At 40.7% G+C, this 526,570-nt stretch overlaps 23 protein-coding genes and 2 long non-coding RNA genes across 47 annotated transcripts; 11 read left to right on the top strand and 14 right to left on the bottom strand.

The window, feature by feature from the left end:
* Window positions 1-11,605: 11,605 nt before the first annotated feature.
* Window positions 11,606-21,384, bottom strand: kcnk7 (potassium channel, subfamily K, member 7). The gene is made up of 3 exons (XM_033651734.2): window positions 20,873-21,384; window positions 14,799-15,194; window positions 11,606-13,467 (listed from the first exon to the last, which is right to left on the bottom strand). The coding sequence occupies exons 1-3, from the start codon at window positions 21,207-21,209 to the stop codon at window positions 13,199-13,201; spliced, it is 1,002 nt and encodes a 333-aa protein (XP_033507625.2). The 5' UTR covers window positions 21,210-21,384; the 3' UTR covers window positions 11,606-13,198.
* Window positions 21,385-21,844: 460 nt separating this feature from the next.
* taf6l (TAF6-like RNA polymerase II, p300/CBP-associated factor (PCAF)-associated factor) lies at window positions 21,845-30,652 on the bottom strand. 2 transcript variants are annotated; one of them, XM_033651733.2, is made up of 12 exons: window positions 30,515-30,652; window positions 29,698-29,866; window positions 28,366-28,452; window positions 28,120-28,270; window positions 27,961-28,011; window positions 27,548-27,642; window positions 27,389-27,463; window positions 26,942-27,162; window positions 26,189-26,321; window positions 25,381-25,509; window positions 22,716-23,212; window positions 21,845-22,622 (listed from the first exon to the last, which is right to left on the bottom strand). In XM_033651733.2, exons 2-12 carry the CDS (start codon window positions 29,842-29,844, stop codon window positions 22,271-22,273), a joined length of 1,938 nt encoding a protein of 645 aa, XP_033507624.1. In that variant the 5' UTR covers window positions 29,845-29,866; window positions 30,515-30,652; the 3' UTR covers window positions 21,845-22,270. The 2 variants fall into 2 exon arrangements, with proteins under 2 accessions (XP_033507624.1, XP_078020472.1); XM_078164346.1 differs by having other exon boundaries at window positions 27,548-27,633; window positions 30,515-30,642.
* A 1,744-nt stretch (window positions 30,653-32,396) lies between these two features.
* On the bottom strand, window positions 32,397-36,546 carry cth1 (cysteine three histidine 1). The gene is made up of 2 exons (XM_033610146.2): window positions 36,336-36,546; window positions 32,397-33,728 (listed from the first exon to the last, which is right to left on the bottom strand). Exons 1-2 carry the CDS (start codon window positions 36,342-36,344, stop codon window positions 32,754-32,756), a joined length of 984 nt encoding a protein of 327 aa, XP_033466037.1. The 5' UTR covers window positions 36,345-36,546; the 3' UTR covers window positions 32,397-32,753.
* Window positions 36,547-41,022: 4,476 nt separating this feature from the next.
* mta2 (metastasis associated 1 family, member 2) lies at window positions 41,023-80,504 on the bottom strand. Its single transcript, XM_033609796.2, has 18 exons — window positions 80,127-80,504; window positions 65,598-65,665; window positions 61,866-61,959; window positions 49,462-49,579; window positions 48,632-48,695; window positions 48,377-48,494; window positions 48,156-48,258; window positions 47,453-47,552; window positions 46,255-46,443; window positions 46,007-46,081; window positions 45,863-45,921; window positions 45,662-45,762; window positions 45,370-45,509; window positions 44,955-45,183; window positions 44,576-44,665; window positions 44,369-44,487; window positions 42,536-42,678; window positions 41,023-42,155 (listed from the first exon to the last, which is right to left on the bottom strand). Exons 1-18 carry the CDS (start codon window positions 80,152-80,154, stop codon window positions 42,002-42,004), a joined length of 1,992 nt encoding a protein of 663 aa, XP_033465687.1. The 5' UTR covers window positions 80,155-80,504; the 3' UTR covers window positions 41,023-42,001.
* A 3,227-nt stretch (window positions 80,505-83,731) lies between these two features.
* On the bottom strand, window positions 83,732-162,934 carry eml3 (EMAP like 3). Of its 2 annotated transcripts, XM_033610085.2 has the most exons (24): window positions 162,736-162,934; window positions 126,186-126,362; window positions 123,424-123,538; window positions 122,720-123,229; window positions 119,665-119,775; window positions 119,369-119,397; window positions 113,509-113,544; window positions 110,961-111,081; window positions 110,409-110,558; window positions 106,218-106,287; window positions 103,468-103,578; window positions 102,964-103,059; window positions 95,118-95,252; window positions 94,636-94,774; window positions 94,262-94,413; window positions 94,036-94,161; window positions 92,220-92,351; window positions 92,003-92,070; window positions 90,378-90,466; window positions 89,945-90,042; window positions 87,879-87,966; window positions 87,696-87,794; window positions 87,479-87,609; window positions 83,732-84,672 (listed from the first exon to the last, which is right to left on the bottom strand). In XM_033610085.2, the coding sequence occupies exons 1-24, from the start codon at window positions 162,758-162,760 to the stop codon at window positions 84,460-84,462; spliced, it is 3,021 nt and encodes a 1,006-aa protein (XP_033465976.1). In that variant the 5' UTR covers window positions 162,761-162,934; the 3' UTR covers window positions 83,732-84,459. The 2 variants fall into 2 exon arrangements, with proteins under 2 accessions (XP_033465976.1, XP_033465977.1); XM_033610086.2 differs by lacking the exon at window positions 122,720-123,229 and having other exon boundaries at window positions 162,736-162,924.
* Window positions 162,935-165,678: 2,744 nt separating this feature from the next.
* Window positions 165,679-174,998, top strand: ecsit (ECSIT signaling integrator). The gene is made up of 8 exons (XM_033651861.2): window positions 165,679-165,798; window positions 166,239-166,414; window positions 167,178-167,583; window positions 167,754-167,977; window positions 170,965-171,022; window positions 171,386-171,534; window positions 174,276-174,381; window positions 174,504-174,998. The coding sequence occupies exons 2-8, from the start codon at window positions 166,274-166,276 to the stop codon at window positions 174,785-174,787; spliced, it is 1,368 nt and encodes a 455-aa protein (XP_033507752.2). The 5' UTR covers window positions 165,679-165,798; window positions 166,239-166,273; the 3' UTR covers window positions 174,788-174,998.
* A 1,698-nt stretch (window positions 174,999-176,696) lies between these two features.
* Window positions 176,697-196,407, bottom strand: LOC117272858 (uncharacterized). 7 transcript variants are annotated; one of them, XM_033651970.2, is made up of 8 exons: window positions 196,293-196,399; window positions 190,692-190,801; window positions 186,439-189,887; window positions 183,107-183,814; window positions 182,765-182,817; window positions 182,614-182,675; window positions 182,201-182,518; window positions 176,697-180,520 (listed from the first exon to the last, which is right to left on the bottom strand). In XM_033651970.2, exons 3-8 carry the CDS (start codon window positions 189,697-189,699, stop codon window positions 180,504-180,506), a joined length of 4,419 nt encoding a protein of 1,472 aa, XP_033507861.2. In that variant the 5' UTR covers window positions 189,700-189,887; window positions 190,692-190,801; window positions 196,293-196,399; the 3' UTR covers window positions 176,697-180,503. The 7 variants fall into 7 exon arrangements, with proteins under 7 accessions (XP_033507861.2, XP_033507860.2, XP_078020981.1 ...); XM_033651969.2 differs by lacking the exon at window positions 196,293-196,399 and adding an exon at window positions 193,167-193,405; XM_078164855.1 differs by lacking the exon at window positions 196,293-196,399 and adding an exon at window positions 192,947-193,107.
* zfta (zinc finger translocation associated) lies at window positions 195,304-217,151 on the top strand. Of its 4 annotated transcripts, none has more exons than XM_078164859.1 (5): window positions 195,304-196,250; window positions 198,706-199,218; window positions 202,265-202,621; window positions 205,505-205,960; window positions 208,089-217,151. In XM_078164859.1, exons 1-5 carry the CDS (start codon window positions 196,127-196,129, stop codon window positions 208,583-208,585), a joined length of 1,947 nt encoding a protein of 648 aa, XP_078020985.1. In that variant the 5' UTR covers window positions 195,304-196,126; the 3' UTR covers window positions 208,586-217,151. The 4 variants fall into 4 exon arrangements, with proteins under 4 accessions (XP_078020985.1, XP_033507869.2, XP_078020986.1 ...); XM_033651978.2 differs by having other exon boundaries at window positions 195,305-196,250; window positions 198,703-199,218; XM_078164860.1 differs by having other exon boundaries at window positions 195,306-196,250; window positions 208,092-217,151.
* On the bottom strand, window positions 215,375-258,340 carry rtn3 (reticulon 3). 3 transcript variants are annotated; one of them, XM_033651974.2, is made up of 9 exons: window positions 258,041-258,340; window positions 248,737-248,784; window positions 240,409-243,069; window positions 233,362-233,569; window positions 227,399-227,537; window positions 223,439-223,508; window positions 221,941-221,987; window positions 219,270-219,328; window positions 215,375-218,836 (listed from the first exon to the last, which is right to left on the bottom strand). In XM_033651974.2, exons 1-9 carry the CDS (start codon window positions 258,129-258,131, stop codon window positions 218,788-218,790), a joined length of 3,372 nt encoding a protein of 1,123 aa, XP_033507865.2. In that variant the 5' UTR covers window positions 258,132-258,340; the 3' UTR covers window positions 215,375-218,787. The 3 variants fall into 3 exon arrangements, with proteins under 3 accessions (XP_033507865.2, XP_033507867.1, XP_033507868.1); XM_033651976.2 differs by lacking the exon at window positions 240,409-243,069 and having other exon boundaries at window positions 258,041-258,324; XM_033651977.2 differs by lacking the exons at window positions 240,409-243,069; window positions 248,737-248,784 and having other exon boundaries at window positions 258,041-258,323.
* An 800-nt stretch (window positions 258,341-259,140) lies between these two features.
* Window positions 259,141-269,318, top strand: men1 (multiple endocrine neoplasia I). Its single transcript, XM_033610342.2, has 10 exons — window positions 259,141-259,277; window positions 260,797-261,277; window positions 261,395-261,603; window positions 261,976-262,104; window positions 263,260-263,300; window positions 264,116-264,203; window positions 264,538-264,674; window positions 266,203-266,347; window positions 267,767-267,940; window positions 268,033-269,318. The coding sequence occupies exons 2-10, from the start codon at window positions 260,842-260,844 to the stop codon at window positions 268,546-268,548; spliced, it is 1,875 nt and encodes a 624-aa protein (XP_033466233.1). The 5' UTR covers window positions 259,141-259,277; window positions 260,797-260,841; the 3' UTR covers window positions 268,549-269,318.
* A 4,145-nt stretch (window positions 269,319-273,463) lies between these two features.
* map4k2 (mitogen-activated protein kinase kinase kinase kinase 2) lies at window positions 273,464-326,250 on the top strand. Of its 4 annotated transcripts, none has more exons than XM_033610074.2 (32): window positions 273,465-273,898; window positions 289,270-289,327; window positions 291,537-291,627; window positions 291,976-292,040; window positions 296,260-296,315; window positions 298,906-298,953; window positions 299,528-299,570; window positions 299,720-299,792; window positions 300,124-300,255; window positions 300,460-300,522; window positions 300,645-300,726; window positions 302,793-302,909; window positions 303,105-303,183; window positions 309,583-309,641; window positions 309,742-309,791; window positions 310,541-310,579; window positions 311,031-311,064; window positions 313,676-313,832; window positions 313,992-314,167; window positions 314,365-314,406; window positions 314,774-314,858; window positions 315,009-315,088; window positions 316,732-316,792; window positions 316,875-316,998; window positions 317,338-317,402; window positions 317,491-317,594; window positions 320,610-320,787; window positions 320,876-320,944; window positions 321,044-321,130; window positions 321,213-321,283; window positions 321,407-321,462; window positions 323,437-326,250. In XM_033610074.2, exons 1-32 carry the CDS (start codon window positions 273,806-273,808, stop codon window positions 323,522-323,524), a joined length of 2,625 nt encoding a protein of 874 aa, XP_033465965.1. In that variant the 5' UTR covers window positions 273,465-273,805; the 3' UTR covers window positions 323,525-326,250. The 4 variants fall into 4 exon arrangements, with proteins under 4 accessions (XP_033465967.1, XP_033465965.1, XP_033465964.1 ...); XM_033610073.2 differs by having other exon boundaries at window positions 309,739-309,791; XM_033610076.2 differs by lacking the exon at window positions 310,541-310,579 and having other exon boundaries at window positions 273,464-273,898.
* A 1,475-nt stretch (window positions 326,251-327,725) lies between these two features.
* On the top strand, window positions 327,726-333,596 carry LOC117246283 (RNA-binding protein 4.1-like). The gene is made up of 4 exons (XM_033610137.2): window positions 327,726-327,831; window positions 329,673-330,102; window positions 330,463-331,214; window positions 331,418-333,596. The coding sequence occupies exons 2-3, from the start codon at window positions 329,691-329,693 to the stop codon at window positions 331,197-331,199; spliced, it is 1,149 nt and encodes a 382-aa protein (XP_033466028.1). The 5' UTR covers window positions 327,726-327,831; window positions 329,673-329,690; the 3' UTR covers window positions 331,200-331,214; window positions 331,418-333,596.
* Window positions 333,597-334,846: 1,250 nt separating this feature from the next.
* Window positions 334,847-342,072, top strand: LOC117246209 (RNA-binding protein 4.1-like). Of its 3 annotated transcripts, none has more exons than XM_033610007.2 (3): window positions 334,847-334,986; window positions 337,999-338,422; window positions 340,233-342,072. In XM_033610007.2, the coding sequence occupies exons 2-3, from the start codon at window positions 338,017-338,019 to the stop codon at window positions 341,084-341,086; spliced, it is 1,260 nt and encodes a 419-aa protein (XP_033465898.1). In that variant the 5' UTR covers window positions 334,847-334,986; window positions 337,999-338,016; the 3' UTR covers window positions 341,087-342,072. The 3 variants fall into 3 exon arrangements, 2 of the variants coding, with proteins under 2 accessions (XP_033465898.1, XP_033465899.1); XR_013488643.1 differs by having other exon boundaries at window positions 334,851-334,986; window positions 337,999-338,513; window positions 340,233-340,370; XM_033610008.2 differs by lacking the exon at window positions 340,233-342,072 and having other exon boundaries at window positions 334,851-334,986; window positions 337,999-338,586.
* Window positions 342,073-342,902: 830 nt separating this feature from the next.
* sf1 (splicing factor 1) lies at window positions 342,903-356,124 on the top strand. 2 transcript variants are annotated; one of them, XM_033609276.2, is made up of 12 exons: window positions 342,903-343,297; window positions 344,782-344,913; window positions 346,713-346,788; window positions 349,652-349,804; window positions 351,162-351,251; window positions 351,378-351,561; window positions 351,772-351,887; window positions 351,999-352,106; window positions 352,211-352,406; window positions 352,832-353,054; window positions 353,704-353,868; window positions 354,839-356,124. In XM_033609276.2, exons 1-12 carry the CDS (start codon window positions 343,036-343,038, stop codon window positions 355,168-355,170), a joined length of 2,037 nt encoding a protein of 678 aa, XP_033465167.1. In that variant the 5' UTR covers window positions 342,903-343,035; the 3' UTR covers window positions 355,171-356,124. The 2 variants fall into 2 exon arrangements, with proteins under 2 accessions (XP_033465167.1, XP_033465165.1); XM_033609274.2 differs by having other exon boundaries at window positions 352,829-353,054.
* A 1,826-nt stretch (window positions 356,125-357,950) lies between these two features.
* pygmb (phosphorylase, glycogen, muscle b) lies at window positions 357,951-377,839 on the top strand. The gene is made up of 20 exons (XM_033609945.2): window positions 357,951-358,310; window positions 362,349-362,450; window positions 364,648-364,726; window positions 364,836-364,939; window positions 365,064-365,195; window positions 365,503-365,614; window positions 365,710-365,792; window positions 369,335-369,478; window positions 369,641-369,733; window positions 371,548-371,694; window positions 371,933-372,096; window positions 372,321-372,435; window positions 372,535-372,636; window positions 372,730-372,877; window positions 372,972-373,030; window positions 375,137-375,278; window positions 375,442-375,649; window positions 375,781-375,915; window positions 376,088-376,154; window positions 376,500-377,839. Exons 1-20 carry the CDS (start codon window positions 358,068-358,070, stop codon window positions 376,647-376,649), a joined length of 2,529 nt encoding a protein of 842 aa, XP_033465836.1. The 5' UTR covers window positions 357,951-358,067; the 3' UTR covers window positions 376,650-377,839.
* A 684-nt stretch (window positions 377,840-378,523) lies between these two features.
* On the top strand, window positions 378,524-387,706 carry LOC117246361 (transforming protein p54/c-ets-1-like). Its single transcript, XM_033610222.1, has 6 exons — window positions 378,524-378,572; window positions 381,919-382,038; window positions 382,159-382,362; window positions 386,817-387,041; window positions 387,136-387,254; window positions 387,494-387,706. Exons 1-6 carry the CDS (start codon window positions 378,524-378,526, stop codon window positions 387,704-387,706), a joined length of 930 nt encoding a protein of 309 aa, XP_033466113.1.
* Window positions 387,707-405,785: 18,079 nt separating this feature from the next.
* On the bottom strand, window positions 405,786-409,761 carry LOC117272886 (bolA-like protein 2). 2 transcript variants are annotated; one of them, XM_033652013.2, is made up of 4 exons: window positions 409,669-409,761; window positions 409,392-409,456; window positions 408,596-408,693; window positions 405,786-406,069 (listed from the first exon to the last, which is right to left on the bottom strand). In XM_033652013.2, the coding sequence occupies exons 2-4, from the start codon at window positions 409,452-409,454 to the stop codon at window positions 405,970-405,972; spliced, it is 261 nt and encodes an 86-aa protein (XP_033507904.1). In that variant the 5' UTR covers window positions 409,455-409,456; window positions 409,669-409,761; the 3' UTR covers window positions 405,786-405,969. The 2 variants fall into 2 exon arrangements, with proteins under 2 accessions (XP_033507904.1, XP_033507905.1); XM_033652014.2 differs by lacking the exon at window positions 409,669-409,761 and having other exon boundaries at window positions 409,392-409,601.
* Window positions 409,762-410,221: 460 nt separating this feature from the next.
* Window positions 410,222-414,364, top strand: slx1b (SLX1 homolog B, structure-specific endonuclease subunit). Its single transcript, XM_033651984.2, has 5 exons — window positions 410,222-410,531; window positions 410,627-410,678; window positions 412,389-412,706; window positions 413,574-413,789; window positions 414,000-414,364. The coding sequence occupies exons 1-5, from the start codon at window positions 410,359-410,361 to the stop codon at window positions 414,027-414,029; spliced, it is 789 nt and encodes a 262-aa protein (XP_033507875.1). The 5' UTR covers window positions 410,222-410,358; the 3' UTR covers window positions 414,030-414,364.
* Window positions 414,365-416,844: 2,480 nt separating this feature from the next.
* LOC117272751 (uncharacterized) lies at window positions 416,845-426,100 on the bottom strand. Its single transcript, XM_033651796.2, has 7 exons — window positions 425,948-426,100; window positions 423,619-423,740; window positions 423,419-423,529; window positions 422,860-422,913; window positions 421,287-421,442; window positions 419,018-419,140; window positions 416,845-418,713 (listed from the first exon to the last, which is right to left on the bottom strand). The coding sequence occupies exons 1-7, from the start codon at window positions 425,952-425,954 to the stop codon at window positions 418,675-418,677; spliced, it is 612 nt and encodes a 203-aa protein (XP_033507687.1). The 5' UTR covers window positions 425,955-426,100; the 3' UTR covers window positions 416,845-418,674.
* Window positions 426,101-439,010: 12,910 nt separating this feature from the next.
* cd68 (CD68 molecule) lies at window positions 439,011-451,885 on the bottom strand. 3 transcript variants are annotated; one of them, XM_078164241.1, is made up of 7 exons: window positions 451,727-451,885; window positions 449,008-449,310; window positions 448,784-448,911; window positions 448,232-448,351; window positions 446,312-446,381; window positions 445,763-445,936; window positions 439,011-443,429 (listed from the first exon to the last, which is right to left on the bottom strand). In XM_078164241.1, exons 1-7 carry the CDS (start codon window positions 451,776-451,778, stop codon window positions 443,290-443,292), a joined length of 987 nt encoding a protein of 328 aa, XP_078020367.1. In that variant the 5' UTR covers window positions 451,779-451,885; the 3' UTR covers window positions 439,011-443,289. The 3 variants fall into 3 exon arrangements, with proteins under 3 accessions (XP_078020367.1, XP_078020368.1, XP_033465562.1); XM_078164242.1 differs by having other exon boundaries at window positions 449,038-449,310; XM_033609671.2 differs by having other exon boundaries at window positions 448,784-449,310.
* A 7,635-nt stretch (window positions 451,886-459,520) lies between these two features.
* Window positions 459,521-468,367, top strand: ing2 (inhibitor of growth family, member 2). The gene is made up of 2 exons (XM_033651998.2): window positions 459,521-459,804; window positions 466,983-468,367. The coding sequence occupies exons 1-2, from the start codon at window positions 459,660-459,662 to the stop codon at window positions 467,681-467,683; spliced, it is 846 nt and encodes a 281-aa protein (XP_033507889.1). The 5' UTR covers window positions 459,521-459,659; the 3' UTR covers window positions 467,684-468,367.
* Window positions 468,368-469,733: 1,366 nt separating this feature from the next.
* Window positions 469,734-484,164, bottom strand: LOC144459718 (uncharacterized). Its single transcript, XR_013488541.1, has 7 exons — window positions 483,983-484,164; window positions 483,697-483,830; window positions 482,221-482,357; window positions 481,352-481,500; window positions 478,356-478,829; window positions 475,132-475,256; window positions 469,734-471,827 (listed from the first exon to the last, which is right to left on the bottom strand). It is a non-coding gene; the product is annotated as an uncharacterized LOC144459718 (long non-coding RNA).
* A 1,004-nt stretch (window positions 484,165-485,168) lies between these two features.
* Window positions 485,169-500,807, bottom strand: LOC117246363 (NACHT domain- and WD repeat-containing protein 1). The gene is made up of 15 exons (XM_078164132.1): window positions 500,698-500,807; window positions 500,508-500,631; window positions 500,107-500,310; window positions 499,177-499,467; window positions 496,980-497,506; window positions 494,991-495,130; window positions 494,048-494,288; window positions 492,933-492,961; window positions 492,609-492,817; window positions 492,275-492,400; window positions 491,824-491,957; window positions 487,782-487,910; window positions 487,372-487,619; window positions 486,079-486,244; window positions 485,169-485,172 (listed from the first exon to the last, which is right to left on the bottom strand). Exons 1-15 carry the CDS (start codon window positions 500,805-500,807, stop codon window positions 485,169-485,171), a joined length of 2,682 nt encoding a protein of 893 aa, XP_078020258.1.
* An 8,792-nt stretch (window positions 500,808-509,599) lies between these two features.
* Window positions 509,600-510,328, bottom strand: LOC144459666 (uncharacterized). The gene is made up of 3 exons (XR_013488509.1): window positions 510,236-510,328; window positions 510,007-510,102; window positions 509,600-509,872 (listed from the first exon to the last, which is right to left on the bottom strand). It is a non-coding gene; the product is annotated as an uncharacterized LOC144459666 (long non-coding RNA).
* A 5,102-nt stretch (window positions 510,329-515,430) lies between these two features.
* rwdd (RWD domain containing 4) lies at window positions 515,431-520,176 on the bottom strand. The gene is made up of 6 exons (XM_033651895.2): window positions 520,007-520,176; window positions 519,227-519,307; window positions 518,890-518,999; window positions 517,582-517,732; window positions 517,315-517,423; window positions 515,431-515,586 (listed from the first exon to the last, which is right to left on the bottom strand). Exons 1-6 carry the CDS (start codon window positions 520,028-520,030, stop codon window positions 515,522-515,524), a joined length of 540 nt encoding a protein of 179 aa, XP_033507786.2. The 5' UTR covers window positions 520,031-520,176; the 3' UTR covers window positions 515,431-515,521.
* Window positions 520,177-526,570: the final 6,394 nt, after the last annotated feature.

The following is a 526,570-nucleotide window of genomic DNA, read 5'->3' as shown; positions in this document are numbered from 1 at the left end:
GGGAAAGTTTCCCAGTGTCATGAGTCCTCCTCAGCTGCAGGGACTTTTCCAGTTGGGCCCTGAGTCTATTTATAATCTGTCGCTGACACATAGAGCAGCTGGGACTATAATGTAGCCTCTGAACACAAACACACACACAGAGTGAGCGATAAACACCCTGTTCACACCCTAAATGATCAAAGCTAAAGCTCTCATATCAAGCATTGATATTTTGATTTTCGTTGACTTTATTATTTTGTTTTCCAAATATATAAAGTGTATAGAATAACAAAACAGGGCCTTCGTTCGATGCAAATAATGGTGTATACTTATTGGCACAAGGTTTCTGCCTCGAAATTGCTGGATTTGTGTTACATACTTTCACATTAGACATCTGATCCATTGTTAATATAAAAAAATGATTAGTGTGATTTCTGGGATTTTACACAGTTCACACAGTCAAATTCACAACATTTTTTAAGTTTACAAAGTTGGTAGGTGATCATTTTCAGGTTTGAAGCAACACTGATGTTGTGATGTTTGGGGTCTGAGAACTTGAGAACTGGGTCAGTCTCTGAATGTGTTCTTATCTGGTTCCAAACATTCAATACATTATGGGGAGGAATGTTTACATTAGTCTCAGTAATCATGCATCACAGACATATGACTTTTGTTTTAGAGTTGCATAAGGAAGTTGTCTGGGTCCCCTCCTTTTCTGATTACACATGCTGATATTATCACACAATACAATAACCATTCATCTCCACAGCTAGAGTGGTACTATAGGGAGCTGAAGAGATTACTTTTTCTGTAGGCCAACCCAGAAGTTAGTGTCACCCTCTTGACACAAGGTAGGCTAACTTTATGTGTTTCATTTTGCTAGATACTGGTAGATTAATTTTTCATGATAAACCAACCTTTGTTAGCATTCAGTTAATATAACATTAGCTGGCTTATCTTTGTCCAGATGATTGTGTAGTTGACATTTGGCTTTTACATCTGAAGGTCCTTTATCCACCCATTTGTAAACTGGAAATGAGCCTCCAAAGGTTTTAAGTTTTTTTAATGTCAGGTGTAGGTGCTACACCAAACACCTGATAGACATCGGAGACCATAACTGTAAGCTGTCATGGTCTGCAAGGATCAGTATCATTAACTAACTTCAGTTTTGTAATATGCTCCTTTGGTTCTGTCAAGGGCATCTCTTTATATGGGCATTTGTCTTTTGCGAATATTCATACATTTCTGATGATGAACAATTGAGAGATGACACATAATCAGACCGGCAGCTACCATAGCTAAGGATGTTATCCTTCCAAGATGGTGGCGCTCCCCCAGAATGCATCTTTACCTAAACATGGTTTAGGTAAGGTTGGGGTTATGCATCTACAATACTCTGTACAGGTTAAGGCAACATTGCAGTTACAGTTAATAAAAAGCTAAATATTACTGCAGGTCTCTGGTCTCCTGCAAGAACTTTCGACGCACTATCACTTACAATAGAGCAATTTAGGATCATTAATATGACCATTTGGAAGCACAGACAGACTAAATACAATCGGGCCAAGTATTGAGCCTTTTGGGACCCCAGATAACAAATAGGAAGAAACAAACCAAACACTACAATGCTGTATCATAATATTGATCCCACAGGTGAACAACAGAGATTGGACCAGATGTATCGCCCATAAAGAGACATCAGCTTCTCATACTTGTAGTCCCACATGGGCTGATCCCAGTACATGCTGTCCCAGTCTCCATCTGTTGCTAAGTGATTCATGCGGCTAGTCCCTTGTGTTTCCGTAATGAGACTGAACCTCCCTGTCAGTGTCCTTCCATCCTCCCTGTCTCCCAGCAGTATACTCTGCAGGCACGCTGGGAAACAGCTGCATTTGGGTGGGTAAAAATAAAGGAAGAAAGAAGGAAGAACGGAGGGGAGTCTCCACATGTGGGAAAAGCAGTATTTTAAAGTTGGTGTTTTGCCAAAGCTCTGTCATGGTGAGGTGATGTTTATCTCAGACTATTCTGGGAATTGCATTTCCCGGTTCCTGTGGCTCAGCAACAGCTCTTAATTTGGAAATGAGTGGCTTGTATCACATTAAACAGGGGTTGTCCCTGCATGTAGGAACCTAATGGTTAATAGACATAACAGTCAAAGTGCTTCCAGACTGACAACTTTTCAGGGACTACAAAGCAGCTTTGTTTTAGCATCCTTTGCAGAGTTTATGGGGGTGGGGAGGGGGCCATGGTGGCAACTATGAGGTGAAGTCATTCCTCAACAATCCACTTCCTGTCTGCAGGGCAGCCACCAGTTGGCGTGCATCCTGTTTTTAAGTCCAGGGCATTGCAATGTAATTGAATGTACATTTTGACCAATAAAAGGCCAATGTTGACCAGTGCAGGCCAGTCAGGGTTATGCACCAAATATAAGTAATTACATAACTAACCAATACTAAATTTGTTTCCTATGGAACTCCTAAACTTGACTAGCATATATATTTATGTTTTAGTGGGCATATGTTACACCCCAGACACATGCCGTGACAAGGGAGAAGGGACAGCAGCACAGAACACACACAGCTGTAACAGCATGCATTTCATCCTCTTTATGTTTTCATTTCTCCATTTTAATTTAATTTAATTTAATTTAATTTAATTTAATTAGTTAATTTAATTTTTGAGAATGAGTTTGAGCTACATGAGATTGCTAAAACACCTGAGAATAAGATATTCAAGCTCAAAATCTTTCTTTCTAGGTATGGTTGAACATGTATTTGAGATCTACCAACGGTGGAGTAATCAGATCCTTGTTGGTATCATGCCCCACAGTTCCATCTATGACCTTAGTAAATATAGCCTGGCTAAGCCAAACACCTGCGAGCTGTCTGTCAGAATCACACAGAGGGCAACAGGCAGTGAGAGCATGCGCCACCATATTAATAAGGTCAGAGAACATCATGCTGTCCCCACAGCCATCATGCACAGTCTATGGTACAGTCACATGTATGACCTTTGAGCAGACTCTACCTACCATGATATAGCCTACTATAGCATCATATTCCATTAAAGGTTATAATGTTATCTATGTTTTCATGATGTTATTTCCATACACGGTGGCTCAGGATAAGAATAATATTCTGCATTATGTTTACAAATATTTACTGTGGTCATAAAAGTTAGGTTAAGTGCAGGGTGGTTGAAAGTGTTTTGATAGCTGTGCCAGATGGTAGCTAGGGGTTTGCAGGAGTCCTGTTCTGCTTTTTCATATCTTATGTCTTATATATAGTGTTACAGGGAAAGATGTTCATCATCAAATGTGGCCACAGTTTCAAATAAAGAAATGAAAATGTGTAGCAGTAATCCCTGTGAAGAAAAATCTCAGGTCCTACTGTTCTGAACTATTTGTTTTCAACAGGTTTTTCTACTCTAGCTACAGTATCACATCATTGTGTGTCAGATCTCTTCATGTTCTTCTGCTCCAGGCACATTACACAGCATACACTTCTTTACAGGAAGCAAATTTGTGTTTCCGGGGATAGCAAAGGAATGACACACCTTACTCTCCCTGTGACTGGCTAGTACTCATTTCCTTTCGTTGATTGTATTAGTTAGAATTAGGAAACAGCATTGAGATTGGCTGGGGTTAGGCTAAGAATGTCAGGGTAAGCCAATCAGAGGCAAGGTGAGGCACAGTAGGGTGAGTCACTCCTTTGCTATCCCAGGAAACGCAAATTCACATATGGAAAGCTACATGCTAATGTCAGGGAACAGGAATGCATGATAATATCTGCACATCATCAGTATTGGCCGATATCCACTTTAAAAGTAACTGTCAGAATCAGCCAACATGCTTTTTCTTATTTTACACAATGATGGTATATTACATACATTGAAAAGCATTCTATTTCTATATCTGCTGATGGGTCATCATGATAAGAGTATGCATGCATAATATGATGTTCTACTATATAAGGACTTGATGATCACTAAAATTAGGTGAGGAAAAAATAGATATATCGGCCAAGAAAGCCGTGATATATAGCATTTTGGAAAGCGGCAAAAAATCCAATATCATGCATGCCTATTAGGGAAACATAACTTGGTTGCTGGTGCTGATGTTTTTCCCTGATTTTGGATCAGATTCCTGTTGGAACATGTCCTGTTGTATTTAGAAGCTTTTATTGGTGATTTTTCACAGAAGAAAGTGCTGCTTTTCTCTGCAGGTACACTGCTAACGTACATGTAGCTACATGTTAACATCAGGAAAACGTGACCTTGGGTGCCAATGTTTCAGATTATATTACTGCTGGAACATGTCTGGTTGAACTTTTACTGGGGATTTATTTGGTACAGTGTTCTCAGTTATGGTCAGGGACCCAGAAATGCTGACCAATCAGAGCAGACAGAACTTTTGCAGGAGGGCAGCTAAAAAGAAAGGCACTAAAACACAATGTCTTAGACAGAGGGTGATAACAGTGTTTCAACACAGACAGTATGAGGACCATGAATGCATGGAAACATGTTCTAGTAGAGACCCTAAATACAATTATAAACCTGAAAACTGCATAATAGGTCCTCTTTAAGACAGATATGGTGGTTTAAGGCAGCACATATACTGCAAATTAGATTTCAGAAATTATTTAATCAAAGTAGCCAATCAGGACTAAGCCCAGTTGTGTTATGATAGTGGAGATAGTCGCTCTCAGTTAAAAAAAAAAAAAAAGGTCATTGTTCAGGCTGCAGTTTCAAACATTCAGTTATTATACATAACCCCAAGTATCCACATATTAACAACGTCTTGCATATTTTTGTATTATTCTTCTTTTATATTTGCACTCACATAAAACTGCATAAAATCCAAATTGTAAAAAAAGAAAAAATATGAAATGTGTCAGGAGAGGTCAAGAAGCCACAGGCTTATACAAACAGACCTCCTCTCAACTTAAAGGGGAACTAATGTTTTTTTCAACCTGGGCCCTATTTTTTGATCTACTTTTGTCTAACTGAGTGATAGGATGTTCAATATTTGACATTTCTCCAGTACAAAGCTAGGGCTGACCTGCCTGCTGTCTGTGAACGCGCACTATATTAAATAATAGGGCACTGGGACAGCGTCAAAATACAAAATATGTCCACTAAAAGTGTTTTTTTCACACAGATAGGCTTGGATTGTTAGTATAATTATCCGACAACATAACAGAAAGGAGAAATGAACGTCTGTGTTTACCTTTAGCTGGATTTGGACATGTTTCTCTGCCTGTTGCTGCTCCCTCTCTCTCCTTGTCCGCTCTTCAATTTCAGTGAGCCATGCGTCCGTGTACGTCCGTGTTCAAATAAATACGGGCGGTCATCAAATTCAAATGGCTAATCCAGATCAAGTTGGTCAAAATCGAGTAAAAATTTGGATATGTTTGTTGCGGCAAGTCAAAACACTCACTCAGAGGGTGAAGGTCTGGCTCTGAAATCTCATGTCTCATGAGATTTGAGTTGTTGCACTCCACTGGAGTGACCTTACAAACGCGAGGAGTTACTCTGTTTGGAGTAATCATGGCTGAATTTTTACCCAATTTTGACCGACTGGATCTGGATGAGCCATTTGAATTTGATGACTGCCTGTATTTATTTGAACACAGAGTAAACGGATGCAGAGCTCATTGAAATTGAAGATCTTGATCATTTAAGTCCAGTTTAAATTCATGCTTAAACTGTACTCAATACTGTTTGTCTACACACGTGTGGTTGTCGTTTTACACTGTTATGTAAATATTTTATCTTGGAATTTTCCTTTTCCTTAATATTTCCATTTTTTTCTTCTTATTGCCTGCCTTTGAAGTATGCTGTTTGTGCCTCAAGTAATCAGTAGTTTGACCCTGTACATTTAATGTACTAATGTGCAACAAGCACACTATTGCATATTTACACATCTAGTAGCCTAGATAAGAAACATCATTATCTTTCTTTTGGAAGGATGCAAGTTTAGTTCTCACTTTCCTTTTTGCTCTGTTCATGTTGCCCCCAATTATTCTACAATATAATTGTCTTTTTAGCTGCTAAATGCCACACCATGCTCGTCTTCTAGTTGCTAACTGTGTTGTCTGCTGTTTGGTGCTGAGTGGGTAGTATCAGACTTTATCTCTGAAAACAGCTGCCTATTGCTGCTGGATACCAGGTTTAAGTGAAACAGTAAATTTGGGGTCTGAAAAACCAAACAAATGTGCTAAAACAAGCTAAAATGCAGAAGGAAAACTGCAGAGAAGATCATTCTCTGTAGGTTCTTTACTATTCTAGGGATGTACAATAATAGCAGGGGGTCATTGGTATTGGCCAATGTCAGCTTTAAAATGAACTATCAGAATCAGCCAACATGCTTTTTCTTACTTTGCACAATAAATGCATATTACATACACTGAAAAATTATTATACTTCATTTCTCCATCTGTTGGTGGGCCATTACATTTAGACCATGCATGTATAATATGATGTTAATTCCACCACAGAAGAGACTTGATGATCACTAAAATTAGGTTGGGGAAAAAAAAGTGGATATCAGTGGTATCAGTTATCGGCCAAATGAGTTGATATATATCGGCATATCGGATATCGGCAAAAAATCCAAGATTGTGGATCCCTATAGTATTCTTTACTATATTTTCAGAATCAGTTATTTGATCCATTGTTATTATGAAAATATTTATTAGTATGGCTTTAAGTTGTTTGTTGTTATTCTTTTGCTTTAACCATTCCTTTACTATACCACAGTTGTCACATATATTAGATATTCATGTTTTAATTATTCATATATTGTTTTGTTATTTAAGTGATACTTTCACATAGCATATAATCATTTGACCTAATGTTCAGCGCAGCTTTAATGTTTCATAGCAGTGCTAGGAGGCTAACAGTTGTACTGTTGCGGGCATCTGTGAGTGCAGCAGCTTTGAGCCAACAGCTCACTTCCCTTGAGGCAGCTGGTGTTGCTCATGTGATGTGATAAGCTTTGAGGCTTTGTGTCTCAGAGGCAGCACTGGGGACAACAGTTGTCCATGGTATTTGACGCAGTGCTTGACCCAGCTCTGAGGAGGCTCATGTGTCTGGTGACCGGCCATCACAAGGATGTCATGACCATCAGTCATCTCTGTGTCGCTGGAGACTGCTGACTAGAGGAAGAGGACAAAGGACGCTCTCAACAGTGACTCAGCTGAAAACAAAACAGCAACAAAACAACTGATATTGCACAGTTTTCTGCCTTTCCACCATAACAACTTAATTGCATATTTGTTGCCACAGAAAAATGTGCTTAGCTGGTGTGTTGGTTTTACTTTCAGTTTTGCACATTGTAACACTGAGCTGTTAACTGACAATTTGGTGGTGCAGTACATGTTTAATCTAGCTTATCATAAGACCAGGAGCAGAGGGAAGCAGTTAGCCTAGCTTTATGAAAAGTGGGACAAAAAATATACGGTCCATTTGCTGGTCAAGAAATAGCTCCAGTGTGTAAGATAACTCTTCCCCTCTCCCCCTCCACCTGCTTTCTTGACCTATCTCATTTAACATAAGCATACCTCTCAAAATGTCAGTGTTTCTTAAAATTGTGTAGCAAATATCTCTATTTGCTACACAATCTGCTACTCCTGTAATGAAGGACAGTCCCTATATTCCCTACCAGCAGCTCCTGTGCTCAGGGAGGTAAAAATAACTGATTTTGTCAGTGGGGTCTGGCTTTGAAGAGAGCATAGATAAGTTTCACTTTTAGTTTAGTTCCCTGTCAGAAAGGGCTGTCTGATTGGGAAGTCCTGAGCATGCAACTGGATAAATGAGACTTGGATTACACTGCACAAGTTATGTGAGGGTTTGTAAACAGATGTTTTTATATAGTTTTGCTGTTGCTAAACACAGACTCCCCCATGACTTCAATTCATCAAGAATTTTCTCAGTTTTTGGATTCTTTGTTTACTGGGAGACATGCAAGAAAAACTGAAGATTTCTTCATGAGTTCAACATAACACAGGGCGTGTAATTGATACACAGATCTTCATGTGGGAGGTTAATGCTACAGTGTACAATGACATTTTAGATAAGTGTTCTTCCAACTTTGTATCAGCAGGGTTAGGGTGAAGTGAGGTTATAATCTTGTTTTCCTGTCTTGTAGCAGTTTCCTGTGTGAAAATCTAGTTTTACTGCCCTTATTGTTTTGGTTGTTATTGTGCTCGCATTGTACATTTTCCTATAGAGTTGTGTTCTATCAAATTGCCACAAACTAACTGACAGAAACTGAATGAGAGAAACTTTTGGGACAGGTAGCATTACTCCAGCATTACTCCAGCATAGGAGTATTGGTTGGATTCTGCATGTCTGGGCACATGATGAAGCTGCTATGTGTAGTCTGCTGTGTGCTCTATACTGACTAAGGATTTAGAGGTGAAAAGGTAAAGTCTGACACTAATATCAATATTGTGTATATGTTAACAAAGAGTTGCATGCCACCCATGACCTACATGTATACACCTGACTTGTCAAGGAGGAGACTGATGATCTCATGAGTAAAAGAAAAGTGTGTGTGTGTGTGTGTGTGTGTGTGTGTGTGTCTGTCTGTCTGTCTGTGTCTGTGCGTTGCTAGGGAGTGGCGGGAGCTGGCAGTGCTGGGCACAAGCTCAGATTCATGGTCCTCTGTGCCTTGTACAAATACAGCCATAGTAGGAGAACACACAACAGGCCTCTGTTACAGCTCCAAGTAAAGCAGTCTGCACCTTCAGTTAGATGGTTCATTAAAGGAGCATTCACTGCAAATGTACTGATCCGAAGAACAGATTCTGTGGAGAAGAGCCAGGGATCATTTTAGGTGAATTTCTGTATCTAATCAATGTACGTCATTGGAGGTATTTTGTCTTGTTTTGTTTTGTTTGAAAAGCTAAAGTGATGCTGGGATGTTCTGTTTGTAATCTAAGTTAAATGGGTATCAGTTCCAATGCTGCTTTCATACATCAAAACGTTACCAGATGTTGGGGAGTTCTTGTGTATCAAAAATGTAAGTTCAAGTCTTTAGTATCTCCAGAATGAGCTGTGTGAAGTCTGACAAATGTCCTCATGTGATGTCACTTGATTCAGCATCTGTTGGGTCTGAAGTTTGAAAAGCAGAAAAAAATCTGGATGTGTGAGAAGTGTTTTGACAGGACCTCTGAAGCAGAGTGGGTCCATTTTTTAAAACCCGCCCATACCTATAAAGCTCAGTATCAAACCCAACCCATTAACCATCATTATGTCCAAGCTGCGCCCGCCTCCACTCGTCAATAAAGGTCCCACAATCCAACCTGCCCCTGTGATTAAACACACACAGGCTACAGTCACTCACATTAAGCTGGGTTCTCTGTTCTTGAATGCCAAATCCAGCTGAGGAAAAGTCTCTTTCACGCGCTCGATGTCGGGATGACATGAACATTCCATGCAGGTTAGGAAACATTTGAGCATGCTCCTTCCACCACTATGAAACCTCAAAAGAATCCTCCTTGGGTGTCTTGAACTCAAAGGCATCTTCGGGCTGCAAAGGTTCACTGGAGTCCTCCACGACAGTGACGAATGTGACGACAGGGTAAAGGTTCTGACTTGTGTCACTGACTTTGAAAAATAAAAGCAATAGCAGCTTGATAATAGTGATTTAGATGTCAGAATATTACAACATATTACAGCACATCTTTTTCATTTGTTTTATTCTGAAAAAAATGTATGTGTATATACACATATATATATATATATATACATATATATATATATATATATATATATATATATATATATATGGGTACCTGACCCGGTGCAGGGCTCTGCTCTGTAGACTCTCATCTCTGCTGCATGCTCAAGGCTCCAGGCTACATTAGCTGCTACTATGCTACTAGCATAACACACCCCAATCATCCACCCAGCTGTCAATGGTTGAGTTGCATTTTGGGTAATGTAAGCACCAGATTTCGCAAGAATGTGTAAAATAAAAAAAGATATCTGTGGTTCCACTGCACACATTTTAACCCTGTTTTTGACCATCTATAGGGAGTGTAATGGTACATCAGTGGAGTACCCTCTTAAAGAAGAATTCCATTTTATTCATTAGTTACGGTTATACTGCACTCACCAAAGTAATTGCTGAGACCTCTCTCTACAAATTGCTACAATGAAGTCTGCTGGGACAACATCAGCAGTCAGACCATTAGACTGGTTGGAAACAATCCAACAGTTAATCCAGATTATCTAAATCACTTTAATGGCAGGTCAAACTGAACATTGGCACATCTGAAATGTTGCTAGCAGCTCAAGGTTGAAGCAGAAGGTGCATCTTGAAACTATAAAAACAGTTTGGGTCATAATTTAACCTTTCATTTTCTCTTTCAAGGATATTTGTCCAACCAAAGGGTTTGTTTGCAATGTGTGTGATTGTCTGATTTCTTGGATTTCTTCCCCTTTGGATGCAGCATTATTGAGTTACATCACAGGAAGTAGACGATCCATACTGAGGACGAAAAATCAGGATACATCTGCTGCTTTCGTTTTGACCATTCTGTCTTTGATCTGCCTTCCAAATTGGTGGAATGATACTTTAAAGGTCCAGTGTGTAGGATTTAGGGAGATATAATGGCAGAAATGGAATGTAAGAAGTATGTTTTCTTTAGTGTATAATCACCTGAAAATAGGAATTACTGTGTTCTCCTTACTTTAGAATGAGCTGTTATATCTACATAGGGAGCAAGTCTCCATTTATGGAGATCACAGTAGCCCAGAAAAGACAAACCAAACACTGGCTCCAGATAGGGACACAGTGTTTTTGTGTCGGTCACCATAGTAAGAAGCCCAACTGCACTGAGTGACACCAGGGTTTCTAACATGAAACTGCTTTACTCAGTGTTCCAGTGTTTAAATCATTCTCGTTTATAAAACAGTGCCTAGGATCCAGACTCAATATGTACTGTACGTACAGACAAAAGCCAAAAATGGCACGCACCAAAAAATATTCGACAATTTCTACAGTCAGGCTTCAACCTCACCATCTGTGTCGCCAATTTCCCATCTTCAAAATGTGCATAAGCATGCATCAAAAGTCCTTCCATCAGGTCTGTCTTTATAGATCACAACTTTTCTGTGGAAAGTGCGTACGCCTCTTTCAGGCCTCATTTTGTGTGTATGCTATGTTTATAAATGAGACCCCTGGTTCGTTTGTTTTGGAGAGAAAGAGACATTTGTGGATAATTAGGCTTCCTGTGAAAATCCCCTGAATGTCTGGATCTTATCATAAAAAAAGTGACCTCACACTGGCATACATTGGACTAGCCACCCGCAGTGACATGTCAGACTGCGTCGGAAATATATGAATTTGTAACGTGACACTGCATTCCTCTGTGTTTTTACCAGTTTAAATCACCGGCTCTGTTTGTTTTGGAGAGGAGGAGACTTCTGTGGATAATTCGGCTCCCAATAAAAAACCTCCCACGTGATGAACACTGAAGGAATTCTAAGGATAAGTTTATGCTGGTTTTCCATCTGCAATTCACTAGTAGATACTTTACCTTTAAAGATCTTCTGCTAGATTCTGATTGAAGGTAATATGGAGCAAGTCTTCCTACAGGTAGAACAGAAGAACACATTTAAGTTAGACAACACAACAGCTGAAACAATCTGAAATAACTGACAAAAATTATTAGGTTGAGTTAGAAAATCCTTAGAGACGGTCCTGGTTGTACAAGCAGTGTGAGGCTCAGCATGTGTGGGGATTTCCACACCCCTCTTATCTATACAGGCCACATTGAGTCATTCAGCAGCTTTGTTGGCTTTTAAACATATTAATATCAATGCAGTTGGGGGACTCAAACCTGATAAAATTAAAAATGAAAAAGAAAGAAAAAGTGTAATGTTCAGCTCAGCAACAGCTCTGACATTATAAATATCCCATACTCTCTAAATACAGCATAGAATTGCAATATTTTGCTTGGCCATATTATATTGATTCACAGATGCTAAGTATCAGTCTTTTTTTATATACATTCCTCATTTTTGCAAATACACATTTTAATACAACTTTTTGTATTAGAATAATAAATAATTGCTTTTTCAGTCCACTCAATGGTGCTGATGTTTTCTCCTGGTGAGGTCAGCAGAGGTCTCAGGCAGTTATGCTTGCCACTTGTAAACACTGTACCTTTTAAACAAACTTCTCATGCTGCATTCACTGTCTCCAGTAAATTATGCCACTCTCAATGTTAATGGTTACAGACATTTAAACAGTATATTATATAACAATACACAGAATACATGGAACATATCCTATGGTTTATAAAGAAAATCACTCAGGGGGTTACACATCTATGTATCAACAGGGGTTTGGCAATATTTTTTGACCAGAGCAGATGGTGCTGTTATCTGACCCAACAATCTGGGAGTGGAATTGTGGGTGGGGTAAATCAACCGAGGGACAAAATCAAATTTAAAACTGAGCTAACATTTGAAAAAATTATAAAATATTTATGTTTAGTGTGAAAGAAATGGCTCATAGTAAAAAAAAAACAATCAAGAATTATCCCCAATTCTGCAGCTCCCCTCAACTCTGCTGAGCATTTTAGCCTCTTTTAGCTTATTGTTTTCATTTTGCACCCCTTAAAGGGTAACTTCAGTATTTTTACACCCGGATCCTACTTTACCAGGTCTTTGTTTCTATGTGACTAATGGGAACAGCAATTTTTGAAATTGGTCCAATATGGAGCGAGAACGCTGCAGCAGGCAGAGGTGACACAGGTTGCAATGTAAACACTCAGGGCGTTTGTACACTGACAGTGTACATCCAATAATAATAAGTTACTGAGTGTCTGACCTCACAGAGGTAGACTTTTTTGATGAGAAAGATCGTTTTTATCTAGTCAGAAACAGCCCCGAAATCGCCAGCACCAGTCCCACCAGACTTCATTTAAATAAACAGTAATTTTAGTGTTTATAGAGCCAGCATATTTTCACACCTAACTAGATGAGTTAAGTGTTTATTTCAACCCAACCAGAGGTGGTGATTGTTGGAATAGTGAAAAGATGAGCCGAGATGACTTTTGTGAGTTTTATTTTGTTTCTGTCCACTTTGAATGCGGTGTGTTTTACAATGATAAAATTACTGTTTATTTATGGAGCCTGTCAAAAAAAATTGAAACACTTCACAAAAGCTGTAAGTCAGAAACTGATGGGTTGTGTGTGAGGGTCAGGTGGTTTTGGCAGTGGAGGGTCTGGCTCTGTGTGAGCGTGGGCTCATCAGCTCTAATGGGGTAGAGGAGACAGTGCAGACGGACTGGGAGTACTGAGGCTCCTCCTCACAGTTTTCTTCACTCAGTGTCAGTTCATTGAGACGGACACCTTTCAGCTCTGTATAGTGCGGACCAGAGAAGAGCCTCATCACTGCACAGACCTGGGGAACCTGCAGGACCGTATCCTTAAAGGTAATGATCACCACCAGGCCCACCAGCAGGTAACCTGTGGAGAGAGGAGAATATAAATATATCTCCATTATCTTTTAATGACTTTGTCTCATCACTCTGGCACCTCTCTATAACTAACGCATGTGTGTAATGACAACAGAATAAAAAAAAAAAAAAAAAAAGTTATTTACCCCCAGAGGGATTTCTAAACTACTTCTTCTGTCTGTCAACATGCACATTTAGGATAACATTAAAAAGTCGATCAAAAAGAGAGGTTTTGATGGCTTGTCAAAAATGCCTTAGGAATATTTGACCTCCAGAACTCAGTATTTCTAAAATCCTGGCTGTGGGCCTGAAAGTGCCTGTAATGTCGTTCGTTCCACCATTTCATTGGTTGCAGTTTTCCAACCTTTCTTAGATTGCTATCATACCTATATATATAGACTGTATAAAGTAAAAGATGTAGCTATCATGATGTCACACATGGGTTTGTGGTCTCCTGTTCTGACACTTAAAGTCTGGCATTTTGGCCGTCACCATCTTGCTTTTTTGGAGCCAGAACTGACCAGATCTGTTACTGCAACCAAACGCTGGCTTTTTTTCGACGACCAAACTTTTACAATTAACTTTCATGAACTGAAAACACCATGGCTGCACCTATAGTCAGTGAACCTGGGGTTATGTTATGGTTATGTTAGGTCTACCTGACCAACATTACCGCTGTAGCAGCATCTGGTCAGCGTAGGCCTCCACCTTCACCCAAAATGGTTAATTTTCCGTACTTATACTCTTGATAACATTTAAACCAGTGAGTTACATAAAAAATTTTCCCCTACCGTTGTCATGAATGGAGAAATTAACTAAAAATTTTAACATGGGGGTCTATGGGGATTGACTCGCTCTTGGAGCAAACCTCAAGTGGCCATTAGAGGAACTGCAGTATCTGGCTGTTGGTTTGCTAACTACAATATGACAGCTAACTGTCACTAGAAGATCTAGCGTTCATCTTTAGTTAGTATTAAAATTGCATTCTTTTTTAGGGTTTTTTTGGCCACTTTGGGGTAAAACTGCAACAAGCTGATAATCCCAGTTTGACATGCAGTTTTTACATGACAGCAGACACAGAGCAACATTAGCATCGATTGCCTTGTGTTCACTTGATGAATGTTAGTCCAATATTTACTCTGTTTTAACAGTTTTTTGTCTCCACCAACTGAAATATCTGTATCTATATCTAGAGATGAGGGAAACTGTAGAGTTGGTCATAATTCTTAGTATTTTCTTGAACTGATATCACAGCTCAATATATTACTTACATTACAATGATACAATTATAATCAATAAAATGCAATTGTTTAGAGAGGACATCTAGTCACATGCACTTACATGTGGTGAGGAGTTGGAGTGTCTCCTTGGCTGTCGGGCCCCAGGTTCTCCCAAGAGCGTCTCCTCCCTGGCCAACAGTGCTCAGGATGACAAAGCAGAAGAAAAGAGCATCCAGAAAGCTCCAGTCGGGCTCCAGCACACAGACCAGGAGGGCAGGGACGAGGAAAAGGAGGAAGAGGACAAGCACAGAGAGGAGGCCAGCATGGACAGAGGTGGCCCGGACATAGGGCAAACCCCAGTAAGTGTGCAAGTGGTGGACAGGAACGTGGGTGATGACAGGGAGGAGGAGGTTGGAGAGGAGGGTGAGGAGGAGCAGGGTGAGGGGAATCCCCAGGGTGCAGTAGAAGATACAGAAGAGCTTGGCCTCATCTGATTTCGGAGTGTAAGTGTCAGAACCTGAGGAAGAGGAGAGGAGTGAGAGGTCTGCAGGGAGAAAGGCAAATACATGAAACAGTTTGGCAATTAAAGACAAAACCTCAAGCTTTTCGGTTAATCGGTGAATTGTCTAGTCCATAAAATGGCAGGAAATGATGAGGTAATGTCCATCACAACTCCAAGTAGCCCAAGAAACACCCAACCTACAGTCCAAAACCTAAAGATATTCAACTTTTTTTTCACCTTTTCTCCCCCAGTCGTTTGCAAGTGGTTTTGTTGTTGGCACTGCTGTTGCAAAGACAACCAGATTACTTTCTATTTTACTCTGAGCCTCACAACTACTACAGTCTCCACTGTTAGGTTGGTTGTTCCCTTATCCACCATTTCCACTACTGAGGATACGCGCTGCAAAGAACTTACACTGATAATCTTTGGTAACTGGTAAGCAGTAGCCTTTTCCTAAAAAAACAAAGTCCTTCCCCCCAGTCTGTAAATGCCAGGAAAGCATGTTTTTTTTTAACCCACATAACATACCATGATATCACTACCCTACAGCCATTCACGCTATGATGTAGTAGACTAGCGTACTTTAGTGAATTCCATGCACATTTTGAGACAGTACAGCAGCGCTAATGTTACTCAACACCATTAGCGTTAAATACTTTTTTGTTTAACCAGAAACAGCCCCTCTTCCTCACTAAACCCACCAGACTCTACTTAAACAAACAGCAACCTCCGGAGCTGAAATATGGAGCCAAAGCCTCCTCCCCCCCCCCCCCTTCGCTCCGCTCCTGCCCTTACCCCTCTCTCTTCCCTCCCCCCTCTCCCCGTCCCTCCCTGCTCCTCTCTCCCGGCCTCGGGTGGGCCTGGGGTCCTCCCCTGGGTTGCGGGGCCTGGCGTGGGGGCTGGGTGCTGCCCACGGGGGGTGTTCTGGTGCTGCACAGTGTGGGCCTGCCCGTTGGTGTGCGGCCGCCGGTGGGGGCGGGTCGGATGGGATGGGGGTCCGGCTTTGGGTCTGTGGCGGTCTGGGGGGGGACTGGCGGGGTTGCGGGTTGGTCTGTGCTCTGGCGCGTCAGGGTTCGGGGGGGCTGGGTGGGGCCCATCGTCCGTGCACCCTGGTGGCGCGCCTTGTCCTTCTGCTGGGGGCCGATCTGCTGCAGGCGGTGTGGCCCAGGTCGGGACCACTGCGGGGGCCCGACGTTGCAGTTGCCAGGGGGGCGGGGTTAGGTGGGGGCCCGTTGGGTTTCCTTGGGGCCCGCCTGGCCCGCTGTCCATGGGCACTGGGGGCCTCGTGGCGCCGGGGTCTGGTTGGCGCCACCTCCTGGCCCCTCCCATCCATCCCTCCAGCCCTCGGGCCGGGCCTACACTGGCCTGGCCTCCTAAACCACATTTAGTTCACTCACCACACATTGCACAGTTTTAATGCACCACATACACTCACTCTACGGGGTGCAGACCACGGATGGATTGGGGGGCTTCATAATGGGGCAGGCTATGGGACAGTAATGTCCGGTAGCCCTCCATGCTGCCCCCCAGCCCATCCTTATCTGTTCTCCAATTTTAAAGCACCACATACACCTACATCTTGGGGGACAGATGGGAACAGGTTCCAGGTGCCTTATGGCTGCACGGGCTGCAGGACAGCAGTGTGCTGTAGCCATCAGCCTTGCCCCCACCTGTCTCCTATGTCCCTCAATTTTAATGCACCACATCACACTTATGGGCACTCACATTCACATTCACGGTGTAGGGTTAATGTTTCTCCGTCAGGGATCGGAGAATCATAGTAAGAGGGGGGGTAGTGGGTTTACACATACTGTAGATACGCATGGCGTGGCTAGTGGGGCCCGGCCCTCCTGGGCTGAGGGTTGGAGCCAGGGAGCCCATTTACATCATGGTGGTTTGGCTGGGTTCCCGGTGTCGGGGGGGTCCCGTGGCCCTGTGGCGGGTGGGCCGGGTGGCGCCCTGGGGGCTCTGTGGGTTCCTGCCGGGGTTCTGCCTCCTGACCGGCTGTGGTTTATGGGCCCTCTGCTAAGGGGTCCCGATGGGGGGTGGGGGCGGTCCGCGTCGGGCGGTGGGTGGGCGGGCCCTCCTGCTCCGCCTGTCTGGGGTGTGTCTCTGGCTCTCTGGGGGTGCCGGCCTTCGCCGCCCTGGGTCCTTGGGCCTGCGTGGTGTCCTGCAGCCTCTGCGGCTCCCTGGTCTTGGGGTCTGGGCGCTCCTGCGGTCTTGAGGTGCCATACCTCCCCCCTTCCCCCGCAGGGCTGGCCCTGGACCCTGGTGATGGTTCTCATAAACACATTGGAAGGGTTCAAATACACGCATGCATGTTTGATACTTCAGCTCCATGACGCATCGCAAAGAACCGATGGGATCACTCCAAAGGGGCCCACTTGCTTCTCAAACTTACCACACCGCGCTGGCAACTCTTCTCTGCAATCGGGCTTTCCCCCTCCACCAAGACTCTCACATTTTTGGTGTTCAGTATAGACTTCTCTTTTGTTTTTGTTTTTCAGTACAGTATAGTAGACATGTATATGTTTATTTTCGATAATCTGCATGGAGCACAACCACCTCAAGGCCACAATACATCAGCTACACTGCCTGTTTCTCCCCTTTTTTTTTTTTTTTTTGTTTGTTTATTTGTTTGTTTTTCCTCCTTCTTCTCCGCATGCACTGTCACTATATAACTCAGGACTTAAGCACCTGCCCCCTCCCCCTTGCTTGTTTCCTTACTTTCCCCCTGACACACTTTGGTGTATCACGGCCCTCTCTGACTCATATTAGGAAGTTTTTCCAATAAAGGCTGATAGGCTAGTCTCCAGGGAGGGTGGGTGACGGTCACAACCACGCATTATGGGTATAAAATACTTGACTGCAAGATTAACAGTGCATCAATCTTCACAAGAAGCTTACACCCTTTAGTGGCGCTAAGCTATGAAGACCAATGCAGACAAAAAAAAAAAAAGAAAAGAAAAAAAAAAAAAAAGAAATATGGAGCCAACGCAGGAGTGGCTAAAAGGGCAGTTCTTAAAGGAAAGTAGCTCAGCCTTGCTTCCAGTTTTTCCTGGTGGCCACTTGCAGTATTGCAGTGAAAAATCTCTCCATAGATCACATAACTCCTTGAGATCAGGTGGAGAGATCCACTTCCTGTCAGGAGAAATCCAGGAAGAGGAAGTATTTAAGTGTGGGAGTGGCCTATTGGAATCCATTTTGTTTGAGGCCATGCGGCAAGGTGAGTGTGCTTGCTGATCCTGTAAGTCCAGTTAGCTCCTTTAACTTTAGCTTATATTGTAGTTATGCTATGTAGTGTGTGAAATAGAGTATGGTGAATGTGACAGGAAAGCTAGTATCAGCATTGCTTCTGCCTGGAGCTCGCATGTATGGAGCCTGGGTTTGGTTGAAGATGGCAGTGCTGTTTGGGCTGAGAAAGCCATGTGTAAGTAAGAAGGAAATCCAGGAAGAGGAAGGTTATTTAAGTGTGGGAGTGGCCTATTTGAATCCATTTTGTTTGAGACCATGCTGCAAAGTGAGTGTGTTTGCTGATCCTGTAAGTTCATTTATCTCCTTTAACTTTAGCTTACATTGTAGTTATGCTATGTAGCGTGTGAAATAGAGTATGGTGAATGTGCTAGTAAAGGTAGTATCAGCATTGCTTCTGCCTGGAGCTCGCATAAACGGAGCCTGGGCTTGGTTGAAGTTGGCAGTGCTGTTTGGGCTGAGATCACTGTCCAGCCTCCTGGAGGTGTCATTGTTGTGAGGGCTCGTCCTGGGGAGGTAGACTGTACAGCCTAACCCGGCGGGGGAGTGTGATAGCCTAACAAGGCTTCCTTCCCTGGGTCTACCTCCTCTGTGGTAGTATAGGTAAGGTAAAGGAGGTTGTTCGGTTAGTGTGGGGAGCAGTGAGACCTGGCATTAGGGGAGTGTCTCTGGGACGCCAGAGATCACTGTCTAGCCTCCTGGAGGTGTCGTGGGACTAACTAGACGAAACACCGGTGAAAGGAGGTTCCCACCCGATGACCCCAAAGACATGCTAGTTATCACTGCTCACGGGTCTGTATAGTTAAGCCTTGCCATAATAGCTTATCGTAGGGCTTAGGAGGATTATTCACTGAGCGCTGATCCCTTTTTTTTTTTTTTATTATTATTAGAGCACAAACTTCTTGTGTTTATTTGAATTGTAAAAGTCTGCAAAACTGCTTACAGGACACCTTGAACTGCAGACAAAGTCATTTATGACTCTTCAGAATGAATTTTTGATCTATGGTGGGTTTATATTTGTAAAACTTTCCTCAAGCCATGAAAAGCGATTTAAAAATCTGTGATGTCATCACAATGTTAAGTCTGTGAGCTGAGTGGGAACTTGTGGGCGGAGCCAGGGAGAGAAACACTACTGTGCACATTCAGTGGGCCGCACATGTAAGAGTAAACCCAGGAACTACAAACTTTTTTTTTTAACGAGTGCGTCAGGCGAGCAATTCCACAGGACTGAATAGGCGCCATTGTGCCATCTGGTACCTTGGTATTATTACAAATCTATGGTTAAAATACCCAACTTTACAGCGGAAATAAACTATATATATAGTTAATTTACCCTCTTTATGGGCTTTAAGTTATGTATAATTAAGGCGGGCTGCTTTGAGTGACAGGCTGTCTGCCAATAGTGTCATCGGCTTGTCAGTCAGATTCACCACTCGTTCCTTCACAGCTCCAGCTTCTCGCCCAAATATGGTCACTTCTGGCTCCATAATCCAAGATGGTGATGGCCAACATGCCAAACTTGAGGCTTTGAAACAGGAGTCCACAAACCAATGGGTGACATCACTGTAGCTACATCCAATTTTTTTTTTTTTTACAGTCTATGCTTTTACATAAACAGTAATTTTGACGTGAACAAAGCCAGCATATTTTTATTTACATCTAACTGGGTGATTTAAGGATTTATTTTAACCAAACCAGAGTTGGTGATTGATGCAACAGTGTAGAGATGAACCAAGATTGTTTGAGTTTTATGTTGCTTCTGTTGACTTTGAATGAAGTGTGTTTTAGCATAATAAAATTACTGTTTATTTAAATAGAGTCTGGTGAGTTTTATGATTTCAATTCCTGGCTGTTTCTGGTTAAACAAAAAGGATCTTACTCTTTCGCAAAATGTCTACCTCTGTGAGGATCCTTTCCATAATGTTGTCAGACACTTGGAACAGTCTGGGCCTGTCAGTGTCAAAACAGGCACTTGAGTGTTTACATTGCAGCATGCTTTGCCACTGCTCTCACTCAATATTGAACCAGTTTCAAAAATTGTTGTCCCCAGTAGTCACCAGATACAAAAACATAGGAAAATAGGGTCCAGGTTGAAAAATACTATTTACCTCTGGCTTTGTAGATTAATTTAAAGTGCAGAAAGCCACATAGCAACTCTTCATAATGCTAGCAAATACTTTGTTTTCCCCTGCAGCATAAAAAGATGTGACATTATGTGGGCGTTCCCACTGATACTGACTGAAACTATAGTGAAAGCAAGGCTTAAAGGGAACCGATCTAAAAGCTAATTGTGCCAATATTCTATAGCCATTACATTGTCTAATCAACATTTACTTCATTATGATAAGTTAAAGCACAATTTAAGCATGACAGATTGTGATGAAAGTATTCACAAGTTGCAGCCCAATTCCAAATGTCTACACGTCTGGACTGCATCTTACCCATGGTGGTCAGCGTGACAATGACAAAGTAGAGGGACGATGTGAAGTCGTAGCGTCTCTCCTCCCCATCAGCCTTCAGAACAGCTACGTCACTGTGATGAGCAGAGAGAGCTTTCACCAGCAGCTGGCTCAGCCTGCTCTCGTCCACACACGGGTTCTCCCGCAGGAAGGAGCGACGCAGCTCCTCCACCTCGGCTCTCAGCTCCTCCTCCACCGGCTTCTCCACAGCTGTGAACACCAGACCTCCCAGCAGAACAAAGAGCAGGTAGCAGAGAAGCAGGCAGGCGAATGCATTGACCTGGCAGAACCGTCCCAGTGAAGACACAAGCTGGGCCATTGTTGGTTCTGACGGTTGCTCCTCTACAGACTGCAACCAGATACTGAAAGCTAGTTAAGCTTTAAATATTTAGAAAGGTAGAGCAGACCACAGACACAGGCCCGATCAAAGGGATGGATCAGGTGAAACTATTCTGAATTATACACAACAGGCAGGCTTGATGGACCTTTGACCACCAAATTATTGGTGGTTAAAGGTCACTGTCACCTCACTAAACATGTTTTTGACCATAACTCAAGAATTCATACACTACTTATGAAAAAAAATTGCACAAATGTCTAATGATATTACATATCCAAAGGTCAAAGGTCAATTTAACTGTCAAATCATGATAATCTGTGAAAACATTCCTCTGGCCATTATTCAACATCATACGTCAGGAACAGAGGGGGAGACATTTGGTCAGATACTGAATTGGTGACACTAATCTTGATTGTATAGATCCACTGTGCTGTCAGGGGGAAGATGTGTGAGAAGCATCCATGTTTTCACAGATGTAAACTGTAACTGCAACTTGACTGGTTCACAGAGGCCTACAACCCAGAGGAAGTAATTCTAGTTTTTAATACTGCCTCAGTGATGTCTTCTTGATTTGCAATGTAACCCGATCCAAAACCCAAAATAAGTAAGTTAGAAACACATAATATGTTTTTATTGTTGTGGTCTACACCAGCATTACTTCTGAATAACAACGTGGCATTGTGGCATATATCTATTTTTCTTTCAAATAATGCTGAAGCTTTTGTTTTAAAAAAATTCCCTGGTGAACACCGCTGCAGTCTGTATTTGTTCATCCCAGTTTTTCCAGGTGAGATGCGTTGGTGTCAAAGTCAGAAATAAAACACTACATGTACTTTTCAGACTTTTGTTTCCTCAGTGAATTATGGTCCAAATGTTGTTGTCCATCCAGATAATAAAACAGAATTCTGGCAATTCAACTATGAAAATATCACATAAGAACAACTATTGGTAGCTGAAGCTGAAAAATATGAATATGGGCCTTTTCAAGTCTGTAGCAGTCAAGCCCTGTAGTCTGAAGCTCATTTCTCAGACCCTCTCCTCTAGAGCGGCAGGTGAAGGGAGTAATGGGAACACGCCCAGCGGCGCACAGGTTTGCCCACCCTGCCGATGACAGGCAGTTTGTGGGCGTAGGCACGTGGTGGGATGGCGGGGAGAGGTGGAGTTGGGGCAAAAGTGGTCTGGAAGGGGCGGCGGCCTTGGCAACGCCGACCCATTTGCCGCCCGCCAATAAGAAAGGAGAACACCGGAAGTCCTGTCTGAGGAGAGGTGAAGCGAGCCTTGGGGAAAACGTCCCGAGAGAGACCCGCTGGACGCTGACCTGAACGTGATGAGGAAGATCTGGAGCGCTGCACAGAGGAAGAGGAGGAGGAAGAAGAAGAGCGAGCCAGGGACCTACAGAGGAAAAATAAGGTCAGCAACATTCATTACTGTGAACCCCAAGCTGATAGTTTAGTTTTCAGGAAGGTTTAGATGTGTCAGCTTTACCTTCCTGACCCAGTAGCTGCCAGGCTGGGTGGGGGCGGATCAGTGCGTGGACTACCATCCTGCCTGGGGCTGATGTTAAGGTTGGCAGTCAGTTGAGGCATCTTTCGGGTGGTGTCAGGGTTGGAGGCAGGGCCAGGAGGTTCCTTCCTGGCATCACTGAGCTGAGACGGGGTGCAGGGTGGGTAGCTGCCAAACCCAGGCCCTGTACTGAACCTGACAGCCAGGCTGTCGCCAAAGAAGGAGTAGAGCTCACAGTACATGGCAGGGAGAGGGACCGGGGTCCACTCCTCCCAAGGACAGCCGGCCCCACCTGCCTGAAGGTGGCTGGCGATTCCCAGGACAGCCTCTGACAGGGGCTCTGGAGGAGGACTGAGGCCGGGGGAGCTCACCCTATAACCCATAGCACCTACCACGGAGCCTGGCTGACCACTGGAGCCTCCCTCTGCTGGCTGGGACAGAGACAGAGCCTTCATCTTCAGCAGACGCTCCACTGCCACCTGCAGGACGGAAAGGAGAACTTATGGATAATATAACTGCACTGTGATGTAGTAGCAGTCTGTCTGTCAGAATATTTCACTCTTGACCATGAAATTGACAAAATGTCAGCTTAGCACAGAAAAATATTAGCTGTTCAGCCCTTACATATTCTGGGAAATAACAGTATAGAAAAGAAGAAAAAGAGTATGTTCAATTATATATTCAAATTATAAATTAGATCTTGTCATCTTTTGTTTGTTTTGGGGTTTTTTTTTTGGAAAACAGTTAGCACTTGCCAGGCTTCTGAAATCTATTTTAAATTGACTGGCTGATTGGCATTAACCCAGAGATATACAAAAGTGTTGACCATGGGTCATACGTAGACATTGTTTTGTTTTAATGATGTGTTCACACCAAATGCTATGTGAATTTTTGCGTCGTGAGTTTGAACGCTAGAATATTTTGTGTTGACTCGCTCGCTCGCTGTGAATAAGTTGCATCATACATGTGTGAAATCGCTGACTCGATGATTAAACTTCCGCCAGTGCGTCATACAACTCCAGAGGATCTCAATGCTGATTGGCTATCCTGGTGCGAATTGGTCACTGAAGTTGAGATTTTTCACCTCTTGCGAATATGCGTATGACACGAAATCATGCTACTTACTTCATTCATGCCATGTAATTTGCGAATTTTGCATCATTCACGTCATGTTCATCGCGCTGCTGCCCGGCAGGACTTTAACATTGACTTTACGTGTAATTCACTCACGCAAAAAGTTTTGTTTGTGCCCGGTGTGAACACAACAGAGGTCACAAGCCAAGAGGGTTGGGAATCACTGCTCAAGAGGATACTGATAAAACCCAGTGAAACATTTGGCCCTCAGAAACATGTTGTGTGGCCTGCGAACATGACGTGAAATGCATGCGTGAGAGTGCTTTCACTCCTAACCTGTTTGGTTCCATTAACACAAACTCAAGTCCATTGGCATGGTTACTACGGTTTGTTTGGGCTGGTGTGAAAGCTGTCAATCAAACACTAGTGCGGACCAAACAACTGAACCAAGACCGCTTGAAAAGCTGGGTCTTTGTCTGCTTCCAAACAGACTCTGCTGCAGTTTGTTTATGGTGTGAAAGAAAACAAACCAACCACAGGATCTGATGATAGCAGATATGCGATTTCAGCAGCTAAACCAACAACAAATCCATCTGCTGATTGTGAAATTTGTCCACAATCTCTTTATTGATCCTGATAAAGGCCATATATATCCCACAACCTATTTATGCTAATGCATACATGTAACCATGGTAACACATATGCATGTCAGTGTGGGTATATTCCCTGATTAAAAAGCTGTTAAAACTGCCATCTTTGTATCCGACTCTGTGCACTTTGTCTGTTCATTAAGTCTGTTGAAATGTGTGACAGTGATCCTACAGTAATCATTACTGTATAAGAAGCCTTCTTTTCATCCTGTCTCTATCTTAGTCATTATTCATAACGTGATTGATTTGCAGGCTAATAACAGCCTACTAATAATGCTTACATCAGTTTTTTGTCTGTGCTCTTTGTGAAACAAAAGAACAGAAATATAAAGAATTTAGAAGCATTAAAGTGTTGCTGCATAAACTTCTGTCAGTCACCAGAATTTCATTTCCCCACATGGGTCCTGACGATGCAGGATGACAAACACCAAAACTGTCAAATAAACAATTTACCTGTCAGTCAGTAGAACTTCATATTTATAACCTCTTGGTTCATTTGCAAAACATCAGTGTCAACAGGAACCGAACTACTAGGAGACTGCATCAAACTGTGTGCCCCTAGCGTCTGTCTAGTTAGGAATGACAACTTGTAGAAAGTTACAGGTTGCAAGGCAACTAGTGGCACCTCATGAGTGTCGCAGGAATTACTTTCTGTCATCATTTCTTTTGCTGTTAGCTAAAGTAAGCGATTTCATAGACAACTAAACTGCACTTTTCCTATGCGGCCCTAAATCATAACCTGGCTCCCTGAATTGCCGCTCATTCATCAAGCCTTTAAGTATCCCTGGTTTAAAGAGATGGTGAGTGACCGTTTTCATAAAACGGCACAGGAGATAATACGCAACAGGTAACTTTTTGGGTCATTGCAAAACTTCTTGTAGCTGATCACTGTATGAAAGGACTTTTGTCACTGCAGCACTGACCAGAATGGCTCCATAGACCTTATGTCCATCTGCTTTGACCTGGGCATTGGAAACAGAGTAGTCATCCAGCACGGCCTGGAGGTTGGCCCAGTAAGCAGGAAGGTGTGGAAAGAGCACTCTCTCGACAGCCTGTCCACAAAAAAACAACACATATGGGTTAATGTAGAGATGATTGTTGTACTGGTTACTGAGGAGACCAGAGAGGAGGACAAGACAACGAGAAGCATATAGTGGAGAACTGAAGACAATACATAAATAATTTACAGTGAGGAAATGGACCTGTCAGATGGAGCCAGTCTCTAGTGTAGATCTCCACTTTTCTTACAAAGATATTGAATATTTTACATTGGATTTTGCAGAAATATGTAGAAAAAGATGCACATGGTATCTAGGGTACTTGAGAATAAAACATGACATCTCAAGTTTGAATTATTTATAGATTTAGTGATGTGTTGGGACAGGCTCATGAGAATATATGTATACTATCTGACATTCTCTAAATGTAAAGAAACTAGGGCTGTCCTAGTTAATGTGTTAATAACGAGTTAATGCAAACAAAATGCAAAAGAAACTTAAGCTGGCATTCCAAATGAAAGAAAATAATTTCAGAGGATAAAGTTCTACATAATATGTAATATTTGTGGATATAAATCTTTCTGAATGTTTTTCACAGACTCCGATACAACACAGCCACACACCTCTTCAATCACAGGAGATGGGAGCCATAACTCATCAGTCACAGCCACACACCATTGTAAGGTAACCAGAGAAACTACACAAGACTTACAGGTTGAAGCAGTGAACATACCTTCCATCCCAGAGCATGAAGCCCCACCACGGCTCCATAGTGGGAGCAGAGTGGTCTTACTGGGTCAGACAGAACCTTCTGGAGTGACAGCAGGATCTGATGGTAGAGCCCACTCACCAGATCACCATGAGTCCTAGAGAGAATCACAGTAATAAAAGGAGAATAACTAACATTCACCAGGTGGACTGAGACAGGACAAACATGGGTGATAATGTTGCTCTGTGTCTGCTGGAAGAATTAACAGCAACATGTTTGCTGTTACAACTTTAAAAGGTGACAGTATGACAGATGTTGTATTTAAACTGGCTCAACTGCTCAAAGCAGCCAAACGAAAGCTGAAACAACCTGTCCGTGAAGTTTTGAATCTGACAGAAAACTAATTGAAGCTGGCTTTGGATTTATACCTATTAAGCAGTAAGCAGTAGTAATATCCTTCATATTTGTGAATTAGGATGTGTTTTATGAACAAGGTTAAAAACTTTCTGGACAATTAACAATGAAGGAGTTCCGGCTAGGAGAAGTTTTAGCTGGTTGCAAGCTGCAACTCATTGCCTTAAGTCACCAAATCCCCCTAAATCTTTCACCATTCACCTTTGAGCTTGTGTTAACCACAGAACTTATTTCATGGATCTAACCAAAAACCCATTCAAAAAAACAAACACCCTCAAAGCAAGTCTATGCATTGTATTAACATGGTGATTTGAAACCTATAAACAAATTGTGTGTCTCAGTATCTATCAGCGATTGGCTCACCAGAAGATGTGGCTGAGGAGCAAGGCTGCGTAGTCCCTAAGGGTCCAGTGGTCGTTGAGCGGGTTGATGGAGGCGGCCAGTGGCTCCAGGATGCAGTACATGACACTGGAGACCAGGCTGCGCACGTATGAGCCCAGGTACAGGTAGGGGTTCTGCACCAGGCTCTTCACCATGTGGAGGAGCCTGTTGAGCTGCTCCAGATCATGGCTTACTGACTTCACCTGGACACAAACAGCCACACAATTAACAAATTGAAAAATATTTCTTCAGTGTATTTTACAAATCACTAAGTTTACTTTCATGTGAGTAAATATCTGAGGTCTGAGGAGGTTAAATTTTTGTTTTGTGCATTTAACATCTAAAATTGAATAAATAGGACATTTTGTTTGGATTCTAACTCCGTTAAATGTCCAATATCTACACAGTGTGATTATGGCACAAACCTACCCCACTGATGACATAAACAAAGTATGGCAGGAGTGCAGCGATCTTGGAGTTGGACTGAAGGTCCAGCAGAGCCACCTGAAACACACAGAAGAAAACTGTTAGAAGTAACGCATCATAAAAACCCGACTGAGTGTGTGCCTGTGTTGAGCAGCGCTTTACCTTCATGAGGTGGGGGTCCTCTCCCAGGATGGCCCGCGTGATCTGCTGGTAGTACTTCAACAGGTCCTCTGACAGAGACTGCACAGCTGTGGGAACTGCGACAATTCAACAGTCAGCTCTGACAACTGATGCACAAACACTGAAACTCTCCATCAGCATTAAACTGCACTATGCTCCATCAGTGTGAGGCAGAAGTCAACTTTATAAACTGTCAGGAAATGAAAAGTTGAAAAATGTTCTATTTAACTAAACCATGTTGCATTCATGTGAACGCACATCAGATTTATTTAACAAGCTCAATCACTATTTATTACTTCACAGGTAACGGATATTTGACTCTTCACACTCATTTCCTTGAAACTGAATCAAGGAGTGGCACATTGTTAATTAATCCAAACATGGCTGAGTCTCACCTGTTCCCTGAGGTTCCAGGTTTCCTTTCCCATCCAGGTAAGACACATTTACTGACAGGACAAGAAAACAGGAACAATTATTAGTACTAAATGATACCTCCTGAGTCGTGCATCAAAGATACTTCTGTCAGTAATTTATGACAGTGCAGTGGGTCATACCTCGCACCATGGTCTCAGCACAGCCCTTGGGAATGTTCGTGGCCAGAGCCAACTCAACCAGGTTGATGTCCCGATCCTCAATGAAGAAAAGCTCTCCTTCCTTCGCTGAGCGGAAAGGCAGAGCATCCTGGGCGCCGTAGCCACATATGGCCTGATGAACACACAGAGATACAGAAGCTAAAGGCTGTTTGTGTCATATCAGACTGACTGTTCAGACATACTGGGAGAGACCATTGATATTCTCACCTCCACGTTGCTCCAGCGCAGAGCTCTGTTGAAGTCCTCCACTGTCAGCTTCCTCCTCTTGGCATGTCTCATAAACTGAGAGCTGCTCTGTGTGGGTCCAAAACAACACACAATCAATACAGCATGTCTACATGAATAACCTGCACCTCTTCCCTCAGTATCACCAACTGCCCGGTAAGATCGCCAAACTGTTTCTCACTTCTATGTGTCTTTATAAATCAAAATTAAACTCCAAATAATGTTTGCGTCTCCCACACTGCGACTCTGATAATTCATTTAAAGAAATCTGACATGTGGTTTGGTGCTGCAGGAACATTGTGTGCGCAAAGAGTGCACCAGGAGGAGAGGAAGAGCGCGGAGCTGCAGCAGCTGCACACACAGAATATTTAAAGCATATTTAGAAAATAATTATAAAGATTAGTGCAATTTTCTCCCATACAAAACATCACTGTTTACAAATTCTAAGGTGGTGGATTGAATTTTAAGTAAGTTTATACGTTTAAGTTTATTTACTTTATTAATCCCCCTGAGGGGAAATTCAGTGTTTTCACTCTTGCTTGTCAATTACACACAGGTCCGAAAGACACACACTTGTACAAACAGGACCTATACATGCACAAAGTGGACAGATGTCAGAGTGAGGGGGCTGCCCTTGGTGAGGCGCCCCGAGCGGTTGGGGGATTCAGTGCCTAAAAATGTGAATTTAATTTTATTCATGAACCAACAGGAAATAAAGCAAAGGAAACTGGATCACAGGATAAATTAAAGGGTTCTGATGGGAAAGTATCAATAAGAGGAAATATAAAAACAAGCCCTACAATTAGGCAGTAGAAAAGAAACATGTTTGCTGAATTCGATGTAAATAAACCAAACTCCCCCACCAAGTGTCTTTTTTTCTTTTCAGCATTCTGTGGATTCAATATCTAACTAAAGACCTCCAATGTAGATATCGTCCTCAGAGTGTGTCAGAGCAGCATCAAGATATTTCCACTGATAAGTGATACAGGAAAATACACCAGAATGAAGGAGATCAAGTGTTGTTCAAAGTTAACTGGGAGTGGATCCAATGTTCAGACACATTAACACCCTTGTCTGCATGCCAGTAAGGGTATTGAAATGAATAGCCTACATAAATATAAGTAAAAGATGTGCCTCTGTGTGTAAATTATTTTTTTGTTAATAATTATGAGTGGGGTGCTATGAGTGGGGTGCCCTTTTTTGCTTGAGCACCAGCCCCCAAAATCTCAGTGCACAGCGCTGATGCTTCATACTCAAAAGTTATATTTTTGGATAAAGTAACGTTTGCACCTAAATGTTTCGGGAAACACTGACCTGAGTTGCCTCCCTCAGCCGGTAACACACGTCCTCAGCCAGCAGTGCCGCCACATCGTCGCCCAGCTCCACGCCTGCACTCTCGGCCATGAGTTTGACAGACTCCCGGGAAACCTCGGCGAAGCGGCGCTCCTCCCGGTCCGCCATGCTCACGGCGACCACACGGCAACTGACAAGGAAAAGCACCTTACCTTAACTCTTGCGACATGTGGCCTTTTATTTTTGCATCTTCTTATACATGGAGACAGCATGCAGGGCGCCAGGTCTATTGCAACTTTAAGGACTCGGTTCAACAACGCTCCTACAGCTAAAGTGTTAAAGTGTAGCCTAGATTTAGAAGATTTTATTAAAATTGAGCTGTGCTGAGTGGATGAGCTACACCCCGAATTTACAAAAGCATATATTCGATTCGTTGCAGGTCTTCACTTTTGGTGCTTTCATTATGTACGAGTTACAATACGTCAAAACTTTTCAATTACCACCTTTTTCAATGGGAATTTGTACACAGTTCCCATGCTAACAAAAGGGCTCAGCTGGAACACGCAATTTAAAGTGATTATTGTGAAAATTATTATTCAAGTAATTGACGCATTTACAACTACAACTATTTTCTGTACAAAGGTCTGTTGCTGCATTAAGTTGGATAAAAGTAAAACAGAATGTGAGGCAACCAAGTAACGTTACTTGCCTGAGCCATAATGGTACCAGTTGTAGCTAGCTACAATCCCACAAGATGCTAATAGCTAAAGTAAGCTGTCTAAGAACAACAGAGAAAAATGCAACTGAAAATCTTTGATATTATTTAACCAAACTTTACCTTCGTAGCTAGAACGACGGAGGGCTGAATATCATCAGAGTAGAGGAAAGGTTTACACCAGCTACAGTGAAGCTACTCTGAGCACCATTAACAGTGTCAAATGAGCGAGCATGAGAGAGGAGACATCCGCCAAACCCTTCAAAATAAAACACCAGAGAGCCCATTCTGTCTGTTTTTGGTTGATATGTCACATTGCGGATGAAATCAAATCTACTACGGGGGAGTCTTTAAAGCGTCAAAACTGAATTGGTGGTTTTTAAAACGTCTGTTAATTTACGTAAACGAATTTTACTAAATGTCGCACAACATCCGCTTTAACTCTGGCTAACTTGACGGTGCCGGGCTACATGTTGACATTTTCCGTTTACCAGTGACGCGCGAGGTGGTGAAGGCCAGTGATTGGTCGACTGAAGAGCAGGAACAGCTTGGTTTATTGAATAGCAGTCAGACACAAACATTATTGTTAGTTATCACTGCTGACCACCATATTCTGAAAATTACTCCCTATTTACAATGTGTTATAGCATGACCCTGGTATCTTACTCTCCAGAGATAATGTGCTTGTGTAACAGTCTTATTCTTCTAGCTTCCCATCTGATGTGTGGTCCTGGCTGCAGGGATTTGATTAGTGAGGTTGGTTCCAGTTTATCCCAAAGGTGTTGGGGTGGGGTTGAGGTCAGTGCGGTCAGTCAAGTTCTTCCACATCAAACTGGGAAAAACATTTCTTGGGAAATAATTTCTTTGTGGAGCGGACCTTATGCAGGTTATGTTAAAACTGGGAAGAGACAAATAAACTGACTGCTGACACAAAGTTGGAAGAATGCTGCATTGCATGGTGTGACATTAAAGGGTAACTTTGGTAGTTTTTGACCTGGACTCCATTTTTTTGATGCTTGTGCCAAATAAACTAATGGACAATTTTTGAAATTGCTCCAGAACTGCAAGAGAGCGCCTTGCAGCTGTCAATGGCAAAACAGACTGCAACATAACCACTGGGGGCGTTTGCACACCATTAATTTATGTCCCCTAAAAGTGCTTGTTTTTGCCGCTCACAGGCTCAGACTGTTATTGTCTGACAGCAATACGGAAAGGATCCCTACAGGGGTAGGCTTTAGTGAGTGTATAATCCTTTTAAACCAGAAACTGCCCCAAAAATCACTGTTGCCAAACCCAGACTCCATTTAAATAGTTATTTTATCATTGTAAAACACTCTTGATTCAAAGTCAACAGAAACTAAATAAAATCCCAAAACCCATCTTGGTTACTCTTTAAATAAACCCCTAATTCAGTTAGATGTGAAAATAAACTGACTCTATAAACATCAAAATTAGTTTCTTTAAATTGAGTCTGGTGGGTATTACAATACTGAATTTGGGGCTGTTTCTGATTAAACAAAAAGGAACCTACTTCAAGAGTCTCTGTAGGGATCCTTTCAATAATGTTGTCAGATACAATATAATCTGAGCCTGTCAATAGCAAAGGGGAAAAAAAAAAAAAAAAAAAAAAAAACACACCTTCAGTGGATGTAAATTGATGTGTGCAAACGCCCCTAAATCATTACATTACAGCCTGTTCGCCATAGCACTCTTGCTCAATACTGGACCAATTTCAAAAACTGTTTTCCCACAAGTCTTGTAGGCATTAAAAAAAAAAAAAAGGGAAAATCCAATCCAGATTGAAAAAAAGTTACTCCAAGATTTCCTGTAAAATATAAGTGGCAGATTATGAAGCTAGTTATCAATGTCTTTGTTTTGTTGCCATAATCTCCAATACCAAACACTATCATTCACTTCTTTGTGTGACCTCGATGCACAAGCAAACCTTCCAAGTTCCAAATGTGTGAAAATGCTGAAAACTAATAAGACTGCTACAACATGAAGGTTAGAGATTAAAATTGTTTATTCATGATTCTGAGGTCAGACATTTCATTCTCTGTTCATTAATAGAGTATTTACAATAGTTAAAAATTTAATTACACTCATAGCTGCATCTATAGTGAATCCAGAGACCATTGACCACATTTCCAAAACAAAACACTGCTTGATCTGCAGCTGAACAGTTCAAGGCCTGCTTGACTTGCTGACACAAGCACTCAAACAACCTAAATTAAAAAATATAATAAATGCCCTGGGGAACAGGGGTTTAACAGGGTTAAAATAAAACAAAATTTACAGATTTAATTGAACTGTGGTGTTCAGTGCTGAATCCAAAACTGGTTTCCAACTCGGACCACATCGGTCAGAGGGCCCTGTTGTCCCAGATCTCCTGCGCCTTGTTGCTCTCGAGCTGCTGTAGGTGAAGGGCCAGTGGCAGCAGCAGGTCGCTGAGGTGCTGACTGGAGAAGGTGAAGGCATTGTGGGCTGTAGCCTCTGCAGGCGGAGTGGCCAAAGGGGAGGCTGATGGAGGAGAAGAGGAGGTTGAAGAGATGGGTGAGGTGGCGGTGAAGGGGGAGGTGGGGGAAGGTAAACCTGAGCTGCCAAGGGATTGCTGAGGGAAGAGGGACCCTCCTTGGGTCTGCTCGGAGGTTTTGACCTTGCTGGGGAGGCCGTGCTGGAAGCGGCAGCGTGTGCCGTACAGGCAGAAACCGAAGGAACTGAAGGTGCGGCACAGAGCTCCACGTGGTTTCCACTCCTTGGTTTGCGGTTGGAGCTGGGGGCTGGGAACAGGTGGCGTCTTCTCCTCGTCAACATGGGGTGACTCCAGACCGCTGCCCACATCTCCACCCTCAACATGCAGGAAGTTACAGCGGGTTCCAAAGGGACAGACACCAAAGGCACGGAAGGTGCGACAGGGGACATTCCTGCGGCGGCGCACAGCAGGGCGCTGCTCGGTGGGGTTGTGGACGAACAGGCAGCGGCTGCCGTAGTAGCAGTAGCCGGTTGTGTGAAAGCTGCGACACAACTCCGTTTTGTACTTTGGGTGGCGGAAGGGAACATGAAGCTCATGGAGGCCGTGGGCGAACTGACAGCGCTCGGCGTAATTGCAGAAACCAGTGGCTGAGTAGCTGGTGCAGAGCTCCGTCTTGTAGCGGGTGGAGCAGACCCAGGGGATGAGGGGAGGGGAGGAGGACTCTACCAGGGGGAGCAGAGCCTTAGCCAGGGAGAGTCCTTCACCACCACCACCACCATCTCCATCTGACTCCTCACTGGACAGCAGGTTGTCCACCAGCTCCTCATCTTGGTAGGAAGGCAGGAACAAGTCATCACTACTGGTCTGAAAATAAAGTTTATAAAAAGTTAGTCGAGTTTGTAAAATGTATTTTCTTTGGTGCTTTGAGCACCACAAGCCGAGTGTCATCTAGTTCCATTATACTGGAGAGAAGGCAGACATGTCTATGGCCAATATCTCCAATACTCTGCAACTCACACCAAAACTATCTAGACTGATAAGCAGTACTCTGTATAAATTTCTTTTTTTTTTTTTTTTTTTTTTTTTAAAATAAATATATATATATATATATATATATATATATATATATATATATATATATATATATATATATATATATATATATATATATATATATATATATATATATATATATATATATATATACATATACATATACACACACATACATACATACATACTAGACAAACAAAGAACCATAGCCAATTATTCAACAATGCAATGTGGCATTTTTGCATGTACAACTGATGACAAAATGAGTTCATAGGTGTCCAGAATGTCACTATAAAGCAACTCATTGAGGGTTTGTTATATAAATTAGTTAAAGAGTGAACTGGGCTTTGACACAACTCTAATGTCGTGTGGGTTAGACTCTGTGCTACTAGCTTTTGAAACCAAACTCATCTCTGAGGGTTTCTCATCTTTTTGAAAGTTTAAGTTGCTGGAGTTTATTCGCCATATTTAAGAGACAGTATCTGCCACATTACTTGCTATTAAACACTTAGCCCACAAAATGACGGTTTCTAAATATATTAGTGTTACCTTGAATTTGTGAAACTCTCGCACACAAAAAAACAAAAGGATAAAGATTTAAGGTTTGATTTTAAAGAAATACTTCACACAATATAACCCATTTGTATTTCAGTTACTCAACATGTGGTACCTTGAATGTGAAAACCTTTTGTCCATGCCTCCACAGTGAACGGAGAATCCAAAAACAGCAAACATTCTTCAGGAATTTAAACTAGGACCACATTTAACCGCAAAACTATCAAAACGTGTTTATAAACTCACTCAGCTGGTGCAGTATAATCAGAGTCATTAATGTAGTCATATGCTCTGTACTTCCTGAACACATGCATTTGTACTAAAAAAAAAAAAGCTTTAAGTATTGGCGTCTAGTGTTGAAGAGCATAGATAAGTGTCAGTTTTAATTTAAAAAAGGTTTAGAGAAAATACGTTTGTTTTGGAGTACTGAGTATACGACTGGCTAAATGAGACTCATCATACAACACAAGCTGAGTGAGTGTTTGTAAAGAGATATTAAGATATAGTTCTGCTGTTAAACTAAATTCATGAAGAATGTTTGCCTTTTTGGATTCTCCGTTCACTGTGGGGGCATGTGAAAATTTTCTTCACAAATTCAAGGTAACACACCTTAATTGAAATACAAATGGTCATTTGTGTGTGAAGTATCCATTTAAAAACCAAACTCTCAGAGGCCGTTTACACGTACACGGTGATTTTGATAAACGGAGACATCTTCCTTCGTTTGTGCCCTTCGTTTACACGCAAACGGAGATTTCTCCTCTGAAAACGAGTCTTTCTAAAAACTCCGGCCAGAGTGGAGATTTTGGAAAACTCCGGTTGCGCGTTTGCATGTAAACTGAGATAAACGGAGATAAACGGAGTTATAGGCAGCCGACGTCACAGTATGCGCCAGAACTTGCGCCTGTGTAAAAAGTGCGACCTATGTTGCTATGGTGACAATGGATACATGGAAGGCTTGAGTTTCTCGTTACACTGCCACCTACAGGTTTGGCATGCTCTTGTGTATATATACACGGGTAAGTGTAAACGAAGATCTTTTTGAAAACGGAGACGGTGAAATGTCCGTTTATGAAAATAGCCGGCAACGTGTAAACGGCCTCTCAGTGATATTCTTTGCATTCTTTCCAATTCGGATTCTCCATTTATCGTGGAGGCATGTGACAAAAAAGTTCACTAATTCAAGGTAACATGGAATGAATAATTGATACAAATTGTCATTTTGTGGTAAAAGTATTCCTTTAAAATCAAAACCCTCCCTGCTTTAATGTTTGAATTGTTAAGCTATCTGAGAGCAGAGTGCTAAATACTAGCACTGGCCAAATGAAGCCTCTTGAACCACTTTATTTTCTGAGCCCACTAGAGGGCGCTATGTTAGCATTGAAAACACACCAATTTGCCATTCCTTGAGCCTCTGTAAAAACCAAGAGCGCTATCTAGTGGGATCAGAAAAAAGAAAACCGTTCATGTCGCTTCATTTGGCCATCTCTGCAAAATAAAGTGATCAGTAATTAGCTTATTGGTTCATCCACCATATCCACCTTCAGGCTTCTTTCACCGCAAAAAAAGCTGTATTTGATGAAGGTTTTTTTTTAAGTTAATTGAAATACAAAATCCCTGCAAATAAAATGCAAATCACAGATAAAGCAACGAATCTACCTGTTATTTTAACACCACATAAATATGTAGGCTACCAAGTGCCTACAGGTGGAGCGACTTATACAGGTAATAGATACACTCCTGTCTGAAAATGTCGTAATGCTAATTTTAACAATATTTCACCAAATGTGTGGCTAAAAAGCTACGCAGCAACAGGTGAGTGTAAAAAGACAGCAGCGTTGTCGAGGACGATATTTGACTTACCTTAAACATGGCTGCAGACAGATTGGGTTTCCTGTGAGGATGTAGGAGCAGAAAACAGCTCGAGGACGTGTGTATGGGTACCAGGCGGCCTGCTGGGCTCCAGTGTGTTAGTTATCAGAGTGGCATGGACTCTACACTCCTGCTCTGGTACTGAGTCACATACAAAGGACCAGTGCTCTCCGTCTGTCTTTTAAACCTCCTCTCACCTCCCGCCTTCCGCTTCTAACGAGCATCAGGTGTGCTCGAACTCAACGTCACAAGCGTGTCTCGAGCGACCAATCACGTCCACGTGCGGGGAACGTTCCTGTTAGCGGATCACTCCTGTTAGCAGCTGTGATAAAAAAAAATTAATGTCTTTGTATTTATATAAAGCTGAATCCAGTCAGTGCGTATCCATTTATGATGAAATACAGGAGCTTGTGTGGGACACTAGAAGTAATAGCCTACACGCCGTTGTTTCGAGCACCTAAACGTTTCTTTTCTTCATTGCTTTTTTTTATTCTTTACTGTCATTTCCAGTGAGTTGGTTATCAGCAGCAGATGTTTATCACAGGGTTCAATAAACACCCTGAGTGAATACAGTGTTAAAGGTGAGTGCCTCGGCTTCACCTCAGCTTTGTTGAAATTAACACCTCAGTCGGAAGTAGTTTAAACCAACCTTCTAATTAAAAGCCGTCTGATTGAGACACAGCTGAGTACAGATAGACAAATATTTCCTTTAGCTTGGCTAATCTTTGTTTAAGATTTTGTCAACCAAGCCCAGAGCAGGAACCCTATGTCTGAGAAATGTTTTCAAGGGTAAACGTGGTTTTTCGTCTTTGTTTTTTTTTTTTTTAATGAACAAGATTATTATCTCAGGATTCTGAGAAAAGTTTTAATTTCAAAAGACTCTTGACTCTTACCTGTTCACTTCAGGACACTGACTGTGTTCCTCTGTAACCTGGTTTTATGTTTGTCTGTGCCCCAGTGGCACCTCCATCAGACTGCAGCAGGTTGCCCTCCTGCCCAGCAGTCATGTGAGCTTTGCCAACAGCTATACACAACTGGATCCGCAGCGAAGCAACATGGTGTGAAGGAGATCACACTCTGATGGAGCAGCAGGGTCCCCAGGGTGAGATGGGACATACCGACAGACAGTTTTTGAGGCCAGCTCCTAATCTACTAGGATTCACGGTTGTGAGTGGTGTGATTTCTGTCTGTGAAAGTTACACAAACCAATATACTTAGATAAACAAAGAATCAAAGGACTATGTGTAATGTGCTGCTCGTATTGATGACTCCACAAAGAATTATCAACAACTGTGCAGTTCTCATGGCTTTATGGGCATTCAGCAGCTAAAGAGACATATTTTACTCTGGAGAACAAAAACAGAGCTAAAAGTGGAGTGAATATTGGACTGTCATGCGTTAATTGACCAGAATCATGACTTTAAATGATTGCTAATGTTACTTTGTGTCTGCTGAATGTGTAAATATGTAATGTTTGTCTTAACAGCTTTATAAGGCCATAGTGCTGATTTTGTTTTCAGTTAGTTCCACTGCCCCCAAGTGGCCACAAAATAATTAACACTTCAAATTCACTCTGCTAGTTTATTCATTTGGGCTCATTTAGTCAATTTTGTAAAAATACTTGAGGGTTAAAAACTTTAAATAAAATTTGAGTTTAATTTTTTCATCAGTTTCGCAAAAGAAATGTATGGAAGCAAACAAAGCATGCAAATTGATATACAGATAAGGGTGGCATATGTTGCACACCATCTGCAAATTCATACAATTTTACTGCTAAGATGTGACATAATGTTCTCTCAAATCTTAATTCCTACATTTAAAAGTAGCACTATAGCTCAGATGCTTTGACATTATTGTATCGTCTAACAGTGCAAAGTATCAATTTTTTAAATTATATAAGTCAACAGAAATTAACAGACTGAAAGCTTTATCTTATTAGATAAAACAGATGTTGACAAAGCTTTGGGGACATAATTTACAGTTGGAAAAAAGGTAATAAATTGTAATATATCAATATTTTTATAGCAATACTTAGCATATCGCACTTAGCATAAATATTTCAATTTGGAAATATCAACAAATAAATAAATAAGCCAAAGAAACCAAGTATTTACCACCAACTTTCTGTAATTGGCAGTTTTTGATACTCTGTGAAAAGACAGTTAATTTGATTCCACAGAGTTTGACACTCAGCTCTACCAAGGACCCGAGCTCAGATTCCTCTATGCTGGCAATTTGGTGAACACAGTGGAGAAAGAGCCCATGACTGACCACGAAGAAAAAAAAATTCTTTATTTCTTTTCTTATCAAGATACATTAAAGGATACAGAGACATTGGAATAAAAAACACTTGAGAAAAAGTTTCAGTTGTAGCATGTTTGTCTCTCCATCATACAAAAATCAGCACCCTGTCCCTTTTGAATGTCGCCCCTGGTTCAAATGACCACCCCACCCACCCTATGAAGGAGAGCAATGTTTCACATGTACAGTAGCCTATTAGAGCCATCTCCACAATAATGGAGCAGAATTACACACTTTAGATGTAAAAAAGTTTAAAATATGCCAGTTTTCCACTTGTCTTTACACAGATTAGTATTTGCTACAAACTCAACACTTCAAATTTCTTTTTTTGAGAAATATTACAAAGCCCACATTGGGACCAAACTTGCTTATAAACCCGGTGTAACCCTCAGTGCTGTGGGGATTCACAGGAATTATAATCATCCAATTGACAACTTGCTTTTAGTACTCACCCTTTCATTACGGTACAAACAGGGGGAACCAAAATAAACAAAAGGAAATGAAAGCACATTGAGACAGCTGAAGATTCCTTTCACATTGTCATCATACCCAATCACAATCAAAAACATCATTCTGTTCTGCATCATTAGACATTTACAGAAGAGGATTAAGGCCATATAAAAAAAGTTCTGAATGAATTCTTGTTTGGAGAAAAAAATACGACTTTAACTCTTTTTGCAACTTCTCACATTATTTCAGAACTTAATTTTTGGCCCCAACTGTCTTCTGTACATTTACATATTGCTGTGTTTTTAACAGACTTCTATCAACTGACCAGTAACATAATTGTGTCAGTTTCCTTCAAACCAACCAAACAGTACATTGTCAGAAATGCTGTGGCTTCAATTTAACATTACCCCCGGGGTTAAAAGTGTCCACTCACTCACTAAGAACAGACATCAACCTTTTTTTTTTCCTTCTTTTTTTGCACATTATGGCTTCATTTTGGACTTTTGCAGACAACACAGTACCTCAAAGCCAAATGTTTTCTCTCATCATGGCAAGTCACGCAGTAACTCGTGCAAAACCATGGGAACCACAATCATTAGATTTTCCTCAAACACTACATATGATCCCTCCTACACTGTAAACCTACAGACTCTTCTGAGCAATGATCCTCTCCCCTTAGATTCCAGACAGCCTGTTCAAACGTATCAGGGTGAGGCCAAGAGAACAGGAGCCAGGGAACTTCTCTCTTCAAATGGACAAAAAGTGGCTATAAAAGCATGAAGTGACAGGAGACGAAATGTGGCTTGACTGCATCAACAACCCTTATTCAGTTTTTGAAGAAGGATATTGTTAAGCCTGGTGAAGATGGAGACGGTATGGAAGGTTATTAGTGACAAAACTATCAAATGAGCACAAAAATCTGAGCAGTTAAGCCAGGATTCAGTTCAGGCTGTACAAACAATAGAAAGTTGGTTCATTTTTCCACCTTTTTGGCGATTATCAACAATTTTAGGTTAACATGATGTGGCTGTTAGGACCGGATTTACTTCAACAATTTTGATGACTCATTATTTGATTCAGTCAGACTAAACTGAATATCTGGGGTTTGGACTATTGGTTGCTCAAAAACAGCAATTTGAAGACACCCCTTGGGTTTTGGAAAACTGTGATTGGCTTTGAATTTTTTATATATTTTTTTAAATTTTTTTAAGATGATCAGCAGATTAGTTTGACAATAACGGTGAGTTGCAGCCTTGACACTGATGTTACCCAAAAGGCACTGGGTGGCATTTTTGATTTTGTATGAGTGATACAACCTGTCAGAACACTGATTTCCAGTTCTTTCCACAATGTTGCAATCACAACAACAATTACAGCCAATCCCTGTGAATTCTGCGCAACCTTGCACTTTTGTCCAATCACAGCAACTTTACCACAAATTTGACTTCTTAAAACTAGTAAAACCTCATTTAATTGTAGAACTGCTTCCAGCATTATGACTCGCTCAACCCCTACTTTCTTTCTGTTTATCATGAGACTACTGCTGCAGGACCAGAGCTCTGTAGAACAGAGTGTCACACACACACATTGACAGGGCAAACTGTTAGCATCACATGGCTAACATTAGCAAACTGTTATTAATGACAGCGTTTAACCGTTTTGGTGTCGGTGTGAGATTAACAACTTAGTTTTGGATGCTACCTGCTGCTGCAAGGCTTCTGCTCAAGTGGCAAAAAATGGTGAGCAGGAATGAGATCACTGTGTACCGTGTTAGCTTGTGCCAACCAGGCTGAGAGAGCAGGAGGAGAGCGGCTCACGGAAATGGTACTTTACTGCTGCGTCCACTGGCATCAACAGCTGAATTGTCTTGCCCCGAAATTTCATTGCACAAGAACGCCTATAACATTGCAACTAGCATCGCAATCTCTTTTTTTTTTAAGATGCCATGAAAACATTTTTTTTAAAAGGCTGCAACAATCCCAAAAACAGCCCACTAAATCTATTCTATTACCACTATGTCTACACTTTTATTCTGTCTCTGCACACACACACATAACCTTGACGTTCTCACTACTCAAGCTGTTTTGTGCTCACTCAATACTGTTGACACTGAGGGACTGAGGTGCAGGGGAGGACTCGACCCGTCAGGATTCATTAACCCCTGTGACAGGCTGTATTTGGCTCCTTGCTGATGATGGGAAAATCGACAAGTTACAAACTCAGTAAAGAAAACTTGCAGTAAATGAATCAAACACTGAGTCCACGCTGACAGAGGGCAGCTCTGTCAACAAGTCTCAACTTCACCACTGCACATGAGCACACAGTCAATGATCTACAATTAATGGAGTAGCAGAGCGGATCAGTGAAATCAAATTCGACCTTCGGCCAGCTACAGCTCTCCCCTTTCCACCTCCCCACCCCCCGTTCTCCTCACATACTGCAGGTGTCACCCCTTTAATGGTGCATATATTTACACAAAGATAGAGCCGTGGAGGAAAAACAAAGTGTGCTTTGTCACCATTGTTTCAGGATGAGAAATATCTTGATTTAAATTACACATTTAAAAACAGGCGGTATTGAAAAGGGGAGCAAAAAAATCCAGGATCTGAATAAAATACTACAAAGCCCAAGATGTGAGTGTCAGTGTGCTGATGTGTGTATTTAATATGATGGAAATGTACAGTCGTTTAAGTGCTTGTGTGTGTGTGTGTGTGTGTGTGTGTTGGACACATCAACTTTTGGGAAATAACAGAGGACTAAAGAAAAATGACACTGGAAAGAGGGAAAATAAAAGACTACTGGTATGGCGTACTGTGCTGCCTGTCAAGTGACAGCTTGAGCACAGACCCTCCTTGACTCCCACCCGACCCCCATGTCCTGTTAAAAGGCCCTGCTGTCCCTCCCCCTCAGTCCTCCAGGACGATGGGTTCGCTGGTGCTGGAGGGGAGCAGGGGCATGGCCAGGGAGCGGGGGGGCGGCGGCAGTTTGATGCGGACTAGGAGATGAGGTTTCCTCGCTGCCCGACGCATCTCTGACTGGGTCAGATGTTTCCTCAGAGCCCTGGGAGAAAGACAACACCAGAATATTGTTTAAAACCTCTACTATAATCCAGTTCTTTTATTTTGACCTCTGTAACGAGTTTAGATTCATCTACTGTGACAGCTACAGGACTCATCAGCAAACTCTCTCCTGATGAAGGCAGTGCGCTGCAGGTGAAAGCTTAGAAAAAGCTACTAAATAGCCCTTGACTGCAAACCAAACTTCCCATTGATGTGTTAAATGGCTGCATCCCCAACTGTTACCTGAAGTCTGTCAATGGTTGTTCTGACTTACCAATCTCTGACCAGCAGGGAATATATTAATTACAACAAATACCAGCTGCTTGAGTGGACTTAATGGGTTATTATTATTGTGGCTGAACCTTTAACTTTCCACTGTACCTGGTGTCCTTTGTAGCCACGAACACCACAGGGTTGGGAGCCTCCCCCTGGCTGACCTTCTGCCGCTTGATGACCGACTGCGAGGTGGTCCTCATACCTGAAGTATACGGCCTCCCATTGGCTGGGTAGGGCACCCCTGTAGCCTGTGAACCAACAAAAGACCAGGACAGTGAATCCACCATGTTGTTTCACTTAAAAGGCTAACAGCAAGTGATGAGACTTGTAATGTGCCTGTCAGAGAGAGTGTGGAGCAGCCTCAAGCATGCCAGAAACTGATGTACTCATCCATCTCGCGTTGAGCGCAAAGGCTCTGAATGCTGTCATGGTGCTTGGTCGTACACCTCTGAATTTTGTAACTACACCCCCACTGTGCTTTACAATTCAGTTCCTGGAAAGAAATAGCCACCACATTGGGGAAGAAGAGGTATTGTGTTACAGGGTGTGGAAGAACATGAGGTCACTGCAAAAGCTAATAAACTGTCTCGTGGAAAACGTGGCTTCCCAGGGTGAAACAAAGGGATATAAAATCATTTCAGCTTAGAGGTAAGTGACAGTAATAATTAGAGTACACTAATGAAATGTTTGGCAATACGTCTGTGTTTACTACTGTTGTCAGGCAGCCTACTTTGCTACGTAACATTCTTCTGACAACACTTCTTGACTTCTTGCTTATCCACAGGATATTTTGTTTGTATGGTGTGGGGCGTTTCGGAGCATATTGCAACAAGCAATGCGTTGAGCATTAAGGCCTCTGTGCATGTTGATAGCTCGCATCTCATCTACGGAGGCTCGTGCCACAGTGTCTCGTGCTAGTATAAACAGCCTCAGGACAGATGTGCTGAGGCTGGTTTCTTAAAGGCTGAGGGGAGTAAAAGCTAGCTAGCAACTATGGTTAACATGCTAACAGCACTGAAAGAGCTAACAGTGTTAACCAGGGGGAACCGGAGACTGGGCGCTGCACTTTTACAACTATACTGGGGCAGGATGGTATTATCAGAAGTAACCACTGTATGAGCACACTGCAGAATGGCAGTGAGTATTTAGCCAGTGGGATACAGACATGGGTCTCACATGCACACATGGCTAGACCGCCTACTACAGCAAACAACAGAAAAGCTCAGATTACAACACACATAGAGGGAGGGTAACTTCTTTCACTGCTCAGGATGCTATTACTCTACTTTGTTTCTCATATTTTTACATTTATATGCACATATTGTGTTATATATTGTAGCATAATGTGCATCATTATCTCTATATTCTTATAATTTCTCTATGTCTACATACAGTATAAGACTGTAAAATGTCCCATTCCCCCCTAAGGGCATCAATAAAATATTTGCTTTATGATATTTTTACAAAGCAATCAGCAGTTTGCTGCTATATGCTCTGAATGTTGCATACAGTGACTTTAAAGGCAAAATATCAAAAATAAAATGTGAAGAAAGTACCTTCTGATTTATTTGTAAGGCCAATTTTTCAAGTAAAGTACGAGTAAAGGCAGTGTTCTCTGGGTAACTATAGGTCGACAAACACAAACACATCTCCCAAATCTCAATAATTTGTTGTGCAGACCTGCACATTAAGCAAGTTGATGAGGGAGGTGGGTTTAAAATGGAGATGAAAGCAAACATAAACATTCTGCATGAAAGCGTAACAGAAATGTATCCAAGTGACTCTTGGGTGTGCTCACCTACATGCAGCCCAGAGATGTGTAATTCCAGTTTATACAAGCATATTTCATCAAATGACAAGCCAGCGGTGCTGTGAAAACAGTGTAGTGTGTGTGTGTGTGTGTGTGTGTGTGTGTGTGTGTGTGTGTGAGATACTTACACTGTCAAAGCCTCTCTTTCCCAGCAAGCTTTGGCCCACGCGAGGCTGGCTGGCCTGATTCCTGTTGATGGGTGTCGGGGGTCCTCTGGATGCCTTCAGTTTCAGAGGAGCTGAGATGGCTGCGGAGACACAACAACACTCCTCAGCAACCAATCAGACTGGGACAGGAGGATTGAGAGAAGTGTTGGCCACATGATGTGTTCTTACCCAAATCCTTCACTATGTTGGCCAGTGACTGTCGAGGCACCAACTTGCTCTTCAGAGGGGTTTTTGTGGCTTTGGGCAGCCTGATCATACCTGAGGAAACCAGTGGACATGGTGGTTTAGATTCATCCTCTTATTTTGATCTGCTAATTTACACAGCACATTTCAAGGAATAAAATACCAGAGTAGGTGATACCAATGGAACACCCTAAACTTTAGTTTGTAATTAGTTTAAAAATAAGCTTTACAGAACTTACAGAATGAATAATCTACATATGGTGGTCACACACAAAATCTTGTCTAACCTCATGAATAAGATGCATTATTCAGGACACAAATGTGAGAGTCTTGTGGATGTGTGTGTGTGTGTGTGTGTACATACACTCAGCCTTTACAGCGTTGGCGTTGATGGAGGCATAGGGCCTTCGTGCAGCACGGCGAGGCTGCAGGATGTCCTCACACACCCGTCGAGCAATGCGGGTCAGCTTGGTGGTCTGCAGGATGAACGTCTGGCGGTTCTTGGCCAGCAGCTTGGCTCGACCCTCGTTGCGGGTGAACGGTGACATGCCCTGGACCTCCTGGCGTGTCATGTGACTGCGGGGGCCTGCCTCCTGGATGCAGAGGAAGGAGGGACACCATGATACATCGAGACATGTCACTCTGAGAGGTCAACTCTTGAACAGCTCATTTCATCAAAGCTGAACCATTGTGACAGTACGGTTGATTTCTGCACTGCTTCTGACTGACATAAGAAATATGACTCCAGGTGAGATGAGACTGGGAGGAAGCAGACTTACAGAGCCAGCTCTAGCAGCACCCTCTAGTTGTGTGGGGGTCTTCAGGCCTCCATACTTCTTCCAGTAGATCCAGCAGGAGGCGCACAGTCTGCATTGCATGTTGGGAGGCCCCCAGGCATACCACTGAGGAGACTGAGCCGCTGGGTTGGTGGAAGGAGAGTAAGTGTTAGTAGAGGGCATTTTAACAGAGTCCTCAAGACTTTTAATGAGAGTCACTTGACAGAAATTTAAGAGCCAAGCAATGTTTTCAATTTCTGACAGAAACTGCGCTTCCTTCACAGTGTGTACTTACTGTGGCAGCTCTCACAGCTGAGTCCTTTCTGAAAGCCTGCTGCCCCGTTCATACCGGGCTTGCTGCCTGGCACCATGATCTGGTTGGGGTTGGGTTTGGTGCTGGTGAAGTGAGGAGAGAGTGGAGAGAAAAGTGAGTTATTCTGACCGCAGGTCTAACTCAAAGAGGGTACTTAGTGTAGCGGTTTACAGCAATACTCACTAGGTGGGGATGTACACCTGCTTCAGCTTACTGTCTGCCTCTGCTGCCTTTAGTCGTTTCTGAAAAATAGGTAACAGTAAAAACAGAGGTCAAACCCAAATCAAACAGCGCTTTATAGTATTTAATGGCTTGCTGTTGACCTACCTGTTGGATGTAGCGGTCTGTAGTCTTCCACATGTAATAGAACTGGACCACACTGGCTAAAGACTTCCAGGGCAGCTGAGAGAGAAGAGAAAACAAACAATGTATGCAGGACAGTTCAGTTCCCCATCACACTGAAGTTTAAAACAAAAATTCAAATGTGTGTATCAACAGTGAACACCTGGAATAATATCACATCTCATTGAGCTTTCACATAAATACACTGCAAGTGACAGCAAAGAAGAGCTTACAAAGTCCTGGCGGATGTCATTGAAGTCTTTGCCGTATTTCTCCAGAGCCTCTTCAAACAGCATGGCCTCTGAGGCGCTCCACTCCTCCATCTCATCACGGCAGAGCACCGGACCCCCCTGAGGAACCAGGGTGGACATGGCTTTGGCCAGGTCATAGTTGTTCTTCTGCAACGTGTCCATAGCGTGGAACTGAGAGCAGAGAGAGGAGGTGATTCATTAGAGCTTCATCATTATAGACATCAGTCCTCCTTTGGGGGAAATTATATGTTATACATACACTATAATACCACCAGAGGCTTGTCATGTGATTTCAACCATCCATACTGCTAAACACAGCCAGGGGTCACAGCAGGCTAGTGGGTCTAACCTGTGTAATGGCAACAACAGAAGGCTTGCTGATCCAGCAGGGAGATGAGCAGACTGAATCAGATACCCCGTGGCGCTGGGGTTTACTCCAGCTGAATTAGTGTTGCTACAGGACCCTTACTGATGGACCTTGCTCCAGGACTTAGTCTCCTGGGCAGGAAGTGAGGCAAAGGGACCGTGGGCTGTGCTAGCTAACTAGCTTGCTAATTTTATTAGCTTGTCTCATAAAATGTGTTAATTCCCAAAACCTTGCTTTGTATATTTACCAAGTGGTAACCTCCTTGGCTGAAAAATTAAACCAATATGAAAGTGCCAAAAACTGCATGTTCTTTAAATGGCCACTTGACGCTGGCTCTGTAAGCCAGACAGTCACCATAGATCACATGTTTATATTTTATTATGGCCTAAATTTACAACCAATTAAGGGCAGGCTGCTTTAGGTGCATGTGGGTGCCAATAGTGTCCTCAGCCTCTCAGTCAGATCCAACCCTTGCTCCTCCATGGTGCCAGCCTCTCACCCAAGTTTAGTCACTTCAGGCTCAAAAAAGCCAACATGGGGACAGCTGTAGTGCTGAACTCACCAGTGGATGATGTCACAGTAGCTACGTCCATTACTATAGCAGTCTATAATATTCATACAGTACACTGTACTCCTGTGTACTAACAAGAAATGATACAATATAATTGCCATCAGAATCAATTAATGTGAAATTAGAATTTAAAAACTTTACAAACAGTGAATAAGAAATGTGGCAATTTTATTGGCACACACACACACACACACACACACACACAGAATCAATTACACACACAGAGTCAATTATGTTCTCACCAGTGTGATGTCTCTGGAGGCTGCAGCCGCACTCATATGGAGGCTGGGCTGGCGGATGGAGCTGCTACAGTCCAGGGCCCGAGCAAAGGTCCCCACAGCTCTGTAAAAAATTTATTCAGGTTATTATTACTCATCTGTCTGTTCTACACGTACTATAGGGAAATATTAGGACTGTTTAAGTGTTCAAAGTTCCTTAAATGAACACTAGATGGAGTATTTGGTTCATGGACCACTTTATAGGCAGCAGGCTGATTCCCTCCAAAACCAAAGTCACTATAGAATTCCTTAATAAAAAAACTGTGCTGCACCTCCAAATACGAGAGAGGTATCATCATCCCACTGCTAAATTACAGCGTCAAATGCATATTAGTATGAATTGTTGGCATACATTATACAGAATATGTATATACCCTAAACTGAAATGAAAACCTCCAATACCTCCAGGACAGACATCACTGACACACTGCTGACCTCAGTCTAATAACACTACACTGTCACAATCCTCTCTGAAGCTGCTGCAAACAACAAATGTTACATGTATCAGCCACAAAAACCCGTATTTCCCCATGAGATTATCAAACTTGATGCCAATTCACACATTTCCTCTAGAAAAGCTGTCCTGTAGATGGCAGTCAGAAGTCGTCATGGCAACAGGATGATGATGATGCAACTGAGTGACAGATGGGGAGCAGGGGAACGTTACCTTGCCACCACCAGGAACTGGTCGATCTGAGGGTCTTTGAGCTGGTTGTTGGGGTCCCACACCTTGGTCTCCAGCTTCTCCTGGATCCTGTTGTCCGATTCACCTGAGAGGAGGAGGAGGGAGAGGGGTCAATTCTTTACTGTTTCTGCTTAATTTCTATTTATTAGAATTCAGAATACATTTGTTTGCCTTGTATCTCCAACTTAAAGCGTGCTGCTCACCCTCAGCTAACTTGTCAGGGATCTCGGCCTGGTACTTAGAGCCCACTCGGATCTCGCCCTGGTCCGCAAGTAGGGTCTTCTGGACAGGGTCAAACACCAACGAGTAGAAGAAACAGTCCTGGACAGAACACAGAAAAAGAATACAGCTGCTTGACAAATGTGCCTTTTTCCAACATTTAATTCACTGTGTCTCTCTTTCTTAAACTAAAAACTGATAATCAATGGATACAAAAGTAAAGAGAGACGGTGTCTTACCTCTTTTTCCAGGTAGCCGGCCAGGACGTCTGTTTCATTGAGGAGGGTGACGTTACATTTCCCCCTGCAAAGACAGAGAGGAGCATTCACAGACCGGGATGTTCAGATTCTCTACAGCCCAATCATCATCATCACAGCCAATATGAACCAAGCAGTTTCAGACAGTACAACAACCATGTTATTGGTGCAGCCAGATGAAGAATAACAAAACACTGAATAATATAGTACAATTTACGAAAATGACACCATAAATTGCAACTTAAAAATGACTTTAAAGTTGACACAACACGTCTCTGACAGGTATCAACTTATGCCTTAAATAGTGAATTTGTTTCAGAGCTACCGTTTTGGATTAAACTTTAAGGTGTTGTTGTCATTTTGTCCAAGACATTGTTGATAGCAGTGGACTCTGATGTGAAATGAGCTACTTTTTACTACCTCACCATTCTATTTCACTTAAACTTCAGATTTACACAGCACAGCCCACAGCAGGCTAATTAAATGATGCCTCATGAACATGTCTTGTAATGGCTGGACTTTATATGACAAACCTATGGACAGTTATGTTATGTGTGAGGACATGCCCACTGTATATCCAGTTAGGTAGGTCTACTATAGTATCACTTTATAATGCATTCATCACCAGCTTAACAGGATGGGCAACAGCTCTTTCTAACAGGGAAATAAAATGGGATGGCCTGTGCAGGGACAGAACAAACAGCTGAGAATGGCTGCAGCAAGGGCCATTTCCTCAGCAGTTCAGTCCTAACTGTGTGTGGATTCAGAGTTAACTGCAGCTCTGTCAGTGACTGCTCTTAGTGAACACATACCGTATGTGAGTCGCAGGTAGAGATTCAAACTGTCGAGACAGGAAGAGTTCTCTGTGTTTTAGCTGGTGTTTCTGTGGTTCTGACAGCGACGGCTGCTTCGACTCCTCTTCAAACTCTCCTGCAACACAAACACATCAGCATCAGCACTGTTTTCCTAACTGACAGGACAAACATCATACACTGTCACCAACTGAAAGAGGACCAACAGAATTCCAACACGTCCTGCTGGTTTAGAGGTCTAAAAGACTGATCTGAAACCTCTGGGTCAGGATACCCCCAGGAGGAGTAAAACGTGAATGACTTTTCTTTTCTTTTTTAAATTCAGGAAGTGGGAAAAAAATCATAGTGGGAGTCTGTCCATTGACAGGAGGCTGAATGAAGGTATCAAGCAAACCCATGCCTTGATGAATACCAGGAAACAACCTCAGCGGCTGAACACATGTAGCCAATGCAGAAGTGCCAGAAACTGCAGTTCCTCTAATGACCACTTGAGGCTGGCTCAATCCCCATAGACTTCCATATAAAAATGCTCAAATCTACAGCAGAAAGAAACATGTTTACAGCCTGGTAAAAAAAACAGTTTTGGTCTCTTTAGCTAATTTCCACATTAATGACAACTGTACAGGGGGTGCATGTTTTTATACCTCCCCTGTTTAAATGTTATTAATGCTTAGAGTTATGCATAATTAAGAGCATGGCCAGTTTGCACACCTCTTGTTGACAAGTCACTGCAACAGCAACAACACTGGTTGAGTAACATAACCATGGCGTAACCCTATAGTGACATAGTGTGTGTTTGTCTATGTCATCATGGCAAAATGTGGTCCTTGTGACACCAACTGCAGTAGGAACTGCTACACAGGCCTTTTTAAGTATATTTGCTGGGTTGCTGTCAACAGGCTCTGAAACTTAACAGGTGTGTAGTTGAGATCAAAAGGAAGGTCAAGTTCAAAGATGCATGTGGCTGTAGAAAGGGGGCAGGAAGTAGGGGGGTAGGACATGGGTAAGGGGCCACTGGCCCTCCACGTTTTGCCCTGAGCAGACATCATCTTGAGTTGTAGATTGCTGTAATTGAGCTGGAGTGATCCCATTGCAAGACTCAGTACCTTTACATGCACAGTTAAGACAAGTGACAGATATTGCTCAACTTGGCCATTTAATTGAACCACTGTCCTTGTCCCAGTATACAAGCACAGGAAGGGAATGACCGTCTGCACTACAATAGGTGGTGATATGCTCCCTTTCAGCTTGTTAGTATTGGACCTTTTTCTGGTTGACCAATTACGTCACAGACCAAACAATCAACAAACAAGTTAACTACGATTAGCTAGCAGCAAACTGGTACCATGGTGGACAACTTAACAGCTCTGTACATTTCGTACATGCTCTACGCTCTACTTATAAATGCACAGCTCTGGATGTATTTTTCTTCATGTTGTTACGAGCTTCTTTTGTTACACATTTAATGCTATTGGACTTCCGGGTCAAAGCCTAGGGCAGAGATTGTGAAGCATGCGCAGAGCGCCTCTGCCAGTTTGGGTCCGATTGACATACATGCAGGTGTAATTCAACTCCTTATTGTATTATCTGGGTGTGTTAGTCCCACTTTGAGAAATTTGCTTTGTTACAATTTCAGTCGGACTAACATGTTTATAGGTATTTAAAAAGTCCAGTTTTAGTCAGACTGACACAATAAATCATTTTTCTCTAGTTTCATGTTAACATACTGATTGTCTGTAGTTGCAATGTTTCTTTAGTTCTCCTTTTGTTCTTACCCAATCCATCTCTTTCTCCCTCTCTTATTTTCTGCTTCACATAGTGATGATGACGCCATGTCATAACTTTATCTACCAGTGTATTGATGGGTTTATTTCACCAGGTCTAACAGTTTACCATAAAATGTTGTCAATTGTGAGTTTGTCTTTACCAGGTGTTGTACCAGACATAAAGAGCTCTGTTTGACAATAAGGCAAGGTGCTGCATTAGTAGGGGTGTATTGCTTTGGTTGCAGATGAGACAACAAAATATGATCCATGAAGTCCAGTTCAAGTAACAGATCTATGATTTTGAAGGCTTCTCAGACTCTAAAACTACTGAGACTGGATTTTACAACTCTGGAAAGTAATTATAGTGACAAACATTTTATCCTCCGTGTCAACAATTGCAAGTTGGGGTTACGCTGATATGGCAATATATTGCATAAGATGACATACCTTTGTCTAGCCTTTAAAGATTCATTTTGACATGCTGAGCAGTACTGCTTTCTGTTTTGAACACGACCTCATGCCTCAGGCCACTACACTTCAAGACGTGCCTTTATGTAATGACCTGTCAGCGTTTTTGTCCTCTGAGTTAATTTCTTACTTTGCCGTTATTACATCTGCTTCCTATTGCAGCAGTTAATATGTTGTTAATCCTCTGTAAAGCACTTTATAAGAGTTCAAAGGTCATCAAATTATCCAGTTGGCGAAAACTGGCTGAGTGCTCAGTGGTGCGATTTCTTATACTAAGACTTCTATAACGAATGTAAGAATGTAAACTGTGTACTTGATCTTTTTCATCTACTACACTGCACAGACCTGCAGACATGTTTATTAATGGACTTACTGTAAAACAATGCAAGTGTTGCACATGACCAAACCCATGTGACACCCATGTTTCCAGCCAGTAAGATACATGAAAAAATGAAGCCATAAGCAGCCATGTGTGTGTGTGTGCATGTGTCTGAGTGTGTGTGTGTTCGGCCACTAGATTGCGCATTCCTAATTTCAGGCGGGTGAGTAATTTGTTGCTGGAGTTGCAAGCTGGAGGGGAGGGACTATATCGCTCCATCTCCGTGGACTCCGCCCCTGCACTCAGCCACAGGAAACCCTGTCAGTGAGGGCACAGGAGAGAGAGAGAGGGAGAGACACACACACACACACACACACACACACACACACACACACACACTGAGAGAGATAGTGAGCCAGAGGGACGGTACCTTAAGCCACACCCCTTTTCTGTTAACCTCTCAACCCCCCCTCCCCCTCCTCCCCCTGTCCGGCTAGTCCCTGCCAGACAAAGTAGGAAACCCTGTGTACCAAACCTGAGGTGCCCATCCCCCCCCCAACATGTATCCCCAACCCACTCCACCACACACACACACACACACACACACACACAAGAAGAAGAAACCACACACATACACACACAGAAGGAGCGACAGGCACTTAAAGCGCACACAGCATAACAGTAACACACTCCTGCAGACAAACACACGCATGCAGACACACACATTTTCTTTGCTCTGACAAAGACACAAGGCAAGTCAGAATTAACCCGTTGCGTGCTGTGGCCCTCGGGGACAGATCAAGGGCCTTTTGTTCTGCACAAAGAATTGATGTGTGTGTGTGTGTGTGTGTGTGTGCGTGTGAGAGGAGGAAGAGGAGGGGAGTAGTGATGAAAAAAGTGAGGCAGATAAAGAAAGGTTTAGTACCAATGAGCAGAAGCAGCAGAGAGAGGGAGCTGGTACACTTCTTCATCACTGCTACAGGATCATAACAGGCTGAATCAAGCCAGACCTGAACAGACACACTCACACATCACCTTGACTCTATGACAGGGCTGGAAAGACTTTTAAACTATACCATATCAACAACACTACATTTTGCGAAGCAGACTTTTTTTCCACTCAAAACAAGTCAGGCTTTTCCAGAACAAGAGTGTTACGTCTTAGTACTGATGGGTGAAATGAAACCTTTGGAAAACGACCCAGACAAGGTTGGGGTGGTGTAAGAGTGTACTGAAGACTACAACTCTTTGTTGGCTTTTATGATCTCTGTGATCACTCACTCATTTACCTTTATGAATGTTTACTTTGTCAGAAAACTTTGTGATCATAAAATTAGAGATGCACCAATAGCAGTTTTCTTGGTTGATTCCAATTTCCCATATTTTGAAATTGCTGAGCTGCATTTTTTTTCTTTCTAAGAAAGAAAATTGACAGCATACACAAAGTTTTGTAACTTTCCATTATTTTTTAAAATATGATTTAAGTATGTATGAGGGGAGAGAGAGGGCATGGCATGCAGCAAAGGGCAAGGACATTGCCTTTGTACATGTGACACCTGCTCTACCCACTAATTGGGGATTTATAGTTGTGCGCAGACCCTACACACATAGTCTACGCATATCGCCTATGTCATTGTGAGCATTTTTACTTATGCGTTTGTGTGTCTGTGTCACTCTGCAGTTACACCTGCAAAACACTAGTCGGAGGCGGAGGTGTCTGTGAAGTTTAGTTGATTCAAAACACACATTAAACATGGCTTAATAGAGACAATTTCAAACACAAGTACACACGTTACTAGCACCAGCTCCACTGAGGGAAATGGTTTCAGCTCACAGAAACAGACAGGCGTCACCGAGACGCGTAGTTACATTTCTGGGGTGGTGCATGTCAGGCTACAGCGTAGGTTATGGCGTAGGCTCTACACTGATATGGAGCCTACGCCGTAGCTACAGCGTCAATTCAATGTTAATTTATTATGCTGATCTGTTCTGTACGACATCTATTGCACGTCTGTCCGTCCTGGAAGAGGGATCCCTCCTCAGTTGCTCTTCTTGAGGTTTCTACCGGTTTTTTTCCCCATTAAAGGGTTTTTTGGGGGAGTTTTTCCTTATCCGCTGTGAGGGTCCTAAGGACAGAGGGATGTTGTATGCTGTAAAGCCCTGTGAGGCAAATTGTGATTTGTGATATTGGGCTTTATAAATAAAATTGACTGATTGATTGAATGCAGAAGTATAAATCCCCTGTAAGCTACTGGGTACCCTTCAAACTTTGTGCTAATGGGGATTTCACTTGTATTTTCACAATAAAGCATTCTCATCCTCACTCAAACAAATCTGAGCTTAGCTAAATAAAATCCAACTGAAAATAAATTGCAGTATATCCACTCTATCAATCATGTTTCAGCTTCCCCAAAGACAACAGGTGCAACAGATCTGCATGCTCAAATGAGTTATTTACATATCGGAGAAGAAGAATCAGAGAAAATATTGTTCTTTACTGTGTATAGGCTTAGCATATAGAGTAAACCATTTATTATCTATCTAAAGCAATGTGTTTATCTATTTATTTTTACAAAACTGTATGAATCAATATCTCTTTTCAAGAATGTGAAGGTGTGTGTACAGTAGGCTATTTCTTAACTCCTCTGTCTCCTCTCCTGCCTTCCCCAACGTGTGTGCCCGGAGCAATAGGAGAGGAGGACCCTATGCTGCTTGCAGAAGAGGAGGTCACTCAGATTACTCAGAGCAGCATGCATGGGAATGACATACCCACCTTTCCCCTGATGCTCTAAATAAGTTGCTACATTTTTTTACTAGTCGCTTTTTAGAAATTAAGTTGCCAAAAGGGTCTGAAAGTCACTAACCAAGGCAACATGGCAATGCACTGGTATTTAACAACCTAAGAATTAAAAACAGGCTGCAGCAGCTGTGACATTATTCCGGTGCCGTCTGTGCCACTGAGTGTGCAACGTGCGCCATCTTGCCCATATCTGTGTAGATCTGATTGGCACAGGACTGTCTCTATGTAAGAATAACTGGCCGGTCACTGGCCATGGCCGATCTGGATTCCAGTAGGGCTGCACGATTAATTGTAATAATATCGTGATCTCGATTCATATGCATACGCGTTCTAATTTTTCAATGGCGGCGATTCTGCCGGCCCCGCCCGTGCCGGGAGTCGGGACATCATCTGCATGAAAACAAGCGCTCCCAACGACGCAGCGTTATATCACGTGATGCAGAGTGACAGCCGGCCGGCAGTTTGGAAAGCACTGAGATAGGGGGGAAACACACTGCTAACTGTAGCCTTAGTTTGTACCTCATACAGATCTGCTGGTAAAGTTAACTTAGCGTTAGCAAGCGTGATAAAAGACGGCAGAGAGGCGACGTTGTGCAAATAAACCAAAGATTTATTAATTTTCTGTAGCAGTAAACACATGGGCCGATAACAAATGTGTTAACTATGCTAAAGCTTTACAAGCTAATCGGGGCTGCCGACGATAACATTAACATGACGAACAGCAAGGCTACGGCAAGTTAACGTACTGACACTCATCAGACAGACACACACACATACCGGACAGCCTCTCAGTCCTTAGCCACTAACGTTAGCTCATGTACAACACAGGTACCACACAAAAACCTTTACAATGGGTCATAATGTACTTCTAGTGACTGTCAAATCACCAGCGAAAGATGTTTTAAATGCGGACACGGAGAACAGCTGCCTGCTCTCATGGGACAAACATCCTCTGAGAAGAAAGATGGATCATTCTGCTCTGCCGCCAGGAACAAACTGGGAGGCAAAGATCCTCTCTGACGAAGAGGGTTTACCAAAATGTTTTTTTTTCTCCTTCTAATAAATTGAACACACATTAAAGAACATACAAGATCCTGTAGAGAATTAATACATATTATACAATACAATAAACATGGTCAAATTAAATGAAGGAAGAGGATTTTTTAAAGGCAAATAAAATATTGGGGATTTATGTAAAAATATACAGAGACATATAAATAATGACATAATTAAAGATATGCAGGCTATGTTAGGTGAATACTCCTGTCAAATGCATGGTGTTGAAACGTTTAATTTTGACTTAATTCCAGGCCTGGAATACCCACCTCAGAAAAATATTGTTCAGCATTGATATTATTGTTAAAATTGTTCAAAAGCTGTAAGAGAAGACAAGAGACTAAAGCTAAAACAGGAGTGTTCCCTCTCTGCTGACCAGAGTTTATGTGCATTGTCTCTCTTGTATCAGGCACAATCATAGGTTTTGTTATTTAATGATTTTTTTTATTATTTATTTATAATTTTTGTTACTTTTCCTTTTGTATCAGGAAATAAGCACAATATATCTTTATGTTGAAAAAAATCGTGAGAGAATCGTGATCTCAATTATAAGCCAAAAAATCGTGATTCTCATTTTTTCCAGAATCGTGCAGCCCTAGATTCCAGTCTCTAGCCGATCAATTGGTGTATTTCTATATAATATTAAGTCTTTATTAACTTGCGTGCAGCAAAACTATTTGCCTGGTTTAGCTTTTATGACCCATGATCAAAAGCACTATTACAAACTTTATTACAAGCCACAAAATTATCACTATCCACTTGCAAAACACTGGTAGAAATGCTTCACTCACCAGCCAAAAACTACACTGGTGATCTGTTGAGTGACTGGTCAAATGTTATAAATGTAGCCATTTGGCTGGTGGACAAAAAAAATTTAATTTGCACCCTGCATAATTAGTTACACTTTCATACATTTTTCTCTCTCCACAGGTGTGAATGGGAAAGAGGGGGACAACATTTTAGCTTGACTATACAGAAAACTATGGAGGCCAGCAGGTGTCGTCACATATGAATTCAAGTATGATGAGCCAAAGCAAATTGTCTTCTAAGAGTGTAAGTCACTAGTTTCATCTCAATATTATATCCATTCTTTGTACAACAATATGATATTTACCCATTTCACAAAGTCTGTAATGATACGATTTCAATTTGATTCAATTCAGGGGCCTGCAACCAATGTGAGATCATAAGATCATTTGACACACATGAATAATCTAAATAATTGTGACCTGTTAAGTGCAGTGAAGTTTAAATTGACTCCACTAACACATATAAAACAGGAAATGGGATAAATCAACCTTCAGGTCTTTCTGCCAAAAAAAAAACCTTTCTGGAAGAAATGTTTTCTTTTTAATCCAAATCATAACCTTTTTTTCCTAAAACTTCCAAGACTATCTGGCTTAAAGCCCTGAAGGCACAATTCTCCCCACAGCCATAAAACAAGATAATTTAACAAAAGTATAAAATTTAAATCAATAATAACTGTCAAGGTTCACAGACAAAACAATTGTTTTTTGCTAGCCATCCAAGTTTAAGCACTTTTACATTGCATCATTTAGCCTAGCGGCTAGTGGAGTTTTCCTCAATTTATAGCCTAACTAATTACATGTATTATTTATACTTTTCTTACTCACTGTTGGTTTAAGTCACTGCATCTCCTGACAGAACTCGGCAATTGAATTTTAGCCTGCATGCACGTTTTTTTTAGCCCAACATTGTTAAAACTGAGCAGCTGATGTTGATGCCAGACAGGAACAGATAGAGATGCCCGGCCAGGCAGGTATGTCGTGTTTCCTGGATGCTTTATCTCATAAGAGTATTGTTTACTCACGGCATGTGCTTTGTCTGTTGACCTGTATTTTCTCAGAAATCCAAAATAATCCCACTCTGCTGCTTTACTCCTGAGTAAATAACATTATCCTTACTTACTTTCTCTTGGCTGCTTGCCATTTAATGCCTGCTGCTGTTCAACAGTGACAAAAAATTTCAAAATAAAGGTGTACCCTAAAGACGATGATATGGATGATATTGGATTGTTGACCATTGAATCTTTACAACCCTTTGGTCTACCCTGCGGTTGGTTGCTTAGTTACAAAAATTACTACAGAGATGGCAAATAGTAAGAACAGCGATTTCTTTGTTTGGACTGATCATGAGTTGAACTGTTGGTGGTCAGGGTGGAGGAAAATAGATTGGGAGTCATTAAAATGCAAATACAGCATCATATCAGAGCAGTACAGGGAGCATTATCAATCGCCAGAGGAAACCATGGCAATGTAAAAGAAGTACCTACACAATAGGTGTTGAAATCAAAAATGGCATGTAGACCTAGCTATAATGTTTTGGCTTGATACATTGTGACTGATAAGACCCAATCAGGAGGCGAACTTGGGTTTCTGCATTATCATTTTCAAGAGTCTCTGTTTCTGCCCGTCCAAACTAAAATGAACCAGGGAATTTTCAAACTATAACGGGATCAGCAGCAATTTTTAAGAGGTCTCAATTATTGGGGTTCCAAACCATCGGAGTAGTGTGGACTCTAGGCGTAAACGCAGCAATAGTTATGTGGTTTAATACAAAAACATAAGTATGGAGGTAGCCTTAGGGCCTGTGTTCACTTATCGTTTTTTTCTTCTGTTAGCTACCTGAATTATGATAGTGTCTAGATATTGTCATAGAAACAAAACCCAGGCACAGCACATCATTTAAAAAAAGCACCGCCAAGTTGCTATTATAACCACCTGTCTCTGACAGGGAAATGATTGGAATGGGGCATTTGCTAGCCTGTCATTGGAGACTTCATCTTCTGTTGTTGAGAATAGCTGCATTAAAATAAAGACAAACGCCACCATAAATGTCTGTTGAGTTCATTTAGTGTTGCTGTGGTTCAGCGCTGTCACTGCATCACCTATAAAGTCTAATTAGGCAAAGCCATGTTTGGAAGGTAGACGGCTCGGCCTCTTTAAAATAATAAAAACCTTTAAAGAGCTGCCAGCAGACACAACACATGATGACTCTGCCATCCTTGTATTTAGACACATCCCAGACTTGTCCACACATGACCACTGAACAAACACTTAGCATCTGTGTGTGCTGCTGAGCACAATCAAAAAAGCAGCATTAATGCATCCATTTTGAGGTTTTGTGTGTGTGTGTGTGTGTGTGTGTGTGTGCGTGTGTGTGTGCGCGCACGGATGTCTTTGTCTGGAGCACTGCAGCCCAGGAGGAGGGAGGGGGCAGCTGGTGTTGGTGTCGGGGCGGGGGTAATGAGTGAATGTGATCAGGCTTCAGTAGTCTGCATGCCATTAGCACCACCCCACTACCTCCACCCTCCCACCTCCTTCGCTCTCTGATCACACACAAGACAGAGACTGGGCTCACAGGCTGGATTAGGGTGGGGTGGAAGGGGGCGGGGCGGGGCAGGCACCACGTACTGAGACGATACTACTGGAAATTACAGATAGAGATTATTATTATTATGTCTCACCAAAGAAATAACTCCAGTGGGGTGTGGGATCATTTTACTGCCACACAATTTGATTCAGGAGTGTGTGCCTGTAAAACCTGAGGTGAAACCTGCCTCCCCACACATCGTTGAAATGAGCTGAGAAGAATATATGACATGTTGAAGTAACAGCTGGAGACTGCTGACTTTAACCACCTTACTTTTCACAAGCTTCATAATCCAAATAGTGAAGGCCCTAATTCTAAACTACTAAGACAATACGGTTCGATTACTGATACAATATGAATGAAGGTTAAACTGGAAATAGAGGCGATGTGGTCTGCTTGAGAAAGGACATGTTGTATGTTTTTAATCCCACTCGTGGTTGCACAGTGGTGTTACAGAGTGGAGGGTCATCTCTCAGAAAATATATTTGGCAGAGGACAAGTCTGGCTCACAGGATGTAGACTGTGGGTATAAAGCCTGTCACTGGCTGTCTACTTCAGATGACCAGTTTAAAACCACCGTTGCCATGTGAAACTAGTGGTGCATAGCCGTACCTAACTCCACACTTGACATGACATAACAACAACTACAACGCTAGCGACCTACAGGGTAAAACATCTTTTAATGTGTTAGAGTTTTCTTTTTATGGAGATCAAGGTATTTTAATGCCATTTGCATTAAGTTGAACCTTCTAAACTTACCCCGGTCTCACTGCTGAACACCTTGAGTAGTGGTGCAAAGCACCAGCATGTTTTTCCAAGTTTCAGTTAACAATGTCATGTCTGCAGTGTTTTGAGTCCGTAACTGAATCTGTGATAAATCTTTTTTTAAAGGCTTTGTTATCCCAACAAGATTACAAACCTTAAACACACACACTGAATACATGTAGTTGTTGTTTGTTGTCATATGAAAGTTAAAATGTAATAGAACAGAGATTCTGAAAATGTGTGTATAACATAAATAAAACAGAATGCAGTGATTTGATTTGCAAATTCTTTTTTGACCTATATTCAATTGAATACAGTACATACACCCAAATAGCACTAATTAAAATTATGTGTCTGATACGAACGCTGGGACAATGTTATGGGATCTTGTTGGGGGCAATTAAGTGTTATATGAGGGAGTGCATCTTTAAACTAACAGAGCAGTCCATTCTAGTCTTAATTACATTGGCAAAAATTAAGAGAAAATATGTTCTTCAACGACATGTTGACATTTGTGACTACTGTATATCTCCATACAAAATTATTGATGAAAAACAAAAAAGCTGAAGTGTTTGGGGCTACATTATCTGCTCAGATTCAACCAAATGCTTCAAAACTCATTGGACGATGCTTCACAGTGCAGATGGACATTGACCTGAAGCATATTGCAAAAGCAACCAAAGCCATTTTTAAGGCAAAGAAGTGGAATGTTGTGCAATGGCCAAGTCATATCATCTGACCTGAATCCAACTGAGCATGCGTTTCTCTTGCTGAAGCCAAAACTGAGGGCAAAACACCCAAAACACCCAAAACACAAGCAGGAAGTGCAGATGGCTACAGTAAAGGGCTGGCAGAGCATCACCAGGGAAGAAACCCAGCATCTGATGATGCCTATGTGTCCAACACTTCAGGCAGTCATTGACTGTAAAGGATTTGCAACCAAGTATTAAAACTGACTGTTTAATTGATGATTACGTTAGTTTGTCCAAATACTTATGAGCCCTTAAAGTCGGGGGACTGTGTGAAGAAATGGTTGTCATTCCTACACGGTTCATACTACATTTTTGAAAAAAGCCTTAAATGAAAGCTGAGAGTCTGCACTTTAAGCAGGTATTCATTGTTTCATTTAAAACCCATTGTGATGGTGTACAGAGCCAAAATGACAACAACTGTATCATTGTCCAAATAATTATGGACCTGACTGTATATATATATATATATATATATATATATGTATAAACGAAACAATTGAGATTAAGGGAGTGCACACCAACTGAGGGAAAACTATTTTATTCAGACATTGGAAGTTCATCTGCAACAGTTTAATTGCTTGAAAAGTCATTTGGTGTAAGGCCAACATTTATCTAAAAATAGCTTACAAAATGATCACTGTAACATAAAGCTGTGTAATCACACAGAGCAAAGTTAGCCCGGGCAGCATGTCTGTGTGGATTTAGGATCTAACACTCGTTACAATCACTTTAAAGTGGCCTTTTTTTAATACGTATTGATTTTTATAAAAGATATTATGACCACAATTTAATACCTAATATTTTTGTATTGCACTAATAAACAGCTGTCCCATTAACTCTTCCTTTTCCAGACAAGTATTCAGAACCGAGCCTTACACAAAAGTGATGGTCTTACTTTAACCCCAGAAGCAGGCCTTGGTGCAATTTACCACATAAAAGCTGAAGAGGTGCTTTGAGGCTTTTATGTGAAACACAATAGGGAACGGGCTCATTAAAGGCAGCGAGCCATATCATACCTGCTCTCACACTGTAGAAAACAAGAGGGGAGCTAAGGGGAGCTTTTGGGTTCCGTGGCTGCTACTTACTTGCGTTGCTGTCAGCCAGGGTGTTGAGGTTTCCTGAGATGTCTCGCCTCCTGAACAGACACACCACCTTCGCCTCCACATTCCCATTGGCTGTCTGTAAGTGGAGAGTCACAGGTTACAGGCTTGCTTCATAATAAAGCACAGGTATAACTACCTCTGTTAGAGCTCCTGTCAGAGGTCTGTAGCTACTGTACCACTCATTGCTCCATGCCTTCAGCCATGCCACATGGTTTGTTTCACTTCTTACACTAAGGGTTAATCAGAGACACCATCTAGGGCTCAGTATAATTTCCATTTGATTCAGATCTTTTATGATTTCGGTTTTGCTTTTCAGTTGTTTTCCTCAGTTTGTGTTCTCTGCATATTATTTGAGTGAGGCAAAAATACAATGTAGGTAAAACCCACTTTAATCATCAGCAGCTGTGGGCCCATCATATCTTTTTTAAAGATATTTTTTGGGGCATTTTTAGCCTTTAATTGATAGGACAGACAAGTGTGAAAGGGGGAGAGAGAGAGAGGGAGTGACATGCAGCAAAGGGCTGGAGTCGAACTGTGGCAACAGCCAGGTACATGGGGCGCCTGCTCTACCACTAAGCCACCGACGCCCCGGTCCATAATATCTACACCAGCCACTCACAATCAACAAGTCCTACAGGTAGCAAAGTCTGTGCTCTCATGTGCTCTGTGCAAAGCTGGAATCAAGTTAGTTGCACTTAAAGGGTAATGTTGCATTCACACTATGCAGTCCCTCTAGGATTTTGTGGGCTGTTCTTAGGATTGTTGCCAACAGCTGTCGTAAAAAACTGCGATGCATGTTGCGATGTTTATAGGAGAGGTTTTTTTTTGCAAAGAAATGAGAAAAAAGGGGAAAATTGCAAAAATAGATGTGATGCTGTCTCAGATTCGGAGCTTATTATTATGTGCATTTACTTTTTACTACAGTATTAGACTATGTGTGATGGTGGTGGGGCAGTGATAGCTGATCACCGCCGATCAGCTCTCAATGCCTTATTATGTAGCAGTGAAGGACCATCCCCATGAGAGGCTCTCCTCCTACATCCTCTACCCATTCAGAGTTAACACAGCGTAAGGTGATCTCATCACTACTCATCATATTTTGCTGCTTGACTTAGCTGTTTCACCTTTTAACAACCGTCTTTAAAAACATTAAAGTAACTTCAACTCGATGCAGACTAGGGCTGGGCAATGTCAATACTATATTGAATTTGTCATATGAGACTGAATACTATCTTGGAGTTTAGATATGGTAATATGGTAGATGTTGTCTTCTCCTGGTTTTCAAGGATGCATCACAGTGAAGTAATGCCACTTTCTGAACTTACCAAACTGTCCTAGCTATTATATTATTTGTCTTTACCCACTTAGTCACTATGTCCAGATTACCAATGATTATTTATCAAAAATCTCATTGTGTAAATATTTTGTGAACTTACCAATAGTCAATCCTACAATACATTACTGGGTGTCCAGTTGGTGATTGTCAAACTAACCTTAGCCTGCTGTTAGAGTGTTTGCTCTCTTCTCCTTGTGTGATGACATTTTCCTCACTCAGATCAGCTTAGTAAGTTGATGACAGTGTATGTGGCCTTTGTTGTGTGATGTAGCCCCTCTGCTCTTTTCTCTGAAGCTTTATGATGTTTTTTGGAATCAATTCCTCCACAGTTCATATCATGGCACGACAATTTCAAACCACATGAAGCTGTAAACTGGTTTTATGATAAAGGCTACGATATGACACCCCCCCTTGGTAGTAGCACTTTGGGTTTGATAGATGATGAGGGGTTTCCTTCTCCCTGGATTGACTGTGATCATAAGAGGAGAGAGAGCATCAGCAGCACACACACAGTGCTCCCCTGCACATTCTAGCCTGGAGCTGGAGAGCTGGCCACTCTCTCTCTCCCTCTCCCTCTCTCTCTCACTATCCATTCATTGTGCTCAGCAGCCATTAGCACTCAGGACGATGCAGTCCTCCTGGTGCTCAGCACAAGCCCTTCAGTGTAAGAGCGTTACATAAATGAGCTTAATCCTTTGACTGGGAAACGAGCCTGTGTCATATGCTGCTGCTGTTATATAAGTGGCTCCTGTACCAGTGTCCTGTGATTACAGTAACCAAGGTTTACCATGAGCAGTGCCCAGGAAAGACCAGGGGAAATGTGTGTTAGTGTGTTTAGAGTATGTTAACAGGAACAATATTAGAAAGTCCTAATACAATTTTAACACACCAGCCAGTCGATCTGAGTGTTCTGTGTCTATGGTATACGAGCTATAAAAATACTGGCTCAAAATACCACACACATATATATATATGGTGGTGCACATAAAATTTCAGCTGTGCAAGTAATATTCAGCTCTACAGGCACCAGTGCACGTAACTTGGTACCGAGAATATGTTGTGCAAGGCTGTCAGCTCTCAGGCACTAACCATGAGAATCACACAATCAACACTTTTCATACACTCTCATGCTACGCAGCCATTTTCTCTCTAAGTGAAAAACAAGTTTATAACCGATAACATCGCAGGGTGAATACAGGACACTGAAAGCGCACAGAGAGACAAGACAGAGCAGCACAGCAAAACAGCAGCACCGTGTACGGGCCTGATGCACCAGGCCAACTGCCCGCCATCAGTAAGCACCTGTCCCTCTACTTTTGTGGTGCGTCCCACAACACAGGAACTAGTTGGCAGCTTTTTGATTGATTCAGTATGTTGAATCGGTGGCAGAGACCATCAGTATATGGTCTGATTGGCAGTTCAGCTCAGCGGAAAAGAGAAACAGCAGTGAGGAAAGCAAACAAACAACTTTAAGTCAAGAAGGCTTGAGATCAAAACAAACTTGTTACAATTACTATTTTTGGAGCATTTTTGGGCACAGACAGAGCAGCAGGAAGTCAGGCGCAGTGAAAATTAAACTTAACCGTTGTTTGCGCTAGGTCTAAAAGTTTCTCTGCAGCAGCTGAGGTTCTAAAAGTTCCTCTGCACAGGCGATGTGCGGCGACTCAACAGTTGGCCTTTGTCAGCGCTAGTTTTTTGTTATCGGTTTGATGTGTCTGGGCCTTAAAGCCCGATCGAGCCAGCTGCTACTTGGATTTTGATGCATGTCTATTCGTACTGTTACAGTATTGATACTTTGAGCGGCCAAAAGCACAAAGAAAGACTTACATTAGAGCAATTATTTATTACACAACAAATGTTAAATAACTCTCATTGTATGTGTGATGTCACCAAATTAGTCCTAATATGATGGAAACATTTCTGTATTGGGCTTGCTTAAAATGCCCCTATGACCATTTACAATTTGAAGTACTTTCACTTAACATTAATGTACAGGGAATGTCAGCTCAAATGATAACATAACACAATGAAAATTTTTGCATTTTTAAACTATTAAATTAAGAAAATTTTGCCTTAAGAGGTTTGCAGTCTGTGACCATGTAAAAAGTTATTTTACTGTAACATTTTTGAAAAAACTGAAGGGAAAGTCAAATCAAATTACATTATCACCTCATATTTGAACCGTCACAAAGAGGAAAATGTCAATGTTGGATTTCTGCCTTGGCAGAAGTGCAGAGAAGGAAGGACAAACCACACACACCACATCCTTTTAAAAGTTACATGCAAATATATTTAATATTCCGAGCCCTGTAGATACATCAGAAACAGCTTTTAAATACAAACCTGAGAGGTTGAAGGGAAAAAGAGAGAAAACCAACCTTGTTGAGCTCTTCTATTCTACGGATCAGGTAAGGGTTGCTGGATGAGTTCTCGAAGTACACATAATCTGGAAAAAAACAACAACAGTAAAACAAGATAAGACTCATGCTGTGTTCACAGTGGAATATTCACAACAATGAATGAACATACCTCCTAAAGTAAACACTAACTATACTAAGTGTAATGAATATCGCTCTGACAATACATTTTACATCAGCCCCACATACACATTAGGTTTGTCCTCCGAAAGTTCAGGTTTCCTCTGAACAGGCACCAACACACGGCTTTGGCTGTAACTGCAGAACTGAAGAGATTTTGGCAAACTGATGGAAAAAGTCCATTCTACCACACACAGCTCTAATTGGAAGCCTGGCCGTACAACACTGAGAAGCTGTTAAGAGAACCAGACCCTGCCAGCTCAGTAAATGGACTGCTGTAATATGAGCTGCAGGAAAGTTCTCTATCCAGGCCACAGACTCACTTAATGTGATATGATCAACTCATTTGAAGCGTAAACTGGGGTTAGAGGTTAGTGTTAAAATCATCGATATGCAAGTACTAAGTGTGTCACTTGCACCACCACATAACATTTTCCCCCTCTCCTGTGACTGCTTGGTTTTTGTGTTGTTGAATTTTATCCACAATTTTCTATTCAAATATATTTTCCAGGAGTCAGGTTTGGAATATTCACATGAAAATCAAAACAAGCAAGAACCAAGAAATTAGATACCATCGATATACAGTGATTCCAACTAGAGTGTGTGACAGTAGCTTGTCTTTGTGTCCCCCTGCCCTCTCTAAGGCCCTGTTTAGACGACAACAGTTTCTATAAAAACGATAAAGTCTGTCCTTTGCATTTTACAAAACTTCTGCGTTTATATGACGACATTATTGAAATGATCCCCATTCACACGGAGCTACAAAATCTACTGGAAATGCTGTAGTATGCACGCCAGGCCAATGGGTGGCAGTGTAAATTTGCAAAGCAACACCACAGCATGACGCCATGCGCCTGCACTGAAGCGCCTTCCTCTACAACACGGTGATTACAAACCAAAACAAAGAAGATACAATGGGGAAAGCATGCACAGATAACTTTGTCTGGATGGACGACGAGGTGGAGTTGCTACAGTAACAGATCTACACTTCGTTTCAAATCAACAGGGTGAGCAGCACAAACAGAGCTCGGCATTGTTGTTGTGACTGTCGGCATGCCTAATGACGGGAACCGTAATGCTCATGTGCGAAAAGTTTCCGTTTTCAGAGGAACTGCGTATTGCAAGTTTACATGACAACGGAGTCACTGCCGTTTCCAAAAAATTGCACTCTGGAACCCGTTTTCAAAACGTTGCATTTTCAGGCACCCAAAATGCCGCTGTCGTGTAAACGATCGGCCAAACACAACTAAAGTTTAATGTCTTCAGTTGAAATCGTTGTCGTGTAAACGGGGACCTTTATTCCAAGGTTTTTACAGGTCAGAGAACACAACGCAGGCAGAACTCTTAATGGTTGTTTTTTGGTTTGTTTTTACAGTAGCAGTAGTTGTGTTTGACAGTTTGAATCATGGAGTTGATACTTGATCATTTGATCTAATCAGAGCTGATAAGAACAATGGATAGGAGGAGCAGCTGCTGCAGTGGTGGATGAAAGCAAACTTTTAGACCTAGCTCAATGAACAGTTAAGTTTCACTTTTACTACGCCTGGCATTCTGTCGCTCAGTCTGTCCGCTCTGCATTCTGATAGTGTGGTGCAATGAATAACCTAACAGCACATATATTCCAACAGTACTCCTAATGAACGGTCCAGCTCCAAAAATTGAAAATGAATATGCTGTGACAGATGTTGATATCCTGGCAGGCTGACACACATAAGTGAATATGTGGGAAAGCCTGGTGTTACTGGAATACTATTTTGAAAATCAGTGGGACATGTGACTCAGCCCATGTCATCTATAGCTACCAAGCAGCTACTAGGGCTGTAAATGCTTTCTGTATTTGTACTGAACAGTGACAGTATGGGTGTCACGGTCTGGTGCATGCAGCTGCATGCCGAATACATGGTATGTAGACTGATGCACATAATGCGCAACCAAAGCACACAAGTGCAAGTCCACCCCGAAACTTTTAGCCATAAGTCATTAGCAACAAGTACTGAGGTTAGCACAACAAGTTCACTGCCGTCCAAGTCAGTCACATCAAGCACCAGAGCTAAAAGACCAGCCTACAGGTTCCCAGAGCAGCTACAACAGCACTAGAGAGAAATGTGTATGAGATGAGGACAATGTGTAGCCTTTGCTCCACGGTTGCAGGGTCTGTGAATGGAAACACATCCAACATGCTAAGGCTCATTAGACAGCATCACCCAGATGTGCTGATCACCAGGATGACAAATGTTGGAGTGCATTAAAAGTTCACATGTAGTGGAGATGGAACTAACTGTAATACTCCTTCCAATGCTCAAGTTTTATTTTTTATTGTGTGTTTTAGTATTTTCAGTGTCATGGCATAAGAGAGGCTTTTCAGTTTTAGAGCCTGTTGTGACCTGTTGCCTTTTGGGAAAGTATTTGTATAATATAATACACAAGTGTCTGAAATACTTAAGTTCACCAAAGTTGCCAGTGGACAAATTATTACCTCAGTCCCCAGCAAGAGGATCGTGTCTGTCTTTGACACTTGCATTACTGTCTTTTTAAAGTAAATAAAAAGAATGTATCTTTATACATTTGTGTTTTTTTCTGCTGAATCACCCTGCTAGCTACAGTCTGTAACCTGATTGGAAAGGAAGCCATGGTCTGTTAAGTGGCTGGAGTGGTAGTCTGTAACAACTTAAGACCAAACATCTAGCCAGCAGGTCACAGAGGCTACAATGTTTATGTCTCCAAAATCATCACTTATCAATCATCTTTCCCTGGGGACTAAGGATATCCAAAACAAATTGCATGGCAATCTGTCAGTTGACTCACTTTATGGAAAGCTGCAAGACCAAGCATGATAACAATATAACATCTGGTAAAATGCTGTTGCATTTGGTCACAACTTGTGGCATGGTTGATGACTGACACATTCAAAAAGTAGAGTAACTAAACTGCCCCTTAAAGTGAATAGGAGTCATCAGTAGACAAGACCCCAAGTCAACTCACATTTTGTCAGTCAAATGATTGCATTGTCTTTTTGTACATGGAGCAATGCAGAAGCGACAGTATAGCAGGCTGTAAGCTCTACAAACAAGTCTCGTCTCAAAATGACTTAACCACAAAACTGAGGCGGACGGCGCGAGGCCAGGCAGCGTGGTTGTGTCTGTCGGCTGCTCTGACGCTCTCAGCTCTGGTGCTGAATGTCAGTGAAGTCGGCTGCATTACTTTTGAACCAAGAGCTGGTAAAACCTCCTCTACTGCCGTTCAGTGTGACTGACTGTCGGGCTGACAGCCCTGTCAGCAGCCCAGCAGGAGAGACGTGTGGTTTATAACTGAACCATTATCATGACACATAGTTTTACTTTCTCTGACTGTGTGAAAATTAAGAAAGGCATTTAAACGCGAGTTTTATAGGTAAAACATGAGACTAACACAGGTTGATATAGGAGTGGGGTGACTGCTCTGCAGGTGCCATGAAATGACACTGGGCAGAGGAGGGAATAATCTATTTTATATTTGTTCGTGTATTTATGAAAGGACATCGGTCGAAATGTTGAGTGTTTAGAAGAACTAGAAATATCTATAGATAAGAAGAAGCATAAACCAATGGACCTCAAGGACATGAGCTGGATTTAGGGCTGGGCGATACGGCTTAAAAATAATATTGCAATATTTTTAGGCTATATATTGCGATAGATACACAATATATATCGCAATATTTTGAAATCTCCTCTGAAGTACTGTAGACTAATAAAATATAAAATTATTCAAATGAACAACATCTACAATAAAGTTACATAAGTACTGTTTTATGAAGTTAAATAGAGTACTGTTGATGAATAAAACAGTGTCACAATAAAGTTAAAGTACTGTTATAATGAAGTTAAATAATGTACTGCTTCATATTGCTCTGCTCTAAATTTAGCTGTTAGTGTGCAATTCTTCAGTTTTTTTGGATGCCTGCAGGGTCCAACTATAACGTTCACTGTCAACCCAACATTAAAGAATAAAGTAATTTCCCTTACTATTTAGTAGGATTTCTTAATCAAGAGGGGATGCAAGAAACATGTTTTAACTTCACGTAATACAATTAATTTTATTTTCACAATATATTTTTACTGTGTTAACATCCTATTTTGAAAAGCAGATGTAGACATATGAGTTTCAGTGCATTTACAGGTGGTTTGGCCACAGAGGTGCAATCGCTGGCTGGCTTGATAAAGAAACATCAGATACTGCCTCTCAACCACAGAGAGGCATAGCGGGATTTGACCAAGCCTGGCTGACCGAGAAGAATCTGCGGTCAACGTTCTCGCATCACCGTGGTCAAACCAACCGAGAAGACGCTGATGAGCTGGCCAAATGCATTTACTGCTACGACATAACTTTTTACACCTGGTTTGTGCGGAGGAGCTGAGGCCCACACCCGGTGAAACACAGACAGCAGAGGAAAGAAGCAGCATGCCCGCAATGACACCAAAACACCTGTGTTTTAAAGCTGATTGCATTTTTATTGTCAAAGTCCGCGATTCCGTCCATGTTTTCCACACTGTGCAAAGGACTTTATACTGGGGGTGGCAGCCTGCCCTGCCTGATTGATGGGGACTTACTGATTTCACTTATTTACTTTTATATAATAAATACAGATATTTAGAAATAAACATGGTATTTAAGGTTAAAATAATGTCCTGTAATCATGTTTAAGTGATGCTGATCTAGAGGAATACCCTGACTTTTTCTTCTGTCAAATAACACAAAGCCAGCATACATTGCACTTTCAGTCCAACAATGAAGGGGCTGAAACATCTGCTGCTTTCTTTGATAAAATGATTTTCTGATACTCCAGAAAAATAGAAATTTCAGGGTCCCTCAGAAATACTAGCGACTGCCTGCTGTTAAAAATGACATATTAATCAGTCACTGTTGTCTGCCTCTAACATCATAAGACCAACAGAAGCACACAGTGGAAATTTTAACAGCTTTGTCTGTACATTAGTGTATTCATAAATTGAATTTGTCGATAATGGTTTCTGTTTATACATTCTTTATTTAAAAAGGCAGTAATGTATTCCAAAGGTTTTTATTCAGTCCAACAGACAAGGTGGGTAAACATTTCCCTATGCAAATGTTCCCTGGAAATGTTAAATGATGTTTGCTGACAGTGGAGGCACAGCCGTGGTAGACAGCACTTGTTCTTCCTTTTTGGAATTCAACCAGGCCTGGCAGAGCTTCAGCCATTTTAGAAAAACCCCACACTCTAGATTAGAGATTTTTCTAACGTTATCTCCATCCACACCACAATTTTCAACTTTAAAAAAATCCCAGGCACACAAAATAGTTTGGGCTTTTTTCAAATTAGCAACCTGCACACAGTGCGAGGACAGAAAAAGTCACATGGTGCGTTCAATGCTGGAGAGAATGTCCTAATTTTTTATTTTTTGTTATTTTTTTTATATACTTTATTAATCCCCATGAGGGGAAATTCAATTTTTTCACTCCGTTGTCTTTAACACACAGGTCCAAAATACACACACGCACAAACAGGACATATACATGCACAAAAATGGAGAGATGTCAGAGTGAGGTGGCTGCCCATGGACAGCCACCCCGAGCGATTGGGAGGTTCGGCGCCTTGCCCAAGGGCATCTCGGCAGTGCCCAGGAGGTGAACTGGCACCTCTCTAGCCACCAGGGACTTGAACAGGCGACCCTCCGGTTCCCAAGCCAAGTTCCTATGGACTGCAGCAGCGGTAACAGCCACAGGCTGAGGACTAAGACTGTAACAATGCATCAGTCGGGATGGACATATCAATTCAATGGTCAACAATCCAATATCATCAATGCAAAATGAATACATTGACATATATCATCATCACTTTTCAGAGACAGCTTTATTTTGAAATTCCCATGACACATCTGTATCACTATTTCCACTCAATCACACATCATCCCTATTAAACATTCCAAGAGTGCTAGAGGTCTAGCACCACACAGGTAATGGTACACATCCAAGAAAAGACAATGAGGATATGTACTGTTATTGTCTCATATGGATCACAGGCCCCTGGACTAGTGTTGTCACAGTAGTGTAATTTCCAGTTTCAATACAAGACTTTGAAAAATATTGATATCTGATACCACTTGCAACACCAAGGAGAAAGGCCATAAAATTTTAAATCTGTATTAAAGGATAATTATAACAAGGCTATGACATGACAATGATGACTTTTCTTTTCATGGTCAGTGGCAAAGAACGGCAGAATGGCTGTAGTGAACATTAACAATGAGAAAGAGCACAGCTGGCAGCGGTATATCAATACTACAGAAAATCAAACCGCCAAGTCTTGGTCTGTTTTTAAAGTTCTTGGATTACATATTCCTAGGGATGCATGATATTTGAATTTTTGCCGATATTAGATATGCTGATATATAACTCATATGACCGATGACCTATATGATATACCCATATACTATGGAAAATTGTGCAACTTTCTTCCCTTAATCCTCTGACTGAATATTCCTCTCTATCTGTATGCTTGTACCCCGGGTTATCTTTATTTTTAAATACATTTACATTTATGTAGGCCTATTTACGTAATGCCCTGATTTAAGACCATGTAGGCTATTTGTGTTTGCATTGTGTAGTACTGTTATTTCATCGTCTGATTTATATTCAATTCAATTTTATTTATAAAGCCCAATATCACAAAATTAGTTTGCCTCAGAGGGCTTTGCAGCATGTGACATCCTTCTGTCCTTGGACTCTCACAGCATGCACATGCATTTATAAGGAACGTTTTGAAAAGTCCCAAGATAAATAATATTCTACAGCCTTTTGTTTTCTATGTGTTTTTTTACTTTGTAGATGTAAAAACTTGTTTTTGACACCCTGACAAAGACGTGCAGTAGTTGCTTTTTGAATGATTTAGCCACCACAATGAAAGATTTGTAATACTTCCTTCCTTGTTTTCTATATTTTTGGAGTGCCTGGATTGCCTTCCTGTGTATCCTGTTTTTTCCTGTTCTCCATAAGCCACCGACACAAGTTTTTTAACTACATTTGATTATACAGAGCAACCAGTTGTCTCTCTATTTTTCTGAAGCAAATATAACAGTTTGTCGTATCAGCAGAAATCAGCATGTTAGCTGATTCCAATATTTGATTTTACAGCCAATATTGGACAATACCGATGGCATGCCAATATTATCATGCATCCCTAAATATTTCCCAATTTATAATAATCTTGTTAGTTGTATACTGTATCTTGTTTGGGTCAGTGTTTGTTTGCAGCTTGTCAATCTGCTTTTTTCAGCTTCACTGAAATAAAATATTAGTAACAGCCTTAGTGCCTCCCTCACAGAGATCAGCCTCAGTTTAGTGTATACTGAGTTCTGTTAATTCACCAACATTCTGTATGTAGAAATGTAGGCTGGCCTCAACCTCCTCCATTGAATCCGGAGCTCTTCGCAGCCCATTCTGCTAACCACAAGCAATCCTTCCCACACACAGCACTGACCCAGCTTAAACTTCAACAGGCAGTTATTACCAGAGAAATGAATGTGGCAGAGAGGGGAACAGATCAAGTGAAATGTGGTTTGAGCATTATGTATACAGAAATCACAGGAAACTCTCATAGTATGGCCATAATACCACATAACATCCAACAGCCTAGTTGGATCAAATCCAGCAGCCCAAATTATTTTCCCTGTAGTAATGGTTCAGGTTGTGGTGTTATGGTGTGAACAAGGTGAAGGCGGTCATGTAAGCTCTCGTGTCTGGGAGATTTCTTCAAGTCCCATCAAAAGGTCAGGAGACCAGAAGGCTAGCCAAAAGCAGCATGACGGTCAGATGAGCAAGAAGTCTGCAGTGGAATCAACATTCACTCCACACACGCAGCAAATATCCTGCCATCAAAGTGCCAAACACTGGTCTCACTTCAGTCAAAAATGAAAGTGATCATATTCAGAATAAAGCTGGTGTGTCAGTAAAATGACCTCCCTATGCTTCTATTTACAATGGGGAGATAAAGAGACGCTGTGAACCGGAGGGACACAGGGAAAAGGCAGAGAAAAAAATCTGGAGGCTAACAGGTGTAGTAACAAGGTAAATCCTGTTTATGTGAAATGCTACAGATATCAACTCCAACACTATCAAACACTGGCTGAAACCTGCTGTGACAGTGGTGAAGTGAACCTGCTGGGCTGAAGAAGATGATGTAGCAAAGAGCCTGTGCCACTTCAACTCAAGTCCAACTGGTCAAACTAACAGGAGGACACATTAAAGATCCCACCCGCTACTAACATCCCATTTGTGACTGGATATAAGCGGTGGGGGGTCAATTCAATTAAGTATTGCTAACTCTCTGGTGTTTTGTTTGTTTTTCTTGCCTCTGAGTCCTTGTGTATTAGTCTGTGTCGCAGCTCTACATTTGGGGTTTTTTGCAGGTCAGTGAATGCAGCACAGGCAAAACTCTTCATGGGTTCTTTCTTTCCTCAGCAGCAGTTTGTGAAGTTTTGAGTCACTGGGTGGGCAGCTGATCAACAGATGAGAGGAGCAGCTGTTTGTGAGTGAAAGCAAACTTTTAGACCCAGCACTCTGACCGTTTTAAGCACTGTGCCTGGCGTTCTGTTGCTCTCTCAAGAAAGCAGAAAAGGGCAGACGATCCGAGGACACAGACTTCAGCGGCTTGAAAAGCACCGGATCAGCAAACTTTCTGTTGCTGCACGTACACAGATTAGACCCAGCCCTCCTTTAACCTCAGCACTGGGGTTTACACCAGCTGGATTCGACTTGCTACAGCGGCTACAGGAAAGTCTATCTCTGGAGCTTCTGCCCACTTTCCTAGATATTCTCCATGCAGTGTGGAGAGTCGAAGGGGTCGTTGTGTGGCTAGCTAACTAATTTGTCTCATTTGTGATCAGATAAACAGGGAGAGTACGGCTGAGCGGATAAATGCGCTAAGCACAGCTCTGCAATAGAATCTAAGATTTTACCTTTTTTTTTTTTAAAGATATTTTCTGGGGCATTTTTAGCCGATAGGACAGACAAGCGTGAAAGGGGTAGAGAGAGAGGGAGTGACATGCAGCAAGGGGCCACAGGCTGGAGTTAAGCCCGGGCCGCCGCGGCAACAGCCTTGTACATGGGGCGCCTGCTCTACCACTAAGCCACCGATGCCCCGATTTTACTTATTTTAAAATTTACCTATTTTCTAAACAAATAAGACGTAGAATATCAATAAGTGATGGTCATTGTTGATGATGTCACAAATAAATCACTGTATGGGAAACACTGCAAGCTTGATGAGCAGGGCCAGCTAAATGAAGCAGTCTATGCTTACATCAAAGTTTTTTAATCATCCTATTGTGCATATACGTTTTAGTAACTAAAGTTTATTTAATATACGGTATAATAAAGTATTTCATTAAAATAAAATTGTTAAAAATAAGATCATAAAAAGAGTTATTGCTTGCTTTACCACTTTTTATGCAGTGCATGGGAGTGCTGAAAAAAAGTCAGAGAGACTGACATAATGTGTTTTGTTTTTGGAAAACGGTCTCATGTTCTGTCTCCAGAAGTGTACGATTGAACTTTTTCCCCACGGTCCAGTGTTAAAAAAGTATACAAGAATAGCAATAAAGCACACTACCAAATCGCAATACTTAAAAAAATGCAATACATATTGAATTGACACCCGAGTAAAGTGGTTGTATCGAATCGGGAGAAAAGCCTATAGTCCCAGCCCTACTGGATACTCTATCTGGAACAAAACAAACAAACAAACAAAAAAACACTCATGTATGCAAAGAGTGGATTGAAATCAGAAAGCACTCCAATCAGCCATGTTACTCCTAGAGATGATCTGGGTTACACATCTCAGCCAGGTTTAAATAACATCTACCCAACAAACTCAAATGTCACAGAACTCCACCTCCTCCTGCTGACTCAAGCTGTCTGTCAAAAACCTATGAGTCCTCTGCAAAGCCAAAATGAGTAGAGCCCATGCTGCAGTATCCTTTCTCGGCTTTTTTATCCTATGTCATGCTTCATTTTTATGCACAAAACTTTTCTTTTTTGCTTTATATACTGTTTTGTGTTGTGTTTCTGCCTATCCATGTTTTAGGTTGGAAGTTATCCAGCGCTACAGGGCCCAGACTGGCCACATTGCTCATATGCTGTACAAATCAACTCCCTTCAAACAGCTTCATGTCTGCAACAGGGTGGAGCTGCATTTGTAATTGTAATCTTATTTTGTGCACATTAGTCAGTGATTTATGCTGAACAGTTAGCTAAACTGGTTCTTAATTTAAAAGAGGTCATTGTACTTTGTAAATGATTTGTAATTACTGGATTACTTATTATTTTTTTGTAAAATGTGTTCAGATTTAATGATGTTGAATATGGGCTCAGGATAGCAGCTGTTAACAGTTGCTGACAGCTTTAACTGAGAGATTTCAGCCTTTAAAATATTGATCAAACCAACCATTCATTCATCTTACAGCCACCACAGACACAGTGCTTCCTTGTAGTGTTTGATGCAGCTCTGCACAGCAGTGTGGCTTCACGTCAAGCTCCATCTGGTCCTCCCACAAGCGGGGACAGAGAGCCTCAGGAGGGTATCAGTGGGTTTCTGATGCATCATCACAAGCAGAGATGGAGAAGGAAGGATTCAGACAGGGAGAGGATTTCTTGCTCTACTTAGCACACTGATGAGGAGCCCGACCAGAAAAGCATCACCTCCTCGTTCAGAGTGAAGGAACACAACAGCACCACATTACATAACACTGGCTGAAGCACCAAAAGGGGATCTGCACTCTCATGTGCCTGACGTGACTGATTCTAGCTCTAGTGATGGTGGACGTAGGGAGTTACTTTTTTATATTCCAGCCCTCCATCTCTTCTTCTTGCCCAGTGGGATAAATTAAAGAATGATCCTGTTCCACCAGCACTGGGGCCAGCTCAGTGTATCAATAAGCGAGGGGGCTGATGGATCAATGATCCACAGAATAAAAACACACCGGACTTCAGAGGGTTCACAACATCTAACCCTTCTGAAAGAAAAAAAAGGAACAACACACACACACACACACACACATACACACACACACACACCTCAGCAAAACCTAACATTTGGCACAATCATGTCAGGGATCATCTGGTTTTATGTTAATGTATGTAAGTATGTGTGGGTAGAAAAAAACATCTAAAAAAAGAAAGTGTCTGCTGAGGAGCTGCTGAGGCAGCCGTGAGTGTTTGTTGTGGACGTATGCGGCTGGAGTGGCGCAGTATGCCGGGTGCTTGAGGGTGAATGAAGAGGAGGAAGCCCTTTGACTAATCTCTGGGGAAGATAGTGATCTTACATGCCGGCTGAACACTGTGTGCTTCTAGAGGACTGGTAATATAGGCTCATACAGTACTGCCTGCACCAGTCAGCTGCAACAACAGAAATCCTTATTGAACACAAAATCCATGGACACTTGTTTCACAAATATGAACTCATTCTGACAGACGAAGGTTTAACTACATTTTCACCAATGCCTACATCACAAAATACATTTGTGTTTATATAGTTTCCATGAAAACTTAACCTTGTTACTGTGTGGGCTCCCTAAAAATTAGTTTATACATCATTTATCACATGCTTATTGATAACTGCAATGTGTAATGGGCTAGACTTCACATTACACCCTAACATTTTATTTGCCACATCACACTGCATTCCTGCCATGGAAATTCAGCTGCACACTCATGATCCAGCAAACTGGCAAAAAGCACAACACGGTCTGAGACACCAAGCAGTTCGACACAAGAATGAATCTGATGCCAAGTTCACTCAGAATGCCTGTTGACTGTACGCAACATGTCTGTCACACATCGCAAGTCCTAAAAGAAAAGCTCTGAGCAACAAGCCTCTGTATGTATCAATCTTCAAAGGTCTTCACACACATTATTTTAACATGTGCACTGGATGGCAATTTCACATAAATCAAACCAAAATATACCCCGATGGATGGGACTCACCAGAGGTCATGATACGATATTATTACAATACATAAGTCACGATACAATATTACTGTGATTTTAAATGTGTCGTGATATGCTGAGTATATTGATAAAATATACTGCAATTTCTTACCTTTGTACTAACTATAAAGCATGTCCCTAAATGAAAACTTTGGCATCATCTGTTTTATCTAATAAGATATAGTGTCAGTCTGTTTATCTCACTTTACTGATTTTAATTGCAGCAAAACATATCTTATGGACTGGAAAATTGATTACAGCATTCTAGTCTAGTTCTAGTACCAAAAGCTTAATTTGTATTTGTGTTATTACAATGCGATATTACCAAAACAATATTGCTATACTATGCTGAATCGATCCCCCACCCCTAGAAACCATCCTTAGTTAGATCAAAGGACCAAACATTAGAGATGTCAGTGTAAACACTAATTCAGCAAAACTTACAAAAGACTGAAAACTACACATCTTCACTAAGAAACAGCTCTTGAAACAGCCTTTTTAAAAAAACACTACAGGACACTGAAATGATCCAATAAACTTAATCTAATTCAATTATTTCATAGAGTATTTTGTTTTATGCAGATAGAGCCATACATTATACATACATTACACTTTGAATAATGACTTGGGGGAAACAAACATTGAGTAATTATGTGAATAATTAACACCTGATATTTCACAAAAGCCTAATATCAGCCCATCCTACTAGTCTGCCACTAACACCGACAAGAGGTGCTCTTGCTATCTGCTATGGATGTGTTCCAGACTCATTACAGCATCATAGTAACCAGTGTACAAACTGAAACACGATGCAACCTTATGACAAACAAGTTGCAGTATTAGCACAGAATTATACAGCATGATCTACAAAGTACTGTTTAATCAGCATGACCTAAATAGCCCACAGACCGTTGTGTGACCTTACACAGCAATAAGCCTGTCACACTGTCTCACTGGCCGCCACAAATCAGACTCAAAGAAGGTACACCAAGTCCTAAGATCGTTATTGCTGATGAGACAATAGACGTTAGTCACAAGTACTGAAAAGACGAGGAGACTGATCAACATCCACAGTAAAGTACAGGTACACTTGTTCCTATGGAAGGATCGATTAAACTGGGAATAAAACAGCGGAGGCAGTGTTGCTGGCTGCTAGCCGTGTCTACCGGCGTTTCGTTTCTCCCCACTATAATGGTGACGGTGTTAGCAAACGAGTGAGGTGTAAATCTTTATAAGGCGACTTGCAACATTTCCCGGGATGCTGTGAAAGTTAATGTTACTTATACTGTATACCCTAACTTATTTTTGCCTTCTGCTAACATTACAATTTCCATACAGTAACGTTAGCACAGTAGCAAAGTAGCAGTATATAATAAAATGAGAAGTATCGCAATTGTTAGATGATAGCAAGTTGTGTTAGCTAACTTTGTTACGTGTTTCACTTGCCGGTGTTTCGTTGTAACTACTGATAAACTTTAAAAGACGATATAGTTGCTCTAAATAAACGAACCACTTAACGCTACCTGATAGTATATCAAGGAGGAATCGCACCGGCTAACACATAACCTCATACAGTACGTTGCGCTAAGCTAACAAAACTTAGCACTCAAAGTTAGCTAGCACGGCTAACGCTATCCCTTGCATATGAAGTGATATGGCGGAGGCGATAATGAAATTAACCGACCCCACCGACAATGCTAGCCGACCAGCTTTAGCTTGCTACCCCAGACGTCTCTCGCATTCATCGGATGCTGACCTCTCAACAGCTAACTTAGCACTTTATGCTAACTAGCATTGTGTTCACTTCCAGGACGGTACCATATGTACAAACTCCACGTCCAAAAATGTGACAAATAACGACTGCTTCGCTTACTTGCAACTACAAATACAACGGTGGAAACTCTAGTATCCACCAGGATGCATTTATTTTACATTAAATATCAACTTTCGGAGCCGGTTCATGCTGCTTGGCAGCCGCTCGCCGCGGGGTAACATATTTTGGTGGACACTAATCGGGATATCTCGCCAATCTGTTTTAAAAGTTGATATATTCTAAAAATGAACACGTCTTAGTGTTTTATATTCATGCCGAATGTCAGAGGAGCGTCCCCAGATTATTACAACAGAGTAGGTAACTCTGATAGCATTGGAGTTATTTCCATTTGCCCATTAGCTAAGTCACATTACATTGTTGGAGGGTTTAATAGATTTGACGTTCTTCCATGCAAGAGTGGACGCACGTACAGGCGCTAGGAGCTAGCATTAGTTAGCGGCTAACCGAACAGACAGCTAGCGGCTAGCTAGCCACCTTGCTGTCGAAACGAACAATCACGTTGTCGGGGGGGTGTCTTAAAAATGTAAAACATTCCTTACCTCCCACTCGGTACATGTTGGCCGCCATTCTCTCGTAACCTTTATCAAAAGCAGTCCCAGGGTATTCCCCGCTTGGGTGGAAAAAGGTCGATGGGGATCTATTTTATTCCTTCATTTATCGTAGACACCCCCGCCGTGAAACAAAGCCGGCTCCGGACACAACAAGCCGAGATGTGGCGGGTAAAAAGTTGAAAGTTTCCGTTAGTAATGTTCCGGAGGTTATCCCCAAAATATTCAAGTCTTTGTTGTCGGTCCCTCCGACGACCTTCCTCTCCTCTTCCTCACTCACTCACTCATTCACACACAGCTAGCCTGTCTCTTACTCCACTCTTCCTCCCATCCTCCGCTCCCAGCTTCATCCTCCTCTTCTTCACCTCCGCTCAGTTCAGCACACACACTCGCACACAGAAAACACACACTCACTGGCCCCCTTCGCTCGTGCGCACATCGTCATCTTCGGATATTGTCGTCAATCTCCGGTATCTCACAATTAACTTTAATAAACAACCTGTTTATTATATGAAATATAAACTCACACACATGGCTACAGGTGTAAAACTAAATATTATTTTTCTTAAGTGCCCAAAGAGTGATTCTCAAGTGCTCTTCAGAGACCATGAGGTTATTTAGAGAACTGGTAAAAGGTTTACATACAAACAGAGTCACATATTGCACACATGAACACAAAGTGAAGAAAGTAAAGTTGTTGCTAGACCTAGGAAGCAGGAAGTTGGGAATACACGCACGCACGCACACACACACACACAGTTGAAGTTGTTCAGAGTAATATCCTCAAAGCACCAAGGAAATAGTTGGGAACTGCATGATCACATAATCAAAGTGTTTTATCACCAGTTTCACGAGGACTGAGCTGCATGTGGAGCAAGCGAGCAGGATGCATAGTATATGTCTATGAGCTTCAAGTGTCTCAGCCACAGAGTGAATTTGTAACTCAGATTGTCTAATTGGAGACCTTTTAGATAGATTAGACATTTTATGTATGGAAGCCTGTTAGTGCTAGGGATAACAATATTCATGGCAAGTCGAAACTATGAGTTTTTGAGTTGACATTATGAGAAAGTAAGTCAATATGAGAAGAATGTGACTTTTTAATTTAAAAGAATGACACAACAAGGCAAGTTAGAGTCGTATTTACAGTAACTTAAAGTTAGTCAGTCAGTCAAAAAGAGTCAAAGTAAAAAAACTTAATCCATCTCATAAATTTAATTTGACAGTTTCAGTATTATAACTTTGTATCTCATACTGTTTACTTAAAAAGTCAAGTACTTCCAACAATAGACATACGACTACACCGATTAATTATTTAGGCAATCGACAGAAATTTAACTGACAACTATTTTAATATTTAAATAATTGTTTAGTATTTTTTTAATTGGGGTTAGTATGGTGGGATAGTGTGTAGCCTCAGCCTTCATCTCATTGGTCTGTAGAAAATCAATGCTGTATTGTATGTTTACACTGAACTGTTTGTGTCGGGTGGAATTTTTTGTTTTGTTTTTTGATCTTTGTTTATTTGTTTGTGTAATTACTTACAGACCATAATATGTTTCACTTTGGATTTCAATAAGTCTGAAGTGCTCTCTCTTTAAAAAAAAACTAAAAAAAAAAGTTTGACTTATGTTTCTATTATTGGTATTTAATATCACACAAATTAAATCAATTTCAATTACTCTCTTATAAATTTGACTCAAAGTCACAATTCTATCTTAGTATCCAATCAATTTGCCTTAACATGATTATTTTCAGTATTCTTAAATTTTCACCCATTTTTTTTTCGTGGCGTCAATGGGTTTCCATACCTAACATCTAACAAGAGCATTATACAAAAGTCTGAAGAATATAACATTTAATATTAACCAAATGTTATTTCTTTTTCTTTCCTAAACACATATTTTACAGTCACTCCTCACATGTAGGAAAGCAACTAAGGACATTTAAGCTAGTCAGTTATTACACTTAAATGCAACACTTGAGGTCTGGATTTTCATTTTGAGTGTGACACTACATTTCAGAGGGGATTTTGTTTTTTTATTGAAAAACATTGTACATAACAGTTGATTAGTTGGTAAAGTACAGTGCATTTACATATATTAAACTATGAGCAAAGTCAGGCCCACCTCACCCAGCTACACCATCAGAATGATGCTTTCATGTTAATGCATCCGTTTATCCAGCTGTATAGTACATATTCTGCATTCTGAGTACTCTCATTTTTGATACTTTACACATATTTAATTATGCCTCCCTACCAGTGGTAGCCGTGGCTGGAGGCATTATGTTTTTGGGTTGTCCGTCTGTTGGTCAGTGCTACTCTCAGTCTCCTTGAGACACCTTGAGGAAATCTCTTCAAATTTGGCACGAATGTCCACTTGAACTCAACAATAAACTGATTAGTTTTTGGTGGTCAAAGGCCAAGGTCACTGCAACCTCCTCTGTTTCATTCTGTGCATTCAGAATGGCAGAAAGGCAGAATGCCTTGATGGACTTTTTTCAAATTTGGCACAAATGTCCACTTCAGCTTGAGAATTAACTGATTAAAATTTGGTGGTCAAAGGTCACTGTGACTTTGCCTTTGTCTCATTTTGTGAACACAAAATCTCAAGAAGGCCTAAAGGGAATTTCCTCAAATTTGGCACAAACGTTCACCTGGACTGAAGAATGAACTGATTAGAATGTGGTTATCAAAGGTCAAAGGTCACTGTGACCTCAAAAACATGTTTTGCCATGACTCAAGAATTCATACGCTAATTATGACAAATTACACAAATGTCAAAAAGAATATAATGATGAAGTGATGACATTTTATAACCCAAATGTCAACTTCAGTGTGACATCATAATGTTCTGTAAAAAACACTTTTCTGGCCATTATTCAGCTTCATAACTCAGGAACAGAAAGGGAGACATTTGGTCAGATAATGAACTGGTGACTCTCATCTTGAAACTGTGCTGATTGTATAGATCTTCTGTATTGCCCAAAGGGAAGATGTGCGTGAAGCATCCATGTTTTCACAGACATGGATGTAAACTGTGACTGCAACTTGATGCGTTTGTGGAGGCATGTAACTGCAAGGTGGTAGTTCTAATGTACAGCACTTTGAAGTTTATAATTTAATTCCTGATTTTTACATTTAAGGTTTTGACACTGTGGTATTGCTACTTTACTTCAGTTTCATATTTTGGATTGTATTTATTATTTATTGTTTGTTTGCAGTATTGTTTATAGTGTAGATTGTTTTATATAGTTTACTTGTTTGTTTTTATTCTTCCTTGCACCATCAGAGGCAGCTGTTTTAATTTCGTCATACACATGTTGTATGATGACAATAAAGGTCTTTCTATTCTATTAGGTTTGAGACTACTGACTTAGTTACCTGTTATCTTCTGTGAAAAGATGTTGTTGTTTTGTTTTGTTTTTTAGCAAAGTTTGCAGTAGGCTTCATTAACTGAACTGAACTGGAAGACCAGGTTCCTTCTGTGCTTGTGGGGCTCAGAGTTTGGGAACATGCATTTACTCAACACGCAACACTGCACACAATCCCTGGAGCAGCACTGCCCACTAGTGACACTTCACACACAATACACTTTCCAGTCTTCAGTTATTTATTGGGAGCTTGACAGATACAACATCACAGTATTCCCAATGTTCTCTTAAATATATAAAAACTGTACTAAAGTAATCATTTCAAGTGTACTGATCTACTGTTAGAGAAATTAATTAGTCAGAAATGCTGAGAATTGATTTCATTGGAACAGGTTTGTCACAGTCTGATGCAAGCATAAAAACAGCTTCAATATTAGCTGAGATGTCAACTAAACACTGCTTAAAATATTAAAAACATGTAGAAACATTATGCAAACGTCTTTATAGGCCCAGTGGCATATGCCACAATGCAGCACTTTGGTAAGTTTGATAAACGAGATGGACAAAAACACAGGAATGTTCACTGAAACCAAAGTCTTTGTCACTATAGAAGTCGAGTCATGTTCTGTACCAGCAAACACAGATGACCACTTCTAATGATCCTCACCACATATTCAACAGAATGACAAAGATTCTGTGTTAAGGGAAGAATCACGCTGTCCAGTTTCACAAGGATTTACATGATTGTGAAGATGTGTAAGTGTAAATGTAATGTGGATCTCCTCCTGGAGAGGATTCCCCTACATGTTCTGTATGAAACTGAGGCAGCAGTGGCACCACAGAGGCCAGCTGAGTCCATTAACTGTGGCTGCTGTCCACTGACTAACACGCCTCTCTGGCTGTGTGTAAACACTCCCCCCTCTGTCACTGTTAATAACGCATGTCCTTCCTAGCTGGTGGCAGGTTCAGGAGAGCTGGTGGAGGTGGACGAGGCCGAGGCAGAGGCCAGTCTCTCCCTGCTGTCGCCCACACCACCTCTGATCACCCTCCACTGAAGAATGCAGGTGTCCTTCCCGCCCATGGAGAGGAGGTGGGAGTCACTGTGGGTGAAGCAGACGTTGGTGACGTGGCTGCCATGGCCCTCATACTTGTGGCTCGGTGCCTGGAGAGGAAAGAAAGAAAGAGGACACTCTTTATAAAAGCCCGAGGAGGCGTTTTCGAACTGGCAGAACTTTTTAATTTTTCTAAGAATCCTCCCCCCCCTTTTACTTTGTCCACACCACAAGACCTAGGAACAGTTGTAGTTCTTTTTTCTTTTTTTTTGAACTTAATTTTTATTTCAGTTTCACATATAATCATACATACAGTCATATTCATCATATCTGCTGTTTTCTCAAAACAAACTTTCAATATACAGTAGTACTAACATAATGACAATTGGGACACAACAAAAGCACCTACAACTGTAATAGTAGAAAACAGTGAAAAGATAATTGAATAAATAAAAATAAATAAAATGGGGAAAAAAAAGAAAATAATTATAAATAAAATTGAGTAAATAAATCAAAAGTATCAGATTAATGACATAGATTCAATTTGGAATGTATACAGGCATTCCTCATTATCATAGTATGCCCATGACAGCGCTCCACCTTTTAGTAAATATGTCTTTTTGAAGTCTAAGGGAGTAAGTTATTTTTTCCATCTGATGTATTTCCTTTATTTTCTCAATCCACATATTGTGTGTTGGAGGATTAGGCTTTAACCACCTAACTGTGATGCATTTAATTGCTGTTGTCAGTGGTATTTGTAGAAGATATTTTTTGGCTCTTCCTTTGATGGCTTTCGGTAGTAGACCCAATAGAGCCACTGTAGGGTCCATTGTAATGTTACTTCAAAATACTTCTTTAAGCGTTCCAAACACTTCTTCCCAGAATGTTTTTAATTTTGGGCATAACCAAAATATGTGGGTTTGGTTGCCAATGTGTGGGCCACAATTTCTCCAGCATTTATTTGAGTGTGTTGTGCCAAATTTGGCCACAATTTCAGGAGTCCGGAAGAACCTCATGATTACCTTCCATTTAAATTCCCTCCACACATTTGCATTAGTTACCAGATGTGCTTCAGTACATATTTATTCCCACATATCTAGTGATATAGTTGAATTAGTCTCAATTTCCCATCTCTCTTTAACTTTTATTGTATTATTTGAATTCATATATAGAAATATTTGATAACAATAGCTTATTAATTTCTTATCCCAATTCCTTGTTTGTACTTTTATCAATAGTTCTTCAATTGGAACAGTTGTAGTTCTCATGGTTGTCCAAAACAAATGCGAAGTGAGCTTTTCACATGGTGAGATTACATACAAAGTCAGTGCAAAGATGCAAATATACATGAATTTGCACCGCGTGTCATGAGTGACACATAATAATATATCAGTCACTGGTGACATTTTTCTGTAGATCAAGTACTTTTATGTTTTACACTTTAAGAACATATTGCTGATAATACTTGTGTACTTTTACCTAAAGGTCCAGTGTGTAGGATTTAGAGGGATATATTGGCAGAAGTTTTCTTTTGTGTATAATCACCTGAAAATAAGAATTGTTGTGTTTTTGTTACCTTAGAATGCCATTTAAATCTTCATAGGCAGAGGGTCTTCCATGTTGTTTGCCTTGTTTTCTACCGTACTCCAGGACGTACAAACCAAACACTGGCTCTAGATAGGGCCATTCCTATTATTGCATTCTCCACCACAGTTAGCAGCTCCTCCGCGATGAAAAGCTGCGACAAAATGCTGATTTTTAAAAGTGAAACTGCTTTATGCAGTGTTTTTACCAGTTTAAATCACTGGATCTGTTTGCTTTGAAGAGGAAGAGACCTCTGTGGAGAATTCGGCTCCCAGTTAAAACTACCTGAATGCCTGGATCTTAAGTTACTAGAGAGAATAGGTGAGCATACATTAGCAGGTGATGGGCTGGCGGCTAGCCTGCAATGAGCTGAAAAGCCTCGGGGAAACACTGATTTGTAACTTGAAACTGCTTTATTCAGTGTTTATACTAGTTTAAATCACCTGGTCTGTTTGTTTTGGAGAGGAAGAGACCTCTGTAGATAATTCAAAACAAAGAACAGGATAGGAATTCTAACCGAGAGAATTTTCAGCTGGTTGCAATGTGCAATCTTTACCACTAGATGCCACTAAATCCCCCCAAATCTTAAACTGTAAAAAGATTTTTACAGCTACTTTGCATTATCATATGTAGTCCCTTGAGTCCCCGGAGATTGACTTATTTTTCCTTGTGTGTACAAATTAAAAATATCACTTAATGGGACCTTAGGTGCTCTGTATTATTATTATACTGGTATTTTTAAGTAAACTTAAGTAAAAGATTTGAATCCTTCTTCTGCCACCACCTGGATTACTTAAGATACTGAGGGAAAAGTCTGAATTTAATCACAAGACAGGCTCTGAAATGATTAGGATCTACTGAGATACTGATCAGAAATACTGCTCTCAGGGAAAAAGTTTCATTGATTTTAGCAGTGTATGTATATGGTGTGTCTAAATCATGAGTCTGAGGCAGGCAAACAGCCGTGCAGAGGCTGTCACTGCTCTCAGTTTCCAGACAGTACGTTAACAATTAGCTCTCAAAATTTAGTAATTATTAGCTAATTGAAATTAAACCAATTATATAACACAAAGCACCTGTGCAGTACTACAACATTCTCCTGCACCTAGAAATCACTCAGCACTCATAAATTACTGGAGGTGTCAGCAGCTGCCATTAAAGGAGTCAGGAGAGGTGTCAGAGAGTCATTGCTGTTAACACATAGTCCAAACAGGTTTTTCCTCTTTATTTTAAGGAAGCAGTTAAAGAAAAATACGTTCTAAAGGAAAGAGGAAATTATTTCCAGTTATTTAACTCATAAAGTGAGTGATATGCAGTGTATACGAGTGGTACCTTAGGTTTAGGACAGGGGTACTGGAAGAGATGGACTTTGCAGAAGTCGTCAGCCACAGCAACCATCCTCTCACTGTGAGAGCGACACAGGGCGTTTATGTCTGTGCCATCTGAGCCCTCCAACCAAACACCTGAAACAGCAACACAGTCATCAATCTGGCACCATGTTGTTTAGAGGATGCAACACATGAAAGGAGGAATATGCTCTGTGTCTCACCCATGACATGGAAGCCCAGCACGCAGGTGTAGGAGGCCCACTCTCTGTCTTTGCTCTCAAAGCGATTCCTCAGCAGTTTACAGCCTGCTGCTATGTCCCCTGTCAGAAGACATCCATGTTCAGAGTCAGATCAGTAGAGTGTCACACTGTCTAAGGATTTATGTATGGTACTTATTCACTTACAGTAAAGGATCTCATAGTCGCCTGAATTAGACATAATGTACTTTCCATCTTTGGACCAGTCCAGGTGAGTTATGAAGCTGGAGTGACCCTGATTAGACAGATAAGCAGAGACACATGATGCTGTATAACCCAACTATGAAATGGTCTGCTCTGATGCTACTGTTGCTGAAACTGTGTTTTTTATACTGTTACAAAAGTTTTCTTTTTTTTGTTCTTGTTATTAATTTTCTTTTCCTGACAAGCTGTGTGGGTAGACGGCAGGGTGAGAGGTGGTGAGGGTTTGTTGTTGGAATGTTCCCCATGTGTACCACATGTTCTTATTGGACTGTTAAATGCCATCTTTTGTGTCTGGTTGTCTGTTCTAAGATGAAAAACAGAAATAAAGCATCCAAAAAATGTTATTTATTAAGACGTCTCTCTCTTTCTCTTTCTGACTCTGCCAAACATCTGCATCCATGCATGTCATGTGCAGCTAATGGATGTACAATGCCCAGCGGAAAGAAATTGCATTAGGCTTGGGTCTTGGGTCAGGTTCAGGTCTTAAATTTGGCAGAAAAACTGGGCTCAGCTGGGTCAGATTTTAGAAATGTGTGCAGGCCAGAGTGAGTCTTGGATATAAATCTTTAAAAACACTTCACAAATACATAGTTTTACCTTTTTAAAAAGGCTCATTATTTTCCTAAAACAGATGGTCACTGTTGTGTTTAAACAAACGTTACACAAACAGCAGTAAACAGAGCATTTATTGGGGACTATTTTTAGCGGTGAATGAATCCACATTTGGTGCTCTAGTATAATGAGGTTTTTTTGCAACAGTATGATGTATGTGGGATTGAATCCAAATAAACTACAATGTGTGTTCATGGTGATGAAGGGACATTGATGTGACTATAGGAAAAATATAGAATATTACCAAATTTCATTACTTTGTTCAAGACGAACTGAATAGTTAGCATTAAGTTTTTTATTTTGGCTTAGGGGAGGGGCATAGCCTGAAATTGTGAAAACAGGAATTATCCTTGGATTTTTAAATTTGTCTTTGGACACATTATGTGCAAGAAAGGCTTCCATCAGAAAAAAAACAAAAAAACAAATTTCCAGTTAAAATAGCGATATTTTATTGAAATCACTTTATTCTACGTCTCATTTAAGATTTGGCCAAAACTGAACTGTTTGCATGAATTAACTAGCATGGATGCCAAGAATGAAAAACCAAGGCTTTTTTTTTCAAACCCCAGGATTTCATCTTAAACTTTTAACATTTAACTTTCAAACATCAAAGGGAAAGTTTGAAAAATCTAATAACTAATTTATGGTGGAGGCAGGGTCATGCATTTCCCGCCAGTCACTCAGGGAGGCAGGAAAAATATTTGTAGCTGTGGGGAAGGTAAAAAAAAACAAAAAAACAAAAAAAACCAAAAAGAAGTCACACCGCAGCCACCCACCTCCTCTGATAAATAAAAACAGAACAGTCCCTTATAAGATACTCATGCTTCATCTGTTAGCTAGCCTTGGCCGCTCTGCACTGTGCTAAAGGGGTTTGCAAAGCTGTCCCGCTGAGATGGTGTTACCATCGGTAATCACCGATTGAGTAATACAGGTAGCTAACATTAGCTCCCACCCAACCAAGATTGTGTGCAGTGCAGCGTAGACATGGCAGTGGAGCCTGGAGGGTGAGCAATAGACACCATGTTTCTGCACGTTAATAGGGCTAGCCAGCTGTCTGTCAGCAAAGGCAAAACATTTACATCAAAAAACATTACAATTTCACCACCTCTAAATGGATAGTGCTTTGTAATGTGGTGCTAAAGCTCACTGAGTCACTGGAGCGCCAGACCAAAAGAAAACGCCTCTCGTATTTCATGTCATTTTGTGTGTTTTTTTCCTCAAAAATTAACCAGCTGGTTGCCGGTTAATCGAAAGCAAAATTAACCAAGACCAACATCCCTAGCCACCATGGCCGAACATGCACAGAACAATAACACTTGGAGAAAGTCAGCCTGGAGCAGGAGACAATCCCAGGAACAAGAGGAAACATTTAGACATGGATTTGATATTTAACTCACATTACATTTCCCGAAGCGGGTGTAACGCCGGCCACTCTCGGTCACATTGTAGATGTAGATGAAGTTGTCATGAGATCCAACAGCTAAGAAGCTGCCATCTGAGAACACAGGAGGCCATTCATGCTGTTAGTGGGGATTTCCACAATATCTTTCTCTTAGGGTCCATGCTTGTTTTTTTTTCATTCAGAGCATAAAGTACATTGAAATTGAATTTAGACTGATGTTTTGGCTTTGTCACACACTGGCCTGTTCTTAAATATCAGATTATGTATATGGTTCAGTCAGTGTGCTCCATCTCTGCTATTGTGGAAATAACCTCCTGACTACAAACACTTAATGAGTTTTTAAATTATAATTATTACTTTTCGTTATTTTATTTCTGCAGTCATTGTGAGAGTAGTTAGACAATAGAGTGCTGGCACTAAAGTCTGACCTGGTGAGTATCTCATGACAGACAGCTGCTCGTTCCCATCAGTGGACTCAGACACCACCTCTCTGGTCAGCAGGTCGAGGACCATCCACCTGTGAGTGTTACAGAGGGGTAGGAGAGGTTTACCAGGTATCGTCAGTGGTGACAACTGACTGAATAGCAGGCAGCTCTTTAGTCTTTTCAGTCACATCTATGTTATGGCACAGAATATCTATACTTCATCCTCTAAACATGTAATCTACCTTTATTGCAATACATGGATCGTTCAACAGTTTGTGTTTAAAAAATAGAATGTAAATCTGGTTTTTGGTGTAGCGAGAGGAGACATTGCAGAGTTAGTCTCTCAAGAAAACTACAACTGCACCAATATGGCAACATTTTGGATCTGAAGCTGACGAAAGAGGAGTCCTAACTGGCTGCAAGATCTGTTTTAGGGATGCACGAAATTGGATTTTTTGCCAATGTCTGTATGCCGATATATAAAAACGTATTTGGCCGATAACCGATATAGATATATCCACTTGTATACCCACCTAATCTTAGTGATCATCAAGTCTCTTCTGTAGTGGAATTCACATCATATTATGCATGTATACTCTTATCTTGATGGCCCACCAGTGGATGGAGACATGAAATACAATGCTTTTAAATGTATGTAATATTCATTCGTTGTGCAAAATAAGAAAAAGCATGTTGGCTGATTCAAATTCATATTTGAGGATAAAACACATGAAAGAAGAATATTAATATTTGCAGATACCGATGACCGATACTATTGTGCATCCCTATTCCGTTTTCAGTTGAACTTTTGCCGCATACCATGTTTCTAATTATTCCAGATGCTCGCTTTGAAAGCACCATGATGGACAAGAAACGGCTGATTTATGAAGTTGAAATGAGGAATTACCTCCATGATACCTCCTTATTTCACTACATAAATCTAAATAAGGTGGCAGCTGGCTGGAGGGATTGCAAGGGAGCTGAAAGCTTCTGATAAACTAAATGACAATTGCTAATAACAAGCTAGACTACTTGCTGTTGGCTATATTGTATGTCATTTCCAGTAAATATATACAATATAAAATGTGTGTTTTCTGTTTTAAAAGCAATGTTACAAATGTAGGAAGATAGCTAATAGGCTACTCACCCATCTTTTAAGTGGTCACATCTCTAGTCTTATCTTGAGCACAGCTAATAGCTGCGTGGTTTGTTTACATGAGGCAACAGCAGTGCATATTTAATGGATTCAGTGTGGCCAGAGAGCTCTGATGTAAGGCGATGCTACACTATAAGCAGACGCTAGTTTCCTGTTGGGACACAGTGTCTTAATGTTCCACTCAGGAGTGACTGCTGAGTCAAGTGGGACACCTGGTAAAATTCGGTATACCAATCCAGTCTGGTGTTTGGCTTAATATCAGACCAGTTTGAAATTTTTTACATCGGCCAAACCCCACAATCCACAGACAGTTACCACAAAACTCTGCAGTTCCTCTCTGCACTTTCCATCTGAACACTATCACGGAACACAAACTATTCCTTTACAATGCTTCTCTAATTATATACTACATATCTTGATTATTAAAGTGATTTTCTCTGTGTTATTGTGCCAGCATGTTGTGCTGTATTACCTTCCTGTGCTGAGGCCGACTGAAACCACTGATCCATTAGGGCAGAAGTCAGCACACAACCCATACTCCTGTCAGAGACAAACAGGATGAGTTAACAGCATGTGTCAGCACTGCAATGAGCATCAATGTGTTTTATTCAAATGTAAGTACTGTTAGTCGGCTGAAACATTTACGCTATAAATAAATTGAGTCCAGGATGAGGATGAGTGTGTGCTACCTCCAGGGTGATGCACCAGTCCAGCGTGTGTTCCTCTGTTTTCCACAAACACACCTGCCTGTCGTGGCCACAGGTGAAGAAGATGTTCTGAGAGGGGTGTGTCGCCAGGCCCCACATCTCATCTACATGACCCTACACACACACACACACACACACACACACACACAGTTCAATGAAGCAACAATCTGTTTTATCTTGTTCAATATACAGTAAAATTAATTGCTTAATGTTACTACTGTGTACGTGATATTGCATCATCATAACTACACACTCTGTAGGTGTATTTGCCCAAAGAAATTGCCTTCTAAGAGCGTTCTGCAAACACTCTTAGAAAATAATATTAACTTTTAAAAACAAGTATTGGTGGGCGTTGACCTCGGACAACTCAGCTCCCAGGATCACAGGGACATGCAAACCCCTCCACCATGTTACGGTGGCAATTCTCAGAGGAAAAAAAAATGATTAAAAAAACAAAAAAACAAAACCCCATCAGAAATTAAAAAATTAAAATGACCTAGAATTGAAAAATGCCCACATAAATATAAATTATCATTAATATATTCGTTTTAATTATTTTACAGGGTTTGGGATTAACTTTTCAGCTTTAAGCTGTTGAAGCTTTTCATCTACAATGTTGTTTTTCAAATTAACCAAAAAAAAACAACAACAACCACACTTTAAATATATGGCTTATTAAACGTCTGTAAGCCGTTCTGTGTATTTATTTGTATTAACATTTTGTTACATAACAAATTCATGCTGTTCCTTCTCTCCAACACTTGTGGGATGTAGTGAACACTGGCTTTAGACTTTAGCCGTGTTTACTGTCTGGAAGTGGTTTCAGTCTCCCACAAACAAAAATCAAATGTGAGCAGGAGGCCAAATTCCAGTGGTCAGCAGAGACATTGCAAACAGGCATTCTGATGCCAGCTGTTGACTGTAATCTGTTAGATCTAAACTCACCGAATAAATTTGGATATAAGATACTCAGGGCTGAATTAACACATTACAGAGTACCACAGAACAAAAATGAGCCTCTGAGCCCCTCACTCTTCCTCATCTCTGTGCAGTGTACATGAGTCTATTCAGCCCCAAGTGCCCATCATGCACATTGTACACAGTTAACAACACATGGTCCTTGGAGGAAATTTTCTTACGTAAATTGGCACTACATAAGCACAATAGTAACTGAAACAATAAAAGTTTGACAGGTGGCTCATATAGAAAGGGCCTCAAGATGCTGTTCATGGTCAGATTTTTCCTGCAATAGTCCTTTAAAGTATTAACATTCAGTGTGGCGGAGTCTGCCATTCCCACACGGGATTCAAACTGCCTTTAGGTACGTGAGGGATATCAGTTAACAATATCAGTGAGCATGTATCACAGTGTTACTGTTTGTGATCTTATCTCACTAGATAAGCCCCAATGTGTACTGTTCACTCTCTTTACACCATATGAGAGTTCTATGTTGTGGCTAAAGAAAATAAAACATTGTACTGCTGCTGATACTTATTACAAGCATTCAGCTGGCAAAGGTTAGCATTAGTTTAGGGTTATTTCTAATCAGCAGATCATACTTTCTCACAACATGATAGAAAAAAGATTACTGAGTGGCTTCTTCATTAAACCAATATTCGTTTGTTCGGCTGCACTGTAAACAGATACTCCAGTTGCTTTTCTGACAGAGTAGCTACTCATGAAGTGTTTGCTGCTGTATTAAACTGCACTTGTTCATACAAACCTGTTTAGTAGCCTCAATCCAAGAATATCTACTCCTAAAAAAAGCAAACAAAAGTACACTGCATTGTTAGCATACCTGCACTATGGCCACAAACCCGTCTGAGAAGGTGCCTCTGAGGATGGCATTACGGGTCGTACCAACTAATAGTTCCTCACCATCCACGTCTGCAAGGGTACGGACAGCCCCATAATTTTCTGGAATCTGGATAAACAATTACATTCATCAACAATCATCACTTTCTCCCTTATTTCCACAGAGCCCTCCACCAACAGCATCACACACACATACAGTTGTGGTTCACCTCACACTCTCTCTCAGGTGCCAGGTCGGCGCTCCAGCGGATGATCTTACGGTCTTTCCCTCCTCCGCTGAGCAGAGCGCCGCCCTGCAGGGTGCACAGGGTAAACACGCTGCCTTCGTGAGCTCTGGTTTGTCGCATGATCTGGAAGGTCTCTGTGGGATAATAAGCTGGGTTATCGCTGTGTTTGGAGGCTAATGAGGGCCACAAGTTTTGTCACTTTGCTCATATTCTTGTTTATCTTCTTTTTTTTTTTAAGGTTCTTCTTCTTCTTAAATTTGAGCTTTCATGGAAGTTTTGGTATTCAAACTGACAAAGAATTAGACCTCATATTGACATTTCATTTTGAGTCGTGTACATTGATCTACAGCACTGACCTTTAGCTCCTTTACCAAGTGTTTTGACATCTGCGGCTGATTTTCCCCACGTCAGGATGTTTCCTTCAGAGTCTCCGGTCAGAACATCTCCAGTCAGACTGAACACAAAGCACTGGATGAACTTCGGCTTCTTGTATTTCTAAAAAGATTGTTTTTAGAACAATCTGTTAGTACAAGTGTAAAAATAAATATTTGCTTTTTAAACTAATAACATATTTCAGCAGTACAAATCTACTTTAAGTCAGATTTACACTATAGAATAGTCCAGACTGTTAATCTCTTTTGGACTTGTATAATATTTGCACTCTTCAGACTCCATATGGTTACTCTAAAGTTTCAGTTCTTTTACTTCTGTTATCTACTTCCCTTTTAAGTCTGAACTGAGGAAGCTTAATCAAACAATAAGGGAACTGAAGGGAATTGAAAGATACAGAAAACTGGAAAAACTATCACTGACTTTAATAAACTCAAGTGAGTCTTACTCCAAAGATGCCTTGTTTCTTGGTGAACTGTCCGGCGGTGAGTGTCCAGAAGTAGACATGGGATTTACCACAGGTGATGATGTTGGTGCTGTCGCTAGGGTTAAACTCCACAGCGAACACAGCCTCGTTGGTACTCTAAAAAACACGACACACACAAACACGTGTTAAGCATGATGCACTCACGTAGGATCCGCTCACTGTTTGACTCGCAGCATACTCTTTCAGGTGCTTTCTTTTAAGGTGTTATAAAAGCATTCGTCGTGTTGCCATCTGATACGCGAACCGTATCTTTGCAAACTTTGCAAATAACTGGTGTTTGCTCTGTGTCGGTTATGGAAAATCCAAACCAGTTATATTGTTATATATTATTATTGTTACATATTAGCTATGCTGGACTTTTTCTAGGCTGCACAGTGGTGCAGTGGTTGGCATTGTTGCCTGACAGCAAGAGGGTTCCTGGTTCAGTCCCTGGGGTGGGGCCCCACTGTGCAAAATTTGTTTGATCTCCCCATCAGCGTGGGCTTTCTCTGGGTACTCCGGCTTCCTCCCACAGTCCAAAGACATGCAGGCTAGGTTAATTGGTGGCACTAAATTGGCAGTGAGTGTGAATGTTTGTCTGTCTCTATTTGCTAGCCCTGTGATAGTCTGGCGACCTGGTCAGGGTGTACCCCACCCCAATGTCAGCTGGGATAGGCTCCAACCCCTCCATGATCCCCAAAAGGATAAGATTTTTTCTAGGGACCAACTCTTCTCTGTTGTCACTTATGCCACTACATTTCCAAAAACAAAGGAGGAGGGGCTACCGGTGTATGAGCCATAGAACTGCAATTGATATAATGTGTACAGTAGCACAATACTAACATTTTCTCTGTGAAGCAGATCATGGACACATTTGAACTGTTAACGATCTAATATCATCATATCGCCAACCCCTGTTTTCTAGCTCTGATAAACCCACTGTGCACTTCCTGTTAAGGACCACATGACAGCCACAGTTCCAGTGGCAAGTGACCATGTATACAGTGTGTACAGAATGTACAGAAGCATCATTTCTACACAAAAAGCTCCATTCATGGCTGCGCTGTAAAGTGGCATATGGACTATTCCACTGCTGTGGAGAGGGGAGGGGGGTGTAATTATCTTGTTCCTGTTGGATGAACTCGTATGTTTATACAGTGTGGGTCAGCACTGAACTGCCTGCCCACTCTGAACCCGGTACACTGGATGCTACGATCCACGAGACATAACTTCTTGCACAAGCCCATTAAATTCTTGACTCGAGATGATATACAAGTTCAAACACCCACCTATACATTCCCACTGCTGCATTACGGAACACACACACATACATACAGCTGGATAAATTCACTGTATAAAATATTTACACTGTTGCCATGACAGCAGTGCTGAAATTACTCTCAGGGAAGTTGAGGCATTTTGGGATAAAAGCCCATAAAAGCAGAGCAGAGACACCACCGCCATCTTTCCCCCCTTTAATCTCTCCAAACAGACCTCCTTTATGAAAAGCATCTACACATTGAGCATGCAGCCACGCTGGGCATCTGGCTGCAGAACAGCCAATCTGTCACTGTGTTCACATTCAGCAGCCTGGCTGACTGTCACGCTTTAGCTTCAGATGAAGGATTTCATTGTTTCTGTAGGGATTGTGAAACCCTGTGGTGACTGATAATTTCATAAATGACAGATGATGTAAAACTTTCTCAGATTGTAAAGGCATGTCACTCTAAAGCAGTCAGAACCTATTAAAAGAACAGTCCAACATTTTGGGAACTAGGTTGGTGTGTCATTCAGGGTCAGATAAGACGCACAATGCAGGTGTAATGTCTATGTGAACAGAGATGTAGTCGGCTGCTAAATATTGCATATATAGCCGATATGCCCCGCCAGAAAGTTTTTTTAAACACCATATTAATTTTTGGCCACACTGCAACAGAGGAATTCCACTACAAGCTGTAAAAACAACATGAAAACATAATTTCCTTTTCTTAGATTATGTCAATCCTGTTAGCAAGCAATCGCCCATATGTCCATTAACTTCCCTAGAGGCCCAGACACATGCTGCGTTTAAGTCCTCAAATCCATTATTTTTAATGTAGACATGTGTAAGGCACACTCAAAAGTGAGAGTGGCGCCACAGTGGCAACCAAGCATCCAAGTGTCTGTTGTTCAAGTCACAACGTCTGCACCCTGAGACAAAGTTCAACTTTGCTGAAAGACAGCAACGTGCACTGCATGTCATGTGCTGAGGAACAACCAATCAGAGCTCGTAGGTATCTTCCCTTTCTCCAGCAAATATCAGTCTATGATAAATACGGAGAAGTTAATCATTTTAGTGCAGGGCCAACCAGAGCTTTACATCTGTCCCACGGACAACATTTCGGGCCTGATACACACTTGAAGGGGAACACCACCTAAATTGAGAAATCCAGTATGTTATATCCTTGGCCTGGGAAAGTTCAATCAAAATTTGTGAACAAGAACTACTTTCTCTCAAAACCAAAACCAGTAAGTCTAAAACTTGTGATGTCATCACTTATTAAGTCTGAACCACAGACAATAATTGGGAGACTTTGTGGAACCACAGATTGTTTTTCTTTTCTTTTTTTAATCAAATGATCTTAATTCTATTGTAGTGTTCTCAGTTCTGGAACAGGAAATGTACCCATTCCCCTGGGTGCTCTCAGTTTCATCTAGAACATACACTGCCTGGCCAAAAAAAAAGTCGCCACCTGGATTTAACTAAGCAAATAGGTACGAGCCTCCTATTGGATAATTATTGCATGTGCGATTATCTTTCAGCTGGCAACAAGTTATTTAACCCCAACTGGTGCAATGAGTTGCTTCTCATTTCCTAAACAACCATGTCGAAAGACACATCCCGTGGTCGTGGAAAAGATGTTAGTCTGTTTGAGAAGGGTCAAATCATTGGCATGCATCAAGCAGAGAAAACATCTAAGGAGATTGCAGAAACTACTAAAATTGGGTTAAGAACTGTCCAACGCATTATTAAAAACTGGAAGGATAGTGGGGACCCATCGTCTTCGAGGAAGAAATGTGGCCGGAAAAAAAAAATCCTCAATGATCGTGATCGGCGATCACTTAAACGTTTGGTGAGATCAAATCGAAGAAAAACAACAGTAGAACTCAGGGCTATGTTTAATAGTGAAAGTAAGAGCATTTCCACACGCACAATGCAAAGGGAACTCAAGGGATTGGGACTGAACAGCTGTATAGCCTTAAGAAAACCACTAATCAGTGAGGCTAACTGGAAAAAAAGGCTTCAGTTTGCTAGGGAGCATAAAGATTGGACTCTGGAGCAATGGAAGAAGGTCATGTGGTCTGATGAGTCCAGATTTACCCTGTTCCAGAGTGATGGGCGCATCAGGGTAAGAAGAGAGGCAGATGAAGTGATGCACCCATCATGCCTAGTGCCTACTGTAAAAGCCTGTGGGGGCAGTGTTATGATCTGGGGTTGCTGCAGTTGGTCAGGTCTAGGTTCAGCAACAGTATGTGCTCAAAGAATGAGGTCAGCTGACTACCTGAATATACTGAATGACCAGGTTATTCCATCAATGGATTTTTTCTTCCCTGATGGCACGGGCATATTCCAAGATGACAATGCCAGGATTCATCGGGCTCAAATTGTGAAAGACTGGTTCAGGGAGCATGAGACATCATTTTCACACATGGATTGGCCACCACAGAGTCCAGACCTTAACCCCATTGAGAATCTTTGGGATGTGCTGGAGAAGGCTTTGCGCAGCGGTCAGACTCTACCATCATCAGTGCAAGATCTTGGTGAAAAATTAATGCAACACTGGATGGAAATAAATCTTGTGACACTGCAGAAGCTTATCGAAACAATGCCACAGCAAATGCGTGCCGTAATCAAAGCTAAAGGCGGTCCAACGAAATATTAGAGTGTATGACCTTTTTTTTTGGTGGTGACTTTTTTTTTGGCCAGGCAGTGTATGTCACCATTCACTGTCTATGGAGCAGCTCCAGACATTACACTTTCGGTCAAATACACAGGATATAGTTTTATACAGTCCATGGCACTCACTGGAAACAAATCTAACATGTCAATAACATATACATTCCTCCAGACATCACAATGCATGACCTGGACTTTGCGGACAACCTGGCTCTGATTAGTCATACCCGCGTTGCACTCCAGGAGATGACCAGCAATCTCCAAGAGCACAGAGCAAAGGTTGGTCTATGGATCAGCCACGAGAAGACCAAAGCCATGACCGTCGGACAGGATCAACACCACCCACCACTCACTCTAGGCGAGTATGACATCGAGTACGTCGAAAACTTCACCTATCTTGGCAGTAACATCTCGAGCACAGGAGATGTGGAGAAAGACGTATGAACGAGAATCGGCAAAGCTGCAAGAGTGTTCCAACGGCTCCGCAACATATGGTCATCCAAAGCTATCACTACGGACATCAAGCTATGCCTGTGCGTGTCAGTGGTCATTCCAACAGCGACCTACGCCTGCGAGATGTGAATGAGGACTGCCAGCATGACCAACATGTTGGATGTCTTCCACCGACGATGCCTCAGAACCATCTTGAGGATCTCATGGCGAGACCACATCACCAACAATGAGGTGATGAGAAAGGCAGGAGTGACGCTACTGTCTGACATGGTTTCTGACAGGAGAAGAATGGCTGGACACGTACTCCGACTGCCAAGAGAGAGACCAGCGAGTGGGCGGCAAGAAGAAGAGAGGTAGGCCAAAGAAGACGTGGAGACAGACATTTAAGGAAGACCTAAGCGAGATGGGTGTCAGCTGGCATGGTGCAAGGAGGGTCGCCAGGGACCGGAGCAAGTGGAAAGGACTCATTGCTCAATGTTCCAATAGGAACGTGAGCAACTAAGTCTAAGTAAGTAAATAAGTCATCACAATTCTGAGTGAAAAAAGTAAGGTTATCTAAGCATGAAGAACAGACATCAGTATCAATCATTCATCCTGCTCTCTGTCCCCCCTCTACTGAGGACACTCACTGTTTGCAGGTCGGCTGTGTCAGGTACATTTTCAGATCAATCAATCAATCAATCAATCAATCAATCAATCAATTTTAAAAAACCCTTTAATGGGGAAAAAAACGGTTGAAACCTCAGGAAGAGCAACTGAGGAGGGATCCCTCTTAAAAGCGTTAAGGCCAATTTGAAGTCGATCGGATGAAATCCCTAGGAGGAGTTCATTCAAATTTGTCATTGTTTGTCCAATGGGCCCTGTTTAAGGCCAAAACACACCGGTGCCGTACGACGCGCGTCAAAACTGCCGCCCCCATTATTTTCTATTTACAAACCCACACCGGTGGCGGCTCGACGCACGTCGACGTGCCGTGGCACTTTACGCTATTGTCCTATTTTTCCAGCGTCGCTGCCCTTGAAAAAGTGCTATTTTGTACTTCCCAGCCTAGCGGACTGGAGTGTGCAATAGAAATCTGGTTGACGCCCCGCAGCGCGACGCTTTTGTGTTGGGGGCGGCACTTGACTCGCGTCAATGACGCTGCCGTCATATGACGCTGCCGTCATATGACGCCGCCGGTGTGTTTTGGCCTTTTGACTACACACAGACAGCTTTCATTTTAGTTTGTTTTTAACAGTTTCTGTTAGCCCCGCTAGCATGATGTGCTTTTGCAGACTGCAATTGTAACCCATAATAGCAGTGAATGAGAGACTGCGGACAGAGTGGATTGAAATATGGCTTTCTACATGCTGAACATGTGTATTGATAAAGTACTGGCTTTTTACAAGTGAAGGTTTTATTGCACTTACTTAGCCTAGAGTAACAAGCATAGTTGTCATCAACTAGAGTAATCTTGAAGTTATATTCCCTTGATCTGCACCACGGCCTCTCTACTGTTGTCTGACTTCACTCTGGTGAGTGTGTGTGTGTGTGTGTGTGTGTGTGTGTGTGTGTGTGTGTGTGCTTTGAGGAGGAGGTCAGCCCTGACATACAGAGAGTAGGAGAGAGGCTGCAGCATGATGATACATGAAACCAAAATGAAACCAAAACTTTGAAAGGTAACAATGAAAAAGCTGATGACGTCAGAGCCTATTATTACTACAGTCTTGATTAATTTTGCCTCAGGCCGTTAATACCACAGGCCATATTCACAAACATTCTGAGAGAACTCTAAGGGAGCTCCTAATTTAGACTAAAAACTTTTAGTAAGGAGTTAGTTTAGGAGTGATTTAGGAAAGTTCTAAGAGCAACTCTGAGCAAGGAAGGGACAGAAACTTTTATATTACTGAGGGGATGTGATTTATCCTGTTGCTAGGTGTGGTGCTTTCTTTTAACAGATGTGATTGGTTGTCACAGACATGCCCTTTTGTGGGCCTGCAAAGTGTGGAAACTCTTAAGTCTCTTAAAAGTCCTCCTCCCTGCTCCTAACAGTTCTGAGCTCTCTTAAGGTCTAAGATGCTTTGTGAATAACTTTTCTCTTTACAAGGACCTAGTCTTAACTTCAAGGGGAATTTCTAAGAAAACGTCACAATTCTAAGAATTTTCCTAGAATGTCGTCACTAGGGGCAACTCTTAGCACTAGAGAGCTTTGTGACCAGGTCTCTGTACTCATCCCTAGCCGGGCCACTCTGAGGTTGCTTCTGGGCTGGATGTGGTCCACGGGCTGCCAATTAAATAGGCCTGGCCGATAACATCACAAACTCGAGTTTTAGCACTCTAGCTTTTAGGCTTAAGTGAAGAGTTGTTTGTGTTAACCAATGTTTTTGGACTGTCTTAGACCAAAGGAATAACGTGAGACTTTTGAAAATGGGTATAGGATCAGCTCTGATCTCAAAATTTCTGGTTAGTAGGATATGATACAAGGCTAGTTATGGTTGCTTTGCAACTTCAGGCGCAACCTGTCTCTGTGCATTTGATAGTTGGCACAGAGTCGGCACAATAGATGCACCCAGCACAGTCCTCATGATTTCCAGGCAGTTAAAGGCACAGCATGTGTCCTTTCCTAAGGCTGGCGATATACTTGCTTTTAACAACGCGTTTGTGTGTGCATGACAGCTGCCCCGCATATCCTGCATCCATTTGGAGTGCAAATTTTCCCAGTGGCCACTCACAGTATTGCAGTGAAAAAATCCCCTGCAGCCCAAAAGGCATTTTCTCCATAGACCACTGTTACCAATCTGTAAACTGTTGACAGGACACCTTGAACTGCAAACAAAGCCAATTACGACTCTCTCTGTTGTGAATTTTTGATCCGTGGAGGTTTGATATTTGTAAAATGTTCCGTGAGCCAAGAAACATGATGTAAAAATCTGTGACATCATCACAATGTAAAGTCAGCCAAATGAGAGAAACACTACTGTGTATATTCAGTGGGCCATATATTGCAGTAAACCCAAAAGGTAGGAACTTTTTGGTGCACGCGCCAGGTGAGAATCTTTAAGTAACACACGTGGTACATAGTGAACAATTCATATGTGAATTCTGTTAATGACGCAATCAGTTGTCCATACAAACATGTAGTTAAAAAGCAAGTATATCTCTTATCTAAAACCAAAATTGTATTTTACTTTTTTACCATCTTTAGAGGTGTTCATGTCCAAATTATAGCAACTATTTTATTATTGTACTTTTGAAATACATTTCATATAGTATCATTTTATTATTATGTGTTCAGTGTAGTCACATAAGATTAATTGTATAATACAAAATATAAGTTTAAGTATACAGTATGTATAACTGTTGTTCACAGTTCTAATAAAGAAGCCTTATCACTGTAAAAGGTTGAAATTTCATTATCATTAAGGCTGTACGGTTCATTTACACCTGGCTGTTGTTTACCTTGATCTCTGCATGCTTTGTCCCCTTGTTGCAGTCCCACACTGACAGCATGTGTTCATTAGAGTCGTCGATCACACACAGGAATGCTCCAGAATCCTGGAAACAACATCCACAACAAGTAAACATTGTAAACTCAGTATAATGTAAATTTCCACAGCACTAATTCACTTAATCCATCACTACAACAAAGTCATGTCATACTCACCACACTACTGAGAACGCTCTCTCTACTTTATGCAAACAGTGTTGTCACTGCTGAATGTTTCCAGTCGCTTCTATTTTGCCTTTTTTTTGTCTATGTTAAAAACAATATTCCTCTGAATATGACATGACTCTTGAATTGTAAAAATAAGTTTAGTGTTGAGAAAATGAGTATCAAACTGAATTTATCAAAACAGATGGCAGGGGAAATATCTAAGGCCTGGTTCTCACTGCAGTTGAGATAAATCATTCGTAAAGATCTATTTGAGAATCTACAGTACGTTAAAATCGCAACCAACTCACAGCAAAGGAGAATGCAACAGATCCCACTCCCCTCTGGAAGGTTCCCAGGCCGATCTGCTGCAGGGTGACCAGGGTGGTGGAGTCCCAGATATGAACACAAGGCTGCAGGGGCTGATACATAAACACACACACACACACACACACACACACACACAAACTTTACTTACACTCATATTCAACAGATTGTTGAAGCTACCATTACTAGTTATTTTAAAACAATACTTGGCAACTTTTTTAGTTTTACTGAATGTTAACATGCAGTCGAAAAATAATAAAGCAAAACACTTTGGAACTGTGTATTTAAGGTTCAGTGTGTAGGATTTAGGGGGATATATTGGCAGAAACGGAATATAAAAAGTATGTTTTCTTTAGTGTATAATCACCTAAAAATTATAATCTTTATGTTTTTTTTCTTTATGTTTATAATCTTTATGTTTTATGTCTACACAGGGAGTGGGTCGTCATTTATGGAGCTCACCATGTTTCACTGCCATGTTTCTACAGTGGCCCAGAACGGACAACCCAGCACTTAGTACGTTTACATGGCATTAGAGAAAAAGGATTTATTTCGTTAGTCCAACGAAAACCGGACTTTTAAAACATATGTAAACATGTTAAATTGAATTTCTCAAAGACAGACTAACACATCCAGATAATGTGATTGGGAGTTGAATTACTCCTGCATATATACAGTCAATCGGACCCAAACTGGCCAAGGTGCTCTGCGCATTCTCCACAGTTTTCACCCCAGGCTTTGATCCGGAAGTCGAATAGTGATAAATGCGTAACAGAAGAAGAAGCTGGTAGTTGCATAGCGAAATCTACATCAAGAGCTGTGCATTTATGGACGGACAAGAAGACACAATTCATGCTGTGTCAGCAAAAAAAACAGTTAATTATTTTTTAATACATGGATGGGAGGAAAACACAGAATGAAGATTATTTGTTCTGTGACGTAATAGGTCAACTGGAAAAAGGTCCATTACTAATAAGCTGAAAGAGCAGAGTCTGACATACTTAAGTCAATAAACTGATTTCCCTCCTGTGCTTGTATACTGGGACAGGGACAGTAGTCCAATTAAATGGCCTAGTTGAGCTAAAACCGTAGCTCGACTTAACTGTGCATGTAAACATACTGACTGTCCTTAGATAGAGCCATCTGCATTTTCATGTTTTGGCATTGGCCACCATTGTTAGCTGCTCCTCTGCGACTAGCAGTGTAAGAAAAGGGCTGATTTATGATGTTTAATCAGTGTCTGTTTGTTTTGGAGAGGAGGAGACCTTTGTGAATAATTCGGCTTATGGTAAAAACCTCCTGAACATCTGGACCCAAAATTAAGTAAGTACACATTAAGTTACCAATGAAAAAAAGTAAGCGTACATTAGCAGGTGCTGGGAAAGCAGCCTGTCTGCCATGTGCCAAACAGCATCACAAAAACACTGATTTGTAATTATTATTATTATTATTATTATTATTTTTTAAAAAGCTGCTTTATTCTGTGTTTTTACAAGTTTAAATCACCTGGTCTGTTTGTTTTGGAAAGGAGGAGACCTCTGCAGATAATTCGGCCTATAGAGATGCCAAATATCAAAAAATAATATCTAAATTATATGTAGCTTTACAAAATCTTAAAGGAGACAACACTTTGGCTGTCAAAGCAAGATGGGAAGCAGAGGGCAATATTACAATAACACAGGAAGAATGGAACAGGATCTGCAAACAGCAATGGCAAACGACAAGTTCTCTCTTCTGGAGAGAATTTAGTTGGAAGAACATGTCTCGTTTCTTTTCTACTCCAGCACAAAAGACTGGGTATTCTAATCAGACAGCTTGCTGGAGATCATGTGGCAATGTAGTAGCTAACCACTTTCATATTTTTTGGAGTTGCCCCTCTGTGGCTCCATTTTGGAGAGCTGTCCACGATGTCCTGGAAGCAGCCTTTAAGAAGAAGGTCAAACTCAATTTCAAAACCATGTACCTTGGTGATCTAGAAGAACTTTGCTGGGCAAAGCCAGATAACTATCTGATTCGAGTGTTATTGGTTGCCTGTAAAAAAGCCTTAACTAAAAAGTGGCTGAAAACGGAAGTGCCAACTATGAATGAGTGGATTGATATAGTTTATAACATATACACAATGGAAAGAATTACATTCAAACTAAGAAATCAAGTAGATATCTTTGAAGAATATTGGTTCAAATGGCTTGCTCATAAGGCCTGACTTTGTATAATATATCTATGCAAAGAGTGTTTGTGAATATGTAAATTCATTTTAATTCCATTTTGCTGTTCCTTCCCCCTCTCTCTCTCTTGAATGTAGACTTGAGAATGTAAAATGTAATTCTAAGAAACAAAAGATATAAGTGCACACGAACATTTAAGTACAATGCCAGATATACAAAACTCAGACCCTCCAGATCCTCCCCAGGATGTTTGTTCTTATGTTGTTTAGTTTATTGTTTTCTCCCCCTCCTTGCTGGGGTGTGTCTCTTTTCATTTGTATGAATACCTTAAATGAAAACTCAATAAAAAGTAAATGACAAAAAAAAAACAACCTCCTGAACAATGAACACTGAAAGAATTCTAACCAGGAGAAGTTTCAGCTGGTTGAAATCTGCAATCCTCACCGCTAGATGCCAACTAATCCTGTACACACAAGTGTGCACAAAGAATGTATATTACATTTAAAGAAGTAACTATAGCATATGTAGTGGATTAAAGTGCATCAGAATGATATCACAGCAGTAGTCACCTTCCCGTCTTTATCCACCCCTGCTGTCTGGCCAGATGCCACTCGCACCTTGTCAGGATGGAGGGTAAGACTGTAGAGAGAACAAACAGAATTTTACTTAATAACAAAGAGGGGTTGTACAAAGCTATTCATATATATTCCCAATTGCAACATATCCACGTATGTAACTGTATTCACCATTGCAAAATGACAAGTGTACTTTATGGTCAAATAAAGAGACACCTTTTGGTTGTGTTGTCTCTTCACTCCAGCACATTGGATTTGAAACAAAACAACAACTCGGAGGTTTAAGTTCTGACTCTCTGCTTTATTTGAGGATGTTTACATCCAATTTAGTTGCACAGTGTAGGAATTGTATCCATTCCCAGGTCCTCAAATACTGCTGCTTTGAGTTGATGGTTTGGATATTTGATGAGCTGGGAATGAGATATTTTAGGGGACATAAACAGAAGAGAAACACATTGTGACTGGAGGGGTCTTTAATTATACTCATACAGCTGCATTAATGGGTTGTCTTTGGCTTCTGGTGGGCAGTGAAACAAGCAGTAACATCTGACATATTTTCACCTTATAATGATAAATGTGTTTGAAAATAGCTGCCTGTTCAGCAAACACAGAGCAACATTAGCATTCTAGGTGGTGTTTGTGTCCACCTGGTGAATGTAAGTTTAATATTCTCTCACTTTTAGATCTGATTTTGGTCTCCACCAGCTCCTGAGACGAATATCTGTTTCTTTAGCTACTAAATGTTTCAATATGTTCACCTGTTAGTCTCTAACTGTGTCTGTCTGCATCTTTGATTTGCTTAAATGGGTTTGGAGTTGTGTTGACTGATGGCTAATTCTGCCACTTGGAGAAACATCAACCAATCAGAGCTTTGTAGGCAGGATTACGGCCCTACAAACTAGCTACCTAATTATATCCATTCATCATCTTAGTACCAGCTGTTTATATCTACATAAGGAGCAGGTCCTCCACCATGAGAGTCCGCCATATTGTTTCTACAGTAGCACAAACAGAAAAAACAAACACAGGATATAGATAGGGCCAACAGCATTTTGCATTTTCGTGTCTAACACCACAGTTCTCCTACACGCTTGGCACACGGGAGAAGTTTCAGTTGGAACATACTTTCTACATATTTCTTAAATAGTCTTGAAGAACCTGCTCCTAGTAGTTGCTATAGTGTTGTAAAAATGGTGTTGGTGGGATGGATACAATTAACATAAACATTATGTGAGACTGAATAATGACATGAAGCTAAATCATGCTGATTATCAGGCTACCTAAAATGCCCTTAAAGTACAAAGTCAGCACTTTAACCTTATAGTCCTTGTTTCAATTTAAATCCAATGCACTAGAGAACATGACCAAGGACATAAAAATGTGTCACTGCCTTAATAATAACGGACTACAGTGTGGGAACAGTTAAAATGTAGCTTGCCCCAAAGCCTTTAAGTGCCACTTGGAAACCAAAGTAAGTCCCCTGTTATTTTAGAAATATACATATTTGGCCATATATCAAAGTCATATAACTGTTATTTTACAGAACCCCCCCCCATTCCTTTTATTTTTCCATATACCAAAGAAGCACTTGTATCTATTCCAATTCTATATATTCATGCCAAACCCATAGAACTGGTGAGGTGTCCAAGCCAGAGACTGGATCCAGTTTCCCCATGCTTCTGGGCCCCAAAAGTTGGTGAAAAAAAATATTTTATGTGCACTAGTGAACTTTGGCATCTCTAGCCCTTTTCATTCATTTATCCAAAACATATACTACATGAATATAAAACTAAATAACCCTATATAATAGATTGTTTTTGGCCTCGGATCAGTCTGAGATTGTCAGCTAACTCCCCAAAATAAGTCTCACTATGTGGTCAGGTTGCTCATGACTTCATTTTGAGCATAGCAGTTTGGATTTGGGATTCATTGTGATTTGATATAAGGCACTGAATTTCACTATACTCTAATGAAGTCTGTGTTAATGGTATTCACATAATGGTATTGCCACACATCAAGCAGCAGGAAAGTTCCCTGCCTCTGAGACCTGATATGAACCTGTTTCCTTTTATCTTAGCTTAAAAAGAGACATCAGATCACATCTATTCTTTGAGCTGAGTGTTATTTTGTACACTTCTTATGCTTGAAGTGGTTTAGAGACACGTGGTGACAAGTCAGTGTGCTGATCGCCTCCTAAATCTCTAGTACATACAGTACTCGCCTCCAGCAGCCTTATGAACCCTGGGTTGAGTTCAGTCTTAAGTTAAGCAGAAAATAACTCTTTATGTGCCCTTGGCTCGATGATGGCCAATATGTTGTTACCTCTTAACAGGGTTGAATAGACGTTAAAATGTGACAAGATCCAGTGTGCTGTAATGATTTATATTTAGTTACTGTATTTTTCTCGCATGCTTCCACAGTGAAAGAAGAATCCAAAAAGGCAAACTTTCTTCATGAATTCAAGTAATCCGGGACTGGATTTAGCAGCAAAACTATATAAAAACCAAGTCTCATTTATCCAGTTGTATGCTCAGTACTTCACAAATCTGTGCATTTTTTTGCTAAAACCTTACAATACAAAACACTTCCACTCCTGAGCACATGGTCATGTATGAGCTCCACTTGAGCAGAGCTAAAACGCACATATGCATGCCCAGGCACGCTACTCGGCTGTGCATGAGACTATTTGTACTTTCGTGTTTTAAATTGTAATGTTTTGGCGAAAAACATTAAAAAACAACGGGAAGTCCTGAGCATATAACAGGATAAATGAGACTTGGATTATACTGCATGAGTTGTGTGAGAGTTTGTATACCAATGTTTTCATATAGTTTTGCTAAATGTGATCCCCAAAGACATACTAAAGAACGTTTTTGGATTCTCCCCTTTTTTGGATTCTCCGTTGACTGTGGAGGCATATACAGTAAGACGAACAAAGTCTTCACAAATTCAAGGTAATTCAGGTTGAGTAAATGATGTACAAATGATCATTTTTAAGGTTAAGTATTTGTTAAACCCTTTGAACTGAAGACTATTTTTTGCTTTGATTTTCACGTTCTTCCTTTACAGGCTTATGACATACAACTGTAAAACAGTCAGGCCATATAATGTTATTTTCAGATAACCATGGATTAGGCTACTCAGAACTGTTATCAATGTTCATTTCAGTGGTACTATGCAGTACTCAAATTAGAATCCTTGCCTGTATATACAGTACACTCACCAGCCACTTTATTAGGTACACCTGTTCAACTGCTTGTTAATGCAAATAGCTAATCAGCAAATCATGAGCCAGCAACTCAACGCATTTACGCATGACCAAGACGACCTGCTGAATTTCAAACCAAGCATCAGAATTGGGAAGAAGGTGATTTAAGTGACTTTGAACATGGCATGGTTGTTGGTGCCAGATGGGCTGGTCTGAGTATTTCAGAAACTGCTGATCTACTGGGATTTTCACGCACAACCATCTCTAGGGTTTACAGAGGATGGTCCAAAAAAGAGAAAATATCCAGTGAGCGACAGTTCTCTAGGCGAAAATGCCTTGTTGATGCCAGAGGTCAAGGAGAATAGCCAGACTAGTTCAAGACTACAGTGACTCAAATAACCACTCGTTACAACCAAGGTAACACGTCAACCAGTGGACATTTTGTACCAAATTCAAGGAAATTCCCTAAAGGCCTTTCTTGAAATACTGCATTCACAAAAATGAGAAGGATGCAAGGTCACAGTGACCACTGAGCTTTGACTGCCAAAATCTATTCAGCTGACAAACCACAGTCACAGTGACCTTGGCCTTTGATCCATGACCACTAAACTCTAATCAGTTCATTGTTGAGTCCAAGTGGACATTTCAGCCAAAGTTAAAGGAATTTTCTCAAGCTCTTCTTGAGATATCACGTTCACAAGAATAGTACATACTGATGGACGGACAATGTGAAAACAAAATGCCTTCAGCCATGGCTATTGTGGGCGCGGAGGCATAAAACATCCCAAAAAAAGCCACATCTGAGTCCTGTTTCGGAGCCTAGCTGTGTCGTGTCTTTAGACCATCCAAGACCAAGTGCATGCAGTCCAGCATTTCTCATCTCCTTCACAGAAAACAAGGGTATAAGTGTGTTTCCCAAAATGTTGATCTATTGCTCTAAGTATAGATGCAGATGATATAAAGTGCCTTTCACTAACCAGCGGACACAATCGGTGTGTTTGCGATAGTGACGTTGTGTGCGGTTGTTGATGTGGTAAAGCACAACTACACAGGCGATGAAGTACACCGCCTCGCCCGTGGGAAGAAAGTACAGGTTGGCCCGGCAGTCCCGTCCCCGGTAACCATAGCTGGCATGACAGGGTCAAGGAGACATTCATGTTGACTATTGGTCCATTTCATTCATTAAGGTACCTTTTTTCCCCAACGTGAAATTTTTATTATTATCTATGTGAAAATGTGAGTTTATAATTTATTTACTTTTTACTGAGTTTAATTAACAAGAAGACTATTTTAGTTTTGTGAGCTGTCCCTCTAAACATATGGCACCCACAGCTTTACAGATCATAGTTCATGTGTGGTTGATGCTGCTCTCACAGACACTAGACAATTAAAGAGATACTTTCCAATACAGAGAGTGTGGCTTGAATCCAGGAAATGACCACACAGTCAAATCAGCAGTCTGAATGTAACATAACCCTCATAAAGATGAACAAGAGGCTGAACACTGCTGTGGCATTCTAGAAGGATACACCCAGTCCAACTCCAGTCTCTCAGAGGGCGGCTCCATCTTCAGGTCTTCATAGTTCTGGATGTTAGAGGGGATGTACATGGTTATCGGCCGGCCTCGGATGAACATTTTGATTGACTGTCCTGGAAGACAAACACAGCAGAGGACCAGTTATGTAGCAGTAATACACAGAGAGGCAGACAAAGACAAGTGTTTGATTGTTTATTTTCCTTTATATTTTCCTATTCCTTATTTCTCTTACGTCATTTATCATAAATCATGAATTACCAAAGAATTATTGTTTACCAAAACTGCAGACACACCTTTAAGATTTTAATACTGGCATTTTTTTTTTTTTTTTTTTTTTTGTGGTTTTATTTTCTCAAAACATTCTGTGAAGATTTTTCTCAAGATCTGCCAAATAAGAAATAGCACTTAACTCAGTTTCTACATATAAAAGACAGCACTGACTGAATTTCAGAGCTTGTGTGTACAGGCCAGGTGCACAGAGATCAGGTAAGATTTTCTCCAAATACAAAAATCAAAAGTGGCTATAACTGACATTTTTACAATAAAAATGTATGAGAAAACAATGTGAAAGGGGTCACTTGTAGTACTGAACCTACAGAGAATTATCAGCTGAACCTGCAGCACCCATTGGCTTTATGAAGCTTTACAGTGAGTTTCAGCTCATTGTTAAACTGTCCTGCCCACAACTGTATTGCTCATATTTACTCTCAGGGCTCTTATAAAGTTGTTTTTGGCAGTGGCCGGTGGGTGTTTTCAGAGATAAAGCTACGGTAAAGTTACTACACACCATCTGCTCTGCAGCTAACAGCAGACAGACACAAAAACTGGCTGGTGGACACAGTGGAACATGCAGCAGCTAAAGAGAGATATTTTTCTCAGAAGGTGGTGGAGACAAAAAACAGAGCTAAAAGAAGACTGAATATTGGACTTACATACATCAGGTAGACAGAAACACAACTCTAACTGAATGCTAATGTTGCTCTGTGTCTGCTAAATGTGGAAATTAGCAACTGTTTCCTAATAATTTTGCCATATCAGCTTACATGTGAAAAATGGTATGTCAATGTTGCGTTCACAACTTGTTTCTGCTGCCCTCAAGTAGCTAAAAAAATTCAGTTATTGCAGGTTTAAGATTTCCTTATAAAAAACAGAGGTGTACAAAAGCGCTCTCATTAGGACACATACTGCACATACTGCGGCCCACCAACCCAATAAACGCTCCCACTAGTGGTTGACGTAATGAGAGTTGGTTTTGGCCAGCTCATCTGAAAAGTTTATGGCAACCGGCTTGTAACCAACAATCTTATATTACAATTAAATGTATTTATTTGCCAATGTATGTATGTATGTATGTATGTATGTATTTATTCACCAAGGTCTTATTTCTTTTGTGTGTTTCATTGCACCATAGGAAATGTATGGGCCTTGGGTGTTTGCTGCTATCTCTAGGTTCACGCAAATTTGTTGCACTGACAGAGTGAACTGAGTGATTGAGAGGATATTGATTGTGACTGATATTCGGCTGGAGACTATAAACTGAACTGCCCTATTTTGGGACAAATAAAGTTGTTTGAATTGAATTAAATTGAATTAAACTGAATTAAACGGTGAGGTAAAAAAATATTCTGAAAACATTTTAGGCTAGAAATAGGCAATGCAGTAACAGAATCTTGGTTTATATTTAATCAGCCCTGCTTAGTTTCACCGATTGATCTTTTAGCCTCCATTTTGACAATACAGTAAGGCCACTTATGTGGCAACTTCCTGTTCACAAACTCTTGTTTTACAGCTAAACAGTGCACTAAAATATGTCTCTGAAAACATTTCAGACAAGAACCAGGCAACACAGTAACAGAATCTTGGTTTCTACTTGATCAGCACTGCTTAGTTGTACAGTTTGAATTCTGTATTTTCAGCCTCCATTTCTGCAATACAGGAAACAGTATGTTGTCCGCTCCCTGTTCACAAACTCTCGTGTTACAGCTGAACAGTGCACTAAAATATGTTTGTGAAGATATTTTAGGCAAGAAAGATGCAGTGCAATAACAGAAACTTTGTTTATATTTGATCAGCACTGCCTACGTTTACAGTTTGGTCTGAGTTTGACAGAGAAAGAGACAGGCATTTCTCTCTCTCTATACTCTTTGTGTCCATGGTGAGGGGCATACAAATATGAGGAAGTACAATTTGTACTCCGAGCAACAGCTTAAGAGATTTTGAGTGATACTGAGAGCTTTATTTAAACTGGGCATACCTAACAAAGTAAGTATCTTACCTTATTAAGTTTTTTCATTCAATAAGATGGCAAATAACACAGAGCAACATTATCATGCCATTCTTTTGTGTCCACTTCATGAATCTAAGTCCAATATTCAGTCCTCTCAGTCTGGTTGTACTGGTCAGCTGCCAGCAGGAAGCTGTCTGTGTGCGTGGCTTGTGGAACAGTGAATGGGACATTGCTGGAAAAGTACAGCGTGTTATGTTGACCTTTCCTGCACAGAAAGAGCTATAGTGACATAATGACATAATAGCAGTGGTACCTTGGCTATAGGTTCCTCTTCTGGATCCGGGCGATCCTGTGTGAGTGTGAAAACAGAGGTCAGCCAAACAAATAAACACCAAGGTCCTCTAAGCTTTAAGTCACAGCTGACCTGAGTTTGACTTAACCATCCCCAAGGATCTATTCCCATTTTTACGGGTTTGATCTATGAGCTTTGAATTTCAAGCTGGGTTACATTTTCCTTTTCCATTTCTTTATGGGACTTCTAACCTGGCTCTGTTCCCCTGGCAACTGTTGTGTTACTTTATGGGACTAGGGGGTGAAGGCAAGAGCAAGGCTGAGCAGCTTGAACTGCTCTCAGACTCAAAGTCTTTAACTTTCTGTCTGTCTGACTATAAAATGGTGGTAACTGGTAAGAGGCCAGAGAGACACCTTGAGAAGAGACTTACCATACAGGAACCTCATTCAAGCAACAGTAAAAGTCAGTGAGGAAACAGGAAGAAATAAATCAGAGCTGAGCCAGGGAGAAGAAGAAAAACTTGTTTCTGTTTGACCTGCAAGTTTAGTAAAAGAATGATAACAACTCTGGTGATCCACACTGTCTGACTGCACTTAATTCATTTCTGAAGATTATTGAGTTTTCTGATTAATGAAACCAACAAAGATAAAACAAAGACAGTTAATAAGTCCACCTTGCATAAAATTTTAGTACTGCAAGTGTTCTGGTTTCCGTTTATAGTTTGTTTGTAGTCTGAGTAGTATTGATCAGTTATGTTGGTAGGTAAACAGTCCTTGCAGAGAGGAAAGAGGCGAACTGCATCGGCCGAAACGCAATCTTGGAATCCATCAGCTATTGTCTGACAACAATTTTGCTTTATAATAGCTTTTGTTGAGAAAAATCTGCATTTATATGCTGATATCTGTTTAGAGATTAGCCGATATGACCGGTGCATGGAAGAAGAAGTCTTGGGCTTTGAAGATAATTTGGCACAGTGGCCTAAGCGTGGAATTACAACTACCAGGTCCATCACATGATGCCACTGGGCCCAAGCAGACCTTTTCTCATTGACTTACACTGTGAAAGAGCCATCTGTAAATCAGTATACTTTACCCCCCGCAAAATGACTCGTTTTAATTATCGGGACTAGATACATTCAGTCCGATAACCTTTTGAAAGTCTACAAGAGCGCATGGTCAAATCATTTTATCGCCATTCAAGTAGGGTTGCCAGCAGATAGCTTGGTCAAGACTTCCTGAATGAATGAAATGAATCAACTTAGCAGAGGGCTACACCGGAGATTAGCTGCTCAAAGTCTCAAAGTGGCAAAGTCTCTAGTGCGCTTGCTTTTTGGGCCCAACAATGCAGAAGATCTGGGTAATCTTATACCCAGGATGTGAAACTTCCACGGTCGCCCCACAACACTTTTGGTCATCAGATCGATAGCAATCAACTGAAATTGTGCAATGGTTGATGCACTTTCTTTGTGCTGTAAATTGAGCCTTCATTTTCCAGAAAGATCATATCTGGAATTGCACAGTAAAAGCAGGGCTTATAGGAAACCAATCTAAATGCTGATGGTGTCATTATTCTATAGCCTTTACTGTGTGCAATCAACATTTACTTCATACTGACAAGTGAAAGCAAAACTTGTCTATTTTCGCTTTAAAGAACTTTGTAATAATAATAATAATAATAATAATAAAAAGAAGAATTTTAGTAGAACTTAAAGGACAAGCAGCCATATTTTGCTGTGATAAAATACAGCCTAAATCAAACGGATGATCAAGGAATAAATTGGAAGGTTACAAATCTGCCCAGGTAGTCAGCTTTAAGTGAGAATTATTGATTTTCAGTGGTACAGACACATTTCAGTCGGTATTTAAAAACAGTTAAATCTCCAGAGACATTTGTCTCCCTAAATTTCCTGCCACTCTTCAGGAACCGTCAGGAATCTAAAAACCTAACCTCATGCCAAGCATAATTATTACTCAATCAAACAAGAGCCATGAAGACATCCAGACAGAAAGAGAGCAGGGGAAGACTTGAAAAATGTTTTCTTGGCAGCTCCCTCTGCTGAGCTAGCCATCCATCATTCCGTCAGGCAAGTTGGAGTGGTGCGGCAGCTCGGCTAACCACAGTGGATATGATTCCAGGCAGCGCCCACGGCCCTAACTGGCCCTGCAGTGTTTGGCTTCACAAGAACTCACATAAAAAAAAGTGGTGGCAGGTTTAAAAAAGGAGGGGGAAATGTCCCGTTGAGTGATATATCTGCTGTTCAAAGAGTATGTCAAGCCATAAAGGTAGACTCTAAAAGACCTGGTAACTCTCAGCTGGATGTCAAGCTCAAGTAAAACAGTTTTATGTCAACCGTTATCTCGGCAGGCTTCCCTGAAGGAAAAGTTTAAAATACATGGGCTCCATACACTTCCCTGTCATCACTTACTAGTAACTACTACTCTTATGTTATCACTGTAATCAACACCACTTCCACACTTACATTGGTAGCAAAGATGTACTGAATTTTTCATACCGATTAAAACAAAATGTACTTAATGACCCATGAGAGCTAAATTTTAAGTGTGGCTTTTTAAAAAAAAAAAAAAAAAAAGAAAAGAGGTCTGGTATGATCAGAAGGTTATGATGGCTGATGTTAGCAACCTAGGTAGACACTATTTTAGACTTACACACTTAATTGTAATATAAAAGGAACTTTTATTTCTGCATATTTCTGACACTGCCATTAGAGGAATACTTTATCTGCAAAATGACCATTTCTATAGCAATCACTCACCACGCTACCTTGAATTAATGAGGATAACTTTGTGTTTCTTTCATGCATTCCCGGTGAACGGAGAATTCAAAAAGGGTGAGCATTCTTCATGAATTCAGTAATCAGGGTCTGCATTTAACAACGGCAAAACTTAGCAAATTTGGTTTACAAACTCTCACACAACTCATGCAGTATAATGTGATTTATCAAATAGTGTGCTCAGTACTCAGTACACATTTATTGATTACTTTAATTCATGACGAATGTTTGCCTTTTTTTGGGTTCTCCTTTCACCATGGAGGCGGAGTTTTCTCTTTATGGATTCAAGGTAAGAAACAGTAAGTGACTGATATACAAATGATCATTTTGTGAGTGAAGTATTCCTTTAAAAAGCACTCTTGCAACTGCCATCACAGAATCTGCGTTGAACAAAAATAGCTTCACTTAGGAAGAAATAAATAAAAAAAAATTTTTGACCTATCAGCACATTAATTAACATGTTGTACCTCAACTGTTCAATTTTATTCACAACACACAACTTCACATTTGTTGTTGCAATGTTACAGCACAAACTTGTTTTTTGAAAAGTCAATGAAGAACCTAAGGTTTATTTGTGACTTTTTTTCCGATGCTGTCAACTCCTAAATGCTTCCAGATGTTACCTATCAAACAGTTTGGTGTCAGGATTATTTGTTCAGCACAGCTTGCATGTTTTCTCTGTTTCACGTTAAAAAAAAGGAGCAACAGATTAAGTAACTGCCTGCAATTATAATGATATATTTACATTTACATAGATCATTACAGCTTGAATAACCTCAGTCAAAGCAATATGATATGCATGTCAACTTGCTGCACCCTTTTCAGCTGTGTCAATCTCATCCTGGTTTGGTGCCAAAGTTTTCCACTGACTCCAGCTCATAGAATTCTTCTTCTTGACTTTAACAGAAAACGTGAGAAAGAGTGTCTTCTAAAACTTTGTACTGTAGAAATGAGGCCTAAAAACAGGGCTAACTGTAACCAAACTGAAGGCCAACGCTCATAAAAGCTACGCTAACCACAAGTGTGGTTGGTTGGGAAATGCACTCATTTTTGCACAAATGACTACATGTGTGAACCAGTGAGAAGCTGCATGGGCACAAGTACAGAAGTACAGTTCAACTCTGGTCTTGCCAACAGTGGAGTTAGAAGAACTTGGAAAAAGTCCCTGCTTATAACAAAATCCATGCAGTGTGTCTATATTTGTTCCTGCAAGGATTATACTTACGTTACACTACAGACAGAATTTATCGGGAAGAAAACATTCTTTGCTGTGCTGTTTTTGCATTGCACTCCAGATAAAAGGCCACCTGTCAATCACAGTGCATTTTTTTGCATCAACAGCATGAATCAATATCACAGTAATTCAGAGATTTTTTTTGGAAACAAGAGTATTACTGTAGTTATGGTAACCCTAACCCTGTTCAGGATAAGACACTTATGTGGAACATAAGGACACCTTTTCATTCAGCTCTTTGTTTACATGACTCTGATAGTATCTATTTTGACCCAAAGTTCTCATGACTTTTGGTTCCAGGAACTACTTTTCAAGGAACTAAAAGGTTTCTTCATTCCACTGTTATCTGTATTTCCACTGCAGTCTAAAAACCCACAAAGATTAGTTAAATTACTATGCTGACAGATGAAAAAGCAACATGACAGGGTGAGGGCTGCTGGTGTCACAGGGGTGAACCCTGATCAGTGTGCCTGCCTGTTTCATCTAAAAAACATGTAGTAAAAATTTTAATTACTGCAATGTTGTATGCGTCCATGAACCTGTCAAGTTGCAGTTGCAATTTACGTCAATTTAACAATTAAAAAAATCTGAGCAGTACACGAGCTGAAGCAGCAGTGCTGTGTGTTTGACAAATCAGCAACAATCATCCTTGCAAACCCCACCCCTAAAGTTCCTGTACTTTCAGAAAGTACTACCCCTTGATCAGGGACTTGTCAGGGGGTAAAATAATGTCGCTGGAACTTAATTTAGATCCTGGTCCTTGCAGTCAAAAATGGAATGAGTTCCTTAAAGTTCCTAGTTCCTGGGGACAGTTCCTGTGGTCAAAAAGGGGCTTAAGTTTCTGATTGTCTGTATGCAGGCGTGACAGTCTTCCAATAATGGAAGATGTGAGCGGTAGTACAGTTGACCACTGTCAGACTTTCACTTTCACTACAACATGTGGACCTTCATTATGTTGTTTAGCACCATATTTTTTTGTTTTACTGACTAACTGCTACACAGCAGGACACGTGGCTCATCCAGGTTTCTCTCATCATGACTGGGATAACAGGGGATATGAATAATTAGTGGCATTATCATATGAATGACTGCACAACCAGAGGCTCTGCATGGAAGGTTCAAGGCCTTTAATTAATTTCAGACCCTAATCAGTGACATGCATGCATATAAAACACGGCACATCATGGCTAAAATGGGTTGTAATGAACTGAAAAGATGTTTGGTTTTGTCAGTCATTAGTTATCTCAAACTCAGTGCCCTGTCAATTCTCTTGCAACAAACTGGACACATCATTGCCAGTGTATTCTTATCGAAGGAGATATGGTAGATATGGCTAGGAGACTTTTGATGCCAGTAAACCACCCAACTGGTACTTTAAGTAGCCCACATTATCACAAGCTGCCCAAAAACATTTTATCTGACCTGTCGAATTAGGCAGAAAACCACCCTGTCTGGTGTGGCACCTTAAGCAGCACTAGACACAGCCAAAACTGCACTGTACACATCCTATGCTGCATTATGCATTTATGCAATGAAAGAACTCGATTATCTGACTTGAAATAACCGAAACTGTTTTCATTTTGTTAGAAAAAGCATGTTAAGAAGTTGATTGAGAGTCTTACCACTGCATTCAGAGTAAAGTTGAATACCATGAAAAAAAAAATACTGACTGAAGCAAACCTGTGGAAACCACAAGTTATGGAAGTTGCCAAAATTCTTGTTTTCCATTTACAGGTTGAGGTCTTCATTGCTCATGTGGTAAATTCAATAGCCATTTGGATAAAGAAGTGAACATAGTGATGTCACTCTCAGTTTCAGGATTACAGACAAAGCAGAGCAGTTCAAAGATACATCACCTGCACTGGCGACCAGCTCCTTCGCTCGGCTGTGGAGATAGAAAACAACTGTGTCAGACAGATATTAGACACCATTATGAATTATTAGCATTGAACCATCAGTCCCTCACATCAGAATCATATATTGTGTTACTGCGAAGTTGTCATGGGAATGGAATTTTATTATTATTCATAGGGGCCATCAGTGTTCCAGCAAGTGTCTCTTTGATGAGATATGTGAGGCTGCAGCAGCTATAGGAAAAAGTGAGCTGTGTGACTGTGTGGTGACAGCTGTGAGTGATGGCAGCGTGGCTCACTTCTCCAGGCTGGGGGAGCGGGTGAGGAGGTTGGCTGAGGAAGCTGCCTTCTTGTCCAGACGTTTCCTCTGCCTCTCGGGGTTCCCCAGTTTTTCACTGTTCCTACGAACCCTGGAACATCATAAGAATGAATTCAGTTTCAGTTACAAGTGGTAAATACTTTGTGTCACTAAATACCATGCAGGTGGATGCAGTGAGCCCATTATTAATACATGCAAAAGGGTAGTTTATAGATATTTTGCATTTATAAAGAGAATGTACACACAGAAACATGCATGTTTGTATCTTTTATCAACTAAATTTCCAGCCTTTCAAAAGAATAAATCTGGTTTAATACAACTTGGGTCTTATGTTTAAGTTTAAGCCTTTGTTACTCTCTGTAATAATAATAATGTACTTACCAAAACTTTAATCTTTTGCTAAGCTCTGTCCTCAATAGTTACTGTTGCTACACTTGTCAAGCTTCCCAGTTCAGCACTGCAAGCATGTAGTTTAAAATGACAACAACGGCAGATTTACCATTGAAATTTGTGGAATTCAAAAAAATATTGTCCTTGACTTCAGATAAAACACTAGAGACCATGATGTGATGGGATCACTCCAAACGGAATACAGCAGTTGGCTTAAAAGAAATGTGAGCCAGTGGCATGAAGTTTTGTACATAGCGGAAAGGGCAGGACCAAAAACACATTTCAAACTTGTGGAGTGCCAGCGTAAACACACTATAGTTCCGTTTATCAAACTTCTTCTAAAACAACTAAAAAAGACTCTCGTTTTTCGAATTAATGTTTAAACATGTTTATTTTAAATGCACGTGCAGAAATGCCAGCTTCAGGATTTCTGTAACGTTTATTTGTTCACTTTTACCGAGCAGGCTACTGACCCCCTATAGACTTCAATTGTATTTGCTAAGCTAAGCCACAATGCTAACCGCTGAGACCCAGCCACTGGACATACAGACATAAAAAAGATATCGATCATGTTGTCTCAATATGAAAATGATTGAGAAAGGGCATAACTCCTAAATCGTCAGAGTATTCCTTTAAGTGGGCAACAGATTGGAGACAACACTACCCTGCCAAAACTTGCACACGACTCAAGTAAGCAGAGATCCATGGTACTGGACATTTTTGGACAAGCTATTGCGTCAGGTAAACTTCCCTGAAACTATTACAGAGTAGGACAGAGCTGCTAACATTACCCTAAACTCAATAGCGTCAGGGGCCTATGTTTCACCAACACAGTGAGTGTTCCAGTCCTGAACGGGGCTTTTGATAAAATCAACTGTAACCGCACACGGTCTAGTTGGCTGATGATATGCTAACCCTTGGTCTTGAGAATAAGCTTAGGTTACTGTAGGTAGTAAGTGAGTTAGCCAGGCTTGCTAATGTTAGCGGTTTACTTTAGAGCAGATGAACACTCAAGTAACACGAGCAGTCAGACAGGCTAAGCTGGGAGTTTGTTTACAACCTGTCTGATCAGGTTTTTGCCCTGTCAAACTTCTTTTTAGAAATGTCATCTTGTTCCCAGATCTCAGCAATAAATGAGGTGACTTAAATGTTATCATCACTGATGTAGGTGTTGGATAAAACCACAGATATTTGACCCAAGTTGTCATAAAGTGGAAATAACCTTTAACTCCTGGCCTACACTAGTTTTAGTTCTTTTATCAGCAATCCACCCGAATCTTACTCCTGAACTGGTAGTTATTAAATTTTAAAATGAGTGCTCACACTTCGTGTGCCAAACTGAATTCATTGAGGACAGATAAACAAGACCACACACAAAAGTACAGTTGTGAACCATAATTTATCTCTAATTGTTACTTAGAATTTCTTTCAACACACCCCGTTTCCTGGTGACATGCCACTGTACCAGCGGCATCATCAGAGGAAGTGTTATGGGACTATAAAAAGCTTTGGCGTCTATCTATGTCACTAGCTTGCTATCAAGGAAGTGAAACTCAGCTGGCAATCACCTACTCCTCCCAAATATCTGTAATCTTAAATAAAGTGTTGAATCTAGAGGTGTAGCAGACTGAGCACAGAAGCACAACTCTCCCAGTACCTCAGGTTTCCATAGAGGGGCATGGCAGAGCTGAGGGACTGGCGCACGTTACCCATCACCAATGAAAGACTTTTACAAGCCACAACAAGGAAGTAGGACAAAAGATGCATGCACCAGTAAACAAAAGCAGCAGCGCTCCAGCACTGTGCTTAATCACTATAAAGTGAGATCACAGTAGAGAACGAATCACAGCATGCAAGAGATCCTTGATTTGTTTAAGAAGGAAAATGTTAAAGGTTTGATTAAAGAGCAGAACTGCATTAAAAACAATCAAGATTTAAGGCGGATTTGTGTTCCTGCAAAACCCCAGTTGACTGGCAGATCTCTCATGGCACTGTGTCAACTCTGCACATCTGCATCATCTTACAGAGTTAAATACTTTGTGGCTACAGAGAGAAGCACTCTGGATGGATATTAACTCTGATGTTTGCTGCTTGGACAGATATGGCATTTCAAAACATGTTCTGTCCTTGAAAGGTTACATCTGTACAGCACGCAAACCCGCTGACCTTTTTCCTTCAGTCTCAGTGTATACATATTCTAACTGTAATCCTGGTCTTAGCTCTTTTTGTACATTACACTGTGTTCAACTGCCCTCACATCACATTTTCCACTGGGCCCAAATCTGTGTGCGCCGTGAAGCTAATCTTGGAAATGTCACTCAGTGCGGACGAGTGCTGCCATTATGTTCCGCTACGGCTTTATGTTTCCCTCGCCCCCCTGCTCAAACACACGGAGGCCTGACCGAGCATGACGACATAACATGTCATCCCCCTTGGGTTTCCTGCTCTAACACGGCATAATCACACCCTGGCAACCTGAGGCTGACTGTTTCATAAGGGGGTTTGCAGCGCAACAGGGTTTTGCAGTCACACAAGTCAGAATCAAGACCACTTTGATTTGTCCTTAAAAGCCATGCAATCAATCATGCAAGAGAGATGATTATGAAGACAGCGGTTGTGAGGGAGAGGGTGGCGAGATCACACACAGCTGTTTCTTCTCTCCTTCCAGGATGGGGTTCAGGGGTGCAGAGCGGGGGCTGAGGTTCTGGTCCGAGTTTCTGACTGAGGTCGAGGCAGAGCCCAGCTCCTCTGGAGAGCAGCTTCCATCCTGGAAGTCCTCCCTCTGCAGGCCTCTCATTGTGGTGGGCTGGATGGGCTCCTCCACTGACGACGCCCAACTCAGCTCTTTCTCCTGCTCCCCTCCTCCATCTTCATCATCCTCCTGCTCCTCATCCTCCTCTTCCAAGCCAGGGACACGGTGGAGCTTTGCCCGCATCCCCTCAACTACAGGCTCCCCTGGAGGGAGGGCGTCCTCCAGCTGCAAGCTCTGAACCCGCCTGGAGAGAAGGACCCTGTCCTGCACAGTGTCCTGCCCTGGGAGGGTGGGCTCTGTTTGGGTTGACCGGTCCAGAGTTTCTGGTCGTGGTCTTGGCTTAATGGACACTGGGCTTCCTATGTGGCCATTTGCATTGGTCACAATGCTGTCTGACAGTTGGCTAGAGATAGTTCAAAGGTTGAGGTCAACAAGAGAGAGTAACACAGGTAAATTGCACATTACATGAACACAACCAGGCTTCTGCCTCTGATGTAGCAAGCAGTATGGCTAGTGATACATTAGGTAAAATAAGACAACAATGGTCTCTCATCATCCCTCCTGTCCTTCTGAGCCCTTGGTGTGTAGGTTCAGTACCTGGTAGCAGGGTGGCGGATCCCGTCGTTGGCTGAGCTGGAGGACAGTCTTTTGCTGCTGGTGCAACCATCTGAGCAGCACACTTGGTTCAGCACTCGAGCAGCACCTGGGTTCACTGGGTGGGATGGAAGTTGATTATTATTTGATTGATGACCAGGGCCAGGTATCGTTTAAGAATTAAGACACCTTTACCCTTAAAGTGATACTGATACCAACAGAGTACTTCATCTGATACCTATTTTTCTACTTCATTCAAGATCCATCATGAGTATGGAAGCATTTTGTCAACTACTATAATTATTTTAATTACTTTAGAATGTTTGGTGACATCTCAGCAAGCTGAACTGCCAACTCTGTCAAATATGCTCGGTCGACATCACCACACCACATGTATGAGTTGTAGCTGCTGCAGTAGCAGGCCACATGTTATTTGTCTTGTGGGAACAAGTTAATTAATTTGTGCACACAAAAAAGTCACCTCTCAGGACCTTAGGGGGTTCTTAGATTTCTGGTGTCATGGGCAAAACAGAAACAAATTTAACATAATATCACACAATATTCATGGCAATTTAACAAATTCTTGAAGGCCTCAGTGTATACTTCAAACACAAAAATGGAAAATCTTCTATCAGTTTCCATAAAACTACTTTTATCACTTTTCATGTGAATAACAGAGTGCAATACCAGTGAATTCCCTGTAGTTATGCTATGTAGCGTGCGAAATAGGGTATGGTGAATGTGCTAGGAAAGGTAGTATCAGCACTGTTTCTACCTGGAACTACCTGGGTTTGGTTGAAGGTGGCAGTGCTGTTTGGGCTGAGAAAGCCATGTGTAAGTAAGGTAAAGGAGGTTATTGGGTTGGTGTGGGGAGCAGTGAGACCTGGCATTAGGGGAGTGTCTCTGGGACGCCAGAGGTCACTGTCTAGCCTCCTGGAGGTGTCGTGGGACCAACTAGACGAAACACTGGTGAAAGGAGGTTCCCACCTGATGATCCCAAAGACGTGTTAGTTATCACTGCTTACTGGTCTGTGTAGTTAAGCTTTGCCATAATAGCTTATCATAGGGCTTAGGAGGTGATTCACTGAGTGCTGATCCTTTCTCTAGAGCGCAAACTTCTTGTGTTTATTTGAATTCCTTGAGGAGAGAGTGTCTCAAAGTGTTTGTTAACCCCGTTTCTGAAATTAACATGACTCACTCGTCTCAAAAATGTCTTCAACAGTGGCCATTCAGAAAAAGTATATACACTCCACGTGATCTCACCCCTTTTTGTCATATTTTGATCCTTAAGTAGAAATCCTTTTGGGTTTTATCTTAACACAATATGAGTCAGCGGTCAGCGGCAAGTCACCTGAGTCAACGCACATGGCTCAAAAGCAGCTAAATCTAAGCAGTTCATTTAGATTAGACCATGCATGGTCTGACATCTTTCACTGTTTACTTTGCACTGCATTATTTGTTAGGCTACAGAGTGCACCTAACTGATAGTACCCAAAGCTAACCAATCTTGCTCAGCCACCCAGTGTTTGAGGGAACACGGGTGAATGTATTGAAAACATAACCTAGCCATATGAAGGGATGGAAGGATTCAGGAATGAATTAAGGAATCAATGAATCCATTCAGTGCCTTCACACTAAGTCAAGAATATAAATGACTGATTAAGTTTATAAGATTTTGCATAACACCTGCCAAGCTCTGTGAACATTAAGTTTTTTTTGGTGTGCTGGCACCTTTTTTTTTTTTTTTTTTCAAAGTTTTAACAAACTTATCAAATATAAGAACCTGAAACAGGGCTTTACATTTCGATTTGCAGCTCAGCTAAACAACCACAGCACCTCACCGACGAAATGATCTAGAAAACTAGAATTATCGCTTTGCAGATGTATGCCATCATGAACAAGTCAAGTCGCACTTCACTGTCCGTGAAATCATGACTTGCTTCACACACATCTTCTCCACAGCAGCACAGAAGATCTATATAATCAGCAAAGTTTCAAGGTGGACACCCACGACTCGTGTCACTGATTCAGTATCTGACCAAAATGTCTCCTGAGGTATGATGTTGAGTAATGGCTGGAAAAGTGTTTAACACCGAAAATTATGATGTCACAGTGAAGTTGATCTTTGACCTTTTGGAAATAAAATGTCATCACTTCACCATTTTATCATAATTAGCGCTAAGAATTCTTGAGTTATGACCAAAAACATGTTATGTGAGGTCACACTGAGCTTGACATTCACCCACCAAATTTGTTGGACGTTTGTGTCAAATTCGAGGAATTCCCCTTACAGTGCTCTTGAGATATTACAGTCATAAGAATGGGACAGGTGCAAGGTCAAAGTAGCCTTGATCTTTGACCACCAAAATTTAGTCAAGTGTTCATCAAGTCCAAGTGGACATTTGTGCCAAACTTGGAGAAATTCCCTCAAGGTGTTTTTGACATATTGCATGCATGAGAATGGGATGGAAGAACAATTTCCAACCATGCAAAGGCATAAAAAATCTGATGAGCTATTCAATTCCTTGTGTGTACTGAATCAAGAACCTAATGTAACATACAGCTTCACATACAGTCTAAGTATATACAAGGCAAAGAAAAAAACTAAACTCAATCATTTCAGGTTCCTTCACTCACAAAACAGAAAATTTTAAAGTACAATATGGTGTACATGACTGTCTCTCTCTAAGTAACTGTCAAGTGTAAAAACACTGGGTAATGGTAGTACCATCCACTGTACCATGGGGCTGTTGAAGTTCACTCACCTGCAATGAGCTGCTGTTTCAGTAATGGTAGAAGCTGATCGTGGAGGCGGATCCTGCGCAGGGCATCAGCCAGTGAAGATTTCAGCAGCGTGATCTCGTCTTCCTGCGCCTGCAGACGCACCTCCATCATGGAAGCTCGGTCTGGGAACTCAGCGCTGCCATCCGCCGACGCATCATCTAAAAAGAGACCATAGGGGTTTTAATGTGACAAGCCTGACTTGGATGAGCCTAACAAACCGAGTTTCATCGGTATGTCAGTTTCATCTGATTAAATTCAAGGCTTGCTATATTAAGAACTGTTTGTTCATGACTTGAAAACACAGATCTGAAACATCAAGCAGAGTTAACATAAAAAAACCCTGACAAAACTGTTTACTGCCACAGAGCAACACACATTAAACATGAAATATGAAGACTAAACTAAAATATTGAAGCAAACATTAACAAAACCACTGCCACTGTAGAGATGATCTCCTCTGTTTGCTTTGTTTGTTAGAGCTCTGTTTCTAATTATCTTGGGCCAAAATCACATGAGTAAAGTAAAATTTTATGTGAAGTACTGAACATTTGTTTACAGGCTATATAAGATACAACTGGCAAAACATGACATTAAACAAAGCTGAAGTAGCAAATAGGACTCTAGCATCACAAAATTGATGAGCAAAACAAAAGAGAAAAAAAGAGAGAGACTCAAAAGATAATCAGCATTCTCTAGAAATTGTTGGATACATTTTACTTTTTGACTTTTCTTCATTGGCTTTAATATAAACAAAGTACTCAAATAGCCTAAAGCAGCAGTTCTTAAAATGTTGTAAACCTCAGCAAACCCTTCATTTTCGTTGCCAATGAGGATTTTAATGTGGGACAGTTACTTTCCCCCCTCTTTTCTCTAATTTATATTTTTTAAATCAGGAACAACACATATCAAAGGGTAAGTTCAGAATTTTTTAAGTGGGGCTTAATTGGTGTATTGCATAAAGTAGATAGCTGTTGGCACACCCCCAGTTTGAAGAAACAGGCTGGAGTCCAACACGGAAGCTAAGCATTGTATTGGTGTGTATGGGGGTCAGCAACAAAACATATATTAGCCACCTGAAGAAAAGTCCCACCTAAAAATCAAACATCAGTTTAAGTGTACACAATATATTTAGAGTATTTTTACCGCTGTACCTTTCCTTTAGACAGGCTGTTCCGACTGGAAAGCCAATAACAGCTTCAGTTCCCCATCTGTGCTTTCATCAAAGCCACCAGACTCCATTGACAAAAAACAGTAATTTTAGCACGATGAACACAGGAGCTGCTGGTCTACCGCTGCTTCAATCTGTAAGTTACTTTGTGTTATTGTGTGACTTTGTTGAAACTAAACTAACCCTTTTCAATGCAAAAGTGAAAAGAAAGAAATCTTGCCCTTGGCCTGTTTGTAATACACCGCAGCCAAAAAAAAAAAAAAAAAAAAAAAAGGTACTCATTTATCACTATAGATAAGAATGACAAACGTATTAGCCTTCCACACTGGGAATAACTCCCTATGTATGTCACATTGTGAAGAATTGGATGTGTGCTACAACTTAACTTAGACTCATGTTCTCAGTGAATCAGTACTGACGGAGTGCTAGGGAAGAACTTTGAAGAAAACACTGTTTCAGTCTGGGTGGTAGACTGGCTTACTAAACACTCCTCAGAAGAACCAGTGAGGACGGTAGCTAGCAACACAGCAAACTGATTGTAATAAATATTGTGAAGGACTTCACAATTAAAGGGAAGCCGTAGTAGTAATCCAGTCCCAATTATTTTCTTCATGACATTAAGTTGGAACCTGAGTATAAGAACATGACTTTGCTTTGCTTTTTGGATGAGAGTGTAAAATTAACCACTTTCAGCTGACACTCAAGGATACCAGCAACCTTTCCAATACACACCAACCTCTGCAAACTGAAAGAGTTTTTCCATCACTCTCCGTCTTTTATTGGATGCTCAGGAATTTGTGCCAACCCAACTGATGGAAACACAATTACACTGCAGTTTTTCCCTTTATTTTGAAGGATTGTGTAAAATCCGCGGGATGGAAAAAGAATAAGAAACAGGAACTGAATACATGCTAACAATTTGGTAATAGATGACTTAAATATAACAAAAATGTTCTGCTTCATTAAGTCACTCTAGTGTCATTCCTGTGTGTGTTGGCTTGTAGTGCTATCTTTGTGAGGACCGTTTCAGTTTAAAGGTTCCGCATGTAAACGCCCTGACACACCAAGCCAACAGTTGGCCATTGGTCAAAGTTGGGCCATTGATGAGCGTCTACCGCCCTTGTCAGTGCAGACTGCACTGTTGGCCCTTGTTGGCGCAAGTTGGCCTTTTTCCACCAATTTGGCATGTTGAATCGCAAGGTAAATATGCTTGGTTCTTTCAACATTGGATTGTGTTGTTGATGTGCTAACTGGCTAACCAGTGTCAAGATGTTCTTTAAGTTTCCCTTTTAGAATGACCATTACAGATGATCACCAGCTGCTGGAATGGAGTGGTATGTCCTCTCACACAGGCACAGAACATATGCACTTGTTGGCCGTCTGGGGGCTCTTATCGCCTCTAGTTCTCCAACGTTGGTTTGGTGTGTCTAAGCCTTCAGATTTACAGGGATTCAAAAACTATTCAGAGTGGCCGTCACAGAAAAGCAAAAACACAAAAAAAACAAATGGCCCTATCAAGAGTCAATGCTTGGCTTGTCTGTTCTGGGCTACTTAAGAAACACGGCAGTGAAGATGGCGATCTCCATAAACAAGGATCCACTCCCTATTTAGACAGAAACGGCTTATGTTAAGGTAATGAAAACACAATGATTCTTATTTTCAGGTAATTATACACTAAAGAAAATATACATATTAAATCATATTCAATTTCAGCCAATATATATCGCCCTGGATCCTACACACTGGACCTTTACAACCACTGTAGTGATGACATGCCAGCATTGTGAGGACATTTCAACCTTGTGAGGATATTTTGGCATTGTGAGGACAAAATTACATAGTGAAGATATTTTGGCAGGTTCTCACTACTTCAGAGGACAGTTTGAAGGTCAAGATTTGGTTTTAAGGTTAAGCTTAGATTTAGGTTTAGGTTAGGTTAAAAGAGAGGCTGTTAACATCCCAAGGTGTAGCTCTTGGTGCATGGGCACAATAAAAACTCTTTTAAATACAAAGCAATGCCAAAAGCACTTAGAACAAGATATTAGACGTATGCTGGTTAGGCCTTGTGGAATACTATACAATAACACACTGATAAGGAGAGGTCCCAGTCTCTCCTTGTCAGTGTGTTATTGTATAGTATTCCCTTCAGGTTGTGACCAGACTTACCAGGCTTAGCAAGGGTTGGAAATTAGCATGAGCCATATGCTGGTAAATTATACAAGGGACTGCTAGCTTTGCCTCACCCACCAGCTCGAAAAAAGGTAATCTAATGAGTGGCTAGTAGATTTTGGAATCCACCAGCCACAGTGACAAGTGGACACAACAGTTAAATTCCAACCCTGGGCTCACAATGCTTAGGTTTTTGTCATAGTGAAGTCATATTCACTTGCTGGTGAGCTGCTGATCTAATGGGATTGTCAATCAGAGTTGAAGGATGCACAGAGATGAGGTATGGAGGTGACTTAGGTTTAAATATGGGGAAGGGGTGTGGTTGGGTTCAGGCAGTTATTTGTGTGTTATGTCAGTGAGGGTCCTCAGGAATATAGAAAGACAAACATGTCTGTGTTTTCTGGCTCGCTGTCCATTTGGAGAGAGGATTACAGCTGCTCAGAGCATTGTACTCCAACTGAGGAGTGTCCAGAGCCTCTCAAAGACCCTATTGTGTGTTGAGTAGAGCTACAATTCTGGTGTGTGTGTGTGTGTGTGTGTGTGTGTGTGAGTGCATATGAGGGACGTACCTGGTTCTGATCCAAAAAGTGTGTGTGCAAGTGTGTGGAATGCCTCCTTCTGTTCTTGTGTCACAGGATGGGACAAAGCTGTGCATAGCGAGCATCAGGAGGATATTTTCCTGCTTCAGCTCAACTCAGCTGTGCTGGTAGTTCTCGTGATTATCCAGCCACTTAATTCTCGCTGAGCCATTTTAAGTTTTATTTTTGCATTGCAGTCCAACAAAGCACAAGCGTTAATTGACCAAGAATTCCAAGGAAATGGTTTTCCCACTCAGTAATAAGTAGGTAAGAGGTCCTCAGACACCACTTTTCTCTGCACAAATCCTTTAAAGCCTGCTCAAGTTAAATTTTAGTAAAGGCTAACAGTTGAAATCCAAAAGCTGGAATCATACAGTGTCAGTTATTGTAGTCTAAAGCTTCTTTTCCACATGGATCTAAATTCTCTGTCAATACACATACAATAGTCTCTAGCAATTGTATTGCTCTGGACGTGGAAATCTTAGACAGTAGTCTGGCTTACAGGGTGTAGACTGCTGGTATAAGTCTGCCATTGGCCACCAATTTTAGATGGATTTCTTTTTCTTTTCCGCATCCTGCCTGTTACTGTTTTTAAAATCCCAGTTACTGCATGAAACTATTCTAGCATAGTAACCTACACGCTTTGGGTGTCAACAGTTAATTGGTTATCACCAAGAATATTTTTGATCGGTTTCACATGTCGGTCTATGGGTTAATTTGCTACCCTTGAGTTTACTGCACGGTACAACAGCGGGATCTGGTGGGAATATGACAGCCAGCTAGTCGCACTAACATGCAGAAACATAGTGCCCAATGCCATTGTGCAGTAGCCAAATGAGGTGGGAGCTAGCGTTGTTATCCATTCAGTGCAGGGCAGCCAAGGCTAATGTTAGCTAACCAGTGGCGACTGGAGAGTAACCAGCTAACCAGCTGTCAGCAAAGCCAACAGAGAGCAAAATAAAAGGCTCTGTCAATACACATACATACAAAACATTTGCTTCACAAAACGTTAAAATTTCACCACCTCTAAATGGATAGCACTTTGAAATGTGGGACTAAAGCTCACTGAGTCAATGGAGCACCAGGCCAAAAGTAAGGGCCTCTTGTATTTGTATACTGTAAATAAAATTAACTTAAACTGACTACACACTAAAACAGCCCTTAATGTTTTATGGTGAGTTTTCTTTGGCAGGAATTTAGCCATTTTAAAGCCAGAGCTCACCCTTCTTTGTGTAAAAGTTTCCTCCTGACACTATTTTGCAAGAGCACCATTGCTGTGGCCTGGCACCACCCAAGACAATTGAGATAGTAGAAACACAAACAACCCAGAGTGTTGTTTTTTTACCCTTAGTGTGGAATAATGATAGGTTCAGCCAGACCTATCTTAAGCGCTGGCTGTGCAGGACTAAACGGAAGCAGCAACACTGCCAAGTAAAGCTCAGCTTATCATGTCATGTCATCAGTCATGTCATATTCACCACTCTGTCTCACATTCTCTTTTTAGCAGAAATACAACTTAATTCACTGCAACCAGTTGCTTCTAATTTGACTTTTTTTTCAAACGCTGTGTCAAGTGTGTTAGGGTTAGAGTTGGGGTTTGTTGAAGGTGGCAGTGCTGTTTGGGCTGAGAAAGCCATGTGTAAGTAAGGTAAAGGAGGTTATTGGGTTGGTGTGGGGAGCAGTGAGACCTGGCATTAGGGGACTCTGGGACGCCAGAGATCACGGTCCAGCCTCCTGGAGGTGTTGTGGGACCAACTAGACGAAACACTGGTGAAAGGAGGTTCCCACCCGATGACCCCAAAGACGTGTTAGTTATCACTGCTCACTGGTCTGTATAGTTAAGCCTTGCCATAATAGCTTATCATAGGGCATAGGAGGTGATTGACTGAGTGCTGATCCTTTCTCTAGAGCACAAACTTCTTGTGTTTATTTGAATTGGGGGTTGTTTGACAAGCTCCGAGGGCACAAGAATTGTGATTTTTACATAAAATAAATTTCTGTATGTTGTTAAAAATGTTATGTTAATGGTACAGAAAAAGCAGAGAGTTATTTTTTCGTTCGTCTTCAAATTAGGCAAGCATTTGGGCACATTTTAGAATTTAATGACTATGATTTTTTAGCTTTGCAAGACCATAGTTTTTTGTTGAAACTGTATACACCATCACCCAGAGACTAAGGGTCGGGTTATGCTCTATAAGAACTAGTTCATACAACATGTTGCCATTTCAAAAGACCTGCTTTCATATGAGTTGTGAACAACAATGGCTTTACTGGTACACACTGCAGACAGTTCTCCAATGCTGCAGACTGAACATTAATAATAACCCAGCAAACCTCTCCACTTTTTCCTTTCTTTTTTTCTCCCCCTTGCTACGGGACACAACTTCCGTTTTTGGAAAAAAATTATATCAAGAACACTAAAGATGACCTGTACTTTGGTGTCCTTGGTCAAGACCAAAGCACACTATGGTTTATTCAGTTCCTATGCATTCAGAGTTCACACCACTTTATTATATACACACCAAAAGTCATGGGGCCTGAAAGGCATCAGTACTGTACAGAGCCACGGGGGGAAAAATCTAAACAAAGTTTATTCTGGTAACAGAGTGATGTGTCACTTAACAGCACTCCACGGTTTTATGAGGTGGTCTGACCAGAAATGAGCTGACAAAGAATAAAAAGCATTAGGTGTGACTGCAACTGGACTTCATTCATTACAAAAAACACACAAGACCTGAGAGACACAGTGGAAGGAGAAGATGACCACAACACCAATATCCTGAAGTTAGTCTGCATCACCACAAAGGAAAAATTTTAAAATCCAAACCTCCAATGCTGCCTTACCCACGTAACAGAGCCTGGCAATGTTGTGGCTTCTCAGTGTGAACAGGGTTATATAAAACTACTGGTACCTAAAGGAATACTCATCCACAAAATGATCATTTGCATATCAGTTTCTCACCCTGTATTATGCTGAATTCCTGAAGAAAACTGTGTTTCCCTTGCATGCCTCGACAGTGAACAGAGAATCCAAAAACAGAGGAAAGTCTTCATTAATTGAAGTAAAGGAGGACCACATTTCACAACAGAAAAACTATCAAAACATATATCCACAAACTCTCACACAACTCGTGCATTAAAATCCAAGTCTTATTTATCCAGTGGTACTCTCAACACTTCCCAAACGCATGCATCTTCGCTAAAACCTAAAAATTTATAAAACCTCTGCTTAGGAGTAAAATCCACAAAGAAATTCATTCTTATCAAGGCGCCTCTGTGGGACAGGAAAGGCTGGTGTATGGAGATGATTTCTCTGATCAACTGATTCTCCTGCCACTGTCTCAGCTCTTGTAGGCTGACATCAAATCTTCAAGTTTCCTTTATGCTCTGAAAATGGCTCATCACTGGTTCTTGAACCCATTTCTAAGAAATGATAAACTCCCACTTAGCAAGCATTCAATCTCTACTGCTTCACTGGAAAATTACATCAGTCTGACATTTTGATTAATTGATTTTTAAAACATGTAAGGGATCTTATCATGTATTTTCACATGTGAGCTGAGCTGAAAACACCTGAAGAATAAACCTTGCTGCTTTAAAGGGAAACTTTGCTTTGCAGCTCAGTCATTGCAGTGTCTGCAGATGAACGGTGTCCGCCTCCCCCTCACTGCTGCAACGCCTGAAACTCCCTACTCATGTATCAGCAAAAGTTCACAAGTTGACATTGCTGGCACGTTTTGCATCACCCAATGGACTTTTGCTGGCGGGTGAGGTGCTCTGGGCTCTCACAGAACAAGAGTGAAGTCAAGCAGCATTTATCTGCACACACTGCAATGACACAGAGCTGGTTGAAAATCATCAGTTGTCCTTTAATGCTGCTTTCACATGGAATCTTTCTGCCATCCTCTACAACAGAATTTACAAACAGATGTAACATAGCTCCCTCACATAAGGCTAAAAAACAGGGTGATCTGGACAATTACTGGACATTACTAGAAACATTACATAAAATCATAAACACAAAATTACTTTATTTAATATATCTAATTCCATTCTTTGTAAACAATGCAGCAACAATAAGGTATCACCATTGCAATATGCATGTTGCGTGTTACTGTTCTGCAGTTCTGTCAGACAGACTTTTACGGTCCTTTCCAGTTTTGTCTGTCGCCGTGTACGTCTGCCTGATTCCATGTGATTGCAGCAGAATTCAAAGGGGGCTGACAAATTGTTTTCTTCACCTGATCTGGGAGCTTGTCAACTATGCTGAAGTTGAATCAATGGGATTCAAAACGTTGGCCATAAAGAAAAACTGTGGGTTGTTAATTCTGAAAGACTAACACCAAAACATAAATTTTACAGCTAGTAAATAGGGATGCACGATATTGGATTTTTTGCCAATATATTACAACTTATTTGGCTGATAACTGATATCGATTTCGATATATTTACTTTTTTCCCTAATTATAGTGTTCAACAACTCTCCTCTGTAGTGGAATTTACATCATATTATGCATGCATACTCTTAAGGCCCGAACATACTCGGGTGGAACGTACGCGGAACGGACTCCGTGGAGGTCCGCACGGACTCAAAGTGGACGTCCGCAAGCCCTGTGCGCGCAAAGCTCAGATTTTAAGACTGCGCGGACTCCACTCTGCGCACCAGTGACTGTTCAGCATGTATTTTTCACATCACGAGGATTTTTCACGGGCATTTTTACAGGAAACTACAACGCGGAAGTGCGCTCGACTATGAAAGCCCGAATGACTGCGTACATTCCTCGTGGAGTCCGTTCCGCCCGAGTATGTTCGGGCCTTTCATGATGGCCCACATGCAGCTGGAAACATGAAATACAATGCTTTTCATTGTATGTAATATTCATTCAAAAGTGCAAAGTAAAATAAATTATTTATTATTATTATTTATAATATTTTCATTTAAAAGCAGATACCAATGACTTGCCAATAATATCATGCATCACTACTAATAATGTAGGTATTCATCATTTTCTGCTTACAAACAATGATGTAACTCATAATAACCCTTTTTAAAATTATAACGTTCATAAAAAATTGTTACACTGTAAGCTAATATGTATTAGTGTACAATACTGAATGTGCAGTTAAAAATCTGATACATACAGTATCTCTATAGAGCCCTTAGTGAATACACTAAAACAGAGTAAAACTCCCCTCAGATATCTGTAAATGTAACCCAGCCTGGATCTACACCTGCCTCAGTTTACCTGGAGCTGCATGCTGCTGGCTGTATGGTGACAGTTAACACCAGGACATGTCAGTGCCATTGCCAACTGAGTGATGAAAAAGCAGCCAGAGGCCTCGTGAAAGTTTTGGCACACCAGGATCATGATTCACTGCAGTTTATAAAGACATTTTCCTTTGGTGTAACCGTTTCACTGGAACAGGCATTTCATCATCAGCGCTGTTGCAAAATGCCTGGAACTGATCCAGCTCGGCAGTGGAGGAAATGTTCCTTCAATTAGGTCTACTTGGAAATGCTGCGCACTGATTATCCTTTAGAAGAATATAGTACAGAGTAGAACACAGCAGACCTCTCTATCAGCTAGATGTTAAGTGTTTTCACTGCTGATCTCAGGTCAAACATGATGTAACTGTTGAGTGAAAATGTCCTTTCAGCACATATTAGAGATGTGTATTGATCAAACTTCTAAGTATTACACTTCACTGCATAGGAAGAATAAAACACATTTGTCAAACAACTTGCTCCCAGATGTAGGAGTTTGGGAGCAGTGCTAAAGTAAGGTTTCAGAGCGTTGTTTGTAATGAACAGTGAATATCTGAAGCTTCTGTCTGGGGGAAGAGGTGGGATGCTGAACATGACTTTTTTTTTTTTTTTTTTTAACTTATGAAAATGGGTAAAATCTCATTTCATTGTAGAGCTGTTTGCAACATATTGATCCACTTAGCTCGTCCTTGCTCTGCTCTCGCTCTCTCTCTGTTTATCTGCCTCCACTTGGCTAGGAGACCACTCCTGTGGGAGTGTGAGCTCTGCATCAGGTAGAGTTGGTCATAGTCCACCCGCGCACACAGTGACAGGGCTAACTGTTAGCATCACACAGCTAACTTTATGTAACAGTTATTAATGGGTTTATAGGCAGAATCAAGCTGTTTCAGTGTGTTTGTTGGGACTGTTAAATGGCTCTGTGTCCGATGTCAGCCCGGTGGATCCCGGGATTAAGGTTTACCAGGGTATTAAGTAATCCCAATGGTATAATTTTCTATACCACCTAAAATACAGGCACTCCTCTTTCCACTAAACTCACTGTATGTAGTGCACAGCACGTGTCACCAAAGGTCAGTGTCCTGTAGGGCTGCCCCCTAATTTGCCCCCTCGACCAAAGGTTGATTTTACCTGTGAGTGCACATCACACACTTAGTGAGCTACCTGTTAATTACCACAGGAGCGGTTGATATCAGGCGCTAAGCCATTCAGTGGTGTGCTAAATTCCCTCAAGGTGTTTTCAGATATCACATTCACAAGGGACAAGGTCATAGTGACTTTGACCTTTGAGCACTGAACACCAAATCTAATCAGTTCATGGTTGAGTTCAACTCAATGTTTGTGCCAAATTTTAAGAAATTCCCTCAAGGTGTTTTTGAGACATTGTGTTCATGAAAATGGGACATATGAACATACGTAGGGATGGACATTCTGAAAATATAATGCCTCTGTCCACGGCCATTGCTGGTGCGGAGCCGAGGCATAAAAGCAAATACCTGAATACCCAAACTGAAAACTGAATACCTACCCCCACGAATGAATCTCAATATAGTCAAATATTTGGGTCCAACTCTACTCTTAAGTGATCACATGATTAGTCACATGTACAGAAACAGTTAATCAGAGACAAAGATTTACCCTTTGCTCTTATTTGCTCATTCTTTTAAAAAATCCTTCCATCTTTGTCAGGGACATATTTTTCTGCAAAAATATCTAAATAATTACCTGATCTACATTTTAAAAACATTCATGTTATTAGTGTGAAACCCTTACTCCAGGAGCAATTAACGTGTGCAGTACAAAATAGAGGTTAAATAATGTCCTAAAATGACTAAGCTGAAAGAAAAGGAAATTCTGCTTCTTTCATATGTTAGAGACATCATATAATATGGGGAATTTCGCACCACAATGAACAGTGACCAATGGATACATGGATAATAATCTCATACAAAATAGAATAGCTTCATATGTGTTGTCTGCACATCTGATGCATGCAAAAAAGTGTTTACAGTGCAGTATCCTATAGTCTTATCTATAATATCTACAGTATAGAGAGAGCATATCAGAGTGAATCAGTGGTATTAGGGTCTGGACTATCCTCAACCTTAACATGAACACAATACTAAAGTTCTCAACCAACAACAGCTTTACATGTGCTTCACCTGCAAGATGTCATTGTAACTGACACAAAGAACTCCTCTGCTGACATCGTTACCTGTTGCATGCTGTTATATATAACTGAAACTCCTGACTGCTGTTTTTGACAGAGCACAGTGGGGTGTTTTTGACAGCTATCATGATAGTCAAAATGCCTTGATTAACTGGCATAATCTTGATGGATCTGTTCTTAACATCCTTACTGTTTTTGTAATATTAACATTATAGGCTATCTTTCATTAAATCTAGTGCCTTTCCACTTTATATACAGCTGGGGTCTGGAGTTAGCCTGCGGACTCCTCTCAGCATCAGCTGGGTGTATAGTGCAGAGTGAGCAGTGGGTGCTTTAACAATCTAATGTGTGCTTTCGACATCAGTGTGACACACTTGAAGTAAACTGGATGCCTGAAATTTATTACAAAAACTTCTTCACCCCTCCAGCTGGTGGCGCCTTAACTTGCCAATGCTTATAAATATAAATGGCATTGTTGCTACATGTAATGACCTATCCTTTCATCCTGCTGTTCTGCTGTCACAGGGATACTTTTTTAGATAATTATTTTCTGTTTATTAATAGAAACAGTGGACCACCATTCGCCAGGCTATCGTGACGCCTCATCACAATGATACTTTCCCTGTCTCCTGACCCAGTTATACATGTCAAGACATCATCTTTCTCCAGGAAAAAACTACTGAGATTACAGAAACCACATTTCTTGTATACTTGAGATCATCTTAGTGGGGAAAGCAGACAAGAACCTGGTCACTTACATGCGTGTAAACACACTGTTGAGGTGGATGAGTGCCATAATCGACATGAGACCTGCAGGCCACTGCCATGACAATAAATTAATGTAACAAGATCATAAAACAGACTGAGTACCTGCAGTGAGAGCAGTGCCAAAATCCATTTAGACTCTGAGCTGATTTGCTTGATGTCTCTACAGATTTCCCTTCAGAGAGTTTTCACTTCCTCCCTGATCTGTCAGAGTAAAAACCAGCATACAAACTTCTGGCCAGAGCAGGAAAAAGGAAGTGCTTGATGAGGTGACAAAAGCAGCAATGTGGGAAATTCGAGGGGGACCACACAGAGTATCTCTGCACAGAAATCTACAAAAAGAGGACACTGAAGCAGCTGCTACGGTCTAGTCACTTTTGGTTCTGTGTTTGTTCACGTGTCCTGTGGACGGCAAGGCAGACTGAACACACTCACTGTCCAGGGGACCGGCATATGAACACATAACATATATTCTCAGTATAAACCCATACTCATGGTATACCACTAATACAATACTAGTGAACTTATTTTCCCAAAAGGTAACGTCTGTAAACCTTTCTGTGTGCATTGTACGCAAAGCTGTTACTATACATCAGTTCGTGCAGTAACTATTAATTACAATTACGAACACTGAGCTGTGAGTTTATTGTGATGGCATGAGCAGTATCTACACATTTGTGTTAGCTCATCAAAGCTAATGAATGGAGCAGATCAGAAAACTGTGCTCAGTGTAGGGATGGGACAATAAACAATTTTACTGCATATCACGGGGAAAAAAAACACTCAAAAAGTTTATCTTGGTGAATGTCTATCAGCCAAATCGCCAGAATAAAAAAAGGTTGGCATATATTCACACTAATTTATTCTCACCTCTTGAATGTATATATTTATTCAACATATAATGCACCTAATTGTACATATTTCTCATGTTTGATCCTATTCTTGTTTTTATTCTATTGATTATTATAGCATTTATATTATTACCAGTCAGAATGACCCTTAAAGGAATGACAATGGAAGGGTTGCTTTTGGTTGAGCAAGCATTTTATTACTAAAATTTAAACTTGAAACCATTTTGTTCATGGAAGTATGTGCGAAAAATCTTCCTTTTGAAAATAACCAAAATAAAGGGGACATTATTCATCCAGTTGCATTTTTTTTTCAATATCCTAAATAAGTAAATATAAACAGTATGATAACTATCAACCTTTACAACCTTTATACCTTTCAACCGGTACATCGCTGCAACCCCAGTCCAGCAGCACCCAAAGAGACTGCAAGACAACCAACAATAACCCACCTGGCAAAAATCTTTCTGACATCATGTTGCCGTCCGGTGCATTCTGGAAAAAAAAAACTCAGGTTGCATATGCACCAACCTCAAAAAATACAAAAGATCCTAATCAAGCATTAGCATATTTCATATGGAAAGTATGATGCTAGTTTAAGTTGTTAAAAAAGCCTGTTTTTTAAGTTTGTATGTTTGTACTTAACTAAAAATGATGTGCACTGGAAAAAGTTGTGTCCCATCTTTGATCCAATGAAAAATTTCAGTTTCTTAACAAAAGGTACGATGATGTTTACTGCCATTTTAAGAGTTTTAAGTATATTTCGATAATATTTATTAATTATTATTATTAAGCTTCAAATTATTTGGTATAGCACTATTAAGCTTCTTTCCCACTGCAAAAAACCCCCAACTCGCTAACATCTGATTTTTTTTATTCAATGGGAAAGGTTACAATCAGCATTGACTCCCTGGTCAAATGATTCTGCAGTGGTCACGGGTATTTATGGGCTCCAGGCCCGATTGGCTTCAGCCGGCAGATATAGAAATAGTACACTTACAGATGAGCACCCTAATTTCAGCCCCTTTTGTCCATCTCCATCCAAGCAGCATTCTAACATCATTCATTTTAGAGAGAGACTGAACAGGTAACTGATATTAAAAAAGAAGTAACCAATGTAACATTTCCACTGGTCTCCATGCTGCTTTCTGCTGTTTATTAAAGGGATAGTGCACCCAAAAATGAAAATTCAGCCATTATCTACTCACCTATATGCCGACGGAGGCCCTGGTGAAGTTTTAGAGTCCTCACATCCCTTGCGGAGATCGACGGGGGGAACGGGCAGCACACCTAATGGCTGATGGCGCCCCAGACTAACGTCCAAGAACACAAAATTGAATCCACATAGTATCTCCATACTGTTCATCCGTAGTGATCCAAGTGTGCTGCAGCCGCGACATAAAAAGTTGTTTCGAAAAACGTCATATGAACTCTGTTTTTAGCCTCACTGTAGCCTTTAGCTCTGACTGTTTCTCTGTGCTCCGCGCTCATTGTGTGCGCGCTCAGGGTGATCGGTGATGCACGGTCTCTGAAGAGCACCAGTCTCGTCAGTACTGATGTCCAGACTCTCAAGTGCAGGCATCGCCAATTCCCAGACTGAGCAGCAAAGACTTTCCTCATCTGTTGGCATTGCTTTGCATTTGAAACAACTACACCACCAGGTTTCCAGTGCTCGACTCCGGTATTCTGCAGCTGGCTGAGGGTTAGGCTCATGAGCTGTGGCGGCTGCTTCGTCCAGTAGCCTGAGTTCCGTCCGTATACTCGGGCTCAAACAAATACGGCTCAACAAAGAAATGCTGTTCCTCCTCAGTTTCAAAGTCTTCAGACATGTTGGGCTGTCCTTTGCTAAAAGGCCGTAGTGCAAATTATCTTTTAGCGACTGTGGCTACCATTGTCTCTCCCTGTGGTGCACGTGTCACGTGATGTAAACACGGGTGAGCAAAGCTCACGCTTTCGTTGGTCTCCCGCAAGCGCGCACACGTGAGCGCGGAGCACAGAGAAGCAGTCAGAGCTACAGGCTACAGTGAGGTTAAAAACAGAGTTCATATGACGTTTTTCGAAACAACTTTTTATGTCGCGGCTGCAGCACATTTGGATCACTATGGATGAGCAGTATGGAGATACTATGTAGAATCAATTTTGTGTTCTTGGACGTTAGCCTGGGGCGCCGTCTGCCATTAGGTGTGCTAGCCGCTCCCCCTGCCGATCTCCGCAAGGGATGTGAGCACTCTAAAACTTCACTAGGGCCTCCCTCGGCATATGGGTGAGTAGATAATGACTGAATTTTAATTTTTGGGTGCACTATCCCTTTAACCTGTTTTCTGACCCATTTGTCAAGTTAAACGAGACACATCAGAAAAAAAACCACACTGACAGAAAGGCATACTCGTCTGCTGCAGAGCCGGGTACACAGCTCTGGTCTACTGGCAATGGAAAGGAATCTATCACCTATTATAGCGGGTTTTCCCGTGTTTTAAAAATCTGCGTACACATGCTGATTTTGGTGGAAAAGGCGTGGTTATACCATTAAAGACAACAAGTAAACATGGAAGAAGAGTTTGCATACAAATAGTATTGACAGGAATGTAATAGTGCAAGCTGGTATGTCTTCAATATCATCGGACCTTGTGGAGTTCTACACACTGCCTTCCTGCAGGCTGTGCAGACTCTAACAGAAAGTGGCTGCAGCTTTACTGGCCATCCTAAACCCTCGTCTCTAAGCACTACCTGATGATAAACAATTAAAACATTCCAACCCTCCTTTTGTGAGGCCGTTGCTTAAACGTGGATGGAAAAGGCTGAGAAAAGCAGAAACACATGCTAAAGGCTCGTTCCCACTGCGGGCCTCCTCCTTCTGAGTCAATGAGGAGCATCAAAGACCCAGCATCATTAGCAAATAAACAAGTTTCCCTTTTGAAACTTAGATGAATCCCATTCAACTCCAACAGTCAGACAGTGATGGATGGGCACCTTACTCCTAAAACTTTATGGTAAACCATGTTCTCACTTTGTTTTTGGCTCATGCTGGGTTGCGGCCATTGAGAATTTAAATTGTTGTTGTGGTGGGGATTGTCTTTTGTAAGGCTTGACTTGCATGTTGTTTTTTCTGTTTTTATTTCACAATACAGAGCTGATCAGTGGGGCAGGAGCCAGCATGAAGAAGGTCTCAACCTCTCCCTTTTGGCTCCATTTTGGCAACTTCCTACTGTGCGTGCATTTAAACAGAGTCGTGTAAATGTAAAATCAAAATCGACATTAAATGGACCTGCATTTGTAAAGTGCCTTTCTAGTCATCCAACCATTCACAGTGCTTTTTACACTATGAGTCACATTCACCCATTCACACACACATTCATACACTAAGGTGCAACCTGTTACTCAGTTTTCAACACACTTACACACCAATGGAACAGCCATTGGGAGCAATATGGGGTTCAGTATCTTGCTAAAGGACACTTAACATGCAGACTGGAGGAGCCAGGGTTTGAACCGCTGATCTTCTGATTGGTGGACAACCCGCACTACCTCTGAGTCACAGCCGCCCATTAGAGCTTTATTCTACTGTTGTCTGTCTCACGACTAAACTGCACTACCAAACAGAGCAGAAAATGACATTTGCCCCAGCGTCTCCATATAGTGTATATCTGTAACTTTCTGGTTTGTAGAACACAAGATTGAAATCAATCTTCTCATCTAAGTCTTGGAAACAAAATGAACAAATGCATTTCCCAAAATGTTGGCTGGAGGCTCTGAAGGATAGAAGCCAATTCAAGCATCCTCAAAACAGATCATATATCAGTCTAACCATCTTCTCCTGTGCTGTGAAGTTCTCATGAGCTGCAGCTTCATTATACACACACATGCATGTCAAATCACTTCTGTAGCCTGGACACAAACCAAGCTTTGAGGCTTAACTCTCACCAGCTGGCCCCACTGTTATGGACTGTTGAAATTTTGCAAGAAACAAGCTCACTGTAGTAGGGGTGGGCGATATATTGATTATACTAAATGTATCGTGGCTTGTTCCATGTGGGCTGTATAAAGTGATTCTATCAACAACATTGAGTATTAATTGTCACGTCTTGTTTTTAAGGCACCAGCACGCGACTCGTTTTGGCGTTTCAGTTCTCTTGCTTTCTCCTTTGGCTCTCACCCTCTCACAGACTTAAAAAAAAAAAAAAAGACTGACAAATTCGTCACATGCCCTCCCCCGCCCACCCAGATCACTCCCTCCTGAGCAATAGTGTGTGAGCAGCCAAGGCGTGCATTTTTATATCTGTGGGACTCCAGACAGCAACCATTTAGTTGCATTTTGCGAGCAGGGGGTCAACAGTGTGACTTGCAAACATTATAAATATATGAACTGAAGAGCTGTTAGTTTTTTTCCAGCTCACAATGAGTAAATCCTCATGTTAAGCAGTGCCACTGTAATGTTTTAACGTTTCCCTAACTGTTAGTGTGACTGTTGACTAGAAGCTTTAAGTTTGCAACAAAAACATCAACACTTCCAGGCCGAGACGAGCGGGTTACTTTAGAAAAAAACCACCAGGGGTTCGCTTTGATTTATTTGATCATAACAATACATAATTTAGCTTTCATAACAAAGTAGGGATGCACAATAATATCGACACATCATCGGTATCGGCAGATGGCAGCTTAAAATTAAATATCAGCATCGGCCTGAACATTTCTGTTGATATGACAGGCCAACAAAAGTATGCTTTTTTATGAGACTCTAATTACTTGAAATAGGTCAAATTTGCCTTGGTGTTGGCTACTGTCAGGGTTGTCTTAGGGAGACCATCATCCTAGCCAATTAAGATGGGATGAATTTTAAAGTTTAAAGTTTTCTATATCTGTCACCAGGGCCATCACACTAGGAGTAGGCATAATAATGTGTCAGTTCCACAACAGGAGGGACATGATGTTCTCTGCATATATTGGTATCGGCATCGGAAAGAGCAGTATTTTATTTTACTTTGTTGTACAGTAGTGAATTAGTAGTTTAGTATTTTAGAAGTCTACAGTAGTTACAAGGAGATTTCAAAATTTGGAGATTTATACTGTGTATTGCTGAAGACCATTTATTTACCTTGTATCTGCCACACACACCCAGGCTCATAAAAGAAAGTGCTGTCAGCTGGAGACTGGCCAAGACAATTAACAGTTGCTTGGAGTGTACACATGCACGATTGGCGGAAAACACTATAGGTGGACCTACAGTTAAGATTATTGGCTGGATTGCAGCACATGAGGCGAGCTGAGTAACTGCTGAAGTGAGTGAGTGACTGAGTGAGTGAGTGAGTGAGTGAGGTTACACCTCTCTTTTGAAGTGAATGGAGTTCGATCAGTTGGTACAGCTCCAGAGAAAGCTGTGTGAGTGTCTTTAAGTTTATTGTTCTTCTTTTCAATATTTATTTACATAAATTTTTTGGCTGATCCACAACAGCAGGGCCATCGCTGTGAGTGAGAGTCTGTGACTGACTGAATGCCACCACTTCCTGTTTCAAATGAAAAACCAAAGTTACATACACAGTCCAGCCATTGGTTTTGACCTAGTCTTGTTTGTCACAAGCCACAATACACAACTTACATACAGGCTTTTAAAGGTCTGATGAAAACATTATGGGGACATTATAAAGAACTTGAGACAAGAAGAAGGAGATGGAATAATGTCATAACTGAATGTAGTGTAGCAAACAAAATCTTTAAGACAGATGCACTTCAATGAGAATAAACCCTTCGCATTTTTACCTTTGAACCCACTGTTCTTTACCCTAGGGCCAACTCCAAAAAAAGTAAATGATGCAAAAAAATTCTGTGTTTATTTGCAGTTCCAAATAAATGTGCTAGTATTGAATTATAGATAACACAGTAACAGCAAGGCTCACCAAGAACCACACACATTTAATCAATTTTTTGGGGAAAAAAAAAAAAAAAATAGACAATGATGCGATAGACTGACAACACAGTTTAAGGTGGACACCCAAGATTTTGGGGATTTTTTTTCATAATTAGCGTATTCATGAGTTCATGCGTTAAGGCCAAAAACATGTTTTGTGAGGTCAGGGTGACTTATGACCGTTAATCTATTTATCTTTGAATCCAAGTACATGTTTGTGCCAAATTTAAAGAAATCTCCTCAAGGCCTTCTTGAGATATTGAGTTCATAAGAACAAGACAGACACATGCTCACAATGACCTTGACCTTTGACCACCATAATCTAATCAGTTAATTGTTGAGTCCAAGTGGACGTTTGTGCCAAATTTGAACTTCCCTCAAGCCATTCTTGAGATATCACGTTCAACAGATGGGATGGAAGGCGCACAGAGTTCAAACATAATGCCTCTGGCCACCGCTGTAGTCCACACAGAAGCATAAGAATGACCCAATTACTGCAACTCCTCTACTCCCATGTTAACTACACGCAAAACAGATCATAGCAGCCACAGCCTCAAAAACCTTAGAATACATAAAACTTCAAAAAGCATTATACTGTTGACTAATATTAGACTAAATCTAACAACAATCAAAGGACTGAAATTTGACTTTAACTAATGTATAGTTCTGTGAAAAGACTAAAACTAAATCAAAATCTGGTGCCAAAATTAGCACTGCTTTAGATTAAAGTAACTTGGAATAGTGAAACTTGAAAGTGGAGTGGCTCATCGCCTCTCTTCTCTCTTCTCGTTTATGTCTGTGATGACAGATGTGAAAAGCAGTAAATACACAACAGATTGGTGCGTGGAGAAACTGAGATCTGTGACACTGATGTGACGTCATTTCTCCCTGTATGATGCTGATCTATAAATGGCAACCCTATCAAGAAACCCAGGCTATTCAAGGTTTGAGGGACAGAGATTTTTTGTTGACATGTAACATAACTGGAACATTTTCTACCATCATGCTCAGCTGGAAATATCTGGATGCGACATCACACTGTCTACATCTGGTCAATTCTCTACAGGAAGGTACACCAAACAGGAAGTTAGAGTTTCCCTCCAAAGGCTCTGTTTATTACTGCATTTGCCCTCAGGGAAAAAACCTATTAACCGTCCCCAACCAGCTTGGATCCATCTGCAACTGCTGCTCACACATATAAATACCACACTGCTGAGAAATATGGACCCTCAAGAACACAAGTGAGGTCCAAAGCATGTTGTATTTTAGTCAAGACACACTGTAGCATATCAGAAATGTTCCTGGGTTCTGTTTCTGTGCACTCCATCTTGGGAAAACTCTTTTTTTTACAGAGTCAATGTTGTATTTATGGTGAGGCCATGACTGGCAGTTTGGTAGCACCACACCCACTCCTGCAGTAAAAGAGCTTCTTATACTTAGCCAGCTGGTTTTATACATGGACTAGATGAATGGAGTGTTTTATTGTCTGGTTTCACTGGTAGTGGCAGTAGTACTGTGAAGGTTGAATATAATAATATATTAAAGGTTTTTGAAGGGCTTACACTCCAACATTTAAGTGTCTCCTCACTATCTAGGCTGTCTCATCTTTTCAAAGTGCATGTTGGGACAGTCACGGTGAGTGACAGTCCTTTTAATATACAGCAGACTATAAATATGACTCTCTGGTTGCTTACCATCCTCCTTTCAGACTGACTTTCAGAATGTGTTGTGTGTGCTGTCACAAGACTAATAACACCTAAATGTCATTATAGCTGATTAAAAACATTTTTGGTGAAGCATGGAAAATTGTCATCACATCTCTAACACACTTGCCCACCAGTTAACTCACTGGCCTCAAAAGTAATTCATAATTTACCTGTACTGTCTAACAGGAAGCAGTTTTAAAAGAAAATGTCCTCATGTGAGGTAAACTGCCGCACTAAGAACATCAAAGTAATGCTCTTTGAAGTGCTGCCATTGTGTTTTGCAAGCTGAATATTAATGAGTGAAACTAAACATCCATCCAAGTCAAAACAAATACAGAATTTAGGCTAAAAACATTTGCAAAAACAGATTCTAAGTTTGTTCTACTTCCATTATTATAGACTATGTTATGTCAAGCTTGCATTGCAAAATTACATTCAGGATGACCCTGGTGGAAGCCACAAGTCACAACATGTTGGTCTGATTATAAAGTTGTTGTTCCACTCTCCATGCACCTTGGAAGTAGGTGCCAGAAATCCCAACTCTGCTTCTACAGAAAGCACTGCAGCTTTTGAAAAGGCGTGTGCATGAGGATATATGAATATTTTGTAGGGCTGAATTTTAAAGAAAAATAATTATAAGGGTCTTCTTAAGTCTGTAGAATATGATGTGTAGGCCAGGACATCTCAGCAGCATGACAATATTTCATTTAAAATGGTATTTGACAAACATTTGGCTTAAACAAATATTGAGCTTCCTATGATTTGAAAATTGCAATAGGTCGTATTGTGATTTTCATAAGATTTCAATTAATTGTTCTGCCCTAAAATTTTGATATGGTTACCACTGCTTAGTCACATGGAACAAGTAACATCCCGATGAATTTGGCCATAGTGACAGACTTAACAACACCAGTGAAAGTGACAAAGCTGGGATAGCAGAAATCTGGAAATGGCAAAAAAAGAAAAAAACGGCAGAAGAGCATTCAGCCAGCAAGCTCACACTGTCACTGCACCCAAAGTTCAACCTCGATAATTAGCTAGCTAGCCACATCACAGTCCCTCCGCTTCATTCCCCGCCACTGTGGTCTGCATCACCTGGAGGAGAGCAGGCAGCAACTCTAGAGACAGGCCTTTGGTCATCGGCTGTCTCGGCTAAAATTGGACCAGTTCAAAGCCCCCAGCGTTGAGTGTCAAAACAGAATGGTGGCGGGTCTAACACATGTAACGGCAGCAACAGAAAGTTTGTTGATCCAGCGGGGAGTTTGGACCCCTGAAACTGAGGTTTGTGCTGGCTGAATCTGGGTTGCTCCATCCACTGTTTCAGGGTCCGTCTTCAGAGCTGCTACCCACTCTCCTCCGGACAAAGTGGTCTGTAGCAGTGGGGAGTGAGGTGGAGGACACACTGTGATTCAAGGCTCTAGCTAACATCAGCTACATAAACATAAACTTGAAGCCACAGCAGTGAGCCTTTAGCCCCAGCTAGCAGAAGGCTAAACTATTAGCACCAGTTTCTCTCCATCTTTACCGATACTGACAAAGTTTTTTTTTGTTTATGTTCATTCAGACTCTTCTGATTGGACCATCTTCCTGCAGTGCAGGCAGTTGTTGCCAATGCCGGAATAGCAACTTTTCTGCAGGATTCTCCGCCACTGAATCAGGCTTTACCATCCTGAGGGACACACATGTGCATCTGCATATGTAAAACAGTGGGAACGCCCTCATGGCTTAGATTTTCTAAAGCCTGAAAACAGAGCCAAGAGGAGGGGCAGACATCTAATTTTATCTCAGACCACTTGAATTACAATATGCCCAAGGTCTATTATAGCCAAAATGAAACTGCCTACCGCAGCCTTAAGTCAAATGTAAAGTAAAGATCTTTGCAGTCTGCCTGTGAGCCACCACCTCATTAGAATAGGTGTATGCTTTTTCCTAACCCTGATCCTTTACATGAGAAGGGTTCCCTTAAAGCCCTCCATTAGAGCATAAATGCACTCAGTAAATGTCATATTGATCTGCGTTTTACATTATAAGATACAGACAGAATACAAATGTTAGCAAAAACCAGGGCAACTCCTATACATTCAAATTCCTCCTGCAACATACCCACAGCTAGGCCTGTCACAATATTTTCTTCTGTTGCACGATATACTGTCACAGAAATAATTGCAACAAATTATATCATTGTCATTTTAGGACAATATTACACCACTTGTATAATGATTATATAATAGCATAATGATGCAAATATACCCCTTTAAAGAGCAATGAACAACATATTCAAAATGTTAACTTTTTTAAAAAGTAAAAAACAACAACAACAAAAAAACCCAAAACAAAACCAAATAATGCCTCATGCAACTAATAGAAAAGCTGAGCAAATCTTCAGGATTATTACAGTTATCCCCATAATGCGGCCAGTGTGCTGCAGGTGGCTCTAGGGAATGGACTGTTGGATTTATGGAGTAGAGGATGAAGTTGTTGGAAGGTAAAACTACAGACAATGACATTTTGGCTGGTTGCCAGGGATTAGCCAGCTGACAGTTATCAGGACTGTACCTCTTCCACTCAAAAGTGCAACTGCAGGCTACCAGTAAGCTACACTGTGTTGTCTTTGAAGTGTTGTTTTATTTTTCTTGGGACTTGTGCAAGTAAGCAGCGGTGCGTAGGTAAAAAAAAAAAAGGGAGAATCGCTGCAGCCAGGTCCTATAAAGCCCAAGTCAGACCAGTGATTCCCAATAAAACAACACTATTTTAAAACATTTTAGAAAAAAGTTGCAGCGGTGTGAACTGACCTGTGTGAGCTCGACTCAAGCTAGCTGATGGTGTCACCTACAGCTCCACTGGTCAAATTGCTGGCAGCTGGTTTTAGAATGTTAAGCACGTCCCCTGCTTGTAGTGAAGTCCGCTGGTCAAGTCAAAATGACCACAGACAGCATGTTCGCTTACTGCGGCAGTTACTCTGTCCCTACCAAGCACTCTGTTTTCATCCTCCCAGTGTGACGGTGTCAAACGGTGGGTCGTTGCTGCTGCTCACTGTATGTGCTTATGCCCCACCTACTCAGACGTTCTCATTAACTGATTAATTGGCATTGGTTATTTACATGAATACAGTCCATCTGGTGCTCATTTTGTATTCTTTCGCCATTTCATCACTACTGCAAATGCAACTGTAGATATTATAACACAATCTCTATTGTCATTCATATTTTAAGAAGCTACAAATTATATTCAGACACAAAATAAGCCTGAAAAGCTGCAAATCAGAACAGAGGTATAGAGAGTTGTTGCATAGAGATGATACACCGTTTCCTCTAGTTGCATGGTGTGAACCAGCAGGTTTTTAGAATGTTGCAGAATGCCACGTTCCAAGAAGTTGCATGTTTAAACTTGCCTCGTCGCGAATCTTTGGTCTGAACTGGGCTCAATGGTTGAGAAAACCCTGCTATTTATTCTGAGATCATGGCGACATTCTTACTGTACAAACACGCATGTAAACACAAAGGGCAATATCGTACCATATGTGGACATGACCTGGATAATTTCTGTTTACCGCGATAAATCATTAACATATAATTATCATGACAGGTCTCCCCAGAACTAGTTTGCAACATGTATTCTGTGATTCAATACATTCGTGGGATCACCAAATCAACTGCAATGGACTCCAACTACAAGCCAGTGTTTATTATGTCACTTCTTACCATAAACCACAACAAAAATTGTGTATAACCATACCAACAAAATGAATCAAACCATACCTAGTGAAACTAGTGAAATACAGTCACAAATGCTTGATTGTGGCATCTCCTAAAAATGTTGAATGAATGTACTTCAGATAAAGGTCTTTCCAGAAAGAATCCGTTTAGCATTGAAGATTTGATCAGTTTTTTAGTTCAAATTAAATAAATAAATATCGCTGATATCAGATTTCATGAGGTTAAACGACAACACTGGTCTGATAAAGTACATTTGAAGACTGTTGTAAAAGTCTAACCGGAACACAAACACACACTAACAGACACCAGCATTTACACACACACACACACACACACACAATATCTGCACGCATGATTGCTTTCCCGCTCTACTCTGAGCTTCTGGTTTTCTTGTTTTCATTTTTTCAGTTACAAGCCAAGACTGTGGGTGACTCATAGCTGTTTGGCAACAGCTCAGGGAAACAGGAATTTGATCCACATTCAATTCACAGCAACTTCACTGGAATTCTGCTTAATATTCAGACTTCATCGTAAAACTACACAGTGTCAAAATTACTATGACAAATGCATAATATTTTGGCCACACTTTTTGGCATTTTTGGACAGCAATTCGATGTTTGCGAGTCCTCTAAATGCTTCTCTATGTGCTAGTTTCCACTTAAGGCGGTGGCGTTGGACATTCCTGCCCAAAAAGTACCAGCATGCAGAAGAACTGACAGGAAATGATGCATGCATGCAAATCAAACGTGGCAGACAAGATATTCTTATTTCGTCTTCTTGGCTCTTGCAAACATTTTACGTTTGGAATGTTTTGGCCATTAAAATGGTCAAACCTATGCTCCTAAATTCGGACACTTCAGTCCCAAATAACTTTCGTTTTGTGAGTACTGTGCAAAACAGTTAAACTGTAGTGTGGCTCCATTATTTTAATTAATTTATCTAGGTTTGAGGGTATTCTAGAGCTTTACAGTACTGTTCCTGATGAATTCAAATCCAAAAACTAAAAATAAAATCTGAAGATTTCGTATGTTATGTCTATTTTAACATCAAAATCGAGCAGCAAGCTCTGAGGCTGAAAAATGAAGCCAGGAACCAGTGCCAAACTGTAGTTCCTCTAATGGCCACTTGAGGTTGGCTCCAAATCAGAATAAACCCCCATAAACCCTCATGTTAAATTGCCCCACTTTACAGAAGAAATAAACATGTTAACAGCCTGGTACAAAGAACAACATATGGCCTCTATGGACGTGTTAAAACTTACCTTTTAACAAACCAGTGTCCATATGCTTGATGTTTTTGAGTCAACTTTGAAGGTTGTACATATAATGATGATCACTTCTCTGTGTGAGTTAGGGTTCAGGCAAACAAAGCTTCTCTCATCTTTGGTGTGGTAGACAGTCCATGCCTGCATATTAGTGCATGTGTGTATCCCACTGGTTAGCTAATGGCTGCCACTTTGCACTGCACTTATACAGTAGTTACCACTGATAATGGGAAAGCGGTGGCGCATAAGCGTAGTGCCCACCCCCCTGGTTAAGACCATTAGCTCTGCTGACATTGCTGGCACCATGGATATATAAAGATAACCTGAGAGAGCTTTGGAGGCAATGCCCCGTTCATACCTGTGAAAGTTGTGATGCATGAAGCCATCATGTAGCTTTTATCTCATATACCTGAATGTGACCTACAGCTCGAAAAGGTTCTCTACATACAGATGAACTTTCTCAAAACTGACTTCCAAATCAAAGTGAATTCCGGTAACTTTGTGAGTAATTATTAATTCAAGGTTCAGGTTGTGAAGGAAAATGAATCAGATCAATTTACCAAAAAACATATTTTGCTGGTGAATCACACCTCCTACAAGTCAATACGAGGCCTCAGAGAGTTTGGTGGTACTCGGCATGAAAAGCCACAAGTATCCAATGATCCTAAAAAAGAAAAAGAATTTCATTCCAAAGCTGGGAATACAAATCCTCTATTTGATTTTCACTTTTCTGAAAGGCTCAGGGTCATTCGAGGTCTTGTGGGAGGTTGGCTGCCTGACAGCTGCACAGCCACACACTCTTGGACTGATCAGACTCTTTTGTTGAGTCTCTTTGCACAACTTCACAGTCTTTCTTGTCCAACTGGTTGATGTATGAGTTTACAAAAACTTCCCTTTTCATCCAGCTTGATTAGAGCCAGAAGTAGAGTGGAAGCAGCAGATATAATTAGCATAGCATGCACTCTGGTTTTACTCTTTATCTACACTAAATCTGTTTGTCATTTGGGTTACTGCCGTTTCTCCAAACACTGCTTTATTTTTTTAAATGCATCAGAAATTCAAGGTATTTTCTTTATTTGCATAAAATATGTGTGCTAAAACATCAGTATCAGTCTTCAAAAAGGAAACCTGTCACCTGCAGCAGCTGTGTGACAATCAAATGTAACATATTCTCACAGTGTCCACCCACTCATTCTCTCTACCTCTCACCCAAGGGTTCTACATAATGACCTCAACCACCTACAGACACCGTTTGTCCCAAAGCACACGTTGTGCTGTCTTCTTTGAATTTTGATGCCTTGCCACGGCTCAACATCCTGTACGCCCCTGCACTTGGTGTCTGAGGTCCCATCTGAGAAGTGAAACAGAGAGCATTGTATCTGTGAAACACTTTCTCTTCCCCCCTGCTGCACTGGAACTGCACTATTTGCACGGCTGAGTAGTGCATAGCTGTTATTTGAATCACTGTGTTCAGCATCAGTAAACATTCAACATCAAATGAGGTGTTTGTAGGACAGCACAGACCTCCACAGCAAATCCTTCACTTTAAGCTGCTAATTAATATTTTTACAGTCATGACACATTAAATGACTCTTTGTAATGTTGCTGGAAGAGACAAACCCACTGAAAGTTATCAACAACTCTGCAGCTCTACAGAGCCTTTCATTCTGTTTTAGTTCATTGTTTTGGTTTTCCAGCCCACAACTGAGATCTCATCAGATTTGTTTCCAAGAGCGACAGCAGCAGGAAGCTGTTTTCAGAGATAAAGCTCTGATAAAGTCACTGTACACTACCTACTCAACCGCTTACAGCAGACAGATACAGCTCAAGACTAGCTGGTGAACACAAGTGAGCATTTAGCAGTTAAAGAGACAGATATTTTTCTCTGGAGTTGGTGGAGACCAAAACAGAGGCAAAAGAAGAGTGAATGTTGGACTAACATTCATCAGGTGACACAAACACAACTCTGAATTATGATTTTCTGTGTGTTATGTAACTGCTGAATGTGTAAATGAGAAACATTTGCTAACATGTTTACTGCAACAACTTCATGAGTTGTCTGATTAAAATGCTAGGTGTCTGTATTTGTCAAAGATAGTTTGTGAGAGAAGAAGCTCCACATTAAAAAAAACTTGTTTAGCTGTCCAACATAATTTTGACTAGTAATGCATATCAATCTATAGGTTAATTTAGCTGCTCTTAAGTTAACTGCACTACGAACCACTCGGGCCTGGTGGGAGCTAGCTTGTGATGTTGCTTATCTGGCAATTACTGCTAGTAGTGTCTCCCCGATCCAGCTTTGCTATGGAAATGTGCAAACCCTCTGGTCTCCCCTCAGATAGCCCAGGTGAGTAGGCAACTATATTCTGATTTTTTCTTTAGCATTGTTTATTGTGAGGGTCTGGGAAAAAATCAAAAGAGCATAGTATTGTGATATTTTTGTGTGACAATATCGTATCATCACATAGTGCCATGTATCAGTTTTTGCATTATATAAATTAATAATTACTGTAATAATTAATATTATAAACACAAATTAAACTTTAGGTAGCCTACTAGAATAATATGATCAATTGCCTCGTAAGTCCACTGGATACATTTTGCTGCTACAAAAAAGTGAAATAAACAGACTCAACAATTATTAGATAAAACAGATGCTGATAAAGTTTTCCTCTGGGGACATTATTTACAGTTTAAAAAAAAGGTAACGGAATATATTTTATTGTAATACTCAGCATATCATAAAATATTTCAAATCGTAATAATATTCTGTCCAATAATATTGTACCATGGATCCTCTGGTGATTCCAACCCCTATCAACAATGCTATCACTGTTAGCTCTGTTAGCACAGTTAGCAATGTAAGTACAGATAATGGTGCTAACATTGTTAATAATGCTAAAGGGGTGTTGCAGCTCAAAATGAAACTGCTTACTCACCAGGGACACCTGAAGGAAGAACGGAGGGTGGCCAGAATGTGTCTGCAGCAATACTGTCACAGTGGCAGTGCGGCGTTACCAGCAATGGGCCTCATTCCCAGTGAGCAGCACTGTTAGCTGGTGCACAGTGTGCAAATCAGTGTTTCTTAGGATAGCCAAGGAATGACCTACCCTACTCTATCTATGATTGGCTAGTAGCCTAATCGTTTCCTTGGATGACTGGATTGGTTAGGTTTAGGCAAGAAGAGTAAGGAGTCATACACATCTTTAAACGCCTGGAAAACATGAGGACAGGTCCTGTACATAAATCTTGTGCCTACCCTTTCCCAACTTGCAAGAGCACAGAGGCAGGTTGCGTCTGAAGTTGCTAAGCAACCATAGCAAGCATCAGCCTACTTATGAAATCCTGAGTGTAGAGCTGATCTTTCAGGCACTGTTTTTTTTAAGTATGTAGGCCTAAAATATTGTCCGTGAGACAGATGTAAAGCTGCGGGAAATCCTGCAATAAAATAATGAACTTCTCCATATTTGCCACAGACTGATATTATTTACGGAGTAAGGGAACGATATTTGCCGGTTTTGATTGGTTGTTCCTTGTCACATGACATTCAGTGCACGCTGCTGCATTCCAAAAGTTGAACTCTATTTATCTCAGGCGCAGCCATTGAAAACAATGAATTTTAGGGTGCAACAAACACGGCATGTGTATGGCCCCTAATATTGGTTAGGGACACTCAATGTTGCTGGTGAATGTGCTTTTATCGGCGTTCACATTGTACATTTGTTTTTAACTGTGTAGTCAACTCTCTGTTACCGTAGCTTTGTGTTAGCTACCTAGCCAACATTAGTGTTAAGATATTGTTGTCATAGGGCGACCCCTTCCTCACCTGGTAGAGTGTGCACCCAATACAGGCTGAGGCCTTTGCAGCAGCCTGGGACGAAAGCTGTTTTTTGTATCAGGCTGTAAACATGTTGAATCCTGATGTAAATTACTTAACATGAGTGTCTGTGGGCCAGAAGTTGTTGCTTGGAACTGGTTGACATGGGGTCGACATTCCTGTTATATAGGTTGGGGCCGGACCCAGACAAACTTTTAAAGTGATCAATAAAATCTTGAAATCAATCCTTATTGAAAAGGAAGCCAATAGTGAGAAGCCAGGAGTGGTGATGTCATGTCATGTCAAACGAGTAAGAATTTAGTGTTAGTGTTTAGTGTTTATTATCTTTTACAAGTCATTAGTCAGGCTCTTAAATAAGACATATTGGAGCTTCCCACCAGACCTGTGTCAAACCTAGTTTTTTACTCTAGTTTATACTGTTTGCACACTTTGCCACTTTGCATTGTACTAAATAAAACTGTGCTTAGTAAATCAAATAAAATAGGTGGGAGCTGGATGAAGGGGCCCAACAAAATTATTTTGCCCCAGGGCTCCCCAAACAGGCTAATCCAGCTGTGATGAATGGGGAGAGCTTTAGGTAAAACATTTCCAGCAGTCAAGCTTCTTAATTTAGATTCTTCAGTAGACACAGATTCAAAGTCAGCCTATACGGTACGCCTGCGAAATGCACAACTGTCTTAGAGGATAAAAGCACCTAAAAATAACTGTCAAAAAGCCAGAGGAGATGGTACACGTGCAAGCTCACAGCGCTGGCAGCAGGTCAACATACTGTCGCAGCTTTGGCTGTCATATCTGGTTGTAACAGACACAACATTATGCAAGACCATGCTTGCTCTGCATACAGATAACAAAACAGTGAGCTTGTCTGTTGACTGCAGATGGAACATAAATCTCTGCAGAACGATGATCTCACTGAGTGAAGAGCAATGAGGTTTAAGTTACTGATTTAATAACCAGAAAGCATTTATCTTTGGGGACTAAGCTTAAGTCCACAATGAGTTGTTTTTGTTCTTTCTGATTTATATGTCTGGTGGCAGCACAAATGGAACTTCATACAAAGAAACTAGAGCTGCGTATCATTTGAAAGTTTTTGCTACTATATAAGAGTTTCAGTACTGATACATTGACGAAACGAAACTTTCATCAACACCTTCTTCTACAAAGTCACTTTATCATTCAACTAAATAAGTCAAAGAACAGATTTTCAGTAAAAGTGTCTAAATTTGGCAAAATTCTGCGTAAAATCAGAAACTTTCAACTTAACCAATCAAAAAATAACTCAACAAAACTGTGACCCTAACCAGACAACTGCTGCCAGCTTTCTTTACTTGTCATTTTTTCATACCTAGTGTGACAAACACATTTCGGTCAGCACCCAGAAGGTTCCATACACAGCCCTAACAGACAGAGACAGTGAGTGTCTACCTCCAGACTCCAGAAAAACAGCATGCCTGCTCTTCTGAAAAGAAGCACTATTACAACATTCTGGGAAAAACACTGAAATAGCTGCCATCTGCTGATGCAACTTCCTGCTATCTCTGCACCACATGCACTGTGTCCCAAATATGATTGTTATTCACACTGAAAAACGACAACATCAAAGGAGAATTCTGCCTAAAAACAACTTCTTATTTTCTTAGTTGTAGTTATCATTAGTCATTTATGATAACATAGTACGCATCAAGTTAAAGGGATGGTTCCGATTATTTAATGTTGTTGTTGGGTTGTATGAGGCACTTATCCATAGTTCGTGTGCTACCAACAGTAGATGTCAATTGGCACGCCCCCACTTCATATTTATATTTTACCCACCTAAAAAAACCTTGATCGAGTACTATGGAGGGACCTCTGTAGCAGTGGTGCTATGTGTACGTGTGGGGGAGAAAATTGATACAGCATAATACCAATTTAGTTATGTGTACACTAAATTCAAGATATAGATTTATTCAGTTCAGTTTTTTCCATCAGACTTACCTCACTCTTTCGAAACTACATGGGTTTAAACCAATTTCTCATCCCTTTGCTTTACATGTGGTCTAGTTGAGGGCACTTTCCTCCAATCCACCTGGCAGTGTAATAAACTACACGGCTTTTGGCAGGAAATCTTTGTTGCTTTATCCACAATTCATGAGTTACTTTCCCAATAGATCCTGAGATATGCCTTCTGGGCATTCTCTTAAGTTCAAATATTATACATAGACAATCCATCAAGCTTACAGAAACCCCAGTGGCCAGTGCCAAAAAATGTATTGTGATGAAATGAAGGTCAGATCTACCATTGCCAATTGAATTGTGGCTCTCAGAAGTGAACACTTGCATACCTTTGAAGTGGATAACTTACTCACTATGAAAGAAGATACATTTTTTCCATAAAATATGACAACCTTTTATCAACTACACGGAGAACCCCCATCTCATATGGCTGAATGACTGTCTGCATGGCCTCTCTATTTCCACCACACTAATGTTGTAAAAGACCATTCAATTTTGGTTAATGCTAACTTATCTCTCAGACCCTTTTTCTCCTTATTTTTTACTCAGTCTTAGTACTTGCATTTTTATTTTAAGGGTTATGTGCTTGTTTTATTGTTTGTATTTTTGAGGTGTCTGAAATGTTCAGTGTGTGTTTTTGTATTGTCAACATGTGGCTGTGGGGTTGATGGCCACAGCCACACTTGGTAATGTTTTCCAAATTCACATTCTTTAAACTCATTAGTGTATCATCTACACAGGTTAATTTCATTTACCATACCAATTTAGACTCTGTTTATTTTATTTTAATCACATTTTTAATTTAGATATTATTCTGCATGCTGGCACTATTAAAGAATAATAATTCATTGTGGCATTCAGAGTAAGTGTGAGTGCACTCTTCCTTCAAAGATGTACACAATAAGAATTAGCACAGTATATGCATAAATATTAGTATGCAACTGGAACACAGCTTCAGTGCATGGTGCCTGTAGATCTTTTCTTGGAAAACTCTCTGTAGCTCACAGGAAATGATGCATTTTAGCTTCCTGTTTGTTTGCAATAAATACAGGGAGCTAAACAAAAGAACAGTGACTGTATATACGTGGGTGTACAGATGAAGAAAGTGCGTCTTTCTTAAACAGGCTAACTTCACCAGAACAGAACTTCATCAACTTCATCAGATCATTGACAAATGTGTCTTTAAATTCTGTGTAAAGAAAAGACACACTAAACATAATAGGACTCCCAAACTAATGAGTAATCAGTTGCTCTGTTTACTTCTTTACTTCCTGTTTTTATACTGTTCAGCAGTAAGCTATGAAACTGCATTTTACATTTACATACATTGAATGCACAGCAGATGATAGATGTGGTTTGTTACCCCCATTGCAGTGTTCCACCTGTTCAAGGTCACAGTTAATTTTTGTGAACTTTGCCTTCCATGCCACCTGTTATCCCCTTATCCTCTTACCATATTTATGTCCACTACAGGCCACCATAAACCAACTCCAGAGAGTACCAAAATCAGTTGATAATAGAAGATTTACTGCCCCGTTGGCCAAGCGGGTCACTTGCCTAGAGTCAACTTTTACTTGCCCCTATTGTTTTATTTATTAACAGTCATCAAATAACAACAAAAACTAAAGTCACTGGGTACTGCACATGCACAACTCTCATCAGAGATAAGAGGGAAACAGGATTGCTCACTTTCTAATCACTTCCATCATCAACTCCAGAAAATTCTTAATTAATTCTTTTTACCTCTATACCTCTATTTTCTTATTTTTCTACAATTGAGAACTTTCTGGGCATGTAACCCCACAGTGCTCAGGTGAGGTCAGAACTTTATAAAAGGGTAGCAACCAGGTGCTGGACCTTAAGCAGCAGGCATCCAAGAGACACAGTGCCAAAGATTTGCAAGGCAAAATGGCAAAGAGTGACATACAATATAATAACATGCAAATGTGTAGTATTCACGGTTTGAATAATGCCAACATTTTGGCATTTTTTCTGACAATTGCTTTGTGTATATCCACTGCAACTAAAGATGCAGTGATGACTAAATTAGGCTCATGATTCCAAGCTGCCTGTAGTGACAAAGTAACACAGTGAGATATTAGTTCATATGAAAAGCTCTGTAACACATAAAGGAACAGTGAAACACAGTCCATTACATCAGTTTGAGTAATATATATGTAATTTTGCATACTTTTACTATAATGTGATACTGTATATATCAATAATGTAAAAAGAAAAGCCTTACATAAATGTTTTTGTTTTAAAAAGCCTGCAAATAATGGACAATATGGAAGGAGAAAATATTGGATATTGGTATTTCTTGTCGGTGCATCACTAACCTCAATAGTGAGTTGTTCACATCATCTGACCCATGATATGGTGCAAGCCAGTCAGCTGACAGTAACACACAGGAAGGAGCAGATGTATATAACAGGGTTGCACAGTATCAGTACACCCACATCATAGCTTCTCAAAGTCATTAAATCACCTTTATTATAAGGCATTACAACAAAATAATTAAAGACAGAGAGCTTCACTGAGAAGAGTGGCAGCCTCTACACTGTATTTTACACTTCATTTCCCTCCAGCACTGAGCTACAGCAGCCTTTACCCACAGATGCTGGCAAGCGTCCCCACGTGATATTTACTGTTCCCCTGTGCCTTGCCACCCCACAATTTACAAGACAAGTAAACACAGCATCAGCACATAAGGTGCGACAGCGGGGCCTACAGATGTGCAACAAAAGCAGCATTGTACAACAGTGATATAGCTCCTGTTAAACAGTCAGCATTGTGTGGGCAGAGCAGGTAGAGCCTTTGAAACACCCGGGATTGTTGCATGGTTTGCAAAAAAGTCAACTTGACTTGCAGAGCAAGACATGCTCATTTTTCAGTTCAGTTTAGGAGTCAGCTGCTTTCGCACAAACACAGACAATCTGTTAAACGATCATATGTGGAGCAAACCGTAATGCATACCCTATACTTTTTGTACCTTGAGCCAGACAGTTTTCTTTGATCCCCTGACAGCTCCGCTGGTGGTCTGTTAATGTGGCTGCTGAAAACATACAGCCAGGACCTTGTTCAACTATTAGCAATGCCAGACTACATTTACAAAACGAACTGTTTCATTAAGTTAACTAACTCTGTTGCCAGTTCACATATTCACTCCAGATTGAGACAGATGAAGGAAGGTGGGAAAAAAAGTTAGTCCTTGAAAAGCCTGGAATGAAAAGCTTGGTTTTGTTTGCAGTTTTTTTTTTTTATTTCTATGGAATCAGTGCCATACCTAAATTAAACTGACTGAACAGATCAGTTGAGAGACTGAACATTGTGCAAAAGCTCTCTGAGGCCCCTCTCATCCCTTAAAGGCAGATCATGGTCTGTCTCTAAATGCAGCTAGAGCTGAGTGAGTGACTAGCCCCTTTTAGACTGCCTCTACAAGGTGGGAATCTGACGCTGTTACACCACCTCACCGTGCTGTATAAAAGGTACAATCACAGAATGAGAGGACGGAGTTGTCTCGCCTTTACTGCCATCAGAGATAGTAACAGCGCCAAAAATGACCTCTGTATAAAAGTGATAGCCAGCAGACATGTTATGCCTGCAACAACCACAGGAGATATAAAAAGCAGCTGTTAGCAGTTAGCAGCTAACTCAAAGAGGAAGAGCAGCAGCTGAAAATGTCAGAAAATTAGGTAAACAATGAGGCTCAGGAGCTCTTTACCCTTCGAGCAGAGGACGAAATCAGCCGCCATATAACATGGATGGTAAAGTTGTGTTACATGTCACGCACATCATGGTTCTTTTGATTCTGCAGCGCCAGCACGCTGTCTAAATATCACACATTAGAGTGGTCGGTGATGCCGCCACTGTTGCTGTGCAAAAATGTAAAGGCAGGGCACCTGGTTGCTTAGTGGGTAGAGCAGACTAATAAAGCCAAAAAAATGTAAAGGCAACATGAAGAAGGGACTTTGGAGCAGCCCTACAGCACAATCTCTGTGGAAAGAGGGCTACCGATTATGCTGCTGGAGCTCTTACATATACTGTTGGGTCTTTTCAAAGAAATGGAAATCAGAGTTCCAAAAAGGAAAAGAAAGAAAGTTAAGGGGAAAATAGCCAATTGACTTTTTAGAGAAAAAAATCAAAAGGTGCTTGAGAGAGGCATGAATCAAGAGAGAAAGAGTGGGGGGGGGCCCACAGAGACAACTTATGCATAGGGCCAAGAATGTGTTGCTACACCCCTGCACACAGTCAGGAACTCATTCAACTCCACCAACGCCAAACGTAATTTAGGCCTACATACCGTTCATTTTTAACAACACTGTTCCATAGAGTGAATTAACTCTCATGCCAGTTTACATTATTCCCAACAGAGCTAGACAGATGAAGAACCACAGGAAATAAAGTTACAGTCATGCCTCAAATTTGACTTGACCCCGCGTGCCAAAACAAAGACAGCTGTTCGAACACAAGGCTAAAACCATCACGCGCTAAAACCGAAACTAGCCCGCAGCAGAAACTGTAAGTACAGCAGCTGTTTCCTAACACTTGAGGATATGCGACAGGTCCTTCACACCTACACACTTACACAAGTACTGCTGTCATTTTGCAAAACAGCCTGCAGAGATACATGAAGTACTGGCATAAACTATTTGAAAAATGAAAAGTTTACAGGGCGTTGCTGGACGGTAAATACACAGCTGAATAAGACAGCCAGATGTTCAAGCGCCATTCTATGATTTGGTGGAGCTCAAGTGCCCCAAGCGCCAATAAACTTCCTTAAAATGTCAACATTTGTAGGAGCCCGCCTGTTTTCCCCACTATGATCTTCCACCAAAATACACCGAAGAGTCGCGGAAGGAAAGAAGTATACAACTTTATTTCTTAAATTAAAAGCTGCTTTCAGAGCTGAACGAGCCTGAAACTTGTACAGTTGTGTAAAATGCCGTGAGCCATGTTGCCCGACGCGTGTACGTTTGCCGAAAAGCAAAACAACAATTATTGCCAGTTTGGAGTATTTGGGTAAAGTGTTGTGTCAATAACCATGTGAGCGGCATATCCGAACTCACAGTCAAGTTTCCATAATGCTGTTGTCAGTACATAAAAACACTAAACACAAACACAAAGAACATTCTTTCGTTGCTTCACTCACCCAAGCTGTTTGTAGAGGAATCCATACTCCGAAGTTTAAGTTGAGGGAAGTTTGTCTAGAGGTAAAGTCTGCACTGAGGTGTGTTTTCCATGCTGAGAGAGGAGTGTCAGAAGTCACACTCTGGGGACTTGTGTCAATTGCAACGTTCAGCAACAAGAACACCGGAAACGTAGGCAGTTTACCTGTATACTAAGCACTATTGTTTGTCAAACAATAAAACGTATTAAAATAAGTTCCTGAATCACATGAGTGTCAAATTATAGTATACAATTACGCGAGTAAAGTCAGTTAAAATAACGAAATAATCACCAAACACATTGCTAGTTGAAAGAATGAAAAGCGTCCGCCGGAAGTTGTTTACCGTATTGTTGCTAACTTGACGCTATCAGCGGGAAGGCACCGTGCAGAGATGCTTTCTGAGTGTCAAAAAGTTGCACTAAAGTTGAACCTATGAACTCTCTCCAACAGTTATTGCCTGGAGCCACTGTGTGTGACTCAGTGAAGAGTATCTACATGGGTTGTGCGCGAATGCGTTTTGAAACTTGCAACAACTTTTTCAGGCTACACCTCGGCGCCTGTCAAATCAAAGCTGAGACTGGATTTGTTTGGAAGACATTTGTCGCCACCACGTGGTCGGGCTGTGTAGTGCATGTGCAATCGTAAGTCTCAGGGACAACCGAATTCGTATATTACTCGTTTTTTACGATCTCAATTTCTCGGCTAATGACAATTACGTAATTTAGGGACTGTTCGTTATTTGTGAGGGGGCAGGGGGTGGTGCAAAAGGGGGAGCCATCTTAAATAGCCTACATTTCTTGCACACTGGGAAGGAACTAGTTTTTTTTTTCTTGGCTCTGGGGAGGGAAATACAACTTAAAGTGGTTGTATTTTGTTTTATCTTAAATACCCTCTGAAAAAATCCTGCTTGCAGGTTTGAAAGGCATATTAAAAAAAACACCAAAATGACACAATTTATCATATCAAGAAACTGTAAAAACAGAAATTATCATCGAATTTTCAATTTTCTGGTGATCCCTGAAAAAATCATGCTGACGGAGGCTACGTCATCAAAGTATCTTTATTCAACATGTCTCAAGAGTGCCTCAGACATGACTTTTTTTCTGTAGCCCAATGCAGAAGTTAGTATTGCCCTGGTTTCCTCATCAAAAAGCCCATTGGATTTTTCCGTTGGATTTTGGGTCATTGCAGAAAATAAGCCCTGTGGAAAACAAACGATTATCATACTTCACAAATGACCACTGTCATGATTATTGAAGCCTAAATGCAATCACCAGAAGTAAAACGCAAACATTAGGCTATAAAAAAACTACACCATGGCAGCACGTCTAAACATTGCCCCCACAGCACGGCTGTAAGCCATGTTTTGCGTGATGACGTTCTCACTTAGCAACTTGTTAGCAACTGCTTTTTTTAAGACACATAAAAGCTTCAAAATAAATTAGTGGGGTATTTACAGATATATTTTATGTTGTAGAGCAAAACCTGGAAGTCTCCTAAGCTTGTGTTAACCATAGACCTTATTTCAGGCCTCTAGGAAAAAAAAAACATTACAAAAAAAAAAAAAAAAAAACACATTGACTTAGAGACAAGGGAACCAGGAGTGCTGAAATGCTAACTCACTTCCAGGTTTTCAGACTCATCCGTGGGTTACCCTAAAATCTGGGGCCGTACACATGACGCATTTTTTGCTCCCAGAAATTCATTGTTTAATTGTTTTATTTTTCAGGGCACGATGGCTGCACCTGAGATAAACAAAGGTCAACTTTGAAATGCCGCAGCGTGCACTGCATGTCATGATGAGGAACAACCAGTCACAGCTGACAGATATCTTTCCTTTCTTCCATGAATATCAGTCGGTAATAAACACGGAACAGTTGATCATTTTGTTGCAGGGCAGCCAGAGCTTTACATCTGTCCCACAGATGATATGCACGCACACTTATAAACAGCGCCTGGAGGTACATCAGCTCTGCACTCAGGATTATGGGTAAACAGACTATGACTCGGTGCTTGTTGTTAAGCTCTTGAAAGCTGGCACAAAAAAGGCACAAAAGTAGCGCCCAGCGCCTGACCTTGTGTTTTTTCAGGCCGTTAAAGATGCGGCATGTGTATGGCCCCTTATATGGTTGTTTATGGTGGAGAGAAGGTCATGTATTAGGGAGGCTGATGAAAAAATATTTGTAGCTTCAGGGAGGGACAAGATTTTTTTTTTTATATATAAAAAAAAAGGAGGCACCCCCAGTCATCTCCTCATTTGATAAGTAAAGCACAGTCCTTTACTTGATTTTTTTTTTTTTTTTAGTAAAATATTATATACATAAAATGATTTGGCTTAAAAGACTACTCTCCATTTAAAAACAAAATACTGACTTTAAAACATACTTGATGGCTATTGAAAATTTAAAACTCTAAACCATTAGATTATTTTGGTGTTTCAGTTTTATTCTATCTGTTTAGCAGACCCTGACGGTTTTTGTTTTTGTCATGTTTATTTATTTTCCTCCTATTTATATGTTCTGGAACTAATTTAATTGTATATTATTTTTATATTATGAAATATATTTTCCTACAACTTTTATAATGGAAATCTGGATAATTAATACTCCATATATTGAACGTAGCGTATTCCATAAAGTTTGGGGAAAACAAATGACTGGGTACGACGTTAAAAATGAATTAAATGTTATTTAGCTTTAAATATTTTTGTTCAAATACATTTAGTTTAAAAACATATATAGTGTGCATTTGTTGTTTTCGTCTTTATAGCATGGGGTAACATAATGCCGCTTAAAACAACTCAGGCACCACACCTTTACCACAGTCAATTTACAGGAATATACAACACAATTAAATATCCACAAAAGTGTTTTTACTGTACAGAACAGGAATTCGCGGAACAATAATTTGCGTTGCGGGTCTGCTGTTTGGGGGAAGGGAATGAGTGTAGGACCAGGAAGTTCCGCCGGCTTTCAGCATGGAGGCGTCCACGGAGGGTGATTTCTGAAGGAGACTAATTTCTTTGTACGTTCGTCAGCATAAATTGTGAGTATTGAGTTGTGGATATTAAAGGTGTTTATGTGAGTCTAAAATGAACGTAAATCATGTATTACAGAATATCAGTTCTTCATAATATTTGCCTGACACTTGGCTGTAATCACCCCCCTATAATACCAAACTTAATGCAAAAATGTGCCCATTTAATGTACTTTTTGGTAAATATTTATACGTAGCAGAAGGTTACTGAAGAACGTTAATGAATAAAATAGAGCCACTCTTCAGGTCGGTTAACAAAAATGCATCAAACACTATTTAATTAAGTGAATATTCAACTGTTCTTCAGTCAGCATCACAATCATTTAACACAACAGAATACATCATGGTTAGTGTCGTCACCATTGGAGACTTACCAAAGTGCCCTGATTGCAGGTTTGTGAAAGGTGTTTCTGAATTCTACCCATGTCATGTTTATTGTGCCTCTGCAGTTCTGTTTCCTGAAAGTCAGTGTGATGGCTCAACCATGAAGTGTGCCCGCTGCCTCCTCCAGCTGCAGTGTCTCAGACTGCTGGGCCAGTCAGCCAGGTCTGCTGCCCAGTATGGTGCCCTGCTCCAGTCAACTTCCTCCAGTCAGCCTAACATGCTGCATAACACCCAGCACCAGGTAAACGTTTAAAGGGATAGTTCGGATTATTTACAGTTGGATTGTATGGGGCACTTATCAGTGGTTGGTGTATTACATACAGAAGATTTTGGATTTGCATGGCCCCAATTGAGAGAAGCAGGCAGGAGTACTGGCACAGAAGCTTAACAATATACTGCTGTGGTTGGGGGTCAGCAATAAAATGTATTTTAGCCACTTAAAAAAGTCCCACCAAAAAAAATAAATATCAGCTTAAGTGTACGCTAGATTGAGAGTATTGTCATTGAGAAATGGCTTCATTTTTCAGTTGGAAATCACTGTCTGACAATAAGTTAAAGCGGTGAATATATTCAAAATATAGCATATACAGCGTGATATAGTTTGGTTTTTTTTGGGTGGGACTTTTTTAGGTGGCTAAAATATGTTTTGTCGCTGATCCCTCCACAGCAGTAGATTGCTTAGCTTTCATGTTGGAGCCCAGCCTGCTTCTCCAAACTGGGGGCATGCCAATTGACATCTGCTGTTTTTGATCTACTGTCTATGGATAAGTACCCCATCCAAGCCTTCTTCAAAAAATCTTTCCCTTTAATCTGCACTAATAGCACAAGACTCTGTCACAATATTGATCATTTAATGAATTAGCATTATTACCAGAATAGCACATAAGACTGACTCAGACCTTTCCTCGAAGATGACGGTCTTCAATTCTGGGTACATTCAGCCCTCTAAGAAGCACTTATTACAGTAAAATTCCAGCCTTTCTTTCCTTGCCAACAAATTGTAGGTGTTGAGGCGTTTCCACGGCAGCCCAGCATGTGCCAAGGATCGACCTGTACCTGCAGAGTTCATGAATGAGGATGACAAGAAGAAGGACAGGTCTTTGGTGATCCATGATGACCTGTTTGAGCAGGTGGCCAAAGGGGCCAAAACCAAGGCCACATTTAACAAAGTGGTGGACGTGTTCCTCAAGAGAGACGTGCGACGGCGGGGTCACGTGGAGTTTATTTATGCTGCTTTGAGGAAGATGCCAGAGTTCGGTGTGGAGAAAGACCTGGCTGTCTACAACAAGCTGCTGGATGTTTTCCCCAAAGAGGTGTTTGTGCCCAGAAACTTTATCCAGCGGATGTTCAATCACTATCCCCGACAGCAGGAGTGTGGAGTGCAGATACTGGAGCAGATGGAGAACTATGGTGAGTGTCTGCTACAGGATTCACTGTGATCATGGAATTCCTGGAATGATTTGTTCCACATGGGGAATGGCAGGATTCTGGATGCATTCTCTCTCGATTTTTGGAAAATGTTAACATTTAACACTAATACAACAGTGTGTCTATCTTCAATCTAAATGATTGTGTTTCAGGTATCATGCCCAACGTGGAGACCAAAGTCCTGCTGGTCCAGATCTTTGGAGAGAAGGGCCACCCAATGAGGAAGTACCAGCGCATCATGTACTGGTTCCCCAAATTCAAACACATAAATCCCTTCCCCGTCCCCCACCAGCTGCCTGAGGACCCGGTGGACTTGGCTCGCTTCAGCCTGAAACGCATCGCAAGTGACCTGGATGCTCAAGTCACCGTCTACCAGGTACAGATGACTGCTTTGGATTGGCCTTAGTGAAATTGTTTTAAAACCTTAGCAAAATAAGTTTTTTTTACTTTTTTTAAGAGAGAGATGTTCAGATGGATGTGGATCTTATGTCTGTGTTGGAGTACAGAGCTGCAGTCAGGCCTGATTTAGCATAAAAACCATAAGCAGGAGGAAACAACTAGCCTGGCTCTGTCCAAATTAAAAAAAATATATATATACATTTGGAAAACTCAACAGCAATTTCTCCTTCCAGAAATCATGACCTGGTTACTTAAGATAATCCACCGACCTTGTTGTGAGCAGTTTCATGTAGGAACGGTTTTCTTTCTACCGAACTACACGCACCAACGGCATCACAGTGCAGAACGACGCGTGCATCTACTGCTAGCTCACTTAGCACCGCTGAGCTAGCTAACATTAGAGCTTAGCTGAGGAGGACACCATTAATGTTTACATCTGCATTCTCACCAGCCTCTTGTCCATGAGTAGATGCACTCTTCCTTCTGCGTGATGATACGGTTGGCAGGTGTTGTTCAGTAGACGGAAATTAGTTCCTACGTGAAACTGCTCACAACAAAGTCTGTGGATTATCTTGAGTAACCAGGTCATGATTTCTTTAAAGAGACATTGCTGTTGAGTACTTTGAGCGCTAAAAGCTGGGTGCCATCTAGTTCCATTATATTAGAGAGAAAGCAGACATCTCTACGGCTGATATCTCCAACACTGATATCTCCAAACTCACACCAAAACAATCTAGATTTGTAAATAGCACTACAGGTAAGAGGAAAAATATGTATTTTTGGTTTTGGTGTGAACTGTTCCTCATATCAGTGAGCTTTAGAGGTGTTGGTAGGGGTATTTTTGAACATTGGCCAGGCCAGCGGTTTGCTTCTGCTTCCAGTTTTTATGCAAAGCTAGGCTAATTACAGTCTCGGAACCCACTGGCTAAAGGTCTGACGACGATCAAGCCTGATCCTGGGGGTGAGGGCCAATATTAAAGGTTGCGTCAGTGTAGCCAGCGGATATCCAAGCTAAGACTGTACTGGTCATTTTGGACAATCTCTTGAAACAGATATCTGCATATGAATTCAGATAATTAAAAAAAAAAGCATTAAAAAGCTAACTCGCAGTCAGACGATAGTCGATGGGTTCCGAGATTGCATTCTGGCCAGTCAGTTCCGCCTGTTTTCTCTCCACGTGGACTGTTAACCTGCCATTCAAATGTGATAAGTTAATACTACTTGGACTACACCTGCAAACCAGATCACTTCCAATACCAAAATCTTGTCTTGTTGCCTGCAGATTTTGCATTTATATGCTGAATCTGTTTATAGAGGTTAACTATGTCCTGACACCAGCTAAGTACTTCTACACACACGTTAGGGTTGATAGCCATCTTTTCCTCTCCCAAAATAAATTGTACTCTCCAAATTTTTGAACCATTCATTTAAGATCACAAATACCAAAGAGAGCAATAGAGAGCCACATTCTATACATCTTGTTGGGCTAGCCTGTGAGAAACAAGCTTCTAAATACAGTCTCTCATTGAGTGTATCTTTAACCGGACATTAGGAAAAAGTGCATTTGAGGTTTACTATCCAGTTTTTGAATCCTTTATGATTAAATGAGTTGAACAATTAATTTGTTAGCATACATAAAAAGTACAGCTATCAGTTTTTAATTTTTCTTCAAATGTAATTTAAATCTCTTTAGCTATAATCTTTGCTGTCTGAAAAACATCTGGCCTTTTGGCTCTCCCCATCCATTTTTTGTGGCTCAGCACCTGCCCAGTCTGCTCTGATTAGAAGGCATTTCTGGGTTTATCATATCTCATCGTCTCTGCGCCATCACTATAGACACAGAATGACTGTAACGAAGAATGGCGTCACTTTATGCCGTGAAAAATCACCCTTTAATTTTCTAAACACAACATGACATGTTCCAGCAGGAATCTGATCCAAAATCAGGGAGAAATTAACAACAACAGCAACTAAGTTTACTTGTTTCCCCAACATGAGCATTTAGCTACACGTATGTTAGCAGTGCACTTGCAGCGGGAGAATGACTTTAACAGAGAGCAGCGTCACTTTCTACCATGAAAAATCACCAGGAAAAGCCTCTAAACACAACCAGACATGTTCCAGCAGGAATCTGATCTGAAATCAGCAATAGCAACTAAGATGACATGGTTTCCTGATGTTACCATGTAGCTACATGTAGCAGTGTAGGCTATGTAATGTAAACACTTGAAGTAGCATGCCTGGAGAGGATGACCAAGTAAAGAAATTCAGGAGACTATGATGTCAATTTTTAGCCAGAGTAGAAAAACTTGTTGGAAACAGAGTGTTCAGAGGGAAACCTAAGGTTTTTGCTCCCAGGCATTACCTCTACACGTCTTTACCTCATTATTTGAAACTTTGGTCACGTTTGATGTCAAAATCCATTCTAATAATATGAAATATAAAAAACAAAATATAGAGATGCATAGTAGGTCCCATTTAAAGGCCAGATAATTCCAGAACTGTCAAGTGCAATCTTAAGTAAAGGTCCACATCTCACAGTTCTCCACAGCGTATTAAACGACAGTAAGATGGTCTGGAAGAATTTAGCTAATTGACCTCAAGTGAAGTTTTATTTATTTTTATTTTTTTTCATTCTTTTTGGTTAAACTACCAAATTGAGCCTTTCATGCTCAACAATATCACACAGTTGTGTAGATCTGAACCATTCTGATCTATTGACTAATGCTGAGTAAGGTTTCATACTAGAGCTGGATTTTACTCATTTGTGTTAACAGGTCAATCTGACAAATGTCATTGTGGTTTGGATGAAGTTTTCCTTGCTTGTGAGACATTTCTACAGTTCAGACTTTTAAAAAGATAGCCAACCGCTCTGCTTTGTTGTGACCATGATGATTTTCTGTTTTTTTTTATTTCATTGTAACCAATTAAGGCATGTGTCTGTGTTTTTGCTCTTCCCACCAGCTGCCCTGCACAGACATCACAGAGAGTGGAGAGGAGATCACTCTGCCATACATAGTAGGTATGGAAACTGTTCGTCTCAACTTTAATGTGTTGAAGTGGTCAACAGGATTCACACTGCTCATGGAATTTCAGCTGTGGTTTTCCAGACTGCTTAAATTAAGGGATATAACCTCTTGAGGAAATTTGGCTTTTGATCAAAATTTTGTTTATTGCAGTCATTTGACAGACATATATCAGATACTGTCTTCCTTGACACGTAACTGCAGTAAGCGTAACTGTAAAGGAAACCAGACAAACAACAGGAAACTGGATTCTCTCCATCTTATACATGTTAGATTGGTACAATGGTGGGCTTGTGTCCATAAATATCGAGACTTTTGCCCATTGGCCTTGTTTTCTTTCCTTCCCGTGTTGACACCAGGTATCCAAAGCCCCAGCCAGATGGAGCTGCTGGCCAAACATAACCCGAGCAGGCCCGTGTTTGTAGAAGGCCCCTTCCCTCTGTGGTTGAGGAAGACGTGTGTGTACTACTACATCCTCAGAGCTGACCCAGTACCGGCTGAGGAAAAGGTGGGCAAACCCTCTGCTATTATCTGATATTAAATACTGTTAAGGTATACTATGCAGGAATTGTCAGTTACTGTTTGTAAACAGATCATTCAAACCTCGCCCCTCCCCTCTATACTGCTTGTATGTACACTGCAAGCTACTGTATTATTGTAGAAACATTACACTTAGATAGATAGAAAAGCTAACTAAGCTAACCGACAGCACCTGTGTGTCCAACAGAAAACTCCTTCAACTCTTTATCCCCATCTTCTCCTTCAGTGCTCGCCAGCAGAAGTTAAAGTTAAGGCCAACCCCAGGTTCACCTTCCTGTTGATATAAGCTTTGTCCGCTTGGTATTACGCCTTACTATATTTTCTTTACTGTGGTGCTGTTTCTGCAATTTTCACAGCTTCTTCTGGACTTGTATGTGTGCTGCTACTTGGTTGGCTATGTAGTTCCAACCTCACTGTGCTGATGATTGAGAGGAATTGCTTCTGTATGAGTCCTTTTTTTTTTTTTTTTTTTTTTTTTTTTTGAAGTCTACTATCCCAGTAGATAAGAAGTTTCCGAAAAACTCAGACCAGCCCATCTAGCACCAACAACCATGCCACGTTCCAAGTCACTTAAATCACCTTTCTTCCCCACTCTGATGCTCGGTTTGAACTTCAGCAGGTGGTCTTGACCATGTCTACATGCCTAAATGCATTGAGTTGCTGCCATGTGATTGGCTGATTAGCTATTTGTGTTAACAAGCAGTTGAACAGGTGTACCTACGCAAGTGGCCAGTGAGTGTATAATGCAGCCTGTTTCGCGGCTGCCGGCTGCAATCTCACTCACTGGATCAGTTTCAATAATGTTGTTCCTATTAGTCACTTAGCAGTTACCCTCTAATAAGACAAAAGGGCATAGTTTCATTCTGTTGTTTGATCAGGTCAGTGATCTTCAACTGTCTAGTTGGAGAAGTTAACAGAAATGATAGAAACAGACAGCTGGAGATAGGTGCATTGTGAGTGCTTTCCTCTTGAAAACATTTAAAGATAGCATTGAGCTCATCCAGCTATAGTGCCCTCCAAAAGTATTGGAACAGTGAGGCCAATTCCTTTATTTTTGTTGTAGACTGAAAATATTTGGGTTTGACATCAAAAGATGAATATGGGACAAGAGATCAACATTTCAGCTTTTATTTCCAGGTATTTACATCTGGATCTGATACACAACTTAGAAGATAGCACCTTTTGTTTGAACCCACCCATTTTTCATGAGAGCAAAAGTATTGGAACATGTGACTGACAGGTGTGTTTTGTTGCCCAGGTGTCTCCCAATTACATTGATTATTCAAACAATAAATAGCACTGAATGTCTGAGCTCAGTTTCAGATTGGGTACGATAGGTTTTGCCTGTGCAGACTGCATTTAGAGGTGGAACCAACATGAAAACCAGAGAGCTGTCTATGGGTGAAAAAGAAGCAATTGTGAATCTGAGAGAAGATGGACAATGAATCAGAGCCATTGCACAAACATTGGCCATAGCCAGTACAACCATTTGGAATGTCCTGAAGAAGAAAGAAACCACTGGTGTACTAAGCAACAGACGTCGAACAGGTAGACCAAGGAAAACATCAGCAGTTGATGACAGAAACATTGTGAGAGCTGTAAAGAAAGACCCTAAAACAACTGTTAGTGACATCAGCAACAACCTCCAGAGGGCAGGAGTTAAGGTATCACAATCTACTGTTCGCAGAAGACTTCATGAACAAATGTACAGAGGCTACACCAGATGATGCACACCACTCATTAGCAAGAAGAATAGGAGGGCCAGGCTGGAATTTGCCAAAAGGTACAGAGATGAGCCTCAAAAATTCTGGGAAAAAGTTTTATGGACTGATGAGACAAAGATTAACTTTTTCCAAAGTGATGGAAAGGTGAAAGTTTGGAGAAAGAAAGGATCTGCTCATGATCCCAAACATACAAGCTCATCTGTGAAACACGGTGGAGGTAATGTCATGGCTTGGGCTTGCATGGCTTCTTCTGGGACGGGCTCTTTCATCTTCATTGATGATGTAACACATGATGGCAGCAGCAAAATGAACTCAGAAGTCTACAGAAACATTTTGTCTGCTAATTTAAAGAAAGATGCAACCAAACTGATTGGGAGATCCTTCATCATGCAGCAAGATAACAACCCAAAACACACTGCCAAAACAACAAAGGAGTTCATCAGGGGCAAGAAGTGGAAGGTTTTAGACTGGCCAAGTCAGTCTCCAGACTTAAACCCAATAGAGCATGCATTTTACCTGCTGAAGAGGAGACTGAAGGGAGTAACCCCCCAAAACAAACAACAACTGAAAGCGGCTGCGGTGAAAGCCTGGAAAAGCATCACAAAAGAAGAATGCAAAGTTTGGTGATGTCAGTGGGTCACAGGCTTGATGCAGTTATTGAAAGCAAAGGATTTGCAACTAAATATTAAGTCTCATTCACTTTAATCTATTTTAAGTTTATATGTTCCAATACTTTTGCTCACCTAAAAATTTTGTGTTCCATTACAAATAATGCTATCTTCTAAGTTGTGTATCAGATCCAGATGTAAATACCTGGAAATAAAAGCTGAAATGTTGATCTCTTGTCTCATATTCATCTTTTGATGTCAAACCCAAATGTTTTCAGTCTACAACAAAAGTAAACGAATTGGACTCACTGTTCCAATACTTTTGGAGGGCACTGTATATGTATGTATGTATGTATGTATGTATGTCCCCGCCACAGGTCGAGGAGCCCTATGATCCAGAGAGGTGTTTTGACTATCCTCTACAGCTAGACCTGGATTTAGACGTGGACCTTGGAGATGACGAGAGCTTCGATGTGGAAGACTGTAAGACACTGAAGATATCAGGCTGATTCTTTTGTTTGTCCCTTATTTTTGACCTCCAGTATGAAAGCATATTGAACCTCATATTGAGTGTGTAATGCAGCTGTTGTGTGTCTTGTATCCAGTGGATGAGGGTCCAGTCTTTGCCATGTGTATGACCAGCCAGGGAGACCAGGCCGTCCTCAACCAATGGATCTCTGGCCTCCAGGAGAACAATCAAATCCTGGGTCAGGTCCCCACTCTGTTCCGCCTGGACGCCGGGCCCAAGCAGCTGCAGGCTGCGGCTGACACAGAGTCAGCTCACCACCACAAGACAGAGCCAGAGAGCCAGAGAGAGGAGAGACAGCCTGAAGAAGAACCTGAAGTAACAGTGGAGGAAGAGCCGAGGAGAAGTCAGAGGATGAAATAGTGAACTGCTGTGTGGTAAAGACTGACAGAGACATAATGACATCCTGTATAAGTCTAATTTTCTAATTTATAGGTATATGTCCATGCTGGGTAGGGGCTGGACTAATAGGAGCTAATGGTTCATTTCAGCTAGGGAACACACCACCTGAGCAAAACCTACAGAGGACTCATTATGCTGGTAATGATCAGTAATAAATTAAATGGAAAAAACTGTGTGTTTCCTCATTTTAGTCTCTGCCAAAGGTTGCTGAGTCTCTACATTTGAAACTATGTTAAGAAGACCGGGTGCCAGAACCCAAAATAAATCTGCAGCCTTGTAAGATGATTTACAAGATTTAAAAAAAAAAAACCCAAAAAGAATACATTTCTACCACACACTTTTCATGCTCTCCTCACACATATGCTTTACTTCCTAGTAAATCAAGTTGTAACTTTTGTTAATTGCTTTGTTTTGGGGATTTACAACCCAAAATGGTTTAAAAAAAAAAAGAGTCTGAAAATCAAAAGGTGAGGTCTCAGTAGCTACGTCCATTACTTTATACAGTCTATACTGTTTGCTAAGCAGGCAGAGTCTAATAAATATATTTTGTTGCATTATGGGAAATGTAGTGTTAAGGGTTTTTGGCACTGACCCATAGAGAGGATTATAAATCAGAATATCTTGGCCCTTTTTGCTTCAAATATAGTACTAAATCACTAGGATATTCATTCAAGGTATTAAATTTAAAATAAGTGGTGTGCAAAAGTTTGGGCACCCCTGGTCAGAATTTGGTTTACAGTGAATAGTTAAGTAAGTAGATGATGAAGTGATCTCCAAAAGGCATTAAGTTGACACATATCTTCAATATTTAAAGCAGAATTACTTTTTAATTTCAATCTTTTATAGTTTCAAAATAGCAACAGGAAAAGGGCCTGGAGCAAAAGTTTGGGCACCTTGCATGGTCAGTGCTTAGCAGCGCCCCCTTTGGCAAGTATCGCAGTTTCTAAACACTTTTTGTATCCAGCTAAGAGTCTTTTAATTCTTGTTTGGGGGATTTTCACTCATTCTTCCTGCAAAAGGCTTCTAGATCTGTGAGATTGTTGGTCTATTCTGCATGCACTGCTCTTTAGAGATCTATCCATATATTTAAAATGGTGTTTAGGTTGGGGGACTGTGAGGGCCATGGCAAAACCTTCAGCTTGCTCTTCTTGAGGTAGTCCATTGTGGATTTCTAGGTGTGTTATGGATCATTGTCCTGTTGTAGAAGCCACAAGCCCAAAGCATGATTGATCCAACCCACCATTTAACAGTTGGACAGGTGTTCTTTTCATGAAATTCTGCATCATTTATTCTCAGAACATAGCTTACAAAAAGTTGTATTTTAACTTCGTCAGTCCTAGTAAGGGCTTGTTTCCAAAAAGCATCAGGCTTGTTTAGATGTTCCTTTGTAAACGTCTGACACTGAATTTTGTGGCGAGGACACAGAAAAGGTTTTCTTCTGATGACTCTTCCATGAAGGTCATATTTGTACAGGTGTCGTTGCACAGTAGAACAGTGCACCACCACTCCTGAGTCTGATAAATCTTCCTGCAGGTCTTTTGCAGTCAAATGGTGGTTTTTATTTGCTTTTCTAACAATCCTATACGAGCAGCTCTCTCTGAAAGTTTTCTTGGTCTTTCAGACCTCAGTTTGACCTCCACAGTTCCTGTTAACTGCCATTTATTAATTACATTACAAACTGAGGAAACAGCTACCTACAAACACTTTGCTATCTTTCGTAGTCTTCTCCTACTTTGTGGGCATCAGTTATTTTAGTTTTCAGAGTGCTAGGCAGCTCTTTAGAGGAGCCCATGGCTGCTGATTGTTGGGACAAGGTTTCAGGAGTCAGAGTATTTATAAAGCTTTGAAATTGAAGACAGATCTCACGGAATAAGCCCAAAGGTAGAAAAGGTTTATTACTGAAAAGGCATTTAAACATTCCCTTTGAACTGGTAAACAAGTCATCAAGTCAGAATTACATTCTCAGAAGGTAAAATAGCTTGGTCACTTCCAGCTATTTACACCTCGTTGCAGCTGTGCAGGCATTTTCTCCAAGCATGATCAACCTGTACAGCTTTGTGCTCAAACAGAACATTATTTCAGCATTTTACTCTTAATAATGAAAATCATACAAAAACATGGGAATGCATTCCAGAGATCATATCTGATATACAACTGTTCATCCTTTAACTACTCATGCAGGAAAGCCTTTGGATCCTCAATACTCACAAATGAGAAATGTTTCTAACATGGAACTCTCTACAGATATGAATAATGCACCATCAATAATCCTTATATAGAAGGAAATTCAATAAATAATGAATAAAATAGCTCAAAAAATGGTGAAACAGCACAGTCAAAGTAACATTTGGCATCTCATAACCACTATAGTATTTACAGTGCAGAGGGTTGGTTGGATGTTTGACGTCACATGGTGAAGCTGATATGAACTGCAGGAGGTTTTTACACAGCTGAGAAGGTTGTAAAAAAGTTGCAAAAAGCTGTCATCCAGGAACACGAGTAAGGTCCAGGGTTTGAAGAACAGCATGGTGCAGTATCTCATACAAAATCATATGGAACACTTCCAGACACCCATGCAACAATCCAACAGTAGCTAACAAGGAACTAGAACAATCTCTGACCTGAATGTAAGCCTGCAGGAAGTGCAGACCAAACTTTATATAAAACTGATAGCAACGGTCAGCTTGAGCAAATTAACTTAAATATAAAGTGTTTCACTCTTGTGCTGTGTTTATGTATCACAGTTTCTTTTCTGATAGCTGGCTGATACAGGGAGGTTAGGTCTAAATTTACTGGTTAATTTATTGTAAGTTAGATATCAATGTGTGAGTGCTGTTCGGCTCTGATGTGATTCAGCTATGGAAACACATTGATCAAAACCTGACATTTTAATGACTTAAACCCATATATTTGTTTGTTGAACAGTTCAACAATATTCGATATACACCGATCAGCCAAAACAATAAAACCACTGACAGGTGAAGTGAACAACATTGATCATCTTGTTACAGTGCAATGCTCTGTTGGGAAACCTTGGGCTCTGACATTCACATGGATGCCACCTGACACACTCCCCCCACCTAAACACCAGTACAGACCAGGTACCCCCCCTCATGGCAACAGCACTCCTCAGTAACAGTGGCAACCCCAACAGGACAATATGCCATGCCACACCACAAAAACGGCTCAGGAATGGTCCGAGGAATGAGATCCAAATTCCTTGGATCCCGATCTGATCAAACATCTGTAAGATGTGCTGGTACCCCAGCTCACAACCCACAGTACTCAAAAGATCTGAAAGTAACGCCCTGATGCCAGGCACCAAAGGCCACCTTCAAGAGGTACTGTGTCCATGTCTTGACAGGTCAGAGCCAAGTCCGGTCCAGGGAGGACCCACCATGGATAAGGGGTACCTCTGGAGTACCAGCATGTCCCTCAGATGTTTGGTCAGATTGGGATCTGGGGTATTTGAAGGCCAAGTGAATGCCTTGAGCTCTTTGTCCCATTCCTGGGGCCATTCCTGAGCAGTTTTTGTGGCTTGGCACAATGCACTGTCCTGCTGAGGGGTCACTGCCATTGACCATTGCCGTTGCCATGTGGGGGTTTACTTGGTCTGCAACAGTGTTTGGGTGGGTGGAGCACATCAAGTAGCATCCACATGAATGCCAGGACTCAAGGTTTCCCAGCAGAACATTGCACTGTAACAAGATGATCAGTGTCATTCACTTCACCCACCAGTGGGTTTAATGTTTTGGCTGATCGATGTACATTAATTCTCAATTTGAAAGCAGTGATGTGTCCCACAGTTTTCTTTTCACGGAATAAGGTAAGTAATAAAACCCACTCTTGTAGTTCACAGAGTAGCGTGGTCACCAAGCCTCTTCCAAATATTTAGAAAAGAAGCACAATTTTTTCACAATTTTCCTGTAACTTTCGGGTGTGACCAGATCTTAACTCTGTGATTTAGTTACAGTTACTTTTGCAAACCTTACGGGAAATATGAAAACATTAGCCCTATTTTTCACCTGTTATTCATCAAAAGGTTTGAAATCAGGGGAGGGTTGATCAATACCAAAGTATCGACACTACAGATACTAGGTTTTGTTTTGAAGACTGATCCTAGCATCAATAGAATTGATAAATAAAGGTTTGGTCTCTTACTTCTTTGTTTTAAACATTTGAATTTCAAGAGTATAACTGGTTGTTGTGAACACATGTAGTGCATGTACTCTTTGCTTCTCCATTGCTGCTATCTTGTGTGCACTTAAACAATACTTGCAACGCACCGCTGCACACACAGCAGCACACACCCCGACTATCTTATCCGACACATGACTGCAGTGATGGCTGAACGAAAGGGGAAAAAAAAAACATGAGAAAGAGAACTTGGAGCTGCAAAGAAGAGAGGGGGAGGGAAATGTCTCAGCATCCAGACCTCTGACGTGGAGACAGAGTTCACTGGAAGAGTCTGCTCAGAGAGCCTCAGGCAGGGAATATTTGAGTATAATCCTACAGTGGTGAAATTAATTTTAATTAAATTGAATCTTCAGCAATGGTTAATGTTACATTTTCAAACTGTAATTGGTTATTATTAGCTGTTACTTTAGCAGATTGATTATTCAGCTCATAAATCATGACACACTACTCTCCCCAACATGGAAGTACAGAAGCTGCTTTTAATAATATATAAATCAGTATTGGCATCAATATCGGTATTGGCGGAATCCTGTATTGCTTAATATTGGATCAAAACCTAATTTTGTGGTATCACCCTCCCCTTTTGAAAACACCTTTGTAGATAAAACTAAGTGCTGAATAACAGGTAAAAAAAATATATCGTGTTTGATTTTTCTTGTGTGGTTTGCATAGGAAATGCTATGTGACTGAGTCACAGAGTTAGATAGAGTGCTGACGTCACACATAGGACTATCTTTAAGCATGTTGCCAATACATATTATGGTTTAGTGCTAAAAGTGAAAGAGAGCTAAACACAGCATACTTAATAGGATTTATTTTGCTTGCTCTCAGTCAGGTCACCTAATGATGTCTTTGAAACAGCTGACTCAAGAGAATCTTGGGAAATGAGAGAAATTTATCTTCATCCTGTAATTGCCATTTGTTGACATGGTGGCTATGTTCACAAGTTACACAGTCTGTTTAAAGGAGGGCTTTATTTCTCCTGTGATGGTCAAAATGTTCTGAGTTTCTATCAGGTTAGGGTCTGTGGGAAACACTGTTTGAGGTTTAAAACGGACAAACTTACAGAACAATTAAAAACTTTAGGAAATAGAGCAAGAATATGAAAGTGATTTCATTCTAAGTGTTATCTGTGTGTTCACTACAGAAATAGGTCCAGGATGCTTAGTACAAAGACTGTATTTCCCAGAATATTGGACTTCTTCTTTAAATATTTTAAATATTATTACAAAATCTCAGTTCTGGTGGCTTCATTGTAAAGAAAAAATGTCCATACTGACTTTCAAAGGCCCACACTACAACCCTGGTAGGAAATGAGGTAAAGCTGTTTTTGGAGTGAATGTTCCCTTTACAGCATTCTCCTTCAAGGTGACTTTCTATGAAGGTAAGCAAATTTGTTTAAAAAATACAATAAATAAATAAGACAAATAAAGTGTGGTTCCGTGGTCTTCAGTTGTCTCCTGCAGTCCTCCTCTGCTCTTCAGTCCCGCTGTTCTTCTGCAAAACAAGACCGACAGGTTTGGCAAGTGAAACTAACTGACCCATAGTCTTAAACAAACAGCGCACTAACGGCTCTGCTCTATAGCCTGACCAGTAGCTGGTTTCAGGGCAGCACTCATTGGTAGAACAGGAAAGAAAACAAACACCCTTCAGAGATACAGAATGATGTTAGCTGTTTCATACTTTTCTCCAATCTTCATAGAAAAAAAAACAGAGAGAGATCATTCTCTGAGGGCATAAATCTAAAGCATCACCAGCCATATGCCTGTCAGACAATAAAACATCTCATGTGCTATGATTCCTTAGAGTCAGCTGCTTTAAAACTGCACCAATCATCATTTCTATATCAACAATAGATTAAATGACTAATACTGCACTCCACTGCACGATACAACACGGCTCTACTCAACTTTTGGTTTTCCATTAGCAAAAGTTGGCGTTCATACCCATTACTGTTTTTTGGTACCACCTCAGTTGAGGTTCAAAGTGAACTGAGCCGATACTAGGAGGCGGAGTTAAAACATTGCAGACCACTGATTGGTCAGAGAGAACCATCACTTGTGTGACACAGGGCAACCTGCACAAAACTATAAATTTTAAATGGCCAAGCTACCATCAATAGCAACTCCATTTTTTCTTCACTGGACCCAGATTTTTAAAAAAAAAATTCTGCAAATGTCTGAAAAACTACGCTGTACACTACGTTCACACAAAGCCATACACTACACTGCGCACCCCATACACTATGATGTACACTACACCTTAAACTCCGTACACTACACTGTACACAGCACCTTACACTACACTGCACTCTCCGTACACTATGGTGTACATTGAACCGTACATTACAGTGTACCCTATGGTGTACACTGCGCCATACATGATACCATACATCACACCATGTACACTACATATACACTAAGCCATACACTGCACAATACACTACAACGGACACTACGGTGTACATTACGCCACATACTATACTACTATGCTGTACACTACACCGTACACTGCGATGACACCTTGCTGTACAGTAACCAGTAACTATGTACATTATATCGTGCACTACACCATACACTACAGTGTACGCTACGTTGTATACTATGCCGTACACAACACGATACACTATGCCATATGCTATGTGGTGTACTATATTGTATACTATTTACATTACGCCTTACAACTGATAAAAGTGCAGTCGCCCTTCTGTTTGGTTGCCAATAAACGCTGCATTGACAATGTCATGGCTGTTATTGATATATATTAATATTGATCAGCTAAGAATCCTGCCTTCACACAGGGGGCACTATCCACGGTGGAACATGCAATACAGAAAAGGACTTAGAAGAAAAAGTTAGCTGAGTCAAGTTAAAGTGATGAACACATGAATAATAATAATTCAATGATATTATATATATTACTCTGAAATGGGCCGTATTCTGCACAAGGAGTACTTTTACTTTTGGTACCTTAAGTATATTTTGATGCCACTACTTTTGTACTTTTACTGTAAAAATTTTAATGCAGGACTTTTACTTGCAACACAGTATTTCTGCACTGTAGTATTGCTACTTTTACTTATGTTAAAGATCTGACTTTTACTGACTACCTGTATTGCTTATGAATTAAACTTTTTTCATTCTTAAAAGGAAAAATTGTTTATTTTTTGTATTGTACCTGCCAGGGCCTCGCTGTGCTGCTGTAGCTGGCTGGTGAAGAAGCGTTCCCGCTGGGACACCTGCTCGTCCCAGGCCTCCAGTATTTGCTGTTGCTCCCTGGGCTCCAGGGTCAGTGTATCCGGGTGGGCCTCGTCGATGTGGGCCCTCACTCCCTCCAGGCTGTGGGAGTACTGCAGCTCCCCGCACACCATGCACACCAGCAGCTGGTTGAGCGGATCATAGTCCATGAGGTAGCGGTTCCTCCACACAGCTTCTGAGACAGGACCTTCCTCGCCGTTAGCATTCTCATAGTCAGTGAACAGAAGCTCTGTCTCATCTGAGGAGACAGTAAATGGAGAAAATGGTTTGTGCCAGTTTCTACATTCTATTGTGCTTTCCTTTCAGTTCAAAGTTACACAGGTAATACTTCACCTTCCACCTGTGCTGCAAAATTTGGGAATGGAAAGGTTCCCGGGTCGGTGTCCTCTGAAGTGCTGCAAGAGAGACAGAACAGTTACATTCATTATCCTTCATTAAGCTGGCAGCAAAACTCATCTTAACATAACCAAAACAAAGTTCCCACCTCATTAGATGCTGTGACTCCTCAGAGGACCGACTGACCCACTGATCAGAATCCTACAGGCATCAGTCAGAGAGGAAATAAAGATTGTCATAAACACATTATGTGTCCATCATGTTAGAATCAAAACATACATAATTTGTGAACACACTTGAACCAGCACACAGACTATCATACAATAATCTATCATAATCACTGCGTGCAAAGACGAGCTTATGACTTGCAAAATAAATACTTGGTCCAACCTCTGCTAATCTTTGGTCTTCTTTTGTTCTTTAATATGTACACAATAATTAGACAAGAGTGAGGTTTTTTTTTTTGATATACCGGCAATACAGCTCTTACCCGTGTTTGTACGTCCTGGGCAGGAAGGATAGGCCTCAAGTTGTTGGATGCTCTCCTTGGGATGGTTCCCTTGTCCTGAATGGCCTTCCTCGCTCTCTGCTCCTTCTTTTTTATCCTCCAGTACTCCCGCTTCCTCCTCAGAAAGTCCTCCTCACACTCCCCTGGGATGGGCTTCGGTGGGACCATGGTGGTTACAGGGACCAGCTTGGGGGGAGATTGTGTCATATGTGTAGGGCTCTGAAGTTGAGCATAAGGCATTTTTATTGGACTGAGGTCGGAATTTAGATTTTGACATGGGGGTTCAATGGGTTGCAGGTTGATGCTGGAAAGTGGGTTGTCTGGGGGTGTCAGAGTAGGGAGGGAGGGGACAGAGTCTACATCTGTGCTTCTAGACATCCACTTTTGTGAATCTGGCGTGGCTTGTTGCTGATTCTCGTGTGCTCCTTGATAGTCAGATATGATCTGTGAAGGCCCAACGCTCATGCTGTTCTGCTCACTTCTGGATGAACAGGAGACACTGGTGACAGGTAGTTTGACCTGGAGTGTGTCAGGTGACTCCTCAGCGGTACATGTTGAAGGGCTTACAACCAGGACAGTGGGGATACTGGTCACTGCAGTCAGAGAAGCAATGGGTGGCTTGGGCTGAAGGGCTGGTTTTTCTAGAGGATTCACACCCTTAACAGTGTTGATATTGACGAGACCTGGAGCCTGAAAGACAACAACACACCATAAACATGTCATTTATCTCAGTTTTTTTTTTTACAGCTAAACACTATTAAATATAGCAACAAGCTATACTCTCTCTGAAACATGCACATATGTTTACCCCTAGCTTTAAGTAGGCTCCTCTCAGTCACACTCACTCCCCTCTATTTTTGCTGTTCAAGTGTCAAATGCCAGACAGAGGTTTGCGCTATAATGACTCAGGTTTCAGCTGGAGAGGGCACTGGCTATGGCTGCAAGCATTGAACTCTTTGTCCCTATGAAAAAGACTCATGGCTTATCTTTAGCATTGCTGGGTTTAATATGATCAGGGTTCATCATCTACCAGGGGTCAAAAGCTGGTAAATGTTCTCCCCGGTGGTTTAGGTTGTGTTGAGTCAGTTTGGATCTTTTGGAATGGGGTTGTCTGAGGTAGCCTTCTTATCCATAGTCAGAGAACCACCTACAGTAGATGTCAGTTGGCAAACCCCCAGTTTGGAGAAGCAGGCAGGAGTCCTGATACAGAAGCTAAGCAATTTACTGCTGTGGAGGGTTCAGCCAAAGGAAAAAAAAAAGCTATATACATACGTACACATATATATCCATGAACCAGGAACCCTCGTGCTGTGTGAGGCACTACACTACCATTTATACAGCAAGGTAAAAAAAAAAAAAAAAAAAAAAAAAATATATATATATATATATATATATATATACACACACACACACACACATATATATATATACACATACATACATACATACATACATATATATATATATATATATACACATATTCAGAACGTTTTCTCTGGTTTACCTTGCTACAGACAGCCTCTCCTGACGTGGAAGCTCTTGACCTTGTGTAATTTTGGTGAATTCAAACTAACCACTTTTAACACCAAAGACACACGATAACGCAAACAAACTAGCTGACTGAGGCAGCGGTAGAGCAGCAGCTCCTGTGCTCAGCAAGCTAAAATGACTGATTTTCTCAGTGGAGTCTGGTGACTTTGATGCAAGCATAAATGGAGAACTTAAGAGGTCAAGAGCTTCCACGTCAGGAGGGGCTGTCTGCAGCAAGGTAAACCAGTGAAAGCGTTCTAAATATAGCTTACACTTAAACTGAGAAACAAAAAATACATTTTGTTGCTGACTGCGTCCACAGCAGCACATTGCCTAGTTTCAGTGGTGATACTCCTACCACTTCTCCAAAATGGGGGCACGTTGACCACCATCTACTGTATGTATTACACTGACTACGGACAAATAACTCTTTCAAGCCCAATTCAAAAGACTGAAGCTATCCCCATGAGCACATCCGTAGTCAACACCGGAAAAACCAAACTAAATGATCTTGCTCATATCCATATACACTTAGCCAAAATTTAACCCCTGCTGTTCCACAAACTGGAATTTAATGGCTTTTCTCACAGCTAAAACATGTTCCTGGGGTTTTCAGTACATGATCTGACTTAAATGAGTAACAACTGCTCTACTGGCTAGCAAAAGATGAATATTGTGAGCCTTTAACAAAGGCTGATTGTACTGTTACTGTACTGTAGTGTTGGTGTTCAACAACAACACTGCCCATTGTAAAAGTCATGTAATATTTTCTGCCGACAAGTAGAACTCATGAGGTTGTATTAACAAATATGAAATAGCTGCAGGAATGAGTCCTAAAACCCAGAAATGAGTTAGCGTTTTAGCATTTCTGGTTCCCTTGTCTCAAAATCAATGTTGTTTTTTTATGTTTTGATTAGATGTCTGAAATAAGGTCTGTGGTTAACATAATCTTAAGAGGCTTTATGTTTTGTCCTACAACACAAAATATTTTCTGCAACTATCCAAAATTCAATGGAAAAATCCCATGGGCTTTTTGTTGAAGGGACTTGGGGTGATGCTAACTTTTGGGCTGGCCTGCAAATAAATGTCATCCCTGCACCACTCTCCAAACTTGGTCTTCATGAAAGGGTTGAGATCACCGTTACTAAGTGATTGACTGAAAAACGGACAGTGCCATGTTTCCTTTTTAATAAATCATAATAATTATGTGTTTCAGTGTCATGCTATGAAAACTAAAAGATTAGACAACAAAAGTAATTAACAATTTCAGAGTAACTTCAATGGGCTCCGACAGTTTTAAAAACACCACAAATCCCGAGCTCCCAGCTTTCACAAAACTGCTACAAAATTGTGAATGCTGCTTCAGCTTGTTAGCATTTGACCTTTTTCTGGTTGACCTATTACGTCACAGAGCAAGCATCTCGGCCAGTTTGGGTCCCATTGATGGTATACTGTACTTGCAGGAGTAATTCCCCTCCCAAGCACATTCTCTGGGTGTGTTGGTTCGACTTTGAGAAATTTTATTTAATATGATTTTAGTCGGACTAACATGTTTACATATATTTTAAAAGTCCAATTTTAGTCAGACTAATGCAATAAATCGATTTTCTCTGTCATGTAAACATACTGAGTGTCTCTCTATGACCCGATTAAATCAATGCAAAACATAGTGTATTAAGCATGTTCAGTATTAGCTACTTACAATACTAGTAAGAACACTGGCTATTAGCACCCACATGTTGCAGATAGTACAGAATGAACATTATTCTCATGTGTTACATCACCTGAATATTTCTGCTGGAAAGCCGACTGCTACATTCTCCATGTCTTTCTTTCTGCCTGGCCCGTAACCTGGCCCTCTGCTGCCTCTTCATCAGCTTCCAGTACTCCCTCTTCCTCTGCAGGCTGATCAGACCACTGTGCTCTGTCACCACACTGGGATATCTCTGTGCTGATGGTAAGTTGCTGTTCTCTGCCTGACACTGTTGTTCACACTGTGGTTTCTGTAGTTGATCCATGGGTAGGTGATGTAGCGACTCTGTAGAGCAGCAGTCTTGATGGCCTGCTTTTCTGGTGTGAAGCCTCTGGGTCCTGCGGGGTGAAGATGGGCTGTGTGAAGCTTCCATGTAAGGGTTTAGTATGAAGTTCGAAGGAGTTTGGGATGAGTGCTCACAGGTGGGAATCTGGACTGTCTGGTTGGATGTGGGAGAAGATGGAGGTGTCTCGCTACTTTGGGGAGAGTCCTTAAGGTGAGGGTTTGGTGAACTTTCTAGTACCAAGACATCAGTGTCTGGCTGCCAGCTTTTTATCTCCAATGTCAAGTCAGCAGCAATAGGAGCCACCTCATTCAGTTCAGGTAAATTTGGCGTCATGTCGTCTTCTGAGGCCTCTTCTGTTGTCTCTTTCTTAACATCAGTCAGTTCACTTTTATACTCTGTCACTGTGCTAAGCGATTCTTCCAGGAGCTTCTTCATCGAGGCCACAGCTAGCAGAGTGGTAGCTTGGCTGTCTGCATTCAGAGCTGGGTCAGGCTCCGGCTGAGGCGCTGGAGGTGGTGTTGGTGGAGAGGTTGGGGGTTTGATATCTGGACAGATGGCTTGTTCTGGTTGAGAATTTAGGTCAACTTCTGGCACAGACTCACTCTCGTGTTTTATCTCATTTGCATGTGGCGTAGCAGGCGCACTGCTGTTGGGGAGAGATTGTGCACTTCCTGTATGGCTTCCGCCTGGTGGCACACTGGTTACTGCTGCTTGCCTCTGGGCCTTCCTCCTCTGTAAGGTGGCACTGGCCCTCGCTTGTAAGACACCCTGCTTTAGTCGAGCAGCTCGAGACGCTCGCTGCTCACGTTTCTTTATCCTCCAGTACTCCCTCTTTTTAGCCATCCTCTCCTCCTCGGTCAACTCTGGATCCAAAGAGAGAGCTGATAGCGATGGCACACTACTCGAGACGGCCATTTTCATGACACAGCCACCAAAGTTTGTCACTGCTGCTGATCCTCCAGAAACAGCATTTTGAGGGGTCTGGGGATGAGTGAGTGTGAGCTGACTAAGTGTCTGGATTGCTAATTTGTGGGAATTTGGAGCAGTTGTGCTTTCAGGTTGAGTCCTTGGTCTGATTGACAGCAGTCTTGGAGGCTTGTTGGCCAAATGTCCAGCAAGAGGAAAAGAGACTTTCACCTGAGCTGGGCGGAGGGGGGGTGGAGGCTGGGTTACACGAATGGGTGTAATAGCTCTCCGTTTAGTGTTAGGTTGATGCTGAGGTTTGGTGATGGAGTTATTATTCGAAACTACATGACACTCTGCTTCACTTTTGCGTGCTGCTGTGTTGTGCCCTGTAGGAACCTGGGGAATGTTAATGGTCACTGTCCCATCCTCTTTGATGAACCCTCCAATGGTCTCTGAGGCGTGGGTGAGGGTGCTCCCTCCTGATTGAGCCAGCGCTCTGGCCCTCCTCATCTCCTCGAGGATTTTCTGGTACCGTTTCACTCGTCGCATGAGAGAGTCCTTCTCCTTCAGCCGAGCCTTTACTTCCATTGATAGCTTCGCTCGCTGTTCACGCTTTTTAATCCGCCAGTACTCTCGCCGTTTGGCAATTATCTGCTCAGGTGTGTCATTGGGGGATATGACGATTTGGGGGATATTTCTAGTACCAAAGACTGAAGAAAGCAAAGGGGATTTACATCTCATGTTTCTTTGATTCATGAAAAATTTCTGTGCTTCGATGAGCCTCTGTCTAGGCGTTTTACATCGTGCAATCCCTCGGGAAACGTAAGAAAGGTGTACAGAATTTGGAAGCTTTCTCTGTAACTCCCCTGGCTTTCTCACAGACATAACATCACATGTGATGGCTGTCTGCCTATTCCCACGTGGATTTTGTACTTTTACCTGATCTGCTTGCATGTTAATTGTCGTTAAACTTGCTGCTCCACTTTGAAGTTTATCAGTTTCCCTTTTGGCGGATGTAAATGAAGGTCTGGCCTGCTGCCTCTGGCCCGCTCCTCTCAAAAACGACTGGGATGGAAGATGCTGCAGAATGGTGTCGCCCACAAGTCCTGTTTTTTGTGCTGTTTGCCTCTGTAATGTCAGCTCCACGCTCTGCGTCCTCTCTCTGGCTTTAGCTACCTGAGCTGCCAGCTTAGCCCTCTGCTCTCGCTTTTTGATCCGCCAGTTCTCTCTGCGCTTGGCTGCTTTCTCGTCCTCTGTGTCCGGGGAAGGCTGTGGGCTGCGAACACCTTTAGCCCTCCGCAAGGTGACCAAGGCACTCTTTGTTCCACTTTGAGGTGTTGCTGTTTTGCCCTCTGTTTTAATAGAGACGGGGACACATGGAGACGACACAAGAGTCATACCTGTGCTCACATTGGTGGGTTGGGGTTTGGGCTGAATGCGTGATGCAACTTGTGCCTTATGGCGCATTTTGGGGCCTGATGCACCCTGCATAGACACACATGGCTGAGGTGCTGTTTTAGTGGAGCTGCCATTTGTAGTTGTGGTCACTCTGACTGGAGGCACTGAGGAACAGGTGTTTAGCTGGGTTCCACTGGTTGTGGGTGAGGTAACGGCTCTGCTCACAGCACCCTTTGCTGTAAGGGATTTCACTGTGGCTGTGTCGCCCCTAGCAGCTTTGACTGAGATGGAACATGATGCTGGCAACTGAGGCAAGACCTTGTTGAGTTTCGCTGTATGAAGCCACTTCTCCTTTTGGCTTTCGGCGGCGTCAGCTGAGCTGTCCCCCATTGTTTTTCCACTCTGTGATGCAAGAGAGATATTGACTGTTTTGTGTGACTCATCATTACTCTGCAGAGGAGTAGAGAAAGCAGGAAACGAGTCGGATAAAGTGGAATTCAACACTGCAGGGGCATGTAGATGTCGCTTTTCCCCTCCACTGTCTTGTGTTGACTTTCCTCTACGCTCCGTCAGTCGGGCCCTCTGCTCTCGTTTCTTGGTTCTCCAGTATTCTCTCTTCTGGGTGAGGGTGGCATCATCATAATCTGAGGCAGACCGACAGCGGTGGGACGTTGAACCACCTTTATCTTTTGCAGTTGGCATTGCTAGCTTGGACAGCCCATCAGTTCTCACCCAACAGTACTGGTTGGCTCTTCCCTTGTCACGCTGATTCAATTCATCCTCACTGCTGTTAATTTACATGATGTCCTTCTATATGATGCCACAGTAGGTGTATTGCTCCAATGGGCAGCTGCCGTAGCTCTCAGACATCACATCAGTATGCAGGTGTCCTGTGGAGCAGAAGACAAATCTTAGTTGAGTGAGCTGAGGTAACACTTAATAACCCTTGCTAAGATTATAATGTTTTTTTGAAGCATTGTCAGAGAGGTGTTATTTTAATTTTAGTATACCCTCAGTGGCCACCTGTATAACAATCCAACCATAAAAGCCCTTGCATAAATTCTACCTTTAGAAAGACAATATTCTGTTTTTGTTGATAATGTTAAATAAATACTAATGCAACTATGTATAAAGGGCTGCAACAATTATTATCATTATTTTGTAAAAACTCAAACGTAATATTACATGTGAATAATATCTAAGATGTGAAAAAATGTTTAGGCACACGGGACTCAGCTTTTCACATGTGGTGAATTCAAGTCCTAAGACATAATCAATCATTACGATTTTCAGATATTTCACATTAGAAAAGTAAAACATATAGCATATGGAAGCACCAACTTGTGATTTTATATCACTTGTAAATCCAATATCAGATGCATGAAAGGATTACTGAAGGCCCAGGGGCCCAAAGTGTAAAGGGGGGGCCCTGGCCCTCATATGTATCTGTTGCTTGGGAAATGTTTAACATGTGACAATCCACATGCTGAAATATGAATTTAATCACATCTGAAATGTGATTCACATGCAATATAAAATTATAGGAAGGTGTTTTTATCTGTTATGTTTTACCCCAGCGGGCACCAGACGTCAATATGACGTCACTTAAATGAATGCCAGGTTCAGACTACATAATATGTTTGTCCATTCCAACAGTCACTTTGTCAGATTAGGTAATTCTGCAGTCATAAAACCTTGCAGTGACTTGGCCAGCAGACACGAAAGATGGTCCACAATCACTCATCGCTGGTCGTCTTTCACGATGTGTGTGATGTCATTGGAAGGAGGTGCTATGGAACAACATCTGGGAACAAAAACATAAACAAATGATGGCGTCTGAAGTGTTATGTAAGTTACTGACAGTCCTGTGTTTGAAAAAGCCCATTCTTATACCCATTCTTGGGTAGCACGAAGAGGACAGTATGGGTTGTCAATCCTTTAAAGAGAACTTGAGGTAAAAATAACATATTTTTAGCCAGCAATTAAACCGAAATACAGCTAATGTCAGCTAGCCACCACAGTGTATTCACAAAGCAAGCAGTTAAAGCTAATATGCTAACGTTAGCTATTATTGTGCTACTGATTTATCAACACTTAAACTGTGATTCAGGCCACTGCAGCAGAGTGATGTGCTCCTACTGGTCAAAGTCACAGCTGTGATGAGAGTAGTGGTGGAAGGCAAAAAAAATAATCAAACATGCTAGTCTTTTTGTCAGGATGCTGTGAGGCGTCCCAGACGCAGTGTCATTTGTCATCTACAATGACACACTACGCAGGATAAAACAATCAGTTATAGCGCAGGACACTCACTGCTGTTCACCACCTGAGCTGGGACACCATAGGACGCCCAGGTCAGGCTATAATTGGGCCGACATTGTGTAGTCTGAACTAGGCATTACACAGATTCAAAATGACCACAAAGCCACAAACCCCAGATTCAAAAGACACATATTACCTCAAACAGGTATGAAAAGACTACAAAGAGACACAAAAACCACAAAGAGATGCATTACAACCTAAGAGAAATGCAAAACGACATAAAAACATACGAAACAATGTTACAGTGAGAGGAAAAAAATGAGGAGTGCTGCACTGGGTCAAAGCAATGTGTTGTTAATTGTAAAAAAACAAAACAAAACAAAAAAAAACAAAAACCTAACTCTAAAGTGTGTCTGTCCTGCTCCTTTGTCGGAGAGGTGGTGGGGTGGGCTTTTGCATATCTGTGCCCAGGGGCCCACTAGCTGATAATCCACCCCTGTTCAGATGTGATAAAATCACATTTAAGCACATGGGGCTAGTCACATGCAAAACAGTTTTTCAAATGTGATGAATTTACAACATTTAGCTACATGATATTCAGATATTTCACGCTTTAAATGTCTCAGCTGACAATGGATGTCATTAAATGCTGATGTTTGGTTGCATGTCAGTTGACCAAAATTCAACATCAGTTCAATAATGCCAACGTCAATTTGACAGAGTACTGACAGATGATATATTCTTGATTTTAAGTTGTGTTGGTATAGTAACCAAAATCCAACATCTTCCAAACATCTCGCGCCAATGTCACGTTGACGAAGAATAACGACATTTAGTTGTGAGGTATGAAGAACAAAACCAAATGTCTGAAAATGTCATAACGTCAAGGTTCACACAATGTGAAATTCTAACGTTAGAAATTTCAATATCGTCAACCTGATTTTCATTCCAACCAAACTTTAACACCTGTCTGATGAAAGAGTCCAAAATCTTTCTGACGTCATATAGATGTCCTGTGCCAGCTGGGGTAAAACAGATAAAAACACCAACTTCTAACTTTATATTGCATGTGAATCACATCTCAGGTGTGATTAAATTGATATTTCAGCATGTGGATTATCACATGTGAAACATTTCCCATGCAATAGATTGACATATCAGGTTTGGGACATTTTACGTGTTAAAACATTCAATTCACATGTGCTGACTTGGTAACTTCACTCTTAAATCTACTTTACTTTTTACTAAAAGAAAAATCTCACATTAAGGCTCTCTAAAGCAAGTGTCCCCATTTCCTGTGCCGCTTATTTAAATAGATTACATGCAAACCGAAAGACAATGCAAATGTATCGAGACGCCCATCTCCTCTCACACAACACGATATCCACGTGAGACAGACTACATCTTACAGTTGACTAATATTCACACGTAGCTTTTAAAAAAATAACTATGCAATATTTTCATCCCACAGCATCGTTGCTGGTATAAACACGTCGCAGACATGGTTGTAGAAATGTGTTAGCTAGCCTACAGGAACCAGGAAGGAAGCAGAGTGACACTGTCCCTTTAAACCTGTCCCTTTCTATCACAAATTATATCTGTCGAGAGCCATTTTTATTCTTTATTCTGTGTCTATTTGATTCTAAACGCAGCCGAGCGACCTAGCTGAAGCGAAAATAGCAATACATACAGAGACGTGGTGAAAAAACGCCACATTAGGGCGTAAATCATGCCTAAACCCGGTGTCTCTCTGATCGGCACAATGGACAAGATCTTCCTTCTCTTGTCCACACGGACGGGCGCCTGTCTGAGTCTACTGCCTGTCTAAAAGAAGCGAGAAAACCCGCATAATAAGGTCGTAAAGCAGGACGCTTGGAAACATGTGGAAGAAAAACATGCATACCCGATACCTTTTAGTTACACCTAACTTTCCGGGACAGTTTTTGTGAACGTTTTTGGACAGATATGTTGCCAGGACACTGCAGCTACTTTCCGCCAGCCAGCCGTCCTCTGAGGCTGCCTTGACAACGCTGAAAAGTACCAGGATGTGGGACCTGGATGCTTGCTGTGTGTGTGTTTGTGTGTGTGTGTGTGTGTGTGTGTGTGTGTGTGTGTGTGTATGGCGTGGACACACAACACCCCCCTCCTTTTCAAACCCTAAGCCATTAAAAGGAGTGTATGAAAAATAATTTGACAAAAATTGTGGCTATGAGCTAATAACGTCCATGAGTCACAGTAGTGTGACTGACTAATGGCTGCTAATTAGGCCTAACCTCATTTGTCATTTCACGATTTAGTGAAACCTGAATTTGGGGCAGGAGACGAATTCAATAACCAATCAAAGGACCATTCAGAGACAGATTACATAAAGCTTGCAATAACATATAGTCTTTTCCAATTTGGAGCAGCTGGGCAAAGGTCCATTGATTTAATGGCTTTTTCTAAAGATGACCTCAATTCATGTGCAGAGCCATCAGTGATAGGGCTAAAGTTGAATTTGTGGTTTGGATAACATGCACAATGATCAAATGGGTGTCATTAATTGGTACATTTGATGAAAAAAAAATACATTTGCAGTAGTGGTAGTAGTGGGCGTATAATAGCAGATACAGTAGCAATGGATGATGGACACATTTGTAAAACTCTCTTCATGAATCTTATAAAATATATAGTCTAATTCAAGAGGGGTGGAACCTGTGGGCTCCGATGTCCAACAAAATTACAATATTTTCAGTGTAACTTAATCACTAAATTCAATGCTCCAGGGATGAATCCTAAAACCTGGAAATGGGTTAGGATTTTAGCACTCCTGGCTCCCTCGTCTTCAAGTCAATGGGTTTTTGGTGGGATGCCTGTAATAAGGTCTGTGGTTAACACAAGTTTTTATTCTACATTGCTAACTTCAGCATCGGCCTACAGAAAACGTCATCCCTAGAGCACTCTATAACTTAAAAAAATAATGTAAAATTAGAGCTGACACAATCATCCATTAAAAAAATCTAAATTAGAAAGATTCTACAACAGGCAACTATGTACCGTTTCCAAAATAATATCATCAGAAAATGTAATGAAAATCATAAATAAACTTAACAAATTGCCTTTATTATTACAACCGATTCTAGTATTACTGTGTGCTGCAGTTCTGTATGGTTTTTCCAAGTGGTGTTGCCACTTCCCAGCAGAACACAACTCACAGCAAAATTCAACTAACATTAATGTCTTTATTATGTTATATTTGTCAGATAGACCATGTGAAGCCTGAGTAAAGTGTCTATGATTTATGTTGCTCTGCATGTGTAATTTCTGTAGATGGTAGTAGCTTTCATTTATTGCTTAAGTTTGTATAGTATACTGTATAGTGCTACTTGCTTATAAAAATTAGATAAATAAAAAAAAATCTAGGTGAAGGGCAGAGCCCCTGGCAGATTTGGTTTCCCCCAGTGTTGACTCAATGGCTACAGCCTTGAATTAAATAATAGCAAATACCACTAGATAAGAGAATGTATGATAACAGTTGAAACACTTGATTGGTTAATGACAGTGGCATTGTTGGGCCTGGGCGTCCCTGTATGTTTTATAAATAGCCTCACATCTAAATATGTAGGCTATATGTTTCAAATAAGGCCTAATGTTGATAAAAGCCCCAGACCTAATAATATATAATCCTGGTCATACTTCTATTCAAATAAATGTTCTTACTTAAATTCCTGTTGACATAAATATATACATTTAACTATATTTCAAACTCTAGTCAGTACATTTTTAATGATAGCATTTGTAAAGCATTCTGTACTCAATACTAATTACTAACAACTGCTAATATTTTTCTCATCACAGTTCATAGGTAAAATGGAAAGTAAAAAAACAGTTTTAAGGGTAAATAAGGCACCAGAGTGTATAAAAAAAGCCCCAAATTAGAGCTTGTTCATCAAAAAAAATTACTGGGGAAAGATCCCCCTACAGAGGTCTGGGCTAAGCCCCCAATGACCTCATATCCTTGAAACACCCCTGATTAATGAGCCAGTTAGTGGACAAAAAATTTGATTGGCACCAATTTTAAAGCAAAAGAGCCACAAATGTTCACTAGTACACCAGCCACTCAAATGTGCATATTTGCTGCTTTGCCAATAGCAAACTGAATATATTTATATTTAATGTCTTAAAGACCCACAATGCAGCATTTCAAAACAACACCAAGCACAGTATTTAATGTTAAAAATGTACACTCGATCCCCAGCACCAAATATCATGAACTGGAGCTCGCGGGGCCCTGATTTGCAATGGACCCGCCTCGTGTTTTAACCGATACTCTGCCGAACCAACCCGCCTCTATCACCGCATGATTTTGTGGGAACAACAGCATTAGTATTAGCAGCTTATCAGTATTAGCGCCTGCTGCTCCGTTTGCTCCCCCCCGGGGTGGGTGTGCATTGTCGACGCTGCTACTGTCTCTTTAAATTTACCCAGGAGCCCCTTAAGGAGCCCCAGGGGCCCCTAGTCCGGCTCCCCACCCTGAAGACAAGCAAGAGCCTTAAAATACATTACTGGAGGCCTATGCCGAGGCGCTTCCACACAGAGCAGGACGGAGGACCGGGCTCTATCTGCCAGCGGAATACATGATTGTGTGATTATATGAAAAGTTAACTTGGCTCCCGTGCGGAGCGCGTGGGGGGACATCGTAGAGCACGGGCTCCTCAGCGATGGGCTCGTTATAGAGCGCCTGCCAGATGCGTGTCGAACGGTGCCGAGCGGTGTGAACATGTTACTGTTAAACATGTTGTTGTGAGTGTGACATGTCCCGCTTCAGCGCTACGATACAGTGAAGGAAGGAGGAACACTAGCCACTATTAAAACAGCGGGCAGGCCAGTGATGGAAGAGAAAGAGACGGGGGAGAGCGAGCCTGTGGACCTCCGGTGTGCCGAGCAGGCTGAGCTGCTCTCATTAATAATAAGCGGAGAGGAGGAAGCGACGCAAGAGGAGAGTGACTTGGGAGGTAAAGAAAAAAACTAGTGTTATTATTCTCAGTGTTTCTCACCGCAAAGTGGGGCTGCGTGGCTGTCAGAGCCACGGCCATTGTCAGACAGCCAGTTAATCCGTGTCAGGGACAATGCCATGGAGCAGCATGGCCCCTCCGTCTCTGTGGCTCCTATAAACAAAGGCTCAACAGCACGCAGGCAGGCGGACCGAGACACACAGCTGCCACCTAGTGGACAGCGGCGGCACAGGTCGCCTCACACCAATAAATAAACAATAATGTAGGTTATATGGAATAAATAACTCACATTAAATCACGTAACATTAGAGTTCCGTAACGTAGGACGTTAAACACGGATTGAACAGTGTACAGACAGTACAGGTGATTTTCACTAAGAGTGATAGTGCTAAAAATCAAACTGGGGAATCTATGATTTCCAGCTTTAGTCATCATGAGCCAAACAATAACAGCTTCAAATATACATTTCAGACAGTCAATTTATTCATAACACGTTACCTGATGTATTCTCATGATGCAATCTCAAATCAAGGGAGACCCTGTACAACCTGTGTGTGGGGGCATAGACCAACAAATTTAAAGAAGCAGTAGTAGCTGTAGTTCCATATTTAAGAAAACTACATAGTTTTGTCACAGATTATATGTGACCATCTTATTATTATGCTATTTTATGTGATCATGTGAGTGTGTATATTTATATATATATATGTATATATACACACATATATTTGCCGATATGCTGATATATAACAACTTACTTGGCCGATAACCTATACCAATACCGATATACTGTAGATATATCCACTTTTTTTCCCACCTAATTTTAGTGATCATCAAGTCTCTTCTGTTGTAGAATTAACTCCATATTATGCATGCATGTATATGTATGTATGTATGTATGTATGTATGTATATATTGATATTTATTAATATGTGTGTATATATATATATATATATATATACCAGGAAGTGAGACAAGTCTTTATGATATAACTAACTCCCTTTATGCCTGATTAATGTTTTTGTAGAAATCTGATGGAGTTAACAGTTGCTAAAAACACTTTAAGTCTCCTCATTAAGGTTTCCTTAAAATGTTCAGTTCAGTTTATTGTCATTCACACACGTTAGAAACATGAGGGAATGAAAAATGTTACCCAGGTCCAGCAGCGTACAGAATAAATACAATACACCTATACATAGTCAAATAAATAGATAAAAAAAAAAAATACATAACCTAAAGTCTAATGGTAAAAAAACACATAGAATCAGCAGCATGTAATTGCAGCAGTAAAGTAAAGTGCAGGGGGACAGTTAAGTCAGTTAGTTTGTGAGCCTCACAGCCTCTGGGAAGAAGCTGCACTTTAGCCTCGTTGTTCTGGTCTTGAGGCTGCGCAACCTTCTGCCCGAGGGGAGGAGGGTGAACAGTTAATGTGCCGGGTGGGTGGGGTCCTCCATGATACCTGACATTCACTTAAGTATTTATGATTTACTCCTTGTCTTAGTGTTATACTTAAGGAATCTCCAGACTGTTGCACAAAAGACCTTAGCAACCAAAGCAAGGTAAAAGATAAAAAAAGTAAGGTACCTCTGATTCTATCTTAACTGCAAGATGACCGAATTTATGGTGATAAATGAAAAACTAACACACCCCAAGAAGAGTGTTCTGCGACCAGGAGAACCCAGTGATACACCTCTGATGTTACACTTAAGATGTGACTGAATTCATTTTCGTTGCAGTTTCTTCCTACAATAGTTTTCTGTTTTCTGGTATTTGGGATCAAATTTACTTTGCAGTATGTGCTTTCTATGATTCCATTCCACCAGAAGTGTAATTTTTTGTCTTGTTTTCTTTTGCCATTTTTTCACTATCTATCTTTAAGCCAACTTTATGAGATGATAACAGGCATCACAAGCTTGAGTCCAAGCAAACAATCTCTATGGAAAACTCTACCACAATAAAATCTCTTTCTACACAGTAAATAAGTTAACTTAACTAAGTAAACCTTTTAAGGGATTCTGTGCAACGGTGTAAGTCCCTCAGCTAAGGAGAAATTAAGCATTAAGTGTCATACCTACGGAGAAAAACCAGTCCCAGGGACACATCTTTAAAGGGCCAACATTTTCACAAAAATATATTTTAAAACAAAGATGATTATAGCAATACATTTTTACACCAATGTTATCAATACGTACTGTACGCTTAAGATTTTGAAGGCTGTTAATACATTTTTTAATTGTTTGATGTTCTAATAATTACAAAGGTTTTTATTTTTAGAATTGTTAATCAGTGTAAAAACTCGTATTATACTGGCACCCTATTAAGTGGAGAAAACAACATATACTTGATTGTCCCAATTAATAAGATATATACACGTGCTTAAGATTTTTAGCTGCCATAAACATATCTAAATATCATACTAGGATTTATCTTGTCTCTCTCTTGTTTCTGTCAGAAGAGGATGGTCTTGCCAATGGCCATGGTGAGGAGGAATCAGAGGCTGGCATGGTCACACCTGTCAGGTCTCCAGGCACCAGCTACTGGAATATCACAGAGGGACCAGACCAGCCACTGCTCCTCTCCCCAGCCCCTGGGCCCTCTGGATCTAAACCCAGGGTCCAGAGGGCCTCACGTCCCGGCCTGAGCCGGATCCCAGGCCGCGACCACCGCCGCTACTACCACGAGTACTGGCGCAGTGAGTACCTGATGGACTTTGACCCCCAGCGGCATGGGATGATCTGCATGGTGTGCGGCAGCTCACTGGCTACTCTAAAGCTCAGCACCATCAAGAGGCACATCCGACAAAAGCACCCTGACTCCCTCCTGTGGAGCGCTGCCGACAAAGAGGTCATCCGCTCAGGGTGGGAGAGCCACCTGAGCCTGGGGGGAGGTCAGAGGTCATTCAGCTCTGCTGCTGGACCTTCAGCTCAGGAAGAAGAGGAGCAGCTGGACTCAGACCAACATGCTGCTGGTGGGTAGGACTCCTGGCAAAGTGTTTTCTAAACCTCACACTTGGTGGCAGTATGAGTTTATGTCTTGGCATGGTAGCGTGTGAGAAGGGGAGGATGATGTAATCATTCTGTGATGTGTTAGGACAGGAGAGGGAAGGCTTGTGCCTGGACATGACTGTCCTGTTAAAGATTTAAGATGACAGAGAAAAAAAAGTCACAGACTAGAATGTAAAGAAATAGTTGAATATAGCTAATATAGCTTATGAGCATCCTTTTCAAATTTAAATTATTACTCATAGTCGCATGTAAGGCAGATAGAGCAAATATTATAGCTTCAATTACAAACAGATAAAAAGCTAAAATTAGGTTATTATGATGCTATGTTTATGTGCTTTGGTAAAATCTGACACCTGAGATTTGTAGCCAGGCTGCTGTGACAGGCTCTTATGATGGAAATTAAAACCCAGGACATGAATGAGGAAAACTAAAGTCTATAAAATTCTAATTTCATTTTTTCCCAAATATTTTGTTTATTCAGTTGGCTGTCTAAATTAATTTTTTCTGGAACTTGTGTGCTACGCTAACCACATCGTGACTCCAGCTCTGTACTTAACACATGGGAATGAGATTGATATATTCTCATCTTATTCTTAGAAGAGAACCTGATGAGAGTATTTCTCAAAATGTTAAACTATCCCTTTAACTGGAAGTAGCACACTTTTCCCCCCACATATACTTTCCATACAGTTGGCCAGGAAGTCAAGGTTCCCTGTGGAGGTTCTGACCATCATTAGTGCTATGGACCAGCGCTTTCAGGAGTAGGTCCACATTTTGTTTGTATCACATCCCCACGAAAGAGAACACCATAGTCTGTATAAAATAAAGTATGTATCCATTATAACGGCCCCCCATGGTTTGTGGACTCCTGTTTGGAAGCCTTGTGTTTGGCATTTTGGCCTCTGGTCATCATCTTGGATTTTTGGAGTCACAAGTGACCATATTTGGACCAGAGAGTGGAGGAAACCCTAATGCTAGCTGCTAGCTTGGTTAGCATGGTGCATTTACAGCAATGATTTACTGTGATAATGCTAATGTTAGTTTTTCCTAGTGAAAAACAGGATTAAAACCATTCTTTCAGTACAACAAAACACTGATCAAGACTTTTTGAGGTGTTGTAATGAGTTGTTTGGTTTTGGGGTAACTGTATTATTACTAAAAATTTGTTGGTAATTAGCAACACTACTTGTTACTGGACAAAGTAATATTATTACTGTAACACATTACTGCCCAACACTGATAGTTACATTACCTAACCAAACATTGACGCTATGGTAACGATTTGTCAAGGGATGACACCCACCTGTCATTCAAAGCAGTCACGGCCTTAATTATTCATACATTTAAACCTTAATAACATTTTAACCAGTGAGTGATATATAAATTCACCCCCATACAGTTGTCATGAATGTTGAAATTAGCCATAGAGACCAAAACATTTTTTGTACCAGGCTGTAAACATTTTTTATTTCTGCTGTAAAGTTAGGCATTTTAACATGGGGGTCGCTGGGGACATTAGGGAAGAAGACTGCCAACTAGAACACATTAAAGGCCGTCTTTCTTCATTATATGTTTTGTAAGAACGGAAAAAAGCAACAGCACATTTGTCAGGCTCTAAGGATACATTCAGTGTGTTATGATGAGTTACACTGAATGAAACATTATTCATTTACAAGAAACTATAGAGGGTACCTTAAAGCTTGTTCACATATCTGAGCTATAATCAGAACAAGTTGGGGGGCTCTGGTAGTTACAGCGAGTCAGAGTCTGTATCAGTATAACCACAGTCAAGTCTCCAACCTATATACAGTACACTGCACAGTGACTTAAGTTTTAGCAATGCAGCTTTCAAGACTAACATAAAGTGGTTGTGAATACCTTAGTTATACTGGTGCCAGCTGTTAATTCTCCAATACTTTGATGGATGTGGTATACAAAGTTTTATTTACTTTTCCTCAGGGGAGTCCACAAGACTGTACTTGTCATCTAATGTAGGACTGACGTCTGAATAACTGATGTAAAGAACTGTAAAGAGAAGGAAGTAAAGTTTCACAGTGGCTTAGTGGTGAGCAGTGTTTGCAGAAACAATGTTGTGGGCTGGACGTGAAAACAAAGTTGGTTCACAGCTTAGTAGCTCCTTCCTTTAGGTTTTGCATGTGGATTTGAATGGGTTTCCTCCAGGCTCTTTGCTTCCCTCCCACCCCTCCTGGAGTGGCACCAGCCTCAGAGCTGGAGTCAGTTTGACTACATCCTAAACAGTCACAATCACTTTCCCTCTGGGATTAATAAAATATCACACATGGTAGGTTTTTCTTTTTCTTTTTATTGTTACTGTACAAAAAACATTTGGATATAATCCAGCACAGTGCATTGCATTTAACATGAAACAAATGACAATGACAACAAATTAGAAATATAACAGAAATAAGTTGGCAATTAGCAGATTTAAGCTTCAGAGTAGGTTTCTGAAAAATGTAAATGGGTTATTTAAACCAATTTAATACATGTGTATTCTACATTTTTTGACATCCCGTTCCCACTTGATTCGATCAGGAGAGAGAACTTCACATATGTATCTTCCTCACGATCTCAACAACATGTGTGATTAACACATCACAAAAGACTGCCAGAGACACAATGGATAAGGAAAATGATTTTATTTATATTCGCCATCAGGGTATAAAATTAATATCTACCAAGTGCCAAAGGCATTAAATGTCCATTTGGTGAGTAAATCTCAGACAGCTATCTGCCACACTGGGTTGTACAATTTTTTTTATATAATTGTATGGTTATTACCTTACATTATTTTTGCAGTGTGAGGTCAATGCATCCATTGTCTATTTGCATGTATCATGTACAAGATCACAAAGGACTTTATACATCATTGTTTGTTTTCTCCTGTAACTAAATAGTCACATGCACAGTGAGGCTTCTAGATAATCATTTTAAAAGGATAGTTTTAAAGCAGCGTTTGAAAGTTTTCACTTTGGCACTGCATATTCTTAGAACCCCCAGAGCCTGTGACGCCCCAGGAGCAGCCACAACAACCCCCCAGTCTGTCTCCCCACTCTGAGGAGGGTGAAGCCCCCCAGCCCCAGGTGGAGGAGCAGGACCTCCCCGGGCCGTCAGCCCGCACCCTGGAACGCTACCTGAATGACTCGCTGCACGCCTGGTTCCGCCAGGAGTTCCTGATGGAGTATGAGGCGGAGGCCGGCCGGCTGCTGTGCATGGTGTGTGGAGGAGAACTGCCCTCACTCCATCTGGACCACATCAAGAGCCACGTGCTGGACACCCACCCCAACTCCTTGGTCTACAGCTCCGAGGAGAAGCACTGCATCCTGCAGGCCTGGGCTCAGACTCATGGTAAGAACAGAAGGAACAAGACTATATGCACTTAATAACAGAATGTGTGATTGTTATGAAGGGGGACCTATTATGCTCATTTTCAGGTTCAGACTCCTGTTTAAGGTTTCTACTAGAACATGTTTACATACTTAAATTGTCAAAAAACCCACTTAATTTTCCTCACACTATCTGTGCTGGAACACCTGTATTTACCCTCTGTCTGAGACGCTCTGTTTAGTGTCTGTCTCTTTAAGCCCGCCTCCCCTGAAAAAGCCCAGTTTGCTCTGATGGGTCAGCATTTCCATGTCCTCCGTATCTCAGCATCTCTGCACCGTCATTGCAGCCCGAGAATGACGGAGAATATAGTGATGGTAGACTTGGTGGTAAACTTGATTTTCCTTATTTTCAAACACCTTAATACAATCAGTGTGGAATACCAAAATACAAAAGTTTGCATGTTGTCCATTTTTATACCACCCCAAAAAATCTGAAAGACAACTAGTATAAAAGTAAAAGCAAATAAAAGCAAGCAAACAGCAAAATAAATCATGAAGTAAACATAAATGCATATAATTATACAAACAAATAGATGTTATCTACACTGTAATTTGGTTTGAATAAGATAAGATAATCCATTATTCGTCCCACAGCGGGGAAATTTGCAACATTACAGCAGCAGAGGAATAGTGCAAACAGGAAGCATCAGTAGAAAAAAACACAAAGCAATATAAGTGTGTATCTGTAAAAAGAAACACACAGATAAGTAGAATAAGTGAACTGTACAAAACAAAGAGCAATATAGTAAGCAAACAGTAAAAGCAATACAATAAGAAAGCAGCAAAAAGAAGCAAAATTTAATAAAAGATGGACATGTGTGGGAGAAGCCTTCAGCTTCCACTTCATAAGTATGAGGCGTCTAGCAATTAAGAAAGCAAAAGCAATGGCATTCGAGTAATGTCTGCACAGGAGGATGTCCTCTGGTATGATTAAAGAGATTACAATCAGTGAGGAAGGGTAAATCAGACTCCAAAAACCTCAGAAAATGTATAAAATATCAATGTCTAATAATAATAAAGATTATGACAAGTCAGAAAGTATGAGTAAGGGATTCTGTTACTGTCCCACATCAGTGGCATAATGTCTTTTTCACACTATGAGTGACAACACAGAAGTGTGACCAGCTACATTATCACCAAGTCATCATGGAGGTGCTGCTCATGCGCTCATTAACATAGTTATGTCGTCATGGGCTTCTGTGTCTGCTACTTGCCTTAAAGCACCTTGACTGAACACCATCTAAAGCATTTAGTCATAAATGCATCTGTGCTTTTGATCAGTGTCTGACCCTCATTTGAACATCACATTTCGCTGTCCCACTCCCAGCTGGCACACAACCAACCTTCAACGTTTGAAATGTGGTTGAAATGTTGTCAGTTGTTGTTTCAACATTAAAATAACATTGAAACAATGTTAAATTTTTGATGGTTGTAAAAAGGTTAACAAAAATCTCGTATAGCAACATTGAAATTTCAGAAAGATCTGTTTCAACACAAACAATTTTGAAACAACGTTTAAAGTTTATGAAACAACACTATAAAACATTGCAAAATCAACATTGATTCATCCTCTAAAATCAAAACATAATTCAACAGTGATTCAGCCATGGTGTGTGACACTGATTCAACAGTGAATAAACATTACAATGCCAGTTTTGTTGCATCCCTATGTGCACCGGTATAGCTTCAGCTACCTATGCTAAACATCACAGTACCATAGCTAAAAACTAAACATACAATTGGTTAATGTTTCGCCTTGTCAGAAGCAAAAGTTGAGGCCAGCTTTGCTTTCGTTTTTAGCACATCACACCCATCCGCAGCGACCAGTGTCAGTGTGTCAGAGTATCAGTTTGTAGCTTTATGTCACGGGCTTCCACTGAAGATGACTTGTAGCCTGTTGCTATGTTGCTCGTAGTGTGGACACAGTATAAGGGATTGGTGTCCTGATAAATCTTGATTAGAATAGCAACATTTTTTGACATTGGAGTATGATCCAAAATCAGGTAGAAATTAACAACACTGGCAACTAAGTTAACATGTTTCCCTGACTTTAACATGTAGCTACTTGTACATTGGAAGTGTACTTACAGCCGGGGAATAACTATAATGGAGCATAGCAGCAGGAATATGTCTAAGGGGGAAATTAACAACACCAGCAACCAAGTTTACATGTTTCCCGGATGTTAGCTTATAGCTACATGTAGCAGTGTAGGCTATATAATGTTAACACTTGCAGTAGCCTGCTTGGAGAAGATGACTATGTAAAGATATCTGACACACTATGACATCATACTCAGCCAGAGTAGGAAAACCTGTTGGATACAGAGTGTTTAGAACTGTAGGACCTTAGGATTTTGTTTCCCAGGGATTACTGCTATATACGTTTACCTCATTATTTGAAACTTTGGCAATGTATAATGTGAACAGCCTTCACTGTAACACTATATATAAGACACAGAAAAGCATAAAAGATCCCCTTTAAAAAGACCTGTAAGTATGTGACTGTTGGTGGATCTACAGAACTAGATAAAGTTCAATTCAATAAATTTATCTTATCATTCAGTCTTATCAGTATTGACGTCACAAGCACAAATCCACCCGTCCACCATCCACCCATTTTATCACTGCTTATCTGGATCAGCATTGCCATGGTAACAGGGTGAGCCGGGAAGCCTGGACATCCCGTCACATAGAGTCATCTTCCAACACCGCCTCCTGGCCACTCTTCATGTCTGTTGATTACAGGAGTTCCTCATTGGACCTGTTGTTAAATGCCACAGACGTAATCTTTGTTTATTTTTAAATCATTTGTATGTTACGTGTATGATTTTCTGCTTCATAACAGAAGAGTCAGAAAACTCAATCAAATCAGAGCCCAACACCAAAGATGGCGGGGTGGACCTCTATGCTCAGGAAGTGGAGGCCATCCAGATCAACACTGACTTGTACCCAGAAGGCGATGGCACTTTAACTCAGGACACTTGTCTTATTGGTGAGGATGGAGGCGTCGGAGCTCCACAGCAGGGACCCCAGCCCCTCCGCCAGCCCAGGAAGAGGCGGCTGCGTGGGGGTGACCCATGGCGGCTCCGCCTCGACTACCTGGTGGCCTACGGACCTCAGGGTCGGGGCACGTTCTGCATGGTGTGTTCTCAGGTCCTGCACGAAACCAAGGTCAGCAGCTTCCGCCGCCACATCCAGGAATGTCATCCCGAGACGACAACCCTGAGCCGACAAGAAAGGGAAGCCATGGCTGCTGCCTGGACCAAAGATTATTCTAGTGAAGGCACGCAAATACAAGATGGTGAGATGCTTTTAGCCACTGTTACTCTCTACTGCAAATCTGTCAGTACTCAGATAGTGGTGTGTATTAACGCTGGGGTAGGCAGAAATCTGGAAATTCAAATAAAAGAATCCTCCTGCAGCTCTCCCCTCTCTGGGGGTTGTGCAGCTGCTGTGAGTTCTGTCTCCAGAGCTGCTGCCCACTCTCCTCCCAACATAGTGGTCTGTAGCGGTGGGAAGTGAGGTGGAAGTAACACTGTAATTCGATGCTCTGAAACACCTCACTGATATTGACACGTTTTATTTTTTTCGTTGTCAGACTCTTATAGACTCTTTGATAAGTCCAGTGTTTGCAGCTGTTGTCAGTGCTGGAATAGCAACTTTCTCTGAGGGATTCTCCACCATTTAATCAGGCTTTCACTAAAGGGACCTGCAACCACATCTGCATTTTCTGAATAGCCCTATCTCTGAAATGACCTGTGATTGGCCGAAGTCTCCCGTTAGGGGCTAGATTTTCTAAAGTCTGAAAAAAGAGCCAAGAGGAAGTGCAGTGGTCTAGTTTTCTTGCAGTCCTCTTGAATTACAATATGCTCAAAGGTTATGATGGAATTTTTGCCCAATGATGCCAAAATAAAACTGCCTACCCCAGCTTTAAGGTGAGCTGCGGACTGAGTCCTCTTGATGAAACAGGCTTATATTTCAGGGCTCCAGGGCTTCATTTGTTGTTTTCCTTGTTTTATAAGTATATTTTATGCCTGTAGACATCCTCTATGTTTATTTATTGTCTTGATAAATTCAGTATAATGTCCATTTCTACAGCACTATTGTTATCAGTGCAATAATACAGTCATGGTATACTCGACACTCTGCTGCTCTGACTTTCTCTGTTTTCCTTCAATTACTATTTCTGAAAGCTTTGTCTACTTTGATCTCAACTCAATGTTAAAAAAGGGAGGCTCAGGGCACAATGATGAGTATGACTTGAGCTGTGGAAATATACATTATACTGAATTTACCATGTGAGCGATTATAGTACAGGGCCTGTACATATTTACCTGGATATTTGGCATATATTTGAGAGTTTCAGACCTGTAAAAGTTGCCCAGATCCTTGAGAATTTGTAGTGAGTGTCTGTATCCACAGTAGAATGTGATTTGAGAGAATAGGATGACTCCAATGTGTGTCCTAATGGGGATAGTATGTTTGTTCTTGAAGTCTCACTTGGTGATTGAGCTTGACAAGACAGACTCTCTTACATACCAATCCTGATATTTTGCAGCTTTTAAGGAATAGTTTGGATCTTCTGAGGCGGGGTTGTATGAGGTACTTATCCATATTCAGTTTATTTCATACAGTAGATGTCAGTCGGCACGTCAACCGTTCAGAGAAACAGGCAGTAGTGCTGACTGCTTTAAAAAAATCAGTATTAGTTTAAGTGTACGCTACATTTAGAATATTGTCACTGCTTTACTTTGCTATCAGACAGCGATTTCTGACTGGAAACTGAAGCTGTTATATTGCTCTTTTTAAAGCCAGACTCCATTAAGAAAAAAGTTATTTAGCTTTGCTGAACACAGGAACTGCTGGTATACCACTGCCTCCATCAGTTTTGTTTTTGTGTGACTTTGGTGTTTGAAAGGGTTGGTTTGGATTCACCAAAGGCACACAGTAACACAAACTGATTGAACAGTGGTAGACCAGCAACTCCCGTGCTCACTGAGCTAAAATTACATAGTTGGGGAACTGAGGCTGTTAACATCTTCCTCGTCAGAACTGGCTGTCTGACGGAAAGGTACAGCAGTGAAAATACTCTCAATATAGTGCTGCTAAACTGTTACAAATTTTCTTTCTTTTAATGGCTAAAATATATTTTGTTCCCAACCCCATCCACAGCAGTACATGTTGTTCCTGTGTGGGCACTCCTGCTGCTTCTCCAAACTGGGGTAGTGCCAGCTGACTAGTCTATGTAAAATGCCATACCTCATACAACCCCATTTTAAAACATCTGAACTATCCCTTTAAGATACAGAAAGATGGCAGCAGCTTGGGGTGTAAGCAATACAGCTTTGTTTGTTAGTAGTGCTTGTCAAAGGATGTCAGAATAATGTGGTTTCAGTTTAACCACAGCAGCACCCTCCCTGCTGTTTTAGCAGAAATCAACGCGAGAGAAACTGATGTCCTAAATACCACAAGAGAGACGAATGAGGACACCTCCCCTGATGTCAGAGCACACAGCAAAATGGTGAAGAAAGAGGAGGGAGGCATGAGTGGAGGGAAGGGTAAAGCGAGGGACGACGGTGCTGCAGCCACGCCCTCTCGTCACGGCCATTACCCTGGGAAAGACCAGAGGAGGAACTACCAGGTGCGCTGGCGGATGGATTACCTGATGGATTACGACTGTCGCAGACACGGGCTCATCTGCATGGTGTGTGGAGCCACTCTGGCCACTCTGAAGGTCAGCACCATCAAGAGGCACATCACGCAGGTACACCCCCACTCTCTGTACTACAGCTCGGAGCAGAAGCAGCAGACCCTGCTGAGCTACAACCAGACGGCCCTGCACTTCATCCACTCTGACGACTGCTTCTCCTCCCAGGACCACGGACATACCGAGCTGGCTCCTGCTCCAGCACACATTGGCACTTAGAAAGAGCTTCCGTCCGTAGTTCCTCCCGTGGCCCCTGTTCAGAACATTTCACCCTCTTTCTTAAAGGGGAGTTCAGCATTTGTCAAACAGGGTCTTATTCTCTAATGCCTGCCCACTGTCTCCTCTGACTTTGTTCCAAATTTACCAAATCTCTACAGTGCAGGTGCAGAGTAAATTGTTTACATGACCACTTGTCATAATGGACAAAAGTCTGAGAATAAAGGGCGTCCCACACCAAGAACAATAACGGAAATGATGTGAGCATCCACACTGATGAACAGTTGTGCAGGAAAACCTTGTGCAGAGAAGCATTTGCTTGAGGTGATGCTAGATAGCTTACCAGCTAGTGTTAGCTTTAATAATCATCTCCTCATCATCTCCGTTTATAACTATAACAAACCAGGTTGGGCCTGATTGCATCCCAGATGTCCTTCTTCTTTATTGTGCCCTCATAACTAGGTTTGTTTTATTAATTAGTCTCTGAGCAGTGTCATCAGTCATGTTGAACTGCTGCTGTTAATTGGATGGATTCTGATTGTCTGTCAGTGTTTCGATCATTCATCAAATTGCCCTGAAAGTGATTCCACAATATCTAAATATATTAAATAACAAAATATATGGCACTTGAACTCCTTACTTCCGTTGACCGAGAAAGGGCTAGAACCCAGGATTGCCAATTGTGGCTATACTTCTGGTTACTGTTGTAGTCATCGTTCTTGGTGTGGATAGCCCTGAAGACCCAGGTTGACAAATCTCGAAATTCCCCTTTATATCTGAATCTGAGAGTATGCTGTGGCTTGCAGCATCTGCCACAAAGGAAATGTCAAAACCTGAAAATGTCGCCACCTACAAATGTCATGGCCTAAAGAAATGCAAGTCCAGCCAGACTCATTTGAAGTTACAGCCTCATCTGCACAGCATCAGTGTTACTTGAGGACCTCGTGAGATTTAGAAAATGAGTCATAATAATAATAATAAAACAATATTTAAATTAGTGACAATAAAACATTCCTGACTGGAGATAATTAACCCTTAAGTGCTGTTCAGAGGAAGAAAACAGCCTTGCTTATTGACAGAGGGCTACATCTATCAGACAGCCTGTGTGTTTGGTGAAATGAGGTCAGTCATTTGCACTATAAATTGCATTAGACAGATTACAGACAGCAGATTGGCATTTGATTATGAAAACAGTTGACATCTGCAATTATTACAAATCACATGAGATCCCTAGGTAAAGGGCACATCAGACCAGCATTTGTGATGGTAAGATTTCGGAGCTATTGGTTGACTAGCACTAGCATGTTCACAGTTAACTCACCAGGTACAGTAGCTCTGCTGTGGTCACCAATCAATCGTTCCATAAGTAAATGTGCAGGGTGCTTTTTGTGTAGAGTTAAACTGTGGTGAACTTTAACATTTAAATTTGCACCATGGACCAATAGCAAAGAGAATTTTGTTTTCACACTTTCTGGTCTGACCAGCCACTAATACATAAACAGGGCTGTAGTAGGGATGCACCGGTTCTGAAATTCAAATGTTAAATAACAATTTAGCTGAAAGCCAATACTGATTTTTTTTTTTTTTATTGTTGTTGTTGTTTATTTTATTTTTGTTGTTATTTATTCTACCTTTGGTGACCGTGAAACAAAGAAATCTTAGTTATAAAATAATTACTGAACAGTTTTAAAGAAATTCAGTCCTTCATTATACTACCTTTGGATGAGCACAAATTCATTCAAACACATTTATGAAACCACCTTTAATATAACCTCATTTCACATGAAAAACATCTTTAAAAAATGCTTCAAAAGTCTTTTTACTATATGTAATACATCATAATTCTCTCTCTAATATCTATTTTATATTGAAGACCGACAAATTTCCCCCTCAGTTGAATTTATTCAAGTTTCTCAAAAAAAAAAACACATTTTCCAAGATTACATCTGAGCTCATCATGAGAACATTATAATTTACCTTCTTTTCTTCTTTTTACTGAATAGAGCTTGAACGCATCATTATGTAACTCAGTGCCATCGCATTTAGCTGTTAGTTCTGGCCACCAGCTGCTAACAGCTAACAGCTAACATTAGCTAGCTCTCCTTCTGCTGATGTCAACATGGATCAACTGTACACAATGTAGTAATGTCAGGGAAACAATAGGGTGCATCCCCTGATGCTTTGATAGTAAGTTTACTGCGTCCTTTCGTCCCAGTGACATCCCAGGGAAGATCTCTGTTCGTCCCAACTATATTTTCTATTGTTTCTGGGACAACGGGACGCCATGAGTCGGGAGCCCTGCTTTTTAGCCTGAACAAAATTGATGTGACACAGCAGAAAAACATCAGGCACTGCCATCGGTGAATGTCATCTTATTTACAGAGAGACCGATGACAACAAGGCAAATAACAGATGATACAGATTTTCGGCTAATAAATCGGTGCATCCCTACGCTTTTTTTAAAAACTCCTGCTTGAGTGTCTGGCATATTTGTAGTCATGGCATGTGCTAACTATTACCTTTCAGGTCCAGAAGAGGGGGCCCAGGAGGGGGCTCAGGGCTTGTTTCTGGTTGGGGCCCGAGTCTTACGCTCTCAGGAAGTTAAAAAAAGAGGCTATATCCACACTAATATGTTTTTTGCTAATTGTGCTATGTTTATGCCTAGCGTCCACACAACTCCAATATATTCAACCATTTAAACAGAGACTTTGAAAAACACAGCTGACCCTGTTGTAGTTTGGAAACTGGGGTTGAGTTTCACTCTGCATGGGTGGAAATGGAGACCTCTGAAATCAATGACACAGACACCCTCGTTTGCTTCCTGATTTGGTCTAATCAGTCACGACATGTACTTCCCTGATTCATCACACCCATATTACATGACCCTTTTTCGACATGAATAGAAAATTACAGGCATTTGTTCCGTTCAGGTAAAGTTCCTCCTCTTTTTCGGTCCATGCAAAGAAATCTCCGGTCTTACTTTTTGCAATTTCCGTAGTGTTTTCTGTAACAAAACCACCAACCAGAGTAGACAATCTGCTTCCTGTTTACATCGGCGCACACATGCCCAGTGTACGTGAATGGTCATGTGATTTATGTTTTCAGGCGTGTGAGTATGGATTGACATTTTTTTCCTAAAACACTCGTTTTCAAATGAAAACGTGTTAGTGTGGATGCAGCCAGTTCTCGGTGAGGCCGAGATGAATTAGATTTATGATAACGTGTCTGAAGACAACACAGCACTTTGTCCCCAAAAATGTACTTAACCCCAGCTTTCTTCTGTACAGCCAATTGAATGAGACTGTGTTTGATGTTATTGCTGAAGACAATGAATGCCAGCGTGCAGTCAGTGAGTTCAAATTTCTCTAGTCTATTTAATTCCTTGTTTACAGTGGAGGAGAAGGATGTCCTCCTGTCTCTCATCCATTATAATGAGATATGTTATCTCTCTGTCAGTCTGCATTAGTGCTCCACCGGCCTGCATCCTTCTCATCAGTTACAACTCATCTTAGCTAAAACTGCACAAAAAAGAGTATGTAAATATATGAAAAAAATAGAATTATTTTTCCTTTATACAAGCACTTTTATGCACCCTGGTTTCTACAAAGCGTGTTTGTAATTATGTCCGGTTTTTCTACTTCATTCAAGATTTCAAAAAGGACATTGATCGTTGGACTTCTGCTTTGAAGAGTTTGTTCCGGCTTTGCTTCATTTTTTTCATTCACTGTACAAAGTGTATGCAACAGGAGAATAACTTAGAGCTGTCAGAGGAAGAAAAGTCTGCCATAAAAGGTCACGTCTTCACCTGAAAAATGTAACTCAGGGATTCTGTTTTCATCAACAACCATTTCAATCAGTAATCTCTTAGGAGGCTGTTCACAAGATACTGGATACATGTGTCAGCTTAGGTTGTATAGGTGATGTTATAAATGCAACAGTAACAGAGTGTGATGGCTACTGTTTAAACAACAAGAAACAAACTGAGATGTCATTATATTTGAAGAAAAAAATTTATGATTGAATAAAGTCAGAATTTTGGGGGAAAAAATAAAGATGAGAAAAAAGTTGAATTTTGAGTTTCATACAAGAGAAAATACGTTAAGTTTGAAGAATAAATTCATTAAGTTGGATTTTTGAGGAAAAAAGTAATATTGTGATAAAATAAAATGTCAGAATGTAAGAGTAAAGATGGCATTTTAAAGGTTCAGGGTGTAGGATTTAGGGGCATATATTGGCAGAAATTAAATATAATATTAATAACTATGTCTTAAGTATATAATTACCTGAAATTAAGATTTGTTTCTACAGTAGCCCAGAACAGACAAGCCAAACGCTGGCTCTAGATAGGGCCATCTGCATTTTCATGTCAGCTACCATAGTTCCCCTACGTGCTTTGCTCTCTGGAGAAGTTTCAGTTGGTTGCAATCTGCAGCCTCACCATTAGATGTCACTTAAGCCCTACACACTAGACCTTTAAGACTTATGTCATAATGCTACACAAAATAGTCATAATATATTGATGGAAAAGTTGCAATGTTTGGAGAATAAAGTCATAATAGTACAATGAAAGGGCTGTAATATCATAAAAAGACGTCCTAGTCTTTCAGGACAAAAGTTGTAAACTTTGAGAATAAAGTAAGACTTTAATATAGAGTTGAAATTTTAAGAAGTATGTGTTGGAAGGTCAAGAAAACAAAAACATGCACTATTGTGATGTTATCTACAGAATCTCAGTTTTCCCTTACATACCCTGATGACTCTGTTGTACATTGACAGAATTTACTCAGTTGAAGCTTCTGATAGAAAATGTGACAGTAAAGGACTCTACACTGCTCCCCTGCTCCTCTCTGACAGCAGAGACACAGTGTCATATTTCCATTTCATCGGTCCCCTTTGGCTAAGAACAGGCCCCCACATCACCCTAGAAGAGTTCTGATATAGCACTTAATTATTTAAAATGAAGTAAGTTACAGTGAAATGAATGATACAACATGTGATGCATTTGCTTATGTGTGTGTGTATGTTTATACCATGTATGTGTATGATGTTGTGGAGAGAGATCCTCTTTGGCTCCTCATTTTTCTTCATTCTCACCTCGTCCACTTACCTTTCATTTGTACATGGCCAACATGTGAGATATGCATTCTCCTCTCCATGATCTTTGAATAAATACTCAACACCGCAAGGCTGTCTGCAGTCAACATTTACTTTTTGCTTTTTATTCCAGTGAATAAAGAGAAATCTTAATGGTTAACTTAAGATAATGGTAAATTAAGATAAGACACTAATGTGATTTCCTGTTTAAGAATGACATGTTTAATGTTCTGGTGTGTAACCTTATACTTCTGGCCATATGATGAACCCCAAACATGATGCCATTTTCAGCAGCCCAGTTGCCAAAGGAAACATTGCCATTGTGTGTTTTTGCAAACCATGAATACGTCACATTTATACGTTTCATACGCATCATATCAACATTTCTAAAGTGACGTAGTATATCAGCTGACTTTGTCATTTCGAGGTGGAGGGGATGGTGTTCACACCTGTGAGATGCCAGCTAAGCTGCAGACCACTGTTTAAGACCAACAAACAAGAAGAACCAGTTGTGATGATGAGTCATCACTGTTTTTCCAGCAGCTTTTCAGCCACCAAACAGTGGGCGTTTTTGTAGACAGGACTGTGCCCATGGAATCGGGTTATTTAAAGCCAAAACATGATCTTTTCCTAACAATAAAAATAAAAAAAGCCAAATTTTCTACATTTACCACTTTGTCATTGAAACGTAAAGTTTTAAAGTATCTGCTACATAATGTACAAATTCAACGTTACCATGGTTTGCAGAAACATACAATGCCAACTTTTTATCCCATGATTGGGTTCTTTCCAGATACAGATGACTCCTGTCATCATGAGCATCAGCAGCAAAATTAGGATTCTTTGATTTAAACACAGTTATTTAAAATGTTGTATAAGCAACTTTTGGGTTGCCATGTTGTTGTTCAATGACACTCACTCATCAAGAGTTCAATCGTCTGATCAGAGCACAATTGCCAGTCACATTAGTTCTGATCATGGTTTCAACTCTTGACTTGTTGTCTCTGTCAAAATTAGCATTCACTGTTATTCAAGATTCTAAGACATACTAGGTTAGCTTGATTAGAATTAATAGGATCATTTGGTGTCTGGTTAAAATAAGCCTGAATTACTTTATCCATGTTCAATTAAGCCAGCTAAAACCACCCTGGTAATTCTTATTTAGATAACCTGGATCTTTAGTCAATAACTGACACTGTTGCAAGGACTGGTTGTTTTGACAACTGCTTTAAGATTGAAGAGCTGAAAACCCCAAGTTTGTGTCAAATCACCAAAAAATAAATCAAACTGTTATCCAATACACCACTCTGCTACCCTGAATGTGCTGTATGTTCATGGTAGCTACTAATTGTGTAACACTCCATTCAGTATTTACTACTCTGTGGCTTTGATTCTGTTACGTAATACCACATAGGTTTCAAATGGATGTCAAGTCTGCATGTGACTGTTCACATTAATGGTTTTAGTATGCTGACCCGGGTCTAAAATTAGAAACTATAATCCCCTCTCCACCCAAACACCATAACAGACAGCAGCCTCAAGTCAAATCTTCTTATTTTAAATATTTCATCAGGGCGCATTTTTTTAATCTTCTGTCCTCCCACGCTGCTGGCATGCTGGGAAAATATTTGTTGTTTTTCTCAAGGCCCCTCTAATGCTCTTTACCCAGAGAGAAGAGAACGGATCCACCAAGCCACAGTCCTTTGACGTGTTTTTATTAATTTCACTTTGACATCAGTACAGAGACCACATACTTTTTTTTTTACATTTTCTTTTTTTTTTTTCCTGCGACATCTTTCCCAAAGCTTCAAAAATCGGAACCAAAGTCATAGCTAATACAAAACAGAGCTGATGTTAGTGAACAACGTCTAGAAACCAGTAAAGAGTTGAATGCAAAACAAGACTCTCCGAGACAAAAAAAAGTCAAACACACTCCTGCCACACACTCCCATACCCAATGAGAACACAGGGACAAACAGGAAAAGGAGGAAAGCAACATGCTGCGAGGGAACAGGTTTAATTCATGTTATATATTACACTCTAAAGAAATACCCAACTATTATATGGAAAATCTGTTCAGCCTTAGTAGCACACTAACAGGTAACAGGGCCTTTCCTGAAGTTAAGTCAAAGGTGTGTATGGGAAGCTAATGAGCTTTCATAGCGCCACACTGTGGGGTAAAGTCAGACTGACAGAATGGTTCAGCATGAAGGTAGCTGGTTGAATATTTAAGGGTCAGTTCAACCAAAATAAAGAAATCTCACAAATATGGATTTTGAATTAAGTGAATTCAGAGAACCATGGTTACATTTGTAACTTACTTTTCTCAGTTGTCACATGAAACTGAGCTCTCCACCTCCACCTAATGCAATGGACATTGATGGAATAAAGTTTGTGCTGCTCACTCTTGCAAGAAGAGTTCCAAATGTGTCTGTGTATGGAGATTGATTTGTGTCAATATGATTTGCGTGAACTGATTGACAACCTGTGTTCATGTGTAATCTGTAAATTTAAAACACCTTCCACAACAAATCTCTGAAATGAATCCGAACACAGTAACAGACAGAGACCAGTATATACACATGTGACTTTTGTAATTTGTTTGGACTGACCCTTAAAATAAACTGAATGAATGTAAACCAAACATCTAACACAAATGTGCTCCAGTGTGTAAAGTTAAGCTTTTAGATGAAAATGACAACTCAAAGCTACAATATGCAACTCCTCCACATTCTAGTAAATAAATATGATGTATAATAACATCATCAGCCTGTGTCCAGCCTGACCCCTCCCCGAAAACTGTTTTGCTGCTTACCTCAACATTAGGATAGCAGACAGCTCAACAACACGAGCACCAAGCACCTGGGCCGTAACCTGCCCAACTAAAGGGGTGTGGGTGGGGCTAACAGCTAGCATCTCCAACAGAAATGTTGCATATTTTGAGCTTTGACACCCAGAGTCTGAATGAGACAGCATGCACGAGGGGGTCGACCAGTACATCCGTGAGGCGACACACAGTGGCGGGCATGCATGAGGAGGAATGTTCCACCAGAGAAAACATTCAGTACACAGGCAGACGTAGTTGGAGTAGTTACTGCATTGAGGGGCTGTTGGCTATTCAGTATTCAGGGGGACATTTACTCCGTGCAAACTTAATTCGGGGCACAATGAAATGGACAGCAACACTAACATACTCATATCCTTCTATATATTCATCCCTTAAAACAATATGGAGACGGAGCAGTACTGCTAACATATGACTATGGTTTTTACTGAGTTCGAAAAACACCATTGAAACAGTCACAAGTAATAATCATATTAAACAAAAGTCAGGGTCAAGAATATGATACAGCCTATATAAAGGGTGAGAATCTGTTTCCAGCTTACACTATGACATGCGCTTCATGGCAGTCAAACAAAAGGAACAAAGTGACAAACAGAGCTCTATAATAACCACTTCAAACCAAAAACCGCTTCCATATCCCCTGCGACTCTCTTTATTCAACATGACATCCCCTCAATTTGTTACACAAACCCCTTAATCTCTAAACGTCCTCCCAGACCACTGTTGAGGTTTTGTCTGTAGTCCAAAATGTGCCAAAACAATAGTTATACCAGTTGTACCAGTGTTAAATCATAAAACACTATTGAACTGATACATTTTTAAAAGATATTACAAATTCAGTTTAATTTCCATCCTTACAGTAGAATAGCAAATTTTATATTTTACTTTAGTATCAATAAGTTTTGGTATTTTAATCTTATTGCACGTGAAAGTCAATTTCTGGGGGGGGAGCACTGACAAAAAACACTTTAGGTGAACTTTATTTCACTTACAACTTTACTTAAACACCAACAGCTACCTGGGAGGCCATTTTGAGATTTAAGGGTTTTATAACACATGGGGGAAAATCTCTTAACTTATCAAACAATCAGGAATTATTTCTTGGGAGGCCTCTGAAGGACCTCCATTTTATGAAGCTCAATGACACTTAACATAACTCTTACAATGCTGTTGTCAAGCTACTAGGGATTCAAAGCAGCCATCCTATAATTAATATCAATAATAGTAATAAGCAGTGAGAATAATAATAAAAATTTACAAGTGAATGTGAGACCTCAACACTGTGGCTTGAACAGGTGCGACAAAAGGAGTTAGGACTGCTGTAAGTGAGGGAACTTTTCTTTGATATAAAAAGCGAGGCTAAGTTGTTCCATACAGCAGAGAGAGCCTGTAGTTGTCTTAAGGTGTATATACATACAGAAAACTGTTCAAAAAATGCATCTGATCAAGAGGGTGAACTAGACCAAATTATCACAGCTGGCTCAGTGTTCCAATCCTTTTATTTCAACCTGCTCAGGGATTTAAAAAATAAAAGTTCAGTGCATTGCAGAAACTTACATACAGAAGTGCCTGTAAGGTGAATGGAAACTAAGTCAATAACAGGCCGATCGGTAACAGCAAACCCATTACGCGCCTCTAAAATGAATTCATAGCTATCCACATAACAGCTGCAGAGCAATAGAGCAGGATAAGACTAGCCACAATTACACCCAAACATCAGTTTTATTCCATTTTTTTTTTCTTTTTTACATTTTCTTAACTTCCTTAACTTCTTCAGCTCAAATCATCCATTTACCTTCAGGGAAATGTGTGGTTTAAAGTACAGACATTTGCTTTTTTGTGACATAGACAGCCATCATCCACCCCCCTGCTTGCTGTACACGACGAAACCAGGTCATAGATTCAGTCTAGTTCACTCGACCCTGCCTCCATTCCCCTGTGGCACGCCCACAGACAGTCAGGGTCCGCCGCGGCGCTACATCACTTACTCGCTAGCGACACGCTTCCTGTCTGCACAGGCACAGTTCTTTTTAATGCTTGCAAGTTAAGCTGCGCAGTAGTTTTACATTGAATATCGAGTAGCTCAAAGATTTTTCTACCTAGCAAGGTTCAGTGTAGTAGGGTGGTGATGCTTGATGGAGTAGGGACGAGGAGTTAGACTGGGGGCGGGGGTTATCTGGAGAGGGGCAGGAGAAGGTAAGGGGGTCTAGGATGGTGATGGAGATGAGGATGATGGTGACGTGGAGGTTTCTAATTGGGGGGTTGATCATTCAGTTTTGCTGCGCTTCACAGCACCGGGAAGTTTCTCTTGCAACCTGTGGGTGAAAAGAAAAAACAGGTGTAAACAAATCTGGGAACTGTAAAATAAATTAGTGGTTGAAAGTTAAACTGTAAGCTGATCATCTAGAACAGTGGGGTCCAGATTTCTCCTTAGTCATTAGTTCAAGGTCCTCACAATTTAATACATTCAGCATCATACTTGTGTTTGACCATGCCGTCGAGCTCGTTTGCTGTCTCTATCAAGTAGCTGGCCGTTAGTCATTCACTCTACAGCAGCAAAAGGCACTTCAAACTAAAAGCTCTGTGATGAAACTTGATGGTAATTAAAAATTAAGTGAGTTTTTTTTTTTTTTACAATCTTGACACATTTACCAGTCACTTGCGGCCCATTCTGAACGGACTGCCGACCCACCAGCTGGGAACCAATGATCTAAAACACACTCTATACCGATGGTTAGATCGACTTACTTGGCAATTGTGGTGTTGATTTGGGTACGTGCCACATCAATGTACTGATCAATCTGGGTCTGGAAGGATGAAAGATGAGAGAGAAGGTAAGCATCAGCCTGTGAAAGTAGTTCTAATTAATTAAAACAAGCATATGATTATTTTGAAATCCTAGTGAAACCTACGGGCTACTACTATGATCCATTCAGTCAACGTAGACCTGAAACCAATGTTGTGTTAGCATTTTCTTTTTGGTGGGTGCTAGACCCTGCCAAGAGTATTGCTTGAGCCAGTTCCATTTTTCATTGGAAGAAGAGTCAAGACTTCCTCAGCTAAAAAAAAGTTTATAGCACTTTGGAAGAGAGTCAGCACCTTAGTCATGGTGCTCTGTCAGAAAATGGTGGACTGCCTCTTTGGGTTAAAAACTAGTTGAAGGATCTCTTGAAGCATCGCGGGACCTTGTTCAAGAGTGACGGTAAGATGGAGCATGATATCAGCAGGAAGATCAAAGCAGCGTCAGCAGTCACGTGGACACTATAAGTGGTCGAGAGAGAGCTGAGCCTGAAGGCAAAGTCAGTCTACATTCCAACCCTCACCGCAAGTCATGAGGTCTGGGAAATGACTGAAAGAATTAGATCAAGGGTCCATGTGGCAAAAACCTTCACAATCGTGGCCTTGTATATACTTCAAGCATACCCCAGGCTCATAGAGCAGCCTGAGGAGCGGGAGGAGTGGAATCAGGTAGTTCAGTCCTATCAGTTGGGAGCTTCACTATGGAGGTATTATGGGCACATCCAATTGGGAAGACATGCCAGGGCAGACCTAGAACATTCTATCTAGCCTGAGAATGCCTTGCAATCCCCCAGAAGGACCTGGAGTCAGAAGCTAGCACCTGGACTCTGCAGGAACCTATGCCTGAATCCACTTTGTGGATTCCAGCTCTGCCTTCAACAATATCAACCCAGCTTTGTTGTAGGACAAGCTCTCCCAGCTTCTCAGCAGTGGATCATTGACTTTCTATCTGACAGGAAGCAGCACACAAAGCTGGGGATACATGTCCCAGACTCATGGACCATCAACACCGGTTCCCCTCAGTGCTGTGTCCTTTCCCCTCTCTTCTCCCTGTACACCAACAGCTGCTCCTCCAGTCACCAGCCCGTCAAGCTTCTCAAGTTTGTAGATAACACCACCCTCATTGGGGATGAGTCCACCTACAGGTGGGAGATTTTACGGTCTGGTGACTTGGTGTGATCAAAACAACCTGGAGCTCAACGCTGTGAAAACAGTGGAGATTGTTGTGTGCTTCTGAAAGAACCCAGCCCCACCTGCCGCATTTGCTCTGTGTGACTGGCCAGTCTACACTCTTCAGTCCTTACTCTTTCTGGGCAACATCGTCACCCAGGACCTCATCAATAAAGCACAATAGAGGATGTAATTCCTGTGGCAGCTAAAGAAGTTCAACCTGCCAAAGAGTCCATCTTCACCTCCTCCATCACCATCTGGTGTGCTGCTGCCACTGCCAAGGACAAAGGCAGACTGCACTGTATCATTGGCTCTGCTGAGAAGGTGATTGGCTGCAATCTGCCATCCCTTCAGGACCTGCATGAAAGACTGTGGCCGACCCCTCCCACCGTGGACACAAAGCTTTTGAGTCACTGCCCTCTGGCAGGAGACTGCTGTCCATCAGGACCAAAACCTCACGCCACAAAAACACCTTCTTTTGGACTACCGCTGGTGTTGTCAACAAGGCCCAGGATCCCACTGACACGGACCGTTATCCTGACATCCTGTGTTATGCATTACATTAATGCACATCTTTGTTATGTGTTTTTATGCATTACTCATTTTGTCTGATTTTTAATAATATTTCTTTTATTTTATATCATTTCTTTTGACTTTTGTTCTATTTTTGTCATCACCAAGACAAATTCCTTGTATGTGCAATCTTACTTGGCAATTAAACAGTGTGATTTCTAAAGGGCATCTGGGCTGCTTGCTACCACCACGATTTGGACCCTAAGAAGCAGCAGAAAAATGACTAGCTGGGTGGAGTCAAAGCAACTAACCAGCTCAGTAGCATCTGAAACTTTGAGTTTGTGCAAGTCAGGAGTTACGGTTACTGTTACTGTAAAGATAGCACTGTCTTGGTGGAACTGGTGTTAATTTCCTCACAGCTCACTGCTGAGGTTAATATTTGATATGCAGCATGGATCACATTGAGTATTAAAACATAAGAGAAACCACTCTGAGTACATTAGTCTTAGCATAAACTCATTGCAAGAATTCACTGACAAAGCAGCTATGAGAAACTGTGACCAGTAGGGACAGTGTCTGTAAAAGAACCAGACTAAACTTCAGGTCATGAAGTCTGCGTCAAACAGCTGATGAGTATAATCCCCTGAAAACATAAACTTCTCATCTCTTATGATGTGCATTGACATGATGCTGACAGCCTTTTTATCTGACCCAACAGTGGAATGATTTTATATTCTCAGAAGCTGGACACTGGACAGCAACAAGAGGGGCGCAGAAAGCCTTCAGTGTCTGATGAAGACTGGAGTCATCCAGTGAGCTCACTGCTGATGGGAACGTTGGCTAACGACTGAAGTCATCGCTGCTCTCAGCGGGTCTGAGACTCACTTTGTCATCTGATATATTTATCATGACCGGGGACAGAGGGACACGCTCTCACCTTGTTCTTCTCGTAGATGGGAGGCACGGCGAAGAGGAGGATGTCAGCTGGAGGACGCAGAGAGCAGACATGTCAGGAACACAACACCACCTTTAAACACATGCTGTAATTCTGACCAGATGACCACTTTATTTTATCAGCTTACATTCATTCTGTGAAGTGTTTACTCAGCTGGTGTCCTTTTGCCACCATATCTATACTTACATAAATAAGCCATGCCTATGATATGCAAATGTCCTTACTGTCCATTTTGCTCATGTCTGTGTGACATGACCGATGAGTTCTTTAGAGGACCAAAAAAAAAAAAAAAAAAAAAGACTTTTCCCATCATTAAATTAATGATTAGATGATATTTTGAACTATTAAGTGTGTAAATGTTGGCAACTAATTGGGAAATAAATACATCTTATTTTTATAGTTCTATAAATCCAAATTTATTACTGCATCTACACATTTCTTCAGACTGAAGAAATATTGTCAATGTAATCGCAGCTATTGTTAGACTAAAGAAGAGTTAACCATTAGTGGGTGCTGTCCTATTGAGTGACATCCATCCTGGGACAGTACAGTGAGGTTAGCTGGTCATCACTTCTTATACAACCCTATAGCCTCTGGGCCATCTCATCAACCCACTGCACATCACATGGACCAGCAGACTAAATGAGCCTGGTGGCCTCATTAAAACACCACAGGGCCATTATGGTGTCACGGAGACTGCCGTCTGCAACTAATACATAACGCTCTTCTTTAATAGCACCCCATCTTATTATGTATGCTTCTCTTACAAAATAACAGCAACCATAATCTGAATCTGCAGACACTATGAAGGCTTTATGTCTTTATGCAAGTCTGAACGATGTGTTGTTATAATTCCCACCTTGGCCCCAATTCAACATTCCATGTCTCTCCATAAATAAATTGAAGAACTTATTTGACCTGAATTCCATCCTTCCTGGTTTGAGAGAAGTTGCTTAGATTGGTTGAAAATAAAAACTGCAATAAAAGTGGGAGACAAGCTGAGAAATAATCAACTAGGCTCTTCATTCACATTTAAATTAACTAAATCAGAAAATCTCAAATGGTGTTTATATAGAACTGTTATAATTAATTAAATTAGGGGTTAAAGCTCTCATTGGAGCAAAGTCAAAGACATAAGAGGTTGACCTGACCGGATGTCTCAGTCCATCAGATGATGAATTAATCATACAGGAATAAATCAAGGCGTACAGGACGAGAGAATAGCTGTCTGTGTGCTGTTTCTCTGAATTCACAGTAAAGAACAGCACAGAAACCTATGGAGCACGCTAAGAATGTGTAGAAATGTTCTGCTATACAGTCACTGAACTGTCTCTTCAGGGGGACTGTGAGGTGGCTGCCATTTAAATTCAGAAATGCAAATTATATTTAACATTAGCACTTCAATGTGTAAGAACAGGAACATCCTTTTTTTCTAAATTATGATGAATGTGTCGAGACTCTTGGTTCCCACAGTGCTTACCCAGGATCAGAATGGTGATTCCATTGAAGACGGCTCCTACGTAGGTGAACAGCCACATGACCACAGCCAGCTGGGGAGTGAACAACAAAGAAGGTCACAGGGAGACTCAGGGAGGTGAAGCATTTCGACAACCCCACCCAGCACGCTGTGTATAGTTTAACTGATGTAACACTTGATGTAGAGTTTAACTCATATCTGAGGACGTCACACTGGAAATCCTTAAATCTTGTCCTCATACTGGGTGACACAAACTGACAAAAGCCACAGAAACATATTGATGGACTGGAGGGTGGACTTACTTGTACTATAATGGCTCACATGGTCATTTCTGTATATGTATTAGGGTTGGGCATTAAGTAATTTCTATACTCGAGTACTTTCACACCCAGGCAAAAATGCGGGTAGGGGTTAGCCCTACTGATGTCCAAATCAAGTACTCATAGCCATCCCTAATATGTTATCCCATTAATTCCACTAGTACAACTGAGTCATGTGCATCACCACTCTGCTGATGACACTTTTTTCATAAACATAAATTCTTTTCTTATTCATTATTATTTCAACTTACTTTTACTTGCATTTGTGCAATCTGTTAAGTTACACACAATGAGGACTCCTGGATTTGCTTCAAATGAAAAGTCTATCACAAAATGGACAGCTTGTGTCCTCTAAGTCACCTGAAGACTTTTAATGTGAAACATCTTTTTCAAAATTTTTGTTCCATTTTAAGTGGCTTAACGACAATCAAAACAGAAAAGCAGAAGTAACTCGAAATAATTGGTAAAATTAAAGAATTTGTGGTGAAAAAAAAGAAGAAGGAAAAAAAAAGCTGACAGCTGAATGTTGAGTACATCATGACTGATGGAGAAAGTTATTCTCTGGAAATCAGAAATACTCTTTATACTCATTTTATGAACTGCTTTGAAAAGCGTAATATACGATTATAGAACGTATCTGTGTGGTTAATGACCACAACCAGTGGTGATGAGGGCATTCAGCCTAATCAAAGGAGCAGAGGAGGAGGCGTGGAGGCTTCAGTGCTGCTGATCTATCTCTCCTTTCGAGTTCAGACACTGTTCACTGTGTTATATGTGGACTGAGAATTACTGCTGCTTGGCTGATAGTGAGATTGACAGAGGCTCTGCTCTGATGGCTGGTTACTATAATCAGCATCATCTGTCCAAGAGAATTATTTTCTACCATGAAATAAAAAGTAGAGTGGAGTTCAGGCCTCAGACAAGATCTTTTCAGTGGTTTGTGTAGCCTGTGTAATCATTTATCCCACAGGCCACACCTCACTACAACTGCAACTTCACTATAGTAGTGAAACAAAAGCAGCTTTCATACAGGACTATGAGGTGTGGACCGACTGAGCTGGATGGTCAGCTCCCTGTTTCTCCTGTTAGTTCTGTTGCACCTTTTAAGGAGGGATGACTTATACATTTATCTTTCATGTTTGTACATAGTTTAGTGACACCCTGCACGTCCCCGTCAGCTTCAACCTGAGCACTGTTAACACCTGTGGGTGCGAAGGACATTTAAAATGACAGGCTGTGACTTTATGAGGTCAACCTAACAGCTCATCGTTTGGGGCTTTTCACAACCTGAACTTAAAGAACTTGGTAAAGTTTGAGTTTTAGCCTGTTCCTTGTGTTTCCACTGTATTTTTCAAACTAGGATGTTTTGGATGCACGCCATTAAAAAGGCCACAGGGGGACCGTCCTCATTTCCATCAGTTGTTTGGTAGGCCAGTGAAGTAAGCAACTGTGGGACAGACAACAGTAGGAGAGATGGTGCTGATGTAATAGCTGATTTTCTGTTGTGTTAATGTGAACCTGATATATGTTTATATGGCAGTGCTGAATCAGTCAGTTTATAGCCATTCTTCCATTTTTAAGTTTGCACCAATACACATATTAGGATTTTCTTATTTGTCTATGTTCTTGTTTCCTCCTTTACATTTTTGTCCCTGTTGTGTTTTGGTGGCTAGCTAACTAAAAATTACTCCAGATCTGTGCTTAAGTACAATTTTTAGGTACTTGTACTTTACTTGCATATTTCAATGTTATGCTACTTCATACTTTTACTCCTACTCGTACTAATACATTTCAGAATAAAATATTGTTCTTTTTACTCATCTACATTTCAGAATAAAATATTGTTCTTTTGCTCCACTACATTTCAAAATAAAATATTGTTCTTTTGCTCCACTACATTTCAGAATAAAATATTGTTCTTTTTTATTCAAGTGCATTTCTCCAGTTATACTTATTGGCTACGTTTCAGATTTGGATTATGATAAAAACGTATAATAATCTTATAAAATTCTGCCAATGGGATTTTCCCTCTAAATGTCTTAATTTCATCAAAATAACTTTTTGATCTTCAAAGCGGTAAAATTATTAATTTTTCACTATAAGATGACATGTCAAATGTCAAAAATAATAATTCCTTGTGGGCAGATTTTGTGTTTCTTTCTTTTAACCCCAGATTAATTATCTGACAACCTCTCAGATTTTTTTGGTTAAGGGGGGCCATTCTCTGCTGAACAACTATTTTTAATTTTGATAATGTAAGTAAAATTGTACTGATAATGCTTTTGTTGTTTTACTTGCTCCTCAAGCTTTACTAAGTTTGCCTATTGTTGCAAGAGGCATCACTTGGCTTTGTTTTTGTTGGCCAAATTTTGTTATATTATTTGTCTCAACCTTTGTAAACTTAGGCTATAGAGGTACTACAATTTTATATGTGCTTTCTTGTATGTATTGGCAGATGTTATTTACTTTTTTAAAAATGCTAAATATTTTTCTCTTATGCTATTCGAAAGGGTGTACTAGCATTATTATGCTATTATATCATTATTATAGTAGTGGTATACAATGGCCTCAAAGTGACAATAATATTGTTTATCGCAGTTATTTCTGGGACAATATGCTGTCCAAAGTAGTAATGGTGACAGGCCTACACACATTGTGTTTGACCAATTATGATCGACATCGACACAATTTGCAGACTTGTGCGCTTTATCTAAAACATTTTATTCAGCACTCACTGGCACCTAAAGCTTTTCATATTATTCCCCCAACTTATTTCAGTCACTTATTCGTAATCTTCTAAACTGCCTGAACACCCTTATTTTATGTTCCAGTACTGTGGTTATATTTTCATTTATATACAGATGGGAATTCAACATTACATACATTGTTCATCATCTTTGTTAAAAACATTTTAAACTAACACTGGTAATAACACTGTGACTGTTGCACAATGGGACAGGAGACAATGTTGACTCTTGATGACAGTCACTTTACATCTGCCCTTTGATCTATGAGTGTGTATTTGGTCATTACATCATTGCCCACACCCATTTTCATCAAGGATGACCAAACCACAGACTAAATTAGGACATACTGCTTTGGTCTTTGCTCCCTTGTTATCTGACATGGAGGTTTCTTCAACATATTGCAACATGTTCATCAAATTAGATTAGATAATCTTGAAAATGTGTACTATTGTACTGTCTCGCCTCCTTTGTCCTGTGATAACATGAAATCTCCTATTCAAACATTTTTAAGGACCGAAATGCTGATTGGCTGCTTCTAGAGGCACATCTGTAGATCACAGTGAGACAGATGTGTTTCATGACAGCTGGATAAACGGTGTGACCTAATTGGAAGTTTCCAACTGTAGTTGCTGTGTTCCAATCTACCTGTTCAGATTCTCTAAATGATTATTATCCAATAATATTATCAGATTCATATACAGATAAAATCTTGTCTATAATTTGACTGATTTCCCCCTGTGATGAGTTATTACAGCACCAATCAGAGTTATAAATAGGCTGCACCCCAGAGGGGAGTCTTTATGGGACAGAGTGGAAATAAATCCCTGTTATAAGCAGACTAAATGATCCAAACTGAGGATGACAGTGGACAGCGACTGAAGGTCGGAGCTGCTCACCTTTAGGGAGTCCACAAGGTCCTCGACCAGGAAGAGGCGGCTCATCTGCTTCAGGGCTCGGTTGATGTAGGTCAGACTGGTGTCCACGTGCTTGCGGAAAGTCTCGGGAGGGATGCTGACATCCTTATCTATCAGTGTTCTGCAGAGAGGGAGGAGGAGAGGAAGGTGAGAATAAAATGAGGCTAAGAGTCCGACAGTGCTGCAGGAAAACATACATAACTATCATGTGATGAAAAGCTTTAAGGAGGAAACTAATTAGAGGCTTTTTTTTTCTAAGAGGCTTGAAAAAAAAAGCAGAGTTTTCACAGCACGTAGCACAAAGTTCTGGAGGTTTGTTTATAGGACTGTTGATCAAGACCAATGGCTCAATGATTATTTGAGCAAGTCTAGACATTTCTTTCTTTCAAAACCTACTTTCCAGTCTGAAATACTGGAGAGTCAGACACGATGTTTTGAAACTGAAGTAGCGGAAGAGTTGTTTCAAAACAATAAAATTTACTGAAATTCTTCTTTTTCCTGTGTGGATTAGATCTACTATGAATTCCTCTAAGTTATTTACTTCGACTGCAAAGGAAAGGGTCTTAAATGGCAACAGGCTTTTATTAGAGACAGACCTTCAGTTACAGTTACCCCTGTTGTATAAGGATAGCTCATACTAAAAACATATTTAGTCAAAGTTAAGTTGCTATCTATAGCTGAATGAGGTCACAGAATGGTGATTGGGTCTATGGCTCACAGATGGAAATTTTGCAATATTCATATATATATATATATATCAGTGTTTCCCATTAATTAATGAAACCATGGCGGCCCGCCATAGTTTAATTTGACCCGCCATAGTTTCTAAATAAAAGATTTGGGCTGCCGAAAGTATTGACTTCTCATGATATAAATAATATCTCAAACGCCGTAGCGTTTTGTGCCGATGTGCTCAGGCTGTCAGATCCAGCGCTTGACAGTGCGAGTGTTTCACTCGACTAAAATACGTGTGTGCGAACTGTAAAAAATATTTAGGGGCACATGTGTGCATAAAAAAAAAATCAGCCGAAGCAGCCTATATTTTTGTCAATAAAAATATATGATAATTGAACCGCAAATGTTGGAGGAACTCCAGCCGCCTTCCCTCTTCCCCGTGTGACACGGTTATGGGCGGTTTTCCAAGCCACTGTCGGCACAATGAATATAAGTCCCACTGTCGGCAGCGTGGAAATAAGTCAAAAGACCCTAGTTTCCCGGCGCAGCGCAGGTGGCGCAGGGTGGCGAACCGCTCAGTTTGGTAGTTTGGCAGACCGAGGCGCGCTGAGATGGGTGTGGTGGCGCAGCAGGGGGAGGTGTCGACAGATCCAGCTTGGCGCAGTGACAGTTTCATGCCAAAAGGCTTCGCCGAAGGTGCACTAAAAGCTCGCCATCTGAAACCAGGTCTACTGTCAGCGCAGGGGGAGCGCAGCCGGTGTAAGCCGAAGTTTGGCTGACCAGCGGACAGTGCGCACACGTCACCAAAACCTCACAGGCAGGTTTCCAGAATATCAGGCACATTAACGATGCAATAAATACCCAAAAAACCACTATTCAATGCAACTATCTGCAATCAGCACATAAATGTATCTCTATATCGACTGTCCCGTCACATCTGATGTCAGATCAAAGGGGATTGGCACCGTTTGGCATATTTGGCACGCGTAATGGAAACCCAACCTGATTTGATTAAACAGCTGCAAACTAATGAGTTCACGCCCCTCTCAGCCAGCCACAAACAGCCACAGCATCAGATAGGGAGTATATATTCAGCATCTGTCATCTTAGAAAAGTCAAAAGAAAAGAAACAGAGTGAGACTGCGAGAGAGAAAGAGAGAGAGCGCGCGCATGAGAGAAACGCATCATTGATTTACAATTGTGGTGACCTCCTCCCAGGCTACCTTTGCATCATCAGCCCGTGGAGGTCTGCTCGCAGTTCCGTATATTCGGACATTCAGCTTGGACCTCCCGGACCAAAACATCAGTTTCCTCCTGGGAGAAGTTTGGTCGTCTGACGCTGCTGCTCTCTTCTGCCATGGCGAATTGAGTAAACTCTCATTACGCCTTCGCGCGGCGCATTTAAGGGCGAGGAGAGGGGTCATTTGATTGGTGTGATGTGTGTAAAACCCACTCCACGCCTTCTCTCCTCCCTCTTTCCGACTTGCACAGGTAGGAGGGATGGAGGTGGGAAAGAGGAGTAGCTGCGCCAGCGCGCACGGTGTGCCAAACTTGCAAAATCCGCCTGGCCACACCCAGTTGGCGAAGCGCAGGTGCGCTGCGCCCCCGCCTCGCCCGGTCTGAGAAAGTAGAGCCCAAAGTGTGGAGAAGAGGGACCGGGAAAAGCGGCGGACCTCCGGGAAGCCTGCTCCCTTCTACCTGCAGTTAGGGACCGTTCGCCACGGTACTGCTGCTGGGGAGGGGGGAAATAAGTCCTGCAGAGTTACAGAGGACCTGGAGAATGTTTTAGGATAGTAATAATATTATATAAGATAATCATATTGCAAAGATAATATATGTAAGATAATAACATTAAAGACAAAATTAAATTGCAATACTTTTTCAAAACTTGATGATTTTACCTTTCTGTACATTTTGTAATGTACAAGCAGACGGTCGGCAGTTGGTCATGTCAGGCCACCGATGAGCATCTTGCCCTAGTTTGTGCGGTGTGTCCCACACCATTGGCACTAGTCAACCCTTGTTGGCTAATTTTCAGCCCATTCAGCTGGTTGAATCGGCTGTCGGTGAATAAAATCACTCTGAGTGGCAGTCCAGCTCGATGCACAAAAGGAGACAGGGAAGTGAGGATACTAAACAGTCAACTTAAGTCAAGATGGCGTGAGATTGAAACAAACCCGTTATATTGGGTAGAATTATGTTTTTGGCTACTGAGCTCTTTAGCAGAAATGGTGTGTAATTGTTTGTGGGGTTTTTTGCTAGCACATGGTAAATATTATTTGTTCCTTCACCATCAGGTTGTGTTATTACAGTGCTAACTGGCTGACTAGCATCTTGAATCCATGCTGTTGGTCGCCTGGGTTCCTTTTTGAATAACAAATACAGACTATCGCCACCTGCTGGTGTAGAGAGTTATTTACTCCTCATGTAGGCGCAAAACGTACATGCTAGTTGGCCCATGGCTTTAGTCGTGGTGTGTTCAAGTGCCACTTTTTGGCTGAGACAACAAAACAGTCAGCCTTTGCTTTCACTAGCTCCTTGATGTCGGTTTGGTGTGTTAGATGAAGAGCTGCGGGCAACAGCCTGCACAGCTCAGACTAGTGAGGTAACAAACTCTTTTCACTGTACCCTGCTGTTAGCAGAGTCATGATGTTTGCAGTTTAAAAATGAGATCACAGGTACTCACAGAAAGATGGCAAAAAGGCCAATTATTGCCTGACTTCTTTATGAAAACAATAATAATTTGTTTTGCTGCCCGAGACCAGTAGTATTAAACCACATTTTCTGTTACCACATTAACCGCAAGTGCCACCTCATCAACCAGGTCTGAAATCTTTAAGATTGCCATATTAAGTTAATGCTAATGAAACTCGACACTGAAAACTTTTCAAAGCAGGGCTTGACGCTAACTTTTTTCCCAAGGAGCACATGTGCTCCTAAGTTGAAAAAGTAAGGAGCACACAAAGAACTTTAGGGGCACAATGTAAATTGATCAAATAATGTGTTTTCCATAATAAACGTGATGCAAATAGACATTTACAAGCAAAATTATTTAATGAATTTGTATAAAAAAAAATTACAGAAAGGTAAAATCATCAAGTTTTGAAAAAGTATTGCAATTTAATTTTGTATTTAATGTTATTATCTTACATATATTATCTTTGCAATATGATTATCTTATATAATGTTATTACTATCCTAAAACATTCTCCAGGTCCTCGGAAACTCTGCAGGACTTAAGCCTCTTTCACACAGAGCTTTCACGGCGCCCACCACAGGGTAGGGCGCAGAGGACAGGATTTGGGGGAGTACAGGCTCGTTCAGGAGCTACAGCTCCATGGTGACCGCTTTTGGGTCTACTTCAGGCTCTTCTCCGCTATTGGACGCGCAGCGCTGAAGTGTCGTCACAGCGCGTTGCGGTGAAATTAAAAAAATTTCAATTTGAGCGCAGGCTGGTGGCGCGCGCCGCTCAACTCGGCGGCGGAGTGGTGCGCTCTTGCGCCGCGGTAGCACATACACAATGAATGGGTTCGTCGGCGGAGGTCTGCGCTTTCCGCGCTCTGTGTGAAAAGGGCTTTATTTCCACCCTGCCCAGCAGCGGTACCGTGGCGAATGGTCCCTAAAGGCCTCTACACATGATCAGCTGTAAAACCGCTTTGCGCTGGCTGTCCCATTGTTTGTCTATGGAGAGGGCAGCAACGCCTGACAAAGCGGCACCGCTACCCTTGGCGTCACGCACGATATTTATTGTGCCGACAGTGGCTTGGAAAACCGCCCATAACCGTGTCACACGGGGAAGAGGGAAGGCGGCTGGAGTTCCTCCAACATTTGCGGTTAGATTATCATATTTTTTTATTAACAAAAATATAGGCTGCTTCAGCTGATTTTTTATGCGCACATGTGCCCCTAAATATTTTTTACAGTTTGCACACACCTATTTTTAGTCGCAAATGTGAGTGAAACGCACGCACTGTCGAGCCCTGCTGTGGTATTTAAAAAAAGCAACTGGACAGAGAATCTCACCTGCATGTGCACACTTCCTTCCTCCTCAACTGCCTTTCAGACTTTTGAAACATACTTCTGTTTTAAAAATGGTTTATTTACATTTAAGTCTTTGTTTAACCAAAAAAACAAAAAAAAAACAACTCCTGTCTTCTTTTAAGGGTCACTGTAACTGATAATACTGTGAAACAGTGATATTTTCTGAAACGGTTATACAGTGAAAATCTCATACTGCTGCAACCCTAGTGGGTAACCCAGGAAAATACTCACACACAGCCTCAACTGCATCTTTTTACCTCACAGATATTCCAGCTGTGCTATTTTCACAACAATAAATCAATTCCCATTGTCTCCTTATCTGCTTTAAAGGCTAAAAAAAATCTATGAGGAGGATTTAGTGTTGTGCCTTTGAAGAGGAGCTGTGTTCTCAACTCTGGCCTCGCCATAAAAGTTGTTCTATAAATAAAAGCAGAGGAGGCAGAGGTTATATCAGGCCTTGATGCTATGGCTGCCCTCTAACACTCTGAAACTGGGTAGTCTTTAGAGCTGCCTGTAGTATAATGCTTTAGACAAGGCAGTGGTTTAAAACATGTGGCAGTGCAAGGAGGCAACCTGGCTCAGTGCACTGCAATGAGTTAATATATATCACAATCAATAATGTATGCTCCTTACATTATTTAATATAGAAGGGTAGGATATTAAATCTTTTTTTCTGGGTGAATGTTTTCTTCTGGAGTGCTGCAGACTTTGCAGCAGCACGTACAAAGCTTCTCAGTGTGCGTCCCATAGCGTTTAGCGGCCTAGCTAGCATTCCTGGCATTTCTGCTACTTCAGCTGCTATAAGCCTCTAAATGAGTCTCATGTTTTCACATTCAGAAACAGTGTTTCAGAAATGTTAAGATATTGGAATTAATGAGAATTTTAAAATGCAGTTTTCTTCATGCATTTCCATATCAACACTTCAAGTTTAACTAGTATTTTTTTTCTAATGTGAAAAAGACGAAGTGCTTTACATACAAATCAACAGATATCAGAACACCACAAATATTTAAGGAGCAACTCAGAATAAACTGACGGCCCTTTCTGCTTGATGGGGTTGATAAACTGATTTGGTAACCAATGTTCTTTTTTAGAAATAATACTTTGAGAGAAACTATGCCAGTTTGAGCATCACGGTAATTTTTTTTCTGCTCTTAATCCCCTAGACAACAGGGAGAAAAAGCTCAAAGTAAGGCTGTGTTGAATGTCTAGAGAGGATTTGGTCTTACTTGAAGGGGTGTCCCTCACTGGACTTCTGCACGGCCTGGACAACAGACTTGTAGATGCGGAAGGTGATGGTGACACAGAGCAGGGCAAGCAGCAGGTAGGAGACCACACTGATGACACTGAAGGCTGCCAGCGACAGCAGCATCAGCATGGACACCCCGAACACCAAGCCCGACTTCTTGGGGTCTCGCCAGTGGATCAGGTCCTTCACTGCAGAGGAGAGGTTAGAGGGACGGGGTCAGACTCACAGCAGTTTGCTCAGAACTGACATACAATGAGATATCATGATCTTTAGTTGCAATATGATGCTTTGTCCTAAGACCCAGTCACGTATGAATAACCTAGAAACCTATAATGACCTTTTATTTATTTATAATTTAAAAAAAGAGGTAGTAGAACTACAGTATGTCTATGTGCCAGGCCTGGAGAAAAACTCCAACTCTGCAACTCTGGCCCAATAAAACAAATATACACCATAAATCTCCTTTAGCACCTGCAGCTGAGAATAACTGAGGAGGGCATGCTGCTATAGAGGCACGTCATGTTTGTATGCATGTCCTGTGAGGAGTTGTGCATGCAGAAGTGATCGCCTCTATACAAGGTGGTTATGTAATGCTAGAATGGGCTGGCTCTCTTTGACTGCCACGCCTTCCCTCTGCGTGGGGAAAAAAGGGTGTATTTAAAAAAAGCCTCGTGTAAGTGGTGGGGAAACCACGTGGGCTGGCGCCTCAAGGACGGTTCATGCTTCAGTGCCCCAGCTAATTTAATGGGAACACACGGTATATAGGACCTTCAGTCTCACATCACAGGAAACTGACAACAGCTACAGCCACTAGCTTCTTCATGGGTCACAGACTCCAAAAATCCAAAATCCAAGTGACCCGTGTTGTTAATGCACATATTTTGCCCATAGATGAGCCTTCACCAGCCCAACTTTAACTTAGTGTGGAATCCAGAGGACATTTTTATACCTTTAGCTATTTTCCTGTTCCTGACCGTGACAGGATTTCAAAGCAGGTAGAAGTTGAACTATATATCAGACATGTCTTGTGTAGTTAGTAAATGTGGATGAAGAGAAGAAACACTGCAGTCCAATATGACACCACAACCATCTAAAGTCCTAAAACTGACCAATGACCATGAAATTAATGAATTATCACCACTACAAAGTGTCAACTAAAACTCATCACTGGCTTACATGGTAAGCTTCATAAATACAAGATATGTTGCAGGGCTGTTGTAATGAATTGGATTCAATTTCAGTTTATCTAATAAACCAGTAGGTATATAGACTTGCAGCAGGCTTGTAAGGCCACCATGTTGGAGGTCTGTGATATTATTGTTGTCTATGCATGCAATCTGGCATCCCTCACAAATGTACATTAGTTGTGAAGCTCTGAAGACAGAGCTCAGGTTCACGCAGATTCATACACACACGCCCAAAGATGCACATGTCACACATTCTTTGTTGCAGAAACCTTATTTAACATTTGTTTCTCTTTTGTTTACAAAATTAATTGTCATCCTTTAGTGCAGCATAGTAAAAATGGGCAATGATCTGACAAATGGCAGGCTGTTAGTAAATCACTGTCCTAGTTTAACATATTTAGATGAATTGGAGAGAAATGTTATGAAAATGTTATTTTGCATTATATTTACTATCAGCACATGGCTTGTCTGACATTTCAAAAAACAAGCATAATGCTCAGCACAGCCAGAGCTGAAGCTGTTTATAAGTCTGTGAGAGAAAAGCAGCTGCAGCAGCAGCACTGTTGTGAGGCTCAAACACAAACAGAACTCTATTGTTCCTCATTCTGTCTGTTGATCTACCATGAGACTCTGAAAACCTCTTAACTCAGGTACAATATCATTTTCATCCATTAAGTCAGTGGATTGACAACTGGGCACAAATGGATTCATACAGCCCCTTGTTATAACATATGACAACATTAGACTGCACAGTTGTCATCTGGGGGAAAAAAAGCAGACTTCCCTGGAGATGGAATGTTTTCATCTGACAGCAACAATGAGCGGGGTTTCCTGACCCTGCACTGCAGGGGTGCGTGTCCTCCCAGCATGCTTTGCTGCCGGTACCCACAGGGAGGCAGCCGGAGCTTGACGGCCCTCGTTCATTATCTCTCTGTCCCTGTCTCTCAGTCTCTGGCCCTGGCTCTACTCTGCTCAGGTCCCAGTGGCTGCTGAGGCGCAGTGGCCTGCTTTCACTGTGCTGCTCTTAAAGCTGCACACACACAACCGCAGGCCTACAGGAGCACAAACAGTCTCAACCAACACACTAAAACTACCCTTCTACTGGCATCATAAGTGCCAATTCACATTTAAGAACACAAAAAAAGGTGTTTGCTAATACTTAGTTTAATGGTGTGTTAACTTGATTCTACTGGTTATTATCAGAAGCACAAACTTTGCTCATGCAGGTAAGCACACTGCACCATTTGAGACTACAAGCACATTTGCCTGCTTTTAGCTAAATGATGTCATATGTTCCACAAAAAAATCCATCTACTTTTTTCAGATCTTGAAAGTCTTGCTGTACAGTGTACAGTATGTTGTCACCACCGATGCAGTAAATAAATCTATAGGCATGATGTGTCTATGTCATCTGAATCTGAGCCAGCTGCTATTTTGTCTCACAGTGGGCATAATGGCAGACAGACAACTTGGCACAGTCATACTGTACACAATCATACCTAATCCCATCAGTGGACTTTCAGGACCAATGTTCTCTCTAAACTGGTAGCTGAGATAGGACACAATGTCACTGCCTAAAACAAAAAAATGACAAAAAAAAAGTTTTTCAATAACCTTTTTTCTATGATGAAGAGAAGACGCTGACAAGCTAAAACTAGATCTTTGATAATAACGACAATGACAAAATTTATGTTTCATTCTTTGTTGATGAGATGGGACTACAATGTTTGTGGTGGGCTATAAGGCAGTAAAACATATTAGAAAAATGCTTTAAACTAGGAAGTTGAAATTGTCTGTGCTTGCAATTCTTTTCTAATTCCATATGAGTAGTATGAGACTGGAGCGTAAAACACCAGTAACTAGTCTGTGCTTGCTTGCGTGCAAAACACTCACAGCGTCAATTGTTAACACAAGCTGTAAGCTGTAATTCAGCAGAAAATAAGCAGCTGTGTGTGTCTGAATGGCTTTGTGGAGTTTGTTAGTTGCAGCAGTGGCTGTTAGCAGCTAGCTCCACTTGTTAATCACTGAATTGCAGCAGAGTGAGCAGCCACTGGACACCCTTGAGAAAGTCTATGGGTTGATGCAGTCTGACTGGCAGGTAGGAGGCTTGGTTATCTGTGAATGTAACTGTGCTGTAAGTAAACAGTCAAACAACTCAACGCAGTTTTCTCTGAAAGGACGGAAACTCCATTTTTAATCACCAACACTGTGAGAGGACACAAGTTTAAACCGCCAGACTAACATATTGCAGATTCAGAAAGACTACAGGCTGAAATAAAGCTATTTTTCTGCTTTTCAACGGTGAGATCGACAAGTCCGAGTTTACAGTAGGTACTAACAGTAATCTAGCTGTCTCAAATTAGTTTTTTACGTCTTAAGTTTGGCTAAAAAAACCAAACAATGATGGGCAGCCATAACACATTATGAGCAGTGTAAATTAATTACTAACTGTTCCAATGGAGTATGTGGCAATAAGATTATTTTAAGTAACAAGCCATTAAGCCTGTTCAAAGCTTGCTCTATTTTTCATGTGACCCCATTACCGTATACATTATGACTTAAGTAATTCCTTCTGACTAAACAAGATAATAACCTGAACAAACAAGACATCACAGGTCCATGACAGAAAACTTAGTGAGAGTCAAATACCAAACACAATTACAGGTTTTGTTTGATTCAAGTATTTACATGTGCCTTTCCTCCACTTTACAAATCTTCACGCGGAGGATTAACACAAATCTGACCACAAATGGAATGCTTGATTCAAACTAATCTGTAAGGCCCTGACAACAAGTCTGGTATTAGAACAAGCCCACAAAGAAATTAAGAGAGTCAATTATGGCTCCCGCAGTGTGGATTTCACTGATAGGTGGCTGTGACAGAATTTTGACAATTTTTGACCAAAAGCTTGTGTGGCAATGCAGCAAACGTCTAGCATATCCATCATGACAACAGGGAGACCGACTGAAACAAACTCCCCTCCGCCTAATAAGCAGAGTTGTGGAGCAGCACTGCAGAGAAGCACTAAAATAGCTCAAGCTCAATGCTGGAGGGGGAGGATTCAACAACACAGGCTCCTCTACAGAACACGACACAAAACAGGGTTTCTTCTTTAATACTAAGTCTTTATTATCACAATTAGATAATTACATTATATGCATGGCCAAAAAGCCTCACGGAGCAGTGAATATAACAGCTTTAAAATAAAGCTGAACTTTTGTCTCTTTTGTAAAGTGGCTTTTAGTTTCTGGTTGCCAGAGCACCAGCACTTTGTTCTCTGCTGTGCCAACTCTAGGTTAAAATATTCAACACATGTAGATGAACCACTGAATGTGTTAGGATTACTGTCTGCATACCAGCCTCTGTGCATGCGTGTGTGGAATTGAAAACATGTTTGCAGAGAAGGGGAGGGTACTGCAGAACTGGCTGATGGGACTCCTGAAAAATAATACCCGCCAGTACTTTGCCCTTGCACTGGTCAACTTTAAATGAGGAGTAATAATCACAGTAAGCTGGGGTGCATGATACAAGGTGGTTTAGATCAGCTCACATATTTATGACAGTTTTAGAGGAAAATGGATGGCTGGACTTTGAGGAAGAGAGGAGGACTGGACAAGTGATGACTGACAGCAAACTAATTTCCAGAGATAGCATCTTGCCTGAAAGCAGAGTATGTAACGACATCAAAAATAATGAAAGAGATATTAATTTTGCATAACTTTGCTTTTTGTGTCATGCCTTGTCATCATGACACAGTCTTCATCAAGAGTGCTGTGGAAAGTTGCATCAAGACAGAAACCTGACACTAGGGATTGACTGTACCCCGTGACTTCCAAGGTTCTTGCAAGCCAACACTTGGGCGCCATCTTTAAACCCCCACCCACTCTCTGTCAATGGACCACTGCCGAGCTGTAAAGGACAGAGAGCAGGACAGGGTCAAAAGCTCAAATGGAGTAGGGATCACTAGACCATATGCAGCCTTTGTGTCCATATAGCACACTCCACTGGGATTTGGCTACTATAATCTCTGTGCCAACTGCAGTGTCTACAGCTTTAGTATACTGTCGAATAACCCTGTATGTCTGTCAAGACCAAGACTTTTCTATATTATATTCTATAGATGCATACATAACTAATTACTTGACAGAATCTCTTCAAAAGTGTGACCAGGGCTGGGCAATATAACATCCAATAATATAATTATTATTATGATAACTATGAAATGCCACTTAGTGTTAAGTGTAAGTCCAAAGGGGATTTCCCTGGACATTGAGAGGTGTGGCTCTCCCAAGGAGCTGTGTCAGTATTCCTTGTTGTATAAGGTGTTCAGATATTCTGACACGAGAACCCCTGCTCGAATTACCTGACTGCATTTTGACATTTAGTCGGCACAAGTGCTGTCATGCTGTAATAATTTGCATTTCTGACTATGGGTTGTGTTAGTGCAGGCCAGATGATGATGGAATGTACTCATGATCAACTCAATCTACAAAATTACATTCTCCTGAGATAACTTTGCAAAAAACTTTGCGAAATTGTAAGTGGTTTGGAATGAAAGAGACAATAAGTGACATGTAACCAGTAAACTGTTGAAAGTTGTGTGATAAAAATGTTATCATCTCAATGATAAAACAAACAAAACTGTATACAAACAACCATTTCACTAATCTACAGTCAAAGTCTCACAAAACCAGTGAACCTAGTTCAATTTCAAGCAACTACACTTCCTTTTAGAGCCTGACCAACATATTGGTCAGCAGATATTAATTTATGACAGAAATACTGTTATTATAATATATGTTGGACAATAAGTGACAAGACATAGAAATACGGTACTGTACTTAGGGGTGGGGGAAATAATCAATTCTTAGATGCATTGCGATGCGGACAATTTGGTATCGATTTACTTATTTAATGTCAATAATCACTTATCTAAATGTCTGCTAAAAACATGATGTTGACGGAACGAAAGAGGCAGAACTCAACCGGGAGAGCAGTGCAGTGCAGCACCTGGACAGTGCACAGCACCGACATGCTAAAGTTAACTTGTAACTTATCTTCACAAAACTGAATGCCTCAATGTGCACGTATAATCCTTTTATAAGCAAACTGTAGCCCTCTGAATCGTAATCAAATTGAATCAGGAAGTGCCTGGGGATTTCCGTCCCTAACTGTACTGAGGTGACAAGACACTGTGCACCTCATCCAAGAGGCTTCTAACCTGAACCTCCAATGGACATTCCATTTAGTTTTGATATTGTGGTTTTGGCCTGGTCGGGTACACCAACAAAAAAAAAAAAAAAATTGATTTAATTTTCACTAACACGTGCAAATATATATTTACAATCTGCTTGGCACGCCTATGTTAGTGGAAAGGTGTGCCTCTTCACACAATTACTTCTTCACTTTTGGGTGTACAACTAAGCACAACACTATGCATGCCTTTAAAAGGGACACTATGAAAGAGCAGAATGTGGCCTTGAAGAACTGTTATAAACACCTGAATTTATACATGTCTGACCAAGTTCATTTGAGGAATATGAAGGCCTTTATGCTCTTAGTATAAGTCTTTGCTGACAGGTGACAAGAAGTGGCGACTAGCCCCCTGAATCAAAGGGCAGGTCACTGTCAAAAGAAGCAGATGGCTGGAAAGAGATCCATCTGTAATCACCAAATGGGTGTTTTTGTCTTACCATAAAGCCTGTTCATACATACAAAATCTAAAAACAGACACTTTTTGAAAAGGAGCAGGCAGTTACAAGGTGCAAGCGAGGTAAGGGGTCCTGTTGAGGTGACTGCATGAGGTCAGAAGGCCTACCGCCGTAAGGAAGAGGTGTTACCTGATAAGTGGGTTAGTATTGCTGTCAACACATGCTCAGCAAGATGATAGGCTTCAGCCACCCATTCGTCAATGGCTTCTACCTCTTTGGAATATGTGCTGTCAACCACACGGTTGCTTTGGGGACATGGAGGATTAGGTGCTGAGGTAAAGGAAGACTGCTGTGTAGATGTTGCATTGGGATTTGCTTTGCCTAGGTCAGGAACCTTCGAACGGAGAGACACCACCTCCTCCTCCTCCTCCTCCTCCTCCTCCTCCTCCTCCTCCTCTTGACTGCTGCCCAGTTCTTTGAGAGCATTGATCGTAAGCTGTTCTTGTTCAAGATCCATCACCATGGTTGGAGGGGACTGGGAAGTAGGCAGGTTGTTCTTGGGAGGAAAAGTTTGGTGTGTGTTGTCAGGTTCTTCATCCTGCCTTGATTTCAGGCACTCTCGCATAAACTCCACAAAGCTATCTGAAGGCTCAGAAATGGAGCTGTCAGGCTCAACGCTTTCTGGGTTGCTTGTTGTGTCAGGTGCACTGTGACCCGTTTTTGTGTCCTGCTGGATCTTTGAACCAATTTCGTGTGCTGGAAGGGAGTTGCCATTTGCCATATTATCTGTAACAATGTCAGTGGTAGTCATCTTATTGAAATCTTGTTTCTCACTTAGAAAAGAGGAATACGGGTCTTGGGGATATTCTCTTAGAGATTGCTGACTTGGCTTGGGGAAGGCTTCGTCATCATTTAGTGACGTGAAATCATCCAGATTTCGACTGCTTTCATTCAGTGGCTCAGCATGGATTTGAGTAGGATCAGAAAGAAACCGCTCCTTGGCATTGTGTAACCCTTTGTCATCAATGTCATCTAAGGGAGAAGATGCATCATAATCATAATCAAATGACTGCCTGTCATATATATCATCTTGCATGAAGCTGGTTTTAGGAAGGTGAGCTGTCTCCATGTAAGCCTCTTTTGCAGCTGTGTTGCTCTTTTCATCCACCTTTGATTTGCTGACCAAAATATCTTGTGCTTCATCTGACCACTCATCATCATTGTCTGGGAAGTCCACTTCTTCATTTGTGACTGTGAAAGGGGAGGGTTCATCGTTTACTTGGTTGGAAGTGGTCTGTGATTTTTCAGATAGTGCTTCATTGGGCAGAGCCTCAGGTTTTGATGCAGATTCCTGATGTACTGTCTCAGGAAGAGATTTCAATATTTTGTGTTTAGGAGAGTATTCAGCATCAGAGTCCACAGGCGAGGATGGAGGTGAGTAGCCTTCCATGAATTCAGTTTCTATGGGGCGTGTTTTGGGTGGTTCATTTTTACCGTCCTCTGGCTCTGTGGTTTTTGGAGCCTCTCTAGCGGGGTCTTTTACAACCTCATAGTCCTCTTCTTCCTCTGGCTCAAGTTCCATTTCCATCTCCTCATCACTGTAGTTTGGCTCGTCCGTCTCGATAACATTTATTGTTGGAACCTGCATTAGCTTCCTCTCAGACTTCAGTGGAGGAGTCTCCTTTCCCTCAGAGAAAATATTGGGAGCTGCGGAAGCAGCTGTAGTGGTGGGATCATTTGAAACTGCCGTATCAGAAGATGGAGGAGGAACAGAAGCAGGTATAGTGATACCATCTTCAATGACAGTGTCGTCTGATTCTCCTGAGCTGTCCGCTTCGCTTGCCTCTGGAGGCTCCAGCTCTCCGGTCCACTTGGTCTTCTTGTCATCCAAAACACTCTGTTTTGCATCCGTGTCAACTGGTGGAGAGACGGGAGGAGATGGTGCGCCAAAGCCTGCAGGAGGTGCAGGTGAGGCTGGAAGCACTGAATCAAGATTTGATGGAGCCGGGGCACCTGATTTTTCCTGCTGATCCCACATGTAGGCTGTTGGCAAGAAGCTGAGGTCAAACTCTGATTCCTCCTCAACACTCGTCTGTTTCTGTGCATCACTGAACTCATCCTTCAGTTTTGGAGCTTCAGCAGGAGAATCCATGAAAGCATCGGGGACACCGGCAAAAGCAGCAGGAGCATCTGGTATAACCATTTCAGGCTCCTTCTCCTCTTTTGATGCAACACTGTCTGAAGTCAGGGTGCCTTTGATTAAATTTACAGCATCAAAGTCTGGCACAGGAGGTAAATGGGCCTTCATCCACTCTTCTGTTTCTTCAAATTCATTCATTTGTCTTAAATCTCCAAGTACTTCAAAGGGGGATTCTGGTGACTCCTGATCAGCAGAACCTCCTCTTTTCTGAACAGGTGATGTGAATTTCTCAGTGGGAGATTTTGGGGTCTCAGTGGGAGTTTTGGCAGTCTCCACAGGAGCTTTGGGGGTCTCAATGGGAGTTTTGGGTGTCTCAGTGGGAGTTCTGGGTGTCTCAGTGGGAGTTTTAGGGGTCTCAGTGGGAGTTTTAGGGGTCTCAGTGGGAGATTTTTCGTGATGGCGGTCTCTGAAGTGAGAGTAACCTCCATCGCTTCTAAAATCAGGTTCCTTCTTTTTGGCAGCGAGTGCCTCCAGTGCCTTTATTCGCTCCGATACAGGAGACGTCTTTATCGGTGAGTCCGGTTGTCCATCCGGCGGACCTGCTTCACTCCCATAATTACCAGGAGTGAATGAGCCAGGTTGAGAAGGAAAGCGAAGGGATGTTGCAACACCTTCGCAGGGCTTGTCCGAGCCCAGGACCACTCTTTTGTCTGCATTGGCGAGCATGAAGAACAACAGCCATGGGGAAAAAGGAGGGGAGGTCATGTAAATCACAGGCACTAAACTCCCATGCACTTCTAATATTATTCAGCGAGGCCTTAATGTTGCAGCCCAAGCATTCATGCATTGCGTCATGGAAGGCAGATTCATATAATGGATGATCTTCAGTTTTTGCATGCTGCTCTTAACTACTCCACAAAGTTGCCATCAGGCAGCACTCAGTATGGCAACTTAAGTTATCTGAATGATCAGATGAAGCAGCAAAAGAAATAAAATCTCACTGATCTCACCACATGTGGCTGTGGGGACTGCATGTCACTTGCAATTTGTATAGTAAGTACATAACTTGCTATACGCTTGCAGGCTTGAAAGCAATTTCTTTTTGATAGTGTTCATTTGATTGGTTGTTTGTGAACAGTTAACATTATTTCTTTCGTAACTACTACCTTTGAAAAGGTTTTGATTTGGAACCGATTCTCTTCATACATATGTAGCTGAAATAAATAAGGAGATGGTGTGTGATTTTTTTCAAAACCCAGAATAGTTATCAATTATTCTTCTCTTAGTTTCATGTAATCTGATGTTAGTCCCAAGTATTTTTTGGTTGCGTGTGTTAAGTTAAGCCCCCACATCAATTTTACAAAAAACAAAATAAAAAATGCCACAAAAAAAGGAGAAAAGGTTATAACTGGTGACACTTTACTGTCTAATCCCATTATATCTGCTACTGGTTACCACATAGGGCACTTTCAACAGAGATCACCATGGAATTAGACAAAACTGAAGTAACATGAAAATTAGATATAAAATGCTTCAAAAAAAAGAAAGAAAGAAAACAAGCCAAATGTCACAGAGATAAAAAAAAAAAAAACTGCCTGTACTTACTCCAAGGCCTTTTTTGTATTGCCGAATATAATATAATTCATTTTATTTATTAATTTTTTTGTAAAGTAAAGGTTGATGTCGCTGCATAGTGATTTTCTTGTACAGTGTTTTCTATTGTGTGAATGAAGACAGTCACACACTCACAGCCACAATGCAAAAAATATTTTAATAATTTGCCAACCTCTCTTCTCTCTTTTCTGACAGGGTTTTCTCTTGCCATCTACAACAGAGGCTGGCCCACTCTGCCACATGGTTCATTACCTCATCTGACAGTTTGGAAATTAATAGATATTTTAAAAGTAACACTTTACCGGTGGCTCCCCTGCAATAATGTTTCGCCATAGATATCCATTACAAAACAAATGGCTGTCAAACTGTGAATAAATTGTCCTGAGCTTCACATTCCTTTAGAACCAGCCCGTACGATATATATGGAATGGGTGCCATCTTGACAACGCCATATCAACTTTCGTAACGTAACATTCTTGTTTGACAGACTGAGCAAACAGCATCTAAACAGTGCAACTGCAGCAAGTGGGGTGTGTTAAACCAATCATTGCCTATTGACCTGCTGATGAAACATATGGCCTAGTGTTCTGCTTAGTGTTCAGGCTCAGGTGACTTTAAGTTAATAATTTTCCTTTTTTTTGTTTAGAAATGTGTTTTTCTTTCCCTGACTGTGCTAATTGTCTATGTGCATGTGCCAAGTAGACAGCTCAAATATACAATATACTAACGTTATTAGCATAAGCCTATAACATTTGGCATTGCATAAATTAGCCTAGCAACTTGAGGACTTTGAGTCTACTCATATCAAGCTGGGAACAACAGCAGCATTTAACAAAGATGAAAATATTACAAAATTTGGCTCCTTTATAAATCAGAAGGTTCACCGACAAAAGAACTGTCTTTTGCTAGACACAATTTCCCCATGTATACAACATGCTTACTTATTAGCTTACAGCTATGACATTTTACATTGCATAAATTAGCCTAGCAGACTTTTGGTCTTCTCATATGAAGCTGGAAAGAATGGCAACATTTAACAAAATTGCAAAATTTGGCTCCATTATATCTCACAAGGTTCACAACATAAGAATTGTCTTTTGCTAGACACATTTTTCCCCTCATATGTAACATGTTTACATAATTAGCATATGCCTATGACATTATATATTTCATTAATTAGGCCAGCAGACTTTTCCTTGACTCATATGGAGCCCAGAGCCAGGATAAATCTCACACAAGCCTTCAAATGCTATTTTGTAGAGGCTTTATTATGTTCACAATTTATTGTGTCTTATCTGTGGAATAGAAATATATAAAAGCTTCAGGTTTCCACTAATGGAAATGGTTTACAAGTTACACAAATAATAGGAGGTCAGCGTCACTGCAACATGTAGTTACATTTCTGCGGAGGTGCATGTCAGGCTATGGCGTAAAGTACACCACTAGCCAAAGCCTATGACGATTCAACGCAGAAGTATAAACCCCGCTTTAGCTTGGCAAACTAACAGTCAGTAATGAATCAGGCAGGTCAAGCTAAGGTCTGAAATCAGGCAGTACCTGTCTAGTCGGGTTAGGTCGGGTCTTAAAGATGTGGGTATAGGCCAGGTTTGAGTGTCAGTTCTAAAACTGTCATCTGCTGAGATAAGCGCCACTGTCTGACTTAGATATTTTACTTCCTCCTGCTCTCCTTACAGATCTCCACTGCTGTTTCAAATTCCAAACACCAGTGACGAGGATCCATGTAACAACAAGTGGATACCAATTAAAGCTTTCCGCACATTATTTTCAGACACTACAGGATGAAGATGAGAAATCTTAAAAATGTGTTAAACATGAACACTCAGAAGAGTTGAATTCATTGTTGCGGTCAGTTACTTGCAACATAATTAGTATTTGCTAACTGCCTATTATAACATCAAAATTATGTAATGCTCTCATACCAAATTGGTGAAAAATATGCCAAAAGTTAGATAATACTGTTTTCCCAGTGCAGTTAATCAGGTCATTTCAGCACCACCATTTCCTCAGCCGCACAGCTGAGGTCGCTTTTACAATCACTATGATGGCAGGGCCCCCTTCCCAAGCCATGTGCCCCCTAGCTGCCCTGGAGGCCACAGAGATCTAAAGATGTTCTAAGCAACTGTTCCAACAATCACATGATCCCTTTCAGCACCAATGATCTCCCGTGTCACCCAACATCAAGCTATTATGACAGGGAATTGGCAGCTATATTAGGAAATGAACATCAGCTGCCCAGCTCAACCTCAACTCCAACCTCCAACCGACTGATTTAACTGTCACCCACTGAGGTCTTTTAAAAAGGTATTTCAACAAACACTGGTTTGGTCTATTTCATGCCAGGTCCAGATTTTTCCAACTTCAAGTGAACCTTGCAATGTTAGCTGTGCTGTCAGCATGATCCCATAACCCCACCCCTCCCCTACCACTGTACAGACACAGACTTTTCCACAGAGGTCCAACTGACTGGTCCACTTTGTCTTGGACTGCCACCTCCCCTGCGCCACAATACAATGCCTTGTTCAAACTAGGCCACATGAATGGACTTTCCATCTCACCAACAGCGTTATAGTCCTTTGCCTTTGCACTAGTAAACAAATTCCAAAACAGCTCATGCTCTGTGAATACATCCACAGATTTTAGACAGAGCCCAGGCTACGTGATTGGAACCTAGACTTCCAAAGGGACTATCAGTCAGGAGCAGCTTTATGAGCATAGTTCAGATAAAGCTGTCAACAACTTTGCTTTGTATTAAGCCACTAGTCATGTGCCATCTACCAAATTAGGCCTCAGTGGCCTTCCCCGTCTGATTTATGTAATCTGCTCCCTGCAGTAACTGGACTTGAGTGATTATGTATGTGGCCTGTGTAGCAAAATCATTTGCATTTGTTTTTGACTTTGGGATCAGAATATGTCATGAGATAATCTCAACTCACCATGATGAAGTGGTTATACATTGAGGAGGATCACAACCATTTGTCTCCTTGTCACTCAAATTTCATTAAGTGGTATACACCAAACTGAATATCTAAAGATCACCGATGAAAGCATCTACATTGACACTGCAAGCACTGATTCACTGATAAAATATTTTACAGTCAGATATCCTTGGTGAGAAGTAGATGAGTCTGTAAGAGTTCAAACTCCACAGGGTGCAGTCACGTCATGTCATTCCTCACTTACAGAGTGAATAGGTTGGATGCCTGTGACATAAGTGTGTAATAGTAACATGTGACTAAGAATACTTTGTGGCTCATGTCATCATCTACCCTCATCCGTATCTATCCTAATATATCACTACTTTCACATTTGTTCACACAACTTCTAAGACTGATGAAATCACAGCACAAAAAGAATCAGAAAATAAAGAAGCAAAAGTGGTCAAAGAAAACCTATTTATTAATGCTTAAGCAGGGGTGTGAGACATGCACAAAGCCTACAAAGCCATAAGCAGATAGTGGGGTGGAGGGCGAGTGAGCAGCCACAGGCAATGGCAGGCCCAGGCCGCTGGGCGGTGGATGATATCTCTAGTGCCACTCATCCTCTGGGGGCCCGGTTTGCTACTCGGGCTGAGGGGAGCTTGGGCTTGGATACTAGGGCAGCAGGAAGCTGGTGCCCCCTGGGATACCAACCTGATCCAATTTTAGGTTTCTGCTCTTGTGCGCACAATGTGAACTTGAACTTCTCTGCTTTCTTAAAATAAGGTGGCAATCTTGGGATTATCTTGAACCTACAGTGAGTGCTGCTGACCTAAATAATGCTCGCTAGCAGGCAGCGAAAACTGAAATGGATCAGATTGCTAGCAGCTGCGGAGGCATGGTTTTACCAGTCTAATTCCTGGCATCTGTAAAGATTCTGGACAACGGCAAGAACAAGCAACAGTAAATTCTGAAATGGCCATAGACTGTCTTGATTCGTGTTAGTGACTGCTGGTGATTTATGCCAATTTTATCAATCACCTCCATGGCACCTGAGGCACAAACTGTATCACATGTGTAAATATCTGTATAAGCTCTATTGATTTAATCTCTGCTGCTCAGGCGTTGGCCTAAACAGAAATGGATCAGGTTGCTAGGAGCTGCAAAGGTATGGTTTTACCAGTCTAATTCTTGGCATCTCTAAAGATTCTGGCCATCGGTGAGAACAAGCAGCAGTGAATTCTGAAACAAACAGACTCGTTTTGATTTGTACTCTTAGCTGCTGGTAATTTATGTCAATTTAATACATTTAAAAGTTCAACGTCCACTGTTCAAACTATGGCTATGCACAGATACATTCCCTGGAGCCCTAACAATGTAACCTGTCAATAGGGCAAGATGGCCATTTATAGCAGGAGCTAGAAAGGTTTCATCTCATGTTACAGTGAGGGTTGGGGGTGGCGAAGAAAATTACCAATACCATATGTCATTGAAAACAGGAGGAGCTGTGCTGCCTAGCTAACTTACAATTAGTGCAGCAACTAAGGGGTCAGTTATGTTGGAAACAGATGGAATTCCTTGACAAGGTTTGTAGGAGGAGGGGCGGGTAAAGGTCGGTCGAGCTGGGAAAGGAGCTGGGGTTAGGTCTACAGTTCATCATGTTGTTGGTAACTTTGCAGGTTCGTTCTATTTTTATTGGACTCTTACGAGCAGGAGAGGGGCACTAGAAAGAGGGATGAAGTAGAGCAGTACAGCAGCAGGCCAGCGAGAGAGTACAGGACAGAGGGGAGAGAGCAGGCGAGCAGCGTAAGAGAACCATACACTTGCCTTGAGGAGACTGAATGAGAGATACAGGCGAAGAGGAAAGAAAGGAATCTGAAAAAATAAAAAGGACAGAAGAATGATCATCATAGAAGAGGAAGAAAAGAAGTCCTGTCCACTGAACCCATTCAAAGAAAGGCAGTCAAATCAAAAGAAAACAAGAGTTATCTTATCCAGCTTTAACAACTCTACATGCTATACAAAACCACTTCAAAAAATAAAGACCAGAAAATACTGATGTTAATAGAGTTGCCTCATGCATATGCTCTCATTGTTAACTTCAGTAAACATACAATAACTTTAACACATGCACTTATATTTACTATGCAGGCAAGTTTCATTAGAAAGCACTTCCACTAAAAGCACACCTCACTTTGCTTTAGTGTTGCAATGAGCAAACAGAAGTGCTTCCAACAAATCAACTACAACCAAAAGACCACCAGTTCTTCTTTAATACTCCCATGGTTTATGTTGCTACAGTAAAAACCAGCAGGGCCAAAAGATTTCATCTACAATATATGGCCTTAACTATGTGTCCAACACCCCAGTGTGGAAGAACTTGACTGGCCTGCAAACACAGAGCCCTGACCTTAACCCCACCCAACACCTTCTGGGATGAACTGGAGTGCTGACCTGTGAACCTGACCTTATCACCCAACCTTACTAATGCTCTTGTGGCTGAATGGGAGCAAATCCCTGCAACCAGAATCCAACATCTGATGTAAAGCCTGAAACCAGAAGAGTGCAGTCAGGAATGTTACAGTCCTCATACTCCTGGTAAAGGAGCAAGCAACCATTTTCCATTTCATGTTTGAGCACACTACATCCTCGAGGTGTCATGGTCAAGGGGATGCCATTAGCAGTTCACACCTCATTCTCCTTTGTCATCAGACTGGTTGGGAATGCCAGGAGAAAAATACCTTGAGCCATGGGTAAAGACTGAAGATGTGTGAGAGTTTCAGGTTTGCTAAAGGAGGTGGGGCGTCTCCCTTCAGTCTCTACAGGCTGGGCAGGTTGGTGTTGGTGTGCCCTTGCAGTGCAGCATTCCATCTCTCAGATTCACATGGCTGTTGCCCTACTAACACGCCACACCTTTACTCTTCAACTACAATGCAAACCCAAAATCTCACTTGTGATTTCACATCTGAAAGAAGCAAATTCGTGAGGGCTGAATTCAGAAGGCTGCAAGCAGATGCTAGTCCCTTAAAAATATATGTATATACAAGACATCCTTGGGCACATTAAAATTAAAAATATGCTTAAATGTCATGGTTCATCAAAAAACACTTTCACTATTGACAAAACTGCACATACATATCAGATTGGGATATTTTCTGTACAAAGGCACAATCTGACCAATGTGAAGCTGTGGAAATGAAACAAAAACACACAAACATACAGATCTGAAGAGGACGACACACAACTTGAGTGCATGTGATGGTGTTCTGAACACAGCAGAGAGAGACAAAAACCAAGCTGGATATATGGAGAACTGACTAAACACATTAGAAATTAGAATGTCTAACAACCGGTATGCAGCCAGAGGAGAGGAGTATAAAAGAGCTGCTGGATCAGTCAATAAACAAGCTGAAAGCAAAACATCTATGACTAGGGTTGGGTACCGTTCATAATTGAACCGATACAGTACCGGTACCGGTATCTGGAATTCGGTACCGGTACCAAATGGTACCTTATTTCGGTACCTTTTAACCCTATGGGCCCTAGGCCTTTTTGGGGTATTTTTACTGCCTTTACTTTTAAGCTCATATCACAGTCATTATAAAGGCTACATACACATGCTGTATCTTGTTTTTTTCCAGGACAATCTGGGCTAACCAGATGTGCCGTCATTTCATGTTCTTCTATGTGCCTGTATTTTATATAAATTTTTATATCAATGGAAAAAAAAAATCTGTGTGCCTAAATTCTTACATTTCTACATGTATCTCAGCATAGCAAGTTGGAAAAAGACATATTCTACCATATATGAAGAGGGGAGACTCTCTGGAATCTGGCAATATAAGAACCATGATGCTGGGACATTCTGTCACTTCACAGTTATCCAAAACATGTGGTTTGTGCCAGGCGGACATGTTTGCCAGTATTTTTTCATTATTGCAAGAAATTCCATTGACTCATTCACAAGTCAAAAATGTGTTTTATCTGAAAGAAACAATCAATATTTACATCTAAGATAATAGAAAAATAGTCAACCAAGTGCATTGATGTCCTCCAAGATAATATTTGTTTTTCAGTTTCAGTTATATATTGGGGAGACATTTTGGGCATTGGTGGGGGGGCACGTGTCCCCCTCAATGTATATGGTGACTACGGCCCTGTCATGCATGCATAATTAGGCTACAGTTGTCTGGGTGCGCAAAGGTGAAGTGGCTGGTCTTGTCATACAAAGTTTGATGGAGTGTCAACTGGATAATATGGAGATATTTGCATCTTGAAAGCCGGACTACAAATGTGGATAGACAGGGAGAAACACACACAAGCCTAAGATGTGGTAAGATACAATATTCCTCACTATATGAAGTGACTGATAACAAGATCTGTATAATGGATTGTAAAGAAATTCGTCAAATTTTTATTTTGTAGACAACTGATCTGTATTTAGAGCGTGATGGGATGACAGCACAATGATGTGTGTGGTCCTGCACTTTCATGTGATATACGTGGCATTTCTGTGCGAGCCTGCGTTCGCGAGTAATCCATCCAAGAGTAATGTGTGTGCAAAGCTGTATGAAAGCTCTGTTATACATCATTTTATTGTAATTTTTCGCTGTGAAAACATTGGATTACCGACAAGTGCAAGCAAGTGCTTGTCGGAAAGCTACAATTCTGCTGTTTCCGCTGATAGGCGTGGCTTCTTGCTATGACGCACGGTCATGGAGAAAATCCACAGAGAAGAACGGGTGTGAATTTGTACGCACTATGCGTCGTTCGGGCCCATAGTCTAAACTTCTCAGTTTCAACATTTTATTGAGAACATTTAGGAACAGTGCTGCATGTTAACTTTTGTCTGCACATTGTTTTTGTTGCCATTGTCATGCGCTCTCGCTCCGCCTCCACCTCCACCTCAGGTACCAAAATTTGGCACCGTTTCATTTTAAGTGAATCGGTACTTGGTAGTACCGACGTGAATCGGTACCAAGTACAAAAAGTACCGAGTTTCAGTACCCAACCCTATCTATGACGTCCCCCCTGTGAAGTTTTTCTGATTGTTCTCCATTTACAATCCCAGCAGACACAAAATAATGGCAGCATCCACTGGTGTTATTTCTTGCCACTGCAGGAGTCCAACATTCATTCTCCTTTAAGGTTAGGTTTCTATATACATCTATAGTTTCTCGAAAATTATCTGCCATTTTAACTGCTAGATGCCTCACTTTCTTACGACAACAGGATGCCAACTTAGTTGGTAGTGTCTACTGAGTGGTGGGGTACAAGTGACGAACAGCCAGTTGACCAGAGCTTTTTAGCTAAGAAATTAAGCTTAAGAGATCCAAGTCTGTGGGCCACACACCCAAAAATAATGAGCTTAAAGAGGCTGGACAGGGGGCAGCAGCAAAATGTATTTTGGCCACTTAAATAAAGGCTCACCTTTAAAAAAATAAAATACAAAATCAATCAATAACTGTGTACACTATAGAGTATGTCTACCGCTTTACCTTACTGCCCTTTCCAACGGGGAAGCCCTTAATGGCTTCAGTTCCCCATCCATGCTCTAATGAAAGTCACCAGACTACATTGAGAAAAACAGTCATTTTAGCTCAGTGGACATGGGGCTACTGGGCTCCTGCTGCCTCAATCAGTTAATCTGTGTTTTTGTGTGACTTTGGTGAGTCCGTACTAACCTTTAAAATGCCCAAGTCACACAATAACACAAACTAACAAAGTGATTGAGGCAGAGGCAGAGGCAGAGGCAGAGGCAGCAGCAGACCAGCTGCTCCTCCGTTCAGGGATGTTAAATTACCATTTTTGTATGGAGTCTGGCTCGGGATAGAGCAATATAATAGTTTAAGATTTCCATCAGAAATCACTGTTTGACAGTAAGCTAAAGTGGTGAAAATATTCTAAATATAGTGTACACTTTAAGTGATATTGATTTTTTAGGTGGGTAAAATACAGTATGTCAGCTACCCCCTGTCCACAACAGTACGTTGCTTAGCTTCTGTGTCAGTAATCCTGCCTGCTTCTCCAAACTGGGGGCATACTGACTGACATCTACTGCATGTAATACACAGGTAACGGCCAAGTTCCTCATACAACCCTACTTAAAAAAAAAAAAAATTCAAACTATTCCTTTAATATATAAATGGTAATGTAGATTTAAGCTATATCCAATTGTACAAATGGTCATTTTTGGAGTCTTGAACAAGGATTAGACTACCTTCATGCAGCTACAGTGTACATTTCAAATACTACAATTCTTCTGTGTTTAAACTGCCATGGGCAGACACGAGTAAGGAGTCAGCTTTGCCACTGGCCTCTGGCTTCTTAGGCTCATCTCCTAGTGGAAGTGATGGTGCAGGGTGGGTCTCCTGCCATTCCTGCCATTTCTGCCCTGCTGCTTTATCCTGTACTGTCCACCCCTGAGGGCTATCCGATTGCCTCCTGTGACCTCAGTGATATGGTCCACTCAAGCAGGGAGTGGAGGGAGGAGGGTTGACTTGGCAAGAAAAGTGCAGAGGGAGAGGGAGGCTGAAAGAACTCCGTGTTCCTTAAGGCTTTGCTGGTGTGCTTCACTTTCAAGTGGTTTACAGTGAGCAGCACCTCTTGGTTAATGAACCAAAAGCATTTTCAAATCACTAAAACATGAGTTCATTAAACAGCATTGATAAGAATGATACAAAATGAATGAAATAAATGAATCATACCCCTGCATGTAACCAATTATTTTCAGGCAGATTACAGGTTTAAAAAAGAAATGTGTGTTAAATAGTAAAGCTGTGCATTGCTAAGTTTGGGATACTACTGCTAATTACAGTCATTGGAATCATGTTAACTCATCAAAATGGTAAAGTGTTATGTAAACTTTACCAGAGCAGAGGAAAGGAACATAATTCTCCCCTTTCATCAGTGAACACTCTCTGAGAGGCAATAAATCAAAAGGCGGGGTCTGATGTCCCCAGTAAAGGTTAGACTGGTCATATTAAAACATTCCTATGAGGACATATGAGCACAGAAACAACTAAACAGCTAACTACACTTATCAAACTGCGAGTGGAGGATTACTGTTAGGTGTCTGATGCTGCAACAATCTGTTACTAAGTCTAAAGTACCTTTTACAAAAAAAGCACTGTTTAGATTACATGTAATGCTGCAATACAGAGACTGATTCAAAGGCTAACTTCCCTGAACATCTGATGCAATGTAGTTTGAGAAATGAGGTCCTCATTTTGAAGTGTGCCACTTCCTTTGTGACTCGTGTCACTCATCAGTGTGCAAGTCAAGTGAAATGGGCCCAGCCTCAGACAGAGGCTGGAAAGGCAGGCCAGGCCATCTGGTAGCTGTGACGTCCTCAGACTGAAAAATAAACCTAGTGTAGTTTACTATACTACATTAAAGCCCGAGTAATATGGACAGAAGCACATCTTTGACATAAAGACTACATGTCAGCTATGTGGCAATGTCTCAGGATAATTCAGTATTCAGTAGTAGTATTTCCAGAATCATGGAAATGTACAGAATTGCACCACCATACTCATGTCAACATGTCCTCTTTCTGAGATAGATTGTTTTTAATCGACTAATTATTTCTAGTTTTCGTCTTGGGTGTGTTTTAATTATGTTTATTTTCATTGCAAATCAGCACTTCCTATAGATGTTTCAGATTAAATGCCACTGGCTAGTCTTAATGTGCAAGAAGTGGTGAGTATAACTGACAGTAGTGTACGGGTTAACTTTGGTACTTTTCAACCTGGACCCTGTTTTCCCATGTTTTTGTGTGTAAATAACTGTAGGGAACAATTTTTGAAATTCATCCAGTATTGAGCTAGAGTGCTACACCTAGCAGTAGTGAAACAGGCTACACTGTAAAGTCAATGGGCAATATGCACCATCAATTTACGTCCATTAAAAGTGCATGTTTTTGCCACTCACAGTTGGACTGTTGTTATAAGTGTCTGATAAAATTATGGTAAGGATCCCTATAGAGATAAACCTTTTTGGTAAAGAGTAAGATCCTTTTAGTTTGACCAGACACAGCTCTAAAGTTGCTATTGCCTAACCCACCAGACTCCATTTCAATAAACAGTAATTTTAGCATTGTAAAATATACTTCTTTCAAAGTCCACAGAAACAAAATAAAATTCACAAAAACCGTCTTGGTTTGTCTTTCCACAGCTTCAACAATTGCTATCTTTTGTTTGGTTGAAATAAACTTAATTCCCCCAGTTAGATGTAAAAACATGATGGCTCTATAGATGCTAAAATTACTGTTTATTTAAATGGTGTCTGGTGACTTTGGTAACAGTAATTGTGGGGCTGTTTCTCTGTTAATAATAAAGGATATTTCCTCTTTAAAAGGTCCATCTTTGTATGGATCCTTTCAATAATGTGATCAGACACTAAAAATAACAACCTGAGCCTGTCAGTGGCAAAAACAAGCACTTACAGTGGATGTACATTTGCGCCACTGTGAATATTCCCAAAGTGGTTACATTGCGGCCTGTTTCTCTGCTGCCAGCTGCAGCCCTCTTGCTCAACACTGGACCAATTAAAAAAATTATTATTCTCATTAGTCACTTAGACACATGGGAAAATAGGGTCAAAAAAAACAAAAAAAACCTAAGTTCTTTAACTATGATATAATAAACCTGGTGAATTTAAAACTGTTGTTTTAGTTTTTAACAAACAGCAAATTAAAAACAGGGGCAGAGAAGAGAATGGGGAGGCTACTTTCTAAAATTTGCTAAAAATATACCTATCCAGCAGGAAAAATTTAGGCTCAACAATGTCTCTTCAATATGAGCCTGCTTCCAAGTAAAGGCCTGTATGTCTTTGCAGCTAATAAAAGCTACTCTTTGAAAAGGAAACAATGCAGATGTTTCACTGAGCTTAACTACTGTCATTTAACTATTTTACATTTTCATCCTGTAATAACATCATAGTTCCTGGCTGCCTAAACACAATCATAACATTATTTACAGATGAATTTATAATATATAAAATATTTGCTGTTGATTTCACAATATATCACTTTGTGGGTTTTATTTAAAATGAAAATGAGTCCATAAAATACAGATATTTCTCTAACATTTCTTAAAATATAAAAGTTAAAAAAGTGACATTCATTGGCAACCCTTGCAAAAGTATTTCCGAGTAGGAGGATCACATCTGTGAGCACTGTCTTTCTATATGTCACCGATGCAGACTGAGTAGGCCCCAAAGCCTATATTTTGAAGTGACTCAGCAGTGCTGTAATGACTAAGGTTTGCAGAAGGCAAAGTCTGTTATCTGTCACTGAATGCTTGAGTTTGGTCAGGGCCGCCAGAAAACTATTCATTTTAACAGCTGTGTTTTCTGGAGGATACCTTAAAAATCACAGACAAAAACTAGCTCTAACAGAAGCTCACAAAAAGCTCTGCCTTTGTCGATTATGCCACAACTGTATGAACCCCCTCTGTATTTTATTAAACCTAAAACCAATGTGCTATATAAAACTATCTTGTATCAAATATTAGTAAGAACCTAAATTTCCAAACTTGCTTGTGGTTGCTAACTGTATGGGACAAAGTGGAGCCATCCATAATTACTTATAAGACTAAATTATAATTATAATAGAATATAATTTAGTCATTGTTGTCATGAGTTCTTAATCACATCACATGACTTAAAGCAAGGCAGGAATTGTTGTCCAAAATGCTTTCTCATATGAATTTGTGTAATTCCTCTGGTGTCCCAGCAGATTTAGACTTATTTAATTTTTGCTTCCTCTCCTTCGTGGTATCAACTTCAAGACCAAATCAAAACTCAGCCTTGCATCATGTGCCACACCCTGCCACATCCAGTTGACGCCCATGACCACATGTGCTGTAATTCCTCAAAGCCTACAATCCTCCTGATTAACAGAACATGGCTTTGAAGGATTTTCAAATGGCTGAGATGTAGTGACTGATTGAACCACGGGGTTCAAATCAGACAGCTTAACACACACCAACATAAACTCGCTCACTGAGGCTACACACACTCACTGATTGTGAAGCTGCCACTCCCTTGTGCACAATAACCTGTCAATAAGGCCCTGGGAGACAACACAGTTCCTTTGTTTTAATTAGGCTCGTCTAGACTGTGGAACCTGAACACCTAAAAGCATTCAAAAACTGGTGGTGGTGGTGATAGTTATTAGACAAAAGTGAATGTTGGTACTAAGTAAATGTTTTGTTCTGGGCCTGTTAATATTATCAAGACATTGAAAACAATAAGGGCAATGTGCCTTTAAGAGGTCCTCCCTTCACTGGCAGTTGCCCAGTAACAATGCATCTGCAGTGCAGAGCATCGCAACATTTAGCACCGATAACGCTTTGTCACCCCAAAGCTTATTGTGAAAACTGCCAATTAATCTCAATTTACTTATAAACAAATACACATCACGTAGAGTATGATGTAAGACTACATTAACAGTCATTCGGATATAGATTTCAATTCGGCTCACATCATATGTACCAACAAGCATGTATTTTAATAACATTTCTTTGTTTTGTATTTTCACAAAGTAACGTTAGCCCTGCTAATCACGTAGTCTCCTTTATTGTTAGATATAATCATGCTGCTCAGTAGCTGCCAGCGTCCACCCATAATTCTGTGTTTAACTGCTTAGTTGACCGAATATATACTGTTGGGTAAATGTCTTACCTCATGCTTTACAACAATGGCTATAGACTGTGGCTGACGCTTATCAACAAGCGCATTTTAAATTGACAGACTGACAAAAAGAGGTTTTGCGTGGCGTTATCGCCATAAAAGACCACGGCATGTACCAGGGGCAGGCCAAAGCTACACAGGGCATGATTGGTAGCTGTGTGCCCGGATAAGTTCACTACCACAGGTGTTTCCCATTACAGCTTAAACAAGCTTAGACAACCAGGCACAGGTCAACAACAGACACAATACAGGAGAAAGGTTTCGGTATCACAGTAGCCACTGTTGAATTATTGCGTTATGGACTTGACGTAAACCTATGAAATTATTAATGCTGTAAATAAATACGAAACACCTATGGTTTAATCGTAATTAATGGTAAAACACTCACTTACAATTGACCTTTGACTAGCTAACTTAACGTCAGGCTATTTCTTACCGGACAGCTTTGATTCTTTGGCAGCAGAATTTTGTCCATCGGCAAACCCTTGCGACGATGATATCTGGGCGGACTGAGTCATTGGATCCATTTTACTGTAGTTTCAAAGCAACTGCACAAAGGCGGTAAAATGTCTGTCGTTTCAATGACAATGTTCGTATATACTGTCCTTTGAAGACGTTTATATCGTCTGACTTTCCTCAAATCTTCCCCAAGAGCGGGACTCGGATCCGCACCTTAACGCAACGTCCGAGCACTGACAGATAAGCAGAGATGGAGGGAAACAAGGCGGACTAATGGAGGAGGGGAAAAACATGTCGGGTGAGAGGCGTTCAAGGTCTCCGCTCAGGCTCCGATATCTCAACTTCAACCTGATAAACAGGACTTTTATCTGCGTTCAAGTACAATACCACAAAACCATCAAACTATTTTAATCAACATGGCTCATCGACTTTACCTCTATCCTCTCTGTCTTTTAAAATATATTCTTATATCAATAAAATCTGACGGTTCTAGTCGGAATCTGTCATTTTATTGTGAAGTTCATAATCGATGTAAAGATATTCGACAGCAATTGAAGGCAGCAAGAGGAATATTCCTGAACACAGGCACCATGTTATACCTGCTTTGAACCAAATTGGGATTTTGTTTTTCGGCCATTGTAGATTGCAACATACGAATTTTGAGTAAATTCTACCAAAATATTGCGTCTGATAATTATGGCATAAATATTTATGGGGTAGAATATATAAACTCGTGTGATGAGCTGTTAGTAACAAAGCCAGCCATAGCCGCAGTGACAAAATTGTTTTGAATAATGATGTAGATGTATTGACTTCACGGGTACAGTACAGTTTCACTAAACTGTGGGTTTTATTGTAGCTTATTTTCCATTATGTAATGCTTACCTTTGTTCTATATTGTGGCAATAAATCACATAACTGAATTATGCTGCCCTCTACTGGTGGTGTTGACGAGTAACATACTACGAACTACATTTCCCAGCATACATGAGAGTAAAACGTGTACGCCGTGCTGAAGATCTACAACCATAGGGATGGGCCTAACGGCGTTCAACTGCGCTTGACAGCGACCGACATGTCGTTATGAGATCCGCTCCGTTACGCAGACGTAGAGCCTGGTGGCACACAGCAAGTGACTATCGGGCAGACTGAACTGCGCGGCAAAAGAAGGGGGACACAAACAAAAACATGTGGCTGAGGCTGTGAGAAAACGGGTACGTATTCTCTTACACATTGGTCACATTTTGCGTTGAGAAGTGCTTAGAGCGAGTCGGTGTTGCGGCATACTGTGGCGATATGTTTCGCGAGAGTGTTAGGGACATAAGCGTTATCCAAAAGTGGTGAGTTCAGCTAACTAGCGGCTCGTTAGCCTGTTAGCCGCTTCTGACAACAGTCGTCATTCAGCCATCTGCTCCCGAGCTGTTTACATCAGTGTGTGGCTCACTTTGTGGTTCGGGATACTTCCGTAACGTTACTTTATCTCACTTATTTAAATAACACAATATTCATTCAATAAACTAACACCGATAGCAACCTGAAGTGGGTAACGTTTGCTAACTTAACTTAGTAAAGTTAGCCAGTTAGCCTACACTAGCTAACCAGGCGTGCACATTGATTCATCAAATGGAGTATTTCGGTCTGTTCTGAAAGACGGTAAGTATTGGTGATGTTGCAGAGACATTTCGGCGTATCAATCGGACTCACGAGCCTCGGAGAGCTCCTATTAGCCGCTTTGAATTGACTGTAGCTCCGTCTGTAGCAGTAGAAGTGCCCCGCCCACCAAAGCGCCATATAGTCCATGTTAGCGGCATTGATGTAACCAGCGTTATGCAACGAGTCAAGCTGCGCGGCTGTGGGTCACTGTCTGGCTTTATCTCTTATTTGTTTAGCGTGCGGCAGGTACAATTACACGGGCTAAATTATTATTTCCGACATTTTTAACGAGGTGTTTAATAATGCCGATAGGTCTCCGTACAACTCCGAAAAATATATACGACATAAAGTGTTGCTTTGCTTACAACACAAAGTGACGCATTTCTTTTTAACGTATAATAGAATAAAATTATTTATGAAAAAATAATATTACGTTTTTCGTATGCAAAATAAAATGCTTTTTTTTTTACAGTCAGCTTTTAAAAAAGGAAGTATAAATATGTTGTAATGAGGAATTATAAGTCTGGCAATATTCAGTATTTACTGGCCAACAAATCTCACATCCAGACCCAAACCAATAATCACTGTAGCTGTTAATAAGTATTAAATGTGTATCCAGCTCTGATATGTCTTATCCTTTGTGCCATAGAGCCCAATTGTTTTCCAAAAACTATTATAAGACATAAAGGTGAGCCAATCTGTTGCACTGGGTGACATGTTCCTTCATTTCCATAAACACACACTCTGTAGTTTATTTTGATTTAATCTCACCTACACTGTCCTGCTGTCCAATATACTTACAAGATGTGGATAAATCCACTACTGTAAATAGTCCACAACAAATAGTCAAGACAGCTTTATTTGTATGGCACACATACACTGGGGCAATTCAAAGTGCTTTACAGATCAATAAGATTTAGATTTATTTTACAATATAACAGTAAAGACGAAAAAGATATAAAAGGTAAAATACATAAAATCCCCCTGTTTAAGTAACGTTTGCTAAATATTTTCAAACTTTAAACTGCATCAGTGTGTGATATTGATGTGAAGTTGATCTGACTGTTGTGTAACATTCAGTACTGCAGGTGAGGAGAGCATCTGAGTTGACTGCCAGTGGACATTATGGGTTTACACTCAGCCCAGAAGAAGCACTTCCCCTTACGGGGGATCGATGGTGTGGTTCAGCTGTTCGACGCTGAGCTCCGCAAGTCTGAGCCAGACCTAGCCCTTCTCTCCCTGGTCCTGGGATTCGTTGAGCACTTCCTAGCTGTGAACCGGGTCATCCCCATGAACGTTCCTGGGGTGCGGTTTGAACCACTGGAGCCGGACTGCCCCAACTCCTGCTTCCCCACAGTGGAGCTGGGTATGATTTCTGCACTGTATGAACGCTTCACAGCCCAGATACGCGGTGCGGTGGACCTGTCCCAGTACCGGAGGACAGCTGCAGGGTCCAGCAGGGAGCTGGTAAAGAAAGTCTCAGATGTGATCTGGAACAGTCTGAGCCGCTCTTACTTCAAGGACCGGGCCCACATCCAGTCCCTCTTCAGTCTCATCACTGGTATGACAAGTATTACAATGAAATGAGTGTTTCTGAAGATGTTTGTTATTGTAAGAATAGACTTGAAAGTAATGATGTCATACTGATAATTAAAGTAATTTGTCACATTTGAACCAGGTACCAAACTGGACAGCTCAGGTGTAGCATTTGCAGTGGTGGCAGCCTGCCAGGTTCTAGGTCTAAAGGATGTCCACCTGGCGCTGTCTGAGGACCACGCCTGGGTGATTTTCAGCAAAAATGGTGAAGAGACAGCTGAGGTCACATGGCACGGAAAGGGTAATGAGGACCGACGAGGACAAACAGTCACAGCAGGAGTCAGTGAGAAGGTGAGGCCGACCTCGGCTTACCTGAAATAATAATGAAATGTTTTCACAGTTCTTAAAGAAACATCCAAACATAGTTTAAATTCAGGATACAAAATAGAATTTAAGTTCAGTTATTTTCTTTTTTAATTTATTTATTTTTGGGGGTTTTTTTGTGTTATGGTGGATGCTTTTCACACTACAGTCATGTCTCAGTTGTGATATCTTGTGCTTCTTTTTCCAACATCTCTAAATAAACATGAAGGTAGCCCTTCTTAGATTTAGATTATGACGGAAAACTGCACAAACAAATTATTCCATGCTTTAGCTTTCAGACAAACAGACTGAAATTATTTTATATTAACATTCCTGTGAACATGTTTGTGTTTCACTCAGAGCTGGCTGTATCTGAAGGGCTCCTACATGAAATGTGACAGAAACATGGAGGTGGCCTTCATGATTTGTGCCATCAACCCTTCACTGGACCTGCACACTGACAGCTCTGAGCTCCTGCAGCTGCAACAGGTGAGCACTGCCACTTGTAGTGTGAAGTGGGTTGTTTCATATCTGCTTTTTTAATCTCCCGGAACACACCACAGTTTTCAGTTTCACAGTAGATGCTAGCGGAAGCGGTGACCTAAATGTCAAAGAGCCAGTCTGACATGGAACAATTTGACTTGCTTGTTATAGACACAGGAAATTTACATGACATTTCTCTTTTGTCCTGCAGTTGGATGCTTGATGTGCCGTTTTCCCTCATGATTACTGATTTCTGCACAATCAGAGCTGTATTTCTTTTTCACAACTTAATTTTTTTCCCCCAGTTAATATCCTACTCATCAGGACATACTGTAATGTGTGGTACTGATTCCCATATAGGATTTATCTGGTCAAACCACCCTAAATAGTTTTGTATTATTCCTTACTCTCAACCATGAAGTTATATGCAATTGTGTAGTTTGGAATGTCAGAATGTAGACCGTTAATAGAGAAATGGAAAGAGACACCTGTAACACCTGAAATTACATATACTCTTAATGTCATGTTATACTCACCACCTGCTGCTCTCACTTGTTTTTTAACATAAATATTATTTCCAATCACTTCTTTGTCGTCTTATTTTAGATTGCTGTTAAGATACCTTAAATGAAAACTTAACACTTCCTGCAGTAGTTTCACATTAAAAGCCTACCAGGAAAAGATAGGGTTATGCCTTTGAGCTAAATGAAAGCTGTTAATGTGAAAGATCTGTGCTGGAAGTGATTCACTGACAGTATCACAGTATCTTTAACAGTGTTAAAGAAACAGTACAGTAGAAGTGACTGAAAACAGTATTTCTTTTAGTGAGGAGAAAGTGTTCTCAGCAGAGTGGTTCATTTTGGGGTTGAGCCAAGTACTTGGGTGAAACGAGTATCTGATTCAGATAATGTACTTTTTAAGGGTGTCAGTTTCGCTTAATTTTAATTCAGTTTTTAAGAAAAAAAGAAGTGTTGCAAATTAAGGCCTGCTCCACAGTCGATGTAAGTAAAGAACCACCACCTGACCATCACTAATAAAGTTTCACATGGTTGAAAACACTTGTGAAATATTGTATATGTTTTACCTGATAACATCATTGGTATATTATCAGTCAGTGTGTTTCTCTTCCTTATCTCTTTGTTTTTCTCCCTGATTAAACAGAAACTCCTGTGGCTGCTGTACGATCGAGGTGATCTGGACAGGTGAGTTTATGTTGATGAAGTTAGTAAAGCCCAGATCAGACCAAAGATTCGCAATGAGGTGAATTGAAACAGGCAGCTACTTGCAGTGCGCTGCTGCAACGTTTTAAAAACCTGTAGGTTCACACCAATGCAACCAGATGAGACAGTATCATCTCTATGCAACAACTCTCTGTACTTCTGATTTCTACCTTTTCAGGCTTATTTTATGGCTGAAAATAATTTGTAGCTTCTTAAAATATGAATGAGGATAGTGATAGTGAGACACTGGCTGCAGCTGCATTTGTAGTAGTGATGAGGCAGTAAAAAAATAGAACATCATCTGATAGACTGTATTCATAATCAATATGCCACAATGATATAAACAACCAGCACCAATTAATCAGTCAATGAGAATGTTTCATGTAAGGGGACACCAGGACACCATTAGGACAGAAACAGAGGGCATGGACAGAGCATCTGCTGCAGCAAGTGAACACATTATTTGCAGTCATTTTGACTTGACCAGCAGACTTCACTACAAGCTGACTGGCTGTTGAGTCTGGTGACGTGCTTTACACTTTAAAGCCAGCTGCTGGCGATTTGACCAGCTGAGTTGCAGGTGACACCATCAGCCGGCTTGAGTCGAGCTCAGACCAGCCAGTTCACACACTGTGGCAACTTTCCATTGCAGCGTTCTAAAATGGTTTTGTCTCGTCACAAATCTTTGGTCTGAACTCGGCTTCTCAGTTTCTATACACTGCCTGTCCACTATGAAGAGTTGATTGTGTAAACATACCTGATTTCACAACCTCCTCCCTTCCTGTACTGTGTTCCAGGTATCCTATGGCCATGGGCACCCTGGCAGACCTTGAAGATCAGGATCCAATCCCAGGCAAAGAGAACCCCTTGAAAATCCACCTCAAGGTCAGTCTTAAGGAGTCTCTTATTTATTTTCAATTTGACAATTGTATGACACAGTCATATAAAAACCAGTATCAGACATGCACTTATAGAAACCAACCAGATGGGGTCAGCTCCACTTTGACTGGTTGTGACTTTTTCACTGAGCGTCATGTATGGTCCCTTCAAAGTTAGACAGCATCATATCATCATACTTTTCTGCCTCAAACTTGATGCAAATGTGACAACAGATTTGTTTTCTGCACTCAAAACTCCCAAGTGTTTCACAAATCTTTATAGATCAGGATGTTAAATAGGAGGTAATTTTTTTTCTGTGCTCTCTCTCACTCTCTCTCAGGCTGTCAGTTCTGCTCAGAAGCACTACAACAACGAGCACATCTACCCCTACATGTACCTGGCTGGCTTCCATTACAGACACAGGGATGTGCGGGAGGCTCTCAAGGCCTGGGCTGAGGCAGCTCAGGTCATGCAGGAGTGAGTTCACACTGCTTTAAACACTAATATGTTGTGTGTAGAATGAATGAGTTTCGTGCTCAGATGGAAATGTGAGGTCGTATTTTCAGTCTGGGAAGATGAGTACACAATATTTTCAGCATTCAAGTACTCGTTTAACGTGTAGAGTCATCACAGCCTAACCTCCCACATGTGAACATGACATTTCTAAAAAAATATTATATCATTGTGGAGCTGCGTTCAGCATATTGCTTCAGTATTGCTGCAGAAACAGCCCCGAAATTGCCATCGCCAAACCCACCAGACTCCATTTAAATAAACAGTAATTTTAGAGTGTGTAGAGCCAGCATATTTTCACATCTAACTGGGTGAATTAAGGGTTCATTTCAACCGAGCTGGAGTTGGTGATTGTTGGAACAGAGGAAAGACAAACCAAGGCATTTTTCGAGTTTTATTTGGTTTCTGCCAACTTTGAAGGAAGTGTGTGTTATGACAAAATTACTGTTTATTTAAATGGTGGGTTTGGCAATGGCTTTTTCTGGTTTAACAAAAAGCATCATACTTAAACAAAAAAGGTCTATTTCTGTAGAGGTACTTTCCATAATGTTGTCAGACACTTAGGATAAAAAATTAATTTATGGGAAAATATAGGATCTAGGTTGAAAAATAATAAAGTTATCCTTTAAACTGATATTCTCAACATTACAGTGAACTATGCTGGTGTTTACAGTAGGGCTGTTGTATTGTAAATCAGAGTATGGTAGTCATCGAGCAGCCTTAGGTGTTATTGCAACAGATCAACACAAGATGGCAGTAAATGCAAAGCTATCTTCCCTGTCTTGTGTGTTGACTACTAACAAAAATTGAAGACAAAATGCATTCACGAGCCGTCTCATCTGAGAGCTAAGTATCAAAGTAAAGTGATGTGACAGCTGAGTTTGAGCTCTGGTTGGGGTTGTTCTCTGTGGTGATTTTCCTCTGACATCAGCCACAACAAAGCCCAGTCCCAGTTCGTTGGAGAGGGTGTGGCAGTCGATCCAGGAAGTGTCCAGCATCCTCACGCTCTCTCCTCCCCTTTAAACACACTGTTCATGAGCTTCAGCTAAAAATACCAGGACTGACCCAGCACACCACACCACACCACACATTCTCTCCCCATCTATCAGCTTCCTTTTCCTGCTCCTCCATTGTTCTTCAATTTCAGCTCGCCCTCTGTGCGCCATCTACAAGAGGGAGTGTGTGTGTGTGTGTGTGTGTTTGTGTGTGTGTGTGTGTGTGTGTTCACAACAGTGGATTCTTTGTAGATTTTGGAGCAAAGTTCACTTGTCTGGACTGTTGGAATGTCACTGGTCAACATTACATCCTGAAAGATATAAAATGATAAAAGAACTCTCTTAATCTGAACTCAGCGCAGTGATATCTTTTGTAACAGAAGAGACACTCAGTAGATGAACAGAAATTTGGCTTGTAACATGACTTTTTCAGTCTTTTCTTCTTCTTTCTCCTCGCTGTTATTTAAAAGTCCTTTACCTCTCACCTGCACTTGCAGCTATAATTATTTCCGTGAGGACGAGGAGATCTACAAGGAGTTCTTTGACATTGCAAACGATGTTATCCCCACTCTGCTAAAGGAGACAGCTGCTGCTGCAGAGAGTCCTGCGGAGGGAGCAGAGGGAGGAGAAGGAGCTGACAAGGCAAGTATTTCCAGCCACAGAGGAGGGCTGCAATCCAGCAGATTACACTTTCAGATCTGGTCAGCTTATTTCATTTACAGTTTTTACTGTTTGGGGAGGGGGCTGTCAGTAGGACAAAATACACCTGAGAATCCGACCCTCCCACCTCCTATTAACATGTGATCTGTATCTGGATAAGGTATCTGGATAATGATATCTGCAGCCTACGTATAATGAAACTGTTTGAAGTGGAGATTTGTGTCTCACTGAATAAAAATAGCTTTCAGCACACAAACGTCTCATGTAAAAATAAGTTGTTACTAAATATTTATACCCACTAACTGCCAGATTGTTTAGCTGAATGAACCAAGTGAGAAAGCTTGTTTGTGAATGTATAACTTGTTTAGAGTGACACCACATAGAATATAGTTGACATGTTACAACTGACATGATCAAAATAAAATGATTAAAAAAAAATGTTAAACCTTATGGGAAATACCTTCGTTGCATTTAGTAATGTAAAATCTGTGCGGCTGTTGAAACATCACCAGTATCATGTGACACACACGGACCAGACTGGCATTGTGTCACTTCTAAGGCCGCACCGCCTCTTGGGGAAAGAAATGGGAAAATGTCGAAAAGCTGTTGTGTGGCGGGCTGACCAAAGCTTTCACACTGAGATCTGACGTTACCTTAGGTGGGAGGCCGCTACAGTACAGCAGCATCAGACTGACATCTCCAACTAAATCTCAGCCTAGATTCAACAGTTGGCTGTTCACTGGGGCTGGGTATCATTTAGGTTTTTTCCAATACCGGTCCTGAAACGATACTTTTAAAACAGTACTGACGACGAAATGGTGCCTGAACTGATTATACATGATGTCCAGATATGAAATATTTGCCCACTGTGTTGGGTCATTGATCCACTTGGACCAGGGGAGCCTAGATGGGTGACAGGGATCAACCTTAATCTATTAAGGTAACGTGTACACTCAGGTTCAGGCAAGGTTGCAACAAAATTATTAGGCATGTCTATTGTTTATCAAGAAGCAAATGCATACAGATGTGTCAAAATTATTATCCAAACACAGATCAAACTGCATTGACATCTATCGGATCTTCAGTTTTCTGTCCCCCCCCAAAAGAGGCGTGGCCTTGACATATTGAGACGTACCCAAATGTGCTGGTCTGGTCTATTGGTACATGCAGCTACCTGGCGACTGGAGGTTAAGTTAGCAAGCACTTTGCTTCTCGGCAAATGCCTTGGAATTGTTTAATAGTGTATGGCTGTATCAGGCTGACCAATTTTAAATTACTTATCTAAAGTCATGAAACTGGGGTAAAATATTATGGAAACGTTAGGGAAATATTTTGAAAATTCATTGGTCAAACTGTGTGGGAACCCTGATGAGGTCTAAGTGACATGTACTGTGATTTCAGGAGCAGCCCAAGCAGGCAGCCGCCCTCTCAGCACTCCAGGACCCAGAATGCTTTGCCCACCTGCTGCGTTTCTATGATGGTATCTGCAAATGGGAGGAGGGTAGTCCCACACCGGTCCTTCATGTGGGCTGGGCCACCTACTTGGTCCAGTCTCTGAGCCGCTTTGATGCTCAGGTGAGAAACCCAGAATAGCTCTGCCTTTGTACTTCAACTGGCTGGTGTGTAAATGCTTTGTAGCTAAAAATAAGTGTGGTCTGATTCCAAAGGTGCGTCAGAAGGTGTCGATCATCACCAAAGAGCCAGAGTCCCAGGATGATGACGACCTGTCCAGTGATGACCCCCGGGAAGGCCGCAGACGAGGCCCCAGGAGAGAATCCAAGCTTGATGAGCAGAGCTCTCCTCCTGCTGCTGCTCCCACCTCCCCATCCACCCAGCCTGCAGCAGCTGCAGCAGCCCAGCCCAAGAAGGTGGGAGAGGGCCGCCGTCGCTCCTCCCAGAGCCTGCGAGGCGGAGAGGCTGACGCTAAACCCAAGTCCCCTAGCCCGGATTCTTCTCCCTCATCTCAACAACAGGCATCCCCCTCTCCTGCCGGTCCTGTGGTTACCTTCCAGAGTGAGAAGATGAAGGGCATGAAGGAGCTGCTGTGTGCAGCCAAGGTGAACTCCAGCGCCATCAAGCTGCAGCTCACCGCCCAGTCACAGGTCCAGATGAAGAGGCAGAAGAGCACACCAGCCGGGGATTACTCCATGTCCTTCATGAAGCGCCAGCGCAAGTCACTCTAGACATGTTGATTGTTGTAGGAGTTGTGGAGACTCTGTAGGACATACTGTGAACAGCAGCACGGACACCCGATTAACCTCGCTTTTGTTTGTGAAACTTTTTACCAGTGTTTTCATCCAGAGGTCAAGTTCAGTCAATATCCTCATTGATCCGAGCAATATGACCTGTACACTTGAGTTAAGCACCACATATCAGGTTTGAGCTGAAGGAGTGAAGATTTCATTCTGTTTTTATTTAACTACAGCCAGAGAGAAAAATATTTTCTTGGGAACTGCCTGGTTTGTTAGATTGTAAGCACTCATTCATCATTAGTTTGTGTTTTAATTGGCAGCCAATTGCACACTGACTATTAACTTCTCATTGACTCACGTGGATGTTTGAAGCCAAAGTAATGAGGATGACCAGAATACAACAAACAGATGTGTAAATATTACCTGGTACCATTAGGGACCTGTCCATGACTGAAGCCTTGGAAGTGATTAATTTAGGATAGTTACTGTGTAACATTGTCCACTTCTGCTCTATCAACAGCTTCTTTCTTGCTAGCTCTATGTTGCCTTACTTTGCCTTTGTTCTTTTCTAAAGTAGGTGGCCTATAGTTTGGAGGATAGCTAAGCTAGGCCTATTTCTAATGATTAGAGAAGCCCAGGAAGACCATGCACTGTTGAGACGGAGCCACATTAGGTGGCCCTGCTACATCCTATTTGCTTGATGACTTGTGGTTTTTGTTGTTTTTGTATCTGCAAGTAATAAAGACCTGATGAAAATGCAATGTGTTGAATCTGATGATATGTAAGTGCACATGTTCATAGGTTACTGAGCTGTAAGAAGCTGTAAAAATGTCCATCTGATCAAGGTGTTTTCAGCTTGGATGCTAGTGGGTGTGCCATTTTCTATGTTCAGCAGAGAAGCAGGTCTCCTCCTCTTCAGGTATCTTCATCGTCATTATATAAACTAGAATTCCTGTCTCCCAGTTGTATGCCTTTGCAAACCAGTCAAGTTAAAGTTAGACTTTACATCCATGTCTGTGTAGACCCATGGGTGCAGATCCCGGGGGGGACGGGGGGGACATGTCCCCCCCCCCCCAATTCTGAAAAACACAAATTGTCCCCCCCCAATTCTAAATAGCTTAAATGATTGAAATTGAACAAATGTATACAGTAGTCCTATATACTGGGAGAAAGGGAAGATGATGAGGAGAAATGGGAATCCGTGAGAGGCGAGAGATGAGAACGTGAGTGGACATAACATGCCTGAGACCCTGAAACTAGAAGTAGCATTAACTAACAGCGAAGCAGTGAAAAGGAGGGTGATGGCTGGTTCCATGTACTACTGGCTGTTAAAGAGAAATAAACAGTAAAGGTAAGCATATGATTCTCTTTGTAGTGCTTTTTGAATGACTTGGTGATGGTGATGAGCCTCTATGAAATCGTGAAATACGCTGGCAATCTCAAGCGCTCTGTGGGCATGATTTGCATGCGTGCAATTAAAAAAAAATCACAACTGATTGTGTCCCCCCCAAACTTGTCATCAGATCTGCACCCATGTGTAGACCCATATGTAGCCATGACAGTTTACAGTGCTTCAGATATGGATGTTGCTGTAAAGAAGCCACAAATTCCAAAAACATGGCTACTTCGAAATTCTCTGAGCTGATGGCACAGAGGACCTGTACAATCAGCACAATTTCAAAGTGAACACCTAAGATTGGTGTCAGGTCAGTACCTGACTAAATCTCTCCCCTTCTGTGCCTGAGTTATGGTGTTGAATAATGGTCAGAAATGTGTTTTTGTAGAACATTATGATGTCACAGTGAAGTTGACCTTTTGGATATAAAATGTCATCACTTCTTCATTTCATTCTCTTAGACATTAGTGTGAGCCTTTGCAATAATCACGAATTCTTGAATTAAAACCAAAAGCATGTTTTTTGAGGTCACCGTGACCTTTGACCACCAAATTCTAATCAGTTAATCCTTCAGGCTAGGTGGACGTTGGTCCCACATCTGAAGACATTCCCTAAGGGCATTGAGATACCGCGTTTGCAAGAATGAGATGGACCAAGCCACAGTGACCTTGACCTTTGACCTCTGATCCCCAAATCTAATCAGTTCATCATTGACGACCAGTGGATGTTTGTGCCATATTTGAAGGAATTCCCTCAAGGCGTTCTTGAGATATCGCACACAGGAGAATGGGATAGATGAACAACCCATAAATATAATGCAGCAAAGTTTCTCTCTCAACCATAAAGAATAAATATGAGATAAAGGGTCCTAAAAATAAGATATTGAATTGCAAAAAAGAAAAATAAATAGCAACCAAATTTCTAACAATTTTCTTGGACATTCAGAGCATGAATGAGTGGACTGTACAGTCATTTGACTAATAGGTGGAGGAAGAAGAGAGAAGCGCTGGGAAAATCTTTCTGAAATTGAAACTTAAGTATTTATGTCATGTAGCTGTGGTTTAACAGTGATGTTTATGAGACACTTGACAGTTACAGATTAAGCAGTGATTAATCTGTGACAGCAAGCTCAAGTGCATCGGTTAAACTTGAATGGGACCGCGTGTAGTATGGTTCTATGTCATTAATCCATATGAACACAACAAAAAAGTTAATAAGACACAACAGATTCAAACATGACATGTTTTCAAGACAATCATCTTTAAATGATATATAGCAAAATTCCACCACAAGGAAAATAAAATGTGAAAAATGGAATAAAAAATATGTAACACTAGCTTAAGATGATAAGATAGTATGTCAATATTTTAGAATGAAATTCCGACTTTTTAGGTTAAAACTGTGAGGTTTTTACTCTATTTATAATCATTAAGTAAATTTTTGACATTGTCAAAGTCATGAAATGCAAGGTCAGGACTATGACACACCAAGTATTTGAAAATGACATGATTCTCTGCAAATAGTGGTATACATCGAATTTTTAAACCAGCGTATCAATTATTGATTTAATGAATTGGAATGTTACCATTGTAAGTGAGAAAAGAGGTCAAATATTTAACTTTTTATCATAGAATTATTTTTACCATTTTCGTATGCTAACATCTGCTAACTTAGCATTATACATCTGAGGAGGGTGTAGGTTTTGTTTCAACAGCAGAGAGAGCACTTATGTCTTATGAATTTTTATGCACCAATTTGTGCGTTTAGTGCATCAGCCTGAGTTTTCACAGACCCCTAGGCGGTCCTCAGAGTTACTGCAAGGGGTGTCACCAAATTACTGCTTGATCATTTAAATTATTATTTTTTTTTTTTAATTTCAGTATTTTCTTTTAAATGTGTGTCTGAAAACTCACATCAACGTGAATCCAACGTATTATTAGCTGAGACTGATTTGCCTATTCATAGAAACCCATTTAATTAACAGTACAAAACATCATTGATAGGCTAACATTTACCTGTGAATCCTTGTGCAATCATGTGAGTTAGCTAATGCTAAATAACTGTGCCACACCTTTTTTTTTTAACCGTGAACCCCCAAACATAACGGTAAACTAGTTGGCTAACAGTTACTTACTATTAAAGCATATTGGCCAATTAGCTACATTATTATTCCAAGAGTACAGACATTCTTGTGAGCCACAGTGGATTATTTTGTAAACTTTTGAACAAGGAACTCCGACACATCGTCCACCTCAGAAAAATAAAGCACAGAGGGTGAGGCTAATGCACCAAGTTATGCTACAACTGCTGCTGACTTAACGGCTACAGGCTAGTGCTAACATACAAAGGAAGATTAAGGTCATGTTTAAGAAAAAGAATCTTAAATTTTGAGGTTAAAGTCATAATATTACGAGAATATCGTTGTAAATCTACTGATAATAATATTACGCACTTGAACTCCTAAAATTTAATTTTGTATTATTTCAACTTTATTCTCGTAGATTTACGACTTTATTCTTGTAGATATACGACTGAATTCTTGTAGATTTAGTACTAAATTCTTGTAGAGTTATGACTCTATTCTTGTAGATTTACGTTCTTATTCTTGTAGATTTACGACTTTATTCTCGTAATATTTTGATTTTGTTCTTGTAGATTTACAACTTTATTCTCATAGAGTTATGACTTTACTCCCGGAGATTTACGACTTTATTCTGATGGATTTACTACTTTATTCTCGTATGTTTACAACTTTATTCTTGAAATCTAAGATTTTTTCCTTTAACATGGTTTAATCCTCTTTCATACAAACAAGAGAAGACTTGAAAATATTCAGAGAATTCTCCTAAGTGCAAATCAGTTTTACAAAATACTGATAATGCTAAGGGATCGTCGACCTAAAAAACGTTGAAGACCCCTGATGTAAAGTGTAAATGTCTTAAATTTTGTCAAAAAAAAAAAAAAAAGTCCATTGCTACTTTCATGTTTTTATTGGAGGAGACAAAGGCACATGTTGTACATATTGAGGGGGACGTGTCCCCTGACCCACCTTATGCAATCTACACCCATGCATCTGAGGCTAATGGGGAGGTTAATAGTTCCATGTATTTGGTCAAAAACCAAAGCCTTGGACATTTTGAAGTTCAAATTGTGACATACTAAGTCTAGGAGATTATAAGTAAAAATGATGAAATAATAAGCCACAATTTTGACTTTGAGTAAGGCTTTGTAAATCAGACTTATGTGACAATCTTATGAGATATGAGGCTAAGTCTGTATTACGCCACAATACGTCAGAAGTTTGGCTTTTGTAAATCAAGATTATGAGCAAAGTTAAAACTTTGACTTACCAAGTCAAAATTAAGTCAGAGTTTTGATTTATCCCTGAGACTTTTGTATGTTATAGATTTAATTCACCATGAGTTAGTTTTTTTTAACCACTCCTACCTTTGTATCTTTTTCTGGTAAGCACGACAGCAGGGAAGTGAAGGTCGACACCACAGTTCAAGCTGAACGACCCGGGTTGCAATTTTTTACAGTGTGGAGTGTCTTCGCTCATGCGTGATGTGACTCGAGCACCACTCGGGACTATCTGCTCACACACATACGCCTGTAGTGTGTCAGTGTGTGCGGAGTTGTGTGTATGTGTGTGTGTGTGTGTGTGTGTGTATGCCAGCCGGATCGATACACCAGCAATTAGTCAGCTCCAATTAGTTCCCATTAACGAGCCAGACAGCCAGTCAGGAAGAGTGCGTTCATCTGCTGCTGCCTTCTCCCCGGACTACAACAGCTGGGATGTGTGAGTAGAAAGCCCGCCAGGCTCACCCACAGCACCCAGAGGTGTCTCCAAACATGGATAGGATAGGGGTGTCGTTCCTGGACCCTCTGGATGACTACGAGTTAATCCACCGGATTGGGTGCGGCACCTACGGAGATGTGTTCAAGGTGAGCGAGAACATTTCCTCGTGTTTTCACCGCAGCACACACACAGAAATATAACCTTCATCAGGACGTGTTATAGTTCAGCAACAGAGATTCTCCCACTGCACATACACACACACACACACACACACACACACACACACACTTCCTGTCATCAAGGTGAAACCGTATTTAGAGAAGTCTCTGAAAAAAGGAAAATAATACTGAAAATTGTCCAGTTAATTTGAGTTATAGTTTTGGAAATAAAGTCAGTGTAAAGGATATGAATCCAAAACATTTTTGTGTGTGAGTGTGTGAGTGTGCCATTATGTCATTACAGCAAAGCCATTTAACTCTTTAAACCCCTCAAAGAAACCCAGGATCTCCTTTAACATTTTACAAGGCATAGTTACCAGCCTGTTGCATCAGTTGTGCCACAGGTTCATGTTGTCTTTATAAAGGTGGACAATATGCATAAAATCTCCTACAACAATGTTATTTTGTATTGCAATATTGATATATATCACAATATTTCTAATCAGCAGGGCAAATCAACAGTTTATAGATTAAAAAAAGGCCCCCCAATACGATATGTAGGTCATGATACACTATTATTGCGATTTTGTTTTGCAATGTATTGTGATAACATATATTGTGATATATTGCGATTTTATACCTTTTTCGACTGCAAATTAAAGAAAACCGTGTCAACGTCTGTGTTTTTCTAATGAGATAAAGTTTCAGTGTGTCTTTATTGCAGCAACATGTATCTTGTGGACTGAAAAAGCAATTTATTTTATAATTCTAGTAGGCTACCAAACGTTTGATTTGTATTTGTAACATTAGTAATGTATATAATAAAATATCGATACTTGGCGTTTGTGTATCGATACAATATTGCCACACAAAATATCACGATACTATACTGTATTTGCTTACTGAAAGGTATTGAAATACCTGACTGGAACTGCAATGATTAGTTGAAGATCAGCGGTTCGATCCCTGGCACATCCAGTCTGCATGTTGAAGTATGGGCAACATACTGAACCCCAAATGTTAAGTGTGTGTAAATGCTTAAGCTGAGTAGCAGGTGGCACCTTGTATGGTAGCCTCGGCCACCAGTGTAGCAATGTGTGTGTGAATGGGTGAATTTGGCATGTAGTGTTAAAGCGTTTTGAGTGGTCTGAAGACTAGATAGGCGCTATAGAAGTGCAGGTCCATTCACCAGTGCCAACAATTTGATAATCGATTTATTGAATGAATAAGTTAAGTCACTTTAACAGCAAAAATGTTAAATATTCTCTGGGACTATTTTTTGGCAACCCTTCGCAACACATCCACCTGTGTTTTTGGCAATGAACCTGGGTGTTGTTAGTGACGCATGGCAGAGTTTTCCAGCAGTCTTTGTGGCACAAAGTCAGGTTGTTTTTTTTTCATACAGACACATGGAGGTGTTTCCCAGCAGTATTTGAGCCAGTGGAACCTGGATGTTTTTAGCAAACTGCACTTGCTTTTTCAGCAGCTTTTGTGGCACTGAACGTGGGTGTTTAAAGCTAAAATATGATCTTTTCCTAACGATAACCAAGTGATTTTTGTGACTAAACCTAACCTAACCACACATTCACCACAGCCTTGTTTAGAAACATTAAGTTTGGAACGCATCCACTACACAAAAATGTACAAATGAAATGTATTGGTGGTTTGCAAAACTTACAATACATATGTTTTTTTTCTGGTGATCAGGTTGTGGTCAGACAAATCAAGCAAACTGAATGTATCATTGTGGGCTCTAAGAAACTGTAAATGCCAGTTTTTCACTACTTTTTATCAATGAATACTCAGTTGATTGAGAAAATAAATTGGCAGATGAACCGATAATCAAAGTTATTGTCGCAGCCCTGTATCTGACAAGTCAAGGCACTTGATGTCAAAAGCTTAGATATCACAACATAAATGGTCTCAAAATCTCTAATGGTTGACAAATGTATATCTAATTACAATTTTTTGTGGTCATACCATGTGACCTTTGTTTTCAGTAGGAACTAGCTCATGTCGCCTCTTTTCACTTCATAATTTGAGTGTCAGGATGCAAACATCCTGTGCTGGTAACCCGCCCCGGTGCCTTGTGCATCCTGCTGAAGCAACACAAGAATTTGTATTGTTTCTTTTTTTATTTACACCAAAACCAGAAACATGGGAGATTTTATCCTCAAGACGAACGTCCCATCTGCTTGCTGTAGAATACTTCACACATTCGACCTATTATAAAGTATTTTCTGTTTCCTTCCCATGAGAACTATGTGCTTTCAGAGCACTTTCAGTGGTTTGTTCACGTTATGTTCTGGGCTGAACAGTCAATCAGTGCAGCAGCAGCTCCGGAAACTGTTCTGCCTTCATACACATGGATGACAAGTGAAGTGAAAGCCGACATAGTGTGTTTGTAGGACAGCTTCAGTGCTCCTTGTCATAGATTGTTCATGTGTGTGGAACTCTAATGGAGGGATGAACAGCAGACTGTGAAGGTCATAGCTTTAGCATAGCAGCGAGCCTTTGTATTTGTCAGATTCTTCGCTTAGGTTTTGTCAGTGTCTGTTGGTGAAGCTGTTGGGTGAAACTTTGGCTGCTGTGTTGTTGTGTTTCAGAGCTTTTCAAGAGTAACTTTAATTCTTGAATTTTTTGTTCCTTGTCTTCATTGTTTTTCTTAAACCCAAATCCCACATGACATTTCTTCACAACTTTCTACATTTACTCTTAATTGAAAAAATCTGGAGGTGTGGAGTTAGAAAGAAGTGATCTAATCACACCTCTGTAGCTTTTCTTCTTTGCTGCAGGCCTCAGGCTGTGTTAGCCACTACTAATATAATGCATCCCAATCTCAGACTCAAGTGTCAGTGGTGGAGTTGCATTATGGGCATGGAAGAAGAATTAGGGCTGTAAATCAAGTTTCATCACGATATGATATTATATCGATTCTTTAGCCAACGATTCAGTATTTGCTGATATCACAAATATGATTTTGATACAGTTCAATTCGGGGGTCTGCGATCGATATGAGACGTTATTACTAAATATCCTCATTGGGCCTCATTCACCAACCGTTCTTGCTCAAATTGAAGAGAAACTTAGGAAGATATTGGTGAACGAGGATCAGTTGTATTTGTCTTGGCTGCTTGCCGATGTCTGCCTGGCACAAGGCCACTAGCCCTCTTTGAATCTTTGATAAGGGATGTGTTTTGATGGAAATGGTGACACAGACGTGCCATAGGAATTTGAAAATAAAGACGCATCTTAAACGATTATGATAATATGTATCGATTTTTTTCACTTTGCAACAATTATATTGGATTGTTGATCACTGAATCAATATATCGACCCAGTATTATTCGTCAAAATTAAAGGATACTGCTAAATCAGTGGAGTACTCTTTAAAAGCTGCATTGGTTGATTTTTTTTGGCCACTTGGGAGCAGTGAAACGAGCTGTTAAAACAGCATGGTAAATTATAACCTTATAAAAGTGCTAACCTGTTAGCAAGCAATTGCTTATTTTCACATTCAGCAATTACAGAGCAATGTTAGGTTTTATCTGCATGTTAGCGGCAACCTGATCATTTTAAGTCCAATATTCAGTCTCTATTAGCTTTGTTTTGGTCTCCATCAACTTCTGAGAAAAATATCTGATTCTTCAGGTATTATAGACTTCATTAGCTTCACCAGCTAGTTCCTAAGTGTGTCTGTCTGCTATTAGGTGCTGAGCAGATAGTGCACAGTGGCTTTATCAGAGCTTTTTTTTACTGAAAATAACTGCTAATGGAAATAAACATGATGAGAGCGAAAAGACTCAACCGAAACAGGTGCAGGCTGTAAAACCAAAACAATGTGCAGACTGATGCTAAAAAGCTCCTTAGATTTGAGGGAAACTCATCACTCCATGTGACAGTTTACACTTTAGGGTGCTGTCACACGTGCGCAAAATTAACTTTGGCTAATAGTGACCTCCCATTCACTTCCATTCAGTGTAAGCAAGGAGCAATTAAAACAATAGCTACTGGTGGCAAAGTAAATTGGCATTTTTGCTTTGTGTGACGCTGACATCCACTGAGCATCTTTGGTTTTGGTTTGCATCTTCAACACCTCCACAGAACACCTGACACTCACCCATGCATGGCTTTCAGGACTGACTTTGCTGATCTACACACTCCATTGATTATTAAGTTAATTTTAGTTTAATAAATTTGGCTTGTTTTAAGTAAATCTTTTGTGTGGACTCCCTTCTTGTCACATACTCTGAGCCAGTTTGTGACAAATGGGGGCTCGTCCGGGATCCGTTAGTTTGTGACAAATGGGGGCTTGTCCGATCCGTTTGGTAAGGCTAAATCTTGCCTTAGTGTTACACATTAGGCTTGATTTGTTATATATGATCAATCTGGTTTGTGACTTGTAGTTTGTGAATGCTAAAATGAGTATAAACACTTTTGAGTAGTACACTTTAAAGTGTTTTGGTATTAGCATGGTGATTGAGACTTTTGGGAGTATCACACAAGGATTTTTGTTTGTTTAGTTCTTTGTGTGGTTCATTTTTGTGGATGCTGGAAGGGAGCAGCATTTGTTTCCCCCTTTCTTTGATTGCAAAACCATGTATTTCGAAAATTGAAAAACAAAAGTACTGGTGCATGTAACTGGTGAATACAGCCACATTAGTTTGAAGAGCCACGCACCCCTCCGTAGGCTGAAGTGGTTGATCTCAACAGGAGATCAACCAGTTTGTTGTTTTCACTTAGTGTGGCGGAGAATGTGGTTGAAGACTGTCTTGGGAGCATTTCCCTGGTTTCCTGAAGGTCACCAGTTTCTGGTTGCCTTTTGGGTTCCGGTGGAACCAGTGCATAAGTACCCACCACCAGTATCTGTCTGAAGACTAGGTTTGAGATTAATTAGCTGTGACCAGTTAGATAGAGCTGGGGAGCCTGAGCTCTGTGGTTATTTGATTTCACCATTGCACATGTTCCTGTGAACTTGTTTTTGTGGGTTTGTAATCTTAATTGTGGCCAGTGTTGCTGAATAAATGTCCTCTGTCTGGTATTGGTATTGATGGTAAGTTGCACTATCAACTGTTTGAGCCGGGCATGCTGCTAGGCATGTGGTAGAATTTGGTTGGTAAGAAACAGTGGCAGTGAGTAAATGTTTGACTAAATTTGTTGTTCGTATCTGCAATTTGGTAGCTTGGCCTGCTAATTTTGGTGATAAGTACTACAGCTCATGCTTTGTTTGGTTTTGCATGTGAGCTTTGTTGTAGCTTGGTTCTCTTTGTGTGCATCTTGGGACGACTTGGTTGGCTAGTGAGCCTTTTGTTTAGAGGAACCTTTGGGTATGCTACTTTGGTTTAGTACTTGTGTAATCCCAGTTCAGTGTGCTTTGAGAAGCTGTAATTCTGAATAGGCAGAGCGTCCTGACCTGTGCTTTGTCTGGTTGCAGGCCACCTTGTAAGAATGTGATGAGCTTTGGTGCTCATTCTGAGAGCAACATTTTGATGTGTACTTTGGGTTGTGGGTTTAACAATCTCCTGCTGACTCTACCTCACTGCTTTGTACCCACGTTACTGAATTCCTGCAAGATACAAATCTGCATTCTGAGGTGGGTATTGTTCAAATCGAGTCCTACAAATTTTCTGCAAGTCTTTATAACTAGCCATTAGTAATGTTGTGACCCTCTTCCCATGCACTAGCTTCTGATACCAGTAGATTTTGCATTCTTAAATTGCTCCTCTGGATCTGAGGTTGCTGGGTGAGGGATTGGATCTGGTAAGATTGGTGGGTGGAGATTTAGATCACTGTTAACACGGAAGTAAGTTTGTATGATGGCTCGTCCAATGTAAAGGGGGACACTCGGTAGACTCCAAGTCAAAAGTGGAAATGTTATTTCTCATGTTGAATTGTTTCAAGCTTTGTATGTTTTGTGTTCCAGATGTCAAGGTGGAACCTTGGTCTTGAGGGGGGGGTGTGACGCCCCTCCCAGTGTCTTTGAGAATGTTTCAGCCAGTCTCATCAGGCAGCTGGCTGACATGGGAGGGTCGTTACCATGATTAGGCTCACCTGGGCTTCCAAGCTATAAAAGCTGCCTAATCTGTTCACTTGGTCTCTCCCTTCCTTTCAGCTGACATCCACTGAGCATCTTTGGTTTTGGTTTGCACCTTCAACACCTCCACAGAACACCTGACACTCACCCATGCATGGCTTTCATGACTGACTTTGCTGATCTACACACTCCATTGATTATTCAATTTTAGTTTAATAAATTTGGCTTGTTTTAAGTAAATCTTTTGTGTGGACTCCCTTCTTGTCACATACTCTGAGCCAGTTTGTGACATTTGCATCAAGTTCAACTCGGGATGCACACTAGTATCAGCATGTCATCTGTTCCAGCTGATATTGGACTATAGAAACTATAGGAATCGGCCAACATGCTTGTTCTTATTTTGCACTATGAATGAATATTACATACATTGAATAGCATTCTGTTTCTTGTCTCCATCTGCTGGTGGGCCATCATGATAAGAGTATGCATATATAATATGATGTTGATTCCACTATAGAAGAGACCCGATGATCACTAAAATTGGGTGGGGAAAAAGTGGATATATCAATATCAATATTGGTTATTGTCCAAATAACTTGTTATATATCGGCATATCAGATATCGGCAAAACATTGAATATTGTGCGTACCTAAGTTCAACTGTCGGGAACTTTGACCGGCAGTTGCAGCCTCAACCAATAGCAAAGAAGTATGCGTGGCTGATTCGCTTGAATGTCATTGGCTGTATTTTTCCGAGATGGAGAAGACAGTGATTATTGCCGTGTCTAAACAGCTGATACTATATGAAATTGGCCATGAAAAATGCAAACTGCCCTATATGAGAGATGCTGTCTGGCTGTCAGTGAGTCAGAAGACAGGCATGGAACGTAAGAACACAGAAAATGTACAGAAATCATATTTCATGGCTTTTTTTTGTTTTAGCAAACTATCTGATAATCATATGTTGGTAAGTTTCCGTGTGTGTCACAACTAGCACCCCCACATTGAGCACGAATGGTCACTGTGCACATACTCATTCATCCATCGTTCTTAGAAATATATTGACTGATGCAGCTTTAAATTTTCTATTTAGCAGCAGGACATACAAAGAACTCCACCTAAGAACTCAAAATCTCCAGTAGAACAAGCACTGTTTGATTGACAGGTCAACTTCTTAGATGTTGACGAACTGCAGACTAAAACTTGGCGGTACATTCTGATATGAGCAGTGTATGAGCAGTATTCAGCTGACACTGACAGTGGTATTCTGAGCCATCTTGGCATGACTGTAACAGTTGGACATATTGCAGCCAGTGTGTCTGCTTTGAATGGGAACGGCGCTACACACAGTGACAGACAATAGCACATTCTCACTCCCACTGCTGCTGTTGGTGGGTTTGGTGGAACTGTAACTGCAGTCGTCAAGGGTGAAACCTCAGGACATGTGACTGTGTGGGCTTTCAATGGACTCTCATTACACTACCATTATTCAGAGGAAACTTAACTCAGAACTCATGTGTGTGTGACGCTTTTAGTTATCTTGATTCATGTCCTCCTGTGGCTTTGACCAGCCATAGCCAGTCCAAATGGAAAGTGTTTCTGTCCTCAAGTGGTGATGGCGAAGCAGTTCAAATACACACAGCACTGTAAGCTGCCATTTTAGCATGAGGAGTAATTGGATATACCGAGCATTTAACCATAGATTGACTGAACTTCATTCAGCAGTAAGATTATGAGGTCATGGTGGTATTCAGGGTTTTTTCCCAGGAAGAAAGCAAGTATCTCTGCCCTCTGTGTGATCTGTCTCCTCACGGATTTCCATTGAATGTTGATGGAAATGAGAAAAAAAGCCTTTGTTATTCGCATCTGATGAATTGACACCCAAACCCAAAAAGAGCAGCTTGCGATACCTCTGGTTGAGGTTAATTACAAAGTCCAGATTATAAAGCACTGTCAAGATAGCTTGTTAGGCTGTGCACTGTGTAATCATACTCCTGCAGAGACACATTTCACAAAGCAGTAGTGTTGCAGATTTTGTGCGGAGGAAGTGAACTTTTCTCAGAGAAGTGCTGGTTCCATAGAGGTTGAAAAACTCTATACCTTATCTAAACATCACAAACTCATGTGTAAGCTATTGTGCACAATGAGGTGTACAGCTATAAAATAATACTGGATAATGTGGAGGTGCAGTGATTGCACCCTGCAGCGACTTTGATGTCACAGTGAGGTCGTCAGGTTTAGTGCCATCTTATCTGTACAGAGACACTGTAGCCAGAGACATGAGTACTTGGTGGCTGGATACTGGTCGAGGAATAAGTCCAGTGTTGTCACTGTATTTTAATGTTGGTGCAGTTATATTTGCATCTACTCTCTAGGGCTGGGATTCTTAAAGGCATCTCAAGATGTGATGCCAATTCAGAGGGCTACGATGCAAGTATAAAACAAATATCGCTGCATCTTGAGACATAAAAATGTTTGATTTTTTTTTTTTTTTTTTCACTGTGTGAGTGCTTGCTACTTGTAAAATATTAGTGCAGTGTCTATTCAAAACATGTATGTTCGGAATGGGCTGATTGCTTTGCCTGTGGTGTTGCTGCTTGCAGCCTTCTCAAGAACTGCTAATATACAAGCAAAAGTTTTGGGTACCTCTACTACCAATACCAACATTCCCAGTTAGTGAAAGGGTGAAAAGTAAAGCATGACAGCATTTGCCAGGGGCCCCCTAATCATTAAATCTGCCCTGAAAAACCCCCCACTCAAATCGTGGCTATGTGGTGGTCAGAAACACCGGTCAAACAGGTGGAGGTATTCATTTCAAAATAGGTGCATTAGTGGCTTGCTTTGACATAACCACAGCGGTTATAAAGCAGAGCATGGATTTAATTAGCAGAGGTACTTTAACTTTATTAGTGTTACAAGTTAGTATGGCACACTTAAACACTTTGAGTTGCAATGGCAGAGTGACACTGTCCCTGTAGGCTCATTGATCATGCTTGTTGACTGTAGGGAAGTGAAGAAGAGTTCAGTTAGTATATTCAGCATTCAGAAGTTCATAAGTCCACAGAGTCCTGTCTGTGGACGTGTCATCTGTCCATATTCCACCATGTTCAACACTGCACACTCTTAGGTCCCCAGCAGTACATCCACCAAGTGTGAAGTGGATCAGATGAACAGTTGTGAGATACGCAAAGGATACACATACATAGATTCCTTGGTCTACAGTTAGACAGCCTATTTTTAATGATGTGTGGCTCCATGGCGAGCTGCTATTCATCTGTTTGTTTGGGTGTAGTGGCAGTGCGTTATTTCATGCTGCATTTCTATTGATTGGTTAGCAGAAGTAGGTGGTAACAACAGTGACACAGTGAGATGGTCATCCCAAATTTCTGACACTGTCAGAATTTTATCCCAGGCTCTCTTTGATCGCAAGACTGTGACAACGGCCATCCTTGAACCTCTCTCACTGTGCAACGAAGGGCAATGGTTTTAGAGCCAAGACTAAAGATATCGCCACGATTCTTTCACATTGGTCATCTTTCGTCAGGGACAGCTCAAAATCGCACAGTATGTACAAGGCTTAACTTTGTAGGAGCCTAAATGCTTCTGTATGCAAGCTTTAAAACCAGGGGGTGCCAGTCGGATTGTATCTGTCTGCAGCTGCTTACTCTTAGCCATCCTCACCAAAACTCTAGTAGTAGCCTATTTTAGGACACAACCACAATACGCATGTTTACGTCTTTTAGACCTCCCCATCCAGTGAGTTCAGCCGTAAGGAACGTACAGCCCAGACTTACAAAATTGCTTCAAGGAATCAACATCAATCAAGACCTATTATTGATGCATAATCTTTCTAGAGAATATCTCAATGCATTTAAGAATTGATGTTTTTTCCCATCCCTACTCTCGTCCTAGGTAATACCCAGGACTGTGCATAAATGTAAATAAGCATCTGAATAAATACACATTGAAAGTACTTATTGCCATGACACTGATAACAAGTCTGTCTTTTCAACAAAGTGTATCATTCTTGTTGTAATATGCCACATTGCTCAGCCCAGGTGATGGTTGATCGATCAACTCAAATACAAACATTGTCAGCACAGTCAGAAATGTTTCAATGCGAGTGTTTGGCCACATGTGGCAAGTGTCTGCAGTCCGGCATGGCTATAATAGCTGGCTGTTTGAATTGCCACTCATTTTGCTTGTAGTCACCACTGGTAATGTGGTGTAGCATGAAGCATCAGTATCATAATCTCCTGTAGTTTAGCATACTGTGCTGTAAGCAGAGATTTAGAACAGTGGTTTAACTGTTGACCAGATCTATGTTTGAAGTTTCCTAATAAATTATTAGGTTGATTAGATAGGGTTGATGGGGCTGCATGTGTGATTTATAGGAAATTATGTTTAATGTTGCACTTTTATTGTAAAGAAGGGGCTTTTTACACAATTCAGCGTCTTATATTGTAATTGTGTTTTGGCAACATATAAGAAATGTCATGCCAATGAAGCTTATTGAATTAAATTGAATTAAAAAACTGACTGAAAATGTGACAAGGTGAACACACTGTAATATTGTAGTATGTTTGACAACCACAAATGCTGTGTCAGCCACTAACAGTAACATGCTGACAAACAACATAAACAGAAAAAATGCTAACTACACCAGATTAAGAATTTCTCAATGGGGGAGAAAAGGTAGATCTGCTTCCTGTCCCTATTCAGAATTTTTTTTAACCTTTTATATGGGTAAACAATATTAAACAAAATATTAATCATAGCAAAGCATAGCATAGTATTTTTATCCAATATAGTGTGTTAGCATGGTAACTTATTGTGAGCATCTTAATATGCAGACACATTTAGCTCAAAGCACTGCTGTGCCTATGTAACATCACAAATCTCCTAGCATGACTGTAGTTTTGTTTAATAATTGATTGAATGACTGTAATATGAAAGCCTTCACTCCTTTTGACACAGGCCTTCTCCAAAAATGATCCCTGTTAATATCTCCCTAACATTAGCTAACATTAGCCACCATTGGCTGTGTTTATTTCTCATTTCAAAAGCTGCATATTCTTATTTTAATGAGCAAAATAACAAGCACAAGACTACATTTCACTCGTTATCTTGCCTTGCTATCTTCAGTCTAACATCATGTCTGTGGCCATTTGTGCCTCATGCTGTACAACTGCGTTTAAATGGGGTGGTGTCATTATGAAGAAGTTACATGACTGTAGATTGTGTCATAGTGCAGCCGTTTGGGTGCCTCATCAAAGTGCAGTGAAGCTTCCGCTCCATATTTGTATGTAACCCTAAACTGCTGTTATTTCGGGCTTAACTATCTAAAAACCATCTCAGAGACGTTACTATCAGTGTAGTCACAGGAAGGCCTGTGGTAGAACAGGAAAGAAAACAGGAAGTGACTGCAGTCAAGCCACAGGTTGTGTTGAGGCGACCTGCTTGTCCCATTGGTGACTGCCTCGTTTGTTGTGGAAGCCCAGATTGAAAAGCAGTCCATCTGACGTCAGTGCAGTCGCTGAATGGGGATGACTGATGTTCCCAGGAAGAATTGAGGAAGTTGAAAACACAGTATAGCTGCTTTGAAACAACATCCACCATCACCTCTGATGTACTATTGTGAAAAAACTTGGTTCACAGACCTGACTGGGTGAACTGGTAAGGGTTGCTGCTGGGATACGTTCAGTATGTACTGAATGTATCTTGGCTCTACCTAAGCAATATGTCAGATACTGTCCAACTGTACTTTATATTTACACCTCAGGTCATGGAAGTGGAGTGAATGTCAACTGACTGCAAAGCTTAAATGCTTAATTGTCTTCATGATAATACATTGTGGAGTTAATATTTAATCTGGGCTCATTGTTGTATTGTTGTCTCTCACTCAGTATGTTTACATGCACAGTTAAATAAGTAGAGATATTATATTGTAATTGGACTAGACTATTTAGTTGGACTACTGTCCTTGTCCCAGTATACAAGCATGGGAGGGGAATTGATTTACTGACCCAAGTATATCCAACTCTGCTACGACAGGTGGCGATATGCTCCCTTTGAGCTTGTCAGTATTGGACCTTTTTCTGGTTGACCTCTTACGTCTCAGACCAAACAACTGATAAACAGGTTAGCTATGGTAAGTTAGCAGCAAACTGGTACCATGGTGGACAACTTTATAGCTCTGTACATCCAAAAATGCACTCCTGCATTTCTGGGTCAAAGCCTGGGGCAGAAACTGTGAAGCATGCACAGAGCGCCTAGGCCAGTTTGGGTTCGATTGATTGTATACATGAAGGAGTAATTGGACTCCCAATCACATTGTCTGGGTGTGTTAGTCCGACCTTGAGAAATTCGATTTAGTATGATTTCAGTCAGACAAACGTATTCACATGTATTTTTTTTAAAAAAATGTCCAGTTTTAGTCGGACTAACACAATGAATTGATTTCTCTAATGTCATGTAAACATACTGAGTGTGCAACTATAGCTAGCTTTTTGAGTTGTTGATAGTAAATAAAAAGTTCAATGTAAATAAAAAGCTCTGTGATTTATGTCAGAATGAATTAAGTCCCTTTGTGTTGGATTTGTACATTTTTGTCTTTGTGTCTCTTAGTGATAGTATCAAAGAAGATAGTTCACCCTTACAATAAGCTGGTTTATAAGACACAGTCAAAGAATAAGTCTGTAGTAAGGAATACCGCTATCAGTTTCACTCTTGAACTCACCTGGGGCCTGTCTGGGACTGCCAGTAGGAAAGAGCTCCCTCTCCAATACTATTTGTATTGATTCCTGTGCTGTGGAATCAATACAAGGTTAAAGCCAAGGTGAAACAGCAGGCTGAACTAATTATAAGTCTTCATCATCAAGATAGCACACTGAGCAGTTGGATATATGCCCAGGTTTTCTTATTTTGATGGGGCAAGCAGGTGGCAGAGCTCCAACAATGACTTAGTGTCTTCGAACTGTGTTTTATGGAAATTGATGTACGTGACAGATCAAACAACAATGGACTTCAATCTTTCTTACTTATTGAGATTTACCAGCCCATTCTCAATAAATGTGCTCATCACAGTCTAGCTGAAAGTCTTGTTGCATGATTACTGCATATTGGTTTTCTGAGGGCGTTATGTGGCATGTCTGAGGGTATTGTGTTAATTAATGTAGAGCCATTTTGCAATGTTGTGCAAAAACACAGTATGCTTCGTCTGGGACATAGAGCAGCATGATACCAGCTGTGTGAAGGCACAACATCCAGTGTTTCAAAACCACAATAGTGCACTCTGCTACAGAAGAGATATACTCCTATCTGTCATGAACCAAGGAGCTGACATATTACCTCGACTGACTTTAGAAAGAGGTGAATTTAGAGAAATGTTTTGACTTTGATATACTTTGGACGTTAATGAAGTGATTTAGAAAGCAAATTTTGGTCTAGAAGGCGCTTCTGTGTATGTGTGTGTGTGTGTGTGTGTGTGTGTGTGTGTGTGTGTCTTTGTGTGCACAGTCTATTCCTCATGATGCTGCAGTGCACCACTGCAATTGGGTCCCATTTTCACCCAATAATAACATGTGATCTGTATCTGGATGTTATCTAGATAATGACATCCCATCCACAGGCTTTTGCATTTACACCTGGTATTAATAAGGAGATTTTAAAATTAGCTAGGCGGGCTGGTAGACAAACATAGCACAGCACATCCGAGGTCAAGGAAAAAAATGCCATGGACAGCCTTCACTCATTTATGAGTGACTTTTTGCAAGGGAAGACATGCGGGTTACCTCTACTACTTGTCGCTTTTGCCTAACTAGCATGAATTATCAGGAATAGGCAGTGTAAGGTGACCTTTCAAAGTTTTTTCATTAAGAACGAGGTCATGCTGTACAGATGTGAGCCATACCATCTCCATCTGGTCAGTGTGATCACATTCCGATCACAAGGCACTCTGCGTGCAACACCCTCTACACCTTGGATTAACCATTTCTCCTTATCCAGATAAGAGATGATTAGGGACGTCAGTTTCTATTATTTTGCTTTCGATAGCTTGACACCCATTAACCCGTGTCTAACTGGTTAGTTTTTACATAAAAAATGCAGAATGACGTGAAATACAAGAGGCCTTTGCTTTTAGCCTGACCCTCTATTGACTCAGTGACCTTTAGCACTGCATTTCGAAGCAACATCCATTCAGAGGGGGTCATTTTTTTATGTTTTGTGATGTGAATGTTTGGCCTTTCATTTTATTTTCTGTTGGCTCTGATGACAGACGGGCCTCTGGCTGCGTTAACATGCAGAAACATAGCACCCACTGCCCCACCCTCCGGTCTCCATTGGTCTCTCGGCTAGCCTTGGCCGCTCTGCACTGCGCACTACCCAGGTCAAGTGGGAGCTAGCTTGTGTGTCTCACGATTACTGTTGGTAATTTTGGGCTGCAAAACCCTTTTAGCATTGTTAAGTTTGTTAGCACCACTAGTTGTGCTGACACTGCTAACGGTGCTAACAGAGTTAAGAATGCTAAAGGGGTTTTGCAGCCCAAAATTGAGCTGCTTACTTATTGTGGCAACCTGGGGGGAGATTGTATGATGGGCACAATGTTTCCACAGCAACACTGTTGGGTCGGGAGGGCATTACTAGCGGTAATACCTGAATGAGTGGCGCCGCTACCTAGCTCACACCCGACCCTGGTAGTGACCAGACAGACCAACTGGTCAAATATATACTTAGCCTGTCAACTGTTGACATTTCTAAAACAGATACAAGTCATATGTTAATGTATGGTGTAAATTGGGTTTTTAAGTCTTACTTTGTCTCTGCTCAACAGTATCAGGAAATGTGATGTTCCTGGGGGTTAGTCTGAGAATGGCCTTGATTACCAAGAAGAGCACAAAAACAGATGTTCGATCTGTTTCCCATCTTCCCTTTGCAATGTTGTAGAAATGTAGAAATGACTTATTGATGTCATGGACTGGGTTGGATTGAAGTGTCTTTCTCTACCAGGTTACAGAGTTTCGTGATAACGGCCTGTGGTCATGTTAACCTTGATCTATGATTCAGGCAATATATCAGCATGTTACAAGCTCTCTCCCAAGGTGTGCTTCTAAGTTGTTTCTGATGTACAAGGGCATCCATCCAGTAGAAGAACCTAGACACAATAGTTGAATATTGTATGTATAGGTCCTTCTGTGTATGGTTTTGTGTGTGCATATATGTACATCTACAACATCCTCCTCTGCTGACAGATAAAGTATGTTTCTGCATTAACAGCAGGGTATTACATTTATTTATTACACTGACTATATTTTCATCCCTTTCAGGCTCGTAACATCAGGACATCTGAACTGGCAGCTATCAAGATTGTCAAGCTAGACCCTGGTATGTTACACATGACACAACATGCCCACAACTACTTATTTGCAAAACAGCAGTTAAAGGTTGATCTTTTTTTTCTAAAATTATTTTTTTCTCTATTGTTTGAATTTAATGACAGGAAGGACAGGAAGAGTTTAGCAATGTCCTCTTGTTTCCAGTCTGTGCAAAGCTAGGCCTATGTGTGAGTGCTAAGTACTACTTGCTAATAAAGTTAAAAAAAAAAAAAAGAAAGATGAGTTGATGACATGTCTTTGCTTAGAGATTAATTTTCTGTTTACTTTGTGCAGCTATTCGTTAGACATTTATGACACAATCTGACATACCTCCAAATTCATAGTGTTCAGTTTCACACAGATTGTGACCAAGATTACGATCATTATTAAATTTTGTCATCATTTTCCAGACCTATTTTTCATTGCTGGCCATACAGTGAGCCAGTAAAAGTGTTGACATTACACAGTGTATTTTTCTGTTTCTTTAATTTCATTTTTCATCTTACTCCAGGCAGGATAACAAGCATACATTTTTTTCCAAATTGTCTGATTGTGATTTTTAAGTGTAAGGTTTTTTTTTTAATTAAAGGAGCTCTAGACAATATTCAGAGCAATAAATAGATGCAAACTACAGTCTGCTATGTAAAAATGTAGTGGAGTAGAGAATGATGTGTGTTGTAATCTGAGCTTCTCTGTGGTTTGTTGTTGTAGCCGTGCTGGCCACACGTGCATGTTAGTGCATGTGAGTCACATACCCCTTTTCCACCAAAGCAGTTCCAGTGCTGGTGTGTGTGTATCCCACTGTCCAACCAATTGCTGCAGCTCTGCGCTGCCCTGCGCTGCCTTGCACTCATACAGCGGTTAACATCAGTAACGGGAGAGAGTCCTTGCAAAAGCATAGAACCAATCCTCTGGATCTTCCCGTAGCTTAACACCGTTAGCTCTGTCAGCACTGTTGCAGTTGTAAGTGCTTTTAGCACCGTTAGCTGATAGCCACCGCCTTAGCCACCTCCATGTGATTAGCCGTGTAAAGAATAACTCTGAATTCATTCAATTCATTGCTCTGAATATTGCGTAGAGCTGCTTTAAAGAAAAGGTATATATTATTTCAAGTCTATGCAAAAACATGGCTGACATGATCATAAGAGGGCTGCACAATATGAGGAAAATATGCAGTAAAACAGTATTACTTGCAATAAATAAACAGATATTAAAGTATACTCAGTTACTCATACCTCTCTCCAGTATACACCTAGCTTCGGACGTTGCCAAAGTATATGGGTGTGATTGGCAGTGTATGTTCCACAGTTTCTCCAACATGAGCTGGCATGTGTTGGGCCCATTTTAGATATTATTTCTGGTGATTCATAGATGAAAATATTTTGTACACTTCACTAATTTTTTCTTGTCTCCATTTCCCATTCGTATTTTTCTTATAAAGTTTTCTATTGATGTTTTATGAATTTACCCTGCTGATTAGGTATTGTCAGAAAAGTTCTTAGCTGCAAGTATCTAAAGAAAGCTGTCCAGGGGAGATTGAAATCATTTTTTTAACTGCTTGAATTTCTTAAGATTATGGTTGTTAAACATTTTGGGTACAAATTCCTGCTTTATGCATTCAGTAACTCAACAGGTACTCATTTATTTTGACCTACATAATCTGCTGAAGCTTCATACTAGCTTTCACTGAACTCGGGAAGGCATTTTTGATTTAAAAAAGGACAATGGATTTGTTCTACATCACTTACATTAGAATACTGAACAGTAGGAACAATTACAGCAATTGATAACTCCTTTATTGTACCTATGGGCGTGTGTGTATTGTTTAAACACAGACTTGGAAAAAATCTGAACCTATCCTTCAATAAATTATTAATATATAAAGTATATGTAGGCTATATTTATGTGGTGGGAGGAGCAAAGCCAGCACAATTCAAGCATTGCATCTTACTCTAATTGTATTTTTGCACTTCTTCAAATCTGTAGTATCATACTGGTAGTGATGCTGGTACTGATAAGCAGCAGTGTATCATAGCACTCCTACATACAATGATGTTAAGTGAATGGTATGTCAGTCTCATATACTACCAGTACTCCCACTACTCTAACCCTACAGTGTACTGGTCTGTAATTGTCCCTCCAGCTGTAGGAGCTCAGTGCACTAACACCAGACTGTTGTGAGAGGAGACACTCACTAAACTGTCTGTCTGTCTGTTCAGGCGATGACATCACGTCCATCCAGCAGGAGATCACAATGATGAAGGAGTGCAAGCACAAAAACATTGTGGCCTACTTCGGCAGCTATCACAGGTACTGTGTGTTTTCAGCCTGTCCACTGCAGATGTGTGGGAGTGCTGGGATTGTTGGTGGACTTAAATATGTGGAATTTGACTTTTCTTATCCCCACACTGCTGCTGGATTCCTCTCCCACTCCTCTAGTGCTCAGTTAGATTGTTGGCACAGCAGCTCATGAATGACACTACTGTATTTGTGGGCGTTAATTTAGTTAGAGAATATTAGGGAGTGTCTTTTGAGTTTTGCCTTTGGATACTGAATTCTTGTGAATGCTTCAGTGTTGTTTTTCACAACCCCTGCACAGCTGGAGATAAGCACAGCATATGTCAAACAACAAGATAAAAGCTGTGTATTTCTTTCCAGGAACACCAAGCTGTGGATCTGCATGGAATACTGTGGTGGGGGGTCACTTCAGGATATGTACCATGGTAAACATACAAATAATTCTTAAGAACTCAGAATTTAAGCCTTGTAGTATGTCCAGTTTTAGTATGATCTGCAGCTAATTGTAAAAAAGTGCTGCATACCTATTTAAAGAAACAGTAACAATGTTGTTCTTTCGTCTCTTACCCAGAGCAAGGTGAAAAAGATCCATGTTTCACAACTGTATGTTCAGTACAGAGAAAGTGTAGCATTCATGTCATGTTGATACAGTGGGCAGAATGGGAAAACCTCTTGTTATTCCACCTTGGGGTACCTCTATTGCTAACCTGTAGCAGGTAAAAGGTAGAGCAGATACAGTGTATGGCTTCTTTTTAATCTTATTTAACTACCATCATTGTATGGCTTTTACTTGTGAACCAACTGCTACAAATATGTCATAGGCCTACAATAAACAAGCCAATTTAGGCTACTTAGTACTAAGGTTGAGCAGAATACTTGGATGAAATGAGTTTCCCATGCAGCTAATGTACTCTTTATGAGCACGACAATCATCCAAGTAAAATGTGTCAGTATCCATGGCAGCTACATGTATGGTTTAGGTGTGTGTCACAGAGAGGTTCATTCAAAACAACAATGGTGGCTCCTAAAGAGGTTAGTACAGATGCTTCAATAACGTCAACTTTATCAGAACTTAAGAGTATTTCTGAAGGCTTTTCACCACAGAAAATTTGCTTTCACTCTTCTCCTAACTGGCTTAGGCTTTGTTGACCTGATTGGTTGGAGTTGGCCAATGATAGATCACTTGCCAAGTGCTTTTGAAAGTGCTTGGCCTTTAATTCTGAGGCTGTTATGTATTCTTTAACAAAAAACAATAAACATAGTAACTTCTGATCAACCGATGACTATTTTAGGCTTAAAATAGCAACTTCAAATTAGGTCCCACCCACGGACAGTTTAAGTCACACCCACTTTTGGTTTAAAGGGACAGGTCACCCCAAAATCAACGATTCGTATTTGTCCTCTTACCTGTAGTGCTGTTTATCAGTCTAGATTGTTTCGGTGTGAGTTGCTGAGTGTTGGGGATATCAGCTGTAGAGATGTCTGTCTTATCTCCAATATAATAAAACAGATGGCACTCGGCTTGTGGTACTCAGGGCACCAAAACAATATACATTAACCCTATGGGCCCGAACGACGCACAGCGCGTCCAAATTCACACCTGTTCTTCTCTGTGGATTTTCTCAGCGACCGTGCATCATAGTGAGAAGCCACGCATATCAGGTGAAACAGCAGAATCATAGCTTTCCAACAAGACCAAGCACTTGTCGGTAATACAGTGTTTTCACAGCGGAAAAAATGATAAATTTGCACTAAAATTATGTATAACATACAACTCTGCACACACATTACTCTTGGATGGATTACTCGCGAATGCAGGCTCGCACAGAAATGCCACGCATATCACATGAAAGCGCAGGAGCAGACCTTTCCAGTGATAACACACACATCATTGTGCTGTCATCCCATCATGCTATAAATCCAGATTAATTGTCTACAAAATAAAAACCTGAGGAATTTCTTTACAATCCATTATACAGATCTTGTTATCAGTCACTTCATATAGTGAGGAATATCGTATCTTACCACGTCTTAGGCTTGCGTGTGTTTCTCCCTGTCTATCCACATTTGTAGTCCGGCTTTCAAGATGCAAATATCTCCAATGCCCAAAATGCCCCCCAATATATAACTGAAACTGAAAAACAACAACAAACTTTGTTTACTGCAAACAAAGTGGCAAATATTATCTTGGAGGACATCATTGCAGTTGGTTGACTATTTTTCTATGATCTTAGATGTAAATATTGCATGTTTCTTTCAGATAAAAGACATTTTTGACTTGTGAATGAGTCAATGGAATTTCTTGCTATAATGAAAAAATATTGGCAGTTATGTCCGCCTGGCACAAACCACATGTTTTGGACAACTGTGAAGTGACAGAATGTCCCACCATCATGGTTCTTATATTGCCAGATTCCAGAGAGTCTCCCCTCTTCATATATGGCAGAATATGTCATTTTCCAACTTGCTATGGTGAGATACATGTAAAAATGTAAGAATTTAGTCACACGGATTTGTTTTTTTCATTGATTTAAAAAATAATATAAAATACAGGCACATAGTAGGACATGAAATGATGGCAAATCTTGTTAGCCCAGATTGTCCTGAAAAAAAAACAGGATATAGCATGTGTATGTAGCCTTTAGAATGACTGTGATATGAGCTTAAAAGTAAAGGCAGTAAAAATACCCCAAAAACGCTTAGGGCCCATAGGGTTACAGAAACTCAACAGCAATGTCTCTTTGCAGAAATCATGACCTGGTTACTCAAGATAATCCACAGACCTTGTTGTGAGCAGTTTCATGTAGGAAGAGAAAGTTCTTTCTTCCAAACTACACACACTTACTGTATCACTAAACAGAAGGAAGTGTGCATCTACTCATGGATGAGAGGCTCGTGCTTGTGACAGAGCGAGATGTAAACATTAATGGCTTCCTCCTTGGCTGAGCTGTAGCTGGCTCAGTGGTGCTTGGTGAGCTAGCAATAGATGCATGCTTCCTTCTGCGCGTTGATACGGTTGGTGGGTGTAGTTCAGTCAAAAGTAATAAGTAACTATTCAGTATAGTCGGGTAATATTATTACATTTACAATGTAGTGTAAGGCATTACCACTGGAAATAAACAGTTTATTGTTTTCATTTTCATTCATCCACACTGATCCACACCACACCACTTCTGTCGTATATACACTACCCTATAGAGGGGTGCCGGTAATCGTGTGCATTATCATGTCCAGTGTGTTTTCATTCATATACCTACACTATCCCGTGACACTTTCCTAAGGCTGCCTGAAAGCAGTGGGGATAAGGAGCTGGCCTGTGCTTTGTTTTTTTCCATATCTCGGGGATCGACATGTGTGGGTGATGTTAGTATATGTTAGATGTGTTTCCATTCACATCACCTACAACTGCAGAGCAACGCCGGCATCCCACCTTGTTTTTATACACAGCTCTTTCTCCAGTGTTGTTGTTGCTGACCGGGAACTGGCAGATGGGTCCTCCAGCTCCGATGGATTAATTTGCGTTCGTTATAGTGACTTAATCACACGCCATACCACTGTATGTGAATGCATGAATGGGTCAGACCTGTGCAGCACTGGATTTGAAATGAACTGTAATAAACTGGAGCTTCTTTGCTTTGATTATCTGCTGTGACACAACATGACCCTCATCCATTTAATCAACATTACATCTGGTTATTTTGGTGAAAGTATCGCAAAAGTAGTTTAATAACTAACTTATTACTCTACACAGAGCGTAATACTGTTAAGTAACTTATTACTTTCAAATGAAGGTAACTAGTAATATGTAATATATTACATTTTGAGAGTAACTTGCTCAACACTGTCAATAGCACTACAGGTAAGAGGCAAAATATGTGTTAGTGATTTTGGGGTGAACAGTCCCTTTAAACTCTGCCCATTCAGACTGAGGGTACAGATAGAGATAGTTTAGTTGGTTGAAGACATTTAGCTTCATTTAATGGTGCATTGCTCAACCCTAGGAAAGGGGCTAGCCGTCAGTTTGCAGCCAGGTTTGTTGACATCTTTGTAGTTCTTTTCACCAAGTGGAAATATCATAGCTGTAAGAAATTCTCACTATCTGTGACACAGAATTACCACGAGAAAGATATTTTTACCTACATGGCTGCTTGTATTACCAGACTTTGCATTACATAAATGGGTTTAGCCTAACTTAGGATAAATGGAGGGAAATGTCCAGCCTAGTTTTGTCAAAAAGAAAACACCCCTTCAATCTGTTAATAAAATTCTATTTGTGAACGTTCTCAGTAAAGAAGATAAAGCATATAAATGGAACAGATTTGGAGTTGTTTGGACGAAGCTTTGTGAGCATTGCTTCCACTGATTCTAATCTTTATGCTAAGCTAAGCTAGGCTAAACATGCACTGGAACCGTCTCTAGATGCAAACTGTTCTTCTCACTGTCCTTCTCATCTGGCTCTGGGTAAGACAGCAGACATGTTTCCCAAAATGTCAGACAGTAATCACCACGTTCATTTTCAGACATTAGTATAATTACTGTAAAGCAGATGTGGACGCACAGTGAGCTCTGCAAAGCCAGTTGAACACTATTTTTGGAAATGTACCTGCAGGCTGTGTGAGCTATTAATCAAACTGTTCTCCTCAGTGACGGGCCCATTAAAGGAGAAACAGATAGCGTACGTGTGCAGAGAAACCCTCCAGGTAAGGCTTTTAGTGTGAGTGGCAGCTTGTTGCTGTTGCATTGTGAAATGTCTAAAGATACTCTCCTGACAGAATGACTCATGTGTTTTTTCCCAGCCACAGAAGAGCTAAATAGTATTTAACCTCGCCAGACCACTAAATATACTGTAGAGGTAAATGTGGCTGCAGCACAACAGAACGTGCCAGACTGCCTGTAATTTGTTAGTGAGTGACCTTCAGCTCACTGTTTGTTGGATGATCAACAAAAACATCAGAGTTAAAAAGGAAGAAATCCCAGAGGTCATCTTAGTTTAAAAAATCTTGGAGAATTTTTATTTTCTTCTTAGCACTCTCAGTGTTTCCACCTTATCTAAATAGACTGATGACTGTGAGTGATGAAGGAGCTGAACGGTTCACTGCCTTTGGATTCATCATAGTAATCCTCTGCAGTCTAACTCGATATACAAGCATTCTTGTGTCCCTTTGCTCTTTACTTCCTCGTGCCTTCTTGGAAATTCTACACCATCCTTCTGTTTGGCTTTTAACTTTCATCCAGAGTGTTACTATGTTTTGCAGTGTGCACCAAAATACATCATTACATTACATCAGTTAAACCAAGATCAGGTTTTTTGAGTTGAATTTGGTTTAAAATGGTAGAAATCACATTTTTATCAAGTTGTGCTGGATTAAGTATAATGATCCGTCCAACCAATGTAAAAAAGATGTCTTATTACTGACTTAAAATGGCACCCAAATAACACTACTATAGCTACATGCAGTTACATCTGCATGAATAAATATCATATGAACACATTAATCCAGGTATAAAATTTAAGTCCAGTGTGTTAGATTCAAGGGGATTCAGTGGTGTCTAGGGGTGAGGATTGCAGATTGCAGCCAGCTGAAACTTCTCCTGGTCAGAATTTCTTTTATTGTTCAGGAGGTTTTTACTGGGATCCAAATTATCCACAGAGGTCTCTTCCTCTCCAAAACAAACGGACCAGGTGATTTAAACCAGTTAAAAAAAAACAATAAATAAAGCTGTTTCACAATAAAATCAGTGTTTCTACTACCCTGTCCAGCACATCAGAGACGACCCGCTTGCCCAGTCTCTGCTAATGTGTGCTCACCTATTTTCTCTGATGACACAAGCCGCATCTTTAACCACATAAAAAACAGTCTATGTGTCTATGGGAAAACGTGAGGTCGGGTGCTGGGCCCTAGTCTTGAGCATACTCTGTGCCAACTGTCAAGGGCACGGAGGCAGGTTGTGCCTGAGGTTGCTAAGCGACCATAACCAGCACCGTATCAGAGACTACTTACCAGAAATCCTGAGTGCAGAGCTGATCTTCTTCCAGTTGTTGTTTTGTAAGGGTGTGTATGTAAAGCTCTGGCAGCCCTGCACTAAAAAGATTAACCTCTTCTCCATGTTTATCACAAACTGATATTCATGGATGAAGGGTTGAAGGGTCTGCTGGCGGTGATTGGTTGTTCCTCATTACATGGCATGCGGTGCATGCTGTTGCATTCCAAAAGTTGAACTCTGTTTATCTCAGGGTGCAGCAGTTATGCCCTGAAAAATAGGCACGTTGGAATGCATGTGCACCACAATGGCATCGTTTTGGCGTTTGAACACACCAGCCATGTGTCTGCATTGCAGACAGTGAATTTGAGGGCTCTGCAGAGGTCTCTTCCTCTCAAAAACAAATAGACCAGGTGATTTAAACAGGTGAAAGCACTGAATAAAGCTGTTTCACATTTTAAAAAATCAGTGTTTTCCAACCTTCTAGAACAATTATTATGACTAACACAAATTAGTGATTTGCGAATGGCCCTATTTAGAGCCAGTGTTTGGTTTGTCTATTTTGGACTACAATAGAAACATGGCAGTGCAACATGCCGATCTCCGTAGACGAGGACCTGCTCCCTATGTAGATATAAACAGCTCATTTTAAGGTAATGGAAACACAATGATTCTTAGTTTCAGGGGATTATACACTAAATATACATATTTACTATATTATATTCCATTTCAGCAAGTACATCCACCTAAATCCTGCAGACTGGAACCTTTAAAATAAAAATGTTTACATAAATTAGTGTATAAAGATGGATTAATAAAGTAATTCATAATTTTATCTAGTTTGAAAGATAATCCTAATCCTTGATGCAATTTACATTTAGTGCTACACTGTTGTGATCATGCTGAGCTATGAGGCACTGGTAATACTACAAGTTGCACTGCCATTGTTACAGTACTAGGACTGAAGGAATTATTCACAACTTTTGCTTTAAATGAAATGATCAATAAGAAATACTAATAGGTTCTCTATCAAATCTAGTTTAAAGGCCTAATATATGTATTTTGGTTTACATTGTGCTCTTGTGGTGCATATTCTTAACTTAAACTGTATTTAATCAAATAACCTGAGGCCAAGTAGTATTCCAGCATAGGAGAACTGGTGTTGGGTGGTAGAGGGGGTTAATAGGGGTCAAACATCACCTTTTTGCTTGTTTAATCCGGCCCCGCTGTTCACTTGTTGACAGCCATAAAATAAGAAATAATAGTGGATACAAAGCTCAGCTAATTTTTTTCTTCTTCTTTTTCCAGGGTTTGTATCACCTGCACGAAACTGGCAAAATGCATAGAGACATAAAGGTACAGCAGTTTTTTTAAAGCTTTGTTAAGTTATGACTGGAAAACTTGGTCTCATAGAATTTGTGAAGCGGACATGACCTCTTAGTGATGTATTACGGGTGGTGGACACAAAATGTGTTAAATGACGTGCTGGCAACTTAAAGACAACACCATTGCAAAGTCAGTAGGGATCTTTTGCCATGGTGGATACACAAAGTAAATGTAAAGAGTGAGAAAGTCCATACAGGGCAGCTAGGATTTGTGGTAGATGGGTCAAACAAACATGAACTTTCAACCAAGAGACTGCTGCTTGTCTCCGTCAGAGTAGTTATGTAACTTTTTGGACTTTACGTAACTATACAAACTATGAAAGTTTATGTCACCCATATCCTGTATATAGTTATTTTAACCAAAACCACAATCTTTTCCTGAACTTAACCAGGTACTCTTTTGTTCCCTTGTTGCCAGCCATTTCATGCCCACCATGACATAATGTGTTGTTCTTGTATTCCTGTGACAATGTGTTGGACTGTATAATTGTGATCATATGTTAGTATACTGTGGGCTTACATCAGCGTGTGTGTTCTCTCTGCAGGGAGCCAACATCCTTCTGACAGAGAGAGGAGATGTAAAACTGGGTCAGTGGTGATCAGTAATGGATGCACACGTTTACATCTGTAGTATCTCTTTAACTACTCACACTCATCAAGTGTGCTTAAATAGGCCATCTATAATGGATTTCAGCCGCTCAGCTCCACTGTGACCCTGTGTGTCTCTTGTGTTGCAGCTGACTTTGGAGTGGCAGCAGAGATCAGTGCCTCCGTAGCCAAAAGGAAGTCTTTTATAGGAACTCCCTACTGGTAAGATGAATGAAGCTGCACTCACCTGAACAGTGTGTGTGAGATAATTAACATGAACACACACTGTAGTTTATTCTGACTCAGTCACTCACACACCATCCTGCTGACACACTTTATAAGGATTACAGTGGCCTGCTATATTAAGATAGTACTGATTTTTTTAAAATAAACTCAATTAATATAAGGAAATAAATGTGTAATCAAACTGTGCCACATCAGAGGTGGACCACAATGGCTAAGTTCATACCAAAGCATCAATAAAAGGCTGGTGTCTGCTGTGTACGTGTCCTGTATGTGATGTTCCTCTCCTCTGTCCTGTTCATGTGTGCAGGATGGCTCCAGAGGTGGCTGCAGTTGAGAAGAAGGGCGGGTACAACCACCTTTGTGACATCTGGGCCGTTGGCATCACCGCCATCGAGCTGGCTGAGCTCCAGCCACCCATGTTTGACCTCCACCCAATGAGGTGACTCAGCACAGACAGCAGGGACTCCAGCTCAGACAGCTGGAAACAGACAGATTTATTGAACTCAGAGCAGTGAGATAAACAGAAGAGACTTGTGCTGTGTAATGTTTTGGCTGCCTGCTTTATATTTTACTCCTGGTCAGTCACTGCATGTAAACAATTCAGACATTTTCCAGCCCGGTGACATTTAAAACATTGTTTCAGAGCACTGATGTTGATGTCCAAAAGCAACTTCCAGCCTCCAAGACTAAAGGATAAAGCCAAATGGTGAGTTAAAGTGTTGCTTTCAAAATCACATAGCATGCATTAGGACCAATCATTTTTCTTCCTTTGATCTTGTCGATATCTTGTTGATTTACAGTTTATTCACACTTTGTCACTCTTTGCAGGTCAGCAAGTTTCCAAAGCTTTGTGAAGATGGCTCTGATTAAAAGCCCTCGTAAAAGGCCCTCAGCTGAGACACTGCTGCAGGTTAGCAGCTCTTTTTAGCTGATCATTAATAAATGGCAGTTAACTAGTCATCCGTCTTCATATGTGCATTATTCATGAATGCAAAATGTTCTATTTTTGACCCTTACATATCCAGAGAAGTTTGATTCTCTTCATGATGACACACGATAAAGCTGACTGATGTCACAGGTGTTATTTTGACCTCATGATTTTAAAGTTTGGCACTTTGAAAATTTTGCGTGACTTAGCACAAATAAGCTTCATAGCATTTTGTTGATAGCATTTTCTTTTTATTCATCAGAGACACTTTAAAACATCAAGTCTTCTTTCAATTTTAGTTATTTATGTTCAATATGTATTATGGCCCAGTGAGCTGCTATGGCACATTTTTGTCAAAAGCTTTTTTAAATTTCTAATAATATACACATCAGACTATGTTTATTTTGATGTGGGCCTCCTCTGTAACCTCAGCTTAGACTTGTGAAAAATATTTTTGAAGAGATGGCATTAAAATGCAGTTCATTCAGCAGTTCTTTTTTATTTTATTGATTTATGTAAATGGTCTGAATATTATGCTATTTTGCAAGCAGCTAAATTTATGAAAAGTATAAATAGCAGAAGACAGTGTCACACAGTTCCAGTGTGAATCCAAATTTACCCTTAAAGCTACAGTTAGTAGCTTTTATTAAAAAAAATAACTTTTGTCATATCTTCTGAAACTGTCTCTTTACTCACACAGCACTAAATGATACAGATAATGCGGGAAAAAAATCATACTCCTCTACGTTCTATATTACTTTGTAGTACTCGTAATGGCCTTACTGCATGTGATGAAAACAACCAGTCAGAGTTGAGGAGTTTCTAACACAGCTGTCAATTATGTTTCAGCAAGTATGACACAAATTTATTTTCATAAAAGTTGCCAACTGTAGCTTATAGCCCCCAGTGGACTGAAAAAGCGATTGATTATTTTATTCTAGTAGGCTACCTAAAGTTTCATTTGTATTTTTGATATCAATAATGTATATAATAAAAAAATTGATACTTGGTCCTGTGTGGCGATATAATATTACCACACAAAAATGTCACGATACCATGCTGTATCAATTTTTTCCCTCACTATTAGTAATCAGGGCCTTAAAGTACAGTCTCAGTTGTCAAGGATCACTTTATTGTTTTGTGAAGATGCACACGGTTGTCAGAGTTTTGAGACATGTACATATGATGTTTGTTAGTGCTGATTGTGTCTGAAGAAAATCTGATTGATGGAAACGTTGAACAGCAGCAGTAAATAAGAGAACTGTGTGTGGACTGTACTTTTGCCAACATGTCTCATGTTCAGTCCAGCACTTGTTGAAGAGTTTTATTTTGGTTGTGTGTACTCTTTTTCTCCATACACGTAAAGTACAAACAACCTCCTGCAGTGGGCCAATGGGAGCGTTTTGAGGCTCCGAACAGCATTCATCAAAAACAATAAGCAATAATCCATGAATCATTAAAATGATCGATAGAAAATGCCAATCATTCTCTGGTTTCAGGATTTGCTGCTTTTTTGTGTGTGATCACTGTAAATTAATTATCTTTTGGTTTGGGACTGTTGGATGAAAGAAAATGTCACCTTGGACTCCGGGAAACTGTGATAAGCATTTTTCACTAATCTCTGACATTCCGTAGACAAAACAGTAAGTCATTAATCATAAAAGTAAAAATAATTGTAAGTTAAAGCCGAATCATGTGAGGTGACGGGTGAAGATGGCACGCTAGACGTCAAATTGGCTCCCCGCATTTCATGACTTACTTTAAAACTGCTCAGTTGAGACGAATCTAACTGTCAGACTTTGATAATATTTTTTTTGGAAAACTCGGGGATGTCTGGGTCTATGCGCAATACCAGAAATTGCATGAAGCCGCAAATCAAAACTGTGATTCAAAGGTGTGAAACTAGCATAGCGATCTCTTTCCAAAGATTGAAAATTTGACAATTAGTAGGCCAGTTGGTGTAGATTTACCACCATTTTACATGGCTCTCTGAGGACAAAATAGTTTTCTGTTGTTCAAAGTGATGACCTGTAACTTTGTTCCCCCAGCATCCGTTTGTGACACAGCTCCTGACACGTAACCTGGTCATTGAGCTGCTGGACATGGCCAACAACCCTGAGCTCCACACTGCCCACACACACAGCATGGACGACAACGAGCTGGAGGTCAGTACAGCAGGGAGGTGACAGGACTCATACTGTAACAATATTTAATCAACAATGCAGGATTTAAAGTGGTGTAGCAATACTGTGAGCTCTAAATCAAATGTCTGTTCTGTTGCTCACAATAAACAAGTGACAGAGATAAACTGGTGGAGAGAGAAAGTCCCATTCAGTGTGATATAAATGATCTGTTGACAGGTCGGGGAACTGGCTCCTGACAAGATCCAGTCAGCAGGGAAACACCTGCCTGTAGAGAGGACCCTGTCTGAAGAACAATGTAAGGACACACACACACACACACACACTAACACACACACATGTTGAAGTAACACTCAGACATGTTGGAAAAATTTAGACTTGTTAGGAGACAGATTTTTCCAGGCTTTGTGTTTGGCTAAACATGTCCTAGACCTTTCGCTGTGCTTAATGCACAACTCGGAATTTCGACTTGCTAGTGCAAATGGAACGCAGTATAAGCACAGCCACACAAAACCACAAGCATGACTGTAGACTTCCCCTGTTACCTGTCTTTAGCTTAGTCTGCTAAGCTAAGCTAATAACGTCCTGACTCCGGCTGGGTAGGTAACACATAGAATATGAGGTCGGAAACCATCCTGTGAATCCATCCTTTTTTTTTTTTTTTTTAACACTTTTTTATTATGTTATTTGAGAGTCTCTTTTATGTTAGCAACAGCACAACGGCAACATTATTGCTGTAGGCATCATGCAACATATCCTCGTACAATGCCTCATATGATATCTTACAAAAATGCAGTTTGTATGATATCTAATAAATTAGTGGCCAACAAATTAGCATCTCTAGGTTAGGTTTAAGAAAAGAATCATAGTTTGGGTTGTCATGTTACATACTTAACGTAAAATTACGTACGTAACTTAGAGTTACAGAGGTTAGGTTAAGGAAAGTAAAATTATGTAGGTTAAGTGTAGGAAAAGAATCATGGTTAGGCCTTTACTTAAAGTAAAGTTACATAGGCTATGTTTAGGAACAAGGTTTAAGAAAAGAAACATGGTTTGGCATTGTCACATTACATAGTTAATGTAAAGTTACCTAAGTTAGATTTAGGAAAGTAAGGTTACAATGGTTTGGTTTAGGAAAAGAAACACGGTTTGGCATCATCACGTTACATCACGTTGGGCACTGTCACATTATATAATTAACATAAAATTACATAGGTTAGGTGTAGGAAAGTAAAGCTACGTAGGTTAGGTGTGGGAAATGAAACATGGTTGGGTGTCATCATATTACATTCTTAAACTGGTCTCCTGGTGGAAAGTCCTGTGTTTGTTTGACCTATCCACCACCCTACCGTGCCTCCTAACATAGACTTTTGCTCTTAATACTACTCACGTCAGCACATTTATAACATGATTGCAGCCTTCACAGTTACATGGGTATTAACAAATTACTGGCTCATGATTACGTGGGTTATATACGGATTCTGGTGCATTATGTTTCATGTATATATACGAACAGTGCATGACAACAGTCTGCACCATGACATTTATATGACAGATATGATATATTATGAACAGCTGGGCTTTATGCAGCTCTGAAGCTTTTGCGTGTAAATATATCATCCATAGATATCTGAATGATTGCACAGTAATACAGTTTGTTTCTGACAATCATTGTATGTGCCAGTATGCTCGATGGCTGTGCCTATAACTGTATGCATATATGTCTAAATATACTGTATGTTGGTTGTACTTGCTGAAGAGTGGCTTCATTGTCCGCCATAACCCCCCCCCCCCCCCCCCCCCCCCCAGTTTTCAGTGCTGTAATCTCCATAATATGAATGAGGACAAAAGGCCCTCAGTCAGCCTGCTGATAGCTGCCCTCATCTGTAACCCGTCCATACATGTGGGATGAAGGCTGCGTCAGAGGATGGCACAGCGAACATGCCATTGGTGTGTGACAGACAGTGGTACTTCTATGCACTGGCTGGAGTGACTTCATACTGCTGCGCTGCCAACAGGCTTCTTGTGGCGCAGATGTTTCTGGTGTGATGGTCTGGTTTCACATGCGCCCCAGCATTAAATCATATATCACCCTGACCTCAACCACCCTTACGTACAGTCTGTCATTCATACACACACAAGCCACAAACACAATCAACACCTGCATCTCAGTCTGACCAATATGAGCTTTGAAGGCTCACACTGCTGCTGCTGTTATTACTGCTAGTGAGATATGTCTGCAGTATAGACTGTAAAAAAGATGGACGTAGCCACCAGGCAAATTAATGTTGTTTTTCAAGTTCCAGTGTGTAAGATTTCGGGGGATATATTGACAGAAACACAATATATAATCATAAGTATGTTTACTTTAGTGTACAATCACCTGAAAATAACAATAGTTATGTTTCTGTGACCTTAGAATGAGCCGTTTATATCTACATAGTATGGCTGGGCAATATTGACAAAAATTCGTATCTCGATATTTACAGGCTGACTGGCGATACACAATATATCTCAGTGTTTTCTACGCAATGGGCAACATATTCAGTTAGAAATCAAAGCCACATTTGATGTCACAGGCAGTTTTATAAAAACAGACTGTGATCAAAATAAAATGCAACAAAACAGTTATACCTCCAAAACACTAGTCGGTGGCAGGGTTTCTGCCTTCAAGTTTAGTTGATTTAAAACAAACCTAAAACACACATTACACACACAACTGTCTTATACTATACACGTTTTCCGAACATATAAAGCTAACATTATGAGCACAAGCCTATAGCATTTTACGTTGTATAAATTAGCCTAGCGACTAGCAGAGATTTCCTCTACTGATATGAAGCCAGAATAAATCACACACAAGACTTAAATGCTTTTTTGTGGGGCCCTTATTGTCTTCACAATTTATTGTTTCTTATCTGTGAAATTAAAGTAAATACAAGCTTCGTATCCACTGTGTGAAATGGTGTCAGTGTACAGAAACAGACAGGAGGTCTGCGTCACTGCGCCGTGTTGTTACATTTCTGGGGAGGTGCACGTCGGGCTACGGCTCTAAAAAGTGTTGCTGGAGAGCTTGTGAGTGTGTGGGGCAGAGCTGTGCAGAGAATATGAGAGAGGAGAGATGCATACTGGTATGCGTGATGTAATACTACTTGATCCTATATCGATATAAACAGTGTTGTCTAAATTTATATCTTGCTTGAAAATATATTGATATGTGGCACATAGTCGTTATATTGCCCAGCCCTACTGCATAGCGAGGAGGTCCGTGTCTACAGAGATCACTATGTTTCTACAGTAGCCCAGAAAGGACAAACCAAACACTGGCTCTAGAAAGGGCCATTGCAATTTGCGTTTTTGCATCGGCCACTGTAGTTAGCAGCCCCTCCGTGACGACACTGATTTGCAATGTAAAACTGCTTTATTCTGTGTTTTCACCGGTTTAAATCACCGGGTCCATTTGTTTTGGAGAGGAAGAGACCTCTGTGGGTAAATCGGCTCACCATGAAAACCTTCTGAACATCTGGATCAGAAAAAAGATGAGCACACATTAGCAGGCACATGGTGAGCTTGCTGGGTGAGTCTGCAACATTTGTAACATCAAACTGCTTCATTTAGTATTTTTACTGGTTTAAATCACTGTGTCCATTTGTTTTGGAGAGGTAGAGACCTCTGTGGATAAATCAGCTCTTGGTAAAAACCTCCTGAACAATGAACACTGAAGTAATTCTATCCTGGAGAAGTTTCAGTTGGTTGCAATCTGCAATTCCAACCATTAGATGCTACTAAATCCCCCCCAAATTGTACACACTGGACCTTTAAACAGGCGGTCTGTATTTTTTGACAAATTTCTTGTACAGCTTTTTGTGTTTAGACATCTAACCTTTGTGAAGTTTGGGTATTTTGTTAAACAACAAAAAGGTTTTCAAGAAAAATATGTTTTTCAAAATAAGGTTTTGAAAAGGGAATGGATTAGTACTGCAGCAATGTACAGTGTCAGTGTTAGTTTTAAAACAAGACTACTGCCTCATTTCTTCTGTGTAATACGGCACAGCTCTACTCAACTCAGCTTGTTCTTTTATGGTTTTACATCAGCAAAAGTTGCGGATATAGCAAGCTGAGCCAATGCTAGAAGGTGGAGTTAAAACACTGCAGGCCGCTGACTTGATCAAAGAGAATTGTCACTAGCGTGACATGGGACATCCTGCACAAATCCAATTTTAAATAGCCACGTTACCATCAATAGTGATTGCAATTTTTTAATTCACTCTACCCTGATTTAAAAAAATGGCAGCCCACAAATCTACAGTGTACCCTACGTAGACTACACCACACAAGTGCAGACATTCCACTGTTGGTTTCCAGTGAAAGGGTTCAGAGAGAGTCACGCTGAAGATGATGTCAAAGCAGTTTCATGCGGCTGGCTATGGCTATCGGCTAATAATCCCGCCTACAATAAGGGGATACTGTCCCCAGTAGCAAACGAAGTGGACAAAAGGACCTGGTACCAAAAGTGAGTTGAGTCAAGTTGAGCAGTACCATACAGCAGAAATGCAGCATAAGAGTCTACAGCTATGCATGCCAGCAGCTGTGTATGGTTGTATTTAACGTTAGCATGGTGACATAATAACATGCTAGTGTCATTTAGCCTCAGTTCCACTTTGTATAGGAATGTCACTGGGTTTGCAGGTATTTGGTCATAAACCAAAGGTTGAGGAATATTAAAACTCTGACCTGATGATGGAGCCACATGGAAAGTTAAGGCATCACAAAAGTTATGATTCATCCTGAGGGGAGCACGAATGTGCCAGCCTTCTTAGCTGTCCATCCAACAATGGTTGAGACAGTTCTCTCAAAACCACATATATCAACCTGCCAGTGGTCCCAAAGGAAAGGCAGAGGAACGTCACTGAGCTTCATCGTCTAGGAACCATGAACATCTGTCATAGAAATACAAATGTCATAGAAATTCATCAAATGGCTGTTGAGATATTTTTGTCTGGATCAAAGTGGTTGGCTGACTGACAGCCATAGACTTAGAGCAATGCTGCACAGGCAACAGGAAACACACAAATAGTGGTGCAACAACAAGGCAGCATCGTGTTGCTAATAGCATAAAGCTGCTGGCTGTTCAGATATGTTGCAGAGCTTTCTAATCAGCCTTCTCCTACTACGTTACCATGCTGCAACAATTGATCTTTGGCCAATTAAGGACACGTTATGTTGCCTCTGTGATGGAATTTCTATTGCATGTTTCAAGTCTCTGCAAGTTGGTGCTGTTGTGAAACCACTGACTGCTGGGAGGGTGAAAAGAATTCAAGGAACGTCTTTTGAAGTAAATGAAATAACATGCAAAAATAAACAATTTTGTGCAGTCATTACAACAGATATTTTCCTTTCCTTTAGTGTTAACTGTGACAGTTTTTACGTGCATGTTAAATAATTCAAGACATTTTGCAGTTTTCTGAATAGTAAAGAGAAAAACTTGAAAGACCTCTCATAACAAGTTCTAAACTTTTAAATTACAATTATGAAAGGATAGTTTTATCTACTTATGCAGGCCTTCAGCAACACCATGAGAGCTAACTGAGCCGAGACAAGACAGCAACTTCCGCTTTCTGGTTCACTAGTTTCCCCATCCTCTGCTTCACTGTCAAACTGTCAGCTGACAGCTCAGGTTCTCTGTGGTTTCACCTCAAACTGCTTCCTCCTGTTAATCACATCTCAGTCAGGTCATTAGAAAAAACAAGATACTTCCAGCCTCTGCAGTATTGAAGTGAAAATGGAGGTCACCCGGTCTCTACTGGAATAACTCATATCTATTTTGTACATGTGCGTGTATAAGGGTTTTTTCTTCAAAAACTTATGGGAAAAAAGTAGAATATTCCATAATGCCATACATACCCCTGGAAACAGTAGTCTTAGACTCCCCCTCTGGGGACCATGAATGCCCACTGCAAATTTGATAGAAATCTATTTGGTAGTTTTAGGAAACCTTATTGTGGAGAGGCTGTGATCTGTGTAATCAAGAAGAAGTGTAAATGTTACGATGACCTGAGAGTGTCAATCTCTGATAAAATATTTCAACAAAACCCGATGTACTTTGTCAAGTAGATGTTAAAAAATAGCAGTGACTGTTTCATTTTCATATCTTTAAGTTAGCTAGCATATCAGAAGCTTGTGAAAGAAGTAAAGATCTTTTAGTTTTTTTTTTTCCTAACATACATGTGTATACTGTATGTTAGAGTTGTTATCTGTGAATTGTTAACATTAACATTAGCTATTATTAGCCACCACAGCTACTGGTAATACCAGACCAAGTACTGTGGCAGTAAACCACCTAAGTATAATAAACTGAATTTAAAATGTCAGTAAAAAATTTAAATGGGTATTGTCATCGGGCCACATCATGCTAGGCTCACCTGATGTATTGGCTCAAGGTGGTATAAACCAGTCTACCATTGTGCTTGCACATTATTGACATGATAGGTGATGTGTGGTTGCAGAGTGCGTCCTGTGCCTAGCTCCAACTAAGGTTATCAATGCACTCGAGAGTGAGTGCTCATCAATAGTGCATGAAAACGGCCGGATTGTGTGGGACGTAATGGCGTGCTCTTTACTGTCTTACTCTAAGAGCCACAGTTCTGTGTGAATACTGTACAACACTCGTTTAATTCTCATAATGTTTTCTTTGCAGTCGATCAAGTGAAGTTTGGGCCTCCTCTGAGGAAAGTCACTGAGCCTTATCCTGATATGGTAATGCACTTTATCTGTAAGATATTTTTGTGGCATTGCTTTATACTGATGACATACATGAATGTACATGAACATTGCTCTGTTTTCCCCCCTTCAGCAGGGCTCATATGATGATGACTGGAGTCTGTCTGGAGATGAAGACAACTCACCGTAAGACTTCTCTATGTTTTCATCTCCAATCTTCTACCCCCTTTTCTCTGTTGAGAATAATCTTTTTTAGCTGTTAGCTGTTTTGAGATGGAAGAAGAATTAATAATATAAAAAGGACTATCTCTGGTCCTGCTGCATGGATTTTTTAATTTCTCTTAAAACTGTCCATTGTTAGTCCGACCATGTTGTACTCTTTTCAGAAAACTGGATACTGTGTTCCAGTATGGAGCCCCAATCATTTAGATTAAAACAGCTCACCTGCCACTTAAAAACATCTTTATCAAATACTGAAATTATTATATGAAAATATTTCAAAGTGTGCAGGAAACTCTGTCCATTGTTTTACAACTTTTTCTTTCTTTGTGTAGTAACTGTGTAAAATCTTTTCTTGGGAAAGTAAGTGTCATGTGACCTCAATTCCAGGTCACTACATCAAAATTACCAAAATGCCTTTGGGGACTTGTTGGCACTATTGGGCACTATAACACAATGGACACAGTGGATATTAAAATACTGGGGCGTCTCTGTCTAACCTGCGTACATTACTGATAGTATTGATGGCCAAAACTGAGAGAACAAGACCTGAAATAACTGGAATTAGAATATCAGCAGTCTGAGCCTCAGCCCAAATATCAGCACTATTATAGGGTTTCAGAAACCCATAGTAGTGGACCTTTGGTTCCTTCCCTCCCATTGTTATGGGCCATTCAGGCCCATAGTCAGATAAACACCAGGTCTTCCTGTTGCAGGAGCCTGTTGGAATGTGTGGAGCAAGCTCTGCAGCTGAGGTAGGCCACGTCTATCAACTCCAGCCTCTCCTAACAGCAGTGCCCCCCCCCCCATCCCACATCAATTCACCTGAAATAAACTACTTGTGATAATTATTTTTAGATAATGTGATTATCAGCTAATGCCAAACATGACATAATCAGTGGGTTTATGTTCACTCTCTGCTAATCCCATCCCTAAAGTCCTGCTGTACGTTTTTATGAACTGGGTGTGGACTGATTCAGCACAAACCCACTTCTACCCTGCTTTTTGGGCTTTTTGTCTGCTTTTTGTGGTGGTCTTTCCTCAAGAGTTCTGTTTGTGTGCTGCTGTTACCCTGCCCTCAGCATCTTCAGCATCTGCATTTGTTGTCCAGCTTGTTGCCATAACGCTTGATTTGGATTTCATTACATGAATTGTTCTAAGTTTTATGGTGCCTGATTGGGACATTGTTGCTCCCTTCTCTTTCAGGAGTTTAACCATTAGGAGGGCGCCATCTACTGATGTGAGTGGTAACCATACAACCATACGCTGAAGCTGTGATCCAATTGCATACTGTGTACTGATTCTGTCTTAGGTCTGAGTATATACACCTGAAAAAAAACATTAATTGTACTTAAAAAATGCCTGCCGTTCCTTAAACTTCAAAATCTTTCTTCCCAGCTTCGGACACTCAGTTCTGTTCAAAAGCAAATTGTTATGTCACAGATTTAGAGTATGACATACTGCCACAAACAGTCCAGTCACAGACTCAATCCAAAACCACACAACCCATTATATTTGTGTCTCCTTCCCTGGGTCCCTGGTAGGAATCAAACCTCAGACGTAAGTTTAAATGAGTTCAGCACTGAGCTGCATTTCAAACATAAATAAATGAACTGATGATTTAGTTACTTGTTGGGTTCAGTTTGGCCTGACTCTTGTCTTGGCTGCAACATATTTGATCTTACACAAGTATAATCTTCTCCCAGAAGACCAGAAAACAATTTGGATTAGTGAAAGATTGTTGTGTTGGTGTGTAAGATGTACTGGACACTCACACAGGATATACATAAAGGCATTCATACGACTCCTGCTGGCATGTCAGAGAATGGCTGTGGCTCTGTGGATCCTCACATCTGGATCCTCTTCCTCTCAGCAGACTGTGGTAACCAGTTACAGACTGGGAAGAGTGAGTCGCTCATTGTGTGTTTGAGAGGACTTAATGTTCATAATAAGTTCATAAAGTCATAATGTTCTCTTTTAACAAGAGAGTAATAATATATTAGATTTTAAAAAGTTATGGATGCTTTTCAAAATGTGCATTTATTCATAAAACAAGTTTGTTAAAGAGTAACTTAGCTATTAAGACTTTCAGGACCCAGTTTGAACCGATGTCAATTACTTAGGGCCAGGGACCATTTTGTCCAAATGTTTATTGTAAAAAAGTTGTATGATCTGCTTAAAATGTTGAAAAGAATATAAAGACTTATGAGTGTTATACACATGGCTGACACTCAACGTATTATATTATCATAAAAGTATCCATTTGATTTGAAAAAGCTTGCTCATTTGTCATTAGAATTTATGTGGTAAATACACCGATCAGCCAAAACATTAAAACCACTTACAGATGTAGTGAATAATACTGGAAATCTTGTTACAATGCAATCAACCGGGCCTCCAAATTCCCCAGATCCCAATCTGATCGAGCATCCGTTGGGCATGCCAGCACCCCACCTCACAACCGACAGGTCTCAAAGGATCCTCTGCCAACGCCCCAGTGCCAGACTCCACAGGACACCCCTAGAGGTCCTGTGTCCATGCCTTGACATGTCAGAGCCAAGTCTGATCCAAAAAGGCCCCACAGTGGATCAGGGGTACCCCTGGGGTACTGGCACATCCCATCAATGCTCAATCAGACTGGGACCTGGGGCATTTGGAGGCCAGGTGGATGCGTTGAGCTCTCTGTCACATTCTACAGGCCTTTCCTAAACTGTTGCTGCATGTTAAGTGGTATCCACATGAATACCAGTAACAAAACGTTTCCCAGCAGAACATTGCGTTGTAACAATATGATCAATGTTAATCACCTCACCCACCAGCGGTTTTAATGTTTTGGCTGATCGGTGTATATGTGTGTTGTTGATTTGGCTATCCTGATCTGCATGATGTTAATGCAAGAGGCATTTGGTAAATTATTAAAGTTCACAAAATTCTACTTCCCATGTCTTAAGATTGTTAAGAGTTTTGAAAGATTGATTTAAGACATTTTAATATCAATTAAGGCCTTATTGTTAGGCTTTTTAATACAGGGTTCCCGCAGAACCCTGTATTAGCCTCAACCAACCATTCTTTGTACAACTTAAAATATCGTATGAAATTGGAAGTGTTATCTCCATCTGTAATTTTTGATCTGCAGATTTTGCATAATATTTGCAATTCATTTTTTTTGGACCAACGCATAGTTTTTGTACATGAACAAAGTTATCTTTTGCATCTTTTTTGTATCTTTTTTTCCCAACTGGTGCTCAGAAACATAACATTAGTTCTTCATGGTTCTCTCCTGCAGCTTCATTGGATGCTGTCAGATTGGTTTAAACAAATTCCATCATCTGGAGAATCAAGTGTCAACATGCTGGGAAAGAATAGCATTAATGTTTGTTGACAGGAAATTAATTGATCCGTGGCATGCTTTTTACATAAAACATTTAATACAATAAATAATTTAATCATTGTGCTTAGAGGAAAGTGTCAAGTGTTTTCAAGTCAAAAGGCTCGAGTCCAAGTGATAGTGTTAAAGTCCAAATCGAGTTGCAAGTTTTTTTTTAATTCATCATGTCAAGTCTAAGTCGTCGAATTTCTGACTCGAGTCTTACTCGAGTTCAAGTCATGTGACTCGAGTACACACCTCTGCTATCAGTACTTGAAGATATTTCTCTGTGGACTATACTGTTGGACCAAAAGACCAACTGACACACTGACTGAGCCATCCACACCAGTCAACATTACTCCATGGTGTACACTGTATAGTATTGGTATACAGTATGCAATTGGCTCATGAGGTTAGACAGCATGTTGAAAGGTGACCCTGTTAGCCCCTCAGACTGACTCATTGGTTTGCTGGTGTTTTTCAGGGAGGTAGAAAGAGTGGTTTGTTCAGTCCGTCTACAGCCTCCCTGCCAGCCTTCAGCTCTTTAACTCCCAACGCAGACGACAGTGACCTGACGCTGAGACCCAGCTGCACACTCGGCCCCGACGCTGCTGTCACTGCTGACTCCCCCTCCACTACAGGTACAACACATCGCATCACGTGAATATGTTTGTTTGACTTAATCTAAGTATGCGTGTAGCCTTGAGCACTAAAGACCCACACACAGTCAGGTCTGAGGTTTAACTATCCAAACCAGCTCAGGGCCAAGCTAAGATCACTTCCCCTTCCTGTTTGACAAGTGTTGGCCAGGTGCTCAGCCACACAGGACATCAGACAGCGCTGCAGTGATCCATGTCTGCCAGGAGGGGACGCTGTAACAGTGGAGAAGAGGAAGGTTACCACTGTTTCCTCTCCCAAAAGGGAGACACCACTGTCACCTGAATGGAGCACGCTAAGAAAAAAGACTGAGGACGCTGTGAGTTGAAGCCAAAGTCTCTCATATCAGTAGGAAACATCAATAAGCTTGTGTGAATTGCTAACCTAATAACTTCCTAATGTCTGTCTAATGGTGACAAATCATGCAACCAGACAAGATATTGATTTGTAATGCATCTGATGTATAGTTTTTATTATTCCCTGTGTTTTGTTATGTGTAACCTTTGACATTTCTAGAGGGCTGATTGTCATGGACTTCCTCCTACCCCTCAAGTCCATGTAAGTGTGAAATCTAACAGCATGTGACCTACAATAAAAGCTGACCAATGACAATGCCCTGATCACTAACAAGATAAGCTTCCTCGCATGGCATAACACAAACTGTACTAGGAACAGTTTTTATGTGAAAATCCAGCTGGTGTTTTTATCGCTGCTCCATTCCATCAAATATTTTTGGATGTCTTGTGCCAGAACCCAGTTACTGCTTGCTGGTATTTTGAGTCGCCAATGTGCAAAGTAGCCCAGTGCAACTGTAATAATCATACATGCTGTTTTTCTTACAATGGCTATCATTACAAAATTGCATAAAAAGTCACTATGACCATGTTGGACCATTAGTGATTCAGCTGCTGTGCTGGTTCTGTAGATGGGAGCCTGCTTCTCCAAAGTCTTCAACGGTTGTCCCCTTAAAATCCACTGTGCTGTCACATGGGTTTTACCCAAAACAAGAGGTAAGACAATAATGTCTCTCAATGTCCTGAGTCGCTAATAGATGTGCTACACAACAGAATAAAGTCTGCTTTGCTAGATATCTCATCAACTGTACAAGCAGGAACAAAATCAATGCCCCACATTGACATTATGTTCTCTTTCCTTCTTAGATCAGTACCTCATTCTTGGGGCGGAGGAGGGCATCTATATACTGAACCTTAATGAGCTTCATGAAGATACACTAGAGAGGGTAAGACAAGGACTGATCCATGTATGATCCATTACTATTTGGTTGCAATACAGAAAAATAGATACTTCTGCTGGGAGAGTTAAAATCTTCTTATCCTATAGTTTGTGCTTTGTGGATTGGAGAAGGCTTATCACTTTGTCCTTCAGGGAGTCCTTTTGGGGGTACCGTGGAAATGTTAGGTTGGGGCAAGGTAGTTGCTTCAAGCCATCTGGTCCTTGTATATCTGACATGAGAGCTGTGCTGAAGTTCTGAAAAGTAAGTCAGGCACACTCAAGGTGGTGGTTGGGATCTGACAAGGTGGTCCCATGTCGCCAATTTTGATTTAGGATAGACTTTGTAAATGCAGCAGAAGAGTGGAGGGTGTACAGTGTCTTTTAACACCTCTAATCCGGCGATAGCAATGGCTGAAGGCAGTATATTTTCAGGTTTCAAGTGAGTCTGTCCATACCATTCTCATAAACGTAATATCCCAAGAACACCTTGAGGGAATTTCCTCAAATTTAGCACAGATGTCCACTTAGACTCAAGAACGACCTGATTAGATTTTGGCAGTCAAAGGTCAAGGTCATTATGACCTATGTTAGTTTCGTCCTCGGGAACCCAGTATCTCATGAGTGGCCTGAGGGAATTTCTCAAAATTTGGCACAAACATCCACTTGGAGTCACAAATGATCTCATAAGATTTTGGTGGTCAGAGGTCACTGTGACCTCATAAATTGTGCTTTTTTCCATAGTTAAAAAATTCATGTGGTAATTATGACAAAATTTCACACAAATGTGTATATAAACCAATGAAGTGATGACATGATATATCCAAAAGGCCAAAGGTCAACTTCACTGTGACATCATAATGTTTTTTGGCTATTACTCAACGTCATAACTCAGGAACAGAAGTGGAAACATTTGGTCGGATATGGGCATCTTGAAACTGGGCTGTTTGTACAGATCTTCTGTGCTGCCAGGTTGAAGATGTGTGTGAAGCATCCATGTCTTAGAACATGCAGCTTTTTTTGCAGCAACATCCTTATTTGAAAACTTGTCTGCTGTCATGGCTACGTATGAGTCGGAACAGACATGGATGTTAACTGCAACTTGACTGGTTGGCAGAAGCATACAGCTACAAGGCGGGAAGTCTAGTTGTTGGTGATATAATGCTGCTGTCTTCATCAAACTGAAGAAGAAGTGAGTGTCCTTCACAGGGTAGGGAGGCCGGAGATCCAGACAAACAACAGTTCCTTCTCATTCAGAGGAGCCAGTTGAGGTGATTTATCTTTCTGGGGCCTCCTGGATGCTTCCCTGCAGAAGTATCACAAGCATATCTAACTGGGAACAAATCCCACTGTAGACCCAGAGCACAACAGAGAGAGTACTCCCATCTGACCTTGGAGAAGGTCTTGGGAAGAGACGTCTTGGTTTTTTTCTTTGTGTTTTGAGTTTGTTTTAAAGAGCCATAAGGTTGGGTATCTTTTTCACTCATGAGGATCAAGTCATTCTTCATCTTAAATAAGAACATTCAACTAAACCACCCAAACTGGAGATATAAGGTATAGATGATATTTCAAAACAGTTTAGGTGTGCAGGTGTTTGTAGTGTATCACACACATGCTAAATCTGAACTCACTGTCTTTTCTTTCTTCACACAGTTGCTCCCTCAGCGATGCACATGGTTGTATGTTATGAACAACGTGCTGATGTCTGTATCAGGTAACAAATCTTTTCAAATGTCAAATGAGAACTCCCAGTGCTGAATGTTATCTGCTGCTCTAAGAACATATCCACCCTGCAGGGAAGTCTTCCCAGCTGTATTCCCACAGTCTGACGGCTCTGTTTGAACAAAGAGGACATCTGCAGAAGAAACACAGCAGCCTGTCACTCACCACCAGCCGCTTCACTGAGAGGATCAGCTCCAGGTAGGACAGGACATTAGTTGGACTTTAAACATGTACTGGTGGAGCTGTAGGTGCAGCGGGAGCAATAGTTTCATTCTTGATACAACCACTGAGTGGCAGCAAAGTAATATATTTTTACACCTACACTTAAAGGCTGTAGGTGACAGCTATGTAGGTTGCATAAGACTGTTTTACCATTTTGATGCCTTGAGTTTGACCTTTTTGCTGTTGCAGTCTTGTTTTTTTTTTTTTTAGAGCCATATCACACCTGAATGCTACGTCCACTTCTTTTATACACTCTATGGTTGTGTGCTGTTGTGAGGAAAGGTGTTCTTACAGAAATCTGTGTTCTCTCTCAAGCCACAGAAAGTTTGCCATATCTGTAAAGATCCCCGACACTAAAGGCTGTAGGAGATGTAGTGTAGGTAAGTGATGCAGACTTTACTCTGCATGCGCTGTATGATTATTCAATAATAATGACAGACTCTTACCTTTCTTCTCTCTCTCTCTCAGCGAGAAACCCATACACAGACAGTACATTTCTGTGTGGGGCAGTTCCATCAGGCTTGGTTCTTCTGTTGTGGTATGAACCTCTGCAGAAGTTCATGCATTTAAAGGTTTGTACTGACACTTTAAATCGGGGCTATTGAATTACAAATTCAATTTGGCTGGATTTTAAAACCAGAAAATATCGATGGGCTAGACATTTTCAACAGCGAGCAACCTACTGAAAACTTTTTAGTAATGGTACATTTTGAAAAAAGTCACATATCTGAATAAGGAACATCATATAATGCAGTAACAGAATAAAAAAGGGCTATCAATGCTCAGAGGCATTAACAGTAACAAATACCACACACTCTGTCTCTAGCAGCATTTCGCACTCTCCCTCTCCCTTCTCTCCTCCACACACACACATGCACACACCTCACCTCCTGATGTTTTCCTTATAGGTCAGTGACACAGGATATAGTTTTATACAGTCCATGGCAGCAACAGTCATGTTTTTAACAACAAAGTCACTATATAAACTCAGTAATATCTAAACAAATCTAACATGTCAGTAAAATAAATATTCCTCCTGACATCACAATACTGAGTGAAAAAAGTAACGTTATCTAAGCATGAAGACAAACATCAGTATCACTCATTCATCCTGCTCTCTGTCCCCCCTCTACTGAGGAGACTCACTGTCTGCAGGTTGACTGTGTCAGGTACATGTTCAGATAAAGTGCTAGCCTACATACAGACAGCTTTCATTTTAGTTTGTCTTTAACAGTTTGCTGTTAGCCCCGCGAGCGCGATAAGCTGGTGTAAACTGTGACTGTAAACCATAACTGCAGTGAAGGACAGACTGTGGACAGAGCAGATTAACATATGGATTTCTACATGCTGAACATGTGTATAGATAAAGTATTGATAAAGTTATGTTCCCTTCATCTGCACTGTGGCCTCTCTACTGTTCTCTGACTTCACTATGTGTGTTTGTGTGCCTGTGTTTGTGTGCCTGTGTGTGTGTGCTGTGTAGGGGAGATCACCCCAACATGCAGGCAGCAGGAGAGAGGCTGCAGCATGATGATACATGAAACCAAAACTTTGAAGAGTAACAATAAAGAGAGCTGTCAGAGCTTAATAATACTAAGGCCTTGATTAATTTTTCCTCAGGCTGTTTAATACTGGGTCTCTGTACTCATCCCTTGCCGGGCCACTCAGAGGTTGCTTCTGGGCTGGATGCAATTGAACAGGCCTGCTTTAAATGGTCTTCAGTAAAATATAGTGCTCTGTGTATTTTTGTTGTATTATTCCTAGAAGATACAGTGGTGGAAAAAAGTTTTCGGACACCCCATGCATTTGTGAAATATTGCATTAAGAATCACTCTTAGGTCTTCAAGTGCAATTTCTTTTAGTACAGTCACAGCCAAAATACTAAATAAATCATAAAAAAGCCATTAAAAACTTAAAATTGATTGGTTCCATAAAAATACATAAGAAATTTTGAGTATTGGGTCATTTTGGTACCAGTGATGAAGGTCGTTCTTTTTATTAAAAGACACAATTTTTGTTGCCAAGCTTCGTGTCTACATAAAGCCAGCACATTTGAAAGTTCTTCAGACACAAAAATGGCTAAAACAAGGAACCTAACGCAGGAAACATGCCTGAAGATAAAGATTCTCAGCCAGGAAGGGTACAGCTGCCGCCAGATAGCCAGGAAGTGCAGATGCAGTCCTTCAGCAGTTGGATACACTCTGCAGAAATACAGACGAACCAACAGCTTGGAAGACAAACCAAGATCTGGGCGTCCAAGGGTTTCTTCAGCAAGAAATGACCGCATCCTGATCCGCATGTGCAGGCAAAACCGCCGAATGACATCACAGGAGCTTCAGCAGCAGTGGTCAAACCAAACTGGTGTCCAGTGTTCCACCCGCACTGTACGTGGCCTAAGGTCCTGCAAGGCTATCAAGAAGCCCCTGATCAATGAGAGACAGAGGTTAGCCCGGCGTCGCTGGGCCCAGGCACACAAGATCTGGACAGCCAGGAATTGGAAGAAGATTTTGTGGTCAGATGAGTCCAGTTTCCAGTTTTATCTTCCTCCTACTAATGTGAGGATACGCAGAAGGCCAGGTGAAGCATTATCTCTAGCATGTACAGTACCTACTGTCAAGCATGGTGGAGGCAGTATCATGGTTTGGGGATGCATGAGTGCTGCTGGTGTTGGTCATCTCACTGTCTGTGATGGCACATTGAACTCTACCAAGTATTGTACCATTCTCGAAACCCACATGCTCCCTTCTGCGCGTGCACTGTTCCGTCGAGGTAAAAACTGGATGATTCAACAAGATAATGCCCCTTGCCACACATCCAAGGCCAGTAGAACTTGGCTGCAGGAGCACAGTATCCAGGTCTTAGAGTGGCCAGCTCAATCCCCAGACATGAGCCCCATTGAAAATCTGTGGTGGATTATCAAAAGGTCTGTTTCAAAGCATAAACCAAAGAATTTAGAAGAATTAAAAGCAGTAATTCAAGAAGAATGGGACAAGATTACCCCTCAACAGTGTGAAAGGCTCGTGGGGAACATGCCAGCCAGGATTAGAGCTCTACTACGTGCCAATGGCAGGACTACTAAATATTAATTTGATGATGTGATGGTTTATTTATTTTTTGTTCAGTTTTGAACACATTCTCTGTTATTTGTTGACTTTGATACCGACAATGTTGAGAACTGACATATTGAAACTGTCAAGAATTTAGTTTTGTTAGTTTTTCTTGTAAACAATAAACAAAAAAATATAATTTGTATTTGTTTGTATCTGTTTAATGCAGCCACACCTTTTGAAACACAAAAAAAGATTTTTCCACAAATATTTCATGATAATATTTGAGACTGTGTAAAATTTTAAGGGTGTCCGAAAACTTTTTTCCACCACTGTATATTATTGATTCTAGACAGTGTATTTGTTCTCTTGTCCACAACAATAGCACCTTATGTGTGAATTGTTTCAGGAAAAAATCCTGGTGAAACGTTAATGATTTGTCTTTTCATGTCACACTTACCAGAATTCAAAATTCATTGTGTACTTTGTATGATGTAACCTGACTCTTCCTGTGTGTGTCGCTTTCTGTTTGTGCTACAGCACATAGCAATGAGGCTACCTGACCATCTGCCGATATTTGAGCTGCTGGTGTTGGTGTCAGATGAGTTTCCCCAGCTGTGTGTTGGTGTGAGAGACTGTAGTAATGGCAAACGCCCAACCAGCGAACAGCTCAAGTTTGATATTATCGAGCTGAACAGCACACCTATTTCAACCCCAGGTAGGACGGACTGCTGTGTCTCAGCTGCCTCTTTATAGAGCTCAGCTTAAAGCTTCAAATAAATTCTCTTCTCCATCTCTTTGCGCAGATAGCGGAGCACTCAAGGCAGTACAGGTAACCCAGCTGGACAGAGACACTGTTCTCATTGCATTAGAAAGTAAGTTTCTTCCATCTAAACACATGATCCAAATCCTCCAGTCATCTTCAATACTGATTCATAACTTACTGTATCTCAATCTTGATGCTCGTTGGACAGAAACTGTTAAGGTTGTGAATCTCCGAGGGCTTCCATCCAAAGAGCTGGCTCCTGAAATGGTCTTTGACTTCCCCATTGAAACTCTAGGTAGATACAATCATGTGATAAACACAGCAAACAAGACTTAATGTTCCTGCTGACAGCTGAGTGACATGACATGTTCTATCAGTCTGCTTACAGGATAGTGTTCTGGCTTTCTGGAAGCACGGCCTCAAAGGGAGGAGTTTTCATTCAAATGAGGTGATTACCTTCAAGATTTCTGTCAGGCTGTGACTGAGCTGATGTCATACGTTTGTCTGTCAGTCATATTCATTTTTGTACTGTCTCTATAAAAGGTGAATTTCAGTCATTTTTTATCTGCAGGTGACCCAAGAAATTACAGATGAGAGTCGAGCATTCAAAGTTTTGGGAACAAACAGGTATGCTAACATTAATGTTACAATATCAATATCATTTACTGGTAAAACAATGGCAATAATAGCACCAGTGCTGGTAACAGTCGAGTAAATAATTATTGTAGTAACAGAATTAGTAGTGGTGACAGTAGTCATTTTGTACTGTTTGTAGTTGTAATAGGAGGAAAAGTAGCTGTAGTGGCATAGACTTTTTTTAAATAATGAACATAGCTACCGTGATGTCATCACTGATTTGTGGACGCCAATTTTGAAGCCTCGAGTTTGGCATTTTGGCCGTCACCATATTGGATATTTGGAACTGGAAGTGACCATATAATATTTGAACGAGAGGGTGTAGCTAACCCTAACTCTGGCTGCTAGCTTGGTTATCATGTTGCATTTACAGCTATGGTTGACTGTGATAATGCTAATGCTAATTTTTACTAGTGAATAACTGTCTTAAAACCGCTGAAACAGAATGTAGGCTACTTACCGGAAAAACTGTCACAGACATCTGACTGCTTAGGGAGTCTTTTATTCAACCAAACACTGAACACGATTTTTTTTGAGGAGACCAAAACATTACAGTTAACTTTCATGAACTGACAGCACACTGTCCCCGTTGTAGCAACTTGTCAACAGACAGCTCCCACCTGTCACTCAAAGCAACCATGCCCTTAATTGTGCATAAATTTAAGCTGTAATAACATTTAAACAGGTGAGTTATACACCCCTAACCTAGAGACCTAACCAGTTTGTTCTGCCTGTCTGTTTCTGTTGGGTGTTTATTTGGTGTTTATTTTCTCATGGAGTCACCCTAGAGTGGCCATTAGATAAACTGCAGTTTTTTTGCACTTCTGCACTGGCTTCATTTTTTCAGCCCCAGAGGTTGCCACTTGGGGAAGTGCCTTAAACCTGCATTCTTTCTAAAGGCCAGCAGGGGGCAACTCCACTGAGTCCAAGAAGGCTTCCGATGTCTAATAAAAACTTCTAACTTGATGTATTACCTCGGTAAACATTTTTCTAATGAGTTTATGAGAACAAAAAACAGTCTTAGAACATAAAACAGTCCTCTTAAAAACAGCATGATGATCATTTTGTAAATTATGGTCCCACTGAGAGTAAAAAACATGTTAAAGCAGCTTATGTTTTAAGGCATGGTTATCTTGATTTACAAGTTGTTCAAGGAATAGTGTCACTTCTGGTTCCAAAAAACAAGATGGCAAAGGCCAAAAGGCCAAAATGGAGGCTTCAAAACCGGAGTCTACAGGCTGATGGGTAACAACATAGTGGTTAGATCCACATCTTTCATACAGTCTTAAGGTCATACCAGACCAAGAAGGAGCCCATTTCTTGTTTCTGTGTCTGCAAGGATCCACTTCGGTCCATGTGTCGTAAATGTCACCATCCACCCATGTCCGGGTAGAGTTCGACTATGTCCACATGCAGCCCATTTTTTGTGACCTTGCGGGTTGTAGGCCTAGCAAGTGCACTAACTGTGCTTGCTCCAATTCCTTCCACACTCCAGTCTGTTCCAAAACTCTGCTGTCAAGCCAGCCGCAGCCATCTCACTGCCATGAACTTAGTTTTAAGTTAGATATTTGACATTCACTCTGGATCCAGCAGCATCTTAATGGTTTCACTTTCACCCGATGTCAGCAGTAGGAGGACGGTAAGCTCACCACTCAGCCCTCCTGTGTATTGCTGGGGGCTGACACAGACCCTCAAATGTACTGTGAATAGAACCGCACGTGTGTCTGCATGACTGTAGCTATCTGCGGATGTTCAGTGTGGAAGGTTCAGTGTCTGATCCTTAAGGCCGTAGCAGCAAAACCCTTTCAATTTATTGAACTAAGCACCTCTAAATCCCAGATTTAGATACTGTATCACAAGCTACATCACAATTTGGGCAAGCTCTGCATTTCTTGGTTATGTTTGATTCATGTACCCTGAATGAGCTATGAGTTTGTTCCCGCCTTCCTTCTTGACTGTGTGCAGGGACATCATCCTTCAGAGCACACCAACCGATGACCCCTCAGCACTGAGCAACCTGTACATCCTGACTGGACATGAAAGCAGCTACTGAGAGGAGATGTACCAACTTCTTCAAAACTCACACTGACGAGAAATGCAGATCTGCTCTATTACCCCGTGGTGCAAACAAGGTCCTCCTTCACTGAAGCTGTAACAGACACTAGCAACAACTTTCTGGTCTGAGTGACACATGTCAGTATGGAATTCAGCTGCCCGTCCAGACTCAAACTGAAAGACGTTGGGCAACACATTTACAAGAGATTCGCCAACACGCTAGGTGCGTTTTCTAACTCTTACATTTGCTAAATAAAGCTGCAAATGCCAAGATTTCTTGTAAAAACAGTTCATTTTACCAGCTTACATCACAGTGTGACTGCAGCAGGGAAGACATTCCTGCTGATGGAGATGCTACAGATCAACTGCTGTCAGCATGGACCATAGACTGTAGAACAGCATGGACATAACATTTGACGGGTGGCACACAAGTTTCTGAACTGTTTTGAAGCTTTCCTTTAGGTTTACTGCTTATGACTGTTTTTGTCAGTTACTGGAACCAGATGATTTGGTCGGATGAGAGGTGTAAGCTGCATACCCCACAGCTGAGTGTGAGAGGCTGAGGCCACATCCACACTAATAGGTTTTAATTTTAAAACAGTGTTTTAAAACAAAAATGATCTCCGAAGGCACAAGCGTTTTAGCACAGTTTCAGAAATTATCTCTGTCCATATTGACACACCTGAAAACACACATCATATGACCCTTCACCTACACTGGGTATATGCATGCCAGTGCAAACAGGAAGCAGATTGTCTGCTCTGTTGCTTAGTTACAGAAAATACAGAGATGGTGAACAGTAAGACCATAGATTTCTTAGCTTGGACCAACGACGAGGTGGAACTGTTAGTGAGAGTAACATGAGAAAAACAGATTGGGAGTCACTGAGCAGTATCTATCACTGTACGATGTCATGGTAATGGGAAAAGAGTTCCCACACAAGAAGGATCAAATCACAGAAGTTATGAGGACCTAACTATAACGTTTTGGCTTGACTCATCACTGATCCCCAATTGGGAAGTGAACATGGGTGTCTGCATCATCATTTTCAAAAGCCTCCGTTTCCACCTGTGTAACCTCAAAACCAACCCCTGAGTTCTCAAATAGGTCAGCAACGTTTTCAAAATAGTAATGCATTCTAAAACAAAAACGTATTAGTGTGTGGATGTAGCCTGAGACTCCTGTCAATCAGTCACAAAAGGAATATCGATCCTCATGATTGCCACAAAGACGCACTGGAAAGGAAATGATAAAATTTAGGATATTTTCAAGGGATTTCTGTGGAGTCTCATGCTTGTGGCACCTAGTGACCATTGGTGCAACCACAACTGAATACAGTTGCTCCACCACTCAGGGGAGCAACATAGGGGTTGCTTTTTGTTATACACACTGGTCTGTCCAAACAGTAATGCTATCGTTATTACCACTTTCTCATAAATGCCATTCACGTCAAAATTGGGGTCATGATTATAACTAGGAAACCAGGATGTTTTTGAAAGAGCATGGTATTTTTAAGCCTCACACAACCTCCTCTGTAATCTCAAGTGTCCCGAGTTGTCCAATGATATGAATGCTCCCAAGTTGTAATAGAAGTCTCTCCCATCTCTACCATCCATCCCATCAGACCTCAATGTCAGAACCAATGACTGTATATAAAGATTGAAAATGGCCCATGTCCCATCTGCTAACATGGAGGGGGCAGGGCTAATGAGCTATACTGCAGCCAGCCACCAGGGGGCAATCTAAATGTTTTGGCTTCACTTTTGGGAAGCCGTCATGTCATCCATCTTTATATACAGTCCATGCCCAGAACCCATCAGCTATCGTCTGATGATGATAAGCCTCAAGGGGCGAGGGCCACTATTTCAGGTTGATGCGATGTAGTCAGCAGATTTCCATAATTCAGTTTATAGAGATGTATAACCTGAACTTGACAGAACCAAAGAAGCACAAAGGAGTTCTTCCTCACCCTCAAACAGCAGATATGATTTTTTTTTTTTTTTTTACTCCTTCCACGGTTTGGTGTTTTGATAAAAGGAAAGGTTTGGTGGAAAGTAGCTTAAAAAGAAGACAGGGCCTCGACTCTATACAATTTCCCATGAAGCAACATGTCAGTGCATATTACAAAGAGTGTGTGTAACCAAGCTAACTTCTCAAATGTATACTTATACAAGACTCTTGTCAGTCTGAAATTCACATTCAAATGTATTTTGAAAATTGTGAATGTGCCAGTGTAGCAGCATTTAGGCTATTATTATTTACCACCATTTTGATAAATCCCATTCAACTTTCTGAATATGAAGTGTCCCTCCATACAGTCAGTTACCCATTGGTGCCAAACACTGTGACTCTATCCCTCTTCCCTCAGCTTTGTTATTAATTCAGCTTACACATAGGCTAAATATACATTTGATTACATGAGGTGCCATAAAACTGAATTCAATTAAATTGTACTTCTGCTTGTTTGACTAAAATGTAAATTCCACTACATTAGAGTGTTGTGTATCATGATATTTGTTATTTATAGAAAGGGAAATGTATAAATAACACTCATCTGTCCTTGAGAGATACTTGAAAGACATACATAATATGCAAATAGATAATTGTTTTTTAAGATGTTTTTATTGTTACTGTGTATACATTTTAAGTACATAACAATGCAGTGTGCTCTTATGGTATTGAAGGGTTGTAAAATACGCAATAAAGATTTGAATATCCTCTGAAGCTAAAGGAGATATAGGTATGTTTCATTGTCATTACAAAGGTTCACTTGTAGCCTTAACAGAGGTTTGGTTAGGTGTCACAATACAACAGTCGTAGATAATGTTTGTGGTCACCTTAAGTGGGGAAACTCATACTGATGCTCCTTAAACAAGTTACTGTACATGTGATATCAAAGAAATCAAAATAAACTTTATTTAACATTTCTGAACTGAGAAAAAGCGACATGATGATATCTATGATGTTCTATTTTGTCTGTGTGCTCTGACAATTGTTGACCCCAATTTAAGTACACTCTAGAATACCTTGATTACAAGTGTTTTATCTTGTAAATTTGTAATATGTGTCCTATGATTTATTTTGTTGTCAAATACTGTACATAAGCAACCAAAAAAAACAGCAACTCAAAAGTACATATGAGGCTATGAACACAAGAAAAAAAAGGTCTACTTACAGAAAGTACTTTTGTTCTTTGCTTATATGACTGCAGTCTCATAATAGCACAGAACTTTGATCTTTTCAAGGCCCAAAGCTGGGCCAGGTCATTAAAATAATTTAATTGTGCGGCTCTTCTAGACTTTTGAAATGTTATTGGACCCATTGGATGAAATCCTCATAGTGGTACATGTCATTTCATGGGATTTTTAAAAAACATGTATTCACTTATTCACTCTTTTCCAATGTAAATCTATGGGATTAAGTCTTTTTGGGCCCTGTAGCATCATGAAGTTGTACTTCCAAGGTTTGGCCACTATGCTGAATTGGCTTTAAAGCCTGGCGCTGTTCCCGGGGGCTAGCATATAGTAAGCATTGGTCTGATCCTAATTTCTGTCAGATGTTCTGTATGTGACATTCATAAAATAAATACAGCAAACGACTATTTGGTAACTAAAGATAAAGTGGAGTAATGGTGCCTGAGCATAGAATGAAGTCACGCTCCCTCTGTGTGTGTTGTAGTCTGAGCTTCGCTGTGGTTTTCATATGGTGAGCCAGTCTGGCCACGTGAGCATGTTAGTGCATGTGTGTATCCTACTGGCTAGCTCACTGCTTTGCACTGCACTCATATGGCAGTTACTGCTGACGTGGGGACAGAGTCATCACCGGTTACCCCTGGTTAACACTGTTATCTCTGTCAGCACTGTTGCCATTGTTAAGTTCTGTTTATGGAGTCAGCACAATTAACTGTCAGACAGTGGCTCAGCCACTCCCATGTTGAGAACGGTGTCCAGACAACTCATACCCTCTGAATTTCACATAAAGTCCCTTTAAAGATTGTTTTTATCAGAACAAAATAAGGTTGCCAAAAAATGTTGGCAAAATCACTTTCAGAGACATTTTACGTGAGGCTTACTTTTAAATGAACATATGGATTAGATGTAATAGATGTATATCTTTTTCAAAGATACAGTAAAATTACTCAGTGCAGTGGGCATGGTGTATTATTACAGTACATACTCCCACCCGGTTGGTGGCGGTATCGAAACAGGATATGGAAGTTGAAGGAACGGAAGCAGCTGCATCACGAGCGTTGCAGCGCCATTTCACTTTTCATTCATTGGTATCGAGGCCTACGTTGCCTAATTGGTGAGTTTGAGAATATACAACCAAAGCACGTGGCTTAATGCGTTTTATGAAGTTAGTGATGCAAAACTTTTATTGAAGCGTTGTGCTAGATGTTTTCTGAAAGGCCATGGGCAGAATCAGAGGGCGCAGATTAACTAGGAAGTGGTTAGCTAACATTGGCTAACTAGCTAGCTAACATTAGCTTTCTGGCACCGTACGCTTTAATTTTAGAACCATTAGAACGCCATTACACTCAAATATGTATGGACGTGAAAGCATTGTGCTGTGAAAAATATTTACTTAATATTTGAGACAGCGAACGAGCCGTTCAGAAAGTAGCGTCAAGCAAGTTACTCTGCAAATGTAAATATACGCAGTAAAGACCAATAACGTCACTGTTAGCTAGCTAGTTAGCTGTGACCCGGGTGTTTGCAGGTTCTGAAAAAGTCTTATATCAGACCTTGAACGCCTGTAAGTAGTCTTAAATCTTGATATTAGTGCTGTCATTGCTACACACTACTTCATTGCAGTTATTGAAATGTATTAAACATTTTCTAGTCATGTCACAGAAGTCCACCACACAGGACTGTCCAACCATAATAAACAAATCATACAACCAAACCTTACATGTTAAAATAACATAATTTCGCAAATAATCACAAATCAGCTCTAGAATTACATAGATTTTTTTTTCTTTAAATCATAGTTTATTTAGTCTATTCCTAAAATAGCTAATTGAAGGAGCCCATACCACATCCTCTGCAAGCTCACTGCATGCTTCTACTGCACCAAGTGTGGAAAAAGTTATTTCTCTTTTTAGAGAAACACTTTAGTGGGAATAATTAGAAGGAGTTCCCTCTTAAGTCATACATGTTACTCCAAAATTCGATGATAGGTTAAACCATTAGATCATACATTCTATGAACAAGCTGTTAGATCTCAACTCTGCTACTCCTGTGTCTCTTGTACGAAAGGAGACACATTTATCCATCTTGTAACAAAAAATGTACAAAATTATTCAGGCTGTGCATCTGAAAGTTAACATTTCTGATGTCACAATTCTTCAAAACCTACCACTGAACCCAATACTGTCTTCGTAAATCATATTTTCACCTCCTTCTCAGCAAAATGTAACTCACCCTAATAATAACCATATTCCCACATAAAACCTGCCTCTGCATAGGCCTACAAATATACCACTTACCCACAATACTTGGGAAATAAAATAATGATTTGTCCAAAGATGATTTTAAAATGATCTTGAAAGGTCTGAAAAGCATTCAGTTTAAGTGTCTGATACCTGCAGACACCGTGTGTGACATATTAACTAATATACTACCAACTAATATAGGTTAGCAAATGGGAGAAATGAGATGATGTGAAATGGCATACATCTGACATATCAATCAGCAGTGGTCTAAATGAATTGTTTTCCTTTGACACAGTCTCATACAGGTGTTTACCTAAAATTCATGCAGTCTAGTAGACTGCATGAATTTTGTCTCTTAAACAGTTTAACTTAACATTAATGTTAAGTTAAACTGTTTAAGAGACAAAATACTGTCTAGTTACAGTCTAGTTAACTAGACTGCATGAATTTTGTCTCTTAAACAGTTTAACTTAACATAATGTTAAGTTAAACTGTAGTGTAATTAACAGCATGCATGTATAATTATACATGCATGACTCGTGATGGCCCATCAGCAGATGGAGACATGAAATACAATACTTTTTAATTTATGTAATGCTCATTCAATGGGCAAAATAAGAGAGAGCATGTTGGCTGATTCTGATCATCCCTATCATTATATATTGGTTGTGGTTATACAGTAGTAAGTGACATATTTTTCTTAATCTTGTAGGATACACAGAACTTCATCATGGTGAAAATATTTATTGGCAACCTTGCCTGCAATACGTCACCTGAGGAGCTGCGGGAACTCTTCGAGAAGTATGGAAAAGTCTCAGAATGTGACATTGTCAAAAACTATGGGTTTGTACATATGAACAACATGTCTGAAGCAGAGGAGGCCATCCGAAACCTCCACCAGCACCAGCTGAATGGCTGGCGCATGAATGTGGAGATGAGCAAAGGGAGGCCCAAGTCCACCACCAAACTGCACGTCAGCAACCTTGGTGAAGGGGTCACCGCTGATGTTCTACGTGCTAAGTTTGAAGAGTTTGGCACAGTGGTGGAGTGTGACATAGTGAAGGACTACGCCTTCATTCACATGGAGCGAGTGGAGGATGCTATGGATGCCATTGATAAGCTGGACAACGTGGCCTACAAAGGTGAACTCTTTGGCAGGGGAGAGCTTGTTGTCTTTGCTGTCTGTAGCTACGAATTTGGATTCTGTTCTGTTGCTGTAGAGCTCTCATGACAAGTAAAATCCACTGGCTTTTATTCTTCATTAATTGACCTGGTGGACTGAAAATAACCACTTTTAAGTTTGGCAATGTATCTTGTAAAACCAGTGGCAGTGTAACTGGTGAACAGGTACTGGCTTAAAATCTCATGCACCTGGCGCGGCAGGCTACTCCGCTCTGCTCAGTGATTGTCGGCCAAATGCATTTAACGTGTGTTATAGTCGGTTAGAACCTTTTCGTGTCAGAACCCCATGGTCTCATGCGTGTCTTCTCTCTCCTTACAAGGCAAGCTGATGAGCGTACAGCTGTCCACCAGTCGGCTTCGCACTGCCCCGGGAATGGGAGATCATACCGGCTGCTATGTCTGCGGGAAACATGGTCACTGGTCGAAAGATTGTCCTGTCGGTCGGAACGGTAGCCACGGTGACGGTGAAAGAGGTCGCAGCGGCCGGGGCCCCCCACGCGGTCCCCCGGGTTACGGCAGGGGCAGCTACGGGATGGCCTCACCTCCAGAAGCTGATTACATGGGTGGTTCTGCGTATAGTCGGGCTAGTTATGGCCTGCCGCCTCCCCCTCGCAGGCCTAGTGGTTACGGCTATGAGCTGGGGGATCGGTACGCCAGTAGAGCACCAGGCTCCTATGCTGAGAGGTCATCAGCTTATGATCGTGACCGTCTCTATAGCAGTGTTGACCTTTATGAGAAGTACAGACCTCGCTCTTATGGCTCAAGCTATTTCGAGGAGCGTCGCATGTCCTATCTCCCCCCTCCCCCACCTCCCCCTTCCTCCCTCTCAAAGCTTTCCTCCAGTGTAGATCCATATGACCGTCGGCCTCCAGCTTCATCGGCCGCCGCAGCTGCCGCATACTATGCACGAGACCGCAGCCCGATCAGACGAGTACCAGTCTCCTCAGCAGGCTACGCCTATGAGCGAACACGGCTGTCACCGGTGTCAGGCTCCAGGAGTTCCTATGCTGTCGCACGACCCAAGGATCATTATGCGCCGCGCTATGCGCCTTACTAAAGCCATGGTGCCAAGGTGAGCAACATAGCAAACAGTATATGACTGTTAATTTAACCTCTAAACAGTTGGACATTTAACTGTGAATCGTAACTGGTCTGTGGGCACTGGGATCTCGAAATCCTTTTTAACTTTTTTAGATACTAAATCCTTTAAAGCTGTGCTGCGGGCGATGGAGATTTATACCCGGTTTCTGAAAAGAGAATTTGCTCTCTTTCTAGGTCTGTTTGTCAACTGCAGGACTTTTCCCTTTTCCATCGGTCTGCGTGATGTGTGGCGAAGCAAAGCATATGAGATGCGGAAATTAAGATCGGAAATTGTGCCGGCATCTTCCAGGCACCTGGGATGCCAGTTGCCTGCGGATGAATCGTCCTTTCGCTTGCATTCACATAACCTGTTTTCAATAAGGATGATTAGCAAACTGCACTGTTTGACATGTATGATGTATAAAACAAGAATTTGCTCACTTACTCTGCAGGTTTTCAGCTCAGTTTTTAGCCATGTCCTTTTTTTCTTACCTGTGTTTCTTCCTCACATGGAGCACATTGTTAAATTCAGCAAATGTTAATTGTTTGGCTTCTATTTGTCATTTAGAATACGTGTTGCTGTTTCTTCAGTATATGAAAATGTACCTTTCTTTTCAATGGAATGAGGGTTAACCCATGCTGTTGCTTGTAGTACAGAAGAATCTTATCTTAGCCACATGTCTGACATGAACTTAGTCAGTTATATGGATGTGGATAAAGATAAATATTTTTTTCAAAAATGATCATCATTGGTGTCTATCAATGTGCTGTGAAGGTCCGTGACGCTTCAGGTATGTTTTGTTTTAGCTAAGAATACAGACGTTGCTTCCTTTATGCTTGTAAGGGTGAAACACTCAGTAAGGTGGTGGGAAAGAAAACCTGCAGTCTTTGCCCTCTGTAGCACATGAATGGACTCAATGATTCACACTGCAGAAAACAATACAGGAATAAATCCATATTAGGGCTGGGTGATATGGAGAAAATCAAATGTGATTTTTTTTTTGGATACCATATAACTGTCTTTTATCTAATTTGACATTTTGCATCAGTTTATCTGTTTTTCAGTTTTTCTTCTCTAGAATAGTAGTTGCCATTGACTGCACAGCACAACTTGCTGTGTGTGCTACTGTCTTAGAGCAGCAAAGGAGAACTGAAATATGGGAGAACATTCATTTTATCCACATATAAAACTACTTTTAATTTTAACAAATTATGTAGTGTCGGTTCAGTTTGTACACTTGCATACTCACCGATAACTGATCCAGCATTTTAGGCAACATTGAAGGCATTTCCGATAACAGTATATGAACAACTGTCAATGTAATTTCGATATATTACCCAGCCCTAATCCATATCCATGCAACTGACCTGGCTGACACAGAATCACACTTTTGCTAGCATCTATAGTAAGATAAATAATCTCAAACATTCCAACCTCATTTTTTCTAAATTGATGTGTGTCTACAAAATGTAGAATTGATACATTTTTAACATTGAATGAGGTGTCTGCTGGTCATTTTACTTTTGAATTAAAGTGGAAACAGACATTTCCCCCTTTGCGTTCCAAATTTATATTATTGTTGGTGTAGCTGTTGCAGAGACCACCACGTTGCTTTCCATTTTTGCCTAGCAACTGCTACTATTTCCGTAGGTATTGGTTGTTCCACCATCTGTCACTTCCACTACTGGAGATATTAACTGCAAGGAACTAAATATGGTACTCTTTGGTAACTGGGGATAGCTACCGCTACCTACAGTACCAGGGAAATCAAAGAGCTATCCTTTTCCTGTTTTGGTTGCCCAATGGTTGATGCACTTCCCTTTGTGCTGTAAATGGAGCTCTTTTTCCCAGGAGATTGTACCTGATGGCAGAGAGAATTGCATAGCGAAAGGAAGGCTAATCTAAACGCTAATGGTATTATTATTATAAAGCTATTGTGCGATTGACATTTACTTCATCAAGGTAAGTTAAAGCACAAACCTTGTCTCTTTCCACTTTAAAGTATAATTAACTGACAACAAAACAAGAATTTCAGCTGAAATGCACTGTGCAACTAAGTAACATCCACTGGTAATGTTGCACAGTTTAACAAGAGAAATTACCCAGTCATCTCTCGAATTTAGGTTCAGGATGGATGTTCATTGTATACAATATGACACAGCATCAGCAGCAGTTACAGAAATGTGAAGCAGGACTCAGGGCTTGGGTTGTGTAAGTCATTAGGCACCTGTCTTTTCTTGAAGGTGCCTTAGTTTGTTTTGCATTTAGGTGGATTTAAAGTTTGTATTTTTCATACTAGCTTTTAAAGTACCAGCATACATTACAAATCTAAAGTGAATATGATTTTTAATAAAGCCAAAATTATTTTGGTGACATTTTGACATTTTTCAGTTCTTTGTTTCAAACCCAGTTTGAAGTGTGGTTGTGGGTGCGGTGGAACTATTCACTTATTGAAGTCACAGTTAACAACTTTGTAAGAGTATTTAAGTTGAATTAAGTGATTTTTAAGGTGGAAGCCTACTTCGTGCGTGACGTGTTTTTTTTTTTTGTTTGTTTGTTTTACAGTTTCTGGCTATGATATTAATTTTGTAATTTTGGCAATTGTTAAAAAAAAAGTCTTTTAAACCTGCCAGGTTTGGGGTTCAGAGAGTTTTTAAAATAAATGCAAAGTACGACCATCTGAAAGTTGTATAGCCCTCCTCTTAGAAAATCTATTATAAGTGTATGTAATCATGATGAAGCTTATAGATTTTTATAATCATTTTTGGTAATCAAATACTTGCTTATATTTGTGCATAAGCTAAATATTGCCCTTAATTAGTTCTAGTCATAAATTTGATCACCATTTGAGAAATTACTGTCAGAGCATGGCATACATGGTGTGGCGTTACCTGACAAAAGAATTTGTACTGTGTAAGAGTTAGGGCTGCAACGATTAGTCGACTAATCGATGACTAATCAACTATTAAAATAATGGGTGACTATTTTAGTAGTCAACTAATAGGTTTGAGTCATTTTCATAGAAAAGTACTATAAAAGAACCCCAAAATACTCTTATTGCAGCTTCTTTTGTTCAGATATTGGCAGCTTTACACACTCTCCCATGATGGTGAACTAAAACCCTTTGGCGTGAGTACGAAACAAGACATTAGATGACGTAATTTTGAGGTTTGGGAGAGACAGACCGACATTTTTCAACATTTTAACACATTTTTCGATAAAATGATTAGTCGACTAATCGAAGAAATAATCGACATTTTAGTCGACAATGAAAATAATCGTTACTTGCAGCCCTAGTAAGAGTCGCCATTAAGTCCTATTTCATAGTTTTGTATGTACAATATTTGATCCGCGGTTCTCCTGCTCTGTCTCATCTCAACATGGTGGCATAGCTTTTGGCGCTGCTACGTAGCTTAATCCTTGCCGCGTGCCAAATTTTTTCCTTGGATGGCGAAGACATGACCCGCCCTGCAATCCCTCTGAGTGGCTGACACTCGTTGCCGTCTTTTCTTGGATTGGTTAGGTTTAGCGGGTTAGAGTAAGAATATCAGGATAAGCCAATCAGAGACAGAGAAGGGCGGGTCGTACCGTCACCATCCTAGGAAAAACCGGAAACTCGCCTCCCTCCCCGAGGATGCTAACCCAGTTAGCTGTGTTTTCTACGGTGTTTGGCTGGTCACGAACTGGTAATGTAACGTCAGCCGAGAAAGCGGCAGCCATTTCATTCTCCGAGGGACAGGACGCACATTGAAGCCTTAAAACGGTAAGAATTCAAATTTCACATAATAAACATAAACCAAAAAGTATCTTGGTTATTAAAATTAGCACCCCAGTCACGAATGCAAGGCCTGTAACAAATAGGGTTACTGTGAAACCTATGGATAAGCTAAGCTCATATCCAGACTAGCCTTAAATGTGCAACGTGCTTAGTTAAGGTTAAAACCGTGAACAAGGACGTTAAATAACCTTGCTGTCGACTTAAATCTAACACAGTGGTCTAGGTTTATGTGTTGACTCTTGCCACTATTTTGATAAGTGAGCTAACGTTAACTTGGCTAACGTTACTTTTGTAAGCTGCTAATGAAAGTAACTGCAGAGCCACGATGTGCGGTGAATTGGACTAGTATGGTGTGGGATATCTGTGTTTCTTTGTAAAGTAACTGTTAGAACGTTAGTTGGTAGTGTATGGCCTATCGATACTTGCGAAAGATAATGCAAATCCGTTTCGCAGACGGTATATACAGATAACTACATATAAACTAACTAACGTTAGTCATTATTGGTTTTGTGTTTACACAAAAATACAGACTTTTCCTCTTGCTACGAAGTTACGAGCTCACCACAGCACTATCGCCACCAACTGTTGGGTTGTATCCTAAATGAAATTTAACTGCCGTAATCAAATAATTGATGGAGCAGCATAGCGGAATATGTAGTATATAGTGGTAAGGTTATAATCTCAGGTTACAATCGAATGTAAATTATACTGCAGATTTTCTATAAACAACCAGCCCCATCTAGTGTTAAACCATAAAACCATAAACATTTGGTACGCTGTTGTACGCACTAATCTTCCACATATTAATGGTTTTACTATGTTACGAGGATAGTTTGAGAGTTGTAATATTTCTGTCCCGCCAGCATCTGTTAAAGATTTGAGTGTTATTTGCAGTCAGAAGGATCACGAGTGATAGGTGGAAAAGCATGTTAGCTATGCTAATTATTTGAATTTCAAAACTTACCCTTTGATGTTTTAAAGTTTAAAGTTCCTGACAAAATCCTGGATTTGTCCACTCTTTTGTGCATGCTGGATAGTTTGTGCAAATGGTTTATTTTTGGCCAAATTTTACATGAGAGATAGAATAAAGTGACTTTTATGAACTTCACTATTACAAGCTCAGATTTGATTATGTTTTTTTTTCTTTTGGAAGGAATTGTTGCATATGATGTGTTCGACGACAATTGGAAATTTGAAATAAAATAATAATTTCTGTTTCTGGCAATGATAAATGGTGCAATTTTGACATTTTTTTAAGAAAATGTGGGTTTAGAAGGTATGCTTTCTTAAAAAATTGACAATAAAATAAATCAATCAATCAGTTTTATTTATAAAGCCCAATATCACAAATCACAATTTGCCTGACAGGGCTTTACAGCATACGATATCCCTCTGTCCTTAGGACCCTCACAGCGGATAAGGAAAAACTCCCCCAAAAAACCCTTTAACGGGGAAAAAACGGTAGAAACCTCAGGAAGAGCAACTGAGGAGGGATCCCTCTTCCAGGACGGACAGACGTGCAATAGATGTCGTAAATACAAAACACAACAATTTAAATTTGTATGCTCCACTCCTAAGCCATAATAGAAAAACCTTAAGTCTTCCACAATGCTTAAAAAGTTATTTGACATGCCTCCCCATTTAAAAGTAACAAACAGTTCCTTACTTGGTGCAAATGGGGAGCCTATAAAGAGGCTCAAGGAAAAATATTTGTAGCGCAGGAGAGGGGAAGAAAAAAAACAAACAAACAAAAAAATCCACAGCCACCCCCCTCCTCTGACAAGTAAAGAACAGGCCCTTGTGCCTGTGTATCTATGGATACAAATTTCTTAATGTTTTTTGTCATTTGGACCACTCAAAGCAAAGTACAAAACTGATACATTTTAGAACATTTAATAGGGTGTCTGTATATTATCAACAGCAGCATGGCAACTATTTAATTTACATTATCCTTTGATCATTTAAACAAGAGAGAAGTTTGATGGTTGACTAAATTAAAAAAAAAAAAACAATAATAATAATGGTGGTTTATTAAATGTTGTGTTTGTGTACCAAAAAAACCCACATTTAATTTCAAAAGAAGTGAAAATCCTCCTTACATGTTACATTTTGTTACATTTATTTCCCCAGGTGAAAACCAGCTATGTAAATTCTGTCATTGGCATATTTTGTCTCACGTTTTGGAGTTGTTAAATGTGTGAGAGGAACAAAAAGGTTAAAAAGTGGGAGAAATGTAAAAGGTAATCTGGTATTTATCTTTTGAAGTGTCCTTGTTGAATTATGGTTGGTAAAAACACAGTTTGAACTTGAAACAGTAGTCATAATAAAAAAAACGTTATGACCCTGAATCTATGGTAGCTGTCAGATTTATTTTTATGGGATTAAAAAAATATGGTGGTGCATGAATGAGTCCTAAAACCCAGAAATTAGTTAGCATTAGTACTCCCGGTTCCCTCATCTCAACGTCAGTTTTTTTTTTTTTGGTTTGTTTGTTTGTTTTTTTTTATGGGTTTTTTTGTTCAGATGTTTGAAATAAGGTCTGTGGTTGACACAAGCTTTTGAGACTTTTGCATTTTGTTTCACAGCATAAAAAATGTCAGTAAATACCCCACTTGTAAAACTTTAGGTGTCTTAAGAAAGGCAGTTGCTAACAAGTAGCTGGGTTTCTCACACATTGATTTATTTGTGGTAGACCACCATGATTAAAATATCTGCTGCCACATTTTGATTTGCTATTTATGGAGCTGTTTGAATCTGTTTATATACTGTTCGGATATTTTTTGCTCCACAGACAGAGCAACTATGCCAGACGCAGTGAAAGCGAAACTTAATCTTAAGTGCACTAAGTTTGCTTTCACTCACAAACAGCTGCTCCTCTCACTCATTGATCTGATTGGATTGGCTCAATAGTTACTGGATTCAAGTTATATCAACAGGTCAAAGTTTAAATCATTAGAATTATGGTACCAATAATGTTGGTTTCTTGTCCATCCTTAGTGACGTGGAAGCTCCACAATGGTGAAAATATTCATCGGGAATCTGTCACCAGACACAACATCAGATGAACTTCGCTCTCTCTTCTCCCAGTATGGCAAGATTGGAGAATGCAGTATTGTCAAGAACTTTGGCTTTGTGCACATGGATGACAAAGCAGAGGCAGAAGAAGCCATCAGCAACCTCCACCATTATGAGCTGAACGGCCAGCCTATGAATGTAGAATTGAGTCGTGGCAAGTCAAGAGGATCCACTAAACTACATGTTGGCAACATTGCCTGTACCAACCAGGAGCTGAGGGCCAAGTTTGAAGAGTTTGGTTCTGTGCTGGAGTGTGACATAGTAAAGAACTATGCTTTTGTTCACATGGAACGAATGGAGGATGCGATGGAGGCCATTAATCAGTTAGACAACACGGCTTTTAAAGGTGACCTCTTGGGCTGGGCTTAATGGGGAGTTACCGGTATATGGAAGATGTAGTATCAAGAATATTTGATTCTGCTCTTGTGAATTAATAGGTAAGATATGGATGCACCGCAGGTGAGTAAAAAGAGAGAGATGAAGGGATAACGGTAAGCTGAAGAAAGTAAGGGACCCTTTATTATTTTAAAGCTGGTATCCGTAATGTCGTTGGTAACAGCCATTTGTATGGAGGATTGTGGTAAAACAAAAAAGACTGACTTGTCAGGTCACACCTGTTCTGCTTGTTAAGGCAAGTACAGTCAGTTTAAAGGAAGAGTAAGTGTTTTTTGAAGTGGGGTTGTATAAAGTACATATCCACAGTCAGTGTATTACCTACAGTAGGTGTCAGTTGGCACATACCCAGTTTGGAGAAGCAGGCAGGAGTACCACCACAGAAACTAAGCAATGTACTGCTGTGGACAGGGGCAGCAGCAAAATATGTTTTAGCCCCGTTGAAAAAAAGATCATTATCAGTTTTAGTGTATGATATGTTGAAAATAATTTCACCACTCTACCACACTGTCAGACAGCTTGTTGCGACGCAAAAGCAGTTAACTACTTAAGTTCCTCATCCATGCTCTTGTCAAACCCACCAGACTCGATGGACAAAATATGTAATTTCAGCTTGCTGAACCCAGGAGCTGCTGGCCTACTGCTGCCTTAATCATTTAGTTTGTTAATGTTTCTGTCATGAATAGCTATCTGACTGCAAGGTAAAGCTGTGAAAGTATTCTCAATATAGTGTACAATATTGATTCCTTATAGAAGAAGAAGATATGCTTTTATTAATCCCTGAAGGGAAATTCAATTTTTTTCACTCTGTTGTTATATACACAAAGACCTGAAATACACACGCATGCACAAACAGGACCTATACATGCGTTAAATGGAGAGATGCCAGAAGGAGGGGGGCTGCCATGGACAGGCACCCCCAGTAGTTTGGGGTTCAGAAGGCAAACTGGCACCTCTCCAGCCACCAGTCCATGCTCCATACGAGGACATGAGCTGGCGACTTTTCGGTTCCCAAGTCAAGTCCCTATGGACTGAGGTCATGCTGCTTAAATACATTTTGTTGCTGCACTCGTCCACAGCAGTACATTGCTTAGCTTCCACAGTGGTACTCCTGTCTGCTTCTCCAAACTGTGGGTGAGCCAACTGACACCTGCTGTATGTAATACACTGACTATGTATGATTACCTTATACAACCCCACTATAAAAGATCCAATCTATCACTTCATATTGGAGTTGCTGGTTAGGCCCATTAAGGGCTGGATAAACACAAAAACATTATGTGCATGTAATCAGGTTTATACTGTATTAGATAGATTTTAGGCTGTACGCATGGTTCTTGCACTCAGCAACGTGTGCATATGGCGAAATTTTGATCACGCGGCCCATCACAACTACACGGAAAGTTTGATTTCATTTGTCAAACTTTGCTACCTCCTAACTTTACTAAGTTCAGCACTAGCTGATTCAAATGGCAAGATTATGTGCGACCTTTCCTGACAATGCTGATATCTCTGCTACTGTATGAAGATTGAGTTCTTTTTGCAAGGGCAGGGTTAATGTGGAAAGTTACGGATTTCAGCTTTATTAAGTATTTTTTTTTAATACTCAAATTACTAGCCATGTCTTATTGCTGTTTTTAGAGTATAATGCAGCTTTTTTACCAGACTTATGAGGAGAGTTTTGTATGCCAGGCAGGAAATGTTAAGTATATTATTTAGAATAAATGCAGGCATAAATCCTTATTGAGTGTTTTCTTTTTAAGGCAAACTGATGAGCGTGAAGCTTTCGACTAGCCGCCTGCGCACTGCGCCGGGAATGGGAGACAGATCGGGTTGTTATCGTTGCGGGCAGGAAGGCCACTGGTCCAAAGAATGCCCTCTAGACCAAAATGGCTACCACAGAAACGGCTCAGAGCCTAAGTCTGATGGATACGATGCCTCGAGATTCGGCGGGCGTGCTCGCAACAGGGGTTATCCGGACTTCAGTGGCGATCCGGAGTATGGTGGCGGCTACGCTCCTGTACATGGTTTTTCCCGGGGTTCTGGTCACAGCGGCAGCATGGCAGGGTACAGAAGGGGTTCAGGCTACGAGGGTGCAATGAGATATGGGCCACACCCAGGTTACGGCATAAGCGCTGTTGCTGAACATAGCATGGCTCGGATGTATGGCAGCGAGGCGGCATACAGGAGCAACGGCTCACTCTATGGCGCGGTACCAGGCTACCCGATGCGACGGTCGCCTTATGAGGAAAGGGATCCGTACGGGGTCGTGGACTACTACGAGAAGTACAGGGCCAATTACGGAGGCAGTTATTTTGAGGAACGTCGCGCTGTCCCCATGCCTGCTCCATCAACATCCTCCTCCACAGCTTTAATGAGGGAGCATCTGCCTCCCTCTAGCCTCGACCCCTACGAGTGCCCTCCCCTCCCTCCTCCACCAGCCCCAGTCTCCTCATACTACGCACGTGACCGGAGTCCGATTCGGAGAGTCCCTGTCGAGGCAGATGGATACGCATATGAGCGTTCGCGCCTTTCCCCGGTGCCCGCCCACCCAAGAAGTTCTACCTACAACCATCCGCGGGATCCCGGCGCTGATAGGCCACGGTATACATACTAATCTTGTCCTTTACAGCCAGGTGAGAGCTGTCTGACATTTAGTGGATAGGATAGCCTAAGTGCCATTGGAATCACTGAAAATGAAACATTCTATCTCATTGGTAATATCAGGGGGAAAGTCTGCCCTCTGTGTATGTGAGGCGTTTGAGTAGTAAGAGTAAGGTTACAGTAAAACTAACCAGTCATGATAGCAAATGACTAGATTTCATTGTGAATGGTTGAATGCCCTCATATGCTATGATCTCATTCCAGGTTATACTTTAAAATGCAGTACAGTTAATGCTCAGTTGACCGCTTTTCATTGTCCTTTTAACATGTTGTGGTATTGCTGCACTTCTGAGATGGCTTAGCCCAAATACAGATACTCGGTATAGCTATGATTTGGTTGATGTCTGTTCATGACACTGTAAGAATTTTTTTTCCCACCTGAAAGTAGCTATATGTTTATACACTATTTAGATGAAGTTAATAGAAAAATTAGTGCATGGTGCATGTTTTAGAGGTGAGTCTTAGTCTCGTCAATAAAAATCTAATTTTCTTTCAGCATCTTAAGCATTGTGAATTTTAGTATATTTGTGTAAGTTCACGTTGTTAACACAAATGTGAAGCAATGGCAAAACAAATTAAAATAATGTATGCTTCATCACTTACATTGTTTAACCTGTGGGCTTAAATGTCACACCTGTACCATATAAGGACCTGCACACTGTAAAAGGTGGTTAGACATTATACTTGGTTTATATCAGACTTTTTGTGAAATTAAGTTGAAGTTTTTATCAAGCTGCATTGTGATCATGTTTTTTTAATCACTAGGTACATTACTTACAATATATAGATTTTCATTGCTGTGATGAATTCTGTATGAGGCTTTACATCTTGCTTCACCATATATTGGAGTGTCATCATAAAATGGCCTCAATTGTCTATGCTGTCTGTCTTGATTTCTAGTGACATGGTTCAAATTAAAATCTGTCTGAAGTCTGAAAACTGTGATTTGATTTTTTGTTGTTTTTTCAGAGTCATCTGGTATATTGTCACATGGCATTCACAGCAAAGTGCAGCAAACAATCAAATTATAAGTTGGAAATGAATGACCTTTTTAGAAAAAAAAAGATAAGGAATAGAAATACCATGTATGATCTGACATATTTGCAACTGATGTAGCAGACATTAAACCTGGACCATACCAACTCTGAAGTTTAGGAGGGTATAATGACATGATAAAACAAGATTACATGCAGTACAGCCGGTCAGACTGTTGATAAAATGTCTTTCTCATTTGGGTATTACTGGCCCTCATTACAATGAAAATCTTTAAAGCATTCATATTAGCCAATATATTAAAATTGTATCTATGTATTGCAATTTAGACGCCTGGAGCCAAGATACCCTGTCAGTGATGCTGGGGATGCTTTACCAGGACACTGTTCAAATTTGTTGATCCTTCATTAAACTGTATTGAGTGCTTGTTCACTTTTTTCCACTGGTGACATATAAAATGCCTTGAAATTAAAGCTTTAAAGGCAATTTATAGAAGTATTGTCATGTGAATGCATAATTGGAAATATTTATTGATTCGTAATTCATATTAATGCCATAACATTTCAGTAGTGGGTAAACTGCTTGTTGTGGCTTGTTACAGATGAGGGGGATTGTTAATCATGAGAGCCAATCAATTTTCAGAATGAGGACACTGAAAGAACCTTTGACCAATAGAATACGGCCTATGAGGAGGGGCTTAGTTTGGCCAATGGAAATGTGTTATACTACAGCGGCTCATCCCACGTCCATAGGATCATCCTTTGTGGTTTTCCGTTGGGCGCCATTTTGATTAAAGTAAGCCGAGAGTGGATTGTAGACGGTACTGTTAGATATTTTCTCAATTTAAACAAATTTATATCTGAGTCAACTGACTTTTGACGGACTCTAAGCCATTTGAGTATACCGAAAATGGCCACGGGCGCTAATGCAACTCCTTTAGGGAAGTTGCACCCCAGCATTGGCGCTAAACGAGGATTTGACGCCGGGCCTGGTGCAGGGAACGGGTTGATGCCAACACCGGGGCCGCCTGCATCCTTTGCCTCTCTACAAGGTTTCCAGCCCCCGATGCCAAATCCATCTTTTCAGCCGCCACATCAGTTCAACCCTGGGCCTAGTTTTTCGACTCAGCCTCCACAACAACCAGCTGCGGGGGGTGGACTGGCCAAGCAAGGTAAGTAAGCGAAACGTCCGCTAACGTTTGAAGCTCTTAATGCGGCATGAGTTAACGCTAGCCAGAAAATGTGGCTAAGTAACGTTATCACGGGTTAAAGGCCTCACAGCAAGCCCTGGCCTTACACGAAATGGAGACAGACCTGCTAACGCTAGTTAGCTAAGACGTTGTAGTGAGTAACTTAGCTAATGCTAACGTTAGTTGGCTTACTTAAGTTTCTATCAATCGGGGTTATCCCTTTTAAGTGAATTTGCTCATTCAATGGCTAATGTTGAACCCAGTGTGAATGCTGTAAGGGCTAGGCTAATAACGTTGGCGAAATTTCAGTTGTGTACAACGTTATGGTAGGACATCACCCAGTGTCAGGTTACCGCTGTGTTATCATGTCATGTTGTGGACAGACTGTCAGGCTGGACTCATTTCACACTAAACGCTGAGTTAAGTTAGGAAAACGGACGACTTCTAGGCCAAGGACCCCTCAGCTAAAAGAGAGACAGAGCAGGGACCTCCTACAACATATATTGAATGAAATTACGTTGCGTGGTAAAATGTGCCTACAATAATATGTAAGGCGGTCACAATTGCCACTTATAAATAAATAATTATTGGTAGATTCATATATTTATACATCATGTTTGTGTCTGAGATGGACGGCATTTTAGAGTCTCTTGCAAAAAAGATACAAACATATCCATTGTGACTCAAAAGAATAATCGTATATCTTAAATAATAACACAACCAATGGGCCAGTATGTTTCAATAGTAGGTGATTGTTAGCTAACTAGTTCACGGTGCTGTTACGGACAGGTGTCTCACCGCGATTTAATGCTAGCTAGCTAAAGGGGTTGCACAAGGGCTCATGGGTAACAGTTAGCTTGTCATCAGTATTGTGTACTGTAAGTTATTATTTTTGAAGAATAGGCCAGTTTGTTTTTTCTAATAATATTTTGGATTTGTCGAAATGTGTATTTTCAGATATATTTAAATTTTTGGGGATGAACAAACAAAATCTATATTAAATTATCGATCAATAATTTGGTGGGCCCCCTGCAGTATCCCTGAGTACCCCCTGTTGTAGGCTCCTGCTGTACAACATAGAATGGGCTTAATTTGCCAAATGGGCATACTTGCCTTCTCTAAACCAGGGTTCTGTATGCATAATTTAATAATTAAGCAACCCATACTTATTTCACCTTAGCTCATGTTAAATGATTAATAAATTAAGCTATTGGTGGAATGTAGCCAATAGCATACTTCTGATATGTAAGATATTATATTGCCACAAGGGCCCCTTTGTGCGTCTTTGTGTCCCAAGTTAAAAGGCTGGTATATAATTAGTCCAGGTTGTTGTGGCTACCTGTGGGTAGTTACCTCTATCGATACAGAAGGTCATGTTGAGCAGCTCTTGAATATATGTTCATCCTGTAACATTAGGCATCAAAACTACAACCAACATGGATAATATCCCTGGCTTCTCTTGGTAGATTTCTGTCAGAAGAAATCAAGGAAGAAGAGTCGTTGGAGCAGCGAGACACCTGATCAGAAGACAGTCATACCAGGCATGCCCACTGTCATTCCCCCTGGACTGACCCGAGATCAAGAGAGAGCATATATAGGTAAATAATTAATCACAATAATGAACCCAGTCTCTTAATAATTAGCTTTACAGTGTAACTGTAATTATAAATGCAGTTTTGTTTCATAATATGTCTCATCAATTACATCTGTTTGATGTTCTAGTTTTTTTACATGGTGCATACCAATGTTACATTTATGTCCTATTTGCTGACTTCCCAACAGTTAGAGCTCTCTGAAGGCACCCACAAGATGCTTTACTAACTTTAAACTTATAATCATATTTTCAGTGTTTTTGACAGTGACATTACTGTGTTACACAAAATGGGAAATGTCTAATTTTGCTCCAACTGTTGAGACAAAGCAATCACTTTCAATGATAATAACTTGATGTACAGTGTTGATTAAGGTAATTTCTCTTAAATGCAAGTAAAGTGGTTTTGCTGTGGAGATTGTATCTGTGGTCTTATGGTTTGCATACCATTGGGCACCCATTAGCAAGAGGAGTTTGAGATAGATGATTAAACACAACTGCTTGCTGATATCTGTCCTGAGCTGTAGGTCACTGCTCACTGTCTTGCTTGATCCCCCTACACATCATCAGTATTGTTCCTGTGCATGGAGGCGTTACTCATAATGTCCTAACATGCTAAAGTGTGCTTCTCTTTATATTGGTCTAAGTGTGAGCAATGCTGCTTCAATGGCAAATCAATTCAGCATATTTAAATGACTAAACCAGTTGATTTAGTGGGAAATGCAAATTGGGAAACACTTGATCTCTGTTCTTGTGCTCTTAGTTTGGCCCATTAAAAAAACATAATAAAACAAATTGTTTTTAACTATAAAATGCCTTCCAGCAGCAGTGTAGCACCAACATACTGCCTTCATAGGCCCTCAACGGGGTGTTCTGAAGCAGATAAGTCCTTTTTGTCAATAACTGACATCGTTATTGATTCTGTTCACTCATTGGTAATGGTTGTTCTTCCTTGGTATGTAAACATTCATTTGTGCCCACCTTCTGTTGGTCACATTTATCGTTTCCTTTGCTCATTCAGTAGATCCCCTAAAACAATCCAAGGGAAGCGTTTTTAAGATGAAAATTGCTGTGAACTACAATTCACAGGTTCTGTATTCATCTCTATAATCCAGAGTAATTGTTTCGGTGACCAGTGAATCTCTGTGTTTGGGGGGTATTTCATTACAGCTTTCATAATGTGCATGGGATGACTGATTTATTTTTTCATTGCCTTCCAAATGTAAGAATTGTCTATGTCACTGCTGCCCCTCAGTGTTAGATCTGTGGAGTGCAAAGAGTGACTATGATCACCTTTTTTTGTTATTGAAACGTGCAAAACAAACAGACCGATCAGTGATTTTTAGACCCGATGTGTCCTTTAAATGCCAAAGCCGTTAAACACAATATGCTGCAGCATGTGAAGCCTTGTTTTCATGGAAGAAAACCACCTGTTGAGGTTAAAATTTGAATGGTTTGGCAGGCATTTTTAGGAATCGTGGTCTAGACATTTACTGATACGTCGCCATGTTTAATCATTGTCTGGGAAGGGGTTAGTCTGGTTTATGCTAATGTAAATGACCTCTAGAATGTATGTGTTCCTCTGATGTCCTCAGATATGCGTAAGTGGTCTCAATGTTTTAGAGTCTTACCAGATGTTCATTGATCTCCCTTTTTATTTTTTATTTAACAGACTCACCATTTGTCTTTACCTCAGTAATGTATGAGACAATGCTCTAATGTGCAGAGCGTTGTCTCTCTGATTTTGTTGTGGTAACCACATTTCTCTCCATCCTTGTTTTTCTTTCCTAACCTGAATTCTTCCAGTCCAACTGCAGATTGAAGACCTGACTCGTAAACTGCGTACAGGAGACCTGGGAATCCCTGTTAACCCTGAGGACAGGTCGGAAAAAGATTAAACCCATGAACAGTAACATTTTCTCTACCTTCTTGACTTTTTGGAAGACAATTGTTGATTTTCAGTGTGTATGTGGTTGTTAGCCTAAATCTCAGGTTGCGTAGTAGTGTTAGCTGGCAGAAGTAGTGTTTAGTTAGCTATCTCCTAAGTGAAGGGTTTTAGACATCAAAAATGTTTTTCACTGTCAAAGCCTAGTGCCAGAGGAGACTTGATCTCCATTAATATATTTATGTAGCTCTCAGACTGTTGACCATTCCATCACCAGTAAGGATACATGATTGTGTATTTCCCGGTACTGGTAGCATTAGCAGTTATCATAAATATGTGTGGCTTATATTGAGGTGGAAAGGGTAAATTTTATAGTAGTTCTACAAAAATATTTTTTGTAAGTAAAGATAGGTATGGCTGCATACATGGCTAAGACTTCAAATTAGGACATGATGAATACAGTTACTTGAAACTGTGGATTGCAAAAACTTTCATCCCAGTATTTTTAGATTGTTTGTAGTACTGCAGCTGTTTTGTTTTTTTTATTTTGATATAAGTATTTTTTTTCCTCAAGTCAATAAGACTGTATTTACATCAAAATAAAATATTCTATTACAGTTATTCAATTTATTATATTTAAAATATATATGTTATTAAAATGGCTTAGAAAATACAAATTTTAAAGAAATATTGCAAGAAAATGATTGGCAGCAGTGCAAACTTACGGAAAAACATTTTGAACAAAAAGTGAAAACAAATATGTAGAAACGTAACATTAACGTTCCCTCTTGACTCTGTAAACAGTAGTTCCACCTAGGGCTGCACAATTATGTCCTAAATGATAATCACAAGTATTTGTGCAGCCTTAGTTTGTCCAAAAAGAGAAACTTGACTCAAGTGTTTGCTTTGCAGATTTTTTTTCTGAGCTTTCAATTGAATCTCGTGATCCTTCACAAAGCAGTACGTTTCCTCAGAGCCAAACTACCATCCTTGAGTGTTCTTTCCTTTTACTATTTTAATTATTTTTTTAATCAGCTTGCTTATAGGATTTCGATTTTATTATGATGTAATCAAAAACAGTGCTCCAGTCTTGGATTCAGTTCAAAACAAACATTGAAAACATCTATGTGAGAGATGGTCTCCAAAGTGAAATCAATAGAGGAGTGTGAATGCTTGGTCAGTGTTAAGATGAGTTTAGATGTATTTCAGCTAAGGCCATTTAGCAAATCACTGCCTTAAGAAAAATAACTTATGCACCTTTTATTGGATTATTTCTTATTTTACTTGCTTCAGATTTAGCCCTCTAGTACTTATGCATCATGGTTTCACCCACTGCTTTCTTTGTGTCTGATGTAGAGTGCTGTGTGACTATATGAATACATATATGATGCATAATGTATAAAGATTTTCCTCTGAAACAGGTTTGGGTCACAACACGTAAGGTAAATGATTTTTTAGCATTGCTTATATCATATCTTGTTAGTTTGGAAGTTGAAATCATTCAGATGAATTGACTATTGAAAATGTTAGTTGGTAACCAAAAGTTCACAGAAGTCCCATCAATTGATATTGCCTTGCCTTGACTTTTTTTTTTACTTACTGGATATAATTAAAGTTTTTGCCAGTGATGACTGAGCTCATGGCGTGTAGCCTACATAATAACCAGTAAAAATAGGTTTCTGTTTACGCTTAACAAATGATTTTAACGTTGGTCATCTCTGGTTTTCCCATAATGTGGCTTTAAACATTTCCACCCAGGGGGAGGGGGGCGTCTTCCAGTTTTCCCACTGGACTCTTGAGGTCTGGAAGAAAACTGCCAGAATTGTATGTGTTCTGGAAAAGCAGTGGCGAGTTTATAACATAGTTTCCATAAGGATCTGTTCCCGCAGGACGTGGCTTGCTCTCAAGAGTGTGTGAAGTTGACCTTTTTGTTAGCTAGAGTCCCTGACGCCTGTACACTGTATAGAGTTTCTCTTAATAATCAGACATTTCCACAGCACTCTTATAAATCACTACCCAATCTAATGGGACAGAACCAACTGGGGGTGTTTCAGGTTGTCACCGTTGGAAGTTTGAAGCATAAAAGGAAAAACCTATTTTTTTTTCTCACTCTTCACATCACATGGACACAAATGTGGCTCTCTGATGGGAGAGCTTAGGAAAAGGTGGATATCTAATCTTAATTCCTTTTCTCTAACCCAAATTACCCCACATCAACCTAACCCTTTTTCAAGCACAGAGCCTCCTTAACGCAGCAACACAGGTTTTCAGCATCCAAGGGGAGGTACGGACCTCTTCCGCCACGCCAACACCAAGCAACTCTCAAAGCCAGCGTTTCTGCTTAGGATTGCGAATTTTGCTTTGGTTTCTTTTCTTACCTCCCAGCTTTCCTTTCTTGTAGGCCAACAATCCTGTATGCAGGTTGAGTTATGGCCGTGTAATTGTTATTTTTCTTTGTGGTTGATGCCCCTCCAGTGTATTGGGTTAAGTACCACTATACAGCTTTGGTTGCCCCCTTTTTACCCTGAATTGTATAAAAGAATGGACTCTAGCCTTTGAAATGTCAGTGCAGAGTTCCTACATAATTTTCCTTTCGTTGTGAGTTAGCTCTTGCACTGGCCATGAGTCATAGTCTATCTGAGAGTTCTCTCAGTAGATCTAAATTTCCCAAACTGATTTTTTAAAATTGAACAGTCTTTTTAAGTCATATCAGTACCCATTGATTCAAAATTGTCTATAAAGTTTGAAATTCTTTAAGTCTTAGTTACATGTAGGGAGCCTGTGTGACTGTTAATAGCAAAGCTCCACTTCTTGAAAGGTATTGATGATGTTTGTCTTGTCTTTTGTCTGCCACTTTCAGGTCTCCCTCTCCTGAGCCCATCTACAACAGCGAGGGTAAGAGGTTAAATACCCGTGAATATCGCACACGAAAGAAGATCGAGGAGGAGCGCCACTCCCTCATCACTGAGATGGTTGGACTCAACCCTGACTTCAAGCCTCCTGCCGACTATAAGTATGTTTTAACTATTTGTTTTCCACTAATCACCCATTGTCAGCTATAGACACAGTCTGTGTTAATTTAATTAATATATTAAAGGGCGCATTTTAAAGTGCTGGTGAGCACATGCTGTCGTCGTTGACTGGGCAGCCAATTGGTGTTGGAAATAGTCTGAAGTTGTAGAGGTTGGTTGGAGATGTGAAATTTAACAATAAACCCAAACTTAAGTAAATGTAACATGTAGGCATTGTTATTGGGCGAGATGTGCCAATCACAGTTTTCTTGCCTGATTTTTTTTCTGACCTGTCAGTTCCAGTTTTGGGCAATTCCGATTGTCCTTCTCTCTAAAAACTATACTCAAAAGCAAACACAAACCTATTTGGAACTTTTAATGCAAATATAAACTTGGCTTGAAATAGTAAAAATGCATGATAGCTAAGATTAAGCATCAACAAAAATTTGAGTGACAATAAGTTCTCACTAGTGACTGTTTAGAAACAAAGTTATTAAAAGGGTCTGAAAAGTTGCAAATGAGGGGGTCTGACCAAGCATCAGTATTTGATAACCTGGGAACAAGAATGGGTTGCAGTGGCTTTGACAGTAGTTTGCTACTGTCTGTGCTGCTGTATGCGCGACATGAACCATCCTGCATGTAAATGTGATCAGGTTTTATCTAAGAAGGTTCGGCCGGTCCCTGGTCATGGCCGATCAAGCTGAGAATCAGCTGATTCCTGTCCGAATTTAAAAATCATGGGATAGGGAAGGAATGGCGTGCCTTACTCTGGCTCTCATTGGCTTACCCTGACATTCTTACCCTAACCAGTCCCACTCCCACTCCTCTTGCCTATACCTAATCAATCCAAACAATGAAGGCAATGATTACTAGCCAGTCATAGGGAGAGTAGGGTAGGTGATTTCCTCGCTGTCGTGGGATTTGCGAAGTTGCATTCTGGTCACCTGCCAATGGATTGGTGCATCTTTAGTTATGGGGCCTGCTTATTGTTGCCATTGTTCTCTGCCCGCTGTATAGATGGGCTGACCCTGTTCAGAAATCATTAACATCTGCACTTATTTACTTGACTACTAAATAGCACAATAATCATAGTCTGTCCTGCCATGGCCTTTAACTGACATGTATCAGAAACATGAAGAATACAGTGGAAACACAAGCAAAGCTTAAAAAGATTGTTAAAGGTTCACATTATTGAAACATCCACGTTACTGGTTAGGTCCCTGCAGTGGAAAACAGCTCATGGTTGTTAATATAAAGCTATGTATGATATAAAAATAATATTCCACAGTGGCTTTTACGAGAATTGGAAAGATTTTGGTAGCCCATGGTAAATGTTTATCTTGTGTTTCTTTCCTGCAGACCTCCAGCCACCAGAGTCAACGACAAAGTTATGATCCCCCAAGATGAATACCCTGAAATCAACTTTGTTGGTCTGCTCATCGGTCCACGGTAAATGAGGCTTAACATGACTATCATGTTGCATGTTTGACAAACCTTTACAAGCAAGTCAGTTAACAGCCAGTACAGTTGAAAGTGAGCTTAGCCTCCTGCTCTTTTCCTTTTCTGTTGTTCCAGTGGTAATACGCTGAAGAACATTGAGAAGGAGTGCTGCGCCAAGATCATGATCCGGGGTAAAGGTTCAGTGAAGGAGGGGAAGGTGGGCCGAAAGGACGGACAGATGCTGCCAGGGGAAGATGAGCCTCTGCATGCCCTGGTCACCGCCAACACAATGGAGAACGTCAAGAAAGCTGTGGAGCAGGTGAGATCACCTCTGCTGTTGTGATACATCATAATTCTATTTGATGTTCCATCTTTGCTCAGCTCCTTACACTCAAGTGACCCGTTAATCAGTTTCTATATGGATATATGTATATATTTATGTTATGTTTACATATTTCTATGTATTCAATGTGCCTTTGGGACAGTACACGAGGTGCAGTGTATGATGCTGAGAGATTTGTGTCAACAGATTCGCAACATTCTGAAGCAAGGCATTGAGACACCTGAGGATCAGAATGACCTACGGAAGATGCAGCTGAGGGAGCTGGCCAGACTCAATGGCACACTGAGGGAAGACGATAACAGGTCAGTGGAACAAGACTGATAGTTGTGGAGATCATTAATTATGAATGTATGGGCACTGTAGGTCTGTTATGCTCAGTTAAAGCTACAGAGTGTGCCTGTTTGTCTCTGTAGGATTCTTCGTCCTTGGCAGAACTCTGAGCCACGCAGCATCACCAACACCACTCTCTGTACCAAGTGTGGTGGAGCAGGCCACATCTCCTCTGACTGCAAGTACACCAGGTGATGATCAGTTGATCAATTCACAAAATTTAAGCTGAAAGTCTTATTTGTGTATGAAATGTTACTAATGTTTGTGTAACACTGTTTGCTCTTGGTTTGTGTAGCTCATTCGCTGCCCACAGAGCAACAGGTGGCGAGCCTCCTCAGTCGGCTCAGGACAAGGCTCGTATGGACAAAGAGTATTTGTCCCTGATGGCTGAGCTAGGAGAGGCTCCAGTTCCCGCGTCTGGTGGAGGACACACAAACACTCAGGCAGGAGCGCCTCGTGCCACAGGACCCAACAGTACCCAGCCACCACCGGTAGGGCTGCAATTAATTAATATTTTTGTTGTCAATTAATCTGTTGATTATTTCTAGATTAATCGATTAGTTATTTGGTCTATGAAATGTCAAAAATGGTTAAAATGCTAATCAGTTTCCCAAAGTCCAAAATGTCCTCAGATATCTTTTTCTATCCTCAACCCAGAGATATTCAGTTTACTGTCATAGAGGAGCAAAGACACCACATAATTACCTTTAAGAAGCTAGAATCAGAATTTTGACGTTTTTGTTTTTAAAAGATAACTCAGACCAATAAATCAGTTATCAAATTAGTTGCTGGCTATTTTTATAGTTGACAACCAATCAATTCATTGCTGCAGCTTTAACTATGGGTAGTTGACAGCACACATGGTTCCATCCTCCCGTTGGTGTAGAAAAGTAACTTAACTGTTTGTGTGCAGCAGACACGGCCTCCTTGGATGAGCTCCGCTCCGACTGAGAACAGAAGCTTCCATGGCATGCATGGAGGACCCGGTGGCCACGGGGGACCCCACAGCTTCCCTCCCCCCATGCCCAACATGGGAGGCCCCCCTATGCCCCCCAACCCCAATGGCCTGCCTCCCCCCTGGATGCAGCCCCCTCCTCCTCCCATGGGCCAGGGTCCAGGACCTCATGGACACCCCATGGGTAAGAGCTGACATGAATGGGTCTGGGGAGTCTAGATGGGCTAATCCCAGCAGGAACATCACAGGGGGAGATGGAGGATAAAATACTCGCTGTACTCCTGTAATTTAACTCATCACACAGCTTTTAGCCATCAGGAAATGATAGGGTGGGGTCTGTAATAGGGACTTGATCCATTTTCACTCAGAAGTCACGTTTCATGGTGAGTTGATTTAAAAACAAACTCAGAGATCCAACATGGAATACAAGACATTGCTCCTGACAGGATTTAAATTACAGGATGACAAGCGAGTTCACAGAAGGTAATTGTGGCTGTAATGATGTTACAATCACCCCACTTCCTCTAACAAAGTAAACCCAGTCCAAATTGGGCTTTAGAGAGCTGACAGATAATTGAAAGAGATTTTTAGTGGAAGAAAGGATATGGATTTTACTTCAGCATGTTACATTACTGGGACGCCATCATCTCTTGCACAAGCTCCTTTATAATCCATGGTGCATTTGCTTGAAAGCTTTTTGGTTTGGCATTGTAAGTGAGAACCACATTTAAATCTGTACTAAACAAACTTGTCCATGTGCTGTGTGCCATGTTGAATAAACTGTGGCACCAGAACTTAACTGTGAAAATGTGTGATGTTTGGTTTCCTTGTAGGCCTGCTGCCACCTCCAATGGGCATGATGCCACCACCACCTCCTCCCCCCAGCAACCAGCCGCCTCCCCCCCCTTCTGGACCCCTGCCACCATGGCAACAGCAGGCTCCACCTCCCCCTCCAACGAGCAGCATGGCAACCAGTACGCCGCTACCCTGGCAACAGAGTAAGTAAAAAAAACTTAATTTGAAACCTCTCTGTCATTCTCTATTCAATATGTAACATTATGACAGCCATACAAAATAGTTTGCCTCTCGCTGTGTAGTACAGACATGTTTGTTCTGTGTGAAGTGCTCCCCAGAGACAATTTGAATGACCCAAATACCAAACAGTGATCCAGTCAGGACATTAATAGGCTGTTTTTGTAGTTCTTTACTAATGAACTGCAGCTTGGTCATCACAAAGGTAACATTCAGGGCAGCTGGCTCTCCTATATCTGGTTATGGTTACTGCAAGTCCTCACACATTAAAACTCCTGTAATTTTCCACTCAAATTAGATGACATCAGCACATTCAGAGTTCATGTGGTAGTAAAAAAGGGTTGTAAAAATTCAGTCATAATCCGACATTACCCGTTATTTTAGTTTTTGCTGTCACCAGCTGCTTTACGTTATCAGTATTAACCTGCTTGTCCGTCATCCTCTTTTTAATGATGGACAGGCAGGCTTGTGAGTGCGAGCTTTGTGACAGGGATGGTTGGTAAAAGTGCACCTGCACACACACTCTGACAGGGGTAACTGTTAGCAACGTACGGCTAACGTTTCCTAATGGTTATCCACGGATTTCACAACAGACTCTAGCCTTTGGAGTCGGTGTGAGTTTGTTGGGACTGTTTAACAGCTTGGTGTCAGATTTGAAGCCAGCTAAACAACATAGTCATGAATGTGAGATTAAAGAGGGGACGAAACAATAGATAATTAATATGCACACGCCACCAACTGGACAGAGGTGTGAATTACTTAGTTATGTTAGCCCTTGTTCTGATCTGTCAAAATGACTGACAGCCTGCAGGTTTCTCTCTCTCTTTTACCTCTGACATGGAGCCACACATCACAATAGTTTTAATCTATGACATAACAATTTGGTGTGTATATTGTAGTCTGAGTAAAGTTAACTTTATGCTGCGCCTCCTGCAGATACCACCACCACATCCAGCCCTGGCACTGGCACCCTGCCTCCATGGCAGCAGCCCCAGCAGCCTGCAGCTTCTGGAGCCCAGCCCCCACCACCAATGGGCACCCCATCCATGGTGCCTCCTCCCCCAGGGGTCCAGCCCCCATTGCCCCCAGGAGCCCCTCCTCCTCCCCCTCCACCACCTCCAGGCTCAACTGGCATGATGTACGCCCCGCCACCACCCCCGCCGCCCATGGACCCTTCCAACTTTGTCACCATGATGGGGATGGGGGTACCGGGCATGCCCCCCTTTGGCATGCCTCCAGCTCCCCCACCTCCTCCACCCCAGAATTAACCCTGCCACAGAAGAATCGTCCTCCCATGAGAGCTCCACCCTGCAGCACATTTTGAATGTGTGCTCACAGAAAAAATATAACCAGTGCTTTATTTTTTATTGATCCTTGATATTGTCAAGACATCTCTGAAACGATGAAAGGTTGTGTTAGTTCAGTTTGTAAAGTTGCGTAACTTTAGTAAATGAGTTATTTTTCCTGTTTTTAAAGTTTGTATTAACACACAAGTCTTTGTGTGTATACAAACACTGTTGCTCTCGGGCTTATGTCCTGCATTGCTCTTGTAGTTTGTCACGTTACTTGTATACCAAATAAACTGCTCAAATAGCCAGCCGGAAGTTTAATTTTTGTCTCATTGCTTCAAAAGTTCAATTCAGAAGTTGACACTTAACTATTATTGGATTTAATATATTGAAGTTCAGCATGCATGATCCATTGTAAACACCTAACTCACAAATTTATACTCTTGTCATGTTCCCTATGTTGGCTTTGAGTTGAATAAGATTAATATTTTTGTAATAACAAGATGTGAAGTGTATCTTAGTTCTGTCAGAAAACCTTTTTGTAGTACTGTCTGATTGTTTTCCAGAAATTCCCAGGGTTTTAATTGTCTTTTCTTTTGTTACTTGCCTGCGTCTCAGTTGTGACTTTGAGTTTGATAAGGGAGATCTGATGCTGCCATCTGCCAGCCTCTGAACCCCTGCACTACTTGAATGCTGAGAATCTGATATATCCTTGTTTTTCTGCATCTCTCTGCTCTGACAAGACGCTGTGTACAGTGTTTGTGTTGCTTCTGCAAGGACAAAAATATGTTTTGTCCCTCGAGTTATTAGAAAAGAAAAATGTTAATTTTACTCTGTTTCTGGAATCAGTCTGCTGTGTTATGGCGCTAGCCTGAATGAAAAGCTGTTGAAATCTTGCTTGGTTTAGTATTAAACTGATCCATTTCACCTTTTTGTCATTGAGTACGGACTGGTTTCTCCTTTCATGGTTGTGAGACCCTTTGTGTCAGAATGCTTGCCAAGGGTTTTTTTTTTCCAGGCCCCTTGGCTTCCTCATTCAAAGGCATTACATAACCTGGTTTTGTCAAAGGTTCCTCACAAACTCTCCAGGAAGTCTTACAGAGACATACAGTATACGGCTTTTAGACACTGACAAAAGTCTGTACAGTGTTATGGGATTTTTGCTCATGTAACCTACTACTGACATTCACTGCTGAATTTTATAAGGGCTTTATAGAAGTGTGTAGGTTTAATGTTGAAATTCTTGTACAGAAGCAACAAACTCCCTGTTTTGACAGATTTTCAGTTGAAACACTGATTTTTGTTAGTTTCTACCTGTTTTTCAGACGAGCGGTGCAACAACTATAGCAAGTAAAACTGAATATTCTGTTAGGAGAGATGAAATGTAATTTCAGCAGCTTGAGGAGAAGGAATGGGGTTGGGCATTTGAGGAAAAAAAATCTTAACTCTAGACCCTCTTTCTTGCTTTTTTGGAGCTTTAAACTACATCTCATGGCTTTCACAATATTGAGTTGTTTGCTCATGATACAAGATTCAAGAGGTTTATTGTCATGCACAGTAGAAAACTCAGCGGTTTGCACTGTATCATGACATTCTTAATGATTCCCATGAGCTGCCTCAGTGGATGGTGTGCGCTCAGTTCACTCTTTTCCCCACATACAAACTTAGAACTTGACCAAAGTTATATATTTAGGTCACTTGATGACAATGGAGAAAACCCTGTCTAGTAAGACTGTGCGGTGTGGTTGAAAGCTGGAAAAAGCTAGTAAGTGGACCTTGAATAATGTTTCTGTGTGTATCAAGACTTTGTTCCATATAGGGGTGTTGCGAATTGCGATTTACTAATACTGATGATAACCGTGATATCAGTGGTGTAGTGGTAGTTAATGAAGTTGGGGTACTACTTGTTAGATGGGTCGGTTAACAAGGAGGAAGTGGGTATACTCTCCTTTATATTCCAATGGCTTTTTGGCTGTTAGGTGGGTATACTGTAAACCGCCATGAAATATATACCTGCATATACCCTCCACCACACTACTGCTTGATACAATGTTAATAATACATACAAACAATAATATTGTGTAAATAGCAGCTCTTGAATATTTTCCGTTTTTTTCTTTATATATCGCGATAGTATCGTTATCGTGAACTGTTTTGGTCACGACCATTGTGGCAACTGATTTCAAGGCCAAGAATTAACTTTAGGCCTTTTCAAATTGCTATCCTTCTATTTGTACTTATAACATCTAATTAAAACACACATTACATATCCACCTACTTCCTCTCAATATGGTTCTGTACAATTCCTGTGTAAAATTCTTTAACTTAATGACGCACAATGCGAGGTACTACTGGATGGTTTGTGTAGGATTTTGTGCAGGTCTGAAGAATGCTTAGTTACGGCAAGTTACCTAGATCCAGACCGGAAACGAAGCCATTTTGACATAAAAATAAACGCAACACTTCTCGACTTTCTCCGCACACGTATTAATTGACCAAATGATATCGAGAAAATAATATAGTCTGTAGCTCAGTTTTTTGCTGAAAATAGCAACAGCTTGGGCATAAATACACGTTACTCACCTGCCTGCTGATTATGAGGAGAATTATGTTATAATGAGTCGTGTGACGCATTTGGAAATCGTGTGAGGTCGTTAGCTGACCCAAAGTCGAGTTTTATTTTGAAACGGTGGACCGGAAACGCTTGTTTTCTGCAGAGTGTCTCGACACCGAGTACGTGACATATATAAGAGGCTGGACCGTCACATCCCACCCGCTGTCTGTGACCAGAGGAGAACAGGAAGAAGAGGGCGGTGTGCCGGGTGAAATCTAAACATTCATTAAAAAGTAACGTTAGACATAAAGTGCCGGTAAATATGGCCAAGCCGCTGACAGACCAGGACAAGAGGAAGCAGATTTCGGTCCGAGGGCTAGCCGGTGTGGAAAATGTCGCGGACCTGAAAACTAATTTCAACAGGCACCTCCACTTCACCCTGGTGAAAGACCGAAATGTGGCTACTAAACGGGACTACTACTTCGCCCTGGCCAACACCGTCCGGGACCACCTGGTGGGCCGCTGGATCCGGACACAGCAGCATTATTATGAGAAAGACCCCAAAGTAAGTAGCGGGCTGATGCCGCAGTCCTGCACGTACACACAGCTGACTGACCGCGGAGAGGTGGGAGGGGATGCTCTGTGCTGCAGTATCACTACTGATGGCCGTGCGCGCGTGTATGTTTATGTGCGCGCACGCTCTGTGCTGCTTTGCTCATTATACCCATTTATAGAAATGTTCCTGCTGCTTTGCCTTCACCCATATCGCGCTTTCTAACAGAGTTTGTGTGTATGAGTTGTGTGTGTAGATTCCTGATCACGCTGACATTTCCTCCATATCAAAGCCGCCTGTTACATAATGTACAGCTCGTGCATCAGCATCTGCCTCAGTAACCTTGATCTGATATCTGTGCGCCATCGAGGGCGACACAAGGCCTCGGTGCTCCAAATGTGGACAAAATACTGATATTATCCAGCACTGACGGGGATTAGCAGACTCAACTGGTTGTTTAAAAATGTACAGTATTACGTAACGCGCTCCATCCATCCCCACTGGCACACACTGCGCATCACAAAATGGCCACACACTCTTAAAAAGGCAGATGAAGCTAATTTTCATACTTGATTTAAATAAAAAAAACCTGCCTCGGTTCAACCCATCTACAAACAGCTCTCAACTTCCTTGTGCTGCTGTAGCAGGAAGCTGAATTGAGAACTGAAAGGGCTATCACCTGTGTGATAAATTATGCAAGGCTGCACTTGGCCCTGCAGAGTGCTGTCCTGAGTGATGACAGTTAGTGATGTGATGGAGTGTGAGTGTCTGGCTCAAACTTCACAATTCACCCTACTTTGAACTTCTTGTTTTTGATGACTAATGATAATCCTGATTCTGCTGAAACCTCTGGTTTGTCCATTGCTCCAACCTGCTGTGCAACTATGTTTGGCTCAGCTCCATAGAACTTTATATTAAATTCCAGTTGACAATGGTATGTTTCCATAAAAAGACATTGAGTCTTGAGTTGGAATATTGCTACAGCATAAACGTCATAGGGCTTCAATGGCAGGTGGAAACAACCTGATACAGAAAATTAAAGCTACAGGTGGTAACTGTTATGAAAATAACTTTTTGTCATATTTGCTGAAATGGTCACTATATTCACACAGTAGTACATGAGACCGATAATCTGTGAAAAAAATATCTTCCTTTGCCTCCTTGTAGTTCTCCTCATGGCATTAACAAGAATCCCCTGAACATGAACAAAAACAACCAATCAGAGCTGAGGAGTCTCTGACACAGCTGTCAGTCATGTCAGTCACTACTCAGGAACTGCAGTTAAACTGTCAGACTAAAGTGCTGATCAAATATGAATCAGCATACCATCACTGCATTGCCTAATTCTGGCCTCAAATGTTTTCAGAAACATTTTAGTCTATGTTTTAGCCGTACAAGGAGGAAGTTTGCTCTGACCTTTGGGCAGTGTTTTGTTTTGCTCGACTGTTTACAACATGGCTGCCAGGTCACAAACTTAATTAACAACTGAACAGTACACTAAAATATGTTTCTGACAACATCTGGGGTGAGAAAAAAGACAATACAGTGGGGATGGGTGATATAGCCCTAAAATAAAATCACTATATGTCAAGGTAATAGTATGCGATAACGATATTCTTGATGAAGGTGGCTTAGTGGATAGAGCAGGCGCCCTATGTACACAGACTTCGTCCTTGCTGGGTCAATTCCAGCCTGCGGTCCTTTGCTGCATGTCGCTCCCTCTCTCTCCCCCTTTCACGCTTAACTGTCCTATTAATTAAAGGCAAAAATGACTAGAAAATAATCTTTTTAAAAAAACTATGTTCTTGATGAACTGCAAGAACATAGAATTGCAACAAAATAAGTGATACAGTTTTACATGTCAGGCAGATATTCAGTTAAATCTAAACAAAAATGATCTCTAATTTCTTTAGTTTGTAAACAACAATAACTCAGAGAGAGATTCAGATTCTGTATACAATATTAATAGTTCATCAAAATAAAATCTACCATAAATTACCCATTCAAACAGTTCCCAAATTATATATATATACATATATATACATACATATAACAGGCAATTTCCTTCTCTATTATCAAAATCCTAAAAGATTGAGTCTGTTTTTTTCCACCTGGATCTTTATGCTCTACCATTTCTCCTTTTAATCATCATACTGCTTATGCACACTTATACTGCGATAACTATCGCACATTCACATATATGTAGTTTTTGTCCAGCTGCAAGTGTCAGGTAGGTTTACATTACCAAAGGTTTATGACAAAATCACTTGATGACATGGACTCCTGTGTGTTCATGGTGAGAGGAGAGGCAGAGACGCTGTGCTGCTGCCAGAGGAGCCACTGAATGAGTTCCCTCTGAGCAGAAAGTCACTAAAAGAGTCTGAGAAGTCCAGGGCTGTTCATAAAACATTAAGGACGCCACAGTTTATTTCCCACTACTGAAGCTGATCCTCTTTTTGGAACCACTGCAGAGATGATATGGCACACCCCTACAATGCAGTACCAGCAGCAGTAATTCCTTGAGAGAGTTCCAGAGGGTCCCATAAAAATGGGGAATAGTTTATTGTCACTGTTTAATTCACTATAGATGTGAGCCCATTGTGAGTTACAGTCACCAGAGTGACTCTCTTCCTCCTCGGTTATCCTCCTCAACTGTAGTGGACAACTGTAGAAATCTATCTAACAACCAAAATCTGGATGTCCCTGTGGCAATACCTTATCAAATTGGAGTCTGTGACCTGATGTGTATCAATTTTGGCATCCTTGACATGAAAAAGACTGAGAACCACTGCTCTAAAGAACCAAATATGAATGAATCCGCCACTTAAAACAGTCCGCAAGAAATGCACTACTGAGTTCGAGTAACGTTTGCACAAAACAACAGTGATCAGCTGTTTTAGGAAATTACTGAGTTTAGAAGGAGAATATTGAAACTTTGTGTTTGTAAACTGTTTTTGAAAACGTACGTCTTCAGTAGGAATTAATAGGCTTGGAGCTGAGAGCCATAGACAGGATAGAGGAGAGTCAAGAAGTATTAAGAGACAGAAAAGCATATTGTTTTTCCATGGGATTGGGTCAGAATAGTGACAATGGAATAACGCAGTATTGTTCTATATCTCCACGAGTACTGGTGGAAGTCATAGTTTCACAGCGAGATGTATCAGCTGACTTGGAATTTGGACAAGTATTCCTCTCTTCATCAGTGAATGTAAACTGTTTGACTCTTTGTTTTCTTAAATGGGTACATACTGTGTTGATCCAAAGCTTTAATTACACAGCAGACCTTCATGCTTACTGTTAGATACACAGAGCTTGCTGCTATTCACGTGAACTCAGTGTAACCTTTGGAAAAGTAGCACAGACCCTCCTCTCCTATTTATACTGCCACTGGATGCCTTTGTCACATTGGCACATGCTTTCTTTTCCACTTCGGCCTCCTTTATACGCCCCCCTACAATAAGTCAGCAGCAGGATCAGAAATGTCACATGGCACAATGTCAAAGAAATGTCAGCTAAGACAACCATAACGCAGTTTCACATGTCCACATATTTTGAAGCATTATTTCGATCTAATTCTGCAGGCCATCATCAGTCCGTACGTTCATTTTGAATGTCAGTGCTAAAGTTCACACTGTCGCTGAGCTGTGAGGAGACATTATCTTATGTTAGGGTAGGATTCACTTCTCTGTGTAGTGTTGGAGGAGCTGCCAGTAATAGCCCTGCTGTTGTTGCCTCTGATAGCAGCTGTTGTCTCCCAGAGATAATGCTGCAAGGCCATAAGGGACACCAAATGGGGCGCATGCATTTTATTATTAGTATCGTCTTGAGAATTCGTGATGGGTTTTAGTGCTGTGTGTTGAGAAATTCACATCCTGTCAAATTGTAGAAGAACAGTGGATAGTTAGTCAGCTTTTTGCACTGTTTTTAAATGGAAATATAACAATATAGATATTTAAAAGATTATTTAAAGTATTGTCAGCTTTCTATTAGGTGAAAATGTAATGAAGTTCAGCATTCACAGGTTGTCTTTCTCTGTTGTTGTTTTTGTAGCGTGTGTACTACCTCTCCCTGGAGTTTTACATGGGCCGGACTTTGCAGAACACCATGGTTAACCTGGCTTTGGAAAACGCCTGTGATGAGGCCACATACCAGGTGAGGCAAAGGATCATGGGGGAAACAAAAACAGGAGTGAGGGTGTTTACCCACACCAGTCCCTTCTCAGTAGCTTACAGGAACACTCTCCACTCCACAATAAGGGAGGGTTATTAAATGATTGTAAACTTGCATAGCCAAAAGAAATTGGACACCTGAGCAAAGTATAGGGACACCCAAATGTCGCACATGATTGCTTCCATTCAGACATAAGAGCATGAATGAGGTCCAGCCCTGACGTTGGGTAATAAGGTCTGGCTCGCAGTCAGCATTCAGTTCATCCCATAGGTGTTGGTTGGGGTTGAAGTCAGGGCTCTGTGCAGGCCCATCAAGTTCTTCCACATTAAACTGGAAAAAACTTTTCTCTATGACGCTGACTTTGTGCAAAGGGACAGTATATGTATGTTTCATGTTGAAACAAGAGCCAGAAAAAGTGTTGACATAAAGTTGGACAAACACTGCGGTCTTAAATGTCATTGTAGCATTAGTATTTCTCTAAACTGGAACTAACAGGCCCGAGGCAGCATGTGCACAGGGGTGTCTACATACTTTTGGTTATAACAGTGTATGTTGCTACTGTAAATGCAGACCATTCCAAAAACAATCAACCTAAAACAGATGGTAGATGGTAAATGGTAGAGTATAAGACAGCTGTATTTAGTTAGGGACAAAGTCATGTTTCCTTTAATTTGTAGTGTGAGTGTTAGGACCTATAGGTTTATGTGCAAGATGTAAAAAGCATGTTTTAAGAAGTAGCAAGATGGAATGTACAGTATAGGAGTGTCCTCCATAATCCAGCATGTGCTCCGAGGTCAGGGTAGTGGAGTGACTAGTGAGCACTAGTGGAGACCAGCTGTTCGATGGGTTAAATGGGATGGGTTAAATGCGCCTTTTTACACTAACAGATTCTGGACAGTCCTTAATATGACAGCCTTTAGGCAGCAGGGTAAACTAAGGTGCAGAGGATACGGCAAGCATGTAGGGGCTGGATTGGGACCGTTACTATACCCCTCACCCCATCACTCAGCCCTTACCTCTACATTTTGCATGTTAACGTTTAAGGTTAGGGTCCAATTCTTGTTGCGATAGAGGGGTAGGGCTACCTGTCCCTCCAGACTGAGGTTCTTCAGAGGCATACTCCAAACTGAATCTTATGGGAAATCATCAGTAAGATGGCTGCACAAGAAACAAGAAAAAACAATAAATGTATTTTTTTGTTAATAAGGATTTACAAAGTATTATAACCATCATATTATATTCTAAGTTTCAATGTTCGGGGTGGCTGTGGCTCAGAGGGTAGAGCTTGTTATCCACTTATTGGAAGATCAGATCAATCTTTTCTTTATAACAGACGCTAACTAGCTAGCTAGGATTTGTGCATGACTGTTCCACACTTTGACATATTGTCTTGTCACTTTCCCCTCATTTGATGGCATATGACACCTGAGATTTAACTGAAGTCCAGCTGTGACGTTATTGCAATTGTTAGTGTTCCTCTAACTTCAGTGCAAACTGGCAGGGTAGGACCACATGTTGCTAATGTTAGCCTGCATAGCACCACATTACCAGGATGACTTGTTTGATCAATCGTAGTGTGAAACTTAAGTTGTGAACAAATCGCAAGGGTCCATGCTTTTCAGTCTCCATTCAATAAATGGCAAAAATGCCATAGTCGCATCTGTTTACGTAACGCCATCTATGCGTTCAGATGAAGTATCAGGGTCTTGAAGTGTTGTTCCATTTCATAGGTAAATGAAGAAAAAAATAATAAATAGAAATAAGAAACGGGATGGGGCCAAAGTCTGGTGGCCAAGTCCATTAAAGGGTACTCTGGTGGATTAGGGTTGCACTTTATGAAATTGTGTTTGCAGGTTGTAAAGCAGGCTCTCTGTTATGAATGTGTCCAAGCCCAAACTCAGATAAATAACCTTGATGGTGTCATCAGTGAAATAAATAAATAAATAAATAAATAAATAAATAAATAAACAGGCTTTCATCAGTTAGATATATGGATTGTCCCTTTAATGGCCGTGAGTAGCAGTCATGGTTACTGGATCCTTAAAGGAAAGACAAAGACCAGCCTAATGCGTTCTTCAGGTAATGTGGAGGAATGATGCACATATTTAAAGCCTGGTCCTGGAAGTGTCTGCTTTATTCAGTTCATCATGCCCACTTCTTCTATCGATGTGCTCTTCAGCTGGGTCTGGACATGGAGGAGCTGCAGGACATTGAGGAAGATGCCGGTCTAGGCAACGGAGGGCTGGGTCGTCTGGCCGGTGAGTTCCTGCTTCCTCCTGATTGACTGCTGATAGACAGTGATGTTTAGTGCTGTGGACAGGGATGTCTCAAGAACCCCCCCCCCCTTTCCTCCCCCTGTTTTCTCAGCTTGTTTCCTGGACTCCATGGCCTCTCTGGGTCTGGCTGCTTATGGATACGGTATCCGCTACGAGTTTGGCATCTTTAATCAGAAAATTGTCGATGGTTGGCAGGTATGTTCACCTGATGGTGAGGTAATGACAACAAATAAATGAATGCTTAGTACTTATGACATACCTCACCTTACCTAAATGGTCAGACATGACACAGCACTTTAACAAATAAATGTGTATACAGGTGGAGGAAGCTGACGACTGGCTGCGTTACGGTAATCCCTGGGAGAAGGCTCGCCCTGAGTACATGCGCCCAGTCCACTTCTACGGACGAGTGGAACACACAGCTGAAGGAGTGCAGTGGGTCGACACGCAGGTTAGTGGAAACAGACTTAAACAGAACTGACCTTTTATTGTTCAGTCAATGCTGTTCACCTCTTATATAATGAATATAATGTTGTCTGAGTTAAAACAAGTAATAATGAATGTGATGATGATGAACGATGGCGGGTATAATTATCAGAGGTTTCCTGGGTTTAAATTGTAGGCCGACAGATACTGTATTTTTTAGGGTTGATAGTGAGAGTTTAAAAAATTAGATTGTGAAAATCAGCGCTCTGGTGGATAAACTATACAATGGAGACTGTACTGGTGTTAAAAAGCTGTGTTTTATTGTGATTCAGGTGGTTCTGGCTCTCCCCTATGACACCCCAGTCCCTGGCTACAGAAACAACATTGTCAACACCATGAGACTGTGGTCTGCCAAAGCCCCCTGTGACTTCAACCTCAAAGACTGTGAGTGTTGTCATCTGTACTGTTGAATAATCATCAATGACATGCTGTAAATTAATCAACAGATTCTAAAAACAAACCTAAATGATGTCCCGCAGTTAATGTTGGCGGCTACATTCAAGCTGTGCTGGACAGAAACCTGGCTGAGAACATCTCCAGGGTTCTCTACCCCAATGACAATGTGAGTGCATCTCTCGTCGTATATACAAAATGTAATGTAACAAACATTTTACTCTGAGGGTCAGTCCACTTCTATCCTGGGTCTTATCTTTGTAACTATTTGTTATTGTACATTTTAAATGCTGAGATTTAGGAATGAGATGACATTGTTATTAAATAACAAGTCCAACTGGGCACAACTGTGATCCTCTTGAGACAGAAGTAACCTCATTGGTTGTGTTAAACCTCAACAACAACCAGGGGCGTCTTTACATAAAATTATCCTGTAACACTTGCTGTGAAGACCACACCCATAATGTGTTATGAGGGCATTCATAATGCTTTTTGACTACACTCTCAAACTCACAGTGCTTCCTGATTCACTATATGAACAGTCATAAATCATTATACACTTGAATTATAATGAATTATAAGTGTCAAGTGTTTTGTGGATGCTCCTGACTAGTTATAAACTACAGGTTGACCGATGGGGCTTATTATGCATTATGAATACCTGTACTAACCTCAACAATCAACTGTAGTAAGGACTCATAGTATGTTATAATAGTCCATGCAGTATCATTAGTAATCATTGTATGTGTTAAGTAAAGGGAAGTACATATTGATGCATCTATAAAAAACTGCATGCTTCCTCATTAAATTTTGCATTGGTAGTGTTAAGGAAAGTGTAATATCTTTTCATGTATTTAAAAGATTCTGCTGCATCATAAGTGATTAATGGCTACCATACACTAGAGTACTTAAAAAAGACTGAGTCTGACACACTGTCACATGTAAACACAATGTATCATAAGTCAGAGAGCTTTCAATCACAGAATAATATTTTGCAAAGACTATGGATCTTGCAGGATCACTATTTGCATAATTCCTAGCTTGATTGTTGATATGTATATAGGTATTCATAATGCATTATAAGCTCCATAAGTCAACCTCTAATTTAAAACTAGTCAGGAGCATTAATTACAGAAGCAATTCCGGAGGGAGCTCAGAGTAGAGCCGCTGCTCCTTCGCGTCGAAAGGGGTCAGTTGAGGTGGTTCGGGCATCTTATCAGGATTCTTCCTGGGCGCCTCCTGTTAGAGGTGTTCCAGGCATGTCCCACTGGTAGGAGGCTCCGGGGTAAACCCAGGACACACTGGAGGGATTTCATATTTCATCTGGCCTGGGAACGCTCAGGGTCCCCCAGGAGGAGCTGGGAAGTGTTGCTGGGGAGAGGGATGTCTGTGGTGTTTTGCTTGGCCTGCTGCCCCCACAACCCGGCCCTGGATAAACGGATGATAATGGACCTCAGACCCTCTATCTTAATTTAACTTAAGGGGGAACACAACCTAAATTAAGAATTTCACTGTTATTTCCATGGCCTAGGAAAGCTCAGTCTGTATTTGTAAATATGATTTACTCTCTCTTAAAGTCAGAAATCAGAGAAGTAAGTCTCAAACTTGTAATGTCAAGTATAATCATATAGTAGAATAATCTGAAAAATGAGAAAAATTCACATGAATGCCCCCTCAAGTTGGAGCAACAACTTTTTGTACACAAGTTGATGTTATATCATGCAGGATCAGGTTGAACAAAAGTGAATGTTTGTTTGATGTTAAGAAACTTTCAATTAATTCATGTCTGTATATATAAATTATTCCCCGCATTTAATTTAACATGGCATTAGGTTGTAACAGTTAGTTGATGTCCATGTAGAGTTAGATCGGTTAGAAAATGTATTTATTAGCATTAACCCTGTTAACAGTCAGATAAAACAATATTTAGTGGTGTCAGGGAATGTAAGCTACTGGTGCAGCACCAAGTCAGAGACAAAATCCCTTTGTGATATAAAGCTTCAAACTGTTTTAGCATGCACTGATAACAACATGAATATTCACAATGACGTTAAACACTCAAAGCAATAAAATACAACAATTTTAGCGTTAATTTTTTCCCACATTACGACTTAAAAGCTCACAAACAAACTAAAGTCATACAAACAGTATGAATGCAGCTTTATTCTATTGTAGTGTTCTTAGTTCTGAAACAGAAAATGTCCCCATATAATCAGAGCATACCTGAGCTGCCAGTGTCATCTAGAACGTCTTTCACCATCCATCATCTGTGGAGCAGCTCCAGACTTTATACCCTATAACATCACAAATTTCATTTTTAGCACACTAGTTATGTGTCCATGCTGGCAATAGCCGTGGCTGGAGGCATTTGTTTTGAGGTTGTCCATCTGTACAACACATTCTCGTGAACGTGATATCTCAAGAACGCCTTGAGGGTAGTCAAAGGTCAAAGGTCTAGGTCACTGTGACTTTACAAAACATGTTTTTCGACAAAACTCAAGCATTCATGCATGCTAATGACATTTCACCAAAAAAATCTAATAGGACAAAACAATGAAGTAATGAGATTTATATCCAAAAGGTTAAAGGTCAACTTCACCTTGTCATCACAATGTTCTGCATAAACACTTTTCTGGCCATTATTCAGCATCATAATTGAGAAACAGAAGAGGTTACATTTGGTTAGATACTGAAATGGTGACACTAATTCTGGGTGTCCACCTTGAAACTGTGCTGATTGTATCGATCTTCTGTGTTGCTGGGTGGAGGGTGTGTGTAAAGCATCCATGTTTACATAGACATGGATGTAAACTGTAAGTTAAACTTGACTGGTGAGCAGAGGCACACAATCACGAGGCAGTTATTCTAGTTTTTGGATCTGGGAGAAAGTTGTTCATGTTTACTTATATGAATACTAATATTTACTTTACTAATATTTGGACTGTCTTAGACCACAGGAATGACATGTATGCATTTTGAAAATGGGCACAGGTCCCCTTTAAGAAGCCCTGCTATAATTGTAAATTCCATTTTTCAGTCTGCACTTGTCCAGTCATGCCTGTATCTATGTTAAGAATGAACCCGTAGGCTCCTCAAGATGGACAAACTATATTATTAACAGCTCTCAGTTGTCAGTGGCTAGCTAGCTTGCTGTCATGGACACAAAAGACAGGCATACAATTTTAGCTCTGTGGAGTCAGAGGCACTTATCGTGTTGGTGGAGGATTGTGTCACATAGTTTAGTTTATTTTCTTAAAGCCTCATCATGCAATTTAAGTATTCTTTCAGTCATTATGATTTGGTGTTCATGTTATTCCCCATCTTCACTATTGTTGCCATACAGACACAGTTTTACATGCCTTTGAAACTTAGGACGGTTCTGTAAGGACTAAATTACTATCCCAAGATAAAATAAGATGTTATTCCTAAAGGTGTCATGTCATCCTAAACTGAGAGAATATAGGATGTCAGATTTAGGAAGTGTCTATAATGAGGCCTCAGTTTCCTCAGTACAAATTAGCCTGAACAACTTTTTATGTTGGAAATATGTCAGACGTGTCTTCAGCTTGTTGTGTGTAGTAAAACAGTGCAGGCCTTACTCCTCTCTTCAATTTCTCTCTTCAGCCTGGTCTTCAAGTGCTTGCAGGACATGTGTTATGAAAGAATAAGACGATAGTTGTAAGAGTTTCCCATATTGTCTTTGGTCTGCAGTTCTTTGAAGGGAAGGAGCTGCGTCTGAAGCAGGAGTACTTTGTGGTAGCGGCAACTCTTCAAGACATCATCCGTCGGTTCAAAGCCTCCAAGTTTGGCTCCACCGAGTTTGTGCGACACGACCTTTCTACGCTGCCAGACAAGGTGAGAGATGCATTACATCATCATGTGATCTCAGAGATAATGACAGCAGTTCATTATCGTATCTATCTATTTATGTAGCTATCTTTATTGTTCATTTTCAAACACACATTTCATTTTGTTCACTTGTTGTTCACTTTATCTCTGTCTGTCTGTGGTGTGCAGGTGGCCATCCAGCTGAATGACACCCATCCTGCTATGGCCATCCCAGAGCTGATGAGGATCCTGGTGGACATTGAGAAACTCACTTGGGGGAAGGTATGGCACTCCAGCTGTGCAGTAACACACAGGCCTCAGCATGTCTGACACAACAGCCCTGTGAGAGATAATGGTATAGGGCTGCTACTAAGTCCCTTCTTTATACTGCCTATGCATTTTTACACAGAACCAAACCCCAGTGTGTGATTTTAGACAGCATGCCAGCATCCTGAAAACAAAAGAATTGTGACGTGCAACATATGTGTTGGCAACACTTCCTAACAAAAATGGCATAACATGGCAATAACAATAATTTACCATCCCTGTTATTTGGCGGCTGATCCCGTCCTACGCTCGAAGGGTGAGGAGCTCCCAGACCTCATTGTTTTGCCAATTTGCTGACAATTTCAGCCTTTGAGTTAGCCACTTACTGCTACTAGCGGCTTTTTAAATCTTCCGGTGGTGGGTTGCACATATCACTCATTGTCAAAAGTCACACCTGTCCTGCCCATAGTCCCGTCCTGCTGACTGTCCCATTTATACAGATGTCCATTTGGGAATGTTACTACTCCTGCTGCTGGCTTAAAGGTGAAAAAGCTTTGTCCCCCTGTTCTATGATTACACCTATTATTATACTTAACGATGAGGCGGCATAACTGCATGATATCCCTGCCTTAAAAATGCAGTGTAAAAGGGACTAAAGATTTTTTTTTCCTGTTTATGGCAGCTATATGCACTATTTTTCAAACCATTTCAGATAATAGAATGCGTAAAAATTTGTACATCGTTTTGGGAAACATGATATTTGCCAAGTAAAAAAATCATCCTGTAGAGCCTACATCCTATTTTGTATTTCATTGTTTTCCAACTGCCTTCATCATTCTGAAACCATGACACAGCAGATGCTGAGGATGACTAATTTTCACTCCTGCCAAGAGGCAAAAGCATAGTCTGATGTCACTGTTTTTAAGTTACGTTACATAACACATGTCGGGTGGGAATCTGGCATAAACATCATTACTAATTAACTATTTCTGTTACTATGTCACTGCTATGCTGGAGTAGAGTTCACAGGATGAATGTTTAGCTGACAAATCTGCTACATCTGAATCTATGCCATAATAATCTGGGTTGTTCTAATGGCAAATCAAGGATCCCCAACAAAGCCAAGTTAACATGGTCTTCAATACTCTGAACTAAATATAAGGCCAACAGAAGAACATTTGTAATAACAAGTTATATTAGATTTTTTTTAAAGCAAATCGCATCAATCCGTAGGTATAGAGTGCACTGTGCACCTAGAGTGCCAGGTGCCATCACCTGCTCCACTTCTGCAGAAACCTCATTTCATACAGTGAATAGAGAGGGCTGCGTTCAACAAGGTTTGTAACTTTCTGAAACAAATAATCCAGCAGTTGCACTAATTTTTGCAGTGGTTGGCCAGGTGTTTAGAGGTCTGAAAGACACAATATGAACTTTTCTATCAAGCTCTTTCTTTCACTCTTCACACAACTTCTTTCACTTGAGGAGAGACTGACTGAAACTGACTGAGGATGTCCTGTGGTCACTTGTGTGGTATCTCTGTCTCTTTACATCCCTCAACACTGCAGTAACAATGACAAATAAGCACGTCGACTACAGCACAATGACACATCAGTCAAAGCTCAAGTCATGCACTGTGACAGAATGTAAGCCAAAATACTTGCTGATATAGAATCATCTTTTCTTTTGCACAAGACAACACTGTCACTTTCTACATAAACTGCTTTGACTGTATTTGTCAAAAAGGTAATTTCATGGTCACAGTTTTATTTGTAGTCTGAGATCCATGTGAGTATGTGTGATAACGTCACTTCTGTCCTCTCTGTGTCCAGGCCTGGGACATCGTGGTTCGTACCTGTGCCTACACCAACCACACCGTCCTGCCTGAAGCCCTGGAGCGCTGGCCTGTCGATCTCTTCCAAAACCTGCTGCCTCGTCACCTGGAGATCATCTATGAGATCAACAGGAGGCACCTGGAGGTACGAGGGCAGCTGATTAGAGATTTATGAGCATTTTAGCCGTTAAGGTGATACTCTTATCTATAAAAACTAACTGAGTGCTCAGATAGTTTAAGAAATAATCTTGTTTGCTACCTTACCCATATTAAGCTCCACCAATTTCATCTATGTTCACTACTCTAAGGCCTTAGGTCAAGTCTTCACTCCACAGCTCTGCTCTGGACATCTACTTAGATTTCTCTTTCCTTCACCCCTCCAGCGTATCACCAAGCTTTTCCCTGGAGATGTTGACCGCCTGCGCAGAATGTCCCTGATTGAGGAGGGAGACACCAAGAAAATCAACATGGCTCACCTGTGCATCGTGGGATCTCATGCTGTCAACGGCGTGGCACGCATCCACTCTGAAATCATCAAAGACACTGTGTAGGGAAACCAGTTCTCTCACATCTCACTTGAGTGTGCTAAAATAACATTATTGTAAATGAGCCTCTGGCCATGTCTGTATTTGTAATGACTCAGCTTTTCAACAACAAAGAAATGCAGCTTAGTTATTATGAGCCTAAAGGTTGAAGAATGTTAACTGAGGTTTGGTGTTTGTGAGGTTCACTGTGCTAATTAGACTTTTTTGTTGCTTCTGTTCTCCTCAGGTTCAAGGATTTCTATGAAGTAGACCCTGAAAAGTTTCAGAACAAGACCAACGGCATCACACCCAGGCGCTGGCTGGTCATGTGCAACCCCGGCCTGGCTGAGGTCATTGCGGAGGTGTGTTGGGTCTTGTTCATACAGAGTGAACACTGAGAAATGAGAGGAGTTATTTCAGGCATGCATGCTGGGACTAAAAGCTCTGTTCATTTTATTTAGAGGATTGGTGAGGACTACATCCGTGACCTGGACCAGCTGAAGAAGCTTCTGGAATTTGTGGATGATGACGCCTTCATTCGGGATGTTGCCAAAGTCAAGCAAGTGAGAGTTATAAATGCCTAAAGAGAAGTGATTGTTCTCTTCTTTTTCTGTTCATTACTCATCACATTTCTCTGTATGACCTCAATTTTGTAGGAGAACAAGATGAAGTTTGCTGCCCACCTTGAAGAGCACTACAAGGTGAAGATCAACCCCAACTCCATGTTTGATGTGCAGGTGAAGAGGATCCACGAGTACAAGAGGCAGCTGCTCAACTGCCTGCACATCATCACTATGTACAACCGTGAGTGTTGTTTTTCTTTTACTGGCAGCCTTAGGCAAATAAATCTGGATTCAGAGTTAAGTCAGACTTTTTTTTTTTGCTTGTGTTTAATCAGGAATCAAGAAGGAACCCAACAAGTCATGGACCCCCAGGACCATCATGATTGGAGGAAAGGTGAGTGGCATTAAAGGTGTCACGTTACATTTGCTTTTCTACGTCGACTCGAACACTGACATTGTAAAAGATGCTTGTCTCACCCCTATCTGTGTGTCCATGACATACGTGAGTTTTGTAAATGTTAAGTATAGTTATACCCAGCTGAGACCCCAGCTTTTGTTTGGTATGCATTTTTAATTTCTCCCTAGCTATTTGAGATGAGAAGGACCTGATAAGAATAATAAATTAGGGTTGTCTTTGAACAGTGTTATAACCCAGTTTGTAAAGGGAAGGAGAAGCAATGCAAAACCAGATGTTTTTGGTGAAATAAAGTTATTTTTTTAACAAAGGAAGTAAGGATTATTGTTACAAACAAAAGTAATGCAAACTACTACAGAAAAGGGCTTGTGGGTGCTGTTCAACTCAAAGAAATATAACCAAAAGAGGACTCTTTAAAACAAGAGTTGCTAATCTTAAAATCAAAACTGGAAAATAAAACCTAACTGTTCTGAATTAACCCTGCACCAAGTGTCTCCAACAAAAGAAATGCTGATAAAAGTGCATGGTCAGTTTTTTGAAATCTAATAAAGTAGCCTAGTCCCAAAATAGCAAAACTAGTGCCTCATAATAACCTCAAAGAACATATTGAATTCTTAACAACGGCACAGTCAACACTAGGGAGAGGCATGCTGGTGAGTGGGTCGTTTCCAGCCGCCCCAACAATCAGGCTGGCCAGGCATAAGCAGAGTCTTGGGTCCCTGTTGCTCAGATTGGATTGGAGGAGCCAGATAGGAGGATAAGGAGTTTTTGCAAATGCAAACAGTGTTTGTTTAATGTTTTGTAACACTGTGAGTTAGGAGCAGCTGTTCAAGTCTAAAAGTGTTCAAAACTGTTCATTTGAATGCCTGAAAATGAATGTGCAAAAGCAAAATTGCAAATAAGCACTTGTCTTATCTTGTTACTATTGCTAAAACTGGTAACTTTTGTACATCATATCAAACTACAAATATTGTTAATCAGAAATAAACAAGTTTCAACCATAAAATCTAATCAGGTTTTGTACCTTGTCCACTTTTGTGTCAGGATTAGCTTTAGACTGACTTTGCAGAAATGGCAGCCATCTTGTTTTTACATGGATAAGTGTATTGTGCTTTTGCTACCACTAGATGGCACAAAGAAGCATACACAAATGAGGACAACAGGTCTAAGCTCAGCAGAATGATGTATAAGGTGCAGCAAATGTTGTGTCTTCATATGCAGAGTTGTAAATGGATACGTAAAGAGCAATTCATCAAATATTCCCCATCACTACCACCAAAGTATTCTCCCACCCAGAACAGTTTGACCCTAATCATAACATTCCTGTCCTGATGTAGACATCAACGTTCCAGATATGATAGGCAAGGACAAACTTGGGGGAGAAAACATGAAACAACTTTGATAATGACATGAGTGAAATTTCACATCCACCTTGAAGTATACTGCAGAACTGCTGTCCTCAAATAACTCGCATGAAGGCTCCTGTGATCAGCCACAATACCAAAAGTACCTTTAACCACATGAGCAAATGTGTCACACGTTATTAATGGATCATATGACTGCGTGTAATGTGAAGTGTCACTCAAAGTGAAGAACCCACAGTAATCACCAACTCTGCACTTCCTCCCAGCTCTGCAGAGCTTTTTAGCCTCTTTTACTTCTTTGTTTTGGTTTTACAGCCAACCGGTGCAGGAAGTTATAGTGCATATTCCTTTAATTGCCTCTTTCCATATTGCTAGCTGAGGTACCAATTTTGCACCAGTAATAATAATTTTACAGTGTACATTTCATTGTAAAATGTATTTGTTTTTTGATTCCTGTCATAAATGTGGTCACGTATGACCTGATTATTATGGGCAGGTGTTTGAATTCAGGTTTTAACTTTCAAATTTAAACTCCAACATGCCATATGTGTTTGGACAGAAGCTGCTGTAATTACATCCTGATGAGAGTTTATTCTACTTAAAATGTACATTTTCAGCAAATCATCAATAAAGAAGTCATTCCACGCAGATAACCGTTCATCTTTGGGAACTTGAGTTTTTATTTAGTGTTTTTCATGATGATGGTCCTTTGTGCTTTCAGGCGGCTCCAGGTTATCACACGGCCAAGATGATCATCAAGCTGATCACATCTATTGGAGACATTGTCAACAATGACCCTGTGGTGGGCGATCGCCTCAAAGTCATCTACCTGGAGAACTATCGAGTCACTCTGGCTGAAAAGGGTAAATGATGCTGTTCATTTATAATCATATTTAGCATTCGGAAGGTTTGGATTGTTCTCAGCATATTAAGGGCTCAGAGTGAGGAAGACAGGGCCCTGGACCTGTGTATGTTGTAGAACGTGGATAGAGAGAAACATTGGAATTCTATATCTCCTGTCTGCAGTCATCCCTGCGTCTGACCTGTCGGAGCAGATCTCCACAGCAGGCACTGAGGCCTCTGGCACAGGGAACATGAAGTTCATGCTAAACGGAGCCCTCACCATCGGCACCATGGATGGAGCCAATGTGGAAATGGCAGAGGAAGCCGGAGAGGAGAACCTCTTCATCTTCGGCATGAGGGTGCCTGATGTGGAGGCTCTGGACAAGAAGGGGTGAGCCTCATGATGGAGAGTTAGAATAAAGAATTTATTTTAGCCACACCTGACTAGATTTACAGGTCAAATCCATCCATGCTGTCACATAATACCTGTTCTAATGCTTGATAAATGTCTTCTGTCCTCAGCTATGACGCTCCGTCATATTACAACCGTATCCCTGAGCTGAAGCAGGCAATGGACCAGATATCTGGAGGTTTCTTCAGCCCTGGCCAGCCTGACCTCTTCAAAGACCTTGTCAATATGCTGATGCACCACGACAGGTTAGAGCGCACTGCTGACACTGAGGAATTACACTTTGTCTGTGCTGACACACGGCCCGACTGTATGTCTACAGTCATGCAGTGTCATCAGTGTATCTCTGTTGGCCACTGTCAAATGATATAACCTATATCCATATATGATATATCCGTTTTTACTGTGTCTGTGCTGCAGGTTCAAGGTGTTTGCAGACTATGAAGCCTACATCAAATGTCAAGAGAAAGTCAGTGCACTCTACAAGGTACGTAAGTCAGCAGGAAGACGTCAGTAAAAGCTGATATCTGGTGATGGTCAAATGAAGCCTCATGAAGCATTTTCTTTATTTTCTGAGCTCACTATATGACACTCTCTGATCAGCAAAGGGTTGAAAGCACACTGAGCTGCTTGAACTTCCAAGAGCACCATCTAGTGGGCTCAGAACATAAAGAAGATGGTCCATGAGGCTTCATTTGGCCATCACTAGTAAAAGGCATTAGAGTTGGATTGTACTATACTATACTATACCATACCATACCACACCACACTACTAGGTATTATTTTCTCAGGTATCAATTAAGTTTCATCTTATTCATCTTTTTATTAACAGAACCCTAAAGAGTGGACCAAGATGGTGATCCATAACATCGCTGGGTGCGGTAAATTCTCCAGTGACCGCACCATTTCCCAGTATGCCAGAGAGATCTGGGGCATGGAGCCCAGTTTGGAGAAGATTGCTGCTCCTGATGATCCTCGCTAAACCTCATCTGCCTCCTCCACCTCACTGTAGCTCACCATGTGGTCCATCCACTGATGAAAAACCCTGTAGCTTTTTTCACTGTGTACTGTGGCATTATGTCTTCACATCACTGATCCCCATACAACCTCTGCTACTTCCAGTTCATCATGCAGCAACATGTATTGAAGCGGGTTTATTCAAAATTTGTACTTTGTGTTTTCCCTCTGTGCACCAGCAATGCATATTCTCACTGTTGGGTAAAAACCTTGTATGGAGTGAACCATTAAACATATACTTCTTTATTTTGTTGCAGCGCCCTCCTATTTTCCACAGTTTCCTCTCCACTGATGTTTGGAAATTCTCGGTCCAAACATCAACCAGGCGCTGAGTGGAAAACTTTGGAGTGCTACAACAAAATCAGGGACTATATCTTTAACCAAATTTCCATACTGCACTTGGGTTTTCACACAACAGTGATTTTAAACCACAAATCTAACCACACTCCCTTTCTACTTCTGAATCTATATGGCTACTTAAACCCAGCAAGTATGCCGATAAACCTCAGCACTATTATGGCTCCAAACCAGCCCATGTCTTCCATGGAAGAGTAAAGGGACACTCAGTGGTTAAAGTTCACCATGGCCTCAAAGCAGCACTGTGACTAGATGTTGTTGGAAGGAAGCCTTGACTCCATATGCATCGCAGATTAACATTCATATTACTGTTTCATATTAACAGACTCTGAGTGCTCTGTCAGTGTTTCATGGTGTTTGCTGAATATATCCATTTCTGTGTTATCATTAATGGTCAGGGGAGCCCTGTGATGCAGATGTATTGTCCCCGTCAGTTTAGTTGTGATCTCCTCAGCATGTTTGTGTCTGTCTCATTTTGTTGTACTCTCTTCCTCAAAGTGACCTGTGTTAGAAAATAACAGCGCCTTCTCTGCCTAAAACCTAAGTGACTGAACTAATCTTTGGGACATGCGTGTATTCTGTGGTGTAGTCGTGTGTGAATGTATAACATACGTGAGTCAGTGACACTGTGGATATCAGCTCGATTAATGTACTGTAACAAACTGCTTCAGCTACTGCATATGACTGTGTGACTGCTGTGGTGCTGCCTGCACAGGCTGCAAAGAAAACTGCCCACTGCGCTGAACCTAACATTTCACTTTTCTTTTTTAGTCAATAAACAACAAAACTACATCAACAGCTCTGATGTTTGAGTTTACTTTTGCACCTCTGTAGTGACACATAAAAACAAAGATATCTGTGTAACATGTAGGACAAAAAGACCAGGGTTTGGGACAACCTCTAGCTCAACAGGTATGAGTGTGCACCCCATGTAGGTTGAGTCCATTGTAACAGCCCAGGATCAATTCCACCCTGTTATCCACATTCTCTCTCCACCTTTCCTGTCACTCTCCAGCGTTCTACAATTACGGCAAAAGCCCAAAGAAACTGTCCTCGTCCAAAAGAGGATGATCAGAGAAGATGTGGCCTGTATAGTTTAATGTTAAAGCAGAAGTGGGCTGTGCCTGAGCCACTTCCTGCTGACCAGCAGAGGGTGATACAGGTCCTGGATTTGTTTGTTTTTGTTGTTTTTTTTTTGCTGATAATTGTCTCAGGTTAAAGGCATAGTGTATATCTTCTGTCTATCTATAATGCCAGACTAGATGGGAAAGAAAGCTTTTATTTAAGCACGTGGAAAAGTCTTTAGAAGGACCATGAACTGAAGAAGCTGAAAGACTGTTATGAACGACATGGTAAATGACTCCATTGGTATTCGTCTCTATTCTTGCTCAATTTGGCCTTGTTACTGTTTATGCATTGTTTATGTGTAGCTTTTTTGGTTCCCTTGGCCGTCCTAAACAAAGGAGAGTAGCTCCATTAAGAATGCCGATGCTTACCCTTCCTGCTCTCAGCACATCGACCACCTTCACAGGTAAAAATATCCTGCTTGATCTATTTAAAAGACAGGCAACTTTTTGTATCAGATTATTATGTAAATCAAGCAAGACTAATCTTTGTATAAACTATAATTAAAGCCGAAGGTAATTGTTTTAGGTCACACATGGTTGAGTGAATTATTATTCACACCTCCAGTTTCTATTAAGGTGAGAGACACTACAGATGAAAACATCAGTTTTGAGATTTGGGGCTATTTGTTTTTATAACATGTCTTCTTTCAGACTAATGGAAAGGAAACAAACAAATGCATATTTAGGTGTATATTTAAGATGAGATTTCTGTTCTGGAAATGTATGCAGAAAGCACACATTTAATTATGATTAGAATAATGCCTCAACTTGCATAGTTAAAAAAAGTTCAGAAAACTTAATACAGAAAAAAAATAGCATATGTAATCAACTAGTAAAGTGTCATGATATTAAGTTTTTTTTTTACCCTCTTGTCTTATATTTTGTCTAAAATGTATGGAATTTGAAACCTATTCTTTAAAGCCTGTTTTCACATATTAAAGCCAAAACTCTGATTTATGGATTATTTTTTTCCTAAAAACATGGTCAATTTACATGGCTGGTTTATGAAGTGATAAAAACACATTTCTGAAATCTATAAACAACCTTTGACTCTAAAATGTCAAAATGAAGCAAATGTTTTTTAACATGGCTTCATTCAATGTTTAGAGTTTTGCTTGATTTATGCAAATGAGTGCATATTTTATTAGATAATGTATAATTTGAATATTTAAACATAACATTTCAGAAAACTTCAGAAAGTAATCAACTGGGAAAGTTTCACGATGAATCAATCAGTTTAAGCCTAATCACCTCGGATGTCTCCCCTTCAGATCTTTTTAACATTTGGGAAAGATCTTGACACTGCTACATCGTTAACTATTTCAGTGGTGCAGTGATTGTTGTGTTTTTACCTAGGCGACTCCTGTGAGTCTTTGTTCGGTGATATTGTTTTTGTCTTTTAAACTAAAAATCTAAGTGGGGTGAAAAACACTGGGGAAAACATTCTGGGGCCTGCGGCTCATCCCACTTCAAAGTCTGTTGGACCAAAGTGAATAAAACAAGATCTCTGTTTGTTGTGTGAATGTTCCTCAGGAGATTGGCTGGGTTTACATAATTACATCTTGCTAAGGAGAAAATCTATATTTTGTGTTTTGAAAAAATGCAGATGATTTTCAAAACTAGATATATTCATGTAAAACTAAAAACTTAAATTTGTACTGATAATATCACAGAATTAATTGATCTATTCAAAATAATAAGATTTATTATTTTCAGTGTTGCCACCTGGTTTGACAGCAGCTTCCTTGACCTTAATGTCACAGAGTTGTGTCTGGGATGTAGGATGGGAGTATGCACCATATATTGCACGTGTCATACCTCATAGCTCTCATTGGATCAAAGAGCGTGTTCCAGCCTTGCACCTCAGGTACCTGCTTGTGTACCTGCTGTGTGTACAATAATTGATTCTGTGATTCCACACTTGATCTGCTCCTTCTGCCCCTCCCACATCCACATGATTGACAGTTGTCCATCACAGCTGGTCCCCTCCTCCCCTTCCTTCCATCATATTAAAGCCCCATTCGCCCCTTTGTGGTCTCAGTTTCCTCCACCTGATCCCCACTTCCTTACACTCTGGGATGGACTGCAGTACTTACGGTAAGACAATCATTTTTCATCTCATACTTCAGTCAACATCAGGATGAGGTCAAACTGAGTTTGAATTATTTGTTTTTTGTTCCCGTCTGGTCATTCTCTGGTAAATATTGAACTATTAGACATTATGACAATAACTTACTATAACCACCCCACTGGGTATTTTTTAGCGGGATATGAACTGTAAACACATCATGAATGGTTTATGACACACTTTAATGTAGGACATTTTTAAGTGTTTATTAATAGATTTGTCAACAATAGCTAGAAACATCTGTGTTATAAAGATTATGAATTATTTATACTATAGCTTTAATCATATTTAGTGATATGTGATTACGTTGTTGTTAATCTTTTATTACCTGTTTATACATATGTTAAGGTAATCCACAGGCAGTCTGAAACTTTTATATGTTTTTGAAACTGATTATGACATGTCAGAAATACTAGTTTGACAAAAAATATTTTAACCCAGTGTCTACTAACTCCAGTGCTTTCAGCTGCATATCATGGTCTTCATTGTTGGATGTTATTAGCCCAGTTGTCCTGGAGAGTGAAGAAGTATTTCTAAATAAATAAATACTTCATAATGAATAAATATGATACTAATAAGCTAGACAAGCACTGTGATAGTTTGGCAACCTGTCCAGGTTATACCCTGCCTCTCACCCAGTGACAGCTGGGATAGGCTCCAGCACATCCAAGACCATGTATAAGGATAAGCAGTTAAGGAAAAATGAATGACTGACTGAATAAACAAGAGAAGCATCTTCTGATGAAAGTGCATATGTTTTCTGTTTGCATTGATGCTGATTGGCATAGCCTAATTTATGGAAGACTTTATAATCATGAAAACTGATTGAGCCTATTGTACTGGCTGAGTTATAGATGCTGCGAGAGCTTTAAAGCTTTAACATTGGGCTTTAAAACACTGCGGTACATAACCCATAAAGCATCATCAATATTATGTTTACTGGATGAGTGTTCAGTAGTGAACATTTCAAGATTCAAATGGAGTTGCAACCTGTTGTTTTCATATAATGTTTCTTTGTCACAGCCCTTGGTGTCTAATAGCGACACATGGGGACGCACAGATGAAACACATTGTAACACGTAGTTAATGTTGTGAAACTGTTGCAGTTTGGTTTAGATAACAAAAGTACTTAGTTAGGTTTAGATGAAAATATAATGTTTTGGGACAAAATAAGTACTTTTATTATGTAACATAATGTGACGTAAATAGTGTCACACACAGGACACAAACTGCAGTCTCCTGGGTGAAAGTCTAGGTTTCTTTGACCCATCTACCACACCTCCCACCATGGAGTTTCTCACTTTTTCTAATATGTTAGTTGCTCTCAGTGTCAAATGTTGCTGTGGATGGGTTTACAGTAGAGTTAGCTGAAAGCCCGGTGCATCTCATAAAGATGCTAGAGGGTGCCTTTGGCACTGATATCACGTGTCGGTATTTGACAACCTGAGGATGGGTTTGTACTGTGTTATAAATGCTATGGTGCTGAATCGGCCTTCACAGGCTTTAATGTATTTTATAACTCATAATGTAATGAAAATGTATAAATATGCTTTTAATAGGTTCATGGTATAAACATGAAATAGAATTTCACATGAGTGTCATGTATTGTATTGTTGTGTCAGAAATGGACACCCTGGAGGTCCCTCCCCTCACACCGACTAGTAAGGAGGTCCTCAGCCAGGCGGTGAAGGCCAGTTTCGCTGGATTTGCCCAGGAGAGAATCACCCATCACTTCCCTCAGGGTACAGCCTGAGCCACAGGCACAATATTAAGTCATCAATACAGCAGGGAAAGCTTATGAAAAGGTGAAGAGGTTAGAGAACACTGTAGCTGTAGATTTATTCATATTTGCATATGTGCAGATCCTACCTTGTGGTCTGAGTGGGAGGTGAACTACTGGCTGGATTGGTGCCAGGCTGAGTTTGGTCTCCACTGCCTGGGTTCAGACCTGAGAGGCCTCCAGGGGAGTGAGCTGTGTAGCCTGGAAAAGGAGGCTTTCCTGGGCCTCATGTCCGACTTCACTGCAGGAGAGATCCTGTGGGAGCATCTGGAGACCATGAGGAGAGGTGACAGCATTTTCAACCAAAACCTGATTCTTTCAAACTCACATTTACTTTGAAATGTGACTACAACAACATAAAATTAGATAAGACAGATGTCGACAAAGCTTTTCTTTAGGGACATAACTTGCAGTTTAAAACAGGTATGATATCGCAATATATTTTAACACAATACTCAGCATATTGCAACATGTTTAAAATTGCAATAATATTGTATCATGACTGAAGTGTGGTGATAATATTGTATTGTGGAGCCTGTGATGAAGAAAGTATAGCCATGAATATTATATTCCATTTCTGCCAATATATCCCCCCAAATCCCCACTGGACTTTTAAATGTGTCGCTATTTAGGCACATTGTACAATTCATCTGGAGCTCCCTTTCTGCATTTGAACTTGGGGGTTAAAATGTTAAACCTTTAAGTAGGAGCACAAGCAGTGGTGCCCACAGAAATGTTTCATAAGGGTAGCCAGATGAGGCCAATGAAAACCTTGGGGTGGAACACCAAAACTAAAAGCCAACATTTTCACCCCAAACACGTCAAATATCAACCCCCCCCCCCCCCCAAGATAATTATTTGTGGATAATTATTTGGAGCGAATGGAGGGGCCACTGATTTTAACAAAACTGCCTCCTTGATGTCAGTTTTGCCACCTAGTAGATGCCATGGCCACCCTGTTACAATTTCTTTTTTCAACTAGCCTCTGCACTTCAACAGCATATTCAAAAGTCTGAAATTCAGTTATGGCTTTTGATTTTTGTGTGCCATTCCAAGATCTTCAGAGGCCCAATCTGACAATTCCCAGGAAAAATTTCTGGGAGCCCCACTGCAGGGTGGCCATGGTCCCTGCTGGCCCCTCCTTGGCAGCGCTAACGATCATAGGCTCCAGAAGGCTGAGGAACCTGTCATAAAGCAAATACTTCCGTCAATATGGACAGAAGTTATTAATAAAAATCAATCATTCGAATGTATAATGGGATCCAGATTACACCAACCTGTACAATTATAAGATTTACACATTTCTGTTACTGTGAGTTACCGCACAAACACAAATGTTTAGTAAGTCCTTTATATCTCTACTGTGTCTTGTGAGATTTTTTATAACATTTAGTTTATATAAATATATATATACAGTACAGGCCAAAAGTTTGGACACACCTTCTCATTCAATGCGTTTTCTTTATTTTCATGACTATTTACATTGTAGATTCTCACTGAAGGCATCAAAACTATGAATGAACACATGTGGAGTTATGTACTTAACAAAAAAAGGTGAAATAACTGAAAACATGTTTTATATTCTAGTTTCTTCAAAATAGCCACCCTTTGCTCTGATTACTGCTTTGCACACTCTTGGCATTCTCTCCATGAGCTTCAAGAGGTAGTCACCTGAAATGGTTTCCACTTCACAGGTGTGCCTTATCAGGGTTAATTAAAGGAATTTCTTGCTTTATCAATGGGGTTGGGACCATCAGTTGTGTTGTGCAGAAGTCAGGTTAATACACAGCTGACAGCCCTATTGGACAACTGTTAAAATTCATATTATGGCAAGAACCAATCAGCTAACTAAAGAAAAACGAGTGGCCATCATTACTTTAAGAAATGAAGGTCAGTCAGTCCGGAAAATTGCAAAAACTTTAAATGTGTCCCCAAGTGGAGTCGCAAAAACCATCAAGCACTACAACGAAACTGGCACACATGAGGACCGACCCAGGAAAGGAAGACCAAGAGTCACCTCTGCTTCTGAGGATAAGTTCATCCGAGTCACCAGCCTCAGAAATCGCAAGTTAACAGCAGCTCAGATCAGAGACCAGATGAATGCCACACAGAGTTCTAGCAGCAGACCCATCTCTAGAACAACTGTTAAGAGGAGACTGCGCCAATCAGACCTTCATGGTCAAATAGCTGCTAGGAAACCACTGCTAAGGAGAGGCAACAAGCAGAAGAGATTTGTTTGGGCCAAGAAACACAAGGAATGGACATTAGACCAGTGGAAATCTGTGCTTTGGTCTGATGAGTCCAAATTTGAGATCTTTGGTTCCAACCGCCGTGTCTTTGTGAGACGCAGAAGAGGTGAACGGATGGATTCCACATGCCTGGTTCCCACTGTGAAGCATGGAGGAGGAGGTGTGATGGTGTGGGGGTGTTTTGCTGGTGACACTGTTGGGGATTTATTCAAAATTGAAGGCACACTGAACCAGCATGGCTACCACAGCATCCTGCAGCGACATGCCATCCCATCTGGTTTGCGTTTAGTTGGACGATCATTTATTTTTCAACAGGACAATGACCCCAAACACACCTCCAGGCTGTGTAAGGGCTATTTGACCAAGAAGGAGAGTGATGGAGTGCTGCGGCAGATGACCTGGCCTCCACAGTCACTGGACCTGAACCCAATCGAGATGGTTTGGGGTGAGCTGGACCGCAGAGTGAAGGCAAAGGGGCCAACAAGTGCTAAACACCTCTGGGAACTCCTTCAAGACTGTTGGAAAACCGTTTCAGGTGACTACCTCTTGAAGCTCATCGAGAGAATGCCAAGAGTGTGCAAAGCAGTAATCAAAGCAAAGGGTGGCTATTTTGAAGAAACTAGAATATAAAACATGTTTTCAGTTATTTCACCTTTTTTTGTTAAGTACATAACTCCACATGTGTTCATTCATAGTTTTGATGCCTTCAGTGAGAATCTACAATGTAAAATAGTCATGAAAATAAAGAAAACGCATTGAATGAGAAGGTGTGTCCAAACTTTTGGCCTGTACTGTATATATATATATATATATATATATATATATATATATATATATATATATATATAAAGTATTTGTCATTTGTTTGGCATCACACTCAGAAGATGATATATATTTTCATATTAAGAACCTGTTTCTAATACACAGTGATCAGACATTTGTTTAAATCAAGGTGTTCTCGCTTCACAATGTATATGCAGAATGTGTAGATGTATCATGTATCTTGGTTCATACATACATATGTGCAAACAGGTACATGCATTCTATGCATTCTGTAACATATGTTCTTTATCATTCCTGTTAGTTGTTGGTGATCATGGAATAATAATGTCTCATTTTTTTATTTGATTTTCTCAGAGAATGAATATGACTGCAGTTCTTCATTACCCACATGCACCATACCATCTTACTGCCAGCTTCAGATCAGAAAAGGTAATAAACGTTTTCTTTAATAGTTACTACATACTATATTTAATCTTTGGGCACATGATTCTTTTGTTTTTTTAGCATGTTTGTACCTGGTATTGTGACTTGGGTGATCTGATCACAAGTGGACAATGCTAAATAAACGACCACCAAGATGCATGGTGATCCGATTGCTCAAACCACTTACCGAGGTGGTATGGGATGCATTTGACCTCAGAAACACTAATGCGTCCTGATGTGTCCCGAACAACGACTCTGTCATCAATGCAGGATGTGCTGGTTGTTTTGGTGACAGCACGCTAACGCTCTATAACTTGCTTATATTGTAACAAGTTAGACAAAGTGTTGCATGACTGTCCACCATTTTGTCCTATGGAAGGAGATGTGTTGAATTCTGCTGACAGTGATATTTCAAGCTGTGTCGACACAACTGCTTACATGACTAGTGAGTAGCTAACAAGCAGCTAGCAAGAGTGCGGATGTTGTAACTGTGTGCAGGGCCCTTTGACCTTCTAGCTGAAGTGACATAGAGTGTGCTAAAATCTGAACACAAGTAGTCAGCTGGCGACGCATGATAGACGCAGGTGTGGACGGTGATGGGTCTCAGCTGTCCACTTGTGTTTGGATCAGCAAAACATATGTAAATACCAGGTGTGAACAGGCTCATAGACACATGATCCTATTTCCAGCAGACCCACTCAGCAACAAACAGCAGACAGAAACTAGCTGGTAAACACAGTGGAGCTAAAGAGACAGATATTTTTCTCAGGAGGTGGTGGAGACCAAAGTAGAGCTAAAAGGAGAGTGATTATTGGAATTAAAATGACCAGGTGGACAAAACCAAGACTCCAGAAAAAAAACTGTCAATGTGTCTCCTGGATGTGTGAAAAGGCAACTGTTTGCTAACACACTGGTATAACAACCTTTTAAGGGGATTTTTATGTCAGATGTGTCATTTTTAGGATGTTGTGGAGTATTTTAAAGATCAAGTAACCAAAAGCAAATGACTGGAATTCATTTTCACAATTTAGATGTGTTAAAAGGATAGAATATTTACTGCACCAGTGTCCATCCAAGCAACAAAAATCATATCTTTAATCTTTCAGTGTTTTAAATTGTATTTTGGGGGATTTCTCATATTTGGTTTCTTTAACAAATAGTTCCAGGAGACTGTAAACCACAGTAGTTTGTAATCCAATAGCTGTCAGAGGCTGTTTAGCATCATGACCTGAGACGCCTCCATTCCTGTTAACCTGCCTGTGTTTCTACTGCTGTGCACTTGTAGAGGCAGACTCAGAGGTGGAGATTGTTCACAGTGACGACTCAGACATCGTGGGCTCTCTATCGTGGGCTACTCCACTCCACGATTTAGAGCCAGTGACTGAAGAGACCATGTCTGAAGATGTCTTCACTTTACCACACCCACACAGGAGCTTCAAAGAATATGTAGGCAACAAAACCGACCTGGGCGGAGTCGTGATACCAGCAGCTATCCTTGCTGGTTATACTGGTGAGCAGTGGTTAAAGGAGATACAGTTTTTATATGAATCATATGGATTCAATCCTGTTGTAAATACTGTATGTTTCCCGCTATGTTTCAACAGGAAGTGGACCCATTCAGCTGTGGCAGTTTCTGCTGGAGCTTCTCACAGATCGCAGCTGTCAGTCATGTATAAGCTGGACGGGAGATGGGTGGGAGTTCAAGCTGACGGACCCTGATGAGGTACATAGTGCCTGAAGGTTTGAGCCATATGTGATGTACAAGACTCTTATATTCTGGGAAATACACATTTGCTGTTGTCTCACAGACAGATGAACAATATCAGGCACCATGTTTAGCCTAGCATAGCAATGAAAAGCATGGATGGATGCTATGTTGTTTATCGTCATTATATTGTTGTCAGAGTAATGAGAAGTCTATAGCTATTGAGCTCTGGAGTTAAGCTTTAGTTCTGTATCCAGGTGGCCCTGCTGTGGGGTCAGAGGAAGAACAAACCCAAGATGAACTATGAGAAGCTGAGTCGCGGTCTACGATACTACTATGACAAGAATATCATCCGCAAGACAGCCGGCAAACGCTACGTCTATCGCTTTGTCTGCAACCTGCAAGGTCTGCTGGGATATGAGCCTGGGGAGTTGCACGCCATGTTGGACATCAGAAACAAGAATGACTAATGATCTCAACCAACACTGAGAAGACGGAGCAATGGGACACTTTTTTTTAATATGGGGTCCAGCATTTATAACTTTCCATCAGTTTCCTTATTGAGATTGTCCGTGTGTGTGTGTGTGTGTGTGTGTGTGTGTGTACATATGTGGGAGGATGCTGCAGATGTTTGCTAATATAAGTTCTGACCCGCAAGAGTTGAAATGTTGCACTTTATATTGACTGTTGTGACTGTAAAACAATAAAAGCACAGCAAAGTCATTTATTCCTCTGTGAATAGACAAGACTGATGAGTTTCGTATGTCAGTATACTGTATACCACATGATTTAAATTACAATTTGTTACCTGTAGAATTCGACAATACATGCGTACTGTCACGTGGACTGAATGTAGACATGAAGAATCCTATCTTCCACCCGGCACAAAGCAGTGCACAGTGCAGTGCAACTGTCAGTGCTAGTTTTATACCAACACAGTAGTCATTTTCACAGCCAGCACCAACATTGTGCAAGTAGCAAATCAACTTGCACTCCTCTGTGTGCCCATGGGCATGTACATCCCAAGATGAGATGTGCTCAGGTGCATTATTGCCATATTTCTATTACGAGGCAGCAGAAAGTGATTGCACTATTGACCAACAAAAACCTAGTCTAAAGTCAGAATAGTGCTGTATTGTCCTACTATTTATTTTATTTAATGTTTATTGGTATAGGGACATGTAGCATACATAAATGCCACAGCATTTATAGCCTGAGCTAGTTTGCAATGCCCGTCCCTAGCTGGGCCTTAAAATTCAAAAGACTCAGCAACAAAAACACAAGTGACTGAAAGTGTCTTGAAAAGGCAGTTGCTAACAAGTGGCTAAATGACTCTACAAAATGGCTTTAAAGCCTAGTTGTGGTGGCAATAGAGCTCGTAAGTCACGCCCCTTCTGGTAGACCCCCATGGGACCTATAGGCTCGGAGAATATGAATGGGAGTAATGGAAAGAAAATTATTATCTTCTGGTCCCAGTCATTGAATGCCTTGGATTACACAAATGTTTTGTGTGGGTCTAAATAATATTTTTTCATGTTAAGAGTTTGACAGTTTATTGTATGATTCTTCAGTTAAAGGCTGTGGAAACAACATATTGAGAAAGACTACATGTCGCCTATGTGATGTCACGTCATCACACTTTCCCTCCACTTCTCAACTCACAGTGCTGCTGCTGCGTCTTCTGCCACGATCTACGGAGCCATCAGATCAAGATGCGGGTTTGCTGAAACTTTCCACATGTGCAGACTTGTAGTGGTTTTTGCTACGCCACGCTTAAGGCTTTTGTCCTCTCCTTGGAAGAAGGCGGTTAAGTGTACCAGAGACACAGCCATGTTCCGAGTGCGAGTGGTGACGTATATCCTACGCGTTGGGAGCAGCGAAGAGCTGTAGTCCACAAAGCGCTCTCACACAAAACCTAACAGTATCAAATTTCTTCCCGCTAAATTGTAGCCTTCCTTGCACGAAAAAATATATTAAAAATTCACAAACAACATATGTGAAATTCATGGCACAATTCAAACAGGACCAGAAAATAATTTTCATCTAGCCATTGAAACACATTATGAGAAATCGATTTTTAAGGTCCCTTGTACCGGAAATGGAAACATGCAACTTACAAGCTCTATGTTAAGTCATGTGACCATAGTGCAATTTCTTCATAGCCTAACATTAGCTTTTTACTTCTGGCGATTGTATTTAGGCTTCAAAAATCACAAAATCTGTGTTCATTAATGAGTATCATAAATGTTTGTTTGCCACAGAGCTTATTTTCTGCAGTAATCAACAATCCAATAAAAAAATCCAATTGGACTTTTGATGAGGGAATCAGGGTGTTGCTAACTTCCGTGTTGGCCTACGGAAAAATGTCCCCCCTGGAGCACTGTACTGCCTGATATCAGACAGAATTGTCAACTTGTTTCACTGCATCTTCAGTCTGACATCATCATCAGTGCGCTGCTCCTGTGCTTCATCAGAGCTAAGCTAGTTTTCTAAATTGAAGTTAGGACAACTGAACACAATCCTCTGTAACACTGAAAGAAAACCTTGTAAGCTACTACAGGGTTAGTAATTAGCTTGTTAAGTAGGTAGGCTCTGCTAACAAGTAAGCTTGCCAATAGCCTAGAATGTTAGCTAGTTAGCTTACTAAGTAGGTACACTATGCTAACAAATAAGCTTGTCAATTGGCCAGAACGTTTATGAGTTAGCTTGCTAAGCAGGTAAGCTATGCTAACAAGTAAGCTTGCCAGTAGGCCAGAAAATGTATGAGTTAGCTTGCTAAGTGGGTAGGCTATGGTAACAGTTACCTTTACCAATAGGCCAGAATGTTAGTGAGTTAGCTTTAGGTAGGTAGGCTATGCTGTCATAACATAGGCCTACCTAAACTGAATGGCAGAGATAGCTCAATCAGGTTAGGTTCAACACAGTTTTCATGATGATATAGAGACTTAAAAAGTGCTCTACCAAAAAGAACATTGAAGAGTTTGAACATCTACAGCAGTAAAATGCAGCATACACATTAATGCAGCAGGAGATAAAACCATAAAACACTCACAGGGGACATTTTACTGCACAATATTACTTCTGATATTTTAATTACATTTTATTCAAAATACTGACACACTTTTACTCAAGTAAGGTTTTGAAGGCAGGACTTTGTGGAGTATTTGCACAGCTTGGTAGTACTTTTACTTAGGTTAATGATCTGAATACTTCTTCCACCACTGATAACATCTGACTTAAACTTATAATGTAATAACTAGTTTTAATGTAATAAAATGTGAAACAAACTCATAATGACCCATAAAGCTCAAATGCTCATGTAAAAACATTTAAAGTTTTGTGCAGGTTTTTCATTATTAAAATCAAATGCGTAGGAGAAGAGTTAAGGTTACATGGATCAGTTTGAATAGAAACTCAACTGTGCACACCAAAACTAAGACGCACACAACTTGGGTTTCTACATCTAAAACCACAGTGGAGAAGTATTCTGGTGGTCACCTGGCTTGAACTCCCAGCTACAGGGCCTTCAGTATGATCAGGCTGTCCAGTCAACACAATAGGCAGTTCTCACTGGGGAGGCATCAATGAGGACTGGGGGCCATATTCACAAATGTTCTAAGAATACTTTGAGCAAAGAAGGGACAGAAACTTTGTAATCTGCTGTAGTGACTCAGACCTGCTGTGCTGTCAAAGCACATGATCGTAGTGTGTGATGATGATTTCAATCTGATGCTGAAGCAGTGTGTGAGGAATAATAATAGCATTAAGGCCCAAAGTGTGTGTTTAGGCTTTACTCACTAATTTGACCTGAAGTCCAAACAGCTAAACTGCAGCTAAACACCAACCATGACCTTATTAGTTACTTTTCAGATGACAGTTTCCCCCCTCCTTCCTGTTCAGTGAAAGCCATGTATCTCCAGATGTGCTGAAGTGTTTATGATAAACTGAAGGATGAAGCATTTCTTGTTCCCATGTGTTGAGAAAAGCTTCCTTCTTATTAAGCCTAATAAATTAGGTAAAAACCCTCTTGGATCATCTGGAAAACGATAAAAACTATGAGGCTCCCTTTTTAAAGGCAAATCGCCTCTAAAGGACATTTAGATATAGATTTAACATTTAGATTTAACAGTGGCATTATATTAAATATTTGTTTTACAAGAAAAGTAAATGTGATAAAGTTCACAAATAATAATAATAATAATACATGTTATTTCTGGGCGCCTTCCATGACACTCAAGGTTGCCTTACAGAGTAAAATACAATAAAATACAAAGTACAAGACAATTCAACATTTTACAACAAACAAACAAACAAACAAATATCAGTTTAAATATTGCTGTAAAGCTAGTAAAAAAAAATCTTTAAAAAAAGATTTTTTTAAATGTTGTTTTGACATGAATGTGTGTGTTCATCATACAGTGGTACATCAGGTGTTTCTGAAAGCTCATACACATCACCTGTCTATGGAAACACACACAAAAATGCCCAACAGCTTCCATATACCACCTATTCACTGTACATAATATCTGTCATTCTCTCATGCACGCACACGCACGTGCGTCAGTAAAAGTCATGGCAACAGAACGGCTTTGCTGAGGGTATATAAAGGCTGCAGGCCTTTCAGAATCCTCTTTTGCACTTGAACTTGACACAAGTTGGGCTGCGAAACCTTTTGCTGGAAAGCTGAAAACAAGAACAAACTGTTGAATAACTGTGCTGAAGAACAACCTAACGAGGTCAACTTAAACAATACCAAACCTTACCTGCGGACAACATGGCGTCCGGACCCCCCGTGGTGCTGCACTTGCTGGCCGGAGTCAGGCGGTGGATGACTTCCTCTGCCGGTAAGACATCTTTTATTAATATCATGTCAAATTTAGCCTTTTTTATTAATGTTCCTCAAACCGTTAAAAGAGAATATCAGCTAAAAAAATATTTAGCCTAATTATGGTTCATTGTTGAATGTAAAGATGGTCAGTTATGTTAGTCGACCTGTTGGGAAAACACAGTTGTTTTTAGTGAAACTCGACTTTTTCTCGGTGTAAAATAATTATTATATTTATAGGCTATGTTATGTTATGTTATATTTATATGAATAGGCTGAATGTGGCGGGACAGGTGTGGAAGATGTCAACAATGGTGTAGTGATTTGAAAAAAACTGTTATCTTTATTTTAGGGCATGAGTTTTCCAAATTCGTCGTCAAAATTCTTTTAGGAAAAAGATGGCGACAAGGCCAGTTTTGAATGATGCCCAAAATGTGTTTATCTTGTGCGCCATGGAAACCATGGAACGTTTAGGAGCGTAGAACGCACAGGTGGAAACAGACGGGGCCCTGTTCCTCTGTGTGGATAGTTAAAGATGCTGCTTAAAATGTATCCTGAGCTGTTGTCGGGTCCTTTTAAATTAACATTTGTCACATTAGTAAACTATTTTTTTTTTTCGAAATTCCACAAAATGCACAAACAGATGGATATGAGTCTGATAAAAGAGATGAAGTGAACTCAAGTGTGTGACAGTTGTTGGACCGACAACCAAAGCTGTTCAGTCTTCACTCAGAGCTTGTGCCTGACATGTTAGTATTGCCTGAATATTGAAATATGCTTCGCTCGTTCATGTGGTATTTTCTTATGAAGGGGCGAGGTGAGGGTGTTTTTTTCATGTAGTAACAGTGCGCGTCCTGCGTCCAAAGTGCCACCGTCTCCTCCGCACCGTGTGATTTGCAGCTCATAAATTAGGAGAGTGATGTTAACTGAATATAAACAATTAGTGTGCCAAGAAGCACCGATTTTGGTGTGACTATTTTCTGGAGAGGCCCTTTTATTGATTGTGCATAATTTTATTTAAATTAAAGTGCCCATTTTGTCGTGCGTAATTGCGCGCGCAGGTCTGTGCGCTCTAACGTTTTGGCTATCTCAGTGTTTAACACAGCTTATCTTGGAGGCACTGACATTCTCCTAGAAACACACAGTTCCCACAGTGTCAGATCATCTCTTCTCCCATGACAGAAGTGTGGCTGATTGTTCTGACCATATAGTGTGACTTTTATTATTATTACATTTTCTACATTTTTTTGTGGATAGTCTGCATACAGATAATTTAGAGAGTATTTGTAACAACAACAGCTGATTTGTTGAGATTCAACAAATGAGTCTGTTTTATGAAGTGGAGAATGTGACTTTATTTAAATAATCTTTTTTCTCCCTCAGGTGGCTTCTTTCGGCCTCTGGGAACAGCGTCTGCTGTTGCTGTAAGCCCCCCCGATTACCCAGTCCTGCCTGTTGGGGTGGATGACGTGGTCAGGCGTCAGGAGGCTCAGCCTCTACGAGGTAACTTAGAGGCCGAGCGTCGGTTCCCACCACTGCACCCTAGGGTGGAGGGTCCTGCTCGTCCTTTTTCTGCTGACTACCCTGCTCTCTATGCTGTGTTGCATCCTGTTGCTTATGCTTATCCCTATGCTCCTTTCCCTCCTGAGCTTCCTCCTGATTCCCCTCCTGTTTTCCCTCCTGTGTTTCCTCCTACTTGTCCTCCTGCTTTCCCTCCTGTGTTTCCTCCTGTGTTTCCTCCTGCTTTCCCTCCCGTGTTTCCTCCTGTGTTTCCTCCTGCTTTCCCTCCCGTGTTTCCTCCTGTGTTTCCTCCTGCCTTCCCTCCACTGATGCTTACGCTGCTCCTCGGGCAGCTCCTCGAGCTGCTCCCTAAGCTGCTCCTCAAGCTGCTTCTCCTACTGCAGCATAAGGAGCAATTGTTGCTTGCCCTGATACTAGCCCCTTGGAAGATGTTGAGCCTCTAAATGCAGGGTAGATTGCCATGATGAGGACCAGGGATTGTGTCTGGCAGGGCTGGTGACACCTCAGTTAGCGTATTGCATGGGGACCACTGGATTGACCCTTTTTAACCCTGAGGGCTGGCCTTTGCGTCTGGCTGGGCAGGCAATGCCGCAGGTAGCCCTTGCGTCTGGCAGGGCTGTCCACACACCATGCATGTATCCTTTGAGTCTGGCAGGGCTGAGGAAGATGAAGTTGCCTTTGCTTCTGGCAGGGCGACGACCCTTCACCTTGGTCTGTGTTCAGATAAACACTATTTTTCATCTCCCAACACCATATCTCTCTCTCTCTCACACACACACAACACACACATGCACACACACAACACACACACACACGCACACACACACACACACACACAGTTCTCTCTGCACTGACAGAAGGCGATAGAAAGAAAGCTGCAAGACACCACTCTCAGACCACCAAATGACTGGCAATTCACTGGACACCTAAAAAAAACAAACAAATTTGGTCAAAGGTTACCCAACGTTAAGTATTCTGAAAAACAAACAAACAAACAAACAAACAAACAAACAACATATGCCAAACATAACACTTCCTGAACATTTGCCTCCAGAAACTACAATGCCTTTACATGGCCAAAAAGGTATAGTAACTATTTTAAACATATCAACATATATTTTGCCTTTAATTGAATTTCCCCTTGGGGATGAATAAAGTTATTCTTATTCTTATATTCATAATATTCAATAATTCAAAGAGTATTTGTCTCACTAACTTTTTTTTGTCTTACTAAAGGCTTATCTCACTCCACTACCTGAGCTGCTGCTGTTCACCAAAGTAAATATGAGCCTCTGACTTAATAAAACAGTGACCTAGGCTAGACTATAATATAATATAATATAATATAAAGACAGAAAGTAATGTACAGTCATTTTTACACTAGTGACAAACTGTATACCACGCATGTTTCTTCAGATATAATATCACTTATTTAGTAACTGAAACATTATTTGCCATGCTGTGAGGATAAAATTTCATTTCACATAAATATAGGAAGGATGAAAAATTGAAAAATACAATTTTTGTTTTTACAAACAGACTCAGAGACAGTTTTTACCCATGGGCCAAGCGGGAGTCGAGCCTGCAACCGCTGTGGCAGGGCATCGCCATTGTACATGGGGCGCTGGCACTATCCACTGCACTACTGACGCCCCAGTCTGCACACTATTTAAAGGGTGTTATAGCAAGACCAGCGAATCACCACAACCACAGGGCTCATACATACACAAACAAGTTGAGGGAGACTGATAAGACAGGGAACTGCTGAATGTCATTTAGGCTTACAGAAGATCACATTGTGAACATCTCTGTCCATACAGGCAATTATTTGTGTACTACCATGACTTTTGCCCTGTAGGCCGACATCGTTGTTTGTTTTACAAGATGAAAATTACATGGTTGCCATCACCGCTTGACAGATTCACTCCATTCAAACAGTTTTCCCATCATCAAAAGTTCTAGCACCTAAGTCGCTGTCCATGGTAAACATAACTTGAACATGATACACCATTCAGATCAGCTGAGGCACCAGTGTTTACAGTCTGATAACCCATGATTCATTGTCATGGGTATTCACACCAAAGCACAAATTCAACATTGTGCGCAGCAAGGTCATTAATCCCAATGGAGAGAGCAGCATTACCCTCTTGAGCAGATGTGCAAGCCACAGCTACTCACACTACGCTGATTTTCAATGTAGTCCAAACACAGAGCTCCAGCCAGAGAGATACCCTGCCAGGAGGTGTTTTAACAGAGATCAGCTGGTGGTTGGACTAATGGAACATAATTGATGTATTCACTCCTGCTCAGCCAACTCCTTCTGCCTTTCACTTCATTGCATGTGTGAAGCAGGCTGTGTGTGGGTGACTGGAATAGTCAGCTCCTGTAGAGAAATCAAGCGGTCAAGTTTAACATCTCCGACCACATATGGCTTGTTTATTGATTTATTGCCATCTAAGTCCTAATACAGCAGGGGATTCATTTCTCCTCCTGTGGATTTAAGAATGACGCCTACCAGTCTGACCCCACAAAGCTTTTTTACAGTATATACTCACATAAATAATCAGGTAGCTGTGAAGTAATAAAAAAAAGTAAAACAAATAAACAAACAAAGAAAAACTAACAAACAATAAAACAGTGCACAGCTTTCCAGTTGTGATAAATACATTTTACTTATTTAGCATGGATTCCCCTTTGGTCGTATTAGTCCATTACTTTGCACCCACTAAAAAACCTGCTCAAACATTTCCTCCAGCCGTTTCTGTAGCGTCGACATTCTTCCCATAGTAATGAATATTATGAGCTGCTCAGTGACTGTACTCCAGGATATAATGATGCATGCCTGATATGCAGTATGGCTGTTCTGGATAAGGGCTAGTTTGTGTTTAGCCTAGCTTAGCACAAAGACCGAAAACAGGGACAAACAGCTAGCCTAGATTGCTTCCTGGAGAAAACCACTTTAGTCTACGTCCACATTAAATTTTAAAAAGCCATTTTTGTGTGAAAATGACCCACACCTGAACAACACAAAACAGCTAAATCTCTTCATCTTCGTCTTCTATTCAGTTGGGAAATAATGAAACTAAATCACAGCCTGATGGCCTGTTTTTGGTGGTTGCTTTTTATTAGGGATGCATGATATTAGATTTTTGCCGATATCTGATATGCCGATATATAACAACTTATTTGGCCTATAACCGATACTGATATCAATATATCCACTTTTTCCCCCAATACAATACTTTTCAATGTATGTAAAAGTCAATGATTGTGCAAAATAACAAAAAGCATGTTGGCCACTTCCAGTAGTTTATTTTAAGGCCAATATTGGCTGAAACTGATGACATGCTGATATTATCGTGCATCCCTACTTTTTATAGTTTTGGTCACATAATGCTGAGTCTAATACAACCAAAACAGAGACAACAGAGAGAAAAGGATCCGTTTACAGATTTATGGAGCGTGACCACTATATGCAACCACAAATTTGCTCCCTTTCTTTGTGTTTTGGAAGCAACTGATTAGTTTCACAAAGCATGCTGGGATACCTGCGGTGCAGATCAAGTTAGCCATGCGGCAAGAGGGCATGACAATCTGAAAATGGTGCTCACAGCAAGACAGCCAATCAAGCTGCAGCCACGAGCAACCAGTGGTGCAGGGTGTTCAAAGTTTAGGTGAATAGGTCTCATGTAGTGGGCATGTACCAGATTAGTATGGATGTACTCTAAGAGCCTGTTTACACCTCCAGTATGTCTCAAATCGCATACTTCTATACAGGGGCAATTGCTCTGAGAAAACAAGGGATGCTGAACTTCCCCTAAAATTTCATAGAAGAAATGATCAAATATGCACTATTGAATTTACATTAAAATAAGAATTTACATTGCATTAAACGTGCGCTAGGATGCGTTTAACATCATGACTATGATGTTCAGACATCAGCTGTTTGTCACCAGTTTTCAAACGCGACCTCCTTGTCATACATTCTCGTGTCAGCATGGTGGACGTGGAGCCTCCAAGCATTCCTATGAGACAGTGCTGAGCAGGTTTTTTTCATGCAGCAAAGTGAGATGGTCATTGGATAAATGCGACAAAATCGTCACTTCCAGGGAGGCTCAGCTTCCCTGGGACCTAAAGGAGTGGTAGGCGGGAGAGGACGCTCGGTGTATGCATGATGATTGGAGGAATTGTCTAAAAGGCTGAACCCCTTTGTGACTGACAGTGCTTCGCATTTCGAGCTCAGTCCAATGCGGATATTTATGAGTGGAGTCTTCTGACAGAGTGCTGTCTGAAGTTCCTTATTTCCATAGTGGACATAGCTCATTTTCACTGTTTGTACAGTACAGTTCAGGTGTTAAAACCCATCCGAAAATCTTTGTGTGTTTTGCTGTGGTTCTATGGCATGAGTGTGGTTGAAAAACAGCTTCAATTAAATGTTCCTTTTATAAGTTACTGCCTTGCTACAATATGACAGATTTTATGATGTAAACTTAAAGCCACAGTGTGTAGGAATTTCTCCCATCTAACGTTGATATCGTACTGTATATTGCATTCAAAGGGATAGCGCACTCTAGCGCCTCACTGTTTCAAACGTGTATTGCAACAACGGTTGCCGCTGTGTACCAAAAAGCTATGATAACACTGATGAAACCATGTCATCCAATACTTCATAGAGTATTCATTCAGGCTCCTACACAGACACTGGCCTGGCTCTCAAAGAAAACGCCGAAGGCAGGGCTGTATGTCCCTTGCTGGCGGATGTATTCTCAAGATGGCAAAACGTTATGGAACCCCCCAGATGACTTGCCCGCACAAATCCGAAATTCTCCTTTTAGGAGAATAAGTCAGATTATTAGTGGAAGTAATAGCACACCAATGATGACATATTTATGAATGCAGACATCAATGTTTGCCTACAAACAACTGAAAATATTACACATTGTCCCTTTAAAGTGAGCTTCCCCTGTTTGAAAGACCAGCACCCGCCACTGCTTCTGTTCTAAACACTTATTATTTTGAGTGTAAAGGACTGCTAAGTGTGTTCACACTGCATAATACAGGAAAATGCAGTGTTCTACTGGCACATTCAAAATGGTTCAAAATTTGATTGTGGAATGATGAACACTTCTCGCCCTCAACGGTCGCCATCTTTGTGACGTAGCAAACTTCTCAACTTTTGATATGGTGGCTGCGGACAATGAGGAGCCTGCTAGTTATACATTGTTTTTGCACAAAGTACGTGTTGTTGAATAGTAGCCGTCAGTAGTGTTTGTTAGGTTTGTAATGATTTGGTACCACAAATATTGCGAGTGCTAACATTAGCTTGCCAGCTAACGTTAGTATTCGCTAGCTAGCTAACTTGCACCTAGCTATGGCAGCACATTTTATTCAGCATTGATGTTGTGGCATAAATTTGGTTTACATGTAGGCAGAGATAGCGGTCAAATATTGACAATAATGCTCCACTATCCATTTGCAATTTGCCTTTTGAAAAGAAAACAAAAAAGAAGAGGTGGTTAGAAAAAAGATGTTGTCACACCCAGTAAGTGCAAAATGGCAGCGCAGGATTTGAGACAACACTACCCTGTTGAAAAAAGTGCACCATGTAAGAACACTCCTGGTGTTAACATGTGTTTTGGTGATTCAAACACAAGTGGACAGCTGAGACACATCGCCATTCACGCCTTTGTTAATCATGCGTCTCCAGCTGATTGCTTGTGTTTAGATTTTGTCACTGCCTATGTCACTACACTAGTAGGTCAAAGGGCCCTGTGCACAGTTATTACCTTCACACTCTTGCTAGCTGCTTATTAGCATGCTTGCTAATCATATTAGCTGTTGTGTCGGTACAGCTGGAAATATTGCTGTCACCAGAATTCAACACATCTCCTTCCATAGGGCAAAATGATGGACGTTCATGCAACACTTCGTTCAACTCATAGGAAAATGGTTAAGTTATAGAGCGTTAATGTGCTGTCACCAAAACAACCACCACGTCCTGCACTGACGTAGTGCTTGTTGGGGACATATCAGGATGCATCAGCATACACCTACATCTTGGGGGACAGATGGGAACAGGTTCCAGGTGCCTTATGGCTGCACGGGCTGCAGGACAGCAGTGTGCTGTAGCCATCAGCCTTGCCCCCACCTGTCTCCTATGTCCCTCAATTTTAATGCATCACATCACACTTATGGGCACTCACATTCACATTCACGGTGTAGGGTTAATGTTTCTCCGTCAGGGATCGGAGAATCATAGTAAGAGGGGGGGTGGTGGGTTTACACACACTGTAGATACGCATGGCGTGGCTAGTGGGGCCCGGCCCTACTGGGCTGAGGGTTGGAGCCAGGGAGCCCATTTACATCATGGTGGTTTGGCTGGGTTCCCGGTGTCTGGGGGGTCCCGTGGCCCTGTGGCGGGTGGGCCGGGTGGCGCCCTGGGGGCTCTGTGGGTTCCTGCCGGGGTTCTGCCTCCAGACCGGCTGTGGTTTATGGGCCCTCTGCTAAGGGGTCCCGATGGGGGATTGACTGCTCGTGGCGGTCCGCTCTCTCCTGTGTGTTGGTGGGGGCCCATCCTGGGGGGTTCGGGCGGGTGGCCCTTCGCGGCCCCCTGGTTCCCGATACGCCGGGGACATATGCCTTGCAGTATCACCGCCTCCTTGCCTCCCTCGTCCGCCCGGGCCTGGGTGGGCTCTCGTTACTGTCCGGTCCGGCGTCTGCTGGTGGCTGGCGCCTGGTGCGGGCCCGTCCGGTGCGGTGCTGGTTCTCTCCCCGGGGGCGGTGCCGGGCCCCCGCGCCTGGCTCCTTGGGTCGGGGGCAGTCCCTGGGTGCGTCCGTGGGTGGGGGATGGGGGTGGGGGCGGGTGGTGGTTGGGGGGGGGGGGGTTGGTGGTTGGGGGCAGTCCGCGTCGGGCGGTGGGTGGGCGGGCCCTCCTGCCCCGCCTGTCTGGGGTGTGTCTCTGGCTCTCTGGGGGTGCCGGCCTTCGCCGCCCTGGGTCCTTGGGCCTGCGTGGTGTCCTGCAGCCTCTGCGGCTCCCTGGTCTTGGGGTCTGGGCGCTCCTGTGGTCTTGGGGTGCCATACCGCCCCCCTTCCCCCGCAGGGCTGGCCCTGGACCCTGGTGATGGTTTTCATAAACACATTGGAAGGGTTCAAATACACGCATGCATGTTCGATACTTCAGCTCCATGACGCATCGCAAAGAACCGATGGGATCACTCCAAAGGGGCCCACTTGCTTCTCAAACCTACCACACCGCGCTGGCAACTCTTCTCTGCAATCGGGCTTTCCCCCTCCACCAAGACTCTCACATTTTTGGTGTTCAGTATAGACTTCTCTTTTGTTTTTGTTTTTCAGTACAGTATAGTAGACATGTATATGTTTATTTTCGATAATCTGCATGGAGCACAACCACCTCAAGGCCACAATACATCAGCTACACTGCCTGTTTCTCCCCTGTTTTTTTTTTCCGTTTGTTTGTTTATTTGTTTGTTTTTCCTCCTTCTTCTCCGCATGCACTGTCACTATATAACTCAGGACTTAAGCACCTGCCCCCTCCCCCTTGCTTGTTTCCTTACTTTCCCCCTGACACACTTTGGTGTATCACGGCCCTCTCTGACTCATATTAGGAAATTTTTCCAATAAAGGCTGTTAGGCTAGTCTCCAGGGAGGGTGGGTGACGGTCACGACCACGCATTATGGGTATAAAATACTTGACTGCAAGATTAACAGTGCATCAATCTTCACAAGAAGCTTACACCCTTTAGTGGCGCTAAGCTATGAAGACCAATGCAGACAAGTATAGAGGAAAGAAAAAAAAAAAAAGGATGCATCAGCATTAACACTACAAGAGATATGTGGTCAAATGCGTCTCAGAGCAACTGTGATAACAGCCATAGGGCTACACAGATATCACACAAAACTAAAGCCAAACAGAATAAGGTGCCCTGAATATAATTATTTCCTATGATTCTGTTTTGTTTCTGCCACTGTTAGTTTTGTTACTCACAGTTCTCAAGGGGGAAAATGCTGTGGAATAAATGACAAGGTTAATGTCATATTCTCCAACCCTCAAAAGAGCCAAGCTGTCCTGAGCAGTGAGTAAACTCATTTCCAACACACTCAGACAAAGACACACACTCTCCCCCATGTTGGCTCATCCATTAGCAGGCCTCGGGAGGGTAAGTGGTGGAAGTAATCTTTGGTGCTCTTGCCTTGTTTCTGTCTCCTGTTCACTGAGGGATAAAATCAATCATCAGTCTGCTGAATCAGCATTCAGCCATGCTATAAATCTGGGAATGTAAAAGATATGTTGACACCTGAACGTGTCATACATTAGAATGTATTTCTTTGAGTACAATGTGATTGGCTCAAAGATAAAACAAGTGAAACATGTTTTTTCCTATAGTTAACCATCATCCCACCAGGTTTCATTACTGACCCCAAATCAGGCCAATACCAGTGATCACCCTTGAACAGAGACAAGGGTTATGATCTCCCTAAATGCAACCACCTGATTACCCATGTTCTACACTCTCCATACTCCACACCAGCGATAGCCGTGACCAGACGCATTATGTTTTCAGGTTGTCTGTCTGTCTGACCCATTCTTGTGAATGTGATATATAAAACAACATAATCTCATAGAATGGCTCATATGATATTCTACAAAAAATGCATGCACAAGAGTTTATATGATTTCCTACGAATTTGCATCCCACATTAACGTTAAGTTATGCAGGTAAGGTTTAGGAATAGAAACACAGTGTGGACATACCTCACCGGGAAAGTCGTGGGCGAAAGTCCTTTTTTGGGGTGACCCATCCACCACCCCAACCTGCCTCCTTACGTGCTCTGGACTACTTCCTTTTTTACTGCTGTCAGTGCATTGGTCACGTGATCTGAGACTTTTAAAAATTTGTGGGTTTATGAATGAATTTGGGTGCATTACTTATTGTAGGAAAACAAAAAAAAAAAAATTGCCTGACCAGCCTGCTCAAGAACGCCATTAGAGAATTTCCCAAATTTGGCACAAACGTCCACCTGGACTCAACAATGGACTGATTAAATTAATTAATTAATTAAATTTCCACTTGGAGGTGATAATTCGATTTTTTTTTTCTTTTTTCTTGTAAAAAATACCTACCATTACATACCATAAAAAAAAGGTCTTTGGACTGTAAAGAGAAAAATCCCACTGAAAGGTTTCCAAGTTTATAGTCCATTCTAGTTGGAATACATGTTCATTAATGGCTTAGTCATAAAAATACACAACTATAGTCAAATGCTTTTCAGCTGGTAAACACAGTAAACACACTCATGCTCAGCTGAACGCCTAATGCTCTGTAAGATGTCATGAAAACATGAAAACATTGACTGATCAAAGCACACAGCTGTAAGGTGTCACCCTGAAATCCACACAGGCAGGGGGTCTGCCTGCTCTTAATAACACCTCATGGAAAGCTCTATGCTTTGTGTGAGGCTTCACTAGACTTCATCACACACACACACACACACACACAATATACATACATCTGCACAAGCCAGTCTACAGTGATGATTTGTATTATAAATGTATCCATCTAATTTATATTCAGTGTGCATTCTGTACATGTTGTTCACCTGATTGACGATGATGATTGATGGACCTGTCCATTTGCTGTCAGGGGCTTTTAAATGGATCTTGTATAACTTTTACACATATTAGATTAGATTAGAAAGCTTTATTAATCCCAATAGGGAAACTGGTTTGCCACCAGGTCAAACCATACAGCCAACAAACAGCATAAACATGACACACATCAGATAATACAGGAGACCATCAAAGCGTGATTGAGAGCCACTGAGACATGATAAAGGCCAATCAAGACATAATCAATAACATAATAGCATGATGATACATAAATAAACAAATGAATACATAAAAACATAAAAACCCACAGCGGGACAGTTAACAGTGTTCATTAAAATATCTGACTGCTGCAGGAACAAAAGACCTTCTCAGTCATTCAGTTGAGCACCGAGGCATAACCAGTCACTCACTGAAAGAACTAGTGAGTCCTTTAAAAACACTGTGGAGTGGGACCTGTGATAGGCCTGTTACTGGTCTATCACTGGGCGAAAGCCCTGCTAGAGATCCCTAACTTCTGCTGTTCAAGATTGTTGTTTCAGCTATAAACTAAAATTACCACCTTGTGGTTGTATGCCTCTGCGAACCAGTAAGTTGCAGTAACAGTTTACATCCTCATCTGTCCAGACTCATAGCCGCTCTAATAGTAGACGATGCGTCCAATACTGATTTTGCAGCAAAGAAGCTACAAATTGAATAATGGCCAGAAAAGTATTTTTGCAGAGCATTATGATGTCACAGTGACCTTGACCTTTGACCTCCAAATTCTAATCAGTTAATTGTTGAGTCCAAGTGGATGGTTGTGCCAAATTTGAAGAAATTCTTCAAGGTGTTTTTGAGATATCACAAAAATGGGATGGACAAATGGACAACTCATCACACAACACATCTCACGTCTATTTAGCCATCAAGCAAATTTTAGAGTTTTATATCTCATATAGCACAATATCACAAATCAGCCTTTAAGGGACTTTACAATCTGTAAAGCATAGGACATTCTCTGTCCTCAGACCCTTGATTCGGAAAAACATCCCCCCAAAATTCTTGGTTTGTTATGTTGCTTCTCATTTGGGCTTTTACTCTTGTGAAGTTGTTCTGAAGTCCATTTTGAAATATGAATTTATCAGCATGGGAAATGCAATTTGCAATAGTTCAGTCAAAGGTCTAGTGTGTAGGATTAGTGGCATCTAGTGGTGAGGTTGCAGATTGCAACAAACTTTCTCCTGTTTGCCATGCTTCCTGTACAGGGGTGGGCAACCCGGCTCTGGAGCTGCAAGCGGTTCTTTAACCCTTCTCCAGTGGCTCTATGTGGCTTTGACAAAAACAGACTCTATGGAAATGAACAACACTTATTTTTAACATTTCAATTTTTATTCATAAGTCTTGTAGGCCGGAAGTGATTCTTAATTTACCAGTTGTAAAAATGTGTAGCCTATAGACTAGTCAACAGCCTGCCGCTTTGTCCTAAATTTTTGGGGAACCTCAACAGCAGGGCTAGTTTTGAGTCTCCTAGCTAGGCTGGTTATGGATTCCAAATCCAAAAAAGAAAAAGTCTCAGAGGTAAATGAATAATTTAGTGGTCTTTGGACAGATTTATTTGCTTTTATAGCTGACACTGCAACAATCATAAATAGCCCACTGGAGGGTAAAAACTTTGTGGTGAAACATATCAATGAATGCTCATTTAGAACTATTCGTAATGATGAAGGGCAAATTTAGACTTATTAGGCTGTGTCACCTTTATTATAAGGAACAAAAATGTATTGTGTCTCCAGACAGATTAATTTAAAAAAACAACAACAACAACAATCTTTTGGTATTAAAGTTTGCTTAATCTAGTCTGAGAGAACTATGGTGGCCGATACAATTGGCCCTATCTAGAGCCAGTGTGTGGTTTGTCTGTTCTGGCCTACAGAAACAACACGGTGGGTTCTGCAAAAGAGGACCTGCTCCATATGTAGACCTAAACAGGTCATTTTAAGGCAACAAAAACACAATTCTTTATTTCAGGTAATAATAAACTCATGAAAACATAGTTATGAATAATATATTCCATTTCTGCCAATACACAACCTCCTTAATCCTATACACTCGACTTTCAAGTGGTAAATCTAAAATATCGTAGCTTTGCGGGGTGGCTAGGCAAACGGAAAAAGAATGATGAGGGAGAGATGTGCGTCTGCTGGATCAACAGAACCCAGATTAATTCCTTTGCCACAGCAACAGCTAACCTGAGGTTGAGGTGTTCATGGTAAAACAAGAAAGGTAGGGTGTCTAACCTGCTGCTTCTAATTACTTGTATCTCTTGTTAGCTAATTCTCCACCAACATGTGTCTCTTCACTACAAAAAACCCCCCCACCCTGGCGCAAAATTTAGCAAAATACACACTTAACCCCCCTTTTCCCTCCCCGAATCTATTTCTAAGCCAATTACCCTGGACACCTTCTTCAATAACATAACTACTAAACAACACACATAAACAGATACTTAAACCCAGCATTACAATATCATCCAATATTCACTGACTTCCTCGAGATTTCAAAATTAAATGACATACAGGAAACAACAAAGACAAAATACAGCATCCAAGTGTTTTATTGCCACCAGAACATTCCATTGCATTTATGTCAATACTGCTGATTTACAGGAAATTAAGTAGAGCATTTGAATCTGTTCTACATATCAGCATATCAGAGAGGTGTAAGGCCTGTTTTATAGCAGAAATTTTGATCTGATGTGAGTGTGATAAAATGTGTGTGTGTCATTGTGATTTCTGTTTCTCCCACTGTTCTGGTGTGAGGGTCTTCTGTTCAAAAGCGTGGATGTCTTTCAGCTCCTCAGCTAGGCATGTATTCACCATCCTGTTGGAGAGTGGATACATAACACAGTAGTCAAGTAAACGCTTTACATTATTGCTATTATTATCATTATTATTATCATTTATTTTAATTACTGTTTTTTTTAATTATATTATTATTTCCAACTTTTTCTTTTTTCTATTTATATACAACTTATTACTGTGCACTGTCATGCAAGGAAGGATGGGATGGGGAGGTGAGATGGGGGTTGTAAAGGGCACAGTTGATTGTAATGGTATGATATTGCTATCCTGTTGTTTTTACTCCACACAAAATAATATTATCATGAAAGAAAGGGACCAGTGTTCTTCTCATGTTAGTTATCTGATCTTTACTCTTGTTAATCAAACTTTGATTGGCTCACGGGTCAGATAGGCTTAGTAACCTCTGCTGTACACAGCATCTGACCCATAACAAATACTTACTTGCTTGCAAATAAGCCAAAATCCAGACAATTATCTTATTCAGTTTACAAATACATATGTTAAGAGTCTTCATGGTTTTGTAATTTGTAAAGTGTTGAATGGTTTGGATGTACTGTTGTATTTTATTTTTCAATTTTTAAACACAAGTTTCTCGTTATAAAATTAGGAAAGTAGATTTTGACACATTATGAAATACTGCCACAATGAGAAAGAGGTCTGCGTGGTACTTACAAGATTTTGTTTTGAACTGTAGACAGCATTAAAAACCAAACAACACATCTCTGCATAAAGTACATTATAAACTTAAATCTTACAGCCACTATAGAGTGCTGCAGGGATGACGTTTTTCTGAGGCAGATGTGGAGGTTAGTGTCACTGGATTTTTCCATTGAATTTTGGATCATTGCAGAAAATAAGCTCTGTGGCAAACCATTTATGATACATGTTTTGTTCAGCAAGATAGTCTTCACAACTTAACACTGCTTTTGTGATATCTGAAGCCTAAATGCAATCACCACAAGTAAAAGGCTAATGTTAGACTATAAACATATTACACCGCAGTTGCATGACTTCAACATTGCCTCCATAACAAGGCTGTAAGGCTGTGTTCATGATGTTCATTTAGCCACTTGTTAGCAACTGCATTTTTTAGGACACATAAAAGCTTCAAACTTCACGAGTGGGGTATTTACTTTCATATTTTAAGCAGAGGTGGGTAGTAACTAGTTACATTTACTTGAGTAACTTTTTGGATAAATTGTACTTTTCAGAGTAGTTTTAATGCAAAATACTTTTTACTTTTACTTGAGTTATATTGTTTTAAAGCAACAATACCCTTACTTGAGTACAATATTTGGCTACTCTACCCACCTCTGAGTACATAATTACACACATATATATATGTACAGTATATATAAGAATATATTTGTGTTTCTTGTGCCTTGATTTATGTTATGTTTGTAAAGATTTAATTTATTTTTGTTTTAGTTAAAGGGGTATCGTTTAAAATACATGAATTTGCAGATTATTATTTTTGATTGATTGATTACGTTCATGTTCTTATTTTACAAATAAATCAGACATTACTCAACAGTTACTCAGTACTTGAGTAGTTTTTTCACCAAATACTCTTTTACTCTTACTCAAGTAATTATTTGGATGACTACTTTTTACTTTTACTTGAGTAATACTGTTCTAAAGTATCAGTACTCTTACTTGAGTACAATATTTGGCTACTCTACCCACCTCTGATTTTAAGTCATCGAATAAAACGTGAAAATCTCCTAAGCTTGTGTTAACCACAGACCTATTTTCAGGCTTCCCACTGACTTTTAGACAAGGGAACTGGGAGGCTAAAATGCTGACTCATATCCTGGTTTTAGGACTCATTCCTGCACGTCCCTATACCTTGTGATACTATGTGTGAAGATCTTTCCAAACTATTTTATCTGTTGTGGTAATATTGTTAAACCAACTGGGATAACAAACAGAAATATATTGCCTTTTCATTTTTAGTCAACTTTGTGGAGAAATATATCTAAAATAACAGACCAAGCTCAATGCCTTTGTGTAACTTAACCAGTCTAACTGGTCATTTTGCAATACTGTAGTTGGACATAAGCAAAAACAAAAGAAAAAAAGAAGAAGACTGCCTATTGAGAATGTCCTTGATCCTGCTGATTTTAAAGGTGTCAAACTAGTAACTGTGCTGTACCATAGCTGCAGGATGTCATGATATTTGTGCTTGTATGTAACGATGTGCCGTGTTGACAGCTCAGTTACAGACTCTGGTTTTATAAACTGCAATCATGAACTAGTTCTGTGTGCATCAACACAGATATTGAGTGATGTCATGTAGCATAGCTGCTATATAATAATGTATAATAAACTCTACAGTATTGATACAATTATGTGGTCTACATTTTTTTAATATACTGTGTGATTTTCTATTATGTCAGCAGGAATCACTCTTCATCTTTCTGTATAAATGCTGTCTGTGTGGCCCGCTCCTACTTGTTATGTCTTTTAAACTATACTGATACCAAAGATATGACGACAAACCGCAAAATATGCATTATGTAAGAATTATTACAGTGTGTAATACCTGTGTCTCTGTAACAGTGGTTTGCCCTCAAACTGGGATGATACCACCAGGACTTTGAAGCTGGCAGCACATCTGTTGGATGATGTGTCCTCCACATCCTGGGGTGGACAAGATAAAAGTTACAGCCAACAGTCAGCTCACTGTCATGCTGCTAATACTGAATTACTGTATGTATGATCATGTGCTCCATCTTGCTACCTGACTCATATTGTATACTATAGCAGTCTAGTTTTAGTCCGAGTGAGTAAGTCCTCTTAACCAACAGACCAGACTGTTAATGTTCTACTTGTTTTATTAGCTGGGGGGCTGCTTAGCACCACATACAGTATTGCACAACTGAATCAAACTGACCCGAAAATCATTCAAGTTAGTGGTGCTTCTTTTTTATTGGCCATAATATTATGGTAACTGATGTATGTACCATACATGTACAATACTACTGCGTGGCATTCACATCAAGTATCAGCCTACACTCAATGAAACAGTACTCATATAAATAGTAATTAAGCCTAACGTTATATTAAAATCCCAGTCTCTTCCAACACACCACTGTGGCTAACATAAACCTGCACTATGGAGGAGGGCGGTTGCAATATGCTGTAAATCGCTATAAATATGACACATTTGTACAACTTCTCAGTTATATTCTACCATGTTTGTACTCTTGCAGATCGACCGCCTAACAGTTATGATTGTACATTGTTTAAATAGAGCTGGTGATGGTTTCTGCTCACTACAGCACACACATACATTAAGCTAGGAGAACATGTGATGCAAATAATAACCAGAAACCTACCACGTGTACTGCCGCGAACTCCTTAATAAGTTTCTCCCGGATGCGATCAGCTGTAATAGCCATGTCTGTGTGAACAAAACATAAACTGTCACGTCAGTAAATCAGTTACAAGGGGGCTAATTTTGTATGAATTTCTAATTGACTCTAGTCAGACAGATAGACATGCTGACACCGGAAGTACTACGGCGTTCTTCAAGATTAAAAAATGTAAATCTCTTAAAAACACTGTTGTAGCACAGTTATGAACTTATGTTTTAATTTATAAGCGTATCATTACCAGAGTTTGTCTATTTCGGTGTTATCGATAATTTAAATTACTGTGCTACCAGGGTTGGACGTCAGTGACCTCATAACTGACCGAAGAATACGTGTAACTATGGCCAATCAGCTGCTGTATCCACGTCTTGTGGGCGGGGCTTATTTTTAAAGTAGCGAATCACAATATTAGGGGTCCTTACAGAAGGACGAACTAAATGTTAAATATTAATTCATATACAGTAAAAATACGTGGTTAAAATTGAAGCAGTTTGAGATGTGGAGATATTTGTTAGTTGTTATTTAAGATGCGAGCGTTTTATTTGTCTCGCAGCGTGACACAATGAATCCTTTTGAAAATATTTCATCAGGCAGTTTAATAGGCTACTGAGACAGACACTGTTTACATGCTAACCCAACGTACCGGTGTTGATGTAGTAAATTGGCTGTGGTGGACTGTACGTGAAAGCATTAAAAGCATTTGCCTTCTAGCAATAATACGACTAATTTTGCCGAGAGAATGGCAGTGTTACCACTTTTTAATCGGCCAGTTCTTCACAATAATTTTTGTCTTTCGTCTTACTGTTTATAGCTTTACTAGCTAACATGTACACAAGGAAGCCAACATAATGCTAATAGCTAATAATTCCGTGGATGCCCTATCTGACGTTAAAGCAGTTGTTTAACTAAGGATGTTTATAATTCTTCTATAATGGTTGTGGAGGTAGAAAGCTTCTTCGGTGTGTACATGTTGTACTGCATCAATCCTAAATTCAAAGGCCGTATTTACATCGGCTTCACTGTGAACCCTGAGCGCAGGATCGGACAGCACAACGCTGGACGGCACAGAGGGGGAGCCAAGAGGACCAGTGGAAGAGGACCATGGTATGACCTAACCTTACTCTACTATACTACACGATGGACACTGTGTCATCACACAATTATATGATATTTGACATATTTTCATTTGTTTCGTTCAGGGAGATGGTCCTCATTATACATGGCTTTCCTTCTGAAATTGCTGCCCTCAGGGTGAGTGAGATCTTTGTTTATGATGTCACACTGGACAATATTTATATTTTGTAGTCACTAATGTTACATGTGACTCAATTCTACGGTTACACAATATGAGGAATATATGCGGTATCTGATAACATCTTTGAGATTAATTCCAACATACTGAACAAACTGAATATTGTCACTGAACACAAAAGGCGCCATTAAAAAAAGAATAATGGTTACATTTTTACATACAGTTTTCTAATCTTCTTTTTCAACAAACTCAAAAAAAAAAAAAAAAAAAAAAATCCCAGAGTGGAATATCACAGTCTTTTACAATGTGTTCATTGCAAAGGTTGACCTCACAATGAGAATAAAAAAATAAATATTGTTAAAATCTATTCCAACATGAAGAGTCAGCAGTATTTATGGATTGAATTAGTTTCTAACCCCCAGAAAGTCCCTGCTGTAGTGATAAATGTTGCTCACTGTCATTGATGGATTACTGAACAGGTCTCTCAGACACAGGCCTATGGGCCTTCACCTGCAAAATGTCATTCAATATAACACCAACCAAGAGATTCAAAATTACCACAAAGGGCACAAAATGACCACAAAGAATTCCAAAGGAACCGCAAAAGGACACACGATTAAAAAGGGTCAAAACAGAGACACAAAGAGACACAAAATAGCCACAAGCTGACCAAAATGACCACACCGAAAATAACCACACACAAAATTACCACAAAGAGACAAAAGACACTAAAAGATGCACAATGACTACAAAGAGGCACAAGACAACAACACAAAAAGAGGTTAAACGGCTATAAGGTCAATGTGTTGTGCACCTATAGGAAAGGTGGTGGGGCCTTTTGAATATCTGCAACAAGGGGCCCATTGTCTCATAATTCACCCATGCTCACAAACACAGACATCGCAGCTGCCACAACTCGTCTACTCGTCATTTACACAGGTCCACTGAATGCAATAGGTGCTTCTAGAATTAACATTAGGACATGGATGGAGAGCTATTGTGATGTGTATTTACTTTAAAAACAGTCCACCCACAATCACAGAGTGTGATTGTGGGTGGAGAGGACAGAGTGAAGTGAATGTGAGAAATGATTAGCTGTTTGTCTCATTATGTTCTAGCGCAAAAATACATCACCACCTAACGCTCAGCAGATTGTTTAGCATGGAAACAAACTGTGGAGTTTTGGTCTCCTTTGTATCCATTAATTATATTATCTGAAGCATCAGAGTCATTACACAGTAAATGACGTAAGAAGAGCGCAGAAACACTTCAGTTATTTCGCAAGCTGCATTAGAAATAGTGGATCAGCAGGATTACTTGATGCTTTCCAGACTTCAACTCACCTGAAGGTGTTAGGCTATTAAATAAAGAGTGTCCATGGTCTCTTAAAAATGTTATGTTAAACATGAAATGCACTGACAGACAGTGTGTTGAAGAAATGTATCAAATGATCAATCCCAAGCTATATGCTTTCTGTCATTCAGTTGCAAATAATGGCCAAACATTTAATTCTGGGTGTCTTTTATCTCATTCTGCTCTTTTGCCATTTATAATATAAATTTGGCAATTTTTTTCATTGTTTTCATTTTTATATCAGTGTTAAATTCAGGTCCAGGTAGTATTTAAAAGCTCCTAAATTTTAAGTACCAGATTTTTCCACTTTGCTTTAAACTATGAATTATTCTAACCATCATCTTTATGTTTGTCAGTTTGAGTGGGCGTGGCAGCACCCTCACTCCTCCAGGCGTCTCTCCCATGTCTCCCGGCGCTCCAAGAAAGAGTCCAGCCTGCAGTTCCACTGGCGGGTCGTCTCAAACATGCTGCGGGTGGCGCCGTGGAACAGACTGCCGCTGACGGCTCGCTGGCTGAAACAGGAGTACAGGATGGACTTTGAGCCTAGTCTGCAGCCTCCGCTGCACATCCCCATTGCTTTTGGAAGTGTGAGAGCCAAAAAGATGCTGCCTCTGCAGTCTGCAGGAGAGGAGGACAAGACATCCACTTGTTCTCTCTGTAAAAGGCTGCTTAAGGTACAGTTTCTAAAGATATCAGGAAGGAGTGTGTTCTGAACAGAATGTAACATGAGGTATTTCAGGGGGAGTGATGAGGTGAAACTATTTAGGGATTAACAACAGTATCCATTCACACAGCAATTCTGTGCAGCGGACTGTAGTGAGGGCTGCAAGATACAGGTGGTAAGCACAGGTTTTGGTCTTTGTACAGGCACAATGGCACCAAATCTTAGGGCAACTTTGAGATAGTGTAGGTTTCTTTGCGTGCAGCTAATGAGTGCCACAGAGGTGATTATCAACCTGCTCTGTTAACCAAGGCTTCAGGCTCTGTGTGCATTCCCATAAAACTAGTCAGCGTGTCATTTGCGTGTCTTAAAAATGATTGATCCCTGCCACATACTTCCAGCTTTGCAGAATATTAAAACATATTTCAGTAAAAAGCAAATGGACCAGAGAATAATCACATTAAACTGTTCAGTGAGAGCAACAACAACCTTATGAATAAAATAAAACAATATTCTTGCTCAGATTTTCCGCATCACATGTTGCCCGCAATGGCAAAAAGGAAAAAGAAACCATGAAAAGTGTTACGTACTGTAGGTGCTACTGTAATTGCATTTATAATGCATTTTCTCAGCTGAGAATCTGTATCGCTAATTTACAATTAGCCTATACTCTGTGGATCTGGGGTTACACCAGGGTTACGTTACCTAACCAACACTGGCCGTGGTTATATAACCCCCCTCATGTTCGGTAGTCTGGAAAAAGTCTGTAATTTTCATTTGTGAAATACAACCTTTACTTCAATACAACTCATTAGTATGGTAGTTGTAGGCAGTAAGGTGAACTGCCAGTCCACATATCTCTGTCTCTTGTTGTCCTCAGGAGTCAGAAAAGCTGAGCTGTTTCCACCCATCCTGTGGAATGAGCAGTCATGTGATCTGCCTTGCTAACCATTTCCTGAAGTCAGAGCCGTCCCACCTCCTGCCAGTGGAGGGTGAATGTCCGTCGTGTTGTCACTCTGTTCTGTGGGGGAGCCTCATCCGCCATAAACATGGCTGCTTTGGGGACCTAGAGGAGATCACGCTGTCTGCATCCCAGGTTAAAGACGATGTACAAATATGTCTGTTTTATGCTCAGTATATGGGACATATAGTCATCATATCTGTCTGTGTTCTAAACCTTTCCTACTTTATACTTATTGTACATTTAAAAGGCTGTTAAGGAATTCAAACCTATTTATTTTTAAAAAAAAAGATGTATTACAAGTGTAGTTTTTGCTTTACTAATTTATCCTCTGATCTTTCACAGGGCCACTGGGCAGATGAGCTGCAGATATGAGGGAATGGAACCTGCAAAAATTAATTTATATTTCCTTCTTAATGAACTGTGTTGCCACATGACCGTGTCATAGAGAATTATATAGATTATATGTAATGGATATGCTGTTTCAAACTGAACAGGAAGGTACAGAAACTTGATAAAAGCTTTCCAGCAGAAATGTGTGCAAATGCAACATCTCAGGACTACAGGATCCACTGGCTGTGTTCCATTTTTATCTTTCTGATCATGAAATATCTTTTTTCACCATGTCTAAATATAAATGTTTAATGTATTCAATATGTGTGAAAAACATTTTAATGCATTGTGTGACAAATAAAAGATTATTTTGTAGTGTACATGAAATATTTTCTGTCACAGTAGTACAGTAGTGATGCTGATCTGTGAAAGCCTACAGTCCAGTAGCCACTATCACTCCTCGACCTTTTCATCTGATGGCAAAGGGAACAGTTTAGGGAACACTACTACTTGCCTGCTAGATGGTCTCTGGAGATTGTTTGTACTCAGCTGTGTACTTGCACCTTTTTATGTATGACAGAACAAAAGTGACAAGCAGCAGGAAAAAGACTTCTAAAATATGCCAAAACATATTTAATGTCTTCTAAATTTTCTTTTGTGTGAAGCAATATTGGAAAAAAGAGACAGACTTCATTCAGAATTGCTATGCACAGCAGTTTGTCCCATTTCAATGCCTTAGTGCTTGCGATAGCTGTGGCAGGAGGCATTATGTTTTTTAAGGTTGACCGTCTGTCTGTCCAATTCTTGTGAACATATCTCAAGAATGCTTTGAGAGAACTTGGGCTCAATAATGAACTGATTTGATTTTGGTGATAATAAGTCAGAGGTCAAGATCGCAAGGTCATCTATGTTATTCTTGCAATATCTCAATACTTGAAGGGATTTTTAAAAAAAAAAATGGCACAAATGTTCACTTGGATCTATCTTTGAAATGATTTGATTTTGGTGGTCAATGGTCAAGATCACTGAACTGAACATCTGTCTCATTCTTGTGAGTGTGATAGCACAACAGCATTTTTAGCGAATTTCCTTAAATTTGGCACAAATGTCCACTTTGAGTCAAGATTGAACTCGTTAGAATTTGGTGGTCAAAGGTCAATGTGACCCTACAAAACACAGTTTTTATCTGAACTCAAAAATGTATACATTGTTATGACAATATTTCATATAGATATCTAGTAGAATCAAATAATGAAGTGACCATTTTATCCAAAGCATAGGTCAACTTCACTGTGACATCATGTTCTGCAAAACCCCTTTTCTGGCCATTATTCAACATCATATCTCAGGAACAGAAGGGGAGACATTTAGTCAGATACTGAATTGGTCTCATTAATCTTGGGTATCCACCTTGAAACTATGCTGATTGTATAGATCTTGTGTGCTGCCGGGGGGAAGATGTGTACGAAGCATCCATGTTTTCACAGACGTGGAGGTACGTGAGCTGTGATTGCAATTTGACTTGTTCACAGAGGCATACAACTGCGATGCGCTCATTGTAGAAATATTGTAGAGTAATAATTCTGAAGCAGCTGCTGTTTTCTGCTGAACTAAACCCTGCTAAATAATTCAAATTGTCACAAATTTTATCCTGTGCTGAACATTTTACAGGTTTTCATTTAATACAGTACAAAGCCTGATGAAAATCATTGTAAAGTATTTAAATTCAAGACATTTCTGGGCTTGTTATATGTTTTCACCTTCAGTTGATTTTTAATGGAACCCTGTATTATAATGCAACCCTTGATTATACATGACAAGTTGTTGGGTTGTTGGTTTATTATTAGTGCACTAGTACTCAAGATCGGTTTTGTTTTCGAGACCAGTTTCAAGACTTTTTTTTAGGGTCTCGTATCAGACTTAGCTACATTTTTACTTGACCTTGTGTCAGTTTCAGACAAAAAAAGACTCTTATATCAAGATGGATCAAGACTACAACTGCTTGTGCAAGAAAAGAAGTGTTGAATAAAGTTAGTGAAGTTGATTTCAGCTCTGTAGTGTCTGTATTTGTTTACTTATAAAATACAAAGAAAAATTCCCTCATATAGTTTTTTTTCAATGCCTTTTGATTATTCTTCTGATTATTCTTTCTCATAGTGCACTTCTAAATACACACATATATAGACTACAGTAAGGAGACTAAGTCTCAACCTCTCAAAGTCTTGGTCTTGTCTTGGTGGACGTTTGTGGTAAATTTGAAGACCCTCAAGGCATTCTTCTCTCTGACCATGGCTATTGCTGGCGTGAAGGTATAAAAATGTCATTGTAGCCTTAAAATCCCATAATGTGTGACTAGGGACAGTACAGATGATGTGACCTATGTCTCATCAGTGCGCTGTGGACCTCTTCAGTGCACATTCCCAGTGTTGAGAGGGTCACTTTTGACATGTAATTGCTTACAGGTTACTAGTTACTCTGTCAAAATGTAATAAGTAATAAAAGTATTTTAATTCCTTCCTCAAAGTAATGTTACTTAATTACCTTTTCATTACTTTTCTAACAGATGTTTTAAACTGGGCAATAAAGCAGAAAAATGTCAAATAGGTTCAGTAACTGTAACTTATTACAATTACTTAAAAAAAAATTACACGTAACTTATTACTTCCTAACACTAGTAAATACACAGAAATAGTGCCAGTGGACAAGTATATGGAAAGAGGGTTGAATAATAGCAGGGATATGTTTTCATGTAAGGTTTAAGTGTGACAGTCTTTCTTTACAGTCCAGCATGTTGGCACCACTACCTCGAAAAACAACTTTTCACAAAGAAAAAGAAAAACAATGACCAAACTCCTACTCACATGTTAGCTTTTTATTATGCATAGTTGTTAGTTGCAGTCAAAAGGAAACAGTGAAGCATTATGTAGGTAGTAATCATCATAAAGTAAACAAAAATCTGAATACAAATATTTTTAGAAAAGCATTAATTTGCAATAATTTGGGATTTTATTTATGCTGTAAGCCATGAAACAAAATAACAGCTCTATAGAGGTTTAGTAATTATCGTCTGTGATGTACATGTTAAGGGAAGACCGTGAAGAAATAACACAATCTTCCTCTTACAAAAGAAAAAGCTGAATTCATATGCAATACAACACACAATTGTTCAGTTCAATACACTCAGCGATTTGGTTGCTACTGTCTTGCTTGGTCTGGTATGACCATTAGAGCTGGGTATCATCTAAAACAGGGGTGTCCAAGCTTTTTTGAATGGGGGCCCGATAAAACAACGTGAAAATACCTGGGGGCCAACAGATTCCCCCATCAAATTGGTTTTAAAAAAACAAAAAGTGAGACAAATGCAGCCATTTTTATCTTTTAATGAACTATTACTTGATGCCTGTCTACAAAGTGTATGATAGTCCTATCATTGTGAGGTAAAGGGTAAAAATGCAAAGTGATCTTGCTCAATCAACCATTATTGTGTAAAGGGCCACATGTGGTTTATTTTGAAAGTCAAGCCGATGGCCGATTGTAATTGGTCTGTGGCCACAATTGGCTGCCGGGCCAGACTTTGGACACGCCTGATCTAAAGAATTACAATACCATTACCAGTACCCTTAAAGTTCTAAAGTACTTCATTCAATACCCATAAAAAAATAATCAAATGCAGGTATCATTTGACTTGAGACGTTTCGATACTACTTGGTAGTGGGTTATTTTGGTTGATATCGTACAGGTATTGAGTATGGATACTCAGCTGTAATGACCAATAGCTTATGGAGGCTAATCTTAGTAAACTTGAGATAGAAATTTCTGTGTAACTGGCCTGTCGACAGATTTTATGAATTTTCTCTACTTGTACTACGGTCATATTACATTTTAGCATTTGCCATTACCATGTAATTGCTTCTTGTTACATACTGTAGAGACGCTTCATCGTGTGCCTGTACTTATTTTAGTATTTGTCCAATGTGTCTACACTGCAGCATTTTAATTAACAAACACATTAGACAGGGACTACATAGAGAGGGAGCACATATAAAAAACATCTCATAAAAATATGGAATGTAAGTGTAATATTCACTCTTGTTTTAGCTCTGGTTTGGTCTCCACCAACTCCTGAAAAAATTACCTGTCATTTTAGCTGCTACATGCTCCACTATGTTGATTAGCTAGTCAGTCCCTTAAGGATGTTGGGATTTTGCGATCACAAATTCCTCCAATCCCCATAAATTTTGTGCAAACATGGTGACAACGTACCTTAAAAAACTCAGAGTTCATTTGGTTTTACACGATTCTGAACATTGGTCTCTTGGGGGAAGGTCCTGTGTTTTGTTACCCATCCACACTTGAACCTGCATCCTTACGTGGACTACTTCTGTCTTTACTCCCGTCAGCGCACTGGTCACATGGTTGCAGTCCTCTTGATTACGTGGGGTTATACATGAATCGTGGTGCATTAGGTATACATACAAACAGTGCATGAGAACAGCCTGAGCTGAGGGGACCTGCAGAGTTGATGATAACTCTTTGTGGGTTTGTCACTACAACTGACCCCCTTGACATTACACATAGCCATTTGATCCATTGTTAATTTAAACATATTGATTATTGCAACTTTAACTTTGTGTAGCATTCACATGTGGCTGACCACCTGTCTTCTGCCCTTGTCCTTTTTGTGTCCTCACTGTTGGACAGGGGGGGCTTGTACAGTGATCACCGGCTGAGAGGGACAGAAAACAAGGAAAAGTAGAAATTTAAGATACAGAATGGTTCGCTGCAACAATTTCAAATTGCTGTTAAAGCTTTTCTTTGTAAAGTGTTTCACTTTTGAAACTCTGCTTAGGGTCCCAGGCACCACCGGGCTGGCCCTGCATCTTTCCTTTCCTTGTGTGGTTAGTATATTTGTGGGCATTAGTTATCCAGAGGACCTCCATGATAGAACCAAACATGGTTGCAAGATTTGTGACACAAAAAGAAAATCTTTGCAGCTACTACTACCACACCTATCGTCAGCATTTACTCACCATTTTGGGAGCTGGTGAGCAGCAGTTGATCACCTTGTAGCAGTAGGCGACCAAAGTGAAGGAGATGGCCAACAGAGCAGCCTGAATGGCTATACCTTCAGCAAAAAGGTGTGAGTTGGCGTCCTGTAAGAGGGGTGAGATTTGCAGAATGCTCGTATGAAATCAAAAAAGTTAAAGAAATAAAAATAACGTGCCTCTATCCCTTACACTTTAACTGACACTGCTTTCACATGTCAATTAAATGTCAATTGACTTTTCATCTGCCTCCAACTGTTACTTTTTAACTCACACTTCAATTGCTTTCATTCTTCAACTAACTGCTTTCATGTCTTACTCTTCAACTCTGGACTCTTTAAATGAGAGTTCAGCTGCTTTCAGTGCTCACATCATCAACTAATATTTCAAAATGTATAATATTTTAACGTTTTTTTAAATTATATGTAATTGTTAGTAATGAATTATCAATACATAAAGCCCCATATTCTAATCATAATGCTGCCCTCCAGGATTTTGCAGGCTTTTTGGGGGATTGTTGTGGCCTAAAATGGCCGATATCATGGCAGCTTTTCTTTTTATAAAAGAAATTTGCATTGTTACAACATCAACAGGGATGGCGCAAATCAAGAAGCATCAGTAAAAAAAACAAACACCCCAAATAATAAATCGCGTAAAGTAAGAAGTAAGTAAAATTGTGGGAGCAAGTGAAACTTGTGAAAATAGTTGCAATTTTTTTCTGTATAATTCATAAAAATGGAAGAGAGCTTAAACTATTTTCTATCACACAAAAACTCTCCATCTCTGTTTTTCATTATGCAACTTGAATTTTGAAGAAAGCTTCCACACCATGTTTAGATGTAGTACTAGTACTAGTGCTTGACTAAATCGAACGTAAACATGCAAAATGGACATTAATGAAAAAACAAGTGCAATTTGAAATTAATTTATTGAACAACCAGGCTTTAATTGGTCTATATTACTGTAAAAATTTATAAAGTTAACGTAAGAAATGTAAACTTTAAATGACCATCCAACTCTGAGCTGTTCAATGCTCCCAACAAACTCTCAGCAACACCGAAACGGGTCAACTCAGTCTTTAAACTTGTAAAAACTGTTGGGTAATGCAAGCTGTGTGATGCTTACAGTTAGCCCTGTCACTGTGTGTGTGTGTGTGTGTGTGTGTGTGTGTGTGTGTGTGTGTGTGTGTGTGTGTGGGCGGATTGGCTGGAGCTTGCACTTCTGCATCAGTGGTATATAGTATAGAGTGCCCCAGGAATGAGTCCTAAAACTTGGAAATGAGTTAGCATTTTTGTACTCCCTGTGCCCTAGCTGTGAAGTCCATGGGTTTTTTAAATGAGTTTTTGGTTAGATGCCTGTAATGAGGTCTATGGTTAACAAAAGCTGACTTTCATGTTTTGTTCTACAACATAAAATATGTCAGTAAATACCCCACTTATAAATTTTGTGTGTCTTAAAAAAGTTGCTAAATGAGTCTATAGGACGTCATTACGCCGAACATGGCTTTACAACCTCAACCTCGTTGTGGTGGTGACTTTAAGTCATGCGACCATGGTAGTTTTCTTTATAGTCTAACCTTAGCTTTTTACTGATGGTGATAGCATTTAGGCTCCAAAAATCATAAAAGTGGTGTTAATTTGTGAAGATTATTTTGTTGAACAAAACATCCAGGTATCGTAAATGTTGGTTTGCCACAGAGCTTATTTTCTGCAATGATCCAAAAAATCCCATTGGATTTTTGATGGGGGAACCAGAACAATGCTTACTTCCGCATTGGCCAACAAAAAAAAAGTCATCCCTCTATAGTGTCTCACAATAAATAGAGAGTGACAGCAGGGCATAAATGCAGATTTTAGCCATTTTAAATCATAGAACTTGGTAAAACTTAAGGGAAACTACGATGATTGTTCAAAGAAAGCATTGCTGTGATTGGATGAAATTGCAAAGCTACAAGGAATTCACAGGGATTGGTTAAATTTGTGTTAACTGTTGCGATTGTGACATTACAACATCCTGGAGGACTGACAATGTCATGACACATCACTGCAAAAAATCATAATGGTAAAATCACTCTTGTTTGCTCTTTCTGTGTCAGATTTTAAAAGGTAACTTTGGATGTATAGAATGTAAATATGTTTGTCATACATTGCGTTATAACCCATCACTACAGGACACATACAGTTTCATTATGCATCTTACCCAGCTCTAAAATATGAAAATATGTTATTATAAAGAGCAAACAGTTATAGCTCACCGAATACTTTCTGCATTTTTCCATTTCTGCGGAGTTGTGACTGTAGTAATAAACGTAGCACTCATAAGATGACTCATTCATTTTAATCAGAGAAAGTATAATGTTGAAGATGGAGGCAGCACAGGCGACAATCTGCATCCCGAAACAGGCCCTCAGCTGAAACACACGTGATACAACTTTTAAGAAATCACTTGACTTGCTTGGTTCTGCAAAACATTAATCGACAGGATAAAATTATAGAAAAAAAAATTATAGACAAAACTGTTGTACTAGTTAATTCACAACTACTGAATTGTCACAGCTGGATTAACCAGCTTCACTCTCATCTGCGGTTTATTAAAGAAGTATTTCACTGCTTGAAAGATGTGTTTTCATAAAACTGGGCTGTCTATGAGTAGAAAAACACAAATGCTTTTAAAATTGGCGCTATATGGCCAGGGAAATTGAAGAAAAATGGCTGTGACAATCGCCTTTGCTCAAGTGGTAGAAAACTTACTACCACAATGAACTGTGCCCCACCAGACCAATAAACACTCCTGCTGGTAGGCGACGTAACATGAGTGATGTAATGTGAGCTCGCCATATTGACCCAGAAAACACTGTAACGGCCGGCTGGTTAAAAACAATCTATTACAGTTAAAGCAAAAATAAATGTGTTCTGAGTTTGTCACATCACAGAAAGATGTGTAACCACCAAGCCAAATTTGAATGATTAAATTCACCAGCTATATAAAATCAGGTTTCAAAATCATGAAAAAGTGAGCAGTATTCTGTATTCTGCTGTAAAAAAAACTGGGGGCGTGTTCGCTGTCAGCGTTGAGCTGAAGAATAAGCCGATACAAAGCAAAAGAGTCTTGTTAGCAGCTAACCTTATAGCGCCGTAATGTACACACCCCCTGAGCAGAAGAGTGAGCTGCTGTGCAGCGACAGACTTTTGTTGAAGGCCCAGACACACTAAAGCAACATCAAAGAATGGCAACAAAGGCTGACTGTTGCAATGCCTCAGGCTGCCTGTGTCTCAGCCAAAAAAATGCACTTGAACACACTGCAAAAACTACAGCAAATGGCCAACTGGAACGTAGATTCTGCACCTGGGTGAGAATAAATAACTCTCCATAGCAGCAGGTGGCAGTAGTCTGTATTCATCATTTTCCATACTAAAATGGACAAAGTGTTCCTTAAAGTTATTGCTGCCTGTGTATTTAGCTTCTCCCCCCTGTTCCTTTACTAAATGGTGCTGTCTGTTCCTGATACACACAAGCACACATGGCTGTCCACACGTGGCCACATTTAGCGCTGCTTGCTACCAGTTAAAGGAGCAACACGGCTGAATCTGGTCTGGTCTGACAGGGTCAGCAGAGTTGTGCAACAAGCAGTTGCATTCAACCTAATCCTGTGACTCATCCGGCTCATCTTTTAGAGGAAGTGGCCGAGACGGAGAACAGTTCTTTTTTTTGTGGCAAGGAGAGTGCAACAGTGCAAAGTAGTGTTCATTTCTCATGACAAGACATTTTGTTGTTATTATACATGGCTTATACAGAATTGGCAATCATGTCGGAGCCAGGTAACTCACCATTGGCAGATGGAGGTTCTGTGCTGCTATAGCCAAACTCCCAGCAATTATCACCTGTGAAGACAACCCAGATCACAAAACGACCTTAACATTTTGGTTTGCTTAACAGTTTGGAGTTTCACCAGTTTATAGCAGTCACAAGAAACTGAAAATGCCTACTGTGGTGGTCATTTCAGCAGGAAACTGTAAAAGGGTCTATGAAGTGGCCTGATTGCAACCAGGACAGCAAATGGACTTTTGTTGGTCAAATAAATTACAAACTATTGACAGTCCAAACATGTTGGCTACTAGGAATTGTGCTGCATTATGAGAGCTGTTGATCAGAAGAGAGTAAAAAAGAAAGAAAATCTGAGGCTCAGGGCCCGTATTCACAAAGAATCCTAAGACTAAAAGTAGCTCTTAGTGACGTCATTCTTAGAATTCAAGGAATTCTAAGATTTTTCTTAGAATTTTCCCTTGGTAAGATAAAAGTTATTCAAAGCATCTTAGGCCTTAAGAGAGCTCCTAAGGTGAAAAACTGTTAAGAGGAGGGAGGAGGTTGATATATCCATGTGCTTACCAGTAGAGATGAAATGAAGAACGGTACATCAGTGCTCACAGCACCCAGGCCTTGGGACAGAAACAGAACCATGCAAGTGACCTTAAACAAGCTCAGGCCGATCTGAGTGATCTGGGACAGCAGAGAAAATACCTCATATTAGTGTTGCAAAACTCATATAAGTACAAATTAAAACACACAGACACAGACACACACTGTACCCCCAGAGCTTTGGGCTCAGCCTCCAGGTACTTCTCTTTCCTGCTGGCATTTTTCTGGAAGCTGACTGTGACCAGTGGGCTCTGAGCTGGGCCGACACCTTCCTCCAAAACTGCTGCTTCATCTGAAACAGACAAAGCTACTCTTAATTTCATGTCTCATGTCTTTCATGTGTATTCATTTGGGACAGTATGTTTCAGGTAAATTGTGACAATAATAAAAGGCTATTTAAATTGAAGTGTGGCATTAGTGTGTTCATATATCCTGATAAAAAGAGGGACCTCATATCTGTGTCAATACAGAACCATAGTCTACAGTTAGACTTTTTACTTCAAATGGCTAATGTGCTAAGGTGCTACTCTCCTAAAAATTAGTTTTATAACTAAGTTCAGGACGAGACCATGCCTTGAGCACATCCCATTTCCACCCAAAAGTATTTAAGCACACCTGATCCATGCTCTTCCTCTTTGCCTCCCACAAACTCTTTTAGCCTTTTATGTCTTCCCCTGTCTTTTGTCTGCATACAGGAACCACTGGGGGCTCTATCCAGACCAGAGTTCACAAAATGATGTCTCCTTGACTTAGTCTCAACTCCTATGGTTCCCTACTGTGTTCCCATCTTCAACCGACATGTCCATCATCACACTCATCCATGACTTGGAGACCCAGCCTTCATCCCTGTCCCTTCATTCCCCATTCATTCTTCCCCAGACCCTCATCCCTTCATCACTCATGCCTTAGACCCTTGACCCTTCATACATTCATTCCTTAACCCTCATCCTTTCATCCCTCATCCCTGGACCCTAATCTCTTCATCCCTAATGCCTTGACCCATGACCCTTCATCCTTTCATCCCTCAACCCTCATCCTTTCATCCCTCTATCCTTCAGCCTCCATTTATCATCCCTTGACCCTAAACCCTCTAATCCTAACCCTTCATCCATTCATCCCTTGACCCTCATCCCTCTGAATCTCAACCCTACATCCATTCTTCCCTCGAATGTCATCCCTTCATCCATTCATCACTTTACTCTCATCCTTTCATCTCTTGACCCTCATCCCTCTGTCCAACACCCTTTATCTATGCATCCCTTGACCCTCATCCCCTCATGCCTTAGACCTTCCATCTTTTACCATTCATCCCTCAACCCTTATCCTTCTATCCCTCGACCCTCATCCCTTCATCCCTCACCCTTCATCCATTTATCCCTTGACCCTCATCCCTCTAATCCTCAATCTTCATCCACTCATCCCTCCACCCTCATCCTTCCATCCCTTCATCCCCTTATCCCTTCATCCCTCATCCTCTTGTCCCTTTATCTCCTTATCCCTTTATCCTTTATCTCCTGACCCTCATCCCTCTATCCGTCACCCTTCATCCATTTATCCCTTGACCCTCATCCCTTAATCCCTTATCCCTTTGGCCCTTCACAGTCTTCCCTTGACCCTCGTCCCTTTATCTCCTCATTCCTTCATCCTTTCCTCCAGACCTTTAATTGATTATATGCAATAAACCATTCTAAATCTTTATCCTTATTGGCGTGGTCTTTGTCAGAGACATTGTGTATCATAGTAGGCTTTATCATTTTGTCACATTAGCATATCTTAATCATTTTCTCTGACAATGTCTGATGAGTGCCAATGAGTGATGTCACAATAGTTACGTCCACTTTTTTATACAGTCTTTGGTCTATGGTTAAAAGCAGTACGTTTGTTATGTAACAACAACATCACATGGTGCACACCCATAATTAAATTATGTTGTGTTACATTAAAACAACGTTAACTTTAGGTTTCACACAGGACATGTATGGTCTCCTGGTTTGTCTTACTTTGTTTGGCCCATCAACATCACCCACGTTTCTCACTCTATATACTACTGTATGTCAGTTGCCCTTAGCATCAAGTGGCCTTACACTGGAGTTAGCTGAAAGCTAAGTAACCTTGAATATATATTTAAGTTTCAGAAAACCAACAAACATCAGTTTACTGTGTAAAAATATCATTCACACTTCATTTCCTCACATAACAAAATAAAATCAAGAATTCACATATATCATATGTTAGGTTGCATTTTTTTTAAACATTGATGATAAGCATGTGATACTGGATATAAAATCTGTCCCAACATAGCTGAAGTCACTTTGCAATGGAAAAGAGAAGCGCATACACTGCAGGCGCGTGTGCAGCGGAAGTCAGTTTAAGCAGAAAACAACATCTGGATTTCATCACTACACAAACACAGATCATCATTTCCTTCTGTCCTCACTGATAACTCACAGCTATGGAATAATGTACCGCTCTACGATTAAGAACAAAGCGTGCATTTACCTGCCATGGTCGTGATGTCCGTGGTGACTTCCCTTTTCAAAGTATTTTCTAACGGTCTCAGGATGCAGATCGGAATTTTTGCAACAACTTAGTGGATTTGGGAGATCCAGTCCCGCCCCGTGTCTGTCACTGCAACATGACTCCTGCTGCACATTTCCTCTATCAGCTGTTTAAACAGGGATGATGATTGGCTGAGTGACGGCTCGGTTTCATGTCTAAATTATCATCATTTCATTAAAGGAGCTGGAGAACAGAAAATTACTGAAATGACATTTATGTTTCATGCAGATTTTATTTGATTAATCTATATGGTTAGTTAGTTCGGCCTTTGTTTCGACCAGACTAGCTGAAACTTGTAACATGAGGCTAATTTTGATTTCTCAAAATTCTTAGAATATCTCTCTCTGTTTCTTTGGTGAAACGCCCCATTGCTCCTGGATTTTGACTGGACTCAGATCAGCAGATTCTGAGTGTTTTAAAAGGCATCTCGTACTTACTGTCTGTATTTTACTGATGCAACCTTGCCCTGATTTGACTTAATTCTCCAACAATTTTTGCTTGTCTTTGATTTAAATATTTATTCATTTACTTTTTTCCAACTGGAAAGCACTTTGTAATTCTTTGTAATTTAGGAATACTTCACAAATGTTAAATGACATATTTGATTTCTTCCTATTCATTATGATGATAGGAAAGAACAAAGGTAACTGTAGACCTAGGTGATGATTGCAGTGCACCCTCCCAATACCTCAAATCTCTTAGCAGATATAAGCATTTATTTGAGCTTTAGAAAAAGAGCTCAGACTCTTGGTATTTACACCAGGACATTACAACTTCGGTACAAATTCTAAATCTTGCTCAGTAAAACATACAGTAATAAACTAGAAGGGCACCCATACCCCTTTTCCACCAAATTAGCTCTGGTTCTTGAAACAGTTCCATTTAGGGTTCTTGGAAATTTGGTACTATGTAGCAAAGCAGCCCACGTTTCCATCAGTTATGAGTGGAACCATTGTAATCAAGGATGCATCATCAACAGAGAACATTGCACAATGCACAATGGAAGTAAATAGTAGTAGCAAGATGGCAGATCACATTGATTACGTGTGAGCTGTTTTTAGTTAAGGCATTTGTTTCTGTTAAGACAAAAAACATTGCCCAAAGATTAATGATAAGAAATCATTGAAGGCTATCATGTGCAAGACTTTATCCTCACTTTTCAGTCCATAGAATATGATGCACTCATTGATGTTGTGATAGTTTGCACTTCAGGTTCCAGCTGGGAACCAACTTTTCAGGTTCCCAACCAATTAATTTTTTAGGAACCCGCTCCATGTTGGTAGAAAAGGGGGATCAGAGAACACACATCTCATCAAAGGATAGTCCAATCTTATGCAAATCTGCAAGTGCAACTGCTATATTTAAATCAGGAGAGACATGAGAGTGAAGCAAAGATAATATTTAATACAGAATATGAGTGTACAGATTAACAGATGATTTGTGCTGATTTAACAGAGACTTTGGCGACTGGACACCTGAGAGAGATATTTTGCGATCAAGGGACATCTGAACGGCAGCAGGATAAATTCCCCCATGGAGTCTAGACACTGATGGTGGTGGCTGCTGACTCTGAGGCTGCTGACTGCTAAGAGTGATGAGGCTGATGAATCTGTACTGACTGGGTGGTGATGGGGAGGTGGAGGGCGCATATGATGGCAGTAAGAAAGAACTATGGCAGAGAAAGAACCATATTTAAAATGAGGAGCAGTAACATGATAAGCTGACAGAGGTGTGTCGCTGTGCTATTGGTTGATTGAAAATCAGCTGGTGACTCATTTGACCTACCCAGACAATGACACCTAGAGACGGTGAGTGAGCATATTAGAATTATGTCAAAATGTGATTGTGTCTAGCTGAAGCCTCATCATCTCAGCTGTGCATTTATCATATTGTATTATAATTTGGAAATATTTTCATATATTTGTGGAAACCAGAAAACATTTTTTATCATGTACAAATGTACAAATATCAAATGCTTAGACTGAAATAATATCATGAACATGGCAGCCTGTTATCAAAAACAGTTACGACAATAAACTTTTATTTTTACTTGAGTCAAATTTCAAGTTTTCATGTAGGAAAAAAAGTTATTTCAACAAACCATTATGATTTTATAACAACCAGCTCACCTTTAAAGCCTAATTACGAGTTAAGTTCAGAAACTACAGTAATTAATCTTGGTTAGAGGGGGTAGAGAAAATAAGGGGCCTGACTCCGGCTCCCTACTGACACCATCAGAACATACTAAAGGAAACTTAAATGGGCTCAAACATGATTTAATTATATATTATTCCCCTCCCAAAATGAAAATACAGGAGAATTTTTCTTCTTAAAAAAAGGTCAGAGGAATGTCCACTAATAATTATTTCCTTTGTCCAATTTAAGGTAATCCCAGTGAGAAAAAAATATCCAATGTCCACTATATAAAATGAAAAAACAGGAACCAGGAAAAAGTAATGCATTGCAAAAAAAGAAACATGTCCAAAGAAAGGAATCAAACTCACTGTGGTGGAATAAAAAAAGAAACAATCTGGTCCTACTTTATCACCAAAAGCAAGAGTGCATTGAAGTTGATTTTCCTTCTAACACAGGCTGTCCAGTCTCCACCACCGTTCTCCTTGCCTCTTTGGCAAACAAAATCAAATAAACCCTCCCCAAACAATTCCCTGCTCCTTTGTTTTCCCAACGGCCACGCCCCTTCACCTGTGTGCAGCAACACACCTGACCTTACCTTACTCACATGTGGCAACAAGATAGAGCAGGGGTGACAGGTGTAGAATGATCGAGGGTAGGCTTTACTCAGTTTAACTCGACTTTATTACCATCTCTAACATGCAGCTTGTAGCGACCAACATACAGCATGAGAGGGGTTTCTGTGTATGCTCCAAAACATCCTGCCGTAGCCGTTAACATTACTTCTGCCTTATGAAACCATATATAACATCTCCCCCCTTTATATGTTATTTCTAATAACACAAGGTGCATATAGCTACATTCAATAAACCATGGCAAACAATATATCAGCCAGAAAAATCTGTCAAATAGGCCTTCTTTACAAACATAAAATGTATCCTTAACATAAGTTTAAGTTTATTTACTTTATTAATCCCCCTGAGGGGAAATTCAATGTTTTCACTCTTGCTTGTCAATTACACACAGGTCTGAAAGACACACACATGCACAAACAGGACCTATACATGCACAAAGTGGAGAGATGTCAGAGTGAGGGGGCTGCCCTTTGGTCAGGCGCCCCAAGCAGTTGGGGGGTTTGGTGCCTTGCTCAAGGGCACCTCGGCAGTGCCCAGGAGGTGAACTGGCACCTCTCCAGCCACCAGTCCACGCTCCATATTTTGGTCCGGATGGGGACTCGAACAGGCGACCCTCCGGTTCTCAACCCAAGTCCCTATGGACTGAGCTACTGCCGCCAAACATGTTGGTAATGTTAACACATTCACCCTGTAAACATTTCTCCTGTAACTGTGATAGTCCTGTAAACAAACTCAAAGTGCAATTAGCTGTAATCATGTCTTTTCAAAACTCAAAATGCAATTTATTTGACTTATAACTTATCAAATATTCCAACATTTATGTCACTCTCACTGCTGGTGTCACCCAGGCCTTTTCCTGATCCAACTTGGTGAAGACTGTGTCTCCTGGTCAAAGTGGTGGAAGAGGTCTGGCTCCGTGGCGGCGGTTGTAATAGAAAGCTTGTTTCACCTTCTCACCAGCATCCTTTTGTTTAACAGTCTTTCTGTTGGGCCATTTGGGTCGAAGATTCTTCTCCAGTGTAGGGAGTGTTGTTCTGATCTTTCTCCCCATTAAGAGTTCTGCTGGACTGACTCCCATGGTGGTGCAGGGAGGTAGCACATGAGGGCTATTAGTGGATCTTCTTGTCAGAGTATTCTCTTTGCAGTCTGTACTACTCTCTCTGCATGACCGTCCCCCTGAGGATGGTGAGGACTAGATGTGATGTGTCTGAAGTCTAGCTGTCTTGCTAGCTCCTGAAATTCTGCGCTGGAGAATTGAGGGCCATTGTCACTCACCGCTTCATCCAGGATCCCAAACCTTGCAAAGGTTGCTTTAAGTCTCTGAATAACCTGATTGCTGGTCGTGGATGGTAGGTGCAGCACCTCCAAGAACCATGAGGAGTAATCTGATATGACAAGGTAGTTGTTTTTGTTGTGTTCACAAAAGTCGAGAGCTATTCTTTTCCATGGACGATCGGGCAGAGGCGTAGAGATGAGCGGCTCTTTTTGTTGGACCCGCTTTTGTTCTTGGCAAGTGTGGCATGACATCACTGTGTGTTTGAGTTCGGAAGAATGTCCATCATGTATTTTCTCTAAGATGTCGGCTCTCAGTGACTGTGGAATGATGATCCTGCTCCCACGTATGAGCAACCCATCAGCCTCTGATAGCTCGTTTTTCACCTTCATGTATGCTCTGACCTTCAGCGGGACGCTTCCACTGTATTCTGGCCATCCACTTCTCACAAGTTTGATGACAGACTGCAGTTCACTGTCAGCTGCGGTGGCCATTTTGATGTTCTCCATTCTGCTTGGAGGTGCTGGGATGCCCTGTATCACTGTGGCTACATAGCACTCCACCTCACTATGTGCTTCAGTCACTTCTTTTGTGTAGGTTTGTGGGCTTCGAGACAAAGCATCAGCGATGAAGAGGGTTTTTCCAGGCATGTGTTCAGCCACTGGTTTGTACCTCATAAGCTGCATTAAAAGGCGCTGACATCTCAAAGGAACGTTGTCGAGGCTCCAGTTGTTGATAAGCAGCAATAACAGCTTGTGATCCGTCTCAAGCCTGAACTCATCCAAGCCGCATAGATACTTGTCGAACTTTTCACAGGCCCACACGCCAGCCAGACACTCCTTCTCTATCTGGGCATAGCGTGTTTCAGCCTCTGATAGACGCCTGGAGCAGTAAGCTATTGGCTTCCACTCTTCTACGTGGAGCTGGAGCAGCACAGCTCCCAGTCCATAACTGCTGGCGTCAGCAGACACAGCTGTGGGCCTTGTGATGTCATTAAAGGCGAGAACTGGTGCCTTTGTCAGCATCCTTTTAATGTCCTCAAAAGCTGACTGCTGTGAATGGCCCCAAGTCCAGATGTTCTTGTTCTTTAGAAGTTCGTACAACGGTTGCCCCACTGTTGCAAGGACTGGGACAAACCTTCCAAGGTAATTCACCATGCCAAGGACTCTTTTAAGCTCCTGCACATTTCCACGTGGCGGCAGCTGGTGAACGGCCTCAACTTTGTCAGGGTCGGGCCTGACCCCTGACTGGTCAATAAGAGAAGCATAGTTGGCTCTGCCTGAGGGAGCATTTCTCCTTGTTGAATTTCAAGCCTGCTGACTCGACATGCTATAGCGCCTTTTCGAGTCGGGCAACATGTTGCTCCATCGAGGTCCCATACACTAGAATATCATCCATGAAGACTTCTATGCCTTCCAGTCCCTCCAGAGTCTCCAGCATTTTCCACTGGAAGATCTCTGGTGCACTTATTATGCCGAAAGGTAACCTCTTAAAACAGTATCTCTCGAACGGTGTGATAAACGTTGTCAGCTTGCAGGTGTCTGGATGCAGTGGAATTTGCCAGAATCCACTGGCAGCATCCAGGGAGGAAAACACTGTTGCATCACTCAGTTTGGCTGTTATCTCATCGGGGGTTGGCAGGATGTAGTGTACTCTTTTGACTGGCTTGTTCAGTTTTGTCAGATCAACGCAGATCCTGTGTTCTTTTTCAGAACTGGAACCATGGGTGCGCACCATTCAGTAGGTTGCGTCACTCGAGTCGTTCGATCCTTTTCAGTTCCTCTTTTACTTTCTGTAGCATGGGAAAAAGCACACGGCGTGCAGTGTGCACAGCATGTAGTACAGCATCATCCCTTAGCTCGATTTTGACTGGTTCAGTTTTTAGCGTGCCATGCTCACCGTAGGCTTGCAGATGACAGGTGTTAGGTTTTACTTCATCTACTCACCTCACCAAATTCATCCTTACTGATAGAGTCCGGTTGAGTAGATTGTTAACTCTGTGTCCACGGTCTAAGTAGGCTGTGAATGGGTAATCTTTCCCTTTGTGACTGACTGTTGCATTGAAACAGCCCAGACACAACAGCGCTCCTCCAGGGCTGTCCAAAGGGATGTCAGGTGGTTCTAGTGTCCTCTCAGGAGTGAGTGTGTGAAATGTGTCCTCACTTATGACAGTGACATCAGCTCCTGTGTCAATTTTGAATTCCATTGGAGTGGAATCCACCTGTAGCTGCACAGTCCACTGTTCACTCATCTCATTAGCATCACACACTGAACCCAGAAAATAAGAGGTCTGCTCAGCCCTCTCAGTCTCTGTCACCTCATTCACTGACCTGCTGCTACGACATACTCTAGCCCAGTGTCCCATTTTATGACAGTTATGACGTGTAGCTTTCTCTGCAGGGCACTTTTCATCTCTGTAATACTGTGTTTTCCCACATTTTCCACATTTCTTATCATTTCCCCCCCATTTTCTGTCTTTTGACTTGCCTTGTTGTCGCTGTTGTGGTTTCCAGTTTGTGTTCTTCCGTTTAAACTGCACCTCCTGCAGCGATCCAACAGTGTCTCCCTGCAGGCTCACTTGTGCTGCGACTTGATTTGATTGATTTTGATTTGAAGGTTTATTTTGAACATAAAAAAAGAAAGAAAGAAAAAGAAAGCAACAACAACAGACAATGAAAGGTTTGTTCAAAGTGGGAAGAAGTCGAAACTTATCTAATCCCACCCCTTCTCCCTGCGCAATTGATTTATATATCTATCCTGCTTCCTTAGAAATATTGTAAATAACAATCATAATAATAATAACAATACTAATAATAACAATAATTATAAGAACAATACTGATAATAACAATAATAATAATAATGGGGCGTCGGTGGTTTAGTAGTAGAGCAGGCGCCCCATGTACAAGGCTGTTGCCGCAGCGGCCCGGGTTCGACTCCAGCCTGGGGGCGTTGATGTGTTACATCCAAGACACTGTGGCAGTGTGATAATAAACTTGAATGCATTGGACTGAATATTACACTATCTCCTCAAATGTCTTTTACTGTGCTAGGCTTGTACAGACCACCATCGTCTAAAATTTCCTTTTTCGAGCAATTAAACCATCTACTAAAAGAGTGTGATTTTGACAAAGAGGTAATACTAATGGGTGACTTAAACTGCAATTGGGAAGACAAACGCAGCAAAAGTGCTCTTAAACAAATAATAAAAACCTTTGACCTGACACAGTTAGTTAAAGGGCTGACAAGAATAACCCAGTCCTCTAAAACACTGATAGACTTAATATTCACAAATAAACCAGAGAGAGTTTTTAAGACTTTCAACATGATCACTGGGTTATCTGACAATAATCTAACCCTTATTGTTAGGAAACTGTCCAAAAAACGTTTTAGTCCTGGGGCAAGAAAACCAAGTCATTTTAGAATACCTAGGGGGGAACAAAATAATTTTGAAAATACAATTAAAGGGATAGAATGGAATAATATTCTGTCCTATTCTGATGCAAACTCTGATTGTCAGGCCCTTTTGTCCACCATCAAACATGTAATGAATACTTTTATGAGGAAAATAACACCCAGCCATAGACAAAAAAACACCTTTCCATGGATAGGAGGTGATTTACTTAAAATGATGAGGGAGCGTGACGCGACATTGAAGGCAGCTATAAAATCAAAACTGACTACTGATAAATTAAAGTTTGTGGGGCTACGAAATAAGGTTACAAGAGAAATAAGGAAAGCAAAGGCCAATTCCAAATTAATTTGAGAGAATATGAATAAGCTGACTGGGAAACATAGTGGGGGGAAAAAGTGCCTCAAAATTCTTGTGAAAGGTAATATTACACAAGATGGAACTCAAATTGCAGAAGGCTTTAATTCTTATTTTGTGGAGTCAGTGCAGACTCTGCAACAGAGCTTCCCTACTAATCTGAGTATGTTTCCAGTGGATCACAATCAGCCTGTTTTTGAGTTGTGCGAAATCACTGAAACAAAGTTGACAACAATTATAAATTCCTTGAAGAACTCAAAAGCTAAGGATGTGTTTGGCCTAGACACAATGTTTTTAAAAACATTCAATGGATGCTTGTCTGGACCAATATCAATTATTATTAACAGATCCTATAGTGAAGATGTAATTCCAGTAGCATGGAAGGAAGCTATAATAACCCCTATATACAAAGCAGGTACACTTTCTGAAGTATCAAATTATAGACCAATTAGTATATTACCTGTTTTGTCCAAAATAGCAGAAAAACATATAGCAGAACAACTGATAAATCACCTTAATACCAGCTCCTTTGGATTATACCCCATGCAGTTTGGTTTTAGAGCAAACCATTCAACAGAGACTGCAATATGCTTTCTCTTGGAGAATATTAGATCTAAGCTTGATAAGGGGGGAGTTGTTGCAGCCGCATTCTTAGATCTAAAGAATTAGATCTAAAGAATGGTTGTAGTTTTGGTGTCCCCCAAGGTTCTATATTGGGAACACTGTTGTTTAGTCTTTACATAAATGATCTTCCATCTGTATGCAATGAGTCTGACATCCAGATGTATGCAGATGATACGGTCATTTATGTTCATGCAGCAACCAAGCAGCAAGCTGCAAATAAGTTAACGACAGCGATGACCCCGGTCGTTGAATGGCTGAATAATTCATGTCTGCATCTAAATACTAAGAAAACGGTATGCATGTTTTTTACTAAAAGATCGATGGATACCGTATCACCCGATGTCTATGTTACCAGGGAAAAATTGACAGTTGTGTCTGAATATAAATATCTTGGAATAAAAATTGATTCAACTCTTACATTTAAAAAACAAATTACATCAGTAGTAAACACAGCAAAGTTTCATTTATCAAATTTCCGTCACATCAGAAACTCACTGTCAACAAAAGCAGCGGTACTGTATTTTAATGCTATTATCATGTCACACCTGTCATACTGTTTGACTAGCTGGGCACAAGCCTCTTGCACAACACTAAAATCTGTACAAGTAGTCTATCATCAGGCTGTGAAAGTACTGGACAAGAAGTCAAATGCTCATCATCATTGTCACAGTATTACTAATTACAATTTACTGAGCTGGGACAACTTCGTTAAATTCAAAGATGCCTGTCTCACTTATAAGATCCTGCATGGCTTGGCTCCTCCCCCCCTTGGTTCTTTTATAACACAGAAAACATCCACTGACAGGTATACCAGGTCTATCAGCAGAGGGGACTGTGTAATTCCAAAAAGAAGGACTGCCTTTGGTCAGGCAGCCTTCTCGGTGAGAGCTACTCACACCTGGAATATTCTTCCAGCACAGCTCAGGGAGTATGACACTTATCTTTCTTTAAAAAGAAATTTAAATCTATGGTTGAGAGACGGTCAAGTATCTGACCATCTGCTCTGAAACTGTAATGTATTTGTATTTTATTGTATGCACTGTAATATATTGTATTGTAATATATTGTATACCATGTATTTTATAAGTAGGCATAGTACTGTTTTATTTTTTTTTTTATTTTTTATTTTTTATTGTAGTGCTCAAGTCACCTGCCCCAGAGACTACGGTTGAAAATTAGCCAACTTGGCTAAACCGGCATGTTTACAGAAATGTTTATTAATGTGCATTGTCTCTGTATATTTAAACCAATAAACTAAACTAAACTAAACTAAACTAAATTAAACTAAACTGTCACACCCCCACGTCATCCCTGTATCCTGTGAAAACATATTCTTTATATTTTGTTTTAAACTGTTGTATGTTTGGACATTGTTTTAATTCATCACCCATATTGTTCCAAAGTCTTACCCCACAGAATGAAATGCAAAATCTTTTCTTGTTTGTACGGATTCTGTTAATTTTGAAGTTGTATTTTCCTCTTAATTGATATCCCCCCTCTTGATCCTTAAACAATGTCTGTATATTTTGTGGTAGAAGGTTATTATTCACTTTGTACATGATTTGTGCTGTTTGGAATTTCACTATGTCTGTAAATTTTAGTAATTTGGACTGTAAGAAGAGTGAGTGAGTATGATCTTGATAGCCAACATTATGAATGCCCTTTTTTGAAGAATAGTTAGTGAAATGATTGAACGACAGTTTAGGGCCAAACACTGACCCCTGGGGGACACCACAAACAATGTCCAAACATGAGGAACAAACATCACCCAGTGTAACAAACTGCTGTCTCTTCTGTAGATAGCTTTTAATCCAGTCTGACACAATACCTCTGATGCCATATCTTTTCAGCTTTTTCAGTAATGTATCATGGATGATTGTGTCAAAGGCTTTCTTCATATCAATAAATATTCCAACTGCATTTTTCTTTTGCTCACTAGCGTTTGTGATTTCTTCAGTTGCTTCTGTTATTGCTAGTGATGTTGACCTGTTTGGTCTGAAACCATACTGACTGTCAGAGAGTAATTTGTGTTTTACTATGAATGTATCCAGTCTATTATTGAAGAGTTGGTGAAATGATGTTTGTTCCCAGTTTTGTACTTTCTCTGATTGTCTGATGGTCTGTACTGCCATTAGCTGCAGCTGCAAGACACATTGAGAGTATATAAAAAGGCTATTCTAATTTAAATCCCTCTAACAATCCTGTGCATGTCTCCCCCCTCACCTTTGTGTCGGTGTCACAATTTTATAAATTAATATTTACACACAGTGTTTAAATTGTGACAGTTCTGACAGTCTGAGGAGCTCCATGTGTAGATGATGTGTAGATGACCCAGATGATTACTGGTACCTGTGAAAATTTATTGTGATATGGAGTCATCACATTTCTACAACTGCCTATGTTTTGTCATCATTACTACCATCTACTGGATCTTAAGATGTATGGCATTTATTCTGGCAAGGCCAAATGACCTATCTCACAATTTTAACAAAAGTGGGAAATAATTTGTGTATTCAATCCATGATGTGGATCTACTCAAAATTGAATGGTTTCTTCTCCAGCCCATACTGCTCCCTTCTGCCAAGATTCATAAAAATCAGGCCAGTGGTTTTACAAGATCCTGCTGGCAAACAGACAAACTGAACTGAAAACATAACCTCCTTGGCAGAGGTAATAAAGGAGTCTATGAGCTTCAGTTGTATAAAAAGCGCGTAAAAAAAAGCACCATTCAGTTACCAAATAGCCAACTCTTGTGTTAAAATGTTCAGCCTGGTACTGGTGGTGGGCACAAAATGTTTTAAAATCAGATGCTGGCAACCCAAAAACAATGCTAATGCAAAGTCACATGAATTACGATTAAAGAGGAAGAAAGTCCATGTAGGGCAGTTGGGAACTGTGGACTCTGTGTTTCCTGTGTGAAACCAACGTAGTAATGTGACTTTTGTACTTTGTATTACGTATGTTCACGTCAATTATGTCCTGGACATAGTTTTTTTTAACAAAAACTACAATTTTGGCTAAACCTTATCAAGTATTTTTTGTTAAACCTAACCAAACTGTGACTGTTTGTAATAAGCTTTGCATTGGCTTTGTTTTTGTTTTGCTGGAACGTAATTTTGACACATTTCATGCCAACCAACAGGTAATGCTTTGTGTGTGTGTGTGTGTGTGTGTGTGTGTTTTATTTTACTGGTGTGTCACAGACAGACCAGAAAATAGTTTAGTAAACAGTAAAAAGCAGCATGGACACTACACTACAGACTATGTGGCACAATGATGAAAAAAAAAGAGCTGGAGATTAAAATCACTAAGGACATGTGGCTGAATGCCTGAGAAACACAGCTGACTGCCACTAACTCCCGGACCTGGAGAAAGTTGTGCTGGAAAAACCTGATTTGCTTTTTCATCATGCCCAAACAGAAGTGTAAACAAACTGGCACCCAGCTGTACTGCTGGAGGGAATGTGGAGAAATCATGGTTGACCATGCCCATGTTTTTTAGTCTTGTCCTTCTATCCAGACTTTCTGGAAGGAAGTTGCAACAATCATTTCAAAAACTTTGGGTTTTAGTATTAGTACAATGTTCACTTCCCTATATCTTTTACATATTCCTGACAGACTAAGTAAATAAAAACTGTCCCACTGCTAGGCTTTTTGTTAATACTGTTAAACACATCTTCTGGAACAGATGATTTACTCCATACGACTTAAAAAGGAACTGGAAGAAAAATGGTGGAGTGTATCTATTTAGCCAATGAGACAGATTCTACGTGATTATTGTATGTACCATATATATCTGTCATGACTTTGTAAACATCCCATGACCTCATATTTGTGTTTTTTTGCCCGTGTAGTGCTTTTCTTTTTCTTTTGTTTCTGTGCTTATTAAGCGTAAAAAAAGGTTAATAAAAAAGTAAAGTAGAAATGATTCTAGGGTTAGTGTGTTAACAATACAAAGGGTTTGCTTAAAGGAACACTTTACCCACAAAATGATCATTTGTAAATAAATTAGTCATGCTGTGTTACCTTGACTCTGCAAAGAAAACTTTGTTTTTCTCACATTCCTTTACGGAAAATGGTGAACATATTGAATTATTGATTAAATGGGGACCACATTTAACAGCAGCAACACTATATCAAAACATCTGTTAACAAACTCACACACAACTTGTGCAGTGTAATTTTAGTCTCATTTATACAGTCGTATGCTCAGTACTTCACGAACACATGTATTTTCGCTTTCGTCTTTGGTTATTCAAGTTAACACGTCATGACTTATTGATTTATAAATGGTCACCTTGTAGGTGAACTATTCCTTTAAAATACATAGTCTATGTTTTATTATATCACTACAATCATAGGAAGCACAATAACCAATATTATTCTAAACTTTATCACTTCTGAAAACAAAATGATGCCCCTGGAAATATATAAAATACATTTAACTCAGTTCTAATTATTTCAAAACTCAAATCTATTATTTGAGTGAAGTATTTAGTGATTGACTAATAAAGACATTTCACACATCTGCTGAGGAGGCTGAAGATTAAACACGCATACGCACACACACATTTAGAAATATATCAGTCTTTATTGGCACAGGACGTTAACAACAGGTAAAAGTGCTCACACAGTGGATAACTCTACATACAGTGAAGTCCCTCATATTTGTTCCCTTCATAACATCAGAGCATCTCCTGATGGACAAAATCTAGAAGTGCAGCTGTGAGCAACAGGTCTCCTTCATCACGTTTAACTGTTCTATTGTCAAACTACTGAAGAAGCTGACACTCACTGAGGGACATTCACACAGGGACAGACTGGAGTCACCAACATCACACTCAGGTATTCCACATTCCACTCCACCTACTCGCCATGCCACTTTCCATTTTGTCAACACAAACACACTGAGTTAAAGGTTCAGTTCACACAGAGATATCTGCCTCTGAGATATCTGCTTCCACCTTAAAAACAATGGAGGTGCACAGCATTGATAAATGATATTTGAAAAACTCACCAGCATCTTGTTTTTCCAGACACAATGTCCTGGTCACCCTGTGTAATCTATAGACAGTACTGCAAACAGTGTTCACTGGAACTTTTTTTTTTTTTTTTACTAATGGGACAGTCCCAATGAAAACTGCTGACAGCTACATATACAGATTATACGGGGTGACATGGACATGGAATCTGGAAATACAAGTCACTATTCAGTTTTCAGATGTCGTTTTTTAATGCTGTGAGAAGAATTCTGATCACTTTCATTGTATTAAAGTGGCAGCAGAAGTTTTAGAAGAAAATATATCAAAACCTGAGCACACAAAACTGACCTGCATGACTAGATCCCACTAGAGGTACAGGAAACAATATGTGTCTTTGTAATGTGTATGAACTGACCCTTTAACATGAAGCTAGGATTTGAGGATTGGAAAAATATTTTGTTTCTTTCACTTGTGTACTCAAATTGCAATTCTGCCATTTCCGATAGGCACCTAAATGCAGCATAATATTTGAGGTTCAAAGTTCGCTCTTGACTTGGAAACAGCAGTTGGGAAAACAAGCTCAGCACAGGGTTCACGGTGTGGCAGGATTGTTTTCTCAACAGCATAATATTTCTTTGTTAGAAGGGATACTTTGGATTTTTTGAAGTGGGGTTGTCTGAGGTACTTATCCATAATCAGTGTATTACATACAGTAGATGTCAGTCGGCACATCCCCAGTTTGGAGAAGCAGCAGGTGTCCAACATGGAAGCTAAGCAATGTACTGCTGTGGATGGGTCAGCAACAAAATGTACTTTAGCCACCTAAAAAAATCAATATGAGTTTAAGTGTACGCCACATTAAGAGTATTTTCATGGCTTTACCTTTCCATTAGACAGCCCACTCCAACGTGGAAGCCATTAATAGATTCTGTTTCCCAACTATGCTCTCGTCAAACCTGCCAGACTCCATTGACAAAACCAGTAATTTTTGCTCGCTGAACACGGGAGCTGCTGGTTCACCGCTGCGCCGATCAGTTAATTCGTTTGTGTTATTGTGTGACTCTGAACTAACCCTTTCAGGTGCCAAAATCACACAATAACACAAACCAACTGATCGAGGCAGTGGTAGACCAGCAGCTCCTGTGTTCAGCAATGTTAAATCACTGTTTATCTAAATGGAGTCCGGCTTTGAAGAGAGTGATATACTGGCTTCATTTTCCAGTTAGGCATCACTGTCTGACATTAAGGTAAAGCAGTGAAAATATTCTAAATACAGTGTACACTTAAACTGATTTTGACTTTTTTTTAAGGTCTGACTTTTCTTAGGTGGCTTGTCTCTGACCCCTCCAGAGCAGTACATTGCTGAGCTTCCATGTCAGACTCCAGCCTGCTTCTCCAAACTGGGGGCGTGCTGACTGACATCTACTGCATGTAATATACTCTCTATGGATAAGTACCCCATAACAACCCCACATCAAAAAATCTTAACTATCCCTTTAATGCAGTACAGTGTATGAGAGTAGACTTGGCGAGGGAGTAGAAATAGACTGCTGAGATGTAATGAATGTGTAAACCCTTTAAGATCTAATCAGGATCAGACTAGACTTGTTGGGAACTGTACTTTATTTATCAGAGTCGGGGGTGGCTGGGGTGTGCCTTCATTTTTTATTTTTCCCAGAGTTACAAATATTTTTCCTTGAGCCTCCCTAACGTGAATGGATGCAAACAAATTGCAACCATTTAAATTTGAATGTCCTTACCCTGAGCCAAATTTAAAACCATAACTCCTCCCAAAATGCTTAAAAAATTATTTGAAGGCCCTCCCCTGTTTTGCATCACCCCTTTCCCTCTCATAAATAACAAACAGTCCCTTAGTAACCCACATGTATGGTCCACCCTGCATTTTAATGAAACACAGTATCAGCTACACATTGTATAAAAAAGGCAAAGGCAACCAAGTTGGGACAGCAATCAGTGCAATTATTGTTGACTAGGTTTTAATAATCCCTCAAAAACAACCCTCTAATTTTCCCTTTATGCTTATTAATAATGCTAACACACAGTATAATCACCTGTAACATTAATGATTGGATAACTTCCCTTCTTTTTAAAAATTAAAACCCTGGATGATTCTTAAAAAAAACAAACAAGGAATAATAAAACATTTACAAGTCTTAAAACAATGAAGAAAAATAACGTACTTTATCGCGTTTTTGCTGAGACAAGCTAAATATAATTTAAATGGAACACACGATAAAATCTTACTTCCCGATTCCACTGCTCAGTTTGAGTATAACGTGGGGTTAGACTGATAAAAGGAGCCAATGTGCCTCTTGATAAAAGCCGAATATAAAATGACATCATTATCACAGCGCTGATCACTAATACACCAGCTGTCTATGGGAGAAAAAATAACCTTGACTGATTCTAATGAGACATTTTGGTCAGTTTTTGCTTTCAGTATTTATGAAGATGTCAGTCTGTATAGATATTTCAATATTAGCATCATCATTTTCAGTGTCCCAATGTAGAGATGTTATTTCAGAGGCTTGTCCACCCTGATGAGAATATAACTCAGGGGTCAAACTTTATGTCGTTCTCACATATGAGAAAATTATAATGATCAGGATAGTGGCTATTGGAATGTTAAATCCACAATCTACAATGTTGACATTCAAAACCCATATGTATGGAATCCAAAGTGTGCCACTGGAATAATAAATGGATTAATTCAATTTAAATCATTAAACTCAATCTAAATATATATGTAATTACATTTGACAGATTCTTTATCCTTGTTCTCTTTTTTTAAAAAATGAATTAACAATTGATTTTCAACATGAAAGTACAAAATAAATTGTTAAGTTTTAAAAATTTCACTTTTTGTTATTCCATTTGCTTACATGTCTGCAGACCACATTCCATCACACCATTCATTTGTTCCCTGCTATCACCTTTACAGTATCATTTTGTGTTTAAATCTAAACTTTCAACATTTAATTTTTTTAAAAATTCAACTTAAAGATGTTTAAGCAGTGTGTCGTCTAAATGTAGTGATGGCCAAATGAAGCTTAATGAACCATTTTCTTAATTTTCTGAGCCCACCAAATGGCACTTTCTATTTAACAAACAGTTGAAAGTACACTAAAATGCCACTCCTTGAGCCTTTTTCTTTAAACCAGGAGCACCACCTAGTGGGCTCAGAAAATAAAGAAAATGGTTCATGAGGTTAGATTTTGGCCATCATGACCTAAAAGTTAGGTCAAAAGTCCAACCAACAGAGCGACTGATAGAGCTCCAGCTGGTCAACACATGGTTGGCCAATAAGGGCTCCATCTGCTGCTCCATGGCTTGGACTTTAGATCTAACCAGTAGGTGACACACTTAACACAATGAAGGTGTAAGTGTTCAAAATTGATCACAAATCTAAATCTTTAAGAGGGAAGATGATGAAAAGTGAAAGGAAATATGACAGACACAAAAGTAAATGGTGTAATAAAAAGATATGTCTAAATGCCATTTAAAAATGTATTTTGTGACTCCATAATTGGCATATTTAAAATTTTGATTAATTGACTTACAACAGCATTTTAAATGATCAATTTATTGATTGATTTTTTTTAATTAGTGAATTATTAATTAAACTTTCCCAGTGGCACTCTAAGGCCTTCATACTTGGGACGTCTAATTAATACATTGTTATTAACAGTACTGTAGGTAAACCAAGGCATTAAAGAACAGAAATATGGCACATTGGCTTTAGTTGAAGTGCCCTTTAGCCCCCGAGAAAGATCACAGCCTCACTGACTTTGCTTTATAATGGGAGTGACCTCTGTGTGACCTCTGATGGAAGTCTGCTCGGCGTCGCTCACAGAGACTGGTAGCCATCGGCCCTCCTTCTGCGCCCCAGTAGGTAGGCTATCACCACAACAACGATCAGCACCAGCAGCGTCACTCCCACCGCAATGGCAACGCGGTAGTCAGGCCTGTCAGCAGGACAAGGGTCAGCTGGAAAACACACACACACACACACACACACACACACGGATATTAGACATACTATTTAGAACCAAAACTTCCACTCAGTCCCAGACATCTACTTACTAAACCCTATGTAACAACATATTGCCTCCATCTAATATAATTAATACATATAAACTAAACTTCAAATACTCAATAAATACGCAGTAAATATTAAGAAGTACAAATATCAGTATATCAATGAAGTTATCACTCATTAGCTCCATTTATAAACGTGCCATTTTGCCAGGCAGAGGTTTCTTTGCTCTGTATGGAAATGTATGACTGCAAATATTATGAAATGATTTAATACATCTCAGAGTCCATTTGTGTGCTCATAAAGTCAGTCAGCCACATGCATGGGCAAGAAGAGTGTGAAGGCTATAAACATGTGTGCAAAACAAAGATACATATCTGTTGTGATTGCTTTATAGGCTACTGCTCCAATAATTAATCCCATAAATTATTTTACAACTACATGCTTTGAGCAATATACCCTTTACAGCAGTCAGGATTAATTAGATGCTAGCCTATCAAGCGCTACCTGTGCGAGCTGTGACATTTGTTAGCAAGCTGACAATTCAGAAAATCAGAAATGAATAATTCTACAATTTTCTTACAGCCGCCAAATATTACTGAGAAAATATTTACACACAAAAAAGCTCACAGCTAAAATTCGCGCAAGGCATTTTTTTTGCGTACTGATGTAAATATCCCACCAGAGAGAGGCTGCTGGTGAATTTAAGCCTCGTTTCCACCAAGCAGTCCGGTTCAGTTCAGTTCAGTTCAGCTTGGCACACATTAGAATGGCTATTTTTCAGTTTCCACTGTAAAGAGTTGTGAGTGGCACCAATAAAACTGTCACCACCCTGTTGTACGTAGCACACTGATCCAGTACTAAAAGGTGGAGCTAGAAACACTGCGGTCCATTGATTGGTCATTTGAGAGCTGTCACTCACGCTAAGGGGTGAGCTGTGGCTGGTTTTGAAGCTTATGTAACCTCTGTTCATACCGTGGCAAATTTTACATACATTAGAAAACTATAAATATAAAATGAAATGAAGTTTTGCTGCCTCGAGCAGCAGCTGTAAAAAAAAATCTATTTTACCCTGCTGTTCAAAGGCTAACGCCAGGAGGTACCGGCAGCTTTTAAGGTGGAATGTTTACTTATAGTATTACTCAATGCACAAGTTAACAATGTGAATCCATCAACACACCTTAAATATGACAGCTTCAAAAATTTTGTTTTTTGTAATTGTCTCTCTAGGATGACACACTCTTAAGCGATGACTGGATTTTTAAGCGCTTAAAAGATGTATATGTAAATCAACTCAACAGCATATATTCTAATCTGTATTTGGAAAGGAAACATAACTGAGCATTGTTCTGGTGCACTTCGGCAGCACTACACCCCTGCTCTTGCCTGACAAGGACTTAATGCACAAACCAATATTTTCAAATATCCTATGAAGAGAGACTCTCTCTCTCCAGCCTGTTCTTTTTAGCTCCAGAAATGTTAGCATGCAACCCTGTTCTGTGGACAATAAATGAGGTGCAGACATTCCTCTGCATTGCCGTTGAGGAGGAAGGATGGCCTGGGGTCCAACTGTAGACATGCACCAAGTATAAACTAGATGAAGATGAAACAAATGTGTTTTCGTGAATAGATGGCAAACAAGCAATCAGCAGATATTTCCTGCTGATTGCTTGCTAGCAGACAGGGCCACAGCATAGAAGCATAAAGTTGACAGCAAGGGCCCTCACATTCAGGAGCGGTGGAAAGTTTAATACTTTTTCGCTGAAAGATGAAACGTTTGTCTTATTTGTTTGTATTTTTTTTTAAATAACTCATGTGATGCAAGAAGCAGCTGGCCCCCAGGTATTTTCATATTATCTAATCTGGCCCTCATTCAAAAAGGTTTGGCCATCCCTGAATTAGAGTGCAGTTAAACTATTCCTGGCCTGCAGGTAGCTGTTGATAAATGCCACAGAGTGTCTTAAACACTGCTTAAATGTACATGCACAACAATCTTACCCAACTGACAGCCATGTGATTAAAATTCCAGATATTCATTAGTGAAAGTAACTAAATACCTTTGTTCAAGTGCTGTACTCCACAGCACATTTAAGAGGTACTTGTATGTTTACTTTTAATCGAGTACTTTTACATTGCAATACTGCAGAACATTGTATAAGGAGTACTTCTTACTTACGTTAATGGATCTAACGATGCATTTAATAGACAGATTCATGGACAGGTAAGAAGCTTCAACTGAACAAAAAAGGCCCCTCGACTCATTTAGCTTGATGAAGACACTTACGGAGGCCAAAGTCGTTGCTCTTGGTCAGGTTGAAGGCCTGCATCCTGTCTTGATTGACATCCAGGTACAGTCCATCCCCCATGTAGAGTGAGTCACTCTTGCAGGAGTAGCAGTGCCCGATCTTTGCAGCAAAAAGATGCAATGACTTGTTGGTGGCAGTGAACGGGAGTTTGCCTGCAACAGTGAAGCAAAGTCATGCTCAGGTTCTTTCAGGACATCATGACAATGCTCATGATAACAAGTGATCAGATATGGAACCAAACTTGTTAGACTGCATTGCACTGAAAGTAGGTTGGTTGTTACCGGCATCACATGCTGAACGGTAATGCCACAGATTATGTCTTTAATCGAGTTGAACAAACACACAAACAAGGAAGTTGTTGGCTTTCGAATGCCTATCGTCTTTGTTAATATTTGCCAGTCTTACACAACCCCCACCTGTAGCTATCAGTGCACAAGCAGTGACCCAATTAGTTTAAAGTTTAAACGATAGAATGACCATAAATTATCTGTAGAGACTGGAATAAAATGTGAGTATTCCCAACTTACGTTCTTTGCTTAAGGGATAGGAGAGGGAGAAACTCATTGAATCAACGTAGACAGTATTATTAGCATTGCTCTGTGGAAAGAAAACAAGACACATTTCAACCAAAGCTGATATCCAGTGGCAATGGGTATTCACATGGAGCATTACATCCTTACTGTTATTAAATGTGAAATATTGATTTTAATATTCATGAACAAACAAGATGATTCTTTGAGAATACTGGCAGGAAGGCTCTACTGTCTTTTATTGAGTGTTAATTGTGGTGGAAAATTTGCTGGATTCCTTTACAAAACAAATAGAAATTGTTTTACAGCACACACAGAGAGGAAACTGTTGTTTCAGCACCTGTACTGCTACACTTTGAGGTTGCAGAGCTGTAGCCAAGAGACAGAACTTGTCTGGCTGGCTCAACTAAACATCACTGTTTTGTTATTAACCCTATGCATTCATTACTTACTTAGTTGCTACCTACATGGCAAAACAAAACGAGTGCTGTGGGGATAAAGTTTTTTTTGTAGGCCAATGCAGAGGTTAGTGTCACCCTGGCTCACTTGACAAAAGGCCAATTAGATTTTTTGGTAATTGTGGAAAATAAGCTCTGTGATAAGCAAAGCTTTATGCTACTTATATGTTTGGTTCAGCAAGATAATCTTCACAAATGAACACCACTGTTATGATTTTTGAAGCCCAAATGCAATTGCCAAAAGTAAAAGCTAACATTAGGCTATACATGAACTATACTGCGGTTGCATGACTTCAGCATTGCCACCACAACAAAACTGTAAATCCGTGTTCGGCATGATGGCATTCTGTAGTCTCAATTAGCCAATTGTTAGCAATTACCTTTTTTAAGACACATAAACGCCTAAAAATTGTGGGGGGAAAAAAAAAAAAAAAAAGTATTTACTGACGCATTTTATGTCGCAGCACAAAACGAGAAAGTCTCTTAAGCTTGCGTTTACCACAAACCTTATTTCAGTTATCTGTTCACACCAGTTGTGAATAAAACCATTTGCGCGAGAGAATTACATGTAAAGTCAATGTAAAGGCGTGATTAGACACGATGCGAATGTCCTGTATCTTTTTTAGATTTAAAAATAACTATTTTAGTGTCCTTCAATGAACACCATTTCCCATAAGTCCAAGCTAAATCAATGCTGAGAATGAGGTATTACACAATTGGTGCATTGGTAAAACTTGTAGTTCTTTGAATGCTATAAAATAAATTAAAAATGTTATTACTTACAACTGTTTAGAGCTAAACCTAAATCGCTTTGATAAAGGCTTTGAAATGATTCAAATTATATGAGCACATTAGAGTTAAAGCAATTGATTTAAATCGATTAGTTTATTGATAGAAAATTAATCAGAAAGTATTTTGATAACTGATTAATTGGTTCAGTCATTTTTCAAGCAAAAAGGCCAAAATCACTAGTTCCTGCCCTTCCATTGTGCTACTTTTCTACTTTTCTCTGATTTTATATCATGGTAAACTGCATTAGAAATATGTGAAGATGCCACTTTGGACTCTGAGAAAATGTAATGGATGTTTTTTTTTTTTTTTTTTTTTTTTTACCATTTTCCCTCATTTAGAAAACCACTAAATGAATCACACAAGCGCTGTGAAGTGAGGCAGTGTGAGGCACTCCCTGTCACATGCTCTTAGAGCAGGCTTGTCGACTAAACTTCCCTTTTTTTAACAAGTCTTCTCTGATTCCAGTTCCTGTATGAAGTGATCAGTCAAACAACTTGTTATTCATCAAAAAACTAAATGGGTTAATTGTGTTAATGTAACAATTTAATTGCTCAGTGCTAACTGCCAAATCAGTGTGAGCAGGTCAAAGATAAGGTACTGACCTCCCCTATCAGCAGCTGTAAACATTACTGCCATATTTGTGACAAATCTAGGACATGGAAAGTACCTTGTTGAACATGAAGGTGATGAAGCCCTCTTTGAAGACAAGAGTAAGGTTGGCCTTGGTATCCTGACAGCCTCCTTCTGCTTTGGTAGCCTTTGGTTGAACAATGAAAGTTCCATTGGCCTGAAAGATAAACAGAGAGAAATCAGGCAACGGGATGGCCACCTTGTATCCCAATGTTCCAGAAGGTACCAACAGTGTTTCTGTAGAAAACTAATATTGCTTTGTCATGTAGAATTAGCAATTGTCATATGATAAAAAGAAAATACGTCGTCTAACCTTTCACAGTCAATTAATTGCACCACAATGAGGAAATAAAAAGTTGCAATGAAATAATTTTCTCAATTCCTGAAACTAGGATGCTGACAGTTGCATTGCTGAAAGCTGAGTCAGAGGCTCGTGCAGAATGTTCTATCCATTTTGACAAATTCCTAAATGGTTTAATAAAACCCAAAATGCAAGTTGATGTTTTCAGCCTGTTCGGTAAAATAGCTAGACCTTTGAACTAACTTTGCTGGGCCTCTTGTTGCATCTATTGTTAATGATGAAATGTACCTTTGGTGTCGCCAGTCGGATCTGTAGTGCCATCTCAGCCCTCAGGCAAATCTCTTTTTTGTCTCCCATCACGGTGTAGTTTCCGACAGTCAAGTTGGTAGAAGGAGTAGGTTGAGGAGGAGGTGGGGGTGGGGTAGGTTTGGCGGTTGGCTTGGGGGTTGGTTTGGACGTTGGTTTTGGGGTTGGCTTGGGGGGAGCTTTGGTGGTTGTGTTGGGGTGCGGGGCAGGTTTGGTGGTTGTCTTGGGGGGTGGGGCAGGTTTGGTGGTTGTCTTGGCGGGCGGGGTAGGTTTGGTGGTTGTCTTGAGAGGTGGGGTAGGTTTAGTGGTTGTCTTTGGAGGTGGGGTAGGTTTGGTGGTTGTCTTGGGAGGTGGGGTAGGTTTAGTGGTTGTCTTTGGAGGTGGGGTAGGTTTGGTGGTTGTCTTGGGTTTTGGCTTAGGTGTGGTTGTAGGCTCGGCGCTAAACTCTTCTGCAGACGACTCGGTTGCAGAAGGTTTGGAATTCTTTTCATCTTCCGCCAATGACAGTGCTTTAGTCAAAAAGATAGAGAGGGAGAGACAAATCATTTTCAATGTTCATGCATACATCACTTCGGGGGAACAAGCTAAAAAACACAACATCTAACATATTTTTGTGGTTAAAAAAGTTGCTGACAGGTTAGCAAGTAATTTCCTATTTACACATCTAGCAGGCTCAAAGCAAAATTACCACTCATTTGGAGTCCTGCCCTCGCTGAATGTATGTCCAATTTACTCCTTTTAGCTTTGTTTTGGTCTACACCAACTCTTCAGATGAAATACTTGCATCTTTAGCTGCTAGATGTTTTTGATGCTGGGCAGGTAGTGGAAAATGGGTTGATTTAATCCACTGAAAACAGCTGCCTGCTGCTGGAAATGTTGCTGATGATAGCCTAATTTTCAGTCTGTCTTTCAAACCAAGACGAGCTGAAACAGGCTAAACTAGAATTACCGCCTCGCAGCTGTCTGCCTTCGCACACCAGTCAAGGTGCACGTATACTTTACATCTATGTATGTGGAAACATGGATGCTTCACACAGTTATTTAATCTACTGCTAATATGAAAAATACTTTTTAGTGCAGCTGATTTGTATACTGATACAGCTGATCTTTGGACTATGAGTGGCTTGTTCCTTTAAACAAACATAGTAAAATCAGCAGACTGACATTGAATAACGTCAACTGGTGTTGCCACATTTAAGTACACAAGTCTGCAGCACATTTATGACACTGTGATGAGGTTTCAGTACACAGCTTATCTGCAGGTTCAGGCAGTGGCTATATAAATGCCCCATACTAGGATTCAGATTGAACAGGGGACTGGGCTTTATACACAGATGTTTGGCTTTAAAAAGTGTTAGATTACTGCTTACATATTACTGCCTGTGTTCAGATTGAGCCAGACTGACCTCCAGTTAGTGGTGAGCATTAAGTAAACTACCACCCTACCACCAAAGTGAACACAAATTAATAATATTCCTTTAAAAACAAAATTCTAGACCATGTGATTTAATATCTATTTTAGAGTGATTAACTTGACTTAGACCCTAACCCCACACTCTTGGTTAAATATAATATTTAACTGTAGCCTACATCCAAAAACAAACAAAAAAACAAAACAAAAAAATTGCTTGGGTGGCATAAAATATGCTACATTTTAATTTAGCATTACATTTAACATTTTTCAATTATCAAAAAATTGTATCTTATTTTGTACATTTCTTTTTATTATTGTTATCTTTAACGTGACCCCCCCTGAGGCTACAAATATTTTTTCCTTGACCTTCCCTGTGTGACTGGGTTAAAAATGCATGACCCTTCCTCAACCTCAAATAGGCCCTAACCACTTGTTCTCCTATATTTACACCAAATTAAGGCATTGGGGCAAATTAAAAAAGCAAACAGCACAGGACTGAAAGTTATAACCAAAATAAAGCTAATTTCTTAAGCAAAATGCAAACTCTCCTTACAAATCACATCATTATCACACAAGTTTTTACAGTTTCTGGCTATGATAACTGGTGGGACTTTGGTATTTTTTTAAACTTGCCTTTCAAACCAGCTGGTGAGTTTTGGTGTTCAGGTGGTATTTATTAAAAAAATACAATTATTTAAAACTATATAAAGTTGTATGTCCTCCCCTTATGCCAAAATAAAAAAAAAACCCATAAATCCCTCCACAGTGCTTCAAAACATATTTAACATGCCTCCCCCGTGTTGCCCCACACCTCATGAGTAACAAACAGTCCCTAACATCAACTGGAGTTTGGGCTTCACCAAGTTGCACATTCATCCTGTCCTCTAAATAAACCAGCCCTCTTGTGCGAGCAGACATGTGACTCAGACCTGTAACACCATCGAAAGACTGCGGAAATTTCTGTTCCCTAAACAATCCAGGAAGTCACAGTGAGGTCTCATGAAAACATCTCATGTCTCATTTCTACACCGAACAAAGAAAACATCTGATAACAGCAATACTTCAACATAAAGGCTACATATATCATTTTGAGCAACCAAGTTTTGACGTAACGTGAAGCAATACAATAGTATTATTTCAACTGGTCCATGCATAGAGTTAGAGATCCTAAAGTTCCCGGAGGTGATTTTCTTTATCTTGTGCGCACTCGTTTATTATCGTGTCGGAATAACTTACTTCTCCTGTGCGCGCTACGTAACTATAAATATGAATTTATATGCGTCTCTAACAGCTTTAGATACTCACAGCCGCCTTGTAGAAAACTCTTTTAGTCAGTCTATGAGTAAAGCCAGTTATTTAAGTTTCGTTTTCTAAGGCGCGCGCACAAGACACAAATAAAATCACCTCTGGACTCTCTGGGCTCCGCACCTCACCAAACAGCCAAAAAGAAACATCTCCAGAACCTTTTTGCTTTTAATTTGTCCAGGTGGTCGAAACATACAGTGTCTTACCTGAGACAGCAGCACAGCAGACTATAAAAGCGAACACAACAGCCCTCTTCATGATGACAGGTGCTGACAGACTGACTGACTGTATCTTCTCTGCTGCTGCTGCACTGCTCCTGACTCTCACTCGATATGTAACAACTGTGCAGCGTCCTCACTGATAAACAAGCAGCAGCGTCAAGTTATCACAGCCACAGCACATAACCGGAAATGGATGTTTACAAAATAAAAGTCACCCTAAGTGTCAAAAAAACAAAAAACAAAACAAAACACCAATACTAGGTACAGTCAGTTGTGAAGAGGAGAGCCAAATGCCCCAAAAATAAAGTATAATGAATAAATAAATAAACTAAAATAAAAATTATGGAATACTTAATATTAAAAAACAACCCTAAAATATTAATATAGCATAACATTGTGCCAGTACATATACATAAAACAAGTGTTCAGCTTTGTTGAAACACTTATACTTGTGGCATATATACATAAGCTACCTTAGTGATCTATGTACAATATTTTTTTTTTATAATGTATTAATGTATAATATAATTCTTTGAATTGTATTGAAATAAGAATAGGTTAATCTATAATAAACAGAGGTGGTTGATGAAAATGATCAAACTATTACTATAATTACTATCATCTATAATATTACTATAATAGCGTGTGGTGTTAAGATTCCTCACTGGTCATCATGAGTCATAAGAGGCACACTGATGCGATATAGCGATTTCAAGTTTAACACTGCACATTTAGATGAAAAAACAACATGGAAAAGTGAAATTAAACAGTTTACATGTGCAGGTGAGGTAGAAACTCACAGTGGGCTTTTCTAAGGACCTCACCGAAAGGAGAGCATAAACTACACATATGGATGTCCCATACACTGGTAGGTAAAGGTTATCTGTTTGTCTAGTTAAATAAAAATAATAAATAATAATAATAAAAAACTTTCTGGTAAGTCTGTTTTCATATACTTTGTTTTGAAAATAAAAGTACATATTTGAAGAATGTCAATATCATAAATAGACAATAATTATATTTCAAGAAATGAGGAGAAGTTACAATCAGTAAGGTATGGATATATCAGACTGTAATATAATGTTAAAATGCAAGATGGATGTAATAAAGGACATTTTTTTCCTAATAATTCCAGGAGATTTTGTGACATTATTGCAAACAAAAGTGATCTTATTGATGTTTTTTATTCACCATCAATATAGAATTTTGTTACTTCCTAATTATAATTAATCTTCCCTGCAAATATCATAACATTAGATTTTTTTATTTATTACATTTAATGCCAATTTATTTGTTTGAAACCATTTTGAATATGCAGAAAGGCCACTGTTTACTTCATTTCTCAGTGGTGAAGGTTGGTAATTTTATTTTGAAAGCACTAACCGGAAGCGCCAGTGTTGCTTCTTTGAAACTTGCCATCGGATAGCAATACTCAGGAAACGAAAGTAATGTGACAGCAGGGAGGGAACCCGTTGCCTAAAAGCGGAGCGAAAGGTCGCATGTTATTTTTTTACACCAGAAACGAAACCTTTACCAAACCGGATGGACCGCACACAGATCAGACCTACTCCCTGTCTGTGTTCATGTGATTTAGGTCCCGTGTTATTACCGCATTTACCATGGCTGCATCTCAACTAGCAACATCACAAACATTTAACTGAAGTAACAAAGTGGCTGTATATAGGCTTCCTTGTGCCATGTATGCATGGAGACACACTTCAACTGTAAAAAAGCCTAGAGGCTGTAGTAGTGCTGGCAGCAGTCAGAATTCTAGTTGTAGTAATGGCGGTAAAACTAGCAGTAGTGGCACTTTATAGCAGCAGAAGTGTAATTGTGGGCGTAACAGTAAAACTGATATGTCATGGTGTAGGTAGGCCCAGCTGCAGTAATGTAGTAGTTAATATAGCAGTAATATTGGCAAGTATTGTACTAATAGTAGTTGTAGTAGTATGCAGTGGTAACAGAGGTATTCAGATCTTTTATGTAAAGTGCCAATACTACAGTGTAGAAATATTCTGTCACATGAAAAAGTCCTGCTTTCACAATCTTACTTGCATAAAAGTACAAAGGATTAGCATCAAATACTTAAAGTATCAAAATTAAAAGTACTCATTATACATTATACCCCATTTTAGATTAATGTGTAGTGTATTAAGAGATTATAATCAGTGGTGCATTCATGTGTCCATCTCTTTAATGGCGCAGCTGATAACAGTGGGGCTACTTTACATTCCCAGCTGGCTACCAACATCATTCAACATTGATATTTGGATGAATTTAGGTTGTGACGTTCTCCACAGTTGTGACATCAGGTGAACACAATTCAATGTCAAGACGTTGATATTTTGTTGGTTTTAAGTTGTGTTGTTAAGTAATCACAATCCAACTTCTTCCAAACTTCTCATGCCACCATCATCTTAACGTAGAATATTAACATTGAGTCCTAAGCAAATTTGTGAAGGAAGACCCACCCTACTCTCCCCATGACTGGATGGTACTCGTTGCCTTCGTTGGTGAGATTGGTTAGATTTAGGCAAGAGGAGTGGGATTGGGCCATTCCTTTGCTATCCTAGGATTCCCAAATTCGCTAGTTGTAAGGTATGGAGAGCAAAACCAAACGTCTGGAAAACATCATAGTGTTAACACCCACACAATGTAAAATTTAACATCATTAGACATATAAAAATATCATGACTTGCTTTTCTTTCAAACCAAAATTTACCGTCTGTCTGCTGTTAGAGTCCAGTGTCTTTCTGACATCACATTGACATCCGGTGCCAGTAGGGTTACTTTATATACTGCTGGGTAGCTTAACCTGTAATAATAATATATCATACTTAGTTAAAGTAGTTGATTCATATCTCATGTTAACAATGTAACTCTGCCAGGTAACTAGTAACCAAAGCTATCAGAAAAATGAAGTGAATTAAAAAGTACAATATTTGCCTCTGATGTAGTGGAATAGCAGTCTAAAGTAGCAAACATATTCTCACACTGAGTATGTGACGAGTGATAGGGGCAGCAGCACTTACAGTAGTACTAGTAGTAGAAGTTATAGTAGGACTATTAGTGGCAGTGGTCATAGTAGTAATAGTAGTAGGTAGAGTGGTAGTATTTGCAGTTGGAGTAGTAGTGCTAAAATAGTGGCAGTGATGTTTTTAGTAGTGTATTTGGGTTAGCAGTATAATAGTAGTAGTAGTAGTAGAAGTATTAGTAGTTTAATAGCAGTACAGTAGTATTAGTTGTCATGGTAATAGTAATTAATTCTATTATTGCTGTAGTACAGAGCTGGTAATAATAGTAGTAGTGGTGGTAGTATAGTTGAAGAGCTAGTAACATCTGTTTTAGTAGGAAAAGGACAAGGAATGTTCAACTGTAGTAGCAGTAAATGATAGTTGTAATGTAGTAATATGATAAGGCTTAATGTTGCTGTTTATGCTGCACCTTTCGTACAACCATGCAGCCAAAAGTGCTTCACAGAGCAAGTTTAAAATAGTACAGACAAAAACGTAACAACGATTAAAAAAAGACAATTATAAATAGAATTTTGCACAACTAATAATTAATAACAGGAACAATAAAATGTTTAAAATATGTAAAGGTTAATAGTATGAATAAAAACAAGGGACAAAATAGTGTAGAAAAGACCAACAGAATACTGAGGACATTTCCTGACTGCATGTGACACAGAAAGAGGAAATAAGTCCACACACACACACACACACACACACACGGTTCACTATGTCACTGTTTAATTATGAGCTCCCCTAACGTAAGCAGCCTAAAGGAAGGACCTGGTTTCTGAGGTTCTCACCTCAGCCTCATGACTGAGTGGACAGCAAACGCCCTTGAAGTGCTTTGAATGTACCTAAACACATTCACTGTCAGAATCTGAATTTGGTTTACGGCCAAGTAGGTTTTCACACACAAGGAATTTGCTCTGGTGTTTTGGTGCATAGACCAAAGACATAAATAAAGAATAGAGAAAATAAATAAATGAAAAATAGGCCTGCTATATTTTACAATGTGAATGTTTAAAATTAAAGACTTTGACAATTTGCAAAAATATAGACTATCAGCTCTGTTCCTGGTTGATTTATTTTTGCTTAGTTGCCATTTACATCAGCATAATATCACATTTTGTAACTCTGTAGAACTTTTCCTTGCTCCATACTCAGAGATAGGAATGTCCTTTTTGTCTGTAGTAACAGTCTGTCACACCTAACTGGCCTTACTGTGAACTGCTGCAATAACGCAATAGTAAAGTTCCAATGTCCTCAAATGAGTGCTTTCTAAAAAACAGGGTCTTAGCTTGTGCCCGTTGGTCAGATTGGTCAAATTTGAAGCCTATGCCATATCAAACTTTAAATTTGATCAAGCATGAATAAACAAGTTTCAGCTATAAAATCTGAACAGGTTTTGTACCTTGTCTTGGATTAGCTTTACACTGATTTGGCAGAGATGGCTGCCATCTTGTTTTTACATGGATTAGTATATTGTGCTCTTGCTACCACTAGATGGTGCATAAAAGTGTCCACGAATGAGGACAACAGGTCTGGGTAAGCAAAATTAAGTGCAAGGTGTAGCAATCCCACAATGTAATGTTCTCATATGAGAATGTAGGGCAGCCCCCCCAAAAGCAACTCAACATTGCAGCAAATTTTTCCCAGTGGCCACTTGCGGTATTGCGGGAAGAAAAAAAAACAGGGGGGAAAATATATATATATATATATATATATATATATATATATATATCCCCTGCGTCCCAGAAAGCATTTTCCCCACTACCATCGACTATCATCAAATGTCAAGTCTTTGATGAGAGCAGGAACTCGCAGGCAGGGCCAGTGGGAGAAATGCTACTGTGCATATTCAGTGGGCCACATACGGCGGAAGTAAACTCATAAGCTAGAAAACATTTTTGGCATATTGCTGGGCCAGCAACTCCATTGGAATAAATAGGAGCCACCTTGGCATCCAATATCTAAGCATTATTAGAAATCTGTGACGCAGGGTCCTAGGAGGAAAAGTTACAACTAATCTTACAAAAACAATACAAAACTTCCTGATGACAAAGAGAAACAAAGAAAACTAAGCAAGTGTTGAATCTGACAAATGACTGGGGTAAGTCACCAACTCATCTTAGCTGCCACACTGAGGCCGAATGTACTGTACATATGATGCAAACTTTAAAGGGTCACTTCACCAAATACCAAAGATGAGGCGAATAACTCGTCCTGTGGAAACAGTTGTATAGTCTCTTCTGTGGCTCTGGAACTTTCTACAGTCCTGATGATGTCATCATTTGAGCCATAAAATATTTTTTTATTGAAACCATTTGACTAAGATAAATGAAATATTTTTAAGTGAAAACATTTGGACTAAAATAAATAAATTAGTTTAAAGTGAAAACATTTGGACTAAAAGTAATGACTAAAACTGGACTAAAATGTTTTGTGTTGTCGTGGACTAAAACTAGACTAAACTCCAGTACCTATACTAAAATAGTATTTCTTATGCCAAAAAACGTTTAGTATGTCTCAATACATATGTTGCCAAAAATGCCAGGATGTTCTTTTGTATGCAGTCCCATTTAGCACCATGCAAGCTCGTTTACTTTTCTGGCTATCCTGACCCACAATCCTTCCTCCGGAAGATACGTCACAATGACTAAGCTGCAAACAGATGACAGCTTGACAGCTCGTCGACTGCTGACAGAAGCCACAGTGACTGATGATAGTGCATTCAAATGACTGATGATCATTCAAATAAACAGTAACAATAGGAATAAGATTTATTTTTCAGTGAACAGAATAATTATAAAGATTACCAACAACAAGAGGACATAAGGAAAATAACTATGGCAGAGAAATGTATATGTAATTTTATTGCTGTGAATAAAACATGTCAGAATCTACAATGTAGGCCATTATAACTTAAAAGTTCAAAGCTACATACATTACAAAGTAACAACAGAGCTCTCTGGGTTGACCTCCATCTCTGGCGACCTCTGCAAATGGCATTTTGTTTTATATCCAACGTAATGGATATAAAAGCGCAAGAGGGTCAAAGGTCAGGGCACAGTGTAATGATGACGTAGTTTGTCCTGATTATGTGCATACTGCATGCAGCAGTATGGGCAGCTGCAGTACCCATAAAAGAAAAAAAGGAAAAGTATGCAACTTGGAACACTTCAGACAAAATCAAGAATGGCTGCCAAATTATTACTGGTAGGGACTTGGCTTGGGAACCATAGTATGGCCGATTCAAACCCTGCATGGACCACAGTGTGTGGACTGGTAGCTTGGCTTTTGAACAAGGCACCAAACTATAATAACAATTGAGTGTAAACACTGAGTAACTCCAATGAGGGATTTCTAATGTTACAATATTTCAGACTCTGAAGCTTCCTCTTTTCCTCTTTTTTTTTTTTTTCAAAATGTATCTCTCCAGACTCTCAACGTTATGGAAGTGGAGTAATAATGCGTATAGAGACTTTATTGTCCTGATATTTTAGTTTAAAGGTCCCATATTGTGAAGAGTCAGATTGCCATGTGTTTTTAAAAACAAAGCAGGTGTAGGTGCTAAATTAACTCCAAAACGCTCAGTCCACAGAGCAATACACACAGTTTGTATTAAGAAACTGTGCTTTGAAACAAACCATTATGATTTCTGTGAATTTTTGATGTCACAAGTATACTATATAGACCGTTTGAAACATAACCATTGTAAATAAGTCCTTTTGTGTTTCTTGTTTGAATGTTTTGCAGTGTATGTGAATGACATCAGCTGACAGGAAGCAAATTGGACCCAAGCTGTTGCCTAGCAATGTAATTGCAGTGAAATTGCCTATAAACTGAATTTATTAACAATAACGTCTGGGTAGAAAATCCATGCATCACGTACCATAAAATCTAACGGTGCTGAGCAAACTCTGCCTCAATTAGTTAGTTTTTACCCACCAGGAAAAGGCCACAAAAAAAACAAAAAAACAAAATCAATACCAGTTTAAGTGTACTCTATATCTACAATACTTTCACCACTTTACCTTGCTGTCAGACAGCCTTTTCTTACGGATAACTGAAGCCGTTATATTAAAGCCACCAAACTCATCAGACAAATACGGTCATTTTACCCAGCAGAACTAAGAGTTGCTGGTCTATTGCTGCCTGGATTGGTTCGTACATAAGGTAAAGCGGAGCAAATGTTCTAATGCAGACTACACTTACACTGATACTGATTACTCTAGGTGGCCAAAATATGTTTTTGCTACTGCCCCATCCACAGCAGTACATTGTTACCTCTGCCAAGGAGGTTATGTTTTTTAACCACTGTGCTGGTAGATTTAGTTCATCAAAGATGATAGCAAAGCAACAAAGTCCATAAAATAAGCACAGCAGAAGTGTAAAACAGGTGGGACCACCGTGTTTAGCTATGAATCTTTAACTGTTACAGTTATTATTATGATTATGATGATTATTATTATTATATGTTGAATTATATTATGACTATAACACATGAGGACAAATGTACAAATTGGGCCTTTAATCTTGCTGCTGCTGCGCTCTTATATGAAACAAAAACGCAAGGTCAAATGGCACTATGGCAGCTCTGTATTTTCAATATCCCTATTGGTTTAATTTCCCGGGAAAATTTTATGATAATAAGATCACTCTCTGCCAATCCCAATGCTGCAAACCGAATTGGGCCCGCCTCCGGTGACGACAAATAAGAGGAAACTGTACAATACCATAAAAGGAAAATACTCCCGCATGCGCAGTGGCTTGAGTTTTGTTTGAAGTGAACTGCTGCCTGGGACTGCCCTACAAGCTGCAAAGTCGCCAAGCATTTGATTTTAACAGTGTATTTTTCACATTTCCTCCATATTCTTTCAGTGCCTCTATGCATCGTAGAGACGATGTTAGGCCATCACTATCCAAATGCCGACAAGTCGCAACAACTGGTCAACTATGTGGAGGATTATCTGGAATGTGTGGAGTCCCTGCCTTTGGACATACAAAGAAATGTTTCCCTGCTTCGAGAAATTGATGCAAAGTATCAAGGTAATGTGCTCATATGTTTTTATCATTAATTCCGACTGCGTGTATACAATTGGCAAACATTAACGTTAGTCTAACAGGGTGTGCTGAAATGGTGGAGCAGGCGCGAGCCTTGTGTTCCCATTTTGCAAAAACCCGAGCGCCCCTCGTTGCTATCTACTTCTATAAACAGTATTGTGACTGTCTGAAATATGGTTTATTACACTGACGAGCCAGTTGTTAGAGACACAAGTCAGCCAACCGTTAGTTAGCATAGCCCGGATACACTCCGTCCTGTTTTGTGTGTGACACCAAACTCAATGAGAAAATTCTGTAATTTGACTTTGCTGTCTCTCGACAAACGTACACATACATTATGACCGGATACGGCATGTGTTATGAATAATTGGTGTCCAACGGCAAATTCGGCGTCAATATAATCCAAAAATGAGTACGATGTGATAATAAAATACCAACTTTTTCAGTGGATATACGCTGCCGCCCACCACGGTGATGCCGCGGAGGATTATTGTGCGAATACAAGGGAAAACAATGAATAAACTTGGGCATTTATTTGAATTACACGCTGCTTAGTGTATCTGATGTATGCCGAGGCCGAGAATTTAGAATAAAGATGCACATAAGATGATAAACCGTGTTCACTGAGGTGTGAACACTTGCCATGGTCAACATGCCGTTTTTTAAATGTGAAAACAATCCTCGTTGATGGTTTATGTTGACGCAGAGTGAGCAGCGGAACACCCAGCTAACGTTACCCATATGTGTCGCGACACCATCGACAGATAATATGACATACACCGACAGAATTAACGACGCATTCAATTGGGATTGTTAAAAGCGAGATTATACAGCTATGATGGCTGGTGTGGTTCCTGCTCCTTCTCTCTGCTCCGTCGAGTGAGAGTCGTAGAGCCGGATAGCTTCTCTTCTAGGCAACCCCCTTCAACATCTGACTGGCGTCATTTCCTGTGGGCAGGAACTCACTGCGGTTCAGCCTCCTCCTCTTCTTCCTTCAGGGTTTATGGCAGTTGACATCCTTGATGTTGCAATACTGTCTCTATCTGGATGTCCTCTTATTAGTCCAGGAACTATAAAACTAAAAAGCCATTTCCTTCCCTTCACACTGTCTCTACTCGCCTTTCTCCACAGTTCAGTGATCATCACTGGTCCGTTCACTGTATTTTCTGCAACTTTGGAGGAACCTAGAGTATCCCCCACTGTCTCCTTTTCATGACCCTGATCATGACCTGTTGGTTGTTTTCCCTATTAGTGATGTGTGGCCCAACTCTTCCCACAGGGGCAGTTCCAGTTGATAAATGTAAAAGTATTGACTCTTTCAAGTTTTGATACTTTTTGCAAAATATGGTGTCAGTTTCTCTGTGATACTCTTTTGTAGTCCATGCGTGTTCGACAGCCAGTGCTGCACACCCCACAAAACTTCACCTCAATGTAAGGGTGGGTGATATGGCCCTAAAATAATATCACAATATTTCAGTGTATTTTTGTGATAATGATATTCTTGACGATATGACAAATTAGTAAAACGATATTTTACTTTTGATTTAATAACATAGAATTGCAACAAAATAAGTTATATAGTTTTACATTTCAACAGTTTGCCTATATATATGTTCAGCAAAACTAAGCAAAAATTATCTCTCATTTCTTTAGTTTGTAAACAACAGCAACTCAGAGTGAGATCGGGTTCTGTACATAATGATGATAGTTCAACAAAATGTAAGTTACCCAAATGACAAGTTCGAAAATACAAAAAAATGAACCCTTGGATCTATATGTATAAATTCACAGATGATTGTCTTTTGTTCACCTTCTTGCTCTGCCATTTCTCCTCTAATCATCACGCTGTAACCTGTGACAGGCTGTTATGCTACCAGAACTATCACACATTCACATAGATGTAGTTTTTTTTCAGCCTGGAGCATCACATATGTTTACATTACCAAAGGTTTATGACAAAATCACTTGATGACACAGACTCCCGTGTGTGCACAGGAGAGGCAGAGACGCTGTGCTGCTGCCAGAGGAGCCACTGAATGAGTTCCGTCTGAGCCGTCATTTGCTTAAAGAGTCCGAGAAGTCCGGGGCTGTTCACAAAACATTCAGGACACCACAGTTTATTTCACACTGCTGAAGCTGCTTTTCTTTTTAGAACCACTGCAGAGTCTCTAATAATTTAGCGTTCAGCTGTGTTTGTTGTTACCATGGGTAACAGTATGGCGTTAATATGTCAACAAGTCGAAATATCGCAAATACCACGATATGAATATTTCATATTAACTTTTAAAAAAGGCCGGTGTTATCATGAATGAGATGATATGGCACACCCCTACCTCAATGCATTACCCGTCATCATGTGTAAGTTTATATTAGTAAAAATGAGACACAAAGCGCTCAACTCACGATTAAACTCTGAAGATGGATACTGTAACCTTAATATATGTAATAATTGAGTAAAGATCAGGACAAAACTCCAATTCAACTTTTCAATACTGCCAATCTGATGTTTCAGGCAAGACGCCCTTGTTCAGCGCGTATTCTGGCAATGTTACAATATCCACAGGTGGGATTAATCATAGGTAATCTTAACCAGCACAACAAGTACATCCCAAAAAGAAGGAGCCCAAACGTTTCATGGCACAGATTGTCATGGTGTAGAGCACTAAAACCTAAAAAAAATTTAATGACTTCGTTATAAACAAGCAAATGAAATCTCCTCATTCATTTATCTCAATTGGGGTGAAGGTATCCAGGAAATGTATCCAATATGCGTCCCTTTGGGAGGCATTTTGTCTCTATTACTATTGTTCCATGGCATCTTCACTGTCTCAGTGCCCATGTAATGAAGTTCACTCAGGCTCTGGTTCTGACTGTTGAAGAGCTTAGCCACAGATGATTTATGATCATGATTATGAATAGAGCAAGTATGTTCACAGATCCTGGTTTTTAACTTGTTTTCCCAGCATAATACAAATTAACAGGGATACACAATAATATCGACATGTCATCGGTATCAGTCAATATTGGCTTGAAAAGAATCAGCCAACATGCTTTTTCTTATTTTGGACAATGAATGAATATTACATACTTTGAAAAGCATTCAATTTCATGCCTCCATCTGCTGGTGGGCCATCACAATAAGAATATGCATGCATAATATGATATTGATTCCACTACAGAAGAGACTTAATGATCACTAAAATTAGGTGGGGGAAAAAAGTGGATATATTGCTATTGGTTATCGGCCAAATAAGTTGTTATATATCAGCATATCAGCGTATAGCGTATCAGCAAAAAATCCAATGTCGTGCATCCCTACAAGTTACATGGACGTTTAAACAGGTAAACCACAAATGTAGAGTTACATGTGATTCGGCCTCCAGCCTTAAAGTCAACACCAGACTTAAGATCAGTAAATTGACTACTCTTGATCACAGAATAGCAGTGTATACAATTGTGACAAGGAAAATTCCCACTGGGGATTTGAGACAGAAAGTCTGTGGGCCTCTAAGGCAAATCTGACTTCACTGAGTAATCACTTCAGTTGGAATAGCTCCTATAAGTATATCTTGGCAGAGTTTAAAATGAACTCGCAAATTGAGGGTCACTTCTCAATATGTGCCAATATCTACTCCCTATGTCTTTGACTGACTTAGATTTAGGACTGTAGGTGGATACAAATACAAGACCCTGCAAAGAAGAGAGTCAGGTTTTAGTAAATGAGACCGCTGAACTTAACTTGGCATACCTTATTGAGATGGCAGTCCAGTAATTCATCTCGATATCCTCTCACTTTAAAGCTTTCACAAAGGACTTTGGCTTGTGCCTCACAAAATTCATCAGAGTTACAAATAGCTTACTCAGAACCAAATCTGCCAAAACAATTAAGACAAAACATGACTTGTGGTTCACCCGTCGCGTACCTGATCCGATGTATGATTCTGCTCTGCAGGCTTGAAATACATTTATGTGGTGCCAAATAATCTGAAAATGAGTTGCTGCTCATATTTCTTTGCTCACCTGATCCATTTCTTACTATTAACGTGTTGTTTAAATGCTCTGAGCAATAAAAAAAAAGAACAAAAGCACATTTTCTTTGTAGCGTCCATATTGTTGCAACATTATGGAAATAGGGAGAACAACCATCCGAGGAGCATGTGAACGCACCATTGGCCTTGGCTGGAAGAGGCCTGGACTCGGAAAAGTCAGGGATTCATGAGCACTCGGACATTCAACTGACTGACTCAATACATACAGGGCAGTAAAAAGAGTTGTTTGGTCATTTTTACCCCATCATTATTTCCCATAATGAGAAGTATACTGTTAACGTTGCTGCGTCCAGTTCTCAATCTCCTTATTGATACTTGTTCTCTCCTGTTAGTTCCCCTGATCTTGCTGTGCCTACATAATTTTGGACTGAGTAACTGGGAATAACAACTGTTGTATCTATTTATGGATCTTTTGATCCATTAGTAAAACTCTGTAAATGATCCAAATACTTGAAGTCACTACAGCCCTCCTCCTCTTGGCGAAACTGCTTCTAAAAACACACCCAACCTCAGTTTCACTTCAACAAAGTTCATTGTGTGTGTTGAAGACTTGCAGCAGGATATGGATGTGTCAGCAATAGAGCCAGTCTTGTGCAACTGTCATACTCTTGAATATTCATATTGAATATTCGTATAACCCATTAAAATGGATGCTCCAAGGCTGACACAGTTATACTACACATACCCCTTCTTTATTTTATTCAATATATTGTACTTTTTCTAACTTTTCTAGGAAGGTTCTTTAAGTTTCAAAACTTAAAGAACAAGAAATATAGGCACTAACAGTGTTAAATTGGGGCTGGGTGATGTGGAAAACATTGAGCCTCACAATATTTTTGACCAAGTACTTCGATATTGATATTTATATTGATTTACACAATAACATTTTTGATAAATAATCACCAGTAATGTGGATATAATGACTAAGTGGGTAGAGGCAAATAATAGAACAGTCTGGTAAGTCCTAAAAAGTACATCATTACATCTGTAATGCAGCCTTTAAAACCAGGAAAAGACAACACGATTTTGGGATATCCAAAATATAAGATGATATTTTGTCTCATATCGCAATATCAATATGAATTAATGTTTAGTCCAGCCCAAGAGTTTGTAATTGTTTAAAAAAAATCAATACCAGTACCAACACCAGTAGCTTTCAAGTGGTACTGATACCAATAGAGTACTTGATTTGATACCTTTTTTTCCTACTTCATCTGATACCCATGGGGTGAAAAGATTATGTTCACATGTTCACATGTTTAATCATCCACAATGAACAGGAAAGTGTAAAACTGCAAATCACATTTAGCCTATACTCCAGTAAACAAAGCTCAATATTTTTCAGTATTGTATGGTAAATTAAAGATAAGAAATGCACTGTAGTGGCTATGAAATGAGCAGCATTTTTGCTGTAATGCTTTAAAGAAGGGTTTACCTACACATGTTGACTTGGTTTAGTGATTTGTGCTCTCTGGTGGACAAATGACACTGCTCAAAAAAATTAAGAGAACACGTAATGGTCACAGTATAACACCAAGTCAGTTAGAAGTGATTAGCACAAGTGATTGTGAATGAGTTTCACCTTGTCAACCTTGTCACTACTGGTAGCATGAGGCGGTACCTGCAGCCCAATCAGGTTGCACAGGTAGTCCAGCTCCTCCAGGATGTCACATCCATATGTGCAGTTGCGAGAAGGTTTGCTGTATCTCCCAGCACAGTCTCAAGGACATGGAGGAGACACCAGGAGACAGGTTGTTACACAAGGAGAGCTGGACAGGGCCGTAAGAGGGCATCCACCCAGCAGCAGGACCGGTATCTGCCAGAGCCCTACAAAATGACCTCCAGCAGGCTACTGGTTTGCATGCTTCTGACCACACTGTCAGAAACAGACTCCATAAGGGTGGCATGAGGGTCTGACATCCTCCAGTGGGACCTGTGCTCACAGCCCAGCACCATGCAGCTTGACTGGCATTTGCCAAAGAACAACAGAATTGGCAGGTCCACCACTGACACTCTGTTCTCTTCACAAATGAGAACAGGTTCACACTGCGCACATGTGACAGATGTGAAAGAGTCTGGAGACGCTGTGGTGAACATTATGCTGCCTGTAACATCATCCAGCATGACTGGTTTGGCGGTGGGTCAGTGATGGTCTGGGGAGGCATATCCTTGGAGGGTTGCACAGACCTCCATGTCATAGCCAACAGTACTCTGACTGCTGTTAGGTACCAGGATGAAATCCTCAGAGTGATTGTCAGACTTTATGCTGGTGCAGTGGAGCCTCATGTGGCCAGAGTGCGTAGGCAGTTCCTGGATGATGAAGGCATTGATGCCATTGACTGGCCCTCTTGATCCTCTGACCTAAATTAAATTGAGCACCTATGGGACGTTATGTATTGGTGCATCCAATGCAGCCAAGTACCGCCACAGACTGTCCAGGAGCTCACACTGATCAGTTTAAGTAATGGAGACACAGTATCTAAATAACCTCCACCATTTAGTGAGAAAGTGTCTTTGCACTGTACATTTTTCAGCACATATACACTATATTTATATCTCTATAATGAGGTAAAATTAGCTGATATCACCAGACATGCCAACATAGAAATAAATACGAGTTTTCCATATTGAAACTGTTGAGAACATTTAGCCATATAATTAATAAAATACTTAAATCATGCATTGATTATCCTTAGCTTTGATTCATTCTTAGCAGACTTTATATGCTCTTATCAATTTGATGAGCTTTAAATAAAATCAGGAAAACAAAAAACATTCCATTCCCACTAAAAGGTCCCTTTTAGACATGCCATGTCAGATATTTTTTTGGCTGTTACAACCTCTGATGTTGCCTTTAAGGTGAAACAACTCCCCATTTCATGTTTGTACCTTTTATATAGAGCTGTAAGTTGGTGTAACGGCAAGAAATCCCTGCCTTGAAGAAGCAGAGTAAAAGGGGCCACAGAGTGTAGGAGGACTTAAAAACTTTCTCAGCTCTTGCTTATCTGTTATCATTGTTATTCTATTTATTATTTTCTAAATGTGTAAAATATTCCCTCAATCTTGATTCATTCAACAATTTGAAAATCGTTGTCTTTGTATCCTATTTTGCAGAGGTGCTGAAGGAGGTGGATGAAGTGTTTGAGAAGTACAAAGGTGAGCAGGATGCGGCTCAGAGAAAGCGGCTGCAGATCCAGCTGCAGAGAGCACTCATCATCAGCCAGGAACTGGGTGACGAGAAGATCCACGTAGTGACCCAGATGACGGAGCTGGTGGAGAACCGCTCCCGCCAGATGGACTCTCACTCCCTCTGCCTCCAGGAACCCAGCGAGGCCGAGCGGCTCACTACAGAGCGGCGCACCAATGTCCAGGATACCCCAGCCCCTGAACGCACCTCGGCCCGCCGCCCACGACGCCAGCGCAACAGCGAAAGCCGTGACTCCAGCCACCCGTCAGCCAACGGCTCTCTGGTGGATGACCCTGTGGAGGAGCTGTCCATTCCTCAGCCCCGAGAGAAGAAGTCCAAGTCTGCGAAAAAGAAAAAGCGCAAGGCCAAACAGGAGCGAGACGCCTCTCCGGTTGACTTCGCAATCGACCCCAACGAGCCCACCTACTGCCTTTGCGAGCAGGTGTCATACGGCGAGATGATCGGCTGCGACAATGACCAATGTCCCATTGAGTGGTTCCACTTCTCCTGTGTGGGGCTGACCTACAAACCCAAGGGCAAGTGGTACTGCCCCAAATGCAGAGGGGACAACGAAAAGACCATGGACAAAAGCCTAGACAAAAACAGAAAAGACCGCAGGTCCAGGTAGTGACCTGTCTTCAGTCACCCCTCTCTGGTCTGGGAGATGTCTTCAGCCTGAGGGTTAGGACTATCAGCCGTAGTTGATAACAGTACTCGTGATGTTGTAAGAGCACAATCGAACACCATTAGTAGCAGCGCTTATTATTAATCAAGGACAAGTTGTGATTGAACTTGTGCTGTTACATCACTGGTTGTTCCCAGTGGCTGTAACTGTACTGTAGTCTATAGGGAGTCCAGCTGCTGCAAAAATCATCAGCTTGAAGCTGCCATCTTTCTCAAGTGTTTTGCTTACTGTGAGACTTTTGTTATTTTGACGTACGAGGAAAAAATGGAAGCATCTTTAGGTTAATACTCCCTTTTCATTCTGGACAAAGTCCTAGTTAAAAATAAGGTATACCTGCTAATGGTTATTGTTTTCTGCAATTTTGGCCAAACTATTTTTTTTTCTTTATTTTAACTTTCTTCATTGTATGCAGTTATTTGAAATCAGTGTCTGTCTCCATACAATAATGGTTCATAGAGAATAACCTACACATATGTTTACAAGAGATTGGTATTTAATTGAGGAGATGATTGTTGATTGGACACTGGAATAAGATGTCACGTTTGTGGACTCAATGTTTTCACTGGTTCACTATCACTATTGTGTACATTTCTTTTTATATTCATTAAAACAAAGTATAGTCATTCAGTTACTTTCAGGTCTCTTTTCTCCTTCAGTGGAAGTATGCACTGTTTGAATCCGGCCAGTACAGTCTGCTGCACTACTAAGCCAAGATTGTTTTTTTACACTTCACATTATTTTTTTTACTGTCCCACTGAATACAATTTGGTGGTCAAAGGTCAAGGTCACTGTGACCTCACAACACATGTTTTTGGCCATATCTCAAGAATTCATACATGAAAAAACATTTAGACAAATGTCTAATAGGATAAAATGATGAAGTGATGATATTTTACATACAAAAGGTCAAAGGCCAGCTCCACTGTGACATGTTAGTGTTCTGCAAAAACACTTTTCTGGCCATTACTCAATGTTATAACTTACCAGAATTATAATACCACAGGACACTAAACCCATTTTGTAGCCTAATGTAAATATTAGAACTGCTCCACATGACTGGCTGACTGATAAACTCTAGTACAAGTGCCTCCTTGTGTCATAACCATGCAGTGAGAACCAGAGGCCATCTACAACCCTTCAAACAGTCATCACGCAAAGGTCCTAAAGGGCCTTGAAGTGGTGAGAAGACATTTTGGTAGACACTTAAACATTACAAGTAATGCTTTAAACAGTGAACAACAGTTGATTAATTTGTTGTCTAACTCAGATCTGGACTTTCTCAGTTAAATATCGGGGATGGTCATAGTGCTTTTTATTCCTCAACATCTATAGCTTGCTGAATTTCTGTGTTTACAACTCTGAATTTTTGACATAAAGTACCCTTATTTACTTACTACACATAGCAATGTTTAAAACTTTAAGTTACGACAAGGTATAATAATTAGAGTGAAGAATTACAAATTGAGACAATCTATTAAACCCTCCATTCATTTTCATCTTCTTATGCGAGGCCAGGCAGAGGTGGCGAGTAAGGCCCTGGTTACACTTTGCATTAACATGTGTCCAGAGTGATCGAATCACAAGTGGATAGCTCTAAGTACAGGTGTGAATGCATCAAAATGTGTCCTCAATGCCTCTTGAGTTCTGATCGCTCAGATCACATTTGGTGGTGGTCTGGGCCACATATGGCCACATTGTCTCAACTGCATGTAGCTAATGTGTCTCGGGCCAAGGATCATCTACACAGCTCTACAATTTAATGAGGTATCACAAAGATTTTACATTAACCTGAATTATCTGGGTTTTTTTTTTGTAAAAAAAAATCACACTTCTTCATGAAGCTATGAAATTTCATATATGCCTCAGGTCATTCCTTCTTGGTTACAACCATACCTGGTCCGCCATCAACATGGATACAGCTGTTTACTCCAGCTAAAGCACACGGCTCAATAAATCAAGGGAACACATAAATCACACATTAGATATTAATGAATGAATTATTCAAGTTGAAAATCTTTACTGATGTACATTGTATAATTTGTTGAGAACAAAATGATGTAACAACGGTCAATGGAAACCAAAATCATCAACCCACTGAGGGTTCAAAATCACACCGAAAATCAAAGTAACAAATTGAAATCACAGGCTGATCCAACCTGCATGAATTTTATCACAGCAACTCATAATGTGGCTCAGTAGTGTGTATGACCCCAATGTGCCTGTCTGTAATCCCAACAATGTCTGGGCATGCTCTTGATGAGTCGGTGGATGGTGGCCTGGGGAATACTTGGTGGCATTGGACACACTGATACATAACGTCCCATAGGTGCTCAATTGAATTTAGGTCAAAGGATCAAGAGGGCCAGTCAATGGCATCAATGCCTTCATCATCCAGGAACTGCCTCCACAATCTGGCCACATGAGGCGGGGCATTGTCCTGCACCAGGAGGAATCCAGGGCCCACTGCACCAGCATAAAGTCTGACAATTGCTCTGAGGACTTTATCCTGGTACCTACCAGCAGTCAAGGTACCGTTGGCTATGACATGGAGGTCTGTGTGACCCTCAAGGGATATGCCTCCTCAGACCATCACTGACCCACCGCCAAACCGGTCATGCTGGATGATGTTACAGGCAGCATAGCATTCACCATGGCGTCTCCAGACTTTTTATTGCCTGTCACGTGCTCGCCGTGAACCTGTTCTCATCTGTGAAGACAACAGGGTGCCACTGGTGGACCTGCCAATTCTGCTGCATGGTGCTGGGCTGTCAGCTCAGGTCCCACTAGAGGATGTTGGGCCCTCATGCCACCCTTATGGAGTCTGTTTCTGTCAGTCTGATCATAAACATGCACACCAGCAGCCTGCTGGAGGTCATTTTGTAGGGCTCTGGCAGTGCTCCTCCTGTTCCTCCTCACACAAAGGAGCAAATACTGGTCCTGCTGCTGGGTTGATGCCCTTCTACAGCCCTGTCCAGCTCTCCTCGTGTAATAGCCGGTCTTCTGGTGTCTCCTCCATGTCCTTGAGACTGTGCTGGGAGACACAGCAAACCTTCTTGCTACTACACGTATGGATGTGACATCATGGAGGAGCTGGACTACCTGTGCAACCTGATTGGGCTGCAGGTACCGCCTCATGCTACCAGTAGTGACAAGGACACTAGCAGAAAACAAAACTAGAGAAGAATCAGTCAGGAAAGATGTGGCCACCACATGCAAAACAATTCCCCCCCAATTTTGGGGGGTTGTCTTACTTTTGCCTCACCATTGCAGCTGTTCTTAAGTGCTATATTGTAGACAACTGGACTGCAGGTGAAACTGATTCACAATCAGTTGTGCTTCCTAAATGGACAGAATGATATCCCTGAAGTTTAACTCACTTGGTGTTTTACTGTGACAATTAAGTGTTCCCTTAATTTTTTTAGCAGTGCATTTATGTTTCTGGGATGTCAGTGTTTTCGATGAGACAGACTTTTGGGAACATGATATATGTGAAAATTCAATTGTTAAATTGCATTGAACATGAACGCATTGTGTTCAAAGTAGTAAACACTGCAACTAAAATAACAAACAGTCCCAACAAATGTCATTCATTATCATCTGTGCATACAGACCCCCTTCAGCAAGTGATACATTTTTTGATCAACTCACAGAGATCCTGAAAGGATGCAGTCACAACAAAAAAAATATTGGTGATTTTACATTGAATTTGGAGGATTAGTTAAAGAGAAATTCAAATTATAATAATTAATTTCAAACACATCAGGGAGACCACTTGATAAAAAGCTCAACAAGGACTGCAAAAATATTATATATATAAGGAGGTGTAAAACGTTGAATTTTCAGGAGTCTTCCTCCTCTTCCTCACTGCTGCTGGACTCTCCAAACAGGTCTTCATCTTTAGGGACTTGAGTTGCTGAGCTGACAGTCCTGGATGTTGCCCTGACGCTGATGAGGGCGGGGCTGTGGCTGAGACCGAGCAGGATGGAAACCTGGCATCCAGGAAGCAGCCTCATACAGTGGACATGTGCATCCAGGGAGATCACAGACAAGACGCTACATGCCTCCAGGTCCCACAGGCTCAGCTGTCCTGAATTATCATAGCAACAGAAAAATTCTGTTTTGTTAGTCATGGGAAAATTCTGCTACCTATGATATGACAGTGAAAATAAATGTTTCTTAAGGTAGTAATGCGCATAGTTGTGTCCTTAGACTAAGTTTTTTTGAGCAATGCCTAGTTCACAATACACGACTTTAGCCCTGATTTTTTGCTCCCCAACATTTTTCGGAGTTCCCAAACAAAAGCCCCACAAATCAGAGGCAAATTGGCATTGGCCCTGAATTCCCAAATCAGTGCCACATTGGTTAACATAAATTTTTGTGGCAACAAAGCTACGTGTTTTGGGTTAAAATAAGTATCTTTTTGGCTATTGTCTTCATAATGAAGGGATTGTGAGTCGTTTAGCTCGGGATCAACAAGGAGTCTCTCCTCATCCATTCTTTGTCACACAAGACAGAGTTCAGAGTTCTCTTTATACATCCATGGTGAGGACAGCAGTCAAGCTGCCACAGGAGCAGAGAAAAAGAGTTGCTATGCGAGCTGGTATGTAGCCTACAAGAAGAAAGCGAGTGGGAGAAAATGCATTTAATTCAGCAGCGAGGCTGGAAATAGAGCAGTGGCATTAAGTGCCATGGTGCGGTGCATCCATGAAAGCTGATACGTGTACGCTGCCACTGGTGCAGGGTTTTACTTAGAAAATAATAGGGGCATATATTTTGATGTGATGTGTTCGGGGCAGGTGTATATTGGTATTTAATGTCAAATATTGCTACAGACATTTTCAATTTAATTCAATTTAGTTAGCTGAAAGCCCAGTGTGTCTTATATCTCATCTCCCATAGACACCAAAGGTTGCCTCCAGCATTGGTATCACATAGAGGGGTCGTGACACAGCGACTGCATATGCCATCCCAGGAATGAGAATGGGCTAGTGTATTGGGGTCTATCCTACCAGTTGGACGTGCCTGGAAACCTCTAACAGGAGGCGCCCAGGAGGATTCTGATCAGATGTTGAACCACCTCAACTGGAGGAGGAGCAGCGGCTCTACTCTGAGCTCCTCCTGGATGTCTGAACTCCTTACCCTATCTCTATGTCTCTATAGCAGAGATGGGACCAAGTCACACATGTGCAAGTCTCAAGTAAGTCTCAAGTCTTAACCTTCAAGTCTCAAGTAAGTCCCAAGTCATTTTTTCTTGGGCAAGTCAAGTCAAGTCACAGGTTATGTCAAGTCAAGTCAAGTCAAGTCAAGTCAAGTCAAGTCCTGTAATAGGTCAAGTCAAGTCCAAGTCCAAGTCAAGTCACCTTATTATTGTAATTTTACCTGCAGAATCTGATCTTAATAAAGTGAAAAGACAAGATATAAGTAACTGTCACACGCGCGCACACACACACACACACACACACACACACACACACTAACCGAGGCAGCGGCCAAAATCACCCATTTAGCTCATTTAACCCTGTGTTGCTCGTTAACGTACAGGCAGTCTTGTGATGAACGGGTCGGAATGTTCGCTCAGGTTTTCTGGGGTTAATTTTAGCAAATAAATTAAAAAACAACCGACCCCCCACCCCTGTATCGTATCCAGCTAACGATAGCTAACTACCGACGAACCAGATAATATTAGCTAATTGACAAGCACTTACTGGGCAGAATGGCAAACAAAGTTTGAAGTTGTCGTCTGGCTGTCCGAGATGTTTATGCCGCATGTCTTGCACTGTGCTGTTCGTCTTTTGCCGTCATAATGGTAATTCCGAAAGCCAAAGATGATCATGACAAAGCCATTCTCAGCCTGCACTCCTACCAGGTAATCGACATTATTTTTTAAATTAATTTATTAATTTTATATTCAAATTGAAAACATGATGTGAATAACACTCAAGTCATTCAAGTCATCGTGTCTCAAGTCAAGTCAAGTCTAGAGTCTTTAACTTCCAAGTCCGAGTCAGGTCTCAAGTCTTTTATTTTTTGTCAAGTCAAGTCACAAGTCATCAAAACAGCGACTCAAGTCGACTCGAGTCCAAGTCACAATGACTCAAGTCCCCATCTCTGCTCTATAGCCCTTTTAAAACAGGAATTGTGCAAATTAGCAGGAAAGCCCAATCAGTCTTCTTTCACCATTGGCAGTATAAAAACAAAATTGGGGAGTGCGGCAAAATGCCGCCTACCTACGTTTGTTTATACAGAATGTGCCTTTTTTGGGGCAATGGGGGGCGTGAGCAAGTAACAAAACATGTAGCTCAGCGTGTGATGTAAACAGTGACGTGGGAGGGAAGCCGTGGCTGGTCAGTCCTTCGGCAATTCTTTGTAAGTCAGCCTGTTCTTCACCATTCCTGTCATCTGACAGTTAATGGCTTCTTCGTTTGCGAGGGCAAGGAGGGCGCGCAATTCCTTGTCTCCCCAGTTGCTCATCTTTACAGTGTCTGTCAGGTTTGCGTTTCCCTCTTGCTACTAGCTGCTCGCTAATTCCTGCTATCAGCTGTTTCCTATTTATCCACCGCCAGTGGGTTGCACATGCGGCGTCATCAACAGCTCCTCCCATAAGTCTTCAACAGCCCCTCCCGTTGTGGAAGGCCGCCTCAGTCTTTTCAAACTAAAAGGGTTCCGCCAATATGTCTACCCTACGAGGCGGAAAATTGGGCACCTCGGCTCAACTTGCCAATCCGGCTCTGTGAGTCTAAACACTCGCAGCTGGCCGGCAAAGCGGCCCAACATTTGCAGAAAATCTGGCAGTGTAAAAGGGGCTTATGGCTGAGCCCAGCCACCCCACAAAGGAAACTCATTTTGGCCGCTCATTCTTTTGGTCACTACACATAGTCCCACAGGTGAGGGTTGGAACGTAGATGGACCACTATATCGCAAGCTTTGCCTACAGCTCCCTCTTCACTGCAATGGTTCAGTAACTCCTACATCACTGCTGACACTGCACCAAACCACCTGTCCATTTGTCCATTTTACCGTCACTCTTGAACAAGACCCTGAGACACTTGAACTCCTTTACTTGGGGCAGCAACTCATTTCCAACCCAGAGTGACCATCCAGGGTTTTCTGGCAGAAAACACTGGAGATACTATCATTGTAGCACAGAAATGGTCTGTTGGTCATAAAATTAAAATGTATATTAGCCTCTTTTTACCCAGCCTGTATCCTCCTGGGACTACACTGATTTCACTTGCTTCAAAGTGTGAAAACTTGCTGTAAGATTGCATCTTAATGTAAAAGGGCCTTGAGAAAACAGTTGGCTTCCAGCACCAGAGTATATAGACAATGCCCTAATAAATATTTTCTCTCCTTTATATGAGCTTTTCATAACTTCTAGTTGTGTTTCCTACCTGACAGCAGGATGGCTCTGCTTCCTCCCTCTGTAACGTAAAGCTTACTGGAGACTTCTATCGTCAGGTTCCCATACCCACTGATGCTCCTATACTTTCCCCTGAAGGGGTCCCACACCTTCAGTCTGTCAAAGCAAACATTGACAACACTAAATATTAAACTCTGAAAGCACTTTCACATCCAGATATTTTGGGACAGAATTCTCTACAGGGTTTTCTTGTTAGCACAATACTAGTGGAACCCAATGGCAGCCTAATTAGCAACATCATGTCAGACAACAGCAGGTGTTTTGACTGTGAGGTGAAAAGTTAATGTTACAGAGTGTGAAGGCTGATAGCAGGGCTGGATGAACACAATGGGGGCCCTTGTCTGTCTCCTGCTCTCCAAAATAGATTTGTTGATTAAATGCCAATGTATTTATCAAACTATGCAATATGTAATCAGGCACACCATCAGGGGGGTCAAAGGTTACAGATGACCCTGGCCCAAGGCCAAGGGGGGCCCATGGAAAGGTCTACGGTTGACCTTTACATTGGATCAAGTACAACAATTTACTTATTGGCTTATATCACTGACAATACAATTTATATGTATTTACATGATAAATAAATTTATTTTTTTCATTAAAATTGAAATGGTGGGGTCCAGACTGTAGCCTGATTAGCTAAGTCAGAATGTCTCACCAAATATTCAGGGCTCCTAAAGGAAAAGTCAGGGTACAGAGAGAACAGGAAAATGAAAGGAGCAGAGAGGCGATGGACAAATGTCTGACAGGAAAAAAATCTGAAGAAGCACCAGGTTTGGCAGGCAGAGCTGAAGGTGAGGAGTGAGACAGACTAATATTAGCTAATAAAACCTGCTGTGTCGGGCTCAGTTTTAAAGCTACAGTGAAAACATGGGTATCATATTAAACTAGAGGGCCTAAGGCATCCATTGGTACCGATGGAAAACGGGCCAAATAACGCTCCAAAGTTATGCTAAATTTTGGCGAAGGAAAAAGGAGCATTGCCATTTTCAAAAACCCGTTCTGCATACTGGAGTCCCTAAAGAGTCTTGCAATTACATGTTGGGTATGACTGGAAAACGGAGAGTTGACAGCAATATACTCTTAACACTATTTCAGTTTTGCACACAATTTGAACAAAATTTGATCAGAGTAGTATTTTTTCCAGTCATGATTTGATCTTATAATTTAATACCATGCAGTCATTTCTTCAGTCAGTGTTAGATTTTACTTTTCTCTAATCATTCATTGGAGGGCATTTTCTTGCCAGAAAAACAAACAAACAACAAAATACATGTGGAAAATGCCCCCCTGCCTATATTTCCTAATGGCTGGCCTGTATGTAATACAATATAAACTAAAAGGTATTACACTTTGTCTCGATACTAAGACACATTTCTTGAGATTAAGCTCCATTTCCCCTTCTTTCATTGTGTAACAGCTTAGGTTTGATTGCACTGGTTTTCCAGCTTCTCTCAGTCCACCCATGTATGAGCACATGATGAACCAGGCCGTCATGACGGCTGAGATTACTTGTCTTTGTTTTTTTCCTCCCCCTCCTGTCTGTTGTCTTGTAAAAGTTTTATGTCTGTGTTCTATCATCATTTTGTCATATTGACTGTCTTTCTGTACACACGACTTCTATCACATGTCTGTCCTGTCCAGGGAGAGGGATCTCTCCTCAGTAGCCCCTTCTGAGGTTTCTTCCATTTTTTTCCCATTTAGGATTTTTTTAGGCAGTTTTCCATATCTGTGTAAGGACAGAGGGTGTGGTGTGCTGCACAGACTGTAAAGTCCCCTGAGGCATATAGTGATTTGTCAAATTACCTATCTTGATATTGTTAGGATTTGTTATTCCAGAGCATATGGACATGCCTCAAGGCCCTACATATTGACCTGTGCAATACTGATTGGTGTGCTAACAATTCTGAGGCGTAGTGTTTGCTCCTGGAGAAACCTGGACTGTGGAACTTTTAACAACATTCTCATGTCAGATCTGAGGAGTCTTGGTGCAGAATGAAGGGTTAAAAGATCTGAAATGTAAAGGTGAGCACCTGTAGTGCTGTGATTTCAAAGTCTAGAAGTCAAACAAAAAGGAAGCCTTTATCATTCAGCTAGCTTGTTAGAAGTCTTGCAAGCAAAGTTAACTATGTGCTTGAGGAGCATTGGATAACACTGGCAATATTTCTGATGTATAAATAGCAAGACTGAACAAGAAAATTGATGTACTGTTTGAAGTTGATTGAAAACAACTCCTAAATTTGTGACTGTTTTATGTTAGTTGTCATCTGCAGGAGGACGGAGGCAGGGCAGCACCAGAGGAAATGCACATTGATACAATTTGTTGGCTTTGTAAAAGCACTCAGAAGAAAAAGCTGTATGGCTGGTCCTCATGGAAAAAAGCTCTTCCTGTCCATTTGTTTGTCCCTTAACACTATAAAGCCTCTAAGAAGACAGTAAAGGCTTCCGTTATGCCTAAGACTTGAAACCTTAGTTCTGATTGTGAAGTTACAAATTTAAGGCAATATTAAGAATTATGCCTCAGTTTTAGGTTGATGTATACTTTTTTAACATGTTACTTTAAATCACTTCCTGTATTTTTTATTTGTTTTTGCAGTTCAGAAAACTTACTTTAACACCTAGAAGAGTGTAATATAGCACTTAAATGTGCTAAATGGGTTCTGTTTATATGGATAATTTTATCCCTTTTAAATTTCAAATAATGTTTTTCTTCTCCTAAATCCCAGAATGTGATATGAGAGTGCCAATGGCAATGATGCCAATTCAGAATTCAGAAAATTCTGAAAAAGCTAAGCTTGTGAAATGTTCATCAGGACTCTGTTTTTTTCAATCTGCAGATGCATCCTTTGATCTGTCACAACTGTTAGTGCACACTGCAAACAAATGTTTTTGCAATCAAAGCAATAAAAATGTTGAATTTTCAAAAAGGAAACTTTTTTTTCTAATTTCTCTCATTTCAGAGACTTTCTTATTTATTCTTCTATATATTACTATTGCCCTTACATAAAGCTAATGTAATTTCATGAAAAAATAGTATTTCTTCTCTGATTACTCGATTAATTGCCAGAATAATCGGTAGAATACTTGATTACTAGCTGCAGCTCTATCCAGGACTAAACAAGACCAGTGACTCACAATGGTAGGATGCAGTGTTGATGTGGTGAATAACATGGCCATGTCACTGCGCTGAACGCTTACCTGTTGCTTCCTGTGGCCCCAAAGACCACTCTGTCTGCACTGTCTGTGATAGCTACACAGCAAACTCCACCCTCACTGCTCAGTCTCTTCCTCACCTAAAACAATTTGTACAAAGCATAACCTGAGAGCAGCATGAAATCAAATCATCCACAAGTCAATCACAAATTGCCTATTTTGGTCATCAGAGAACTGAGAAACACAAATAATAAGTATTTAAAACTGAACATATAAGAGCATTGCAAACTGTAACAAACAGTGACAGCCCACTGTTCCTGTGTGCAGGTCCCACAGTGTGATGTAGGGGGTCCTCTGCTCTCGGTTGTAGCTGGTCAGCACCAGGTGGCTGCCAGTGTAAGTAATAGCTGCAGTGTGGAGGCTCAGCAGTGATGGTTTATCCTCCAGTGTGTGGAGGTGTTCTTGTGAAACCATGCTGAAGACGTTGAGGTGGTGAGCAAAATAAGAGCACACCACCACCTACAAAACAATGGAGTGGAATGTACAGGTCAATAATACAACAGCAATGTTGGTTTGATTCTATTTCTAGTATTGAATTTTTTCTGTTAATGTTTTATTGTAGTACATTATGTTTAATACCTTTTGTGCTCCTTCATTTCTTTAATAATGTACATCTCTACTGAGGTAGACCCTAACCTATCTGCCTTGACTGCAAAGCACTTTGGGTCAACACATGTTGTTTGAAAATGTACCATATACACTCACTGACCACTTAATTAGGTACACCTGTTCAACTGCTCCTTAATGGAAATAGCTAATCAGCCAATCACATGGCAGCAACTCAATGCATTTAGCCATGTAAACATAGTGAAGACCACCTGCTGGTTTTCAAACCAAGCTATCAGAATGGGGAAGAAAGGTGGTTTAAGTGACTTTAAACATGGCATTGTTGTTGGTGCCAGACGGACTGGTCTGAGTATTTCAGAAACTGCTGATCTACTGGGATTTTCACACACAACCATCTCTAGGGTTTACAGGGGATGGTCCCAGAAAGAGAAATTACCCAGTGAGCGGCAGTTCTCTGGGCAAAAATGCCTTGTTGATGCCAGAGGTCAGAGGAGAATGGCCAGACTGGTTCAAGATGATAGAAAGGCAACAGTAACTCAAATAACCACTGGTTACAACCAAGGTATACAGAGGACCATCTCTGAACAAACAAAGCGTCGAACCTTTAAGCAGACTGGCTCCAGCAGCAGCAGACCACACCAGGTGCCACTCCTGTCAGCTAACAACAGGAAACTGAGGCTACAATTCACACGGGATCACCAAAATTGAACAATACAAGATTGGAAAAATGTTGCCTGGTCTGATGAGTCTGGATTTCTGCTGCAACATTCAGATGGTAGGGTCAGAATTTGGCGTAAACAACATGAAAGCATGGATCCATCCTGCCTTGTATCAACAGTTCAGGGTGTTGGTGGTGGTGCAATGGTGTGTGGGATATTTTCTTGGCACACTTGGGATCCCTCAGTACCAACTGAGCTCTGTTTAAACACCACAGCCTACCTGAGTATTGTTGCTGACCGTGTCCTTTATGACCACGGTGTAACCTTCTTCTGATAGCTACTTCCACCAGTATAACGCACCATGTCACAAAGCTCAAATCATCTCAAACTGGTTTCTTGAACATGACAATTCAAGTTCACTGTACTCCAGTGGCCTCCACAGTCACCAGATCTAAATCCAATAGAACACCTTTGGGATGTGGTGGAACGGGAGATTTGCATCATGGATGTGCAGCCAACAAATCTGCAGCAACTGTGTGATGCTATCATGATAGAAATATGGACTAAAATCTCTGAGGAATATGTCCAGCACCTTGTTGAACCTATACCACCAAGAATTAAGGTAGTACTGAAGGGGTCCAACTGGTACTAACAAGGTGTACCGAATTAAGTTGCTGGTGAGTGTGTATAAACTGTATTGAACTGACCTAATTGCAAACAATACTGAATTTATAAAGTCATTAACATGATCTTAAATGAAGGGAAGTACAAAATACATGCTAGGATTATAAACCAGCCAGTCATGTTGCAGTTTACATCCATGTCTGTCAAGACTCATATAATATATGTAGAGAAAACTTTGAAGGAATTTAATAAAGAGCATAAAGGTATTTTGTGGTGAAATGTGGATGCTTCACACACATCTTCCCCACAGCAGCACAGAAGATCTATACAATCAGCACAGTTTAAGGTAGGTACCCAAGATTAGTGTCACAACTTCAGTATCCGACCAAATGTCTCCCCTTCTGCTCCTGAGATATGGTGTTGAGTAATGGCCAGAAAAGATTATGATGTCACAGTGAAGTTGAACTTTGACCTTTTGGATATAGAATGTCATCACGTCATCATTTTATCCTATTAGACATTTGTGTGAAATTTATGGACTATTGCAGCTTCCAAAAAAGTTAAAAAAAAATAACTGTAACTATAAACCCCCTGAACCACCTGATGTCTTCCGCGCTCCACACTCAGTTCAGCACACCTGCCTTTAATTAAAGGTTCCCAAGATGGTGGAGCATTAAAGCCACTCAAAAAATAATAGGAAACTGGGACTTGCTAGATATGGCTCGAACATGCATTTGGCGTTTGTGCCAAATTTGAAGAAATTCCCTAAAGGCTTTGGCGACAGATGGACAGACAAGCCGAAAACAAAATGCCTCCAGCCATGGCTGTTGCCCGCGCGGAGGCGTAAAAAGTGTTCATTGATTCTCAAAGTTATAATTTTGACAACAGCTGCGTGACCAGAAATGCCATGTTGTTTCCTCTCTCTCTCCTCACATTTCCTGTGATCACTCTATTGTTAGTTAGTTAGTTCCCCCCCAAATAAAAAAATACAACAACAGTTCCACACTTTGTCGTATGGTGTGTGGAATTCTGTAAATACACAGAGCTGCTTTATCAGCCTAAAACATGGCAATATTCTTTGCAGATAACAATGTAGATTTGGATGGGTTATCCAGTCCTTGTGCTGAGTACCTGTTCACCTCCACTGATGAGGTATTGGTGTATAGAGTTGTATTTCTCTCTGTCCAGCCTCCTTTTTGCCTCTCTCTCCCTCTGTGCCTCTCTCTCCAGCCTCCTCTTCTTTGCAGACTGGCTCTCTGTTCGAATGTCCCACAGCATCACTGTGGCAAGGTAAGAAAACTCAGAGTTACTTACAACTACAGGCCTACCTGACATGTACTCTCATCTGACCAGATATCTTTTTTAAAAGCAGCACAGCATAAAGTTTTTTTCATTAGAGAAAGGGTAGACGATTCTCCCTGTTCACCACTTTAAAGCCACTGAGTGCAGAATTTGAAAAATTCAGACAGGGAGGTCACATGGCCTGACTGCTCAAAACTATCGCCCTTCCCTTACTTTCTCCACTTTCTTTAAATGATCCGGAACAGACTTTTGTCAGGGGATTACCTTCTGGGCATTAAGATGCATGCAGCAAATACAGCAGTTGGATAGCTGAAGGTTTAAGGAGTAAAGTCCACTCAATAATCAGCAAATGATGACAAGAAGCATGTCACACTTAAGCTAGCCTTGTTGCCCATGCTCGCCTCAGCACTGAAGGAGCAACACACTTTTCACTGACAGCCTATTTGCAATACTTGAAGATCACCTGGATGTTACAGCTGAAGTTAAAAAGAACTGGAGAGAAATCCAAAGGTAGAGAGCAGACCAAAAAGGCTTAACTAAATCTAAAACTAAAGTCTTCCTTTACCTTAACCAAGTACTTTGCTGGAAAAGATTACACTTAAAAACACTATAAAATAGTGAAATACTACAGTAAGTTCATGACAAAGCTAATGATGACAAATACTGTATGTTTACAAAGAGAGGATCAGGCAGCTCACATGTTGTCTCTCTGCGTGGTGTCACATCAGGCTGCAGGTGTTGGACAGAGCTGCTGCAAAGGAGCGACTCTCTGTGGGATGGTTTGATCTCATGTTTTATAGAGCCAGAGTCCAGATCCCAAAGGATCAGATGATCTCTGCAACAACAGCCAACACACAGAAAACACACTGGAGTTCTGCTGAAATGGGTTCATGCAGCCCAGTCAGCACAAGAAATGTTGGTATTGTATGTTTCTGCAAAGTTCACGCGTGTGAAATTTTAAGCTTTTATGTCCCTTAAAAAAGGCAGTTGCTAACAGGTACCTAAAATCTGTAAAGGCCGATGAACACCTTGAAAAACTTTTGTGGACAGGTGTGTAGGAGCATAGAGTCCAGACAAAAAGAAAAAAGGTGCTCACACACTGTCCTTTAACTTGCAAAGTACTTTATTATCAGCAACGTTTCGGTCCTCAGACCTTTCTCAGAGATCTCTGCTTGACAAAGGTCTGAGGACCTTTGAAACGTTGAAATGTTGCTGATAATAAAGTACTTTGCAAGTTAAAGGACAGTGTGCGAGCACCTTTTTTCTTTTTAACAGGTACCTAAATAAAACTACAGAACGTCATCATGTTGAACACAGCTTAACAGCCTTGTGGTGGTGGCGACATTGAAGTCATGTGACTGTGGTGTACTTTGTTTAGATACTGTTGCAAAACAAGTGAGAATCATAAACTTTTGTTTGCCACAGAGTTTATTTTCCTGCTATAATCCAGATTTCCATGAAAAAATTCCCATTGGCTTTTTGTTGAGGGAACCAGAGTAATGTTAAATTCCAGGTCAGCCTCCGAAACAATGTCATCCATGCAGCACTCTAGTGTTGCTTTGAACAAACAGTCTTCTTCACACACACCTAAACCACACTTATAGCTGCCAGTAGCATTTCACAGGATGCTGATTGCTCCACACCACTGGTGGTTAGGACACTAACACATTACTTGAAGCCAGACATGATGAATTTTTGCGTGATCTTGTGAGAATCCAGCTGCTGTGGAAGTTAAGTGAACGATATGCATTTCAATTTAATCCGAGTAAGGAATAAACGTATGTAGGTAGGTGTCTAAATTAACCAACTGCATGGCAAACACTGAACCTGTATAAGTGCGTGTGAATGGTCAGTCAAGTAGCAATTGACACCTTGTATGGTAGCCTTGGCCACCAGTGTGTGAATATGTGTGAATGGGTGAGTAAGACTTTGTAGTTTAAAAGTGCCTTGAGTGGACAGAGATTAAAAGGTGCTATACAAGTGCAAGTCCATTGAGTCTGCCTACTGACTGTGCAACATAATAACACTGATTATTACAACCATCTTGTTGATGTAAACAGTCTGTGTAGAACCTTACAAATAAATGTGTGCAAGTTCATTTACCATCCACTGACTATGAAGTATCCCTATATCTGCAGACCTTCCACACGTGTATTTCACAGATTAACTGTCACCTGGTGTCTGAGAGACCCAGAAGAGTCTGTCCATCCTATAGAAGACGGTACTCATGCTGAGGACAGGGAATAACTGTGATCCCAGTCTGTCTCCTCACATAGCTCCGCTTAATCAAATCATACACCAGGAGAGTCTGGGAGGTCATACATAACACATACATGTTACTATAATGGTTAGTTCAATAATTAATAACTCAGCTAGGAGAAAACATGTGGTCAAAAGTGTAGACCATAAACTGTTGAACACATATGGTGAAAATGAGCAGATGAATATAAAGGAAATGACCTTGAATGGATGTGAGGGGGCGTCCATGCTTCTGTCTGTTAGGATGTAAAGCTTGAAGTCATGGGTGAGCACCACATCAGTGCTGCTGTAGAGGCCGTGCTCCACTCTGACTGGTCGGCAGGCAAAATGCCGTCTGGTCAGATTCCAAACATACACAGTCCCAGCTCTCACAGAGCGGCACACAGCATACCTGCCAGCAGAGGGAGCCAGGCTCCATCACAGGAAGATAATACCAGTACACAAATATGGACTGAGTCAGTTTCAATGGAACGTGCTCCTACAACCAAAAGTATCCTGAAAATATCAAGTACTGCACCTGGGTGTTTAAGTCTGCAAAATAAGGTTCTAAGGTTTAAGTCTGTAAGACGACACAAAGTTCAAATTCCCTACTTTATGTGTAACAGTAATTTAGTCTCATAGGGTCCTGAAAAATATTATGACAAGATAATATTAAGATAATGTCTTTTTGAGATTACAACAGTAGTAACTACATCCTGATTTAACTGCCCATCACATTTTGTCTCATCCCATTACATTGGGACATAACCTGAGAATTAGCAATGTTAACTTGTATAGAATTAATGCATTATAATATTAAAACAAACACTTTATTTATAACCAGTTTTACTTATTGAAATATATAATGGTAGACAATGCAACCTGCATTTTTTAAATACAGTCAGAAGTTTTTTACAGTCAGAAGGATCTCACTCTGACAAAAAGGTCTATCACTGTAAGGATCATTTTCATAATGTTGTCAGACACTTAGAAAAACAATCTGAGCCTGTCAGTGGCAAAAACAGGAACTTTTAATGAACATAAATTAATTCATTCATTCATTTTCCATAAGTGCTTATCCTGTTTGGGGTGGTGCAAGGACTGGAGCCTATCCCAAATGACACAGGGCAAGAGGCAGGGAACACCCTGGACAGGTCGCCAGACTATCACCAGGCTGACACATACAGACAGACAACCATTCAACACTGAAATTCACACCTACGGCCAATTTGGAATTAACAATTTTTGGACTGTGGGAGGAAGCTGGAGCACCCAGAGAAAACCCACACTGACATGGGGCGAACATGCAGAGGGGCTCCTCACTCTGGGTTTAAACCAGGAGCCCTCCTGCTGTGAGGTGACAATGGTCCCTTAACACTGGGCTCATTTCTAAACTTGTTGTTATTAGTCACCTAGACACAAAAACATGGGACAGTAGGGTCCAGGCTGAAAGAATATTTAAGTTACCCTAATGATTTAAATACATTTCATATACACACAACTACAGTAGATTTAAAAAGTGATGAAATGATTAAGAACGCTACAAAAACAAAAAAAGAATACTGAATCAGGTCTACCAGACTAAAAATGTTGCTTTTATAATATGCTAATTTAATTAAATGTGTGCTCAACAGCATAAGCAATTTACATGCAGCTATAATAAACTCTCATGAGTCTGTTAGTGTAGTATGTTTATGTATGTAGTATCATTAGTTATTTAAAGTTCTGTTTCAAACCCAGAGTGGACCTGTGGTTTTGCAAAAAAAATAAAAAATATCTATCTTCTATCTATAATTGTCAAGATGGCCATTACATTACATTCAAAATGTCTCAGTGGTACTTGTCACTTTACTGTTAATCAGTATTTTTGCTCCTGTTAACTAAACTTTGCACCATTTTCCCAGTGATCTGATTGGTCCGTGGGTGGGCTGTGGTTAGGTCAGCCAATCGCAGCAAAGAGGTGATATTTATATGCAAGTATATGCAAGAAAACTGGTCTACAAAGAGGACAAAAAAAGGATGTGAAGTCACTTGTCTAATGTGGGTTATCAATAAATACTGTGAATGTTTTTTGAGATGAATCAAACTCAGGATATTAATATTGATAGTCCATCACCATCATGGAAATACAGTATATGTGCAGCATCTCCTCAAATTGTGTTGAATGAATCTGTTCAGCCTATGGATAAACACTGGATCAAAAAAACACTATAACAGAAGTTGATTACATTGACTAATATCTGCCTCTTCAGGATAAGAAGCATCATGAGATGAACACAAAAATGTGACAGCTGTCAGTACTACATTACAGTACCCACCTCGGGGTTTTCCCCATCGGGATGATCTCCTCTGTGCCCTCACTCCTGGGCTTATGGATGTTATAGGTCAGAGCCTGGTCATTGATCCTGGAGGTCAGATCCCACAGGCGAAGGTACTTTTCCCCACTGCAGATCCCCAGGCAGAGACGCAGATCAAAGCACAGGCCTGGATGAAAAGGAAAATGTCCTAGTTAACATAGTTGCACTGACCTATGAAGGCTGAAATGTTCTGGTGCACAGCTGACCATATGTTATATGCTGTTGTACTTACACAACAAGCTGTAGTGTAGCATGGTGCAATGGTTGTGCCTCAGAAATTAGGCTTTCTCTATGTTTGCTATAAACCTGTAACTCTTGGCCTTCAAATAGTTATTAACATAGGCTAGTAAGCTATTATCAGGTCATACTAAAGTTAGCAGCAGACAACAACTGCTGAATCCATTCTTTACACTTTGTATAAAAAGTGTATTATCATGTTTTTTCAGTTTTGGAACATTGATAAAAAAGACACAAGTCTGCAAGTTTTTTAAATATTGGGTATCGCTCTTACGAAGTGGCAACCTCTGAGGCTGAACAATAAAGCCAGCGCAGAGGAGCCAAAAAACTGCTGTTCCTCTAATGGCCACTCGAGGCTGTTGGCTCATAAACATGTTTACAGCCTGGTACAAAAAACGTTTTGGTCTCTATTACTAATTTCAACATTTATGACAACTGTGAATTTTCAGAAACTCTCTCATTTATATGTTCTTAATTAGGCACAATCAAAGGTGTGGCCGCTTTTTGTGACAGGTGGGTGCTGTCCATTAACAAGTCGCTGCCACATTGGCTAAAGACTCTCTATGGAGTTGTTTTTTTTCTGGTAAGTGTTTTAATGGCTTTAAGCCTGCTTTTCATTAGCAAAAATTACTACTAGCATTATTATTATCACAGTGAACCATAGCTGTGCTAACCAAGGTGGCAGCCAAATGCCCAAATATGTTCACTTCTGGCTACAAAAATCCAAGATCGTGATGGCCAAAATGCAAAACTCAACCAATGAGTGACATCACAGTGACTACATCCACTATTTTATATAATCAGTTCAGGTAGTAGTGCACCCTGTGTGTATTTTGAGGCATGTTGAGGAATCAAACCTTGACAGACTTGATGTGCATAATCACAGTTGCTGAGTTATGACTGGACAATGGCTGTTTAAGAGAGGGACTTCACAAAAGGATAATAAAACATTCTGCTCAGTATGGAAAACCCTAAAACCCCTCTGGGTATCTGCATTGCTGCCCTGTAAAGACTAACCTTTGGTCAGTACTGCAGGGAAGCGAGTGATATGTTTGTGGTCCTCTGTCTCCAGGTTCCAGGTGACCAGCTCAGTGATGCCGGTATGAGGGGAGGGGCAAAAGGCCACGGCATGAGTCCCCGCCTGGTTGCCAGAGACCTGGGAAATGCAGTCCTGGCTGCAGCCCAGTATAGACCGCAGGTAGAGGAAGGACACAGTGCTGAAGAGTTCGATGTGGATGATTTCACTGCCTCTCTTGTATGGGTATCTGACACAAAGTACAAAGCGTGAGGAGTCACACATTGTCAAATTAAAGTCCAGGGACATAAACACGTCTCTAATGACATCTCACAGACAGGTGCTGGACATTACAACAAATACAGGTATTGACCTGTGTTCACCCTGCAGTTTGTTTCTGGTGTTAGTGTACCTGCAGAAGAGCAGCAGGTAGTCTTCAGTCATCTCCACAGCTTGTATTGAGGCAGCACCATGCTGCGCAGACAGGACAGACAGCACAGCGCCCCCTCTGGCACTGAATACTGCAGCCTCAGAACCAGACCTTAAACACAGAGCACAACTTAAATAACTGAAAAAGGATGTAACATTCACATGTATTTACAGCATCACCAGCATTTACAAATAAGAACACAGTGGTAACATGTTTAATTGAAACCAGACCAGATGTATCCCAAGTGTCTGATTTTAAAATGTTGATCTTCACCCCCAACTGACATGTCGAAAATGGTGTCCCTTTTCTAAATAACATCTAAAACACAAATTGGCATTTGACAGTGACTACTCTCTTATGTATTTATTTTAGGTATCTTTATATTATGTAAGTATTTAATTATATGATGTTCTGAGATGTTCTGTAGAAAAATATACATGGTGATGTATACTTGTTTCACTTTTTATCATGTATGAGAAGCTATTTACTTTTGTTGTATGTTGTAACATGGGTCAGTGGTCGTACATATTTCATTACGTAATTGCAAACATTGGGATCTGGTGTTAACAAACCTCAGTGTCATTAATGGCAGTTACACAGAAATCTCTACCTACAGTTTGCTAACATTAGCCATCATATACGACTGGTCATACCAGACCAAGTAAGGCCAAAGCAGCAAAACCCCTGAGAGAAACTGAATTTAAAAAGGTTGTTTTTTATTATTTAGATACAATTTGTTTCTAAGAGACAGATCTTTTTCAACATTTAAATGTTTACTAGACTCAATAACTATCACCAAGTTCTGACTGATTGCGACTCCATGTGACCTACGTCTTGATGTTTGGATCACAAATTGTGCATTTAGTTACATTCTATTTTGTTTTCTTGCTGTAAATGCAGAACAAACTAGAAACCATCTTGCGATAGGGTCACATCTGCAGCGACTTAAAGTTTCAGCATGCAGAATTTAGGGATATATATGGGCAGAAATGGAATATAATATTCACAACTACGTTTTTATTAGTATATAATCATCTGAAAATAAGAACTCTTGCGGTTTTGTTCTGTCAAAGTTAGCTGTTTATATCTGGAGCAGGTCCTCTTCCACAGAGATTGCCATGCTGCACTGCCATGTTTCTACAGTAGCCAGGAATGGACAAACCAGACACTGCCTCTAGATAGGGCCATTTGTGTCTTTGCCTTCTTGCATTGGCCGTTGTAGTTCTCCAACATGCTTGGCACACTGGTGAAGTTTTAGTTGGCTGCAATCTGCAACCTCACCACTAGTTGCCACTAAATCCTACACACTAGACCTTTGAAATGAATGTTGCCCAGGGGTGTAAAGTTCTACTTTCTACCCACCTACTTTCACCATCATCCTCAGACCACACCCATCTTCGAACTCGACCTGCCTTTTGATCTCAACTACGTACCTGTAAAGTTTCATGTCTGCATCCTGATCATGATGCTATCACTGGGACAAAATCTTTCCACAGACAGACAGACAGATATTAATTTCTGGCTGAATACTCAAAACAGCTTCTGGTAGTTCCCGAAAAGCAACTCTCAGAGACTCAGAGACAAGCCTTTACAATGATCTATGTAAATGCAAATATATTTGGAAGGCTTGTGCTGCTTGTCCTGAAATACACTGTTTTACTGGGCCCTGAATGTCAACATGGTAGCAAAGCAAGATCCAGATTAAAAAAAGCCAGAATTTCCTGCAGCTCATCTAAGTGAAGAGACTCCTGTAAAAAATAAATAATCGGAACACTGCAAGTCATCTGCTACAAAGCATCTCATCTGCCTCTTCTTATGAAGATTCAGGCTTTATCACTATAAGAGCTCTCATTTAACGCTGACACACTGTAGAGAGCTAACAGCAAATGAGCTGATGGTCATATTATTACCATCCCTGTCATCTTGTATTACCAGCAACCACCAGTGACCTACTTTGTTGTTCACCTGACACCTCCTCCTGTCAGGAGTGAAGGTATGGCTTCTGTGCTAATTACTCTGAAGCAGCCATGCCACTGCTTTTGATTCAGTTTTAATTAGATAATAACAGAATGTAGAAAAAACTCAGTGGAAACCTTTATTATCTTGCTGTTATCCTCTGGCCATCAGCATCAGTGTCATTCATTTATGTGACAGGAAAGCATCATCTCCGTGCTGCGTTACACCGAGGAGGCACACGAGTCGTGGCCGATCTTAATAATTCACAACTGTTTCCAAAGCCAGTGGTGACATTTGTCTGGAGACTGTGGAGGCCTGATTTCACAGCTTGTTAACAAAGGGATATGTGATCTTACTTAAGAACAAGGTCACTCGCAGTGACACTTGTGTCTCATGCATTGTGAATGTGATGCTGCTGAGGTCACCATCATTTGGCATTCATAGTGACCTGATGGGATCTGGTCTGCTGTCCAAACAGGGTTTTAATAATCAGGGTTTTAACAATCAGTTACACTAAAGACTGTTACAGTCTCACAGTTACAATTTGTGCAATTAGCTAAAATGTCTCTGGACAGTGTCCTCTTACAGTCCAGTCTGCAGTTTGCAGCTTATCACTGTGCCGTTGTACACAGCATGTTGTGTTTTTGTTTTTTCCCAAGTGTTTTGCCTCTCAGGCCAGGCCTATCCAGACCCTCTGGTCTGATTGGATTTTCTACAGACACTCAGGACTTAAAATCTACTGCAACCTGACTTGGCAGGTGTGACTTGTCACTTATGTCTATTAATAGTGCTTGTTTTTGGCACTGATGGGCTCAGATTGTTATTTTAAGCATCTGACAACATCACAGAAAGGATCTCTACAGAGAAATGAAACATTTTTCCGTAGCTTTTGCTTCTTCTGGTCTGTTTTGTGACCAAGTCTTGCGAACGAGAAGTCCCCTTCTGAAATCTTGGTGGCTTTTTCACAATTTTAAAGTCAGCTTAATATTCAGCCATGACAAGGAAAATATTTTAGATAAGAGTAATATACAGTTTCTGTACTTTCTGTACACAACAAACTCGTCCCAGCACTCCGCTCTCCAACTCTTACTGGTGTTTCCACCATTTTCTTTCTGCAATAAGTCACCTCTCGTCAGATTTTTATGAGACTACTCCCTTAGAGAGACTTGGACACAAAACAAAAAGGAATAAGCGAAAGGTAGGCAAAAACGTTCTCTGTTGGGTCCTTTACGTAATGTGCATTTTTTTATTCTGATAAAAAGAGACAGCATCAGTCAAAACTGAGGCATTAACAGGACAATGTTCCCAAAAAAAGAATGTATTTTGGGGGGCATAAACTTTACATCGGGCTGCTTTTTTTGCCTTCAAACAGCAAGCAGTTGTTCCACCAGCTCTAATATTTCCAATACAAACACAAAGGCAGGACGAACTTTTTCATTTCAACTTGCTAATTGCTATGTTAAAGGTCCTATATTATGCACATTTTCAGGTTCAAACTTGTATTTGGGGTTCTACTAGACCATGTTTACATACTTTAATGTTCAGAAAACACTTTGTTTTTCTCAAAATGTCTACCTGAATATACTTGTATTCACCCTCTGTCTGAGATGCCCCGTTGTAGTGTCCGTCTCTTTAAACGCTCCCTCCCAAAAAAGCTCAGTCTGCTCTGATTGGTCACTGTTTCCAGGTCTTCCACATCTGTGCTCTCGGCATCTCTGCATCCAGGCTGCAGCTGGGGTAAAGAATGTAACAGCACTGTAGCTGCACTTTCTATCTTTATGTAGTATGGTTGTGACATCACAACTTCATGGAAGTCCTGAAGGCTTGTTTAAAGATGTAGCGTCTGAACAGGGAGCGCTTTGATACTTTCACAGTCTTTATATAGCACCTATACCTGCTTTAACTGTAAAATGATATGGGGTAGTATGGGGCCTTTAGGATAAGTGAATGTCAAAGTGCTGTCAAAGTGCTGATTATCATCACAAGGCACCTTCAAAATATCCAACATATCCCAAAAGGCACTGCCATGGTCTGGACCTGACATGGGTCTAAACTCATGCTGTCTGACCTGTAGGCAAAGAGGACGTAGTCTCTGATGGAGCTGTTGGACAGCAGAATAGAGCGGTCTTTGTGGATTGCCTCATGCTCCATAGAAATGGCAGTGCAGTGCAGCAGAGAACAGGAGGAAGCCAGGTCAAAAACCTACAGGAACACACGAAAAACACACTTAGCTCAGACATGATTGATATAAACCTTTTATTAATTTCTGGAACATGCAAGACTCTCTTTGTAAGGTTTCTAACAATTATTCAGTGGAACAAATATTCAGGCTTCACTGACTGTTATTATTTTTTTGTGTCCACCTGATGAATGTAAGTCCAGTATTCACTCTCTTTTGGCTCTATTTTTGGTCTCCACCAACTTGTGAGAAAAATATCTGTCTCTTTAACTGCTAAATGCTCCACTTTGTTCACCAGCTAGTGTCTGACTGTGTCTGCCTGCTGTTTGCTGCTGTGCACCTTGACTCGATGACTTCCATCATAGAAGATCACCAGCAGCTGTCCTTCACAAGTCGTGGTGACTATGGGAACATCCACTGAGTCACTTTCTGAATACACAACTCGCCCAGATTCAACTTCTCTCACCTGAAATACAGTCAAGTTATATATCAGTATCCTGCAACAACAGTCTTTATGTTTTTAAACTCCTGCTGTTTTGTACAAGTTGTTTTTACCATACTTTGAAATATCCGTAACATTATAATAGTTACAAGCTTCCTTACTGAGATAAAGCAGAAAAAATAAAATTCCTTTTCAAACCAAGCAGTGAAACAAAATTTAGCTGAACTCTAACCTGCAGACTTTGTCCCATGCAGATTATAAGCATCCTATCATCCAGACCCAGGGTGATTGAATCTCCCACGACTCCCCCCACCGGGTCCAGGCTCCTGATGATCCGCCTCTGCTCCAGATCCCAAAACCTCAGGCTGCCATCTGATTCACTGGTGACAGCAAAGGGTCCTCTCTGCGCCCCTCCCAAGGCAGTCACATTGGTCAAATGACCTGGTTAGTGAACACACCATCAATCAATTTGATTAGCATGCAGTTACGTTTCTACTAACGTGCATATGAAAAATATAGGAACATATACACTATGTAGTACTTCTGGAAGACCCACCTGCGGGTTCCAGGTTACCTACAACAGCACTGGAAAGAGATATTTGTGTATAGAATGATGACAATGTGTTGGCATTGCTCCACCATTGTAGGGTCTGTGAATGGAAACCAAGAGGCAACTAACAGGACTGAAAAATAAAGCCAATACCGAAGTGCCAAAAACAGCAGTTCCTCTAATGGCCACTTGAGTCTGGCTCCCAGAGCAAGTCAATCCCCGTAGACCCCAGTATTAAAATGCCCAACTTTACAGCAGGAATAAACATGTTTACAGCCTGGAGGAATGGTTTTGGTTTCTATAGCTAATTTCATGCCAATAAAATTTTGATGGGTGAGTTTTATAAAAGTTCACTCCCTGGACAATTAAGACTTTTTGAGAAACAGGCTGTCTCAGGTTCTCAATTAGATCCACCCGTCATTCCTCCACAACTCCACCCTTTCTTCCAAATATGGTCACTTCTGACTCCATAAAAACAAGATGGCAATGGCCAAAATGTCAAACTCAGGGCTTCAAAACTGGAATCCACAAACCAATGGGTGACATTAGTGTAGCTCATTCGACAGCATCACTCAGATGTGCCAATCACTGGGACAAGAAAAAAAACAAACTCCCAACTCCTTCTCCCTGCTGCTTTCATGCACCCTTTAGACGACAAAGCAGAACAGGGTAAAAACAATGAATAAAACTATTGGCATTTAAACTGGCATACAACCAAGGTGGAATGAATTAAAACACAAAGTGCACAAGTTAATATTTTATTATTTTTTTATTTTGTATTTTCACTTTCATAACAGAAGAGGTGCTTCTCAGTTTTACAGTCTGTTATGACCTGTTACCTTTTGGGAAAGTCTTTGTTCAGTACAGTGTAATACAGAAACTGTTAAAATGTTTATTATTTTCATAATGAGTTTACTGAAGTTGCCAGTGGTCAGATTGCTACTTCAGTCCCCACTGAGGTGACTGTGTCTGTCTGTGACACTTGCACCCTATCTGTTTAAAGTAAATGAAAAGAATGTATCCTTAAACATTTGTGTTTTTTTCATGGTGTGCCAAATTCACACTGAACCGTGACACCGAAACCAAAGTGTGGCCGAACAGTGACGTCTTTGTACCATTACATCCCTACAATCTGTACAGCATACAACACCCTCTGCCCTTTGACCCTTGCTTCAGATAAGGAAAAACTCCCCACTCCTGAACAAAAGCAGGGTAGTATATGCAATGTGTTACCTGCAAGCAGGGTGTGTTGAAGGCCTCCTGGGGGGAGCAAGCAGGTGGAGGAGGGCAGCAACACAGGCAGGGAGGACTGGGTGCACTGAGCCAGTATAGAATGGAGGTAGCTGAACTTCAGTGGGTCACCTGGGTCAGTCACACAGCTTAGAGATCAGAAAATATTCACCAAATAATCGAGCACAACATATTCTCTGGAGTTACTGATACAAAACCATGTGTAACCTACAATACTGTCTATTTTCCAAAGAAAACCATAGATTTTATGTTTGCTAATATGTCTTATCTCTCTGAAAGGACCTTAAAGTGACCATAGGCAGCTGTAAATCCTCCTCAAATCAATGTACTCATAACTACCTCAGGAACCAGTCCTTGCTCTTCCACTATTCTCTATCTACATGTTACCTTTGGGTAATCAGTGTCCAGTTCTATGCAGATGACTGCTCCATCTACTTCTCCTTCAGTTTTAACATTACCATCCATCTCGCCTTTTCTTTTCTCTGTGCATTTATTGCAATAATACTTTTGAAATTTACATTTTATTCTATCTTATTGTACCTATATTGCCTTTCACTCTGATCTTTGCAATTTTTTTTAAAATTTTTTATTTCTTTTTGTATTGTGCTTGGTAAATTGTTTTAAATTGCTATATAATAAACTCATTTTGAACTGCCTATGTATTTTTTTCTTTAAATTAAAACATATATGGGTCTAAAATCCTCATTCAGATTTATACAACTCCCTAGATTCCACCTCTCACCTGAAATATATGATATTTGATATATACGGTAAATAAATACTGATATACACCATTTACAAATTACAGTCTACCTTTAGCAACAGGACGGTCCTCAATAACCATTTGTCCCAGTCGACCCATAAGCTGGGAGGCCAGCTGACAGGGGTCCTGCAGCAGCACCTCTCTGGACATCTCCAGAGCACCCGACAACACTTCCACATCCACCAGCACCCTAGGAGGTGGGGGGGATACACGTGTTTACATAGATAAACTAAAAGAGGGCTGACAGGAGGCAGAAGAAAGCCAGACTGGGGTATAAAGATAGGAATCACAAATACTACAAGCTGAATGTTAGCTCCCGTCAGAGGTATATGTTCAGATAGCTTTGAAAAAAAAGGGGGATCAGAATAAACAAAATTAGAGATCCAAAGATTCCTCAAAAGAAAGGGTGGAACTGCACCAAAACACTCTAGTGGAGACCCCATCGCCTCAGTAACAAAGTGTCACACTGTCTAACATCATCGAATGTCTCCTTTCCAAAGACAGAATTGTGTAGAGGCAGTGTATGACAATTGTTGGAACTCTCTGAAACGGTCAATCATGCCACTGTATGAGGTAATTTTTATAACCCCGCACTGGTATTAGCCATGGCCAGAGGCATAATGTTTTCAGGTTGTCCATCCATATGTATGTACATCCCATCCTTGTGAATGTAATATCTCAAAAATGCCGTTAAGGAATTTCCTCAAATTTGGAACAAATGTTCACATGGACTCAAAGATGAACTGATTAGGTTTTGGTCATCATAGGTCAAGTCAAGGTTACCGTGACCTTGCCTGTCTCATTCTTGTGAATGCAATATCTCAAGAACGACTTAAAGGAATTTCTTCAAAGTTGGAACAAATGTTTATTTGGACTCGACAATGAACTGATAAGATTTTGGTGGTCAAAGGACAAGGTAAGCGTGACCTTGCATCCATCTCATTCTTGAGAATGCAATATCTCATGAACATCTGAAGAGAATTTCTTAAAACTTGGTACGAATGTCCCCTTGGACTAATGAAATAACTGATTAGAATTTACTGGTCAAAGGTCACTGTGACCTCACAATATATATTTTGGGCCACAACTCAAGAATTCTTATACTCATTAGGACAAAACTTCACACAACTGTCTAATAGGATAACATGATGAAGTGACGATTTTATATGCAAAAGGTCAACTTCACCGTGACATCACAGTACTCTGCATATATCACTTTTTTTTTTTTTTTTTTACTCAACGGCATATCTCAGGAAGAGAAGGGAAGACATTTGGTCAGACACTGAACTGATGACTCTAATCTTTGGGGTCCACCTTGAAACTGTGCTGATTGTATATATCTTCTGTGTTACCTATACTGACTGTAATAATGTACAGAAACAGTACTGTAAACATTTGACTATATGGACTTCTTTTTATAAAACTGAAATATGCAGCTCCTCTTGAATGCTGACTAATTTGGATTGCCCACCATGTCAAAAATGTTCCCATGTGTCACTGTGACATTTAGAAACTCTATTCAAAGGTATTATAAATGCCAGATTTTAATATGCCAAATTTTGACATTTGACATTCTTTTGAATGGAGTGGTCAGGAATTCCATTTGGACAGCCTGCCTTTTAAAACATGTTTCCATTTGTCAGACTGGGACTTTGTGCGCTTTCAAATGTTCATGGTCAGATTGAAATGTGTCAACTATTGAATGAATTGCCACGAAGTTTGCCATTTACAAACATTTGTTACCACCACTGACTGTCAATCAGTGGAATACCACTAGTGGTCAATCTGTGTTAAAGAATAAGGACATAATGTTAAAGTATTCTGATGCACCCTATGATTTAATTTCTTCTAATTACTGGATATCTATTTTTAACCGGAGGATAAACTGTTGCTATCAGGAAAATGAAACTTAACCAAAGTCAAAACTCAAAGCAAGGATCTCCTTGCTTTGGACAGCTGCTGTGATTGTCATCAATGTTATACTGTATGCAGTTAGAGACAACAGGACAGCCTTTTGTCTGTCCTTTGATAGGACCTACTTGTCTGGCAGCACAGCCTTCTTCAGGTCCTCCTCGATGTCCAGGACAGACAGACCCCAGGCCTTATGTAACAGGAACTCATAGTTGAAAATACATTCAGACAGGAAGGACAGGATTTGGCTGGAGCGGACCAGGTGGTAGGGTAACCCGTGAAGCTTTCTCAGGTTGAACCTGTAACTTTTTGTCATACCTTCACAATCCTCTTCCTCATCCAGCGTCCATGCCAGTGGCTGAAATATGTGTGCATGTTGTGACTTGTCTCTGTAGTAGTCAGCGTAGTCTGCGTGCACAGCCATACGAGAATCATCTGTTTTTAGATAGTGCTTAATGCACACATCGCCCAGCTCACAGTGCGTCCAGCGGTACACCCATGTCCTATCTGTCCTGACCTCAGTTAGGTGTTGACCGAGGTCATGCTTCAGCCGAGCCCACAACACATAAGGCACCCTGGAGTGGCTGGGAGAGGAGTGACATGAGGTCACTTCCTGGAGCACCTTCTCATCTCGGGCCAATAGTTCCAGTAACTCCTGGTCATGGACATAAACATGGACTGGATCATATTTCAAATTGATTCTGTTGAACATACAAGCTTTTACGCTGGAAGCTACTTTCATACTGATGTGACTGCCTTAGACAAAATGATTTGTTGCATTTAAGTGACCAAATACAGGACCGGGCAGGAAGTACTGGGAAGATGGTGGGGTTGCTGATATCTGGAATTTGGTACTGGTGCCTAATGGTACCTTTTTTCAGCACTTTACTTTCTCTGTAATGACAAAAATGTATCTTTTGAACAAGCTGCAGGGGTAACATAGTAGACTAAAATGAAATTCTGCTCCTCTGTTCTTTTCTAATCACACACTGAGCCAAGCTTCTGTCTCTCTGTCAGCTACTCCAGCAGTAATACTAGGTGGACAATGACTAAAATAATATAGCAAAGAAAAAGTCGATAGAGCGGCCTAGGAGATCTGTGACTGGCTTACAAGCTCAGAGCACTTCACTGCACATACGCCTTGTCTAAACCAGATACACACTTAAGTAGCAAATTTGGCACAGATTGATTTATTGTGAATGGCTGCTTGGTAGTACTAATATCATTCAGTCAGTAAATGGACCTGCACTTATATAGCACTTTTCTAGTTTTCCAACCACTTAAAGCGCTTTAACACTACGTCACATTCCCTCATTCACACACACACACACACACACACACACACACACTCTCACACACTGCTGACTGAGGCTGCCGTACAAGGTGCCACTTGCTGCTCAGTTAAACATTCATGCACATTCACACATTGCTGGAGTTTCATGTCCTGTTGGACTAATTTTTAATTTGATTACTGACTACAGACTCAGGCTGTTCTCATGAAGTGTTCGTACGTTTTGCACCGAAATGTACAACCGAATGCACCAAAATTTGTACATATTCTACATAATCATAAGCCAGTAATTCATATATAGGCTAACCCAAACACTTAGGAAGGCTGTGATCACATGACCAATGTGCTGACGGGAGTAAAGAAGGACGCGGTCCACATAAGGAGGCAGGCTGGGTTGGTGGATGGCTCACAAAACACAGGACTTTCCTCCAGAACTTTCCTCAGGAAACCGGTGTTTGGAACCATGTGAACTTTGAGTAATTTTTAAGGTACGTCTTTTCCTAAACCTAAGCAGAGTAACTTTACTTGCCTAAACCTAACCTCCATAAATTTAAATTAAGTGTGAACCTTAGCAATGAGTACATATTATCATTATTGGGGTGTCATTCATTGCATAAAGATAAATTAACAGACTTTAGAATTATAATAAATCTTAAACTTTAAAGGGGTTGATAATGTGACACACACTGCCTTTTTCAGTGGAGACTAACTCTGACTAAAATTTATTAGCCTTAAAAGTTTTTACACACCCCTCCAGAGCATGACGGTCACAATGAAAATGGTGACAAATGTTATTTTACAGTGAGTAATAGAAATCCCTGATCACTACGGGCAGCACATCAAGTAAGGTTGAACTATCTGCAAGTTAATTTCCATTGTGCACACAAGGGATGCTGAACCAGTTGTTGCTTGTAGGTCGATCTCAACACACATGGTATGCTGTGTATGTGCAGTTTGTAGTGAAATGTAGCTTTTCCCACCTCTTCGGTGACACCCCAACGTGAGATGGATATCAGAGATGCAGCCTGTCTCACCAGCTGCCTCCCCAGCTCTCTCTCCAGACGAGCCAACAGGCTAAAGTAAAGGCCCTCCAGGCTGGCGGGAAGACTGAGGCTGACCTGTGAAGAGTAGGAGGTCCAGAGCCTGCTCTCAGAATAAGCTGCCTCCAGGTAAAGAGGGCAGGGACAGGACAGACAAGCCTGGACCAGCAGCTGCCACTGCTGCTCCTGCAAACACCTCTGATCAGTCCGCAGCTTGGTCTCTAATGCTGCTGTGATGTCATCAGGACTGAGTGGAGGGAGGGACAAGACTGTGGGATGGGCTGACTGTTGGTGAGAGAGAAAAATCTCTGTCAACTATAAATCCCATATTTACTTGACTTTGTTTATCAAACATTGCTACATGTATCACTTTAATACACAATATGCTCAACATGGTCAAATATATGTGGGCACTGTTCCTAATTGGTGGGTTCAGCTACGCCAGCCACATCCATTGCTAACAGGTCCACAGAATTAGGTATAAAGCTGAAGTCTCCATTGACAAACCAGTAAGACAGATAACAGAACTTCAATATTTGTGACTGCCTTGGTTTTTTGTCAGACACTGTTCCGTTCAATGGGTCTCTAAAAAGGAACAATAGTATCAAACCTGGCAACCTCATTGTCAAGACAGCAGGCAACTAAGCACAATTACTCCACAAGGTTGTTGTTCACCTGGAAAGAGTTCCAAAACATAACTAATTTTCGTTTGTACATTTCTGTTTGTCTATGGATTAAACAAAGGAAATACAGTGCGTTAACTACTAAGAGTCCACATTTAAAGCATTAAAGTCTAGACAAGAAGCTGTAGAGGTAATATTGTACATTTTTTATTTGTCACATTTCTATTTCTTTGCTGTATCCTCCTTTCTGTTGCCTCAGTGAAATTAAAAGTTTCATCTACTTCCGTTGAGCTCTACTTACCTGCAGAGTGTGAGTACAGGGAGAGTCAGTGGTTGCAGATAGGATGAGGTGGACGTTTGGAGGTAAAGGGGTTGAGATCCAGGAGAGGTCTGCATCATGTTCCTCAGACAGTTCATCTAACCCATCCAGCAGGACCATCAGGGATCTCTCTGCTCCCACCAGGCCCAACAGAGAGTGGAACTCGTTGATCAGCTGAGGGAGGCCCTAAAGGAGACAAATAATCCTTTAGACAATGAATCAACATATATGCTACGTAATGTGATTCAGATCAGATCAGTCAGAGCCACAACACTGTTAATGTCAGCAGTAATTGCAACCAGTTCTCAGGCAAACACATGTTAAACATGTGTGGTTTAGGTTGGTATCGTCAGGATCCTGCTCAGTCAGGTGAGATACAATACCTCTGACAGCTGTGTGTGGGGACTGTAGGCTTCAGCCAGCTGGATACAAAGACTCTGCAGGACCAGACGAATGTTTCTGCTCTCTCCAGTCAAGCCAATGAAGTGCACCAATATCTTCACAGCTCTAAACCAAGAGAGAAAATGGTTGGAAGGAAAAATGGAAATAATGGTTCGGTTAATGAGTATGTACTGTGCATGTGTATCAGTATTGTAGTGCTTGAGATTGGTCTTGGTCTTGACACCAGTCTCAAGACCACTTTTTGAAGGGCTCAGTCTGGTCTCAACCACATTTTCAGTCATTCTTGTCTGGATCTCAGACAAAGCAACTCAGGATTTTATTTCAAGACAGGTCGAGACCACAACTGCCCAAAAGTTTTTATGGGGATGTGGATCTTTCAGATTAATTTGAGGAGTGCTGGGTACCATGTTCCACATTTTATCATTTTATCGTGTGGGACTCGCACTGTTCTGGTCTTGGTCTTGTCCTGCTCTTGATACACTCTGGCCTTGGTCATAACTTGGTCTAGGTTTAGGTGGTCTTGACTATGGCACTGATATGTATGTATTTATCTATGTTACATATACCTGTAATTTGATTTCTAGCAATCCATGTGAAAATCTCTGAGCTGAGCACTGCAAACTGAAAAACTTTATTTCTGCCATGTGATCGTCTGCTCTAGCAGTATCTCACCCAGGTAGCCAAGAGGGCGCTAGCTGTGCTACTGCAGCCATGGTGGTGCTCTTTCCCCAGCCTTGTGGTCCCACCAGGAGGATGGGTCTGTTTTTCGACTGCTCCACTGCCTTCTTCACATCATCTAGGAAAGCTTGCCTCAAAGTACAGCCCTTCCCCCTGAGGGACGGAGGGAAAACTCACTTGAGTTAAACTGGAACTTAAGCATGTGTGGAAATACTGCATTTGCTTTGTCTAATAGTCTGAAAAACCAGGTAGATTTTTGTAGACTGCTCTGAGACATACTATTTTGTCAGTAGTGATTGGTAGTACAGGAAAGACAATGACCCACTCACAGATGGAGTCCATAGTTGACGTGATATTGTATCTCCTCCTGTATCTGCACTCTGACAGCTTCTCTCCTCACTGTGTCCAAAGAGCCTTGAGTTTTGGAGACCTTAATTACTCTGAAAAAGAGAAAGCACATAAAGCAGCTGTATTAAACCCATACAACACAGAGATATTTAGTTTATAAAAAGTTAGTATGTGTGTATGTTGTACTTGTTGAGCGAGCTGATAACAGTCCTTTGAAAATGGGAGGAGATGCGCTTGGTGTAGAACTGGAGTGAGCCATTATGTTTGGGGTTCAGGCCTCTTCGTCCCCATCCAACAGTACGCTCATAAATATTGGTGTGGCGCAGCTTGATGATGTAGACATAGAAATGAACACAGTGTATGTAAGAGGTGGTACTGAAAGACAAGACTACCAAATCATCAAAGGTATGTCATGTGTTGCAGCAAACAATCATCCACCAGGGAAAAACAGTACAGTTTCACAAAACAGTGAAAATACCTTTCCATGGAGCCGGTCCATAAATCTGTGGTGTGCTGTGCTGAGAACTGGATCGAGCTGAGCTCGTACTTCCAGGAGGTTAGTATACTGAGCAGCATGGTCATCCTTCAGGTTGCAGTAAAGGTCTGGGATGAGTCTGTTGTAGCAGTGGCAGTGCTCCTCTGGTGGAGCCTTGTCTACAGACCTCAGGCCTGTCTCTAGCTCCCAGTCAAGAACTACACAGAAAAAAGGGAAAGAGAATGACGACATCTGTTGTTTCAATAGTCATTGTCTTGACATTAGAAACTTCCATCCATCCATCCATCCATCCATCCATCGATTTTAAACCGCTAATCTGAGGCCAGCTCATGGGAGCTGAGCAAAGTACTCCAGACGTCCCTCTCCCCAGCAACGCTTTCCAGGCCAGACGTCTAGCATAGCATGTTCTAGGTCTGCCCTGGGGCCTCCTACGAGTTGGACATGCCCGTAACACCTTTAATGGAGGCGCCCAGGTGGCATCCTGATCAGATGCCCAAACCACCTCAACTGGCCCCTTTCGACGCAAAGGAGCAGCGGCTTTACTTCAAGCTCCATCCAGATATCCGAGCTCCTCACCCTATCTCTAAGGCTGAGCCCAGCCACCCTTCGGAGGTGACTCATTTCGGCTGCTTGCATTGGTAATCTCATTCTTTTGGTCATTACCTATAGCTCATGACCATAGGTGAGGGTTGGAACGTAGATGTACCTGTAAATCATAACTTTTACCTTCAGGCTCAGCTCTCTCTTCAAAACAACTGTCTGGCGCAGTACCTGCACCAAACCGCAGATCCATCTAAAGCTCGACTCTACCGTCACTCATGAAGAAGACCCCAAGATAGTTGATATCCTTCGCTTGGGGCAGGAACTCACCCCCAGTGGGAGTGGGAGTGAGAAACTTTCATGTTAGACATTTATCAAAACTTGAAAGTTAGCATGTATTTTAATTTGATCTTGTCACTCTATTTAAACCATAGGACTACTACTATTTCTAATCCATCAATACTGGATTTCACTGCAATTTTCTCATAGCTCCTGCTATGAGAAATAACCTAACAGCACAGTAGAATATTTTTTTTCTGGTAAGAAGGATAAAGGAAACAACATCAAACACAGTGTGTTTTCCAGTCGTACCTGTTCTAAGTACCAGTGATGCCTCCTCTTGTCCAAGTGCTTCAACTGCACTGTGCTGTAGAACTCCCCACAGTCTGCGGCAGGTAGCGCTCCAGTTCTTCCTGGCCTGCCTCCTGTGCTCCCCATCCATGCTCAGTATGTCAGGATGATGGGAGCTGTGAACGTTACCAATAGATAATGTATGTTGTGACAGGATGATAGATGGAGTGATAGACAGAAGCTTTCCTCTGCAAAAGATCATTTAAGGCTGGAATGTTTTGAAATCGATTTTTTCTGCATAAGGAACATGACAATTGTTTGCTGTTGGTCCAAATATTTTACATTGTTGTGTGCAGTGAACTTTGCAGCCTGCACGAGCAGCGAGTGGGGCTTCAGCCTTTTAGCGTTTTGTTTAGCTTCCCAGTTTTCTGTCTTCCTTGTTACATGTGATCTTAACCACTGAAGACTTCACATTTGACCACAAACATTCCCAGTGCTGCTTTAACCTAGATCATTTCTTTATGAAAAACTAAAAAACAATATCAGATCTATGTTGTGTAACAAGACTGAGAGTCTACAGCCATGGTAGCCGCTCTATGAAGCTGTACTCAAAGAAGTATTTCACTGCTGGAAAGATGGTCTTTTCACAAAACTAGGCTGTCTATGCAGTAGAAAAACACATATACTTTTATATTGGTGCTAAAAGACCAGAGAAAACAGAGAAAAAGAGCTGCGGCATTAGCTTTTTCTGCAACAGGTAGAAAACCTACAACTACCAGAATGCACTGCTCTGCATCGGACTAATAAACGCTTCCGCTGGTAGGTGATGTAGGAGATGTCCATCTAGAAACAATATGGTGGCCAGGTGGTAACAAATGATCTCATATTACAGTTGAAGAATAACCTAAACTATTGTTTCTGAAAACATTTGAGGTGAGAAACGCAGTAAAATAATTTTGGTTCATACTGTATTTTTGATCAGTGCTGCTGAGTTTTACTGTTTGATCTCAGTTTTCTCAGCCTCCATTTTTCATTACACAGGAACAGTATGGGGCCTACTTCTTGTTCAGAAACATTCTTGTATTACAGCTAAACAGTGCACTGAAGTATGTTTCCAAAAACATCTGAGGTGAGAAATAGGCAATATAGTAATCGAATCTTGGTTTATATTTGATCAGCACTGCCTAGTGTTACAGTTTGATCTCCATCAATACCATCTGTAGTTCAAGCAGCAGCCTGAGATCCAGCGAAAATCTACTGGGTGAAATGAAATGGTGGATTTTCGCTGGCAAAAGAATTGGGAGATCTGGGCGCTGTCAAGATGGAAGGAAATTAACCACATACTACTCAATGTTATAATACAAAGCTAGTTGAAAATTGGCAAAGTATCCCTTTAAGGACAGCGGTGCTTTAAGCTAAATGCGTCAGCATGCTAACATGCTAATGTTTACCAGGTATAATGTGTTCCTTTGCAGCCATCTTAAATTAGCATGTTAGCATGCTTACATTAGCACTTAACTGAAAGTGTCAGTGATCAGAGTGTGATTAATTTTGGAGGTACTCCTTAGCACAAGTATTGGACACACTGGAGTCTTGACCTGATGAAGGTTTGGGGATCACAGACACAGGTGATTAATTAATTCTGTGGGGAACATGAATGTCTGTAACAAATTTCATGGCAACACTTGTTTAGAAAAAACGTCAAGCTGCTGGTAATACAAAACTATAATGGACTTGCACTTGTATAGTGCTTTTCTGGTTGTTTGACCATTTACAGTGCTTTCACACAACTTGTCACATTCACCCATTTGCACACACATTCACACACTGGTGACGGAGGGTACTGTACAGCCACCTGCTACACAGTTTTCTAAACTCAATCACACATTGATGGAACAGCCATCAGGAGCAATTCAATTCAATATCTTGCCCAAGGACACTGCAACATGCGGACCAGAGGAGCAAGGGATCAAACCACTGTGGACGACCTGCTCTACCTCCTGAGCCACAGCCACCCCATTTAAAGTCAGAGGATCACTTAAATCATTAGGATTTATCCTCAGGGAATCATGAATGTGTCACTCCATCTGGTAGGTGTTGAAATATTTCATAGTTGATAAATGTGACCTGCTGGTGGTGCTTGTTGCAGAGCTTCTTCACTCAAAACCAAAGGTTCAACGTTATTGTGATAGTAAAGGAAGAGTTAGAGGATCACCGGTGTCATTAGGATTCATCTTCTGGGGATGAAGAATGGGTATAGAAAATGTCTTGGTAATAAATCTATTAGTTGTTTAGATACTTTTGTCTGGAACAAAAAAAACAAAAAAAACAAAAAAAAAAAACAATTCTAATGTTATGAGGGAGACAATATTATTTAACACTTTACATGAAGGTATCTACATATGGGTGACATGACACTGTCATAACTATGACATGACACCATCATGAACTTGTCATAAACATTATGTACATGTTATAAACATTTATGACTGCTGTCATTGAGCGTCATTCGGTTTTTGTAATGACAAGTTGACATTGTTTGGGTTGTCTTGATTAGGACAACTTTACATTCATTAAAGTAACATTACCAGAAGGTGTCTTTGTCATGACAAGTTGACATTAAATTTGTTTGGGGTGTCCTTATAATGATGAAGATGTCTTTGTATCAATCATTATGTCAACTTGTCAAAAACACAAAAAGAGGTGCATTTTTTTTTTGTTAATGTCAAATTGTCATGACAAAGACAACTCCTGGTAATGTCACTTTGATTAATGTCAACTTGTCATAATCAAGAAAACCCAAACAATGTCAACTTGTCATTACAAATACCGAATGACACTTAATGACAGCAGTCATAAACGTTTACGACATGTACATAATGTTCATGACAGGTTCATGACCGTGTCATGAACCATGTTATGACAGTTTCATGTCACTCTTATGTAGATACCTTCAAGTAAAGTGTTACCCAATATGATAACATGATCTGATGCTACTCAAACTGTGACCGGTGTCTTTGTTTTCACCTGATGGGAAGTAAGCGGTAGACAGGAGGAAGGCAATTCTCGTCCAGCTTGTAGCATCTCTGGAGTAATGTTAGGTCTTTGTCCAAATCCCCTGGGCTCCCTTCAGGGCTGTGTCTGCCCTTCTCCTCTCTTAGAAATGACTTGTGAGAGTTCTGGCTCAGCAGTCCTGAGATTGTAGCCTCTTCTCCAAACTTCCGATCATCCCTGTAAATGGAATCCTGGACAAAACTGCCAGAGCTGCTGTCTGTAGTGATGCTGGACTGTGAGCCCGAGGCAGGAAAGTCCTCCACTGGTTTGTTCTTGGACGTTTGCTGTTGGTCTCTCTCCAACACTGTCACTATGGCCTCAAAGACTTCTCTGGTGATGGTGGAGGGAAGGCTCAGGACCTCATACTTCTGTCCAACAAACAACTGAACAGAGAGTCAAACATTCATCATCTGGAATAGAAACATGCTGTTTGATGAAAATCTGCACTCTTGTAGTGTCAAATAATACTACACGACATCTTACAATAAAATTTGGACCCTGGGTTTCCTGACATTGCCGGAGATTCTCCACATGCAGCTCTACAGTGTCGTGGCGTTCAGCAACAGGTGAATCTACCCCCCAGCGGAGGTCGACCATCCTGAAGTCGTAGCCTCTCTGCTTACAGTACAGGTACAGTCTGGGATAAATGTTCTCCATGAGCGCACTTCTCTCTTCAGCTGTATCTGAATAAAACACATACACAAGTGGAAAAGGTACTTCTTCCTTTTCCAGCATGTCAATAGTGACTGAATCTGCTTTATAAAACACAGAAAGACACATTCTGAACAAGCAATAACGTTACGGCATCACTTTGCATTTAACATATATATGGTTATAGTTGTCACATGGTGCCTATATGTGTCTTGGCTGCCTCTGTTTAAAGGTACATTATTACAACCTCCTCCACTGTCACCTTGTTTGTTGTTAACTGAAACTTTTGACTCTGTCCTCATAGTGCCAACTATTGGCTGTGTCTATGTGCGCAGTGACATTCATGGCATTTAAAATGAATTAATGTATTTTCACATGTAAAGGGAGTACATATGAGCCTTTAGAGGTGCTGGTGGGCAGATACTGTTACTGTTAAACGCTATCAGGCTAGTTGTTGCCATGGATGTAGAAAGAGAACTGGATAGAGCTTCGGAGGCGGGGACCCGTTCATTCCTATAAAAGCTGCTCTGTGACACATGAAGCAAAAAATGTTCAACTTCCGTGCCTAAAAGGACCAAGATCTAAAATCTTTTAGTCATGAGGCTCTTCTAGACTTTCAAAATGTTATTGGACCATGTGGATCAAGTCCCAGAGGGACCTTGTGACCCTCAAAAAATGCATCCACAGATTTACTGACATGTTTTTCGCAATGCAAGTCCGTGGGAAAAAAGTCTCTCTGGGCCCAACAGAGTGCTGCAGCAATGACGTTTTTTTTGTAGGTGACCTGGAAATTAGTGTCACCCTGGTTTCTTTACAAAAATCCAATGGGATTTTGGATTATTGCAGAAAAAAAGCTCTGTGGCAAACAAGTTTATGATATTTTTCGATGAGGTCGATAATCCTCACAAATGAACACCACTTTTATGATTTTTGAAGCTTAAATGCAATCACCAAAGGTAAAAAGCTAACGTAAGGCTATAAATAAACTCAACTACAGTCGCATGACTTCAGCGTCGCCACCACAACAAGGCTGTAAACTGTGTTTGGCGTTATTTGGCATGATGACGCTCTGTAGTCTCATTTAGCCACTTGTTAGCAACTGTCTTTTTTAAGACACTTAAGGCTTCAAAATTCACAATGGGATATTAACCGATGTATTTTATGTCATAGAACAAAACGTGAAAGTCTTTTCGGCTTGTGTTAACCACAGACCTTATTTCAGGCATCTTAAGAAAAATCCATTCAGTGCGTTTACATGACATCAGAGAAAATCAATTCATTGTGTCAGTCTGACTAAAACCGGACTTTTAAATTAGTGTAAACGTGTTAGCGCAACTGAAATCATACCAAATCGAATTTCTAAAAGTTGGACGAACACACCCAGACTAACAAGGTGAAAGGGAGCATATTGCCACCTATGGTAGAGGACATACTTCAGCCAATAAACTGATTCCCCTCACGTATTTGTATACTGGGACAAGGACAGTAGTCCAATTAAATGGCCTATTCGAGCTATAACTATAACTCCACTTAACTGCGCATGTAAACGTACTTAGTGACTTCAAGACAAGGGAACCAGGAGTGGCAAAATGTTAACTCATTTACAGGTTTTGGGACTCATTCCTGCAGCACTCTACGGCTTCACGATATACCCGGAAGTTGGAATCCCACAGTTTGGCCACTTGGCTTCATTAAAATTATTATCAAAAGACTGCTGTTGTTCCTGTGGGCTTGGCTGTTACTCCCTTTGCTACGCTAAGCTTATGCTACGCTAAGCTAAAAGCCTACTGGCTCCAGTTTCATATGAATCGTAGAGACGTGAAAGTGGTATCTATCTTCTCATCTATCTCTCCATCAGAAAGCCAGTAAGTGTATTTCCCAAAACTTTTCCATTAAAATCAATCATTCAGGGAGAATTGATTGAGCATTAAGCTTTCTTACTACCCTGGAAATCCAGAGTTCTCGCGAGAGCACAATTTGAATTTGCTCAGCGAGTCACTCTGGCAATCAGTAATGATGCTCATTACCTATGCCCATGAAACCGAGCTGCACCAATCATCGGTGTATCTGATATAGGCGGGCCAGAGGCGAGCTAAACAGATGACGACAGCGCTGCGACGACGAAGTCCGGAATCAGTCAGTAAACACTACAAGATGGCTACGCAAGAACACCAGTTGTTTTGAAACGGCTTTGGCCGCTACAATGAACGAGTTAGACTTGGCTTTTTCTCTAAAAGAGGAACAGAAGACGGCGCTCAAGTCTTTCCTCTGCAAGAAGGACGTTTTTGCTGTTTTGCCGACTGGATACGGCAAGAGTCTAATCTACCAGTTAGCTCCGCTGGTAGCTAAGCGTATACGTCACCCGTTGTATTGTTCTGATTGGTCGTAGTGTTATCCAGTTGCGTGCAGTGATATTTATAAATGCATGCTTGGTGCCGCCCCTCGAGTTGGGCCATTTGCATTACTCATGGCCAGACCCTAAATCTTTCTAGATTTGGGTCTGGATTTCCAGGCTACTTTCTTACAGCAATGCTCTGTATTCACATTCATACAGGCTCAAATATACCAGACAGACTGACTTAAAACAGTCATTCAGAGTGATCCCAAATATAACTTGATGATTTTTAAACACCTGGCAGCCAGCCAGAAAAGGTTCTCTTCCACGGTGTGTGCATGTCAGATTTGTTCATTCTTACCTTTGTATCCACCGCATATGTAGATCATGAATCTCTTCTCTTCAACATGGAACAAAGGCTCCTCTTTTCTCTGGATCTCATTGGTTGTTGTACTGCACGACAAGTTTGTCACTGGGAGTTTGCTGTTGCATCTTTTATCCACATCATCTTTGTTTGACCTAACAGACAGATAAGCCCCACTGTCTGCCTCCGTAACATGACCTTCATCTTCATCCTCTCTGACTAGAGCATCCATGCTCCTTAATAACTTTGTTGAGTCCTCAGTTGTTCTCCCATATTCACGTAGGTTTAGTAAGGACTTGGCAGCTTGAACCTGTTAAAACACATTTGGACGTTGATGAATTTTGGAAAGGTCATTTGGTTGGGTACTACTCTGTTTAAAAGTCTCTTTATTTAATTTAAAGGATGGAGTGGCTACTTACATGTACAAGCCTATAAAGGACGCACCTTGAACAAATGGCCTTGGTGTAGTATATCGCTTAGCCTGTCCTCTAAGTATGGATCATTTTGGGTTTTGCCTGTTTGCTGCAGCTGTACTTGAAACTGGAAACAGACAGGATAACGCAGCAGTGAAAACCTCGAGATTGCTTTGGTGAAAAATGAATGGTCAGAGAGCAAAAAATGTATCGGCAAACATTAAGTGCTTCAGTGTTGGCTGTTGGCCTGAAGCACTTACTCTGAGGTGATTTATAGTATTGGACTCATCCTTCAGTTTGGGATCACAGCCCTTCCTGTTTGTCCTCTACAAATTAAGAACAAGAGAAGACATATGGATGGGTATGTTAAGGCCTGCAAACATTTCCAAACAGGAATTAGTCATATTTAAGTGGTACTTGACTTTACTCTGAACGTATGATACTGTACATAAAGTTTGTTGGGTTGTGAGAGACCATTTTAAAATCTTACTTTAAATGGGTAAAGTCAAAGCAGAGGCGGCCAAGATATCCTCACTTTAACTCCCGCTAATTGGTCGAGCCAAACCCTTGATCCTATATTTACCATAATCCAATGGCATCCTTTGTTAGACCTAGATTTGTAGCCTTCACCCCCTCCAGAACCACAAAAGACTATGACCTGTTCTCACCTGTGAAGTTACTAGCCTACCTCAGGGTGATTGAAACTGCAAACGCAAGAGTCATACCGGCATACCGAAAAAACGACAGCTAAGCATTATTGCTGAAATTGGTGGACTCGTCATTTTACACTGCCATGAACTTGGTAAAGTTAATCTCTTTCTTGACAGCACCATTTAGCACCTCAGCAACAGCATTTATGAGATCATTTTGAATTCTTCCGGATGTCCCTGTAAAAACTGTGGCGGTCCCAAAATGGTGGTGAATATTGGGGTGGATGTGTCCCCCCAGACATACATTATAATTACTGCCTAAAATTGATATCTGAAACGGGAAATTACAATTCAAGTATGTTTGTGAAGATTCTCAGTCATCCAGGTCACGGTAATCATAACTGCTATGTAACTGCAGGCTGCAGGCTCATTTAGAACTGAAGAAGCTTATTGGATGAGAGGCGAAACGTCTCCAAGAAACGCAAGCAAGTCCAGTTGCCTATGATATAACACTTATGATTACATTTCTAGCAGCCACAATCATTTTTCAGCATGTGAAAATTCAATTGTAGATATCTGTAATCATTAGTCTTACTAGTGAAAAAAAAAAACAACAAAAAACCAAAAACATACTAATATCTATAATAGCATAGGAGCAGTAAACCTGTTTTAAGGTATACCTTGTAAAAACTGACAGTTATTATATCATGTACACTTGCTAATTTATGAACAAATGCAACTTGATGGAGAATATCCCCTTTATTTTAGTTATTTTCAAAGGGGAGACTTTTCACACATACTTCCACACACATACTTACTTATTGTAATGATAAAACACATGTTCGACAAATAATAATTTTTCTGTTTTCATTCCTTTAAGGCTCATTCTGGCTGATAATAATTCTGTAATACTGTGATACTGTGAAACCGCAATATTTTCTGAGATGGTTATTGTGCAGTGAAAAATGTCATACCGTTGAAACCCTAATCACTTTTGACTAGATGAAATGTAATTTCTATATGTGAAAATATATTTATAACATGTCAAAATTATTTTTACCAGTTATTTTCAATTCACAGTTCAACTTGTCAAAATGTCGTTTTGACACAGTTTGACTAGTTAAGACTAAATCACTACTTGTCAGCCTTTATGATCAAAAAGAGCTTGCTATAGAGGACTAGCAATATGCATCCAAGAAGCTGTGACACATTTAGATGACATAAGAAATCCTATTCATTTCTGGATAAGTTGAACACTGAACAAGTGATTGAATTCAGACACTTTTCCGGCACACTTCAATTCAACTATGGAAAAGCAAACTATGATTTTGAGTTTGACATAGAGAAGGCCCAGACAACCCACTATTGTAAAAATGATTTCAGGTTGGACCAAAGTGGTGGATGGACATTGATACATACAGCTCTTACATAATAATACCTATGTATACAGATCACCTGACACAGTGAAGTTGAGTCACTGTTTATAGGTGGAAGTGTTACAGCCTCTTTCTCCTCCTGCAAGACAGGAAGTGGACAATATCACTTTTCTACAGAGACTCATTTAGCTTTCATGAAATACTGAAATAACTACCTAAAGATACACATCAAAAATGATGTGTATAAACATCCTTACAAAATTGTAACTACCTCACATTGTGGTGACATTTAACAATAAGGACATAAGGACTTTAATAGAACAGTCAAGATGTAATAATGATTAACAAAATAAAAGGCTTTTTTGGTAGTTTTTTCAAATAGCTTTTAGCTGCTATGCTAGTGCAGCTGATTAATGGCAGAAGCCTTGATAAACAATTTAAACAAAATGTTTTTTCAACAAACAAATAGCCAATATGATTTTATTGACAACTAAATCTTCATCAGGTCTTAAAAAAATAATATGTAACGACAAGACTTACTTTCTTCTTCTTTTTGGGAAAAAACCCATCTCTGTAGTAGGTCCACATTCTTTCACCTCCGACCGATATCAGAGACTGCATCTGTCAAGCACTATATATGAAAGGCCAAACTTCCGCTTGCATATTTCAAAATAAAACATTTATAGCGCGACATCAAATTCCAAAATAAGGGAGTTATTTCGGTGAGGCAGCACAACAAGCAAATTGTTTCCCTCTAAAATATACCAGTTATGTGTGTATCTGTGTTGTAGTTTACATACAGCCTTTGGCTTATCCATTCAGAATGTGACAGAATTAATTTAACTGGTCAGCACTGACATACTGTCTCACACAATTAGTGGGGATATATAATAAATGTTATTCAGTATCAGATGTTCTCCTACATGTGGTGTGTTTTAGAAATTACCAGGAGGTTTTTCTGGTCTGTAGTAGGGATGTTCCCTTGGTGCAGTCCCACCGCCACTAACCCATTTATGACCAGCCTATAAATGACTGAAAACACATTTTATTTATTCACTTACCTTATTAGTTAAACTTCCTGTAAATTTAGTGTCCACCTGTTTCTATTCGGTGACGAAAATCGTCAGATTCAAACATATTTAGTGTGGTGAGTAATATTACATATCTCATATTCTGACAGTCACTTGCACTCACTTCTATATTTATCATCTCAGACCTTCATCAGGAAAATTTTACAAAAAACCAACAGCAGCAGGCTGGTTTAATATACAGTGTATAACACCAGTGCCGTTTGTCCATGTATATTCTACCTGATGAGATAAAGTATAAGTGATGGACCTTGTGGAGAATTTTTGATTTTTCACAAGAGGTTTGTTGTGATTTTCTGGTGTGCAAGAACTTGCAAGCAGTGAGCGTTACCTGTTAAGATATTAAAGGGATAATCAGAATCAGAATTTCTGATGCGGGGTTGGATGAGGAAATTATCCATAGTGTGGTACATAGATGTCAGCCAGCACGCCCCCAGTTTGGAGAAGCAGACTTGAGTCCGACATGGAAGCTACGCAACGTACTGCTGTAGAAGGGGGCAGCAACAAAATGTAGTCACCTATAAAAAGGTTTCCAAGGAAAATCAATACCACTTTAAGTGTAGGCTATATTGAGAGTATTTTCATTGCTTAATCTTTCCATCAGACAGCCCGGTCCAACACAGAAGCTGTTAATGGTGTCAGTTGCCCCATCTATACTCTTGTTAAAGTCACTAGATTCCATTGAGAAAACTGATTTTTGCTCGCTGAACACAGCAGCTGCTGGTCTACTGCTGCTTCAAACAGTTAGTGTTATTGCATGACTAAAATGCCAAAGTCACACAATAACACAAAAAAGAACTGAGGCAGCAGTAGACCAGCAGCTCCTGCGTTCAGCAAAGTTTAAACATTGACTCAGTGGAGTCTGGCTTTGAAGACTGACGTAAGGGCTTCCTCATTCTATTGAAAATCACTGACAGAAAGGTAAAGCAGTGAAAATATTTAAAATACAGCATATACTTCAACTTGATATTTTTAGGTGGCTAAAATACATTTTGTTGCTGACCCATTCACAGCAAGAGATTGCTTAGCTGCCATGTCAGACTCCAGCCTGGTTCTCTGAACTGCAGACATACCAACAGACATCTACTGCTTGTGATATACTGTCTATGGGTAAGTATATCATACAACCCTACATTAAAAAAAATTGAACTATGCCTTGAATCTCCTAAGTTTTAACAGAGTAACTGAAGAATTTCCACTCCTTTTCAGATCACTGAACTCGAGACTGAGACTTTTATTTTGAAGGCAGAATCACTCAACTTCCTTTGTAACTCCAGTGCAATTGTGTGACTTCACACTTTCGGATAGGTGCAAAATATTTCGACCCTAATGTACCCAAGAGCCTCCACTGCTATAATGTAATACAATAACTGGTTACACAATTAAGTGCTTCACTTTGAAGGCAGTTATTAATCTTTGCCAGTGGGCCCATGCCTTTACGGGAAAGTTTGCAGCTCTAAAAATGATGGGACATTCATACACAAAACCGCTGCAGGAGAAACTAGTTATTCACATGCATCAGTCACTCTTGTTCTCTTAAACCTCACACACTTCAAAGTAATGAGAACTGAAATTATGAGACAAGCAGTTGACCAAATTCAGTTTTATTTATATATAAAAAATTTAAGTTTTTCAATTCATAGGGCAAAAAACATTTGTCAAAATAAGAAAAGGTGAAAGGATTAACAGTTTGTGTGTTATTAAAAGTTTCTCTGCACTTTGACACACCCATTTAGAACCACAATCCAACACTTTCAGCTCCAGTACCTGGCTCCTGGGCCTGATCTCAGACTGACTACATGGCAGTGACAGCAAGTTATCTCCAGCACACTCCACCCTGACGGATGACTGAGCAGAATATCTGTGTGCTAACTGTGCATGACCAAGAAAACCTGATGATATGTTCCTCGTCACCTGGCTGTATTCCACAAACACATAAAACACAACAAGAGCAACAAATCATTCCCAACTCAAAGTCTCAGTTTGTGTGTGAGTGTGTGTGTATTTCCTGAAGTCCACCTTTACCCAGCCTGCTTTGGTTCTCAGGGTGGAAGCAGCCATGTTGAGTGCTAAATGTTGAAGTTGAAGGATTTGAAGGCATCTAGACAGGACCAGCAGCATCAACAGGCCGCAGTGAGTTCAGTCTTCACTGACACGTCCTTGTACAAAGCAGAACCAGGTCCCTGTTCCTAATCATCATCTTTTCCTCCTGTTTTACTCAGCTACAACAAGAAAACACAAGGAAACAATGAGACATGGCATTTTGTGAAGGATTTCAAAGGGGTTTTAATTTAGATGGTTTTTACTTACATGCTGGAGGATCATCAAGTGTTGATGACGAGGGAGAAAAAGACAAATGAATACAGTCAGGTTCATGATGTATGTCACTGGAGGCATAAAGCTGAATAAGGGCACCATCTTGTGGAGAGAAGTTAAAATACACCTACTTTGATAACGTCAACCCAGTTCCAACCTCTTGGCAATTCTCCTTTGTTATCTGAAAGCAGAAATTATTATGATGCGCACTGTTATCTGCTGAATAAAACACATTCACTACTTACTTTAAATTATAGTGGTGCGCCAACATTTTCAACAGCTGAAGTCGAAATGAATTTTCGGAAAATATTTATGAAATGCCGCACGTGTATGTGATGGAATGACGCAGCAAATTTAAACTTTTCTTGGGTTTAGGCTGGTGTTGTCAAAAAAAACAAAACTTATCGATTCTGAATATTTCAACGTATTCAATACTCATTTTCCGCAGGACTGATACACCACCTCCTGTCAACTGTGGGTACACAACTTCATGAAGTAGGTCAAAGTTGAAGCAGGAAGTGGGTCTGTGAACTGTAATGGATGTTTCCAACTGACAGTTTAGGTTGTAATTTTAGCGTTTGCCTTTGTGTTCTCTTCCGAAACAAGTTTGACGTTTGTTGGTTTGCTCCAAACCTGACATCTGATCGTCTGAGTGTTTGTCTGTCCAGACCCATCAAACTATTTTTTAGTGATGCCACTGTGTTCCCAGATCTCAGCGATTACACTGATGAGTAGAAGGTTAGAGATTACCAGAGCTACAAAAATACAACTCAAGTTGTAATTAACTGTATTAAACTGAACATTATGTGTACCTAACATTACTACTGGCCTTCTTACAAAGTATAACATGTTTTTAGACTGCTCCTGGTTTCCAAATATGCAGATTCAGTTTAAATATCCAATGCAAAGTTAGGGTTTTGGGCAACATCATCACCTACTTGCATGGTGCACAGAGAGAGGAAGTAGTTTTATAGTGTCAAATCTCCAGCAACACTTGACGTATTCAAAAAACTTTATTTTAAACAAGAAGGCAACAGGCTGAAACATGTTGACCTGCCAATAAAAAAATACTGATAAAAACTTTGAACAAGGGATGGTAAACTTTTACTTGGCTGAGAAAATGTTTGACCAGTTTCACATGTCAGTCTAGGTTAATTTACACACAGACACACACACACACTCACACACACACACACACACACACACACACACACACACACACACTCTGCTAACAGCTTGAGAGAGACCCACTGGCACTGGTGTTAGATCGACGGCAGCACCACATCTCAGCCACTTGCTTCAGAAACAACTTCTGACTGGTTTCACAAAGGCAACAACGACGGCTAACAACAATACCATCACAGGAAGGGATATGATCCCATCAGAGCCCTCCTTGGAAAAAGCCCAACAATTAGCTTCTGAGCTAAAAAAAAAAAAAAAAAAAAAGTACGTCTTTCGGTGTACTGTTTCAGAGATATTTAACGTTAGTAACATTATGTCATATACGACCCTGCTGACCCCAGAGTTAACTGCTATAGTGTTGAGCCCTGGCACCTCTTGTATTTCACGTCAATTTGCGTTTTTTTTCTTAAAAATGAACTGGTTAGTTAAGGGTTAATCAGTGTCAAGCGGTCAGAACCTTTATAAAAACCAAATCTCACAGATGTGGAAATGTCTTTGAGTAAGTTATCCATCATATAGTTATTGCATATTTTCCTCATATTGTGCAGCACTAGAGTCCAGCTGGGGGAAAGGAGAGCAGCACACTGAGACATGAGCAGACTGAGGTAACAAAATATGGTAGAGCACAGTAAAGAAAGGGTCAGATTTTGATAAGGTTTCCATATACAAAAAAAATAGCCCTTTAAAATGGAAGACTGTTTTACTGTGGATAGTCTGACTGATGTACCTGTTCTGTTGACCATCCTTCTCTTCTGAGCTTTAGTCAGCTGCTCCTTCTTCTTCTCCTTCTTGGCTGTTGAGGCGGCAGTCGTCACCTCACTGCTGGATGTCAACGTCTGCAACAAGAAATAATTATTTTGTCAAAATGTGATGTCGGGCTGTTTGTTCAACAATCATTCAAACACTGAGGAAGAAGAGCACCAATCCAGGGATTGAGACACGGGACTTTGAAACTGTCCTGATGTTTTTAGTCAGAGTGATGAAATATACTGACCACAGCAGTGACTACAGGCTTGTGGTTCTCCATGAGGGCCTCCTGGTTCTCCTTGGCCCACTCAAACAGAGTATACATCATAGCAGTGCCCAGGTTAGCCTCCACCTGCTCCTCCAGCTTTGACAGGATCAGCTGCTTTGTCTCTGCAGAGCTGTTGTTAAATCAGCGTAACAAAAGAAACAACACGAACATCACTAAAATGATGTGCCCAACAATAACAGTATCACACTGTGACCGTGCACTCGAAGTAAACAAAAGCTGGCTCTTCATTTAGGCTTTTTATAAAAAAAAATATCATATTTCTGCTGAAACATGTCAGATTATGTTTAGAAGATATTATTGGTGGATTTTCATGGTAGAGAGTGCCAATATTCTCCATTACAGTCATTCCCTGGCTTCAAATACACTGCTAACATACATGTAGCTACAAGCTAACGTCAAAGAACACGTAAACTTGGTTGCTGATGTTGTTAATTTCTCCCGACTTTGAGTAATATTCCTGTTTGACCATTTCCAATTGGGTTTAGCAGCTTTTACTGATGATTTTTCACAGGTGAAAGCTCCGCTATTCTCTGTTAAAGTCATTCCCCGGCTCCAAGTACACCGCTACATGTAGCTACATGCTAACATTTGGGACACATAGTCTTGATTGCTGATGTTTATTTTGCCCTGATTTCGGATCATATTTCTGTGTTTAAAAGCTTTTTTGGTGATTATTCATGGTAGACAGTGTCGCTGTTCCCTATTACAGTCATTCTTCCACTACAAGTACACTGCTAACATACATTATGCTACATAACTTCAGGAAAACATGTAAAATTGGTTGCTGCTGTTGTTAATTTCCCCATGATTTTGGACCAATAAGAGCAGACTGGGCTTTTTTGGGAGGCAGGCTTAAAGAGAAAGACCCTTAACAGAGCATCTCAGACAGAGCATGAATCCGGGTGTTCCAGCACAGACAGTATGAGAAAAATAAAGTGTTTTTTGGGCATTAAAGCATGTAAACATGTTCTCGAAAATCGGCGTCACAGGTCCCCTTTATATCTTGCTTACAAACCTAATAGACTGCAACAATTTTCAGACCACATTTTTGGCTACATCCAAATGCATTGGGGTACCAATAGATAACGGTACACAGACTCCTTTAAACCATATCTGTTAACTGTTGTACAGCACAGTCATTCAGTTTAGAACCCTGTAATGGCAAAAGATGCTAATGTTTCCAGATTCTGATGTCATCTTCTAATCTACCATCAGTATTTCAAATGTAGAGTAATGCATAATTACGGCACTGTGCTTGCAACTTACATTCTGTTGTTGAAAAAGGCATCAAGGGAGATTTGTGGGGCCGTCTCAGGGTACGTCTCAGGCCATGTGATGTCCAGGATGAATGCTTTGGTGTCCTCAAGCTCTCCTATCTGTTTTATAACATTAGAATAGAGAGTAAGACAAAGCTCTACTACATAATTCATCCTAATAGTGTGGTAAAGGTCATGAAGTAAAAGAGAAAAACATTTTTTCAGAGTTTTTTCTTCTTAATTTGATGTATATGCTGTTGAAACAGGGTGCTGGGGAAGAACAGGTTATGGTCTTTTTTCAAGCAGGCATGGACAGTACAGGGAACAGTACACAGGACAGTACTCACCCTAAACTGAAAGGAAACTGAGCTGATTTCCTTGAAACACTCGTCTCCCTCATAGATGGAGCGAAGAGCCTCCAACTCCATCTGTGGTTGGAGAGGAGAGTGAATAGTAGGTGGTTAGTCAGCTGACTACATCAGCAGCAGCTTATCCTGATAGCTTCCACGCACCAAACACCATTCTGAAATATGTTAAATTACTCCTGACACCGGTATGCAGCACAGAACCACAACTCAAGACCTTACACGAGATAATGATGACCTATTGTTTTAATCGGCATACATGTAATCCTTAAGATATTAACTAAGGACCATAAATTCAACCTTTAACTTGCTATACCCTCTTGCTCACGTATCATTTATTACTGCATGGTGGCAGATGACTTCAGTATTTCTAATATTTACTTGGTATCATGTATTGTTTGACAGATACCATACACACCGAATGAATTTAAGGACGTTTTATATTCAGACCAGGTCTTGACTTTTGGTTTATGTTGCACATATTCCTCCATATAGTTTAACACACTTAACTTGGTACACTTTTGAATGGAGTTTGGCGTGACATTTACTCCGTCATAAACGACGCTTATCGGGGCTCAACAACAGCTACAAAGACACCTGACAGTCTGACCTGAGCTCTCGTGCATTAAAATAAAGCTGACATGTTGACTTGTTTTGTTGTGTAACGAGCACAATGCTGCCTAAGCTCGCCACGCTAGTGTCAGGTAGTTAGCAGTTAGCCGTTAACAGCTAGCCTACTACTGCATCATCATTCATTCATACCTCTTGATCCTCGTTAGCTGTCATGATTATCCTTCTGTCTCTGGACGATATACTCTCTGCGTGGAGTGTGAGACGTATAAAAGAATACAAAGTTAACGACCCATTTTTTCTTATTGAAACTTTACTTCCCCAGCTGGTACTGCCAGTTCCACCATCTTACACGCATGCGCAGTTGGGCACTCTACGTAAATTGAACCACCACATCATTAGTGGATGGAGTTTGCTTACTGTAATAATAATAATAATAATAATAATAATATCAATCAATTTGTAATAAATGAATTCTCTATATTTGATTATACCAAGTAGGCCTACATGAAAAATAATTAGGTTTGTGATACTAAAGGGCAGGGGCATAGCACCAAATTCTGGGCCCTAAGCATTCGCTGTCTCTGTGTATCCTAGTGAAGGGATGGAATAAACCATTTTGCACCTTTAAGGGGTGAGAGAGCTTCCACTATTTTTCATTCAAAGTTCTTTCAACTTTATTAAGCCAGTTTAAGGTAGTTATGTTTGTTTGTTATAATTCATTGATCCTCACAGTGTTTTCTACATCTATGTTTTTTTTAATCATATCATAGAAAATTACTGTACTAATACTATTGGATACTATACTATTGGTGGAAAAGGGGTATAAAGATCACTATAGTTAACTCTATAGTGATCTTTATACCCCTTTTCCACCGAAATTAGCACATGTATGCAGGTTTTGTTAAACACAGTAAACCAGCTAGAAGTAGGCAATAGAGTTCTTTCCCATTGCCAGCAGATCAGCGCTGTGTGCATGGCTCTGTAGCAGACAGTATGCCTTTGTGTGTGTGTGTGTGTGTGTGTGTGTGTGTGTGTGTGTTTTCTGGTGTGTCACGTTTGACGTCACGGACAAGCCAGAAAACAGGTTAGTAAACAGTAGAAACAGCATATATCTCTTACTTATATTCAGTCTCACTTTCAAACTCTGAGCAGACTAATATGGAATGATGTTGGAGCTTTGCTTGGGGGGAGACACACTATACTTTGTGGTGACTTGACATTGCAGCTCATCGGTTTAAGGGGCTAAAAGTTGCGTTGTGTTTCCATCAAAGCCGATCGGAACCAGAGCCGATAAATACCTGTGACCACTGCAAAGTCATTTTGCCTGGGTGTGAATGCCAATTGTAACCTTTTATATTAAAAAGCCAAATTCTGGGGCATCGGTGGCTTAGTGGATAGAGCAGGGGCCCCATGTACAAGGCTGTTGCCGCAGCGGCCCGGGCTCGAATCCAGCCTGTGGCCCTTTGCTGCATGTCACCCCCCTCTCTCTCTCTCTCTCTCTCTCTCTCTCTCTCTCTCTCTCTCTCTCTCTCTCCCCCCCCCCATGCTTACCTGTCTGGTCCATTAAAGGCAAAATGCCCAAAAAAATATCTTTACAAAAAAAAAAAGCCAAATGCTAGTGGATGTTAGCAGGTTTTTTTGTGTTGTGGAAAAGGGCCTTTATTGTGAAATACAGTTATGCTATACTGCTTGTGTAGTATTGCTTTATTGTTTCCTGTATTATATTGTTACTGTCACAATGTGTGTTTCAAGACAACTGTCAAGTTTTATCTATGACTGGACTTATTATCACTACGATGAAAAGTAAGTAGTTGCTTTGATGCTTTGATAGGCCTATTTATTGTAGCCTGGACAGGCCTTCAAAGCAAGTAACACATCAATAATCTTTTAATAATTTTGGCAGAGTCAAATGAAATGAAAAACAGTTTGTCAGACATTTGACATTTGTTTTTGTTGTCAAAAATACCCTTACTGTTTTATCTGCAGCACTCTTATTACCAAAAAGAGAAAATCAGTGGTTCACCTTTGGACCAGTATTTATATTATAGGCTACCAATAAAAATGATTGTTTTATGTGAAGCACATATGTAATAACAATACAATCACATATTCGGTGACTGGCTGCTGAGATTTTAAGATGTAAAAACTTATTTGTCCCATTTTATCTGATGTCCCACATTACCTTCACCCTTCTGTGAAAGCAACTAATAAGTTAAAGCCGAGTTAAACACCAGGGCCCGTATTCACAAAGATTCCCAGAGTCCTCTCAGAGAGCTCCTAACTTTTTACTAACCTAAAAATTCCTAGCAAGGAATCTTAGCTTAAGAGTGATTTAGGAAGTTTCTGAGAGCAACTCTGAGCAAGGAGGGGACAGAAACTTCTATCTTAGTGAGGTGGTATGGTTGACCCTGTTGCTAGGTATGACGCAGTCTTCTAAAAGCTGTGATTGGTTGTTACAAAAAGGAAAAAAGAAAAACAAATGCGCTCCTAGTAATGAATGGACAGTGAAATGAACCGATCATAGAACTTAGACTGTAGGCTATTAAGAAATGTGTAATCGTGAAAATAATTTTATGTCATGATGATGAAACTCAGCAAATTAAATTAATTGTTACACAGCTTCAAAATGTTTGAACGTACCTCATTTACATGCCGATTATTATATTGATTTTCTTATTGTTATGTTTACTCGCCATGCTGGTAATTTTACTACTTAATCTATTTGATATTAATGGTGGACGCAGACTCAACTGTCAGCAATTACTGTGATTGCTGGCCTCCTTGTAAAAAGCGGTTTGATTTGGCAGAATGACCAAAACAACAAATGAAATGGATTAAAAAAAGAACGAGAAAGCCGAACTGGACAGAAGAGCAGTGCCTGCTGTTGGCGCAGCTCGTGGAGGAGAACAAAGGAGTTTTAAGAGGGAAATTCGGTCCCGGGATCACGGCACAAGAGAAGAGGCAGACTTGGGAGCGCATTGGATTGCAGCACGTACCAGCGCTTCACAAACATTATCCCTGCACGATCAAGCCGGTAGCGTCTTATTAAATCACTGTCGTTCAATATACGGAGAATATCTCTCCTTCCTCTCTGTCTTTCCGCCATCTTCTCTGTTTAAGACTGGGCTTCTTAAAAGTCCTCCTCCCTCCTCTTAACAGTTTTTCACCTTAGGAGCCCTCTTAAGGCCTAAGATGCTTTGTGAATAACCTTTATCTTAAAAAGGGAAAATTCTAAGAAAAATCTTAGAATTCTTGGAATTCTAAGATTTTTCTTAGAATGACGTCACTAAGAGCTACTTTTAGTCTTAGGATTCTTTGTGAATACGGTCACTGGGCCCGTATTTATCAAGCTTCTTAGAATTACTCCTAAGAGCACTGCTAAGAGTCGACTTATGACTAAAAAATTCTTCGCTGAAAGTTGCACTTAAAAGTTAGTTATCAAACGTCCTACTCATACTTTTAGTGAAGTGTAGGACTGAATCTTAAGTGTCGGTCTCAGAGCTGAATCACGACAGTACTATGTGCCATAAACGGAAATTTAGGTGACGTCACTTCCAAGTCCATAGAAATGACCATTCACTGAAGGGAATCCCTTATCTAAGAATATATAAATATCTTAAAAATATCTCAGTGAATAGTTAAATGGACACTGGGAGTGTATATTTTGACAATAATCTACAAATAATACAAAACATAAAATATACATTGGCAATGAATCAAAAATAAATGTTTCATTTATTAATTTCATTTCATTTCATTAATTAGGCAACTAACTTCATTCCTTTTCATCTTCTAACCGCTTCATCCTCTTGAGGGTCGCGGGGGGGCTGGAGCCTATCCCAGCTGACATGGGGCGAGAGGCAGGGTACACCCTGGACAGGTCGCCAGACTATCACAGGGCTGACACATAGAGACAAAAAACCATTCACGCTCACATTCACACCTACGGACAATTTAGAGTCACCAATTAACCTAGTCCCCAATCTGCATGTCTTTGGACTGTGGAAGGAAGCCGGAGTGCCCGGAGAGAACCCACGCTGACACGGGGAGAGCATGCAAACTCCACACAGAGGGGCTCCCACACCCGGGATCGAACCGGCAGCCCTCTTGCTGTGAGGCTAACCACCACACTACCGTGCTGCCCGGCAACTAACTTGTGTGCGGTTAACTGAGTGGCTCTATATACTGCAGCCACAGTCCACCAAGCTGAAACCAACATGGAATCAAAAAGAAAACCAAACTGGAGAGAAGAAGAGATACTATCAGATGGATGGATGTTTCTAGGGACGCTCGCATCTCCATCTCCTCCCTCATCGTCATCATCATCATCTGCTAGTGGGAGTGGGACATTGCGCGCCTTACAAATGTTGTGCAGTATTGCGCATGCCATAATGATACGGCACACTCCAGTGCCGTATTTCTGAATGCAGAACGTGGAATCTGCGCTTCCACTGGCCAATTCCTCTCTCCACCACACTTCTTGTGCTTTTGTGTGCCCTGTGACGAGAATAAACCCTCCTATTAAACCAAATTCTATGAACTTAATTAAACATTTTAAATTTAAAACAATTAGGCATTTTGTTGGGCTAACCTGTTACAGTTCATTTGGCCTTGTGTCTATGGCATCTGATAGGGGGTAAGAAGCCAGCGGCGTAAGGGATATCCCTTATCCCCAATTAGGTGACACCCAGGTGGCACAATGTGCCTCTCAAACAGCTGCTTCAGGCCACTTTCATTTAGGATCCTTGCGTCATGGGTGGACCCAGGTCACTTGGGTACCACATCCAAGATGTTGTAGTCTATGGCAAGCCATTTTAACATTTAATCACTAAGTCCGACTATCCGGAATTACCATTATAGATATCTATAATGTCATTTTGACTAGTAGTAATGTCATTGTGACTAGTATGAATTTTAATTTAAGATATCTGTAACGTCATTCTGACTAGTCAAAACTGAATTACAGATATCTGTAACGTCATTCTGACTAGTCAAAACTGAATTACAGATATCTATGATGTCATTCTGACTAGTCAAAACTGAATTACAGATATCTATGACGTCATTCTGACTAGTCAAAACTGAATTACAGATATCTATGACGTCATTCTGACTAGTCAAAACTGAATTACAGATATCTATGACGTCATTCTGCCTAGTCAAAACTGAATTACAGATATCTATAACGTCATTCTGACTAGTCAAAACTACAGTTACAGATATCTGTAATTCAGTTTTGACTAGTAAGATTCAAACTATTTTTGCCATTCATGTGTATGGGGTTTGTCATTATAGATATCTCCAATTACATTATGACTATCTATAATTCCAGTTTGAGATATCTACAACGTCATTTTGACTAGTCATAATTCAGTTGCGGATATCTATAACGCCATTTTGACTAGTCATAATTCAGTTACAGATATCTACAACGTCATTTTGACTAGTCATAATTCGAATTCAAGATATCTACAACGTCATTCTGACTATCTGAAACTCCGTTCAAGATATCTAGAAAGGACCATGTAGATATCTTCAACTGATGATAATTAAAGATATCTTGAACTTGAATTATGACTAGTCAAAATTAAATTGTAGATATCTCAAACTGGAATTACAGATATCCACAATTCAGTTGCAGATATCCACAATAACAATTGCAGATATCCGCAACTACATTGGAGATATCTATAATGACAAACCCCATACACATGAATGGCAAAAATAGTTTGAATCTTACTAGTCAAAACTGAATTACAGATATCTGTAATAAGAGTTTTGACTAGGCAAAATCTAATTACAGATATCTTGAATAAGAGTTTTGACTAGGCAAAATTATGTTGCAGATATCAGGAATGAATATCCAGTCTAGCGATTAAATGTTAAAACGGCTTGCCATAGTAGTCTGCATCAAACACTACGTGCGTGTTGATACTGTGGTACCTCTTCCTGTTTAGCCTACATAAACGCTCTCGTCCACGCTTGGAGCGATGATCCTAATGTGTGTGCCATCGATTGCACTGACCACTCCAGGGAAGCCAGCTATTTGCATGAATGCAGTTTGCTTCTGTTGAATTACCCGGGGTGTAGTTGGGAAGTCAATGAAATGCATGACAAGGTGAGGAGCAGTAAGGGCCATTATTGTTTCCATAACAATTTTGCTAATTGATAGTTGTGATGGCCCCAAATCATCAGCGTTACACTGTTGCATTTTTCCAGTGGCAAGATATCAAAGCATTGTGATGACCTTTAATTCTGCCGTGAAAGCTCTGCTGCGTGATGTTACTGATGAGATGACGTCCCTTATTAAATCTGTGACAATAATAATACCCGCTTTGTCCAAACGATACCGTTTGATCAGCTGCTCGTCATCAAACAAAGCCAGGACATCCTTCCGCTCCCGGAACGTTCGCGCACGTCTCTCTCGCCTCAGTGCCATCCTCTACTGGCAACTCCTAACCACTTAGGACACCTCTGGAGGTCTCTTAAATATCTGGGGGAGTAGGAGTGATTCTTAGACTTGAGAAGGTTGATAAATAGCTTTTATTCTTAAGTTTGAGAGTAGGACTAAATTTCACAAATTCTCAGCACTTAAGACTAAAATGGCACTCGAAGACGCTTGATAAATACGGCCCCTGATCTTTACCCATTAGATCAGACACTAAAGACAGAGAGACCAATAGACAAACAACAGCTGCAGTAAAAATTAGGCAAAGCATCACAAAGGAGGAAACCCAGCATTTGGTGATATCT

Source organism: Epinephelus lanceolatus, chromosome 22 (assembly GCF_041903045.1).
Source record: "Epinephelus lanceolatus isolate andai-2023 chromosome 22, ASM4190304v1, whole genome shotgun sequence".
Lineage (NCBI taxonomy): Eukaryota > Metazoa > Chordata > Actinopteri > Perciformes > Serranidae > Epinephelus > Epinephelus lanceolatus.
The sequence above is the reverse complement of the archived record's forward strand: the minus strand, read 5'-3'. Positions and strand labels throughout refer to the sequence as shown.

Excerpts from the sequence above, each read along its gene's own strand:
- LOC117246283 (XM_033610137.2), top strand. The coding sequence starts at position 329,691 with ATGGTGAAAATATTTATTGGCAACCTTGCCTGCAATACGTCACCTGAG. Across the intron at positions 330,103-330,462 it reads GGACAACGTGGCCTACAAAG|GCAAGCTGATGAGCGTACAG; the intron begins GTGAACTCTTTG and ends TCTCCTTACAAG.
- ing2 (XM_033651998.2), top strand. The coding sequence starts at position 459,660 with ATGTTAGGCCATCACTATCCAAATGCCGACAAGTCGCAACAACTGGTC. Across the intron at positions 459,805-466,982 it reads AATTGATGCAAAGTATCAAG|AGGTGCTGAAGGAGGTGGAT; the intron begins GTAATGTGCTCA and ends CCTATTTTGCAG.
- ecsit (XM_033651861.2), top strand. The coding sequence starts at position 166,274 with ATGAAGTGTGCCCGCTGCCTCCTCCAGCTGCAGTGTCTCAGACTGCTG. Across the intron at positions 167,978-170,964 it reads CTCAAGTCACCGTCTACCAG|CTGCCCTGCACAGACATCAC; the intron begins GTACAGATGACT and ends TCTTCCCACCAG. Across the intron at positions 171,535-174,275 it reads CAGTACCGGCTGAGGAAAAG|GTCGAGGAGCCCTATGATCC; the intron begins GTGGGCAAACCC and ends TCCCCGCCACAG.
- LOC117272751 (XM_033651796.2), bottom strand. Across the intron at positions 421,443-422,859 it reads AGAACCTCCATCTGCCAATG|CTGAGGGCCTGTTTCGGGAT; the intron begins GTGAGTTACCTG and ends CGTGTGTTTCAG. Across the intron at positions 419,141-421,286 it reads AAAAATGCAGAAAGTATTCG|GACGCCAACTCACACCTTTT; the intron begins GTGAGCTATAAC and ends CCCCTCTTACAG.
- map4k2 (XM_033610073.2), top strand. The coding sequence starts at position 273,806 with ATGGATAGGATAGGGGTGTCGTTCCTGGACCCTCTGGATGACTACGAG. Across the intron at positions 303,184-309,582 it reads GACCCTGTCTGAAGAACAAT|TCGATCAAGTGAAGTTTGGG; the intron begins GTAAGGACACAC and ends TTTTCTTTGCAG. Across the intron at positions 311,065-313,675 it reads GGAGGGCGCCATCTACTGAT|GGAGGTAGAAAGAGTGGTTT; the intron begins GTGAGTGGTAAC and ends GGTGTTTTTCAG.
- LOC117272886 (XM_033652013.2), bottom strand. The coding sequence starts at position 409,454 with ATGGCTATTACAGCTGATCGCATCCGGGAGAAACTTATTAAGGAGTTC. Across the intron at positions 408,694-409,391 it reads AGTTCGCGGCAGTACACGTG|GATGTGGAGGACACATCATC; the intron begins GTAGGTTTCTGG and ends TGTCCACCCCAG. Across the intron at positions 406,070-408,595 it reads CCACTGTTACAGAGACACAG|GATGGTGAATACATGCCTAG; the intron begins GTATTACACACT and ends ACTCTCCAACAG.
- zfta (XM_033651978.2), top strand. The coding sequence starts at position 196,127 with ATGGAAGAGAAAGAGACGGGGGAGAGCGAGCCTGTGGACCTCCGGTGT. Across the intron at positions 199,219-202,264 it reads CTCAGACCAACATGCTGCTG|AACCCCCAGAGCCTGTGACG; the intron begins GTGGGTAGGACT and ends GCATATTCTTAG. Across the intron at positions 205,961-208,088 it reads AGGCACGCAAATACAAGATG|CAGAAATCAACGCGAGAGAA; the intron begins GTGAGATGCTTT and ends CTGCTGTTTTAG.
- men1 (XM_033610342.2), top strand. The coding sequence starts at position 260,842 with ATGGGTTTACACTCAGCCCAGAAGAAGCACTTCCCCTTACGGGGGATC. Across the intron at positions 264,204-264,537 it reads CCTTGAAAATCCACCTCAAG|GCTGTCAGTTCTGCTCAGAA; the intron begins GTCAGTCTTAAG and ends ACTCTCTCTCAG. Across the intron at positions 264,675-266,202 it reads GCAGCTCAGGTCATGCAGGA|CTATAATTATTTCCGTGAGG; the intron begins GTGAGTTCACAC and ends CTGCACTTGCAG.
- slx1b (XM_033651984.2), top strand. The coding sequence starts at position 410,359 with ATGGTTGTGGAGGTAGAAAGCTTCTTCGGTGTGTACATGTTGTACTGC. Across the intron at positions 412,707-413,573 it reads TCTGTAAAAGGCTGCTTAAG|GAGTCAGAAAAGCTGAGCTG; the intron begins GTACAGTTTCTA and ends TGTTGTCCTCAG. Across the intron at positions 413,790-413,999 it reads TCACGCTGTCTGCATCCCAG|GGCCACTGGGCAGATGAGCT; the intron begins GTTAAAGACGAT and ends GATCTTTCACAG.
- pygmb (XM_033609945.2), top strand. The coding sequence starts at position 358,068 with ATGGCCAAGCCGCTGACAGACCAGGACAAGAGGAAGCAGATTTCGGTC. Across the intron at positions 364,940-365,063 it reads AAATTGTCGATGGTTGGCAG|GTGGAGGAAGCTGACGACTG; the intron begins GTATGTTCACCT and ends ATGTGTATACAG. Across the intron at positions 365,196-365,502 it reads TGCAGTGGGTCGACACGCAG|GTGGTTCTGGCTCTCCCCTA; the intron begins GTTAGTGGAAAC and ends ATTGTGATTCAG.
- eml3 (XM_033610085.2), bottom strand. The coding sequence starts at position 162,760 with ATGGATTCCTCTACAAACAGCTTGG. Across the intron at positions 113,545-119,368 it reads GGAGCTGGTCGCCAGTGCAG|GATCGCCCGGATCCAGAAGA; the intron begins GTGATGTATCTT and ends ACACTCACACAG. Across the intron at positions 84,673-87,478 it reads ACCCCTGTCCTAAACCTAAG|GCACCGAGCCACAAGTATGA; the intron begins GTACCACTCGTA and ends TTTCCTCTCCAG.
- rtn3 (XM_033651974.2), bottom strand. The coding sequence starts at position 258,131 with ATGGATCCAATGACTCAGTCCGCCCAGATATCATCGTCGCAAGGGTTT. Across the intron at positions 248,785-258,040 it reads CAAAGAATCAAAGCTGTCCG|ATTCCTTTCTTTCCTCTTCG; the intron begins GTAAGAAATAGC and ends TTATTTTTTCAG. Across the intron at positions 243,070-248,736 it reads TCTCATTCAGTCTCCTCAAG|ACAAAAGAGTGGTCCTGGGC; the intron begins GCAAGTGTATGG and ends TCGCCAATGCAG.
- LOC117272858 (XM_033651973.2), bottom strand. The coding sequence starts at position 189,699 with ATGCCAACTGCAAAAGATAAAGGTGGTTCAACGTCCCACCGCTGTCGG. Across the intron at positions 182,818-183,106 it reads CCCAGGACGTACAAACACGG|GATTCTGATCAGTGGGTCAG; the intron begins GTAAGAGCTGTA and ends TGATGCCTGTAG. Across the intron at positions 182,676-182,764 it reads GAGTCACAGCATCTAATGAG|CACTTCAGAGGACACCGACC; the intron begins GTGGGAACTTTG and ends TCTCTCTTGCAG.
- sf1 (XM_033609274.2), top strand. The coding sequence starts at position 343,036 with ATGGCCACGGGCGCTAATGCAACTCCTTTAGGGAAGTTGCACCCCAGC. Across the intron at positions 344,914-346,712 it reads TCAAGAGAGAGCATATATAG|TCCAACTGCAGATTGAAGAC; the intron begins GTAAATAATTAA and ends GAATTCTTCCAG. Across the intron at positions 352,107-352,210 it reads TCTGACTGCAAGTACACCAG|CTCATTCGCTGCCCACAGAG; the intron begins GTGATGATCAGT and ends TGGTTTGTGTAG.
- mta2 (XM_033609796.2), bottom strand. The coding sequence starts at position 80,154 with ATGGCGGCCAACATGTACCGAGTGGGAG. Across the intron at positions 46,082-46,254 it reads ATGACATCCGCCAGGACTTT|CTGCCCTGGAAGTCTTTAGC; the intron begins GTAAGCTCTTCT and ends CTTCTCTCTCAG. Across the intron at positions 42,156-42,535 it reads GTGGCTACAAAGGACACCAG|GGCTCTGAGGAAACATCTGA; the intron begins GTACAGTGGAAA and ends TCTTTCTCCCAG.
- taf6l (XM_033651733.2), bottom strand. The coding sequence starts at position 29,844 with ATGGCGGACCGGGAGGAGCGCCGCTTCGCCGAGGTTTCCCGGGAGTCT. Across the intron at positions 28,271-28,365 it reads TGCGCTGGAGCAACGTGGAG|GCCATATGTGGCTACGGCGC; the intron begins GTGAGAATATCA and ends TGTGTTCATCAG. Across the intron at positions 27,643-27,960 it reads CCTGGAACCTCAGGGAACAG|TTCCCACAGCTGTGCAGTCT; the intron begins GTGAGACTCAGC and ends GAATTGTCGCAG.
- kcnk7 (XM_033651734.2), bottom strand. The coding sequence starts at position 21,209 with ATGGCCCAGCTTGTGTCTTCACTGGGACGGTTCTGCCAGGTCAATGCA. Across the intron at positions 15,195-20,872 it reads TGTCACGCTGACCACCATGG|GTTCTGACACTTACACTCCG; the intron begins GTAAGATGCAGT and ends CCTCTTCCTCAG. Across the intron at positions 13,468-14,798 it reads ACTCCAACTCCTCACCACAT|GTTACCTGCTGGTGGGCCTG; the intron begins GTAAGTGCATGT and ends CTCTCTCCACAG.
- cd68 (XM_033609671.2), bottom strand. The coding sequence starts at position 451,778 with ATGAAGAGGGCTGTTGTGTTCGCTTTTATAGTCTGCTGTGCTGCTGTC. Across the intron at positions 449,311-451,726 it reads CTGCTGTGCTGCTGTCTCAG|CACTGTCATTGGCGGAAGAT; the intron begins GTAAGACACTGT and ends TTTTGACTAAAG. Across the intron at positions 443,430-445,762 it reads GAGCAACGACTTTGGCCTCC|CTGACCCTTGTCCTGCTGAC; the intron begins GTAAGTGTCTTC and ends TGTGTTTTCCAG.
- LOC117246209 (XM_033610007.2), top strand. The coding sequence starts at position 338,017 with ATGGTGAAAATATTCATCGGGAATCTGTCACCAGACACAACATCAGAT. Across the intron at positions 338,423-340,232 it reads AGACAACACGGCTTTTAAAG|GCAAACTGATGAGCGTGAAG; the intron begins GTGACCTCTTGG and ends TTTCTTTTTAAG.
- LOC117246363 (XM_078164132.1), bottom strand. The coding sequence starts at position 500,807 with ATGACTGAAAATGTGGTTGAGACCAGACTGAGCCCTTCAAAAAGTGGT. Across the intron at positions 500,632-500,697 it reads AATACTGATACACATGCACA|AGCTGTGAAGATATTGGTGC; the intron begins GTACATACTCAT and ends CTCTTGGTTTAG. Across the intron at positions 494,289-494,990 it reads GGACCGTCCTGTTGCTAAAG|GTGACCCACTGAAGTTCAGC; the intron begins GTAGACTGTAAT and ends TGACTGACCCAG.
- rwdd (XM_033651895.2), bottom strand. The coding sequence starts at position 520,030 with ATGACAGCTAACGAGGATCAAGAG. Across the intron at positions 517,733-518,889 it reads GCCTTTTTCAACAACAGAAT|CTCTGCAGAGACAAAGCAGC; the intron begins GTAAGTTGCAAG and ends ATTTAACAACAG. Across the intron at positions 515,587-517,314 it reads AAGGATGGTCAACAGAACAG|ATAACAAAGGAGAATTGCCA; the intron begins GTACATCAGTCA and ends TTCTGCTTTCAG.
- LOC117246361 (XM_033610222.1), top strand. The coding sequence starts at position 378,524 with ATGCCGATGCTTACCCTTCCTGCTCTCAGCACATCGACCACCTTCACA. Across the intron at positions 378,573-381,918 it reads CACATCGACCACCTTCACAG|AAATGGACACCCTGGAGGTC; the intron begins GTAAAAATATCC and ends TTGTTGTGTCAG. Across the intron at positions 387,255-387,493 it reads AGCTGACGGACCCTGATGAG|GTGGCCCTGCTGTGGGGTCA; the intron begins GTACATAGTGCC and ends TTCTGTATCCAG.